We start from the raw sequence: 538,694 nt of genomic DNA, 5'->3' as shown, positions 1-538,694 counted from the left end.
ATTTTGATTTACTGCTTTATACTCATGAATGAAAGAATTTTAGAATAAACCTTCAGTCAGTTCAGTCGCTCAGTCATGTCCGACTCTTTGTGACCCCATGAACTGCAGCACGCCAGGCCTCCCTGTCCATCACCAACTCCTGGAGTTTACCCAAACCCATGTCCATCGAGTTGGTGATGCCATCCAACCATCTCATCCTCTGTCATCCCCTTTTCCTCCTGCCCTCAATCTTTCCCAGCATCAGGGTCTTTTCAGATGAGTCAGCTCTTTGCATCAGGTGGCCAAAGTATTGGAGTTTCAGCTTCAGCATTAGTCCTTCCAATGAATACCTAGGACTTATCTCCTTTACGATGGACTGGTTGGATCTCCTTGCAGTCCAAGGGACTCTCAAGAGTCTTCTCCAACACCACAGTTCAAAAGCATTAATTCTTCAGCACTCAGCTTTTTTTATAGTCCAACTCTCACATCCATACATGACTACTGGAAAAACCATAGCCTTGACTAGATAGACATTTGTTGGCTAAATAATGTCTCTGCTTTTTAGTATGCTGTCTAGGTTGGTCATAACTTTCCTTCCAAGGAGCAAGCGTCTTTTAATTTCATGGCTGCAATCACCATCTGCAGTGATTTTGGAGCCCAGAAAAATAAAGTCAGCCACTGTTTCCACTGTTTCCCCATCTATTTGCCATGAAGTGATGGGACCGGATGCCATGATCTTAGTTTTCTGAATGCTGAGTTTAAGCCAACTTTTTCACTCTCCTCTTTCACTTTCGTCAAGAGGCTCTTTAGTTCTTCTTCACTTTCTGCCATAAGTGTTAGCAATGATAAAAATCCAACTTCTTCATCAAAGCAAATCCCACACTTTAAAATGATTGTGTTTTTTTATTTATTTTTTAATTGAAGGAAAATTGCTTTAAAATATTGAGTTGGTTTCTCCTGGATAACATCCTTCGAGAACCAGTCATAATTATACATATATCCTCTCCCTGTTGAGCCTCACTCCCCTCCCCCTCATCCCACCAGTTAGGCCATTATTGAGTGCCAGGCTGAGCTCCCTGTGTTACACTGCAGCTTCCCACGAGCTCTCTGTTTTACACGTGATAATGTATATATGTCAATGCTACTCTCTCAATTCGTCCCACCCTCTCCTTCCTCCACTGTGTCCACAAGACTGTTCTCCTCATCCGCGTCTCCAATAGTTCCCTGCAAATAGGTTCATCAGTACCATTTTTCTAGATTCCAAATATATGCATTAATATACAGCATTTGTTTATCTCTTTCTGACTTACTTCACTTTGTATAACAGGTTCTAGGTTTATCTACCTCAGTACAATTGAGTCAAATTCATTCCTTTTTATAGCTGAGTAATATTTTGTTGAATATTGAATATCTGCTTCATCCATTCATCTGTCAATGGACATCGAGGCTGCTTCCATGTCCTGGCTATTCTAAATAGCACTGCAATGAACACCAGAGTACATGGGTTCTTTTTGAATTGCAGTTTTCTCAGAATATATGCCCAGCTGTGGGATCCCTTAGTCAGAGGATAGAGTTATTCATAGTTTTTTAAGGAATCTCCTTACTGTTCTCCATAATGGTTATATCAGTAGGAGGGTTCCCTTTTCTTCACATCCTCTCCAGCACTTTTAAGTGATTGTGCCTTATATCACTGCTCTATGCAAAAGCCAACAATCAGTCCCCTATTGCTTTTAGTATGAAATTTCTTTCATATAACCTACCACATCCTTTAAAATATGGCCCTTGCTTAATTTCCTAGCCTCATGTCTCACTACATCTTCCCTCAGACACTACAAACCAACCCATTTGGGATCCATCAGGTCATCCCCTTCTTGCTTGTGGATCTTCACATACAGTCTTTGCTCCCACTTGGGTCTGTGGTTTCTTTGCTAAGCTCTAACCCCTACTTATCTTTTCAAATACTTGCTGAGATGTCATTTCCTCCAAACCTAACCACTCTCCACCCCATCTGAGTTGTGTGCCCACCTCTGTGCTCCATGAGTTCTCTGAACCCACCGTGACCTGATATTACTCCACACCCAGAACCTGGCGCAGTGCTCAATTAGGAGAACATGATCAATGAGGTCAAGTGATTTTTTTTTTTAATTTTTATTATTATTATTTTTTTTTTCCAGTGGGTTTTGTCATACATTGATATGAATCAGCCATGGATTTACATGTATTCCCAATCCCGATCCCCCCTCCCACCTCCCTCTCCACCCGATTCCTCTGGGTCTTCCCAGTGCACCAGGCCGGAGCACTTGTCTCGTGCATCCCACCTGGGCTGGTGATCTGTTTCACCATAGATAGTATACATGCTGTTCTTTTGAAATATCCCACCCTCACATTCTCCCACAAAGTTCAAAAGTCTGTTCTGTATTTCTGTGTCTCTTTTTCTGTTCTGCATATAGGGTTATCGTTATCACCTTTCTAAATTCCATATACATGTGTCAGTATACTGTAATGTTCTTTATCTTTCTGGCTTACTTCACTCTGTATAAGGGGCTCCAGCTTCATCCATCTCATTAGGACTGGTTCAAATGAATTCTTTTTAATGGCTGAGTAATATTCCATGGTGTATATGTACCACAGCTTCCTTATCCATTCGTCTGCTGATGGGCATCTAGGTTGCTTCCATGTCCTGGCTATTATAAACAGTGCTGCGATGAACATTGGGGTGCACGTGTCTCTTTCAGATCTGGTTTCCTCAGTGTGTATGCCCAGAAGTGGGATTGCTGGGTCATATGGCAGTTCTATGTCCAGTTTTTTAAGAAATCTCCACACTGTTTTCCATAGCAGCTGTACTAGTTTGCATTCCCACCAACAGTGTAAGAGGGTTCCCTTTTCTCCACACCCTCTCCAGCATTTATTGCTTGTAGACTTTTGGATAGCAGCCATCCTGACTGGCGTGTAATGGTACCTCATTGTGGTTTTGATTTGCATTTCTCTAATAATGAGTGATGTTGAGCATCTTTTCATGTGTTTGTTAGCCATCTGTATGTCTTCTTTGGAGAAATGTCTGTTTAGTTCTTTGGCCCATTTTTTGATTGGGTCATTTATTTTTCTGGAATTGAGCTGCAGGAGTTGCTTGTATATTTTTGAGATTAATCCTTTGTCTGTTTCTTCATTTGCTATTATTTTCTCCCAATCTGAGGGCTGTCTTTTCACCTTACTTATAGTTTCCTTTGTAGTGCAAAAGCTTTTAAGTTTCATTAGGTCCCATTTGTTTAGTTTTGCTTTTATTTCCAATATTCTGGGAGGTGGGTCATAGAGGATCTTGCTTTGATTTATGTCGGAGAGTGTTTTGCCTATGTTCTCCTCTAGGAGTTTTATAGTTTCTGGTCTTACATTTAGATCTTTAATCCATTTTGAGTTTATTTTTGTGTATGGTGTTAGAAAGTGTTCTAGTTTCATTCTTTTACAAGTGGTTGACCAGTTTTCCCAGCACCTCTTGTTAAAGAGGTTGTCTTTTTTCCATTGTATATCCTTGCCTCCTTTGTCAAAGATAAGGTGTCCATAGGTTCGTGGATTTATCTCTGGGCTTTCTATTCTGTTCCATTGATCTATATTTCTGTCTTTGTGCCAGTACCATACTGTCTTGATGACTGTGGCTTTGTAGCAGAGTCTGAAGTCAGGCAGGTTGATTCCTCCAGTTCCATTCTTCTTTCTCAAGATTACTTTGGCTATTCGAGGTTTTTTGTATTTCCATACAAATTGTGAAATTCTTTGGTCTAGTTCTGTGAAAAATACCGTTGGTAGCTTGATAGGGATTGCATTGAATCTATAGACTGCTTTGGGTAGAATAGCCATTTTGACAATATTAATTCTTCCAATCCATGAACACGGTATGTTTCTCCATCTGTTTGTGTCCTCTTTGATTTCTTTCATCAGTGTTTTATAGTTTTCTATGTATAGGTCCTTTGTTTCTTTAGGTAGATATACTCCTAAGTATTTTATTCTTTTTGTTGCAATGGTGAATGGTATTGTTTCCTTAATTTCTCTGTCTGTTTTTTCATTGTTAGTATATAGGAATGCAAGGGATTTCTGTGTGTTAATTTTATATCCTGCAACTTTACTATATTCATTGATTAGCTCTAGTAATTTTCTGGTAGAATCTTTAGGGTTTTCTATGTAGAGGATCATGTCATCTGCAAACAGTGAGAGTTTTACTTCTTCTTTTCCTATCTGGATTCCTTTTACTTCTTTTTCTGCTCTGATTGCTGTGGCCAAAACTTCCAACACTATGTTGAATAGTAGTGGTGAGAGTGGGCACCCTTGTCTTGTTCCTGATTTCAGGGGAAATGCCTTCAATTTTTCACCATTGAGGGTGATGCTTGCTGTGGGTTTGTCATATATAGCTTTTATTATGTTGAGGTATGTTCCTTCTATTCCTGCTTTTTGGAGAGTTTTAATCATAAATGAGTGTTGAATTTTGTCAAAGGCTTTCTCTGCATCTATTGAGATAATCATATGGTTTTTATCTTTCAATTTGTTAATGTGGTGTATTACATTGATTGATTTGTGGATATTAAAGAATCCTTGCATTCCTGGGATAAAGCCCACTTGGTCATGGTGTATGATTTTTTTAATATGTTGTTGGATTCTGTTTGCTAGAATTTTGTTAAGGATTTTTGCATCTATGTTCATCAGTGATATTGGCCTGTAGTTTTCTTTTTTTGTGGCATCTTTGTCTGGTTTTGGAATTAGGGTGATGGTGGCCTCATAGAATGAGTTTGGAAGCTTACCTTCTTCTGCAATTTTCTGGAAGAGTTTGAGTAAGATAGGTGTTAGCTCTTCTCTAAATTTTTGGTAGAATTCAGCTGTGAAGCCATCTGGTCCTGGGATTTTGTTTGCTGGAAGATTTTTGATGACAGTTTCGATTTCCTTGCTTGTGATGGGTCTGTTAAGATCTTCTATTTCTTCCTGGTTCAGTTTTGGAAAGTTATACTTTTCTAAGAATTTGTCCATTTCATCCAAGTTGTCCATTTTATTGGCATAGAGCTGCTGGTAGTAGTCTCTTATGATCCTTTGTATTTCAGTGTTGTCTGTTGTGATCTCTCCATTTTCATTTCTAATTTTGTTAATTTGGTTTTTCTCTCTTTGTTTCTTAATGAGTCTTGCTAATGGTTTGTCAATTTTGTTTATTTTTTCAAAAAACCAGCTTTTAGCTTTGTTGATTTTTGCTATGGTCTCTTTAGTTTCTTTTGCATTTATTTCTGCCCTGATTTTTAAGATTTCTTTCCTTCTGCTAACCCTGGGGTTCTTCATTTCTTCCTTCTCTAATTGCTTTAGGTGTAGAGTTAGGTTATTTAATTGGTTTTTTTCCTGTTTCTTGATGTAAGCCTGTAATGCTATGAACCTTCCCCTTAGCACTGCTTTTACAGTGTCCCATAGGTTTTGGGTTGTTGTGTTTTCATTTTCATTCATTTCTATACATATTTTGATTTCTTTTTTGATTTCTTCTATGATTTGTTGGTTATTCAGAAGCGTGTTATTTAGCCTCCATATGTTTGAAGTTTTAACAATTTTTTCCCTGTAATTGAGATCTAATCTTACTGCACTGTGGTCAGAAAAGATGACTGGAATGATTTCAATTTTTTTGAATTTTCCAAGACCAGATTTATGGCCCAGGATGTGATCTATTCTGGAGAATGTTCCGTGTGCACTTGAGAAAAAGGTGAAGTTGATTGTTTTGGGGTGAAATGTCCTATAGATATCAATTAGGTCTAGCTGGTCCATTGTGTCATTTAAGGTTTGTGTTTCCTTGTTAATTTTCTGTTTAGTTGATCTATCCATAGTTGTGAGTAGGGTATTAAAGTCTCCCACTATTATTGTGTTACTATTAATTTCCTCTTTCATACTTGTTAGCGTTTGCCGTACATATTGTGGTGCTCCTATGTTGGGTGCATATATATTTATAATTGTTATATCTTCTTTTTTGATTGATCCTTTGATCATTATGTAGTGTCCTTCTTTGTCTCTTTTCACATCCTTTATTTGAAAGTCTATTTTATCTGATATGAGTATTGCGACTCCTGCTTTCTTTTGGTCTCCGTTTGCATGAAATATTTTTTTCCAGCCCTTCACTTTTAGTCTGTATGTGTCTCTTGTTTTGAGGTGGGTCTCTTGTAGACAGCATATATAGGGGTCTTGTTTTTGTATCCATTCAGCCAATCTTTGTCTTTTGGTTGGGGCATTCAACCCATTTACATTTAGGGTAATTATTGATAGGTGTGGTCCCGTTGCCATTTACTTTGTTGTTTTGGGTTCACATTTATAAAACCTTTCTGCATTTCCTGTCTAGAGAAGATCCTTTAGCATTTGTTGAAGAGCTGGTTTGGTGGTGCTGAATTCTCTCAGCTTTTGCTTATCTGTAAAGCTTTTGAATTCTCCTTCATATCTGAATGAGATCCTTGCTGGATACAGTAATCTAGGTTGTAGGTTATTCTCTTTCATTACTTTCAGTACGTCCTGCCATTCCCTTCTGGCCTGGAGGGTTTCTATTGATAGATCAGCTGTTATCCTTATGGGAATCCCTTTGTGTGTTATTTGTTGTTTTTCCCTTGCTGCTTTTAATATTTGTTCTTTGTGTTTGATCTTTGTTAATTTGATTAATATGTGTCTTGGGGTGTTTCGCCTTGGGTTTATCCTGTTTGGGACTCTCTGGGTTTCTTGAATTTGGGTGGCTATTTCCTTCCCCATTTTAGGGAAGTTTTCAGCTATTATCTCCTCGAGTATTTTCTCATGGCCCTTCTTTTTGTCTTCTTCTTCTGGAACTCCTATGATTCGAATGTTGGGGCGTTTCACAGTGTCCCAGAGGTCCCTGAGGTTGTCCTCATTTCTTTTGATCCTTTTTTCTTTTTTCCTCTCTGCTTCATTTATTTCCACCATTTTATCTTCTACCTCACTTATCCTATCTTCTGCCTCCGTTATTCTACTCTTGGTTCCCTCCAAAGTGTTTTTGATCTCATTCATTGCATTATTCATTTGTAATTGACTCTTTTTTATTTCTTCTAGGTCTTTATTAAACAGTTCTTGCATCTTTTCAATCTTTGTTTCCAGGCTATTTATCTGTAACTCCATTTTGTTTTCAAGATTTTGGATCATTTTTATTATCATTATTCTAAATTCTTTTTCAGGTAGATTCCCTATCTCCTCCTCTTTTGTTTGACTTGGTGGGCATTTTTCATGTTCCTTTACCTGTTGGGTATTTCTTTGCCTTTTCATCTTGTTTAGATTGCTGTATCTGGAGTGGGCTTTCTGTATTCTGGAGGTCTGTGGTTCCTTTTTGTTGTGGAGGATTAACCCAGTGGGTGGGGTTAGACGATTGGCTTGTCAAGGTTTCCTGGTTAGGGAAGCTTGCATCAGTGTTCTGGTGCGTGGAACTTGATTTCTACTCTTTGGAGAGCAATGGAGTGCCCAGTAATGAGTTTTGAGATGGGTCTATGTGTTAGGTGTGACCTTGGGCAGCCTGTATGTTGATGTTCAGGGCTATGTTCCTGCGTTGCTGGAGAATTTGCGTGGTATGTCTTGCTCTAAAACTTATTGGCTCTTGTGTGGTGGTTGGTTTCAGTGTAGGTATGGAGGCTTTTGGACAGTCACTTATTACTTAAAGTTCCTTGTAGTCAGGAGTTTTCTGGTGTTCTCAGGTTTTGGGCTTAAGTCTCCTGCCTCTGGATTTCAGTTTTATTCTTCCTGTAGTCTCAGGACTTCTCCAACTATGCAGCCCTGATAAGAAAACTTCTAGGTTAATGGCTAAAAGATTCTCCCCCGTTAGGGACACCCAGAGAGGTTCACAGAGTCACATGAAGAAGAGGAGAGGGAGGAGGGAGATAGAGATCAACAGGAGGAGAAAAGGGGGGACTCAAGAGGAGAGAGACAGATCTACGCAGCTGTCTGTTCCCAGAGTGTTCTCCGTAGCCCAGTCACCTACAAAGATTCACAGAATTGGATTGGGAAGAGAAGGGGAAAGGAGGAAATAGAGGTGTTCTGAGGTAGAAAACAGAGAGTCAAGATTGGGAGAGAATAATCTTCGGTTTAAAAATAGGGCTTCTCTTCTTTTTTTTTTTTTTGTAAGGTTATAGTGTATTGAAAATGAAAATTAAGGAGTAGTAGAGGAGTACTAGAGGACTTTAAAAGAAATAAGAGAAAAAGAAAAATAGAAAATAGAAGAGAAAAAGGAAAGAAAAAAAAGAACAAAAAAAGAAAGAAAAAGAAAAAAAAGAAAAAAAAAAAAAAAACGAAAAAAAAATTTTTTTTTTCCCCCTAATTAAAAAATCGTAAAAGTCTATGGAAATGAAAGTTAAGGAGTAATGGGGGAGTAATAGGGGATTTTAAAGGAAAATAAAAGAGAAAAAAGAAAAAAGAAAAAAAGAAAAAAAAATAAAAAAAATTAAAAAAAGAGAAAAAAGTAAAATTATATCTAGGAGTTTCTCTGGAGCTGTTGCGGTCAGTGTGGGTTCGGCTCAGTTTCAGATAGCTCCTCGTTCCAGCTTACGCTTCTCGATGTCTACAGGCTCCTCCGGTGTAGTCAATGTTTCCTAGAGGGATTTTAATCTGTTGCACCAGTCCCTTCTGAAGCGGTTCCCTTTGTTTATTTGGCTTCTGTTTGCCGGTCTCTTCAGAGCCTCATTTCCGCCCTGACACAGGCGGGCGGAGGTGGACTCTTATTCAGGCAGCTAGTTCCGTCGCTCCGCGGGGATGGGCTGGCGCCGCGGGGATGGGCTGGGGCTGCCAGGAGGGGCTGACGCTGCTCTCTCCTCTGCGCTGCTCAGGCTCCCGGCTGTTCTATATGGAGCGCACCCCGCGCTGCGCGAGGTTCCAGCCCTCGGGTGTTCCACAAAAGCGCGGAGGGAAAAGCTGAGCCTGCTCTCAGTGCCTTCCCCGTCAGAGCGGTCCAGGCAGCGAGGGGCTTGGTGGGCGCACTCTCCCCACGTGTGGCGCGCCCACTCCCTTCCACGGACCCAGTCTCAGTTTCCGCTGGCGCCAGTCGGGTGCGCGCGCCTTCTGCCCTCCGCGTCCCCAGCCCCAGTCCCCGCCTGCGCCGGTCGGGTGCCTGCGCCCTGTGTCTCGCCGCAACCTTCCCCTCCCCCCTGCCTCCTGCCTCCGGCGGGGCTGGGCCGGTCCGCAGCCTGCGAGCTCCTCTCTGGACCCTCTCGGTCTCTTTGTTCTGCGAACGGCCGGCAGTGTGTTCGGGCCGGTTAATTTACTCTCTCTCTTTTGGTCTCCCACAGTTCAAGTTGGCAACTCACAGAAGCTCCCTCCGATTGTCCTCAGGGCACTCAGGCCCGGACCCTACCCCAAGCAATGCCGCCTAAGAGCTCCCAGGACGGATCTCCGTCCTTAGCTCTTTTGTCTCACTTTTTATCTTTTATATTTTGTCCTACCTCCTTTCGAAGACAATGGGCTGCTTTTCTGGGCGCCTGATGACCTCAGCTAGCGATCAGAAGTTGTTTTGCGAAGTTTGCTCTGCGTTCAGTTATTCTTTTGATGAATTTGTAGGAGAGAAAGTGGTCTCCCCGTCCTACTCCTCCGCCATCTTGGCTCCTCCGTCAAGTGATTTTAAAAAAGATTTCACAGATAAGCTGAGATAAGATCTTCCAAGTAGTGCTACTAACCTTTCATGTTTTCCTTAAATTACATTCAGTCCTTTGTATAAATTTAAAGGGGAAAAAAAAAATGAGCAACCAGAAAGACCAACCAGAACACCTGTGGTGTCCTCTGAATTTGTTGGTTATCCGTGCAAAACCTCACTCTCTTCAATGTTATAAAGTTGACTGCAATTGTTCTTGGATGTGTATACATACACACAGAAAGAGGTCTATTAATGAATGTGTTCATATACTAATATCAGCCCATGAAACTCATTTGTCTAACTATAACTTTCAACCTCATCCAATCCACCAATCCATTGATTCTTCACTTTCTTTATTTCCATCAACTCTCTTTAGTCTTCACTTCCACTTCATTTTCTTCTTCCCCAGCATAAACTGGGCTTCCCTGGTGCCTCAATAAAGAATTCACCCGCAAGGCAGGAGACCTGGGTTCAAGCCCTGGGTTGGGAAGAGCCCATGGAGGACGGCATGGCAACCCACTCCAGTATTCTTGCCTGGAGAATCCCCGTGGACAGAGGAGGCAGTCCATGGGGTCACAGAGTTGGACACAACTATGCGACTAAGCACAGCACAGCACAACAGCATAAATTCTACAGCTTGAATTATTATAACTTCCTTGCAAATGCCCTAAACATTCTTGCTTCTCTCTTTCTTCACCACCAGTCCCCTGGGGTTAAAAAGCCAACCCTATTAAACCTTACATCTTCTTCACACCTGTGCCTGTAGCTGGAGAACACCACACAACCGGGCTGAACCATTTCACTTTAAATTCAGGATCAAAAACTTACAAGGTGACCCTCAACGATGTCCAGCAATCCTACTCCACCTCCCTGCTTTGTATATTCACTTCTCCCCGGTGCATGATCTCCGTCCTCAAATTTCTCTCTCCTCAGATCGTTGCCTCGTTGCTGTCCATCCTCTCCCACCAAGCTTCCCAGATAATGTCTTCATTTAATAATTAAGTGATAAAATGGAAGCAACAATAAACTCCTTAATCTTCCCATCTCAAAAACCACAAACCAATGTGCATCGAACAGGAGTTCATTCTATTTATCATCCATAACTGCTGTCTGGCCTCAGTCTTTTTTGTTTGTTCCATCTCATCAATCATATTTCAGCTCAAATATCACACTTTAAAAAAGATCTCCCCTGCATATTTTATTCCTTCATCAGAATGTACGTTACAGAGGTACAGACTTTGTTATTTTTACCTCTGTATCCACAGTTCCCAGAACAATATCTAACACATGGCAGATAACTAGTAAATGCAGGCTAAATGGGTAAATGTTTATTTGTTTATCTGTTAATTTGACAGCTGAAACCTTACCTCTCAGTTCACTTACAAATCTTATAATGCCTAACTCTGTGTCTGGCATATAGTAGATGTTAAATATGTAGCTGCTGAATGAGTGAATCAATATTCTCACAAAAAAAAAAAAAAAGAATGAGAGAAATAAGGATTAGAAGGAGCTAAAGATAATTTGAAAATCTAAACAGAATAATGATCATATTCATTATATTTAAGGGGACATCATTCAGTAAATGGCTATGAATGCCTGCTGAAAATTACATCACTACATAAAAAAACACTTAGAAATAGTTCTTAGAAAACTTAATCTTTATGAAATTTGTGCCTTTGATCCGAAATGCAAAAAAACAAGTAGGAGGTAATCAGTAATAATCATCCAATTCAGTGATTTCATAATCAGGGACAAGATAACTACTTTCTACAACTATCTACTTGAGTCTTGCAAATAAGCGTTTATGCCATCCATATAATGTAAATGTTAAACCAAAAAAAAAAAAATTAAATCTTATTAAATGCCTCAAATAGAAGTTTTCAACCAGGAAAAACATTCATTTTATGGAATAGTGCCTTTTCACTGGCAATGTTAGTGAACATAATTTTAATTTCTGCTGTTTTAAATATTAGGGATTTTTTGCTGTTGTTGTTCAGTCACTAACCCATGTCCTACTCTTTGCAACCCCATGAACTGCAGCATACCAGCCTCAATTAAGTCTCACTTAAAACAAACAAAACTCCCAACAAGTAGGCAAAAGAAGACTAAAATGACTTCCTCAAAATTAAACATTACAGAATTTCAACAATTAGAACAGAAACAAATCTTATGACTCCTAAACTATTCCTTTTCAAATACACAGTTATTTATTCTTTAAGAATAAAATAAAATGCCACAGTTAGTAAGCAACTTGTTTAATGATTAAATTGCACTGTACAAAGAAATATTTGTATTTTTATAGTCCTTTAGCACTCATAGAATAAAAAATAATTCCCCAGCTCACAAAATGAAAGCATATAGCTGCTCTTAATTATATGATCATGTAAGCTGAAGAATTACTTTTGACATATATATTTACTGTATGTTGATAATATGTATTTACCATAACTCTGAAAAGGTACTTGCAAAAGCTACATTTTAAAAATGAAGTAAAAAAGTCTTCTTAGTTGATTTTTTATATATTCAACTACTGAGATTTTTTTCATGATATACCATAATACAATAAAAAAAGTATCTCACTTCAGGCTCTTAACACTCAATGATTATTCTGACCACTTTTGTAAACCTGAACTTAATTTTTCTTTACTAAAATAACCAAACTGCCTGCAGGCTCATTTTAATACACAGCAGGGACGATCTCTCATTGGCTGTCTCTTCCCTCTGCCTGGAACGTTCATTCTCCAGATATACACACGGCTCACTCCTTTAATTATTACAACAGCCAGCACCTTTCAGTAAGTCCTAACCTGACGAACCTATTTAAAATCTCAACCTGCCCTTTTCCACTCCATTCTGCCTCCCAACTCTTGGTCCCCCTTGCCCTACTCTAACACTTATTACCTCTTTGCACATTACACTATTTCCTGTTTATATGTGTCTTTTTTCCCAAACTATTAGAATGCAAGCCTCGTGAGGGGTAACATTTTATCCAGGTTGTTCACTAATGTATCCCAAAGACTCCAAAACCATGACTGGCACACAGTACCCAGAACAGTCAAATTCAGGGACAGAAAGTATAATTGTGGTTGCTAGGAGCTTGGGGAAGGGAAATGGGAAAGATTATTTAACAGCTAGAGTTTCAGTTTGAGAAGGTTAAAAAAAAGTTGTGGCAATGGATGGGGGTGAGTGTATGTACACTGATGTGAATGTAGCCACTGAAGTGAACATAGTTTTTAAGTGATTAAAGGGTAAATTGTATGTAATATATATTTTACCACAGAAAAAAATGCTACTTTGGACACAGTATGGGGCAACAAAGTAATGAAAAACAGGAAACCCAAACTGAGAGGTACGGAAGGGAGACCATAATTGTCTGCTTGCTCTCAGATCCACACGTGATCTCCCGTGTCCTGAATCTCAGGGGTTGACATCTCAAAACTGTATTCCCCAAACTCCCTGTCCCACTGGTGTTCTCCGCTGTTGAATTCTGTCAGTGGGTGTGCCAGGCAGCAGACTGGATGGAGGAGGATCTTTCTCCTCTGCTTTCTCTAGTTTCGTGGTGTGTCCATGTGGCTCCATCTCCCTGAAGGGCCCTGTTTCTGCAGGGTAGACCTGCCATGGTTCTAGACGGCCTCAGCATTTGCATTTTGGTAAGACCATCTCCTTGATGTCACTGTACAGTACGAGGAGTAATGACAGTTTTTAAGATTATGATCCTAACTCTGAGATCACCTCATTACCTTCTGTTGGGCTTTCAGATATCCTAAAACATTTATAACAAATTCCCCCTATGCCTTAGCCTGTTCAGGCTGCTTGAACAAAAATAATATAAACTGGGTGGATTGGAAACAACAAGCATTTATTTCTCACAGTTCCAGGGGCTGGGAAGTCCAAGATCATGTTGCTGATAGACTTGGCATTAGATGTGGGTCCACTTCCTAGACGGAGTGGTGTTTCTGCTGTAACCCCATGTGGTGGAAGGGAGAAGCTACCTCCCTGGGGTCTCTTTTATAAGACGCTAATCCCCTTCATGAGGCTCTGTCCTCCTGACCTAATCACTGCCCCAAGGCCTCACCTCCCAACACCACTACCCTGGCGGTTAAGGGTTTCAACATATGAATTTGGGGAGAATATAAATATTCAGACCATGGCACCATATTAAATTCCCTCTGTTGAACTACTTGGTATTAATTCTATTTTCCTGACCAATTCAGTCCAGCACACATCTAATCAGTTTGTGGAGGAAAGAATGGAGAAAAGTCAACAGATAATGGCTGAAAGTTCTCCCAAACAGGCAAAAGGTATGAACACTCAAATTTAGGAAGCTCAATCCATTTCTTTAAAAAATTCACAGTTGGATACACGGCAATGAATCTAGAGAACACCAAAGGCAATGAGAGGCTCTTGACACCAACCAGATAGAAAAGAGATATCACATATAAAGGGAAACAATTAGAATGACTGCTGATATTTCAATAGAAAACAATAGTATAATATACTCAGAATGCTGAAATAACTGCTCATCTAAAACAAACAAAAGTATCCTTCAAGGTCAAAGGCAAATTAAAGATATTTTTCACCTCAAAAAGTTCAGTTTAACAACAATGGCCCCTGAAAAGAGAACTTCTAAAGGATGTCTTTGAAGAATGACAATGATAATGACAAGGAAGGTCTAAATTACCAAAAACAGTAAATAGTTACACATGTGTGTAAATCTAAACTAACACTGACTGTAAGACACAATAACAGACAAAAATGAACGACAATAATCAAAAGTAAAATGCTAGAATTTAAAATGTTCTTAAGTTCCTCATATAGCGGCAGTTAAAAATATTAATTATAAATTTAGGCTTTAAGATATCCATGTCAAACACTTAAACATTAGACCCTAAAAAATATACCATGCATAGCTTTCAAAATATTAAGAGAAAAACTGATGTTAACAAACTCAATCAAAAAACTCTGGAAAGGACAATAAAGGAAGCCTTTTAAAAAACAAGAAATAGAAAGCATAAAATACCCTGTGAAAAGAAATATGAATATGCCAATAATCACAATAATTGTAAATGGACCAAACTTACCGTGAAAAGACAGAAACTGGTAGCTCACAGTTATTAGCAAGAGATTCACATAAAGTATAGGGAGATAGACTGGAAATAAAATAACGGTACCACATACCATTCAACAAAAGAAAGCGATGTGACTAGATTAACATCAGGCACAAAGTATTTAAAGGAAAATTATTTACTAGAGTTAAACAGGGTTACTACATAATAATCAAAGACTTAATTCATCAAGAAAACATAAAAGCTCAGAATAGAAGCCTAGACTGAAAGAAATAACAAAGAAAAAGGGAAAAACTCACAATTTTAGTGGGAGCTTTTAACACAATTTGTCAGTGATTTTTTTTTTTTTTTTTTTTAGTTCAAGTAAAGAAAAAAGTTCTTAAGAACAAATAAGATTTAAACAACTCTAATCCGTTTTGAGCTTACTTTTGTGTATAGTGTCAGGGAGTGTTCTAATTTCATTCTTTTACATGTAGCTGTCCAGTTTTCCCAGCACCACTTACTGAAGAGACTATCTTTTCTCCATTGTATATTTTTGCCTCCTTTGTCATAGGTCAGGTGACCACAGGTGTGTGGGTTTATTTCTGGGCTTTTTTTATCCTGATTCCATTGTTCTATATTTTTAGTTGTGTGCAAGTAGCATACTATCTTGATTTCTATAGCTCAGTAATATAGTCTGAAGTCAAGTAGCCTGATTCCTCCAGCTCTGTTTTTCTTTCTCAAGATTGCTGTGGCCATTCGGGGTCTTTTGTGTTTCCATACAAATTATAAACTTCTTGTTTTAATTCTGTGAAAAATGCCATTGGTAACTTGATAAGAATTGCACTGAATCTATAGATTGCTTTGGGGAGTACAGTCATTTCACAGTATTGATTCTTTCAATTCAAAAACATCGTATTCTCTCCATCTGTGTCATCTGTTTGTACTGAATGGATATCCTGAAATACACATGAAATCCTGTATCTAACAACAAATAACCTTCCCGAGTACACATGAAAGTCAAAGTGTTAGTTGCTCAGTCACATCTGACTCTTTGCAACCCTATGGATTATAGCTCAGCAGGCTACTCTGTCCATGGAATTCTTCAGGTAAGAATACTACAGTGGGTAGCAATTCCCTTCTCCAGGGGATCTTCCCGACCCAGGGATCAAACCCAGGTCTCCTGAATCGCAGGCAGATTCTTTACTGTCCAAGCCACCAGGGAACCCTGAGCACACATGACTGCCGTGTAATTAAGTAAGAAGACAACTACTAGATAAGTTTTTTAAAACCTATAGTATCAGATACTTCAAAAGGAGCTACTAAACAGTTCAAGGGCCAAAGAAAAAATGCAATGACTTTTTAAAAATAGACTTAAAACTGAATAATAATGAAAATCCTACTCATGAAAATTTATGGGATACAGCTAAAGCAGTATACAGAGGAAAACATAGAGCCTAATATTTTATCTTAGAATGGAAGAAAGGCTAAAAATTATGTAATTACAAAATAAAAGCAAAGACTGTAGAAAAAAGGAAGAGTTGAAATTAAAGACATGACAGAAAAAGAATAAGACAGATTAAGAGAATGATAAATACAACAGTTCTTCAAAGAGAATTTTTTAATAGATAAGCCCCTATTAAGACTGATCAATAAAACAAACAGAACAGAAGGTACAGATGAGCAATACTAAGGTCAAAAAGACTAACAAATAACAGCAGAGACTAAAATACTAATAAGATGATAAATTTTTTATCAAGAAACTTAAAAATTAGACTAAGTGGACTAATTTAGACTAATTAGACTAATATTGGGGGGGGGGACAGAAAAATAAAAGTTAGTTTTTTGGAATGTTTGCATTAATGTGCTTTCATACTATAACTCCTAATACTCAGTTCTTTACTCATATAATCACTAAGGGGACTATGTTAAGTTCTTAAGCACCAGAAAATCACTCTAAGTATCTTTTAATACTTTAGAGGTAATGACCAAATTTATCAGCAGAAGAGGCTAGAAACTCAATTAAAGGATAAGTGCTTCATAAATGAACATGAGCACATTTCCTTTTCCCATATACCACAAAAAATAATCAACCTAATTGTTAACTTTTCCAAAAGATAGGCAGAGAACACCATTTCTCAATGCAATGAAAATGCCATTTGTCCATGATATAAAGCACACTAAGAAAGTAGCAGATGGTTTTACTCAAAGTTGAGCGATATTTTAATACTGTGATTCTCACTTTTCAAAACACACATCATGTATTTTCTGCAGAATGTTATGGAAAGATTCTTCCCTTTATACACTCCCTTCTGCCAAGCTGTTTAAACTCCACTGCATGCATATGGTTTACATTAGATTCAAAAAGTAGCTCCTGCCTGTGATGGGAGGGGAATCCTGGAATGCCAGCAGGGCAGAACATGTGTGTCTCCATGGACCATCCCAGAAAGACCTTAACAGATAAGCCAGACGACTTTATTTTCCCATTAAAAGTCCTTCAAAATCCACATTCTTACTGTGTCCTCCAGATCCTTTCTGACCCCTCTAAATTCAATCTACTTTCTTCACCTCTCACACCAACCACAGCCTCAGCTGCCTTCTCACAAGTCTTAGAACAACACTGTTCCTGATCTTAATCTGTTGTAGAGAATATTCTCCTGGAATGATTATCAAAGTCATAAAGCCTTGCTGGTTAAATGTAGCCTACAGAAAAGTGCGTCTTCCATATAAAACCACCTTTCAGAGACACCAGGCTGAAGCACTAAACAAGTTCTAACTTTCTCAAAGAAGTTTAAGACACAAACTAACAGAAATCTCTGGTCTCAGTTCACTACAGGCCAGATGAACTGGTCACACATCCCTCCAGCTTTTCACTAACACAGGCAATAAAGTTTGATTTAAAACAGACCTTGTCCAGTGATACGTATGGTCTGCTTTGAATAAACCATAATTAGTGTTTTGTTCCCTTCAATTTGCTTAAAAATGTTTTGCAGAGAAGGGGAAAAGGTCTACTTATGTACTTCTATCTATGTATTCTGCTTTCCACCACTCATTTTCTCATTCTGTAATTACTGAGATAAAAGCATGTGCTTACATGCTGGAACCAAAAGAAAGGTTATCATTTCCTAGAAACTTAAAACATTATTTTAAGTTTTAGTATAAACCTATAAACATCAGCATCCACAGCTGTAAAATGGAATAATCACACATGTCTGAACTAACTCTCAGAGTTGACTCAAGTATCAAATGAGTTGTAAGAGGAAATGATGTTTTGTAAACTGTGATACAGGACAACTCACCTCCTTCGTCAAGGATGCAAGATGAGTTATAGTTTTGGCCACACAACTGCCTATTCCAATTAGTAAGGGAGAGTTTCTGAGTCAGAAATCACAAACTGAGGTGTCTGCAGGGACAAAGGAGGTAAAACGTATGAGTGAAGAATATCTGGATGAAATAAATGCAAGGAGTTTAGAGGAACTGTGGCAAAGTTGAGGGCACTGTTTCCCACCCAAAATGCACAGCTACACCCCAGCTGCAGGGCTGGCAGACACAAGCTCTGCCTTGTACCTGGTACCCTTGTTTTTCAACAGAAGTGAAGACTCTGGGAATTTACTTAAATTTTACAAAATTTAAACTATTTGGCAATAGTTGTAAAGTATTCATCACTTTAAAATACAAAGCTGACCCAAATAAATACATCAAATTCAGCCTTTAGGCTGTCAGCCTATAACTTCTACATGAGGTTTCTTTTGTGTTCTTTGTTAAAAATAACCAACCAACAAGAACCTCTCCACCTGGTATAATCACCCTGAGACATCAGGAAAACAAGCTTGTAACAGTGGCAAGCATTTTTCTGACTGTTTATCAGTGCCAAGTACCTTCTGGGCTTCTAGTTTTACATGTATTATGTCCTTTAACTTTAATGCTTTAACACTTCAGAGAAGCCCTTCAGAAAGGCATTATTACTGTGTCCCCATTTTCAGAAAAGAAGACTGAGGATTAGACTTTTTAAGGTCATAATGCTGGTAAATGGTAGGGTCAAGAAACAAACCAGGATAAGTCCATGGTAGAAATTTGATGTTCAGTGGTAGATGATTTTGGTTCTAAAAAGTAATGCTTCCCAATTGGAGGTTCCTAAATCCCTGTGTGTCCTTAAAGTGGTATGGGGTCTTCAGTGAATTAAAGTCTAATAGAAATCTATTTACTTTCTAATGGATAACTTTTTTTAAAAAATTTATTTATTTATATTGCTGCACTAGTTCTTAGTGGCAGCACACGGGATCTTTACTTGAGGCTTAGAAATTCTTAGTTATGGCAGGTGGGATCTAGTTCCCTGACCAGGGATCAAACCCAGGAGGGCAGAGTCTTAGCCACTGGACCACCAGGGAAGTCCCTCTAATGAATAATTGAATTTGTTTGCTATTGCAAAGGAAAGGGAGTTTGTTAGATATAATCTTTCAAATTATCAATCCAGGGAAAAAACTAATGAAGAGACCCTCATTTGAAAAAAAACGGGGGGTGGGGGCAGGGAGTAAATAGTTTAGAGCACTGACACTGCTGAAATTATTAAAGTGATAAAACATTTTTACAGCAAAACTTTACATAATTTGCATCTATATAGTCTAAAGTATATTTGCACTTTCAAATATTTGTTTATCACCCTATTAGTAGTAACTAATGTACCTTTAAATAGTTTGGATTTGACAGGCAAAAGTTATTTTTCAAAGAATATTTGCACAAAAAATATTAGGCTGTAGAGAGAAAATTTATAAAAGGAAGTGCAGGACAGTGGTACTCCTTTATATGACTGACCAAAATATCTTCAAACAGATACAGACTGGTATTAAAGATCACCACATTGGATCTTTTAATGTGCACTTTTTTGTTCCCAACAATAAAAAAAGACTAAGACAAATGAGAGTAATTTTTCATGCTAGACATCACATGAATAGACACATAAAAAACAAGTTATCTTTGAAATCTCATACATCTCTAAATTTTCCCATTTGAAAACAATTATCTTTTACAGTGTAATAAAAATCAATATGGCATGAATAACAGGCACTGTCATTTAATCTGTCAAAACTTAGCACTTAGGCTCCTGCAAATCCAGAAAATTGGCCAACTTTAGCACCTACCTTTAGCAAAGCTTGAAAATAACTCTGTTCAGATATCATAACAAAGAGTAAATGTCCAGGCTGCAGCTGTGTTCCTGGGTCTGTAACACACAACAAACTCAGTGTTACAGGTTTAAGCATCGAGGATCTGGGAAAAGTGTTCAGAAGCTAATGTGGAAATATTGAGGTAGTATAACAGGACAACAATTTATTACTCAGGTTTAATATTTTTTAAGCGACTAACACAGAACACCACACATCCTGTGCAGGCATAAAATAACTCTAAAGTTACTGGATCAATGAGAAATCAAAAAAAACAAAAGTAAGAAGCTTTAAGAAAATCCATTCAATCACCAAGAAAACGCAAATCCGTGAGGATTCTTGGGGTTTTCCAATTTAAAACAAACAAAAAAATATTTTTAGTGCCATTACAACGTTTATTTCAAAGCTTACATCCAACTATCACCCCAATAATAGTAAAATATTATTCAATTTTTTTTAATTACTCACAGAAAAATTCTAGCAAGGTTCAAATAGAAACTATTACAGAACAGAGCTTCTGGTGAACAAGTCGAAACGACATGGTTGCTGGGAGGATTTCTCTATTTCTTAGTACTGACCGCAATGTTCTTTCTTGTCTGCCCTTTCTCCTTAAAAAGGAAACTTTACAGATGCGTCTGGCGGGGCATGGACCCCAGCTCCACCGACCTGCTCCAGATAAATCAATTCTGAGCAGGAGGTCCCTCGAGTGGACCAGGAGCGGCGCGGGCCACAGGTGTCCGGAGACCTCCGGGACTTGGCGCGCGGTCCCCGAGAGTCCCTCTCGCGTTCCCGGCCCGGTTTCCCGCGCGCACCCCACACCACCTGTAGCCAGGGAAGTGATGCCGCCTCACCCGGGGCTCCCCGCCGCTGAAGCCCAGACCCCTACCTGGGCCGGAAGCGAGCGTCTCCATCCTCCTCTCTAGGGCGCAGGTTGGGGGCGCGCCGGGGCGGGGCGAGGCCACGGGGCGGGCCACTCGAGGGGGCGGCCCCTCTCCAGGTTCTCAAGTGCAGTTCCTCCTCCCACCCCGGCGAGCCACCGCCCTCGGTGCCCGCCGGAAAAGAGGCCGCTCGGTCCGCCCCGCGCACCTCGCAGGGCCCAAGGCTGGCGGTCCAGCCTGGGACTTTGTCACGCCTCCCTGGTCTGCAGCCCGGGGGCAAGGGAGGGAACCCGCCAGATCCTTGAACAGCCCCCTCGGACAGGCCCACTCTGCTGAAGCAATTTCTCCTCGCAATGCGCGGTGTCTTCCCCCAAACTCCGTGGGGCTCATGCCACAGGATGTCATCTCTAGGCCAGCGGGCTCTGATCCCGAAAGGGAGAAGAAAAGTAGGTACTGAGATATCCCCGCAGATACCAGTTCACTTTAGCGGCCTGCCAAAGTGGGGCTCAGTCTGAAGTCGTTAATCACCAGTCCTCTAATTGGTCATCCCTGACACCTGGATGGCCAGGTTCCCTGAACAGCCTCAGGTGACATTTTGGGCGTGGTTATGCCTTCCTCCCCTTCAAAAAGTGAGACCCACAATCAAAATGTCATTTAATTGTGTTAATTATCTGAATTGGTCTATCATTTGTGATGTCTAAATAAGAAGAATTCTAGAAGAGGACCCCTAATCCTAAATCCGGAGAAGGCAATGGCACCCCACTCCAGTACTCTTGCCTGGAAAATCCCATGGACGGAGGAGCCTGGTAGGCTGCAGTCCATGGGGTCTCGAAGAGTCGGACACGACTGAGAGACTTCACTTTCACTTTTCACTTTCATGCATTGGAGAAGGAAATGGCAACCCACTCCAGTGTTCTTGCCTGGAGAATCCCAGGGACGGGGGAGCCTGGTGGGCTGACGTCTATGGGGTCTCACAGAGTCGGACACGACTGAAGTGACTTAGCAGCAGTCCTAAATCAATGCATTTGTCTTAAGAAAAAAATATGATCGTTTGAGTAGATGTCAAAAAAGCACTCAGCATTTTCAAGATCCTTCCTCATAAAATAGCTTTGAAATCCAAAACTTAAACAGTGGCTTTTTCTCAAAATATCATATATCTCATCTAATATGTAATATCTTGGAATATTGAGAATATCATATCAATACTAACATTATATAACAAGATTCAAGTTTTCAAGTTCTTTCCTTAAAAGAATATATTATACCAAATATATTATTTAACTTAAGAATTAATAAGGAGTAAGCAAATGGCCATATACAAAATTGTGAGGGCCCAACAATGACCAATTAAAATACAATGGAAAAATGAATCTTGATCACAATAGCAACAAATACCATAAAATAACTGGGAATGATAAAAAGTGAAAAATGGGGGAGATCTGAGAAAGGAAAATACAGGACTATCACCTTGGAGAAATCATGTATAAATTATTTTATTAATTGAAGAGACATAGGATATCCTTAAGTGAGAAGACAGAATTTTAAATACATTATTAATACCTCCCAAACTGAGACAAAATATTCTGAAATTCATCTGAGAAACTACAAGCTAGAATAGCTAAGACCAGTAGTCCTCAGACTATAGTCTGAGAGCATCTGGGATCTCAGAAACCCTTTCAAGGGGTCACAGAATTTAAGTCGTTTTCAAAACAATATTGAGAGTTGTTTTTAACTCTTTTTTACTCCCATTCTTAAACACATATACAAATAAGTTTTCCAGTGGTTGCATAATATGTGATATCACATATTGGTTCAATGTAGAAGTAGAAATGTCTTCTATCACACAAAACATTAAAGGAATTTACATGAATGTAAAACAGTGTTACTTCTCCTACTAAATTTCCTTTGTTTTGGAAAATATAATTATTTTTCATTAAAAAGAGGAATCGGGTGGAGAGGGAGGTGGGAGGGGGGATCGGGATGGGGAATACGTGTAAATCTATGGCTGATTCATATCAATGTATGACAAAACCCACTGAAATGTTGTGAAGTAATTAGCCTCCAACTAATAAAAAAAATAAATTAATTAAAAAAAATAAATTTATTATGTTAACATGTAATGAGTTTCCTAGTGTTTTAAAGTTAATTTAGAAACAAATATTTATTTTCTTAGTTTTAATTTCTGATATGGTATGTATCAGTGAATATTACAAAAATCTCTTTGGAATTCTCAGTGATTTTCAAGAGTGTAAAGGAGAGTTCAAAACCACAAAAAGTTTGAGAACTGTCTGATAACAATGAAAGAAACATATTATTGAACTACGATAATTAAGAACATAGCACTAACACAAGAATAGCACAGTGTGTCTAAGCCAATCAGCATGGACAGGCACACCACCACGCCTTCCCTCCCCCACACCATGAGTGTGTTTTTGTGATAAGAACTGGTTGCATAATTATTTTCTAGGAAAATTGAATTTGGCCAATTGAGGGTTTTGTTTGGGCAGAGTAGAATTGAAATGTTTGGGAAAAGACTCTAGGGAAAGAACTAAGAGATCCCGGAGCCTTTTGATTATGTTTTGCTAGAGGGTGAAAGAATAGAACCATTTCTGTCTCTGTTAGGAAGCCTTCAGTAAAACCACAGGAGGGATGGTGTGTGATGGAGATAAGACAATGTATTAAGTCTAGCCTCAAGGTGACTCACATATATTCATCTACTAGCTAGAGAACTGTGGTCCCAGAAACAGAACAGAAATACAAAAGGAGGTGTGGATTTGGGACGGAAACAATGAATTCTAAATTTCACATAGTGTGTCTAATGTGTAAGTAATTGTTAGGCATAAGTTACAGCTTTCTTAGAATGTTCAGAGCTCTCCCTTTAGAATAGGTTCACGTTCACTTTAGCTCCAGAAAGTGCAGGGTTTACTTGCCCTTTGTTTCCTGTGTTACTTTGTTCTGCTCAAAAGCTCTTTTTACTGCTTTCTGCCATCTCACAATATTTTGTCTACTGTTATTTTTTCCTGTATTTCCCCCAGTTTATCCAGGAGATGCTCATCCTCTCTGCCAGAGGTTTAGGGGAGTTTATTTCTAACCAGTTAGAAACAAGATACAAACAGCTGTGGCTCAGGGTACAATGTCGTCTTTATTACTCTCAAAAGGGAATTAAACACTATGCAGGCTAATAAACATGAACTAAAGAGGAAAAAGCAGGAGGTGGGGATTAAAGAATGAAACCCACCTCTTCTCTCTGATTCCACTTTTAACCCACCTGTCCGGTGCTGGGCAAAGAGGCTCAGAGAAAGCAGGAACTGAATGGACTTGCCAGAAGCTGACCCCACCTTGTAAGCCAACAGCAACCTGTAAGTGAACGCAGCGCAGCTGGTGCAGAGATTCAGGAGAGCAAACTAGAGAAAGAACAGGGTTCATCCCTGCTTTTGTTGCAGGAAGGGGGACCTCTTCCAGGCCTCAGAGTGGTCTCTTATCTAACACTTGGAAATGAATTGTCCGGGGAGACACATGTGTTGACAAACCAAGAGATTTTTATTGAGAAAGGGGGCCTGGGCGGAGAGCAGCAGGGTGAGAGAACCCAGGAGGACTCCTCTGCCCTGAGTCTCAGGTTTTACGGTGATGCGCTTAATTCCCAGGTTGTCCCTGGCCAGTCATTCTGACTCAGGGTCCTTGCTGGTGGTGCACACAGTACTCAGCCAAGATGGATGCCAGAGAGGATTCTAGGAGGTGGTAGGACACCTGGCATCTCCTTTTGACCTTCCCCAAATTCTTCCAGTTGCAACAGTTCTATGTTCCTTACCAGGACCTCCTGCAAACATGCAAACCTATGGTGCCCGGCCAGTGTTGGGGATTTTGGTCAATGTTACCTCTGACACTGTGAGTCTTAGAAACTCCTCCCTGAAATATTTGTGCAAGAACTGCAAACCAGGGACTTCCCTGGTGGTCCAGTGGTTGGAACTTTGCCTTCCAATCCAGGGGGTGCAGGTTCATTCCCTGAGGGGAGGGGGCCCACAAGCCTTCCAACTAAATAAAAAAGCCAAAGCATAAGGCAGAGGTAATGTTGTGGCACATTCAAAAAGACTTAAAAAAGAAATGATCCACATCAAATAAATAAATAAAAATAAAAAATGCAACCCCATGAAACTAGTTCTCAAATGAAGCCTTATCTCAATCACAATGGCGTTGCCTTCTTTTAGATTTTCACTCTCCTTGGTATTCCAACTTTTACCTGACTTTCACCTTGGCTTTGCCATCACAACTTTACAGAAAGTTAAATCATAGGCTGTATTCCTCCGTGCTTCCCTTGTGGCTCAGCTGATAAAAGAATCCGCCTGCAATGCAGGGAGACCTGGGTTCAATTCCTGGGTTGGGAAGATTCCCTGGAGAAGGGAACAGCTACCCACTCCAGTATTCTGGCCTGGAGAATTTCATGGACTATATAGTTCATGGGGTCACAAAGAGTCAGACACAACTGAGCAACTTTCACTTTCACTTTGGAGGAAGATGCCTAACATTGACAGCATACCTGTGTGGTGACCCTCTCAGGAGCATATAGTAAATGGTCCACAGGTTTCTCAAACAGCTCTCTTTTAAATAGCAAGGGCAGGGGTGGGGGGTGGTAACTAAGATTACTAAGTCTTTTAATGACGATGAAATAAGAGTTCATTTTCTACTATATCAGTAAACAAAGGATGTCACAGTCATCAGCAATTGTGGACACCATGGATAGTGAGCTGGTGAGCCCTGAGGGAAGTCAGAAAAGAAAGAATACCTGCCATCTAGCAGTCAGCAGACTGTAGCCACTCCCTACAGTGAGCTCTGAGGAAACCCTATATGTGAAAACACAAAAAACTGGCCCCAGATAAGTAAGGAGCATATCAAAAAGATGATTTCAGTGAATCCAGACTCCTGCATCTTCCCATACATAGAAAAGTTCTAAATTCCCTAATATCAGATATCTGGTTTTCTTTAATTAACAGTAATCTTTTGATGTTCAGACTACCTAGTCTCTTGCAAAACTGGCTCCATCCCTCCCCTCCTCAGAGAAGTTCTCTCAGGGTTCCTTGAGATGCTGTCTCTGAGGCCTGAAGTCCTAAAAATTCCCACTGAACAAAACGTAACTCTCTACTTTCAGATTGTGAATAGTTTTAAAGTCACAGAGTTTTTAGGCAAAGATGGCTCGGGGTAAACTTTTTCTGATTAGTGATCTAATCACACTTTCCCATAATGACAATAATTAATGAATGGGCCAAGAGTTCGGAACATGAACATCTATGGAAGAATTTTGTTCCCATCAATTTTAGCAACATTAATAAAAATCCCAATGTACTTTTTTTTTCCCCAAGAGCTCCTAAAGCTGAAACACAGACACAGACTTGTCTTCTGTTATAAACCAATTTCTGATTTCAGAACATGGGAAAATTCTTCATCATGTAATTAATTCAAGGCTGAGAAGCCTCAAATGGTGAGGTGAAGCAGGTTGTCTTGGTAGTGTTAAATTATACATTTGGCTAAAGCTGAGGTAAAATAACCCCACAGAGTTTGTTAAAATATTTACACTGCCAATTAGTGTAATGGGGGCAGTAGATTCTGTGCAAGATAGCTTTGGAAAGCAGGAAAACCAGCAAAGTAAATGTCAAATAAGAGAAATAACAATAAACAAAGAACAAAATCCACCTTTGGAAACACGTTTAAAAATGTTTTCAGATCCTCCAACGTATTTCGCTCTCTAAGTCCACCAACTGTGTGGGTTTTCACTCCCTTTTTTATACATCTGTTTTTCTGATCTTTTTAAATTGTGAACCTTAGGGCACAATTAATTCTCACTTCAATGAGTTTATCTACAAAAGGAAATGAACATTCTAAGCACTCCCTGTGCCATATGCCTACCAGGTCCTTTCCATTCACCATTTCACTGAATCCTCACAAGAATCCAACCATAAAGAAATCAGCATTTTCATTTTACAAAATAAGGAAACTAAGACCAAAAGAAGTTAAGTAACCCAAGGTTGCACTGTTTATAAGCGGCATACCCAGGTAATGAGAAGCAACTGTATATGTAGTTGAGCATGTATAGAGCGTGGGATGTGTAGCTAATGTGCCTTGTTAAAAGTTGCCTAAAATAATAAATTCTTATGGCATCTCCGTTTTTAGACACTTTGTTGATAAACAATTGTTCAGATAAGAAATGAGGGACTCTGACATATCAGATGGGTTGGTTGTCCTTTTTTTAAAGAAAAGAAAATGTAGTGAAATATATAACATGTTAAAAACTCCTGCCTTAACTAGTTTTAAGTGCATAGCTCAGTAGTTTAAAGTACATTCACATTGTTATGCTACCATCGCCACCATCCATCCACAGAACCCTTATCATCCTGTAACACTGAAACTGTGTCCACTGGACCACCATGCCCCTCCCCACCCCACCCATGGCAATCACCGTTGAACTTTCTGTCTCTATGAATTGGCTACTCCAGTTACTTCAGATAAGTAGAATCACATGGCATTTGTCCTTTTGTGACTGGCTTATTTTACTTAGCATCATGTCCTCAAGGTTCATCTATGTTGTAGCATAAGTCATAATTTCCTTTAAGACTGAATAATATTCTATTGTATGTGTATGCCACATTTTATTCATTCATCCATTGATAAATCTTGCTTCCACCTTTTGGCTGTTGTGAATAATGCTGCTATGAGCATGAATATATTTATACAAACACCTCAAGTCTCTCCTTTCATTTCTTTTGGGTATATATCCAAGAGAGGAATTGCTGGAACAAGTGGTAATTCCATTATTAATTTCTTAAGGAACAACCATACTGTTTTCCACAGAGGCTATACAATTTTACATTCCAATCAATAGCTCACAAGGGTTCCAGTTTCCTCATATCCTCTCCAGCATTTGTTAAATTCTGTTTTGTTTTGTTTTTGAGTAGCCATCCTCATGGATAGGAGATGACATGGTTTGCCTTTTAATGCATAGGCTTGCTTTTGCATAGAAAGGTTCAGTTCAGTTCAGTTCAATTCAATTCAGTCACTCAGTCATGTCCAACTCTTTGTGACCCCATGTACCGCAGTACACCAAGCCTCCCTGTCCATCACCAACTCCCGAAGCCCACCCAAACCCATGTCCATTGTGTCGGTGATGCCATCCAACCATCTCATCTTCTGTCATCCCCTTCTCCTGCCCTCAATCTTTCCCAGCATCAGGGTCTTTTCAAATGAGTCAGATCTCCGCATCAGATGGCCAAAGTATTGGAGTTTCAGCTTCAACATCAGTCCTTCAAATGAATACCTAGGACTTATCTCCTTTAGGATGAACTGGTTGGATCTCCTTGCAGTCCAAAGGACTCTCAAGAGTCTTCTACAACACCACAGTTCAAAAGCATCAATTCTTCGGTGCTCAGCTTTCTTTATAGTCCAACTCTCACATCATTACATGACTACTGGAAAAACCATAGCCTTGACTAGACGGACCTTTGCTGGCAAAGTAATATCTCTGATTTTTAATATGCTGTCTAAGTTGGTCATAACTTTCCTTCCAAGGAGTAAGCATCTCTTAATTTCATGTTTGCAATCACCATCTGCAGTGATTTTGGAGCCCAGAAAAATAATGTCAGCCACTGTTTCCACTGTTTCCCCATCTATTTGCCATGATGTGATGGGACCAGATTCATGAACAGTATGAAAAGGCATAGAAAGGTAAGAAACTTCCAAGATAGCCCCAGATAATCTTCCCACTGACTTATAAATGGATCGGGAATTCTTTGCAATGTGTGAGTCATTCAAAGCTCTCAATAAAATGCGTATCAGTTATTAACGGTAAACAGATGTTATGTAATTTATTTCAAATATTCTTCTAAGCTTTCCACAAGGTCAATATTATCCTCATGTGTAACATGAGGTCTGGGTTATCAAGAGCCAGGAGATTCCAGTTTAGATCCTCTGACTCCAAATCCTGAATAGTTCCCTGTTGCTGGAGCCTGGAGACAGTCAGGAAGGGTGTTAAAGAGAAAGATATTATCATTGATTAAAACTTATTGGATCAATTAGTAAAGAATGTGCCTGCAAAGCAGGAGACCCGGGTTCAATCCCTGGGTGGGAAAAATCCCCTGGAGAAGGAAATGGCAACCCACTCCAGTATTCTTGCCTGAAGAATCCCATGGACAGAGGAACTTGACAGGCTTTACAGTCCATGGGGTCGCAAGAGTCAGATATGACTTAGCAAACTAAACCAGCAGAGAGCAGGAACTGAGAGGCTGTAAGATAAGGCACTGCTAATATTTGATGGTGGGCCTGGGAGTAAAAAAGGGTAGAAAAATCTAGAACTTGTCGTGAGACTAAATTCAAGTGAAGGATCCCAGTGTAACTTAAAGTGGGATCTGGGTGCTTGCCACACAAAAGCCATTAAAGAGGCCAGGTTGGTGGAAAGGAAAGTCTGCTTTATTTTAGATGCCAGCAACTGGGGGTTGGAGGGGAAGGGAGCAGATTTCTATCCAAAGGACACTCCTCCCCACACACCCCACCCCACCTTCTACCCCCCACCCCCACCTTGCTCCCACCATTGACAGTCAGTAGGTGAGAGCTTTTATGTATTGAGGGAGGGGGGCTACATGCAGAAACAGCACAGTCACCTCTGATAGTCGTCTTGAAATTGGTCATTGGTGGTTTAATAGGTTATTTTAAGTACAATTAATCCTCAGTTCCAAGATCAATTTGTTCCTATTTTCTTGAGACCAGCTCTTGGAATTGTGGTAGCTTATGTCATGGCTGAAGTCTGGTCATCCTGTAATTAACTTCTTCCATTTGGTGAGGGTTTCAGTATCTATAAAGCAGCTTACAGGCTACGGCTCAGAATATTAACTATGACCCTTGAGAAGTAGCTAAAGGCCCTTGTCTTTGCCTAATAAGTAAACTATTATTTTTTGGTCTCCTTTGACTGGTTTCCTTTGTTTCTGCATTTTCTTACTTTTCTGATTAAACTTGTTCTTCGGCTAAAGCTTTTTTCCACAAACAAAAGGAAGGCTGAGGAGATGTTGGGGGCAAGGACCATAATGTTCTGCTCAGTTTCCCAGGATCTGGAAGTTAGGGAGCTTTCCAAAGAGAAGAACATTGAGGCAGAAACTGAGGAGAACTAAATATGGTCATAACTGGTCTCACTGTTTTGCAAAGAATGGGATTTATTGCTGACACACGCAGATTCACTGAGTAAGATGGTTTATCCATCTCAATTTTCCACTGGAAAAATGGAGATCACTATTCTTCTTACAGGATAAACTGAAGTATTTGACTCTGTAATGTTCTAAGCGTCTCAGAGAAAAATGTTTACTATGTTTTATTTACTTGATTTAACTCTGAAAAATGACAAAGATAAACATTCTTTCTCTGTTCAACATAGAACTTGAATTTTAATACGAAACACTGTATATGAGAGTGTTAAACTCTTTTTCAGAATTTGCTATATTACAGTTCTAGAATTACTATGGACCCCACTCACTTAAAAAATTAACCTGTAATAATGTTGGACATTTTAATAATGCTATCTGAAAAACTACTTCAAGACCAGTGTTTTGAGGTAAACAAGAAAGAAAGAAGTGAAAAGCTCACACATTACAACCCTATTCATTTGTTCACCATCTGATCAATTAACAATAAGAACTTTAAAATGTGGACAACCATTTAGTAATTCACCAACTTTATTCATTCAATAATTTGGGAGAATGAAACAGTAATACATTGAATTCATGAATGGGACAAAATTAGAAATATGAATAAACAGTAAAAATGTAGAAAAGATGCGGAAGTAAGCTTGAGACTAGTCTAATACTAACCAGGTTTCCCTAATAAAAATCATGTCCTAATAGTACTTTGCCCATTTCAAAATATTTCTCAGTTTACATCAAAGTAAACTGTGCCAGTGGGGACTGTAATTCACATGTTCAATATGACTGCTAAGTATAAGTTTAAAACTGCTTGTGTTGGGGCTTTCCAGGTGGCACTAGGGGTAAAGAATCCTCCAGCCAATGCAGGAGATGCAAGAGACTTGCGTTCAATCCCCTGGAGGAGGAAATTAGACCCCACTCCAGTATTCTTTCCTCATAGCTCAGTTGGTAAAGAAATCTACTTTCAATGCAGATTTTCAATGCAGGAGATCCCAGTTTGATTCCTGGGTGGGGAAGACCCCTTGGAGAAGGGATAGGCTACCCACTCCAGTATTCTTGGGCTTCCCTTGTGGCTCAGCTGGTAAAGAATCCACCTGCAATATGGGAGACCTGGGTTCGATCCCTGGATTGGGAAGATCCCCTGGAGAAGGGAAAGGCTATCCACTCCAGTATGCTGGCCTGGAGAATTCCATGGACTGTATAGTCTATAGGGTCACAAAGAGTTGGACTTGACTGAGAGACTTTCACTTTCACTATCCAGTATTCTTGCCTGGAAAATTCCGTGGGCAAAGGAACTGGCAGGCTGCAGTCCATGGGGCCACAAAGAATCAGACACAACTGAGTACACACAGAGCTACACCGTATCTTCAGGGATGGTATATCACCAATGAGATGATGCACGTTTGCTCCAGAAAAGATTGTGAAGGGGGTGATAAAGAATATCTAGAGTGGAGCCTAACTTTAAAGCCTTTCAATTTAGGTAAGTATGCTATGAAAGATGTTTTCCATGGCCCATTACACTCACCTGGACAAATGCCACCTCAAATGTTATTTGATTCGCTGGATCCCAGCGAGAGATCCAATTCTAGAACAGATCTGGAAATTAAGATAAAAACTTTGATCTCCAAGGGACTGACTGGCTAAAGGCAGCCCTGGGGAGTTTGACATCTTTAAAAGTATACTTGATAAAGAAGATCCTAAAATAATGTGATTTAGTTAAAGTTTTTCTGCAAAGCAGGTCAGAGAAGTCTTCGGGAATGTTTTGCCACTGTCCTCACCAAATATTTCTAAAATTGCTTACACACACACACACATACAAATATAGGTAATCCAAAAGGTTTTGTTTATAAAATGAAGTGCACAGTGTGTGTGTGTGGGTATGTGTGCACGTGCATGTAAGCATACACACATATGCTGGGATAATTCCTATCTCACTCTAGGTCACAAATATTTTTAGAATAAATGGTTAGTAAAGAAGCAAAATTAGCCAGTGGGGGCTCTTATAAGCAGTTAGATGCTAAAGGAAAAGAAAGAGGGACAGCAGTATAGGAAAGACTTTTTTTTTTTTTACACTAGTTGAAATTAGAGAAAGAAGCCAATAGAAGAGCAACTGAAGAGCACGTTCCATTCTTGGAAAAAAATATATAGCAGATGTTAAGCACATATGTCTTGCCCCGTGCAAATGGCTTTCCATAAGTTTCCTCCAAACAACCCTGAAGCATGAACCCTATTTTCTCCCATAGTACCTTTAAAACCACTCTGAGCACATTGCATTAGGATTTTTGTTTATATATCTCCTCGAAGGCAGAAATCATCTTTTATTCATTTCTTTGTCCTTGATGCCTTCTAACAGAGTGGGAGCTGTGTTTGGCAGTTGACTAAATGACTAGATGAAAACACAGGGAAAAGAGGTGGGAAGAAATGGAGTGAATCCAGGAGAAGACAAAGGAACACATTGGCACCCCTAACCCTAGAAAGGTGATGTTAATCTTTAGAAATGTAGGTGAAAGAAGACCTAGAGAGGAAATACATAGACAGCTTTTGTAATAGAGATATGAACATGCAGTGAAAGAGGGCTGCATTGCAGAGCTGGTCAGGACAGTAAATGAGAGTGTGTGTGTGCAGGTGTGTAGGTGGAGACAGGGTCTCCTAGAGAAGACAAGGATTTAATAATCAGAAACTATGAGGGAAGAGTGAAGACCTTGCTGAGTACCCATGAGGAAGTGTGATAGGAAGGAGCTGCGGTAACCTCAATCACTGGAGTTGAGATCTCTTTTTCTCTCACCATAGTTGGAAATTCAAGAACTGGAATTGGCAAGGCAAAAGCTGCAGATAGTCAAGGAAGGAAGCAATTGTTGGGTGGTAACAAACATACAGGGTGGACACCAGGCTGGAGAGTCTAGTCTTGGGAGACTGGAGGTAAGAAAATCTACCAGAGTGGCCCCAGATTTCCTTCTACTTTCCATACTCTCTGATTGGTTCATTTTTTTCTCCTGATAAGCCAAGGCTAGAAACACCAGGTGTGCCCATTTCTAGACATCTGAAGTGAAGTGAAGTGAAGTCGCTCAGTCGTGTCCGACTCTTTGCAACCCCGTGGACTGTAGCCCATCAGGTTCTTCCCGTCCGTCGGATTCTCCAGGCAAGAATACTGGAGTGGGTTGCCATTTCCTTCAGCCTCCTCAAATACTAGGCTGATTAATTTTCCAGGGGTGTTTCCTCCCAAGGAGTCAGTTCAAACCACAGACTTGAGGGAGGCAGACTCACGGAATGTGTGTGTCCAAGCTCTACCTCAGTCATCAAATCATCATTCCCTCCCTCCCACGACTGATCCGGGATCCCCAGGTTTCCTTTCCTGTAAATTACAAAAAGCCCACAAGGAGGACATTTCTGGCTTCTGCTTTGGGTGGATGATACAGAAGAACATAGCAAAGTTCACATAAGGCTGCTCAGCTAAATCTATTACTGTTCCCACTAGCTAATGTCAAGTGCCCGTTTATCTTGCTGACTCAATCAGAGAAGGTGCTGTAGGGCACGCTGGTCCAACATGGTGCCTCCCGTATGTGAACATTAACAGGTTATATGTGCTTATCCAAGGATATAGTGCTTCTTCCTCTGTGATGGTGAACCATCTTCCTGCCTCTGAAACACACTGAGCATTTAGCATCTGATCATCTGAGTATTTCTGAAAATAAATAAAAGAAACAACAATATTTGACACTTTGATCCAGGTTACCACAGCCCATTTTTTTCAAAATCATTTTTACTCCAGCTTCCTGAGGTCCAAGATGATTGATATCATTACTGGTAGCAAATGGACAACTGAGAAAGGCAAAGTGAAGGTCATTTTCTGTCAGCAATCCATCCTGCATAACCCCCAGTGTCCTGTTTGTTTTTTCCTCTCCTTTAATTTTTATCTGTTTTTAAGAGGTTTTGCCATTTTATTAATGCTGTGTTATCAATGAGGAGTTATTTATTCATCTCCTATCAATATTACCCATATGGGCTTAACACTGTGTTAGGGTCCCTGATGAACAGAAAAGTCAATGAAATGGCTTCTGTCTTCAAATGGTTAATATTTATCTGTCACATTGAACAGCAGGAGTGAAAAACTTAATTGCTGTCATTTATGGTGATTTATGGACTTCCCTCATAGCTCAGTTAAAGAATCTGCCTGCAATGCAGGGGACCCTGTTTCGATTCCTGGATCAGGAAGATCTGCTGGAGAAGGGATAGGCTACGCACTCCAGTATTTTTGGGCTTCCCTTGTGGCTCAGCTGGTAAAGAATCTGCCTGCAGTGTGGGAGACCTGGGTTTGATCTCTGGGTTGGGAAGATCCCTCGGAGAAGGAAAAGGCTACCCACTCCAGTATTCTGGCCTGGAGAATTCCATGGATAGAGTCCATGGGATCACAGAGAATCAGACACAACTGAGCTACTTTCACTTTCACTTTCATGGTGATTTACACTTAAATCCTTTCTCACACAGTCTCATTTCTTTCCTTCTAACAATTTTATGGGGAGCTATTGATGGAAGCATGATCCAGATGCAGTTGTTTAATCTTGTTAATGCATCGTTGGTCAGCCCGTCTGCTTGTATGAATGTGTGTATGTGTATATATAGATATGATTTTTATTTATAAGTATATTTTATTTACATAGTATATTAATATTGCATATAGACATATAGGTATGTATATACAGTACATTTATATATATATATGTATATGTACACATAATATAGCTATATATATTTTTTAAGTTGATTCAATTTCAAGACTCTGGTTCTACTCTTTATTATTTAAGGGCTGTTAAACATGGACACACAGACCCAGTTTCTTTATCTATAAAAGGAGAATGGTAAGACCAGTCATAATGGATTTTTGCAAGAGATTTGTGAAGACCCAATAAAACAGCATTTATGAAACCATTCTCAAAGTCACAATCAAAATGTGAAACATCATTATATGCCATAGTTTTCCTGAAGAGAAAACTTCAGAAGTAACTGAAGATTTCTTTAGAACCAAGAAATTAAATGGAAACTTGATAAACACTCTCCCCAGGAGACTTTTGAGCCATTTTCTTGGTCTTCGGTCCTGGAACAGAGTGGGACCAAGTTTTCTTCTCTGAGACTCATGCCAGAAACAGGAGGCTTGCTTGGCGCTAGGTGCAATTGCTTTCTGCTAAAATGGCATGGGCATAAAACACATTATATATAACATATACATCACTGTTTGTGTAATACATACACATCACACACACACACAATACAATACACAATACAAATGTTCAGAAAGAAAAGCATATTTAAGTTTTATATCCTAATTATTGAATTAAAATAGACTTTAACGCAATTCTAAATTTCCATAAGTGATAGATTTGTAAGTCACAAGGTTAACAAACTCAAAGAGAGAGAGAGAGATTTTAAAACTATAGCAAAAGGAGCTCTGGAGTGGCTGAAAGACTCTATAATCTTGCAAAATATTCCCTTTTATTAATTTATGTACCTATTTATTTATTTATACTGAGGTTATAGTTAATGTAGAATATTATATGTATTTCAGGTGTACAACATAGTGATTCACAATTTTAAAAGTTATACTCCATTTATAGCTATTATAAAACATTAGCAATATTCCCCAAGCTGTATAACATATCTTTGTAGCTTATGTCTTTTATACACAGTGATTTGTACCTCTTAATCCCCATCTCAATTTTGCCCCTGTTCTCCTCCCTCTCCCCACAAGTTTACCATTAGTTTGTTCTCTACATCTGTGAGTCCCTTTCTTTTTTTTCTATATTCACTAGTTTGTATCTTTTAGATTCCACATATAAGTGATGTTATACAGTTTTTATCTTTCTCTGTCTGACTTATTTCACTTAGCATACCTCCAAGTCTACCTATGTTTTCGCAAATGGCAAATTTCATTCTTTCTTATGGCTGAGTAGTATTCCATTGTATATATGTACCATATATTCCTTACCCATTCATCTATTGATGGACACTTGGGTTGCTTCTATATCCTGGCTATTGTAAATAATGCTTCTGTGAACATTGCAGGGGTGGGGAGTGCGTGTATCTTTTCTAATTAGTGTTTGGGTTTTTCTGAATATATACCCAGGAATGGAACTGTTGGGTCATGTATTTCTACTTTGTTTTTTTAGGAAACCTCCATACTGTTTTCCGCAGTGGTTGTACCAACTTACATTTCCACCAACAGTGTACAAAGTTTCCCTTTTCTCCCATCTGTCCCAACATTTGCTATTTTGGGGTTGTTTTGATGATGGCCATTCTGACAGATGTGAGGTGATATCTCATTATGGTTTTGATTTGCATTTTTCTGATGATTAACAAGGTTGAGCATCTTTTCATGTGTTTGATGGGCATTTGTATGTCTTCTTTGGAAAAATGTCTATTCAGGTCTTATGCCTGTTTTTTAAATCAGGTTATTCGGCTTTTTGCTGTTGAGATGTATGAGCAGTTTATGTGTTTGGATATTTACCACTGTTGCTTATATTCTTTGTAAATATCTCTCCCATTCAGTAGGTTCTCCTTTTGTGTTGTTGATGGTTTCCTTTGATGTGCAAAGGGTTTTAAGTTTAATTACTTCCCATTGGTTATTTTTGCTTTTGTTTGCTTTAGGAGCCAGATCCAAAAAAATATTGGGAGTGCTCCTGGGGTCAGCACCTGCAGAGAAGTAAAGGAGAATTAGGTGGATTACTCTGTCTCCAGGCCAAAATGTAATGCCATTTTATGTAACATATTTTGATTCAGTTGATTTCTATGTCAAATCAGACATGACGTTTTTAACTAAAACATTCTAGAGTGTTTAGTTTTTATCCAGACTGTAAGCAGAAGGAAACTATCATCACCAAAAAGCTCTCAAACTCCTTGCATGATCAAGGTGCATTGAGGGAACTCAGAAACCAACCAGAACAGAACAGTGCTGATTCTTCAAGTATAACTCAGCTGACAGGAAATGTAGAAACATGGGGCACTTAGGAGACAGAACTAGGCTGTGTCACAGCCAATCTCACAAGTAGAAGCAATAGAATCATCTGTGATGATAATAACCTAAAAGCTAGGCATCCTCTCTCAAACCAGACAACAGGGACAAAAGTAACAGAATATCCAAAGGAGGAAACAGCCAATGCTTCAACTCTCTCTACAGGAGCAACCATGTTTTCTTTATTTTTCATCTGTAGCTCTTTCTCTAGACATATGTGAAGGGGTTTATGGCGCAGGAGGGGAGTGCTGCCTTCTTTCTGGAGATAAGAAGTCCCTGGGATGTCCTAATGCTAGCCCTCAGGCATGCTGAGAGCCAGCAGGACAGCTTATCAGAAGTCTGCTTGTACAAGGGCTGGGGGAGTGAACTAGGAAAGCGCTTACCCTAAGGGAGAAAGGAGTCGTGACAAGCTTGACCCAGAAACACAGCGTTAGTCATCAGAGGGATGCATGGAGCAGAAGCTGTCACTCAGCCACGTCCGTGGACCTTGACTGAGGCCAAGGGCAAGGACGGAAGCTGTAAGTGAAGCAAGTTACACTGGAAGTTGAGAGTTCCCATGTGGGCAGCACAGATGTGGTGCTTCATAAGCATCATTTTTGTAAAGACACTGAGGTGCCCATTCTGCCATAGACCACAGAGTCCAGGCCCCTTGGGGATTCCTGGGCATGTGTGGTAGTTCAGGTGTGATGAGAGAAGCATGATAGTGCTGGGAGGGAGGCCATCATTTGAGATGATTTGATCATTGGATTGCCTGGAGGAGGCACTCAAGTGTCAGATATGGGACTCCTTGGGACAATGAGAATTGTCGCTTACAGTGATGTTCTCTTCTGGGATATACATTTGTTAATTGTTTTCTCCTCAGATGAAATATTTTAATACAGTGTAATCAAACACCTAATATTGGGCTTCCCTGGTGGCTCAGTGGTAAAGAATCTGCCTGCCAATTCAGGAGACACAGGTTCAATCCCTGGTCTGGGAAGATCCCACATGCCACAGAGTCCACAAACCCCTGTGTAAGGTAAGGGAGTTAGAGAAGGCTAGGTTTGGGAAAAACAAAACAAAACAAAAAAACCTGAGACCAGCACTTTACAGGAACAGATCACCTTTAATGAGGTGAGCAGGAGCAGCAGTCAGGCTAGTGGGCTGCTGAGCTAAGTCAAGAAGAGAGTAGGTATATATAGAAAACATACACATGGAGAGATGCATCCTGTCGAGGAGGTCTATTTTTCCTCATGATTGTTTTTGATTGGTTAGCTTTCAACAACTGAGGTAAGGAATCCCTGAGACTGGCCGGAGACTGGGATCAGCTGGGAGCTGAAGTAATCAATCTGAATGTCCATTCCCTTCTTGGGGGAGAGAGTTCTTTCTTCTGTGTAAAATGGTGGGGAGGGCCTGGAGGGGAGTTTTAACTCCAGGCTATTTTGAGCCGTAGAGCTTTCCTTTACTCTGCAGCGAAACGACTGAGCCTGGGCTCTAGAGCCCAAGAGCCGCAACTACTGAGCCACATGCTGCAGCTACTGAAGCCTGTGTGTCCTAAATCCTGTGCTCCACAACCAGAGAAGCCACTGCAATGAAGAGCAGCCCCCATTCACTGCAACTAGGGAAACCTGAGCAGCAACAAACACCCAGCAAAGCCAGAAACAAACAAATAAATAAAATTAAGAAAATAAAATACCTGATATCTAGGAAACACTAGGCTGTCCTTAAGATCTAATGCCTACATTTCTAGATGGGGACTCAGGGTGAAATCACTGTGAATAATCCCCAGTTAGTCACTCAGGATTTCTGAGTTCTGTGTAACTCTGGTCATATCCAACCCATTCTTCATTCCAGAAAGACTGGATTAGTGGAAATCTGGCCAGGATAGCTTCCTGGGAGCTCAGTTCAGGGTCCAGAATAAGGAATCAGCCAAACAGCAGCATCAGAACAAATAAACAAATAGCCTCAAAGCAAACAAAAACTCCTGCATATAGGAGTGAAAGTTTGGGGCTGGAGGAAATACTCTAAGGCCCCCTAGTTAATTTGAGGTGCCCATATCAAGTAGAAATAAAAAGACAGAAACAAAAATGGGACAGAGAAATCTGGGAGAGGGATGAAGAGTTCAGACAACTGGAGACATTCTGGAGCCTTCCTGCAGATACCCCTCGGAAGTACAGTTGATTTCTAATGTTGGGGAGAGGATATATGTATACTTGGGGAGCCAGTCCATGTTGTTGTACAGCACAAACTAACAACCTTGTAAAGCAATTATCTTTCAATTAATTTTTTTTAAATGAAAAAGACAGATACAACCCCATCCTTCAATTTATTTTCAGGCTTAGGAAGATACTGACAAAAAAATTTTTTTAAAACAACTAAATAAAATAATTACAAATTGTTTCACGTGCCATCAAGAAGACAGTATGCCAATCTAGAGAAGAACTGATGGAAAGAGGTTGGTTGCTTTAGTTGGAGTACCGGGAGGGCCCCTCTAAGGTGGTGACCTGGAAGCTCTGAGTTGAAAAGTGGGAAAGAATCAGATAATTGTGTAGAAGAGAAAGCGTCCCCACAGAGAGAAGAATATGCAAAGGCAGTGAGGTGGGGAAGGATGAAGTTTGGCGGGGGGGGGGGGGGGGGGGGGGGGGGGTTGGTTGGCTTATCAGGAGAGATAGGAACAGGAAGTAGTTGGGGGCACATTTTAGGATGCAGATCAGGCAGGACCTTGGAATTGTTTAGATTTTATTTGAAGTGCAATAGGAAAACACTAAAGGATTTCCAGTTGGGAAAAAAAGATATCTGATTTGTATTGTAGTAAGATGGTGCTGGTTTTTCATGGAGAGTGGGCCAGAGGGGGCTTCCAGAAAAAGCAGGAAGAAGAGTTAGGAAGCTTTTACCAAAAACTAGGGAGGGATGATGGTGGGATTAGAATAATTGGGATGGCATGGAGAGCGGGTGGGGCCAATCCATAAGGGAAAGGGACTCATCAAAGGAGACTGGGAAATACTTAGTTCAAGCAACTGGGTGGATGGTGATTCCATTTACTGAGATGGAGAGGACTAGGAACAGAATAAAGATCTAAATGTTAGGGGTCGAGGAATATATTTCTATTTATCTTCTGCTTCTTTCTCTTCATCCTTTCTCTCACCTTCTCCACCTGCATGCCTTCACATGCCTTTTCAGCACATAGGTATTAATTACTTGACTTACAACAGATGCATTAATAATATTAAAATAATAGTGATGACATTAACTGTTATTGTGCTTTCCATATAAAAGTGTTGTATAAATCCCATTATCTCATTAATCCTCACTGTGATCCCAGAAGACTATTCCGTTTATCCATTTATCACATGAGGAAACCAGTCTACAGAGTTTGTCACCTGCTCAAAGTCACCTGTCTGGTTATTATCAACCTATTGGGATTTGAACTCAGGAAGCCTGACTTCAAACCTGACACAGTTTTTTCTAGACAATCATCCTGAATTTAAACCCTTTGAGATGTTGATTTTTGGAGTTTATATGACGCTTTCCAAGACTTCTCTGCAGATAAACATTCCCTTCATATCATTGTGTGGTAGTTTCAGCTAATACTTCTTCACCATCTGTCATATGATCTGTTTAGCATCAGAAGATCCAAGTCTGCAAATATTTTGTATCAACAGAAGCCTCCTAGCTGATTTCAAATATGCTGAAAGCAAGCCTAGAATAAAGAGCATGACGAATTGTCAAATCCATGATGTCTGATGTTCCTCTAGAGGATTTCTGCAGGGTGTTTCTATTAATGTTAAAGGTAGTTAAACGCATTCATTTTCTCTGATAGCAGACAAGTCCTTTTGATTTGAGAACAAGAATGATTCTGTGCCTGCCAGGAGACTGAATATTTGGATTTGGGGATTACTGACAATCCCTATTGACCCTTCTTTATTGCAGGCTAAGCCCTGCTGTGCACCCCTGACCATCCGGGGTGGGTAGGAAAGGGGGTCTATTGTTTGCATGAACAGGGGTGGTTGGTGACAAGCTTCTTGTAGAAGATGCTCTGAGTATCTGGGGCTGCCCAGGTTTCCCTGCACCAACAGAGGAGTGACCCTGGCAGGAGCCCCTGAAACTGTGTGCCAGTCACTGTGCTGGGAGCTTCATACACACTGTCTCTGATTTCCATACCAAACAACAGAGAAACACACCCAGGCCAACAGCCAGCAACTGCCCAAACAGCCCTCATCTTTCTTCTGGCACTCACCTTTAGGGCACTCAAGAATTAAGGCTGTATTTTAGCAGAACAGCAGAAATAGGAACAGAATCACAACCAAGAATCTCCTCTTTGGGCAAAACACTTGGTCTCTGGTCTTACTTAATTCTTTCTTTACTACTATAGCTTCTACAACATATTTAACTGGGTTTCATGTCCTCAGCTATTTCCTCTTTTATCAGTCTACTTCTTGCTCCTTCATATCACTCTATATTCATTACTTTTATACTTCCAGTATTTACTATTAAAAATGAATGGCTATTGTAGGAAATTAAGACTCTATGCTAAAATAAAAATAAACACAAGTTACCCATATTTACTCTATACCAGATATTCAACATGGTTGAAATGTTATAATTCCTTCAAGTCATAAATGTATATACAGAATCAGATTAATTTTGTATGTAGTACTTTAACCTTACTTTAATACAACATAACACTCATGTATTTTGATTTATTTGTCAAAATAAAAACATTTAAAAATAATTATATTCTAGGATATAGTTGGGCTTCCCTGGTGGGTCAGTGGTAAAGAATCTGCCTACAGGACGGGAGATATGGGTTTGATCTCTGGGTTGGGAAGATCCCCTGGAGGAGGGCCTGGCACTCCACTACAGTATTCTTGCCTGGAGAATCCCATGGGCAGAGGAGCCAGGTGGGCTACAGTCCACAGGGTCACAGAGTCGAACATGACTGAAGCGACTTAGCACACACGCAAAGGATACAGTTATATCCTAATAATCCCCGTGATGTTTGACACTTAAAATTTGTATGAGAGGGACTTCCCTGGTGGTCCAGTGGTTAAGACTTCACCTTCCAATGCAGAGGGTGCAGGTTTGATCCCTGGTTGGGGAGCTAAAGTCCTATATACCTCTTGGCCAAAAAACCCAAGACATAAAACAGAAGTAATGCTGTAACACATTCAATAAAAACATTAAAAACAGTCCACAACAAAAAAGTCTTTTTAAAAAAATAAATAATAAATTTGTATAAGAGAAGATGCTGTGACTGATAGACCAAAAATATATCACACTAACACAATGTTTACATGTATCCAATTGTTTAAAGTCAAAGGAGAGTTTAAAAGAGGTACACTTGTTATTTTGGAACAATCTCAAACTTACAAAAAAAGTTGCAAGAATGTTTTTTATATTCATGAACCATGTGAGACTAAGTTTCTTACATGATAATTCATCATCTCTGAATGTTCTGGTGAATTTCCTACAAGCAAGGATATTTTGCTACTTAATTACCTACTACCATCAAATTCAGGAAACTTACCTTGATACATGACTACCACCTCATCTTCATATCCCATTCCAGTTTTCAACAATTGTCCCAATAATGTCTTTATATGAAAGGATCTAATCTAGAGTCATAATTCATTAGTTGCCAGGTCAACAGCAGTGTTGTTGTTGTTTAGTTGCTGACTCATGTCTGACTCTTTGCAACTTCATCGCCCATAACCTGCCAGGCTCTTCCATTCATGGGATTTTCCAGGCAAGAATACTGAAGCGGGTTGCCATTTCCTTCTCCAGGGAATCTTCCTGACCCAGAGGTTGAACCTGTGTCTCCTGCATTGGCAATGGATTCTTTATCATTGAGCCCAAATCACAGGTCAATTATTTTGTGGACTGTCCCTCGTGAGTTTGTTTTTAAATTTTTTTCTTTCCAGTTTTATTGAGATATAATTGACACATAGCACTGTATAAGTTTAAAATGTGCAGCATAATGACTGATTTATATACCTCATGAAATTATGACCACAGTTTAAGTTTACTGAACATCCCTCATCTCATATAGATAAAAAATTAAAGAAATAGGAAAAAACTTTTCCTTGTGATGAGAACTCTTAGAAATTACTCCTAATAACTTTCATATATAACCTACAGCAGTGTTAATCATATTTATCATGCTGTGCATCTTGTGGCGTTGCTGATGTTTCCTTATGGTTAGATTCCTGTTACACAGCTCTATCAGGAATATCACAGAAGAGATACTGTGTTCTTATTACATCCGATCAGATGGAGCGCTGTTTAGATCTATCCCAATATTGGTCATGTTCACCTTAAATATTTGATTAAGGTGGTATCAGTCAGGATTCTTCTCTGTAAAATTACTCCTTCTCCCTTTGTCAGTAATAAGTAATTTTGAGGGGAAGAATTTTTCAACTCAGGCTTCCAGTTGATTCAGTATTAATTTGAATCAATATAGACTCACGGATTCCTATTTTATATGTTGGGTTATAAGCTAAATATTGCTATCATGTATTCTAATGCTCAAACCACTGCAGATTTGGCTAGAAGGAGCGCCTATTTTTCTTTTTTAATTTTATCCCAATATTCTTTGAGTATTTTCTTAGTTTCTGGCACAATAAACTGATCTAGATCCATTTTGTACTTCCCCGCCCCAGCCCTTGAACCAGCCATTTCTCCAAAGAGTCCTGGTGGTTTCTTTTATCAAAGTTTGGAACTTGGAAACCAGGTCTGCTTACCAGATGTGCACATTGCATTTGTGGTATCACTGCTTCCAGGACCTCCTAGTAAACAAAACCAGAGGAAGGAAATTATATATACAAATATTGATACATTCACATCAATATTTACTTCTATACTTCTTAATATTGAAGAATCAGAGTTTTTATATATGTATGCAGTCTAATATCATCATTTTAAAATGTATACTGTCTTCTATTATTTTTATGTCATGAAGTCCTTGCCCATCAAACTATTATTCATTTGCATCTTCTTCTGGCTTTCTAATGGATTTCTTTGTTATGTTTAGCTCCTCAACTGGAATTTATTTGGAATATATGCTGAAGGTCTTGCCTGTTTATGGTTTGAAGTAATTAATCAATCTCCAGACTAATTCGTGAAATAATACAGTGGCTCAGCTGGTAAAAGAATCTTCCTGCAATGCAGGGGACCTGGGTTCAACCGCTGGGTTGGGAAGATACCCTGGAGAAGGGAAATGCTACCCACTTCAATATTCTGGCCTGGAGAATTCATAGACTGTATAGCCCATGGGGTCACAAACAGTCGGACATGCCTGAGCTAATTTCACTTTCATTTTCCTCATGTGTAATATTTTATTTTCAAATATAAATTTTCACACTTTATATATTAGGGCTTCAGGGATATCCATTCTGCTCTGCTGGTTCTTTTGTCCCAGTCATTCAATTTTCACTACTGTATAATTGTATTATATTTAAATGTCTGTTAAGGTAAATTTCTCTAGACCAGAAATCTTGCATGCAACACGGACTAATATTTTGTGGCTCCCAGGAAGTACTGTGAAATGACTGAAGGAACTATCTGGAGGTTGAAGACTCAGACATATTCCAGATTTTGTTAAACACGTGTGATTTCCTTTGCTTGCCCTAGATTCTTGAGAGGAGACCACAGGTGCCAACTGCAACACACTGGCAGAATTCAGGCATACTGGCAGCTCCTTCCTAACCAGACAATTCATCAGAGTGTCTACAGGAAAATGAAAATATAACAGGGAAGGTGGCTTTTGATCCTTCCACACAAAGACAAAGACTAAGCTCACTCAGTTATAGTAATATCCATCAATTGTCTACTTCCTTCTTTCACTTCCTATTTATGAAGTATTATTGGCACAAACCTAGACAGCATATTAAAAAGCAGAGACATTACTTTACTGACAAATGTCTGTCTAATCAAAGCTGTGGTTTTTCCAGGAGTCATGTATGGATGTGAGACTATAAAGAAAGCTGAGCACAGAAGAATTGATGCTTTTGAATTGTGGTGTTAAAGACTCTTGAGAGTCCTGAAGCTCCAATACTTTGGCCACCTGATGGGAAGAACTGACTCATTGGAAAAGACCCCGATGCTGGGAAAGACTGAAGGCAGGCCAAGAAGGGGACAACATAGGATGAGATGGTTGGATGGCATCACCGACTCTATGGACATGAGTTTGAGCAAGCTCTGGGAGTTGGTGATGGACAGGGAAGCCTGGCATACTACAGTCCATGGGGTCACAAAGAGTCGGACACAATTGAGCAACTAAACTGACTGATTGAAACAAAACCATTTGCACTTCCAAGCAAACCTAGGGAACAACCATGGACAGTGGAAGTTAAAATTTATGTTTGTGTAAGAATCAAAAAGATGAATGCAAAGCATTAAAATAAAGTCTTTGTTTTTAAGTTAATTTTTATTAGAATGTATTTGCTTTTATTGTTTTTGGCCATGCTGTGCAGTGTATGGAATTTTAGCTCCCCAATCAAGGGATCAAACCTGTGCCCCTTGCATTGGGAACTCAGTCTTAATCCGTGGACCACCAGGGAAGTCCCAGGTCTTCATTTTTATATTATAAAATCTGAGAAATTTATTTAATCATCTCCTAGTCTAATTATTGCTGTGTCTTATTTATTCCTGATGATTATGGTAATTGTGCTTTTTTTTTTTTTTTGAGAAGGCGTGTTTTGATCAGATGTATAGAAGGCAATAAGCTAAGACGTCCGGTACCTTTACTGATGTTGGTCTTCCACAGGCAGGTCTGCCAGCGTGTCTTTAATTTCTTGCTCCACTGATTTATAAATGGTAACTGTATAGCTGGGAATCAACACAGTGGTAGACTAAGAAGAAGAAGAGAAAAAAAGCCCTTAATCTCTTAAATGGCTATCAGGCAAGTGTCCAGAAAGCATTGTTATCTGAAACAGCAGAGTGACAATGGAAACATTGATGTTGGAAGATAACAAGTCACAAAGCTAGATGAGAACACCAGGTCATTGGGGCTTAAATGTTTCATATTGTTTTCAAAGGTGCAACTTTTATTATTCAGTTCTGAAAAGGGGCAACTCTTATTATTTGGTTGCTCAGAAAATACTTAGTGGCTTTTAGATAATGTTATGTTAAGCATAGCAAATAAGAAGATCCTTAAAGGGAAACAGTAATCAATGTTTCAGTTTGAAATGGATCTTCATAGGTGCCTATATCAAAAGGATTGATGATTTTGAACTGTGGTGTTGGAGAAGACTCTTGAGAGTCCCTTGGATTGCAAGGAGATCAAACCAGTCAATCCTAAAGGAAATCAATCCTGAATATTCATTGGAAGGACTGATGCTGAAGCTGAAGCTCCAATACTTTGGCCACTTGATGCAAAGAACTGAATCATTAGAAAAGACCCTGATGCTGGGAAAGGTTGAAGGCAGGAAGAGAAGGGGATGATAGAGGATGAGGTGGTTGGATGGCATCACCAACTTGATGGACATAAGTTTGAGCAAGCTCCAGGTGTTGGTGATGGACAGGGAAGCCTGGCGTGCTGCAGTTCATGAGGTAGCAAAGAGTTGGACACAACTTAGCAACTGAACTGAACTGAGGTGCCTATGTATTCACAATATACTACTGAGTCAATTTTCTCTTTTGCTGCATCTAAGAAATATCACAGTTATATAGTGCTTGAGCTTATAAAGTACTTTCATATATAGTATTTCATTTTTTTAAGGCAAACATTTATTGAGTTCTTGCTAAGCATCATACACTGTGCAGAGAGCATATAAGTGTTATCTCATTAAATCCTCACAAGGGTGACATAGGGTGACCTTCAAATTAGCTTTATTAAACAGATGAGGGAACAGAGGTTACAGAGGTCAAGAAATTTTCCCTTGGTTGCATTTCATTTTTAGCAAGTGCTAAGGAGAAAGAATTCTTCTTGCTGTATTTGGTTGTCCTGGCTCAACTTCCCATAGGCTTTAGAGGCTCTTTTGGAAGTTTCTTGATAAGACAATTTTTCCAGTATTAGATATCCTCTGATGCTTCCTTTGGCATCCTGACATCCTTCCTCCCCATCTTCAAAGCTGTTATGAGAGCGGTCACAAAGAGGAGGTTAGTATAACTCATGGATGGAGTATCTGTTATCTTGATCATGTGAAAACATCAGCTGTGACACAAGGAGAAAAAATTCAGAACCTGATGAAATAGATTTAAAACACTTAGGACTTAGAGATATAGGCTAGTATCAGTTCCCTGCTAATAGCATTGGGGTATAAAATTACATACATTTTGCTTTTGCAAGGGGAAATAAGGAACTTCATTCTCTCCTCTTTACACCAGGACTTGAAGGAAGCAAAAGTTCTTTTGCTCCTTGTCCACTGGGTCTGTTGTTGTGGTTAAAAGCCCAGCCTGAGTTTGAATCTAGGATAAAACCTTCAGAGTGGTGGAGCTCAGGAAGTTACTTACCCTCCCTGGGCTTCAATTTTCTCGGTGTTTACAGGGGTTTGATAATAATAGTGCTTTCTTCCTGGTGCTGTTAGCAAGACTAAATTAAGGGCCATCCAGGCGCAGAATGAGCAGGAAGAGCTGTTAGCTATTATTACTTAGAAGAGAGACTGTGGCTTTTAAAGAGATGCTTGCAAAGTTCAGAGTCCTGCAGCTACCAGCTTTGTTTACCCATCCTGCCTGATCCTCCCCTCCTCTGTCACAAGGGCAGGTCTAGACATGGATATGGAGTGGAGATCACACCCCAGAGATGCTTGAACCTCTTCCTTCGTAGTGTCCAGCTCGGTTATGTACAAAGTATTTCTCCTGGGCTCATGACAAGGTCTCTCGCCCTTGCTTCTGGCACAAACCTTATCTCCAGTTGTTTGGTGGACAATTCCTCGGTGTCTCAAGCTCACCCTACACTCATGACATTGTAAACCCATCTTGTCACTTCTTTCTAATTAAACCACTCTTCTTCCTGATTTTCCTGTGTCCATCCTCTTCAGAACCATTTTTCATTCCCTCTTTTTGCTTAAATTCTGGTCACCAAAACAGGAGTGTCCATTCTGTTGATGGCAGCCACCACCTGGTACTCTATTTTCAACTCTTTATGGAGTTGATACTTATTTACAGTTATTTATCACCATTGATTGAACACCTTTTCCCTGCTAGGCTATCAGCCCCATGAAGCCTGAGTCCTGTCTGGCTTCTCATGACAGTATTCCTGGTACCATCTCTGACAATGGTGGCATTCCCCAAACAGAGGCTAACTATTGATTTGTTCTCTCTGATGTTTATTTTTTGCCCCTGTAGGGGAGTAAAATTTGCCACCCTAAAATGTGTTTTATCCACAGGAGCATTAATTTAGGTTGATTATCTTTAAGAAACAGAAGATGCAGGAAGTCTTTCTTTTTACCTCCCCCTTAGCTGCCAAAAAAAATTTTAACAGAAAACCTATAGCAGGCAGGGAGCTATCACCATGGAACATTATAGTATGAACAAGGTGTGGGGACAGTGAAGAACCCAGCAAAGAATGTTTGTTAAAATTCCTCTCTGTGTCCCATTGTCTGTTTGGCCCAAGAAACATTTATTTACCAAACTTTTGCTTTTCCATCTCCATGTCAGTTGCTTTTCCTCCCTTTAGAAGAACCAAGTCACTACACTCAACATCCTCTTTTGTCTTAGCTGATGATGATAATAAAGGTGAGGGTTTTAGCCACTTTGGTGAGTTGCTCAGTTTTTCTGCATCTCTCTTGTGTATACATATTATTCAACTTTAGCTTAATTTTCTCCTGTTTATCTGTCTTATGTCCATTTAATTCTTAAACCAGCTAGAAGACCCTAACAGGTAGAGAAAATTTTCTTCCACTATGAAACCCAGTTCCTATCCCACATTTACAATGACACTTTTCCTGGTGAAACCATCAAAACCTCTCAACTGAACCTTTAAAAGACTCCCTTGTAAGACCTTTTGGGTCACCAGACATAGATGAGTGTGAATCCCCATCTTGAAATTTACTAGCTGTGTGATCGTGGGAAATGTTTTGAGCCTCAGTTTTTCTATTTCTAAAATGAAAATGATAAACATACCCATATGGTAGAAAATTAAATGAAATAATATACATAAAGGGATTTAGAAGCACAGGGCACATAGTGAATTCTCAGTGTGCATTGGTTAGAGGGCAAATCTGAAATGAGAGACATGGAGCACAGATTTCCCACTCATTAGCAATATGTGCCACATTACCTACTCTGGAACTCTATTTCCTTCAGATATCCTCTAAGTCTCTTGTCTGAATTTCATTCTCTCAGGACTTTACTCTCTGTTTGAAGCTAACAGTTAATCTAATAAATTAATACATGCTATGGACTAGTCTCCTAGGGATTTAAAGTGTTACATCTCTGGCAATATATTTTATTCTAAGAGATCCTCTAAAACAGAGGTCCCTGATGTCTGGAATCTAATGCCTGATGATCTGAGATGGAGCTGATGTAATAATAGTAGAAATAACGTGCACAATAAATGCAGTACACTTGAATAATCCTGAAATCATTCTCTCCACCCTCCGCCCCTCATTCATGGAAAAATTGTCTTCCATGAAACTGGTCCCTGGTGCCAAAAAGGTTGGGGATGGACCACTGCTCTCAAAACTGCCTTAAAAAAAAAAAAAAAATTTCTGAAGATGAGACATTTAAGCACACGGCAGGCAGGCTGTGGATTTCTGGCCCTGCCAGTGTCTGCGCCCCGTTCAGCTCCCACCCTGACAGCTCTGCCCCTTGACTCCCTCCTCTGGGCTCAGCTTCATAAAAAGCTGCAAAGATACCTACACATGAGACTGAATGGTCTGGAGAGCTCTTGCCTGGAACTCTGAGACTCCAAATGGTCCTTTTGTGGCCAGTCCAACTCACACCTTAGTGTTCCATCCCTCCCATCCTAATACCATTGTCCTTCCAGAAGTAAGGCTTGCATTTCTCTTTCTAATCTTGCTCCAAGAGACTGGCTTGCTGGGTTCCCGTGATGCTCTGAGAGATTTCCCTCAATGCTACCCCTCCCTGCTCACCTGATTCTCAGCGCCCTCTGCTTTGGGATTACCTGTGCTTCTTTTCTACTCACCTGTGTAGAATCACCCTCCTGGCCACCATGTCAGCTGCACAGAGTACCTGTTCCCTTAGGCTTTGGATGCCCAACTCTTTCTACCAGCTGGCCTCCCTTCTTCTTCTCAAGCCAGTTTTTATAGGGCTTGGCCAATGCAAGAAATTGTGTCTAGAAACAGCACCGCCCAGTATACCTTTACCCAATGGATTTTTCTGAGCTGTCATCCCGAGATAAGAGAAGTGGAGGAGAAACAAAAAGGCCAGCCTTTTTGCTACTTATCTAACCATTCTACACAGTTATTGCCTGTACATAAGAGCTAACATCTTCCATTCCTTGAGTTAGGCATAATCAGAGAGCTGTTTAAAAGCACTTTGAATAGTAAACAAAACAAAACACAAATAAAAACAAAACCCAACAAAAAGTCCATGTTGAATTCTAACATACCCTAAATTCCCATAATTAAATGTTATTATACTAATATATTATATCTTCAATATAATTGTAAAAGGTTCTGCAGTGTATCTGACATGAAATAGTTTTACTTAGCCCAGGATTTGTGGATCTAATTGGACAGCATCTATCTTAAGACCTATAGTAAAATTATCTCTAAAGTTCTTAAAAATGGACTAAACTTTCCTTAATGTTGAAAACAAATTTGCAAGAGTACATTTATCATGAACCATGACAGATTTATGTAATCATAACTTTAAAGTAGTAATTATCATTTCCAGAGGATTTGGAATGATTGGGCTCTGCTTTTAGTAGCAGGGCCTCTGTTATAGCAGAGGATTACTAGCATGTAGGTCATCTGTTATATTTGGAAGTTATTTGAAATTCTTCAGGCATTTTCCTACCAACTCACTATTATAATTTGTGATTACAATCCTATGCCCTGGAACACACATCTTTGTTAAATTTGAAAATACATAATGAGGTTTCTTTGAGAAAAGTATTTTATTTTCCCAGCAACTGATTAATAAAGGACGAGTTCTATATGACTCGGGCTTCCCTGGTGGCTCAGATGGTAAAGATTCCACCTGCAATGTGAAAGACCCAGGTTCAATCCCTGGGTCAGGAAGATAACCTCGAGAAGGGAATGGCTACCCACTCCAGCATTCTTGCCTGGAGAATTCCACGGACAGAGGAGCCTGGCAGGCTACAGGCCACGGGGTCGCAAAGAATCGGACAGGACTGAGTGACTAACACTTTCACTTTTTGCTTTCTATATGACTCACTGGAGGGAAATGGCTTAATTTCCCTTAATTTAATTTAGTGTCATATAGCATGACCTACACAACAGAAAGGACCATTAGAAAGGATAAAAAAACTCTGCTTTCTCCACAGTGAAATAACTGGTACTCAACCTGCCTTCCCACTGAAAACCACTGGGGTACTGGACAAAGTATTTTTAAGTATTGGTTTGTTACCCACCCAAACTTGGGTCTACTTGCCCTCAAGCAGTAAAGCCGATCTACTGACACCAATTGTGATGAAGGAGAGTGAAGCATTTATTGTAAAAGGGCCAATAAATGGAGAAGGGGTGGGTTGCACTCTAAAGCCCTAAACTCCCCCAGGTGTTTCAGCAAAGGATTTCTAAAGGCCAGGTGCAGGGCGGGGGTGGGGGGATGTTGCAGGATATGGGATGAGCCCTTGCACAGTTCTCTGGGTGATGATAACAGGGCTGTTAACATTATCAGTCCGCAGGTGTCTGTAGGTCTAGGGCCTCATGCTCATCAACCAGTTAATGTCGTCCATTTGGCAGTGGTTTCAGCATCTGTAAAGTAACTCAGGAAAGAGCATCAGATACTGTTATCCAGGTACTTCAGAGAGGAGCTACAACAGAGGACATGGGCATGGGGTCTGTCCCGGGAAGGCCCCCTAGGGTCCTACTCCATTGACAGACAGCCAGCACAGGGCTGTGATACTTGACACAGGGAAGAAGTTATATGAGCCCTCAACTGCCCCCAGACTTCCACCAGGAAGTCCTTCACAACTGTGTCATGAGAGAGGGGAGCCCAAACAGGATATGGGTATCCTCCTGACCTGAGCTGTCAGAGACTGGAGTTCATGGAGGCTGGAGCTGCTAAACTTTTCCAGAAAGAGCAGAGAGAAGAGGGAGCTACACAGAAAAATCTCTTTAGCGTGAGACTCCATGAAGCAGAGCAAAGATCTACCAGGGAGCTGTAAACAGAACCTTTCCAAAGAGTTGTGTCCCAACAGACAGAGTGAGAAAAGAAGCCATCACAATCAGAAGCCCAAGCGTCCCACCTAGAGAGGAGCCCCTCTCGCTGAGAGAGGCCCCCGTGATGAGAAGCCTGCACTCGGCAACTAGAGAGCGGCCTCTACTCACTGCAACTGGAGAAAAGCCTGTGCAGCAATGAAGACTCAGCACAGCCAATGAACAAATAAAATTATTTTTTTAAAAAACCCACTGTTTAGACTAGCTTTCTGGGTTTTTCAATACTTAAATATCAGATAAGTTGAAGAATTTTTAATAGCTATTTTAAGGTGCTTATTCCTTCAGATGAAGTATACTTTTTTTTTTTTTTTAAATTCTGGAGAAATGATCTTGTTTGGAATCTCCATAATTTAAAAGGTGGAGGCAGTCTGACTTAGGATGTGGAACCAGACTGCCTGACTTTGAATCCTGATTAAGCCACTTAGTAGCTGTATACCTTGAGCAAGTTATTTACTCTATCTGGGTATTAATTTCTCACTGGTAAAAAAGGGGAGAGTATAGCATCAACTTCTTACGGTTGCTCTGAGAATGAAATAGATTAATATATCTAAATCATTTAGATCAGAATCAGGCACGTAGAAAATGTTTAGCAAGTGTGAGCTATTATTATTTTAAATAGATACACTTGGAAAGTATTGATCCTGTGATATTGAGTCTTATTATCCAGAAAAAACCATGCACTTTATTATTTCCATCCTAAAATTCAATACTTTCTGTCTATGAAAGGTAACAATATGCTGACAACTTGAATAATTATCTCATTTCAGCAAAAATTCAAGATGTAATTATATTTTGAGAAAAAGAGAACATTACAAAATAATCAATAAGCATTTTTTCAGTTTTATTAGTTTGAGATTTTTTTTTTAGCAATCTCAGTGATTTGCATTTTACAATGATTTTCCTACAGAGCACTCCTTTAAAGCACAAAGTATTGTTTTCTGGAAAGAAATGTAATGAAGAAACAAAAATGAATCTCATTAAAATTGGTTACTTTGGCTGCTTTCATTTCCAGTAAGCAAATATAACTTCAAATTGAAACATATGTGTACACCAAGGGAAAACACTATTAATGAAGAGTGTATCCAAATGTCAAAACCATGCAGAATTTGTAGTTTTGGAAATACAGTCCAAAATCCAAATGTCATAAACACTCAAGTGACCTTTGTGTTCCAAACAGAGGCCAAATGGCCAAATCTGGCTTACGTTACCATGGAGACACACTTTGATGGAAGGATGTCTGATGAGGTTGAGCAGCATGAATGATTAAGGGGAGTGTTGTGATAAATGATCGTATGTAGCAGTATGGTTACCCTTTGCAAGAGATTAAGGGTGTATGTGCAGTGTAGATAGCATTGTTTAAGAAAATATTATATCAGCTAATGTCTATAAGTGCTGAGCAAACCAGAAATATTTGAATGTTCTCTTTGAGGTTCTTAATAGAAAAATGTAAGGTGTGAAAAAGACAGCAATTCAATTTTGAGGACAAAAGTTAATCACAAGCATAATTTATTTTATTGTGCTTCTCAACAAATACCATACTAAGAAACTTTATAAAATAAACTAGCTAAAAAACAACCTAGTTATTAAAACTGTCAGCCTAAACATAGCATAAAGATGAATTTTCTTTTACTGGTGGGAACTGGCTACAAATTCAAATTAATTTAATTGCAGTCACAGATGTGTGTCCCTACTATGTGGAAGGCACTGTAATGTGTAACTGTAATACAAAGATAAGAAAGACAGTGTGTGTGGTTGTGAAGGAATGATAAGTCCAAAGATAATATATTCTGCGTTAGGTTATAACACAGTCATAACAGTGATTCAAATTGAAGGCCGTAATGATTCACTGGAGGAGAATATTGAATTTGGACTTGAGGACCAGAGGAAGTGTTCAAAGAATAGAAAGTCCTCAAGGGGAGCAAAGAGATGTGTCGCAAAAGAAGCACTAAAATAGGAAAGACTTGAAGGAAGAAAAGCAAAAAATGTGTACCTACAGAGTTATTAGATGAGTAGGACTCTTCTGCAGAATATGAAGGGGGTTACAGAGAAATGAGAGTGTCTCAAAAAGGTAGACTGAGGACATATGCAGTCCCTCAGTCCCAACCATTCTCCTTATATTAAAAAGAAAAAAAAATCCACAGTAGCATGGGAAAACAAGAAGAGTCTGGTCAATGCAAGAGAAAATTTGAAGAATGATATTCAGCAGTCAGAATCTGGTCTACAGGAAAATGTAATGGGAGGCCATTTTAGCACATCAAACACATTGTCCAGGGAGGTTAGACCCAGAGGAACTCCAAGCCTAGAGGCAAACAGTCAAAGAACAGCGAAGCTATTTAGGGCAGTCTTCAGGGTTATTACTGGAGAGTTGAATCGTGAACTCTAAGACAAAGGAATCATCCTCCTTCTACAAAACCATAGACAGCAGAACCATTTGCCCACAGCCTAAAGCATCATGGTGAGTGATGCTAAAGGTGCAGACAGGACTTCAGAAAGATACTGATGTGTGGGAGTGATAGGAAGTTTTCACTCTCAGAGAACAAGCTCCACTTCTGGATGGAAATAAAAATGATCAAATGTTCTCACTTTGTGGAATATCCTAGACAAGAATATCCTACATTTAGATCTGAAACAATAGAATTGGAAAGACTAAAAAATCTCTTCAAGAAAATTAGAGATACCAAGGAAACATTTCATCTAAAGATGGGCATGATAAAGGATGGAAATGGTATGGACCTAACAGAAGCAGATGATATTAAGAGGAGGTGGCAAGAATACACAGAAAAACTATACAAAAAAGATCTTCATGACCCAGAAAACCACAATGGTGTGATCACTCACCTAGAGCCAGACATCCTGGAATGTGAAGTCAAGTGGGCCTTAGGAAGCATCACTACAAAGCTAGTGGAGGTGATGGAATTCCAGTTGAGCGATTTCAAATCCTAGAAGATGATGCTGTGAAAGTGCTGCACTCAATATGCCAGCAAATTTGGAAAACTCAACAGTGGCCACAGGACTGGAAAAGGTCAATTTTCATTCCAATTCCAAAGAAAGGCAAGGCCAAAGAATGTTCAAACTACTGCACAATTGCATTCATCTCACAAGCTAGCAAAGTAATGCTCAAAATTCTCCAAACCAGATTTCAACAGTACATGAACCGTGAACTTCCAGATGCTCAAGATGGATTTAGAAAAGGCAAAGGAACCAGAGACCAAATTACCAACATCCACTGGATCATCAAAAAAGCAAGAGAGTTCCAGAAAAACACTTGCTTCATTGATTACACCAAAGCCTTTGACTGTGTAGACCACAACAAACTGGAAAATTCTTCCAGAGATGGGAATACCAGACCACCTTACCTGCCTCCTGAGAAATCTGTATGCAGGTCAAGAAGTTAGAACTGGACATGGAACAATAGACTGGTTCCAAATTGGGAAAGGAGTACATCAAGGCTGTATATTGTCATCCTGCTTATTTAACTTATATGCAGAATACATCATGAGAAATGTTGGGCTGAATGAAGCAAAAGCTAGAATCAAGATTGCTGGGAGAAATATCAATAACCTCAGATACACAGATGAAACCACCCTTATGGCAGAAAGTGAAGAAGAACTAAAGAATCTCTTGATGAAAGTGAAAGAAGAGAGTGAAAAAGCTGGCTGAAAACTCAATATTCAAAAAATGAAGCCCATGGCATCCAGTCCCATCACTTCATGGCAAATAGATGGGGAAACAATGGAAACAGTGGGAGACTTAATTTTCTTGGGTTTCAAAATCACTGCAGATGCTGACTGAAGCCATGAAATTAAAAAATGCTTGCTCCTTGGAAGAAAAGTTATGACCAGCCTAGACAGCATATTAAAAAGCATAGATGTTACTTTGCTGACTAAGGTCCATCTAGTCAAAGCTACTGGTTTTTCCAGTAGTCATGTGTGGATATGAAAGTTGGAGTATAAAGAAAGCTGAGCACCAAAGAATTAATACTTTTGAACTGTGGTGTTGGAGAAGACTCTTGAGAGTCCCTTGAACTGGAAGGAGATCCAACCAGTCCATCCTAAAGGAAATCAGTCCTGAATATTCATTTGAAGGACTGATGCTGAAGCTGAAACTCCAATACTTTGGCCACCTGATGGGAAACTGACTCATTTGAAAAGACCCTGATGCTGGGAAAGATTGAAGGCAGGGGGAGAAGGAGACGACAGAGGATGAGATGGTTGGATAGCATCACCAACTCAATGGACATGAGTTTGAGCAAGCTCTGGGAGTTGGTGATGGACAGGGAAGCCTAGTTTGCTGCAGTCCATGGGGTCACAAAAAGTTGGACACGACTGAGCGACTGAACTAACTGAGATATGAAACTCAGTCCACTTCCTCCAGCAACAGTTTGGTCCTGGCCACTGTGAGCTGAAACATTCTGACGCAGATCCAGAGTGACCATGAGCTTTGTGTGGATTTTAAGGAGGTGCAGAATCAGAGCAAATTTGCACGTGGTTTAACCTAATCAAGAAGTTTAAACTAAAGAACTGGCTAAATCACAACAGAGGATGTTCTTATGGAGAAGTGAATTGAGATGACGAGGCATTTGGGGCTGGGCAACTGTGTGCGTGGTATCCTTACATGAACTGCTTTGATGTGAATTGTGAATTAATAAAAATAAAGTGATTCTCTTCCCCCCAAATTAAACAAACAAAATATATACTCTATGAAATAGAGAGTATTATCAAAATAAAAAGTCAAATAGCAAATATGCATTTTCTATAAGTATATATCATCTCAGTATCATGTTTCTTTTCTCTTTGGTCTGATTTTGGTAAATACTGATATTCTGTTTCACTTGGTTTACTATGAACTAGATTATATGACATAGATATATATTGTTATTTTTGCTTAGTTGCTAAGTCATGTCCAACTCTTGGTGACCCTGTGGACTGTAGCCTGCCAGGCTCCTCTGTTCATGGGGTTTCCCAGGCAAGAATACTGGGGCGGGTTGCCATTTCCTTCTCCAGGGGATCTTCCTGTCCTGGGGATTGAGCCTGAGTCTCCTGCATTGCCAGGTAGACTCTTTAAGGCTGAGCCAACAGGGAGGCCCCATAGATATGTATTGTGCAGAGTGAAATGATCAAAAAAAGGCAAACAAACAAAAAACTACAATCAATTCATTTGGTTGTAATTTTAACCCGATTTGTCTTTCAAGAAAATGTCAGTACTTTTATTTCTTCTTCTCTCTTCTTTGGGTTTTTTTTTTTTTTTTAGTAACTATTCATATATTTGTTTCATTTCCTTTAGCTAGTACAACTTAATTATTTAGGAGTGATTTTGGAAGATAGGGGAATTAAGCTCAATGTTAATACTTATGTAGGCTTGGAGATCTTCTTTTCTAAACCTACACTGTCATTACAGTTCCTGGAGTCTCTTAGTTCAATTCAGTTGGTCATTCATGTCCAATTCTTTGCAAACCCATGGACTGCAGCACGCCAGACCTCCCTGCCCATCACCAACTCCCGGAGTTTACTCAAACTCATGTCCGTTCAGTTGGTGATGCCATCCAACCATCTCATCCTCTGTCATCCCCTTCTCCTCCCTCCCTCAATCTTTCCCAGCATCAGGGTGTTTTCAAATGAGTCAGTTGTTTGCATCAGGTGGCCAAAGTATTGGAGTTTCAGCTTTAGCATCAGTACTTCCAATGAATATTCAGGACTGATTTCCTTCAGGATGGACTGGTTGGATCTCCTTCCAGTCCAAGGGACTCTCAGGAGTCTTTTCAGCCTGGTTAAATTGCTGGGTATAGAGAAAATGTTTTCTTTCTGTCTCAATTCTATTAATTCATGTGTGTTCGTGCTAAGTTGCTTCAATCATGTCCAACTCTTTGTGACCCTGTGGACCACAGGCCCCATGCTCCTCTGCCCATGGGATTTTCCGGGCAAGAACACTGGAGTGGGTTGACATGCCCTCCTCCAGGGGATCCTCCCAACCCAGGGATCGAACCCATACCTCTTATGTCTACTGGCATTAGCAGGAGGTTCTTTACCACTAGCACCACCTGTGAAGTCCCATAAATTCATAGGGCCAGTATAAATTAAAGGCTTGATATTTAATGATAATTTATAATTATTAATGTTGTCCATTAATTAAAATCTAATTTTAGATTTTAATTAATGGACAACATTAATAATTATAAATTATCATTAGTGGACTCAAGCCAACTCTTTCCTCTCCCCTTCTTCCCCTTTTTCTTATAGATGACCTTGCTTTTTGTTTTATGGGGAAAGCGAAACAGATACCTGCCATCAATGGGGATTTCTCCCTCCACTGACTTCTTGACAAGTTTCTCCTCTCTTTCACTTTAGTGCATTCACCTTTTTTTCTTTAATTGTTTTTTATTGTGGTAAAAGTCACATAACATAAAACATACTGTTTTCACCACATTTAGTTGTGCAGCTCAGTGGCATTAAGTACACTCATGTTGTCATGCCCCTCCCACCCTCGTCCATCTCCCAAATTTCTCACCTTCCTAAACGGAAACTCTGTCCCCATTAAACACTAACTCCCCATCCTCCTACACCTGACCCCTGGCGTCTACCAGTGTACTTCTGACTCTATGGACTTGCTCAGTGCTTTCACTTTCGTAGGTCAATATGCCCAGCATTCCAGCCAATCCTTGAGTCTCATCAATTAGCACCTGACACTCTCCATCCCCTCCTTCCTCTGATCTCTTGCTCAAAGGCAGAGTAGTAAATTCCCGGTTCAGAGAGCCCTGACTCCACCTACTAAAATATATCCAAGTGAACTTTGATATTGAGAAGACTAAATAAGGGGGAGGATATAAACCCTGCCATCCTGAGGGAGTCCAAGTATTTCACAATCAGTCCCATCAGCAGTAATGATCTTATTCTCATCTGTCAATGACAACAAAACCAACTGCTGTCCCAAGAATGTTGACCTGGGCAGCAGTAGCTTCTTCTGTTGGTTTACCCTCAGTCTCAACCACACTGTATCCTGTTCTTGGTCTGTGCCTGGTGACTGTCCTTTCAGTCATGAGTGAAGCTTGCTTTTCATCTTCTATTTCCCCAGGGTACTTATTTCTCCTTGGTTGCTGTCCTGGCCCTACTTCTGGTCTATACCGCTGTTCTGTCCTGTTTTCTCATCCTTAAAATCGCATCCTATTTCTCCAAAGTTCTCCCCCTTGTTCTTCATATGGTACAGCTTATCCATTTCCTATGCTCAAAATAACTAAGGTTCTCATGCAGTTTCTGCTAATCCTCCAGGGTTAAAAGGACAAGTTCAGTTCAGTTCAGTTCAGTCACTCAGTCGTGTCTGACTCTTTGTGATCCCATGGACTGCAGCACACCAGGCCTCCCTGTCCATCAGCAACCCCCGGTGTTTACTCAAACTCATGTCCATTGAGAAGGTGATGCCATCCAACTATCTCATCCTCTGTCATCCCCTTCTCCTCCTGCCTTCAACCTTACCCAGCATCAGGGTCTTGTCTAAAGATTCAGTTGTTTGCATCAGGTGTCCAAAGTATTGGAGTTTCAGCTTCAGCATCAGTCCTTCCAATGAATATTCAGGACTGATTTCCTTTAAGATTGATGTTAGGATCTCCTTGCTGTCCAAGGGACTCTCAAGAGTCTTCTCCAACACCACAGTTAAAAAGCATCAATTTTTCAGCTCAGGATGTGCAGGTGAGAGGAGATGGGGAAGGGAAGAGAAAGCAGTGACAACTCAGAACAAAGTCCAAGAAGTCTGTCCTTAGGGTAGAGGTGATTCATCAGTCTTCCGGTTCCTCAGTGAAATTGAGAAGAATGTCAGACTAGAAAAATAGAGTGGATTCCTGTCTGAAATAGCTTTCTTAAACTTTAATAATATATGCATGATTCAAAATGATACAAGTAACAAAAAAAAAGATCAGAAAATGTAGCTATAAAAACTTAACTAAATTTGAAGTGCACAAAATTATATTTTACAGTGAAACCCAAGAGAGTGCACATTAATTGTATTTTAATCAGTTTTGACCACTGTGCCTGGTTCAAACAAGATGTTGTAATAGAATGATCATGGAAATTAATTCTTTGACTGGAGTTACTTGTCCCTCTAAAGAAAGGGTGATGAAACTAAACTGATTCTTCTTCCCTCAGAATGATTTTGAGACACAGGACAGAAACTATGGTGAGACTGTCACCCAGTCCAGTCATTTCAGACTCCAGGAAATGAATGAAAACATGAAATGTCTGTAGCAAAGAATGTCAGAGAACAAGCTCTGACTCAACAGGAATTAGGCATAGATAATCAGGGATTTCATGGAATTTTACATTTCCCTTTGTATTCACTCTGCAGATAAGAGTGGTCTAGATCAGTATTAGAATTGCTGATGTTCAGTAATCACCTAGAAAAAAGAACTTTCTACAAGGCACATTTTATAACAGGCACTTACAGTAGAAATTTTTCTTCCTATGTATATTGCTTGTAATTGATTTTGGAAACATTCTAATCAATTAAAAAATAATGTGTTAAACAGTTATTTTGAAAATGACAGCTTGAAATATTTGAATGTCACCAGGTATATAAAATTATTTTGGCAGAAGCTAAAATAATATATGAGCTGAGAATTATCCTCAGAACTGAATATTTCTTTAGTTTGTTATTCTGTTGAAAAGACTAATTCAACAAATGAACCCTAAGGATTGAAAAGACTAATTCAACAAATGAACCCTAAGGACTTCCTTGGCAGTCCAGTGGTTAAGACTTCACCTTCCAATGAAGTGGGTGCAGGTTCCATCACTGGTTGGGGAGCTAGCATCCTACATGCCCCACAGCCAAAAAACCAAAACTGAAAGCAGAAGCAATATTGTAACAAATTCAGTTAAGACTTAGAAAGAAAAGAACCCTAGATCATGTCCAAGCAACACAAAGATCTTAACTATATTATCTATGCTAGTCTAGATTTTCATTTCCTTATTATCTAGAATCATGTGACTAAAAACAGAATAGTGATGGGGATGAAAGTTTGGGTGAGAGGCTGGAGACTGCCAACCAGAATGTCCCCACTGAGAACTAGAATGCTAGGAACTCACATGGTGGACTGATGAATGTCACAACATTGACTGCTCACTGGTTTGCTAAAACCAATCCCAAATCTGCTCTGCCACCCTTGGTCATCTCACCATTAGTACTCTCCATCAGCTGCTTGACTTTACAAGTATTAATAAGAAATGCCATTTCAATTCTACATATTAGAAATGCAATTTAAATAAATCAATTTTGTTCATAGATATATCTGACCAAAAAAATGATGAAAAAGATCAAGTTAGCATCATCTTAAGGTATTCCAGGTACTTTTCATATGACATAAAGCTTCCCCCAAATCCTTGAAATGTAGGTTAAATTTACATCCATTTAAATTTGCACTAAAATGGTAATTTACATTTTACAGTTGAGGAATTGAAAATTCAGGATAATGTGGTAGCCTGAGTCTAAATCTAGATTTACTTGACTCCAAAATCTGAGTTCTTTCATTTATCCTACACTTTTCATGAAAGGGAGAAGGTTGAGGTTGTTGACTGAGGAATGTTTGAAGGTTATCAAATGCATTTTAACCCTGTATCAATTCCCGGCACTATTTCCAAAATTTAAACAAGCACAAAAATAGCATGTAACATATCAAAACACCAGATGCTTTATTCTTACAACTAGGGATCTGAATAACAAAATTTTTCTATAAAATATTAATAGTATTCAACTTGCCGTAATGAGTCGTAATTCCACTGACATAACTACCATCTTGGGTGATGGATAAATTGCTGTGAATTTAGGCTCAAGAGTACACTCAGGAAGATAAAATGATACTCTAGCTTGGAAGGCCCTCTATGATGAAGTGACTTTCACACTTACTTCTGTAGTCCCCTTTAGATTAAACAAATAAATTTTTAGATAAAAACATAATTCTATCTGGACAGGTAGGTATGGTTGTGTATGTGCTAAGTCACTTCAGTAATGTCCGAGTGTCTGAGACCCCATGGACTGTAGCCCACCAGGATCCTCTGTCCATAGGATTTCCCAGACAAGAATACTGGAGTGGGTTGCCATGCCCTCTTCCAGGGGACATTCCTGACCCAGGGATTGAACCCGTGACTCTTAGTCTCCTGCACTGGCAGGGTTCTTTACCACCGGCACCACCTGGGAAGCCTGTAGGCATGGTTAGTAATAAGGTATTGTCATCCATCAACACTTTATCTCAAATTAAATTGTCAGAATAACAAAACTTCCACTTACCAGGCCTCACCCAGGAAGAGGGAGCCAGACTTGTTGGTTTTGAGGGAAGAAGTGAAAAAAACTGTAGAACACTGAACAAGTTTGGGTAGAATTCTGCATAAGAAGAAAATGCCTGTGAGAACAGAGACTCCAAAATATCCCAAGAATCATGCCCTTAAAGTCTGAATTTCATAGTAAAATAATATTATAGACAGGCAGGCTCCAATTCATTTCATCATTTTCCCTAGAAAGAAGGTCAATTAATATGGATTTCTGAAATTTAAAATATGGAAAACTACACAAACCAAAACTCTTACTTAAATCCTTGGGCAATAATATCTCTTCTTAGTGCACCTGTACTGGCCAATGGGGGTCATACTGTACTCTAACTCCACACGCCCTCTAGTGTTATCTCTCTGGAAATGCAGTTGCTAGTCCTATGCTTATATAAGTATTTTCTCTTAGAAGAAAATTTCCAAAGCAGCCTATGTTTAAAAATCTCAGTTTATCCTGTATAGGGTACTCATACTGATACTGATGTTCTTCTCATACCAATGCATTATTTTACCTTATTTATTCACCACCTGTTCTTAAAATGGCCTGCTGCTGCTGCTGCTAAGTCACTTCAGTCGTGTTCGACTTTTTGCAACCCTGTGAACCATAGCCCACCAGGCTGCTCTGTTCATGGGATTTCCTAGGCAAGAATACTGGAGTGGGTTGCCAGCCTCCTCCAAGGGATTTTCCCCACCCAGGGATCGAACCCAAGTCTCTTGCATCTCCTGCATTGGCAAGCGTGTTCTTTATCACTAGTGCCACCCGGGAAGCCCCCCAAAATGGCCTATAATTATTCAACACAGATTAATGTATCCAATCTTGTCATAGTTTATGCATCCTTTATGCATCCAAAATGGCATACAAGGATGCATAAGCTGTGACAAAATTGGACACATTCAACTATGTTGAATGATTTAAAAAAAAAAAAAAAAAAAAAACAAGTTTGAGGCAAAACAAAGAAATTAGACTAAAATGCATAAAACAACAACCGACCATCTGTCCATTAATAGACTATATAGATAGCTGGACATAGTTTTATTAGTCAGGATAGACTGTGTTCTACTATGGTAAAAACAATTTTGAAATTTCAGGGGCTTGAAACCATGAAGCTTTAGTTTCTCTTACCGGTTACAGGTTCACTACAGGTGACCTGGAGGCCTGCTCCCCACTCCCCTCTCTAATTTCTATGCAATTGAGGAGTCACTGTCTCTCATGTGGTCAGTCACTCTGCAGAGGAAATAAAGAGCTTTAAAGGATCTTGCACTAGCAATTAAATGCGTTGGTGGCGTTGCTTTGGCTCATTCTCACTGGCCAGAGCTAGTCTTGTGACTCCACCCTGGAGCGAAATGGAAAGTCCCGCCTTCCTGTGGAAGGAAATGAGCTGGATATCGGTGGGCAGCAGGAAGCAGTCAGGGTGAAAAAGAAAGCCGGGGCAGATCTGATTCATTGTGTCCTTGAGATAAAAACAAACACAACAGCTCAGGAAAGTTACAACTACTTTTGATTCTAGGATCAGAGAGGAATTCCTCCAGGACTCCGGACAAAAAGGACAATGGGGAACTTGTTACGTCAGCCTTGCAGTAGTTTTGAAGCCTTTTCTTATAAGGGCTTATGACATCACAACCATCCAGAGTTTGTTTAAAGAAACTCCAGAGAAGTCAAATTCTTATGGCTTAGGAATCTACCTCTCTGCCAAGCTCTTGATTCAGGGATGTATTTAAACATTCCACCTCAAAGACTGTGTTTAATCAATTGAGGAGCTGTAAGCACTGGAGAAGACTCTTGAGAGTCCCTTGAACTGCAAGGAGATCCAACCAGTCCATCCTAAAGGAGATCAGTTCTGGGTGTTCATTGGAAGGACTGATGGCTGAAGCTGAAACTCCAGTACTTTGGCCACCTCATGCGAAGAGTTGACTCATTGGAAAAGACCTTGATGCTGCGAGGGATTGGGGGCAGGAGGAGAAGGGGATGACAGAGGATGAGATTGCTGGATGGCATCACCGACTCGATGGGCATGAGTGTGAGTAAACTCAGGGAGTTGGTGATGGACAGGGAGGCCTGGCGTGCTGCATGCGATTCATGGGGTCGCGAAGAGTTGGACACCACTGAGCGACTGAACTGAACTGAAGCACTGGATAGGGGTCTCAAGGAAGCTTCTGGAAAAGAGCTATTCTTTACTGCCAGAAGAGAACCAGCCCACCCTTCTTACTAACTCTTAACCATGGGTTAGTTAATATCCGAACATGGATAGTATTTTGGTTGTCTTCCTGTTTACAAATTCTGTTTTCTACTATGTACAAGTTGCCGTGTTTTTCTGAACTGCGTTATTTGACATTTTTTTTTTAATGATTCAGATATTCTGGTATTCTGGTAAAATTCTTTCCTATAATTCTTTCCTATAAATCAACATACTTTCTTGAACTTATTAATGACAGGCTTTTAAAACTGAACTTTTAAATTTTAGAATAGTTTTATATTTTAAAAAATAGTTGAGAAGATAGTGTAGAGAGTTGACAAGTAAGCCAGAAACCTTGTTTCACCTATTGTTCACATCCTACATTATTGATATTTTGATACTTAGATTGCCAGATTCTACCTGGCACTTCACCTTTTCACTGCCCGATTATTATGAGTTCCATCCATATATGAAATTCCACTCTTACCAAGACAATGGGCCTTCATGGGTTCCTTGGAACCATGGAAGGATGTTATGATGCTTCTGCTGAATTTCTACCTTTTCTATATATTACACATGAAAATGGACAAAATTCAATAACCAATTATTACCAACCCAATACTCATTTTACTAAACAAAAAAATGAAGTTTCCAAGTTCAACTTAACCTGCTAAAACTAAAATTTAACTGGAAAGAACACAAAATTCCTACTTAATTCCACCCACAAATTCTCTTACCTGACACATCTATTATCATAATTATTACCACGGAAGTCAAAGATCCATCTAAGTTCTTAGTTTCTTAGATCCTGGAGGAGGGAGACTAGTTTCAAAACTTTCCATTAAAAATCTGCAAAAATTAACTGCTGTTGGGAAAATAGGAGAGCAAAGGTATAAATACATAGTGGAAAAAATATATGTATGTACACATATAATTTCAATCATGATTTTCAAATGCTGTTACCATGATCCTTACCACTTAGACTCCACTATTTTATATGATACATAACAAAGCAAAATGAGACAACACAAAACACTACATGTGATAAAAACTGTTACCACACCAATTCAGAGAATTACAAAAAAAAACTTGTTTAAAAATGAATATAGGGACCTCCCTGGTGGTCCAGGGTTAAAACTTCACCTTCCAGGGCAAGGGTTTGGTCCATGGTCAGAGAGCTAAGATCCCACATGCCTCACAGCCAAAACACCAAGACATGAAACAGAAGAAATATTGTGACAATTTCAGTAAAGACTTAAAAATAAATACAACTGAATGAATAAAAATTTGGATCTAGGAAAGGGTCAAGGAAAAAAAATGAAATCATTTTATTTGGAAAAGAAAAAAATGAAGTTAAAAATAAATGAATTTATATACCAGATTAATATATCAACAATAATCTCCTGTTCATTTTAGTGTAAACTGCCTCAAACCCTCTGTAGAATGAAGCAGGATTCAAAGCGTTCAATGAGTGCATCACATACTAAAGAAAAAAAAGAGGTAAAATTTCAACTGTGTCCTGTGTCATCTATACTACTACTTCTGAGATATACTTTTCCATATTTCTTCTCTTCTTGATAGTTGCAGTGTTACTAAATGCTTATTGAAGTTTTCTCCTTGGATTATCAAAGCTAAATTCACCATCAGCTTCCACCCACCAATCCACCCACTTGTTCATTTCCCACTCTCTGCCAGCGGCACCATCATCTCCTGCATTACTAAAGCTTAATTTTTTGAGTCATCAATGACTCATTCTTCTTATCTTCTGTTATTATTTAGTCCCCATGAAGTCCTATATAATGGTTTTGCAAAGTCTCTCTGGATTCTGTTCACCTTCTCCTGTTTGCATAACCTCATCACCTTGTCCTTGTATAACTCAGGTACTCCCTATGCACTTTGGTCTCTGTGCTACATCAATTTACAGGAACAGTGGTCTGACTGAAAACAAAACTGATGACAGTTCAAGTCTGTGTTTCTCAAGAAATGCACAGTAAAGCAGTTGACAGTGAGGTCTGAAGCCTTACTGCTTTGGTTAAAAACTGTCTCTGTCAATTCCTAGTACTTACTTCATCTGCCTCAGTTATTTCATCTGTAAAGTGGGAATGATAATGGTAAACATATAATAAGATTATTGTGAGAGTAAATAGACTTAACACATGAAGTCATGTACAGCATTTACAACAATATCTGAAATATGATGTTATTTATTATTGATTTTATTGTTACTGAAAATTATTACTAGTCTGTGTCACTATCAAAGAAGATAGAAGTTATTTTCCCTAAAGAATCCTTCATCTCCTCTCTCAACTTTTTACCCAAATCCTCTCTCAGAAGTCAGCCTACTCTGCTCTTAATATCTCTGGTCATTTTTGCTGGATACCTTTCTTGTCTTATTCCAAAGTAAAATCTTCTAGCTCATCTCTGATCCTTTCCAATTTTTCAAACTTTCTACCAGGGAAAAGATGGAAAAAGCAGTTTACTAGGTGCAGGTGATGAAGGTGGAGCCACTGAAGAGAACTTAAAATCAATAACCAAACAGATGAAAAATCAGCTTGAGTTATGTGCTGGCAATTCTTAAAATATCACTGATATATGACTTCTTCCTCCTCTCAATCTTTTGATCTAGTTGCTATAGTTACTGTTGAATTTTAGTAACATATATATATATAAATATGAATATACACACATAATGCATATTTGTATATATATGTACATATATTTGTGCTCAAGTGATTAGTATTATCTGAGACTTTACCAATAGGAAGGCAATAGACAGGGAGAGGAGGAGCCTGAGATTCTTTCTGTGCACATTTGATGTTAACTGGTTCCTCTTTTAGATGGAGACCTAGTGTAAAAATTTATGAGATTAACAGCTCAGTTCAGTTCAGTCGCTCATCGTGTCCAACTCTTTGAGACCCCATGGACTGCAGCATGCCAGACTTCCCTGTCCATTACCAGTTCCCAGGGTTTCCTCAAACTCATGCCCATTGAGTCAGTGATGCCATCCAACCAATCTCATCATCTATCATCCCCTTCTCCTCCCACCTTCAATCATTCCCAGCATCAGGGTCTTTTCAAATGAGTCAGTTCTTTGCATCAGGTGGCCAAAGTATTGGAGTTTCAGTTTCAGCATCAGTTCTTCCAGTGAACACCCAGGACTGATCTCCTTTAGGATGGACTGGTTGGATCTCCTTGCAGTTCAAGGGACTCTCAAGAGTTGTCTCCAACACCACAGTACAAAAGCATCAATTCTTTGGTGCTCAGCTTTCTTTATAGTCCAACTCTCACATCCATACATGACTATGGGAAAAATCATAGCCTTGACTAGACAGAACTTTGTTGACAAAGTAATGTCTCTGCTTTTCAATATGCTGTCTAGGTTGGTCATAATTTTTCTTCCAAGGAGTAAGTGTCTTTTTATTTCATGGCTGCAGTCACCATCTGCAGTGATTGGAGCCCCCCCAAAATAAAGTCAGCCACTGTTTCCACTGTTTCTCCATCTATTTGCCATGAAGTGATGGGACTGGATACCATGATCTTTGATTTCTGAATGTTGAGCTTTAAGCCAACTTTTTCACTCTCCTCTTTCACTTTCATCAAGAGGCTCTTTAGTTCCTCTTCACTTTCTGCCATAAGGGTGGTGTCATCTGCATATCTGAGGTTATTGATATTTCTCCTGGAAACCTTGATATCAGCTTGTGCTTCATCCAGCCCAGCATTTCTCATGATGTATTCTGCATATAAGTTAAATAAGCATAGTGACAATATATAGCCTTGATGTACTCCTTTTCCTATATGGAACCAGTCTGTTGTTCCCCGTCCAGTTCTAACTGTTGCTTCCTGACCTGCATACAGGTTTCTCAAGAGGCAGGCCAAGTGATCTGGTATTCCCATCTCTGGAAGAATTTTCCACAGTTTATTGTGATCCACACAGTCAAAGGGTTTGGCATAGTCAATAAAGCAGAAATAGAAGTTTTTCTGGAACTCTCTTGCTTTTTCAATGATCCAGCAGATGTTGGCAATTTGATCTCTGGTTCCTCTGTCTTTTCTAAAACCAGCTTGAACATCTGGAAGATCATGGTTCATGTATTGCTGAAGCCTGGCTTGGAGAATTTTGAGCATTACTTTACTAGCGTGTGAGATGAGTGCAATTGTGTGGTAGTTTGAGCATTCTTTGGGATTGCCTTTCTTAGGGATTGGAATGAAAACTGACCTTTTCCAGTCCTGTGGCCACTGCTGAGTTTTCCAAATTTGCTGGCATATTGAGTGCAGCACTTTCACAGCATCATCTTCTAGGATTTGAAGTAGCTCAACTGGAATTCCATCACCTCCTCTAGCTTTGTTCATAGTGATGCTTTCTAAGGCCCACTTGACTTCACATTCTAGGATGTCTGGCTCTAGGTAAGTAATCACACCATTGTGATTACCTGGGTCATGAAGATCTTTTTTGTACAGTTCTTCTGTGTATTCTTGCCACCTCTTCTTAATATCTTCTGCTTCTGTTAGGTCCATATCATTTCTATCCTTTATCGAGCCCATCTTTGCATGAAATGTTCCCTTGGTATCTCTCATTTTCTTGAAGAGATCTCTATTCTTTCCCATTCTGTTGTTTCCCTCTTATTTCTTTGCACTGATCACAGAGGAAGTCTTTCTTATCTCTCCTTGCTATTCTTTGGAACTCTGCAAATGGGTATACCTTTCCTTTTCTCCTTTGCCTTTCACTTCTCTTGTTTTCTCAGCTATTTGTAAGGCCTCCTCAGACAGCCATTTTGCCTTTTTGCATTTCTTTTTCTTGGAGATGGTCTTGGTCCCTGTCTCCTGTACAATGTCATGAACCTCTGTCCACAGCTCATCAGGCACTCTGTCTATCAGATCTAGTCCCTTAAATCTATAACTCACTTACACTGTATAATCATTAGGGATTTGATTTAGGTCATACCTGAATGGTCTAGTGGTTTTCCCTACTTTCTTCAATTTACATCTGAATTTTGCAATAAGGAGTTCACAGGAGACACAGTCAGCTCCCGGTCTTGTTTTTGCTGACTCTATAGAGTTTCTCCATCTTTGACTGCAAAGAATATAATCAATCTGATTTTGGTGTTGGCCATCCAGTGATGTTCATATGAGATTAATGAGCATTTCATTAACATTAGTGGCCCCACTGCTGGTGTTCTTCCTGTCGCTCAATTTGCCAGTGATTTTTTTTTTTTTTTTAATGGATGACTGTGCATTTCAGAGAGCATTGGGCTCTCCATGGAGAATTTACCAAAATGAATTAATGGCTTTACAATGAAGGTACAAAGTGAAGCTCAGAAGACACCTGATTAAAAAAAAAGAAGAAGAAGAAAAAGAACTGGTTGGAAACAACGTATTAAAAAGATTATAAATCATGACCAAGTGATCTTTATTCCAGGGATGCAAGGATTCTTCAATATTCACAAATCAATCAATGTGATACACCACTTTAACAAATGAAAGGATAAAAATCATATGATTATCTTGATAGATGCAGAGAAAACCTTTGACAAAATTCAACACCCATTTATGATAAACGCTCTTCAGAAAGTAGGCATAGAAGGAACATACCTCAACATTATAAAAGCTATATATGATAAACCCACAGCAAACATTATCCTCAATGGTGAAAAATTGAAAGCATTTCCCCTAAAGTCAGGAACAAGATGAGAGTGCCCACTCTCACCACTACTATTCAACATAATTTAGAAGTTTTAGTCACAGCAATCAGAGAAGAAAGAGAAATAAAAGAAATAAATGGAAGCCAGATTGGAAAAGAAGAAGTAAAACTCTCACTGCTTGTAGCTGCCATGATCCTATACATAGAAAACTCTAAAGACACCACCAGAAAATTACTAGAACTAATCAATGAATACAGTAAAGTTGCAGGATATAAAATTAATACACAGAAACCCCTTGCATTCCTATATGCTAACAATGAGAAAACAGAAAGAGAAATTAAGAAAATAATCCCATTCACCATTGTGACGAAAAGAATAAAATACTTAGGAATAAATCTACCTAAAGAAACAAAAGACTTATATATAGAAAACTATAAAACACTGATGAAAGAAATCAAAGAAGACACAAATAGATGGAGAAATATACCATGTTCATGGATCAGAAGAATCAATGTAGTGAAAATGAGTATACTACCCAAAGCAATCTATAGATTCAATGCAGTCCCTATCAAGCTACCAAGAGTATTTTTCAGAGAACTAGAACAAATAATTTCACAATTTGTGTAGAAATACAAAAAACCTCGAATAGACAAGCAATCTTGAGAAAGAAGAATGGAACTGGAGGAATCAACCTGCCTAACTTAGACTATACTACAAAGCACCTGTCATCAAGACAGTATGATAATGGCACAAAGACAGAAATGTAGATCAAAATAGAAAGGAACAAAATAGATAAATCCATGCACCTATGGACACCTTACCTTTGACAAAGGAGGCAAGAATATACAATGGAGAAAAGACAATCTCTTTAACAAGTGGTGCTGGGAAAACTGGTCAACCACTTGTAAAAGAATGAAACTAGAACACTTTCTAACACCATACACAAAAATAAACTCAAAATGGATTAAAGATCTAAATGTAAGACCAGAAACTATAAAACTCCTAGAGGAAAACATAGGCAAAACACTCTCTGACGTAAATCACAGCAGGATCCTCTATGACCCACCTCCCAGAGTAATGGAAATAAAAGCAAAAATAAACAAATGGGACCTAATTAAACTTTAAAACTTTTCCACAATGAAGGAAACTATAAGCAAGGTAAAAAGACAGCTTTCAGAGTGGGAGAAAATAATAGCAAATGAAGCAACAGACAAAGAGTTAATTTCAAAAATAAACAAATAGCTCATGCAGCTCAATACCAGAAAAATAAACGACCCAATCAAAAAATGGGCCAAAGAACTAAACAAACATTTCTCCAAAGAAGACATACAGATGACTAACAAACACATGAAAAGATGCTCAACATCACTCATTATCAGAAAAATGCAAATCAAAACCACAACGAGGTACCATCTCACGCCAGTCATAATGGCTGCTATCAAAAAGTCTACAAACAATAAATGCTGGAGAGGGTGTGGAGAAAAGGGGACCCTCTTACACTGTTGGTGGGAATGCAAACTAGTATAGCCACTATGGAGAACAATGTGGAGATTACTTTAAAAACTGGAAATAGAACTGCCATACAACCCAGCAATCCCACTGCTGGGCATACACACTGAGGAAACCAGAATTGAAAGATACTCCTGTACCCCAATGTTCCTCACAGCACTGTTTATGATAGCTAGGACATGGAAGCAACCAGATGTCCATTGGCAGATGAGTGGATAAGAAAGCTGTGGTACATATACACAATGGAATATTACTCAGCCATTAAAAAGAACACATTTGAATCAGTTCTAATGAGGTAGATGAAACTGGAGCCTATTATACAGAGTGAAGTAACTCAGAAAGAAAAACCAATACAGTATATTAATGCATATATATGGAATTTAGGAAGATGGTAATGACGACCCTTTATGTGAGACAGCAAAAGAGACACAGACATAAAGAACAGACTTTTGGACTCTGTGGGAGAAGGTGAGGGTGGGATGATTTGAGAGAATAGCATTGAAACATGTATATTACTATGTGAAGTAGACGAACAGTCCAAGTTTGATGCATGAAACATGGCATTTAAAGCTGGTGCACTTGGACAACCCAGAGGGATGGGGTGGGGAGGAAGGTGGGAGGGGGGTTCAGGATGGGGGGCATATGTATACCTGTGGCTGATTCATGTCAATGTATGACAAAAACTACCACAATATTGTAAAGTAATTAACCTCCAATTAAAATTAATTAATTAATTTTAAAAAAGGATTTGGTAATGCCAAATATTGTTTTTATATATATATATATATATATATATAACTGAATCACTTTGCTGTACAGCAAAAATTAAACACAGCATAGTAAATCAATTATACTCCAATAAAAATTTGATTAAAAAAAAGAAAAAAGAGCTGGTTGGAAAACCATACCTGTAACTGTCATCCTTATATCCATGCATCAGGGACTAGCAGGAAGTTAATTTTAGATTTCTTATCTTCTTTAATGATTTCTGTCTTATTACCCTGAATGTAGAGTGCATGACGTTGAAAAAGGAATTTATCTTTTATTCCCCCACAGTTGAATTTAGTGAGAATTTCTCCACATCTCTTCCTTTTATTTCAAAAAGTGTGATTGGGTTTTGTGGTTGTCTTTCTATATGACATTTCTGGGAAATTGGGAGAAACTGGTCCTAGTATTCTTCAGAGCTAACCTGGATTTCTGTATTTACGTATTTGTCTGTATTGCCTTCCTCAATGATTTTAAAGAACTTTGTATCATTTATGTAACATGTATTCTATCTCTTTGATATTGTTGGCTTAGTTTATTTCATAAAATTGATCTAGTCAGAGAAGAAAGAAAAATGTTTTCCTGATTTCCATTTCTGTTCTCTCTTAGAAGAGTTATCATTCAGAGAAATTGAATCAGCTACATTCTAAGAGAGTCATCTAATTGATTGAATAGCAGAATGATGAATAGATTGTATATCTTTTTTTTATGGAATTAGAGAATTAAATGTTTAAAACCTAAATTACTCACACTATTCAGTTCAATTCAGTTCAGTCACTCAGTGGTGTCTGACTCTTTGCGACCCCATGAATTGCAGCATGCCAGGCCTCCCTGTCCATCACTAACTCCCAGAGTTTACTCAAACTCATGCCCATCGAGTCGGTGAGGCCATCCAGCCATCTCATCCTCTGTCGTCCCCTTCTCCTCCTGCCCCCAATCCCTCCCAGCATCAGGGTCTTTTCCAACGAGTCAACTCTTCGCATGAGGTGGCCAAAGTATTGGAGTTTCAGACTATTACTTCCCCAGTCATCTCAGCCATTTTTCATCCAGATTTCTGACTTCATGTAAATTTCAAAACTGTGTGATTTCCCAAGTTTTTATTTTGAAAATTGAAAAACCTATAGGGAAGCTGAAAAAATATTACAATGAGACTCAAATATCCTTAACCTAGATTCACCAATTATTGGGTTGGCCCAAAAGTTCATTTAGTAATACACATTGACATGATAATATTATCTGATATAGAGTCCCTAGTCAAATTGATTCAGTTTTCCCATTGATATACTTTATTCTGTTTTCTTCAATCCAGGATTGAATCAAGGATCAGGCATTGCATTTAGTTGTCATTTTTCTTTAGTCTCTTTTAAATCTAGATACTAGCACAGCTATAGATAAGCTTATTTTTTAGGTTTATCTAAAACATAAATTTCTCTGATTTGTAAGAGTAATAAAATGATTTATGTTTGAATCTGTTATGTTCCAATAAAAAATAATTATCCTTTTGTAAATCTGCAAAGTGTCTCTTAATAACTAACACTATGTCTTATGTTATTCCATAACATAAGTTGAACAAATTACACTCATTATAAACATTTATAGCTTACAAATTGTTGCTCAAATTAGAAATACTGTAATGCATAAGCCTCATTTCACCCATTACTAAGATGTATAAATATAATGTCTTTCAATCACCAACCATTCCTTCCTTCTGTTTATATTTGACATTCATTTTATTACTTCATCTCATTTCCACTCTAATTATATCACCTCTCTCCTCATCATTTTCAGTATCTGTTGCTTTTCCCACTTTTTCCCTCTATTCTATCCCTCTATTCTGCTCCCCCCCGCCTTCCATTACTATTTTATTTAACAGTGATCCTTGTTAAGAGCATTTTTGTGGTATGGAATCAACATATGAATATCAAGTTAAAAGATCTGAGATTAATTGTTCTTGGTCAATATTGGGTGACTGTTTACAGGTAGGGGCTTTGCAGGCAACTCAGTAGTAAAGAATCCACCTGCCAATGTAGGAGACACAGGAGACACAGGTTCGATCCCTGGGTTAGGAAGATCCCCTGGAGAAGGAAATGGCAACCCACTCCAGTATTCTTGCCTGGGAAATCCTATGGACAGAGGAGCCTGGTGGGCTACAGTCCATGGGGTCCCTAAGAGTTGAACATGACAGAGTAACTGAGCACGCAAGCACGCACTTTAAGGTTAATCTTACTTAGCTTAAGTGTAAAAAGATATTACATAAGGAGACAAAAGCAACTGAAGAAAGTGGGTACTATTTGAGGCACAAAGAAGTTAGGCACAGGCTTGCCCAAGGTCACACAGTCAATAAGTGGTGAAGCTGGGGTGGGAACCCAAGTGGCTGAATCCAGAGCCCCTAATCCTGGGCGCTCTACCCTACTGCCTCTCCAAGGTCAGATACCAAAGGACATTTGAATTGGTGATCTCTATTTCAGCCATTTCTCTACTATTTGGTAGAGAGTTTTCCAATAGCTTTCCTTGCACCCTCTCTCTGATGCCATTTTGGTCCCTGTAGCTTCCCGCCTGTTTCCCAGGGCACACCCCTCACCCTCCGCAGCTAACTTGTGGCCATTTAGTTCCATTCAATCCCATTTTTACTTGGGGCCAGGGGAAGGGAAGCTTCTCTCTTCTCAGAATGAAAAGTGTGGAATAAAATTAGTCCTTCATGCAGAAATATCCTTCTGCCTCACCATGATGAACTTGTTTCCTTTAACAATTTATTTAGTATCATAAACTGTATTATATTCACACATACACTCATAATTCAGTTTAAATAGAGATGGCAAGACTTGAAGTACAAGTAAGCAATGGTTCCACCAATTTCTGCCATTGCCTAGCTGCCATCACGTAAACTTGCCAAGACCTTATCTTTAGTCCATGGTAAAGTCAATGTATACGAAATGGCGTGTCATTATTTTTTCCTTGCTGTTCACAAATTATAATACAAGGTGAATGGGTTGTGAAGATCAGTGCTTGTGCTAATAGACCTGAAACTTAAGCCAATTATGGCAATTTTTTGTATGGACATGACTAGGATGACAACCTCCTAGGTGGTGCAGTGATAAAGAATTCACCTGCCAGTGCAGCCAGTGCAGGAGAGGTAAGAGACCCAGGTTAAATCCCTGGGTCGAGAAGATCCCCTGGAGTAGGAAATGGCAACTCACTCCAGTATTCTTGCCTGGGAAATCCAATGAACAGAGGAGCCTGGTAGACGCAGTCCACAGGGTCACAAAAGAGTCAGTCACAACCAAGTACAGCACAAGACTACGATGACATTGGGGTTTCCTTTCTAGCTCAGTTGGTAAAGAATCTGCCTGCAATGCAGGAGACCCGGGTTCCATTCCTGGGTCAGGAAGATCTCCTGGAGAAAGAAATGGCAACCCACTCCTGTACTCTCGCCTGGAGAATCCCATGGGCAGAGAAGCCTGGCAAGCTACATACAGTCCATGGGGTTGCAAGAGTCAGACACAACTTAGCAAATAAACCACCACCCCTGGATGACATTGTCATATTGGTTTAGTTTTTCCTTTTTTCATATCAGTAGTGTTTTTTTTTAAATGAGGTATAGTTGACATATAACATTGTGTTAGTTTCACTTGTATAATGTAATGAAATGATCACCACAGTAAGTCTAGTTCACATTTGTCATCATACTTAGTTACAAATTATTTTCTTCCTGTAATGAGAACTTTTAACATCTATTCTTTTAGCAACTTTTAAATATATAATACAGTGTAACTATATAATATACAGCATAGAATACATATACTATACATGATATATAATTTATACTGATAATATATCAATATAAATATATAATACAGTTTAACTATAGTCTCTTTCTCTGTTTTGTATTCCATTTCCGAAAGACCTTCTCTGTTCTCTCTGACTTAGTACCTGTGAGCCCCCGAGAAAAGAATGAGGGTGGGAAAGAAAACAGATACACTGGAATTCACTATAAATGGGTGAGTTCTTTTATCACTCTAGGCCTGAGACAATGCATTTCTAAACAAAGTCTACTAACCCCTACCTTGCAGGACTTTTTGTGAATGTTAAAATAAATCATGTCAAACAGTGAGGAGAGAAACCAGTAAAAAAAATAAGCACTTGAAAAATATTAGTTATTCTTAGGGACATGTATAACTGAATCGCTTTCCTATACACCTGAAACTAACAAAACATTGTAAATCAACTATACTCGAATAGAAAATAAAAATTAAAAAATAAATGATGAAAATTGTTAAAAAAAAGAAAATAGTAGCTATCCTTATTTTTCCTGACAACGAATTTTATGTGAATTGAAGCAATTTTCTCTGAAACTTTGCTGAGCTTTGTGTTCCCTGGGTTGCAGAGTCTGTTTATTTTGCTGAGACCTGAGAAATGTCCAAGAATATAAAAAGTAATCCTGAATATATGCATATTATCCCTTTGATGTGTTTTGCTGTTTTGTTGTGCTGCCTTTCCAGAGGGAATGGTATCCAATTGTATGATATATTACCATGATTTTATTTCAGTATAATCACATCATTTCTTATATAATTAATTACATGAGGCCACTAACAGCAACAGTGTTGTGTTATTCCTGATTTAGGGGAATGCTTATACTTTTCTTAAGTTTGTGAGAAACAGGCATCACAGATCACGGGTATGGATTACCTACCTGCTGAGGCTTCTGATTTGGTTTCGGGAGTTATTATAAATACGACTAATTTGAACAGTTTGGGGGGAAAAATATTGACCGTAAATCAAGGTCAATTACATTTTGTCAATACTATGGTCATTTGGAGCCAGGTAATTCCTCGTTGGGAAGACAGTCCTGTGGTTTGTAGGATGTTGGGCAACATCATGACCTTTTACCCCAGACACCCAGACACAAGTATCAGCCTCATGTTTGTGACAACCAAACACGCCCCCAGACATTGCCAGATGTCCCCTGGGGGAGTGCTGGTGGTGGTATAAAATCCCCCTGGTTGGGACTCACAGTCTTAAACTCACACTGCATTTGACTTAACCTGATGCAGGTCATTAAAGAATTGAAAACACAGTTCCCCATAGGAATAAAGGTAAAAAGAAGAACGAGGCTTGGAATGATCCATTCTTATTGATTTTGCACTCAGGACATTCTTTTAGTCAAGATATTTTCCTAAAAGGGGGATGAATCCACCCACCTTTCCACAGAAGCACTTACAGAGCCTTTCTGCTTGACAGGTCAAACCAGGCTTCACAGAGAGCTCCTGACCACTGCTATTTATTTCAGAATCCAATACACCAATTTCCTCCTTGAATCTTGAGAGCTATTGCTCTCATCTTACTATCTCATAGCAGCATCCACCCTCCACCTCTTCACAGAGATGGTCTTCTTCTAGGCACTATAAAGTTAAGGACTCAAGATTAAACAATTAAATGATCCATTTTAAAGATTTTGCAAAGCTCTGCAGATTCATTTAAATAATGACTCATCACATTACCCTTTTCAGAAGCCAAACCCACTCTCCATTCCCCCATTTATTGCTTTCCTACATAATAGACTTGATGTTTCAAATCTTTGGAGCCTGGTTGAAAAACAAGAAATCAACATATTTTTCAAGTAGGTTAGCCTGAAGTTCAGGGGGTCATGAAGACACCAGGACTTATACCAGATCTTTAATCTTTGATTGTGAACATATTGACTTGGGTTTCCCTGGTGTCTCAGTCAGTAAAGAATCTGCCTGCAATGCAGGAGACCCAGGTTCAATCCCTGAGTTGGGAAGATCCCCTGGAGAAGGAAATGGCAACCCACTGCAGTATTCTTGCCTGGAGAATCCCATGGACAGAGGAGACTGGTGAACTGCAGCACATGGGGTCACAAGAGTCTGACATGATCGAGTAACTAAACCACCACATGTTGACTTACTTTGCTTTCCAAATAAAGTTTGCATTTCCTCTTTTTGTTATCCTCGTAACACTTTGGGTTCTTTACTACTAGCATGATGTGGGAAGCCTGATAACCCTTAGCACTATGCAACAAATTGCCACCTCTACTGGGAGAAAGTCCCTGTTAAAATAGTGAGTGACTAAACACAATTTTTCATATTATAAGGACACAGACTTGACCCCACAAGATGCTTGTTGGGATATTTGGATGAATTGGTCTGTTTTTCTGGTCTCTTCTCATCCCAGCCTTTGATGTCTGCTCTCAAGCTAAGACCAAAAGGACGGTGAGATTTGGGGTTTATTTGTTGTGAAGCGATAAGATGCTGACAACAGCTGTTTTCAAATTCAAGAGTTTGACGACTGTTTCTGACTCTGCTGGGGAACAGGGAAAACTCAGGCAAGCAGGAGTTTTGAGTTTCATTCTCCCTGCCTGTTCCACAGGAGAAAGATGAGGTCAGTCTCTCCAACAACCTGACTGGGTCTGAAAAGGCCACAATGCAGCATCTAAGCTACACAGTCCCACCTTTCTAGGTCTAGCTCAAACATCCCCTTTTCAGGCAACTTCCCATGTTCCACCACTTAAAGTAATCAAACACGGTCCTAGACCCCATCTATGAGTGTCTCTCTTAAGGTTCTTATCCTTTTACAACTGTTTTGTGGTTACTTAGGCCTCGTATTTGACTGAGATCCTTGAGAACAGGCTCTATGTGATTGACTTCAGGAACTCGTGCTCAGAACTTTAGTCTCTGTTCTCCCTGAACAATGAGTCGGGGAGACCTACATCTGACCATTCAGCACAGCTTTCACTTCAGGGCATCCATCAAGTCTAAGTCCTCCCAACCCCAGCCCTAAACAGACACACCATGGCCCAACACTGGCTTTCCTTTGTAAACAATACACCAGTAAACATTATTCAACCTATAGTCAAAATTATACTTACTAACCCAGAAAAATTAGATCTACCAATAGATTTCTCCCTCTTTACTTCCCTTCCACCTTCCCTCCCTTCTTCCCTTCTTTCTGCCCTTCCTTTCTTCTTTTCTTTTATCATTAAACATTTTAATGTCTACTCTGCACTAGGTACTTTTCCAGGCACTAGGATTCAGTGACGAAAGTTGTATTTCTCATTAATCTTACAGCTTAGCATAAATCTCAGAACTATCTTGAATCTCAAAAGTGACTTGACCACCTTCTTCCTGACAAGCGGGAGCAGAGCCAGTCATCATACTCCCTTGGCACGTCCAGTGAACCAGGGTGCCTTCAGTGCTGCCCTCAAACCTTCTACTGGGCCAGCATCCCTTGTTCCTCATGAGTCTGAGGCTAGGGATAATGGAACAGCATCTCACAGAAGGTTGGAGCCACCTGGGAGAGCTTGCTTTGTTTCACAAAGCAGTTTCTTGCATTTCTTTTCATCAGCCCAATAACCCCTAGCACTATATATCGAATGGCCACCCCTATTGGGATAAAGTCCCTATTGATCTGATGAGAGACTAAAAGAGAATTTTTCAGATCATAAGGAAACAACAGACTTGATCCCACAAGATACTGGCTGATTTGTCATCTGATACACCCCTTTACTGTTGTTATGAAAAACATTCCCTTTAAGAAAAGATGTCTAAGGATATTAGGTATATCCAGCATATGAATGAGGGCTCATGGATCCCTGCATGATGAGTGACATTGTTTTGAAAAAAAAAAAAAACTATTTCCCAATATAAATTTCTAGTCTATCAATAGAAATGTAAATTGTTGCATATGAAATGTCTCATATTGGGACTTTGCACCAGGAGTGAAATTATTTCTATTTTTGTGAGTTGCAGAAATAATAGACATTTAAACCCTGGCTTCTTGGAAACCTGTGGAAGAGAAACTTGGCAAAATACAGGCAGAATGATTATATGTCATTAGAAGGAATGAAAATGTGTTCTGTAAAGATAGATTTGATTTTGTTTCAGAAATAAATTCTCCTAAGTAAGAAGGTATTTTTTGAGATATTCGGAAGTGTGTTTCATTGGGACACATTTTTCCTTCCTAGTGATGGCGTGTTCTTTATAATGATGTTATATGATAAGGCTCTGGTGAAAGAATTGGTTTTCTGTGTCGCATTTGAACTTATTTGATCAGGCATTTGTAAGGAACCAGGATTATAAAGCGAGGCAATAAACATAATCATGTCACATCATATTTTCTTAATGTTTTTTCATTCCATTATCCCTACTTCCTTAATGGAGAAATTATTTACTCTCTGTTGGTGTATATTTCTTTTTGTTTTATGTTCCAGAAGAACATTTCTAAGGTCAACACACGGGGAGAAACTTACTCCCATAAACTAAATGAAGTTGCTTTTCAAATCTGCTGTTTTTGTTGTGCTATTAAACCAGAGCATTTAAACTTTCAGTTTCCATCAACTTTCTCTATTGAATGATGGAGGCAACCAGATTCCAGGCATCCTTTTCCTCAGCGTCAGTCTGATTCCAGACGAGAAGAGACATCAGGTCACATTTTAAAGGGGGAGACTACACTAAATCATTTACAAAATTGGAACCAACAAGACAAGAATTTATTCTTAATTTACCACACTGGGGCACTGCCTGTGGCCTTCAGTATTGTGCTTCTCAAACCACCTAAAGAATCATTAAAAGAACAAAATTCTAATCCATCAAAAGGTAATACTTTTATAGAATAGAGGTAATCATGAAGTATTAGAAAAAATAAATTTAAAAATAAGAAACATATACAACAACATCACAACTCAAAACAACTTTTTCTTATTAGATCCAATAGAGATAAAATTGCATTATAGCTTTTAAATGCTTACTTTCAGTTTCTGATCTTGTCTCATGGGGGTGCTGTACCCAAAATGACATTGTGTCAGCAAGCCCCCAACTATAGGTAAGGTTAGAGCAAGGTTAGACCAGCACAAATCAATGAAAAGAGATGTAGGGTACTTCCCTGGTGGTCCAGTGGTGAAGAATCTGCCTTCCAATGCAGGGGATGTGGGTTTGATCTCTGGTCAGGGAGCTAAGATCCCACATGCCCGTGGAGCAACTAAGCCTGATGGCCACAAATACTGAGCCCACCGCACTGCAACTAGATCGCCTGTGCCCCGAATCAAGAGATCCTGCATGATTCAGCAAAGACCCCACATGACACATCTAAGACCTGACACATCTAAGACCTGAAACAGCCAAATAAATAAATAAAGGAAATGTAGCAAGCCTTGAGTGCTCAGCCCTACTCAGCTGAAAGAAATACTATGAACAGAACAGTCTTTATGGGATCTGCCCTAGGTAGCTGATAAGGAAGAAAGTTGTGTATTGTGGGACAGTTCAAGAACCCATCATTTGATCATTTAGCTATTGATGTGTATATTTATATTCATATTTTAATTTATCTACTTATTTATACTTTCCTTTAGCACAGTGGGATGGATCTGAAATCAAACCATGAAGTTGGTCCATTGGAGAGATGCCCAGGTTTCTGGATAGGAGCCAGAAATGCTAAGTGACATCACTCTTGAAATATCACTCAAGTTCTCAGCCTATAAGAACCTCTGATAGAAAGTGTTCCAAAGGAAAAAATATATCCATGCAATATGCTTTAGTTGTATGCTACATATCACAGTGATTCTCTGACTGAAGAGAATCACATGTTATATCAGAGACTGACTACATTTGCAAGAAAGCTGAGATGAGTGCCAGTTGCTAAGCTGAGATTTGGCCAATAAAACCATAAGCCAGAATGGGGGTGAAATAGGGTGAAGAATATTTGTTAGAAAGAGAACAGAAAGTGCATTTAGGGATAAACAAAAATGCAACTGTGAAGATGAAGATTTACATACGGCCAGGAGATGAATGGCAAATAACTCTTCCTTGAATAAGCCAGTGTTACTCAAGATTTTGTGCATTATAGAATATGAGGAATGCACACATTATTTTCTTATAAGAAAATAAGAAAAGCCAAAGGCAAGCTCAGGTGAACCATTCATCACTGATAGAGAAAAAAGACAAGACTTGTTTGAAGGCTCCAAGTAATGAATCTTCTGGTTTTTATCACAAAAGCCTCAATAGATTGGAAATATGAGGCTGAATAAGAACTTGAGAGTCACTGGGGTCTGCTTGAGAAAATCTGAACACTGTACCCTCAGTGCTGCTTCTAGGGTACGTGGATTCAGGACTCAGGAAAAGAACATCAAGAGAAACAGTTTGTTCCTATGCCAAGTTCAGAATGACCTGAATTAATTCAGAAAATCAGAGTTCTGAGGTTTCAACAAATCATTAAGATGGATGCTTGGACTTTTCCAGTGACTTTTTCCTAGAGTGGAACTATAACCTTAAAAACCATATAACCTAAAGTAAAAAAAAAAAAAAATACTGAAGACAGTTTGATGTGGGGAAAGGGTACTGAATTGGTTCTAGGAGACCAGTTGTAGACTCAAGTCCTGACCTCAAGGAAGTCACCAAATCTCTTTTTACTCTCAATCTTGATATCTAAACTATGGGATAGGAACCCAAGTAATTCTGCAGGGTGACTCATCATGCCATTGTAAGGATGAAATCAGAACATATATGAGGGATGAGAAAGGACAAAATGACTGAGGCATGTAAAATCTGAGAAATGCCATGATATCTTTAACTATAGCTTAACTTGGCCTTGATTCATTAGAGATGAAGGAACAAGTAAATTTAAAGAATTTATTTATATCTTACTTGATTCCAGAGCATTTCTAAGGTAACTGTGAGGGATCTATTTATTCAGATCCTGTTAATTACTCAGGGGATAGAATTTTCCTTCTCATAGGGTAAGAAGAACTGAAGAACTGAAAATGAAAATATGGCAGATTTTCATTTTTATGGTTGTTTTTACTGTTGAGCTGCTTTTAGTACCCTTATCCTCTTCATCATCATCAAATATTTCTTAATGGAAGTGGATTCTAATCCCAATCTGGACTTGAATTCTTTTTCACATAATGTGTGTGTTGTTCTCAAATTGTTCCCTTGCAGTTCAGGCACTAAGCCTGTCCCAGACTCTCTCTACTGCTTTGTGTGTACCTAGAGCTTTTGATGGGGGCCAGAGAGGGTTGGCATCGGACCATGAGGTGTGGACCTCTAGTTATCCTTGCAGAACTCTTCCAACTCAGGGACACTCCAGGGAACTGTAAGTCCAGACACTTGGGGTCCTGCCTCTGGCTCCAGTCTGTTGGCTAGTAGCCAACCTCATTTCTCCAAGGCCTGACTTATATGTAAATATGCAGGAGCAGCTGCTAACCTCAAAGTGCCCTAATTATTGGAGCCCTATTTCCATTGATACACTTTCCTTTGTCCCTATTGCTTCCTTAATGGCATACAAATTAGCACCATTTATTACATGGCAAATCCTATTATGGTGTCCAGTGCATTTTAGCACTGAGGATCTCCCATGATACCATTGTCCACTTTCTAGAAAGAGGAAATATAGCCTCTAGGGAGAGTTTCTCATTTCCCTAAGAAACATTTGATCTGACTTAAAATGGATTGATAATGCTTTTCAATATTTAAAAGGAGGTGGAGGGGTACAATTTAAGTATCTGAATTCCAAGCAGTCTCTGGTAAAAAGGCTAAATTCTAAACTTTGATGTTAATCTCTACATTTTTATTATAGGTGATCAGATTCATTGCTGCTTAAAGGTATCAGTTGAGTTCAATCTCTGGACTCAGAAGACACGTTGCCAAGGAGGGCTGAACCCTGTTTACATTCCTTTCTTGAAGCCCCTCAGCTTGATGTGCTGGAGGAGAGGTGTGAGGGTCCTTAACATTGAAAGGAAACGGAAACTAAATACATTGCACACATAGGTTTTTTAATTCAAAGACCCTGATGTTGGGAAAGATTGAAGGCAGGAGAAGGGGACGACAGAGGACAGAGGATGAGATGGTTAGATGGCATCACCGACTCAATGGACATGAGTTGGATAAACTCTGGAAGCTGGTGATGGACAGGGAGGCCTGGCATGCTGCGCTTCTTGGGGTCACAAAGAGTCGGACACAACTGAGCGACTGAACTGAACTGAATGTTTCCTATGATCTTAAAAAACATGGACAGTTAGTCAACCACTTAAAATTTTGTAAAAACAGAGGTGAGACTTCTCCTGGTGCACAGTGATTAAGAATGTACCTTCCATTGCAGGGGACACAGGCTCAATCCCTGGTCAGGGAACTAAGATCCTATATGCCTCAGGGCAACTGAGCCCACGCATCACAACTAGAGCACCTGTGCTACAATTAGAGAAAAGCCCAAGAGCTACAATGATGAGCCTGTGCAGCGAAAATAAATAAATATTTTTTTTTTTTTTAAAGCAGAGGTAATACCTAGAGGAAAACAATAGAATGGGAAAGATTAGAGATCTCTTCAAGAAATTTAGAGATACCAAGGGAACACTTCTTGCAAAGATGGGCTCAATAAAGGACAGAAGTGGTATGGACCTGACAGAAGCAGAAGATATTAAGAAGAGGTGGCAAGAATACACAGGAGAACTATACAAAAAAGATCTTCACGACCCAGATAACCACGATGCTGTGATCACTCACCTAGAGCCAGACATCCTGGAACATGAAATCAAGTGGGCCTTAGGGAGCATCACTACAAACAAAGCTAGTGGAAGTGATAGAATTCCAGTTGAGCTATTTCAAATCCTAGAAGATGATGCTGTGAAAGTGCTGCACTCAATATGTCAGCAAATTTGAAAAACTCAGCAGTGGCCACAGGACTGGAAAAGGTCAGTTTTCATTCCAATCCCAAAGAAAGGAAATGCCAAAGAATGCTCAAACTACCACACAATTGTACTCATCTCACACACTAGTAAAGTAATGCTCAAAATTCTCCAAGCCACGCTTCAGCGATATGTAAACCATGAATTTCCAGATGTTCAAGCTGGATTTAGAAAAAGCAGAGGAACCAGAGATCAAATTGCCAACATCTGCTGGATCACTGAGACAGCAAGAAAGTTCCAGAAAAACCTCTATTTCTGCTTTATTGACTATGACTAAGCCTTTGACTATGTGGAGCACAATAAACTGTGGAAAATTCTGAAAGAGATGGGCATACCAGACCACCTGACCTGCCTCCTGAGAAATCTGTATGCAGGTCAGAAAGCAACAGTTAGAACTGGACATGGAACAACACATTGGTTCCAAATAGGAAAAGGAGTACATCAAGGCTGTATATTGTCAGCCTGCTTATTTAACTTATACGCAGAGCACATCATGAGAAACGCTGGGCTGGATGAAGCACAAGCTGGAATCAAGATTGCTGGGAGAAATATCAATAACCTCAGATACACAGATGACACCACCCTTACGGCAGAAAGTGAAGAGGAACTAAAGAGCCTCTTGATGAAAGTGAAAGAAGAGAGTGAAAAAGTTGGCTTAAAGCTCAACATTCAGAAAACTAAGATCATGACATCCGGTCCCATCACATCATGGCAAATAGATGAGGAAACTGTGGAAACAGTGGCTGACTTTATCTTTGGGGGGCTCCAAAATCACTGCGGATGGTGATTGCAGCCATGAAATTAAAAGATGTTTATTCCTTGGAAGGAAAGTTATGACCACCCTAGACAGCATATTAAAAAGCAGAGACATTACTTTGCCAACAAAAGTCCGTCTAGTCAAGGATATGGTTCTTTCAGTAGTCACGTATGGATGTGAGAGTTGGACTATAAAGAAAGCTGAGCACTGAAGAACTGATGCTTTTGAACTGTGGTGTTGGAGAAGACTCTTGAGAGTCCCTTGGACTGCAAGGAGATCCAACCAGACCATCCTAAAGGAGATCAGTCCTGAGTGTTCATTGGAAGGACTGATGCTGAAGCTGAAACTCCAATACTTAGGCCACCTGATGGAAGAGCTGACTCATTCGAAAAGACCCTCAGGTTGGGAAAGATTGAGGGCAGGAGGAGAAGAGGACGACAGAGGATGAGATGGTTGGATGGCATCACCAACCCAATGGACATGAGTTTGGGTAGGCTCTGGGAATTGGTGATGGACAGGGAAGCCTAGCGTGCTGCAGTCCTTGGGGTTGCAAAGAGTTGGACACGACTGAGCGACTGAACTGAACTGAACTGAATACCTAGAGACCATTGTTTTTGTTTTAACATCAGCATTTCCATCATTTCATTGCTTTCACTGTTAGGCATGAGACTCAATACAAGTAAATGCTTAGCTGGAAAGTATAAGTTAACTGAAATTTCAGAAATGCGACAATTGAAAGAGATTCACATATAGCACATGAACATTTAAGTATAGTAATTCAATGAAAAGTACCAAAGAGATGCAAGATATTATAATTAAAGATAAATTGGGTTGGATCACTAATAGGAAAGAGAATATAGAAAATAAACTTCAGAAAAAAATTCAGTATGATAGGTTGGTAATGTTGAGAGTCAGCATGCTACTCTGCTGCTTCCAAACTGTGGGACCCTGTGTCATAGACGGTACTTTAGCTCTTTGGGCCTCAGTAAAATGGTGGTAACAACAGTACACACTTTGCAGGGTTGCTAAGGATCCAGTGGGGTGATACATTAAGAGTTTTCAACAGTGTCTGCCCAGTGGAAGTTTAATATTACTATTGCTGCTACTATTACTACCTCTCTTACTACTGTTATTACAAAATTTGTATAATTGCAGGAGGAGAAGAGGACAACAGAGGATGAGATGGCTGGATGGCATCACCAACTTGATGGGCATGGGTTTGGGTAGACTCCGGGAGTTGGTGATTGACAGGGAGGCCTGGCGTGCTGTGATTCATGGGGTTGCAAAGAGTCAGATACAACTGAGCGACTGAACTAACTAACTAATAACTATACAAACTATAATTTGTATAATTTACCCTCCAAATTATACATATATTCCTAGGTCTTCACTCTGAGAATTGTTATTGCAAATCTCTAAAGATAAAATTTCTAGTTATAGGTACATGGATTTGATTGTGGACTGTTCACAAAAGTTGTGAAATTTGGAGAAAGTTGGTGGCACTTATGATATTCTTCATTCCTCCTGTGTAGTAGTTTTGAAGAGGGATTTAAAATTAAGGGGTAATGAGGGTTAACATTGATACAATGTATAGAATACATAACTAATGAGAACCTACTGTGTAGCCCATGGAACTCTATCTACTCAGTACTCTGTGGTGACTTAAATGGGAAGGAAATCCAAAAAAGAGGGGACCTATATATACCTATCACTGATTCATTTCATTCTGCAGTATTTATAAATTTATAACACAAAATTAGAAAACAACTATAGTCCAATAAAAATTAGTTAAAAATTTTAAAACTTTGAACAACAAAAAATTTTTTTAATAAAATTAAGGGGTAACAAAATTCAATCCCCAGTTGCAGTGAGAGTAGGGGAAATACACAATGAACATAAAATGGTGGGTAATACCCAAATGATTGTTCATGGACTGCAAAGTTTGCCCCAACCTATCCTAGAAGGAAGAAATTTTTTAACCAAATTTTTACCCAGTTATTTTTACTGTTGTTTGAAAGAACCAGTTTCTTCAATTTCCCCCATATTCTTCTTTCCTAATACACTGGATTTAAGAGACTTAACTAAAAATGTAGTTAGCTCAAAAGTTATTATCCACAGCCAACATCACAGCATCTTTTGTGAGCTAAGTCTACAAGTGGGGCTGATGGTTTTCATTTGGATCGCTTATCAGCTATACTTAGAATGAATGGAAAGTGACTATTGCCCAGTATTAAAACATTTCTTTCTTTGACTACTTTTATATTTTCTACTGAGAAGCAGGCCATGAGGAACATCCACAGACAATTTAAAGAATTCTAGTATACACTTCATGGACACAATTAATAAGATGAAAATGGCATAATCATAGATACACTTATAACTGAATAAATTGACTTCTAATTCCAGATCACAATTTGCACAGATTAAGCTCTTTGATTTCAGGCCAGGTATGTATATCTGTGTGAAATTTGCTCACTTTTGTCTGACTCTGTGACCCCACAGACTACACAGTGCATTGAATTCTCCAGACCAGAACACTGGAGTAGGTAGCCTTTCCTTCTGCAGGAGACCCTCCCAACCCAGAGACTGAACCCACATCTCCTGCACTGCAGGCAGATTCTTTACCAGCTGAGCCACAAGGGAAGCCCAAGAATCCTGGAGTGGGTAGCCTGTCCCTTCTCCAAGGGGTCTTCCTGACCCAGGAATCAAACCAGGGTCTCCTCCACCGCAGGTGGATTCTTTACCAGTGGAGCTATCAGTTCAAGTCGATTCAGTCACTCAGTCAGATTCAACTCTTTGCAACCCTATTGACTGCAGCATGCCAGGCCTCCCTGTCCATCAACAACTCCCAGAGCTTGCTCAAACTCATGTCGATAGAGTTGGTGATGCCATCCAACCATCTCATCCTCTGTCCTCCCCTTCTCTCTGCACCTTCAATCTTTCCCAGCATCAGGGTCTTTTCAAATGAGTCAGTTCTTCCCATCAGGATGCCAAAGTATTGGAGTTTCAGCTTCAGCATCAGTCCTTCCAATGAATATTCAGGACTGATTTCCTTTAGGATGTACTTGTTGGATCTCCTTGCAGTCCAAAGGATTCTCAAGAGTCTTCTTCAATGCCACAGTTCAAAAGCATCAGTTCTTCAGCCCTCAGCTTTCCTTATGGTCCAACTCTCACATTCATATATGACTACTGGAAAAACCATAGCTTTGACTAGATGGACCTTTGTTGGGCAAGTTATGTCTCTGCTTTTAATATGCTGTCTAGGGAGGTCATAACCTTCCTCCCAAGGAGAAAGCATCTTTTAATTTCATGGCTGCAGTCGCCATATGCAGTGATTTTGGAGCCCAAAAAAATAAAGTCTGCCACTGTTTCCACTGTTTCCCCTTCTATTTGCCATGAAGTGATGGGACCAGATGTCATGATCTTCGTTTTCTGAATGTTGAGTTTTAAGCCAACTTTTTCACTCTCTTCTTTCACTTTCATCAAGAGGCTCTTTAGTTCCTCTTTACTTTCTGCCATAAGGATGGTGTCATCTGCATATCTGAGGTTATTGATATTTCTCCCAGCAATCTTGATTCCAGCTTATGCTTCATCCAGCCTGGCATTTCAAATAATGTACACTGCATATAAGCGAATTAAGCAGGGTTAAAATATACAGCCTTGACGTACTCTTTTTCCAATTTGGAGCCAGTGTGTTGTTCCATGTCCAGTTCTAACTATTGCTTCTTGACCTGCATACAGATTTCTCAGGAGGCAGGTCAGGTGGTCTGGTATTCAAATCTCTTTTAGAATTTCCACAGTTTATTGTGACCCACACAGTTAAAGGCTTAGTCATAGTCAATAAAGCAGAAATAATTGTTTTTCTGAAACTCTCTTGCTGTTTCGATGATCCAGCGGATGTTGACAATTTGATCTCTGCCTTGTCTAAATCCAGTTCAAACATCTGGAAGTTCACAATTCACGTACTTTTGAAGCCTGGCTTGGAAAATTTTGAGCATTACTTTACTAGCGTGTGATATGAGTGCAATTGTACAGTAGTTTAAACATTTTTTGGCATTTCCTTTCTTTGAGATTGGAATGAAAACTGATCTTTTCCAGTCCTGTGGCCACTGCTGAGTTTTCCAAATTTGCTGACATATTGAGTGCAGCACTTTCACAGCATCATCTTCTAGGATTTGAAATAGCTTAACTGGAATTCCATCACCTCCACTAGCTTTGTTTGTAGTGATGCTCCCTAAGGCCCACTTGACTTCACATTCCAGGATGTCTGGCTCTAGGTGAGTGACCACAGCATCATGGTTATCTGGGTCGTGAAGATCTTTTTGTACAGTTCTCCTGTGTATTCTTGCCATGTCTTCTTAATATCTTCTGCTTCTGCCAGGTCCATACCATTTCTGTCCTTTATTGATCCCATCTTTGCATGAAATGTTCCCTTGGTATCTCTCATTTTCTTGAAGAGATCTCTAGTCTTTCCCATTCTAATGTTTTCCTCTCTTTCTTTGCACTGATCACTTAGGAAGGCTTTCTTATCTCTCCTTGCTATTCTTTGGAACTCTGCATTCAAATGGGTGTATTTTTGCTTTTCTCCTTTGCCTTTTGCTTCTCTTCTTTTCTCAGCTATTTGTAAGGCCTCCTCAGACAACCATTTTGCCTTTTTGCATTTCTTTTTCTTGGGGATGGTTTTGACCCTTGCCTCCTGTACAATGTCACGAACCTCCATCCATAGTTCTTCAGGCAATCTGAAGAACTAATCTAATCTCAGATCTAATCCTTTGAATCTATTTGTCATTCCCACCATATAATTGTAAGGTATTTGATTTAGATCATACCTGAATGGTCTAGTGGTTTTCCCTACTTTCTTCAGTTCAAGTCTGACTTTTGCAATAAGGAGTTCCTGATCTGAGCCACAGTCAGCTCCTGGTCTTGTTTTTGCTGATGGTATTGAGCTTATCCATCTTTGGATGTGAAGAATATTATCAATCTGATTTTGGTATTGACCATCTGGTGATATCCATGTGTAGAGTCTTTACTTGTGTTGAACCTTCTCTTTTTAGTTTCCAGAAAGAATGAAGAGATGGAGCCAAAGAAAAAACAACACCCACTTGTAGATGTGACTGGTGATGGAAGTAAAGTCCAATGCTGTAAAGAACAATATTGCATAGGAACTTGGAATGTTAGGTCCATGAATCAAGGTAAATTGAAAGTGGTCAGACTGGAGATGGCAAGAGTGAACATTGACATTATAGGAATCAGTGAACTAAAATGGATGGAATGGGTGAATTTAACTCAGATGACCATTATATCAACTACTGTGGGCAAGAATCGCTTAGAAGAAATGGAGTAGCCATCATAGTAACAAAAGATTCTGAAATGCAGTACTTGGACACAATCTCAAAAACGACAGAATGATCTCTGTTCGTTTCCAAGGCAAAGCATTCAATATCACAGTAATCCAAGTCTATGCCCCAACCAGTAATGCTGAAGAAGCTGAAGTTGAACAGTTCTATGAAGACCTACAAGAACTTCTAGAACAATACCCCAAAAAGATGTCTTTTTCTTAATAAAGGACTGGAATGCAAAAGTAGGAAGTGAAGAGATATGTGGAATAACATGCAAATTTGGCCTTGGAGTACAAAATGAAGCAGGGCAAAAGCTAACAGAGTTTTGCCAAGAGCTATCAGGGAAGCCCATGTATATACAAAAATATTCTCAAAATTAATTGCTAACTTAGCACTCTCAGTGATGGTAGAAACATACTAGACCACTTTAAAAATGTCTGTTACACCTCCCAGTGTGGAAGCACCTGATCAAACTCGCCCCTGTGCCTGTGGTAATGGTCAACAGAGCAACTTGGCTGTAGCCTCAAGCTTGAGTAGCTTCACACATTTTTCTGATGCCTAGTTGTGACAAGGGAGAAAAAGAAACCTCATCATTACTTTTCATTTATTTTTTTTTAAATACTTGTTTTTATTTATTTCATTTGACTGTGCCAGGTCTTAGTTGTGGTACACAGGATCTTCCATCTTTGTTGCAACATTCAGGGTTTTTAGGTGTGGCACGTGGGATCTAGTTCACTCACCAGGGTTCCCTGCATAAGGAATGTGGAATCTTAGTCACAGGACCACCAAGGAAGCCCCTTGACTCTTAACTGAAATTGAAATCTGTGGATCCCTGGTACTAGCTCAATCTAAGAATGAGAGGTGAACATGAGGTTTTGGACCACCTGCTCTCCCTCTGTGCTCTTCAAACTTCAGGACATTTATAAAAGGATGAAATATGTGAGTCTAGAAACAAAAATCATGAATGTGAATAGTGATTTAGGAGCCCAGACCTTTGCTCCCAATTCACACCATTATGTCTTATTTTATCAGTGATTGCATATAAGTGAACAGAAGTTCTGAATTAGAATAGCTAAATGGACACCTTGGCCCAATAGTTTACTGCATTTGCACAAATCTCAACTTGAAAGATTTGATATTGACATCAATTACAATGTCCTCATGTCCTTGATTCTAGACTGAACTCTGTGGAGATAGATAAATTGTCAGATATGATCCTTGGTCTTTAGTAACTAGTAGTTGGTAACTGACACAACCATCTATAACAAATCAAAATACAGTTTTTCATGCAAATACAACAGTCTGCCTTTATGATCATGTGATCCAGGCATTGTGTATAACAAATCAGTGAAGTGAAGTGAAGTGAAGTCACTCAGTCGTGTCCGACTCTTTGCGACCCCTTGGACTTGTAGCCCACCAGGCTCCTCCGTCCATGGGATTTTCCAGGCAAGAATACTGGAGCGGGTTGCTATTTCCTTCTCCAAACAAATCAGTAGGATGATCATTTGAACTGCTTCCTTCTTCGCTCATTTTAAATCTCACCTTCAACCATTCCCATTATTTGCTATCTATTCAGTTAAAATAACTGTTTTCCAAGACAAAGCTCAGAAAAAGATGAAGCTAAGTAGAAACTTTCAACCTCAAATTTGTTGGTCAAATACTTATTGTGATGTATACCCACATAATCAGAGGCTGTATAAATTAACGTTCAAAATTCAGTCCAAATGCCTGTCTTTTTGGAGCCATAATAACTAGTGCCTCCCCTACCCCAGCACTTTCTGCTCTGAGTGGAGAGGGCTGACATTCTGGGTGAAGCAGTTTCTTTCTTTTTTTCATCTGTTGTGTAATCAAATCATTAAACCATCACCTTTCTTCCAATCTTTGCTATAATCAGCCATTGTTTAGAAGTCCTCCTTTCAGATATTTTACTTGGGGAGGGAGGAATTAAACTATTTAAAGGTCAAAGCACAAACATCATACTTTCTGCCAAACTTGGTCCTGCTTGGTCCTTGTTTCACCGATGCTCCTGGTCACTCGTTACATCATCTGTTTTTCACACTTCCTTCTTCCACCCTCAGTGAGCTTCCAGATTCTCCAGACTCAGTCTGTGAGGTGTTTCTTGTCCATTATCATATTTCCATTCCTGTTGGTTTAACCAAACATTCTATGCATGGCAGTGGTGGTTTAGTTGCTAAGTCATGTCCTACTCTTGCAACCCCATGTACTGTAGCCTGCCAGGCTCCCCTGTCTGTGGGGTTCTCCAGGCAAGAATGCTGGAGTGGGTTGCCATTTCCTTCTCCATGCATAGATAATTGCATGAATATCTCTGCATAGATAATTTGTATCTATGCAACATTCATTGCATAGATAATTTCCTTTTCTGGATTGTGAAGTCTTTGGAAGCATGGAGTTTTCAAGGCAAGTATACTGAAGGGGTTTGCCATTCTCATCTCCAGCAAATCACATTTTGACAGAACTCTCCACCATGGACCACCTTACCTGTCTCCTGAGAAATCTGTATGCTGGTCAAGAAGCAACAGTTAGAACTGGACATGGAACAACAGATGGGTTCCAAATTGGGAAAGGAGTACCTCAAGGCTGTATATTGTTACCCTGCTTATTTAACCTATATGCAGAGTACATCATGCGAAATGCCAGACTGGAGGAAGCACAAGCTGGAATCAAGATTGCTGGGAGAAATACCAATAACCTCAGATACACAGATGACACCACCCTTATGGCAGAAAGCAAAGAGGAACTAAAGAGCCTCTTGATGAAAGTGAAAGAGGAGAGTGAAAAAGCTGGCTGAAAACTCAATATTCAAAAAACTAAGATCATGGCAATCTGGTCCCGTCATTTGATGGCAAATAGATGGGGAAACAATGGGAGACTTTATTTTCTTGGGCTCCAAAATCACTGCAGATGATGACTGCAGCCATGAAATTAAAAAATGTTCGCTCCTTGGAAGAAAAGTTATGACCAACCTAGACAGCATATTAAAAAGCAGAGGCATTACTTTGCCAACAAAGGTCTGTCTAGTCAAATCTATGGTTTTTCCAGTAGTCATGTATGGATGTGAGAGTTGGACTATAAAGAAAGCTGAACGCTGAAAAATGGATGCCTTTGAACTGGGGTGTTGGAGAAGACTCTTGCGAGTCCCTTGGACTGCAAGGAGATCCTAAAGGAAATCAGTCCTGAATATTCATTCAAAGGACTGATGCTGAAGCTGAAACTCCAGTACTTTGGCCAACTGATGTGAAGAACTAACTCATTGGAAAAGACCCTGATGCTAGGAAAAATTAAAGACGGGAGGAGAAGGGGACGACAGAGGATGAGATGGTTTGATGTCATCACCGACTCTATGGATGTGAGTTTGAGCAAGCTCCAGGAGTTGGTGATGGACAGGTGAGCCTAGTGTGCTGCAGTCCATGGGGTCACAAAGAGTCAGACGGGACTGAGTGACTGAACTGAACCGGAAGCACAGATAATGTTTTGTGTCTTTTGATATCTCCTAGTATGTAGAGTGGTGTCCACTCATAAAGGATCTGCAAAATGTTCGTTAGAGGGTTTTGATTTTGCATCCCTCTATCAAACAGCTGCACAAGAATGGCTTGACTCTCCCTGAAATGCAAATGCCCCTCTATGTCTTTTAAACTATCCGTTTACAAATTCCTGAATTTTGTTTTTCAATTTGCTAGAGGATAGATATGTACAGATTAAAAAAAAAAGTTTATGAATTCAGTTCAGTCCCTCAGTCATATCCAACTCTTGATTGGTAATTAATATTGTAATGTACATCCTCAAATACTAAGGCACATTTTAGAAAACCAGGAGCTGTCATTTTTAAGCCAGTGAAACCGAATGGCCCATTTTGGTCTTGGTTAATAATGTCCCCAAATTTATTCCTCAGCTGTTCATATGCCACAAGCTAGCACCAGTCAAGCATAACAGTGCCAGATGTATGTACTTTTCAATCCAAAACGAGGGCATAAATGACTCACATAAGCCCTTTGGCTGGCTGACGTGGCATATCTGTGGGGAAGCCAGCGTCCCAGATTCATGTGTGAGCAAGCTCCTTTTGTGCATTTCTGGGGAAGTCACGGCTGACCAGCTACCAGGAAGGACCACTCTTTCTTTCAGGGTATTCCTTTTATTTCATATCCTCTTCAAACCTGTCAAAAGCATCGGACTGAATGTTTTACACACTTACATTGCTCCCATAAATCAAATTGTAGTCTGCACTAGTATAGACATTTTGGATGGTTGTCAGCCAGAAATGCTTTGCTAGAAACAAGGAAACAGATTGCACACAATAGAAATCGCTAACATTAAAACTTCGGGAAATAAGAGAAAACAAATTGACTTTCAATCTCTCTTCTTCTATCTGTCTTGACATTAGTTTTCAGAGGCTAATGTGATTCTTTTTCATATATATGTAAAATTTTCATTTAAGATAGACATCATACACACACACACACACACACACACACACACACACACACACACAGATGTTCCACAAGCCTTCAGGCTTAGCTTTTAATGAGATAATCAGAATCTATTGAAAGATGTCCAAAGTTAAATAACCGTATAATGATTTCTGCTGCATGGTGAATGATATTCTACAGGGGACAGGAGAAGGAGTGTTGGACAATGCTCACAAACATGGTAACACCTAAATGTTTTCTAAGGCTTTGGCTGATTTTAAGTACTCAATGTGAAGTAATTTGGGAGAATAAAATCCCTCTCCTATTTCATCACATTTCTCTTCTAGAAAGACTTGTTAAGTTTAAAAACCTCTTAGGAAATACTTTTGAATAAAATTAAAATTGTTTTATTCGTATCATTCTTTTAGACATGTTTTCAGTTCATGTTTTACTTAAATCTTCTCTTGGACTTCTTTTTAAATCATCCCAGTACCTTTATACTATATATATATATATATATATATATATACATATATATATATATATATTTTTTTTTTTTTTTTTGGCTGTACCATGCAGTATGTGGGGTCCTAGTTCCCCAACCAGGGATCTAACCCACATCCCTTGCGTTGGAAGTGTGGAGTTTTAACCACTAACCAATGGGCCACCAGGAAGTCCCTCTAGTACCTTTATCTTTAAAGTTGGTGATTCTTGCTTTTGTGGGTGGGTGTGACTGTGAATCTGATAACCAGCAGTTCAGTAACCCCTTTTTGGAATGTTTATTCTTTATTCTTCTTACTTTGTACACTATCACTTCTCTTTTTTTAAAAAAAATTCTTTAAAAATATGGACCATTTTTTAAATCTTTGTTGAATTTGTTACAATATTGCTTCTGTTTATTTTTTGGTAATTTGGCTGCGAGGTATATGAAGTCTTAGCTCCCCAGTCAGGGATCAAACCCACACCCCTGGAGCTGGAAAGCAAAGTCTTAACCACTGGACCAACAGGGAAGTCACAATTGTAACTTTTCTTGAACTCACATGCACATAGAAATTCCTAGGACATCTGTGAAAGTTAAGTGCACTTGTTAGGAGAATTACATCCAACAAATGAGATTTAATACCATTAGGATCTACCACACTGTGTGAGATGGTCCTGATCAAAGTGAAGGTAACGGTTCTAAGAACACTGTTTAAGCAGTGAGATGTGATATTTATGGTTCTTCAAGGCTGCAGAATATCAGTCTGCTTATGAGACTGAGAATATCTGCTTAATGCCAGAAGGGTACAAAACAATCCAGCTAACTTGCTTGGTGTGATTTAATATTCTGTTGCTAAACCAATTACTTTTGTGATGAAAATTTGGTAAGCTATAGTGACATGGATCTTGCTGAATTTCTCAGAGTAGCCGTAATTGGCATAGTATCTGCTGAAGGACTTAAATCCATTGACATCATGGAATACATTTCCCTTAATTTAAAAATTGAAAATATTATATATTTCATAAACATAAAAGATACGTGGATATTTTAAGTCCAAAAGATTAAAAATAAATGAGCAACCATATGACCTCCACCTGGCTAAACAAATAGACCATAACAAGACCTTGGAAATCCTCCATCTCTTTTCCTCTCCCTCCTCCAGAATCTTTTGAATTTTGTCTTCATGACTTCCTTTCAATTCACTATATTTTTACCATATATGTATAAATCCTGAAGAATATTTTATTTGAATATTTTAAATTTAAAATACTGAATATATTCTTCTGCCACATTTTGGCTTAAAATATTTGTATTTCTGAGGTTCACACATGTTAATGTATATAACTTTACATCTTTTGTGTCCATGCTGTAGTTATTACTTCCATTTTCCTATCAATGGACATTTTGATTATTTCCACTTGTATGCTGGTTATTGCACACAATAATCTCATAGATTGCACACGTGTAAGAGTTTCTCTTTGGTATATACTAAATAATGCCAGGTTGCTTTGCAAAATACATTTACTGATTTACTCTTCCCCTAGGGGTATATTAACATTCTTTGTTCTACCTCCTCTCTGATATTTTTATTGTCTAATTTTTTTCCTATTAATGGATTTTTCATTGTTTTGAGTTGATAATTTGGGAATATTTTTAACATGTTGATTGGCACACCTTATTTTATATTTGAGAATTGTCTTTTATCAATTTTTTTCTATTTTTTCTATTCATCATGTTTTTATTGAGCCATAGGAGGGTTTTAAATATTCCAAATATGAATGAGTCCCTCATGTGATATACATATTTAAACTTCTCCCAGTCTGTGGTTTATCTTTTCACATTCTTGAAGTTTCATTTGATGAGCAGAAGTTTTAAATTTTAATATACTCTTATTTATCATTGTTTCTTTTATGGTATGTGATTTTCTGTTTCATTTGAGAACAGTCTATGGGATTGCAAAGAGTCAGACATGACTCAGTGACTAACACTAACTTACCTACGCTATCTCCCTATCCAAATTTTATACATGATCCCTCAGATTCCCATAGTGATTTCCACAAGGCTCTTCCTTATACAAAGCATCCTGTAAGAGGTCAACTTTCCATTGCTTTTCTGCCTAACCATATGGACAAACCACTATCCACTGCCTGCAAGTTGGTAAAACCCCAAACACAGGGGAAAACATCATGAATTCAGTCCTCTGAGCTGACTTATGTTTACCTCCATGGATCAGAGTGGCAGCCTTCCAAACAGGATGCTGTCGGATCACCTTGGAACAGCCATCCATAACCAAGCAGCTCTTTGTTTGGTCAGTCAAGGACCATTTATGGGTCACTGTCCAAGTGGTAATAAAAATCCAGCATCGTCAGTCCTAGGGTCCTAGGGGGAAAGATTCTACCTGCTTATAATGTCAAATAAGAATACAACTGTGTGCTTTTGCACAAATCATTTCTATTCTATTATAGCACTGTTCTTGGCACTGCCCTCACCCCTAGGGCATTGCCTGACATCACTCAAGACATGAGTATTTCATGTTTTAAGATTATTTTATGTCTTCCAGTCAGATGGTTAGTGCCAACTATTGTCTGATAGCAACCTAGTAATCACCAGTCTCCTTCACACACAAGCCTCCATCCCTTCTCTTTGATTTTTCACTTCCCACCTCGAATTACTGTCTGACATAATAAATCTTTCACTCACTCGTCCTGTATTTGTTAATCTCTTCCCAATCTGTGCCAAAATGTAAGCTCCACAGGGGAGGGATTTGTGTGTGTGTGTGTTATTACTGCTTTATTTCCGTTGCCTAAAACGGAATGTCTGGCACCTAGCAGACCCTCAGAAATATCTGTTAAATGAGTGAATTTACAAGGGGACAGATTAACATAATACTTAGCCCAGAAAGAAGTCTCAGAATATAAATAATAGTATGCGATTCAGGTATTTTCATAAATCAATGAAGAAAGAGTCAAAAATGCAGTTGAAACAATTAATAAGCCATTTAGTCAATAAATTAGATACTCTCTTTTCATCTTATAGTAAAAGAAGTCCAGATGCATTCAGGAAAACATAAAATGAAATAATAAGGCTCAAACTCCATTAAAAATTAATGTGTGAAAGTACTTTCTAAGCATATAAGTGATAAGAGGAGTCAGAAAGGGCAAATTTTTTAAGACCACTGATCTAAAATAGATGATCATTTGCATCAATATTCTTAAAAATTAAAAGGTTAATGTCAAATAAGAATAAAATGGTTGCAATAGTTATGACAAACTAAAGATTATCCTTATCAGTCATTCAGTCAATTCAGTCGCTCAGTCATGTCCGACTCTTTGCGACCCCATGGACTGCAGCATGCCAGGCCTCCCTGTTCATCACGAACTCCTGGAGTTTACCCAAATTCATGTCCACTGAGTCGGTGATGCCATCCAACCATCTCATCCTCTGTCGTCCCCTTCTTCTCGCGTGTTCAATCTTTCCCAGCATCAGGGTCTTTTCAAATGAGTCAGTTCTTCACATCAGGTGGCCAAAGTATTGGAGTTTCAGCTTCAGCATCAGTCCTTCCAATGAATATTCAGGACTATTTCCTTTAGGATCTCCTTGAAGTCCAAGGGACTCTCAAGAGTCTTCTCCAACACCACAGTTCAAAAGCATCAATTCTTTGGTGCTCAGTTTTCTTTATAGGCCAACTCTCACATCCATATATGACTACTGAAAAAAACAGTAGTCTAGCTTTGACTAGACGGAACTTTGTTAGCAAAGTAATGTCTCTATTTTTTAATATGCTGTCTAGGTTGGTCATAGCTTTTCTTCCAAGGAGCAAGTGTCTTTTAATTTCATGGCTGTAGTCACCATCTGCAGTGATTTTGGAGCCCAAGAAAATAAAATCTCCCACTGTTTCCATGTTTCTTCATCTATTTGCCATGGAGTGATGGGACTGGATGCCGTGATCTTAGTTTTTTGAATGTTGAGCTTTAAGCCAACTTTTTCACTCCCCTCTTTCACTTTCAACAAGAGGCTCTTTAGTTCCTCTTCACCTTCTACCATAAGGGTGGTGTCATCTCCGTATCTGAGGTTATTGATATTTCTCCCGGCAATCTTGATTCCAGCTTGTGCTTCATCCAGTCCAGCATTTCACATGACATACTCTGCATATGAGTTAAATAAGGAGGGTAACAATATACAGCCTTGGCATACTCCTTTCCCAATTTGGAACCAGTCTGTAGTTCTATGTCCAGTTCTAACTGTTGCTTCCTTACCTGCATACAGATTTCTCAAGAGGCAGGTTAGGTGATCTGGTATTATCATCTCTTTAAGAATTTTCCAGTTTGTTGTGATCCACACAATCAAAGGCTTTGGCATAGTCAATAAAGCAGAAGTAGATATTTTTCTGGAACTCTCTTGCTTTTTTGATGATCCAGCAGATTTTGGCAATTTGATCTCTGGTTCCTCTGCCTTTTCTAAACCCAGGCTGAACATCTGGAAGTTCACGGTTCACGTACTGTTGAAGCCTGGCTTGGAGAATTATCTTTATAGCTCATTGTATTAATATATACACAATCATATATATACTTCAATGTATTTTTGTATGTACTTGGCTATACACATGCATGTGAGTGCATAAAATTTTAAAACAATATACTGTATGTTAATGGTAGTGATTACTGAATAGCGGCTGTACGTAACTTTCAATGTTCATTTGAAATGTTTTCTGTATTTTCTAAGTATTCTGTAAAAACTAGGTATTCTTTTTATAAGCAGACAAACAAGTAAGTATCAATGAGAACTGCCTCACAGATGTTGCAAAAATATTCTGAGCAGAAGTGTGAACAACATTTGAGAAAAAGCTACTTGAGTGTGTTGCATTTTCGAGGGGTACGCATTGGGAGAGAATGTATGTCATCTGACTACTGTCACAGAAAGAACTCTTCAATTTAAAGCTCACAAGTGAACTTGAACTTATGGTGGTACGTGCTGTGTGTTCTCATCAAAAGTGCTAACAAGGGCGCAAACCACAACATGAGCAGACTGTATGTTCTACAAAAGACCTCTACACCTTCAGGGGAAATCTCAATGGGAAGAAGTGTGTGACTTTAGTGCTCAGAGGAAGCCAGCCACTGTGAATAGAAATTCAATTCTGCAAAACCTGATGGATTCTCAGCCTACCTGATGAGCCAAGAGGGGGACATCCCATTTTCCCATATAAATCAGGGATACACACCACCGTGCCAAACCCCAGAAAAGCAGTTGGCTTAGGGATGTGATGGTAACAACTAAAGCCAAGGGCAGCTTCTAATCTGAGCAGATGAACGTAATTCCCCAAGTAATAAAATTTTCCATTATCTGTATTTTGTTTTTATTTTCAAATAAAAGACTTTTAGGGAATTCATAATAAGACCACATTGTCTTTTGAAACTATTAAGTCCACTGTTTTTCTTGTATATCTGACAACACATGTTAAGGCTCCGAGTTTCTTTCCACATAGTCAAGGAACACAGTCACTTTGTAGAGAGCTGGATGTATCTGAAAATGGGCCTGTTTTCAAATATGAACTAATATCATATAGCTTGAATAAAATATACCCTTTCAAAGCAGAACAGTGGGGAGCGATAGGACTTGCTTACATGGGACCAAAGAACTCCGACTTTGACTGCTTGTTACAACCTTCAAACAGGAAATTGACTGAACTTTACATTTACAATGATAAAAATTTTCCATCTCACTCAAGAACACTTGTCTTCTACATGCAAAAGCAAAGTTCCTCAAAACAGGAGCCTTGCCTTCCTCTTTGTAAATCCCTCCACTCATCTTCTCTGCCGATGAAACCCAGAAGTCTCGAATTACTTCTGAGGAGGCCCCTGTCCCTGTGACTTTCATGTGCTGTTCCCACTGTCTGTATGAAGTTGACCAACCAGCAACTGAATGAGTGTGACATACTTAGCTTATACCCAATCAACTCTTGGGACTAGAATGGAAAGTGGGTGTCAATTCTTGAATATTTAGCATTCTGAATGATCTCTTGAGCTTGTTTAATGATTTTACTTGTGTTGGTTTTATTTCTCTGCCACTTTTCATAGGATTCTTTCCCACATTTTGTGTGTGTGCGTGTTGTCAACTATATGAAGTAGTGGTTTTTCTTTAAGTAATATCCAGTAAACAAACTGCAAAAAGTGGAGCAGTGATTAACTTTAGGGGGAGTAATAATAAGCCCAAACCATGACTTCTCGATGTCCAGACACCCTGTAGAGGTAGTAAGAAAAATCCCAAGATTCTTTGTGGGTGGGGGTAGTTTTTTCCCCACATCCTCCTGGATGAATATCCTAATTAAAAAAAAAAAAAATAAAGTTCTAAGAAGATCATTTGGGGAAATTGCTTTTCTGGTACTTCTTAAAAGACTAGCCTAAATTGGAAAATTATTTCAATTTTCTTCCAACTTTCCTTTTCTCCTTTTCATTTAGAATCAGAACATGTCTTTCTTTTATAGTCAAAGAAAATAGCTGTCAGCAGTGACATTGTACAAGAAATGCCAAGCTTTTTCTTCTTCCTTGTGATCTCTGAAGAGAAAATAATTACACTGTGGCTTGCCATTGATTAACGAAAATCATCCAACTATAGAGAATGTTGCACAAAAACCATAGCAACCTCTACGAAAATGATTCCCATAATGATACACTCTCAGAGTGTCCAGGCTCCCAGGTGGTAATTGCCCACCCTTTTTGTGTATGTTGCTGGGTCAACCACAGTGGAGTTAGTTGGGACTCACTTTCGAGGGCTGTTCTGATGATGAAGAGGGAACTTGTACTGGTTACTGAGATGTGGCAACAGAAAAACTAGCTTTTGATGTACTGAACTTGATGTATTGATCAAGATGCAAATATCTAGACTCCCATTACTGCATTAAGAAACTACATCCATCTTTGTCTTAGTCTTCTTAGGCTGCTGTAGCAAAATATCTTAGAATGGGTGATCTAAACAACAGACATTCGTTCCTCACAGTTCTGGAGGCTGGAAAGTCCAAGATCAAGGCACTGAAAGATTTGGTGTCTGGTGAGGACCTCCTTCTTGCTGTGTCCTTACATGGAAGAAGGAGCAAGGGAGCTCTTCAGGGTCTCTTTTATAAAAGCACTAATCCCATCCATGAGGGCTCCACCCTCATGACCTAGTCATCTCCAAAAGTCATCACCTCCAGATACCATCACGTTGGGGATTAGGTTCCAACAATTGAATTTGGGAGTAAACAAACTTTCAATGTACTGCATATCTGCAACCATTAATTGATTTTTAAAATAATTTTCATTTATTAATTTATGGCTATGCTGGGTCTTTGTTGCCATGCAGGCTTTCTATAGTTGCGGTGAGCAGGGCCACCCTCTAGCTGTGGTGCAGGGGCTTCTCGCTGTGGCCGCTTCTCTTGGTGCAGAGCACAGGCTCTAGAGCACACAGGCATCGCTGACTACTTGTGGCCTGCGGGCTCAGTAGTTGCAGCTCCCTGGGCTCTAGGGCACAGGCTCAATAATTGCGGCACACGGGGTTAGCTGCTCCACAGCATGTGAGATCTTCCCAGACCAGGGATCAAACCCATGTCTCCTGTATGGCAGGTGGATCCTTTACCGCTGAACCACCAGGGAAGCCTCATTCATTGATTTTTTAATTTCACTTATTCAACTAGAAGTTGCTCTCCTTTCTGAAGAGTTATTTCCATTTTGTGGCTCACAGATAGTGCACTCATCAGGGACTGCTCTTCAAGCACCGTTAAGAGTATTGAAATTTGCCAATGTTGTTTCAACCACTTATTTTATAAAGACATCTATTTCACTGCCAACCATAAACTCGAAAGATGAGAGACTGAAATTCTAGAAATAGTATCACCTGGAGACCAGGAGGAAAGACTAGAAATAATAACTCTTCTTTTCTTAAATCTGAGGAATTTTTCCCCACCATTTGGAATAATCTTTCTTACTAGATTTTCAAAAGAAATTAATCCCCATACTTATATATACAAAACCAAAAGAATACAGAGTCTTTCAACATCCTTGCTCTAATATATAAGAATTTGTTGATGTATGGTGCAGTCATTGAAAATAATAGATCATTTTAAATGCAAGCTCTTGTATTTAGAAGAATCAAAAGACATCTTATTCAAACTTTTATTATGCTACTTAATATTGCATTTTAAACATTGTTCTGAAGGAGACACTTATTTATTCACTCATTTTTTAAAATCAAGCAAGCAGATAATATTGTATGTCTGCTGCTGCTGCTGCTAAGTCGCTTCAGTCGTGTCCGACTCTGTGCGACCCAATAGACAGCAGCCCACCAGGCTCCCCCGTCCCTGGGATTCTCCAGCAAGAACACTGGAGTGGGTTGCCATTTCCTTCTCCAGTGCATGAAAGTGGAAAGTGAAAGTGAAGTCGCTCATGTGCTAAATACTTTGATGAGCAGGGGGACAGCCAAGGTAAAAATTAACTTTCTTAAAGAAGCCTATAGTCTACAAATCCTCAAATTCCTACTGATTAAGAAATCAATGGATGGGACTTCCTTGTGGTCCAGTGGTTAAGACTTTGCCTTCCAATGGAGAGGATGCAGGTTTGATCCCTAATTGGGGAGCTGAGATCCCACATGCCTCATAGCCAAAAAACCAAAACATAAAACAGAAGCATTATTGTAACAAATTCAACAAAGACTTTTTAAGAAAGAAATCAATGAATATCTAAAGAGTATAAGATATTGGCAGAGGGAAGTTGGCTACCAGTTGAAATGGTTCCAAACACATCATTTGTTTTCTCTGAAGCTCTTCTTTTCTATACGTTACTTAAGGCTTGTGTGCCAATGTTTTATTAAAACTACTCTCAAAACAAGGGATAATAATAATCTCCCATTTGATAAAGAAAAACATGCCTCTGTCTAAGGTTTTTGTAGGCTGTGATTAAATTGGAAAGAGCTAGCTTGGGCCACAATTAAATGAGAAGACAAAGGCAAGAAGTAACAGAGAGATGGTAGAAGCACATCATACCATTTAGAAGTCATGAATTTTGAGTCATTTCTATATAATTTTTATTCATCTGTAACTGTTTCCATGTCTAAGTCTTCTTCCTCAGTAAGACTTTACTTTCTGGGTAGACAAACTGTCTTATACTCCTATTCACAGTAGATAAGGAAGGTTAATAGATATTTATTGACTTCACTCCCATAATTTAAATTGTGATTTAAATGAATGGAACAATAAGAAATATAATGAGTGCAACCTATGAGTTCAGAAGTTCACAACACATTCTTTTGGGGTTTCATATCAGCTTCAAACTTGAAGCTGGGTTTTGGTTCAGTTAAATCCACTTTGGAGTTATGTAAGACTATTTCTTGAAGCTAAATATGATGAACACATAAGTTTGCTTTTCACATTTTCCTTTTAAAGAACTAATTTAGCTTATCTCTCAGAGACAGGTTTGATTAATTTAAAACATGCCCTTGGATATTGACTTTTCAGAATGAAAGTCTGCTGTAGCTCATAAGCTGTGTACTGATCAGGGGAAATCAGAAACAAACCATGGAGTCAGCAGAATTCCTGCCACTTTCCAAGGGCTTGACCTCCAGCATCCTATAGTTAATGTCCAATTCTTTATCATCATTTATTATTGTTTTTAAAATGATCAGTTAAATATGCAGGATGGTCAAATGGATATATAAATTGTTACATGAAAGATTTTTCTGCAAAACAAATATATTACGAGGCAAGAATTCATGTAGGGAGTCTCATAGCTAATCTTTTCTTTTGAGGTAAGCAGTGTTTGTGGGGGATGGAGGGATAAACTGTTTATTTAATACTCACTGGCTGGCAGATTATTACAGCTGAAGTCATCTTAGAGATGATTTTGCTTATATAAGTAAAAATTGTATTTATCTGTACTATTAGAGGCAAAGAGGCATGGAAAATGAAAAAATTACTGTCCACTTACATTGAAATGCAACTTGATAGATAGGATTCTGAAAGAGATGATGAGTTAGAAATTTTTTAAAAGGCCTTTTGCCTGCATCAACTTTCATGATGATGAAAATACATCTTTTTCTGGGGACTTCCCTGGTGGTCCAGTGGTTAGGATTTCACCTTCCAATGCAAGGGATTCAGGTTCAATCCCTGGTTGGGGAACTAGGATTTCACGTGCCTCATGGCCTAAAAATAAAATAAAAATAAAACAAGGCAGAAGCAATATGGTAACAAATTCAATAAAGAGTTTAAAAATGGTCCCTGTCATTAAAAAAAAAAATTTTTTTTCTGTATCTACTCTGTCTATAATGTGCAAAGAACAAATCTGTTAGTTGGTCTTTCTTGGACCTTGAGGGCATTACCGAGTCTAAATAGCAATTCCAAATTATTTGGTTCATGTACCTACCATTTATGTTCATTGGACTGGACATTTCATCAACTGGGAATTCGTTGCTCTCCAGGGAGCAAGCATGGGAGTCAGAACCTGGTTAAATGAGAGGCCACTCAATCTGGTTTTTAATTCTGGTTCTACCACCTACTTGCTTCATGTCATTGTACAAGTTATTTAATCTCTACAAAGTCAAGAATAAGCACTTAGAAAATGGTAGTCATTGCAAGATTTTATTAACATGACAGAATGTTGAAGTTTTAGTGTGGTCTGGAGTCACTGAGAGATGGAGTGGTGGTGAGGGGAAGAAGAGAGTGTTTGATCCCTGGTTTTGTTCTAGTTAAGAGGAATTGTGGTTTAGTATAATGGTCCTTCAATAGCAGTCCCTGTTTCCATTACATCAGAGACCCCTGGAGATTATTTTTTATGTAGGTTTCCTTTTCTCTGTCTGCAGAACTGCTTTCTCTACTTCCCAGCTTACAAATGAGCAAAACAGTAGTCTAGCTTCAACCCTATGTCAGTTTTTAGCAGTAGTTTTCATGACCATTTAATCACTTGGGATAAAACAAAACAAAATGCTTGCCCACATGACTCCAGGGTCAAAATAAATCTCAACATAATTGTGGGATAGCCGAGAGGAGCTACTCCACGTTCAAGGTCAGGAGGGGCGGCCGTGAGGAGATACCCCTCGTTCAAGGTAAGGAGCAGTGGCTGTGCTTTGCTGGAGCAGCTGTGAAGAGATACCCCACGTCCAAGCTAAGAGAAACCTAAGTAAGATGGTAGGTGTTAAGAAAGCGCATCAGAGGGCAGATACCCTGAAACCATAATCACAGAAAACTAGCCAATCTGATCACAGGACCACAGCCTTGTCTAACTCAATGAAACTAAGCCATGCCGTGTGGGGCCGCCCAAGATGGTTGGGTCATGGTGGAGAGGCCTGACAGAAAGTGGTCCACTGCAGAAAGGAATGGCAAACTACTTCAGTATTCTTGCCTTGAGAACCCCATGAATAGTATGAAAAGGCAAAATGACAGGATACTGAAAGAGGAACTCCCCAAGTCGGTAGGTGCCCAATATGCTACTGGAGATCAGTGGAGGAATAACTCCAGAAAGAATAAAGGGATAGAGCCAAAGCAAAAACAATACCCAGTTGTGGATGTGGCTGGTGATAGAAGTAAGGTCTGATGCTGTAAAGAGTAATATTGCATAGGAACCTGGAATGTTAGGTCCATGAATCAAGGCAAATTGGAAGTGGTCAAAAAGGAGATGGCAAGAATGAACATCGACATTCTAGGAATCAGTGAACTAAAATGGACTGGAATGGGTGAATTTAACTCAGATGACCATCATATCTATTAAGGGCAGGAATCCCTTAGAAGAAATGGGGTAGCCATCATGGTCAACAAAATAGTCCGAAATGCAGTACATGGATGCAATCTCAAAAACGACAGAATGATCTTTGTTCCAAGGCAAACCATTCAGTATCATGATAATCCAAGCCTATGCCCCAACCAATAATGCTGAAGAAGCTGAAGTTGAACGAAACCAAAGCCTTTGACTGTGTGGATCACAATAAGCTCTTGAAAATTCTTCAAGAGAAGGGAATACCAGACCACTTTACCTGCCTCCTGAGAAATCTGTATGCAGGTCAAGAAGCAACAGTCAGAACTGGACATCGAACAACAGACTGGTTCTAAATCGGGAAAGGAAGACATCAAGGGTGCGTATTGTCACTCTGCTTATTTATCTTATATGCAGAGTACATCATGCGAAGTGCCAATCTGGATGAAGAATAAGCTGGAATCAAGATTGCTGGGAGAAATATCAATAACCTCAGATATGCAGATGACACCACCCTTATGGCAGAAAGGGAAGAAGAACTAAAAAGCCTCTTGATGAAAGTGAAAGAGGAGAGTAAAAAAGTTGGCTTAAACCTCAACATTCAGAAAACTAAGATCATAGCTCTGGTCCCATTACTTCCTGGCAAATAGATGGGGAAACAATGAAAACAGTCACAGACTTTATTTTTTTGGGCTCCAAAATCACTGCAGATGGTGACTGCAGCCATGAAATTAAAAGACGCTTGCTCCTTCGAAGAAAAGTTATGACCAACCTAGACAGCATTTTAAAAAGCAGAGACATTACTTTGCCAACATATATCTGTCTCAAGGCTATGGCTTTTCCAGTAGTCATGTATGGATGGGAGAGTTGGACTATAAAGAAAGCTGAGAGCCAAAGAATTGATGCTTTTGAACTGTGGTGTTGGAGAAGACTCTTGAGAGTCCCTTGGACTGGAAGGAGATCCAACCCAATCCATCCTAAAGGAAATCAGTCTTGAATATTCATTGGAAGGACTGATGTTGAAGCTGAAGGACTGATGTTGAAACCAGTACTTTGGCCACCTGATGGCAAAGAACTGGTTCATTTGAAAAGACCCTGATGCTGGGAAAGATTGAAGGCAGAAGGAGAAGGGAACAACAGAGGATGAGATGGTTGGATGGCATCACCGACTCAATGGACATGAGTCTGAGTAAACTCCAAGAGTTGGTGATGGACAGGGAGGCCTGGCATGCTTCGATTCATGGGGTCACAAAGAGTTGGACATGACTGAGTGACTGAACTGAACTGAACTGAACTAAAGACAGTGACAGGCATATTACAAATCAAGCCCATACCATGAAGCTAAAGCTGTACTCAAAGACAGGCTTAATGCTAAGTCATTTACATTATCAAATAAGAAATAACTTTTTACATGAGGCTTTTAAATAAAAAAGCTAGAGATATTATACCAAAAAAAAAAAAACATAAGAAAACCTGGAAAAATGAGATAAAAGTGAGTTACTATACAGGAAAATAAGCAAAAAATAAATTAAAGAATTTTTTGTTTTAGTTGCGATGGAGGTGACAGACATGTATGTGCCATTAAGGAAAGGCAGGATACAAGTACAGTGAATGTGGAAACAAAGTAATGAAACATCAGATGGAATGGTAATTACAATTATAGCAAAATATTATATAGAAAGCCATTCTGTATAATAAATTGAAAATATCAGGATTGAAAATTTCCTTTAAAAGATATAAAATGCCAGCATTACTCAAGAAATAGTGAGCCTTGATAGACCAATGGTAAAGGAGGAAATTCAAAATACTGTCCAAAAAAAAATAATCTGCTGTACAGTAAAAACTAACACAACAGTCTAAAGCAACTATACTCCAACAAGGACTAATTTTTAAAAAAAAAACTTTGAAAGCTTTCCATCATTCCTAAAATGTTTTAGAGCATTTTACATGTCAGAAAAGCATCTTTTTGTTGAATAAACATAAGGTCTCCCAGAGTCACTCCTCAGGTTAATATCCATAGAGGTGTTTCCATGAACATGATTCATGTTTCGAAGGGGAAGAATGGGTGCACTGGTATGATTATGCATCACCCCCTTTCCGGGAACCATGCTGGTAGAAGGTGAAATTGAACAGACCACCTGACAGGAGGGCAGAGGACTCAGAATCAGAGCCGTGTGTTCACTGCACTGTCTCCTGACTCTGTGGGCAGCCTGTGATCAACTGCCCCACCCCCTGGTGCCCATTCCTGCTAAAGTCACTTCTCTGGAGATCGGGGGAGGGGTTCTGTCAGGGCGCAAGCATGATCAGACCCAATTTAGAAGAAGGTTGTGGCTGACTCAACCGCCGTTCGTGACTCCGGATGCTGCTGATCAGAGGCCTGTTGTGAGGTGCCATCTCTCTAGCAACTCTGGTTTACTTGCAAAACGATGTCCATTCCAGAAAGTTTCCTCCTGAGAAATGATCCACAGATGGTGCAGAAAAGGTTCTCCAAGGGGCCAAAGTGTTGCCCCCCAAATTGGTTGCTTGGACACAGTTCTCAGTGAATGATGGCAAGAGGCATAGAAGGGTACAACCAGTCATATCGTTTAAATCCCAGAAAACTTATTACTCATCTACTTTACAGATGAGGAAACTGAGGTCCAGAAAGTTGAAATCACTTTCTTAAGGTTTCTCAGTTATGAGTGACTCAATGAAGTTTCAAAACCAGGTTTTTTGGTTTTCACCCTTCCCTCTTCACAACTCTCTTGGTCCACCAGTAAGTAGAATTGAATGTTCTAGAGAAGGACCCTTGCATTTGGCTGTACAATTCCAGGGGATGGCCTTCATATAGACTAATATACCGAGAAAGGATAGTGCTGCTTCCTACCCATGGTCCTTGATTTGCATGATGCCAGGGACCCACTCCTTGAAGGTGGGCATATACCTCTTCCCTGATTTTTGCTCTGATGTGAGTTATTTTGCAAACACAGCTCCCTCTGTATAGTTACTCAAGAGGGACTGAGTTGAAAAATGTTCACGGACTGACAGAAAAATCACCCATTTTTTAAGAAAGGACTGATGCTGAAGCTGAAACTCCAATCCTTTGGCCACATGATGTGAAGAACTGACTCATTGGAAAAGACTCTGATGCTGGGAATGATTGAAGGCAGGAGGAGAAGGGGACAATAGAGGATGAGATGGTTAGATGGCATCACTTACGCTATGGACATGAGTTTGAGTAAGCTCTGAGAGTTGGTGATAGACAGGAAAGCCTGGTGTGGTGCAGTCCCTGGGGTTACAAAGAGTTGGACACAACTGAGTGACTGAACTGACTGACTGACGTTCTTTTTAAAATTATTATTAGAGTATATTTGATTTGCAATATTGTGTGAATTTCAGGTATATAGCATAGTCTTTCAGTCAGTTTTTTTCTGATTGTATTCCATTAGAGGTTATTACAAGATATTGAAGATCACTCCCTGTACTGTACAGTAAATAGAACAAAACATGTTCTTACTAGTCCTATTACAGGAACTAATTCACGCCTCCTTAGGGTGAGTTATTTTGCAAAATTTTTTGTTCTTTGTGCAAAGAAATCTTTGGCTGGTTCATGCTTTTAGCCCATCAGTCAGGTATGTCTGCAAGTCAGCAGTGAATATAACTCAGGCTCAAGCTGAGAGTAGCCTCAGCATGATAATAAAGTAGATTTTCTAAAAGAATAGAACCTGCCGGAAGAGACTTCTTATGAGTCAGTGGGGAAAAAAAATAGAACAAAGGGTTCAGGGACTCTGGGTTCTTATCTGACTCCAGCACGCACAACCTGGGAGGTTGGGAAAGTTATTTCACCTCTCCAGACCTCATTTTCCCAACTCTGGATCAATCAGTCAGGTTCATCATTCCTTTCCCACAGTAAATATGTGACTTCCATGTCATTTTTTTCTGTCGTGTCTCATTCTCCAGCAATAGTCCCATCAACCAGAGGTGAGATCCCCCGCCAGACACCTAACTTTCCTATCACTCTGAATCAACAACTTTTGCAGCGTGCATGTCAGCTGCTGGTCCTCAAGCTGTGGGCTGTCATTGACCAGGGTCAATGTGAGTGGATCGGATAGGTAACTGGTGCAGCTTAGAAAGATGGTGGGAACTCACCTGAAAGTCTGTTTATGGCTCCAGTTGTAGGACATGGGGCTGATAGGCCCCTGCAGTGACTGGAGAGGGACAATAAAACCTCTTCACCTGTGACTTCCCCTCCTCCATCCTGTCATGATCCAGGAGAGACTGGGCCTTGAAAAGGGATTCAGTCAGCAGGAATGCCCCGAGGAGGGGTGGGGTGAGGCCCCGTGTGACCCCTCTCATAGCGATAGTGTTAGTCGCTCAGTCATGTCTGACTCTTTGTGACCCCATGAGTTATAGCCTGCCAGGCTCCTCTGTCCATGGAATTCTCCAGACAAGAATACTGGAGTGGGCTGCCATTCCCTTCTCCAGCGGATCTTCCCAACCCAGGATCGAACCCAGGTCTCCCACATTGCAGGCAGCGTCTTTACCATCTGAGCCCCCAGGGAAGCCCGTGACACCTTTAAGACCTCTATTTAACATTGAGTCCAGTTCCAACGCCGTCAGGGCCCTACTTAGGCATAAGCTGAGCCGCCACTGAACGGACTGGGGCTCCTAAAATGAGAAAACTCCAAACCCCAGCCTCACCCACACTTTCCAATCCACCCCCTAGAACTGTAAAGTTTTTCAGATGTCACTGATGGAACAGGCAGTGAAGTAAAAGTGAAAACGTTACTGGCTCAGTTGTGCCTGACTCTTGGAGACCCTGTGGAATATAGCCCACCCGGCTCCTCTGTCCATGGGATTCTCCAGGCAAGAATACTGGAGTGGGTAGCCATTCCCTTCTCCAGGGGATCTTCCCCACTCAGGGATCTAATCTGGTAGATTCTTTACCATCTGAGCCAGCTCCAAACCCCAGCCTCACCCACACTTTTCAATCCCCCGAGAACTGGGAAGGCTTTCAAATGCCACTGACTGAACAGGCAGAGTTGGCCTCAATTACCTCCTCTCATAGAAAAAAGCTCCCCTACCATCTGCACATATTAATTACAAATTTCAGGTTCGCTTGGCAATCTGAATAGTCGGATCCCTCCTCCCGTCACACGCCAGGCGACAGCTGAAGGCACTTACTGCTCAATTCTATGCCAGAGTCTGAGCGATGCAGGCGGTGTGACTTCTGTTTCTATATGATTTCTGTCTGCTTGGCTGCCCTGAGCTCATCAGGAATCAGAACCTTCCAGAGGTTATTGTACAGATAATGCCAGCTCAGTCTCATTTTCAGTTTCAGTGTTCATTGCTATAATATCAAGAGTGTTTTCTTCCTTTTTCCTCTTCCCCATCATGCCTTAAGTGGCCACTTCCAACAAATTAGGTGAAGGATGAAAGATAAGATAGGTATGGGCAAATACATCTATGTGAAAGAAAGAAAAAAATCCATGGACTAAAAAGTCAGTGCTTTGTGACTACACATAATTTTCTTCTCTCACCATCCATCCACAAAGAAGTAAGAAAAGGCAACATGAAAGCTTTATAATTTCACTATAATGGGTCAAACCTGGAGAGCAAAAGGAATATGTGTACTTCAAAGTTATTTCCTCCTCTATTACTCATAATGCAAAGATGAGTTTATATGACAGCTTCTTCCTCCTAAAACCACACCCTGAAATTGGAAAAGCCCAGTAAGATCCAATTAGACTTTCTGACATCATTGTCTTCCCTGAAGATAAGCCCTCATGAGGATGATGGGAAAAGGATAAAATAAACACAACAAACTGTTCAGCTCAGAGTCTGCTTTTGTGTTCCCAAGGGGACAGACTGTGCTGCTTTGAGCCAGGGGTTTCTGTGGAGTAGATTCTTGAGAGGAATGTGAGTCAGAGGCAGGAGGTGAGACAAGAGCTATGAATTCAAAAGGATGGGAAATGAGGATTGGTGCTTACATTTAGCTGTCTCCACAACATTTTTCCCTAGTGTTAAAATCAGGCTCAGTAGTGAACCTTTTGATGGGAATTTTACCCATTGAATAATGTCAGATTAAGAGCTGTCAAGGATAAGCACAGGCATTCTACACACACTAGCTCTACTCTTCCTACTAAGACGTAAAAAATTTTTGTTTGAGAAAAGCTTCTTTGTCCTTCAAAGAGCTGAAAGTGAAAGTCGCTCAGTCATGTCTGACTCTTTGTGACCCCATGGACTGTAGCCCACCAGGTTCCTCTGTCCATGGAAATCTCTAGGCCAGGATACTGGAGTGGGTAGCCATTCCCTTCTCCTAGGGATCTTCACAACCCAGGGATCCAACCCAGCTCTGCTGCAGTGAAGGGGAATTCTTTACCATCTGAGTCACCAGGAAAGCTCAAAGAGCTAGATTGAGATGTTAAACAGACGTAATTGAGACACCAGGATATTATGGAATAGCTTCAAAAACGTGGAATGAATATTTTCCTTCTTCTGGGGTAGTTGGATTTAGTTTTATCTCCCCATTGACAATGGAATACCAGAAACAGGATTCGAGTGACTGTGGGCTTGGGTCTGTCCTCCATCCTCCCCTACGAGGCCTAGGTAGTAGAAGGTGCTCGACCAGAAGTCACGAGTCCAGAGCCCTGAAATTTTACAGGGTTGCCGATGGGTCCTATCTATGGAAACCAGCAGGCGTCTCATTCATTCATTTAAAACCGATATACTGGGACTTCTCTGGTGATCCAGTGGTTAAGACTCCGCACTCCCAATGCAGGGGACCCAGGTTCAACCCCTGGTTAGGGAACTAGATCCTGCATGTCACAACTAAGAGCATGCACGCTGAAACAAAGATCCCATGTGCTACAACTAAGACCCGGCATAGCCAAATAAAAACAAACGAGCAAACCTAGTGTTCTGAGTGGCTGCTCTGTACCAGGTAACTTTCCAGACAAGATGCATCAGTGGAATAATGACACTTCATGGAACATACATTGTAGTGGGCGGAGACAAGCAATATACAACAAACAGTAACTAGTGTGTGGGAAACTGAGAAATGCTTTGGGAAAATGAATGAGCAACGGGGGTCAGAAATGCATGGACACACGTGAGTGTGAGTTTCATGTTCTTAGTAGGGTAATTGGGGAGCTCTCATTAGAAAGGTATCAGTTAAATAAAAGACTGGACAGATGTGAGGACCTCAGCCACATGGATATCTAGGGCAGAGCCTTCCAGGAGGAGAGAATCACTGATGCAAGGCTATAACATAGAGAATAAGGAGGTAAGTCAACTGAAGCAGAGATGGCCAGGCAGACTAGGAGAGATGATATCAGACACAGACATAAAGCAAAGAGGGTGTAACTCTCCTAAGCCACTGTGGGAAGCTGGGCTTTTACTCTGAGTGAGTTGGAGCTACTGCGGGTTGTGGACCCCATTATATATTAGAGACTTTCATACATCAGTTGGGAGAGGAGCATTTTAGGTGATTACTGTGCAGGCCAACCGGAGATGGCAATGGCACCCCACTCCAGTACTCTTGCCTGGAGAATCCCTTGGACAGAGGAGCGTGGTGGGCTGCAGTCCATGGGGTCACTAGGAGTCTGGACACAACAGAGCAACTTCACTTTCACTTTTCACTTTCATGCATTAGAGAAGGAAATGGCAACCCACTCCAGTGTTCTTGCCTGGAGAATCCCAGAGACGGGGGAGCCTGGTGGGCTGCCGTCTATGGGGTCACACAGAGTCGGACACGACTGAAGCGACTTAGCAGCAGTAGCAGTGGAGGCCAACGCTTCGATTTCAGCAATGTTGCTATTTGTGCAGAATGCTGGTATGATTATGCGTTTATTTTATTACATTTTTATTTCAAAATTAAATTCTGGCCCTAAAACAATTGAGACAAAGCAGGAAATCGTTATCTGTTGTTTTCAACTCTTATAGTGAACTAAAATGCCCTGGAGGCTTTTTACAGCTAATAAAGCCAGCATCCACCCCCAAGAGATTCTGATTTAAGTGACCTGGGAAAGAGTCCAGGAATCAACACTTAATACACATGCACACAAACCAAAACAAAAAAACATTCTCCAGGTGATTCTAATGTGCTACCGGTATTGAACAATTTTACCTTATCTGTTTTGAAGGCAAAGATCTTTAGCTCACAGGCCCTAAACCAGCAGACTATGTATTTATTAGGATTTTTAAAAAACCAAGTCTCCAGAATATGTTTAAAATCCTCAAAAGGTATCATAAGATATTCTGTTAAAAGGAATGATGCAATTAGAATCTTTATAATACTTTCTTCCTATCTAAAGGAAAACTCTACTTATGACATGGAGGGCTGTGGGAATCCCCTGCATTTTATTCTACTTAATAGTTTCTCACTAGTTTTTAAGAGTGAGGATTTGGGATCTCTGAAAATGTGCTTCTCTTTGATGATGACTGCTAGGGACTAAATTGTGTCCCCCTCGTGAAATTTCTCTACAGAAGCCCTGACCCCTAGTGTGATGGTATACGGAGATATATGGAATCTTTTGGACGTAATTGAGACTGAAGGAGTTTGCAAGGATTGGCCCAAATCCAACAGTACTAATGGCCCCATGGAAAGAGGAACAGAGAGTGATGGTTCCGTATCGTATCTGTGTCCCAGGAAGAGCCATGTGAGGACCCAGTAAGAATGGGCATAGACTAGCCCCAAAGAGCTCTCAGCAGAAACCAAATTAGCTAGAACCTTGGGCTCCTAGTCTCTAAGAACTGTGAGAATGCAAGTTTCTGTTGTTTAACCCTCTCGCTCTATGGTATTTGCTACAGCATCCCTAGCACACTAAAGCAGCGACAGAGCCTGCAGGGGATGTGGACAGGCCAGGCCTAAATACACAGTGGACCCCTCGTTGGCCCCTCTCCTCAACAGCAGGCCCACTGCCCAGGCTTCAGCAGCAAGGCAGCCACTCTTCTTAGCAAGCATTTCAATTAATTAATTAGCATGTTAAAATAAAAACAAAACACCCATGTGCAAGGACAAAGCAAAGTAATTGATAAAGAGCATGAAGGCTAATTATTAGAATTTCCATGCAGCTCTTTGCCTCCCTGTATCTTAGGACAAGCAAGTAGGAGGAGCCTGCCTAGTATCCACAGACACTGCATCATAGTAAAAGCACCTTTGCTTATTTCGAGGTGGATATGGCATTTTAAAAATCATCATCAAGGCTTCCTGGGGGTCCAGTGGTCAGGACTTTGCCTTCCAACGCAGGAGACATTCAATCCCTGCTCGGGGAGCTAAATCCCACATGCCTTGGGACCAAAAACCCAAAACATAAAACAGAAGCAATATTGTAACAAATTCAATAAAGACTTTAAAAATGGTTCACATCAAAAAAAGAAAAAATCTTTTAAAAAACCATCATTATCATAGCTATATATTCATTACCTTATGTCATTCTCATAACAGTCCTAAAAACAAGTTATTTTCACCTCCTTCCTATATGTGAGGAAACCATATTTTAGAAAATTTTCCATTGGAGCAGCTAGTACAGAGAAGTAACTAACTCTGAACCCCATACTCAGCCTCTCTCTCCTGTCCTACATCACCCGAGTACAAATAAAAGCTGGGTTCCACACCCAATACAGTTCCTGTAAATTCCTAATAAATAGAAAATAGGCTGTGGTTGGTTTTGCTCAGTATTTTCTTCAGCTAAAATAGTCTCGGAATTCATATGTCAATTACTCACTATAAAAATGACAGAGTCCCTCCTGTTTTCCTCGTAGCATTAAATGACATGGGTGGCACCAGACACAGGCCTCTGACATCACAGATAAAATGAACTATTTTGTGACCAATACTAGATAAATTTCATCTTGTCCCTTCTGTCTACTCATTTTGCCTTGATATGATCACTGCCCTCAAAATGCAGCAGCCAAACTCCTATAGCATTCGGGTGGGGGAAAGTCTATTCTGGAGACAGGAGATCACCCAGATGGAACAGAGAAATCTGTTCCCGACCTCCAAATATCAACAACGCATAATTAGCAGCTGCTAAAATAATAGAAGTCAATTGAACAAAAATATGGTAGGCTTAGCATTGATTTATTCAATACCTTATGTTTCCAAACACTGCTTTCCACAGTGGCTGAAAAGCCTTTGCAGGGCATGACAGCACGTCAACCTGGGCACCAAACACAGAGAACAGACAGAGGTTTGGGGGGATTTTTGTTATTTTTTTTTTAAACAAATTTTTAAAATGAGCTATTACTACATCCCACAGACAAGCACAGACATGACTGTTTTACATCTGCCTGATGAAAAAATACATTTGTTAAAAGCAGCCTTTAAGAGGGCTGCCGTTCTCAAAGACATCAGCCGCCGGTCTCCCTGGGAGACAGCAAAACCCCGCATTTATCTAAATTATCTCAGTAATATGACAGAGTGATTGCTCACTAATGGTCAGTAACAGTTTTCTTTGTCATTTTCCTAGTCATTACCTCCTCAGAATGAACTCCAGAATAAACTGCTTGCCATCATGACTTGAATGCTAATTTCCCCTTGTATCCGTGGATGGTTTTCTAAAAACATCTGTACTTGGCTATGACATTTTGACATTCCCATTTTGGGAAAAAAAAAAAGAATACCTGCCTTAGAAAGCCTGATGAATGCACAGGTATTTTACATGCAACAAACAAAAAATACGTACACTGTTTTTGTGTTCCCGGGTTGTGAATTCTGTTTTTCATCTGCTAAAGCCTGTAGGGGCTGCCTATTCAGAGAGGGCTGCCGGAGGAATTTGCAGGAGTGGGCTTCACTCCTGTGGTTTTCTCAAGCTATGCCTCAGATTTCCTTATTTCAAGCCATCCTCTATTGAAGATATGGATGATACGGTAAAACCAAAGGCCCTTGAGAGCAAATTCCATGAATATTTTGCTGTAGCCACTTAAGTACACGAATCCCTGGTCCTTTTGAGGTGGGGGCAGGTAGGGCGGTGACCAACTCTTTGTCGTTATGCGTTTTTCTATCCAATAAAAGCTAGATCAGACTTCAGAAAATTCAAAGGTCAAGCCACAGGGAGAATGGTCAGAAAGCAGAACTTTTTTTCTTCCAAAAAATAGAATTGGGAATTTTTTGGACTTTTTATTTTGTATTAGGGTAATTAACAACGTTGTGATAGTTTAAGGTGAACAGTGAAGGGACTCAGCCACACGTGTACATGTATCCATGCCTATGTGCATGCTTAGTCACTTCAGTCATGTCCAACTCTTTGCGACCTTATGGGCTCTAGCCCTCCAGGTACCTCTGTCCATGGAATTTCCCAAGCAACAATACTGGAGTGGGTTGCCATGCCCTCCTCCAGAGGATCTTTCTGACCCAGAGATCGAATCTATGTCTCTCACATCTCCTGCATTGGCAAGCAGGTTCTTTACCACTAGCGCGACCTGAGAAGCCCCCATGCATGTGTCCATTCTCCCCCAAACTCCTCTCCCGTGCAGCTGCCACATAGCATTGAGCAGAGTTCCCTGTGCTATACAGGAATTCCTTGTTGCTTATTCACTCTAAATATAGCAGTGTGTACATGTTCATCCCAAACTCCCTAACTATTCCTCCCCATCCTCCTCCCCCGTCCCCTGCAACCCCCCAACTTCCCACTACTGGCGGCCATAACTTTGCTAAGACCATGAGTCTCTTTCAGTTTTGTAAATAAGTTACAAGTGACACATTTCTTTTTAGATTCCACATATAAAGGATGTCTTATGATATTTCTCCTTCTGTCTTACTTCACTCAGTGTGAGCATCTCTAGGTTCATCCATGTTGCTGCAAATGGCATCACTTCATTCTTTTTAAAGGCTGAGTAATATTCCATTGATATATATACCACATCTTCTGTATTCCTGAGGGCTTTTCTTAAGTACAGATTTTTAAATGTCAAAGAACTGGGGAAAGTAGGTCATTGTAGTTCCAGTGGCCCCTTCACTGGAAAATTTAGCAATAAGAGCCAAAACAATCAGCCAGGACTCAGAAAGGGAGCAGCCATAGCCTCTACAGGCAGGACAGGCTGTCTCTGCTGTGCCCCTTCCTGGGCAGAACTGCTAGCTCATGAAAGATAAAGTGAAGTGAAGTAAGACTTTGTAGAAATAAATATCTGGAAATATTACAAACGGTGCATTTATGTGCAAAGGATGTGGTGAGCAATTCAATAGACTGCTTGGCAACCCAGCTTCACTACTTCTTTTATTGTTTTGATGTGACCAGTATTTTCTGCGACAGTATTGACTTGAAAAAAATCCCTAATACTTGGATATACTTGGATGAATTGTTGTTGTTGTTTAGTCATTAAGTTGTGTCCGATTCTTTTGCAACCCCATGGACTATAGCTCACCAGGCTCCTCTGTCCATGGGATTCTCCAGGCAAGAATACTGAAGAGTTGCCATTTCCTCCTCTAAGGGATCTTCCCGACCCAGAGATTGAACCTGTGTCTCCTGCATTGGCAGGTGGATTCTCTACCACTAAGCCACCTGGGAAGCCCACGTGGACATACACTTGTCAGAAAAAGCATCCCACTTTGGGCTGGGGAAACTACGGTTACTAAACCTGCACTGTTTTCAAACCTGTGTTCAAGCTCAGACTCATGCCCTGTCACCTCGCTGTTACCTCTTTCTGTCCCATCTGGTCATGTGACCAGTCACTCAGCCTCACTCCCTAGAGCACACATGTTCCCAGCCACCAATTATAACTGGCAGTGCACACACCCTATGGGCGTCCCGAAGATAGTTTATCCAGAACAATAAACTCAGTGTGTGTTATAGTCTATTAAGTCTCACAAGTCAGCAAACCAGTAGTCATCCTAGAATCCATCTCCTCCTTCCCTTCCAATCAAAACCCAGGCAATTCTGCCTCACTCTCTGGAATACCTTCTCATCTCTCTGCATGGCTAATACCACTGTACATTAGTCCTCTCCAGCCCTTGTGTAAACTATTCCAGAAACTCTTAACTGGTCTCCCTATTACCTACTTATCAAATCCCTGACTGCTTTCAACTCTGCTTTCTCTCTCTTTCTCTCTTTTTTTTTTTTTTAGTTAAGAACCTAAAAATTACCTTTGCATTCTCCTAATTTAAAATACATAATAACCTCTCTTCAGTTTTCCAAATGACCTTTCATGGCATTTGGTTTGAGCCCAAGTCAGTCTCTGCCATTCAGTCGCTAAGTGTGTTAGTGGCTCAGTCGTGTCCCACTTTTTGTGACCCCATGGACTGTAGCCCGCCAGCCTCCTCTCTCCATGGGATTCTCCAGGCCAGAATACTGAAGTGGGTTGCCATTCCCTTCTCCAGAGGATCTTTCAATCTCTAAACCCCACTCTAAAAATCTCAGGCTCTCATCACACTTGTGAAGATTTCACTTTTCCTTCTGTTAATCACTTTTGTCAAAATTATCCTTCCCCATTCCCTCCATTTTGGTGCATCTTTTAAAAACAACTTTTGGGACTTCCCTGGCAGTCTAGTGGTTAGGACTTTACTTTTCCATGGAGGGGGTGTAGTCTTGATTACTGGTTGGGGAGTTAAGATGCCACAGGATTCATGGCCAAAAAACTAAAACATACAACAAATGCAAGATTTTAGCAAATTCAATAAAGACATTTTAAAAATGGTCCTTAAAAAATTAAAAACAACATTAAATCACACCTTTGTTTAAACTCCATTCCATCCCTTAAGTTAACCGTACTTAACACTTTCTCTATTTGATTTTTTTCTCTCCTCCCTGCTTTCCTAGCTCAATTTCCATGCCTGTTACAGCACTCAGCACACTAGATTGTAGCTGTTGGCTTATGTCTTTGCTTTCTTCTAGTCTGTCAGTCCCTCAAGGGCAGAAACTATTGTAACTCATCTGTGTATCTCAATACCTGGCATATCACAGAGCCACAATGCATGTTAAATTGAATGAATACAGATAGTTATATTTGATATTTTGACTTGAGCTTATATTTTTCTCTTAAAACAAGGCATTAATCCTTTTTTTTAAAAAAGATACTACTTTTCTCATATGTTAGTTTTTCAACTCCAATGGTATTTTCTAACTTAATGATAATAACCTATCTTTTGTTTAGTGGTCAGGTGTCAGCTCGTTCAGTCCCTCAGCAAGAATCCCGAGTAAGAGTGTCTCTGAAGAGCAGAATCATGAATAAGGAAATGGACTAGACCCAGGGTTTGTGGGGCTGTGCAGAAAACCAGTGGCCCCTGATCAGTGTGAGCTCAGAACTTACGCTGCCCTTTCAAAACTTTTTCCCCTAATCTGATATTTTCCCTTGAACCGGAAGTCCCTTGTTAGTTGAAAGAAATGTAAAATTGGGGTCGATTTGCTAAGGGCTCTTCATAGTATTCCTCTCCTGATTAGAAGGGCTCTTGGCCATGCCAATACCCATGAACTTTGCTCTGAGAAGAGGCACATGGTGACCTCATTTCAGAAGAAAGGGCTGAGAACATCATACATTAAATTGCGCTGAATCATACACTTGAGATCCCAATAGAAAGCCAACAAAAGCTGAACTCTTGAAGAGAATAAGCCCTGATTATAACAGAAACAGCCTTACCAACTCAGTGGGCCCAGAGAGCATGGCTGTATTATCACAGTACCAGGACTGATGTCTACAATGGTGACAGTGAGCCATCGATGAAAGGTTAAATTATGCTCTGTCCATCTATTAAAGAAACCAGATGAGTATGGAACAATTTTGGAGGAATTACTCTCAACATGGTATCATTCTGAGAATTTTATGGGTAAAAGAGGGAACTGCCATTGCTTAGTAATTTACTTTGGGTCTGTTAGCTCTTTCTCTATTCATTCAAAATCAACTGAGGTCTTTATCATATCAATACACTAGCTGCAAGCTGGAAAAAATCTTGAGATTCATTTTTAGGTGTAAATGGTTCTGAAGATTATTTATCCTTGTGAGAAATCCATCTATGGACCACCATCTAGGTGGAAAAATGAACTCTGAAAAAATGCAAAACATTTAAGCTAATTCCACAAGCTAGCTTTCAGTTTTGCCTTATTATAAATTATGGACTGTTTACATCTTTGCCTGCCTGTCAAACTAGAGGGAAAGCTATTTGAAGCTGGACTGTGTGTAACTCTTCGTGTCTTGGGCAGCACCTGAAGGACATGGCTGACACTATTAACATTCTCAACGTTCCTAGCAATAAGGGACCACTAACAGGGAACTCTACCCTGGTCATCACACCAGCTCCTAAATTTAAGAACAAGGTTTATCTCTTATCTGGAGCACCCTGTGCCATAAGATGCATCCTTAATGCTTCATGAAATAGAGGAGGAGGAAGTGAACTATGGTTAAAAACGTGGCCAAATACTTGCAGAGTCTAAGCTTATGTTAAAATAGAATGTAAGTGATAGCCACTTTTGGTACCACAATTAATTGTCATCTAAACCTCTGAATATCTTGAAATAACATCAACTAGAGAAGTTTTCCTTCTCTCACTAGCGTATATACAGAGAGAATTGACTGAGATGATGAGGGTTTGAAACCAAGCCTTAGAGGAAAGTTTATTTAGCAAAAAGAAAGTAAATCCAGATGCCACGACATTTGAAGAACCATCAAGCAAAAGAAAGAGAGAAAAATTGCTTCTCTTTTTTATTGAAGCTTGGAAAGTAGAATCAATAAGCGAGCTACATTACAGACTAGTAGAGAAATGGATGTGTAAGTGAGTGTGTGTGTGTCTGTGTGTGTGTGAGAGAGAGAAACAGAGATGGGAAAAAGAGAGACAAAAAAAGCAGCTGAGGAGACAGGAAGATAGAAAGAGATGAGAGAGAGAAAGATAGTCCTATTTTCAGGTTTTCTGTGGGGGAATTTATAAAAGCGATTCTTCCCATTAGTAACAGATCACACTAGTTGACATTTAATGTCCTTTCCAACTCCCAGTTCCACAATTCCTTGTCTGGATGCTAATTTGCCTCAGAAGGGAATGAATGATTGGCAGAAATAAAGACTCAGCTCCAAATGGAATCTTAACAGCTATTTTTTGTTGTCACAGCTATTCAACCCCCAACTTCTTTAAAAAAAAAATCCAGTGGCAGCACCCAGACAATAGGTCTCCTTGGATGTCCTTCCATCAAACGGTGGCAGGCTTCTGGGCTACAGCAAGGACACCAGTCTGCTGTTTGTTTTCAGCAGTCACTGCAGAGGATCCTAGCAGGCTGCTCTACACACTCACACAAACTCATTCAAACCCAGGGGACACGATCCAGTCCTGAAACCTACGGATTCACATCCCCCTCTGTGCCGCCCGCCTGTGCTTCCGGATTCCGCTGCACTGCTGTCTGCATCTGTTATGAGGCAAGCGGCTTGGTTTTTAAAAATCTCTTTACTGTGCAGAGAAACATTCTCAAGGAGTTGAACTCAAGAGTGATTTCACCAGCTTGGAGAATGAGAGTGCAGTACATGTGATGGATTGCTCCTGAGCATAAATCATGGCTTGGTGATTAGTAACACAATTAGTTTGGTATGGGCTAGAAGTCTCCCTTATGAGACAGTCCTGAAATTCCAGGGGCATCAAACCTCCAGAGAAAATGATGACACATTTCCATACAGAGGCACCGGGCCTATCGTGGGAATAGAGCCATATATCTTGTGATATAACCATAATCTGTCCCCAGACTGCTTGTTTCTAGCCCATAGGCTTCTATGAAACAAGGACATTCTTTTCCTGTTCGTTTAAAGATTCGGAGGTCAGAAGACATTAGCTGGTAAATAAACCTCAGGAATCTAGACTTTCAGAAATTATCTATCTACTTACTGCTCTTCAGAGCAGAAGAACAGGCAGTTTGTAGGAAGACTGCCACTTCATTATCATGAAATGGTCTATGTTGACATGGGATGTAGAAATCAACAACACATTAGCACCCCCAGATCTGTCAGAGCCAACAGGCCTGCCTGCCATTCTCCCATGAACCAAGTCTTTGTCTTCCTAGAACAGGCCTGAGTCACCACTTTAATCATCTGTCATCCACTGTGCCTGTCTCCTCAGGTTCATTTTTCTCTAGGGGTGTATGTTCTAATGGATAAGGCAAGACTCCCTAACCATAACCCTCTGAGAAGGGTGACAGAGCATGTTTACTTGCTCCAATGCCCTTGATACCGATTGTCAGCTCACAATGGCCCTGGAGGTCCTGGCACAAACTCCACATTAAAATAATCCCCCCAAAACAAAATTGATAAATATATTACTTTCCTTTTCACCTTTATTAAAAACCTTTACTTTCTGGCTTGGAAATATGATGTTCTAATGAAAGTTCTTTGCTTCCAAAAACAAACACAAAACAGAAAAGGATAGAATGAAATACAATAAGTATGTCTCAAGGAAATGAAGTTGGGCTTCATGGAAACAGTACTTAAAATCTGGGAAGTTAGGAACCAAGTTCTGTCTGTCTGTTTGTCTCTCCCTTCCCCGCTCCCTCCCTCTTCTGTGTGTGTGGGTCTCTGGCCACATGAGCTCTCCCCTCCCTACAATTTCATCTCTGCATGTTAACTTGCCCTGTTTCCTCTTAAATGACTCCCTTTTCCTGGGGTAGGTTGTAGCTTGTTACGGTGACCTTTCGTTTCTAAAGACCGCTTCTGGCCTCTGAGTTCAAATAGTTAGGGACAGTAAGACAGTCACTGGCTATTCAAATGACTTGGCGTTTTTTGAGCTCAGTCACCCATCCCTGACTTAACTAGTTAAAACATAAGATAAACTATGGGCCCTTTTGCCTGGGCTGGGGCTGGAGTGTGGGGGCAAAGAAGGTGGCATGCCTGGTCCCTTCCAGCTCTGCTGACCACATACAACAGTGACCACAACTCCATTGCAATGTTGTGAAGTAATTAGCCTCCAACTAATAAAAATAAATGAAAAAAAAAAAACAATGACCACAACTCTTAGAAGTCATGTGCCTCAGAAAAGAAAACTGTGTATTGAGTTCAGCCTTCCTCCTAACTTTTTTCCTGTCATATTTATTGATTTTCATTAATATTAATATTTACAGATCTGCTGTGAGGTGGACACTGTACTGTGGGGGTAAGATTTTTATCTTCCTCATCCCTCAATCAGAGATAGTATTTTGATTCTGACATATGAAGTCATCTTTTAATGCCAAATGAAAGAAACCAAAGAAAATAACTACATTTTTTAAATGAATTTTTTCAAACTAAGTATGCTTCTTTGTCATTAGGCATGATCTAAACTGTATTAGAAGACACTTGGAATTTAAGGAAATCAGACCTTGACACCAGGTAAACCCTTCATGAATTAAACATGTAGATGCAGGCAAGTCAATTAAATACACTTCTGTTTTCTCATCTCAAATGGGGACAAACAATACCTATTGTGCCCACCTCACAGAGGGTCCATGTAAGAGGGTAAAAATGTAGATATTCCATATATGCAATGGTATGAGACTTTATTATTGCCCACAAAGTTTCTGAGTGAAGCAGTTTTGGATTTGAGGGAAATTCCAACTGTGCCCCACCTCATTCCACTCCCATCACAGTGCTGTTAAAACAGTTGGAGATTATTGTCTGTTTCTTTTTTTTTCAGTCACCTCATTTTAAAGCTCCTAATGTCCAATATAGTGAAATCATAAATATACACACTAGTTGATTCTTTTAATCCCTGAAGAAGAAAAAAGTTCAAGGATTACTTCAACATAAAATTAGCCCAATTTTCCAGTTATTCCCCAAAGCATGTAGATTAATATAAACTTCCAGTAATCTCAAGTGTCTGTCCGGCACTTCTGCATGGCTACACTGAGCCCTTCTGCAAATCACAGAAGCACACAGCTCATTCTCAGAGAAAACTCCATTATTTTCAAGGCCAGACCAAAGGAAATAAATTTCAATTGAGGCCAAGACATTTTAAGTGAGACCTCAGAGAGACTCTCTAGCGGTGCTTGTATCTGTCTAATGCTCAAGGTTCTTAGAAACCTCTTGCTGAGGTCAATGGATTAGCCTAACTCTAACTTAGCAAGACGTATCAGGATGTTCTATCTCCCTGCTCCCATTCTGTCTGTCTGGAATGTTCTCTGCTCAGCCTCTCTACCCCTCTGCCTCTCAGACTTCTGATGCCCCATCTTTCAGCATCAGCCCCCACCTTTTAAAGCAGCCCAGATATAATTTCCTTCAGCAACCCAGTTAGACCTTTAGTTTAGAGTCTCGGGCAGACCTGGGGAATTTGTCTTTTCTAAAAGCCTGTCAGGTGCTTTTAGAGAATGTTGCCAGGGTTACGGGAGAGGCGTTCTCAGAACTCAGGCACTGTTTAGTACAAGCTCAGACTCCCCTCTAGTAGACAGGTCAGGGTAGTATTTGCTTTGCTGGGTTGTTTGGGTCAACTTTGCAAGTAGCCACTTCTTGGCCAGAGTGAGAGAACTGGTTGATGTCAGAGGAGGGGTGAGAAGGCCAGCCAAGTCCATGATCTCCAATCTCCCAGCTATAATGTGCTTAGTCATTCAGTCGTGTCCGACTCTTTGCGACCCTGTGGACTGTAGCCTGCCAGGCTCCTCTGTCCATGGGGATTCTCCAGGCAAGAAAACTGGAGTGGTTTGCCATGCCCTCCTCCAGGGGATCTTCCTAACCCAGGGATGGAACCCAGGTCTCCCATGTTGCAGGTGGATTCTTCACTGTCTGAGCCACCAGGGAAGCCCTAGAATATTGGAGTGGGTATAAGGTGGTCATTAATTAGGAGGAAAGATGTAGGCCGGATAAATGGTTTTGTGAAGCAATGGAAGTGAAGCAAGTAAATCTATTTCTCCCTTATTTCTGTTGTCTTAAGTCTATGAGGCCTGTTGTTGTTTAGTTGCTCAGTCATGTTCAACTCTTTGTGACCCCGTGGATGGTAGCCTACCAGGCTCCTCTGTCCACGGGATTTCCTAGGTGAGGAGCATATTACTATTTCCTTCTCCAGGAGATCTCCTTGATCTAGTGATGGAACCTGAGTCTCCTGCATTGGCAGGCAGATTCTTTACCAACGAGCCATCAGGGAAGGCCCAGTGAAGCCTCTGCCTTAGTATAATTGAATTATACCAAGGAGGAATTTTTCTTTTCTTAAAATGTAGGCTATAGGACTTCCCCGGTGGTCCAGTGATTAAGAACCTGCCAGCCAATGCAGAAGACATGGATTTGATCCCTGGTCAGGGAAGATTCCATGTGCCTCGGGGCAACTACTTCCATGTGCCGTAGTGCGTGCGCCATACCCAAGTCTGCGCACCCCAGAGCCTGTGCTCCGCAACAAGAGAAGACACCACAATGAGAAGCCTGCTCACTCCAACCAAAAAGTAGCCCCCACTTGCTGCAACTAGAGAAAGCCCTCATGCAGCAATGAAGACCCAGCACAGCCAAAAATAAATAAGTTAGTGAAAGAAATGCAAAAAAATGTTATGTAAAGTATGTTTCTAGGATCCCACACAGAAGTTTCGGCTTTACTGGTGTTTCTCAGAGGAGGTGTGGGGGTTGCCCGCATCCTTGCCACCAGGTACTGCATGAAATGCAGCTGCCAGAGCTCCGGCCCAGGTCAATGAACTAGAATCACCGGGATGGTGTTGCAGAATCTGCATTTTCATTAGATTTTACTTATTCATGTGTTCTCAGTGTGTTTTTCAAAGACATCTCCCCTCTCAATAAATTGCATTTGCTTTTTTTTTTTTAAATAAGCAATACAGGAGGAATGAGAAGATAGTTTTTATTTTTTATTTTTTAGGCCACACCTTATGGCATGTGGGATCTTAGCTCATGGACCAGGGAAGGATCCTGAACTTCCTGCACTGGGAGCATGGACCATCAGGGAAGTCCCAGTCTGTCTTCTTTAAAGAAGAATGCATGTAAATGACATAGCTCCTGGCTCCTTGAGGACTGTGGTGGTCCAGATAGCTGACTCATGGCAACAGATACCAAAAGAGAGGCTCCTCCTGTTCCCATCATTTGCCATTTTAATAGCCAACAATCTCCTGTTGCAGAAAGTGCCACTGTTTCACAGAGGAGTGAGAATCTGCTTTTCATGACTTAGTATCATCTTGGACCAAAGGATTTTGTTTGATTGAGGGTGCTTTGAGGGTGTTCTCCAAGAAGGCTTCAGAAATTAGTTCAATCAAAAGGCGGGTCTAGGTAATGTTACTTTAAGAAGGCCAACTTGGGACTTCCATGGTGGTCCTTGGCTAGGACTCTGAGCTCCACATTGCAGGGTAGCCTGGGTTCAATCCCTGGTGGGAGAACTAGATCCCACATGCTGCAACTGTGAACCAGTGCAGCCAATTAAATACATAAACACTAAAAGAAAAAAAAAAATAAAAGGGGAAGGCCAACTTAATGGAGAAGCAGTAGATCATGGCCCAGGGAAGTAATCCAAGGCCACAAATTTAGTCCCCTTAGTCAGGCAGAAAGGCTTCCCAGGTGGTAAAGAATCTGCCTGTCACTACAGGAGACATTAAGAGTTGCAGATTTGATTTTCTGGGTTGGGAAGATCCCCTGGAGGAGGGCATGGCAACCCACTCCAATATTTTTGCCTGGAGAATCCCATGGACAGAAGAGCCTGGTGGACCACAGTCCACGGGGGTCACAAAGAATTGGAAACAATTGAAGTGACTTCGCACACACAGCCAGGCAGAGATCACACTCTGAACTGCAGACTCCCCCTCTCAGTAAGGAAAACCCCCAATGTATCAGGAGCTGGCCCTGAGCTTGAGAAACACCTAGAAGAAGCAAAAGAGAAGGGTCAGAATCCACTGCCACTCCCTAGTAGAGCTCCAAGGAGGAAAGGAACCATGCTTGTCTTTCTTTAAAAAAAAAAAAAAATGCAAAGAGGTATTTCTTATCCTACAAACCACACATGAATTCACATGGTTCAGGTTTATAGGATTTTAGAGTTTAATCCACAGATTGGGAAATAAAGCTCATTCACAGAGCTCCTTGACAGGGAGCAAAAGGACTGGGAACAAGAATATTTCATGTTCGGCCACTGGTTACCAGAGAACACCTCCCAAGGCTGGAATGACTGGCAACTTGGCAACCCCACTGGCCATGAAAATGGCACAGAATCCTAGGCCAGTTTATTTTTTTAATTTATTTTTTATTAGAGTATAATTGCTTTACAATGTTGTGTTTTTTCTGCTCTACAACAATGTGAATCAGCTATATAAATACAGATGTCCCCTCCCTCTTAAGCCTCCCTCCCACACCACCGGCCCACCACTCTAGGTAAGGATCACATTTTAAATGCCCCAATTTCAAGCTGTCAGTAGACACTTAGTGAATACTTGTGGATGTGATGTGTATAGCAATTGGCGGTGAGACAGAGCTCCTTTCCCAGCCAAGGCAGCTGCTGTCTATTTTTCATGGACTGTTTGTCTGGATTTGCTCCGTAATAGACACAGCCTCACAATATCTGGCACCAAGACTTGATCTGAAACCAAATGGAAAAGAACTGAACAGGCGGGAAATATCCAGGTGTTTCTGGAGTTACACTGATATCGCCCTTGTCATCATCAGAGAGAAGGAGACTTGAGATTAAACAGTAAGTAGCTCACAAAAAGTCAGAGGCTGAAACAGAAAGCAGGAGGAGCAGTTTTAAATTAAGCCAATCCGAGTAGCTTAAATAGACTTTAAAAACCATGCACAGGAGCTCTGCAGAGCTTATGGGGATATACTTGTGTAACTTTTATGGATAGTTTAAACTGTTTCATTAGTATAAATCTTCCTTTAAGATGAAATGCATCAAAGGATAAACAGATGGCTGTCAAGTAAGCACATTCTATAAACGGGCTTACTACTCTTTTAATGTGAGCCATGCAAGTAGAATGCCTGCTTGATTCATTAATCCAATTGTTTTTATCCATTGTATCATAAATGACAGTGGTTCTGAAAACATCCCATTCACACCCAGCTGCTGGCCTTTCATGGCATTGATGTTGATTGTTAATCCATATTCTCTCACAGGCAAATGTAATCATCCCTTATTATGCAGATATTAAGTGCACAGCCCCACAGAATCAGAAATGGTTTCCTTCAAACTACAAGACTAGGAATGCATACACATAACCATGAATAGAACATTACAAAACAACAAATCTGTCATGAGACAAAGTATTCTATACGAGCATTTGACTAAAATGAAACTGTGAAAACGGCATAAGCGCTGAGGTTTCCGGCTCCTCTTGCACCAGGCCAGTCACCCAATCTCCAGTTCACGCCTCCCTTTCTTGACTAAGATTTGTCAGTGAAAGCAGCAGGTTTTGGGAACATTAGAAGGAAGGAAGTACATTTAGGGAGTGAAGGGAGCAGGTGACTGAACAGAGATTAGGAATAACCAAAATAGGAAAGGAAGAGATGTCTAATCATAATAATAATCAAGATGGATCATGGAACTTGGAATGATGACATATAGTAGAGCAAAAATACACAGGCTACTGAGTAAGGGGAAATTTTCTTATGACACTGATCTTCCAGATATTCAGAATATGAATTACTCTTTAACCAAATGATTAACTCCAACAAGTACCGCTCCCAATTAGACCAACTGAAAGCAGCTCTTGACCAAAAGCGACCTGAATCATCGAACAGAAAACGCATAATCTTTCATCAAGATAATGCAAGATTGCATGTTTCTTAGATGACCAAGCAAAAACTGTCACAGCTTGACTGGGAAGTTCTGAGTCATCTATCATATTCACCAGACATTGCACATTTGGATGTCCATTTATTTGAGTCTGTACAAAATTCTCTTAACGGAAAAAAATTTCAACCCCCTGGAAGACTGTAAAAGGCACTCGGAAGAGTGTTTTGTTCAGAAAGATAAGAAGTTTGGGAAAGACAGAGTTATGAAGTTGCTTGAAAAATGGCAGAAGATAGTGGAACAAAATGGTGAATACGTTGTTCAGCAAAGTTCTTGGTGAAAACAAGAAAATAAAAAATAAAAGAGGAAAGACTACATGAAACTCAGACTCAAAGGGTATTTTCATCCTATAAAGAGGAGTGACTAGTGGATAATGATGTCTTCCTTGCTTTTGAGTATGAAAGGAAAGTGAAAGTTGCTCGGTCATGTCTGACTCTTTGTGACACCATGGACTAATTCTCCAGGCCAGAATGCTGGAGTGGGTAGCCTTTCCCTTCTCTAGGGGATCTTCCCAACCCAGGGATGAAACCCTGGTCTCCCACACTGCAGGTGGCATCTTTACCAGCTGAGTCACCAAGGAGGCTCTGTAGCTTAGTCTAAATAAATAACAATAAAATATGGCTTAAAAGTAGATGAAATAAAGTGTCTTGATAAGCATAGTAAATAACTACAAAGAAAAAAGTGGAAGATGATTCAGGAGAAATGGCAATACTAATTTCATATAAGTGGGTATTATGTTTAAGGACAACCCACTCCAGTATTCTTGCCTGGAAAATTCCATGCACAGAGGAGCTTGGTGAGCACTATAGTACATGGGGTCACATAGAGTCAGACACACTGTCTGGCAACACATTTAAGGGGATTAAAATAGTGTCTAGGACTGAAAGAGACACATGTACCCCAATGTTCATCGCAGCACTGTTTATAATAGCCAGGACATGGAAGCAACCTAGCAGACGAATGGATAAGCAAGCTGTGGTACATATACACAATGGGATATTGCTCAGCCATTAAAAAGAATATATTTGAATCAGTTCTAATGAGGTGGATGAAACTGGAGCCCATTATACAGAGTGAAGTAAGCCAGAAAGAAAAATACCAATATAGTATACTAATGCATATATATGGAATTTAGAAAGATGGTAATGATAACCCTATATGCAAGACAGAAAAAGAGACACAGATGTAAAGAACAGACTTTTGGACTCAGTGGGAGAAGGTGAGGGTGGGATGATCTGAGAGAATAGCATCGAAACATGTATATTATCAAGTGTGAAACAGATCGCCAGTCCAGGTTGGATGCATGAGACAAGTGCTCAGGGCTGGTGCACTGGGAAGACCCAGAGGGATCGGATGGGAAAGGAGGTGGGAGGGGGGATCGGGATGGGGAACACATGTAAATCCATGGCTGATTCATGTCAATGTATGGCAAAAACCACTACAATATTGTAAAGTAATTAGCCTCCAACTAATATAAAATAAAAAAAAAATGTCTAGGTAGAGGATCCTCTTCAGGGGCAGCAGAGAAATGTCCTAAGAGCTCCTCCCCATGGAGCTCACAGAAGGAAATTCTCTACATCAGACAGGGGCAGAGTGCAGGCAAGAACAGCCAATACTTTGGCAACTTGTGTGGAACTGGTTGGGAAGTTTGCTTCTTGGATCCTTGAAACTTTATCAAAAGTTGATGTCATTTAGTGATATAAATAAAGAAATAATGAATGAATGTTTATCACAGAATGATAATGCTTCATTACATCTGAAAAATTGAAATCTGTGGCACCAAAAACTAGAGTTCTCTCTTTTGTATGATCTACATGTTGCAAAACCAGGAGATGAACTTCAAAAAATCAATTTGAATTATGTGGAAAAAAAAATGTTCACTCGTCTTCAACTTGCTTATCCTAATTCATGAGGTCTTAATTTCATGAAGCTGTCCAAGAAGGTACCACAGAGTGTTTTTGCTTACACCAGGTAAGTCAACTAGAGAAAGAAAGAGATAGATGAAAATAAACCCCAAGTACATCATCAGATCATCAAAGATCAGGTTGTCCTCCCTTCCCGGTTTCATTAAATCTAGGTATCTCTAAAGCTGATGATGCTGAATAGGTATAAACTATAGACTCCAGGACTTCACAGACTGTCTTACCCAATCACCATCATTTCACAGATGAAGAAATAGGTCCCCAGAAAGGTGAAGAGATTCGTACAAGATCACACAACAATTTAACAGCAATCAACACAAGAACTCTGGTCTTCTGGCTCTAGGACACCCTCATTCCATTGCCACACACTGTTTTTCAGTGAGAAATGTCTCATTTCATTGGTTTCATTTATGTATCTACTCATGGAATGTCCCCACTGACCAGAGCAAATGAGATTGGGTGCCAATTGCAATAAATAACGTGTTCTCTAAACATGTCATCTTTATGTGCAAGGCATTTTTATCCACTCTGATAGGTCATTTTCACTTTATGCATTATAAAACATCTCTTAGAATTAATTCTAAAAAAAGAAAAAAAAATCTTTACAAGTTACCGTTTTCCAGCAAGACCTGTGTCTCCAAAATCCTGATCCATGTATTTAAAGTAATATCTTATAGAAGGGTAATGATTTTTCCAGGTGAAAGTCTTTTCACAGGTATGAAATCCCCAAAATGGGATTTTTACAGCCTGGCATGAGAGGTCAGACACATCTAGGTTTAAAAGCTAAGACATAGCCAGGTAGTAAATCAACTATATCTCAAAAAAAACTAGGAATATTTTTAAGGCAGATATAAGCATAAACTATATATAAGAATAGCTTATGAGCTATTATATATAAGAGTTCTTATATATAAGAATGTTTATTGAGCTTACACCCTAATGTTTATTGAGTTTATACCAAAATAGATCACAGACCTAAATGTAAAATTCAAAATCTACAATTCAAAAAAGATACTATAGGAGAAAATGTAGATGATCTTGGGTATGACAATGACCTTTTGGATACAATACCAAAGGTACAATCCAGGAAAGAAATAATTGATAAGCTAGATTTCATTAACATTCAAAACTTTTGCTCTTCTAAAGGTAATGTCAAGAGGATGAGAAGACAAGCCACACACTGACTTGCAAAAGATACATCTGATAAAGTATTGTTATCCAAAATATACAAAGAACTCTCAAGACAACAACAAGAAAACAACCTAATTAAAAAATGGACTAAAAGTCTTAACAGATGTCTCATGAAAGAAGATACACAGATGGCAAATGAACATATGAAAAGATGCCTCAAATCATATGTCATTGAGGAAATGCAAATTAAAACAATGAGATACCAAAACACACATTTAAAGTGGCCAAAATCCAAAATACTGACAATACCAAAAGCTGGTGAAGATGTAGAGCAACAGGAACTCTCATTCATTGATGCTGGGAATGCAAAATGCTGCAGTCACTTTGGAAGACAGTTTTGTGTTTTCTTGCAAAACTAAACATTCTCTTATAGGATCCAACCATCGTGGGTTTTAGTATTTCCCCACATGATTTGAAAACTTACACCCACACAAAATCCTGCAAACAAATGTTTATAGCAGTCTTATTCACAACTGCCAAAATTTGGAAGCAGTGAAGATGCTCTTCATTAGGTGAAAGGATAAGTAAACTGTAATACATCCAGACAACGGAATATTGCTGTTATTCAGTTGCCCAGTCACATCCGAATCTTTGTTATCCCAGGGACTGCAGCACACTAGGCTTCCCTGTCCCTCACCATCTCCCAGAGTTTGCCCAAGTTCCTCTCCATTGTATCAGTGATGCTGTTCAGCCATCTCATCCTCTGATACCCTCTTTTCCTTCTGCCCTCGATCTTTCCCAGCATCGGGGACTTTTTCAATGAGTTGTCGGTTTGCATCAGATGGCCAAAATCCTGGAGCTTCAGCTTCAGCATCAGTCCTTCCAGTGAATATTCAGGGTTGATCTCCCTTAAGATTGACTGGTTTGATCTCCTTTCTGTCCAAGAATGGAATATTATTCAGTGCTAAAAAGAAATAGCTATCAAGCCATGAAAAGACATGGAGGAAACTTCAGCTCATTTCACTAAGTGAAATAAGCCAATCTGAAAAGGTTACATACTGCATGATTCATACATACTGTATGACATCCTGGAAAAGGCAAAATTATGGAAACAATAAAAGATCAGCTCTTCTGGGGGTGACATGTGGGTCATGAATTATGAATGAACAGGCAGAGAACAGAGGATTTTTAGGGATGTAAAAATACTACATATGATACCATAATGATGAATTCATGTCATTATACATTTGTCCAAAGAAAAATACACCAAGAGTGAACCCAAGAGATTTCAAGAGCTGTCCAGGGGTTAAGGCTTCACCTTCCAATGTAGGGAGTGACGGTTCCATTCCTTGTCAGGGAACTAAAATCCCTCATGTCTTTGGGCCAGCAAAACCAAAACATAAAACAGAAGCAATATTGTAACAAAGTCAATAAAGGCTTTTTAAAAAAGAGTAAACCCTAACATAAACTGTTTTTTGGTTGGTAAAGAATCCACCTGCAATGCAGGAGACCCTGGTTCAATTCCTGGATCGGGAAGACCCCTTGGAGAAGGGATAGGCTACCCACTCCAGTATTCTTTGGCTTCCCTTGTGGCTCAGCTGGTAACGAACCCACCTGCAATGCGGGAGACCTGGGTTTGATCCCTGGGTTGGGAAGATCCCCTGGAGAAGGGAAAGGCTACCCACTCCAGTATTCTGGCCTGGAGAATTCCATGGACTATATAGTCCATAGGGTCACAAAGAGTTGGACATGACTGAGCAACTTGCACTTTCACTTTAACATAAACTGTAACCTTTGAGTTATTATGACATGTCAATGTAGGTTCCTCTACTGTAGCAAATGTACCACTCTGGAGGGGGAGGTTGATAATGGGGATTAAGCATGTGTGGGTGCAGGTGAAACATGGGAAATTTCTGTATCTTCTCTTAATTTTGCTGTGAACCTAAAACTGCTCTTAAAAATTGTCTTTTTAAAGAACAGGTTAAGCATGATACTTTGCAGTCTTTGATGTCTTGATGATTAGATATATGGGATGTAGGTCAAATGACAAGGCACATTCAATAAGTGCTCAATGAAGTGAAGTGATTGTCACTTAGTCTCATCCCATTGTTTTTGACCCCTTGGTCTGTAGCCCACCAGGTTTCTCTGTCCCTGGAATTCTCCAGGCAAGAATACTGAAGTAGGTTGCCATGTCCTTCTCCCAGGGATCTTCTGGACCCAGGGATTGAACTGGGGTATCCTGCGTTACAGGCAGATTCTTTACCATCTGAGCTGTCAGGGAAGCCTGAGAGCTCAATAAATGGTAGTAATTATTTTATCATTATTTTTATTTATGCAACTGTTTTTATTCCAGCTGCTAGATTTTAAGTTCCTTGAGGAAAGGCACTATATCTTATTTCCAACGTGTGCTGGAAGTTGACATGTGATAAATGGTAAAAGTTTGCTGCAATAATTCATTTTTTAAAAACATATTTATTTATTTATTTATTTGGCTATGTTGGGCCTTAGTTGTAGCCCAAGGGATTCTCTCTAGTTGTGGCCCATGGTTCCAGAGCATCCAGGCTCAGTAGTTGTCCCTAGGCATGGGATCTTAGTTCCCTGACCAGGGATCAAACTCAAGTCCCCTGCATTTCAGGGTGGACTCCTAACCACTGGACCACCAGGGACGTCCCAGAACAATTCATCCTTAGTCAGATTTGTTCTTATTGTTTAGTCCCTCAGTCAGGTGCGACTCTTCTGCGACCCCATGGACTGTAGCCTGCCAGGCTCCTCTGTCCATTGAGTTCTCCAGGCAAGAATGCAGAAACAGGCTGCCATTTCCTACTCCAGGGAATCTTCCCAACCCAGGATCAAACCCTTGTCTCCTGCATTGGCAGGCTGATTCTTTACTGCTGAGTCACCAGGGAAGCCCAAATTGCCCCTAAATGTCTATTTGCAGAAAATTATAGAAAAAAAACCCAAAACTGGTTGTTTCAATTCAGATACAGAATACACATACACTGCTTTGCTGTGCCAGAATCAAAGATAACTTTGTTTCAAAACTAAACTGAAGCATGACATTGACAAATAAGAACTGTGCTTAAATCTGCAATTAAGTAAAGGTAGCCCTCACTTCTACATCCTAATCACCAAAACTATTGATGCTTCCTCTGGACGACCCGGGTAATAATGATCTGTTCTTTCATTGGAGAAATTTTCAGAGAAGAGGCTGTGTTAGATAATGTGGCAAATAATTCTCTTAGGGATTCCTTTTCTCCCACGTCCCTTTATTTTCTTATTCCAGATATTTTGTCTAAAAGCCATTTCTAAATACTGCATGAAATTGACTTATCGAGTCGTATGATTTAATAGCTGCGTGGGATCTTAGCAATCATGCTTCATTTTGCAGGTCACTGAGATCAAAAAAGATGAAGGACTAAAGGTCACACAGTGACAGATGATTTTTGCAATGGAATCAAAACTAATTTTTCTCTTGTTAAGACAACAGGCACCAAATGAAGCCACTGGTGCTAAGCCCCAAGTCACCACACTGAGACTTACTACCTTAGTTTCAACCTCTCCCAGGAATGGAATCTCAAACCTGGAAGGACCCAGTAAGCACTAATGAGCTAATATGTGTGATGAACCCTTACTGTCCTAAAGGAAGTTGACCTTGACAGAAACTGGTCTTTGCTGGTATAACTTCCTGGCGCTCTTTGATCCTCCACTCCTGCTTATGGAAGTCTTCCATTTTGTACAGTACCTTAAATTGCCTTTTTAGCTGCTGGATTTGTGAATCAAATCTTTGAATAAAACCAATAAGATCTTTAAAATTTATTCAGTTGACTGTTTTTAACGTTATTTGAAAAAGAAAGAAAAACTATTTCGGGAAACAAGAAAACGTGCGTTGTAAAAATAGTCCCATGAAACCATTACAGAATACAAAACAAAGCCAGAAATGTCTCTGCTGATTTGGAAATCGTAGAAGCAGCAAAACGAGAAAAAAGAAAAACAAGGACAATGAATAAGTTTAAACGCATATTTCCATAGCAAAGCATAAACATACAAAAGGAAATTTTTTGTGTGGATTCCGCCCCACGCCCCCCTTTGGAACGCCTGTGAATGACCCAGTGTAAATCAATGGGCATTTTGCTCTAAGTCGCCTTCCCCTCCCTCCCTTCTCCCACCTTCGGTTCTAATCCTGCGTCTTTCTTGTATTTGAAAACCAAATCAGACGCTGAACAAATCACACACTCGGATCTGCTGACGTGGGTCAGGAGCCCCCGCAGAACACGGCTTCCTCTTTCCCTGGCTTAACCTCTTTCTTAATCCTTTCCGATGACCTGAGTCCACCGATTTTTATTTTTATTTTTTTAATTTCTAAGCAATTAATTTTTTGGCCGGGGCACGCGATCCACAGGTGTGGAGGCTGGCAGCGCTGATGGGTTCGTCTGTCAGCGCTGATAACGGCCTCCTGGGGGCTCCCGGGTGGGGTCTCCACCCAAGAGAAGCAGGCAGCTTCCCCATCTATCTGCAGGCAGGCGGCAAAAGCCTGGCAGCTCACGCAGTTACTCAACAGGAACAACTGGTTACAGACTGCACGTTTAGGGGGACAGTGGGGAGGCGCGCGGGTCAGGGAGGGGGCAATGGTCCCACACAGAGTGAGTGATGCGTCCTCCAAAGTGCACGATGTTTTTTTTCCGCTTTAGGGGGAAAAAAAAAAGTGGATGGAGAAACAGGAATTTTGTGACAGTTCTAGGAGGAGAAGTTGAATTCCTGGCTCTCCTTGGCTTCACACTTTAAAAGAGAAAGATGAGGGAAGTGGGTAATTATAATCATTACAACTTCGTTGTGATGGGCTTCCCAGGTGACACAGTGGTAAAGAATCTGCCTGCCAAGCAGGAGACCTGGATTTGATCCCTGGATCGGGAAGATCTCTTGGAGAAGAAAATGGCAACCAGTCCAGTATTCTTGCCTGGAGAATTCCATGGACAGAAGAGCCTGACAGGCTACAGTCCGTGGGTCTGGAAAGGGTTGGAGGACTTAGCAACTAAACAACAAAACAAACAAACACAGACTCGTAGGGCTGGCATCAGAGCCTCTGGAGAGATTTGCCTGAACTGGTGAGTTTTTCTTGCAACATAAATAGCCACATTAGATGTTCTTTGAGGGGCACCCAAATGCAGGTGACACCCCACTTCTGCAGGAAGGTGAGTTAGGCATGTGTTTAGGGTGGGCGGGCTGGAGGAAAAAATGAAAACCTTTAATTTACTTTAACTATGAAACAGATATTCCACAGGCTATGGAGGATTGGGAGCAAAGATTTTCAAATCAGAAAGATTTTAAACTTTTTTCTTAAATAATTTATAATTAGCAAATATTTCAGATTTAGGCAAACAGTTCACGTGTAATATTTCAGGGGAGTATTTGAAGACTTAAGAAGCAAAAGTTTTGTGCCTTTCTTGTCTTGGTTTGTTCCCTACGGTTTCCCTAGTAGCTCAGTTGGTAAAGAATCCGCCTGCGATGCAGGAGACCCTGGTTACATTCCTGGGACAGGAAGACCCGCTGGAGAAGGGACAGGCTACCCGCTCCAGTATCCTTGGGCTTCCCTTGTAGCTCAGCTGGTAAAGAGTGGACACAACTGAGCGACTTTCACTTTCACTTTTGTTTCCTGAACAATTTAGCCTCATCTGAATGTAAAGCTCATCTACTTTGATGCATGAAGTTGATGTTTTAAAGAGAAGCAGTATTCAATGTGTTAAGTAGGATTTTCCCCCTTTTCTTTATGTATTTTCTTCCTGCCCCACCTCCCTTCTAAAACACTCTTCTAACATTCAAGCACGTCTGCGACCTTTTTGAACCCAAGATTCTGAATAGCAGTCTGTCCTCATGGTCACACACCTCAGATCCTCTACTGGACCCACTGACATGCAACCTAATTCCTCCCTCGGTGCTCTGTCTACTTCAGAAGACAATCTATATGGAGATTTGAGAATCCCTAATGGGTACGGAATTTGAATTAGCATATTTGCTAATAATCATATAAAATGACTCCTTAACCCCTTTCGCAGCTGATGGTTAGAAGCTGAATATATTTCAATAAGCCTTTCTTTTCTATTTCTTGACTTAAAAAGGACTAACATCACCTCCTGGAAAGAATCTCAGGTGAAGCAAACGTAATGGACCATTTGTCTAAACAGTGCTACACTTATGGACTTTAAGTGTGAAAACAGATCCAAGACGCAATCATCCACCTCCAACAGATTCAAGACACAATCAGCTACCTCCATACTAGGGAACAGGATGATGGGGGGACAGGTATTTTGGGTGATATGACAACTAAGTAACTAATTTACATTTACAATGGATTATTTGCGGGGTAGGTATACATTTGCATGGTCCTGATAATTGACAAGACTCAGGTGTCTGTAAATACTGCTTATTAAAAAAATCTCGATGATTCACATTGATTTTTGCTTCTTGAGTCCAGTTCTGTTCTCGACAAAAAATATAATCTGGTCACTTCTTTCTGGGATGTTTTTCTATCGAGCTTCTCTGTCAACTCATCTCTACACCTTACTTTGTTTTCTATCCTACATTCCGGCCCCAGGTTTGACTTCCACAATTCTCAAACACAGTCCAGTGAAAGTTCTGCCCTTTCCCTACCGTTTCCGGGAAGGTAGAGCGAGGGAGACATCAGGGTTCAGGGGAAATGAATGTATCAGTGCATAGGGGTGGTCCATAGTCACAAGTCTTTCATGATAGATGGTTATTTCTCTGGCTGAGACTCTGCCCCAGCCTCAGATCTGAGCCCAGGAGAAACTCAGGGTTATCAAGGGGCACAGCACCATCCCCTAACTCCCTCATCACCCTCTCTGTGAGATGCCACCTAACAGAGAAGGAACTGAAGAGATGCCAGGGTTCTCACTGGCTTTCTCAATGGGTACAGCAAGTTTCCCTCCCATCTCTTGTCCCCATGAGAATTTGAAGAGGTTGAGTGGAAAAGAAATTTTCTTCTACCATAAAATCTCCCTCTCTTGTTTCAGGCTTTATTGTCTCATTTCCAAAGTGTCGCCTTATAAAGCTAAAGAGTATGGAACAACCTCTACAATATCATGGGTGTTCTTTGGTTTAGCTGCCAGTTGGGGTTGGGGTGGGCTGTCCACCTATTCCAGACAAGCAGGAAAAAGAACCCTTCCCCACGTTACATCAGAATACGAAGCTGTTCGTACGAAGCTGTTAGTATACGCTGTTAAGATGGTTGGATGGCATCACCGACTCGATGGACACGGGTTTGGGTGAACTCCGGGAGTTGGTGATGGACAGGGAGGCCTGGCGTGCTGCGGTTCATGGGGTCGCAAAGAGTCGGACACGACTGAGCGACTGAACTGAACTGAACTGAAGGATTAAAAGTCTGAGGTCTCACATGAGAATAAAATATTGCATTGGCCCAAAAGTTCGTTCAGGTTTTCCAAAAGAAGTGACGGGAAAACCCGAACAAACTTTTTGGCCAATCCAAAGTATTAGTATTTGAGACAGTTTGTGCAGTTTATAATCTAAATTCCAAAAAAATTGAATTAAAAATACAAGGACAGTAAAGAAACTGGGCTGATCTCGGATATATATAGTTTAAAGGTAGATTTTTATAAATGTCATGAAAAGTAAACATATGAGTCATTACATAGCTCTGAAGACAGTGCACTTATGATTTGCTCACGTTTGGGAGAGCGGCCTGTTTAGGATTACTACCATCCATGATACTGGGAACACACAAAAATCCCGTGAAGCAGGGAGTCGAACCTGGCACTCTGTGATGGCCTCGAAGGGTGGAATTCCGGGAGGGAGGGAGGCTCAAGAGGAAGGGGGTATATATACATGTGTGTGTGTGTGTGTGTGTGTGTATAGTTATGATTGATTTGCATTGATGTATGGCAGAGACCACCACAACACTGTAAAGCAATTATCCTCCAATTAAGGGGAAAAAAAAGCTGTGTTAAATAGGAAATTTACTGAAAGGTCAGGCCTGACACAGTCCCCAGGTAGATGACACTGTAACACTGTAAAAAGAAACTTTCCCCAACCAGAAACCTGGGAGGAGTCAGGAAAGGAAATAAATGAAGGTTTTTGTTTCTGTTTTCTGGTTTAGGAGAAGATGCTACTATATGTGCTGGAAACACATCAGCTGGGAGTGCACTGGCTCTTTCTGTGGCTTTGCAGTCACTGGCTGTGCCCTTGGTCATATCTTTTAACATCTCTGGGCTTCACTTTTCTCATCTGTTAAGTGAGATCCACGCTCTCTGAAGGGCTCCCCAGGTGGCTTGGTGGTAAAGAATCCACGTGTCAAGCAGGAGAGGCAAGAGATGCAAGTTTGATTCCTGGGTCAGGAAGATTTCCCTGGAGTAGGAAACGGCAACCCGCTCCAGTATTCTTGCCCGGAAAATCCCTTGAACAAAGGAGCCTGGTGGGCTGCTACAGTCCATGGGGTCACAGAGAATCGTACATGATTGAACATGCATGCATGCTCTCTGAGATTACACTCTGAAGAATAATTTCAAATCGCTACAAAAAGAATCACAGATTCCAAGCCTAAAAATACACAGAATGATTACAATTATTTACAGGTGTGTGTGTGTGTGTGTGTGTGTGTGTGTGTGTGTGTGTGTGTGTGTGTGTTGCACGTGCATGTGTATATGTTTATTTCTCCCCAAACTGTGAACTTTTTAAAAAATACAGATAATATGTCTTTCATCTATACAGTCCCCATTTAGTCCCAGTACTGAACATGTACTGGGTGTTCAGTGACTGTTAAATGAATAAATGAAGAAGAAATAAATACCTCTATGATAAGTCAGGGAACAGGTATAACATAAATGAGGCTGTGGATCTATGGAGAAACTGGACAGTCCTCTTGTACTTTTCCATTTAGTTTTCATGGAGACTTTACTGGTATAAAAAAATGTAAACTGTTTCCTCAGATTCTGGGGAAAGGTGCTGAGCAAAGATATTTTCCTAAGAGCTTTATTTATGCCTTTTGTCAAATCTTTAAAAACAGTTCTGAAGTGTCTGAGTTTACTTTTTTCCCCAAACAATTAGCATGTTGGTTTTGACTTTGCAATTCCCAGAGATGGACACTCTGAACATAAATAAGCAAAACCGTGACGTGGGAGAATTAGTTAGAATCTGCACTGGGTGTAGAGCATTTTAGGAAGTTCCTCGGCCAGTTAAACTATCGTTATTCCCTTTGTCACAAACCTTACCTTTCTTCTCTTTCATGTGGCAGGGCCAAGATCTGGCTAATGGAGCATTTTATTTCAGTGTTTCACTGAACGGATTTAATTGATTCCAATTACACAAGTCATATTTAACCCGAGCCATAGATGTGCCTTTTCACATCATCAACTCCTGCTGAATTTGTCTTCCTTTGTGATGAGGATCACACATTTGCTCCATTCTGCTGGGTGAGCAAACAGTTAAGCATCTTGCAGTTTGCTTTGCCACCCAGGGTTAGAAAGAAAACAAGTCATTTATCCTCAAAAGCCCCCATTAGGCCTGAAAGAGGGTGTGCTACTTTTAAATAGATTTCTGTAGCAAAGTGCGCAGTCATTTTTAAGCTCGTGATGTATTTTGAGAGTTATTCATTTCCTATCTGTCAGCCCCTACCTTTCAATTTAATCTTTCCTTCTGGTGCCCAACAGTTACGGCCAAGTTGACTCACTGCTGCCCCCAAGTGGCATTTCAGAACATGGGCCCAGAAAGGAAAAAGCGAACAAAGAAAGTAAAAATGAAACACGTTATCAGAATTCATGGTGTATCTTGAATTAGTTGTCCTGTTCCTGTTTAAAGAGAATATCTTATGCAGTGAAATAAACTGCAAACATCTTTGGAGAAGCTTCTCTCTGCAAAGCCCTGGGCCAGAGCCTAGTAGTGGATACAAAGGAATAGAAGACAATTCAAGCTTTTAAAAGCTTTTAAACAAATTAAAGAGACAAGAATGGATAAAAAGATTAAATGAAAATGGCTAATGGATGTCACCAGATCTATTACACAAGCTGTTAAGAATAATAAAGAACGATCTAACCAGTGTAGCTGATTTTTTTTAAAAATAATATACAATGCCATTTTCTTAGGCACTGTGCTAAATATTTTGCATCCATTATCTCGTTGAATCCACACAGTAACCCTGTGAAAATGGTAGTAGCGTACCCTTTAATTTTTTTTTTCCTGAATTAAACTGAGGCTTATAGCAAGGTCACCCAGCGATGACATGGCAGAGTTGAGACGATAATAGGTCTGGCCAGACCAAAAGCCTTTGCTCTTCCCTGAGATGCTGTGAGGGTCTCAGATGCTACGGTAGGGTGCCGTCACTCAAGCAGAGGTGGCCCCATGGGATTTCCCATGGGCATGGAATTTCCTCGGCTCTTTAAGCTCCCATAAAACTTGAAATGCTTTGAAAAAATGAAGTGAATCAGGGAGGAACCAGCTTTTAAAATGAAGCAGCAGCACTGTTCAGTTGTTCAAAGGAATGAGACGTTTTTAATCAAGCAGATCTATGAGCCTCAGTTTGAATCCCAGCTCAGCCACTTAATTTGTGACTTGGGCAAACTTCATAGGCCAGCTTCCTCTCCTGTCCCATGAGTATACAGTAATCCCTATCCCTAGGACTTCCAGGTTGTCCAGTGATTAAGACTCTGTGTTTCCAATGCAGGGGGCATGGGTTTGATCCCTAGTCAGGGATCTAAGTTGGTGAGGCCACGAAAATAAATTTTAGAAGAATAAAATAATCCTTATGTTTCAAACATGTGTGAAGTGTGTTTGATCCATTGGCAGGCAGCTCCTAATTTCAGCTCCCTTCTTCTTGTTCAGAGAAAACAAGTCTTGGAACCAATGGTTCAAGACCATGAGGGCCGAAGATGTGAGTTCAGAACATGTTCTCTTTCTAGGGAATTTTTTTTTTTTTTTTTTTTTTGTCTGAGCCTCACAGCGTGCAGGATACTAGTTCTCCACCCAGGGATTGAACCCATGCTTCCTACAGTGAAAGCACAGAGTCTTAACCACTGGATCACCAGGGAAGTCCCTCTAGGGGAATTTTTATAGTACATTCAGGCTACTGGAGATGTCACAATTTTATAGATTATGCTTTTACAAGTTTATACTTTCAAACCACAGCCTAGAATGCATTGATTTCTTTCCATAAATGTCTCGATCTAATCCTTACAAACTCCTGGGGATGTAGCTGAGAAAAACACACACAATAACTGTAAAAGATGGAAAGAAAAATCATGAAGGTCTTTCTAGATCATATTTACACCTTCTATTTATGAGTCTTTCTAAGGCATTCATTACCATATGTAAAATTAGATCATATCCAGGGAAATTCAGATTATTACATTGCTCTGCAGAGCTCAAATATTTTGCTAAGATGTTGTAGACATAACACAGTGTGGCGGGCCCCTGGGTGTTGTTCTGCAACGCGGTGAAGTCCTTCTCTTGGAAAGTATATTGTCAGTGCTCAATAACTTTAGCACTTTCAAAATTGCTTTTGCTAGCTGTGCGATCTCCCTGCTGACTTGAAATAGTTAATGTGCTTTTTTAAGTACCCAATTTGGGCATGAGCTCTGACTCAGGCTGTGCCTGCATGCGGAGCTGAAAATGATCTTAGCTGTTTGGTCATCTGCTCTTGACTTCACGGGGCTCTTTCTGCCCGAGTGAAACTTGCCTTTGCTGAAAACTGCAGTAAAGCAATAGGCCCCACATCATTCCAGTGAGATTTGCTTGAATTTAGAGTTCCTCTTTTAAAATAATTTTTTAATTTGAAAATAATCCAATCAGCAGTTTTACACAATCTAGCTGAGAGAGTCAGTGTTTATGTCTGTTTACCAGGGACGTTCCGGAGGAGCCTGGTGGGCTACAGTCCATGGGGTCGCAAAGAGTCGGACACGACTGAGCGACTTGGGGCTTCCCTGGTGGCTCAGAGGTTAAAGCGTCTGCTTGAAATGCGGAAGACCTGGGTTCCAGGGAAGATCCCCTGGAGAAGGAAATGGCAACCCACTCCAGTATTCTTCCCTGGAGAATCCCATGGACAGAGGAGCCTGTTGGGCTACAGTCCACGGGGTCGCAAAAAGTCGGACACGACTGAGCAACTTCACTCACTCACTCAGTTCATAGGATTCCTGCTTTTTCATTGGTGAATAATTTGTTTAGCTTATATGAACTTTCTAGATGAGAAGGAGGAGGCGGGGTGGAGGAATTCTCTGACATTGTACTTTGATTCCAAAGAAAGGTGGAATTTTGGTCCCTATTGCATTTGAATTCCTTGTGTAATCTGGGAAATTCCCATAGGAGATTCCTAATCCACTCACTTTATTCTTCCAGTTTTTGTCTCCCTTCAGGCCTCATTTCTCTTCTTCACCATGATTCCATGGCCCATTATTAGAACTCTCTTGCATGTGTTACCAGATCCTCCTGCTTCTTTTTCCCTTCAACCTATTCACCTGGCCAAACCACTAAATGGATTCAACCCACTTCTCTGCCTATTTCACTCTTGTATCCAAGGGGCTGAATACAAGTGGAAAAAAACACAACCAAGCTGGCTGTGTGGCTATGAATTTATGAACCGAGCTTTCAGGGGCTCTCAGCATTGTCCACTACCTCCTGGATTTCCTCAGCTTCTCTCCCAGAGGGCTAGTCACGCCTCTTATCTAGCAAATCTTTTCCTTCTCACTCTCAGCTGATTATTTCCTGATGACAGAAATGATCAGGAAAGAACTTTTGGACTTTGCTGGTGGTCCAGTGGTTAATAGTCCGCCTGCCAATGCAGGACACACTGATTTGACCCCTGGTTCAGGAAGATCCCATGCGCCACAACTATTGAGCCTGTGCTCGAGAGTCTGTGCTCTGCAACTAGAGAAAGCCCTCGTGCATCAACAAAGACCAAATGCAGCCAAAAATAAATGAGATGTTTTTTAAAAAAAAAGAAAAAAATCTTTCACTTCTTCCTGTCTTCAACTTTACTCTCTATCTACATCTCTGCCCATAATCCTCTCTTCCCTCTCATGAGATGGATAACTGCCCGTAGCTTTGTCTGAGGTCAGCCCCCACACTCTGCATTGACTCCCAGCTCCTTTCTTCTCCTCAAGGATGATGCCCTACAAAGAATTGAACGTTTCCTTTCTCCTCCTCTCCTTGACAAGCTACTGTTTCATTTCTTTGTTTCTTTTATAGTGAAATTACCTAGAAGGTTTGTCTCTGCTTGCTCTTGATATTTTTCTTCCCGTGTTCCCTTAAATACACTCTGACCACCTTCAACCCCATCTCCCCAAGAAACCATTCTCATCTGGGTCTCAAGGACTCCTGAGGTACAGAGCCAATACTGACTTCTTGGCCCCGACCTTCCTTGGCATCTCGGGCTCATTTGGCACAATGCATAAACATGGAGACTCCCCAGATCTCATGAATGAATGACTTGGCAAGCATTGGGAATGTATCCTTTCGCTCTATCAATACAAAGTACCTCTACTGAGGTACTGAGATGTTCTGTAACATTCAATCTATAGTCATTATTTTGGTCTATAGCCTCCTTCCATGGCTTTGAAGATGGTCTTTGTCTATCAACCCATATATCAAACTCTCATTTAGAGATTTTGAGCTTACCAGTTCAAGATTTGGGTTTAAGAGTATTCTAATGAGGGACTTCCCTGGTAGCCCAGTGGTTTAGACTCCACACTGCCATTGCAAGAGGCAGGTGTTTGATCCTTGGTAGGGCAACTAAGATCTCACATGCAGTGGAGTAGTACAAAAAAAAAAAAAAGAGTATTTTACTCACTGAGTATTACTTAATAACCTTATTAGTGTCAAAAGTTCAGAAATAGCAGAAGTAAAACCAGTGAATCAGGAAAGTAGTAGCTAGTTGGAAGGTTATTGTGCAGACACCAAAACCCAGTTTGCAAACCAGGAGCATTTAAACCCAAACACAGAATGTTATAAAGTAGCTTATATAGAGGAAAGGCAGTAACACAGTGATTGGTTATAATATTAGTTTCCTTTAAAGATAAGGAACTGATTAGTGCTTATCTCTTATGGATCTGAAGTGAAGTAAAGTCTCTCAGTAGTGTCTGACTCTTTGCAACCCCATGGACTGTAGCCTACCAGGCTCCTCCCATGGGACTTTCCAGGCAAGAATGAATACTGGAGTGGGTTGCCATTTCCTTCTCCACAGATTTGAGGATACAGTTTAAGCTTTGCTTATGATTTCCAGAGGCAGAAGCAAGAAGTAACCAGGTCAAATTAGTCTTGCAAAAGAAACAGCATCAAGATTGGCTTGTATAATGAAGCTGGGTTTGTCTGCTCAGGGAATTTTCAAGGCTAATCTCTTTTTTTTTTTAACATTGGTTATCAAATTTCAAGTAATTGCCCATTTTGTTGTAGGAAACACCTAAAGTTTTGCTCACTCTAGAGAACCTGACTATTCTGTTATACATATTTTTTCTCTCTCTCTTTTTTTTGAATTTTAAGAAATGTTAATTTTCTATCACAATATTGTTAATCAACTGTACCCCAATATAAAATTTTTAAAAAATTTAAAAGAAATGTTAATTTTAAGAAACTGTTTTGTGTATTGCTGTCTTCATTGCTATTAATTGTGATTTTCTTAATTAGTTGGAAATAATAATTTTAAAGAAGGAAACTGAAGTATCAAGATCCCTAGCATCTCTAGACTAATAGTCATCAGTAAAATGGATACTGAGTAAAATAAATCATTTGTGAACAACTCCCGAATAGAGAAACATCCAATTCAGGAGGCAAGAAGCGCCTTCCCCTTGGTTTGCCAGTATCTCCCTCAGCGTTTTCCTCAGAAACCTGAGAAGAGCATCTCACTGCTCAGGCCTCCTTTTTTTTTCCTTCTCCAGGTTCAGGTTCAGGAAAGAGATGGGTTCTCGTGATTTGAGTCACTCCATCATTTCTAATCACAGAATGCCAGCTCAGAACATGGCCAGAATGCAGAACAGCTGACCTGCTTTGACTCTGTGAGTCACTAAGAGAAAAGTCCAAGTAAAAACAGGGGCGACAATTATCTCTGAAGGAGTTCCCTGTGGAAAGCTATGTGTAGGTAACACAACCCTCACCTTACTCAAGAAATGTGTGCCTAGGGTCACATATAAATTGATTTCCTGGAATTCAAAGACTTTTCCCCCCAAATGTCCTGTTATTTATGGTCCTAGGTGAGGGAATGGCCGTTTATTTCACCCATAACAATATTGGTTGAGTTGATTGGTTGCACTGACCTCAGAGAGCAAAGGCTGAAGTTAAAAAAAGAAAGAGAGAGAAAGGAGGAGGAGGGAGTGGTGAGGAGGAGAAGGAATTTCATATTTTCTTGAGTCCAAGATCAGCCTAAATTAAAAAAAAAAAACAAAAAAAAAAAACCACACATGGCACTCGGGGGTGGTTTTCCCCACCTCCTTTTCTGAACCCTTCTCCGCTCTGTCCTGAGCACGTCATTGTTGCTCTTTCTCTTTCTTCCAAAGGGACTCTATTGCTGTTCAGTCACTCAGTCATGTCTGACTCTTTGCAATCCCATAGATTGTAGCCAGTCAGGCTCTTCTGTCCATGGGGTTTCCCATTCAAGAATATTGGAGTGGGTTGCCATTTCCTTCTCTAGGGGATCTTCCTAACCCAGGGATCAAATCCCTATCTCCTGAATTGTAGACAGGATTCTTTACCACTGAGCCACCAGGAGAGCCCCCCAAAAGGGACTCAGGCTCCAAAATTATTTCCTACACCCTCCCCTCCCATACTTATCCAAATGATCATTCCCTGGGCACATTTGGTCTCCATTAAGGCATCAGGAGCCTTGCAAATTGATTCAACTAATTAACTTTACAGTAATAGCTCTTTCAACATCCCAGAAATAGCCCCATTTTTTTCTAAATGCATTTCTAAATGTGTGGAACATCAGATTTTCTCCTAGCAAAATGAGAAAAGAAGTCTTGGAGGTCTATATTGCCTGTGCTATTTCTGTCTGTTTTAGTTCCATTCTCTCCTTTCCTTCTGAAATATGTAAACACTTGGTCATCATCACAACTCCGCAGCAGTACTAGGTGGCGAAGTGGGGATAAGGGGTGGGAGGGTGCCCATAGCAGCATCTTCTCTGAGGGAATGGGTTCGAAATTAGGTTGTGCTTTGATCAACCCCTCCAACTCTGAATGTCTCCCTGTATTGACATAACTTTCCAACCTAAGATGCTAAGTGTTTAGGTTTCCCATCAAATCCTTTCTACATCTTCATTAGATAACGACTGTCAGAGTGAGTGAAGGGAACACAGGGAAAAAGAGCTCCCTTAATGATTAATTGGAATGGCCCATATTTAATCGAAGCTCTCAACTCAGACTTTATAATTTAAGCTTCACTAATAGTCTCCTTGATTTGTCAGCCACTTTTCCAGGCTGTCTGTGAACTAAGAGCCTAGCTTATCTTTGGAATTAAGCAGGCAGCCTTAGCCTCCAGTCTTCAATTTGGTGTGAGTCACTCAGTGGCTAAATCAAACAATGTGTCAGGAAGCAAATTGGCTTCCCTGGACCTCAGTCACTGATAATAAACCAGACAATTCTTTAATGCCTTTGGGCTAATTCCCCAGTTCCTTGACATGCTGATTTCCATAAATACATTTGGGTCTCAAGTACACAAGTCACTTTTGGTATTACTATAGAAGAAGGTGCTTGACATCCAATACACTTTTTGGAAATAAATACGGAACCGAAAAGTAATAATTCAGATGACCTTCCTCACATTGGAGAAGGAAATGGCAACCCACTCCAGTACTCTTGCCTGGAAAATCTCATGGACCAAGGAGCCTAGTAGGCTACAGTCCATGGGGTGGCAAAGAGTCGGACACGACTGAGTGACTTCACTTCACTTCCTCACATTACATGTTTTTGGTTACTGTGCTACCACCTGTTTGCTAGGAGAACATATCTTCCTTATCCGTGATCTTCAACAGAGTGGGAATGTGAATTTTATGTTAAGAAAACAGTTTATCTTAAAGATCTGCCTTGAACTCTTTGTGAATAAGGTTACTAGCTTTAAGAAGTTGTATTTGCTTAAGTATTATGGAAAGGCAAGTCATCAAACTCTGATAGACTCCTTAGAGAAATGTAAATAGAATTTACTTATTGAGACAGTTCAAATCAAATTTAGATGGAAAGAATGTACTTGTAGTTCTGAAATAAGATTTTAGTACAGAATCCTAAAGCTCATAAAATATAAATCCTATATGATCTGAAGTAGCAGGAATGATTTGAAATTAAGTCACTTTTCATAATTCAATATCATGCTCATCCATATAAATACGGACGTTTGAATTTTCATGACTTCTTCATCAATATGACTTTAACATCATCATCTCAATTCTATGTGGGGACTAACTGAAAAACAGAAAAACTCTAGGCTGAATGTTATCCTATAAAATAACTAAAATGTCAATTTATGGTGCCTGAGGGGTGGGAAGGAAGAAAATTAAACATTTGTTTCTAATATGGTGGCTTGCATAATGGATACACTTTGAATAATTACTTACCTCGATGATAAAAATAATTAAATCAGCTATCACACCATTTTCAACTATGCAAAAGTTATTAAAATTTAAACAGAAGAATTTAAGTTGTTCCTAAAGAGAAATGTCAGGAAGAAAGTAGCACCTGGGATTTGGCTTGGAAATTAAACACTGGGAAGTAACTCGTGAAGTGAGTGGAGTTCACAGAACACACAAACTAAACAAACCAGTGGCTTCGTATAGATGTGTTTATTCAAAATGTCTCACCTTTGAAAACTTTTCTCTTGCCTCTGATGTTCTCCTGGCAGAACAATGAAAATCCTACTGTATGAACATACAAACTCACTAAATAGCAAAGTTTTCACTCTAGAAATGTGTGGAAATCACTGTGGGGGAGAGTTGAAGGAGCATTGCCTATGACCTCCTTTTTACAGATTTGTTCTTCCTGAAAACAAGGTTCATGATAAATCACCAGTTGCCCAAGAATTTTTCTAGAGTGAAATTTTGAGATGATTCTCTCTTATAATTCTCCAACCTGAAACTTCTATTAATTTTCACCTCACGATAACAACTGCGTCTCAATTGCTATGAAGAGTTAGCTCCATATTATAAATCTGCCTTTTACGAACTCCAAAAAGCCATGAAATCATCAGTTTCCCCACAATTTCACATTTCAATCAAATCAATTGTGTGGAAAATCAACCAGTCTGGCAACATTGCTAAAGGATATGGTCCAAGCTCCATGTGCTTTTTCTTTTTTAATAAACTTTCTATTTTAGAATAGTTTTAGATTTCTAGAAAAACTGTGAAGATGGTACAGAGTTCTCCTATATCTACCACACTCAGCTTTGCCTATTATTAACATCTTATATCACTACAGTATATTTACCAGAGTTAAGGAACCAATACTGATGCATTTGTGCTATATTGTTCAGTCACTAAGTCGTGTCTAACTCTTTGTGATCCCATGGACTGCAGCATGCCAGGCTGCCCAGTCCTTCACTCTCTCCCAGAGTTTGCTCAAACTCATGTCCGTTGAGTTGGTGGTGCTGTCTAACCATCTCATCCTCTGTCATCCCCTTCTCCTTCTGCCTTCAATCTCTCCCAGCATCAGGGTCTTTTCCAATGAGTCAGTTCTTCACATCAAGTGGCCAACATATTGGAGCTTCAGCTTCAGCATCAATTCTTTGAATGAATATTCAGAGTTGATTTCCTTTAGGGTTGACTAATTTGATCTCCTTGTGGTCCCAGGGACTCTCGAGAGTCTTCTCCAGCACCACAGTTCAAAAGGATTCTCTCACATCCACATATGACTACTGGAAAAACCATAGCTTTGACTATGTGGACTTTTGTTGGCAAAGTGATGTCTCTGTTCTTTAATAAGCTGTCTAGTTTGCCACAGGTTTCTTTCCAAGGGGCAAGTGTCTTTTAATTTCATCACTGTAGTCACCATCAGCAGTAATTGTGGAGCCCAAGGAAATAAAATCTGTCACTGTTTCCACTTTATCCTCTTCTATTTGCCCTGAAGTGATGTGACTGGATGCCATTAGTGTCTACCTAATGTCCTTCTCTGTTCTAGGATTCCATCCAGAACAAAACATTACATTTAGTTCTCTATTTCCTTAGACTCCTCTGGACTGTGACGGGTTTTTTAGACTTCCCTGGTAGCTCAGTTGGTAAAGAATTTGACTGCAATGTGGGAGACCCTGGTTCAATTCCTGGGTCAGGAAAATCTGCTAGAAAAGGGATAGGCTACCCACTCCAGGATTCTGGCCTGGAGAATTCCATGGACTGTATAGTCCATGGGGTCACAAAGAATCAGACACGACTGAGCAACTTTCGCTTTCTTTCACTTTAATTTTTATGACATTGGCAGTTTTGAGGAAATGTGTTATGGCTGGGTGTTTGTAGACTGTCCTTCAATCTGAGTTTGTCTGATGTTATTTTTGTGGTTAAATGAGTTATGGGTTTTCTGGAGGAAGATTTTGGAGATAAAGTGCCCTTCTGTCAACGTGACTTATGCTTGATGTTTACCTTGATCACGTGCCTGAATTTGTCAGGTTTCTCCACTATAAAGATGCCCTTTCCACCTCTTACCATTAGTAAGGAAGTCACTGTGTGCAGTTCACATATAAGGGATAGAGAGTCATCTTCCACTTCCTTCAGAATTAAACTTTCTCACATTAAAAATATTCTATTTAAGAGAGCATCCAAAAAAATAAAATGCATGAAATTATAAAACTCTTAGAATAAAGGTAAGAGAAAATCCTCATGACATTAAATATGGCAGTGATTCTTTAATGTAATAACATCAAAGTATAGGTAGCAACAGAAAAAATGATAAATTGGACATCATCAAAATTTAAAAAATTGTGAATCAAAGGATACTATTGAGAGAGTGAAAGACAACCAATAGAATGTGAGAAGATATTTGCAAATTATATATTTGATGACAGATTAGTATTCACTGTATATGAAGAAGTCCAACAACTCAACAACAACAAAAACCAAACAGCCCAATTCAAAGATGCACAAAGGACTTGAAAAGACATTCTTCCAAAAAAGATGTCCAGTACGTACATAAAAAGATGCTCAACACCACTCATCTCTAGGAAAATGCAAATGCAAATTAAAACCACAATGACATACCACTTCACTATTAGTGTGATATATATATAGATATAGAATACCAGGAGAAATTGGAACCCTTGTGTATTGCTGATGAAAGTGTAAAAATGGTGCAGCCACTATGGAAAATAATCCGACAGTTTGGCAAAAAGTCAAATGTAGGGACTTCCCTTGGTGGTCCAGTGATTAATCTGCCTTGCAATGCAGGGGATGCGGGTTCAATCCCTGGTGGGGGAACTGAGATTCCACATGCCCCCAAGTAGTTAATCCTGTGCGCCTCAACCACAGAAACCACCGTGCTCTGGAGCCCATGCAACACAGCCATGGAGTCTCTGAGCCACAGGAAAGATCCCACATGACACACCTAAGACCCAACGCAGCCAAATAAGTAAATGAAATATTTTTTTAAGTTTAAAACAAAAGTAAAATGTATAATTAACATATGATCCAACAATCTTACTCCTAGTTACATATACAACAGAATCGAAAGCAAGACTCAAATGGATATCATATACCAATATTCATAGCAGCATCCTTTATAACAGTCCAAAGGTAGAAATGCCTCAAATAACCATCAACTGATGAACAGATAAACAAAATGTGGTATATACACACAATGGAATATTATTTTAAGGGAATGAAATTCTGGTACATGCGACAACTGAGACGAACCTTGAAAATATTGTGCTAAGTGAAACACGCCAGACACAAAGGCCATGTATTGTATGAGTCTACTCACATGAGGTACCTAGAATCGACAAATTCATAGAGACAGAAAGCAGAATAGAGGTTACCAGGGGCTAGGAGAGAGGAATTATTGTTTAATGGGTATAGACTTTCTATCAGGATAATGAAAAAATTCTGGAAATGAATAGTGATGACGGTTGTAACAACATTGTGAATGTACTTAACATCACTGAACTGTACACTTCAGTTCAATTCAGTTGCTCAGTCGTGTCTGACTCTTGGCAGCCCCATGGACTGCAGCACACCAGGCTTCTCTGTCCATCTCTTTCCCATCAGGTGGCCAAAGTATCGGAGCTTCAGCTTCAGCATCAGTCCTTCCAATGAATATTCAGGCCTGATTTCCTTTAGGATTGACTTGTTTGATCTCCTTGCAGTCCAAGGGACTCTTAAGAGTCTTCTCCAACACCACACTTCAAAAGCATCAATTTTTCAATGCTCAGCTTTCTTTATGGCCCAATTCTCACATCCATACATGACCACTGGAAAAACCATAGATTCGACTAGGCAGACCTTTGTCAGCAAAGTAATGTCTCTGCTTTTTTAAATGTTGTCTAGGTTGGCCATAGCTTTTCTTCCGAAGAGCAATCTTCTTTTAATTTCATGGCTGCAGTCCCCATCTGCAGTGATTTTGGAGTCCAAGAAAATAAAGTCTGTCACTGTTTCCATTGTTTCCACATCTATTTGCCACAGAGTGATGGGACCAGATGCCATGATCTTAGTTTTTTGAATGTTGAGTTTTAAGCCAAATTTTTCACTCTCCTCTTTCACTTTCATCAAGAGGCTCTTCAGTTCCTGTTCACTTTCTGCCATAAGGGTGCTGTCATCTGTGTATCTGAGGTTATTGATATTTCTCTCAGCAATCTTGATTCCAGCTTGTGCTCATCCAGCTCAGCATTTTGCATGATGTACTCTGCATATAAGTTAAATAAGCAGGGTGACAATACACAGCCTTGATGTGCTCCTTTCCCAGTTTGGAACTGTACACTTAAACACAGTTAAAATGGTAAATTGGTCACTACATGTGTTTTGACACAATTAAAAAAAAATCCATTGACAGTATCTGTGTAGGCTTATTTTTGGAATCTCTTTTCTGTTCCACTGATCTATGTGCTTGTTTTTTCATAAATATCACACTGTCCTGGTGACTGTAGCTTTAAAGTATGTCTTGAAACCAGGAAGAATGAGTCCAGCCATTTTGTTCTTCTTCAATCTTGTACTCCAAGTTCTTCTCAGTCATTAATTTCCTTTTGCTTTGATAAGGTGATAGGAACGGAGCATTCTGCTACCTGCAGGCTACCCAACCACCCTGCAAAAGAAACATGCATACTTTATGATTCTGTTTGTATGAAGTTCAGCAATAGGCAAAACCAATCTATGAGAGAAAAAGATGAGGACAGTGGTTGCTTCCAATGGTATAAGGTGGGGCTTGACTGGAGGTTGAATGGTAGACGTGAAGTCTGTGACAGAATCTTTCCTTTCCCCAATTCTACATCCTAAACTGAGAGAGAGAAGGCATATATCAATGGAAAATGGAAGCAGTAACAGAAATGTGGCAAGAAACCTAAAGGAAATGTGGCTTCATAAAGTCAAGACAAGATATTGCTTTGAAAGTGGGTGGCCCTTGGACAATCCAGAGTGATGGGGTGGGCAGGGAGGTGTGAGGGGAGGTTCAGGATGGAGGGACGCATATGCACCCTGGCTGATTCATGTTGATGTATGGCAAAAAACCACCACAATACTGTAAAGTAATTATCCTCCAATTAAAATTAATTAATTAATTTTTAAAAAAGTGGGTCGTTCCCGGTGTCCAGATCTGTTTTGTGAGTTCAGAACTGAACAACTCTTCACTCTCCTCAAGTTTAACAATAAGGTCATTGTAAACCTTGTGTAAACAGTTTAAATGCCCTCAGGGTTCAGGAACAAAGCAGCATGTCTTATGCAAATGTAAACCTGTGATTTCTGAAAAATCTGACAAGAAAGCCTGAAGCAATGAAAGTAATTATCAGAAATAATACAGTGTGACTGCTGAGAATAGTAGTTTTGATTTCTGAACATGTTCCTTCTGTTGAAAACAACCCAATCCTGTTTCCTGTTCTATTCAGGTACTTCCACAACATACCAGAAATCTCTCGTAAGAATAGAGAATGTTTAAGAAGCCTTACGCACAATCACAGTTCATGACAAAATATGGTGTCACGTCCTTGAAACACATTAAGTTTACCTGTCTTCTTATTCTGGAAATGGAAACATAGGCCAGTTTCAGGAGGAGGCTAGGTTTCATTTTCTGTAACTCCCCCTGCAGGAAAGAACAGCCATTTCGCTCTATATGTGAAAGATGTTATTCCAGGACAAAAAAAAAAAAAAGAAACTCTTCAAATTTTAAGACAATTACATGCAATCTGGAAGCAGGGTGGTGGCTGTATTTCAGGCACTAAGTCTAAGTCACGTCTGACTCTTGGCGACCCCATGGACTATAGCATGTCAGGCTCCTCTGTCCTCCACTGTCTCCCGGTGTTTGCCTGTTTGACCAGGTCCCATTTACCTTGATTCATGAACCTAAGATTCCAGGTTCCTATGCAATATTGTTCTTTACAGCATCAGACTTTACGTTCACCACCAGACACAATCACAGCTGAGCACTGTCTCCGCTTTAGCCCAGCCCTTCCTGGATCACAGCCTTGTCATGGTAAAGGGGCTTGCACAACTCAGTGAGGCTATGAGCCATCCCGTGCAGGGCCACCCCAGGTGGACTGGTCATAGTGAAGAGTTCTGACAAAACGTGGTGCACTGGAGAGGACACAGTGACCCACTCCAATATTCTTGCCCGGAGAACCCCTAGAGTAATATGAAAAAGCCAAAAGATATGACACCAGAAAAGGAGCCCCTCAGGTTAGAGGATGTCCAGTATGCTACTGGGAAAGAGCAGAGGGCAATTACTGACAGCTCCAGGAGAAATGAAATAGCTGGAAGGAAGCAGGATAGCAGTGTCCTTACCATTGTCACTCTGTGCTTTGCCCTGGTGGATGGGCCTTTTTAACCTTGGGCCCTGGGGCCTTCCCTGGTGGCCCAATATAAGACTCCACCTTCCAATTCAGGGGGTGAGGATTGGATTCCTAGTCAGGGAGCTAAGATTCAGCGTGCCTCACGGTCAAAAAACCAAAACATAAAACAGAAGCAATATTGTATCTTCCCAACCCAGGGGTCAAACCCAGGTCTCCCTAATTACAGGTGGATTCATTATGGTCTGAGCCACCAGGAAAGCCCAATAAAGACTTTGAAAGTGAAAATGAGTTAGTCTTGTCTGACTCTTTGCAACCCCATGGACTGTATAGTCCATGGAATTCTCCAGGACAGAATACTGGAGTAGACAGCCTTTCCCTTCTCCAGGGGATTTTCCCTTGCTCCAGGGGATCTCCCTGGCCCAGGGATCGAACCCAGGTCTCCCGCATTGCAGGCAGATTCTTTACCAGCTGAGCCACAAGAGAAACCGAAGAATACTGGAGTGGGTAGCGTATCCCTTCTACAGCGGACCTTCCCAACCCAGGAATCTAACCAGGGCCGGAACTGAAGCTGCTCTCAGTAGAGTTTCCCCCCAGGGTGCAGGCCTCGAGTTTCTCTCACTTGCTACACTCTGGAGCCAGAATCCCACAGCACCAAGGAAACGAAGAAATAAAGTATGAAGTGCTGAGTAAAGGAGAGGATAAAAAGGAAGAAAGAGGGAGATGGAGAGGGAGAGGAGAGAGACAGAAAGGGAGAGAGACAGAGAGACAGGAAGGAAAGGAGCACCTCTCACTGAACTGACAGCTAGCAGTATCCTTTTCCTGTCCGACCCTGTAAGATATTTCTGCTGTAACAAATGTTCCCTTTGTTTAAAATAATAAATGTTTTGTCCAAGTATTTAGGCACTCAGGGTTACTAACTTTTGTTCTTCAGAAACCCAAAAAGAGGAAATCTCAACACACACAGGTTGGAAGGGAGAGAAGAGGTCAAACACTCATGTAATTACTTAGCATTGTGGAAGGAAAAAAAAAAAAAAAGCAAAGCCAGTGTTTTTCCATAGACAGCCACCTAGCGGCCAGGAATGAATGCGCTTGTATATTAAAATTAATCACCTTGGAATTAAGAGTAAAAACTGGCCAGACAAAAAGTACTGAACAGAGGCCTTGGCAGTTTCCATCTCAGTTCCCTCTTGATCCATTTTGAGGGACATCTACAACTATAGTTGTACAACTTATCATTCAAAATGAAAAGTATTTTTTTCCAAAGGGACAAATTTAGAAATTATTGTTGTTGTTGCTGAGTTACTAAGTCATCTCCAACTCTTTTCGACCCCATGGACTACAGCACACCAGGTTTCCCTGTCCTTCACTATCTCCTGGAGTTTGCTCAGATTCACGTCATTTGAGTCACCGATAGAGGTACATTTAATGACATTATCTGCTGTCTCAGATCACACATATAATGGTAAAGGCAGTAACAAATAATTTTTTAAAATGGATATAGTAGTAAAACCATCTGACCACACCCAACTTATACTTGCTTTATCTCAAATACAATTAGATTTAACTGTTAATAAAATCCTCTTTAATTCTAAAGAAGTAATCTAACAATTTTTCAGGAAAGCATGAAAATAGCAGCATGACTGAAGCTAAAAACCTTGCAAACAGACTAAATGTTCAAAGTGTCCAATAGATGACAATCGATTTTATAAATTATGATGCCATTATTGCATACAAAACTGAGCAACTCTTAAGAATAATGTGGTGCAACATTTATTCATGTGGAGAGTTTTTCACAATGTACTCAGTTCATTAAAGCTAAGTTTTAGAACTGTATCTCAATATATTTTATTATATATTTGTGTATATGTTAATTTGTGCATAGGCTAACATATTTGTGTATCTCTGCATTTATTTCACATTCTTTCCCATCACATTTGTTCTAAGACCAGTCCTGCTGACTGAACACTCTGTGGTAGTTTAACTGGGTCCAGGTACTCCAATCCCATGATTAGACCTCAGACTCTCTTCACGTCTTGCCTTGGTTTCCTCTGGGATCCTTCAGGCCCAGGTGTACCCGCCCCACGGCTGTCAGTTACCAGAAGCTCCAGGCTGACAAGCCACCAGCAGAAAGAACTGGCTCCTTCCCCTTGATCAAACAAAAGTGTAGAAGTGAACTCCCTGGATTTTTTACCTTGTTTGGATCCTGTGCTCCTAATAGAATATTTGGAATGGAGGGCCCTGGAGCCAGAGGGATTGACCAGCAGTCCTAGCCCAACACATGGACAGTGAGTGAGGGTCGGGTGATCCCAGATCAACACTGAGCTAAGAGACTGACAGATGCAGGATGAATGGAGGCCAGGCAAAAACCTCAAACATCTATTACAGTCATACTTACAATGTTTTTCAAGATGACCTGGATTTCTTGTATGTAAATAAGTAATATCAAAATCTTCAATCTCTTTCTATTCTGGTAGATTTTTCGAAACACAATTTATGTTTCATTCATCCTTTGACTCCCAGCATAGAGCACAATTGCTGACACTGTAACAGTTCACTGTATTAGAATCAAAGTATCTTATTAAAAATAAAACATCTCCTCTCAAAATAAAAAAAATAAAATAAAAATCCTTAATAAAATTGGCCACAAGATGTCCCTACTGCTCTAGAAGATCCGTTCCATGCGCCCCTAGGCAGGCTTTTTCATATCAGTTGATTTACCTGGAGAATGTTAGCCAGGTGCTGTTTAATGAGAGTTTTGTTCTAAATCTCATTTTAAAATGTATGCCCCTAAGAAGTCAGGCATTAAATGTTCAGAGTGGTAGACATCTTCAAACCAGGGTTAAAGGAATATTCCCAAATGGCAGTCGTACATTTATCTCTAAAAGGTCCATGTTAAACTGTAGTTTTTCTTAAATTGTGATAGCCCTTTGTGGCCATTTTGAATTCCTAAATTATCAGAAAATGTTATTACTGTAATATGGAATTTACAGCAATATCAGTTTCTGTAAAAGCTAATAAAAAGTGAAGAATTAAGATATGTCCTATTAATGTTTTCTTCTAAGATACAAAAGAAATAGAAATGTTGCATTTGTTTTATTTATAAATATGAGCTCTGAGGAATACTGAGCCTACCTATACAGGAAATAGGGAGACATGGCCTAGTTTTACCAACCAAGTCTAAATCGTGATTTTTCCAGGCTATAAGCAAGGATCTATTCTCTCCCTTATAGGCCGCTTACAAACACCTGGATCAAAACAGGTGGTCTAAAATAAATATTTTGTTGCTTCCAGAATTCCTGAAGTGGAGTGTTCTGAAAAATGGCTTCTAAACCTAATGCATACATGAATTGGAGGAGAAAAATAGATTTACTAAAAGGATTGGAAAATTCTAAAGGCAAGTAGACTTTATGCATCCTTGAAGTAGGATCCTTTTTATAATCAAGACTATCTTATTAGTCGACTTATGAGTTTTTTCTTAATTGCGTTTGAGTAGATTATTGATTAAAAGTATCATTACAGAAATCTAGGCACATGTTGATTAAGCCTGAGTTTCTCTTTTGAAATGGAAAAAGTGGAAGGTTTCAATACTTTTTAACCCACTAATGAGCAGGGTCATGGGTTAATAACATTTCCCCAAAAAGCATATGTTAAAGCCCTAACTCCCAGTATCCCAGAAGTTGACCTTATTTGGAAATAGGCTGGTGACAACTGTAATTAGTTAAGATGAAGTTATATTGGAGTTGCAGTTGTTCAGTCTCTAAGTTGTGTCTGACTCTTTATGATCACATGGACTGCAGCTTGCCAGGCTTCCCTGTACTTCAGTATCTCCCAGAGTCTCCTCAAACTCATGTCCATTCAGTTGGTGATGTTATATGTTGGAGTAAGGTGGGTTATAATGGAGTAGGGTGGGTTATATTGGAGTAGGGTGGGTCCCTACTCCAATATGACTGGTGTTCTTATAAAAGGGGGAAATTTGGACACAGACAGGCATGTAGGCAGAATGCCAGGTGAAAACTGGAGGGATGCTGCCACAAGTCAAGGAGCTATCAGAAACTGGAGACAGACCTGTAACAGAATCTGTCCTTGGAAAGAGTCAGTCCTGATGACACTCGATCTCAGACTTCCAGGCTCCAGAACGGTAAGACAATAAATTTCTCTTCTTTAAATGGCCCACTTGGTATCACTTTGTTATGGCCCACCTGGCAAGCTAATACAGGCAGTAATTGCCACAAGGAAGTGATCAGTGTTAATAAAAATATACACAAAATACCAACTAATTATTCTGCTAATTGTTTTTCTATTTATTGATATTAATCCTCATTCAATATTTAGCCATTATGTAGTCACGATTTGAATTTAATATTTCCTCAGGAAACATATATAATTTTCTCTAGAGTCATAAGTAGATTGGAGTCCAACACCACTAAATAATACAATTTTAGAATCATCATATCTTCCCTTATTACACATGAGGCAATTAAGGTAGAAAGGCTACTGACAAAGCTAAACTATGGCAGTACTTTCTGTCCCCAAAGAGGTAAATTGGGAGAACCTGCCGATTGCTTCCATTTTAGCTGACTGCCTTATAACATGAAGTTAAAGGTAGAATTCTCCAGTCATGAAGGCACACAGGTGTATTCTGGATACTTTTGAAATGTGGGTGTACTGTTAGTGCTGTGGCGAGCAGAACATGGATCAAAGAGGACCTGAAAACCTTGAAACTGAATTTTTATTAGTGAACCCTCCAGAGACATCTGGGAGCTCCTTACTACCTTGTCTCCCTATAGCTGGTGTCTTTCCCTCTAATTAAAGGCAAGTTAAACTCTCTTTCACCCAAGTTACACCTGATCTCTTGAGCCTTTCCCTCCACATACGTATGCGTTCTCTCCTCTACCTCCATTGCTTCATTCTCTTTGCTTGACTAAGCCCTACATTTCTCTTACGGGCTGAATTTGTCCCTCCAAAATTTTCACGTTGAAGTCTTAACCCCTAGGACCTCAGAATATGACCATCTGGAGACAGGGTATTTAAAGAAGTTACTGAAATGAAGTCATCAGGGTGGGCCCCAACCTGATACGGCTGTGTCCTTGTAACAGGAGCTGGTCAGGACACAGATATCACTCAGGAGAAGACCAGGTGTGGACACAGGTAGAGGGGGGTCTCCTACGAGCCAAGGAGGGTGGCTCAGAAAACATCTTGGTTTTAGACTTCCAGCCTCCCTTCTCAAACCATGAAGAAATACATTTACGCTTTTTAAAACCCCATCTGTGATCCTTTGTATGGCAGCCCCGGCAAACTAATACAACTTCCTTGACGACTCAGACAGCTTTTAACTACCACATCACTCCTACTCACTTAGGGCAGGGCCTCTATTAAACTGTTTTCCTCCTTAGCCTTATGAAGTTTCTCCCCAGTTCCAAACATAGAACCTACTAAATGCCATGTTGTCAAAAGAAGTAAATCATGAAAGAAATATTCAGTACAAGACTATGTACAAGTACACCTCTAAGGATTGCAGCATAGCTGAGTCTGTTATTGCACTCTTTCCATAACATATTTTAAGCAGAAGTAACTTTTTAAAAACTTTATTTATTTTTGGCTGCTCTGGGTACTCACCACTGTACCTGGGCCCTCCCTGGTTGCGGTAAGCAGGGTCACTACCTGCTGTGGTGCGCAGCTTCTCATTGTGGTGGCCTCTCCCAGGGCAGAGCATGGACCCCAGAGCCAGGGCTCAGTTGTTGTGGCCCACAAGTCCAGTTGTTGCCCTACGACATGTGGAATCTCCCCAGACCAGGGATTGAACCCATGTCTCCTGAATTAGCTGGCAGACTCCCAACTGCTGGGCCACCAGTGCATTCCTATGCAGAAGTAATTGATGTAAATTTAACTTTTTTTTTGTCTTTTCCAGAGTCTGGACCTGGGCTTAGAGTTCCAAGTTCTGAATATTATTAGCTGAGTTCCTTCCAATGTGTATTAATTATCTTTGTGTGTGTGTGTGTGTGTGTGTGTGTGTGTGCACAGTCATGTCCGACTCTTTGTGATCTCGTGGACTATAGACTCCCAGGCTCCTCTGTCCATGGGATTTTCCAGGCTAGAATACTGGAGGGAGTGGCCATTTCCTACTCCAGGGGATCTTCCTGACCCAGAGATAGAACTGCATTGGCAGGTACATTTTTTTATCACTGGGCCACCTAATTATAGCACCTCTTAATCATATGGAGTTTGATAAACCAACCCATCATCTTTGATGATAGGTGATGGATGTTATAGAAACATGCTATTCATCCTCCCACATTATATATTTCTAGGGAGTAGGAGTTTTATGGAAGCCAAGTTTTAATGCAGAAGAACTACTTTAATCTCAAGAACTTCGGTTGCTATGGCAGAATCAGGGGTGTATGGTTTTATCCCATAAGGCTCTTCAGTATCTCTAATCCTGGAGTTGTCTGTAAGGGACCAATGTGTCATCCTGACTTCCGAAAATCTGGCAGTAGCCTTAGTTGTTGTGAGAAGCATAGTAATTGACCACTCAAAGATCCTGGAACCTATGAAGTGGCAAAAGGGACATGGCAGAGAGGATTAAGTTAAGGATCTTGAGATGGAGAGGTTCTCCTGGATTATCTAGGTGCACCCAAAGTAGTCTCAAGGGTTCTTATATGTGAAAGAGAGAGGCAGGAGGGTTACGTGACCGATGACATCAGAATGACGAGGTCATGAGCCAAAGAGAGCAGGTGGTTCATGGGAGCTGGAAAAGGCGAGGATAGATTCTTCCTCCTTCTTTTAGAAAAAGCACCATCCTGCCGACTCTTTGATTTTTTTCCCCAAGAGACCCATTTCAGACTCTGACCTCCAGAATCGCAAGGTCATGAATTTGTGTTGTTTTAGGCTACTAAGGTTGTGGCCATTTGTTCCAGCAGCAACAGGAAGCTCGAAGCCATCTGGTAACCTGGTCACGCAGCCTGGTGTCTGAAATTGCAGCGCTCCTAAGAAAGCTGAGTTCAGACAGCCCTGGGGACCTCAGAAGTCCTTCGCACCAGCCCCAACCCCAGACACACTCTGCAGGCAGGGGCCCTGGGAAGACCTCTCATTTCCTGACTGTGACTGCTTCGAAATAGCAACTTGACTGATCTGATCTAATCAGATGACATTTCTAGTCACCTAATTTAATCAGGTCAGATCCAACTGGCTTGTTATCTGCTTGATCTGATTTTTCAGCTAAATTGATTGATTAATTTAGCAAATTAATTCATAAAGACACATTCATGTCTGTCAATGCCTAAATAAATTACTGCATTTAGATTTTGTTTCAGGTTTGTTTGTTTTTTTTTCCTAAAAAAAAAAAAACACTTTAAGATAAAGTGTCAGGCACCAGACTGGCAGAGGACTTTGTGGTTGTTTTTTCTGAGAGGATGAGGGTTGGGGGAGAGCCATACCTCACAGCAGCTTCTGCTGGAAACAGGCTCAATGTTGGGGAGGGGTGAAAGGAAGACCAGACCAGTCCATGGGGGAGGGACATTCTGAAATCCAGAGCGATGAACCTGAAGATCCTGGATTTCCTCTGTTGCCATAAAGTTTTAAAATCCCAGTCTGGAGATTTCCTTGGTGGTCCAGTGACCAAGACTCCTCACTCTCAATGCAGAGGACCTGGTTTCGATCCCTAAGCAGGGAACTAGATCCCACATGCTGCAAGTAAGACCCAGGGCAGCCAAAGAAATAAATAAATATTCAAAAAATAAAAGAGTGCTCGCTTCGGCAGCACATATACTAAAATTGGAATGATACAGAGAAGATTAGCATGGCCCCTGCGCAAGGATGACACGCAAATTCGTGAAGCGTTCCATATTTTTAAAGAAAAAGAGAAAAAAAAAAATAAATAAAAGAAAGCTCCACTCTGGGTAGAGATGCATTTGAGCTATGTGTGTATGATGGACATACTGCAGACATCAAGTGAGCCCTCTATTCGGCCTACCCCAATACAGGAGCAAAATGTGTGTGTGTGTGTGTGTGTGTGTGTGTGTGTGTGTGTGTAAGTGATGAAGAGCAGAGGAAGGCTAGCTTTAATACCAGTGGTACCTGACCACAGCAGAACAGATAGTGAGTGTCTTTCAATGCCTGTACATCCTGCCAGGTGCCCAAACCCTGAGCTAGGAGGGGAAGCCTCCTGGGGAAGGGTATCCAGCTCCTAGCCTCCAGTCTGTGATCTCTGAGCATGTGTTTAGAGATAACACGTGCAAGTCTCATAATGCAGTGCCAGTCACACAGAAGAGACAGTCAGTTAATGACTGTGATGCAGGTGATGGTGACAGTTGTTAACCGCATCAGTGCTGGCGAGGTAAAGTGCTTACCCTGCCATTATTTTTCCTTTCTTTCTCTCTTCTTTATCCATCTTTTCATAACTTTCTTATTTTCTTCAAGCAAACCAATGTCTTTCAAAGTATTTCAGGTTTGAAAATCTCCAGAGCACCCACAGACTTCTGGAGAAAAAAATCAAAACTGAAAAGTCTTTCAGCTCCTACTCCTTTTCACTTCTAATCCACCCAACATATTAATTAGCCTTGTTTCAAAAATTATGGACTATTCATGAAATCTCAACCTGATATTCACAGGTCCTCCTGGCCATCTAGCTCTTGCCCTTCTCTGGACAGAGGCAGTGACACTTAGATCTTCTAAACGAGGCTGTAGGACTGAATTCAGAGTTTCAGGGCTGCTGGTTCACAATGCCTTTGCAAGCCATGTATTGGGTTAGCCAAAAAGTTTGTTCTGGTTGTTCTGCACCAGAGTAAAGAAAAATCTGAAGGAACTTTTTGGCTAACCCAATAGTTACAGCTGCAGTTTCATAATAGACCCTCAATGCTCTAAAATTGCTAATTTTAAAAATTATATTTTGGAGGAAATCAGCACTGAAGACAAACTTGGGAAAAAATAGTTATATAGAAATGTCAGTAATGATAATAGTTTATTAAGCATTTCTGTGAGCTGGGTACAATCTACATCCTTTATAGATATTAAGCCATTTTACAGATAATAAAACTGAAGCCTAGCGAGGTCAAGGAAACTTCCCGAGATTATCCAGCTGTAAGTGGTGACACCTGGGATAAAACTCTAAAGGCATATACAGTTGACCCTCAAACAGCAAGGGTTTGAACCAAACAGGTCCACTTATTCGTGGATTTTCTTTGCTAAAGATAAACGACAGTATTACACGGTCCACAGTTGCCTGGGTTCAGGGATACAGAACTGTGGATTCAGAGGCTCGACTACAAAGGTATACACTGGTTTTTGACTGCTCAGAGGGTCAGCACCCCTCACCCCTGAGTTATTCAAGAGTCAACTGTATCATAATCACAGTTCCAACCACGGAAGCAAGAGAGCAAACGAATGGGTGTATTTGTTATCGATCGCTGTGTAACAAACACCCCCCCTCAACTTCACTGCTGGAAACAAGAGACATTCATTCTCTCACAGCTTCTGTGGGGCAGGGCTCTGGGCGGCTTATCTGGATCCTCTTCCCGATGCCTCGCATGAGGTCGCAGTGAAGCTAGGGCTGCTGGACCTCCAGCTCCACTGTGTCTAGCGTATTCACTGTCATGGCCGCCGGCAGACTGCAGGTCCTTGCCATGTGGCATCTCCATACCCATGTGTCCCGATGATGGGCAGTTAGTGACCCCAGCCACAGAGCGCCTAAACAGAACCCACAGCTTCTTATCCTTGTCTCAGAAGTGCGGACCATCATTTACCACATTACAGTCATGAGAAGCAAATCAATAAGGCTGGCCACACAGATGGGAAGGGGTGACCGGAGTACCAGAAGGCAAGGCTGACCAGGGACACCTGCCACAAAAGCCCCTGGAAACTGGGCAGATCAATATGAGCAGAGCAGGTAAACTTGAAGCTCAAAGGCCAGAGATGTTTTCCCCATATTTTTCATTGCAGTTTCCAATACAGGGGAATACAGTTTTGTTTTGTTTTCCTCTTTCAGGAAGGAAGATTTAGTTCTTATTTTTCTTAAAGGATGGAAAAGGAATTCTATACTTCTGCCTTTTCTGAAATGTCTCCACTCTTTGGGAGACTTGTGCCTTGAATGATGGAGTTCAGCACTGTCTCTTTGGAAGATGAGGCAATAAATAAAGCAGGAAGACATCTTTGCCTCCATGGCCTTATGCATCCCTCTGGTACCAACTATCTCTTCCTTTCAGTAACACCTCACGTCCCCGCCATTTCATTGTGAGGCATTAAAACTAGGTCAACCTGCTCTATCATTAAATTTTCCTCAAATATAGCACTGTCAATTTCAGAATGGTTTTTCCTGGCCTGGTCAGTCAATGAGAAAGCCTGAGGAGCCTTGGGGGTTGCCATGGCAACCGCCAGAGAAGAAGGGAGATGAGGACACACAGGTTAAATTAGCTGTCTCCTGTCACCCGGAGCTGCTTGGGGTTGGGGCGGGAAGGGGGAGGGCTGTTTCTGCAGCCGGGAGCCAGACTGAGATGCTGGATGCATACAGAGCAGCAGGGAAGGACCAGAAAGGCAGGCGGTAGATGCAGGTTGGCCAGAGGAGATACTCACCCGGCGGGGCCCAGCCCTTCCTGGGACTGAGAATCAGGGGCAATCTTCCCTACACTCCAACCTCCATCTCCCTTTCTCAGAACTCCCCAGTCTGCATGTGCTGTGAATTTAACATCTCTGGTAAACAACTTCTCCTGAACAATGAATAAGAGGCGTGGGCTACAAAGAGGGGCAGGAGCTCGGGAATCAAGGTGGGTGGGAAAGGAACCCTGCCCAGGTCCTGCAATGAGTGTGCTTCCATGTCCTACAAGATAGGCGCGACTTTGTAGCCGTCTGCTTCCACACATGTCCTGTTTTCTTTCTCTCCCTTCTCTTTATTTTTAACTCAACCTAAATAATTTCTTTTCCTCGCAAGATGTTCATTGCCATCTGCTGACCAGACTCAGTCACTGCAAATAAAACTGCAAACCTGATACCCAGGCCAAGAGGTGACTGCGGGTCCCTCCCTGTGTCCCAGTGCTTTGGAATTAATGAAATGAAGACTGATGTCCCTGTTTAGACAGGATCATGGTGGTTTGGGGACCAAGAAGCAATGGTATTCCAGGTTGGCTTGATAGGAGATTGAAGAAACAGGAAAGAAGAACATAGATGCCAAATCAGTGAGTTCATGACAAAATGACATCACCATTTAGCTCTTCAGATATGCAAACAAAGGGCAAGCGTCCTGATATTTCTTTATAAAAGTTAGTTGAGAATATCACCATGTAATACTTTCAGGGGGAAATGATAAATGCAGACATGATATAAAATAAAGAGGAAGTGAATACCATATGAGTTGTTCGGATTGATCCTCTCAGGGGCTAGGCTGGGGGGGTCAGTGACTAAGGACAGAGGCAGAGACGAGACCAGGCTGCCCCCACCTGTACAGACGCAGGTCCGCATGTGTCCAATATTTAAAATGATAAACCCAGCTATAATCTGTTATAGAAAATATATCCTATCCTCCTGCCTTGAGGAGGGCTTCCCTCATAGCTCAGTTGGTAAAGAATCTGCTTTCAATGCAGGAGATCCCGGTTCAATCCCTGGGTTGGGAAGATCCCCTGAAGAAGTGATGGGCTACCCACTCCAGTATTCCTGGGCTTCCCTTGTGGCTTAGCTGGTAAAGAATCTGCCTGCAATGTGGGAGACCTGGGTTCGATCCCTGGGTTGGAAAGATCCCCTGGAGAAGGGAAAGGCTACCCACTCCAGTATTCTGGCCTGGAGAATTCCATGGACTGAATAGGCCAAGGGGTCACAAAGAGTCAGACACAACTGAGCGATTTTCACTTTTCCCTTGAGGAATACGGCTTCATAATGACATGGAGTGTCGAATTAGAATTCAGCCCTCAGAATTCTTCAGTCCGAAGTGCTAGAATGACAACCTGAAAAGACACCCAGCCTCCATGTCCCTGAGTTTGGATTTAGTGGCCTTCTGGCCTCATCCCTGGGTCCCTCCTGTGGGATAAGGTGGCTGTGATGTGTGGTAATCCCATCACATCCAACAACTTGGCCTCAGGTACACATGCTGGAATCCCATTGGTCCTCAGGAGGACGTTGTGGGGGAAGAGAAAGATGGAGATGCTGACTTGATGTAGGGTAGATAATTCTAAGGTCCCAGGTCCCCATGTACGTGATCCAAAAGGGGAACATGGCCCCTCGGCCCCTTGGGCTCTTGCTGGGTGGTGAGGAGCCTGGCTGGGGAGAGGCAGAGCAGTCCTTCTAAAGTTTGGTGCTGGGGATGGGGGTCTTCTTGGCCCCATTTCCAGGCACTGCTGATGTGACAGAAAAGACGTAGGAAGGCCCGGCCAGGAGCAGAGACTGGGAAAGTCCACTGCCGCTCACTCCCCCCACATCACCTGCACAGATCCCCTTCCTGACTCTCCTCAAATTACACCCATTATTGAAAGTTTTTGTGTCCAAAACTCTTCGAAATCTCCTGGTATGATAGCATCAAACTTCTTTGCTGGTTGCACCCGTCTTTAAGGCACTCAATCTCCTGGGCCCCCATCCATCCTTTCTCTCCCTGCCTCGTGTACTTTTGGAGAAAGCCTGGAGACTTTCCCATCACCTGCCCCACAAACCCTTTGTCTGATCACCTCTAGCCCCTCCCCCTATTTTTTTTTACTGCATCCCAGCGGCATGTGGGATGTTAGTTCCCAGACCAGGGATCAAACCTGAACCCCCAGCACCGGAAGCACAGAGTCTTAACCACAGGACTGCCAGGGAAGCTCCCATCAACCCGGCTCCTGAGAACCACCATTCGGCTGTCTCTATGGAAGGCTGCTGACTTCCTGACTTCCCAAATCAGCTGATTTGGGTTGGGGAGGGTCTTGGGGTAAGGTGGGTGCCGTGACACAAATCTTCACAGCCACAGGACCGTGAGTGAGGGGCAGTTCCCCTAAGGGAGGAGTGAGTGTGTGAGCATTCCAAGCCTTGATCTGTGAATTACACGCCTGTTTTGCCCCACACACAGCTGAAGACTCTCTTCTTCCAGGAACCTCCCTGTCCGATTTAGATGACCTCCTTCCTTTTGTGACCCCAATACATTCTTCTATGATAACATTAATGACCTTGATCTATTGTTTCCTATAGATGTTTATTCACCTGGGTAGAGGAACCACATCCCATTTTGCTTTGTCCAATGCCTAGCATAGCACAAGTAGGTAATTCATAAATGCATGAAGTTGAGTGCATCAAAAATGCCCGAAGTTGAGTGCATCAAAAATGCCCCGGGAGACTGGGAAAGTCAGCGAATGCTTCATGCATGAATTACAGCTTGAGCTGGGCTCATGCATGAGTTACAGCTTGAGCTGGGCTTGCGTTTTCTCTAATTGCGTTGGACTTTTTCAAGATTAGAAGTGATTCTTCCCCATTAATTGTGGTCAAGTGGGTCCTGACCTCATGGCAAGGTGAACACACCCTTCCTGACCCTTTCTTGAAGCTCTTTGCTGCATCAGCTCCATCTCCAACCACCCCTCCCCCCAACCCCAACCCCAACCCTGCATTTACACTCCCAAACCTCCCCAGGGCTTGGGACCTATCCAAATTCTACCCAGCAGTCCAGGGCCCTTGAAGCCAAGGGCAAAATAAAATATCAAGACAGGATCAAAGAATTCTTGACGGCAGGATGGTAAACTGAGTCAGAATGGAGATGGAGGTGGTCAGAGCATTTGCCGTTGTGATGGTGGAGGGTGGTTCGGGGCAGGGTGTGATGAGAGGAGGTTTGCACAGTGTGACCCGGTTTTCCGGCCATGCAGAGAGCACCGGCCCTGCCTGCAGTTTGGGGGGCCGCTGGTGGGAGGGGCTGCTGGGGAGACCCGGGCCTTCTGGGCAGTACAGACAGGACTTGTTCTTCCTTGACCTCTTGTCATGTGTGTGACAGGCTGCTATTTCAAAAGATTCTTTTCGGCTTCCTCCATGCTCTCCTTGTTGGTCATCCTTGCTGCTCTGTGACAGAGGTGTTGGGGGAACTTTTTTTTTCAACTTTCCCTCTCTCTCTTTTGCACTTTTAAGCGTTGCTTGGATTCTTTAAAAGGAGCACGTCCATTTTTTTTTTTTTTTTCAAAACAATAAAGGAATTTATGAGAAGAAGAAAAAAGAAAAGTGAGGCCAAAAAAGAGGAAAAGCAAATAGAGATTCTGAGACCCATTTCTGTTCAGCTTTCATAGCCCATTGAGCACTGATCAGCCCAACCAAGCCAGCCTCCATTGGAAGAACCTACTGGAGGCAGTGTCTCTGTCTGCTCCTGGGCTTGTCTGTAGCTGCCACACCATCAGTCAGAGTCTGCCCCACCCAACGGAAGCCTGGGAACTCCCCTGGTGGTCCAGTGGGTAAGATTTCACTTTCCAATGCAGGGGATGCAGGTTTGGTACCTGGTCGGTTAGATAAGATCCCACATGCATTGTGATTAAAAAAAAAAACAACAACAACACACCACCAAACAGAAGCAATACTGTAACAAATTTAATAAAGACTTCCAAAAATGGCCCACATTAAAAAAAAAAAAAAGGAGGGGGAAGCCTGGCACAGAGTTGAAGGGATTTCAATGTTATTTTTTGGCTTGGAAAAAAAAATCCCCATGATCTTTATCCACCATGATCTTTTAAGTTGCTTTCGATGTTATGAATCCTCACTCAGTGACCTTTGCTGTGTGTTTTCCAGACTCTTGGTTCCCCTTATATTACATTTTCCTTCCCTGACTTATTTCTGAGAAGGAGACCAGAATGCTCTGTGGCTTTTCTGAGCAGCAGGAACTTGCCATCAGCTCCTTGGCGTGAATCCGCACTTTCCTCCCAGCAGGCTTAGTGATCCTTTTTAACAAACACGTCCGGCACATCACTCTTCTGCCCAAAGCTTCCCATGGCTCCCCAGCTTCCTCAGAAGAAACCTGAGGAAGTCCTCCCCGTTGTCTGTGAGGTCCATCGGGATCTGCCCCGGACTCCCCTCTGAGTCTGTGGGCGTTGCCTTCCTGTGTGTTTTATGCGGCTCCAGCCCATTAGCCCCGCCTTGAGGTCCATCATCCCCTGAAGGACACAACCACTTCTGGCCCCGATACTTGCTCTTACCACTGCCTGGGTTGCGCTCCCCTCATAAAGCTCCGGGGCTTTACACCCTTGTCTCTTCAGATCTCTGCTCAGATGCCCACTTCCCGAAAGATCTTCCAATTGCCCTACATAAACCAACTGTCATGCTCTGTCGCCTTTATTTTTCTTTGAAGAACTTACCTCCAGCTGTCATCATATCTTTTTCCATTTATCATCAGTTATTTATCCATCCATCCATCTTTCTGTTCTGTGTCTAGCCACTAGAATCTAAGCTTCAGCGGATGGGAGATTTTCTTTTTTTTTTTAACCACTGTATCTTTACAGTATGAGTCCATGGGGTCGCAAAGAGTGGGACACAACTGAGCGACTGAACTGAACTGAAGAAATGCTCAATAAATCTTTAGTGAATGAATTAATACATGGGTGACAGTAAGACTTAATGATATTCCAGTTATTAATAAAAGCACCCTCTCTATTCCTATGTGTCTATAGCGAATAGGGTTTCTAAACATGAGGACCAGAGGATGGCTGTTTTGGAGGGACTGTCCAAAACGCACATTTCTAGGCAGAGCCACTGAGTCTGAAAGCTTGGGTGGAGGGGTGAGCTCTAAAGTCTGTGTTCATAGCGAAGTCTGTTATGCCCGATGTCCGAATCCCCGAGCGGGAAGAGAGAAGGCCTCCAAGACAATGCAACTCGCAGGAAGGGAAGTTTATTACTGACTGGAGCCAGGACTCTCCGCCCGCAACCAATGCAGTGGTGCGAGTCAGAGAGCCCCGAGCCCAAGCTGTTACACAAATTTATAGGGTGAGAAGCGGATTGGTTACACGTTTGCAAAGCAATTTCATTGGTCAATACTTTCACGCGTGCGGGACTTTCCTGGGGGTTTCCGCCCCGTTCCTAATTTCCTAATTGGCAACCAGCGGTCAGTATTAAGTGAAAGCTAATTGGTCCTAATTGGCTAATTGGTTGTATGCAGGTGGCCTGATAATCTTACCAAGTAGGAAGGCCTACTCCTAATCTAAGCTGCATTACTTCTGCTCGCCTCACAAAGTCCTCAAGTGATTCTCTCACCAAAGCTTGAAATCCTTGGGTCTGTCCCATTGTATGAAAGAACAAACACGAGAGAGATTGGTGACAATGCAGACAACCGAGTTCCTTCTCAATGAAAGGCAGGCAATTGCCTTTTTTGGAAGGAGTTGTTCAGTCACTAAGTCGTGTCTGACTCTGCAACTGTCATAATATTTTTTCCGTCCATCTATCAATTATCTATCTATCTACCTATCCATCCTTTCTTTCTTGTGTCTATCCACTAGAGTCTAAGCTCCAGCAGATCAGAGACTTTCTTTTCTTTAACAACTGTACCTTTACCACACAGTATAAATGTGTAGACCCCATGGAGGCTTCCTTGTCCTTCACTATCTCCCTGAGTTTGCTCAAACTGCTGTCCGTTGAGTCTGTGAGGCCACCCAGCCATCTCATCCTCTGTCGTCCCCTTCTCCTCCTGCCCTCAGTCTTTCCCTATCCTCAATCAGCTCTTCGCATCAGGTGGCCAAAGTATTGGAGCTTCAACTTCAGCATCAGTCCTTCCAAAGAATATTGAAAGAATGATGTTAAAAAAAAAAAAAAGGTAGAAGCAAACAATATCATGCAAACTAAATGCATCAGTGGTGACTGGATACAATGATTACAGTCAGCTCTTATTTAAAAAGAATTTTAAGAGATTCTAATTCTCCTGGGTCTATACAGCCCATATTATAATTCAGTAATAAGGTTCCTTGTCATTTCCCAGATTCTCAAATTTAGATAATTTAAGGAATATCCATGACATCAGAGACCACCATAACTCTGAGCCACCAGTAGTAATATGACTAATGGCAACTTCTTTTCCTTCTGAAAAGAACATAATATCTTTAGGCCTCTCCTATTCAACTTTATCTATGGTTTTATCTAACAGCATGGGACACTTTGGAGGTCATTACACAGACCAAACAGGACACAATCCAGATTCTGCTGATGAGCCTGGTGATGGCAGAATAATTCTTAGAGGAGTCTGGGATGTAGGACTAACTGCATTTTCAAGTCACCCATGATTCTGGGTAATAATAATTATTTGTGCTACTTACTCATTCCAAAATATTTATGAGACTATATAAAGATATTAGAATAGCAATGAACATTATCATCATAATTGCTAACTCTGTGAACATTTAGTATGATCTGGTTCTAGGACCTCACATAGGTAAACTCATTTAATCATCATGGCGACCCATCAGCTAGATACTATCGATATGTTTTCCCCAGTAGATGAAGAAAATAAAGCACAGAATGGTAGGTGATGAGGTAATACATAAAATTATGTCAAGGCACTTACATAATAGAAAATAACAAATTCTACAGAAGATCATTTCAACCTATTACAGGTCTAAGGGATTTAAAAAAAAATGTCTGTGACAAAGGAATTAGGGAGGTATGAACATTTGCATTGGATAGTACATATCTTAAAGGAATTATAGACTCTGAGATGAGGTGTGGAGAAGAATGGGAAGAGGGGGAGGACGCGAAGTCATTCCAGGCAGAAAAATCCTCAACGTTTAAGTCATGCCTAGATTGGCATCTGGGCGCCTGTGTTGGAAGGGCCCATGCCCAGCCAGGTTGAGGATTTCTAGGGATGTCACATATTGCTGGACTTGAGGCCTCACCTTGAACTCTGACTCAGTCTCTTCAAGTCAGCTCACCTGGCTCACTGCAAATTGCCAGGGGGCAGACCACAAAGTATGGGAGTGAGATCTTTGTCAAAGAGTATTTGGTTTTTTCTTTTGGCATGCAACAAATTATGAAAATCAAGACCTAGAATGAACCTCACCATGACTTATAAATCTTGAATATGGAGCACTTTCACTGTCTGCGCCTGGACAGCACCAGGGGGCGCTCTCACACCTCAAGGATTTCCTTTGGCCCCAAGGCCATCGCAGTGAGGCAGGCGAGGAGGGAGACTCACCCTGCTTTTGTGGCAGCTTGCTCACAGGCCCCTGCCTTCCTTGTGCTGAACTTACCTGGCAGTGGGGTCTGTGTCTCAGCTCCTGGCTCCGGGCACAGAGCTTGGAGCTGCATATCGTGGGCCAGGCCTCCCGTCCTCTTCTCTGAAACCTCGCTGCTGCTCAGCAGGGCTGCACCCTGAGAGGCCGCCCTCTTCTGGCGTGATCTGCATCATCCATCCTCAAGCCTAAGAACTTCCTGTTGCTCAGAAGGCTGTTTCCTGTCTTCACTTTATCTTCCATCTGAAGCAAAACTTGGTAGGTTTTTGTTTTGTTTTTTTTAATGTGGACCATTTTTGAAGTCTGTATTGAATTTATTACAATACTGTTTCTATTTTAGTGTTTTTGTTGTTGTTGTTTGTTTGTTTGTTTGTTTTAAATCTGGGTCACAAGGGATGTGAGATCTTGGCTCCCTAACTAGCGATCGAACCCAGACCCCCTGCACTGGAAGGCGAAGTTTTAACCACTGGAACACCAGGTAAGGCCTGTGGTGGATCTTATGACAAGCAGCTCAAGTTGCTGCTCTGTCCTGTGTGTCCAGAAAGCTGGATACAAATTCACTGATGGCTGATTTCAATATCTTCCACATTAGGCCCGCTTGGAAGAGTATTAGAAATATCTGGGTTGAGAAAGATTTCTGTCCTTTCATCAGAAACATCAACTTGTTCACTTTAAACTTGTTAGGAAAAAAAAAAAAAATCTCCCTGCAACTAAAATAGTAATCGAAATCAACCTCAAATAAGGAGTTGAAGCAGAGATGGAATGGGGGTTGGTTTACCAGGTAGAAAAATCTGTGTATTAGGAAAGGGGGGGACGGGGGGCGTTGTCTCTAGTTGTGGTGCAATCTACTCTTCTATGATTACATATTTATTTGTACATACAAAGCTCTTTTCTAAAAAAGGAAGCTTGAATAATGAGTTTAAGATCTTTAGAGTGTTAACAGTAATGATGATTGTGTTTGTACCTTGAGTCACTAACATGAGCACGAAATAATCACATTAATATATTTTCCTAAATAGCCTTCACTTCGTAAGACTCTTATTTGAGTGGAGAGTAATACAATCCATTGACTTTATCTTTTCTGGACAGAAGTTCCAAATTCATATTTCATTCCCTCGGCTTCCTCCTGTGCCTCAGGTACAAACCTGAAGCCCGGGTGGGGCCATTCGCACTGGATTATAAACTGTAAACAGTGGATGGAGAGGGAAGCACAGAAGGAAGAAGCCACCCTGAGCTTCCCTAATGAGAGAAGACTTAACATTTTTTGCTGCGGGTTTGAAACGTGGCCTCAGGGACCGCTGTTTGCCCACTCATCATCTCAAGAATCATCAGCGGCAGGCAGCTCCCTTTCTCCTGCAGTTCTAAGCTTCACCGCTAAGAGGCGCTGCTGTCTCGAGTTCCACCGCAGAGATACCAAACTGAAAGTTGGGAGGGGTGGGGGAAATCAATGAGGGTGAGATCATTTCCTCCGCGCGTCTTTCCACTTCGGGGAATGTTTTTCAATTAAAACGCCAGACACAGATAATCATCATTCATGGCCTGCCTCTTTCAGAGCTCGATTGGAGGCAAGGGCCGGCAGGACCAAGGCTCTTTATTTTAAGGAGCTGCCTGCGCCATGGAAAGAGATGCCACAAATAGACCTGGGAAAAATAAGAGAATGGGGACTTAGCAGATGCTCAGAGCCATTTTTCTTTATAAATATCTCTGTCCACTTCCCACTCCCTTCCATGTCACTGCAGGCCATTAGCACTCTATTTTTGTTGCCAGCAAGGTCTGGGCTGGGGGCCTACCCTGCTTCTCCTCCCAGCAGATAATCTCATGGGGACAACATTCCTGGGCCCAGGGTTTGACATCTTGTTATTTTTATGCCAGTAGATTGCAGTATCATAACAGCATACACCTTGTGCCAAAGAATGGCTTCCAGGCTGACAAAGTTTAGGAGAGATTATCTTGAAGGTAAACTCCGGGATCTCAAAATGCTCTCTGGGTACTTTATTTAAACCCATTGCAAAACAGGTGACAAAAATATATACATCTAGAGGGTGACCTAGAAAATAGTACCGTATCTTCTCCAGTTGCATAATCACCCAAAGAAGGCCTGCCTGAGTCTAGAGAACATAGATGGCCTGCTGGTTGTGATTACAATCGGGGTCCAAGAAAGGGGACACATCACCCTTGTTGCTGTTGTTTAGTCGCTCAGTTGTGTCCAACTCTCTGTGACCCCATGGACTGCAGCACACCAGGCTTCCCTGTCCTTCACCATCTCCCAGAGTTTGTTCAAACTCATGTCCACTGAGTCGATGATGCCATCCAACCATCTCATCCTCTGTCGTCCCCTTCTCCTCCTGCCTTCAGTCTTTCCCAGCATCAGGGTCTTTTCCAGTGAGTCGACTCTTCACATCAGGTGGCCAAAGTCTTGGAACTTCAACACCAGTCCTTCCAGTGAAAATTCAGTGTTAATTTCCTTTAGGATGGACAGTATACAGATTATGAAGATTTAAGGTTTGGTCTCCTTGCTGTCCAAGAGACCCTCAAGAGTCTTCTCCAGCCCTGCAGTTCGAAAGCATCAATATTTCAGTGCTCAGCCTTCTTTATGGTTCACCTCTCACCCTAGATGTATCCAAAAGCATCCTCTGCTTTCCTACTCAAATTGCAATTCTACTGTGAACCTTTTGCCATAAATTGTGATCTGGGGGTAGAAGGTGGATACTGCCTGAAGCTGCAGCCAGACCAAAGTGTGATTTCTCCGTGGAGAACAATGGATTTGGATTCAGGGGAAGGAAACAGAGTCCAAGGGCAATGCTAAATAGAGGATACAGAAAGAGGTCCCCCAGCCACCAGGCACTTGGAAGCTGTGGGTACAAGATGGGGATGGCCGGGTCACCGAGGGGCGCTGAAAATAGGACCTGAGGCAGCAGGACTCAGCCTGATGTTGGACCATGTGAAGTGGCTCTTTTGTTTTGGCCAGAATCAGATGGCTCTGGAGCCAAGCAATCCTGAATACACACACGGTCTGCCAATGCTGGTGGACAGTCCTGCTCCAATCTAGGGCTGCTGGCTCCTGAACTCTTAGAATATGGAGCCTGAATTGATCACACCTCCCAGGTGCCCTTGCATCACTGCACCTTCCCTAAACTCTTTGGGTTTTGGTGTCAATTGTCCTGAACCTTTCTTTTCTAACATACCCAACAAATAGCATCTCCATGGAAGACGCTCCGTTAGTCAGCTTGGCCACAGTGCTGCTTGCTATACAATTAAACCAGAGGATGGTTTAGGCACATTTCATGTCCTACTAATTCTTATTCTGCCTTTCTTGTTTCCAATCATCAGATGACCCTGTGACCTGGAAGGAGGCATTTGAGGGCCTGCTGGTCTATAAGATGGGGAACAAAGGAGAATCTACAGGACAAGGTTTTCACAGGTACGTTTATTTATCAGCATCTCTACTGCAGATAAGTAAAAACTGCTGTAAAAAGTCTAATAGGCTTGGGCTTCATTTGGGGGTCTCTGGAAGATGGCATCATGATAAAAAAAAAAAAGAGGCAGCTCCTGTCCAGGACTCTGTACTCCCTGGACCAAACGCCGGCTTCATGGGAAGCATCTGGGTGCCATGACAACCAGAGCTGCAGTGGATGGGAGGCTGCTGGCTGAACTGGGTGCTGCAACTTCCAGAAAGGAAAGAAAAAAAGAAGGGTCCACCTTCTAGTTCTCAACTCTGTCTCTTCTTTGTCAGAAAGCTGGGTGGAGTATGCAGATACACTACTTGATAGCTCCTGAGGAGGGGTACCTCTGGGGGTAGGAAAAAATCCCAGAAACCCAAAAAGTTCCTGTAAGTGATCTGACAGATTCAAAGGCATTTTCATCCTTCCAGGTTCACATTTTAGAGAATTTCCCTATAGAGGAAATTTGAAGAATTTCTTAGAAAATAGTACAGAATAGACACCATATACCAAAATCCAATCACATTCATAATGAGTTTTTTCATGCTTATCTTCTTTCCATTCATGAGTGAATAACAGTCACAGTTGTCCTGCTCAACTCATCTGTACCCATTCCATGATCCAATCCTGAGTTGTTCAGCTCCAGAAAGGCTTCCTTGAAACTATGATAGGTGGTCATACCTCTCGGCGGATTCATCACTATTAAAATATTCTAAGCCTGTGCTGTCTGTTGTACTGGCCTCTCATTCAAGAGTCTCAAGGTAAACAGATTTATGAGACATGAATGTCAGATGAGGGGGAAGTTTTTTATAAACACTTTTTCAGGATAACACCAATAGTGGTGCCTACTATATTTTAAAGAATAACCTCATCTTGGGAATGAGTGTATAGGCTCCTACAAACACTATCTTGAAGGGAAAAAAAATGCATCGGTCAAACTGTGTGCTTTATGCATTCATATGTCAGTTTCATTTCTCAAAATTGACTCGCTTCTGGACCTTGATGGGCATAGATCACTTTTGGAAAGTGAATGTATTCCATTTGAAAGACTTCAGATAGTCAGCAGTCGACTTCTCTTTGCAGAGGTTTCCCAAGTAACTACATTCAGCCCAGCAGATTCCTAGCCCAGGGTTTTAGAGAGATGACATTGACAAGGGTGATAAATGCAGGTAAAACACTCAAGAGTTAAGAGGCTGACTCTGGGGCCAGGCAGCCCAGGGTGAGAGCCGAGCCACATACCAACGCTGGCGGGCCCCACCTGAATTCAGAATTCCTTGGCTCCAGTGCTGATTTTTTACCCTTTCTAGTTTCCAAAAATGGCCATTTCATTTGATTCCATTCAGTTGTAACCTCTGCTGCCTTAGGCTTGGGCCTGAAATCATAAACACAAACCACATTGAATTTCCACGGGTGGGTTACAGTAGTTATGGTAGTACTATAGGACAGAAGTTAGGTAACTGTTTATATGGAGAAGGAAATGGCAACCCATTCCAGTATCCTTGCCTGGAAAATCCCACGGACAGAGGAGTCTGGTGGGCTAGAGTTCACGGGGTCGCAAAGAGTCAGACATGACTGAGCCACTGCGCACAATCACTTCTGAGTGCAGGAGTATAGCCATGCTTTTGAGTTTTAAGTAAGTGTCATAAAATACAAACACCAACGTTTGGATCTAAAGTAGCCTACATGCTCCCACAGGGTCCAAGTATCTTGGGTACCTGATACTTTTTTGACCACAAAAGTTTAAAAAGAGTTATTCGCTCTGACTATTCTGCAACGCAGTTGTAGACTGAGAGCTGATGATGTGTTGACAGTGAGCTTCTGTTAGGTACAAAGCAGAAGGATGACTCTTTGATATAATTACAGAGAGTTACACACAGCATGGTAAATGCCTTTCAAAACCATTTGGTCTGCAAAAATTCAATTCAACCTGCACTGGGCCACCAGTCACACCAGTGTTTACCCATTGTTTATTTTACTCTTCTGTACTCCACACAATTTCTTTTGTCAGGTCATCTCCTAAGGCTAAACGGAAGCTAACTTCTACCCACACAAAATATTGCATTGCAGTTGACCAAAATATTTAGTTTGGGTTTTTCCATAAGATGTTATGGGAACACTTGAACGAACTTTTTTGTCCAACCCGATATATTCAGTCACTTGTTAAGCAGCTTTATTTATTTATTTATTTTATTAGTTGGAGGCTAATTACTTCACAACATTTCAGTGGGTTTTGTCATACATTGATATGAATCAGCCATAGAGTTACACGTATTTCCCATCCCAATCCCCCCCTCCCACCTCCCTCTCCACCCGATTCCTCTGGGTCTTCCCAGTGTACCAGGCCAGAGCACTTGTCTCATGCATCCCACCTGGGCTGGTGATCTGTTTCACCATAGATAATATACATGCTGTTCTTTCGAAACATCCCACCCTCACCTTCTCCCACAGAGTTCAAAAGTCTGTTCTGTATTTCTGTGTCTCTTTTTCTGTTTTGCATATAGGGTTATCATTACCATCTTTCTAGATTCCATATATATGTGTTAGTATGCTGTAATGTTTTTTATCTTTCTGGCTTACTTCACTCTGTATAATGAGCTCCAGTTTCATCCATCTCATTAGAACTGATTCAAATGAATTCATTTTAATGGCTGAGTAATATTCCATGGTGTATATGTACCACATCTTCCTTATCCATTCATCTGCTGATGGGCATCTAGGTTGCTTCCATGTCCTGGCTATTATAAACAGTGCTGTGATGAACATTGGGGTGCACGTGTCTCTTTCAGATCTGGTTTCCTCAGTGTGTATGCCCAGGAGTGGTATTGCTGGGTCATATGGCAGTTCTATTTCCAGTTTTTTAAGAAATCTCCACACTGTTCTCCATAGTGGCTATACTAGTTTGCATTCCCACCAACAGTGTAAGAGGGTTCCCTTTTCTCCACAACCTCTCCAGCACTTATTGCTTGTAGACTTTTGGATAGCAGCCATCCTGACTGGCGTGTAATGGTACCTCATTGTGGTTTTGATTTGCATTTCTCTAATAATGAGTGATGTTGAGCATCTTTTCATGTGTTTGTCAGCCATCTGTATGTCTTCTTTGGAGAAATGTCTGTTTAGTTCTTTGGCCCATTTTTTGATTGGGTCATTTATTTTTCTGGAATTGAGCTCAGGAGTTGCTTGTATATTTTTGAGATTAATCCTTTGTCTGTTTCTTCATTTGCTATTATTTTCTCCCAATCTGAGGGCTGTCTTTTCACCTTACTTATAGTTTCCTTTGTAGTGCAAAAGCTTTTAAGTTTCATTAGGTCCCATTTGTTTAGTTTTGCTTTTATTTCCAATATTCTGGGAGGTGGGTCATAGAGGATCCTGCTGTGATTTATGTCAGAGAGTGTTTTGCCTATGTTCTCCTCTAGGAGTTTTATAGTTTCTGGTCTTACGTTTAGATCTTTAATCCATTTTGAGTTTATTTTTGTGTATGGTGTTAGAAAGTGTTCTAGTGTCATTCTTTTACAAGTGGTTGACCAGTTTTCCCAGCACCACTTCTTAAAGAGGTTGTCTTTTTTCCATTGTATATTCTTGCCTCCTTTGTCAAAGATAAGGTGTCCATAGGTTCGTGGATTTATCTCTGGGCTTTCTATTCCATTCCATTGATCTATATTTCTGTCTTTGTGCCAATACCATACTGTCTTGATGACTGTGGCTTTGTAGTAGAGTCTGAAGTCAGGCAGGTTGATTCCTCCAGTTCCATTCTTCTTTCTCAAGATTACTTTGGCTATTTGAGGTTTTTTGTATTTCCATACAAATTGTGAAATTATTTGTTCTAGTTCTGTGAAAAATACCGTTGGTAGCTTGATAGGGATTGCATTGAATCTATAGATTGCTTTGGGTAGAATAGCCATTTTGACAATATTGATTCTTCCAATCCATGAACACAGTATATTTCTCCATCTGTTTGTGTCCTCTTTGATTTCTTTCATCAGTGTTTTATAGTTTTCTATGTATAGGTCTTTTGTTTCTTTAGGTAGATATACTCCTAAGTATTTTATTCTTTTTGTTGCAATAGTGAATGGTATTGTTTCCTTAATTTCTCTTTCTGTTTTTTCATTGTTAGTATATAGGAATGCAAGTGATTTCTGTGTGTTAATTTTATATCCCGCAACTTTACTATATTCATTGATTAGCTCTAGTAATTTTCTGGAAGAGTCTTTAGGGTTTTCTATGTAGAGGATCATGTAGCTTTATTTAAAAAGCTTTACAAGGACAAACCAGAGGGAGAAGCCAGTCGTCACTGGATTCAGACTGAGTAGTTGGATTTTTCATCTTATTTTATGCTCCAAGGAAACAACTGAATCTAAAAAACATAGACTCTTTTAGAATGCATGCTATACTTCTACTTGTCTTCTAGTGCAATGATCAGTTTTTCCACAACTTAAAAAGACAGCTTTGTACTTTTGTTGTTGAACTCCATACATGTGAAATTAACCACAGACAAAAAGACTCTTGAATCTTAAAATTTATTCTCATGATCTCCAAACTTTTAAAATGCAATGGTAACATTCTCTAATAAATTAAGGCCTACTATATGCTTGGGGTGAAATAATCAGTAATGAGAAGAGAAGTAATTTGTATTTCAGGTAGTCATTTTGATAAATGCACTTTGGGAGCTTCTTTTTTTGTGAAATGGGTGGTATGGAGATTGTCTTTATTGGAGATTTGGTTGGCAGAGGGATTTGGGTAAAAACTCAGATGAATAAAGACTCTGCCATTTTCTTGCTGTTCACCTTTGCTAAAATGGTTAGCATTATCATTGATGTATAACTTCTCAGCAAAATTCTTTTAAAGTCAGTTGTCCCTTTTATAAGGATACATCTATTTTATTTTACTTTTGTTATTACTTTTTTGGATGTGCTGCACGGCATGTGGGATCTTAGCCCCCCAACTAGGGATCAACCCAGCTCCCCCTACAGTGGAAGCTCGAGCCTTGACCACTGGACTTCCAGAGAAGTCCCAGGATATATTTATTTTAAAATTAAGAAACGTCATCTATGAAGTTACTTCATCCAATGTGAACCTAAATTGCAATGCATCACAAGATACTGAAATCACACTGTCACTGAGGACACACCATTCCTTATGATAAGAGACTCCTCCTGCCCACTATGTGGCATCTAAACCATATAAGACCAATGAGGGCCTTAGTCTTAACTGGTATTTTAAATAGTATTCAAAAGAATTTATTTTTAAAGAAGGCAAGTGGAAACAGAATACAAACATTTCCTCCTAAACCCCAATGAATCGCCTTATGTACTTGCTCACTCACCCATCTTAAGACCATTGGTTTAAGATTACTGTCTCTTTAACTGTGAGTCACTGGCACCAGAATTGTGAGAAATAATTATTTAAAATGTAGATTTCCAAAGTCTATTTTGGATGAACATTTCACGTTTTTGAAAGTGCAGTCTGGTAATCTTTATTTGAATAATAATAAATATTGAATATGTGTTGTTAGATAAGTCTCCAAAACTTTATATGTATATTAGACAACTTAATCCTTAGACTAGCACCATGGGGTATATATTCTTCTTATGCCCATTTTACAAGTGGAGAAGTTGAGGCACAGGGAGGTTAAATAACTTTCCCAAGGATCCATGCTAATAACTGGCAGAATCTGGATTCAAAACCAGAACTGGAATTAAAAATATTCTTAAGCACTGTGATGTTACTTCTCTAGATGATTCTAGTACACATGTGGTTTAGAATCTCTTATTTACATGATTTTCTGAACACTTGAAATTGGATGTATATGAAGATCATACTTAGCTGTTTCTGTGTCAAGTTACTTGTAAGATCAACAGGAGTTAATTTTTATTGATAAACATTAACCTCATTAGATTAGTAAATAATATGTCCCAGGAAAATAGAAAATTGAATATGCCAAAATGTACACAGTATTTGATAACTTCCTTAATTAATTTACAAATAATGACTAAAATTGCAAGTTTTTTTTTCTCTCACTTAGAGTCTTAACAAGACGAAAGAGGTCACGCTGCGGTCTGAACCCACGTGCCATTTCTTAACAAGAGTAACTGAGAACAGATGTTTCTAGAGCAGTGTCCCTGGCATCAGAATAAAAGAAGCAGCTCCATTTGGATGTTCTGTGCAGGTGGGGTCTATTTTTAGTCTCTCCAGCTATATCTGTGGAGTGGAGGATAGCAGATGATCTAGTCTCTTAACCAGTGCTCAAAGACAAATAACCCATTAAAACAGCATTAGCATCGAAGGCACAGAGGTGTTGCTCTTGGGGTCTGAACACAGCCAGGATCTCTGACTAGGTTTCACTTTAAGGTGTTGGGTGTACCAGTGATATGTAGTCACTCATGTAACTGCTAAGGTCAGTAGCCCAAGGGAGCGTGTTAAAAGTACAGACCCAGGACTTCTCTGGCAATTCAATGGTTAAGACTTCGCCTTCCAACGCAGCCAGTGTGGGTTAGATCCCTGGTCAGGAAGCTAAGTTCCCACATGACCTCTTGGCTATAAAACCAAAACATAAAATACAGAAACAATATCGTAACCTATTCAATAAAGACTTAAAAAATGGCCCACAGGGGGGAAAAAATTAATGCTTATAATATATCTTAAAAAAAAGACAAACCCTTGGGACTCACTTTCAGAGATTCTGTCCAATGAGGTTTCCAGGACTCACATTTTATGAGAGACCCCAGGTGAGTTCAGTGAAGGTGGTTTGATTACCACACTGAGAAAAAAATGATGAAGAAAAGAGTCACCACTAGAATGAATATAACTGAAACAGAAGATAACACTTTGAATAATGAAAACTATCAATCGCATAGAGCGGCACAGAGATGGACCTCAAAATTTTGGTTTTTCCTCTTTCCACCTCAAAAGATGGAAAGAGGAGAAAACAAAAGACCATGGAAAATGATGAATGCAGGAGGCAAGGAAAGGAATGAAGCTGATTCTCAAAGGTCCTTCCTCAGCTGCCTCTTTCTTTGGCTGAGAACAAGGACAAAAGAGCCATTGTATATCACCCCCGGTCTGCATGACATCTGATGACCAAAGAAGGTGGCCATTTGGGGGCCATCTTTTGATCGCCACGTAGGGCCACACAGAGGTCGCACTGGGAATCAACCGGATCAACCAGGAGCCAAGGGTGGTCTACTCTGGTTCCTGAAGGAGGACGTGATTGGATTGTTTGACTAATGGGCTGGCAGGAAACGAAAGCCTGATACTCATGGACTGCCCAGGTCCTCTGGATAAGCAGAACTGTTTGGCGAGTGGGTCTTATCCACTAGAGCAACGCAGGGAAAGAAACTGCTGCTAGGCCATTTGAGTCTCTGCCAGCTTCCGAGGTCAAGGTGGCACATAATATTTGTAATATTGTGATTATAATAAGAAATGTGGGCCTGGTCTTTATTCTGTTCCTGGCACAGAGCTTCTGAAATCCTTGGAACTTCCTAAGCACGGAGAACAATAAAGGTGTCTTTTGTTATGTTAATGAAGCGACTTTTGGAAAGCCTCTCCAGTGACTAAGAATGGAGCCTTAGGTTGCCAGGGGAACCAGCCAGGCGATTAGAGGTGGGAACTTCCAGCCCCAGCCCTAGACCTCCAGGGAGGAAAGAGCGGCTGGAGATTGAGTTCAGTCGATGGCCAATGATTTAATCAACCGTGCCTATGTGTGAAGCCTCTATAAAAACTCTGAAGGACTGGGTTTGGAGCACTTCCAGGTTGGTGAACACGTGGAGATTCAGAGAGACTGGTGAGCCCAGAGGGCATGGAAGCTTCACATCCCCCCCGCTCACCACCACACACATCACTTGCTCTTTGCATCCCTTCCATCTGGATGTCCCTGAGCCTTTTATGATATCCTTTTATGATAAATCAATAATCAAGTAAGCCAAATGTTTCTCTAAGTTTGTGAGCTGCTCTAGCAAATTAATCCAACCCAAACAAAGAGGTTTGTGGGAACCTCTAATCTATAGCCGAGTGGTCACCTGGGCTTCTGATTGATGTCTTCAGGGGAGGAGGGCAGCCTCGTGGGACAAGCCCTTATCACTGGACTTCGATGCTGTCTCCAGGTAGATAGTGTCAGAGCTGGGTGGATACTAGGACCCCTAGCTGTGTCGGAGTTGCTGGCTGGTGTGAAAAGAGAAACCACATGCACACATTGACACTGGCAACAGGTAGCTTTCTTTCTCTTATCCTTTGCTCCCTACCTGAAAACGTCAGGGTGTGAAGGAAAATCCAGGCTGTGCTAGTGTATTAAAGTTACCTGTAGTGCAATGCTGTTTATATTTGTCATGTTTCTCTACCTGTTGACTTCTTTCATTCACACACAGTTTTTACTGCTCACTGTTTAAATGGCTGCTCCATTATTTTAATCCTTGGCTCAGAGGTGACCGTGAGTAAGAGCCCCCATCCTTAGGTACCAGAAGTAAATATATTTCACAGACAAGAAGACACTATGCACATTTCTTCACCATGGAAATTTGCAGCATTATGGACAGAGGAGCCTGGTAGGCTACAGTCCATGGGGTTGCCAGGAGTCGGACATGACAGAGCGACTTCACTTTCACTTTTCAACAGAAGGGCTTGAAGAGCAGAGTTGTCCCCTTGCTGACGTGTGGTGTTCCACACCCACAGCATGCACCCTCCTGAGACTCAACTTTGAGTTGAAGGTTCCTGATCAGAAGGCTGTCCGAATGGGGGCTTACTGACTGCACACGGGGCAAGAGCACCCTTTCTACTTGGGGGGTTTATTTAGTGGTAACATCAAATACACACAGACACAGCTTGGGAGGTGTGAAGGGAGAGCCATGTGAATTTTGAGATGTTGAAGATCTTACACACTGATTCCTGCATGGTGGCTCTCAAATGGAACACATTCACTTGGGTGTTCATGCCAACACATGCTTATCCATCATCATGGCTCTGGGGCTGGATCAGAAATATTGAAATTAAGGGACTTCCCTGGTGGTCCCAGGAATTAAGAATGGTCTCCCAAAGCAGGAGACAGGTTCGATTCCTAATCAGGAAACTAAGATCCCAAATGCTGCAGGATAACCAAACCTTCGCGCCACAACTAGAGCAGCCTACACGACTCAACAAAAGACCCAGCCCAGCCCCTCTCCTTCCAAAAAAAGAAATATTGAACAATTAAGTAAATGAGTTACTTTAGAGCCAGAGCCCCATGTTAGCTCTGTCTTTATTTTAGCTTTGGATTCTGACTGAATGACAACTCTAGCTTGTTGCCTGTTTTCTCTTGTTTTCCTTAATGCTGCTGCTATGGGGTTTAAACCAATTTGGGTTTGCACCAGCTGGGTTTACAATAATCTAATAAATAAAATGTTTTGCAAGCTAAATGAAAACCAAAACCTTGTAGCTTAGAAATAAGTATTTAAAGATGGTAAGTAGATTCATAATGGAGACAAAGAAGGCAAACTCTTTCAAAGATCAGATAATTAGATAACATCTGATGAGGATGAGACAAAGGAATGAGGTAAAGCACATTCTGGTACATGGAAATACGGGAGTGAAATAAACGATAGCACAGCAGGCTGGCTCCGCCAAGCATGAACTGAGGTTCAGTTTGCTCTTTGTCAAACAAGTGGGCTTCCCTGATGGTTCAGATGGTAATCTGCCTGCAATGCAGGAGACTCAGGGTTGATCCCTGGGTTGGGAATATCCCCTGGAGAAGGAAATGGCTACCCACTCCAGTATTCTTGCCTGGGGAGTTCCATGGACTAAAGGAGCCTGGCAAGCTACAGCCCATGAGGTCGCAAAGAGTTGGACATGACTGAGCATCTAGGCACACACACAAAACAAGTGAATCTGGAACAGAGTTAGCACTGGCGAGGTCCTGCTGCAAGCTTCTATAGTGAAATATTTACTAAATTGCACCTTAAAATAAAGCCGAGGGCTATAACTCAGAAATGAGTGACAATGCCAAGAAAATCAGTGGACAGCAAGGATTTCCAAAGTGGACCACAACATCGGAAAATGCTTGAAAACACCAACTCACAGGGGGAAATAGCAGCCCTGGGCTTGGGGAAGATATTTTAAAACATGAGCCTTGGGATTTCCCTGGTGGTCCAGTGCTTAAGAATTTGGCTTGCAATGCAAGGGACTCGGGTTTGATTCCTGGTCAGGGAGCTAAGACAACACATGGCGTGGGGATACTAAGCCAGCGGACCACAACTACTCAGCCCACGTGCCAAAACTAGAGAGTCCGTGTGCCGGGACTAAGACCTGATGCAGTCATTAAAGAAATAAATAGATATTTTTTTTAATACAAAATAAATAAATCTTGGACCCTTCCCAGGGGAAAAGGAATCTAATAAAGGAGACAGATGATGGGCAAGTAAACAATGAGATGCAGTAAAGAATAGATGTAAGGGGTTCTACCCTAGGAGGCTGGAGAGATGCTTCGTGGATGCATTCTGTTAGGGGAAATTTCCCAATCGTGGACCTTCCATGGAAATTTTTCTTGCTTTCAAGTGTCCTGACTCATGAGTGTAAGAGAAATAGATCAGCTTTTTGAATATGTCATTTTAGACCTTGTATGTCTTCAAAAGTGCTAAAAGTCACAGTGGAGCTGCCAATGTATTGCCTTACTCAAAAAAGCACTTTCACTGTGGTGTTTTCTAGGCAACCATCTTCTGTTTTCATCTTTCTTTGACTCAAATTCATAAAGTCATTGAATTTTAGAGCTTTTTGTAACCTGAAAGAGAATCTTGTCTGATTTATACATTTGATGAAGAGTGAAAAATTTTTTTGAGTAAAGCAGATTTGGGTTAAAACCACTGCTCCATTGCTGAGGAACCTTAGACAATTTACTTAAGTTCTTTTAGCCTTGATGGCCTAACTGAAATGAATTTATATCAAAATGAATGTACAGTGCTTGGTACAGTAATCTCTCATAAGTAATTCATGATTATTATTTTTTTCAGTCCCAGGTAGACTAAGTGACTTGTTCAAGGCCATTCAGCAAGGTGAGGAAGAATTCAGATTAATAAGGAGTTTTCTAGGCAGGTGCTCTTACTACTATATGACATTAGTTTGCAGTTCCCTCCCAAACAATGTTTACTTTTCAAGTTTGATATTGAAACTCAAACTAAAAATCATAATTTATCTACTTAAAAAGTAATTGTAATATTTATTGGGACCATATGTAACCTTGTTCTGTTTTCCAAGTCTCCTGTAAATCTGTTATCATACTTTCATAATTTAAAAAATTTTCTTTTAATTTACTTCTCAAAAAAAAAAAAAAAAAGAAAGAAACTTAGCAAAAGTGCAATGTAGGGCTTCCCTGGTGGTCCAGTAGTTAAGAATTCTCCTTGCAATGCAAGGGACACCAGTTCAATCCCTTGCCCAGGGAAGATCCCACATGCAGGGGGAACTGAGCCGGTGAGCTGAAAGTCCTGAGCCCACTCACATGGAGCCTGTGCTGCTCAACAGAAGCAGCCCCCACAGTCAGAAGCCTGCGTACCACAGCTAGAGCGCAGTCTCTCCTCTCTGCAACTAAAGGGAGCCCATGTGCAGCAATGAAGACCCAACACAGCCAAAAAATAAATAAGGAAAGCAAGAAAGAAATATATGTATTTTTAAGTGTGATTAATTGCAGTCCAACTCTATGCTCAAGTACTCTGTTAGGTGTTTACAAATGACATCTCATTTCATTGTTACCTAATCTGAAACATAGTTATTGTTCTACTCTTAAAAAACTGAGGCTCAGAGAAATAACTCACCCAAAGTCAGGTCTGTCTGTCCCCCAAACCTATCTATGCATGAATAGCATTGCATGCCTGTATTGTCCAAATGGAAACTGGGCTGGAGGAAGTCTCCTTAGTAGACTAAGAACATGCAATTTCACGTAAAGGAGTGATGAAAACCACCAAGTAAGAGTCAGAATTACTAATCTTTATTTGACTAAAAACTTTGTTAAATGGACCCTCCTACTTTGAACATCTGCTCTGACTCATCTGATTCACAGTGATGCTGCTCTGCTAGGTCTGAAATGAAGAATGAAATGAGATGACTGTTAAATGTCTACCAAATGACACTCCCCCTTTCTTATATGTTAACATACTTTGGCCACAGCTCTCCAGCTAGACTGAGTGTTTTAACCTGTGATTACATGTGATTAGGTGTGGCCATAAGACTAAGTTCTCACCATTGATGTGTGAGTTTTGGCTGTAAGCCATATGGATGTGCTCTCTTCTACCATCTGCTCTCCCCTACAACTCGCTGTTCTGGGACAGAAAGTGGCAGAAATCCAGCTCTGACCATGGAGGGGAGGCCTCTATGTGGGTGACTGATAGCATCGTAACTGGAGAGGTACCCTGGAAGGATCTGCTTTGCTTACCTTGAAACTGGCAGCTGAGAGAGAAACCTCCATATCCTTCAAGGCACTGTGTCCCACAGTCTCTTTTCTGGCAGCTGTTCAGCTTTATCATAACTTAAATAGGGATGAAATAACTGGGGAAAGACTCCCTGGAGAAATGGACTTGAGTGTTACCTCAAAATATTTATTAAAGAGAAAAGGCAAAGACAGAGAAGAAAGACTATCATTTATCATTGTATGTTAGTGATCAGACACTCCTTTGTCCATTATGAAAGAAGGCAATCAAATCTATTCTTACAGTTTCACATTTTGACAGAATAGAATTGCTTCATAATGTAAAAAGCATACTCTAAATGCAAATTTCTAATAGATTAAATATCTTTAATTTTCATTAAAGTCTCTAGACCTAGCTTCTCTCTCCACAATTCAGGGAATTTTTAATGGAAAAAGAGGATTTATTGTGGTTCTATTTGTGGTTACAGAAAATTGTAGGATAAAACCAACTCTATGGCCCAACTGGAAAGGGCACAAGCAGTTACAATTGGACTATATCTGCTGTATCCTTAGTTAAGCAACCCTACAACTTATCTTTTTATTTTTAAAAAAATTTTGATTAGAGTATAGTTGCTTTTCAATGTTGTGTTAGCTTCTACTGTATAGCAAGGTGAGTCAGCTATACGTATACATATGTCTCCTCTCCTTTAGATTTCCTTCCCATTTCAGTCACCACCGAGCACTGTATCCTCTTAAAAGGGCCGTTTCACTCGAGACGTGATAGAAATAACCAGCACCAGGCTTGCTGACATAAACTAGAAAACCACTCTGAGACCTTGGATGAAAATCAATACAGGACTAATAAGCTAGTGAAAAGAAAAACAAAGCAGTAAGTCCTACAAGTCACTCTGGTTTTCTGCCTGGAGGCATTTTTGGGGGCAGCATTCAGGCAGGAGAAACTTGAGAAGATCATAGGCTCTCCTGAATTGAGGAAGCAGAGATCAGAGTCTGTCGGGATTGGGTTGAGTGGCATTTATAGCACAAAGTTCCAAAAGGCAGAAAGGTACGTACACAGAAAAAGAGTCCCAGAGACACGAGTGAGATTAACTTAGTATTGTGGAGCACTAAATGGGTCATGCAAGAGGGTAAAAGTCTCCGAGGCTGAGAAAAAGAAAGATTGAAGGCAGGAGGAGAAGGGGACAACAGAGGACGAGATGGTTGGATAGTATCACTGACTCAATGGACATGAGTTTGAGCAAGCTCTGGGAGATGATGAAGGACAGGGAAGCCTGGCATGCTGCAGTCCATGGGGTTGCAAAGAGTCAGACACAGCTGAGCAACTGAACGACAACAACAGTGGACTTAGTATGCTAACAGTGCCCACAGTTCAGCCAGGGCATACAGTGAACATAGAAGTGCACGTCTCTTTTCGAATTTTGAGTTTCTCCAGACACATGTCCAGGAGTGGGATATATGCCCCCACCTGGTCACCTCCTTTCCTTTCTTAGAACATTTTACTTCAGCAACAAGAGATGAGAGGCCAGCTCTCTCGCTCATCATAGCCCACCTTAAATACACAAAGAGACATTCGCCTGTGGAGTCTATGTTTTCTGATCAAGAGGAAATCCCATTCACGATAACTGTAAAAATGACAGAATTATCAATCCCAGTTTAAAAGGTTAATAACTACCCATTGTGTCACAATGGATGTGATGCTAAAAATGAAATTATTTGCTATAGAGTGGGAACAGACAGATAAAAAAACAAGGGTAATGAAAGATAGAGTATGAAAAAGATGAACAAAACTTTTAAGGGTGATAAAAAGGCTCATTAACTTGACTGTAGTGATGGTTTCCTGGGAGTTTATTATGTCAAAATTCATCAGATAATACCCTTTAATAGGGACAATTTATTTACATCAATTATACCTCAATGAAGTTGTAAAGCAAAACAACCCAACAGTTTTCTTTATATATATATATATATATGTCTTAGGAATAACCAGCCAGGCTATCCTTATACATAGACTACATGGAACATAGTTTACACATAGTTTACATGGAATTGTAGCCTTGTTATTAACCAGTTGCAATTTTATTACATTAAAATTTCATTATACCTCAAAAAACTAGGGTGTGAGTACATACCGAATGAACATCATATGGTTCTTGGATCAGCATAAAAGTTGTTTATATCTTTTGATCCTGCTCACTTCTGCAACTACGATTGTTTCAAGTCTACTGTTCCCAGTATTTTGAATGGCGCTGATATGCTATCCACCCCAAGCCCCAGAGACTTTATTTCTATTTCTACGTTATCACAGATCATCCACATTCTATATGCTAGACTCAATACTCTATTAATAGTCTGTGATCATGATTTGTGCTGATTATGGCACATTATGGATTTCTGTTCAGCAAACCTATTGTTTGATAATACTAGAAAATGGCTAAAGTGTGGATACATTTGTTTTTTTTAATACAGCCTTGTTGAGGTATAATCTGTAGACAAAGAACTGCTCACATTTAGTGTGTGCAGTTTGATGAGTTTGGACACAGGTAAGAACCTGTAATACCATCACCACAATCAAGATAATAGGCATATCTACACCTCTCACGGTTTCCTTATGTTCCTTTTTTTTGTTTGTTTGTTTGTTTGCTTCCTCATAGCTTTTTTTAGAACACTTAACATGAGATCTTAAAACATCTTCTGAGCAAATATTTAAAAAATAAACGTTAGTGATAATAGCCTCTTCTCCATGTTTGCCCTGAAAGCCAGGCAAGTGTGTGGGGGGTGACTGTGAGTCAAAGACACAGCTCAGTTTCTTGGGCTGTTAGAAATGCATTGTGGTTTCTATCCTTACCTTTCTCAGTAACTTACTTTCTTACTTTTTTTCCAACTTACTTTTTAAAATTCTGGTGCATTCGTTTCTTTCGTCCTTTACTCGGCTGTGTTATAACAAGCTTCCACCACTCCTTTTCCAACAAGTTTGGGTGTGAAAAAGGAATAACACACTCCCTTTAGATGTGAGAAATGTGAAACTTTTTAAGTGTTATTTTCAAGGGCCTTGAGGCAACTCCCAGATAACAAGATAGAGATATATTGTGAGTCTAGGTGAGCCCCATGGTGACTTTTACTTATAAATCATGCTTACTTCTCAGAAGGCTGGAGAGACACAAGCCCAGGAGTCAAAGAGGTTTAGGGCTAAATCTTCCCTCTCCAGACAATGGCGTATTTGCAGCAGAATATTCTATTTGCTTCCTAGGTGGTTCAGTGGTAAAGAATCTGCCTGCCTACACAACAGACACAAGTTAGATCTCTGGGTGGGGAAGATCCCCTGGAAGGAAATGGCAATCCGTTCCAGTATTCTTGCCTGGGAAACCCCATGGACAGAGGAGCCTGGCAAACTACAGTCCATGGGGTCACAAAAGAGCTGGACACAACTCAGTGACAGCACACACACACATCCTATTAAGAGTCTTGGGGGACATAGATACACTGGCGAGGTTAGTGGAAGGGGAGGAATTCCATTTTAGAGGGAAATTGTTACAAGATTATCTTCACTTTCTACATAGAGCAAAATGTCATTATTATTAACTGGTGAACTTGGCAGAGAAAAAAATTAGTCATATGGAATCGTGTATTAGCCCACAAAGGACTGCTTATTAGCGTTGTTCAAGTGGACATGGAGGCAGTATAGACACTTGATCTTGGTTCTTTTGGTTTCTATTTCTAGATATTTGCATACAGTTGTAAATTAGAGGCATGGGCACAGTAGTAGGTACCCCTTGATGGTCAACACTTAGCCTTGGCTGACTTCACAATGTGTCACCTCAGCTTTCTGAATATTACAAAACAGGAAATAGATACCCATATAGCCTCACTCCATAATTTAATCATTTCTCTATTGTTAGGTATATAGGTTTCTTCCCAGTTTTTACTATTATGAATGATCTGAAATACTTCTTTAAGCATGTGATTTCCCCCCAACATTTTGGAATATTTTATTAGGCTATAATTTCACTAGTTGAGGAGAAAAGTGTGTAAAAGGTCTACATTTTTTATTGCTTTTGATTCATATTGCTCAACTGCTTTCAAAAAGGACTAGAATAGTTTCTAATGCTGTCAGCAACTGATAATATTCTTACTAACAAAGTAATATTATTTAAAATAGTCTCTTTTTATTTAACAGAAAAAAATGTACCAGTGCAATTTCAAAGGGACTCCTCATGGCCCATTTATATTGGTATCTATTTCCTGTTTTGCAATATCTAGAAAGCAAATACTGATCTCAAGTGGATCGGAAATATTCTAGAGACACTTTCCCAGAAACACAGCTGTTGATTTCTGATTTCTGAGTTCAGCCTGCGCAAAATGTAAGGATCCAACCGTATACTTTCTCCTCAAACTGAGATTCTTGTTTGGATCACTTTGTGACTGGAGCAATTAAGAGACTCATCAGTGGAGACTGTGTGGAGGCAATGGAATCACGGTGCAATTAATGTTCTTATCTTTTTAATTTTAGGTAATAGCACTTCTCTTCTTCAGAAATAACATCTTCAGGGAAAGCATATTGAATTCAATCTGTTGTGTGAATATTTTCAGCTAGAGAAGGTACAGTATGTATGTATAAATGAACGTACAGACTGCTGCTGGTTTATTTTTGTTCTATAGCAGTATTGGAAATAGAACCGAGTTTTATATAGCATCTTCCAGAATCAGGGTAGCCCTAAGCTCTCTATGGAACAGTGATTTTAGTTATGTCCAAATAAAGCTCATCCTTAGAGTCAAAGGCAAAAAAATCCAGCTGATAAATCACTTCATCTTTCTATATAATATCATGTAGATGGTTTGATTTGGGGCTGCCATAATTGCCTGGTATTTTGGCTTTATGGATGCATCTTTTGCAACCACTCCCAGGGCCCTGCAGAAGGAAGAAGACTGTGAAGGATGCCCTAGATGACTCCCTCAGTAGGAATGGGAAAGTTCCTCTTGGAAACCAGTCATGGGAGCAGCGTGGCACTGGCAATTTTAAGATGTTCCCAAATCTACAAGGACAGATCTGTCTCAAAAGGAGCCATTCTGGCCTGTCCATGGGGGCAGGGTGGGGGGGGAGGGTTACAGTGGGTAGTAACTGAAACAGTAATTATTGTCCATGATATTCTGGCCTGTCTACTGAAGCGCCTGGTGGGTAAATGTATATGTGGGACTCTTTCCTCGTTATGTTCAGGAATAAATTTAGCAAACGTGTTTACCAAGAGTAGCATTTTATAGGCTGAACCACACATTTTGGTCTGTGATGTTGTAGGGATAGTCCTGCCTTGCATTTGTACACAAATATTCAGACTTTTTAAAAACCCACTTAGGCATCCTTGGGTTACCCATACAATAACACCTCAGCCATGTGCTGCAGGTCTTGTCAGTTCTACTCCTTAACTACATCTCAGTTTCTCTCTTTCCCCCTTCTGCCCTTCTAGCTGAAATTGTATCTTGCTCTCACAACTTGAGTTGCCACCAAGTTGGTCTTCCTACCCTCTTGAGGCTGTTGGCAACCTATGCTCCATAGAACAGCTTGAGGAAGCTTTAGACATCATAACTCATGTCTGTATGCCACTTAAACACCTTAATTGTTTTCAGAGTGCTGATAAAGATCTGAAGCATCTGACTACAGCACAGAGGCCCTGCATGATCCAGTTTCTTCCAGCCTCCACAGCTCACCTGCCCTCCATCTCTTCCAGCCCCTCCTGCTCCTCTAAGTTCCTCAAGCACAAGTCCAAACTGCCTTCCCCCCCTGAACACTGACACCAGCTGATACATCTGCCTGAAAACCTCTTCCTATGGCTGAATTCTTCTCATCTTTGGGGGTTTTAGTTCAAATATCAGATGAAGACCCAAGGTGATGGAAGAAGCATAAAAACTGGAAGGAATCTCATTCTCCTGGTTCCTCATATAGCACTCCTGCTGTAACTGATGCCAACCTGTGACTTAAGGGCATTTCTCTGCCACTCACTATGGAGACCCTAGATTATAGGGATGCTGTCTTCTAGCTTTGTTTTCTTAAATGAATTTTTACTGGAGGATAGTTGTTTTATGATATTGTAATCGTTTCTGCTGTACAGCGAAGTGAATCAGCCATATGATTACATATATCCCCTCCTTTTTGGATTTCGTTCCCACTTAAGTCACCACAGAGCATTGAGTAGAGTTCCCTCTGCTATATAGTACATGCTTGTTAGTTATCTACTTTATATATAGTATCAATATTTGTCTTTCTAGTTTTGTTTTGTTCTCATTCTTTTGACTACTGTGTTTAGGAAAATGGGGAAGATATTGCTGATGTAAAGCAATTCCCTAGCAGTTGAGACTGGTTCTGGCAGGAAGGACTTTGTTTAAGAACTAACAAAGATGCATGCTCATCAGCCCCTGTGGACCTAGGCACCCTTGGGTTCTCTTTAAAAAGGGAGAGAGTTCCCTCTTATAGGGAGAGAGCTCCTCTTGCTACATAGCTGTTTGAAAGCACCCTGATGACTTCCATTTGAAAAATGATCAGAAGACATCTCATTATGAGTTCTCTGATTTAAAATGGAACTGTATTTTAGGAACAGTTTCTACTCTGAAGTAATATTTCCTGTAAACTAGGGTGTCATAGAATGCAGCGATCTCTTCCTCTGGGATATTTTTCTCATCCAAATGTTGACTTGCAAATATAATTTTTTACATCCATTTGTGACTCACCCTCGCCTTTTTAACCTAGAGACTCCCTGGTGTTGGCTGGTCTCCTCTGAGTTATTCATCCAGGTCCGGAGCATATTGAATACATATGGCCTGTGTCACCTTGAACAGGCAAAACAAACAGAGGGTCATAAAAAAGAAACAAACATTACTTTCCTAACCAATCATAAGTGGAATGCATTTGCATCTCAGATAGTTTAATGTATCCTTAGTTTAGAATAATTCAATCACAAAATGGAAGTCTTAAAGGCTATTTGGCTTCATAACCTCACAGATGTATTGAATCTCCTAGGATGTGTCTCCACCAGCCTTCATCCAACGTCTATTCACCACCTTCAGCAGTGGCTATTGACTATCTCCTGGGGCTCACCATGTTTTCATGGATTTAATTGGTAGGAAGTTAAGTTGAGCCTAAATTTTTGGCTACTGATTTGGTCAACAAGGAATAAATGCTTTCATCCAGAACATCAGTTAAACAATACAGAGTCAAGAACAGAGCAGTGGTTAGCTTCTAGAGAACTCTAGAAGCATTCATCAACACAAACTCTGCCCTAAAATCTGGTTGCAATATTTAATGAGGAGACCATGGAAGTCTTGGGCAATCAAGGTACTCTATATATTCTACTAACATTTCTGGGTTATCCTAATCTAGAAAACTTTGGTGACCTCAGGTTTCCCTCTGACATCCCAGTGGTGGGCAATGTTATTAAGTAAGTTAAGTTCCAGGCAAAAATTTGACAAAGATTTATATAGATTAAAGCCCCTTCTCCCTTCACAAATTTTTCAAAATCCTCTCAAATTTCATCTATAGCTCATCTCCATATTAATACACACTATGATCATCCATGGGAAAGCCTGATTCTTTGATTTCATTACAAACTAAGAGATGTTCATCTCTCAGCATGTATCACTTGGTAATGATATCTTCCTTCCTTTCCTGGGGCTCTTGGCATTTAAGAATGCATGGTATTTACCCAATAGCACTAGGGAAATCGAGTGAATCCAAAATTCCCTACATCTTCCTCCACTCAGGATATGATATTTATGAGCCTTCTCCTCAATATTTAGTATTCACAAGCAAAACAAATTCTGCAAATATGTAAATCCTATATTTTTGATTTGGAGAAGGCTAAAGTATCCAAGCCACACAAAGTTGCTAAGAGGAAGAATATTTGGGGGAGAATGGATACATGTATATATATGACCCAGTCCCTTTTCTGTCCAACTGAAACTATCACAACACTGTTAATCAGCTATCCTCCAATATAAAATAAAAAGTTAAAAATTAAAGTAAAAAATTAAAAAGAAAAGAATATAGATTCTCACTGGTTCCAGTCTTAGGTGGGGAAATGGAGAATTATTGAGTTTTGAAAACAGCATGGGCCAGGGAAACAAGGAGGGGGGAAATATAGACTGACCATTTTTGTTGTGCAGTCGCTCAGTTGTGTCCAACTCTTTGCAACCCCATGGACTGCATAGCACATAGCACATCCGGCTTCCGTGTTCTTCACTATCTCCCAGAGTTTTCTCAAACTCATATCCATTGAGTCGATGAAGGCATCCAACCATCCCATTCTCTGTCACCTGCTTCTCCTCCTGCCCTCAGTATTTTCCAGCATCAGTGAAGAGTGAAAGTTGCTCAGTTGTGTCTGACTCTGTCACCCCATGGACTATACAGTCCATGGAATTCTCCAGGCCAGAATACTGGAGTGGGTAGCCTTTCCCTTCTACAGGGGATCTTCCCAACCCAGGGATCAAACCGAGGTCTCCCACATTGCAGGTGGATTCTTTACCAGTTGAGCCACAAGGGACGCCCAAGAATACTGGAGTGGACAGGGTCTCCTCAATTCTGTTAGAATATTTCCCCCCCAAACCACCCCCCACTGCGCCTCCCCCTCACCACCAGACACCCCCCCCCCCACCTTGTGCATCCTTTAAAAATGTGTACATTTGTATCAAAAAGGAAATGAGGTTAGCCTGGCATGACTGACTTGTTCAACTGAACTCATGCTGGCTGCTAATGATTGCTTTCTTTTTTAAATGCTCCCCAGCCATCTGTTTAATAATCTATTCTAGAATTTTGCCTGAGAAGAATCTCAATGCTAATGAAGTGGAAAGATCCCCAGGCAGAGATCAGAAGATGCAGGTTCTAGCCCAGGCTCTGTTGTCAGCTGGCCGAACGTTGCTGGGCCAGCTTCTTTACTGTGTAGTTCCGTTTCATCTCTAAAAATGACAGGGCCGGGATAGAAGATTTCAGTGACTGCTTCCAGCTATAAATCTAGGATTCTTCCATTATCTTCTTGGAACCTGTTCTTTCTCTTGTTGAAAATCAAGACTTTAACCATTATCGTCTTTGAGTATTTCTGCTCTGTTACTAACTTATTACTTGACTGGGGAAAGTTGTTGTAATTCCTTGGGTCTCAGTTACTGGGGGGGGTGGAGGGAGTCAGATGAATTGGGAGATAGGGATTGATGGATATGTCCTACCACGTGTAAAACAGATAGCTAGTGGGAAGATGCTGTGTAACACAGGGAGCCCAGCTTGGTGCTCCGTGCTGACCTAGAGGGGTGGGATGGGGGTGGGGTGGGGTGGGAGGGAGCTCTAGAGGGAGGGATATGTGCAGACATACAGCTGATTCACACTGTTTATTGTCCAGCAGAAACTAACATAACATTGTAAAGCAAGTACCCCCAATTTTAAAGAAGAAAATTGAAAAAAAAATGAAGGGCATTAAATCAGATGACATTTACATTGCTGAGTGCAAGTCATACCTAGATGATATTGAATATTGTTTTTGTGTTCACATTCTGTACATTCTCAGAGTAACCCTACCATGTGTTTGGCCCTGGGAAATGAAATGGATGAAATGAAAACAGACTCGTCCATTCAGGTTGAGCAGAAAACTTAGACATTATCGTTCAAACAACTGATTGAATAATATTTAGAGTGGCTGGTTCTTTATCCCTTGCTTTGGATTTAAATAATCTTTAGTTTCTAATTTGGCTGATTTTTTTAAAGCCCCCTTCCTCCTCTTTTGCCATTGGAAGTGCCAGCTCAGCTGCTGGGTTCATTGGCAATGAATGACTAAGGGAAAAACGCTTATTTTGGTAAATGCCCTCAAAGTCTAAGCTTAAGGAGAGTACAATCTCAAAAGCTACTTCTGTTTCTTGATTTCAGGTAATGAATGCTTTGGGTTATAGAGCTATTTTATTCCAGTCTCATGGTGTTGGCATGACTCAGTGTAGACGATTCCCACAGGAAGGTCTGGTTTTTTATTCTTTGACTAAAAACTAAAAATAGAGCCTTCAACTTGTCCTGGACTCTCAGCTGTCATCTGCCATTGAAACCCGGGCATTTGGCTTGTTCGCTTGCTTCTTTGAAAGTATTACTGCTTTCTTTGGGTTAAAATAAGAAACAAACAATATACTTACATGTATGAGCCTGGAATGTTGTTTTGCTTCCTATTGTCTTTATTCGGGGTGAATTATACAGCCGAAGGTGGTTTTTCTTTCCAATTTATTTAAGTGCAATTCTTTGCAAAGGTGACTATAGGAGGTATGGCCAAGAAAAGAAGTATTCTGACTCATCACGTCCTGTTAAGTATACCTTCTGAACAATAATAAATGCTGATAGAACTGACTGTTTAAAGTCTCCTTTTGGGCGGACAAAGCATGTTATCATGCTCACTTCGGGAATAGAACAGGTTGAGGTTTAGTGAGTCCTTTGCCTCATGTCACAGAACTAATGAGTCGAAGAAGTAGAATTGGACCCCAGGATTTAAATAATCAGCCACTTTAAGTCTTTCTTCTACTGGAACCCACTCCACCACCAAAGGAAATACATCAAAACATTAGGCAGGGACTTCCCTGGTGGTCCAGTGGTTAAGACTCCCAGTGCAGGGGGCCCGGGTTCAATCCCTGGTCTGGGAACTAGATTCCACATCACCACAACTAAAGATCCCACGTGCCACAACTAAGACCTGGCACAGCTGAAAAATCAGGCAGAGTCTATGCAGCTTCTTCATGAGTCCTGCCCACGGGCAGTCACACACATGGGTTGTCTTGTGTCTGAATATCTCTTGTCATTATTGCTGGTGACACAAAGTTGAGGCCCCTTCTTTAGTTCTTTGTGGCTTCCTCATAGTTCTAGATCCTGGCTGGATGATTTCTTCTATAAACACCCTTCTCAACTCTGGGCACAGAGCTGGGTTCACAGCAGGCTAATTAGTTTAGTTCAGGAAAAATAAGCTTAAAGGCCAGAAAAGAAGATTCTCCCAGACCTGGAGTTAACAGATGGCACGCCTCCAGGGTGTTAGCCCTCTGCAAGGTTTGTTCTGGTCCTACGGGTGGACTGCCGTGTGCATCTCCAATTATTCACAGACTCCATGTTTCAGCAGCAGAAAGAGAAAGAGGAATCATTATACCTAAATTAAGTCCTTTGAGATTGTGGTGGATAAAATTCCCTTAAACATTTCACTGAAAGATTTCCAGTGTCTCTCAACAAATCTGTTACATGGTTGTATGCTTAAGACGTCCAATCAAATGGCTGTAAGAACTGGTTTGACTCTGAGTTGGTGAATTCCATCATATAATTCATAGTAGTGGTTAATTAAATTTTAAAATATTCAAATTGAGTGTATTAAAATATGCTCCTGTAGCGAATGTCGACTCCAGAATCTCCCTTTGTTTCGTTCCAGCTTATGCTCCGGGAAGTTACTAGTTATGACAGAAAACCCTAACACAGAGTACGCTGTAGACATCTCATTAGGACTCAGGCCAGCCTGCCAAGAGGAATAGGGAGCTGGTGTATTTCATTTCTTTTCAACACTGACTGGGGGAGGAGAGCCTTAGACAATGTGCAGTTACATGTTTAGGAGCAGATCAATTCAAGAGCCATGATGTCCACAATCCGCTGCTAGTTAGTCTTCATACTGCCTCATCAGAGGTCATGAGTGTGACATCAAAAATGACCTTGATGCACTCAGGACATTTTTCCAAACCTGTGTCTTCATTTTACCTATGTTGCACGAGTGCCCGCATGCTAAGTTGTTTCAGGCACGTCTGACTCTTTGCACCCCTCTGGACTGTAGCCCACCAGGCTCCTCTGTTCATGGGGATTCTCCAGGCAAGAATACTGGAGTGGGTTGCCATGCCTTCCTCCAGGGGATCTTCCCAACTCAGGGATCAAACCCACAATCTCTTATGTCTTCTGTATCAGCAGCGAGGTTCTTTACCACTAGTGCCACCTGGGAAGTCTGTTTACCAGTGTCTCTACTGGAGAAGAGTGGAGAAATAGCTCCAGAAAGAATGAAGAATGGAGCCAAAGAGAAAACAATGTCCAGTTGTGGATGTGACTGATGATGGAAGTGACGTCTGATGCTATAAAGAGCAATATTACATAGGAACCTGGAATGTAAGGTCCATGAATCAAGGTAAATTAGGAGTGGTCAAACAGGAGATGGCAAGAGTGAACATCGACATTTTAGGAATCAGGGAATTAAAATGGATTGGAATGAGTGAATTTAATTCAGATAACCATTATATCTACTATTGTGGGCAAGAATCCCTTAGAAGAAATGGAGTAGCCCTCATAGTCAACAAAAGAGTCCCAAATGCAGTACTTGGATGCAATCTCAAAAACGACAGAATGATCTCTATTTGTTTTCAAGCTAAACCATTCAATCTCACAGTAATCCATGTCTATGCCCCAACCAGTAATGCAGAAGAAGCTGAAGTTGAATGGTTCTATGACCCAGATAACCACGATGGTGTGATCACTCACCTAGAGTCAGACATCCTGGAATGCAAAGTCAAGTGGGCCTTAGGAAGCATCACTACAAACAAAGCTAGTGGAGGTGATGGAATTCCAGTTGAACTCTTTCAAATCCTAAAAGATGATGCTGTGAAAGTTCTGCACTCAATATGCCAGCAAATTTGGAAAACTCAGCAGTGGCCACAGGACTGGAAATGGTCAGTTTTCATTCCAATCCCAAAGAAGGGCAAGGCTAAAGAATGTTCAAACTACCACACAATTGCACTCATCTCACATGCTAGCAAAATAATGCTCAAAATTCTCCAAGCCAGGCTTCAACAGTATGTGAACTGTGAACTTCCAGATGTTCAAGCTGGATTTAGAAAAGGCACAGGAACCAGAGATCAAATGGCCGAGATCCATTGGATCATCAAAAAAGCAAGAGAGTTCCAGAAAAACATGTACTTCTGCTTTATTGACTATGCCAAAGCCTTTGACTGTGTAGATCACAACAGACTGTGGAAAATTCTTCCAGTGATAGGAATACCAGACCACCGTACCTACCTCTTGAGAAATCTGTATGTAGGTCAAGAAGCAACAGTTAGAACCAGACATGGAACAACAAACTGGTTCCAAATTGGGAAAGGAATACATCAAGGCTATATATTGTCACCCTGCTTATTTAACTTACATGCAGAATACATCATGCAAAATGCTGGACTGGAGGAAACACAAGCTAGAATCAAGATTGCGGGAGAAATATCAATAAGCTCAGATATGCAGATGACACCACCCTTATGGCAGAAAGTGAAGAGGAATTAAAGAGCCTTTTCATGAAAGTGAAAGAGGAGAGTGAAATGTTGACTTAAATCTCAACATTCAAAAAACTAAGAACTAAAGTCATGGCACCTGGTTCCATCACTCCATGGCAAATAGATGGAGAAACAATGGAAACAGTGACAAACTTTATTTTCTTGGGCTCCAAAATCACTGCAGATGGTGACCATAGCCATGAAATTAGAAGAGGCTTGCTCCTTGGAAGGAAAGCTATGACCAACCCAGATAGCATATTAAAAAGCAGAGACATTACTTTGCCAAAAAAGGTCTGTCTAGTCAAAGCTATAGTTTTTCAAGTAGTCATGTATGGATGTGAGAGTTGGATTATAAAGAGAGTTGAGCATCAAAGCATTGATGCTTTTGAACTGTGGTGTTGAAGAAGACTCTTGAGAGTTCCTTGGACAGCAAGGAGATCCAACCAGTCCATCCTAAAGGAAATCAGTCCTGAACATTCATTGGTAGAATTGATGCTGAGGCTGAAACTCCAATAATTTGGCCACCTGATGTGAAGAACTGACTCATTTGAAAAGACCCTGATGCTGGGAAAGATTTAAGGCAGGAGGAGAAGAGGATGACAGAGGATGAGATGGTGAGATGGCATGACCGACTTGATGGACATGAGTTTGAACACACTCCAAGAGTTGGTGATGGACAGGGAAGCCTGGCATGCTGCAGTTCATGAGATCTCAAAGAGTCGGACATGACTGAGCGACTGAACTGAACAGTTGTCAGTTCCCCCTTCTTTGCCCTGCTTTGTTCTCCTGGAGATGGACCCTGGAATATGTCTCCTTTGTTAGCTGGTACAACGTTAATTTGATATTTGAGCATGCAGGGTAGACACGGCAGGAGGAAGAGGCTCCCCTTGTTCTTTCTGGCTCTGTATTTTTCTTGCTCTCATGGCGTGGCAGGTGGCTGTGCTGCAAGGTGGTACAGGAGAGCTGAAGGTGCACACTCTCCAGCGATTTCCATTGCTTCCCAGGGAGTTCCACCAGCAGATTCCCGGCAGCCAGCCTTGCCCTGTGGCATCTTGGGAAATTCTCCATCCAGCGGGCTACATATGCACAGGCACATCCTCTCTAAGGGGTGTGTCTCAGCCATGGCAGGGGGTCATTTCCACATTTGTTCCTTCTCTCAGGGACAAGAGAGCCTCAGGGACAAGTGGGCCCCTTCCTCTCTCAGCCCTAAAGGCGTGGGCTGCACTCTGGATTGGCTATGTTTGCATTATGAAGAATTCCCCTTCTCCCTCTTGGAAGTCAATTCCTTGTTACTGGTTAATAATTTTATGTTAAAATTTCCCAAATAACCAGTTTGGTTTCTGTTTTCTGACTGGGCCCTATGACCGAATAGACTCCTTCCAGAATAGATCATCCTAAAAAAAAAAAAAAAAGAACAGATCATCCTTTAGCTTCAAATCCATGTGGCTTCAATTGTGGCTCCCCTCCGTGGTCTCATCCCGTATAAGACCGGCTTTGAAACTTGCTTCTTGGTACTGACACCAAGACTTCACGTTACATTGTGCCTACAACTTCTGCCAGGTGCCGTGAACCAAGTTGAGTGATTCTCCTCCACCCTCCTCATCCCTCACCTCTACTTGTCCAGAAGAATGATGAATCATATTCCAAAAGCCCAAATAATGTGATCTGCCTGCAAGATGGTGTGACCTGCAGAAGCAGAAAGTATTAATTGATTCTTTACTGCTGTTTGAAGAGAAGAAATTGAAGTTGGAACCACCCTGTTGCTGCTTTGGCAAACACCAGCTAAATGAGCTGAAGAACTCCTAGAAGTGTGTATGAGGTAATATAACAGTAATCGCCACCACTGCTATCAACAATGATTGGCTGAAGGCTTACTGTGTGCCAGCAACATATTAAGTTACTAACACATATTAATTCTTTAAAAAAATTTTTTATATGTGGACCGTTTTTAAAGTCTTTATTGAATTTTTCACAATATTTCTTCTGTTTTATGGTTTAGTATTTTGGCCCTGAGATATGTGAGGTCTTATCTCCCTGACCCAGGATGGAACCTGCACCCCCCTGCATTGGAAGCAAGTCTTAATCATTGGATCACCAGGGAAGTCCCTATTTTATTCAATCATTATAGTAAGTCAATAATGTAAGAGCTATTAGTTCCTCATTTGTATGACTCAGGGCTCTCTAGAAAATCAGAACTCAATTTGTACATACACACACACACACACACAATGTATACATATATATACATAGAGAGAGAGATAAAGACAGAGAGAAAGAAGGAGAGAAGAGGCGGGGAAAGAGAATGACTTATTTTAAGGAATTGGCCCACATCATTGTGGAGGCTGGCAAGTCTGAAATGTAAGACAGGCCAGGACACTGGAAACTCAGGCAAGATCTATGCTACAGTCTTGAGAATGGAAACCTTAGTTTTTGCTCTAAAGTCCTTTAACTCACTAGATAAGTCCAAGCCATATTAATGAGAATAATGCTCTTTACTGAAAGTCAACTGACAAAGTTAACTAACTTTGCTGTTAACCAATCTAACAGCAAAACCTAGATTTGTGTTTAACCAAGCAATTGGTGACCAAGGCCAGTGTAACCAACCTGTCAACAGGTTGATGCCTCTGGGGAACAATGGAATATTGAGGACTTAGTGTTGGTCTCAAATAGGGCACGAAGCAGTGGCTTTAGCCACCTAGGCCTTGGTGGGTAGAAGTCTACATTGTTGGGCCCAGGCCTGACCTTTATACCTGGAACAACAGCCACTTGGTTCATAATCCCACTGGGCAATAACAGGGGTGCATGGAATACCAAGAGACTGACTGGTATCCAGAACAGATCATTTTACCTGCTTGATTATTAAAATCCTTCTCTGCTGAGGTTACCGTTTGGTAAGCACTGGGATCCAAACTCATTTTCCTTTGTTTATTCAGGGCATTCTCTCTATAGACCTCTTCCCCAGACCCTTTTGTCACCAATATTCCAATCATGTTACTTCCAAGCCCTTGTTGTTGTTTAGTCACTAAGTGTCCGACTCTTGGCAACCCGTTGGACTATAGCCCACCAGGCTCCTCTGTTAATGGAATTTTTACTGGAGTGGGTTGCCATTTCCTTCTCCAGGGCATCTTTTCAACCCAGGGATCAAACCCGGATCTCCTGCATTGTAGGCAGATTCTTTACCACTGAGTCCCTGAGGAAGCCCTCCAAGTCCTGACCATCCAGCTAAACAACACCCATTTCTTAATGGGTTGCTTAGGTCATCCCATAGCTTGGTGGACCTTGGTTGAGTGTTCAGTCTCTAGTAAGGCCCAGTAGCAAGTCAAAAGCTGTTTCTCAAAGGACAGTAGCTATCTGCAGAGGATGGTAGATTTTGCTCCAAAACCCCAAGAGTCTCAGCTGTGATTAACCAATCAGGCCTGTCTGCCCCAAACAGCATCTCTATCAGCCACTGACAACTGAAGCACCACTGGATCTGCTGGACCTATTGGTCCAAGGAGCAGAGCAGCTGGCAAGCAGTATGGACCTGCCAGAGAGCCTTCTCTTGTTCTGGGTTCCACTCAACATTAGCAGCTATCCTAGTCACTCAGTACACGGAACATAAGGGAGTAATACTGGGTGGGCCAAAAATTCATAAGCTCTTATGGGAAAACCCAAAGGAGCTTTTTGGCCAAACCAAATATCTTCCTTCCCAATTCCTGAAACCCACTAAATTGCTGTGCTTGTTTTTCGCTTACAGTTGGAGCCAGATGTAACAACTTGGCCTTTATCTTTTAGAAGGGATATCTCAACATGCCCCACATTACTGGACCCCCAGACATTTCATGAGGTGGAAGATCCCTGAATTATAGTTCAGATTTATTTCTCACCCTGTGACAAGTCATCACCTATTGCCAATGGTCTAGAGTAGTTGCTGCTTCTTGCTCAGATATTCCAATTAGCCTATCATCAAGGTGAAGGACCCGTGTGATGTCTTGTGGAAAAGAGGTCTCGTGCAATCAAGGTCCTTGCAGACTAAATTATGACACTGGGCTGGAGAATTGATGAATCCCTGAAGTAGGATGGTGACAGTGTATTTCTAATCTTGCCAGCTAAAAGCAAACTGCTTCCAGTGGTCTTTACAAACAGGTAGGGGTTTCCTAGGTGGCACTAGTGGTAAAGAAACCTTCTGCCAATGCAGGAGACACAAGGGCTGCAGGTTTGATCCTTGTGTCAGGAAGATCCTCTGGAGTAGGAAATGGCAACCCACTGCAGTATTCTTGCCTGGAAAATTCCATGGACAGAGGAACCTGACGGGCTACAGTCCAAGGGGTCGCAAAGAGCTGGACATGACTGAGTGATTGAGCACACACACACACACAAACACACAGAGCAAAAAGCTTTTTCTGGATCAATAGCTCAGCTACACAGCAGGTACCAGGGGATGTGCTGATTTACTCAAGCAAGAAAACACATTTGGAACAGCAGATGTGAATGGAGTCACCACCTGGTTACATTTATGATAATCCACTGTCCTTCTCTAAGCACTATCTGTTTTCTCTGCAAGTCAAACAAGTCAGTTGTATTGGGATGTGGTGGAAACCACCCCACCTTCCCCCGCATCCTTCAAGTCCTTCATGATGCCACTAATCTCTGCCATACTTCCAGGAATGCACACTGATTTTATTAATGGTTTATTTTAATCCTACTTAGGCAGCTCTAGTGGCTTCCACTTGGCCTTTTCTGCCATGCTCCACAGATCAGGGAAACCACATGGATATTCTGCTGGTTGCTGAGTATTTCTAATTATGAATTTGGAACTGAGGAGAAAACCACAGGATGGGTGTGAGATAAGCTTGAGCTAAGACTCCACTGATCACATGGCCTCCATGAGCCCCAACTGTGTTGACCTGCAATGTCAGGTCAAAACTAGAGTCCAGTCATCCCTGAAAAGTCTGATTTTTTCCTCTCCCTCAATGCAGAGTTACCCTTGTAAAAGACAGTAGGCATATCTGGAGAAGGCTGGGAGGAAGATTAATAGCATAAGTCTGGGGCAGTGTGATGAGGTCCTTCTCCAGGGGACTCAGTTTCCTTTTCATTCAAGGGGTTCTGGGTCTGTAAACTGGCTCTGGGGTGGGAACTGACTCAAGGGCCATGACTTTCAGTTTTGGTGCTTCAAGTCAGATTTCTGTCATTTGACCTAGAACTCTGCCACATATGCATATCAAGCCAGAAATTAGGAGACTGTCCAGCTATTAATATTTCTCTTTCAGGGAAACTGTTCAACTGACCAATGACATAGGTCTCTGTGAGTCAGACTATTCTGATAGCTGCCTTAAAGCTGCTGTTCATTACAGTAAGCATTCCTGCCTTGTTCTTGGTAATTAAGTACCACCAATGTCCTTTGCCACCTTGGGATCCAATTATCCCTGTGACACTGAAGGATCACAGTTCAGTGGCAGTTGTTCTCACTATGATTTCTGACCCACAGAGAAGAGTGATCACAGAGTTCTTCAAGGATACTGAGGCATTTCAACTTCATTTAGTGTAGGCCATCTTGATCTGTTTCAACTGACCAAAACCAAAACCAAACAAAAACATAAAAATAAAAAAAAAAATACCCAGAGCTTTTCTAACTCTTTAAGTTACAACATTGAAGCCAGAATCTTGGTTTGGTGGGCCCAATAAATACAGCCTGATCCAACTTTACATTCCTTCCATCATCATCATGCACTACTTAATTCCCATAAATATCACCCATATTTCTGTCTGGATATATGGAAAAATTATTTGGTCTTTAAGGGTGTGACACATCTCCTTGAATGTCACTCTTTGTACCTTATCTTCTGGGGCTCCCTGGAACTAGTTATGGGTCTAGTACCAAAGAGAAGTGATGGGGACATGTCTTGAGGAGAATCAGCCATGTTTTTCAAGGCAGTTTCTTCAGGGGAGGCCATTACAACTTTATCTGGCACAGCAGGTTAATCTCCCCAGGTGGAGCTGTAAGGGCTGGTTGTCCTGGTGAAGAAGACCAAATGTCCCCAGCTTCATCAGGACCCAGCCACACACTCTATTTGAATTTTCAGGACTCCATTCCTTCCCAATCAATGCCTTGACTTCAACACATTGTAAAGTTGGAAATTTAATTTGCATTGCAACTCAGCAGCTAACTGCAGAGATTGTGTGTCTGGTTTACTCAGTGTCTGCAGGAGATAAGATCTCTTTTAAGATAGACATAGAAACTTTTGGGTGATTTGTGTGGTGCTAGAGGTGGGAATTTGAATCCTTGAACTCATCCTTTTCTTTCCCCATATTGCCCAGAGCAGTTAGGAGCAAGAAGTCAACCTCTTTATACTCATTAGTTTGATAAAAAAAAAATGTTCTAAGGTAACAAATAAATGGTCACCCAGCACTCAGCTGTACTACAAAAAAAAAAAAAACCACACACACAAGATGATTAAACCAAAATGTCTGCCAGAGGAAGCTTAAAAGAAGAATTTAAAAAAATTTAAAAAAAAAGATTGTAGTTGCTAAATGGTAATAGATATGGAATAACTTCTATTGAATTTATGTTTGGGATACAAATGAAGCAACTTGATTACTAGGATTGTGTTATGTTAAGTATATCTGGAAATAAGCATATAAGTACTCTCATAATAAACTAAAAAAAAGGGCTGGGGGGGGGGGGGAATAAATAAGATTAGGTGTTAGAATGGGATGTGCCTTTAGGAATGAGTAAGATGCTACTGAGAATTCCCAGAACAATGAGCTCTTTGAGCTGCGGAGAGAGGTTCTGTAAATGTAAATGTCAGGTTATTTTTATATCATTGATACTTAAGATGCTCCAAAAAGGTCAAGCATTGGCCAAAGGGAACAGAATGTTTTCAGCTTTTCATGGACCAGACCCATTCATTTGGAGGAAGCTTACCAGGAGGTTTACAGGCAAGGTGGATAAACAAGGTCACAAATTTATACCAAAATATTAATACCTTAACCAGGTTTTTTAACACTTAAACATTCATCTCGAGAGGATCTGAATCAATTCACAATTTTTCTGTTTATATACAGAAACTTCAGAGTTCTACGCACGCAAATCATAACTACGTCTATGTAACATAAAACATATGGATAAGAAATTCTCAAGTCAGTAAAACATTGAGTTCGTTCAAACAATCTCATATCTTAGAAACATCTGAAAGCCTAGCAGCAGTATTTATTTTTATGTGACTATTTTATATAGACCTCACCAAGTTTTATTTTCCAGAAAGAGTTCAAATAACTAAAAGCAAGTCCTTATAGCCAAATTAAATATTTCTGACTTCTTATGCCATATGGAAGTGTTTTTATAGCTCTAACAAACAGGGCCATTTTCCCAAACCTTAGGTTTCTCCCTCCTTATGGTGACAAATCAATCCCAAGAGTCCCTTGGACTATAAGGTGCTCAAACTAGTCAATCCCAAAGGAAATCAACACTGAATATTCTATTGGAAGGACTGATGCTAAAGCCAAAGCTCCAATACTTTAGCCACCTGGTGCAAAGACCCTGATAAAGCTCCAATACTTTAGCCACCTGATGCAAAGACCTGATGGAAAAGACGGTGATACTGGGAAAGATTGAGGGCAAGAGGAGAAGGGGGTGACAGAGGATGAGATGGTTGGACGGCATCACCAACTCAATGGACATGAGTTTAAGCAAACTCCAGCAGATACTGAAGGACAGGGAAGCCTGGTGTGCTGCAGTTCCAGGGGGCACAAAGAGTCGGACATGACTTAGTGACTGAACAACAGTGCTAGAGAGTTAATGGGGTTCAGTCATAATGTGAACCTTCTAAACACTGCCAGGATGTGGAAAACTGGTTAGTATTCAACACTTCAGAAATTCTGCAGCAAGACTTCATTCAACTCCTGAGTTTCTGTTTCTCTACAAGTGTATTTTAGACAATGATTAGGAATCAAACATTTCAAGGAGGCCAATATTTATTGAACTCAGAGGAAAGCACACTGTTAGAAACTGGAGACAGAGAGGGAAACCAAAAAATTCCTTGCCCTCATGGGGCTCTTATTTTAGTAGATGATTCAGAGCAGTATGCAACTAAATAAACCATGAGTCAGTGCGGTCACAGACTTAAGCAAATTCCTAAGGCCAGAGTTAAGAGAAAGTCATTCTGATTCCTGGCATTAGGAAATGCTTTATGGAGCGAGCATGGAAGAGTACTGTTCCTCCCTAGTAGCTCAGATGGTAAAGAATCTGCCTGCAATGCAAGAGACCCAAGTTCAATTCCTGGGTCAGGAAGAACCTCTAGAGAAGGGAATGGCTACTCACTCCACTATTCTTGCCTGGAGAACCCCATAAACAGAGGAGCATGGTCCTTGGGGTGCCAAAGAGTCAGATGGGACCAACACTGTTTTGAACAGGCTAAACCAACCAACATCCTAGGTTGCTTGGGATAGTCCCAGTTTACAATGTTTTCCAAACATAATCATTATTTTTTTAATTAAACTTTTTATTTTATGTTGGAATACAGCTGAATGGCAATCCACTCCAGTATTCTTGCCTGGAGAATCCCATGGACAGAGGAACCTGGTAGGCTGCGGTCAACAAGAGTCGGACACAACTAAGTAACTAACACTACTACTACTGTAGCTGATTAACAATGTTATGTTAATAACAGTCCCAAGCGGGCAGCAGAGGGACTCAGCCGTACATACACATGTGTCCACTCTCCCCCAGACTCCCCTCCCATCCAGGCTGCCACGTAACATCGAGCAGAGTTCCCTGTGATATACGGTAGGGTTCCTGCTGGTTATCCATTTTAAATATAGCAGTGTGTCCATGTCCATCCCAAACTCCCTAACTATCCCTTCCCCTCATTCTTCCCCCCATGCAACCATAAGTTCGTTCTCTGTTTTGTAAATAAGTTCATTTGTATCATGTCATTTTAGATTCCACATATAAGGGATGTCATACAACAAGCATAATTATAATTAGTGCTGCATTTTCACTCTTAAAGGCTTTCTTTGAACAATAAATTCTATGATCACACTAGTACTGCAGCACATGTAAGATAGTGATGCAAAAAAGGAGGGTGAGAATTTCAGGTGGACTAAACAGCAAGAGTCTCCGGTGGAGGCTGGGGTCTGTGGTGGCCTGCTGCAGGGTAGGGCGCAATGAGTGCCACAGGGCCTGCACAGGATCTTTTGAAGAAGGTCGCCATTATCTACATAAACTCCACCAAAGTTTGGCCTCAGGTCAAACAATAAGAAGGGAACACAGCCCTGCCCATCAACAGAAAACTGGATTAAAGATTTACTGAGCATGGCCCCGCTCATCAGAATAAGACCCAGTTTCCCCCTCAGTCAGTCTCTCCCATCAGGAATCTTCTGTAAGCCTCTTATCCTTATCCATTAGAGGGAAGACAGAATGAAAACCACAATCACAGAAAACTAATCAACTAATCAAACTGATCATATGGACCACAGCCTTGTCTAACGCAATGAAACCATGAGCCATGCCATGTAGGGCAACCCAAGACAGACGGGTCACGGTAGAGTTCTGACAAAACGTGGTCCACTGGAGAAGGGAATGGCAAACCACTTCAGTATTCTTGCCTTAGAAACCCACGAACAGTATGAAAAGGCAAAAAGATAGAACACTGAAAGATGAACTCTCCAAGTATGGTAGGTGCCCAATATGCTACTGGAGAAGAGTGGAGAAATAACTCCAGAAAGAATGAAGAGACAGAACCAAAGCAAAACCAACACCCAGTTGTGGATGCGACTGGTGACTGAAGTAAACTCTGATGCTGTAAAGAACAATATTGCATAGGAACCTGGAATGTTAGGTCCATGGGTCAAGGTAAATTGAAAGTAGTTAAACAAGAGATGGCATGAGTGAAAATCAACATTTTAGGAATCAGGGAACTAAAATGGACTAGAATGGGAGAATTTAACTCAAATGACCATGACATCTACTACTGTGGACAAGAATTCCTTAGAAGAAATGGAGTAGCCCTCATAGTCAACAAAAGAGTCCAAAATGCAGTACTTGGATGCAATCTCAAAAATGACAGAATGATCTCTATTCATTTCCAAGCCAAACCATTCAATATCACAGTAACCCAAGTGTATATCCCAAACAGTACTGCAGAAGAAGTTGAAGTTGAATGGTTCTGTGAAGACCTACAAGACCTTCTAGAACTAACACCCAAAAAAGATGTCCTTTTCATTATAGGGGACTGGAATGCAAAAGTAGGATGATAAGAGATACCTGGAGTAACAGGCAAATTTGGCCTTGGTGTACGGAATGAAGCAGGGCAAAGGCTAACAGAGTTTGCCAAGAGAACACACTGGTCATAGCAAACTCCCTCTTCCAACAACACAAGAGAAGACTATACACATGGACATCACCAGATGGTCAATGCCAAAATCAGACTAATTATATTCTTTGCAGCCAAAGATGGAGAAGCTCTATACAATCAGCCAAAACAAGACTGGGAGCTGACTGTGACTCAGATCATGAAGTCCTTATTGCCAAATTCAGACTTAAATTGAAGAAAGTAGGGAAAACCACAAGACCATCCAGGTATGACCTAAATCAAATCCATAACAATTATACAGTGGAAGTGACAAATAGATTCAAGGGATTAGATCTGATAGACAGTGCCTGAAGAACTATGGATGGAGATTCATGACAGTGTACAGGAGGCAGGGATCAAGACCATCCCCAAGAAAAAGAAATTCAAAAAGGCAAAATGTTTGTCTGAGGAGGCCTTACAAATAGCTGAGAAAAGAAGAGAAGTGAAAGGCAAAGGAGAAAAGGAAAGATATACCAATTTGAATGCAGAGTTTCAAAGAATAGCAAGGAGAGCTAAGAAAGCCTTCCTCTGTGATCAGTGCAAAGAAATAGAGGAAAACAACAGAATGGGAAAGAGTAGAGATCTCTTCAAGAAAATTAGAGATACCAAGGGAACATTTCATGCAAAGATGGGCACAATAAAGGACAGAAATGGTATGGACCTAACAGAAACAGAAGATATAAGAAAAGGTGGCAAGAATACACAAAAGAACTGTACAAAAAAAGATCTTCATGACCCAGATAATCATGATGGTGTGATCACCAACCTAGAGCCAGACATCCTGGAATGTGAAGTCAAATGGGCTTTAGCAAGCATCACTACAAACAAAGCTAGTGGAAGTGATGGAATTCCAGTTGAGCTCTTTCAAATCCTAAAAGATGATGCTGTGAAAGTGCTGCACTCAATATGCCAGCAAATTTGGAAAACTCAGCAGTGGCCACAGGACTGGTAAAGGTTAGTTTTCATTCCAATTCCAAGGAAGGACAAGGCCAAAAATATTCAAACTACCACACAATTGCACTCATCTCACATGCTAGCAAAGTAATGCTCAAAATTCTCGAAGACAGGCTTCAACAGTACATCATCCAAGAACTTCCAGATATTCAAACTGGATTTAGAAAAGCAGAGGAATCAGAGATCAAATTGCCAACATCCACTGGATCATCGAAAAAGCAAGAGAGTTCCAGAAAAACGTCTACTTCTGCTTTATTGATTACTTTGACTGTGTGGATCATAACAAACCCTTGTCCAAAATTCTTAAAGAGATAAGAATACCAGACCACCTTACCTGCCTCCTGAGAAATCTTTATGCAGGTCAAGAAGCAACAGTTAGAACCAGACATGGAACAACAGACTGGTTCCAAACTGGGAAAGGAATACATCAAAGCTGTATATTGTCACCCTGCTTATTTAACTTATATGCAGAGTACATCATGCGAAATGCTGGACTGGATGAAGTACAAGCTGGAATCAAGATTGCCAGTAGAAATATCAATAAGCACAGATATGCAGATGACATCACCCTTATGGCAGAAAGTGCAGAAGAATTTAAGAACCTCTTAATGAAAGTGAATGAGGAGAGTGAAAAATTTAGCTTAAAACTAAATATTCAGAAAACTAAGATCATGGCATCTAGTCCCATCACTTCATGGCAAATAGATAGGGAAACAATGGAAACAGTGAGAGACTTTATTTTTGGGGTTTCCAAAAATCACTGCAGATGGTGACTGAAGCCATGAAATTAAAAGACTCTTGCTCCTTGGAAGAAAAGCTATGACCAACCTAGACAACATATTAAAAGTAGAGACATTACTTTGTCAACAAAGGTCCGTCTAGTCAAAGCTATGGTAATATATGGATGTGAGAGTTGGACCATAAAGAAAGCTGAGGGCTGAAGAATTGATGCTTTTGAACTGTGGTGTTGGAGAAGATTCTTGAGAGCCCCTTGGATTGCAAGGAGATCCAACCAGTCCATCCTAAAGGAAATCAGTCCTGAATATTCATTGGAAGGACTGATACTGAAGCTGAAGCTCCAATCCTTTGGTCACCTGATGCAAAGAACGGACTCATTTGAAAAGATCCTGATGCTGGGAAAGATTGAGGGAGGGAGAAGAAGAGGATGACAGAGGATAAGATGGTTGGATGGCATCACCGACTCAATGGACATGAGTTTGAGTAAGCTCCAGGAGTTGTTGATGGACAAGGAAGCCTGGCGTGCTGCAGTCCATGGGGTTACAAAGAGTCAGACACAATTGGGCAACTGAACTGAACTGAAACAGCAAGACTAAAAAGGAATGAAGGAATAAAATGCCATGGTATACTAGGGGGAAAACTGGGCTTACAATCCTGCTCTTAAAGAAGGTATTTTCCCCCTTTCCTATTGCTGTTTGAATGGAAACGGAAGTCTCTTCTATAAAATCTGTCATGAATGTGCTATTTTCATATTTAACTTATTTTTCTTTCTAGGAATATGGTGGTTGTGTAACACAGACTATTCCTATATTTATCCCTCCTTTTCCATTTTCATTCCATCACAGAGTTTTATTTCTGGCAAAGTATTATATTTGCATTGCAGAGAAAAAAGAGAAACTGAAAACAAATTCAGATTCTCCATTATCTGCCTTCTGACCAGTTAATACTGAATTAAAACATACAATGCATTCCAAGAGTTCCCTTGTACTTTCCAAGAAAACATGTTTAAAGAGAAAATAACCAAAATTAGAAAGACATTATTTCTGTCCTGATAACTATTCAAGGGGGAAAGGATGGTTTATGCTATAATAATAAAGAAAATCTTAACTAACTTGCATTGCTTTAGAACAAGAGTTTGACATGATTCCTCTTTGGTGACAAAGTTAGTCTGTGACAGGAATAGTCTGCTTGGATAAGTTTTTTAGACAAAAAGTTTCTAAATTTAGAACAACAAAAAAATCAAGACTATCATGGTGTATAAGAAAAATAATACAGCCATCAACTAAGCACTTCCAATAAACACTGCAAAGGCTCTTTCTTACTTATCACATAAATAGACTTGACATCCATGACTTGTTAATCCCCAATGGCTTTTGTCTTAAGCACTTTAGAATCATCCAAAGACCTGAAACCTGGACTTCCCTGGTGGCCCAGTGGTTAAGAACCCACCTACCAATGCAGAGGACATGGATTTGATCGCAGGTCTGGGAAGATTTCACTTGCTGTGGGGCAACTAAGCCCATGCACAACTACTGAGACTATGCTCTAGAGCCTGCGAGCCACAGCTATTGAAACCTGAGCACCCTAGAGCCTGTGTTCTGCAACAAGAGAAACCACCACAATGAGAAGCCCACCCACCACAACTAGAGAGTAGCCCCTGATTGCCACAACTAGAGAAAGCCCACACACAGCAACAAAAACCCATCACAGCCAATATACATACATAGTATATGATATATAGTATATACTGTATAATATATAACATATACCATATAACATATGAAGACCTGAAACCACTGATCTTACATGTAACTACCCAGAGTATACAGAATACACACAATTGTGTACAGAGATAGGAAAAGACCACACAGGAGTCATTTAAAGGAAAGGTGATACAGGCAGAGGGTGGATCCAGCTCCCTCCCCTGACTGCCAGACACACCTGCTTCTTCATGGAGCTGCTTCAGAGCCTGCAACGTCCAGGCAGGACTTTGTCTCCATCTAGGCAAGCCCTTTGCTCCTTTCCCAGCCCAGTTCAATATCAAGGTTTCCTGTAGCATGAACCTGGCATCCAGATTTTCTCATGAGCAGAGGATATTGAGGTTCACTGATCTTCAGAGAGGGCTTTGAAAACATTCGATATTATCCAAAATGTCAACAAACTTAGAAGGAACATTTATACTCGACATATCTAGTTACTCTAATTTTTTGAGCTTCCTGTGAGTATAAAATAACCGTAAACCCACTGGAATGGTGTCCCTGGTAGCTCAGTTGGTAAAGAATCCGCCTGCACTGCAGGAAATCCAGGCTTGGTCCCTGGGTGGGGAAAATCCCCTGGAGAAGGAAATGGCAACCCACTCCAGTATTCTTGCAGGGATAATACCATGGACAGAGAAGCCTGACAGACTACAGTCCATGGGGTTGCAAAGAGTCAGACACGACTTAACAACTACACCACCACCACCACCAAACCCACTGGAAGATGCTATTTTGATGAAATAACCAATATTTTTTCCTCTCCTCCTTAGGCCCTCAACTCTCATAACAGTCTAACTGATCCATCTGCCTCTAGCCTCGTCCCACTTCAGGACATTTCTGGGCTGCTCCCTATCAATGGGGGAGCAAATCATTTCTTTCTTTTAAATTTTTAGAAAACATTTTTTATTGGAATATAGCCAATTGACAATGTTGTGACAGTTTCGGGTGAACAGCAAAGGGACTCAAACATACATATACATGCATTCTCCCCTAAACTCCCCTCCCATCCAGGCTGCCACATAACATTGAGCAGAGTTCCCCGTGCTATACCGTAGGTCCTTGTCGATTATCCATTTTAAATATAGCAGTGTGTCCATGTCAATCCCAGACTCCCTAACTATCCCTTCTAATATGCCACTCGATTACACCCCATTTAAAGCTTTTTGAGAGTTTACAGAACTAAAGGACACAAAGGTAGTTAATCTGAAGCAAGGTGAGCATTGTGTACCACTACCTTCCTAGACAATTCTTTCCTTTTATACCTGATACTTTGCAGAATTTCAGCCTGGCGAATATTGCCTCCCTATTAAACCAGTCTTGGCTCCAAGACTTAGGCACACTCTCCTGTGTATTACCATAGCAGGGACTGGAATATTCTTATGGACCTGAGTGTTATTAGAGCTCTGGTTCATTTGAAGATCATCATCATTACTTAGCAGGTGGCCTGGTATGTTTGTTGAATAAATTTAAAAAGGTAGCTGAACAGGGAAATATATTCAGTATCCCGTAATAAACCATAGTGGAAAAGAATATGAAAAAGAATATTATAATATGTATATTATCATTCTATTTCTGTACCACACAACTATATCCATCTCACATGCTAGCAAAGTAATGCTCAAAATCTTCAGGCTTCAACAGTACATGAACCGTGAACTTCCAGATGTTCAAGCTGGATTTAGAAAAGGCACAGGAACCAGAGATCAAATTGCCAAAATCTGCTGGATCATTGAAAAAACGAGAGAGTTCCAGGAAAACATCTACTTTTGCTTTATTCACTATGCCAAAGCCTTTGACTGTGTGGATCACAACAAACTGGAAAATTCTTAAAGAGAGAGGAATAGCAGACCACCTAAACTGCCTCCTAAGAAATCTGTTTTCAGGTCAAGAAGCAACAGTTAGAATAGGACATGGAACAACAGACTGGTTCCAAATTGGGAAGGGAGTACGTCAAGGCTATATATTATCACCCTGATTATTTAACTAATACGCAGAGTACATCATGCAAAATGCCAGACTGGATGAAGCACAAGCTGGAATCAAGATTGCCGGGAGAAATATCAATAAGCTTAGATACGCAGATGACACCACCCTTACGGCAGAAAGCAAAGAACTAAAGAGCTTTGTGATGAAAGTGAAAGAGGAGAGTGAAAAAGCTGGCTTAAAACTAAATATTCAGAAAACTAAGATCATGGTATCTGGTCTCATCACTTTATGGCAAATAGATGGGGAAACAGAGGAAATAGTGACAGTACTTTGGGGGGCTCCAAAATCACTGCAGATGGTGGCTGAAGCCATGAAATTAAAAGATACTTGCTCCTTGGAAGAAAAGCTATGACCAACCAACACAGCATGTTAAAAAGTAGAGACATTACTTTGCCAACAAAGGTCCGTCTAGTCAAAGCTATGGTTTTTTTTCAGTAGTAATATATGGATGTGAGAGTTGGACCATAAAGAAAGCTGAGGGCTGAAGAATTGATGCTTTTGAACTGTGGTATTGGAGAAGACTCTTGAGAGCCCCTTGGACTGCAAGGAGATCCAACCAGTCCATCCTAAAGGAGATCAGTCCTGGGTGTTCATTGGAAGGACTGATGCTGAACCTGAAGCTCCAATCCTTCAGCCACCTGATGCGAAGAACTGACCCATTTGAAAAGACCCTGATGCTAGGAAAGACTGAAGGCGGGAGGAGAAGGGGATGACAGAAAATGAGATGGTTGGATGGCATCATTGATGTGATGGCCATGAGTTTGAGAAGTTTCTGGCAGTTGATGATGGAGAGGGAGGCCTGGCCTGCTGCAGTCCATGGGGCTGCAAAGAGTTGGACACGACTGAGCAACTGAACTGAACTGATCTATTTCTGGCTCTGTGTACATGCTCAGTCATGTCCGACTCTTGCGACCCCATGGACTGTAGCCTGCCAGGCTCCTCTATTCATGGGATTCTCCAGGCAAGAATACTGGAGTGGGTTACCATTCCCTTCTCCAGGGGATCTTCCTGACCCAGGGATCGAACCCAGGACTCCTGTGTCTCCTGCATTACAGGCAGATTCTTTATCACTGAGCCACCAGGGAAGCCCATATATATCTATATGTAGGTATACATATAGATATATCACTTTGCTGTACACCGGAAATGAACACATTATTAATCAACTATATTTCAGTTTTAAAAAAGTCTCAGCTGAGGGACTTTTGGTGGTCCCGTTGTTAAAACTCTGTACTTCCACTGCAGTGGGTGTGGGTTCAATCCCTGGCTGGGAGCCAAAATCCTACATGTGAGGAGTTAAGATCCTACCTGCCTTGTGGCCAAAAAAACAAAACATAAAAATGGAAGCAATATTAAATATAACAAATTCAATACAAACTTTAAAAATGGGCTATGTCAAAAAAATCTTTAAAAACATTTTAAAAAGTTATCTGAATTAGTTTCTATTTGGCAAGAGTGTTCTTAAATCAAAACCATTAATCCTAACAGGTATTACTGGCTCCAAATGATTACCCGCAGCTCTGAGGCCACATTTGGTTAATGATACATTCCTACAGGTAGGTAAGATGGGGATACATGTGCATAAGTGTATCAAAGCCCAAGACATACAAAATTCCTCCTAAAGTCAGTGAGGTGAAATACATTTGACTTTTGATAGATGAACACACAAATCATCCCAAATCACTTTCATATAAATGTTTTATTGCAGAGAAGTTATAAGTATTTACATGCTGTAACACATCACAACATAAATTTACCAAATATTTTATGATGAGATGCTGCGGGTTTCAGATAATAGTTTCAGAAGAACCACAGATTAAGTGAAGAGACTGACAGCTTTATTGACTCTACAACTCTGGGTTGCTAAATGCTACAAGTCAAAGGCAGTGTTTTTTCAGTCCTACCTGTCATCACTTGCATGCAGAAACCTAGGAAGCAAATACAAGAGAACTGTCAAGTGTCAAATCCATATGGCCACCAAAGTTTACAATGGGCTGGGTTATAATTCAAGTCGTAAAGCATTGAACTCTTGCATAAAATATACAGTTCTATTAAGATTGGTATAAATCTACTTATTTATAAACCCTGGCTTAAAAACAAGGACAGGATGCAGCCTGAACATGCACTGAGAAGGACAACCTAGCAAATGTTTGTGAACTTCATAGAGTTTCTTCACTCGCTTACTGTTATCAATCTGGGAAAATAACCCTAAGGGTTGCAGGTTTAAGCTTCTCTTGGTCATAAGTAATAGCAATGGAAGGCTAGGGGAATGCCCCAGGTGCTGTCGTTGATTGATGCTGGTGGAGGAGAATCTATGGGCTGTACTAAGGTAGAACCTGGCAAGTCTTCTTTAGGCCACATCTCTAGCAGGGTCATCCTGAAGTGCAATGAAAAGTCACTGATGCCTGACTGCTTATTTCTGAAAAAGTCAATAAAGTGCTAACAGATCTTGGACATAAATGAAAAAAGTAGGTGGGTCTGGATGCTCCAAACCAAATTCACAACTTGGTACCTTGAAGTCATCTTCAACTTTGATTGAAAAGGGAGGAGAGAAGGAAATGCATGAAGAAAGCACAAACAAATAGAATTTCTATATCTCTTCAAACCTACCCCACCATCCTGAGTAATGCACGAAGCAAGCAAATGGGTGAGGAAGATCTATGCACAGCTTTGCAAAATGGGGCAATGCCTGTTAACCCTGAAGACAAATCACTGAGAAAATTCTGATGATGAGTAAGAAGAATTTCTGGTTTTCTTCTTCTACTGAGTGTAGTAACCCTAAGAACAGCCCTGTATCCACTTTTGGACTCCCCTTTCTCATCTTCTATCCCCCTAGCATGTTTCTCCTTGCTGCTCAGAAAAATGAAAAAACAGTTCCCTAGGCTGTGAATGTCCTAGCCCAACAAGCCATGGTACTTTAGTGTTTAGTGTGAGAAAAAGGAAGTCAGGGTTCTATTTTCAAGTGATTCATCTTAAAAGAAAATGAGACTGAGCTTTGCGATGGGATCTCTTTGCATGATCACACCAGTAGGGCTAAATCAGCAGCTTCGGATTTCCATGCCAGGTGATCAGTGTGGAATGTAATGCGTTTTATGAAGTACGCTTTGGGGAGTGGGGGCTGTTTCGCCTTGCAAATAAACCTGACATATGAAATGTTGAGCCTGGTAGCTCACCTAGGCCATTTGCAGGACGTGGAAGTTTTCCAGAGTTTGGAAGAATGAAGAGCCCTCATAGGCTTTGAGTAGCTCTGGTTATAAACTTCTTTGGGATTCGAGCCAGCAAGTTCTACCCCTGCCTGAAGTAATGAATAAGAGTTTATGAGAATAAGTAGTTTAAGGTAATTTAAAATATTATATATTTAGTATGCATAATAAAAATATATCCATATTATGGTCTTGATGCTATAATAATTTTCTCTCTTTAAAAATATAATCCCTTGAAAGTGCTAACGGGAGCTCCCTTTCTGTCTTTGTTTTCAAGGCAAATTCCCTGGCTCTGCAGTCCAGGAATTCTCTTGTCATTCCTAGAGGCTTCGCTTTCCAATGGTAATAATAATGCACAGTATATTTTTCTCACTGTTAGCTTCTTCCTTCCTTACGAAATGCTGCTAAGTATGAAATACTGTTAAGAGTTAAAAGGGACAATTAATTGGAATGAAGGCATTATCTATCTCTGACTTTGAACAAACAATAGATAAGTTGTCCTTAACTTATTGAGACATGTGACTAAGAAGGACCACTTGATCTCCAATATTAATAAAGCTTCTGCGTCCTCACAGGAAAAGTGCAAAACTCACTCAACTTGTATTAAAAAAAAGACCCTGATGAAGACAGTATAACAAACCATGATGTGAAATCATAGAGTCAAATCCAAATTCACAATATATAAATCACAGCCTAAACTAAAAGGTTTTTTATCATAACAATTATGGCTTTCCAAGCCAAAGAAAGCTTATTGTACTTCAAGAATCAACTAAAGTTGATAGATAGCGGGTATTTCTGTAAGTTGCAGTAACAATTGAGTAGCGGCTGATTGCATAAATGTGTTGTGTCACATAATATCAAAGTTATTTGCAAAAATTATACAATCTGGAATGCTTGAATATGAGACACAACAAGGTGCTGAAACAGACATTGATAAGAAAATGAGAGCCATCATTAATATAAAAGGGATTTTTGGATGCATTAAGTTAGCAGTGCTATCAAGGTTAAATAGGTAAAGTAAGTTCATTTTAGTCAGCTACTTAGAATTTGGGGCATAGACACCGATACCTTCTTCTCCTTTGCAAAATCTTGTACCTCTTCTGTGTCTTCTGGTTTTCCTTGCTTGGGATCTTCCAAGTCCCAAGAATACGTATTGATCAGGGGCAGACATTGAGGTCTACTTCCCCCAAACACGCTGAAGTATAAGGATTTTCCCAGTGTGCCCTGGGGAAAGACCTTCCTGGCCAGTCTAACTTCTTCACTGAAGCCAGTCTCCCTACACCCTCTTCCATTCCTGTCTTTCCGATTTCCCCCCACTGACCAATACTTCATGGGTATTTCTGATCCTTGTATCTTCTATCTTATATCAAATTCAGCGTTTCTTCCTTCTCCTTTTTTTTCTGGGGATGCTACACTTTAAAAGTACCCCAGACCTCTTACTTTCGAGGCCCTGCTATCTTATTTGCATTTAAAGCAGAAGAGGCAGGGAAAGCTACACTTCTTTCAGCATTTGGTTTATCTGGGGTCTCAAACTCCCAGGGACACACCTCAGCTCGTGACATTAAAGGTGGCTGAAATTTATTACTTGAGTTCTGGGAGTCAGGCACGTTTCGCTCAGAGGAAGATGTCTTTTTCTCCTGCTCTCCTAGCTGGTTGAGGTTTTCATTCTCCACTTTTGATGCTACAGCTTTGGGAGGCAGTTCTTCACACTGCCCAGCACACACACTGGTTGCACAATGCTGGCCGCTGTTCTCACCTTGAGCTCTTCCCAGGGGAACCTGAGTCTTGGACATCAAATACTTCTCCTCTTCAAAGAGGGACTGACCTTGGCTCTCCCAAGGACACACCTCGGCCTTGTCTACGCTCTTCGGATTGGACTGCTGACACAGGTCAGCTGCCTTAGGCTTGGGATGAGATTTCTCCTTTAAGGAAAAAGTGGGGTTTTTCTCCATTTCAGAAGCTGCAATCGATACATGCTTTTGAACTTTCGATTCCAAAAGCCCGGGCCCAGGGGCCAGGTCATAGATCTCCCAGGGGCACACTTCCCCAATGTCAAAGTTGTCCTTCATCTGGGTGGTGCCTGGGCTCAGGTCTGAATTGGCAGTGGGGGGGTTGGCCCTTTGTTGCTTCATAATCCCCGATTTCTGGGGTTTTCTTGGCTCCTCAGACTGACTGGAGTTTTGGGGGGCAGAGTCTTGAGTCTCTGCATTATCTGAATTGGAGTATTTTCTATTTGTCTCTTTCTCTCTGGGCAGAGCCTTCTGGCCTTTGGCCCGCTCCTCCACGCAGGCTGCCTGGGTTTTGCCGGCCAATCCAAGCGTTTTCTCCTTGGCACTGGCAATGACGCTGAGGGATTTCTGTAATACTGAGGTGCGGGTGGGCCCGGGCTTCTTCTCCGAGCTGAGGTTGTGGGCGCTGGCAGACTTACACACCAGAGGCACAGACTCAGTGGACACGGCCTGGCTGTCCTCTTGCAGGGGTCGGGGTCGGTTCGCTCCCGCCGGAGACCCCAGCACAGAGTTGTCTGTAGCCTCCTCCTCCTCCCGGCTCTGGGCGGGCGGGCTGCCCGGGCCGCCTGGTTGCTCCCGCACATGCTCATAGGTGCTGTGCGATTTCTTGAGCGAGAAGACCCGGTTCCGCAGGGACTCTTCCTTGGGCTTCCCAGCGCCACCCGCAGCCTCCTGGGGGTTCTTCCTCCCTGCGCCAGCCCCCTTGGCCGAGCCATGCTCCCCAGCATCCTTGTCCTCCTTGGAGCACTGCCGGCTGACCGTCTCTGGGATCTCGGTGATCCGTCTCATGATGGAACGGCCTAAGCCCTTCTTGGAGCACCGCTTTTTCTGAAGGTGGGGATTATTCGTGATCATCTTCTTCCTCTTATAGATTTCCAACTGGGCGTAGAGTTTCTTCAGCTCATCCTGCCAGAATAAGAGCAGATTCAAAGTGATGGGAGATGTAGCATTTCAGCCAGCGAATAACCCCTACTGTAATGTGAAGTCCATACACGGAGCTCTTCCTAACATTTCTGCTCCTCAACTTTCTCCTGACTCCTCTGTATCTTGTTTCATAGAGTGTCTGAACTTTAGGACCCGAACCCCTGCATTCTGCACTTGCTTCATGGAATGGGCGCTTTGAACTTGTGAACTGCATGAACTTGTGAACAGCCTGGACCATGACAAAACACAGCCTGTTATCTACTGATAAAACCTTATTCCTGAATAATACTGGAAGCATCATGGAGCCATTGATAAAATTACACCTAATGTTAGATTAGGTTTTTACTGTACAACTGACCATCAAATACTAAAAGCATCTTCTTCCTCCAAATGCTGACATATTGTCACAGATTATTTTAAATAATCCACACTCTCTGCTCACAGGTCTATTTACCTTCCCATCAGCAAGATCTCATAAACCATTATCATGGGACATATAACCAGTTTATCATCATGGCAGCTTAAGTCAGTTAAGATGATCAACACTGGCCTGTGTGGTCTAACTTATACTGTGATTTTATGTTTCAGAACTGGATAAACTCTGCATGTGATGCCTTCAGTCCTTACATAATCACACAAGTTCTGTAACACAAAGAAGAGCATATGAACACCTGCCCACACATGTATGATGTGTGAATGGGCCTAATCTAAAACAGAAAAGTAGAAATGCTGGTGTTACCCGAATGTCTTCTGGATCCAAGCTGTGCTCACTCCAGGCTGAATTGATACTGCTGTTCAGGTAGGATCCAGATCGGCCCATGTCTAGCTCATCTTCGTATGCTTCTGTTGCAATGTCATCTCGTGGGTTATTGCTTGAATGTGAAAACTGCAACAGAGATTCAATACGAGCTGTAGACATTAATCCACTGGAGGACACGGCATAATAATTTTTCTAAAGGTTCTAATGTTACATCATTTCCTCAGTTAAGATGAATTCATTCACTGAACTCTTTACAAAAGACCTGCTGCCATATTTTGTTTTGTTATCCTTGTTACATGATAGAATCCTTAGAATGAGGTGTTAATAATACTTGGTTCCCTCTCTGACTTCTATTTACATTCTTGTATTTTTTCCAGGTTCCCAGGGTTAACTCACATTATTTCTCTTCAATGATATTTGCATTTTGAAAATGAAAATAAGTAGAAGAACCCAAAGAAAGGTTCTCTGAGGGTACTCTGAGTACACTGTACTCTCAAGGCAGCAATTTGGACCCACTGGCAACTGAACGGGAATATTTTTTCTCAGCAGTGGGGTCTCTCTGGTGTCATTTCACTTCACACAGAGTAGGCTATATTTCATCTATGGGCACAAATTGGAATGATCACAGGACTGTGACTTTCAGTCCATCACACAGAGTTTCAAACAAACTACTTTCAAAACTGAGGGGATAGGAGATCTGAATTCTAGCCTTGACTGCGTTGTCAGTGAGATCTTCACTGGGCCATCTTCACATGGGCCACCTCTGAGGAGCACGGTGATCCTTTTAGCTTACAGGGGTTGGGCTGGATGGTGTCTAAGTTTAAAAGTGCAGAGAATCACTGAAATAACAGATTTTTTTTTCCCTCTAGCTCATCAGTATTCTCAAGTGCCTCCTTCATCACCTTTTGGTATATTCTAATTATCTTCATGGAGTCTTTGGACATTTTTCAGTTTCATGTAGTCTTGCTGTCTCTACTCTTCTTCAAGTGCAGAAGTAAGAAAGAAGGAATTGGGTAAATGATGGCAACAGAGAGACTCTAAAGCATCCAGCCACACTTTACACAATGAATAAAACAAGTGACTGTCCTGTGAAAATTGGACATGGGTTCTCTTCTCTCAGCTGGCCATCAGGTGAAATATTCCTTTTAAAATGAATAGACTGCCCTTTGACACAGAAACACAGAGATGTTTTAATGTCAACTGTTGTTCAAATATTCAGCTAGGCAGGTGAACATAAATTGGAGATAATAGGTAAAATGGCAATTCTTTAAGTAATAATGAATATTTTGTATTTGGGACTGGCTGAGTAACCATAGAAACTGATGAACTTTCCCACTGACTCTTCTATGTATATTTGTGGGAACCACATGTGCCATAAACTTGAGGCCACAAAGATGAAGAAAATAGACCCCAGTCCTCCAAAATCTCACAGGCTACTAGTTAAACCAGCTGGAGATTACTTATAAGAATGGAATTATTTTTCTTGAGCAAAGTCTTAGAGATTATTGTGAGCTTGAAAAACAATAATTTGTCAGGTATTCTCCATTTCCTGCTTTCTGACTTTTCCTTAACATGTATCTCTATCTAAAATATTATGTTAAACATTTATTTTGTTTGTCTTTTCCATTTCCTTCTCTCCTTCTCCAGAATATAAGTACCATGAGAGCACAGACTTAGGTCTGTTCATTACTCTTATTCTAGGATATTGAAGAAAGCACCTCAAAACTGTTTTGAATTACTTATTTATTGAGATATAACTCACATATCATAACATTCTCAATTTTAAACTATACAAATCAGTATTTTTTAGTATATTCTTGAGGTTGTACAATCATCACCACCATCTAATTCCAGAATATTTTCATCACCCCCAAAAGAAACCTTTTTAAACAAATTAAGCAGTCACTCCAAGCCCCTCTTTTCCCCAGCCCATAGCACTACTCATCCACTTTCTGTCTCTTTAGAGCTGTCTATTACATTTCACATAAATGGAATCATATAGTATGTGGCCTGTTTTATCTGGCTTCCATCATTTGGAATGATGTTTTAAAGGTTTGTATCATGTATCGGTGCTTTATTTCTTTTAATTGATGAATAATATTTCATTGTGTGAGTATTTGACATTTTGTTGTCCAGTTGATGGACATTTGCGTTCTTTCTACTTTTGAGCTACTGTGGATAATACTGCTATGAACATTCATGTAAAAATTAAGGAAAAAAATTTAAACCAGCTTTATTGAGATATAATTCATATGCGGAGAACTGCACATATTAAATGTCTACAATTTGATGAGTCTGGACATATGCAAACACCCATGATGCCTCACTACAATCAAGGTAAGAGACATCAAAAACAAATTTCTATATGAACATATTCTTTCAATTCTTTCTGGAGCTCAACAACAATTTATTGAATCAATCAATCAATAGTCTGAGTATACAGTCATCTAATAAAAATATAATCATATTATACAAAGTATAAAAATGGTTAAGATAAACTGCAGTAACAGACATATCCACAAAAATTATGACTATTTGATATCATTCAAGTAAGGAAGAAATTAGGCATGCCTCTCTGTTTAAAATCGCTTGGCCTTTTCAATCAGGCCAAATTTCAGTGTTTCGGTTAATTGTGAGAGCTGAGGTAGAGAAAGAAATCACAATTCTGATTTTGGCTAATGTTATACTATAGGACACTGATAAAGCTATATAATATTCTAATATTTTTCTAAATGTAAAAAAGCAAAATGATGATAATATGTATGTTTTCCCCCAAGCTCTGACATAATTTTATTCCAAGCAGACTTATTGTTATCATGTCATAGATGAGGAAACTGAAACTCAGAGAGATGAAAAGTCTTGGCTGACGCTATATTACACAGTCAGCTCGGGGTGGGGCATGAGTTCCGAATCCCTGTATTCTGAGTCCTGGCCCACTTTCCTCCACTTCAGAATGCTGCCTAGATAAGTCTTTGTCAGAATCTCTCATTGTTAAGGAAGATCCTTTTTATACAACATTGTAATTATTTCTATTTACATAAAAATTCTCTGAATGATTAAAACACAACACTTTCTCGAATATGAATCCAAATAAGAGTATTCGTAGAAAAAGATAATTCTGTTTAAAAATGATCTTGAGGTTATAGCTACAATGAAAGGCCACCTTGAAGCCCTAATAATTAAAACATAAATAGATAGCAAAATGTTTGGAAAAGGACTGAACTGGATGATGACGGTTTTGTAGACACTAAGGTAGTTAAGTATTATATGAGATGTTTAATGAATCTCCAAAGAAAAGAGATGCCTATTAATAGTTTCCTGAGTTTTAAAAATACTGTAGCATGTTAAATCTTCACACCACCTTTTGCCTATATTGCCAGATATTTTTCAAAGAAGAACCAATTTCATTCTCATTTAAAATAACTGTCTTGCAAGAGAAAAGAATGTTGGAGAAATACCTTTGGAATCAAAAGCAACCCAATGGTGACTGTCACAGTCAAATGAGTATGTGCAAAATACAGCATCAACATCCAATCAGACTGAAGTCTTGAGGCAAGAACAAATCTGAAATGAGAATTCACCACATTAGCAACCCAACAAGATCTCTACTTGAAACACTATGATACTTGCTTTTCCTCAATGTATCAGTAAAAGCAAGGAAGTAAGAAGTCATACTGCTGTTTCTACAACATATATTGCACTGGCCAAAAAGTTCCTTCAGGTTTTTCTGTAAGATCTTATGGAAAAACTAAAATGCAAATGAACTTTTTGGCCAACCCACTATTTTCATCATGGAAGAATAAGGGTCTAAGGAACCCTAACTAGTGCATAAGACATAAACTCTTTATTTCCCTAAATTATCAATAGTAAGAAAGATAGCATATACTTATATAATGTGCTAAACATTTTCTTGATTATTATGTAGGTAAGTTGAATATGCAAAGCATAAGCAGTGAACACATGTGAATTCCTCAAAAGAAAAGTAGGGTACAAATTGATTATTTCAGGGAAATTTGGATTATAAGACACAGTCAAATAACTCTTGATCATAACAGTCTTCATTTAAAAACATTAATTAGAACTAAGGAAAAAAAATGGGTAAATATGTATCTTAGTAAATTATCCCAGAGACTGATATGGTAAGCAATGTAATGGGAAAAATGAATGTACTAATGGTTTATAAAGTACATCTTTTTTTTTTTAAAGTACATCTTTTTTAACTATTTTTAAACACTGAAATATAGTGGATGTATAGTATCTATTAAGATAAAAATTTTAGTTTTTATAGAGCATCAAACTATTTTAAAATAATTGAAAATGTTATATTTAAAATCTTACAGAGGAATTTATAATGCTCTGTTCCAGGATGGCCCTGCAAGTAACATGTGTAGGAAAAATTCATTATTGATATCTGTCCTCGCAATTTTGGAACATTTTGACAAATCAGTAGGTACATGAATATGTACTAAAACTCATGTTTTAAGGATTTATCTTTATGCAAAAACCAGGTATTGCTTTTATTAAGGTCATTTTGCACTCATATTCTTTTAACGTTTCCCATCTATTGTCTATCCATGAAAGCTAACTATGAGATTTTGGAATTAGAGAATTAGCATTTTGTTTCAATGATATACATTATCAAATTTGAAAAGCTAAACCCTAAGAGAATGCTTATGATATAATCATGAAATAAACATGTGTGCATGTGTGCTAAGTCACTTCAGTCATGTCTGACTCTTTGCAATGTTATGGACTGTAGCCTGCCAGGCTCCTCTGTCCATGAGATTCTCCAGGCAAGAATACAAGAGTGGGTTGCCACTTCCTATTCCAGGGGATCTTCCTGACCTGCGGACTGAACTCGGGTCTCCTGCATTGCAGGCAGGTTCTTTACCCTGGGGTAGGAAGACCCCCTGGAGAAGAATATGCCAACCCACTCCGTATTCTTGCCTGGGAAATCCTATGCACAAAGGAGCCTGGCAGGCTACAGTCCATACGGTCACAAAGAGTTGGACAGGACTGAAGGACTAACACACATACTTTCTTTACCACTAGCACAACCTGGGAAGCCCGAAATAAACATATATGAATATAAAAATAGAGGAGGCTAATTTTATTTCTGCATTATACCATAGTATTCAAGACTAATGTACTAAATACGTATTATTAATATTTAAGATAAAAGTTCCATCAAGGCTATTTCTTCCTCATTTTTACCCCCATCTCCCTATTCCTCCAAAATCAAGGTCAAATGGAAGCTCAGGGGTTATCAAAATGCAGAGAGACTTTTCCCTGTGTCTGTAGACATAAGCGACATAGACAGAAGTGCAGAATGACTATGGTCCTTCACAGACAACTAAAAGAGATTCTCTGGATTAACATCTTTCTGAATTCCTTTGTGAGATGGGTAGCTTCATACCTGCTTTGAACATGACAATATTCACTGTGTTCAGGGATGGGATACTTTGGAATCCCATCTGTGCTAGGTCAGGTAAGATTTCTTTTTAAGTGCTAAAATAGGATTATCTTACTCAATAAAAAGTTGCAGTCTTTGAGACAAGAGTATTGAAGCACTGAAGCAATATAAAATGTACCCCTGAAAAATAATACAGTGCCAATCTTCTGGGGCCACAGCCAGTCCTGGAGTAGACAGGTACATCAGAGGAGATGGATTTACAGTCTAAAAGCATCCTATGTACAAGGAATTCCTATCTCAAATGCCAACAGAAGTTGAAACTAGCCTGACAATATCTGGAAAAAAGAATGGGTACGTATGATTTGACTTAAACCAGTCACTCTTCCAAAAAATAATTTTGAAATATACTAACATCAGTTGTCCTTAATCAGCTTTTAATTACTGACAGATTTTTTTTAGGTTGTTCTTCTGATTAGAAATATCTTAAGAACAACTGAATTTTGCAGTAGTATTAAAGCTTCATTTAAAAAAATAGTATTTCAACTAAATAGGTCTAAAAGTCAGGTGCATACAAATATTTGAAAATTGAGGTTAAGAATAAAGGCAGACTTTTAAAAAGTTTTGCACTTTCCCAAAAGTTAGATTTCTGCTCAGTACTAAAAATAAGTAAAGAATTAGAACTAACTGAGCAAAATGCTTTCTCATTATTTATCCTTCTAGACTTAATCCTTTTAGGTTCTTTTTGTTCAGTCTGACAGTTTGGTAAGAAAGACAGCAAATCTGTACATAATCTGTAGTAATAGTTTTTAATTTATATATATGTATGTACAAATATGTATACATACATATATGTATACATAATTTTATATTTTAAGTAGATAAGAACAACATATATCCTATTGATATAAAATATCTTTGCTGATGTTGGATGCCTTATTTAATATTATTTCACTCCAGGAAAAATTTGCCAAGATAAATCCAGCTGATTTAAATTGTTATTGCTTCTTATCCTTGTATAGAGCTTGTATCTACATGAACACAGCTCATGGTTTATATGACTCTTCTGGTCGAGCTGGTGGGCTGTTTGGGACTCTGTAGGAAAGGTCTAAGCAAAATAAGAAAGTTAATTTTAACAAGTATTTAACATGTTTCCTATTAAAACTGTTTTCTGAAGTGTGGCTGTGCATTCAGATATCAACTGAATGCAAGAAATCATTTTACGATTCCTGACTACAGTGAGAGATGATAAACATCCTGTAAAACGTCCACAGATCATCACTTTTTCATCCTTTCATTAATCTCTATCTTTCTATTGAGGACCAGGACTAATACTCAATTTTTCTAATTACTTTAAGTGTGTCTTAACTTTTAATGTGTATCAAGTAATTGAATGGCATCTCTTTGTTATTTTTCAAACTATTGGATTCCTTTTATTTTCCTGCAGAGCCTTATTTTCAATTATGAACCAGGTGAAAATTCTCAAAAGATAAGTCATGCATATTTCATTTTCTTCATTTTTCATAAGCCACTTTCTTTCTTCTTTGTACTCTTTGGCTATAGAGACATATGGAATAACAAGAAACGGAGGGCCATGTATTCTTAGCATAGAAAAGTCATCCCTACAAGTGTGATGATGAAAAAAATCCAACGGCACACAAAAATCCAGCCATCAACTTGGAATGGATTTTGCTTTTGAATTCAACAGATTTCACATATATAAGTTATCTGACTGTTAGGATTTTGAAAGTATAAACTAACATAATAAACATGAGTAAAATCATAGATGATTTATCTGTATATATTTTATAATGTATGTATGTATTGCTTTATAGCTTCAGAACAAAAGTATGACATACTATAAACAATACCCAATGACAACCCCAGAAGTGGTTTAACGTAATACAATAACAGTGAGTTCCCTCTCAAATACATGAAGGTAATAAAAAGCTCATCAGAAGGAACTAAGAACAGCAGAGTTTTTTTAAAAAAAAAAACTGTACTCATTTGTCATTTCTGTGACAAAGAAATTAGTCAACGTACAAAACATTATTCCTAAATCTTTCTATTATGCATTTTATCCAGTTTTGCTGTTTAAATTAAACTGCAACACATCAGAAAAATAAAAGTTATTTTGTGACTCTACAGATCACTTGCCTAATTGTATGAAATATAGCGGAGATAATGAGCTCATTGTGAACTGCAACAGCCATATAGCGTGGCTCATGAAATGCTGAAGGGACTGTCCGCACTGCATAGCAGAGATAAACACCCCACAGGAGGAATAAAAATTCAGCTGTGAGAAGAAAAGAAAAACACACAATTTGATGTTAGCTTTATAGGTGAAGAAAGAAGTAAAATTTAAGCACTTTAGCAGGCATTTTGTGTCTATGATAGAAACACACAGAAATAGATGCACACAAAAATGTCATTCACATATGAATACATAGGCCGTGTTTATTTTTAATTTTTATTCAGTGTATAGAAGGTTTTTCATAGGTATATTTTATTTTTTTAATTAAAAGTTTTTTAAACAGTGTTTGGTATCTCAGATTTTTTTTTTTTTTTGAGAATCAATAGCTTTTTCCTAAAATGTGCAAAATAATTTTCCACATCCCGAACCTAAGCTTAAGCTATTCACAGAGCCTCTGAGTCACAATAAAGTCATCAAGGTAGCAAAAGGCTTATAATGTATTTACATGCAGTTTCGAGATATTTAAGTTCTTAATACACTGAGTCTGGCTCAAAGACCTCCATTGCCTGAACTGTGAGAAAATTGGTTGCTAAACATGCAGTGGCATATTTTATAAGTGAACAATCATGGTTTCCACACCTGACAGACATCTAATCTTTGGTGGCTATACGCCAAAGTTTTAGTGAAATTCACCATCACCTTGTTCTCTTGCTCAAGCCAGAAGAGACAAGATAGTGTGGTAATTAAGGATAGGGCCTCACAGTCACGCTAGACCTGATGGGGAATTCTGGCTGGACCCCTAATTAACTTCGCATTATCTGACATGAGTTAACCCACTGGTCACAGTTTCCTTCTCTGGAAAATGAGAATAATAAAAGTACATATTTCATGGGGTTATTTGCTAACGAAATCCAATAATGGATAGAAAGCACTTGACAGTTTCTGATAGGGATGACATCAGATAAAACAAATGTTAAATAATTAGTTCTTTTTGTTAAACATCTCCTTTGACTTTCTGAAATTTAAAAAAAATTTTTGGCCGTGCTGGGTCTTTGTTGCTACGCCCAGACTTTCTCTAGCTGTGGTGAGCAGGGGCTGCTTCTTCATTGTGATGCACGGACTTCTCATTCAGCAGCTTCTCTAGCTGTGGAGCGCGGGCTCCAGGGTGTGTGGGCTTCAGCAGCTGTGGCCCGTGGGCTCGAGAGCACAGGTTCAGCAGCTGAGGCACAGGAGCTTAGCTGCTCCACGGCATGTGGGACCTTCCCAGGCCAGGGATTGAACCCATGTCTCTAGCACTGCCAGGCAAGGGCAAGACTCTTCACCACTGACCCTTTAGGGAAGTCCCTCTTTTGATTATTTTTTTCAAACTGAACATTGTTACTTTAACCTATTCTGACCAAGTAACTGTTACCATGCATTTTCTCTGTCGTAGTAATGTGACTTCATGGGACAATAATGACCCAGTTAACAAAAAGAAAGCTCTAACTAGCAAAAAACATTTCACAAAATGCGTTACCTAGAGGTAATCTACTTGCATACTAAAATACTGATTTCTAGTTCCATATGCCCAGGTGTTTTACCTGCTAAAGTTTCTACCAGTATTTAAACAATAAGCCCTAAGTAAACACATTTTTACTCAAAAACCCTGATGTGGTCAAAAGCCAAAGAGAAAATGAACCTCACTCAAAGATTTCCATGAGATGAGAGTGGAGGTCTCGATTATTCTGTATGTTGGCCACTGGCCATGTCTGTGAATGTTCTTCCTAGCCAAGCTTATTGGATTGGGAAAAGGTCTTCATGGAAAGCTTCCTTTCCTGAGGCTTGTACTTCTGTCCATGGTATTACTATTGCCTCTTCACTCAGGTTTGAAATCTCAGAGCCACCTTTCACTGCTACATTTCTACCTAGACTTATTTTTCATATGTTTCACTTCTCTCAATGCCCACAATTACAATCTTTGCCTAAGTTCCTGTAAATTTACTCCTTACATATCAACTGCCCATCTAAACCTGGATTCACCCTATATTAATTCATTCTTTATAACAGAGACAAGTTCATTTTTCTAAAACTCCACTTTGATCATATCAGGATTTGTCCAGATATCCATTTGGGTTCACTGATCTGTATTAATATTTCCCTTAGAAGATTCATTCACACCTAGTTAGGACCCTGGAATTAATTTCTGTTCCCAAAGAAAGACTACAGGGGTTCCTGCCAGGGCAGACAGGTTTCAAGACTTTGATGACTTTCTTGTCAGAAAGTTTCAAGACTTTCTTACCCCCCAGGGCTTCCTGTTGGCTGCCCCATTGCTTGGCCTTATTCTTTTGTGCTCCTGTAGTTCTTAGACCCTGATTTCCTGTCTAGTCTCTGACCCTCAGGTGAGCTCTTGTGAGGAACTGCTTGTATCTTCATTTAGAAATCTTCAGTAGTTCACTATTATTTTATAACTGCTTGGCCTGGCACTTCTCGCCCTCCGTGACCTCATGTTATACAACCAACATGAACTCCCAGAGTTCCCCAACATGAACTCTGAGCTGACCCAGGAAGACTCGCTGTCCTCTGAACACTCCAAAGATTCTTGCTTCTGAGTCTTTGTTTATGCTATTACTCACACACAAAATCTCTTCTCATCCACACTTCCAAGTTTTAACCAATCTTTTGATGTTCAATTCAGGTCCCATCTCCATCCCTAGGTCCTCAGCCATGATTCTAACTTACACTGAAGTTTCCTTCCTCTAATCTCTTATGGTTTTCAACTATCTATACCACGCCATGCAGAGAATAATATGCCACACAATATGTAACTGGGAGAAAACTGTTCATGGAGTCTTGAGCCCTGACTGTGATGATATTTTTCAGGACAAGAATTGAGTCTTTCAATTATTTTTTCTACCTTTGCCCACAAAGATGATAGCAAGGATACTGATCACACATGGATAAGATTTAATAAATATTTGTTGACTTGAATGAATATAAATGATATCAGTTTCATGTATTTAAGAGATAGAGGCTTTCTATTACCTTGCCACTCCACTTAACACTGATGGATGTCTAGATCCATCTAACATCTATATACACAATTTAAAGATCATACTGGCATTATGATTAATAAAGGCAAATGATACTTACTGATGGGGCACTAAGTGTGTGGTACTTGACACTCAAGAATGATGAATACGAAATATTATTAAATAACACTAGCACAAAAATGTGCTGCAGTTGAAGGATCCACATAAAACTGAATTATGAAAACTTTATCTTCTGGCCACTTATAGCAGTGTTTTTATATAATGTCATACTAAACACCTTTTTTTAAAAAAAGGAAAGTAGTTATCAAGTTAATTAGTGTGCTACAATGAAAAATTACATTTAAAAATACAAGACAAAATAAGATTCCTCCAAACAGCTAAGCTGAACATTAAAATCATTTCATTAGCAATATCAAACAATATGCTCCAGCAGAAAAACAATTTATTACTCAAAGTACCAATTAAACTAAATGTAATTTATAAAAGTTGTGCTGAGGAAAAAAAGCCAGTTTCATATAATTAACTTTAGACTAACACTGCAATCAGTAAAGAAAATATGCAGATGTTACCAAATTTTGCAGTGCTATTTCATGGGAGTTGAAATATATGTTGTGCCTCTGCTTTAGAAAATAATTTCTGGTGGCAAACGACTGATGAGAGGCATGGGTATAGTTAAAAAGGGAATTGAGTTTATATTTAAAGATTCAAATAGGGCTTTTAGAAAACTGAGGTATTCCACTTTTAATCTACAAGGAATAACATTTTATTTAAAAGTTAACTACCATAACCTTTAAAAAATTAATACACCATAATGAAAGTAATTTCAAGTTATCTTTCCAAAGGTCTGGGTCAAGCAAAGGAGTGAGAAATGACATTAGTTTTTTGACACTGAAGATGTCCCAGGTTGGTGATCTTAGAACACCCACAAGGGCTGGAGAAAAGCAACCTCAAAGTACAAACGACTCTCAAGCTGTGATCCTCTGCTTTGCCATGCTGCAAAGGCGTTTTGTGTTAATAATATTTTATGCTTCTTCTGTGCTACTTCACTCAGTTGTGTCTGACTCTTTGCGACCCCAGGATTGTAGCCCACCAGGCTCCTCTGTCCATGGGGATTCTCCAGGCAAGAATATCGAAGTGGGTTGCCATGCCCTCCTCTAGCAGATATCCACAACCCAGGGATTGAACCCAGGTCTCCTACACTGCAGACAGATTCTTTACCCTCTGAGCCACCAGGGAAGCCCTTATGCTTCTTAGCACATTTAAAAATTATTGTTGTTTCTTTAGGTAGATGTACTCCTAAGTATTTTATTCTTTTTGTTGCAATGGTGAATGGTATTGTTTCCTTAATTTCTCTTTCTGCTTTTTCATTGTTAGTGTATAGGAATGCAAGGGATTTCTGTGTGTTAATTTTATATCCTGCAACTTTACTATATTCATTGATTAGCTCTAGTAATTTTCTGGTAGAGTCTTTAGGGTTTTCTATGTAGAGGATCATGTCATCTGCAAACAGCGAGAGTTTCACTTCTTCTTTTCCTATCTGGATTCCTTTTACTTCTTTTTCTGCTCTGATTGCTGTGCAGAAACTTCCAACACTATGTTGAATAGTAGTGGTGAGAGTGGGCACCCTTGTCTTGTTCCTGATTTCAGGGGAAATGCTTTCAATTTTTCACCATTGAGGGTAATGCTTGCTGTGGGTTTGTCATATATAGCTTTTATTATGTTGAAGTATGTTCCTTCTATTCCTGCTTTCTGGAGAGTTTTAATCATAAATGAGTGTTGAATTTTGTCAAAGGCTTTCTCTGCATCTATTGAGATAATCATATGGTTTTTATCTTTCAATTTGTTAATGTGGTGTATTACATTGATTGATTTGCAGATATTAAAGAATCCTTGCATTCCTGGGATAAAGCCCACTTGGTCATGGTGTATGATTTTTTAATATGTTGTTGGATTCTGTTTGCTAGAATGTTGTTAAGGATTTTTGCATCTATGTTCATCAGTGATACTGGCCTGTAGTTTTCCTTTTTTGTGGCATCTTTGTCTGGTTTTGGAATTAAGGTGATGGTGGCCTCATAGAATGAGTTTGGAAGTTTATCTTCTTCTGCAATTTTCTGGAAGAGTTTGAGTAAGATAGGTGTTAGCTCTTCTCTAAATTTTTGGTAGAATTCAGCTGTGAAGCCATCTGGTCCTGGGATTTTGTTTGCTGGAAGATTTCTGATTACAGTTTTGATTTCCTTGCTTGTGATGGCTCTGTTAAGATCTTCAATTTCTTCCTGGTCCAGTTTTGGAAAGTTATACTTTTCTAAGAATTTGTCATCCAAGTTGTCCATTTTATTGGCATAGAGCTGCTGGTAGTAGTCTCTTATGATCCTTTGTATTTCAGTGTTATCTGTTGTGATCTCTCCATTTTCATTTCTAATTTTGTTAATTTGGTTCTTCTCTCTTTGCTTCTTAATGAGTCTTGCTAATGGTTTGTCAATTTTGTTTATTTTTTCAAAAAACCAGCTTTTAGCTTTGTTGATTTTTGCTATGGTCTCTTTAGTTTCTTTTGCATTTATTTCTGCCCTAATTTTTAAGATTTCTTTCCTTCTGCTAACCCTGGGGTTCTTCATTTCTTCCTTCTCTAATTGCTTTAGGTGTAGAGTTAGGTTATTTATTTGGCTTTTTTCTTGTTTCTTGATGTAAGCCTGTAATGCTATGAACCTTCCCCTTAGCACTGCTTTTACAGTGTCCCATAGGTTTTGGGTAAAACTATAAAACACTGATGAAAGAAATCAAAGAGGACACAAACAGATGGAGAAATATACCGTGTTCATGGATTGGAAGAATCAATATTGTCAAAATGGCTATTCTACCCAAAGCAATCTATAGATTCAATGCAATCCCTATCAAGCTACCAATGGTATTTTTCACAGAACTAGAACAAATAATTTCACAATTTGTATGGAAATACAAAAAACCTCGAATAGCCAAAGTAATCTTGAGAAAGAAGAATGGAACTGGAGGAATCAACCTGCCTGACTTCAGACTCTACTACAAAGCCACAGTCATCAAGACAGTATGGTACTGGCACAAAGACAGAAATATAGATCAATGGAATGGAATAGAAAGCCCAGAGATAAATCCACGAACCTATGGACACCTTATTTTTGACAAAGGAGGCAAGGATATACAATGGAAAAAAGACAACCTCTTTAAGAAGTGGTGCTGGGAAAACTGGTCAACTACTTGTAAAAGAATGAAACTAGAACACTTTCTAACACCATACACAAAAATAAACTCAAAATGGATTAAAGATCTAAATGTAAGACCAGAAACTATAAAACTCCTAGAGGAGAACATAGGCAAAACACTCTCCGACATGAATCACAGCAGGATCCTCTATGACCCACCTCCCAGAATATTGGAAATAAAAGCAAAACTAAACAAATGGGACCTAATGAAACTTAAAAGCTTTTGCACAACAAAGGGAACTATAAGCAAGGTGAAAAGACAGCCCTCAGAATGGGAGAAAATAATAGCAAATGAAGAAACAGACAAAGGATTAATCTCAAAAATATACAAGCAACTCCTGAAGCTCAATTCCAGAAAAATAAATGACCCATTCAAAAAATGGTCCAAAGAAATAAACAGACATTTCTCCAAAGAAGACATACAGATGGCTAACAAACATATGAAAAGATGTTCAACATCACTCATTATCAGAGAAATGCAAATCAAAACTACAATGAGGTACCATTACACGCCAGTCAGGATGGCTGCTATCCAAAAGTCTATAAGCAATAAATGCTGGAGAGGGTGTGGAGAAAAGGGAACCCTCTTACACTGTTGGTGGGAATGCAAACTAGTACAGCCACTATGGAAAACAGTGTGGAGATTCCTTAAAAAACTGGAAATAGAACTGCCATATGACCCAGCAATACCACTCCTGGGCATACACACTGAGGAAACCAGATCTGAAAGAGACACGTGCACCCCAATGTTCATCACAGCATTGTTTATAATAGCCAGGACATGGAAGCAACCTAGATGCCCATCGGCAGATGAATGGATAAGGAAGCTGTGGTATATATACACCATGGAATATTACTCAGCTGTTAAAAAGAATTCATTTGAATCAGTTCTAATGAGATGGATGAAACTGGAGCCCATTATACAGAGTGAAGTAAGTCAGAAAGATAAAGTTCATTACAGCATACTAACACATATATATGGAATTTAGAAAGATGGTAATGATAACCCTATATGCAAAACAGAAAAAGAGACACAGATGTACAGACCAGACTTTGGGACTCTGTGGGAGAAGGCGAGGGTGGGATGTTTCGAGAGAATAGCATGTATATTATCTATAGTGAAACAGATCACCAGCCCAGGTGGGATGCATGAGACAAGTGCTCGGGCCTGGTGCACTGGGAAGACCCAGAGGAATTGGGTGGAGAGGGAGGTGGGAGGGGGGATCGGGATGGGGAATACATGTAACTCCATGGCTGATTCATGTCAATGTATGACAAAACCCACTGCAATGTTGTGAAGTAATTAGCCTCCAACTAATAAAAATAAAAATAAAATAAAAAATAAAATAAATTAAAAATTATTTTTACATGGCACAACTAAATATATAAATGAAACATTTAGCCTTCCTTTTCCAAGTGTTTCTTTTAATGTTGTCTTCTGCTTTTCTCTAAATCCCATCCACTTAGAAAATTTACAAGGTAAACTTACTCCATTTTATTCTAATAACATGGTGGACTGCACAGAAGTTATCATTAGGTCAAACAACTAAATAATGCTCGAAAACAGCTCAAATTCCAGCATTCCAGGGTTTGGCTGCAGACAGAAACCTTGATATTCTGAAGGCTTATTTGTTTTTTCTTTGATTTGAATAAAGATAGGTGTGAGATTTACAGTGGTGAAAACAATGAAAAGGATACTTCCGGTAGAATTTTAAAGGCAGGATTGACTTTGTGAGACCACGTGGTCTTAGGGATATATTTTTGAGTGTGTGGATGTGGCTGGGAAGGGGGTGGTTAGTGAGTTGCAGGCATTCTGTTTGTTGTAAAATCATTGTACTCATCTGAGAAGCATGGAGAAGATGGATGTTGCCGGGAGTTCACAACTGGGAGTTCACAACTAGGACTGTGCGGGCCGGGAATGCCTGCCCCCTTCTCAGCTCCCGGGAGCAGTAAGGAAGGGATGGGCAGAGCTGGGCCATAGGACATGCCATGGACAGGCCCACAGAGAAGCTGGCTCCACTCCTGCTGACTCACCATGAGCAGAATCTGGATCCCAGGTCTCCTGGTTCTCCTAACCAGTGTTCTCTAAATTACATGCTTCGTTGGAGACTTTCTTTTGCTTTATTACTTACTAGAGGCATAGACGTTGGCTTTGACTACTGTGGGGAATGGGTCTCAGTGAGCTGAAACAGGAAAACTCACAAACCTTCTTATTCCTCCATACTTAAACCTCAGGAGAAGGCTCTCTGCTCGCCACAGTTACTGCAGACATAGGAGTGGAATGGTGGTGTAACAGGCTGGAATTTGCAGTCCATATGGGTTAGCAGCTTGTTTTTAAACTATGATAGTCATTTTAGTACAAGTAAAAGAGCTGCCAAAATCTTTTGACAACAGAGTTAATCTATAGGCGATCTCTACTAAAGCAACAAAACCTTTTTTCACCCATCTTAATTTTTCACCCTTTAAAACCCAACAGTTCCACGGGGGAGCTGAAACTCCTTAGAAGCTATGACCACTATAGATATCTTAATTACTCCTGCTCCATGTCCTTTAGGCACTGCCCCAAGACCCCATCCCCAAATTTCTTCACTTCTAAAAAGAAAAATGGCACTGTAAGGATAAAATAAAGGAACAAAACTAATTTATCCTTTCTCTCAGCCCTTCAGCATCATAACTACTCCTCAAAGAAATAAAACATTGTTCAGAACAAGTAGTATGTAGATAAACAAGGAAAATAATCTCTACTTCACTCATTCAAGAAACTATCAAGAAGACCTTCAAAAAGTATGAGTGTATCATATATAGAATCTAAACACAACACAACAAAACAAAACCACATTGAACACATAGAAACAGTACAATGGTGACTGACATGGGCTGAAATTGTTAGGGATAACTTGGAGAGTTATCAAAGGACAGATTGGTCAAAGGCTACAGATGTTGTTAAAAGATGGATACATTCTGAGGATATAATGTACAGCACAGTAACTATACTTGAAATATGCTAAGAGAATGGATTTTAAGCATTCTTACACATACACACTCACCCCCCCAGGAAACTATGTGAGTTGGTGAATATGTTAATTAACTTGACTGGGGGAATCATTTCACAATGTATCATATGTCAAGTCATTATGTTTAAATATATTACAAGTTCACTGATTATGATTCAATAAAGTACAGTATAGAATTTAAAAACTAAAAAAATAAATAAATAAAGCAACATAAAAAACAAACAACTCTCCACCCCCCAAAAAACAGTATATGTGAGTTTCTCATGATATAGCTCAAGCCTGTCAATGCAGTCAAGCTTTCATTTCTTTGACTGAAAATTAAAAATACATTTTAAAAATGGTAACAAATGATGCAGCAGGATTAAGGCATATGGTACATTAGAATAAAAAAAGATGCATGTAAATGAACCTAAATCATGAACATTAATCTAAGTCAGATGGAAAGGAAGTCTAATCTATTTTCCCCAGTACTCATTAAAGGGTGCTCATACCACATTTCACCTGTCACAATATAGCCTAATCTTCTAGGAGAATTAAGTATTTAAATCCTGAGAAACAATTGCTATTCTAGAATTTCCCTATATAACTCAGTAGGTGTTACTGTATTCTCCTCAGTTCCTTCTAAACACTGGCGTACAACTAATTGAATTACTGAACACACTGTCTGCCTTTGTGTTTAAAATATACCAGGCAAGAGGAGAATTAGGTTTCTTCCCAGTAGTTTTCTATACCTGATTCCTCCTCTGAAACACTTGTGGTAGGAAAATCACCTACATGGCCAGTTCTGGAGTGAGCAAAAAGTAGGAAGGACCCATTCCTTAAATTTACGACTCATATTTCTAACTAGAGTTTTACCTCAGTGGAAAAACTAGTATCACACTCATATGATTCTTTAATTTGTATTTTTAAAAAAAAACAGTTTCAGACAGGTAAAACTGATCCAAGTTTATCAATATATTAACAGCACTTTTGGGATTTTTTTTTTTTTTTTTTGAAATTGACTCCTGACACTAATATAAGTATACACAACTTCTTGACACAGATTTCTCACAACAACTTCAAGGTAAAGCCTATCTCCATCCTTAGCCTGCACAGAATTATTTCTGTTTAGGAAATGGGGAATAATTTAGTTTTCAGTACATGCTTCTTTCTGGCAGACTGAAGATACATTAATTTATTCTTGAAGAACAGCTTGGATATAAAAAATCTAATGGTAAACATGCTACTTATAGAAATATATAAAGAGAACTGCAAAGAGGCACACATTAGCAAACATTAAGAGGGGTTAAATATGGACTATCTAATGATACATGCCAAAAGAGAAATAAATGCAACCACTGTAAGGCAGTGTGAAAAAATACAGCAATCACATGTCTCTTGAGTTTTCAAGATAGTCTTAATTTAAAATGTTTGTTCCTGTTGTTAAATCACATGTCTTGAGTTTTCTTCAGAGAATTGTGTCACTCCAAGAAAAGTGTAAGTTTGAAACTAAGGTGTTTCAGTAGTTCAGTAAATTACTCACTAGGACAAAAATAATCACTAAAAGATTAAAATATTATCACCAAACATTTAACTTCCTCTTACCTCTTGATCTCTATACCTTATCATTAGTCTTTTACTTTAAAGTATTTTGTACCCTAAAGAAGGTCACATTTGTGATCTCTATGTAGAAATAAATATGAATACAGAACTGACAGTAACCTGTAGTTCATTTTACATAAACTTTCTTTATATATAAGAATTTTCTATGATAAGCAAGATCCACTAAATACCTATAATGTCTCTAGTACTGAAGACCTTATGGTAGATATAAAATATATAAGAGACTTATTCCTCTCATCAGGTAGTTAACTATTGGGTTATAAAGATAAGTGAGAATCAAAAGCAAAATTAGGCAGTAAAGTCCCTTGGTACAGTGGTAGTTCAATGAAGGAAGACAATCAATTTGTACTAGAACCTAGGAATCTTTATAAAAGAGAAGTTCTTTGAGGCATGGGTAATATTTAGAATACTATAAAGAGGTATAAAGAACATTTCCTTTGATAGGAGAAGTGGTGGAGGTGTGTAGGAACTGTGTGAAACACGAAGGAAATGCCTAACTGGAAAAGAGGACAGTGTTAAAATACATTGTAAATAATGCTGGATTAACAATGCTGCTTAAGTTTACTATGAGTCTTGAAAACCTGTTAAAGGAATTTGGAGAATCAGAAAGTGATGTGATGAATCAGTAAGTTCAATCTAGGTTGCTTTTAGAAGACACACATACCCACACCCGCCCCACACACACACAAACCAAATTCAGGGATTTTGGAGTTGGCATCATTAGAATGGAGAAAGACATACAGCAGTACTTCTCAAAGTGTGGTCTCACACCCAAAAGCAGAAGCATCACCTGGGAACCTGTCACAGAGCAAATTCTTGGGCTTCATTCTGCTTCTTCATTGCCAACCTAATGATGCCTCATTTTGTATTTTGAATGTTGTATTCTTTGTAAAACATAAGAGAAATGTAATGTGCTTTTCTTCCTAGTAACATTGGGAAATGATTTTTCCTAGTTTGGTCAACCTGGATTGAAGAATGTAAACTAATGTTACAGGTTTCTATTAAGTAGAAATTTTATATCTACAAAATTTGTTTAATTTTCACATTCAGATGAAAGTCAGAATCAGAACTGCTTACTACCATGGTTCCACGCTTTATCTTCTAATACTGATATTGATATCTACTGATATGGAACTACAGATATTTTCATTGCTATTGATCAAAATAATGACGACAGACTTTATATATTATTATAGTGCTATAACCATTCCCTTTATGTACCCACATTGCTTTATTACTACAGATATCAGGCTTATATGAGTCCTAAAATACCCTCTCCAGAAAAATATTATTCCATTCAAATTGTAAACAATGTACACATTTTATGAGCTTCTAGCAAAATACTAAATGTGAACATTCCACAAACAACTGCCAATATGGGGGAGACAGATAATGGGAATTAAATTCATGTTTTTATTTTTGACATCTGCCAAAGAAAGTTAAGATTTGTCCCTGGTTGACTGAGGGGAATGACAACAAAATAATAAAATGTTTTTGTATCTTTGCAGGCTTAGTTTAAAAATAGCCCAATAGTAACAACAGAAAAATTCCTATGGAATGTTCTCTTTCTCATTTTTTAAAAAACTGAGGTACCAGAAAAATAATCTCATCATGGCCCAACTCATCATGGGCTTCTTCTAAGTTCTGCAGTTTCTCAGTCACATAACTTACTCCCCACAAGTAGCAAGGTTCTGTACAGCAAGTGTTTCTGTAATACCAGAACTCCAGAGGATTCCCAATAAATTATCTTTAGAGGAAAGATAAATTAGAAATTTTGCCCAGAGCACTCTATAGAGACCAAGTCTGATATATCATAGGACCCAAACTATATTAAAAATACCAGCACATTTCCTTTTTTCTCCCAAAATAAAGAAATAAGTCAAAAGATTCGATACTGTTAGCCCAATGGGGACACGTTGATAGGATGGAAAGCAGAAAGTCTCTGTATAAAGAAGCTGCCTTTACTTACTGTGTTTCTCCTTCTTGCACAAAGAAGGACATTTTCTGAACAAAGCTGCACACACACCTCTGAAAAATAATGGAAACTCCCAGCAAAAGTTTGCATTCCACATATCATTATTGTCCTTTTTATAATATTGTTTCACCAAAACCAAATACGTAAAATTCTTTTAGAGTCTGTGAAAGGATTTGGCAAGGCTTCTAAGGAAGTCCATTGTAATGCTAGTGGGCAAACGACAAGACAACTGCACAAAATGAGTGACCACATACCGACTGCTGTCATGTAATCCCAGCGCTCAATGAGGCACATGTTGAAGATGAGGTGATCTGATGTTTGCCCTTGGCCAATGAGTGAAATCTGCCTCTCCAAATTCTGGCAAACAGATGATGTCCAGCCAACAAGAAACCAGAACACTACCAGGAGTATTACTGCCAGCATCCTCATGACACGTCCACCAGTCATGTATGGAATCCGCTGGGCTGTTCGTGAAAGAAACACCTTCAAAACCCTGGGAGAGCAAGACATCAAAATGTGAAGGCAAACCTAACACCCAGGAAGTAAAATTCTAAAATACCTGATTTTTCTTGGTGAAATCTAAATCTACCCAAACTTACTTAGGCAGAATTTTAACACTAAAAAAAAAAAAAAAGAAGAAGAATTGTTGCTTATTATTTTTACTGAATTTCATTCTATTTTATCTTCCAATAGCAGAACAAATATCCTGTGTTAGAGGTCAGTGAGTCAATAGATCTGTGTAGGATGGAATTCTTTTGAGTATGTCTTAATATTTCAAGCAAAATTCTCAGGTCCTTAGAAAGATTCATTGGCAAACACTGCTCAAACCGGGTTTCTAAGGGCTCAAAAAATAATCCTGAAAGTTAGTAGTTGGGTTTTACATTATACTAAGTCAAAAACTTCCTTAAATGAGTTATTCTTTATAGTAGAATGTTATAAAAGGTATTTTTTGAAAATCATTTTATGTAGCCTCCCTTTGTCATCATTGTATCACATAATGAAAAATAATTATGAGTACAAAAAAAAAACAATAAGGAATATTTAAATACCCCTCAATAAGACTACTGCATTAAACAAGACTGGGATATGACCTACAAGAACTACATTTGTTTTTTTGGTGTATATATGACTCAAATGTATAGCCAGGGTTGAGAACTACTGGATTACATGGTATCTAAGAACTGTTTCATCTCTGAAAATGATGTGAAGACAAAATTCAACCTTACTACCGGGATCTTTCCAGCTATCCTTTCTTTAATATCATCTCCAGAATATTCTTAGCTGATTTTAACTCCCCACTCTCATTCTGATATTTTAGGTCACAAAGTTATGACTTACTACCATAATGGTTTATGGTACTATAAGGGTATCCATAATCAATTTCTAAATGAATTCATCTTTTCAACTTTTCTGTTTCCTCCTCCATCTCATTCTTTCAACTTATTAAATGAAATGTTCCTATGAATTATTCATAAAAATCATTATAAATCCAGAAATGAAACTTACCCACCTGAAATAATCTAGATTTTTTTTTTTACTATCTTTTCTCTCAATTCAGGGCTTTGATAGCTCTTCTGGAATTAATATCCAGTAAAGAAAGTTATTTTCTAGCAGGTTCATATTTATCCTCCCCCTGTCTATATTTCTGGGCTTCTCTGGTGGCTTAGACAGTAAAGAGTCTGTCTGCAATGCAGAAGACCTGGGTTTGATCCCTGGGTTGTTGGGAAGGTCCCCTGGTGAAGGAAATGGCAACCCACTCCAGTATTCTTGCCTGGGGAATCCATGGACAGAGGAGCCTGGTGGGCTATAGCACAGGGGATCACAAAGAGTCAGACACGACTGAGCGACTTTCACTTTAACCCATATCTTTAACCCCACTGTCCTGCAGCTAACACACAGTGTGAATTTATTTAATTCTGAATAAAATACTTATCCTCAATTTTAATGTAGAACAACATCAGAAAGGTTTTAGTATAAAATAAGAATGCAAAAGATCACTTTAATTACTCGTTTAACTACAGACAGTCCCCAATTTAAAACAGTTCAACTTCGTGATATTTTGATTTTACGATGGCACAAAGTGATAAGCATTCAGCAGAAACTGTACTTCGAATCTGAATTTCGATCTTTTACTGGGCTAATGGTATGTGGTACAATACTCTCTCCTGATGCCTCAGCTCCCAGGCAGCCACAGGATCACAAGGTTAAACAACTGATCCACTTACAACCATTCTGTACTCATTCAATCATTTTGTTTTTCACTTTCAGTACAGTATTCAAAAAATTATATGAGATATTCAACATTTTATTGTGAAATAGACCTTGTGTTAGATGATGTGGTCAAAGTGGAGGCTGCTATAAGTGCTCTGAGCACAGTTAAGGTAGTCTGGGCTAAACTATGATGTTAGGTATATTAGATGCATTCTTGACTTAATGATAGTCTCAATCTACAATGGATTTATCTGGATATAATTCTACTGAAAATCAAGGAAGATCTGTAGTTCACCAGATTAGCAGTTATTCTCCATTCCCTGGGTGAAACACACTAGCACTGGTAGCAAACGCATGCCTCCCTCTAGTAGGCCTCAAACACTTCTGCTCCAGGTAATTGAATTGCTGCCTGTTAAGAATCAGTTGTACTTGTTCCCAAATTATACCCACTGTTATCATCTTTTTTTCTTGAAGTATAGTTGATTTGTGATATTAGTCTCAGGTGTGAAACTAGCAGTTTCACAGTGATTCGGTATTTTATAGATTTTACTCCATTTAAAGTTAGATAAAGAGGAGAGGTGGTAGTTAGTCTTGTCTTTGATGGATATCAATTGACAGAAGTGGAGGAAAGTAGAAAAGATATAAGGGGATATTCTAACCGAAGGGAAAAACATAGCAAAGTCCAAACCAGAGAAATGTTGTCTTTGAGGGACAGTGGATGGAAATGTTTGGCAAGAGGGGAAGTTTTCTTTAACCCAGAGGAACTCCTAGGGATTTTTCAAGTTACTTCGAGGGGTTTTCACTGGGTTGAGAACCACTGCTTCAGAGAAAAATAGTTGATTTATATTTTCTTTCTATGGCCAAGATGTGGAAAGTCATTAACTTTTCTGTTACTTGAAGATTTTCACATAGAAACTCTAAACCTCAAAGAGAGCAAATAGTCAATTTTTTAAATAATTATCTTTAACAGATACTACTTTTTGACCAGATGAACTTGTTATTTGCAGGGGAAATCTATATGATCCCAGTAGAGTAATCTTTTAGTCAAGAAACCAGTTTCCAAATTATCAGACATTTTCATGTTTTCCATGGGTATTTATCATAGAGTCTGAGAATTCAAGATTGTCAGGTCCCCAAATCTCATTTCCAGAGAGGGAAAAACCAAAGCCAAGCCCTCGTGAGCCTCCTGTTATCGATTTTATTGACTTTCAAACACTAGAAAATACAGTAACACAACTCTGCACTGCAGTCTAAGCATTTCAGGATATTGGTTTTTGTAAAATGGAATAAGATGCATTTTTCTAGGCTTGCCTTAAAATGAGAAAATTCTGCTACATCTTTTAAAAAATGAGCTCATGTTAGTCTATATGGGATCACTGCCTAGAAACCAAGTTCTAAAAGTGAAATCCTTAGACATGCACTTATATGAAATATAGCTATAGAAAAAGTGCAACCATTAAACTTATACAGATTACTTTTCCTACTATTTTTTCATAGGTAAATCTTTAAGCTATCATCTGTTGAGAAGGCTTCACTATTCTCAATGAACATGATAATATATATGAGGACTACAAAAAAATCTCCAGAATTTAATACAAAAAGGCATATTTAAAGTATATATTCAGTTTTCATTAATAGGAGATAAATTCAAAGAAACCATGTTGAAATGATAAAAAAACAATGGCAATCCAGGAATTGGCTATCACTATGTCTAATTCTACTTTTTTACTTTCCACACACTTCATGTTTGAGCTCACAAAACTACTGTAAGGGCTTATACTTAGGTTATATGATTATCTTCTTCAAATATCTGATTGCTAGTTTGGTTTTTTTTTAGATTTTTTTTGATGTGGAAAATTTTTGAAGTCTTTATTGAATTTGTCACAATATTGCTTCTCTGGTTTTTTGGCAGCAAGGTACATGGGATCTTAGCTCCCCCACCAGGGATTGAACCCTTCACTCCCTGCATTGGAAGGTGGAATCTTATCCAATGGACCATGAGGGAAGTCCCTCTAGTTGATATGTTACTCCTTATTTAACTTGATCTCTCTTTAGCTTTTGCCTTGGCGGAAGCACTTAGCTTCCATTATGTCATAGTCTCTTAGTTTTCATCCAACTCCTCTGTCAGCAATTTTTTAGTTTCCAGCACAGAGTCCTCTGCCTCAGCCTTCCTTTTAAATAAGACTGCTCCTCAAGGATCTCCTCAATGTTGTCACCTTCTATTTTTGCTCTACATGTTATACCTGGGAAATTCCAACCATGACTCTGCTTCAGTTATGTACCTGTTGGGGAGTCCCAAATCTGTAACTTTGGTTTATTTAGATCACTCTCCTGAGCTTAAGATCTGTAGACTCAGTGATCCACTGGACATCAACAGGTCCCAAAATAAAATCATTACTCTCTCAATTCCTGTCTCCTCCAACCCACTGCTCATGTATTACCTCTCTGAATGACAAGTACCAGTTAATTATTCAAAGCAGAAACCTAGGAAGGAACTTTTACTTCTCCCTCTTCTATGTTCCAAAACACCAAATGCATAATTAAGAATTTCTGGGCACTTCCCTAGAGGTCCAGTGATTAAGGATCTGCCAGGCAACGCAGGAGACTTGGGTTCAATCTCTGGCCAGGCAACTAAACCCGCCTGCCTCAACTACGGAACCAGGGCGCCACAACTAGAGAGAAGCCTAGTTGTGCACAACTAGTATAGAGCAACGAAGAGGCCATGTGCCACAACTAAGACCCGCCACAGCCATAAAAAAATATTTTTAAAGGAATTTAATTGCTACCTCTTATATACTGAGAACATCTTTCAAATCTTTCTATTTTTCTCCATTTTCACTGCCACTGTACAGCTCGTGGTCATCAACCTATTTCCTACAGTAGCTTCCTAACCAGTATCCTTACTGTTCTCTCCCACCATCAGGCCACACTGTACGTTAAAGCCACCGCGACGTTCCTCACTGCACTTCTGATCCTGTTTCTCTCCTGTTTACAGTCCTGTGCTTCTCCACCCAAATTCAGCTACCTTAGGATGGTAAAAGGCCTTTAAAAATTGGTCCCTCCTTGCTTCAGCCGGCTCATCGCTCACCATTCTTGCCTTCCTACAATCCTGCAGGTCTCTCTGAACAACATGCGGTGTCCTCTATCTGAACCTTTGCCCTCTTTTTCCTGTACTGCCCCTCCCCCTCCCCTCATCAATACAAACACCTAATTTAGCCAATTCGTACATAGTCCTTCAAGGTTCAATTGAGATGCCACTTGCTCTAGACCAGTGGTTCCCAAACCAGTAGCATTAACACCATCCCCAAACTTGTTAAAAATGCAAATTTTGGGGTCCCCTCCAGATCTACTATGTCAGAAACACTGGGGATTATGGCCCAGAAACCTGTATTTTTAACAAACCCTTTCAACCCTTTCAATAAATTCTGATGAAGGCTATAGTTTGAGAGCTGCTGCTCTAAATAATTTTTTCCCCAAAGGCTTAAGACTGGTGCGCCTGTCTTTCCAGTGGGCTGACTGCTCTAATCTATCAGATACAATTTTGAGTTTTCGTTACACTGACAACAAAATTTAAAACCTCTAGCATCAGAAAGTTTTCTGTTTTCAGAATATTTGTGTTTGTGATTCAACCACATCTTTCTTGTTTACCACCAGGAAATGAATATGGACATAATCAAGCCATACAGGCTTCTACTAATTTAATTGGAATAATACTGAAGTCTTGAAGTTCTCCATTAGATTTGAATTTCTATTAAGTTTACTGCTTTCTTAGAAACTCCAGAAAATAAATGCTTCTGCTGAAAGACAGGAGGTGATTATTTTCTTTTATAAATATAAAGCCACTCAATTCTTGGCAGAAGAGCCTTGATAGTAAACAACACAGAAAAGGCTGAAGTCACTATGCAGTTTGCTTTAAGTGGTCCTAAGTCCTCATGTTTCTCAAGCTTTTCATCAACTTCTCAAAGCTTCATTTTCAGAAGTAACATAACACTACTTTTTAATCACTGGATATATTTAAAAGGATCAGTATCATGTAGGCAAAAATAGATTTTAACATTTATGAGACATGAAGTTAAGTAAGACTGTGGTGACTATTTTAAGTTATTGCTGTTATAAGAAGGAAACCCATAACTCAGCTTCCCCAACATAGGTAATTTTATCAATTCCTATTATCTGCCTTAGCTCTCGTATCTCATAGTAACCTCCCTTTCTTCTGACCTGATTGTAAGTAGACAGGATAAAGGAGAATAATGAAAAAATAAAGGGAGAAGAAAGAGTTATATGACTGTTGCAAGTCAAATATTTGATAGAGCTAGAAGGAATCTGAAGATTATTTCTTCTGCTCTTAGGAAAAAGGCAAGAATGTCTGTTTTTACCACTTCTATTCATCATTGTACCAGAAGTTCTAGTATGAGTAATTTGTCAAGAAAAAAAGAAATAAAATGAATCCATATCGGAATGGGAGAAGTAAAGCTGTATCTATTAGTAGATGACACAATCTTATATATAGAAAACTCTAAAGAACACACATACACACAATCTGAGCTAAACACCAAATTCAGCAAAGTTGTAAGATGTAAGTTCAACATTTAAAAATCAGTTTTATTCTTATGTATTAGCAATGAGCAACTTGAAAATGAAATTGACTGAAGAGTTTTCATTTACTATAGCATCAAAAAACACTTAGGAATAAATTTAACCAAGAAGGTAAAAGATGTAATCTATACAACATCACTGAAAGAAATTTTAAAAGATCTAAAGAAACAGAAAGTGTGTTCATGGACTGGAAGATCTAATACTGCTAAAATGGCAATATTCCCTAAACTGATCTACAAGTTCAAGTCAATTTAACAAAACAGTGTGATACAAGCATAATGATAGACATATAGAATAACAGAATAAAACTGATCATCCAGAAATAAATCTCTACATCTCCAGTCAATTGGTTTTTTGACAACAGTGCCAATATCATTCAATAAGGAAAAAAATAATCTTTAAAAACAAAAATATAAAAAAGGGAGCTCCCTGGCTGTCCAGAGGTTAGGACTTGGTGCTTTTACTGCCATGATCCTGGGTTCAATCCCTGGATTGAGCTAGATCCCACAAGCTGCTCAGTGCCACCAAAAAAAAAAAAGAAATCTTTTTAACAAATGATCCTAAGGACAAGTACATATCCAAGTGCAAAAGAATGAATTTAGACCTCTATCTCGCATAATATACAAAAATTAATTCCAAGTGACTCAAAGACTCAAATGTAAGAACTAAAACTATAAAATGCTTAGAAGGAACCAGAGGTATAGAGCTTTCTGATCTGAGATTAGGCAATGGTTTCCTAAAATCATACCACGGCATATGTACAAAAGAAAAAATAGATAAACTGAGCTTCATAGAAATTAAAAAAAAAAAAACCCATGCACCAAAGCACACTATCAAAGCAAAAAAAGAAAATCCACAGATTTGGAGAAAATATTATCAAATAACTTATCTGATAAGGGCCTCAGATCTAGAATTTATAAAAACTCATACAACACCAAAACGCAAAAAACCCAATTAAAAAATGGACATATTTCTAAAGAGATAAATAAATGGCCAATAAACACCTAAAAATAAACTCAACATCATCAGTCACTGGGGAAATGTATAAAAAGATTTTCTTCCTTTTGCGCTTTAAAAAATTTAAAGTATCTTTTTATATTTTATGTTTCCTTGTAAGAATACCTAAAATAAATAAATATAAATATCTTCCAGCCACCTTTCAAAATTGACTAGGGGAAGAGACGGAGTGGGAGGTTGGGGTTTGCAGATATAAGCTATATATACGGAATGGATAAAACAACAAGGTCCTACTGTATAGAACAGAGAACTATAGTCAACATCCTGTGATAAACCATAATGGAAAAGAATATAAAAAATGCATAGATGTATAACTGAATCACTTTCCTGTACAGCAGAAATGAAAACAACACTCTAAATCAACTACACTTCAGTAAAAATGTTTAATAGGAAACAAAAGTAGCTATCTATCTATCTATCTATCCTTTCCCACAAAGTGTAAATATTTGGTGCTAATGAGCACAGTAGAGAAAACTGCTATGAATTGCACTGATCCAGAATGGGTAGTCCTGAATAAGGCATGAAATGAAAATCTCCATGTCAGAGCCAGAAGAAGGTCTTCTTGCAGCTTGCTTAAATGTTCGTTTTAAATATACTGCAAACAAAAAAAGTTTTGTTTTTTCTTGATTAGCCTTAGAAAAGGAAAAGGCAATTTGTTTTCAGAAACCATACTGTAGGGAATAGGAAAATGTTCTTCTGGCATTAAGTTTCTTAATCTCTCTCCATTCCCTTTCATTTAAAATAGTTCCTCATTTTTCCTCTTAAAAATATACTTGGCTTTCCTGAGCCTAGAGATACTGCCTTTCTAGGTTTCCTAAAACCAACCAACCAGCAAACCTAGCTTAGCAAGTATTCTGTGAGAGGTTCTTTTAGATCTGTTTTACATCATTAATGTACTAAGTCAAACAAATCTACGGTTACTGAAGGAAACTCCTTTTCATAAATGAACCTTCTCATTTTTGTCTACTTCAGTTCTGTGTTTCCTTATGATCCCTACTGAACCAGATAAAATCTGTCCCTTTCTCCTTTCTTTTTCTGAAGAGAAACAGTTTCAGGTTCAAATAAAGTGCACTGCATGAACAGCCTGCCAGTGAGGTGGGGTGGTGGGACTGTCTGTCCTGGGCACAGGTAACAATTTCTGTATAGACTTTTAGGCAATAATAATAAGTCAAAGCTGTTCCGCTTTTTATCACCACCTTGTGATTCTAAACAACGTCAGTGATAAAACAACTCCTCCCTGAAGGAGTGGACCACTTTCACCTCCCTCCTCTAACTTGTTCCACTTCTATACTGCACTGTTAAGAGATAAAAGACTTGTGACTTTCCTTTGCATTGGCATGGTAGTCTTTGTCTGTATGACTCTCAAATGTGGGGAGAGACCCCTAAAGCAAAAGGTGGGAAATGTAATAAAAGTGATGAGACCCTTAAGTTCCAGGATAATGTATCATTTCTAGTGACAGATGAGATTCTATTCCTTTTTCATATTTTCTTCAAGTTTTCGGAGCTACTGGAATTCTGTAAACACTACAACTGATCAGTGAGAGATCAGGATACAGAAAAAGAAATGTTCAACAATTTTACTAAGCCCTGAGGGAAATGGCTGAAATAAAACAAGAACTCGGGTCTTTTCTGTTTATCCTATTCTCAAGGGACTAGAATAATCATTTTATTTATCAGTACTGATAATTGCCTTGGAATTTTCAGCCTTAGAGAGGTGAGATTTACTTTTCAAAAATTTGAAATAAAAAATGAAGTTCTTATGAAAATGAGAATATGGCGTTCAAGGGATGTTATCCCTTAGCTCAGGCTACCTTGATCCCTCAAGCCACCTTGGGTTGGGTCTGCCCAAACCTGGATCCTCAGCTTTCTCTTCAGTCTGTGGCCCTCCCCATATCATTCCAATGAATTCCCTTTTTGCTTAATTTAGCTATAGTCAGTGTCTGTAGTTTTTAACCCAAACACCCTACATGACATATTTACATATATCTATCATGTTTAAGATGTACAACAACTCTACAGGTGGGGTGAGAAGTGATTCTCAGATGTTAAAGTCATTTATTCTTGGCTGTATAAATAATTAATGGCAGAACTGAAATTCAAATTTGGATTTGTAAAGATTTATGTCTTTGCTCTCGATCATGTTACTATTAATTTAAAATCTTTGAAGCCCTTTCTTGAGGACCATGTGTTGCTTGCCTGTAAGAGACATCCCTGTAGCTCCATTCATTATAACCCATCCGCCCATTCATTCACTTAACAAGTGTGTGACTACACATAACATGGGCAAGATGCAGCACTAAGGATGGGGGACAGAAAGCTGGCTCAGTAGTCACTTCCCTCGGGTTGCTCTCATTCCTCTGGGATGCTGATTCTTCAGTTTACAGCCTTAAACAATATTGGAATCAGTTCCATTTAAACAATATGGAAAAAACAATATAATATAAACCCATATGGTTCAGACAGGATAAGACTAATTCAGCTCATTAAATTAGAAATAGTTTCCACTTGACTTAAGCCTTCAGTAGGTAATCCTTCACTGCAATGCCTTCTAGAGACACACAGATAGAAAACAGTTTGAATTATAGTCTTTAAAATAAACAAAAGAAGGATGAAGTGATCTAGTTTACCAAATACCAGTCATTTGCATACCACTCTCAAGATTCCTGCCTGTATCTGTGTACCAGCTAACATTTTCTTTAAATTTCTTCATTTAAAATATTTTAAAGAAAATTTTACATTGCCACTCTGAAGGAAGAACTGATAAATAATCCACACATAGAATGTAATGATGAAAATGAATACAGTGAAATAAAGGGAACAGATTTCATCTAGATCGTATTGCAATGGGAGGCTCCAAGCCTGAAGTTTGACCTGCTCTTTGTTGTAAAGGAAAATTAGCAACTGCGGGGCAGGTGTTAAAGACCTATTATTTCCAAACTAATTTTACTCCTGGAAATAATCAGAAGGATAGAAAGAGAACCTGAATGGAAGGAATTTTCTTGCTTTATGATTCCGTTATTTATTGGATTGGCAAAAAGTTTCGTAATATCTTATGGAAAAACTAGAATGAACTTTTTGGCCAACCCAATAATGCTGTGTTTTTGTCCCACAATCAGCCTTTTGCAGACCATGGTGTCACATGTTTCAGACACTTGAGGACATGGAACAAGTCAGGGGAATAGGAATGTGTTAGGTGTGGAGGGAACTGTGGGCAGCTGCTTCCAATTCTGCAGCTGACGTTTTCATTCATTCATTTATCAACTACTAAACAGTAAGCACCCGCCATGTGTCTGTCACTATGCTAAGAGCTGGGGATTCATGTAAGACCCTCACTTCAAGGAGAAGTTAGTTAGTTAAAAATCAAAAGAATAATTACATAAGCAACTGTGGCATATAACAGAGGACCCCTAAGACTCATAGGGAGAGAGGTCATTGTCAAGTCTCAAGAGGCCATCTATTCTGTGAATTCCAGAAGTCTTAATGTCCATGACAGGCTGTCAATGTCAACAGGCTGTCAATTTCCTTTAGTGAGCACCGGTTGAAAAACAGTTATCATATAAGGAACAGAGATTGAAACGGACATGAGAGCAAAGTGTGCTGTGATGTGGAAATAATAAAGTCAGCATCAGGAAGAACATTAGAGACTCATCTGGTGGTGGTTTAGATGCTAAGTCTTGTCCGACTCTTGCGCCCCTGGGGACTATAGCCTGCCAGGCTCCTCAGTCCATGGGATTCTCCAGGTGAGAATACTGGAGTGGGTTGCCATTTCCTCCTCCAAGAGACTCATCTAATCCTTTCTTTTTGTAGGAAATACAGGACTATAATTTCCTACATGCTAAACTGAGATTTAAACTGGACCTCCTGAAGTTACTATACGACATACATAAGAAAGGAATCTTGAGAGTTAAGGATATTTACATTTGTTCCAAAAAGATAATCTGGAGTATTCCTAGTTGTCAAAGTAAGTACAAAAAATAATAAGAGAAATGGAGTGGGATGAATCAGGAGAGTAGCACCGACATGAATCCACTACTAGTGAGAAGCTACAGGATAGCACCGGGAGCTCAGCTCGGGGCTCTGTGATGATCTTAGAGGGGAGGGGAGGTGGGAGCGGGGCTCAAGAGTGAGGGGAGGACACATGTATACCTACAGCTGATTCACGCTGATGTACAGTAGAAACTAACTCAACTTGTTAGCAATTATACTCCAATTTTAAGTGGGATTCTTGCATAATAGGGCTTCCTAGTGGCTCAGACGGTCAAGTGTCTGTCTGCAATGCTGAAGACCCAGGTTCGATCCCTGGGTCAGGAAGATTCCCTGGAGGAGGAAATGGCAACCCACTTCAGTACTCTTGCCTGGAAAATCCCATGGACAGAGGAGCCTGGTAGGCTACAGTCTATGGGTTCGCAACTTTACCTTACCTTGCATAATAGAGAGTATGCAATGACCACATTTTAATAAATGTTGAATGGGTGGCATTTGAAGACAAATATTTAAAGACATATTTATGTCATCTAAGATAAACTGTCACTAGGGCAATATCAATATACATTTGTTGAAAAATACTTATGATCAAACTAGCATGAACATATGAATGGCCTACTGTGATATTTAAAGCAACTTTAAACCTGATCAGCGTAAAGGGTTTCTTCTACTGAACTACAGTGTTATCCTGCAGCAGAAATTTCTATTTTACCTCCTATGTTCTTTGGCACCACTAACAATTGGAAAGTGGAGGCAAGGGAAAGCCCTGGAATCATTTCCAGCTATCCCTACTCTTTGTGGACTGGTAATTTATTTTATTGCTTCTTTCTTCCTAATATTTATCATATTCACTGAAAAGATTTTTTTAAAGATTTTTTTGATATGGACCATTCTTAACATCTTTATTGAATTTGTTACAATATTGCTTCTGTTTTATGTCTTGGTTTTTTGGCCATAAAGCACTTGGGATCTTAGCTCCTCAACCAGGGATCAAACCTGTATCCCCTCTGCATTGGAAGGCAAAGTCTGGACTGCCAGGGAAGTCCCTACATTTTTAAAAGTAGGTGATTTTGAAACTAAATTATAAGGGAATTCACTGCTGACAATCATTGGAGAATATTGGATAAGGAAGGAAACCAAGAACACTATTTTTTGGAAATTCACCCAAGGAATATCAGCAGGATTGCCCTGGGGCTTGGAACTTGGGAATGGAGGACAGCACCTTTTTGTCGGGTGAGCATATTGCTGAATTCTACCATATAGGATTCTTTGGCAGCTCTGGGCTTGATTATTTCAGCTGCATTGTCTTTCTTCTTGTTCTTAATTAGTAAATACTATTTCACATTCATTCTAAACTTATTTTTTATTCAGAATTAACCTTTCCATAACCAATGGCACGTTCTACTAAAGCATGTTGCTCAAATCCAATTGTATTAAAGGTTTTCCTAGAGAATCCTAAAGATATTGCCTTGAAAATGAAAAACATATATCATTTTACTACCTAAATTCCTGAAATTTAACCATTTAAGTGGCTGACTGAGCTTGCAATTATATGTTAAGCCAAACACTTTGATCCTCCCATGAGAATGAAAACTAATAAAATATACCTGTGAAGCTTGAGAGTGACAGTTCCATAAACAGTAGCAAAACCAAGAAGGCGGACCCATCTTAGAAGAATACAGCGAAATGTGCTTGGCTCAAAGTACAAAATAACAACCTGTGGGATAAGAAGAGAGAGAAAGAGACCTTCAGGATCAGCTGATGACCCACAGACTAAAATCAGTATTTCATAATCTGAAGTTTAATACATGTGTATTTTGACATGAGCACATATTCATGTGAGTAAAACACTAAAATATGATTTTGATCATTCATTGTCCAAATCAAAAAGTCTCCTTATGGCTTTCAAATCAGATTTAAAGTATTTAATTCTAACTTTGAGACGTTTCTAGCAATTGTCTCTGAATTTCTGTTATGTCCAAGCTTAACTGTCTTTAATTCCCCAGATGGGACAGCCAGTTGCGCTTTCACTGCCTGCCTTTCTCACCTGCAGCCTTGCCTTTTCCTGTATCCACACTTTTCGTAATATCTTCCTCCCCCATGTGAAATATCCCTGAGAAGATTATCTGTACTGCACCCCATCCCCCCATCAATCTACCAAAAATAGGAAACCCATAAAAAATCTCGCTCCTGGAAGAACTACCTAAGGCACATTTTCAAGAACTTTTCCCATTTTTCTTTCCAATACTAGCAGCTACCGCTAGATATAAAGATATTTCATTTGAAGTGTGTGAAGCAGGATAGAAGCGAGCCGCTTTTGTCTAAGGACCAAAGAACACATACAACTGTTGGGTGAATCAGCACAGGATATAAACTGTTGGCAGAGGTGGAGGAGGGCGGGGTGAGAGAAAAAGAGACACATTTAGGGCCAGCAAGAGAGAAAGTGTGTCACCCCCGAACCACCAATTACCTTTTACCTTTAATATTGCCTCTCGGGAACTCACGACGCTTTGCCTAGAGGTTTGTTTCCCCCAGTTCTGTTGAGAGGAGGCCTTCTGTGTTAAGGTCTAAGCGGGGTGTACCCCTATGGGCATTTTAAGGAACTGGTTCTTCAATACTGCAAGTTTCTTCCTTTTTAAAAAAAATCTATTTGTTTATTTGGCTGCACTGGGTCTTAGTTGTGGCATGTGGGATCTAGTTCCCTGGCCAAGGATCAAACGTGGACCCCCTGCACTGGGAGTGCGGACTGTAAGCCACCAGACCACCAGTGAAGCCCCCAAAGTTTCTTCAGAGGCTTACAGAAGTCAATCAGCTGATTCAAGTGGTGGGATGCGCTAGGCATTGTGATAAACTTCGGAGCAGTCCCCCCGCTTCAAACAAATCTGCACAGATTATCCACTCATTTGATCAAACATGATTTTTTTTTTTTTAGCTAGTTTTAAAGTCAACTTGATTGCTTATATTTTTTGGATACTGAACACAACAAATTTAGGAAGAAAAGAGAGGCACAGAGAAAAGAATATACATTTTAAAAATATGTACAAAATAGAAGAATCCTTTAAAATTATTTTCTTTTGCAAATATAGATACAACACCAGAGATAGAAAATTGATCTCTGCTGTGTTTGTTCAGTGGGTACAAGGCTGGGTGCTTCTCTGCAAGAGTAATGCTTAAAAGAGAGACCCACTCAGTGGCCAGTACAGTCCAGTGCTCTGTCCAAAGCTCTGACGCTGAAAGGTGTGCCGCTCCTGTTTCACACCTGATATTTTAAGGATCTGAGCAAGTTTCCTAGTAGTGTCAGACACAGCAATTCTACTTCCCAAATTGACTTGTCAAGTGTTACTTGCTCCAGGTCAGTGAAACTGGCTGTGAATTAAACCACTTTTATAGGTGAAGAAGGTGTTACATTGGGATTTCTGTTAGTAGATGTGTGTAAACAGTTTCATTTACTAAAAAAGAAAAAAGAATGACAGATGCTGGTGGTGAGACCTGTATTGATGAAGCTGCCATTTAATAAGGATTTGAAGGACTTCTGAGGCTTTAAGGACTTTCTCTAAACATCTATTGTGGTGTGCCTGTGTGCTCAGTCCTGTCCGACTCTTTGTGACCCCGTGGACTGTAGCCTGCCAGGCTCCGTCTCTGGGATTTCCCAGGCAAGAACATTGGAGTGAGTTGCCATTTTCTTCTCCAGAGAATATTCCCAACCCAGGGGCTGAACCCGAATCTCTTGTGTCTCCTGCACTGGCAGGCAGATTCTTCACCCCTGTGCCATCTGTTTAGCCAAAAAGTTCATTTGGGTTTTCCATAACATTTTAGGAAAAACCTGAAGAAACTTTTTGGCCAACTCCATACAATTTCCTTCAGCTTCATACAAGGGAAAGTCTTGCTAGTCAAATATTTTTCCAGGCCCACTCATCCCTCTCAAGTTTACTGTGCTCCCAACAATCATTATTGAACAAGCAAAAAATGACACCTATCTTATCCTGATGAAGACCAGTCCACAAAAGTCACACTTGGAAATATCTAGTGCTAAAACCTAGTACTTAATCTATCCAGGTTTGCTGTATCTTGAACTTGAAGGCTGGAAATGTATCATTTAAGCATGCCTGTATATATTAAAACCCTTTTATGCATGATTTGCTTTAAAAATAAGTAGATTCAAAGTCGTTGAATGTGTTGTAAATTATCTTTTCTATATTTGGCAAGACATATGGTTCCATACACAGGAAATATTTAGGGTGAAGATGCATGTTCTGTAAATATTTAATTATCTAAAGTTGGATTCAAACTACAAAAAATAAAAAATACTTAATATAATCACTACAAACATGAAAGGGATCTATGGTTGTGATTATGTCTTTATATAACCATGGTCTAAAACTTATCACTCTGCACTTGGCTCCTACTATTCCAAAACAACAAAAAAGGGATAACAGACTAAAAATATAAAATACATAACTTAAAAATTTTATAATATACACAAGTAACACTTGGGGGCTATTATAAGAGTAGATGAGATATGCCACAGCCCCTCTAAAATTTCCAATGTAATACTCCCAAAGAAGTAACAAGAAATGAAAGAGTGACAGCTCTAAAAACTAAAGACAAAGATGACAAGATTCCACAATCTGCTATGATTCTACTCACTAGAACTAACAAGCATCTTTTAAATAAAATACCACTTGCATCATTCTCTAAACCACAGTAAGATCTGAAGACCCAAAGATAACAGAGAAAGATTTTCATTCACACTCTTTGTCAAGGTCTAACACTGAGACCCATAGGCTTCTACTAAACAAAACAAACAAATTTTAAAAAATTTTGGTCATGCCCTAACTGTGCAGGAACTCTCTCTACATCAGTCAGTCCTGGAGCCTTCCAGTCCATCACCACCCCTCGACCATCAGCTCCTCTCATCTCCATCCATTCACAGGTTAGACCTCCCAGGATGCAACATTCAGAAAAGTGATGCTTAGCTCCCCAGGAAAAGCGTGGCAAGGTAGACAGAAGAGCACAGAGAGGATGTGCCTAGAAAGCACAACGGAGCCTCCCTACTGTGTCTTCCCAACATGCCACAAGAAAAGGCACTTTGCAGAAATATCCCATCTTAACAAATGTAATAAAAACAAATGACTATTTTTGTTTTAAACTTTTTACCCTCAGTTTAACAGAAACATCTACTTCAGCTTTATTGCCTACGCCAAAGCCTTTGACTGTGTGGATCACAACAAACCGGAAAATTCTTCAAGAGAAGGGAATACCAGACCACTTTACCTGCCTCCTGAGAAATCTGTATGCAGGTTAAGAAGCAACAGTCAGAACTGGACATCGAACAACAGACTGGTTCTAAATCGGGAAAGGAAGACATCAAGGGTGCGTATTGTCACTCTGCTTATTTATCTTATATGCAGAGTACATCATGTGAAGTGCCAGGCTGGATGAAGAATAAGCTGGAATCAAGATTGCTGGGAGAAGCATCAATAACCTCAGATATGCAGATGATACCACCCTTATGGCAGAAAGTGAAGAAGAACTAAAAAGCCTCTTGATGAAAGTTAGAGAGGAGAGTTAAAAAGTTGGCTTAAAGCTCAACATTCAGAAAACTAAGATCATGGCATCTGGTCCCATCACTTCATGGCAAATAGATGGGGAAACAGTGTCCAACTTTATTTTTTTGGGCTCCAAAATCACTGCAGATGGTGACTGCAGCCATGAAATTAAAAGACGCTTGCTCCTTGGAAGAAAGGTTATGACCAACCTAGACAACATATTAAAAAGCAGAGACATTACTTTGCCAACATACATCTGTCTAGTCAAGGCTATGGTTTTTCCAGTAATCATGGATGGATGGGAGAGTCGGACTATAAAGAAAGCTGGGTGCCAAAGAATTGATGCTTTTGAACTGTGGTGTGGGGAAGACTCTTGAGAGTCCCTTGGACTGGAAGGAGAACCAACCCAATCCATCCTAAAGGAAATCAGTCTTAAATATTCATTGGAAGGACTGATTTGAAGCTGAAGGACTGATGTTGAAGCCAGTACTTTGGCCACCTGATGCGAAGAACTGACTCATTTGAAAAGACCCTGATGCTGGGAAAGATTGAAGGCAGGAGGAGAAGGGGACGACAGAGGATGAGATGGTTGGATGGCATCACCAACTCAATGGACATGAGTTTGAGTAAACTCCAGGAGTTGGTGATGGACAGGGAGGCCTGGTGTGCTGCAGTCTGTGGGGTTGTAAAGAGTAGGGACTGAACTGAACTGAACCTCCCTAAGTGGCAGTCTGGGCTCAACCACTAATTGGACATTTGACTTGGGACATATGACACAGAACTTAAGGACACAAATTCCTTAAGTTCTGTCGACGTGTTTCCTCAGAAGCTTAATGAAAATAATGAAAGTTCCTATACTATTAATAGAAGCACTGAATAAACCACAGATAAATGAAGAATTATCAGTTTTATCATTATCCTTCTAGGGAGGGTGAGGAAAGTTTCTAAGACCTAATTAAAAAGAATTCTACTTTTAGAAAAATGTTCCACATATACATGCATACAAAATAAGCAAAGATGTATGTCCAGGAATATTCACTAAAGCATCCTGTGTGATAGAAAAACAATGAAAACACTCTCCCATCCAGAGGGGATGCCTTAAACCTATAATTCATGTTATAGCCATACAAAAGGCAAAACCATGAACTTCAGAATAATAAATGGATCTGACTCTGTTGCTGCAGAAACATCTTTAAGAGAAACTGTAAATGAAAAGAAAGTTGCATAAGAGTATCAAGATATGATTCTGTTTGTATATATGTAAAAAAGGAATGTCTGGCTGCTCACTCAATGGACGATTAAGACTATTTATCTCTGGGGTGGATGGCTTGGGGATTGAGGGGGTGGGGAAGAAGAGAAGGGTTTTTACTTTTTAACTTATATCTTTTGGTACTAGTTGGCTTTTTTATAATGAGAATGTATTACTTTGTAATAAACAAATAAAAAAATTTATATAATAGTTATAAATGCCTGACTCTTAATGCGGTCTGGAGGATTGTTTCTTTTTCTAACATTTTTTTGGGAAGTGGACCATTTTTAAAGTCTTTATTCTATTTTATTACAGAATTGCTTCTGTTGTTTATGTTCTGTTTTTGCCTGAGGGGCATGTGGGTTTTTAATTCCCTGACCAGGGACCAAACCCCCACTCCTTGCTTTGGAATGCAAAGTCTTAATCACTGGATCACCAGAGAAGTTCCTGGAGAGTTGTTTCTAAGTACTAGGGATCCAAGAGTGAAATGGAAAAGGTACCGCATGTGATATCTATGAACTGACATAATATGGAGGCAGCAAGATACAGAAAAATGACCTCAGAGAAATTGGAGGATTTTAAGAACCCCGGACCTCAGTAAAGAAACAAAAGGTGCAACAGAACTCACGGAGAGTAGAAGTATAGCATTTTGAGAAGAAAGGATAAAAAATGATTAAGATTCACAATATCTAATAAGATGATTAAAAGCAAAAGCATTTTTTTTTTTTACTGCCCAGAAGAGAATACACAAGATGCTTGTTCACCGAGCCATTTCCTGGTCTCAGGCGGCCCCTGGCCCTTGGCCATCTGTTTACCTGAGCTTTGTGGGTCATCCTTTCCCCCTGAGACTCTTGCATCCACCATTCACTCAGAAAAACCATCTCTCTATTCAGAGTCTGAAGACTCTTCCCAATTTGTTGAAGAAAGTGTGCAGAACACAGAAAACAACAGGCTCTATAAACCACGCTAAAAGTCTAGGAAAGTAATGATTCAAGCTACAGCCACAGTCATTCCTCCCTCCATGGGGAAGGAGGCAGGGCCAGGACCCACCCTCAACGCCCTGAGCAGAAAGAAGCCTGGATTTCTTGAGAAGCCGAGGAATACAGGGAAAGACTTCTGTATTTGGAGACATCAGGGACTTCTCTGCCACTTACTAACTGCATGACCTTGAGTAGCTCATTCTGACTATCTCCTCCCTCATCTGGGAAGCTGAGTTAATAACCTCTCCCCTCCCTGCCCCCCAGGATGGGGAAAAAAATGTATGTGAAAGCACTGATCAACTAGAGTGGTGTAATTATTTCTCCTACACTTATTCCTTCAGGACTGATGCAAAACCCTTTTTTCTCTTACTTAAAATAAGCATTAGGTGATTCTACCTGGTCTTTATAAATGCTCTCTTGATGGCAAATTAACATAAACATCAAATTGCCGTGATGAGGGAACTGTTCTGGCAGCCTGGTTCAGTCTGAGTCATTCACTGCTTCACTCCTTCGGGAGAGGACACATTCTTATTACTCAGTTCCAAATAAAGGGCTGAAAATAAAGATCTAAGTTTAACTGTGGGTTACCATAAAAGCGCTTCAAGAATGTGTCAGTAAGCATTAATAAGTGGATTTCTCAATATATTTTTCATCCTCCTCCTATTCACTTTCCTGTTCTGTAGTGCTCTGCTTAACATGTAATCACTGCTGATAATAAAAATCAATCTCTACACGGAACTGTTACTGTCTATTGCATACTCAATTATCTAGTTCCTTGAATGGAGATACTCAGAAGGTTCAGTGACTTGTCCAAGATGATGTAGTTGAAACACATTGAAGGTAGAATTATTCTAAATTGTCAACATTTTCATGTTTCTTTTTAATGAAAAGCTGTTTGGTATCCAAAGGTCGCATTTTCCTATTGGTAAAAATCAAGTTATTAATTGCTCTCCAACAGAAGTAGTTAGAAGTCAATGTTCAGATAATTATTTTTCCATATGTAGACAGGAGTCTTCTCCTTTTGAAATTCTTGCAATTTCCTGCTCCCCTCCACCCTCATCTCTACAAGAATTGAACTTGAAAATCTTTCCCATGCACAGAACCTTCTTTTGTCATGTCTTGCTATTCCATATAGTCTGCACATGCACACACTCTAACTTCACAATATCTTGGCCTCCTCTACTCCTCTGCCTTTCTCAGGTGAGGGGAAATCTACATGGCCCACGAGGAAGGTGGGTATCACCTGGAAAAGCTCTCTTGGACCATATACCACAGGCTCAAGGCCATGGGAATAAAGCCATTTTGAGGAATACTACTTGCTTGCTACCTTAAGGACATCTTTATCTTGGTGAACATAAGTTATATGGTGTATTTTGCCACAGGTTTTCCAGCCAAAATACAAATTTGATAAAATCTTACCCTTGCCTAGAAACCACTCTTGGCTTCCTGTTTTACATTTAAGTAAAGTTTACATTGCTCAAAATGGTTTACAAAGCCCCTTCTTCTGTGTTCCCATCATTCTTTATTGCTTCTCTCTTGCAATACCATCTCTGTGCTCAGAGTCTTTTTTCCTTTATTAAGGAACATATTACATGGCATTGCAATACCATTTGTACACTAGATCTCTGCTCCACTGGACAGTATGTTCAATTTATGCCAATGGAATGAATGAATGGAAGTGGTTTTCATCTAGAAATCATCAGCTCCAAGTTCAGAAGGTTTAACAAACTAAATGCACTAAGATAAATTGAGAAGCATGATAACATGTCCAAGTCACAGAGAAAGGAGGAGCTCTTGGAATAACCTTTGGTAAGAGTCAGGGAATAAGATTCCCTGCCACTATATTCTCATAAGGCAAGTACAACTAAGAAGTGTCATAAATAGTTCAATTTATTCTTTAAACGTCTGGCTGCACCAAGTGGCATGTGGGATCTTAGTTCCCTGACCAGGAATCAAACCTGTGCCCCCTGCAGTGGAAGTGTAGAGTCCTAACCACTGGACTGTCAGAAGTCACAATAGTTCAATTTTAAAGGCACTTAATAAAAAGGTAATTTTAAAATATTTTTCTTCCTGGTTGTCACAGTGCCTATTAGAATCATCCTTTAAAAATTCTTAATGAAATTCATCTGAAAGGATTACAGTGATGACAACTAACTGAAAGCACTTAGGACAGAATAAGTTCTAGAAAGCAGAGGTATAGGATAAGGAAGTTTTGATGGGCAGTAGACCCCAGTTCGATTCCTGGGTTGGGAAGATCCGCTGGAGAAGGGATAGGCTACCCACTCCAGTATTCTTGGGCTTCCCTTGTGGCTCAGCTGATAAAGAATCTGCCTGCAATGTGGGAGACCTGGGTTCGATTCCAGGGTTGGGAAGATCTTCTGGAGAAAGGAAGGGCTACCCACTCCAGTATTCTGGCCTGCAGAATCCCATGGACTATATAATCCATGAGGTCACAAAGAGTTGGACATGACTGAGCAACTTTCACTTTCAGAAGGAAAGAGGGCTTCCTTGGTGGCTCAGTGTTAGGGAATCCACCTGCCAATGCAGGAGACATGGGTTTTATCCCTGGGTTGGGAAGATTCCCTGGAGAAGGAAATGGCAACCCACTCTAGTATTCTTGCCCGGGGAAATACCATGAACAGAGGAAGCCTGGTGGGCTACAGTCCATAGAGTTGAAAAAGAGTTGGACATGACTAAGCGACTAAACAGCAACAAGAAGAAGGAAGAGAAGAGTTATATATATTTTGAATTGGAGTATAATTGCTTTACAGTGTTTTATTAGTTTCTGCTGTACAACAGTGTGAATCAGCTACAGGGATACATATATCCCCTCCCTCTTGAGCCTCTCCCCTCACCCCCATCCCATCCCTCTAGGTCATCACAGAGCAACAAGCTGAGGTCCCTGAGCTTTATACAGCAGCTTCCCTCTAGCTACTGACTTGATGCATGGTAGGGTATACATGTCAATGCTACTCTCTCAATTCATCCCACCCTCTCCTTCCCTCACTGTGTCCACAAGTCCACTCTACTCCTGCCCTGCAAATAGGTTCATCCATACCATTTTTCTGAAGAATGTTTTAACAGTGGCTCTTCATTGGTGCAGTCACCAGGCCAACTGATAAGATTCCTATATTCCCTTTAACCCCATCTCAACCTTCACAACACAGCTATTGAGGTGTTAATGTGTTTCATGACAATTTCTTGGCATCATCTTGTGTTAGTAAACTTTCTTTATACTTTTCCTTTATTCTTTTCCTTTCTACTACTGTGAGCTAGTATAATAACATATTATAAGTGAGGGCAATGCTTGAGTAGCCATGTCAACCTCCTCCAGTGCAGCCAGCCACGCTTCCCTCCCTGAAACCCAAGGCTTCTCAAAGATGCCCTTTGATGAGCAAAACTTTTTAGCTCTAATGAATTCCAAAGTATCCACTTTTTCTCTCATTATCAGTGATTTGTATGGCTTTTCCTGGTCCTTCTCCCCATTGTCCCTGACATATTTATCCAGTTGTTTTGGCACCATTTGTTGAAAAGATTTAACTTTCCATGTTGAATTACCTTGACGCCTTTGTAAAAAAAATCAATTGACCTTCTGTGAGTGGATCTATCTCTGGCTACTTCATTTTGTCTGACTGATCTATTTACCTGTCCTTAGTCCAATTACCACTGTATTGTGTCACTACAGAGCCTTACAGTAACTCTTGAAATCTGACAGTATAACCCCTCCAGCTTTGCTCTTCCTACATATTGGTTTGGTTAGTCTAGATCCTTTGCTTATCTATATAAAATTTAGAATCAACTTGCTAATTTCAACAAGAAAAGCCTGTTGGAGTTTTGTTTATAATTGCAATGTTTCTACAGACCACATAGAAGAAAGTCAACACTATTTAATTCCTGAACATTATATGTTCCTCCATTTATTAGGTTTTCTTTATTTTTACTAATATTATGTAGCTTTTCAGTGTAGATATCTTGCATCTTTCTAGATGGTTAGTGCTTTAAATGCTACAGTAACTATAATTAAAATTTTTTCATTTTTTAAGTTGTTTCCTACTATCTATAAGAAAATTGATTTTTGCATGTTGACTTTGTATCCTACAACTTTGTCAAATTCACTTATTCATTATAGTTTTGTACATTTCTTCAGATTGTCTATTGTAAATAAGTATGTTGTTGATGAATTAACACATATTGCTGCTTCTTTTTTCCTTTTCAGTTTGTACCCTTTTCTTTTCACTATCTTGCCTCACTACAACTAGCCAGGACTTGCAGTATGAGGTTGAATGGTATTAGCTTGAACAAATATCTATGTGCTGTTCCTGATCTTAAGAAAAAGCATGTATTTCACTATTAAGTATGGTTTTAGACAGATGCACTTTATCATACTGAGAAAGGGCTCTTCTATTTTTCTTCTGAGACTTTTTATTATTATACATAAGTATTGAATTTTGTCAGATTTTTTTCTACATAATTTGGGAAGATATATCAATTTTCTCCTTTATCCTATTAGTGTGGTGAATTATAGTATTTGATATTTTTAAAACATATTAACCCAACCTTGAATTTTTGAGATAAATATCAGTTGGCCACAAAGAATTATCACTTTTAGCTATCTGATTTGTTAATATTTTGTTAGGGAATTTTTGGATATACATTCATGAAAGTTGTTTTTATACATACTTATAATATCCTAGTCAGGTTTTGGTATCCAAGTATTCCCTCTTCTTTTATTATCTTGGGAAATGTTCCCTCTTCTTTTATTATCTGAAACAGTTTCTCCATGGGAGAAAATGCCACTGTGCGGAAGCCAGCATTTCCTCTGGGTTAGCCTCTTGCTAACACTACTGCAGTTAAGTGACTAAAGGCTTGATTGTTACTTTCATTTTTGGTTTCTTACCTTAATCAGTTATTCTGACACCTGGTAGCTCAGCTCTCTCCAGCTCAGCTCAGCTCTTGACAGCATTCTTTAATACAATTTTATCTTTTAATCTTGTGAATAGTTTTTAAAAATACAGAAATTGACAATAATAAAATACTTTGGCATTTGCACACCACACAAATTAGTAATAACCATGTATAGTTTTGCTACTAATTGCCTTGGGACTTTAAATAACTTGACTTTACCCATATCAAGTGGAAGCTTCTTAATTCCACTCCACAGTCCCACTGTCTCCTACCTTCTCCAGAGGCAAGCACTAAAGTGAATTTGATGTATATCCACCCAGGACATGTTTTTCTACTTTTGTTCCATTTATGTACATCCATCAATAATATATAACTTTATTTTGTGAGTTTTCAAATTTGTATATAAGTGGTAAATTGTGTATTAGCCTTTTGAAATTTATAGGTCTTTGTATGAATTAAACTGATTTGACTTCCATCAAGACAAAGCTAAAGCCAGATCTCTTTTCTAATCGCTCATTTCCCTCCAACTCCCACATCTCATTAATAAAGCCACGGAGAATTAGATGAGAGTTGGCCTTATCTTCATAGGGTTTCAGAAATAAGGAGGTTGTACCTCTGTTGGGACATCTCTCTTTATGAAAAAGTAAGCATATAACTTCCTTGAAAACAGAACCCTGCTAGGTTTTCAGAGCTTCTCTGGTAGCTCAGACAGTAAAGAATCTGCCTGCAGTGCAGGAGACATGGGTTTGAGCCCTGTGTCAGGAAGATCCTCTGGAGAAGGAAACGGCAACCACTCCAGTATTCTTTCCCCTGAAGAATCCCCATGGACGGAGAAGCCTGGTGGGCTACAGTCCATGGGGTCACAAAGAGTTGGACACGACTGAATGACTTTCACTTTCACTTAAAAGCAGGGTATCTGTTACATGTCAGAGCCATGCCAAGCTCTGGCCTCCCAGTTGGGGAGTAACAATATTAACAGAATCTAGTTGAAAATGCTCACTTGAGTGTTTTTCGGACATATCCCTAAAGCTGACGATGAATTACAGGAGTGAGAAGGGTTTCTGAGATCACTTGGCTGCCTTACCTTATGAAACTGTCTTAAAGTATGAAACTCTTAAGTATCTGAAATAAGGCTCTGATCAGAGCCCTATACACTCATAGTTTTGTACATTTTGTACATTGGCTGGGGCCTTACAGATATTGCTGAATTGCATTTTAGCTGTCATGCTCTTAGCCTTAATTGATGACTGTTTCAGAAATACCTCTAAGAAATTCATTATTGCCTTTGTCAGTGGAATATAAAAGAACAATAGAGATCTTCATGAGAATCTTTGGGACTCACTATATGATCTGTTTGCTTTCTTATCTCAGAGAAACTCCTAATTGTATAACTGTGTTTCCCACTTTGTGTTAGCTGTTAGCAAGTTCCAAGTCAAATTTTTGATCCATTTCTAGTCAATTCATGAAACTACAAAACCATATGGGATATATCTACAGAACTAATGAGTTACCCTTTTTTTTCAACCAAATTTTCTTTTCCTCTTGATTCCTATAATAAATTGCTATGTTTTAATTTCTGAACAATTTTCACTATTTTGTTATTCTGTAAATATCTCTATAAATCTTTTGTTATTTTAAAATTTTATTTATTAATTTTTGGCTGTGATGGGTCTTTGTTGCTGCGTGCAGGTTTTTCTCTGGTTGTGGCGAGCAGGGGTTTCTCTCTAGTTGTGGTGCACAGGCTTCTCGTTGCTGTGGCTTCTCTTGTTGCAGGGCACGTGCTCTAGGGCCTGCAGGCTTCAGTAGTTGCTCTGTGGCATGTGACATCTTCCCAGACCAGGGATTGAACCCATGTCCGCTGCACTGGCAGGTGAGTTCTTAACCCTGGACCATCAGGGAAGTCCTGCATGTTGTACTAAATTTTGCAGGTTAGTCTTCCAACACTGGAAGTCTGCCAACAGTAAGGGAAATCATTGCCTTCTGGGGGCAGGGAAACAAGCCAGCTTATGTTCAGTGTTTGGGGAACTACCAGGCTGCCAAGTGGTCCCACCCTAACCCTCAGTCACAAGACTCATACCAGGGCAACTCTATAAACGTGGTTCTAAATGTGAGCATCACTCAGAGCTTTGGCTGGATCCCACACTTAACCCTGGTTCAATGTATATGGGACAATCTATTAATACGTACAGTGTCTGACCCATGGTAGGTGCTTAATACATGGTAGCATTCTCCCCTGCCTAGGGTCCTGGGTAGGGCAGTTTATTGTGGAAACACATTGGCTATACCAACTTGAATCTGTTCTGAAGTTAGTTTTGAAAACCATGACTGTTCTGAGATTATATAAGCCTACTTCTCTGTCTTAGGGGAAGCTGAAAATACTCTTAGAATCAGGCATTCCCTCTCTGGGACTCTCCCTGGGTTTGACTGTCTCACTGCAAGAAGCAGTAATCAGAGCTGGAAACGTTCCAGGGCAAAGGGTGTGTGATACAGCAGCTCCTGGTGGCGGGCAGTGTCAGCAGATTAACTATGGAGACTGAAGCTTTCCAGAACTCAGGGACGGGTCCCGGGTACTTAGTGAAGGGAAGACAATAGCTTGCAGCTCTTGGGAGAACCCAGTACATGGAGGGCAGGGTCCGAAGATGAGATGGGAGGACACACAGCGCCTGGTCTTACCGTTCAGACCCTGGCTCTGCTCCGCGTGTGCCAGGCAGGTTGGACAGCTCCTTTCACAGTCGGGTCCTATTCTCTCAACACTAAAATGAAAACTAAGATTTCCTCAGTCTCAGCCACAGAATATTAGGACGATCGACAAGGTCGTGTCAGGCATCATCTCCAACCTGACCTCCCACAGGTTTAAGCCCGCTTGAGTGTGGAATGTTCATCTCTCTATAAGACAGGGGCTACACCTGAGTCCACAGCCATTTCTGGATGGTTTTCCTCCAGGCTCTATAGATTCATTCAACAAACGTTCCTTCCCCACCTACTGTCTGCCAGGCAGACTTAAGTGCTGAGTGCATTGCTGGGGATATACTGACAAAACAGGATTCGGCCCTCCTGCAAATTGTGGTTAATTTAGAGAGGGAGAGAGACCATACACACATAAGCACTGATAAATAGAGAAATGATTTTACATGATCGTGAAGGAAAACAAACTAGGGTCAGTGATAGAAAATAATGGAAGGAGAGGGTTTTGGTAAGACGGTCAGGAAAGGTAGCTGGAAGAGAGACATCTGAGCAGAGATTCAGAGGACGGGCAGGAATGATGCTGTGCACCCCCTTGTGGAATCGTGTGCCTGCGCAGGCTCACTGCTCGGAACCCCAGGACTGCCTGATTTTAACCTCTCCTCAAACCTGTCAATCCTACAGGAAACCAACCCTGAATATTCACTGGAAGGACTGATGCTGAAGCTCCAATACTCTGGTGACCTGATATGAAGAACTGACTCCTTAGAAAAGGCCCTGATGCTGGAAAAGATTGAGGGTGGGAGGGAAAGGGGGTGACAGAAGATGAGACAGTTGGATTGCATCACGGACTCAATGTATGTATCTGAGCAAACTCCGGGTGATAGTGGAGGACAGAGGAGCCTGGCATGCTGCAGTCCATGGCGTCGCTAAGAATCAGACATGACTTTGTGACAACAATAACCTTCTCTCTCCTCGGTTATCCCCTCCCCAAAGCAACCCGACTTTCTGTGTCCTGAGCTGTGACGAGGGGAATTTTTGCTGCCCAGTTTGCCTAGGGTAAGTCTGGGTTCCCGCTCTTCCCTCTGCCCCTTTCAGGCTTGCTGCCTGTTACCAGAAGTGATTTCCGTAAAGCATCCATCTATCTCTGTGCATGACAGACCGAAACCCCTGTGTGCTGGATAACGTCAAGTCTTAAAGCACGTTTTCCTTCCATGTGAATGTGAACTGATGCCAGACACAGCTGGAGATCTCCAAGCAAACTGTTTTCAGAGGAATAAAATGTCCAAATGATTCCAGAATTAATTTGATCTCACACAGCAACCTCGTTTTTTTCTTCCATTCTCCTACCTTGCAGCAGTTTAATTTATATGCCAATAAGCTGCCATGTGCAATAACTTTGCAGTTGTAAGATCTGTTCATTTATCAGTCACTTCACACAGTTTATACTGCTTCAAGATTTAAAGGCATGCATCTGTGAAACCAACCAGTTCTGTGTGTTGACAAAGGAAACATCCAGAAAAAAATCTACCAGCATTTATGCTTTAAAACCAAACAAGTATCTGATCATTTAGTTAAGACTGATCATCTCATATAAATAATTGTGTAAAGGTTATTCTGTATGCATTCTACAGTGACTTTATAACAGTCCTGTCTGATTTTTAGTAAAAGTGACAGGAATCCAATCTATGCTTTCCTTTTTTTTTTTTTTGGCCAAAAGGCATGGGGTGATCCCCAGGTGTTTTAAAAAAGTCAAAGCAGATCATCAAATTAAAAGCAAATAGCATCTAAAACCCAAAGAAGGTCCCACACCAGTATTTCCTTCCATATTTATTTGCAGTACACAGGGAACACAATTTTATCAAATACAAGTTTTCAAAGAAATATCCAGTTCTCAGTAAATCAGATGCAATTAAAGTAATGATTCCTGCAGACCACAAGTTCAATCATTCCCCCAGGTAAAGGGCAAGAATCCAGCCACATGTCTCTCACACATCTTCCTTTGAGAAAACAGTACTAATCCTCCTGAGATTAATATGGAGCTAAAAGACAATTCACAGATGTCTGATCTCAGAAAAATTGATTCATTCTGCTTTAAAAAAAATTTGGGGTAATTGGAGGCTCAAATCAAATCAACTGCAGGCAACCAGCCTACTGGATCTCAAGGCTTCCCACTGAACTAGGAATATAGCTCAGTCTCCTTCTGCCAGCAAGGCCCTGCATAACTCAGCCCCTGCTGTCTCCTGAGCTCATATCCTGAGCTCTGCCCCTACTTCCTGTGTTCAGGCCACTCTTGGCTTCTTTTTGATCCTCAAACATGTCAAACCCTGTTCCTGCCTCCAGGTCCTCTCATTCCCCGGGGTGCTGTGGCTGTTCACTAAAAGGATCCCTTCTCTTCATCTGAGTCTCACCTCACATGCCACCTCCCAGAGTGATCGTCTCATGTTCTCTCCTATTTCATACTCTCCACAGCATCCATCATTCCCCCAAATCCTCATTTATTTATTAGTCACTCTTATTTCCTGTCTCCTGGACTAGATAATAAGCTCCTTGAGAACAGGGTCCAGTCTCTTGTTAAGTGCCACATCCTCAAAAAGCAGAGAGAGAACTAATTCACACCAAAGGAAACACACAAGAGGAAGACACAAACAACATGTGATCTTCAGAGAACAGGTGGCAACATCCCAGGCTCTTGAATGGCTGAGGTTTGACATACAACCTTTTTTTTTTTTTTTTTAAGGTGGACGATTTTTAAAAAGTCTTTATTGAATTTGTTTCAGTATTGCTTCTATTTTATGTTTTGCTTTGGCCATAAGGCATGTGAGATCTTAGCTCCCTGACCAGGGATCAAACCCATATCCCCGTACAGGAAGGCGAAGTCTCAACCACTGGACCACCAGGGAAGTCCTAATAGCTCACCCTCTAAAGGGTGGGGTGAAGCATTCATTAAGGAGACTGTGCAAGATGGACTGGAGTTTCTGGGTGCAGAAGGGCAGATCCCACTGTATTTCAGGGCAGGTAAACAGTCCTTTTGAAGAAGGAATTCATAGGGCCAGGACTCCATCTCAGGCCTATCTGTGCTGATCATGCTCGGCTGCCTCTACAGTGGACTCTGAACTCTCTGCTTAGTGCCTGTGGGAACGACAATGGAAGGATTCCCCTCCGGACAGGGGAATCTTGAAGACCACATCCAGGTTACTCATTGCCTAAGAGGAAACATACCGTAATAACCCCTGTCTCCGGACAGGTCATAAATTTTTTTCCATATCTATCGGGATGTAATCACAGGCTTATCGATTATTAACTGGTTGGAACGTGACCACAAGCTTATTGATTATTGACTATTTGAACACATAACACGTGAATGATGGGGTTATTGTAGTTGTATTTACCCTACCTTTGTTTATGTAAATCTCAAGGGAATTGGGGTGGTGGGTTTGGACACGTACACATGGGGTATAAAAGATTTTCACAAATGCTGGTCGGGGTCCTTGGCTAAGAGGAGACTCTGCCTTGGGCCTGCCGGTATAATAAACTGCACTCCACTATCTGCATTGTCCTTCTGAGTGAGTTTGTTTTTCGGAAAGCATGGCTATAACACTTCCACTGAATCATAAATGAACCTCTTCCAGACTCTTGAATTGCAAGTTCTCATTTGTAAAATAAAAGTCTTCCACAATCTTACTAACATCAAAAAACTTTCAGGAAAAGATGAAGGAAAAGAAATGAAACCTAGTCAGTTTTATCAACTTGCTGCTGAGTCCATTTTCAGGCTACAACGAAAACAATTCCATAGAATTCAGATGCTTCTGCACTTTGCACTTATCCAAATTCCTGAGAGCTCAACTCTATGTTCCTCCAAATTTGAAATATCTCAGTCACTCCTGAGGGCTTCCTTAGGCCCCAAGAGGAAGGTCATCCCCAGACCCTGAAGGCTTCCGGGGTCCCTAAAGCTCTGGAGCAAATGTTTGGCTGCTCTCCAGTCTGCATGCCAGGAGGTAATGCCTTTTGACACAAATCTGACAGTTCTGCAATCCAGTGCCTGATGACATTCCAACATCTTATAAGTACTGACTGTACTAAAGCAAGGCGACCCTATTTACCTCCCACGCAATCCCAAATTCAAAAATGGTTCACTGCCCAGGTGACAGATCGTGGGAGGGTTATTAGTCACATGTAATAAAATACTTCTGCTAAATTGCGACCTAAAATCTCGACACAGAGAGCCCAGGTTTACAAATGTTAGTCAGATCGCTGGGCTACAAGCTGGTGCCGATATTGTGTAAACATCTGTAATTTTACTGTCAATGCATGACACGTAAATTCTCATGTCATAGATTCTCGACCTCTGGTGCACAGGAAAATCATCTGGAGAGTTTTTAAAATGCTGCTGCTCAGGCCCAACCTTATGCCACAACTAAGACCCAGGGCAGCCAAATAAATGTATTTTTTAAAATTACTCACATCTAGATCCCACCCAAAGAGATACTTAATGGAACTGGATATATTGGCGCTAGGTTGAATCCCAACAGTTTGACTAATATTTCTAATCTGTCTACACACTAATACTGAAATACTTCTCTGATAATATCATCTCGTGTTTCAGAAACATGGTTAGAACTTCCCTTTCATCAAATTACAAGTTCTCTCTAAGACGTCCTACTGACTGTTAATAGTTTTTGCTATGTTTATGTTAATAAAAACTTTGCTTTTATTCTTCTTATCTTACTTTGTGATCAAATGCATCTGTAAATGCTGACTTAAGCCTTTAAATACCAACGTGCATTTAAAGTCACTAGGAAGGCACAGACATTCAGCACACACCACTTTCCAACTTTATTTCACCATGCAACACTTATTCAAAGGGTATTCCCTTTGAATATACAATAAACAAGTAACTACAAAATCATTCCATATAATTTTTTGTAAATAAAGAAGAAAGCAGTCAAAAGTCATCTATATCATCAACTCTGACTAAACAATCTCGAGCTGCCCAAACTGTCACAAAAATATGTTTTCACAGCCTTGAGATTCAAATTATTGGTTAGATTACAGACGATTACTTCACTAGCCTAAATGGTTACCACTGCTTAAGTAATTTCCCAATTCAGATGCTGAAAAGTCCGTGACAGAAAGGTTTCTTAAAGCCAGGTGCCTGCAGTAGACAGTTCAGGAGCCTCTGTCAGTGGAGGAGCAGTTCTTCCGTTCCAGGTTTATCCGTCCAACAAGTCTAGTCAGTTTCCTGAGAACTGCTCTGTCTACAGATGGTCTCCTGAGAGGTTAAAAAACAATAGCCCCCTACCCAAACTACCCTTCAGAGTGCATTCGGCCAGTAAACTCTTTTAAAAGAACAAAAAGAACAATTCTTTCAGAAAACACCTTAAGATGATCTCCTAGTAGGAGTGACATTTACAAAGAGCAGCAAGGGTCTTATCTGAGCAGAGAGAAAAACTTGAATAGAATGGCACTGGGTTATAGAAAAGGAAGAGGGATTGAGTGAGTAAGCTGAAGTCAGACCCCAGGGGACAAAGGCAGAGAACTGCCATTGTATTTAAGTAGGCCCCACACTAGGGGACCTCTTAAGTCCAGTTCTTCAGTGAGGCTTCAACAAAGGCACCTCTGACTCAACAATGAACACACCCCAAACTTCTCTCTTTGTAAAAGGGTTGTAAATCAGTAAGTTTAAAAAAATATATACACTAGGAATACAGTTTTCTCTTCAGATGCAATTCTGTATGTGATGGTTTTGTAGTTACCGTAATTTCACTCTTGGTAAATGCTAATTTTTACTCAAATCTAATAAGTCACTTTCAAATATTTTTAAAAAAACAGAAAGAGAAATTAAGAAAAACAAATCTTCTAAACACAAATTTACTATATTGGGTAATGAATATTTAGCATCAAAACAGAAAAAGCTAATATTTTCATTGATTGGATAGGTTGAACCATTTATCATGTTATAACATCATTAAGAGAAGTACATTATGATGAATTTCATTTTCATCATTTCATGTGAAATGTCTCAGTCTGTTGCCTTTATCTCTTCTTTGCACTAAAAGTTCAAAGACCCTCGGCCATATGCAGATAGAGTGAAAATGAAAGTCGCTCAGTCATGTCTGACTCTTTGCAACCCCATGGACTATACATATACAGTCTATGAAATTCTCTAGATCAGAATATTGGAGTGAGTAGCCTTTCCCTTCTCCAGGGGATCTTCCCATCCCAGGGATCAAATCCAGGTCTCCTACACTGCAGGCAGCTTCTTTACCAGCTGAGCCACAAAGGAAGCCCAAGAACACTGGAGTGGGTAGCCTATCCCTACTCGAGTGGATCTTCCTGACCCAGAAATTGAACTGGGGTCTCCTGCACTGCAGGTAGATTCTTTACCAACTGAGCTATCAGATAAAGCCAGTCCAAAAGTCTAGTGTTCTGGGTTAGGGCAGCAGGCCCCAGCCTTTTGGGCACCAGGGACCAGTATGGCAGAAGACAATTTCTCCACAAACCAGGGGGTGGAGGATGGCTTTCCAGATGATTCAAGCACACTACACTTCCTGTGCACTTTATTTCTATTATTATTATCAGCTCCACTTCAGATCATCAGGCATTAATTAGATCCTGGAGATTCTGGGTCCCTGGATTTGAGCATTGAGAAAGAACTTAAAGAGTCCAAATATGAAACCATTTTTTCTTTTCAATGTAGTATTTAGTCTGAGACCAAAGGATGAAAAAGGAGTGGGACAGAAGGAGTAACTCTTTTGTTACTTATAACACACTCTTGGGAGACAATAGCAATTTGTTTCAATAATCATATGTCCAAAACCACTTGTGACAAAATAAACAGTGCCACTGAAGAAGCTAGAGGTGCTGGAGGAACATCTGTAAGCAAGGGACAGTATTTTTTGGAAGAAATTCACCACCCTGTCTTCTATTTGAAGTGTTTTGATTCAACGATGCTTTTCATAGCACTAATTATAATGATAAATATAGGAAACCACATACATGTCTAGGGATTTGTTAAATGCATTATGGTCCCTTCACATAATGGGAACCTAGTTATCAAATAGATTTTTTTGAGTCATAGAAAGAACAAAGATACATTAAGGAAGACATGATAATAATGAAACTATCAACATCCTATTCTTATTGTAGAATTATGGGTAACTTTTATTATCTTCCTAACTTTTTGAAAAATAAACACTTTTTATAATAAAAGCATTTGAATTACATTTAAACTTTAGAGAATAAACCTGAGCACTTTTAGGAATGTAGGGAGAATCTAGGTGGGTCATGTGTGCTGTCTGTTTAGTTGCTTCAGTTGTATCTAACTCTTTGCAACCCCACGGACTGCCAGGCTCCTCTGTCCATAGAGTTTCCCAGACAAGAACACTGGAGTGGGTTGCCATTTCCTCCTCCAGGGGATCTTTCCAATCCAGGGACCAAATCCAGGTCTCCCGCATTGCAGGCGTTTTCTTCACCATCTGAGTCACCAGGGAAGGTGGGTTTTAGTGAGTGATAAATGACAATTTATCTCAATTTTTTGAGCATTTTTTCCTTTTAAAAATTTTTTTATGATTATTATTTTTACTTGGAGGATAATTGCTTTAAAATGTTGTGTTGGTTTCCACCATACAACATCACACATCTGTCATCACTATATATATATATATGTGTATGTCCCCTCCTTCTTGTGCCTCCGTCCCATCCCACCACCCACCCTGCTCTTTCAGGTTATCACCAAGTGCCAGGCTGGGCTGTGAAATGTATATTTATTCAGAGAGAGATATTAGTCAATGTCCAACAAGGCTAAGCTGCAGAAAGAAATGAATTCAGAAACTCCAGTTACTTAAAAAAATCTATTCTCACTCTTACAAAGTCCAGTTTGTCTCAGGCAGTCCTCCTCTATCCTGCAGCCACCCCATGTAGAAAACATGTCCTCGAAGAGAAACAGCAGAGAAAGGGAAAGACAAAGGAGACACACTGGCTCAATCAATTTTACAAATCACTGTGAATTTTTACAATTTCATTGTCCAGTCTACTCATGTTGGCTCTCACACTTACTGCAAGGGAGAATGGGAAGTGTGAAGAAATACATGGATATTTGGTGAAAGATAAAGTCTCTGTTACAAGAGTATCTGAGGTCTTCCCTGTGGCTCAGTCAGTAAAGAGTCTGCCTGCAATGCAGCAATGCAGGGTTCAATCCCTGGGTCGGGAAGATTCCCTGGAGAAGGAAATGGCAACTCACTCCAGTATTCTTGCCATGGAGAATTCCATGGATAGAGGAGCCTGGTGGGCTAAAGTCCAGGGGTTCACAAAGAATCAGACACGACTGAGTGACTAAGGCACACACAAAGGTATATAGAGAAATAAAACACAACTGGTTGTCATGATCATTTTTCACACACACACACACACACACACACACACACATACAGCATATATCATACATCCATGTGTGAGTCCTAAGTCACTTCAGTTGTGCCAAACTCTTTGCAACCCCATGAACTGTAGCCCACCAGGCTTCTCTGTCCATGGGATGCTCCAGGCAAGAATACTGGAGTGGGTTGCCATGCCCTCCTCCAGGGGATCTTCCTGACCCAGGGATCAAACCTGCATCTCTTACGTCTCCCGAATTGGCAGACAGGCTGTTTACCACTAATGCCATTTGGGAAGCCCCAACATACACATCCACATTGAAAATACACCTTGAATCTCACAAAGCTCAATTCTCCTTGCCTTTCTTTGGTTTCCAAAGTTTCTAAAATGAACATGTATCTATTTTCTTTTCCAAATTGGTGAACATTATAGTGTACCCCCTGACAGATTTTTCACTAGGCACATCCTTAAGCAAGTCTACTTATAAGCAAGTGTCTTTCTCTAAAGTATATATTTAGAAAGAGTATTTGGGGCTTGTACATCATATATTGGGCTTCCCAGGTGGCCCTAGTGGTAAAGAACCTGCCAATACAGGAGACATAAGAGACTCAGATTTGATCCCTGATCGGGAAGATCCCCTGGTGCAGGGCACAGCAACCCACTCCAGTATTCTTGCCTGGAAAAGCCCATGGACAGACGAGCCTCGTGGGCTACAGTTCAGGGGGTCGCAAAGAGTTGGACACAACTGAAGCAACTTAGCACGCATGCATGCACATTATATATAATTTACATGTGCATATGCAAAAACGTGTATATTTTAAAAATTTGTACAAATGCTGACAATTTGCATTCTAAAGTGGCTGTGTATAGAAATACAGCAAGTGAGAAGTTTGATTTGGTTTCCACATATCCCCACAGCGGATGGATGTGACATGGTATCTCCACCTGCATTTGCATTTCCTGAATTGCCCTTGAGGTTAGACATCTCTTTACATGTATATTGCCCAACTGGGTTTCCTCATCTATAAATTTTCTTTTGATTTACTTTAGCTTGTCTCTATATATTTCTTCACACAGAAGTTCTGAATTTTGATGATAAAAAAAGTCTGCTTTAATGGTTTTTCCTTTTTGTGTATTAGTCAAGAAATCTTTTTAAGGTCACAAAGATAGTCTTCTATATTTTCTCCTACCAGACTAATTTTTAAATTTTTCATATTTTTATCTCTAATTTACTTGGATATTGTGTGTGTGTGTGTGTGTCTGTGTGTGTCTGTGGTGTGAGGTAAGGATCTGATCTCATTTTCTCCACATAGAAGTCCTTGTCTCAAGAGCATGCACTGAAAACTCCTCTCTCCACTATTTTTAAATGCTGCTTTGACTGCATACAGAATTCAGGTGGGGGGAGGTGAAGAAAGAGAAGGTGACTGAAGAAAGCAGTTCAAAGAAGTCTCCCCCTGGGAACTGAAGTCTAAGTTGAGGACAGGCGGAAGGATAATGAAAACTTAAACAGGTGAAGAGAATAGGGGGCAGGTAGAGGTGAGAAGTAGGGAGTTACCAGGGATGGATCATTATTCAAAGTAGCATTGCAGCCTGTAACTGTTAAATTCTTTAAAAATGCAGCACCTCATGAGCGTTCCATAGTATCTATGAATTGTCTGCAAACAGCTTCTCAAAATATGTCCTCTTAATATTTTTGAAATTCCTACCATCACCCTACATAGTATGGAACCTTATCACTGCCAACGACTTAGTGACTGAAGAAAAATTAGAAGTGTGGAATGTGAAGAGAAATACAGGCTAAGGCTCAATGTATACTATGATAACCACCAGTTGCTAAAAGTCAGTCCCAACCCTAATCGAGATAAAATTTCCAGTTTAAAATGAGAAGCTTCCTTAAACAAACTTCTTGAGCAACGCTCCCAGTTTGAGATAACTCTATTCCCAAAACAGGCATAAATTTCAGTAGGTATTTATCCCATTTTGAAAAAAATCACTTGGAAGAAAAATTTTTCTTTGTTTCATTATAGCTAGGATATCAGGCCAACAAAAGTTCCTGTCTTTTCTCCTCTGACTTCAAAGAAATTTTAAGCACTTTGTTATACATAGAAATTAGCGATTTGTGGTACCATTATTTTTCCTAAAAAAAAAAAAAAAATCACAGCAAAGGGAACAAAGCTTAGAGTAAAACTACAGTTTTTTCCCTCCCAGATTTAGCGCACTATACTTATTGTGCCTACACTATAGCTTAAAATAACTTCCAAAGGTTTCTGAGCCATTGAAATGAGTGCACCCTAAAAGGAACTGAGCTATCAACAGAAAAGTCTTCTTAGAAAATCCATCTTAGGCGAGTCCCTCTTTGTTGTTTAGTTCACTAAGTTGTATCCAACTCTTTTGTGATCCCACGGACAGTACAGCCAGGCTCCTCTGTCCATGGGACTTCCCAGGCAAGAACACTAGAGTGGGTTGCCATTTCCTTCTCCAGGGGATCTTCCCAACTTAGGGATTGAATCTCCTGCCTTGGCAGGTGGATTCTTTCCCACTGAGCCACCAGGGAAGCCCAAGTCTCTCTTTTAGTTATCTAATAGCCTCATGGATTAAATAAGGACTTTCTTTCCTGTCTGAATCACATCTCTTATATAATTACTTTCTTTCCAGGCAAGTGAAAGAAACAAGAAGGAAGAACTATATAAAGATTACAATTAATAGTGACAGGCAGTTTTCTCCCAGGTGAAGTCCGTATTGTGAGTTACATAATTGGTACCTCAGCAACCTTAGTTCTCTCTCCAAAAGTCATGGTTAGGCAGAGTCAGAGATAAAGTGCTTTCACTTAGTTTTATAAAGATAGTATATATATATGCATTAAAATGCAGAAAATATGAATCAGCAACTAAAAGAAGATAAAAAACACATGCATGGCAGAGATGAGATCTCACAATGGGCAGATTTCCTTCTCCCAGTTCTCCAGTTGAGCACACAACTACCTAGATGGAAGACTCTTGCCCAGACTTCTTTGAAGCTAAGGGTGACTGACCATTGTCAGCTACAAATTGGCACTTGCCATCTACCTCTACAAGGATTCAGTCATGTGCTACTGCACATGAGCAGAAACTAAAAGAAGTTCAGGGTGGAGAGCAGAAATGAGGCACTCCGTGCTCAGGGAAAAACTGGCAGAAGAGGTCTTTAGACAGTTAGACATTTTCAGGAGCCGATTTTATGAGCCCAATTCTTGTATCTCCTCATATCTAGAAAAGCACTAAAATCGTTCATAGTGACAACTGTTCCTTGTGACCAGCAGAAACCTTCTGCAAAAATATGTGCTTGATTGCATGTACTCCCTTTCACGAAAATCACACATATACTGACCTTCCCCCTCTATTCTTTGCAACAGTTTCTCAGAGTTATCTGAGGTGCTATCTCCTGGGCTATAGTCTTCATTTTGCCCCAAATAAAATTTGACCCACAACTCTCATGTGCATTTTTTTAAAGTCAACACCATGTCATTAAATTCTAATAAATTACATTAAATGGAAGAGAGGTATAGTATTCCCTTCTCTGTCCCCATTCTTCTTGCCTGCTTCCTTGGAAAAGATGTAATGGTTAGAAGGAATAGAGGGAATAAATCAACCAGGATCCCTGTAATTGTGAATGCAATTTAGCTTTGAATGAGACACTTCCATACTTCTCCTTATGGGAGAAAGAAATTAGAGCTTTCTAAACATTCTACTGTTACCTATGTTCCTTGGGTACTTGCAGCTAGACCTGACCCTGGCACCTGTCTAATCCTAACAGCACCATGTTTTTTCATACCTACATTTTGAGTTTTCACATATTCACAATTATGTGCTACCTCTTTAAGTTTTTATTTTTAGTTTAGTTTGTTTATTTTACATTGAGAACTCATGTGGCATATGGGAAGCTTCCTTATTTTAATTAATTTAAATACAGTTTTATTCTTTTGAATTGGAGTTTTAAGTAGGTGTCAGAAGAAGTCTGTTTTTCCTTTTTATTGTCAAAACTTTCAGCAAAATCAAACACTGTACTGAAAGCCAAGCAGTAACTTATTCTGTATGAGTAAAATGGATCAGGTGAGACTGCAAAATGAGAAAACAGGCACTTTCCTAGTTGGGATCCACTGTGCAAGTCCAACAGATGGTGGGTGTTGAGGGAGTAAGAGCCCAGTGTTTACAATCGAGGAGGTAAATGGTCTTTTAATAAGAACTTCGCTAATTTTCAAATGATGTTGAAAAGAAATTATGGAAAAATAAATTAATCCCTATGCAGAAAGCAAACATATGTGAAGGGCAAATTCATAGAAAAGGCACTATAAAACAGAAATTGTGTGTCTTGGAGGTTGCTTACAGTTAAAACCAGGCTTTGGAAAACTAGAAATTATAAAAAATAATCAGACTTTGGATATTAGTATCTCAAAGACCTGGGGAGGCTCTGGTTAGATCGGGTTGGAATTTGGAGTTTTGATGCTTGTTGTGGTATGCAGAATAAAAGCACTCAAAGATATCTATATCTTAATCCCAGGAATCTGTGAATACGTTATGTCTCAGTCTCCATTTGAAAGTGAAATAGTGTTAGTCACTCAGTCATGTCAGACTCTTTGTGACCCCATGGACTGTAGCCCTACAGGCTCCTCTCTCCATTGCATTTTCAAGGGAGGAATACTGGAATGGGTTGCCATTCCCTTCTCCAAGGGATCTTCCCGACCCAGGAATTGAACCTGGGTTTCCCGCATTGCAGGCGGATTCTTTACCATCTGAGCTACCAGGGAAGCCCCAGTCTCCATTTAAAATGGGTAAAAGAAAGGACTGCTAAAATACCAGAAGGCACTAGCCTAACATGAAACATTAACGTACACATATTCACTTCATTGACTATGAAATTTCCCCTTTTTGAAAGTAGGTATGAACAAAAAGCTCACATTTATCTGAAAACAAAATCAACTGGGAAACTGAAATATCTTTTTTTTTCATTTCGATTTCCTAGAAATTCATATTTATTGTATTTTACCAAAGAATTTGTTTATCGCAGAACAGAATAAACGAAAGGAACAAGTACAAATGAATCTATCCCTTCACCATATACAGTTTGAAAAACCCTCCTCTAGGCCAAAGGGTTTCAAAATGTGGCTCAAGGACCAGGAACCAGCAGCATCAGCTCCCTTCGTAACTCATCTGCAATGCAAATTCTCCGACCCAACCCCAGATTTAGGGAATCAGAAACTCAAAATGCGGGATTTAAGGCCTCTGAGGTGATTCTGATGCTTGTGAGGTTGAAGAACCACTGTTTTAGGATATGTTATGTTGTTAACTGGGGCTTACCAGATGGCTGAATAGTAAAGAATCCGCCTGCCAATGCAGGAGACATGGGTTCGATCCTTATGGTTGGGAAGATTCCCTGTCAGAGGAAAAGGCAACCCACTCCAGTATTCTTGCCTGGAAAAATCCCATGAACTTAGAAGCTTGGCAGGCTACAGTTCATACGGTCAGACAGGACTGAGCACACACGCGCTGTGTCAACTAACACATACCTCATAATATGTGTCAGGCACTATTCTAAGGATTCCGCATGGATAAAAGCACCCAAATATACTTTCATTACCCTCGTTTTACAGATGAGGCAACGGAGGTCCAGAGAGGTTACCTTGATCACCTAAGGTCACACAAGGAATAACAAGGAGAGATAAGAAAGCCTTCTTCAGTAATTAATGCAAAGAAACAGAGGCAAACAATAGAATGGGAAAGACTAGAGATCTCTTCAAGAAAATTAGACATACCAAGGGAACATTTCATGCAAAGATGGGCTCAATAAAGGACAGAAATGGTAGGAACCTAACAGAAGCAGAAGATATTAAGAGGAGGTGGCAAGAATACACAGAAGAACTATACAAAAAAGATCTTCATGACCCAGATAAACACGATGGTGTGATCACTCACCTAGAGCCAGACATCCTGGAATGCGAAGTCAAGTAGGCCTTAGGAAGCATCATTAGGAATAAAACTAACAGAGGGGATGGAATTCCAGTTGAACTATTTCAAATCCTGAAAGATGATGCTGTGAAAGTGCTGCACTCAATATGCCAGCAAATCTGGAAAACTCAGAAGTGGCCACAGGACTAGAAAAGGTCAGTTTTCGTTCCAATCCCAAAGAGGGGCAAGGCCAAAGAATGTTCAACTACCGCACAATTGCACTCATCTCACACACTAGCAAAATAATGCTCAAAATTCTCCAAGCAAGGCTTCAACAGTATATGAACCATGAACTTCCAGATGTTCAAGCTGGATTTAGAAAAGGCAGAGGAACCAGAGATCAAATTGCCAACATCTGTCGAGTCATCAAAAAAGTGAGAGAGTTCCAGGAAAACATCTACTTTTGCTTTATTGACTATGCCAAAGACTTTGACTGTGTAGATCACAACAAACTGTGGAAACTTCTTCAAGAAATTGGAATACCAGACCACCTGAACTGGTTCCAGAGAAATCTATATGTAGGTCAGAAGCAACAGTTAGAACTGGACATGGAACAACAGACTGGTTCCGAATTGGGAAAGGAGTACTCCAAGGCTGTATACTGTCACCTTGCTTATTTAACTTATATGCAGAGTACATCATGAGAAATGCTGGACTGGATGAAGTACAAGCTGGAATCAAGATTGCCAGGAGAAATATCAATAATCTCAGATACGCAGATGACACCACCCTTATAGCAGAAAGCAAAGAAAAACTAAAGAGCCTCTTGATGAAAGTGAAAGAGGAGAGTGAAAGAGTTGGCTTAAAGCTCAACAATCAGAAAACTAAGATCATGACATCTGTTCCCATCAGTTCAGTTTAGTTCAGTCGCTCAGTTGTGTCCAACTCTTTGCGAACCCATGAACTACAGCAGGCCAGGACTCCCTGTCCATCACCAACTCCCGAAGTCCACCCAAACCCATATCCATTGAGCTGGTGGTGTTGCCATCCAACCATCTTATCCTCTGTCATCTCCTTCTCCTCCTGCCCTCAATCTTTCCCAGCATCAGAGTCTTTTCAGATGAGTCAGCTCTTAGCATCAGGTGGCCAAGGTATTGGAGTTTCAGCTTCAACATCAGTCCTTACAATGAACACCCAGGACTGACCTCCTTTAGGATGCACTGGTTGGATCTCCTTGCAGTCCAAGGGACTCTCAAGAGTCTTCTCCAACACCACAGATCAAAAGCATCAATCCTTCATTGCTCAGCTTTCTTTATAGTTCAACTCTCACATCCAAACATGACCAAGGAAAAGGCACAGCCTTAACTAGATGGACCTTTGTTGACAAAGTAATGTCTCTGCTTTTCAATATGCTCTCTAGGTTGGTCATAACTTTCCTTCCAAGGAGTAAGTGTCTTTTAATTTCATGGCTGCAATCACCCTCTGCAGTGATTTTGGAGCCAGAAAACACTGTTTCCCCATCTATTTGCCATGAAGTGATGGGACTGGATGCCATGATCTTAGTTTTCTGAATGTTGAGCTTTAAGCCAATTCTTTCACTCTCCTCGTTCACTTTCATCAAGAGGTTCTTTAGTTCTTCTTCACCTTCTGCCATAAGGGTGGTGTCATCTGCATATCTGAGGTTATTGATTTTTCTCCCAGCAATCTTGATTCCAGTTTGTGCTTCCTCCAGCCCAGCATTTCTCATGATGTACTCTGCAAATAAGTTAAATAAGCTGGGTGACAATATACAGCCTTGACATACTCCTTTCCCTATTTGGAACCAGTCTGTTGTTCCATGTCTGGTTCTAACTGTTGCTTCCTGACCTGCATGCAGGTTTCTCAAGAGGCAGGTCAGGTGGTCTGGTATTCCCATCACTTTCAGAATTTTCCACAGGTTATTGTGATCCACACAGTCAAAGGCTTTGGCATAGTCAATAAAGCAGAAATAGATGTTTTTCTGGAACTCTCCTGCTTTTTCAATGATCCAGTGGATATTGGCAATTTGAGCTCTGGTTCCTTTGCCTTTTCTAAAACCAGCTTGAACATCTGGAAGTTCAGTTAGCATATTGCTGAAGCCTGGCTTGGAGAATTTTAAGCACCACTTTACTAGCGTGTGAGATGACTGCAACTGTGTGGTAGTTTGAGAATTCTTTGGGATTGCCTTTCTTTGGGATTGGAATGAAAACTGACCTTTTCCAGTCCTGTGGCCACTGCTGAGTTTTCCAAATTTGCTGGCATATTGAGTGCAGCACTTTCACTAGCTTTGTTCACAGTGATGCTTCTTAAGGCCCACTTGACTTCACATTCCCAGATGCCTGGCTCTAGGTGAGTGATCACACCATGGTGATTATCTGGGTTGTAAAGATCTTTTTTGTACAGTTCTTCTGTTTTATTCTTGCCACCTCTTCTTAATATCTTCTGCTTCTGTTAGGTTCCTACCATTTCTGTCCTTTATTGAGCCTATCTTTGCATGAAATTTTCCCTTGGTATCTCTAATTTTCTTGAAGAGATCTCTAGTCTTTCCCATTCTATTGTTTCCCTCTATTTCTTTGCATTGACCACTGAAGGCTTTCTTATCTCTCCTTGCTATTCTTTGGAACTCTGCATTCAAATGGATATATCTTTCCTTTTCTCCTTTGCTTTTCGCTTCCTTCTTTTCATAGCTATCCCATCACTTCATGGCAAACAGACGTGGGAACTATGACAGACTTTATTTTTTGGGGCTCAGGATCACTGAAGATAGTGACTGCAGCCATGAAATTACAAGATGATTGCTCCTTGGAACAAAAGCTATGACCAACCTAGACAGCATATTAAAAAGCAGAGACATTACTTTGCCAACAAAGGTCTATCTAGTTTTGGTTTTTCCAGTAGTCACGTATGGATGTGAGAATTGGACTATAAAGAAAGCTGAGTGCTGAAGAATTGATGCTTTTGAACTGTGGTGTTGGAGAAGACTCTTGAGAGTACCTTGGACAGCAAGGAGATCAAACCAGTCACTCCTAAAGGAAATCAGTCATGAATATTCATTGGAAGGACTGATGCTAAAGCTGAAACTCCAATACTTTGGCCACCTGATGCGAAGAGCTGACTCATTTGAAAAGACCCTGATGCTGGGAGGGATTGGGGGCAGGAGGAGAAGGGGACGACAGAGGATAAGATGGTTGGATGGCATCAACGACTCAATGGACATGAGTTTGAGTAAGCTCCAGGAGTTGGTGATGGACAGGGAAGCCTGGCGTGCTGCAGTCCATGGGGTCGCAAAGAGTCGGACATGACTGAGCGACTGAGCTGAACTGAACTGAACTGAAGGTCACACAGCCAATGTGTCAGTCCAGGGTCTTAACCATTTCACAATAAAGCCTAAAACTGATCACATAAGTAAATTCTATGAATTAAGATGTTCACTAGCTGGTGGATTAAATTTTGCAGGAAACAACTGCTGTAACACAATCCGATCATGTGTCTCCAGAAAGTTAAGGAACAATTCTAATTTTGTGAGCATGTCAACCACAGACACATATTTGGTAAGATGGTCTGTCAGAGCCTTTCATATCATATTATAGGGCAGGAATCTTTTTGTCATGCCAAATGTCTGCACTGTTGGCTCATTTAATTCCTTGTTTACAGGCAACTGGAAAAATACTTATTGGATTCTTATTATCTGCCAGGCACTATGTTACACTTTGGGGTGTGTGAAGACATACACACATGAAAAGATTTAGGATATATAATATGGGAGAGTAGATGGAAAATCACATAATAAATGTTAGCTCTCATTATTATTAAACTGATGCTTCCACTCTTGCTTATAATAGTGAAACACAGGAACACAGCTATAAACTCAAACAGAATACAGTAATACTTAAGGAGAAATGAGAGTCATAATACTTAGTTATTCTGTCATACTAATTGTTATCATTGTTAAGTTGCTCAGTTGTGTCTGACTCTTTAGTGACCCCCATGGACCATAGGCTGCCAGGCTCCTCTTTGTCCATGAGATTTCCCAGTCAAAAATACTGGAGTGGGTTGCCATTTTATTCTCCAGGAGATCTTCCCACCCCAGGTATTGAATCCATGTCTCCTGCATTGGCAGGGGGATTCTTTACTGCTGAGCCACCAGGAAAGTCCTGATACTAATACACTAATACTTTTATGCTAACAGTATTAAAGTATAAGAGAGATAAACTCCTTCCTCCCTCCTTTTTCCCTTTTCTCCTCCCTGACATTCAGTGCTCTGAATGCAGGGCTCCATTTCTTAACGTTTGTAGCATGTCATCATAACGAGGCTTTTTCTAGAACGGAATCATGAATTCATTTTTCTCAAATATGAAGGGACAGAAATAATTATATTTTGCTAAGGAAAACTGAGAAGATACCTAATGGTAAATAAATATGCCATTTCATACAAGCTAGGATTTCCAAGGTGAAAAATAATGCCATTTAAACATTACCTAAAACTTGCATAATTTGCCCATGTTCCACATTCAACTTTTATCTTCAACATTCTATTAGGGCAGGACAGAAAAAGGTGGAATAAAATGGCAAGAGGTTGACCATGTGAAGGGGAAAGAATTCCAGCACTACTCAACATTTTCAAGAGTTGGCAAAAATCCTGGGTTATTAAGTGTTTAATCCATTTTTGCAGCTTAAAATCTTTAATGAAAACTCTATCTGAGTTCATGTGACAGATAATTCAGTTTTAGTCCTGAAGATCTGTACTACCTGTCCACATAGATTAGAATAACTAGACAATGGTCAAATTCTCAATTTGCTTTATCATAGCAGAAATAGCCTAAGTAACTGAATAGCTGATATGACAACCCCAAAAAGTACATGGATCCAAACACAACTGAACTGAATAGGACTTGACAGGCAGTACCTCCATCTAGAGTCACTATTCTATCAAAGACAGTCATTTTGCTATGGTATCTAAAACTGGGGCTTCCCAGGTGGTCAGTGGTAAAGAACCCACCTGCCAATGTAGGCGATTATAAGAGATAGGGGTTCGATCCCTGGATTGGGAAGCTCCACACCAGTATTCTTCAGCTTCCCAGGTGGCTCAGATGGTAAAGAATCTGACTCGAGTCCATTATACAGAGTGAAGTAAGCCAGAAAGATAAAGACCAATACAGTATACTAACACATATATATGGAATTTAGAAAGATGGTAACGATAACCCTATATGCAAAACAGAAAAAGAGACACAGATATACAGAACAGAATTTTGGACTCTGTGGGAGAAGGCGAGGGTGGGATGTTTCGAGAGAACAGCATCGAAACATGTATATTATCAAGGGTGAAACAGATCACCAGCCCAGGCTGGATTCATGAGACACGTGCTCGGGCCTGGCGCACTGAGAAGACCCAGAGGAATCAGGTGGACAGGGAGGCGGGAGGGGGTATCGGGATGGGGAATACTTGTAAATCCATGGCTGATTCATGTCAATGTATGACAAGAACGACTATAATATTGTAATTAGCCTCCAACTAATAAAAATAAATGGAAAAAAAATAATAGAAAAGCTTTTTTAGGGGAGTGGTCTAGTGGTTAGGATTTCGAGCTTTCACTGCTGTGACTTGGGTTTGATCCCTCATCAAGGAACTGAGATCCTTCAAGCTGCATGGCCAAAATGAAGAAAAGAAATCTTTTTTTATTATTTTTAGAAAAAGTATCACTGATCTTATAATAAAAATAAATTCAATCACTAATTCATTTAAAAAAAAAAAAAGAATCTGCCTGCAATGCAGGAGACCCAGGTTTGATCCCTGTGTCAGGAAGAACCCTGGGAGGAGGGCACGGCTACCCACTCCAGTATTCTTGCCTGGAGAATCCTGTGGACAGAGGAGCCTGGCAGGCTGTAGTCCACAGGGTTGCAAAGAGTCAGACAAGAGTGACACGACAGAATGCATGCACGCACAACTGTCTGGAGGGCAGACATGATGCCAGACCATTGTAACCATGGAATAGTTATCACAAAGTCTTGGAAGTCACTACCAATTATTTAGAATGTTGTTGTTTAGGGACTTCTCTAGCAGTCCAGCAGTTAAGACTCCACACCGGCACTGCAGGGGACACGGGTTTGATCCCTGGTCAGGGAACTAAGATCCCACATGCCACTCGGCGAGGCTAAAAGGTAAAATAAATACATAGAATGTTGCACTTTACTTACCCGGGCTCCAGACTTGAAATGCTACCTGACTCTAGTGTGAAGTCCCGAACAACAGGAAAACAAGAGAAGTAGCTAAAAATTGCACATTATCAGAAATGTCCCAAGTTCTTATTTTTGCCCTGACCCCTGATTTCCATCTGATATTTATGGAAGAGAAAGCTTGGTACCTCCTTCCTTCCTATCACAATGAATGAAATGGATGTGTTTTGACCTAAGTTCAACCCCTCCACTTACTCACTGAAGCCCATATGCTTTTGTCTACTTAGGGCTTCCTTAATGACAATATTCACTTCACTTCTGCAACATCATCTTCCATCTCTATGGGACCATCCATAGCCATGAAAACATGTTGAACTATTTCTCATCCTGATATATACATATACACACACATATACATATAATTTCATATAGAAATACAATAAATACCCATACATCTACCCACTCAGTTTAAGAATAAGAAGACTACTATTACCTTAAAATTCCCTTTATTCCCCTCTTCCTCTGTGATCACGGCCTCTTTACTTTGCTATCCAAGGTCACCAGCATCCTTGTTTGTCATTCTCCTGCCTTCTTATAGTTTATCTCATACACTCAGGTCTCACAGACACACACACAAACACACGATTTCACTCCATATAAATGGAATAATACTTTTGCAATGTTATAGGATTTTTATTACATATGCCTTATGGCAAACATTATGGAACTTGCATTATTAATTTCAAATATTTTGATATGTGTTATACAGAAAAGAGTATAATAAAATCAAGCAAGTTGGGAAACGCTCAGTTTCAAATGCCTTCTTTTACTGTAGATCTCAAAGCCTTTAATAAGTAATCTTCACTGTGACTTCCCAGGTAGAAGTACTTGACCTCTTCTTTTAGAGAGTGTCTTTTATTTCAGAACATCTGATGAGATGCTATGCTTTACATCAGAAGGTGAAATGTGCAATTGTTTTGAGAAAATCTGTACCAGGAGCAAAGCCTCTTATCCCTCCTCACAGAGAACAAGAGCGCTTGTACGGGGGCTGTGGTAAAATCACATCCAGACCCCAACAGCACAACTGACTATGTGAGGTGGACAAGACCATGGATCAGAACAAGTATTTTTTTTCTCACATTTCTGTAAGCATGATGAAAAGTAGATGCTGGTTATAGAAATCAAAGTTGAAGAATGAAAAAAGTCCAAGTGGAATGGAAAGTAATGTTTGGATTAGGATGTCATCTGAACATGTCTGTATTTGAATTAATCATATTATCTCCAAAGCCTAGAGAAGACATTCAAAATAAATCTCAATGTGGAAAAGTTAAGGATAAACAAATCGTGGCGACCACAGACCTCTAATCAACAATGATATCTCCCGTAGATAATGTACATTCAGTATTTATGAAGATACACCTATAGTGATTAAATTCTCAGAACATATGGTCTATTTTCCTCATATTATAGAACTTATAACATGAAGAGATAGTCATATACCATAATCACAGCTTTTAGATAACATATAACTAAAATAATCATGCAAGTTGACATACTTCTCTGATATGTTCTAGAAAAGTAATTTTTCTCCTAAAAGTTCATATTGACCTCTCTAAACAACAGGTCCAAATTCTTCTTTCAATCATACTTATACTAGGATCTGGATATTTTGATATTGAGTTTTTATTACTATGATTCCATGGTAGCATTATTTCTTTATATTTTTCCTCTTTTGCGGGCTTGTTTAAGTAATGTATCTATTAACACTTCACTGAATTGTGACTCTTTAGTGACACTGTGTAGTCCCTGGCATTCAAGGTATGATTTGCTTTGTCAAAATGTCACCTTCTTGGAGGGCCGGCCGTGAGAAGATACCCCTTGCCCAAGGTAAGGAGCAGCGGCTGCGCTTTGCTGGAGCAGCCGTGAAGAGATACCCCACGTCCAAGGTAAAAGAAACCCAAATGGGACAGTAGGTGTTGCGAGAGGGCATCAGAGGGCAGACACACTAAAACCATAATCACAGAAAACTAGCCAATCTGATCACATGGACCACAGCCTTGTCTAACTCAATGAAACTAAGCCATGCCGTGTGGGGCCACCCAAGACGGTCGGGTCATGGTGGAGAGGTCTGATAGAATGTGGTCCCCTGGAGAAGGGAATGGCAAACCACTTCAGTATTCTTGCCTTGAGAACCCCATGAACAGTATGAAAAGGCAAAATGACTGGATACTGAAAGAAGAACTCCCCACGTCAGTAGGTGCCCAATATGCTACTGGAGATGAGTGGAGAAATAACTCCAGAAAGAATGAAGGGATGGAGCCAAAGCAATAACAATACCCAGTTGTGGATGTGACTGGTGATAGAAGCAAGGTCCGATGCTGTAAAGAGCAATATTGCATAGGAACCTGGAATGTTAGGTCCATGAATCAAGGCAAATTGGAAGTGGTCAAACAGGAGATGGTAAGAGTGAATGTCGACATTCTAGAACTGTGAAGAAAACTGAGCGCCGAAAAATTGATGCTTTTGAACTGTGGTGTTGGAGAAGATTCTTGAGAGTCCCTTGGACTGCAAGGAGATCCAACCAGTCCATCCTAAAGGAGATGAGTCCTGGGTGTTCATTGGAAGGACTGATGTTGAAGCTGAAACCCCAGTACTTTGGCCACCTCATGCGAAGAGTTGACTCACTGGAAAAGACCCTGATGCCGGGAGGGACTGGGGGCAGGAGGAGAAGGGGACGACAGAGGATGAGATGGGTGGATGCCATCATCAATTTGATGGACATGGGTTTGAGTAGACTCCGGGAGTTGGTGATGGACAGGGAGGCCTGGTGTGCTGCAATTCATGGGGTCACAAAGAGTTGGACACGACTGAGCGACTAAACTGAACTGTCATTTTTAAAAGAATACTTTGCTAGCATTTTATAGTGTTTTTAAGTCTTCTACACTTTTTTACCCAAGAACTAACTTTGAAGAGGAAACTATTTTTCACGACATGTTGCTAATTCTAACATTAACAACTTTTATTCTGTTTGTAGCTATTTTCTTAATTATCTCTCAAACCTGTCTAAGTATCTTCATTGTCTCTTATGTCAACTGCTCAAGAATAAGATCTCAGAGTAGTGGTAATCTGCTGATATATGTGTCGCACAAATCTGAGAATGTTTCCCACAGACTTAAATTCTCTAAAACCACATGTTCACATATATTACTTAAAACCTCAAGTGTAAATTTGTTAGCCTTTTTACTAACTGAAAATAACTTACCAAACTTCAGAAATAGCTCATTACTTATGTGTCTTGAGCCTGCATGGGAAAATTCAAGTGCATTTCTGTATGGAAAAACAGTAACAATTGAAAAAGAGAGGGACTATCCTTGGTGGTCCAGTGGTTAAAAGTCCGCCTTGCAATGCAGGGGATTAAGTTCGATCCCTAGCCGGGGAACAAAGATCCCACATGCCGGAGAGCAACTAATTCCATGTACAGTGTATTGCAACTCAAGATTCTGCATGATACAACAAAGATTCTGCGTGCCACAACTAAGATCCAGCACAGCCAAATAAATAAATATTTGAAGAAAAAAAAGAGTTTCTGCCATGTTTTTCCCATAGGGTGAAGACATTAATCCACAAACTCCGGCAAGGGAATTAGAAATGAACTGATATGTCATTCTTTCCATACTTTTTTTCACTAGAAAGCTAAAACATGTTTTAGTTATGATATTGCTGCTGAGGTACAATTTCTTCTCTTTTGACTCAAACCCCATCTGACTGACAAATTCTCTATCACTGCTGACCTCCTCATTTGTTCCTATGAAGGCATTCTCAGGATCATTCTTTATGTCCCTAGTCTATGACTAAATTGTGACATTTCAGCCTCCACATCATTGTTGAATCAGTCTTCATTTGGTCCCATTAGAAATTCTCTGCAACTGGGGTGGTTTATTCTCATTTTAATGTCACAATTTTTTATTTAATCTCTTCCTGTTTATTTCAAAATAATGAGTTAAGTCCCTTTCATGGAAGAATTGACATTTGAGCAAAGATTTAGAGATGATGAGGGAGTTCACCAGAGAGATAATGGGGGTCAAGAGTGCTCCAGGAAGAAGAAACAACCATTGCCACGGCTGTAGAGTGGGCGCATGACAGGCTCACTCAAGGAAGAGCAAGGAGGCCAGGATTGTTGTGGCGGGGAGAGAGGCAGAGAGGAGTGACACGTGAGGTCAAAGAAGACTTTGTGGGCATGAAGTGAAGATTCTTTGTTATTGGTCCACATTCTTTTCCACCTCCCCATAGTGAAATCATAGAGATAAAGACAGTGGTCTAGAAACAGAGAGACACAAAGATAAAGACAGAAGTATACAACTATACATTCACATATGTGTATATGCATATGTGTAACAGTTTTAGTTGGAATTATATTGAAATTCCATGAATTTTTCATGTGCTGTGTTGGAAATCAACAGACATGGTCCTGACCTTGAGATTTATAATTAAAAATATGATTATAAATAAAAATGCAAAACATAACTTTTAAAAGGTATGAAAATCCATCATTAATAATATAAGGAAAGAGTTATACTGCATATGCTAATCAATGAAAAATGTCTGAAAAATATTCATTCAAAATACATTTGTTGAGCCAGGCACTATTCCAGGTGCTGAAATACAGGAGTGGACTTATATTCCAGTGGAGGGAGACAGAAAATTTAAAAATATATATATGTATAAGAAATAATATTAATAAAATTCATATATAAAGTGATAAATTCCATGCAAAAGAAATTACCAGGATGAGAATGATCAAAAGTACTATGAAGAGTAGCATTGTCTGCAATTTAAAGTAGGGTCAACAGGGTGAACTTCACCTTAAAGATATTTCAGCAAAGTTGTGAAGGAAGTGAGGAAGCTGTCACAAATATAATAGGAAGAAGTGAGTTCCAGGCAAAAGGAGTTTCAGTTTTTTGGGTATAGGAGCACTTTTGATTATTTAATCACAAGACTAAAAAGAATGACTTATTGGCACTAAGGCAAAAATACCAAAGTCATCCATGGGAAAACTCAGGTTATCTTAAGATCCAGAAACAGAAAAAATCACAAATTCTGAGCAACAGAAAGTGGGTCTTGATTATTTTACACCCAGGGAAGTTATTCTTCATGTATAAGGACAATGGGCAGAGATTCTCAAACATGTAAGAACCCAAGAACTATAGAACTCACGACTTCTGCACGAAAAACTGTTAATGAAAACCAAGCAACAATAAAATTAAATGAGTACTGAAGAAGTCGGGCTACACAGATTAGTGGACGACATTAAATACAGACCTAAGGTTGAATGACTATGTGAATTGTAGCTTCAAAATTGCATATTATAAACATTAACAACCCAAAAATGATTAGCCAAGAAAACTCAGAGACTGGGAATAAGGGGCAAAAAAAAATTGTATTTGAGTTCAATTTTTTAGCTGTCAGCTGAATTCTAGTGATACTACCAAAAGTTGAAACATAGCTAAGAAAAAAATAACTGACCCAACTTTAAAACATTTTATAATATTTTTTAACTTTAGCTCTTTTAGAACTAATAATGCTTATTATGAAGATTCATTTATCTAAAAATTGGTAATAGTTTGTACCACCTCAGTGTTTTGATTAAAATAATAATGATTACAATTAACTTTTGTTAAAAAAGTTATCTGTATCTCAATTTCCACCATCCATCCATTTTCTATTTCAATTTATATATGTGCATATACAGATGTCTCAAATGATCAAATGTATACAATGATTATCTCTGGATAATAACAATTTTTGTTGATCTTTTCCTTGTATTTTCCATTTTATCCTAGTCTGTAAATAACAAATTATTATATTTCATAAAAGCAACAAAGTATTTTTGAGACATATAGTCTAATTGGTATTTATTTGCTTAAAGATGAAAACTGCTCCAAACTAGGGGTCCAGTTCTTAACTCTTTAAGGCTTGGTTTATTAGAACTCTTTCAGCTGAAGGAAAATTATTAATAAATTCTTGACACATTGCTGACCCAAGGCTCTTTACCAAATACCCTGGAATAGGCACAGTGGATAACCTCCATGCCTTTGCATAAACTACTGCTCCCCTACTCATCAGATCAGACTCTGTCTGAAGGCTGCTAGGGAAGAGGAGCTCAGGAAGGAGGGGGCAAATGGAACTGCACAGAACCCCAGGGTATTTATAAACATTCTTTCTAAATTTATTTGGCTGCACTGAGTTTTACTTGTGGCATGTGGGATCTAGTTCCCTGCCCAGGGACTGAATCTGGGCACCCTGCATTGGGAGCATGGAGTCTTAGCCACTGGACCTCCAGGGAAGTCCCCCAACCATTTCTTCGATTCCTCTAACCTACCCTAGAGAAGAGAACAAAGTGACCTGGCATCCCACAAGTCAAACTCCCTTGAAGAGGTGGTCTAGTTCTCTGATGTCTTTTGATTTCAATATTTAAGCCAATATGCCTGAAATCCTCTAGATGTTTGGGGATTGTTGTCACTGTGTGGTGTTTGGTCATTCAGTCGTGTCTGACTCTCTTGCGACCCTATGGACTGTAGCTCGCCAGACTCCTCTATCCATGGGATTCTCCAGGCAAAAATACTGGAGTGGACTGCTGCTGGGAGCCAACACACGAGACCCTACCCATGACAAGGTCATGAGGGAGAAAACCTGACAGGGAAGGCGGATCAGGTTTTCAGGGGTTTTGAAAAGGCCAGCTCACGAGATCCCACCCATGACAAGGTCACGAGGAGAAAGCCTGACAGGCAAGGCAGATCAGGTTTTCAGGGATTTCAAAAAGCTGCCCCCAGCACTCACCTTAAAGATGATATCTCTCTTTCTGATGCCTGCCTCAATAGACTACTCCCTAATTTCTGTGACACAGGCAGAAGGCCTTCCCCGATCTCTTCCCAAATAAGAATCAATTTAGAACTTTAATCAATAAGTTTCCCCGGTGGTGGTATTTTATGAGATTATCCAGGGTGAAAGGAGTGTTTTAATTCAAACTCCTTTGCTGGAATTTTAGTTTGTTTGGCAAATGCATTTATGCCCTTGGTACTAATATACATGATTGCTTATATACCCTAATCATAAAATAACATAAAGAACCTGATCATATAAAGGCCCTAACAGACATAGAGCTCTTCGGGGGGTGAGGAAGCCCTATTAGAAAACAAGGAAAATTATTCTAAAAGTAGCTATTGGGTTAACATTTGCTTGCTGTGTTTTGCTTGCTGTGTTTTTGCTTTTAATGTGCTAAGGTTGTGTTATAGAAACCATTGTTAATATAGTTAAAGATCTAGAGAAATAAGAGCTTAGCCCTAGTGTGGTAACAATGAGATGGTTGTTAATTGTCAGCCAGGAGTGGTAGGCAGAGGCTGCCTCACCCAAGTCACAGAGTCAGTCTGGGGTAAACTTCTTAGATAAACGCAACTGACAACTTCTGCAGAAGGATTAACTTTTGTGTTAACAAGGTTTATACTTCTACTCTGTACTGTTGCCCTATGAGACTGCTACCTTTCAGTTAAGGTCACCATAGAAACAGAAAACAGGTTTACATTCACCTGACTTGCATAAAATGTTAATAGGCCCCAAGGCTAGAAGATAATGTACAAGACCCTCATAAACAAAGAAATATGCAGAAAACACCCTGGTTTCGTGAAGAACAAGCTGATGTAATGTTAAACCATCTTCCCCTTAGAAATGTACTAATTTAGGGTATAAAAGCCACAGTAAAAAATAAAGCATTGCCAGACTCTGCACCCCCCGTCTGGTCACTCTCTCTCTCTCTCTTTCTCTCTCTCTCCCTCACAGACTTGGCCCTATCAAGGCTGGTCTCACGTGTCTTCTCTCTCTCGCCGACGCCGTTCATTCAGAGGATACCCCATGGATCCTGCCGAGGCTGGACCCCAGCAGGCTGCCATTTCCTTCTCCAGGGGATTGTCCTGACCCAGGAATCAAACCCCTGTCTCCTGCATTGGCAAGCAGATTCTTTACCACGGAGCCCCTGGGGAAGCTCTATAATTCCGGTACCCTCGGAGCAATGTCAGCATGAAACCACATCCCCACATTATTGTTTTCTCCACAGTACTGCTGTGCTCCTGGGTAGTAACTTTCCTTTCTATTTCCTTTCCCTCTTTTGCTTTGGTATCAAGCCAAATGGATCTAAATGAAACCAAGTAAGATGTAGTCTTAGATCAGTTTAAGAACTATCTTAAGGATAGACTCTTAGGGCTGAGGAGAAATCTCCTTACAAAATGTCCTAGATAACTGAGGTTTGAGAAACAGTGGCCGAGTTGTAAAACTGGGAACTTTCTGCTCTGCGTTTGTCACAATGGAAGTGACACTGTCCCAGAATCCAATTACTACCATTTCCCCCTAAAAAGCACCAGAGCTCCTTGGAGAAGAAAGAGGCTGAGTCCAGGGCTGGGGCATGGAAACAACTTTCTGTTGCACTAGCAAGTAGGGAGGTGTTCAAAGATTGGTGAAGTCACATATCAAAAGAAGGCAAGAGGGAGCTTGAAGGGTCTTCCACTGGCAATTCTGCATTAATTTGAGCATCAAAATAAGTAATAATAATAATAATAGAATAAAACCTTAGCTGTTTCAACAGTATTCTCATGATCTCATTCTTACCCTTTCTCTCCATTTTCACCTCTCTATCCTTTATTTCCTGCCCTTTGAACTCTATGCAGGGAAGTAACATGCTCCTGGTTTTTCTCTTCTTCTGGAGATACATGTACTTTAACAGGAGTAGAAGTCCAAGTTTTAGTTTTAGGCTTTGGGGTGGTCACAGAGAAAGCAGTCTGTTAACTGAGTTAGGTTCTCTGCCGCTGAAACCAACCTGGCATGGTCTAATAGGATGATTGATTAGGTTTGAAAGATCACATTTCCGCTTTTGTAGGTAAAACAGATGAATATCAGAAACTCCATGTGGTTCAATAACACAGTCCACCCAAGCTCATGGGAGTTTTACATCAAACTCCTTAGTGCTAAACCTCAAGCTATTTTAAATTGGTTCCCTGTTTTATTCTCTGAGCCTTTATTGCCTTGGAGGCCTGAAGAGGAAAGGTGAACTGATCCACGGGCAGAACATGGGCCTCCCTGATGACACTGTGTAACACCACCTGTATCTCACATCCATCCCCTCCATCAGAAGCAATGTCACAGACTGAAGACCACGCTGGGCCAGGGGACCAGAGACTAGTCTTTTCCTGGCTTTCCCATCACCTAATGGAGGAAAGCTGGAGGAGCTGCAACTTCTCTCAGCCTCTCTTCTTTTATTGCAAAACAGAGGCTGAATCAAGACTAAGTTGTGTCTGATATCCCTTCTAGTTCTAATATTTTACAGCTCTTTTCTTAATAGGACTTGGGGGTGTGAGTGTAGGGGGAACAACCTGAGAGTAAGTACCATATTTATACATGTATTGGTGTCCTTTATAGAAAGGCACATCCACCAATCAAACAGATCACCAAGGTTAGAGGGAAAAAATGCACTTTATTGGCTGAAACTGGAGGTTGAGCCAAGCCAAAAACAAACCTCTAGACTCCATGTTACTTAATATGCTTTACTAATCCATAATATGTCATTTTACGTGATTTAGTAAGAAAAACACACTTTAGCTGATTTTTAAAGTTTTTTTCTTTCTTTTATAAATTGTAAGTTTTATTTAGGTGATTATGAAGACTAATCATTTGTTCGCAAATCTGTGGGCTTCAAATTATGAGTCTCTTTAGAGAGTCTGTAAGAAAATGTTTTAAATGCTTCAGCTCTCTGCTACCCAATTATAACAATGCTAAATTTAGTCAGATTTTGGTTTGTCCTTATCTACAGAATGATGACAATCTCTAATTTGGACTTTCCAATATAAGCATTGTTATGAAATCGTCTGTAGTCTAAGATTGCTTAGAAAAGGCAAAAATAACCTTAATTCTTGCAAATCTGTACAACAATATGCAGCATAAAAAGAAGAAAAGGCTCATTGCATAACAACTCACTAGAACAGTGAATATCCTCAAAGCATCCTTTCAAGGAGTTACCTAGCTTGAAAAACAATTCTAATTTACTCAAGAACACTTTAAAAAAAAAAACAAAACTGTAACCCCCAGTAAAAATTTTATGAGCAATTCTGGTACAGGCCACACAAGGAACAGAGAAAGTAGTAAGATATTTAACAGATCCGTAGAGGTCACATTTACACCGTCAAATAATTAGATCCTTTGGCTATATTTACTCAATCACCTTTATCACTTATTACAGAGGTCCTCCTTTTAGGAAAACTCAAGCTCAAAGTCATAAACTTCATTTCTGTTAAACCTAAGAAAGCCAATGAGCTTTGGTCTAAAGACCAACTTTCTCTTGTCAAAAATTTCTATGCATGTACATCCACGTACATAAATATTCCCTAGGTAGCCAGAGGTTTGAGATGGGGATGAGACATCATCCCCATTCTCTCACGTAAAACAAAACTACTTTCTTTTCCATATTCAATCACTAGTATATTATGTCTTTTCTCCTTCTGTATTTTATGCTATATCCAAGTCTTCATTGAATAATTTGGCCCTTTCTGCCATCAGAGCATGAACACTATTTACTAACTTATTTAAAACCAAAGTACACAGCATGAACTGGAAAGCTACCCATTGATATTTCAAGAAGTTGAAGAAAGAATTTATGTTATGAAAGATGAAACCGACAGTTAAAGATGAAGTAACACAGTGAGGTATCCTAAGGTATCCTAAGGTTGGACAGGATTGATTTGGTAAGTCTTCTCTTCCCTTTTTCCTCCCAGGCATAACAGAAGTGTCAAGTAGAATTGGTGTTATCTTTTGTTCTCTTTAAGTTTCCATTTCTTTCTCCTCTTTTTCTCTGTAGTTGATGTCACAGGTATAGGTCCATTAGACAGTTTTCAAAACTGGATTCCAGTCAATGAAAGGGTCTCTAATGACTGCTTTGAATATTTAGCAGCCTAACATTTGCAATTATTTTTTCCAACATCCTTCTTTTCTAGAATACTTCTTCTGTTGAAAAGGCTTTAAAATTCTTCTATAGATTTTAGGCCCATATCCTTTATTACAGCCCCTGGATTTGAGTAAGTATGAATCTTATAAGTCAAAAATAAACCCAAATTTACTAACACCTAAAAATAATGTTAAGAAGTGTTTTAATGCCAGCTAAAAACTAGTAGGTACTAAATAAAGTAATATGAATAAGGACTATCATTCTTCGTCTTCTACAATCAAGCAGATTCTTTGGAGGCTATTTCAATAGGACAACAGTCACTACTTTAGGGTATAGTTCTTAAACGCATGCAAGTATAACCTCCTTCATTCACTCACTGCATATCTACTGTGCTTTCACTATGAAGACAGGCACTAGGTTCATGCTGCAATACATACAGTGTGAGATACCATAGTGAGCCACAAGCAAACAGACCATCACTCCCACAGGACTGAAGTTTGTGCAGGAGAAATGACATTGACCAAAGCACTGCTGAACAGAAGTTGGTTGAATTGAATCAGTAACATCAATACTATTTTCTGGTTACAGATAAATAACTAGTGTGATAGGAAGGTCTAGATTATGATTATCTACACCACTAGTACCCCCACACATTTATTCTGTTTATTTTTCTACATAACCACTTGGAAATTTTCAGCATTAACTACTTGGTGTGTCTCCTGGTTCTGATTCAAGTAGGAAGGAAGCAGAAGGAAACCAATATTTATATGAATATACCAAACATGCCTTTCATGTGAGTTCATTTATGCACTTAACTGCTTCTCACAAATTTGGGAAGAAAAGTATAATTAGCACCATTTTACAGGAGGAACCAAGGTTAGTTTAGAAATGCTAACCAACTTGTCTAAGGTCACCCAGATAAGAGCCAGGATTTGAATATCTGTAAAGCCATTTACATCTACATCTATATAGTAAGCAATATAAATACAGACATACAAATTTGTACACAGATATAAACATATAAACAATATAGTATATACAAGCAAATATACTTCTACAGCAAAATAAAATGGTTATTTTTGAAATGCAACTATAAAAATATGTTACTTACCGGAAAGTATAGAAGCAGAGACCCAAAAAGGATTGTTTCCAACAGGATAAGGCCCGATGCCCTGACGCTCTGAAAAAAATAACAAAAATAAAAATGTCAATATTAACTGACATTTCTAGGCATCGAACAATTTATGCTCTTGCGACAATGCCACAAGCAGAACAGCATTCTTTGGTGGGGCTGGAAAATTAGAAATTGGCTTATATTTCAGACAGGCAAACTTAACTGAAACATGCAATAAGACTGACTGTAAAGGTGGGGGTAGACTTAATGATATTGCCACTGGCTTCATGGAATGTTGTTCTCTAAAATTTGAATCACTATTTAGAAGATCCTGCCAATCTAAGAAATGCACAGACACAGAAAACCTTGCCTGTGTTTCTGACACATCGGCGACAAATGCATTTCTGAATGCTATTCCTAAACCATTTCACAAATCCTCAGCAATGGTTCCAGTGGATAAAGCAAACATAGGTACAACTTTTGGTGTCTCAATGGTACATCTCCCAACATGTCACAACATAGTCCCCAAAACTCAGTAACAACTTCACTATTTAAATAACATAAATCACATTTAAAACCAGAGGTATCTCACCTTGTGAAATAGTTAAATTATTCACCCAAAATTCAAAAGAATAAGTTGATTTTTCAAATATACTTCCTGATTATTTAAGCATGATGGTGGTGGTTTGGTGGTTTAGTCGCTAAGTCGTGTCTGACTCTTGTGACCCCATGTACTATAGCCCACCAGGCCCCTCTGTCCATGGGATTTTCCAGGCAAGAATACTGGAATGGGTGCCATTTCCTTCTCCATTGCGAAGCATAAATACACTCAATAATCTTCAGATATTTTGTTAGACTCAAAACAGCATTATCTTTGCCAAGCAAAATGCTTAGAATCGTGACAAGAAATACAAAACCAAAAAAAACCAAGCCCACTTAGAACAATAAATTTTGCTTTGATGAGTTCAAATACCAATGCAGAGTAAAGATATCAGTTAGGAATACAAAAACAGGTCATTCTAGAACACATGTGTTTTCACTCAGTGCAACGTTAAATATATAAACAAATTACACTAGGTGTACATATGATATTTTAATGGGGAAATACTTTTAAGTAGATAAATTAATTTTGCAACAAAAAGAAGGTGAAATGCTAAACTACAAGTCCATTACATTAAAAAAAAAAATGTGTCAGGAGAGAGCAGCATGGAAACATACACACTACCATAGGTAAAATGGACAGCCACTGGGAATCTGCTGCATGACTCAGGGGCTCTGTGACAGCCTCTAGGGGTGGGATCAGGTAGGAGAGAGGTTTGAGAGGGAGGAGACACGTATGTACCTGTGCCTGATTCATGCGGATGTATGGCAGAAGCCAGCACAATACTGCAGAGCAATTATTCTTTAATCAAAAATAAACAAGCTTTAAAAAAAGTGTCAGATAACTGGACAGGCAGAGAAATAAAATTCTAATTCCTCTTCAAAACTCTGGGAAGACATTACTAGGGCATAGACAAATTCCTTATGTAATCCCTCAAAACAACTCAGGGTCTTCATTAATCTAGAATTTGGGAACAGAGAAATGAGTTTAGTCAGTGAACAGACTTGATTGTTTGAGTGGATTCTCTCTCTTGGTCATTATTTTAGCTGGCAGATGCTCTTAGTGAAAAGAAAACTTCTATCAGCAAGACTTTAAATGGGTTTTGGCTGACAGAATTTCCAACATAACAAATTACATTCATACCTAATTATGAATACTCCATAGTTTAGTTTTTAAACTTGCTCCAAAATGACACTAATTTAGAGTGAGAGTCCAAAATATAATGCAAGACTGCTTGTAAAAAAAATCTACGCAATATTGTTTGAAAATGAAGGATATAAAAAGAAACTGTAAAGCTTAGTGGAAAAAACAGACATTGCAGTTAACATTATCTCAGTTTGAATTATGAAACAAGCACTTTAGTTAAGTGATCTTGAACTTCAATGGCCTCCCATGTAAAATGGGTATCCTAATCTTTGCCATATTAAATCTGACATCTTTAATAAATTATGAAAGACACAAAAATGGCTAGCATCATGGCTGACATATAATAAGTAGGTATGCATTCCTCAAGGTAGAAAACACCGGTAGGATTGTGAATTTGAAAACAACAGAGGTATATGTAAGTAGCTGTAAAAATTGTTTTAAAGCTTGAGATCCAAAATGACCCCAGAGGAGCCAAAAGCCTGACAGTAGAAAACATAAAAGTTCTTTTTTTTTTTTTTAGGGCCAGTGGGTTGTTAGCTATATTGCAACCATCACTATCTCATAACAGTTGTAGTGGTGCATGCTTTTACATATTCTCAGAGCAAATAATCTGTCTCCTTTACATCTGGATGTATTGAACAATCTTAATACTTCATAACCTTCCTTCTGGTTGGGTAGAGGAGCCCATGATTTCAAATTATAAACTGGAACTCAACAAATGATTCCATAATCAGATGTAAGGCCTGTACAAAATATGTGCTTTTGGTTTTTTTTCCCCAAACACTCAGGCTACGTTGGTTTTAAGGCCTCACCGAAAGAGTGGATACATAATAGGTGGAACTTCAGGGACAAAGAAGAAATCTCATGTGCCCTGAAATCTTTCCACATTGACTGACTGGTAACTGGAAGTTCTTTTAAATGGAACAAAGTACTTTATTTTGTATTTGGTGCTAACGATTAGTATACATGTTGTAAGTAATACAGTGACTTAAGTTCAAAGTCAAGGGCAGGAATCTCTTCCTTAGTGTCTAAGTGATAGGATAAGGAAGAAGAGAGGAGGGATTGTAAAACAAGAATGGATAAAAAAGATAATGAACAAAATAACAGAGGCCAAGAAAAAATTTTGTATCTTTCAAAGTTTTGCCTGAGATAGAAATGGTGGTATGGGGGACACCCCTGGTGACGCAGTGGTTAAGACTTCGCCTTCCAAAGCAGGGGGTGTGGGTTTAACCCCCAGTGGGGAACTTAGATCCCACATGCCTTACTGCCAAAAAATCAAAACGTGAAACAGAAGCAATATGGTAACAAATTCAATAAAGACTTCTTGAAAAAATGGTTCATGTTAAAAAATTTTAAAGAAAAAAGAAATGGTGGCATGGAACTCTTTTTAACCAGAGTTGCTAAGTGGAAAACTCTGAAAAACGTTCTTGAAAAATGATAAACAATATACAGTATGTTGAACAGTATAATACAGTACTGATTTATATAAATACTATTTATAAATATATGTATATTTATATAGTAGAATATTTATATAAAACATATACATACAAATGAAAACTTTATGTTTTCTATATGTATATACATATATATAAATATAAATATATCAAATTCAGGTCTGGAGGATACATGCCAAACTGACAAGAATGTACTTTCTTTCCCTAGAGAAGTATATCTGAGGATAGATCAATTTATCTGGAAATATTTTACTTTCTTTGGAGATATAGTCATGTACTGATACATGTATTTTAATAATTAGATAAATAAAGTGAAAACAATCATCTAAAATGTGTCAACTCAGCTAGTAGAAAATTCCACCACTGGGTATTACAATATGCAAAGAATTCTAAACAAAGCCCTTCCTAATAATATCTACTTAATAAATTTTATTCAGTACTGACAACACGCATCAAATGACCGAACAACATGATACTTATAGGTGAATATAAACCTGGGGGAGCTACTGAGCCTAACTCTGGCTTAGACTCCAGACAGCTTAATAAGTATCATTCCAGAGTTTACAACAGACGAGGGCAGATTCCACCTCATTCCACTCCATTCCAATTTCCCCATTTCTTAAACTTTCAGAACTGACCTACGAAGGTTTACAGCAGTCAGATATCAGATCTGTAGACAAAAGAGAAAGGCTAATCTTACCACACTAATTTTATAAAATTATGTCAAAGTCAATTTCTCAATTCTATAATCTCCAGATACAAAGTACACAGGCATAAGACGAAGCATAGCTTGTCACAGGATTCGCTGAGGATGTAAGCACAAAAAAGAAGCTGAGTTACTGGAAGTAATAAGATGGTAAGAATGCTCAAGTCAGAACTTTTAAAAATAACTAAAATAGCTTAAAATCATTTCCTTGATCCTACAGGGCTAACTCCTTCATTTATAATTGTTAAACATTTTTCAACCACCAGGGCAATTAATAAAACAGTGCAGTTATTTTTGATCATAGCTGATACCTTCAGCCTTGCAGCAATTAAAGTTTCTTTCCATTACAAAAGGAACGTCTGATCATGAAGACATTTTTTACACAACTGGGCTTCAGGATGTAGGATGAAAATATAAGAAATCAAGAGAATTCAATTCTGCAAAGAACAAACTAGCACAGGTCTGGATGATAAACCAAGACTCTATCATTGTATATCATTTACAGAAAGAATCAGCCATTCTGACAGGAGAATAGTCTCACATGCTGCACTTTTTCTTTTGATTCATCTATTTCTGTAGAGAAAACCACAGATTACAAAGGAAACCCAACAACCACCTGATGAAGTAAGTAGACCAGAATAAACTGGAGACAAGATGTGAAACGCAAACCTGAAAGAATCCTCACACTGAGAGGTATGCGAATGCTATTTTCAATAATTTTATTTACAATTATATCAATGGATGTGAACAGACACATCCAGTTTGACAGACTATGTGCAATTAGTTTGTCTTAAGAAGATCTGTGATGAAACACTGAAAAACCAATTAGATTTAGAAAAATGGGTCAAGGAACAACTGTTCAAAATGTGGTTAGTTAAAAATCAATAGTAGTTTTTCTGAAGAATTCACAACAGTTTAAAAAAAAAAAAAAAAAAGGTTCAGAAAAGCAGAAGAAAATGGTCAGGATAGTGATTTCCAAAACTGAAATATAAGTAACTCAGATGATTATAAATCTGTGGAATAAAACACATGGGCTTATATACAGATGGTTTGAAATCTCAGCATCTGCTGCTCACTAGCTTTGTGACCATGGGCAAGTTGCTTGAGCTTCACCTTCTTCATTTATAAATGGATATAGTGATGCCCACCTTGAAGGACTGCTGTAAAGATTTGCAATCATGCTGCCCAACAAAGAGCAGGTTCTCAGTCAATGGAAGTTCATCAGTCTGTCATGGACAGATATGAGGTGTGGTCAACACATCTAAGCCCACTCTAGCTGATGAGTGACAGCACATGGTCCCGTCACCCAGAGCTGCTGGTCCCACGTCAGGGCGATTCCTCTGTGTATCTAATCTGACCCTCTTACCCAAAGGAACAGGACTGAATGTTATAGTATACTAATAAAAATATGCAGCACTATTAGAATATTTAAACATGAGCTACAACTAAGGAATTTGGTTGATATTATTTTTAAAAGAGGCTAGTCAATATAAAATTTCTGGCAGTTTTATTAAAACATTAAAACAAACTATGACATGGTTTTAATTAAGAATTATTTTAATTTTTAAGATTCACAAGAAAGTCTATTTTTGTATGTTATGGTAATATGCAGTGGTGCTGTTTAAGACCTTCTAGAAAAATAAGTTTACTCAAAATAAAATTCAGAGTAATGAATATATAGTTTCATACTGTTTAAAATAGTATAGCACACTAAATAAAGAAAAAGTCAATGATATTTTATAAATGTGAAAAAAGGAATAACCAGTAGTTCATTATTAGTTATGGTTCACCATTTATTGAGGGGCACAAACATCTCTGGTTGCTTTTGCAGGATTTTGAGACATTTGCCCATTCTCTTTGCTTTGTTTCACATAATGCAGTTAGAAGTGTTCCTCCAGTGTCTCATCTTTCTGGAGTTCAGTGCCTGATTTTCACTTAAAGATGTTGACAATCAACTGCTATTGCAGAGATGTAGAATGAGTTAGACGCATAAGAAGGAAGATTCTGGAACACTTCTACTCAGTCAAGCTCGTCCTTCTGTGCTTATGTCCAAAGTACTTCCTTCCAGACTTCATCAACCCCTGAGTCAGCCCCTCACCCCACAAGAGGCCACTGGAATGCAGTCCCAAACTGTGGACCATCATCTCCTGGTTTGTCCTCATTTTTCCCATAGCTTCTTTGCAGAACTAGCAGCTACTTAACTCTGTAATCAATCTGCAACCTCCAATTTCTTTTCTTCAATACTAATAAATAGAATAACTCATATATCACAAAATGGAGATGAATTCTCTAAGTGTCAAAAAAGCACACAGAAGTGAATGGTGCAGACCGAAATATTACAAAGACTCTTGCCTTGAAAGGGACTGCTTAAGTGGCAATAAATTAATAAAGCAAAATATGTCATTTGCTCAGCTTTCCATTATTGATTAATAGCTATTGAGATTAATGGATATATTTTCAAATTAAAAAGTAGATCTTTGAAAGAAACTTCTCCTCATGAAATTGGAATGGCATGATAATTAAAACATAAAATAATAAGTGCTTTAAAATTTCACAGTAATGATACAAAACACTTTACTTTTTCAAATATCAATCTTTGTTACACTGAGGTTAACTCAAATATCATCTAATGTGACATAAGTCATTTTTTTTAAGAGTATTTTATACTTAGAGAAATTCAAGAGACTTGACAAATTATTGCTGTTTCACTTGATTGCTAAGTATCAACCCATCTAAGCAATCTTTCTTTATCATTTGAAACTTCTAATCTCAGATTTCTATTTTAATTTGGTATTTTGAACACTGTGATCTGTAAGATGACTACTTTAAAATACTACTGGTCACACATAGGCAATAGAGTCAATCAGATATTAGCTAGATAACATCAGCTCTTCCCAGGCTTCTTAAACAGGAAAAAAATTGTGAGAATGGGAACAGAATTGCTTAGAACTGTTAAGCTTGTCTTTAACACATTGTCTATCTTCCAAAGCATGTTTGGAAATGCACGGAATAACTAGACAGAGTGTAAAACAAAGAAATATTTCATACTGTGTCTAATATTTAGAAATAGTCTAAACATTCTAAAACTTGTTTATGTTCCTTATTTTATACTCCACACTGACCCGAAAAGTTTCCATCTGACAAGACATTTACAAATACACAAAGAAAAATGATGAACATTTCAGTGAATAAACCGATAGATGACTTAATACAGTTGCAAGAGATGCTTCCTATTTGTAAGAAGAGTAAGCAGTACAAAAGCTTAAAATGGCAGTATGAGGGACTTCCTGGCAGGCCAATGGTTAAGACTTCACCTTCCAATGCAGGGGGTATGGGTTCAATCCCTGGTCAGGGAGCTAAGAGCCTAGGTGCCTCTTGGCAAAAAACCAAAACATAAAACAGAAGCAATATTGTAGCAAATTTAATAAAAACCTTAAAAATGGTCCAAATTTTTAAAAAATCTAAAAAAAAAAATAGCAGCATTATATCTGACAGGCAAAAACAGAGTCAGATTATAAAAGTGTCATGGGAAAACAAGGGCTATTTAGATGCAAAGGTGATGTAGACAGGAATTCAAAACTCAATCGCTAAAATAGTATAACTATTTCTAGAGCAGATGAAGTAAATTGGATCTTATTTTCACCAAACTTGGGACCACTAAGAAGAACGATGAAATGGGTATTATGAACTTCAGCCCACATAGAGTATATCACTCAAACCTGTTTAGCAAAAGACAAACTGAAAGGAAATGGGAGTCATATATTAATTAACTAACATCCTGCTTACACTCTGATTGTCAATTCTAACCATTTGTTTCACTATAATCTGCTGTTTCAGTTAGTCTTAATGTTTATTAGCAAATCACATGTATAATAACTATCTCGATATTTTAGAGTTTTCTATTTTTGAATATGGTTCATGAAAGATTTCCAATAATAAGTTCATATGTTTTAATTAGAAATAAATGCTAACCCTTCAATACAGAATTCAAAAAGGTCACACTAACTGAGGTTTCCTGTCATTAGTCTTCTCTCTTCTCTCTGTTGGATCCCACTTAGTTATCCTTTGCTCTAAAATGTATTATACAAATGCATTAGCATTAGATTATCAGCTGAAAGAGATTCAAGAGAAATAATTAAGAACATGCAGAAATTTGACAGTGGATAATTACTGAAAAATTAAAACAATGTTATAAAACCAAAAATTAGAAAAAACTTTTACAACATAATAGATTTTTTAAAAAGCAATTGTGTTTAACCTCATTGAAGGTTAAACTATTACTAAAGCAGTTTTCTATAAGCAATTGATATTTGAAGCTTTTTAAAGTAATAACTGCAAATCTTCAGTCTAAACCTCTTTCTGGAGCTCCAGCCCCCTATTTTCAGTTGGCTGTAAAACAGTTCTACCGGAATGACTGATAGGCACCTCAAATTCAAGATTTCAAAAACTAAATTCTTCCATTCTCCAATCTGTTTTTCTCTTCATGTTTCCCATCCTGCTTAATGGTAACTGATTAACCTATTTTGTAGTCAAATCACATAAAATATACAAGGTAGAAATAGAAGTGGTTTTTATGAATTATTGGTTTTGTGAAGTCATTCAGTCATGTCCAACTCTTTGTGACCCCATGGACTGTAGCCTGCCAGGTTCCTCCATCCGTGGGATTTTCCAGGCAAGAATAATGGAGTGGGTTGCCATTTCCTTCTCCAGAGGATCTTCCTGACCCAGGGTTTGAACCTGGGTCTCCTGCCTTTCAGACTCTTTACCATTTGAGCTACCAGGCTTTTACATTTGGTATTTTCCAGAATCCCCTCCAAATTCTGTTGACCAACCATCTCACTAAGTAATGAGTGAGAAGTATGCTGTGTATGCTAATCACTCAGTCTGTTGAACTCTTTGCGACCCCATGGACTCCTCTTTGCCCACCAGGTTCCTCTGTCCATCAGGATTCTCCAGGGAAGGATACTAGAGTGAGTTTCCATGCCCTCCTCTAGGGGATCTTCCCCACTCAGGGATTGAATCCAGGTCTCCCACACTGCTACCAGATTCTTTACTGTCTTAGCCAACCAGGGAAGCCCAAGAATACTGGACTGGGTAGCCTATTCCTTCTCCAGGGGATCTTCCCGAGCCAGGAATGGAACCAAGGGCTCCCGCATTGCAGATGGATTCTTTACTTGTTGAGCTGCAGATAACCAAATAAATGGTTAATCTGAAAAGCAACATGCAGGTTGATCCACTTTCAAGTGAAGAGGAAATTTTTCACTTTTAATCCACAGTCTCCTCTATAACATACAGAAATTGTTAAACAGTCAAAATCTTAATAAGAGGAGGTAGGAGGAAGAAAAAGGAGAGAGGAGAGAAGCAGAAGAAACCATCTCTCTTTTTTTTTTTTTTGAAACCATCTCTATGTTTAGTTCAATGTACTACCAATTCTAGGTCCGGGGTAAAATGGCTGGGGCATTGGGATGGATGGAGATAGAACAGCACTCAGGAATAGGTGAGGTCACTATTCTCTGGGCTTTCTCAGAGCTGCCTCCCTCTGTATTCACTCTTGCCTTCATCTCATCACATCAGACAACAAATGCCTTCATGTCACCCTGTCTGTCATCTCTCCAGGCCTGCCCTCTTCAAGGCAGACATATATTTCAAAGGAATTCCCTTATTCCTCTTAATCTCCAACTGGTAATATCTTCCACGCCTTAAATCTTATCCATTCTTAGGGATATCATAAATGCCAATTAGAGTGCTAGTGATTAGTAATAATCTAATGGCTGCTCCTCCAAGTAGGACTTACAAGACCAAGTATATAGTCAAGGCTTAATGCCTAAAGGCAAAGACTTTGAACTCTGAAAGTTAAGAGTGAAGCTGTCAGCACATGGGCCTCACTGGTGGCTCCAAACCTCACTGGCAGTGACTGCTTCCTCTGAGACTGGTCTGATAAGCAAGCAGACCAAGCTACCTACATTCATTCAATCAGAAACTGGAATGCAGAGATTCCTTTCAGGAATAAAAGGGACCCATCACCTTTATCTTCTGTTGAAGAATTTTTAAAGAAGAAGTTCAGATTTCAAAAACGTCTTTTCTTCTCAGTTGTGAATATAAATTCCATCAGGAGTCAGTCTAAATAACCATAACTTCCACACATATGTGCCTCAGAAAATCCCCTAAGCCTTTGTGGAGGGCAGGCTAAATGAAGAGGTTTGCTTCACTTTCTTCTTTCCGTCTTTGAAGCAGAAGTTGGATAATAAGGCAGGTGCCTCTGAAATCCAGCTTTCATCATGTGACGGGATTCACGACACACCGTGTGGGTGCAACTTCAGCTCCCAAACAGCAGCTCCCTTCTGCCCCATAAACACGCCCCAATTACTATAGCTTTCTCTTTGTTTCTTTCTGGACCAGGCTTTAAAAATCATGAAAGAGATATAAATGCATAAGTTCTGGGAATGAAAATACCAACTGAAAGGGGACTAAATCAAGAACCACTGTACTGGGTAGAAGTGTGACCTGGAAATATATCCAGCAGGGCTAAGTTGCTCCTTCCGTGGCATTTTCCCCAAAGGCACATCTCACTATCACAAAATGTTGATAATAAAAGTGGTAGTAACAGTGACAACAATAACAATGATGTCAGTTGAATTTTTGTGCCAGCTGTTATTCTAGGCATTTTATATAATATTAATTAACCCTCACAAAAATATTGAACCCTCATGACAAATAGTAGGTACTATTTGTAGTAGGCACTATTGCTATCTCCACTTTATAAATGAGGCAGCTGAGGTTTAACAGGACTGAAAAACTTGTCCAAGGAAATTGATATTACATAATGCTATCACTCAACCTTGCCCCTATCACTTTCAAAATCCAACTTTTAAAGCTATCATTTAAAATAGCATTGGATAGCAGCTCCTGAAGCAACCTTTACTAACCTCCCACTGAAATGTAAAGACACATGTGAAATAGAAAGTCACAACCCTGCTGTGAATAGGAAATTCAAAGCAGAAATACAAACAGAAATAAAAATGAGAAAAAGCACTCACTCTCACAAGTAACTGGGAAATAGAAACTTTAAATATCTCATTTTTAATCTGCTAGACTGAAAAAGTTAAAAAGACTGATAATATCAGTTACTGGTTAGAATGCTAGGAGATGGGCACTTTCATGCTCATAGAAACAGAAATAGATGAAGCCCTTGATAAGTTTTGAAGTATCAACATTTTAAGTGTCTATACTTGATTATACCAGCCACTCCACACAAAGGGTTTGTCTTTAAGGATTACTTACATGTTTGCACAAAAATATATGCACAAACAAGTTTACCAAAGCACTCGTGGTATAGTATCTAGTAAATAAGTTGAAACAAATGGAATATCAATAACAGAGAATATACCAGTAGTTTTACTGGTTCAGCCATATGACATGATATAATGAAGCTCTTTAAAATATGAGAAAAATACATATACACAGGTAGAAAAAAAAAGCTTAAGAGATTTTTAGAAATAATTTTTAAATAAAAAATCTTTATTAGTGAAAGGCATGGTATGAGTGTGTGTGCATGGATCAAACCCTTGATGCTACAAATTTTCTGGGAAGAGAAGTAAAAGCCAGAGGAAATGGACGACCTTTTACTTACTGCTTTATATTTTTCTTTATGTGTCAATTTTGTACAACAATGCATTCACTTATTCAAGTAAAGATCATCAACTGAAAATCGTATATGCCATAATACGTGTAACTCTATGGCTGATTCATATCAATGTATGACAAAACCCACTGAAATGTTGTGAAGTAATTAGCCTCCAACTAATAAAAAAAATTAAAAAATGAATAAAAAAAAAAGAAAATCCTATATGCCAAAAGAGGAAGGAAAGAAGAAAGAAGAGAAAGAATGATAGGAGAGAAATGGGCAGATGCTCAGAGTAGGTCAAAAGTGATAAAATACAACCAAAATAGAGTCTACTTGCAAGACACTTAACCACAAGCTTCAAGAGGAGAAGTATTCAAAACTCATCTCAAGGGTCTGACCTTTAGTACACATTTGTATTTGTGGGGGAAGAAAGTGAAGATAGAAAGAAAAAAATGGAAACAGTAAAGCCCAGAGAAAAAGGCAATAAACAAAAATTTTTCATGTAAAAGGAAATTCACAATTCTAATATCTACCAGAGTGAAATTTAAGGCGAAAAAGCATGGAAAAAAAAAAAAAGGCAGGAAAAAGACATTTAATACCAGTCCCTGTTATCACATTCTAGCAAACTGCAACAGTCAAAGGCCTGAACCAAGTGAGGCGCCTGGACCTCACAGCCCTGCTTCCCCCCAGCCCTGTCCAGCATCCTGTCCCCTGAGATTCACTATGCTCCAGCCAACCTGGCCGCTCTTCATTCCACAGATGCAGCTGCTCCTGCCGAATGGCTGTCAGAGCACATCCTCTTCCCTCACCCTTGCTTGCTTCTACCAGCTCCCTAACCCTCACCTGGCTCACATCAACTCATTTCTCAGGTGTTAGTTTCACTGACTTTTCACACAATATAGGGCTTCCCTGGTGGCTCAGATGGTCAAGAATCTGCCTGTGATGCAGGAGACCCAGGTTCCATCCCTGGGTCAGGAAGATCCCCTGGAGAAAGGAATGGCAACCCACTCCAGCATTCCTGCCTGAAAAATTCCATGGACACAGCAGCCTGGCAGGCTACAGTCCACGGGGTCGCAAAGACTTAAACATGACTGAGCGACTAACACTGTCACTTTTCGGTCACTGTAACACACAAAGCAGTAGACACAGGGGTTTCAGAGAACTAATCGGACTGTGTAAGTTTCAACATTTTACGCTAACTGCACAGAGTACCTCCATGAATGAATGGAACACTCATCACAACTGAAATTAATGAGGAAAGCAACTGTCAGAAGCATTACTTTCTAAAAGAAAGAACATCCACCATAAATACACTGCCCAAGTCTTAGTGGTGAGGCAGGAATTCTTAAGCAGCCACATGATAAGGACATCTGATAGTAGCAGTGGGATTTTACTTCTGGGATTTCTATTAACGACAATGAGATATAAAGACTGGAAACAGGACAATGAGGCAACATTGTGGTCTGGTAAGAAGTTGTCTCAAAGAAGTAATCGGCATCATACATAAGATTTGGTTATAAGAATGTTGCACACACAGCATTATTCATGTCGGGACAAAATTAGGGGTAATCCAAATCCCAGAAAGTTGATAAATGGTAAAATAAATCATGATATACTCTATGATATACTGAATTTTATTATGTCATAAAATTCAAAGTTTGGGGGCACACTTGATGTAAGAGTTTAAGATTATAATTTATGTATATGAAATTAAATGTTTAAAAAACTAAATTGTGGACTTACAGGAAATTTTTACATTATTACTTAAAATTTTCAGTCTTTTCCAAACTCTATAAAATACACTGATTTTATAATACAGAACAGTTTAAAACTTTAGTCTTTGCCTTCCCAGGAATGCTTCTGATTTTTTTTTCAAAAAACTAAAAGAAATTAAACTCTAATCTTACAAAAAGATTGAAAAGATTAAAGCTATAAAAAGATACCTTCTAAAACTGCTAAAATTAAAGAGACTGACAACACCAAATGTGGAGTGCATTTGGAACAAGGGGAATTTCCATACATTGCTGATGGGAATATGAAATGAGAATTTAAAACCGTACAACCACTTTGGAAAACGGGTTGGCCACATCTTATAAAAGTTAAAAATACATCTGCTGTGTGACCAAGCAATTCTATTCACAGGTAAAAGAAAAACATTTGATTGCAAAAAAAAATATATATATATAAAAGAATATTCACAGCAACTTTATCATAATAATCAAAAAGCAGAACAACCCAAATATCCATCCAACAGGAAAATGAATATATAAATTATAGCAATATTCTTACAATGATATACCACTAAAATAGAAGGGGGAAAGTGTTGATTCACACAGACAAGATCAGCCTCAAAGACTATACAGTATTTATTAAAGACGTCTGATGCAAAAAAGAACACACAGCATGACTCCATTTATATGGAGTCCCGGAACAGGTAAAACTAAACTACAGTGATAGAAATCCGACAGGAAGGAGTGGGGACCGACTGGGAGAGGGCAGGAGAGAACTCTGTGGGGCAAATGGAAACTTCTACATCTTGATAAAGGTATAGATGACATGGGTGTATGCATTTGTCCAACTCACTGCCCTGTAGAATTAATGCATTTCACTCCATGTAAATTGTACCTGAATTTGAGCAAACTCCGGGAGATAGCAGAGGACACAGGAGCCTGGCATGCTACAGTCCATGGAGTCGCAAAGAATTGGACACAACTTAGAGACTGGAAAACAACAACAACAAAATTGTACCTTCCTAAAAATAAAAAAATAACAAAGGATTTGAAACCTGCACTAAGGTGTTAAAGATAAAAATCAACAGACCTTTTATTACACTTCAAATCTCATGAAATTGGTGCCACCAATTTGCAAGACCTATCACACAAGGGGTAAACCTGCAAAGAAAGCAAAAGTACATAACTTTCTGGTATTTCTACTATTTGTATCTCCAATTTGTATAGTGTATTAATTTACATTTAAGCCAAGGACATTTCCATACTTCCCATTCATTTATTTCTATCTGATTACTTTGCAAAGATGGAAGAGAGCCCTACAAGAAAGGGAGCAAGAAATTGACAGGAAGAAGCTCAGAGTTCTCTATTCACACTTCAAGAAAGAGGAACATCACACACAATGTGCTAATTAAATATGGAAGCTCTTAAAGAAGATGTGGTACATATATACAATAGAATATGACTCAGCCTTAAAGAATTGAATAATGCCATTTACAGCAACATGAATGGATCTAGAGATTATCATACTAAGTGAGGTTAGGTAGAGAAAGACAAAAACCATATGATATCATGTATATGTAGAATCTAAAAAATGATACAAATGAAGGTATTTACAAAACAGAAACAGACTTACAACATAGAAAACAGACATAGTTACACAGGGGAAAGATAGGGGAGGGATAAATTAGGTTGGGATTAACACAAACAGACTACTATATATAAACCAGATAATCAACAAGGACCTACTGTACAGCACAGGGAACTATACTCAATACTCTCTAATAACCTATATTGGAAAAGAAAATGAAAAAGAATAGATGTATGTATAACTAAATCACTTCGCTGTATACCTGAAATCAATACAACATTGTAAATCAACTATACTCCAATATAAAATAAAATTTTTTAAATATGTAAGCTCTGTAGTCTTTATGATCTGAGTTTTGCTTCCTGGCTCTGTGCCTTTGGGTAAACTTTACTAGTATTGTGCTGGGCTTAGTTGCTCAGTCATGTCTGACTCTTTGCAACCCCATGGACTGCACGTAGCCTGCCAGGCTCCTCTGTCCATGGGGATTCTCCAGGCAAGCATACCAACATGGGTTGCCATGCCCTCCTTCAGGGAATCTTCCTAACCCAGGGATCGAACCCAGGTCTCCTGCACTGCAGGTGGTTCTTTACTCTCTGAGCCAACAGGGAAGCCCATGAATACTGGAGGGGGTACTCTATCCCTTCTCCAGGGGAATTTACCGACCCAGGAATTGAACCAGGGTCTCCTGCATTGTAGGTGGATTCTTTAACAGCTGAGCTATTAGTTTATCCTAAAATCTATTAAAAATTCAAGTTAAATCCAATTCTTCAAGAACACGCTATTTATGGGAAAATGTATCATTACTGTATAAAACATATATGCCTGGCCATTTCTCAGAACACTCAAAAAATTATTTTGAAAATAGTGCCTAGAGATTTATTGATAAATTATGATTCTATTCTTAGGTATAAACAATTTTGTCACTCATTAAGCTTGTGAATTCAATTCTGATATGAGTGAGTTTTTGCTAATATATTTCAATTACATTTAAATTTGAAATAACATTTTGTATGGCCTTTCAATTGGTAAATCACTTTTTTTCTTGGCCTTGAAAAATGCCTTTTTCTAAAAGGGCATCTTGAAACAAATAGAGCAACAAAAAATCTCATTTGCTATTATTAAAACTGACAGAAGATTTTGTTGTATTATCATCCCTATTGTATCTACCAATTTAAAATATCCCTACAGATACAAAAAAGTTGCTTATTTGTCTTATAGGAAAAAAATGAATCTATTTGCTGATAAACATTCAGATCAATTCATATGAGAATCTGTTCACATTACCTAGTTGTTTACAACTGGTTTTGGCAGACACATTTTAATAGAAACCCAATATAAGAAAATAGGCTAGAACACAGATGACAACATTGTACTAAAACCATCAAATTTGCCAAGCAACTAGAACTTAATTATTCTAACCAGTTAAAAAAAGATAATTCATTAATGTGACAGAGGTGCTAATTATCACTACAATGGCAATCACTAAAATACACAAATGTATTAAATTAATATGCACACCTTAAATGTCTATGTTATATGTCAAACGTTATTCAATTAAAAAACAGACTAGAACTTAATTTGAGCTCATCAGTTATGAAATAACTACATGCAGTGCTATTGGGTTATGTCATTAAAATGACCATATTCATACCTCCCATGAGAAACGGAGTATTTCCTGCCGTATCAGTAAATAAGGATGTCACAGTCATCAGCGACTGCAGCCCTCCAGCGTGGGGCCAGTGAGTCCTAAGCAAACTCAGGATGAGAAAACACGTAATAGTGGCCCCAAACAGCTGAGGTACATATCAAAGATATGACTTCAGTGAGCCCAGACTCTTGCATCTTCCCAATGATAGAAAAGTGCTCAATCCCTTAACTTGGGATATCTGGCTTTCCTTAATTTACAATAATCTTTTGATATTCAAACTACCTGCCCTTTGCTGCAAAACTCCTATTTAACCTAGCTCCCTCCTCACCTCCGCCTCCTTGGAGCAGTTCTCTCAGGGCTACTTGAGATGCTGCCTCTTGGGCTTGAAGTCCTAAAAATTCTTGCTGAATAAAACATAACTCTCAACTTCTAGGTTGTGAATATTTTTTAACCTCACACTCATCATTAATATGAAAAGACCATATGCCAGATAAAATATTAAAAGCTCTAAAATAGATATACACGGAAATCCAAAGACAAACTATGCCATCAAGAAAATAAAATGTAGTCATTAAAACAGAATTGACCCATTACTGCCAAACCAGTTCAAAAACTATCTGAACTATAACCAAACCTTTCTATTTCTCAGTCTCCCTTTGGAAGGCAGGCACTCTCACCATATGCCTGTGGTCTGAAAGCATATCTCATGAAGGCTTTTCTCAAAGACTTGCAAAATTTACAAAGATTTTGTGACTTCCTGGCTCACAAACAGCTGTAAATAGATAGAAATTATTTTAAGGCATCTCAAACATTAGTTCTCTTGATACCAGCAGAATAAATAAATGAGCAAATGGACATGAAAATAATTTGATTACACTGCCTTCCTGAATCTTAAAATAGAAATCTTTCAGGTGATTCAAGTTTTGGATAAAGACTGAGAACCAGGGCTTTCTTACTGAAACTCTTCTTCAGTGATAGACAATAAGCCTGCCCCTGTTCTTCTCACCCTTTCTCTGGGATTCCTGTCCATTCTCACAGCGTCAGTGACGACCCCATCATGGCAACACAAATCTTTCTAGTTCTGACCTCTCTTCTGAGGACCAGACCTGGCTCCTCTATAACTAGAAATCATGAATGACTTAATCTCAGCGTGTCCAAAACCAAACTCATCTCTGTCCATTCAAACCTGTTCCTTCAAAGTCCCCTGTGTTAATGGCTTCATGATGCATGCAGGAAATCACACTGATATGTGAATCTTGAGGAACATTCTAGACTCTTCTTTTTCACCACTGTCAACATCATGTCATTTCCACTTCCTCACTGTCTTTGGAGGTCATTCCCTTTGTCCCACCTATCGTGTCACTGTCTTAGTCATCTTGGTCTTCATTACTCCTGGAAATTAGTATAACAGATCCCTAATTGATCTCCAGGAGGAGACAACAGCAACCCACTCCAGGATTCTTGCCTGGGAAATCCCATGGACAGAGGCGCCTGACGGGCTACAGTCCATGGGGTCAAAAAGAGTCAGACACGACTTAGCACAGGGTCACAAAGAGTCAGACATGACTTAGTAACTAAGCAACAAAAACAACTGGTCTCTAAACCTGCGCACTCATACATTCTAGGTTGTCTTCTACCTTCTGCCAAAGTGATTTCTATAAAATACAAATGCAACCGTATCATTTCCCTTTTTAAATCCTTGGGATAGTTTGCTATAAATTAATCCAAACTCCTTATCTTGGCATTTAAAGCTCCTCGTGTTCTAGCCTCTTCCAACCTTTGCAGCTTCATCTCAAACATTCTACAGACCACATGCTGTGTCCCACTGTGCTCTTTTTAATCCCAAGAACTTTGCAGGTTTTGTTCTTTTATTGAGAAAATGCCTACTCATCTTTCATAGCAGTTCAAATGTCACCTTTTCTGGAAAGACATATCTGATGTTTCTTTCCATTTAGAATCAAGTGTTACTCGCTCTGTATACCCACTCCTATCTACTTTTCTACTTATTACTAGCGTGTTTACATCTACTTTTTCCATCAGCTACTTGGATCTGCTAGAAAACCTCACAGGAGGCAGAGAGTACATTCCTCCATATACATTCCTCTAGAAAGAAAGACTTTGTATTCCATTTTGAACTTAAATTTTAGCTATGTTGTAGGTATAGTTTTCTCCCAAGTAGTTAATAATACCAAGTTGCCACACAGCTGCATGAAGAATGTGTACAACTTTTAGGATGCTTATTTAGATTTAGAGAAGTTGAGTCTCTTCCTTAAGAGCCTGATGATCTGGAGGTTTCCAACAATAAAGCAGAAGCATATACCCCATATATACTAGAGAACTAGTGTTCTCTAGTGATCTCTACCTCAAGACTACGCTGATCTGAAATTCAATAGTACTATGGATGGAGTTCTCAAGTTTCCTTCTGGACAAGAAACAAAGAATGAACTTTGGAGATTAGAATCAAATAGTGATATTAATCCCATATGGTGTTTTGGGCTTTTCCCCCCATTCTTTCATTCAATACACACACACACACACACAAACACACATGCATGCACACATAAACCACAGACTTCCTGCTCTCATGGAGTATTCAATTTTTTAGGAAAGACATACATCACAGACTGAAGTAGAAGTGATTGCTCTAAAGCTGTGGTTCTCAAAGGGAGTAACTTTTCCCCCCAGGAGGTATTGATTATGTCTGGAGACCTTTTTAATTGTTACAACTTACATCCAGTGGATAGAGGTCAGCAATGCTACTTATAAGGCACAGGACAGCTCCCCACAATACAGAGTTATCTAGACCAGAACATGAATAGTGCCAAGGTTGGGAAACACTGTGCTACAGAAAGACTACTCAGAACTGCAATAGGATACAGAAAAGAAATCTGACCAGGAATGAGAGCTTGGGAGAGGCTTTCTTGAGTGATAGATGCTTGTGATATGAGAAATTGGAAGGAGAAAAAGGAGCTGAATAGGTAGGTGGTGATGGAGAAGATGACGGTGCTCCAAGTAGTGCAGCCCAGATGCTAAGTTCCTGGGCTGTGTGTCTCATCAAGTGACGGAAGGGTATGGCTGAAGTGTCAAAAGAAGGGCAGAGAAGTTAAGTGTTGAAGTTGTAAAGACAGCCAACGTCAATCATGCTGGTACTTCTAAGTATGGTTTACAATTTTGTTCTCTATCTTATAGCTAAAAGGTCATCAGAGGGTTTCTAAGGAAAGAGACAGGTTATACAATGATTAAACTGAATTTAGAAAAGTTCTCTCTGGCTGCAGGGTAGAGAAGATAGTGGAAAAGTTGAATAAATGCAGGAGGACAGTGTAACAATCTGGGGAGGAGATGATGGTACCCTGGACCAAGATGGAGGCAGCAGAGATGGACACAAGTGAGTGCGCTGGAGACTCAACTTGACAAGGCTCTGTGATGGATGAAGGAGAGCGAGGTGTCAGGGATGATGCTGTGGTTCTAATACACCCTCTGTCTGTGATGGATGGTAGTGACAGGAAGAGTGGGAGAGGGTTAGCTTTGGCAGAGGAAGACGCAGAGTTGGTTTTAAACATACTGATGCATAGAGACACAGGCAGAACTATCAGGCAGTTGGGACTCTGGGTCCGGAGTGCAGAGGATATGTTTGAGCTTGTTTAGGAAGAGTTAATAGGAAAACCGTGGGTCGTGGGTTCAGCTGAACTCCAGCTGCCTGTATTATTTATATGTGATGCTCCTTGGCTGTCTGTTTCTGTTACATCTGCCTCACGCAGTCATGTCTTTCAGCTTATTTCCCATATTTATCTCACTGGTGAGCCACCAGTGTTTGCATTCTGCGTTGTTGCTTCATTTGCTGTTGTGCCTAACTGCTCATTTACTTTCAGGCGAGCATTTCTCTGTTTGCTTATTTGTGTCAAAGAAAAAAACCCCTGAACCTCCATTCTAGTTTGTATAGCTTTTATTGTCTCTCTTACTCCCTTCATGCTGCTAATACCCAGAGTAGATGAATCAAGGGCATTTCTCCACGTTTAATTTCTTTTAGAATCATGTTTCATAGACATTTTAAAATAAACTTTGTTTATAGCTATTTCATGATCTGGGGTAAACAGCTCAAGAATTTCCTCTCTCTGAGTGAATCTACAATAGTTACCAATGGCTCATTCACTCTCCACCAGGCTCCACTGTTTCTGAAAGTCACTGCCTCAAGGAATACATCTCCCTTTGGTTTTATTTCTCCCTGACCCATGAAAGCCAAAAAGATAGATTAGCTAAGGTTTCTAAAAGTTTTACTGACTTGTGATTGTGAAAAATACTAGATTAATAAGGAAAAGTCTCATTTCTGCTTCCCCAGATGAGAAAAATTATTTTTAGCTTTTACCTCCAGCCATAGAAGAAGATATGAAAGATAGTTTTCAAGGTTATGTCATGTTTCCCAACCCTAGAGGTGTATTAGAAACAACTATGACAATTTAAAAAATGATGTGTGTGGAGAAAAGGGAACCCTCTTACACTGTTGGTGGGAATGCAAACTAGTACAGCCGCTATGGAAAACAGTGTGGAGATTCCTTAAAAAACTGGAAATAGAACTGCCATATGACCTAGCAATCCCACTTCTGGGCATACACACTGAGGAAACCAGATCTGAAAGAGACACGTGCACCCCAATGTTCATTGCAGCACTGTTTATAATAGCCAGGACATGGAAGCAACCTAGATGCCCATCAGCAGATGAATGGATAAGGAAGCTGTGGTACATATACACCATGGAATATTACTCAGCCATTAAAAAGAATTCATTTGAACCAGTCTAATGAGATGGATGAAGCTGGAGCCCATTATACAGAGTGAAGTAAGCCAGAAAGATAAAGAACATTACAGCATACTGACACATGTATATGGAATTTAGAAAGGTGATAACGATAACCCTATATGCAGAACAGAAAAAGAGACACAGAAATACAGAACAGACTTTTGAACTTTGTGGGAGAATGTGAGGGTGGGATATTTCAAAAGAACAGCATGTATACTATCTATGGTGAAACAGATCACCAGCCCAGGTGGGATGCACGAGACAAGTGCTCGGGCCTGGTGCACTGGGAAGACCCAGAGGAATCGGGTGGAGAGGGAGGTGGGAGGGGGGATCGGGATTGGGAATACATGTAAATCCATGGCTGATTCATATCAATGTATGACAAAACCCACTGGAAAAAAAAAATAATAATAATTTTAAAAAAAGGAAAAAAAAAAAAAAATGATGTGTGTGGAGGCACCATTCCAAGAAATGTATTCCTAAGACTGGAGAAGGGGTATGCTCATCCAAAGTTTAAAAGACTGTACAGGGGATTTTGAAACTGATAGTCTAATAGATTGAAGGGACATCGACTCCTCCCCACCCATGCACACGAGACTTCATTAGAAATAGCAGTCACCCACCAGCAGTAAGCTGGTAGTAGTGTCTGAATAAACTAGCCAGGAGGTAGCAGTCAGGAAAAGGAGATTCGTGGAACAAATTCCACAGCAGAAAGTCAAAGTAAGTGTCAGCTGCTCAGTCATGTCTGCCTCTTTGCAATCCCGTGGACTGGGGCCCACCAGGCTCATCTGTCCACGGAATTCTCTAGGCAAGAATACTGGAGTGGGTTGCCATTTCCTTTTCCGGGGGATCTTCCTGACCCAGGGATCAAACCCAGGTCTCCCGCATTGCAGGAAGATTCTTTACTATTTGAACCACCAGGGAAGTCCACAGCAGAAAGGGCAAACTCCAAGTCATCAGAGCCTGGAGTAGGAAAACGGGTCATGATGGCATCGTCAGCACATGGTTTTCTAAGCACTGAATCAGGGCACAGACACATTTACACAGAATCGAGCTGACAGGGCCAAGCAGGAGCACCATGGCTTGAGTAAGGCATCTGTGTGTGCTGAGTGGAGCGGGTAGAGTTGAGTAAGAAGAAAAAATTCTAGAAACAAAGGCGTGCAGAAGCTCAAAGAAAGAAGCTAGGTAACTAGTAAATATACATGATAAGAGCTCCCATAGTAATTATGTATTAAATGTCTACTGCCAGAGGCCAATAAAAGTTATGGCCTTTTTATTTGTTCTAAGCTTCTCAGCTATTATTATTCACCTTGCATCCCTATCCTTCCTAGTTTTCATAAGGAAATGAGGCCAAATATTTTAGAAATGAGACTAGGAGTCCTATCTCTAATCTATTTTAAATTTGTATCCTAGAGCTAAAAATTGACTGCATTACTGAAATGTCAAAAATGATCCTATCTGAATATTATATTCTGAAACAGAAAATAACATATACCCTTAAGGGCCCTCGGCAGTGTTATAAAACATTATTTTACTTAAATTTAGTAATATTTTCTAGAGCAATAAGAAACTGGCAAGTCATTAGAATGGGTAAACGAGCTTCAGAGAACATTTCTCAAAAATCCTACACATTTCTAGGGTCCGTGATAAATAGGAAATTGTCACTTTGCTAATTAGCATTATAAAGACAATTTAAGTCTCACAGTTTGCAAACCAAGAGAAGAAAGGGAAAAATGGTCCATGAGAAGCCCACTTCTCCTCAACTTGAACTTTTTCTCATGTCAACTCGGCTTTCTTCCAAATAAAACAAATGTCTCCCATCAGATGTTATTTCCTAGGCATGGTTGGCAGGGTACTATTATGCATAATTAAATGGGAAAATGGAAACCCATGCTTCTCTTCTACAAACATCAACTACTGAAGTGAAAGTCACTTCAGTCATGTCCAACTCTTTGTGACCTCATGGACTGTAGTCCACCCAGGCTCCTCTGTCCATGGAATTCTCCAGGCAAGAATACTGGAGTGAATTGCTATTTCCTTCTCCAGGGGATCTTCCTGACCCAGGGATCAAACCCGAGTCTAACAAGTCATTAACGAAGGTGTTGCTTGAGAGGCCCTGCTTTCTCTCTTCCTGGCTGGCAAAGGAACTCTGCTCAAGGCACAGTCCAGAGCATCTTTTCTTTCTTTCTTTTTTTTTTTATTTTTTTAATTTTTATTTATTTATTTTATTTTTTTTATTAGTTGGAGGCTAATTACTTCACAACATTTCAGTGGGTTTTGTCATACATTGATATAGTCTTACCCTGCTTCTCAGGGTTATACAGAGATGGGCCCAGCCTGACGGTGGTGGCCAAGGCTCAGCTCAGCTAGCGTCCAGTTCATTTCTCATCTCTGATCTGTGCAGAGACAAGAGGGAAGTCTGGAGGAGGTGCTCAGATCCAATGCTGAAGGGAAGCTTCAAAGAAATTAATCAATATTGTAATATTGCAGACAGGAAACCCTACCAAGAACAGGTGCACCTTCTGCCCCCATGGAAGCCAGATTACATATTTACAGGTGTGTGAAGAGCATGATCCTTATGGATGTGGAAAGGGAAGACAGGTGGGAACCTTGGTCTCATGAGAGCTTGTCTCTAAAAATCTCTGATGAAAAGAAGAAATGCATCCATCCTGGTTGCCTGCCCTGCCCTGCCCTGCCCCGCCCCTGAGAGCCCTCTGATTCTATCTGGGTGAACAGAGAAAGTCAAATGACAGAAGGTTCTTGAGACAGAAATATGAGGAAGAGGGGCAAATGAGCTCTGAAGCCCCTCAAGGGATGGCTCAGGACCTCAAGCTTGAGGAACACAGACACAGGAGATAATATTGTTTCCAAATGTTCAGTAGACACACATGGAACTCCAGCTGAACAAGATCTGCCTCCAAATGCACTAACAAAGCTAAGCTGAATATGAATTAGCAGTGGCCCAAGAGCTCATCCTGGAGTAAGGCATGGTAACCTACTCCAGTATTCTTGCCTAAAGAATCCCACAGAGGAGCCTGGAGGGCTACAGTCCACAGGGTTATTACACAGAGTCAAATCGACTTGGCACACACGCACAAGAGCTCATGGCCCAAATGAAATTCTGTTTCGGTAAAATAAAAACACATAAAATTGAACATTATGATCCAAGGCAGCCAAGTTACGCTTCTCAGGCCCGCAGAACTTAGAATCAGGCAATGGACTTGAGCTCCTTGTAACTATGTGTGAAATACAGATTGAGGCCTAGCTGTTCTGCCTCCCTGCTCAACCATTCTGTTTCAAAATGGGAAGTTCAGGATCTAAAAGGCCCTGGTATATTACCAAGAGAACAATGGTCAAGAAACTAGCAAATGCTCCAAATTAGAGTCATGTCTGTAGCTGCCAGAAGTGATGGGATGGTGAAATTAAAGGATGCCAAGGGGACCTTTTAGCCAAAATGTACCCAGGCTCCTGACCTGTACCTGCAATTCCAGCTGTACATTCACTCATTTTTAGGTGGGGATGGAAACTGGACCAGACAGGTGCTGCATTTTAAGTGACAGCCAACTTCTTCAGTAAAGGGCCAGAGAGCAACTATTTTAGGCTTTCCAGCCTGAACCATGTCCATCACAGCTACTCAACTCTGCCACCACAGTGCAAAATCAGCCAGAGGCAACATGTAGATAAGCAAGTGTGGCCTATTGCAATAAAACTTAATTTAGGGACACTGAAATGTGAATTTCAAGTGATTTCCACATGTCAGGAAACATTCTTCTTCTGATTTGTTTTTCCCCAAACAGTCAGCAGGTCACACTTTGCTGATCTCTGTTGTATTAGGAAATAAAACTCACAAAATAAAATCCCCTGACTTCTAACTGGGATGTATCAATTACAACTTGATACTGTGCTCATGAGACAGAAATGGCTCAAGACACCATGTGACTACAATACTCCCACTAATGTCTTATAAAATGTGCTCTTTCATTGAATTTGGAAGACATTGCTCATTTAATTATGGGCAAATAGTGGTTTGCATTATGACCTTGGGAGTATCTTTGGCATTATTTTCTCCATTTGTGACTCAAGATGCTAATTACTGCTATTTCTCTCCCTCCTGGGGATTTCTCTAAAATTAATTAATGGTCACACATATTAATGCTGTAAATGTACCAAGAAATTTGGAGAGCGAACATGTTGTAAATTTGTTTGAAGAAAATCAAACGGACATAAAGCAAGATGCCACTTGCAAAGTATTTGTAGTTCCTTGAATGATAACCCTTCATGTAACATAACAACCTATGCTACTATTTCCCATCTTTTCAACCTTCTGTATTTTCCTCCTTCCAGGAGAACTTAAGGGAACCATCTGCGCTGTCCTCTTTGAGCTGGGCTCTCAGCAGTCTTTTCAAGTGTGCACTTGGATGTCCCCTGTCCTTCCCCTGCAGTGGCTATTGCCAAACTACCATAGTTTTCTCAGCTCTCTATCCCGCTCTATTTGAGAACACTCAGTAAACAACCTTACTCCAAACCTCAGACAGAAAGTTCAAGGTAGAATTTCTTCAACTTTCTTACCTCAACCCCAAATTATTGACGTCTGCTTCATCAACATCACTGCTCCTCTAGTCTGAGGTACAATGAAGATCTTTTGTCCAAAGTCAGCATCTCCACCTGTGCTCACGATGCTCCTCCCTTCCGTTCTCATGGGACCCTGTCCCAGGTTTCTCTGTTTTTTCAACCTGCACCTCTCTCCGTTCTCCAGCAGTTTATAAATACGTTGCTATCATCTGAGACAAAACTCCCTCAATCCTGAGTCTCCTCTTTGTCCATTTAGTCATAGCCTCTTTCTATTTACCTCACAGCTAAGCTTCTTGGAAGAAAGTGGTACATTTATATTCTCTACTTTGCTATGTCCAATCCGTCTCTGAGTCCACTGTAATCTGACTTCTCAAAAACTGCCTTGGGAAAAGTTTTCAGTAACTTCATAATAACCAAATCCATAGGGGTATATTCATCTGGGATTTATTGCAAATGCTCTTAGAACATGACCTAGTACTGTCTTTTTCTATATGACTAGACAATTATTCTTATACTATTAAATGCGAGCTCAAAATCCCAACAGGATTTTGCATTGAGTTTGACAAACTTTCTCTCAATGTTAAATATGGAAGAGTAGAGACTAAAAATATCCAAAAGATTGTAAAAATTAAGACTACCAGGGGACTTCCCTGGTGATCCAGTGGCCAAGACTCCATGTTACCAATGCAGGGGACCCAGGTTTGATCCCTGGTCAGGGAACAAGATCCCACATGCCATAATGAAGACTGAAGATTCCATGTGCTGTAATTAAGACCTGGTACCACCAAATTAATTAATTAATTGTTAAAAATAAAAGACCAGCAGCTACCACTTAAGTCCTGTAAAACTATAATAATTAAAACAGTATGACATGGGTATAGCAGTAAACGATTTTAGGCTTTAGGCTTCACTTTTCTTTATGGCTCTGTATTGTTTGCTGCTGTTAACAACTCACTCTCTTTCAGGCCCTCTCTCTTCGTTTCTCTACTGGCATTGGCTCACACCTCTTATTCCTCTGTTTCCTTTACCCCTTCCTTTTCTTCTATCTATCCCAAAGATGCTGGCTCTAATGTCTTCCTTACTTGCTGTAAACATTCTCCTGGAAAAGCTCAGAATTTGTCATGTTTTTTAACTATCACTATCTATCCAACATTACTTCTCTGCTCCCCTCCCAAAAAAGGTTGTTGGAAGTTTCAGACATACATGTTTTCTCTACTTCCTCAGTCATCACAGAAAAGTATACCACTAAGGTTGCCAATGACTTCTGTGTTGCCAAATTCACTGCATGCTTTTTCCACTCATATAATTCCATCGCACTGTAGTCTCCCCACAGCTGGTCACTCTCTCTTCCTTTTAACTACTGTCCTCTTTTGGATTCTATAATATGACTCTTACCTGGCATCCTCTACTCTCTTGGCCATTCCTTAATTTTTCAGAAAAGGTTCCTGAATTTTAATTTTCTTCAAAATGTGTAAGGGCTCAGGCATGAGCACTCTCTTCTTTTTCCTCTTTGTACATTTCCTAAGCAGGTAATCTCAGTGTCACAGCTTTAAACACCTATGTCTCATCGCTTGTAATTCCTGAACGCTAGCCCAAACTCCCGCACACAGCTTCCAACTCATATACCTAACTGCCTACCTGACATCTCCTCCACTTTGACTTCTCACAGGTGGCTTAACCAACAGGGCTGCCAGAAAAATAATGCATGGGAGCAAAACAGAATGTTTTAGTATTACTGTGCGGTATTTGTCACAGACATACTAAAACACTATTCATTGTTGATGAACCTATTTCCAGGGCAGGAATACAGATGCAGATGTAGAGAACTGACATGTGGACAAGGGTGAAAGAGAAGAGTGGGATGAACTGGGAGATTAAGACTGACATATATACACTACCATGGGTTAAACAGACAGCTCCTGGGGAGCTGCAGTAGTGCGCAGGGGGCTCAGCTCGGTGCTTTATGATGAGCTAGCGGGGTGGGATGGGGTTGAGGTGGGAGGGAGGGTCTAGAGGGAGGGAATATATGTATACTTAGAGCTGATTCACTTCATTGTAGAGCAGAAACTAACAGCATGGTAAAGCAATTACATCCCATTAAAATAATAATAAAACAAAACAACAAAGCTGTTATAAAACATTTGCAAAAAATAAATAAAATTCAAATTTAATTGGGCATCCTGTTCTTTACGTGCTAAATTGGCAACCATAGTTGAACTGTGATCTGAGGTGGAACTCTTGATTTTTCCTTTCTCCACCCTTCAAACCACCAGTGTTTCACATTTTCTTAATTTTAGTAGATAGCACCCCTCTTCACCCAGTTCCTCAAGATACAAACCTGAGGGGACTGAATTTGATTTGTCTTTTTTCTTCACCTCTCACATCAAATTCATCAGGAGGCCCCACGGATTCTATCTCCAAATGTATCTCAAATGCAACCACTAGTCTCCACCAAAAGCCACTGCTGTCTTTTACCTAGACTAACTCAACAGATCTCTTATCACTTCCTCCACTTTTATATTGTTCCTTACTGATCTACTCTGCAGAGCAGCTAGAGAAATTAGTTTCATATCTAAATGAGGTAATTTATCCCTCTGCTTCAAATCCTTCAGTGGCTTCTGATTGCATTTCAAAAAAAATAAACAAAACTCTTCACTTTAGTCTACAGAACTCTGAATGGCTGGCACCCGACTCTCCCTAAAGTCTCCCTGAGTTCACCTCTCTCCACTCTGCTACAACTTGCTCGCTATGCTGGCCTCAGCTCCTAGAACACTCCAAGCTTCTTCACACATTGCTACCTTAAAGATGTGATATTCTCTTCCTGCAATACCCTCCTGTTCTCCGCTTTCTGGTTATCCTTGAGACCTCAGATCAAATGACACTGCCTCAGGGAAGTCGTCTTAAACACAGTCTTCCCAACCCCATTATCTTTCCTCATTTTACTGTTACTTTCCTTCATAGCACTTACCAGCATTTAGTAACAAATTTACTCACTGATCTTTACCCCACAAGACTTTGAACTCCGATCATAGGATCACAGATCATCCTGCTTTGTTCACTATCCATAAACAATGCCTGGGAACTTAGTGCATCCTCGAAAATTCCTGAAGACACGAGTGAGTAACTTACAAGTTTGCTTCCACAGTGCCAGAACCATATGTCTAACATCCTTTCCCAGTTCAGCAATTTATCTCAAGTGCCTATAGGATAAAGTCCAAAATGCTCAGTCAGGCTTTTCAGGATTCATACTGAAACATTTCAATTTCCCCAAATGTGTCATGGGCTCTGTAATATCTTTGCACATATATCTGTCTCTCTGCCAGCTTGTCCCTCTCACTTTCTATGCCTCTGATCAGAGAAATTCATTTTTCAAGATTCTTCTCATGTATCACTTCTTCTTTGACATCTTCTCAGATCAGTCTTCCTAGACCACCCTTTGTGTGTGTGTATGTGTGTGTGAGTTGCTCAGTTGTGTCCAACTCTTTGTGACCCGATGGACTGTAGCCTGCCAGGCTCCTCTGTCCATGGAGTTCTCCAGGCAAGAATACTGGACTGGGCTGCCATTCCCTTCTCCAGTAGGGTCTTGCCCACCCAGGGATTGACCCTGGGTCTCCTGCACTGCAGGCAGATTCTTTACCATCTAAGCCACCAGGGAAGCCCCAGACCACCCTTAGCCACTCTTATTTTATAATGTCACTTTCTGTACATATCCATATTAATAGCTAACATTTATTGAGCATTTTCCATGGATCATTAATTGTAATAAGTTTATAAGCATTGCACACACTGTAATCTTTACCACAATCCTATAAGATTTATTACTATGCAACTCATTATTCTGAGATTTATTATTATTATCTCCATTTTACAGAAAAGAAACCTGAAACAAAGAGAGCTGGAATCTGAACCTAAGGTTTAGGAGCTCTTTAGTGTGAAGTCAGGAGACGCACCTACATAAATGGACTCTAGAGCCTGTGATTGTCATCACTATTCCCTGCCTTGCCAAGCACTCAACAAACTGCAGGACATGTTTTCATATACTTTGTATTTTCTTATATTCACTTCCTCATTAGATTGGGAGCCTCTCATGGGCAAGCCAGTATCAAAATCATCTTTTAAAATCTAGCTAAGTATTCATGAATAAATAGTTAATGAAGGATTAACTTATAATTGTGCGAAGCACTTTGCTTCCATGATACTGGAATGGGATTTAAAATGAAGACCCAGGGAATTTAGAAAAGATAGATTGATCTCTCAGAATATGTTTCAACTGGGAAGGAATTTAGTATATGAGTACACTAATTTTTTAAAGTTATTTTGAGCATACTTAATATGTAACTGGCTTTACCACTCAAATAAGCATAAATAAATATAAGTGCCTCAAAAGAGGAAAGGTGCTGTGGTATTCATTAAGCATTTTATGTCTCTTAAGGCATACACAAATATGTTATAATCTCTTTAGCTGTTCGTCATAACTCATAATTAGTTCTGCTGCCACCAGATGGAGTAGGAGGCTATTTAACTGATATTTCTTAAGAAGCACAGAATGGAAGACTTCTCTTCAGCTGAACTATTTTTCTTCCCATACGTACCCTGACCACCACTGTGACATTCATTTACATCTATACGTTTACATGCACACACATACCCCTAAACCATTACACACAAGTTGCTCCTTGAGTCAAGGCACTAAGGAATGCTGTTGAAACACAAAACCATGTAGTGATACAAATGAGCAGAGATGAAGAAGACATAAATCCATTTAAATGGTACCACATGAGGACTTTCCTGGTGGTCCAGTGGTTAAGACTCTGGTACTTCCATTGGAGTGGGCCAAGGTTTGATCCCTGGTTGGGAAACTAAGATCCCACATGCACACTGTGCAGCGTGGCCCAAAAGACAAAACCAAAATGGTCACCATGCAATAACTTAGTTTATTCAGTTAACTAGTAGGCACTAAGCAATAATGATGTATAGGACATGTAAAGTTTTGATGAGGCACAAAGGAATGAGGGAAAATGAAGAATGCATGCTGACCTAGAACTTGGATTACTACTCTTGGGACCAGAGTTGGTGACATCTACTTTTTAAAATTTAAGAAAAAAAAAGAACAAACTGCATTGTAACCATATGACAGATATGCTTAGTTGCTTAGTCGTGTCTGACTCTGTGACAGTACAGCACAATAGTTAAGAGTTAAAATGAGTTACAAAGTCAAACAGATCTCAATTGTTGATCCTAGATTCCCCAAATAACAGTGAATGGGTTTCTTAAATTCTCTATGCTTTTGTTTATTCAAATATAAAATGAGGATAATACCAATGTACATGTTGGCTGTAAGAATTCTAAAACTCTAAAGTCACAGCCTATCATGTCATATTACTTCATTTTGATCACAACACTTATTAGCCACATGATACAGTCTTCTTTTTCTTTTATTGTTTATCTCTACCAGCCCCACACTGGAATATATACTCCTTAAGGGCACAGGACTTATTTGTCATGTTCATCACTGCATTCTCAGTCTGGTTCAAGCACTCAACAGATGCTCAGCAGGTGGATGATGAATGGAAAGAAGGAATGGAGGGATGCAGGCAGAAAGGGAGGGAATGAGAAGAAAAGGTGAGAAGAAGAGGTGAAAAAATGGAGAAGGCTAAAATAAAACTTTAAAAATGGTGGAAATGTGCTATTGAAGGTTGATTAAATAATTAAAGTTTCTCCCATCATTTAGCATATTCTGCATGATCACTTTTATGGGCTCCATATTTAAATGCATGGATGACCTAACCCAATTTTGAACATTTAATTGTCCCCAGTTTGTCTGTACTATAAATAGTGCTATGATACATACACATAGACCCTGACTATATTTTTAAGTCCCTGTGCAGAGTTCTTGAATTGAAACTGTGCATTTTATGTTTATTACACAAACCCTAAATCTCATCCAAAAGTTTCTACCAATTTACACAACCATCAGCAATGTATTGGAACACCTAATTTCTAACATCTTTACCAACATAGGTAATTATTGTTATAAAAGTATATGTCACTGTTTGAATTTGCATTTCCTTATTACTCATGGTTACAGATAATATATTTTTATGTTCTTTTATAAATTGCTGATGGACATTCTTTGCCAATTTTTCTACTGGATATTTTTCTATTTCATATTGATTCTTAAGAGAGTTTTATCTGTTCTGACAGTGAGAACATTAATCCTTTACCATCATATCATACCAAAACACTTTTCTCTAATTTGTTTTTTAATTTTGTTTTAATTATTTAATGTTATACTTAGTCCTAAAGCTCACCCTTTACAATTCAAAATCCTAGTGACTAGAAAAAGTAGACATTCTTTACTGCTAATAAAAGTTGCTTTAAGGAAAGGTAATCTATAAGTGAGTTAAATAATTTCCATAGTAACAAGAAGAAGAAAAGATTTGAATCTCTAAACTCAAGCAGGGAGACTAAGCTCTACTCAGAGCTCATAAAACATTTTCTTGTTAACAAGGTACACTAGGGGATGCATGTTGTATGCTGAGATGAAGGCCATAATTTTTTAGGATCAAATTTCTTCTGGCACTTTTATTAATATACACCACACATACTTGTCAGAAGAAAAGTAAAAATGAATAAGAATTGAAAGCATTATATTTTATTTGAAATACACTTGCCTTTAAATATTTAGGGAAAAGAATCTGTCAAAATACATTTTAGACTGTGTCAAGTTCAAACTACTGGAGGACTGGCTAGTAAATTATGGAATGGGATAACTCCTAGTAAACTCATTATATCTTGGATAGATAGAACAGTTCATCATCTGTAGAAATCCAGAACTTTGATAGAATTCTTTAAGAAAGTGAGCCATCCTTAGAGAAACAGTTTTACAGCCATGCTTCCCACAAAGGCCCTCCAGCATCAGTAGGTTTTGTTCCTTTACTTGTTGTCCCCGGAGCCTGAAACTCCTAGTGAAGGAGAGAAGATATGTGCTACTTATGTCATTAGATTCCCTGATAGTGGCTGCTAAAGTTAGCCAATAAAGCAATCACTTTGCAGAATAAATCCATTTGCTGCCTCCAAACCCTTTTTAACAGTGATCCAATAAACTGATGGAAGGTGGCAATCGTGTTTTAGCTCAAGTCCCACTCATCATTAGAATGATGACTAATCCTACCTAAACAGTATCTGTATTTTAAATAGGAAGGCTTTGAAACTTCCTGGAAAGCTGGAAAATTTTCAAGGCTAAAACATGTGAAGCACTAACACTTTGGGCGCAGTGGCTCTGATGTTTGGAATAGGGAGGCTCAGGGCATGCTTCCTCCATCACACTCTGCCCTGCACCTAATTATAAGGCTGGGGCTGGGCCTTCAGGCTTCTTATGGCCTAAGGAAGATCATTTGAAAGTTAATTCAGAAAGCATGATTAGGGATTTCCTGGCATTCCAATAGTTAACACTTCACCTTCCAATGCAGGGGGTGTGGGTTTGACCCCTGGTTGGGGAGTTAAGGTCCCGAATACCTCAGTGGCCAAAAATCCAAAACATAAAACAGAAGCGATATTGTAACAAACTCAATAAAGGCTTTAAAAATGGTCCCCAGTCAAAAAAGAAAGAAAGCAAGCATGATTATACTTCTCTAATTTTCAAGCCTAGCGCTTCAAGTTTCTTCATATATATACTTAAACATACTCCATGGAAAGAAAAAAAATATGTAAATAATATCAGGCATCATATTACAAAATAAAACATTTCATTACAAATGATTACTTCTTGTCTTCTCACCCCCTATAAGAACAAAACTGTGAAATTAAACGTTGTGATACTTTTTCCTTTTGGTAACTCTTGGAATGGTTGAGAAATCCTTTCAATGAATGGGTCCTTATATACACGTAAGACATAAAAAAATTCATCTCACAGTAGCTAGTGTGATAAGGTTCCTATTTGTAGATTGAGTACCCGCCCCGAATGACTTACTACATGAATCAGGCTAGATTTTAGAGTATATACATTATTGCTATTGTTTTCCAAACTCTTGAGTGTCCCCATTTTACATGAGATAAAAGCCATTTAGAGAGAATGATTGCTGATTAAGTACATAACATGTAACCTTAGGGTCACACAACTAGAAAATGAAAGCACTAGGATTTTAACTCAAACTTTTTGACCCAAAACCTTTGCAATATAAAAAGGGAGATAAAACATAAGGAACAATTTTACAGAGATTAAAAACAGTTGCTGGATTTTAGAATATCATGAAGGTAAGGACAGCAGCTTTGATAGTGCTGAAATCTGAAAGCGTGAAGCAGAAGACAAACTTAGAAGCTTCTCAAAACACAAGGAAACACTTAAAAGATAATACAGTGAGAATATGAAAAAAAAAAAAAGAGAGAGAGAGAAAGCCTGGAGACCCAACCTATACTTAACAGGAAGTCCTAAAAGAGAAGCCTAGAAGAACTAGAGAAGCAGAGATAATATAAGAATTAACACAGAAGAGATTTCCCAATATCAGAAGAAAGCTCAGTATGAAATCTAAGAGTAAGGATCATATTTTTTGCAAACTCAATGAAGAAGAACCATATTATGATGGTAAAAGTAAAGAAAGAAGTCAATAAGCATTCAGATGGGAGATTTTGTTACATAAAAGACAAAAAGTGGGCAATCCTGGAAACTGTCAAAAATGTTCAGTTCTAAAAGATAAATGAAGCAGCAATAATGGAACTCTGAAAAATATATAATCCCCAAGTTCTTCCCCTAACCAAGGTGTTGTCATGTAAAAGCCACGGTTGGTGGGTGGGTCAGATATAACATAGGTACAAAGTTACCCTTTTCTGAATAAACTTGAAGATACAGATATTTAATAATGATAAAAGATGAGTCAAAGTTACAACTCAAAGGGGAAAAAATCACATTTTGAAAGGTCTTATGATGAGCTACTAAACCAAATAAACATTTGGAAGAAGTCTAAATCATAAATCTAAATGCAGTGAGAGCCAAACTATTTTAAAGAACTGCTTTCCCTTTGAAACTAATGATGGCTTTTATTGAAAATTGACTGAAATGAATTATAGATTAATGTAGTAAAATGGGATGGGGGAAATGAAGAAAAATAAAAGTGCCAAATTTCTCATTTACATTCAGAAAAGTGGAGTGAAAAATAAAAGAACCAAATTTCTCATTTATATTCAATAAAGGAGAGTAAAAATAAATATTGTGATATTGTGTGATATTTTAAGAGTTCAATAGAATTTAAATGTCTGGTAAGAGTCAAGCTCAACATTGTAGACCTCACGAAAACAGAAATGAAGGAAATATTATCTATCCTAAACCAATGAAAACACATATCATCGTCTTATGTTCAGTGTAACAGTTGGCCAGTATTAGAACAAAGTTTCAGAAGAAAATTTTGTAAATTTTTATAAATTTTTTTCTGAAAAATTTATATAAGTTTTCAGAAAACTATGGAACTTCTATAAAACCCCTATAGACAGAAAAATGCATCCTAAAATTCAGATGGAAGCTCATGGGACTCAAAAATGACCTTGAAAAGAACAAATTTGGAGGCTTTACACATCCTAATTTCAAAACTTACTACAAAGTTACAGTAATCAAAATAGTATAGTCCTTACATAAAGGCATAGATCAAATGGAACAGACTCGGGAGTCCAGAAATAAACTCAAATGTGTATGGTCAAGTGATCTTTCATAAAAGTGCCGGGACCACATAATGGGGAAAAGATAGTCTCTTCACAGTGCTGAGAAAACTAGGTATTCAAATGCAAAAGAAGGAAGTTGGGCCCTTAACTTACAACAAATACAAAAATTAACTAAATCTGGATTGAAATCTAAATGTAAGGCCTAAAATGATAAAATTCCTACAAGAAAACACAGCAGGAAAGCTTCATAACATTCACTTTGGGAATGATTTCTCAGATATTACACCAAAAGTACAGGCAATCAAAGAAAACATAGCTAATTGGAATCCATTAGAACTTAAAACTTTTAGGCCATCAAAGGAGAGTTAAAAGATAACCCATAGGGATGGGAGAAAATGTTTGCAAGGCATCTATGTGATAAGTGTAATACTCAGAATACATGAAGAACTCCTACAACTCAGCAATGAACAACCAACCAACTCAAAAGTGAACCGAAGACTTGAATAGACTTTTCCGCAAAGAAGATATACCAAAAAGCACATGAAAAAATGCTAGACTGCCACTAACCTGTAGGAAAAAGCAAATTGAAACTACAATGAGAATTCACTTCAGATTCCTTAGGATGGCTATTATAAAACAAACAAACAAACAAAAAACCCAGAAAATAGTAAGTGCTAGTGAGGATGCAAAGGAATTGGAACCCTCATGAATTGTTTGTGAAAATATCAAGTTGTCTGGCCTCTGTGGAAAACAGTTGCAACCCCATGGACTGTAACACACCAGGCTCCTCTGTCCTCCACTGGAGTTAGCTCAAATTCATGTCCACTGAGTCAATGATGCTATCTAACCATCTCATCATCTGCTGCCCCCTTCTCCTTTTGCCCTCAATCTTTCCCAGCATCAGGGTCTTTTCCAATATTACTCATTGATGAAAAGAAATGAGCACTAGGTGGCTCAGTCAGTAAAGAATCTGCCTGTAATGCAGGAGACATGGGTTCAATCCTTGAGTCAGGGAAGATCCCCTGAAGAAAGAAATGGCAACCCACTCCAGTATTCTTGACTGGAAAATTCCATGGACAGAGGAGCCTGGCGGGCTACAGTTCGTGGGGTCACAAGAGTTGGACATGACTTAGCAACTAAACCACCAAAAGAAATGAAGCTCTGATATACACTACAACATAGATAAATATGCTAGGTGAAATAAGCCAAACACAAAAAGACAAACAGTGTAAAAGTCCACTTATACAAGGTACTCTGAAAAGACAGATTTACAGACAGAAAGCAGAATAAAGGTTACCAGGGATTAGTAGAACAGGGAGTTGTTTAATGGTTAGAGTTTGGTTTGGGATGATGCAAAGGTTCTGGAAATGAATAGTGGTGATGACTGCACAGTGATGTGAATGTATTTAATGCCACTTAATTGTACAGTTAAAGATGGTAAATTTTATGTTATGTGTATTTTACAATTAAAAAAATAGTACATCTCTCCTTTTCTCACCAAAATAGGCATTAGAACATTATAATTAGCCTAGTAGAATTTCAGCCACATTCTACATTAAAACATCTAATTTTCCAAACCAAAAATGAGCACTTATAAAATCACTTGTCAATTAATTTCTAATTTAAAAAAAGAAATTATTACAGGACTGGAAGGGAAAATATAAACTGTAGTATGTTCCCTTTAAAAAATGACTATCACTATTTTTTCCAAACCACTGAGCTCAAACAAAACATGTTAAAATAGTACTAAGAATAATCAAGCAAAAGATTATTTTCAGAAGTGGAATAAGCTGTTGTACCTTCCAGTATACCTTCTTTCTTTGAAATTTTCACTCAAAAATAAATTGTACTACACTTCACATTATTAAGATGTAAGAAGCTATGCTCTCTCTTCAGAATACCTAATAGGAAAAGATGTGACCTGTCATAATATTTGGTTAAAAAAAAAAGATAATTTCTAAATATTTAATATTCAGGATATTTAAAATACTATTTTAAAAATTTCCACTGCTTTAGAAGAACTTGCTGAGTTCAAAATCACTCACAGTTTATTGACAGATTTATTCTTTAACCTAGGACAAATGCATATAATTATTTCCTTAAATGTTTGTCCACAGAAATTTAACTTACTCTGTGGTGTTGTATTATCAGCCTCGACCAAAAACATAGCAGAATCTAGTTTGTGTTTAAAATGATACAATGTATATAGGGTTATCGTTACCATCTTTTTAAATTCCATATATATGCGTTAGTATACTGTATTGGTCTTTATCTTTCTGGCTTACTTCACATGTAAATCCATGGCTGATTCATGTCAATGTATGGCAAAAACCACTATAATATTGTAAAGTAATTAGCCTCCAACTAATAAAAATAAATGGAAAAAAAATAATAAATTAAAAATTAATTAATTAATTAATTAAAATGATACAATGCTTAATAACCTTTGACCAATAATTGCTGGTACCTACCAACTACAGAGTTGATATGTTAGGCATGAACAAACCTCATTGAACTTAAGATACTCATAATGAGACTAAGTAATCTGGTTTTAGAGTCTGCACACTTATCCGTGAAAAGCAACAAATATCACAAAGTTTTCTACACACGGAAAAAATTAATGATATGTTGGGAACTGGCTAAAGAAATTCTTTGAGAAGCCAAAGAGATGATATAAAAGAGTCTCTTGAGGGCTTTGAGCTTCAGGCTAAACAGGGAGAAACATTCTGCAGAAGAAATTGTTATAATAAAGTTTCATATTTTCAATTCCTGTTTCTCCTGAGAAGCTAAGGAATATAACTTTCATGCTCTAGTCATATTACAGAAAGACTTCGGCTTAATAGAGAAGCAACTAGGATTTGGAACAATTCTATTTGCCTAAGAAGAGGTCAGTTCATAATAAAAAGGAAGATCATAACCAGGGTACCTGGGTTTACCTTGGCTTTGCGAAAACGGTAGACCACCAGCATGCTCACGAAGTCCAGCAGCATACACAGGGCTTGAAAGGAGATGATAGCCAGTCGCAAGTACTTATCTTCCTGGACAAAACAGGGGCTGTCATCAGCACAGTAGGGGCAGCCCTCGCTGCATGGCAGGCAGACATGGACTTCTTCTGACACATCCTTGGCACTTTCTACAAAATGGTGATCCGGACCCCTTCCTGAAAAATTCCAAATAAAACCAGGGTCACTGCACCTTGGAGGTAGGTGAGACAGAGTACAGAGTCAAAACACATCCTCACTTCTTCATTCCTTTTCCCTCTTACTAAAAACCTTTCTTCAACTTTCTTGCTCAGAGAGAGAGTTACATTGCCTTGAGACTCAAACAGAATTCTTTTCATCCTTTTGACTTAAAAAAAAAAAAAAATGTCATTCAGAACCATTGAGGAAAATGAGCAAAAATGAAACTAAAACTCCTCAGAGGCAGGGAACAGTTTTCTGTCTTTTATTTCACTATCTTCCACTCCCTAATGGAAACTCCCTATGGTCACAAATCATATTCTATAAATATTTGCTGAAGAATTAACCAGGAAAAAAAGGATGAGAAAGTTGTGTCATTCTGGTACCAAGTAAATACACACAACACTTTTGGAACTTCTTGACCTAGATGGCACAGAATCTGAAATGAGGCTTTGATTGCTCTTTAATCCAGCAGGGATTTCATCCACCAAGTTCATTAGGTCTAAATTGGATAAAATGGTACTTAATCAACAGTTGTAGTGTGCAAGCGCCTAATGATGGTTCATCCTCTGCCCAGAGGACAATCCATACTTACAGGCTATCATGTCATTTCCCACTCTGCACACCCATAGGACATTTCCACACTATTAACTAACTGCTGTTACTGATCTACCTTTAATTTTAGATTCTTGTGTCTTGGTTATCAAACTTAATTTAGCCCTGAAGCCCAAGAAGTAAGACTTCTCTTTAAATGTTGAGTTTGTACGCTCTGTCACTTCAGTCACAGCCAACTCTTTGTGACCCCATAGACTATAGTCCTCCAGGTTCCTCTGTCCATGGGATTCTCCAGGCAAGAATACTGAAGTGGATTGCCATGCCCTCCTCCAGGGGGTCTTCCCAACTCAGGGAATGAACCCATGTCTCTTGGGTCTCCTGTGCTGCAGGAGGATTCTTTACCCACTGAGCCACCATTTAGCACTGACAAATATGCAGTTAATAATATACACTTAAAAATCCTCAAACCTATTTCCAATCCTGACCTCAACATGAAAGACGTGAATATGTATGCAGTTTAGTATATAACACAACCACACAGCTCAGTATCTAACACAACTTTGACTGACTGAGGAATTTGCAAAATTTGTTCTGGTTAACAGTATTTTAAAAACACAGTTTAACAGAAAATCTTTATTACTTTCAACTCCTGTTCAGTTCAGTTCAGTCACTCAGTTGTGTCTCTTTGAGACCCCATGGACTTCAGCATACCGGGCTTCCCTGTCCATTACCAACTCCTGGAGCTTGCTCAAGCTCATGTCCATCGAGTCAGTGATGCCATCCAAACATCATATCCTCTGTTGTCCTCTTCTCCTCCTGCCTTCATCTTTCCCACAAACAGGGTCTTTTCAAATGAAACAGTTCTTCACATTGGGTGGCCATAGTATTAGAGCTTCAGCATCAGTCCTTCCAACGAATATTCAGGACTGATTTCCTTTAGGATGGACTGGTTTGATCTCCTTGTAGTCCAAGGGACTCTCAAGAGTCTTCTCCAACACTACAGTTCAAAAGGATCAATTGTGAATCGGTGCTTAGCTTTCTTATGGTCCAAGTCTCACATCCATACATGACCACTGGACTCCTGCTGAAGGTTCACAATCTTTATAAAATATATTTTTGTCTTCATTTCTTCCTTAATAAACACAATAGCAGACATAATTGAGTATCTTTTTGTTGGTGCAGGATATATTACTGCTTAAAACTCTTCACTCTGTTACACAGTGAAAAGTGTATGAATTTCAGTGTCCAGCAGATAAGGCTCCCATTCCTAGACAGCTCTGAGACATTAGGCAACTCACCTGACCACTTTGGGTCTTAGCTTATTTGTGTATGAAATATGAATTGCTGTGGGATTAAATGTAATAATGTATGTAAATCACAATGCCTGGCTTTCTCTTCTTCTCCAAATCTGGGAGATGCAAAGAGAAATTAGGGATCCATTCGTATTTTAAAGAAAGGCATTACTGCTCAAAAACAAGCAGGTTACAAGAAAGAACTGAGATATGGAGGGAGTCAGTGGGAATAAGCCCCATTGCAGACAAGTTAAATTTGATGTCCAACTCATTGTTCAGGAGAAATATACAAGAAGTGAGAAATAATGCAAGACTAGAGTCTGGGAGAAGAATCAATGTCAGTGAAAGAACCCACAGAGAGCTCTGGGAGTAGACAAATTACTTATTAAGGATTTCAAAGAGGAAGAATCTAAAGAGGTAGAAGTTTTCACAATGTCATAGAAGAAAATGGATTTACTGGAACATGCTGGAATGTGATCAGAGAGGATGCCTGAGGAAAGACTATGAAGTTTAATGATTACTGCAACCTTCATTGACCTTTAAGACAGTAGTTTCCAGACAGTGGCAGAGATTGAAATTAGGTTGTCAGAGCCAAAAGAATAAATATATGATAAAAAATATAGTTTCAATAAATGTTCCATTGAGTTAAAAAAAAAAAACAGCTCATGGTTAAAAGGAATAATAATGGGCTCAAAAAAGGGATTTTGGTCTTGCAGAGCAAACTAACACAAGCAATCAACAATAAGTAAGTAATTTTTTCTGTTAAAACTGAGCGGTGCCAATAGAGCCAATATTTTATAGTAACTATAACAGAACATAATCTTAAAAAATTGCAAATCACTATTTTATACACCTGTAATATGTAATATTGGACAGCAACTATACTTCCATTTAAATAAATAAATAAACTTTGAATAATATTAAAAGACACACACACACCAAGTGAGAAGTGCATAAAGGAAAAATGAGTGGAACAAGGTCAGGGCAATCAGACATGCCAGAGTGAGAATTACAATTTTAAATTCAGTGGTTAGGATAGACCTCATTCTATAGGTGATATCTGTGCAAATATTTGAAAGAGTAAGGGAGTTAGCTACTCTGACCTGTAGCCAGTACAAAGATCCTGAGGGGGGTGCATACCTGGCATATAGAAGGAAGAACAAAGAGTCTGCTGTCACTGGAGTGGATTGACTGTAGGGCAGTGTGGTGGAAGGCAAAGTCAGAGAAGTAACAGGTCCAGATCATACATGGCGCCCTGGGCCTCTGTAAAGGCCTGGATTCTTCCCTGAGTAAAAGAGAGAGCCATGGCAGGGTTCTGAGTGGTCAAGTGACATGATATGCCTTGTGTTGTTAAAGGATTACTTTAATTATGAAGAATATAAAGCAGTAGGCAAGTGTAGAAGTGGGGAGATTTGTCAGAAGCTGTTGAGAATAATCCAGGTGAAACTCGACAGCTGCTGGGGCCACAGTGCAACAGTAAAAGCTGGCTGGATTCAAATGCATTTTGAAGGTGGAATCAACAAAATTTTCTGATGAGTTGGCTAAGGAATGATGGAGAAAGAAAAGAATCTGGAGTGATTCCCAGGTGTCTGGTATGAATCAGGGGATGGAGGAAGTTGCTAACAACCAACATGGAGAAGAATGGTTGTGGGCAAGTCTTTGGAGAAGATTGCAAGTTCAAACTTGACATTTCAGTGTGAAAATATCTACTAGAGACCCAAGTGATAATGTTAAGTATGCATCTTGCTATATTGGGTTTGGAATTTGGAAGAAAGGTCTAGAAGGAAGATAAAAATACAAAGGTCATGGGAATTTAGACAGTGTTTAGAGCCAAGAGAAGGAATGCAGACAGGGAAGTCTCCCAGGACTTGCCAGTATTAATGCCACACAAAATCCTCAATCACAGAAAACTTTCCTTGGCTGTGACTCATATTTTTAAAGGGCACTGTATTATTTCTGTCTACAACTGCAAACATATAAAGCTTCAACAGAAAAGCAACCAACCAACCAATAAATAAATATTTTCTTTGGATTTAAATATGACCTCCCACTGTCAAAAGAGCTAAAGCTGCTGTCCTGGTTTGGGTCTTCCAAAAGCAGAGCCTGAGACAATGATCTGGATACTGATAACTTATCTGGGAGATGATTTAACATATGACCCTGCAATCCTATTCCTGGGCATACATCCTGAGGAAAACATGGTCCAAAAGGATACATGCACCCCGTGTGAGGCTGCCAGGGCTAACACCATGACAGGCGGCCCAGACCTAAGTTTAGATTTCCCCCGAAATGGTAAGATTCCCTACCCCCATCAGGCCACCTGGAGCCAGCCAATCAATATGCGCCCAGTAAGAAAAAGGGAACCTATCAGGGGAAAGCTGAAAAGCCCGCGAACGCCCAAGTTTGAAAAAAGCCCATGAAGGTTTGAGCCAATAAGATTACTTTGTAAACATGTAACCAATCCGCTTAAGCCAGCTACCAACTGCTTATGCTCACCCTATAAATTTGTGTAACAGCTTGAGCTCAGCGCTTTCTGACCCTGCACCACTGCGTTGGTTGCGGCAGTAAGCCCTGACTCGAGTCAGCAATAAACTTCCCTTTTTTTGCGAGTTGCATTGTCTTGGAAGCCTTCCCTCTTTCCGCTCGGGGATTCGGACATCGGGCATAACACCCGATGTTCATAGCAGCACAGTTTACAATAGCCAAGACATGGAAGCAACCTAAATGTCCATTAACAAAGAAAGATGTGGTACATATATACAAGAGAACATTACTCAACCATTAAAAATAATGAAATAATTCCACTTGCAGCAACACAGATGGACCCAGATATTGTCATACTGAGTGAAGTAAGTCAGAAAAAGAAATACAAATATCGTATGATATCACTCATAAGCAGAATCTAAACAAGGATACAAATGAACTTATTTACAAGCCAGGAAACAGACTCACAGACTTAGAGAACAAACTTATGGCTACTGGGAGGGAAGGGTGGAAGAAAGCATAGTTAGAGAATTTGGGACTGACATGTACTTACTGCCATATTTACAATGGATAACCAACAAGGACCAAGTGTAGAGCACAGGGAACTCTGCTCAGTATATTGTAATAACCTAAAAGGGAAAATAATTCAAAAGAGAATAGATACATGGATATGTATAACTGAATCAGTTTGCTGTATGCATGAAACTAAACACTGTTAATCACCTATACTCCAAAAAAAAAAATAAATAAAAAAGTTTTTTAAAATTAATTTTTTAAAAAGTCATTATTAAGTTGGATGTCACTGTAGGTAATGGGGGCTCCATCTTTCCAGGAGTGCTCTAAAAAGTGCATGTAATGCTCCTCAGATTTGTCTCTGCAAAGGACGGAGGCGGGAGCATTTAGGCAGCAACTACCAATCCCAGTCCCACTGGTTGACAGCTGTTCTCAGAGGACTTCAGTATGCACACCCTCTTAGACAAGTGCTGGGCAAGCTTAGAGGGCTTCAGCAGAAGCCCTGAGGCAGAAAGGAAATTCTGGACACACTTGCAGTGAGATCCTGGGAGCACGGCCCCTAACCATCATAGTAACTAACATCTGAGGAACATCAAGAGTATATGACGCAGGAGGAGGAGCCAAGATGGTGGAGGAATAGGACGGGGAGACCACTTTGTCCCCTACAAATTCATCGAAAGAACATTTGAACGCTGAGCAAACTTCACAAAACAACTTCTGACCGCTAGCAGAAGACATCAGGCGCCCAGAAAAGCAGACCATCGTCTTTGAAAGGAGGTAGGACAAAATATAAAAGATAAAAAGAGAGACAAAAGAGCTGGGACAGAGACCCATCCCGGGAAGGGAGTCATATTAGAGGAAGTTTCCAAACACCAGGAAACCCTCTCACGGGCGGGGCTGGGGGAAGTTTTCGAATCTCGAAGGGCAACCTAACTGGGAGGAAAAATAAATAAAACTCACAGATTACATGCCTAAAAGCAACTCCCAGCAGAAAAGTACCCCAGACATCCGCATCCGCCACCAGCAAGAGGGGGATGAACGGAGAGGAGCAGGCAGCATTGCTTAGGGTAAGGACCGGGCCCGAATGCCCTGAGGACAATCGGAGGGAACTAACGTGAGATAGCAACTTAAACTGTGGGATAGCAAGAGAGAGAGAGAGAAAATTAACCTGCCGGCCGTTTGCAGAACAAAGGGACTGAGCAATTCCAGAGAAGAGCTAGCCAGTGGTGGACAGGCCCATCCCCACCAGAGGCAGGAGGCAGGGGGGAGGGGAAAGGGGCAAACTCAGCCCCAGAGACGGCACCCCCTACCAAACTGCAAACAGGCCTCCAGTTTTTAACCAAAGACTTCCTGAGATTCTGGATGGTCGACATCCGCCGGAAGGGTCTCCGCTAGAGGCCAGCTCCCAAGAATAGACACAAGGCGCAGGCACCTCACTGGCGCCTGCAGAAACTGAGGCTGGGAACACGGAGGGGAGAAGGCGCACCACACCCGGGGAGAGTGCGTCCGTCAAGCTCCTGGCTGCCTGAGCTGCTCCGGCCGGGGAAGGCACAAAACGCAGGCGCAACCGAATCTGTGCTTTTGTGTAGTACCTGAAAACTGGAACCGCACGCAATGCAGGACCCACTCCATATGGAGCAGCCGGGAGCCTGAGCAGTGTAGACGGGGAGAGCATACACCCATGAGAGAGAGCAAACCCAGTGTGGCCGGATCACTGTGAGTGCTCCCCACACACAGCGATATCTGTCTGCAGCGCCCCTCCCTCCCCACAGCACGACTAAACCAGCGAACCTAAACAAGAGACCACCTCCACCAGCCTGTGTCAGGGCGGAAATTAGACACTGAAGAGATCGGCAAACGGAAGCCAAATAAACAAAGAGAACCGCTTCAGAAGGGACCGGTGCAACAGATTAAAATCCCTATAGATAACACCGACTACACCAGAAGGGGCCTATAGATACCGAGAAGTGAGAGCTGGAATGATGAGCTATCTGAAACTGAACCGAACCCACACTGACCACAACAGCTCCAGAGAAATTCCTAGATATATTTTTACTTTTTTTTTTTTTTTAATTAAAATTTTTTTCTTTTCTTTTTTTTTATTTTTTCTCTTTTATTTTCCTTTAAAATTCCCTATTACTCTCCCATTACTCCTTAACTTTCATTTTCATTTTCATATATTTTTACTATTTTTTTAATTAGAAAAAAAAATTTTTTTCCTGTTATATTTTTTTTCTCTTATTTTCTTTTAAAGTCCTCTATTACTCCTTAATTTTCATTTTCATTTCACTATAACCTTGCCAAAAAAAAAAGGAGAAGCCCTATTTTTAAACTGAAATTCATATATATATTTCTAAAATTTTTTGTTTTTGTTTTTAATATTGTATTCTTAAGAGTCTAACCTCTACTCTAGGTTTTTAATCTTTGTTTTTCAGTATTTGATATCAATTTTGGACATTTAAGAATCCAATATTCAGTACCTATTTTTACTCAGGAATGTGTTGATTACTCTCTCCCACGTTTGACTCTCTGTTTTCTACCTCAGAACACCTCTATTTCCTCCCTTCCCCTTCTGTTCCCAATCCAATTTTGTGAATCTCTGTGGGTATCTGGGCTACGGAGAACACTCTGGGAACAGACAACTATGTAGATCTGTCTCTCTCCTCTTGAGCCCCCCTTTTTCTCCTCCTGCTCATCTCTATCTCCCTCCTCCCTCTCCTCTTCTTCATGGAACTCTGTGAACCTCTCTGGGTGTCCCTCACCATGGAGAATCTTTTCACCATTAACCTAGAAGTTTTACTATCAGTGCTGTATAGTTGGAGAAGTCTTGAGACTACTGGAAGAATAAAACTGAAATCCAGAGGCAGGAGACTTAAGCCCAAAACCTGAGAATACCAGAAAACTCCTGACTACATGGAACTTTAAGTAATAAGAGACCATCCAAAAGCCTCCTTAAACATGCAAATCAATCAATGTAATACACCACATTAACAAATTGAAAGATAAAAACCATATGATTATCTCAATAAATGCAGAAAAAGCCTTTGACAAAATTCAACATCCATTTATGATTAAAACTCTCCAGAAAGTGGGAATAGAACATTTCTTGCATCTTCTCAATCTTTGTCTCCAGGCTATTTATCTGTAACTCCATTTTGTTTTCAAGATTTTGGATCATTTTTAATATCATTATTCTAACTTCTTTTTCAGGTAGATTCCCTATCTTCTCCTCTTTTGTTTGACTTGGTGGGCATTTTTCCTGTTCCTTTACCTGTTGGGTATTTCTCTGCCTTTTCATCTTGTTTAGATTGCTGTGTCTGGAGTGGGCTTTCTGTATTCTGGTGGTCTGTGGTTCCTTTTTAATGTGGAGGTTTCACCCAGTGGGTGGGGTTGGACGATTGCCTTGTCAAGTTTTCCTGGTTAGGGAAGCTTGCATTGGTGTTCTGGTGTGTGGAACTGGATTTCTTCTCTCTGGAGTGCAATGGAGTGTCCAGTAATGAGATTTGAGATGGGTCTATGTGTTAGGTGTGACTTTGGGCAGCCTGTATGTTGACTCCCAGGGCTATGTTCCTGCATTGCTGGGGAATTTGCATGGTACATCTTGCCCTGGAACTTATTGGCTCTTGGGTGGTGGTTGGGTTCAGTGTAGGTATGGAGGCTTTTGGATGGTCTCTTTTTACTTGGGATTAGAAGGAACATACCTCAACATAATAAAAGCTATACATCACAAACCCACAGCAAGCATTACCCTCAATGGTAAAAAATTGAAAGCATTTCCCCTGAAACCAGGAACAAGACAAGGGTGCCCACTCTCACCACTACTATTCAACATAGTGTTGGAAGTTTTGGCCACAGCAATCAGAGCAGAAAAACAAGTAAAAGGAATCCAGATAGGAAAAGAAGAAGTGCAACTCTCGCTGTTTGCAGATGACATGATCATCTACATAGAAAACCCTAAAGACTCTTCCAGAAAATTACTAGAGCTAATCTACGAATATAGTAAAGTTGCAGGATATAAAATTAACACACAGAAACCCCTTGCATTCCTATACACTAACAATGAAAAAACAGAAAGAGAAATTAAGGAAACAATACCATTCACCATTGCAACAAAAAGAATAAAATACTTAGGAGTATATCTACCTAAAGAAACAAAAGACCTATACATAGAAAACTATAAAACACTGATGAAAGAAATCAAAGAGGACACAAACAGATGGAGAAACATACCGTGTTCGTGGATTGGAAGAATCAATATTGTCAAAATGGCTATTCTACCCAAAGCAATCTATAGATTCAATGCAATCCCTATCAAGCTACCAACGGTATTTTTCACAGAACTAGAACAAACAATTTCACAATTTGTATGGAAATACAAAAAACCTCGAATAGCCAAAGTAATCTTGAGAAAGAAGAATGGAACTGGAGGAATCAACCTGCCTGACTTCAGACTCTACTACAAAGCCACAGTCATCAAGACAGTATGGTCCTGGCACAAAGACAGAAATATAGATCAATGGAACAGAATAGAAAGCCCAGAGATAAATCCACAAACCTATGGACACCTTATCTTTGACAAAGGAGGCAAGGATATACAATGGAAAAAAGACAACCTCTTTAAGAAGTGGTGCTGGGAAAACTGGTCAACCACTTGTAAAAGAATGACACTAGAACACTTTGTAACACCATACACAAAAATAAAGTCAAAATGGATTAAAGATCTAAATGTAAAACCAGAAACTATAAAACTCCTAGAGGAAAACATAGGCAAAACACTCTCTGACATAAATCACAGCAGGATCCTCTATGACCCAACTCCCAGAATATTGGAAATAAAAGCAAAAATAAACAACTGGGACCTAATGAAACTTAAAAGCTTTTGCACAACAAACGAAACTATAAGCAAGGTGAAAAGACAGCCCTCAGATTGGGAGAAAATAATAGCAAATGAAGAAACAGACAAAGGATTAATCTCAAAAATATACAAGCAACTCCTGAAGCTCAATTCCAGAAAAATAAATGACCAATCAAAAAATGGGCCAAAGAACTAAACAGACATTTCTCCAAAGAAGACATACAGATGGCTGACAAACACATGAAAAGATGCTCAACATCACTCATTATCAGAGAAATGCAAATCAAAACCACAATGAGGTACCATTACATGCCAGTCAGGATGGCTGCTATCCAAAAGTCTATAAGCAATAAATGCTGAAGAGGCTGTGGAGAAAAGGGAACCCTCTTACACTGTTGGTGGGACTGCAAACTAGTACAGCCATTATGGAAAACAGTGTGGAGATTTCTTAAAAAACTGGAAATAGAACTGCCATTTGACCCAGCAATCCCACTTCTGGGCATACACACTGAGGAAACCAGATCTGAAAGAGACACGTGCACCCCAATGTTCATCACAGCACTGTTTATAATAGCCAGGACATGGAAGCAACCTAGACGCCCGTCAGCAGACGAATGGATAAGGAAGCTGTCGTACATATACACCATGGAATATTACTCAGCCATTAAAAAGAATTCATTTGAATCAGTTCTAATGAGATGGATGAAACTGGAGCCCATTATACAGAGTAAAATAAGCCAGAAAGATAAAGAACATTACATACTAATACATATATATGGAATTTATAAAGATGGTAATGATAACCCTATATGCAAAACAGAAAAAGAGACACAGATGTACAGACCAGACTTTTGAACTCTGTGGGAGAAGGTGAGGGTGGGGTGTTTCGGAAAACAGCATGTATATTATCTATAGTGAAACAGATCACCAGCCCAGGTGGGATGCATGAGACAAGTGCTCGGGCCTGGTGCAATGGGAAGACCCAGAGGAATTGGGTGGAGAGGGCGGTGGCAGGGGGGATCGGGATGGGGAATACATGTAAATCCATGGCTGATTCATGTCAATGTATGACAAAACCCACTGAAATGTTGTGAAGTAATTAGCCTCCAACTAATAAAAGAAATAAATAAATAAATAATAAATAAATAAATGGAAAAAAATAAAATAAAATGTTAAGTTCCTAGAGAATAGGAACATGAATTATATACCTCTTTATATACTTAGCACCAAACACAGTAATTTACACATACTGGATAGTTAGGAAATAAATGGCAATGATCAAAGTGATCGCTCATAAGAATAAATTAACTGATCTGTAATACAAATGTATAGTTGAAAATAACATTCAACCCAATAAATCTTTATGGTCTCCATTTATGCATAAAAATTTATTCAAAATTATATTTTTCAAGATGCTAGATATAAACTAGTGGAGAAGGCAATGGCACCCCACTCCAGTACTCTTTCCTGGAAAATCCCATGGGTGGAGGAGCCTGGTGGGCTGCAGTCCATGGGGTCACAAAGAGTCAGACACGGCTGAGCTATGTCACTTTCACTTTTCACTTTCATGCATTGGAGAAGGAAATGGCAGCCCACTCCAGTATTCTTGCCTGGAGAATCCCAGGGACGGCGGAGCCTGGTGGGCTGCCGTCTATGGGGTCGCACAGAATTGGACACGACTCAAGCGACTTAGCAGCAGCAGCAGACATAAACTAGAAAGATATGTTAAGAATATAAGCTATTACTTATTGACTTTTAGAAATCTGCTTGGATGATAACTTGATTCTGAGCAACTTGAAATATTCTCCATGCATAGAATCTCAATGATGATGACGTCAGTCACTTAGTTCTGTCCGACATTTGTGACCCCATGGACTGCAGTACACCAGGCTGTCCATTACCAACTCCTGGAGTTTACTCAAACTCATGTTCACTGAGTCGGTGATGCCATCCAACCATCTCATCCTCTGTCGTCCCCTTCTCCTCCAGCCTTCAATCTTTCCCAGCATCAGGGTTTTTTCAAATGAGTCAGTTCTTCACATCAGGTGGCCAAAGGATTGGAGCTTCAGCTTCAACATCAGTCCTTTCAATGAATATTCAGGACTGAGTTCCTTTAGGATGGACTGGTTGGACCTCCTTGCTGTCCAAGGAACTCTCAAGAGTCTTCTCCAACACCACAGTTCAAAAGCATCAATTCTTTGGCACTCAGCTTTCTTTACAGTCCAATTCTCACATCCATACATGACTACTGGAAAAACCATTGCTTTGATTAGATGGACCTTTGGTGGCAAAGTAATGCCTCTGCTTTTAAATATGTTGTCTAGTTAGGTCATAACTTTTCTTCCAAGAAGCAAGCATTTTTTAATTTCATGGCTGCAGTCACCATCTGCAGTGATTTTGGAGCCCAAAAAAAAAAAATGTCTGTCACTATTTCCACTGTTTGCCCATCTATTTGCCATGAAGTGATGGGACTAGATGCCATGATCTTAGTTTTCTAAATGTTGAGTTTAAATTTAAGCCAACTTTTTCCACTCTCCTTTTTCACATTCATTAAGAGGCTCTTTAGTTCTTCTTCACTTTCTGCCATAAGGGTGGTGTCATCTGCATATCTAAGTTTACTGATATTTCTCCAAGCAATCTTGATTTCAGCTTGTGCTTCATCCAGCCCAGCACTTCTCATGATGTACTCTGCATATAAGTTAAATAAGCAGGGTGACAATATACAGCCTTGATGTATACCTTTCCTGATTTGGAACCAGTCTGTTGTTCCATGTCCAGTTCTAACTTTTGCTTCTTGACCTGCATACAGATTTCTCAGGAGGCAGGTCTGGTGATCTGGTATTCCTATCTCTTTAAGAATTCTCCACAGTTTGATGTGATCCACACACTCAAAGGCTTTGGCAGAGTCAATAAAGCAGAAGTAGATGTTTTTCTGGAACTCTCTTCCTTTTTCGATGATCCAGTGGATGTTGGCAATTTGATCTCTGGTTCCTCTGCCTTTTCTAAAACCAGCTTGAACGTCTGGAAGTTCATGGTTCACGTATTGCTGAAGCCTGGCTTGGAGAATTTTGAGCATTACTTTACTAGTGTGTGAGATGAGAGCAATTGTGCGGTAGCTTGAGCATTCTTTGGCATTTCCTTTCTTTGGGATTGGAATGAAAACTGACCTTTTCCAGTCCTGTGGCCACTGCTGAGTTTTCCAAATTTGCTGACATATTGAGAGAGGCACTTTCATGCATCATCTTTCAGGATTTGAAATAGCTCAACTGGAATTCTATCACCTCCACTAGCTTTGTTCGTAGTGATGCTTCCTAAGGCCCACTTGACTTCACATTCCAGGATGTCTGGCTCTAAGTGAGTGATCACACCACTGTGGTTATCTGGGTCATGAAGATCTTTTTTGTACAGTTCTTCTGTGTATTCTTGCCACCTCTTCTTAATATCTTCTGCTTCTGTTAGGTCCATACCATTTCTGTCCTTTATTGTGCCCATCTTTGCATGAAGTGTTCCCTCGGTATCTCTAATTTTCTTGAAGAGATCTCTAGTCTTTCCCATTCTATTGTCTTCCTCTGTTTCTTTGCACTGGTGACTGAGGAAGCCTTTCTTACCTCTCCCTGCTAAACTTTGGAACTCTTCATTCAAATGGGTATATCTTTCCTTTTCTCCTTTTGCCTTTTGCTTCTCTTCTTTTCACAGCTATTTGTAAGGCCTCTTCAGACAACCATTTTGCCTTTTTGCATTTCTTTTTCTTGCAGATGGTCTTTGGGAAAGCAGAATCCCAATCTGCTTTGCTAAAGCTTAAAAACAAAGATGATACTCAGAACTTTCAGATGAAATAAATACTAACTGAAGACAAACAACAGTTATGAAGAGCTATTAGCTTTGGCAATAGCAGCTTTTCAATTCATTAGATGGGTGATCAAATAAGCTGCCTTGAGCAAAAGTACAGAGGATACTAGGAGAATGTTACAGTAGCACCAAGGAACACTGGTGAGTCTAAAATATTCACCTGTAAACATGGGCCCATTGAGAGAAATTGTGACAATTGGTAAACACTGTGTTAACCTATCTGCTTACTTAATTCTTTTACACTGACATCAGAACAACACAAAACTGGGCATTTTTGTTTATATCAGTAAAATTTTATATTTACATAAACTAGTAAAAACATAAACTTCAGATGGGTAAGTAAACCATAGTACATTTACCCAATGGAATTCTATGTAACAAAACTGTTCAAGAAAACTGTTTATACTATTTCAAATGAATATAATATACCAAGTTTTTAAAAGATCATATATAGACATTTGTATAAAAACTATAAACTTAAAGAATTAAATTAACAACAGATTTTCAAACAACTTTTTAAATTCTACTTTTCTATGCATTGCAAAGTTTCTTTTTACTGTGTGTGCAATACTGATAATAAAACATAAATATTTAAAACGAGGACCCTCTGGATAGCAATCAGCAACAAAGAGGATTTTTGCTCCAAATCCCAAAGAACTAATTAACCCGCCAATGCTACAATTACTGAAAACTTTTAGACTTCTGAAATTCTGAAGATATTCTATTTTCGTAGCTTTAAATTTTGATATAGTTCAAAATATACCCCAGGGCTTCCCTTGTAGTTAAGACAGTAAAGCATCTGCCTGCAATACAGGAGATCCAAATTTGATCCCTGGGTTGGGAAGATCCCCTTGAGAAGGAACTGCTACCCACTCCAATATGTTTGCCTGGAGAATTCCATGGATAGAGGAGCCAGGCAGGCTACAGTCCATGGGGTCACAAAGAGTCAGACATGACTGAGTGACTAACACACACAAAAAAATGTACCCCAGAAAGTTGTCTTCCTACATTTTATGGAAGAAAAACACTTAGTTTCTGCCTGCTTTAGAAAAGAATAAGAAATGAGTTAAAGGGGGAAGGGTGGATTGAAGCAGCAGTTACAAATTTCAGGTCTTCACAGTATAAACACAAAATAGAAACGTCACTAAGGTTTTGCTGATTAGGATTCTTAAGTGCCAGTAGTATAAAACTGTGTTTTCTCAAGAGCAAAAACACAACTTTCAGACATTTGAATATCTGGATACAAATCATGCCTACCCATGAAGGCCTGTTATACCTTAAAGCTCTTACCTTTGACCTTAGTTTACCAATACTGGGGAGCTTCCCTGGGTTGGGAAGATCCCCTCAGGGAAGGGAATGGCTACCCAATCCAGTATTCTTGCCTGGAGAATTCCATGGATAGAGGAGCTTGGCGGGCTACAGTGGAGTCGCAAAGAGTTGGACACAACTGAGCAACTAACACTTTTAATTTTTTCTCTAATACTGGACAGTGAGCATATGCTATTCAAGATGGCCTTCATTTTTTGCTTGTGGGTACTGCAATATGTTCTGGGAAGATGTGGGTCTATCCTAAAAGCTTAGATACCTCACTTTTTTACTCATTTCTTCTTTTGTCCAGTTCTAAACAATATCTGGCACAGGGTCAGTGTCCAGTAATATTTTTTGACAGGTGGATTTTCAGACACTTAAACCAATCAACAAATGAGTTGATCAGAGGTCACTTCTTGGAGGTATTGTGGCCCTCAGTGCTAGGAACTGGTCATAGCAGATGATTATAGTTGGGACCTTTGCAAGAGCAGCTACACGTGCTGTATGTCACAGACCCCTTCTTCTTTCCATTCCACAGGCATGAGTTAAAAAGATGAGTCACAGACAATGAACAGAACCCAGCTGGTAGTAACAAAGAATCAAGCCAGACATTAAGGGTTCAGCATTAGCTCTCCTACAAATAATGCTCATCTGAAATCATTATTAGGGTAAACATCCTCCTTTCCATACACATATTTGATTTTTCATTAGAACTGGAGGGAACATGTTCATCAATCAATGTTTGGAGTTAACATGCTTCCATGAGCTCACGTGGAAAGATATATTTGTTGTTCATTATTTCACATGTTTAGGATGATAAAGTAATCTGCCTCTGGTCTCCAGCTTGATAAAATCACATCCAAAAATTAAGTGGAAATAGGTACAAGCACATGAGTAGCTCCAGCAAATTCAGGAGCTGTCTGTGTATATTTGGTTCAATATTTATAACATTCACAAGGAGGGAACAGTTACCCAACCGTGGTGATGCTTACACCGCTATCAATAAAGACTGCTACTGTTGGGACATGAATACATATTTGCATATCCTAAAATCAGGATTAGCTACTATATATTCACGTACTTATATCAAGAATGGCTAGCTGTAACAATAAGCTCAAAATGAAGCCCAGTGCAAAAATTTAATTTATATTTCCTATGAATACAGTCAATCTTTCCCTATAAGGTTACATATATATCTTCTATTCACTTTTCTATTGTCTTCTGGATTTTTATTTCTTGTAAGTGACTTTAGTGATCTTTTTCTTTGGATAAAAACACCACCTTAGATAGATCTTGGAATAATTCTGATCTGAATTATAAAATTATTAAACACTGGTGGATTATTTTGCCTCTAGACAATTTATTCATTCAATCCCCAGAACATCTAATACACAATAAAAAGATTAAATTCTCCATATTCATTTTAATATAATAATCACTATAATCAGAGGATATCATGTTATCTCAATTATTCCTCATAACTTCCAAGAACAGACTTCACTATTCCTGATGTATGTATGAATAAGAGGAGAATCTCAGAATATATGAAAAACTTCCCAAGTCTCCTGTGAGTAAGTGGAGATAAAAGTCAAATCCATCCGCCTGACTCAAAGGACATCCTCATACAAAGATCCCACTAGATTATGAATTGTCTAAATCAGCAATCATTTGGGATTGTGAACAGTTTCCTCTAGAAAAAACACCATGGGGTACTACGCATGCTGGAATGAATGCTAAGTGGGAAACACGCAAAGTGTGGATGCATGCTCAGTCACTCAGTTGTGTCTGACTTTTTGCAACCACGTGGACTGGAGTCCGTCAGGCTCCTCTGTCCATGGAATTTTCCAGGCGAGAATACTGGAGTGGGTTGCCACTTCCTACTCCAGGGAATCTTTCCAACCCAGGGATTGAACCTGTGTCTCCTGCATTGACAGGCGGATTCTTTACCACTGAGGCACTTGGGAAACCTGTTTACTAAGTGTACTAGCTTTCTATAACTGCTATAACAAATTACCAAAAACTTGGTATCTTAAAACAACAAATTTACATTCCCTCTCATATGAAATATACAGTTGACCCTTGAACAACACAGGTTTGAACTGTGCAGGTTCACTTACATGTGGATTTTTCCACATGGAAACTTTGGAAAATGTCCTATAGTACTGCATGATCGATAGTTGGCTAAATCCATGTGTGAGAAGGAGGGCTGACTGCAAAATTATACACGGATTTTTCAGCTTCACAGGGGCCAGTGCCTAACTCTTTGTGGTTAAAGAGTCACCTATAGTTATATTCATCCTTGTATTTCTGTAGCTTGGAAGTCTGACATGGATCTCACAGAGCTATATAATCGATGTGTGCACAGGGCTACATTTTCTTCTGGAGGGTCCAGAGACAGTCCATTTCCTTGCCTGCTCCAGCTTCCTGAAGCCACCTCCGTTCCTTGGCTTGTGGACCCCTTTCCTCCACCGTCAACGACGGTGATGTATCATTTCTCTGCCACTTCCTGTGTCCTCACATCTGTCTCTGACCACAGCTGGGAATGGTGCTCTGCTTTCCAGGACTCGTGTGATTAGACTGGTTCTACCTGGATAATCTCCCCATCTCAGTATCTGCAATTTAATCACATCTGAAAAGTCCCTTTTTTGCCATGTGAAGCAGCATTTTCACAGGTCGTGAAAACTTGAAACTGCACATGTTTGGAGGTCTGAGGGGTGCTGTTCTACTTACAACAATGAGCTAACGTGAATGACTGACAGTCAAATTTCCCTGCCAGAGGTTGTTTTTTTTTTTTTAATTTGAGGGTAGCTGATTGCTAACATAAGTGAATTTCCATCAGCAGTCTAAAAATATAAAATCATATAAACAAAAATAGTAAAATAAATTAAGAAATCTAATAAAATTTTAGCTAGTAGGAGAGAAAGAAGTTTTTGGGAGGACTGAGTATTTTATCTCTTAGCAGGGCCCATTTTAAGGATAAAAACTGAAAAAAATCTGGGACATGAAAATATGTTACTCTGCTGGGAAGTAAAGCAGATTCTAGTTGGAAGGGATGAAAATGGGCAAAATGTCTGAGGAGAGGGGTAAGCAGAATAAACCCAAGCTTTCAAATAATAATCATGAACAGAACAATATTTTGAGCATTTAATATGTGTCAACTGCTATCACCAGAATTTTACATTCATTACATCATTTAGTTCCTTATTTATTCTACAAAGCTGATAGCACTATCACAAGTTTATATATGGCATAAGTGAAGTTTAGGCTAGTTCAATAATTAAGCACAGTACAAATAAGTAATAGAGCCAGAATTCACATCTAAATTAGACTTATCCCAAAGACCATGCTCTTAATTACTGTATTAAACTATGGTAGAAATTCAGCTCTGAGATTAGCAATAAGGGAAATCCAATATGGTATGTTCCAATAATTGAATAGAATCAGTCAAAGACAAACAAGGTAAATATGATAGTTAATAGTCTAAGAAGGTTGGTGGCGCTGGGAACTCTCCCACTAACAAATAACCCTATCTGCAAGATGTTTAGTGACTAGATTTCAATCCCTGTAAAGAGGATTCATGAAAGAAGATATTAAAAACTGAAAATTCGGCAAATGACTGACAAAAGCATAAGCCAAGACAGTTAAACAGAATTTTGCTACTATGACTGGAGTAAAGTGATTAGAACCAGATCACAAGGCTTAAGTAAGACCAACAGCAAAAGTAACGATGCTGATTATGAGAATACAATGTTGAGGCTCTTTTCATCTATTCCAAGTCTGGGACTGGACTAGAGACTGCTGCTGGACTTAGTCTGCAAAAAGCCAAATATCTCTAGCTTCCCCAGTCATGAAACAGAGCACAGATAGGGAGTGTGAGACCCAAGTGCTGCAAAAAGATGCACACCCCACAGACAGCTTAGCCTTGCTTAGCAGTTTGCTGGGAGCTCAGCATTTCTATATTGTACCTGCTTTCAAAGAGTTTCCCTCTTTTTTTTCTTCCGAGACTACGTATTTTTAAAATCTCTGATTTGGGGGAGGCTTTGCTCCCCACCATCAACAGCCGCCAGCATCTACAAAGAAGGGGCTGTCACTTTCAGATGTGGGTCATTTTTAAGTTGGGTTTATCTGGAAATGTATGTCAGCTGAAGTCAATCCAAAAGGCAAGAGAGGTTAAAACTGAGAGGCTGGTAATGTGTCCACAAGAAAGAGAAATGAGATTGTACTGAAGACAGTTCATACTGTGACAGATGGATTTGAGGAAGATGAGCTTGTCATAAGCTTGTGTCTCATCAACCTGGAAGTGAACAGCCTGGATCTGAAGAGACAGTTACACATCAGTACTTGGCGATTCTGAAATCCTGCTACTATCCAGATGTCAGACCCTATTACCTCTCCTATGACCACCAATCTAAAGAGAGATGCTAGGAACACAGTCTCTGGGCTGTCAGCACAGTTTTAAATCAAGTCATCTGAACAAATCTTTGTTGGTCTTTACAAGCCCTTTGTTTACTGTGGTCCTACATCTAAATGAAGATTTTAAATCACTTCATATTTTAACAGGATTTTTAACAGGAGTTTTAGCACTGACATCTTCTCTAATAGATTAAAACCACATCTTAGTTACTCTCTCTAAATGAGGTATAAGACTACAGGTGGGAATTTCAGATATTTTCTCTAGATTCACAGCTATAAATTAAATAAATTTTCAGGGGCATCTCTATTTCCTACATCCCATTTGCCCTAACAAGCAACTGATTTCCTCCTGTTACCTTTAATTCCTAAATCTCCTTCCTACTGCCCTTCTCAATAGAGCACTAGTTGTTACAGATTTTTGCTGTGCCATCTTCCTTCTGATCCATGTAGAATTCATTTTCCAAGAATTCTAGATTAAAAAATTGGTTATCCAAATATAAAGAGACAAAGTACTAAATACCAAGGATACTTAAGGATTCTCTATTTACATGGATCACTGATGTGCGTTTATATATGTGTGTATATTTGTTTGTTTGCTTATTCACTTATTTAACTACATCTATGAACACCTAAAGGAGAAGGCAATGGCACCCCACTCCAGTACTCTTGCCTGGAAAATCCCATGGACGGAGGAGCCTGGTGGGCTGCAGTCCATGGGGTCGCACAGAGTCGGACACAACTGAAGCGACTTAGCAGCAGCAGCAGCAGCATGAACACCTAAAATTCCATGAGCAGAGGAGCCTGGTGGGCTACAGTCCATGGGGTTGCAAAGAGTTGGACAAGACTGAACAACTGAGCATGCACGCTTATTATATGCCAAGTACTTATTAAGAACACTTATTATATGGCATGTACTGTGCTAGCTGTTTTACATACATTATCTCATTTTGGGGGTCTTCAATATCTTCTTTACCTTTGGCCCAAGGGATTCATCTGGTCATTCCTTACTTCATCATAACCTCGTCAAGACTATATGAAAACTGACCATACGAAGTGCTTGGATATTACAATTAAAAACAACATATTAAAATGAAGAAATGTAGTAGAATTATAATCAAAAATATTTTTTAAAAGTTTGGATAGTCCTTGGTGGATACCGTAGTGAGTTATAACTTGTATTCCTTGGGCCAAGGAATGAATAATGTTAGATTTTCATGCAACTTGATGGCAAGGCCATCAGGAAAGATATTTTTGGTCAAACAGCATTTACTGACCTCAAATTATAACTTGTAGCCATCTTTCTGTTCTGTCATTGAGGCAGGCCAGTTCTAGTTAAATATGTGCTGAGGTCAAAGCTGAATCACAGCTACACCCAAATATAGCTCATCTTTCTGAAAACTGTGGCCTCTTTTCCTGGCTGTTGTGTGTACAACATGTAAGTTATTTAGGCTTATGAAGAGAAGCAGCCTCCTCTTAGAGTAGGTCAGTGAAAAACACTGGCTTTTAAAATAAGGAAGAAAGTAGGAGTGTGCAAATTAAATAAAGATAAGTTGTTAAAGGTTAACTAGTTTCTCCTGGTGGTGTTATAAGCAAATGGCACAGTCATTCTCTAGTTCTACAATATTTAGATGTTTTATTTCAGTCACATAGTGGGAGCTGAGAACAAATGTGGGTAAACCAGATACAAAATACCTTCACAGAACATAAGCTAAAACCTATTCCTTTAATCCTTCAGTGTTGAATCATATGTTCTGTCTGGACCATAAATGTGAAGAATGCCAAAGTATCTGGGCTATTGCCATGGTCTTGTACACACACACGCGCGTGCATGCACACACACAAGGAACAGCACATCCATGCTGAAAATATCATCACTGCTATTGTATTAGTTTTCTATTGTGGTGTAGTAACTTACTGGAAATCTACAGCTGAAAACACCTATTCAATCACTTCCCAGTTTCTGTTGATCAGAAGTCTGACACGGTGAAGCTGGGCTCTCTGCTCGGGGTCTCACTAGACTGAAATCAAGGTTTGTGCCAGGCTATAGGCTCATTTGGAGCTCCAGATTCTCTTTCCAAAAGTATCCAGGCTGTTGGAAGAATTTACAGATCCTTGCATTTATAGAACTGAGATCCTTGTATTCTTGTTGGCTGCCTGAGCTCTCAGTAGCCACACTGGGGTGCTAGCCACACGGTCCTCTCACAACAAGCCAGTTTACTTCTTCAAAGCTGGCACTAGAGTCTCTCTCCAGTCTGCTCCTATGGGAAGGAGTCTTATTGAATGCAATGTAAACACTTGAGCAACTGTACCATGACTTTTACTACATAACACTCCCTAGCAAGGGGGTGAGTTCATCTTATATTCACAGGTGCCACCCACACTTAAGGGGAGGGGATTGTACAACACATGTGGAAACAGAATTTGGGGGTCCATCTTAGAATCATGCCTACAACAACCATTACTCAGAACATGGGTTGAACCCTGTGAATCATATGACTTAGGAGAGAGCAAAATGTTACTCACTTCCAGAACCTAGAAGTTAAGTGGAAGCTGTCTCAAGATGAAGAACAGTACTTTCCAAGAGAAAAACCAAGAAAAAAAAATCTATAAATGTCTGCGAAGTTTCCCAGAGGAAAGACACTCAGGTTTGAATCTCATGTATCCTTTGAATTACACCCAGTAGAGATGCAAATTCCTATTCAGACCAATAATGAGGCTGACAAAGATTTATGGATGACTATCTAAACTAATCCTGTACCTTGGTTCTAGCAACTCCAAACCCTAACTTCCCATAAAACCACCTCATTTTTCCATACACTCTTTGTTAATTATTATACCCAATAGCTGGCTACATGCTGATGTGAAAAAAAAAATCAATATTCAAATAGCAACTTTGACAACTTCTAGAGTAAGATGAAAATGACCAGGTAAGCTTGATTCTAAAGTACCTGCATACCTCAAAGATATTATTAGTTTGTTTCTAGACCACTGCAACACAGTAAAATCACAACAAAGTGAGTCACATCAATTTTTTGGTTTCCCAGTACATATAAAATTCATGTTTAGACCACCTTGCAGTCTATTAAGTATACAACAGCATTATGTCTAAAACAATATATACACTTTAATAAAAAAAAAAAATGCTTTATTGCTTAAAAAGTTCTAACCATCATCTGACAACACAGAATTGCCACAATTCTTAATTGGTAAAAAAAAAAAAAAAAAGTACAGTATCTTTGATGTGTGATACAGCAAAGCACAATAAAATGAGGTCTGCCTGTATAAGCCCTGTATCATCACCTCCCCTTGAATGCGGGTAGACCTGTAAATATGATGGGATAGTCTTTCCTTTGATTAGGTTTACATTACACGGCAGAGAGACAGGATAACACTCCCAGGACTTAATAGAATGATTACACTGTATGAGACTCTATATGAACAGGATTAGGAACTGGGGAGGTTTTCTTGGTAGCTTTGAAAAGTAAGGGCCACATGACTTGACCTTAAGAGGCTTCTAGAAGCTGAGAGTAAGCCCAGACTGGCATCTACCAATAAAATAAGGACCTCACACACACAGGTGCAAGGAACCGAATTCTGCCAGTGAAGTGAATGAACTTGGAAGGAGTCTCTGAGCTTCAGATCAGATCACACTGCAGGCGACACCTTGATTCTGGTTCAGTGAGACCCTGGGCAGAGGAACCACTTAATGCTTGAATGAAAAGCTACCCAACTCAGGGCTGGTGCACTGGGAAGACCCAGAGGGATGGGATGGGGAGGGAGGTGGGAGGGGGGATCGGGATGGGGAACACATGTAAATCTATGGCTGATTCATGTCAATGTATGGCAAAAACCACTACAATATTGTAAAGTAATTAGCCTCCAACTAATAAAAATAAATGAAAAAAAAAAAACTGTGTGATAATAAGACTGTGTTGCCTTAAGTTAATAACTCTGCGGTAATTCTTCATGTAGCACAGAGACCTAACATAAAAACAAATTGATACATAAATAAATTAAGCAAACTAGCAAAATTAGTTTTAGGAACTCTCTGTAGCAACAGCTCGCAATAACTGAATTCTAACTGGTCTCACCAAGCAGCAATATTATTTTTAGGCATTTAAAATGTATTGAAAATGAAAACATACCTAAAACAAACACATTTTTGGTGATATGCCAGAGGATATCGATATGATATGATATCAAGATGACACACGAAAGCAAAAACTCCTTAAGTGATGAAAGAAGGCCAAACCAGTGGGGATTTAATCATCTAACTTCAACAAGGTTAAAAGAAAATCTGAATAATTAATTATGACAGATATTATGGGTATGTACATATATGAACAGGACCAAAGGGCACTTACTCTGAAAGTTGTTGAATGAGAAGTCTCGAGGATGATAGAATCCTGCTTTGCAAATACACTGATAAGCTCCAAGCACGAATCCTAGGCCTTTAATCGGCATACACTATGAAGAAGAAAAGACAGCAGTACCGTTGATCATAGGTTATTTCACTGTATAAAGACCCACAGATATCCATCATTGCAAATGGTAACAGAACGATCACATTTTCCTGAAATAAAATCTCACTTTTGAACTTTTATTTTAGGTTTGTTTGCCAACAGACATTTTTTTAGAAGTAGCAAACTGAGTTTTCTTTCTAAATATATGCCATTACAGCTGCAGTTGCCATATATCTTTAACTCATTCGGTTGCCAGAGGAAGCAATTAGACACAGTTTTTTTAATACCTCAAATATCATGTTATTGCTTTAAGACATATTTCCTAAGCCTGTAAGAATATTTTTAAGCGATTCCATGCTACATATTTCCACCAACGCAAAGATAGGTAGGTAGGTAGGTAGATGGACAGACAGATATATAGAATTTAAGATGTGGAAACTGCCCTTATGAATTAAGTAGTCATCAAACTTCTTCCTTGGGGAAAGAAATACAAATTGATGGACTAACAAAACAAGTAAACTTTAAAGTGCAAATTAGAAGAGGAAAAAAAGATAAATTAATGATCTGAAGCACTCTTTACCTAAAATCTGTTTCACAGACAAATGTTCAACATGTACCTAAACGTGACAAAAAACAATGACTGGCTTTCCAAATATGTCATACCAGGGGACATAATGGATATCTCCCAAAAGCTTAATATTGGCTTCTTTCAAAGATATCACTGAATTTTACCAAAATTCAGTTTAATATATTTCACTTATGCTACATTCAAGTACATAAGGAGGGAACAGCTTCTATTAAAATACAGCTTACCAGTAAAACAAGGTGTTTCTAGAATTTGATCAACATTGAAATTTCTTCTCTGGTATCTGTCTACCTATATCCCAACCCTTGGCCTTTTTGCCAATTATAATCTATTAGAGGAGCTCAGAATTTAGTAAATTTAAAAGTTATAAAGTGTCCCTTTAATACAGAGGCCCTTGAGAGAAAATTTCAAATTATCAGAATAATAATCCCTCAATCTAAGTTCTAATGATTAGTAACAAAATCAACATTGCATATCTTGAAAACTCTAACAAACAGTCAGTAAGGTAGCAGGAGCTAATATATGCTCTAAATTCACAGGTTATAGCAAGAAAAATCTTTGGGAAAAAAGCTTTCTAAAATAATTTGACTATTTTATTTCATTATTACCTTTCTTTTTTCACCCAACACATACTTTGATCCAATTATATCTTATAACTGAAAACACATTTGTTAACCCAGAGCTAAACACAAGTTGGCTTAAAGCTCAACATTCAGAAAACTAAGATCATGGCATCTGGTCCCGTCACTTCATGGCAAATAGATGGGGAAATAGTGGCTGACTATATTTTTGGGGGGCCCCAAAATCACTGCGGATGGTGACTGCAGCCATGAAATTAAAAGACACTTGCTCCTTGGAAGGAAAGTTATGACCAACTTAGATAGCATATTAAAAAGCAGAGACATTACTTTGCCAACAAAGGTCCGTCTAGTCAAGGCTATGGTTTTTCCAGTAGTCATGTATGGATGTGAGAGTTGGACTATAAAGAAAGCTGAGTGCTGAAGAATTGATGCTTTTGAACTGTGGTGTTGGAGAAGACTCTTGAGAGTCCCTTGGACTGCAAGGAGATCCAACCAGTCCATCCTAAAGGAGATCTGTCCTGGGTATTCATTGGAAGGACTGATGTTGAAGCTGAAACTCCAATACTTTGGCCACCTGATACGAAGAGCTGACTCATTTGAAAAGACCCTGATGATGGGAACGATTGAGGGCAGGAGGAGAAGAGGAGAACAGAGGATGAGATGGTTGGATGGCATCACCGACACTATGGACATGGGTTTGGGTGGACTCCGGGAGTTGGTGATGGACAGGAAGGCCTGGCATACTTCAGTTCATGGGGTCGCAAAGAGTCGGACACTATTGAGCGACTGAACTGAACTGAACTGAAATACAAGGACAGGTAAGCACCAGTCAAGTAAACTGAGTTGGCAAGTACTTATGAAAGAATTATCCTGTGTGTAGAGAATTTCTCCAGGACCTAAGTGCAATAACACATTTTACTTATAAAGATCCAGTGATAGAGCAGATCAGATCCTAGTTTTGAATTATACAAGTAAAAAGGCAATTATAACATTTACTTAGGAGAAGCACCAGTAGAAGAAGAGAATCTATTATTTGAGGTCAGCCAGAAAATATATATTTGAATTTTGACTTACTAGTTATGTGTATTTGGGGCTTTTCTTGTCATTTCTCTGAGCCTTATTTTTTTAACTGCAATCATTGTGTCAATCATTGAGTCAAATTCAGGTACAGTTTTAAGAAGGCAGAACTACCAAGATGTCTCAATAGCTGAAATAGGAAGAGAAGAATGAATGACTCCCAAGTTTTTGGCTTGAGCAACCTTAAGAATGGAGTTGTCATCAAGCAGCTAGGAAAGGCTACAGGTAGAATCAATATGGAGAAGAGAGCACAAAGCTCACTTTTTCAAATGTCAAATGTGAAATGTCTATTTGAAATTTAATCTCCATATCAAATAAGCAGTCTGATGACGTAGTATGGAGTTTAGGAGAGATGTCTGGGCTGTATAATTTGTGATCATTCACATAAAGATGATAGACAAAGCCATGAGGTCAGATAAAGCTAGATCAGTAAGGGAGTGCCTATAGGCAGTGAAGGAAATATATTCAAAGTGATGACTCATGACACTCCAAGGTTAAAATGTTAGGCAGAAAGGAAGAAGCAAATGACACCAAGAAGACCAATTCAGTGAGGTATCATTATTTAGCTAAGTAGATTGTGAAACTAAGTGCATAATTAACATGGAATTTGTGAGTTACATTTATTAAACATTCATCCAGCCAAGATATATCCAGGTAAACAAAGTCTTAGATACCAAGAATAGAGTAGTATATATATATTCTTTGCCAACAAAGGTCTGTATAGTCAAAGCTATGGTTTTTCCAGTATTCATGTATGGATGTGAGAGTTGGACCATAAAGAAGGCTGAGTGCTGAAAAATTGATGCTTTTGAACTGTGGTTTTGGAGAAGACTTTTGAGAGTCCCTTGAAATGCAAGGAGGTCAAACCCATCAATCTTAAAGGAAATCAACCTTGAATATTCATTGAAAGGACTGATGTTGAAGCTGAAACTTCAATACTTTGGCCACCTGATGCGAAGAGCCGACTCATTTTAAAAGACCCTGATGCTGGGAAACAGTGAGGGCAGGAGGAAAAGCAGGCAACAGAGGACAAGATGATTGGATGGCATCATCAACTCAGTGGACCTGAATTTGAGCAAACTCTGGAGCTGGTGAAAGACAGGGAAGCTTGGCATGCTATAGTCCATGGGGTCGCAAAGAGTAGGAAACAACGAGCAACTGAACAACAACAAAATAACCAAATGTATTTAGTGTACTTTAAATGCACTTTAAATAACCAAGGAGGTAAAAAATTTATAAACAGAAAAATACTGCTGAAAGAAATGGAGAAAGACAAAAAAAAAAAAAAAAAAAGGAAATGATATCCAAAGGAAAGGGGGTCTAAGATGGTGGTATAGACTGACTATCAGCAAGGACACTTAATCAGTAATCAAAAACCTCCCGACAAGCAAAAGTATAGGACAAGACAGCTTCGCTGGTGAATCCTACCAAAGTTTTAATGAAGATCTAATAATCTATGCAAAAAACTGGAGATAAAGGAACACTCCCAAACTCATTTTATGAGGCCAGAATTACACTAGTACCAAAACCAGACAAGGATAACACAACAAAAGAAAATATAGGCCAATATCTCTGATGAACACATAACCAAAAATTCTCAACAAAATATTAGCAAACCAAATTCAATAATACATTAAAAGGATCACACACCATGATCAGTGGAATTGATTTCACAAATGCAAGAGTGATTCAACATCTGCAAATCAATCAGCATGATTCACATTAACAACAACAAATCATAAGGTCATCTCGATAAATGCAGAAAATGCATTTGACAAAATTCAACATCTACTTATGATAGAAAAAAAAGACTCAACAAAATAGGTGTAGAAGGAATATATCTCAAAATAATAAAGGTCACATATGACAAACAACAAATACACAGCTAATATCACACTCAGTGGTGAACAGGAAAAACTTTTCCTTTCAGATCATGAACAAGGCAGGATACCCATTCTCCCCACTTTCATCAACATGGTACTGGAATTTACAGCCACAGCAATTAGCTGAGAAAAATAAATAAGATGCATCAAAATTGTAAGGGAAATTATACAACTATCACTATTTGCAGATAACATGATACTATACCACAAAACTATAGCAGTCAAAACAGTATGGTATTGACATAAAAACAGACACAAAAATCAATGAAACAGAATAGAAAGGACAGATATAAACACACACATATTTTGGTCAACTAATTTATGACAAAGAAATCAGAAGATACAATGAGTAAAGGATAGTCTTTTCAATAAATGGTGTCAGGAAGGCTAAACAACTACCACACAAAAGAATGAAACTAGACCACTACCCTACACCACTTACAAAACTTAATTCAAAATGGCTTAAAGAATTGAATGTAATATTTGAAATCAGAAGCTCCTAAAACAAAACATAGGTGGCAATCTCCTGGACATCTGTAATATTTTTGTAGATCTGACTCCAAAAACAAGGGAAACAAAAGTAAAAATAAACAAATGAATCTCCATCAAATTAAAAGGCTTCTGTTCAGAGAAGGAAGCTGTCATCAAAATTAAAAGGCAACCTACTAAATGGGAGATGATATCTATAAATCATATATCCAATGAGGGGTTGATATAGAGAACTCAATAACCAAAAAAAAAAAAAAAAAAAAAAACTGCCATATGATTCAATAATCACACTTCTGGGTATATACCTAACAGACTGAAGGCAGAGTCTTGAAAAGATATTCAAATACCCATGTTCACTGGAGCATTATTCACAGCTGTCAAGAGGTGGAAGCAACTCAAATGTTCATTAATGAATAAGTAAATAAAATGTGGATATACAGGCAATGGAATTATTATTTAGTCTTTAAAATAAAGAAAATCCTGTCATGTTATACAACATGAACGAACTTGAGTACTTCATTCTCACTGAAACAAGCCAGTCTCAGAAAACACAAATACTGTATGCTTCTATGTGGTATCTAAAGTGATTAAATTAACAGAAAAATAAAGTGGAATGGTGGTTTCCAGGGACTAAAGGAAGAGAAAAATGAGAAGCTGTTTAACGGGCATTGCAGGTGGATTCTTTAACATCTGAGCCTCCAGGGAAGCCCAGGAATACTGGAGTGGGTAGCTTATCCCGTCTCTAGGAGATCTTCCAGACCCAGGAATCGAACCAGGGTCTCCCGCACTGCAGGCAGATTCTTTACCAGCTGAGCTACCAGGGAAGCCCCTATGTATTTTTAACCACAATTTAAAAAAAGTTTTTAAGAGTTTAGAGCAAAATAGTCTTTCTCCCTCAACAACAATTATATAAAGTCCACAGGGCATACTACAACACATAATTGCCATGACATATAATCCACCTGTGGAGAAAGAAATGGCAACCCACTCCAATATTCTTGCCTGGAGAATCCCACGGACAGAGGAGCCTTGAAGGCTTCAGTCCACAGTGTTTCAAAAGAGTTGGACACGACTTAGCAACTAAACAATATAATTCACCTAAACACCTGGTTAAACATAATTGCAGAGCAAAACCTGGCCACCTTGACAGTCATGATGATTTTGTATGGAGGTACCAAAGAGCAGGGAAATGGCTAAAATGAAAGCTAAAATTAGATACGTACAGGGGAAGTATTGTTTGGCATTTAATGGAAACAATGCTTGTGCCTAAGGATCATATTTACATATCATTCTGAAGATTAATTTGGACTGAAAGAAGGAGGCAAAAATGCAAATGCAATAAAATTTATATAATTCAAAAATCCTCTAGAAATCTTTAAATACCTTTTAATTTGTTTTACTTTGTTTTAGAATCTTCCTAAAATGTGAAACACTTTCTGGCTTCTCTGAACTGAACATCATGAACAGAATTTAACATTTCCTTCATGAGTCAGAATCATTACTTTGAACAATAGGTACTGAATGAACTATGCTGAAATGCACTAATGCCCTCTGGAGCTATTAAAGGTTTATGGCTATTTTCTCATATACTAAATAGCCCAGACTGCTGTACTATTTGAGTTCTTTTGCTTAGTTTTTACATTTTCTTTTTCCTTCTTAATTTTGTTATCATATTTTAATTGTAAAATATAGACTTATTCTAGAAGTGTCTCTTCCCTCCTATATTATGTTTTAATTGCCTGTATACATGGAAACCAGACCATCAAACATAGAAAGCCAAGAATACACAAGATAACACATAACAAAGTGAGAGTAAATAATAGTAAGTACTTTATATTTACTCCAAGTCCTGTTCTAAGCAATGTATAAGTATTAACACATTTAACCCTACATCAATTTTATCATTATCTCCATTTTAACGATGAGAAAATTAAGGCAACAACTGCTAAGGTAATGCCCAAAGCTTTAACCTAAAAGCTTTAATTAAAGTTAAAGTTAAAATTAATTAAATTAATTAAAGTTAATTTAAAGTTAAACTTTAAAAATTAAAGTTTTAATCCTGGCACAGCCAGGATTCAACCCCAGGAGCCTGGCTCCAAAGAGAATAATAACTACTCTCCCATGAACAGGAACGGATGCTACTGTCCGGTCACTTTGGAATTTACTTCATTTCAAGAACTTTATTTTATTGCTTGGTTTCAAGCAATATTCAAAAATGGATTGGTTTGCTGAATCATTAAGTTTCAAGTCTGTGAAAATTATTAATTTTTAAATGCATATACAAAATGTATCTTAAGAAATGTGGTTAATTCCTACACCTGTTACAAACGAAAAAATAAGCCTTTCCCTTCCCAAAGCAGAGTCCTCAAAGCTCAGATCTCAGAAAACAAATCTTCATCTCAGGGCATATAAGTAAAGTAACTCTTCTCTACTTGAATTCCTGAAAATAGGTCTGGGTCTAAGGAGAGTCATCAGATCAGTTCACAGGTGCTTAGTCCCAAACTAAACCCAGCAAGCCAAGCAAAGGAAACCAGGGAGTTCATGGCAGTCCAGATTGTCACTTCTTTCTCTTTAGTGGCAAAAATATGGTTCTACTCTGCTTTGACAGAAGACATATCTAATTCCAAAAAGGGTTCCTGCTATAATGAATTTACTATACTCAGTCATGTCCAACTCTCTGCAACCCGATGGATTGTAGCCTTCCATGCTCTTCTGTCCATAGGATTTTCTAGGCAAGAATACTGGAGTGGGTTGCATTTCCTACTTCAGTGGCTCTTCCCAACCCAGGGATCAAACCTATGTCTCCTGGATTGGCAGGCAGATTCTTCACCACTAGACCCACCTGAGCGTTACTGAAAAAGTAGAAGGCAAGACCAGAGAAGCATAAAGAAAGATGAAAGGCTTGACCCTGGCAAGACAAAATAGTAACTGGGTTTTCTATGTATGTATGCTAAGTCGCTTCAGTCATGTCCAACTCTGTGCGACCCTATGGACGATAGACCCCCAGGCTCCTCTGTCCATGGTGATTCTCCAGGCAAGAATACCGGAGTGGGTTGCCATGCCCTCCTCCAGGGGATCTTCCCAACCCAGGGATCGAACCTGAATCTCTTATGTCTCCTTCATTAGCAGGTGGGTTCTTTACCACTAATGCCACCTGGGTTTTCTAGATTATTTTAAAAAGCCAGCAACATTTATTTGTATTTCATTCCTTCTATGAAACTTGTGAAGAAATACTGTAAAATGTTGAATCTGGTAATTTCCAAGTGGGATTGAGGGGACTTGGAATTAAAACACGCTAATTATCCTAACATCCAGTGATTCTTCTCTACAACTATCAGCAGTTTATTAAAACAAAAGGAAAACACTCAAACAGGGGAAATCTAAAAGGCCTCTAGGCAATGACAGAGTACATCACCCACCTATTTCATCAAACAATCTTCCAGGAAATCAAGAACTCATGAATAACAAATAATGCAGTATTCCACCAGGGAGGAAAAGAACTACATTTTGTCTCTATTATTCATTAGCTGCCAGAGAACCTGGTTTAAAAAGCTTGATGGACTGGAGGCGGGGGTTGGGGTGAGCGGTGGAGGGATGTTTTCTCTTACGATACAGTTAAAATTAAAAAAGAAACTATTTCCTATTGTTAATTTTTGAAACATTCTTGTTATATTCAGCGGAGCCCACTCTCACAACAAGGGGCTAAAGGCTGCCAATGCAGTGTCTGGAGCAGACACCTTAAAAGTCTACAGACTTCACACTGACACATGGCAAGATGCTTTGGTGGGGGTTGTGGGGGTTGAAACTGACTCAGAAAAATGTTAGGATTTTATCTGAGTAAGCAAGCCAATTTTTTTTTAGATCTTTTTACAGAAAAAAGGTCCGAAGGCTTGATAAATATAAGCTCCACTAAACCACAAACTCATTACTACTTTTGACACCCTGTGCTTCCTGTGGTCACAGATCATAAGCAGTGGCAACTTTCTTCTCATTGTTGACTTTATTTACCTGTTGCTTACTGAGCCCCATTGTATGCACTTTGCTACAACAACAAAGAGGGACAAAATCTTGGTCTAGTTCACAGAGAACCTACAATCCACAAGCAGAAAGGCAAACTTGAAGTTGCTCTATGGTGATATGGACAGAGGTTCGTAACACTGTACAGAAGGTGGTGATCAAAACCATCCCCAAGAAAAAGAAATGCAACAAGGCAAAATGGTTGTCCGAGGAGACTTTACAAATAGCTGAGGAAAGAAGAGAAGTAAAAGGCACATGATAAAATGAAAGATACACCCATCTAAATGCAGAATTCCAAAGAATAGGAAGGAGAGGTAAGAAAGCCTTCTTAAGTGAACAATGCAAAGAAACAGAGGAAAACAATAGAATGGGAAAGACTAGAGATCTCTTCAAGAAAATTAGAGATACCAAGGGAACATTTAATGCAAAGATGGGCACATTAAAGGACAGAAATGATATGGACCTAACAGAAGCAGAAGATATTAAGAAGAGGTGACAAGTATACACAGCAGAATTGTACAAAAAAGGTCTTAATGATCTGGATAACCATGATGGTGTGACCACTCACCTAGAGCTGGACATCCTACAGAGTGAAGTCAAGTGGGCCTTAGGAAGCATTACTACAAACAAAGCTAGTGGAGATGATGGAATTCCAGCTGAGCTATTTCAAATCTTAAAAGATGATGCTGTTAAAGTGCTGCCCTCAGTATGCCAGCAAATTTGGAAAACTCAGCAGTGGCCATAGGACTAGAAAAGGTCAGTTTTCATTCCAGTATGAAAGAAAGGCAATGCCAAAGAATGCTCAGACAATTATTAATAGAAATAATACAAGAGGTCAAATACCAAATATAAAAAAACTTTTATACCTCAATAAGAAAATGATAAACATTCCAATTTAAAACTGAGCAAAGGTATGAATAGAATGTCACAGTAGTTAATAAATATAAGAAAAGTTTCTAACTTTTATTAGTTATCAAAGAAAAGCAAATTTAAGATAACCAATACATACCTATCAAGATAGCTAAAATTTTAACAACTGACAATTTTAGTGTTAGTGAGGATATGGAATAAGTAGAATCCTCCTATAGTGCTGACAGACACACAAATTAATACAATCTTTTTGTAAATGAACTTGACACTACCTACTAAATTTGAACATAATATATCCTGTTAACTAGATATTTCAATCCTAGGTATATACTCAATTGAAAGATACGCAAACATGCTCTAATAGACAAGCAAAAACAGCTGGACTGTGTGCACTAATCCCAAACTGTTAAGAAGCCAAATGTTTATCTAAAGTAGAATGGAGAAATAAATTGTATCTATCTAATATTATTCTCCAGGCAATTCTACTGGCATGGGCAGCCATTCTGTTCTCCAGGGGATCTTCCCAAACCAGGGATCAAACCCAGATCCCCCACATTGCAGGTGAATTCTTTCCCATCTGAGCCACCAGGGAAGCTCATACAATAGAATACTGTACAACGAAGAAAATAAGCCAATGCTATATACAACAACTGGAGAAGGAAATGGCAACGCACTCCAGTATTCTTGCCTGCAGAATCCCAGGGACAGAGGAGCCTGGTGGGCTACAGTCTATGGGGTCACAAGAGTGGGACCCAACTTAGTGACTGAACCACCATATGTACAACAACATGGGTGACTGTCTCAATCTCTCAAACAATATTGAAAAAATAAGTCATGTGTGCTGCATTATTCTACTTATATAATGTTTACAATAAGAAAGTAAAATATGAAGTGTTAGAAATCAGGATATCTGTTAGTTTAGGAGAATAGCTGAGAGAAAGTGATGCATTGGGGCATGTGAAGACCTTCTGGAGTCTGGTGATTCTTGTCCTCTTGACCTGAGTGGTACTTATACAGGTGTGTTCCCTTTGTGATGATTTGTTGTGTTGTATACTTACGATTCTATACCTCTATGCAATGTTTTTCATTTCAATAAAAATTATACAATTTATATTATCCCATATTCCCCTCCATCTTTTATGTCCCCTTCTCTTTCACCTATCATATAAATTCTGTATTTCATTATTCTGATTTATTTGAAAGAATCATAATATTTTAACCATTCCATTTTTGCTGATAGAGAAGGGATCTATGTACTGATAACAAAGGAAGAAGTTTCTGGAAATTAAAAGTAATTATATAAAAAATTATGTAAAACTCAGAATGTGTTTGCATGCACTCAGTTCTTGGCTGCCTCTCAAGTATTTAGAATCTGAATGTACATCTGCATTTCCCCAGTGAAATTTTAGAGGGTTTTTCAATAGTAATTAGCAAATCAGCTAAAGAATAAAGGGCACAAGGCTAAACCAAAAGCCAGGAACTATACCGCCTATTAAACGCTAAATCAAAACTAAATGTTATATTCTCAAAGGGCACTGAGCTTTTCTTTTATTACGGAGAAAAATAAAATATTATTTATCATTCACAAAGAAAATCATTTTAATTGGCATAATTGCTATCATTTTCAGCTGAAAAACATGCAAAATATTTTAAACAATGTATCTAATTCTAGAAAAAAATTCAAGATGCATAAATGTCCTTAGTTCATCACTGAACCACAAAAAAGTTTTTCAAAAATTGGACAAATTTTAAGTAAATATTTAACATCAAAAATGTTTCCAAGTACTTTAGGAATATACATTTTTAAATAAACAGTAAAAATACTGGTTATAAACTTTCTTTATCATCAAAACAACCCCCTCTAAATAATCTCTATGGCATAACATTCAAAAATTTGCTCACACTCTTTCCAGTCATAGAACTTTAGTATGCTTTGCCTTACCTGAAACTCTAATCTGACCAACAAAAAACTGGGGTGAAAATATAAAGTAGCTATGTAATTTTAGCATTCCTGATACCTATGAGTAGGAATGTCATCTAAAACTGACATGCATCCTAGACTTTACGAAAACAGATTTTTTAAAACAGAAGAAAATTTTTTCCAATAAAACATACATAAAAGTTCAGAAAAGAAACATATTCAAGAACACTGGGGAATTTACAAGGAGTAATAAGCATTTGCACTAAGCTTAAAAAATTTTAAATACCCTCATTTCCTTTCTGAGGATGTCTGCAATCCCAATAAAATATATAAACATATAAGGCATATACACAGACTTCACCAAAGCATTTCTCACGACTTTTTCTTAAAGTTTCTTATACCCATGGAGAAATGGATAAAAGATTTGAAAACATTATTGAATAAATCATAAAAATGCTCTGATTAATAGAAGGAAATTTGTGGCAGTGAATTCCAAGGCGTCTGCTCTTGATGCTCCGTAATGTGTTTAATGATAGCTTCACTGAAGCATTGAGAGGATGATATTTAAGAGTAAGTGGTCAGGAACATGGACTTTGGAGTGTGACACACTCTAATTCAAGTTCCAGATTAACTGCTTAATAGCAGTAGAAACTTGCAAGGGAAGATGGCAAATTACTCAGTCTCATGAAGTCTTAGCTCCCTTACCTACGAGAGTAACAATACTTCTTATGTCACAGAGTTGATAATTTTATTTTACAAGTGCTTGGTTAGTGTTTACTATATGCTAGTCAATATTTTTAAAACACTTTAATACATTTAATCCTCATAGCAACTCAGTGAGCTAGATATGATTGATCATCATCATCCCAATTTTATAGATGAAGAGACTAAGCAACCTCTCTCAGGTCACACATCTACCAAGTGACAAGGGTGGAGTTTATATCAGGTAAAGAGGATGCCCAGACATACTCACTAAACTTTAGCACTTATCCCAATCATTGTCACTGGAATGACACTGAACATACAAGCTGATAAAAGCAGAAACTGAAAGGACAATAGGTTAACTGGAACAAAATAAAATTTAATAAAACATACAGGGTCCTGTGACCAAATTCACAAAAATCAGCCACATAAATTGCCAAATTATGACATGACTGCCCCCAAAACACTAAAACAGTCTTTCCATTAATGGCAATAAAGTAATCTAGAATAAACAACTATTCACAGATAGATTATTATTTTCAACATTTAGAACCTCAGTTTAAAAAGACTATAGCCAAGTTGAAGAGCTCTAAACAGGAATGGTCCTCTCCCTACAAAAAACCCATGGCTCACTATCTGTGGTATATCAGAGGCACACTTTATATTCAAACACAAATAGACTGAAAGCAAAAGGACAGAAAAAAATATATACCACGAAATCAGTAAGAAAAGAGAACTGGTTTGGCTGTCCTAATATCAGATACCATACCATTTAAAACAAAAGTTGATACTAGAGACAAAGAAGGACAATTTTTAAGGATAAAGAGGTCAATTCATCAAGAATACATAACAGTTGTCAATATGCATGTACCTAAAAGGGCTTCCCAGCTGACACTAGTGGTAAAACAAAAAAAAAAAACCTGCCTGCCAATGCAGGAGATGTAAGAGATGCAGGTTCGATCCTGACCAGAGGAGGGCACGGCAACCCACTCCAGTAATCCTGCCTGGAGAATCCCCATGGACAGAGGAGCCTGGCAGGCTACTGTCCATGCGGTCGCAAATAATTGGACACAACTGAGTGACTCAGAAGCAGCAGCAGCATGCATCTAAAAACAGATCCCTAAAACACATGAAACAAAAAACTGACAAAATTGAAGGAAGAGATAGAAATTTCAGCAAGAATAGGACACTTCAATACCCTACTTTCAGTAAAGAATAGAACAACTAGGTAGAAAATCAACAGGAAAGTAAAGGACTTGAACAACATTATAAATCAACCAGATTTAACAGACATCTACCAGGAAACATTCAACCCAACAATAGCAGAATATACACTCTTTTCAAGTACACACGGAACATTCTCCAGCATAACCAGATGTTAGACCAAAAAAAAGTCTCAATAAATTTAAGAGGACTTATATTATACAAAACATGTTCTTTGACCAAAATGGAATGATGGTGCTGGGAAAACTGGTCAACCACTTGTAAAAGAATGAAACTAGAACACTTTCTAACACCATACACAAAAATAAACTCAAAATGGATTAAAGATCTAAATGTAAGACCAGAAACTATAAAACTCCTAGAGGAGAACATAGGCAAAACACTCTCTGACATAAATCACAGCAGGATCCTCTATGACCCACCTCCCAGAATATTGAAAATAAAAGCAAAAATAAACAAATGGGACCTAATGAAACTTAAAAGCTTTTGCACAACAAACGAAACTATAAGCAAGGTGAAAAAACAGCCCTCAGAATGGCAGAAAATAATAGCAAACAAAGCAACAGACAGGATTAATCTCAAAAATATACAAGCAACTCCTGAAGCTCAATTCCAGAAAAATAAATGACCCATTCAAAAAACGGGCCAAAGAACTAAACAGACATTTCTCCAAAGAAGACATACAGATGGCTAACAAACACATGAAAAGATGCTCAACATCACTCATTATCAGAGAAATGCAAATCAAAACCACAATGAGGTACCATTACACCCTAGTCAGGATGGCTGCTATCCAAAAGTCTACAAGCAATAAATGCTGGAGAGGCTGTGGAGAAAAGGGAACCCTCTTACACTGTTGGTGGGAATGCAAACTAGTACAGCCGCTATGGAAAACAGTGTGGAGATTCCTTAAAAAAACTGGAAATAGAACTGCCATATGACCCAGCAATCCCACTTCTGGGCATACACACCGAGGAAACTAGATCTGAAAGAGACACATACACCCCAATGTTCATCGCAGCACTGTTTATAATAGCCAGGACATGGAAGCAACCTAGATGCCCACCAGCAGACGAATGGATAAGGAAGCTCTGGTACATATACACAATGTAATATTACTCAGCCATTAAAAAGAATTCATTTGAATCAGTTCTAATGAGATGGATGAAACTGGAGCCCATTATACAGAGTGAATTAAGCCAGAAAGATAAAGACCGATACAGTATACTAACGCATATATATGGAATTTAAAAAGATGGTAATGATAACCCTATGTGCAAAACAGAAAAAGAGACACAGATGTACAGACCAGACTTTGGGACTCTGTGGGAGAAGGGGAGGGTGGGATGTTCTGAGAGAATAGCACTGAAACAAGTATACTATCAAGGGTGAAACAGATCACCAGCCCAGGTTGGATGCATGAGACAAGTGCTCAGGGCTGGTGCACTGGGATGACCCAGAGGGATGGGATGGAGAGGGAGGTGGGAGGGGGGGATCGGGATGGGGAACACATGTAAATCCATGGCTGATTCATGTCAATGTATGGCAAAAATCACTACAATATTGTAAAGTAATTTACCTCCAACTAATAAAAATAAATGAAAAAACAAAAAAAATTTTTAAAATTAAAAATCAATAAAACAAGGTAATTTGGAAATTCACAAATATGTGGAAATAACAATGCAGTTCACTAATGAGTCAAATAAAGTATAACAAATAAATTATAAAGTATAACAGATAACTAGTGAGTCAAATAAAGTATAACAGTCAAATAAAGTATAACAGTATAACAAATATAGTATAACAGATAGACACTTTTTGATGAATAAAAGTGAAAACACAGCACACCAAAATAAATGGATATTATCTAGAGCAGTGTAATAAAGGAATATTTATAGTTGTAAATGCCCTTGTTATAAATGAAGATTTTAAGTTATCCTAGACTTCTAACTTAAGAAACTAGAAAAGAGGAAATCCTATGAAAAACAAACAAAAGGGATGAAATAAATATCAGACTGAAAAATACATCAAACAATTTTTTTTAATTTTTAAAAATTAAAATTAAAAAGTTGGTTCTTTGAGAAGATCAACAAAGTTGACAAACCATTAACTAGACAGACCAAGACAAAGAAAAGAGAAGAAACTAGATAAGCTAATCACCAAATTCACAGGGAAATGCAAGGGACTCAGAATAGCCAAAACAATTTTGAAAAAGAACAAAGCTGGAAGACTCACACTACCTGATTTCAAACTTACTACAAAGCTAAAGTAATCAAGATAGTGTGGTACTTTCTTGTGGTACAAGATGTAGACAGACAAATAGAACAATGGAATAGCACTGAAGAGTCAAAAAATAAAGCGTTACATTTATGGTCAACTGATTTTTTATTAGGCTGTCAATATAATTTAATGGTGGAAAAAATTAATGGCTCAGTGATAACTGGATGCTGACATGCAAAAGAATGAAGTTATATCTTACCTGGACACATAAGGCCTCTCTCCAATTCCCTGCTCTCCCAGGAGTTCTCTTGACTTCTTTCCCTTTTAAAAAGAGGACCCTGTTCACTGACTCTGAGATGTCTGCCACATGGAACTTCCCTTCTCAGGTAAATGTTCAAGATTCACCCTAAAAAGTCATTCTGTGTTCCTGCCACATCACATCATGTTTTCTTCTTTGATCTGTCCCCAAATCCTTCAACTCACCATAAAGGCGTTATTTCTCTTGATTAAAACCATATTTTGGTTCACTTTTTAAAAAGCTAATAGTAAAAGACAGTCAGATACAAATATGTGGTCAGTTCTCTGTTCCTTAGAAATACTCACACTTTGGAGGGTAAGCATTTGCCAAGTTCAGTTAAGTCGCTCAGTCGTGTCCGACTCTTTGCGACCCCATGAACACCAAGCCTCCTTGTCTATCACCAACTCCCAGAGTCCACCCAAACCCAAACCCATGTCCATTGAGTCGGTGATGCCATCCAACCATCTCATCCTCTGTTGTCCCCTTCTCCTCTGCCCTCAATCTTTCCCAGCATCAGGGTCTTTTCAAATGAGTCAGCTCTCATCAGGTGGCCAAAGTATTGGAGCTTCAGCTTCAACATCAGTCCTACCAATGAACACCCAAGACTGATCTCCTTTAGGATGGACTGGTTGGATCTCTTTGCAGTTCAAGGGACTCTCAAGTGAAGAGATACCCCACATCCAAGGTAAGAGAAACCCAAGTAAGACGGTAGGCACTGAGAGAGGGCATCAGAAGGCAGACAGACTGACACCACAATCACAGACAACTAGCCAATATGATCACACAGACCACAGCCTTGTCTAACTCAATGAAACTAAGCCATGCCGTGTGGGGCCACCCAAGACAGACGGGTCATGGTGGAGAGGTCTGACAAAATGTGGTCCACTGGAGAAGGGAATGGCAAACCACTTCAGTATTCTTGCCTTGAGAACCCCATGAACAGTATGAAAAGGCAAAAAGATAGGACACTGAAAGATGAACTCCCCAGGTAGGGAGGTGCCCAATATGCTACTGGAGATCAGTGGAGAAAGAATTCCAGAAAGAATGAAGAGATGCAGCCAAAGCAAAAACAACACTGAGTTGTAGATGGGACTGGTGATAGAAGCAAGGTCGATGCTGTAAAGAATAACACTGCATAGTAACCTGGAATGTTAGGTCCATGAATCAAAGCAAATTGGAAGTGATCAAACAGGAGATGGCAAGAGTGACCATCGACATTCTAGGAATCAGTGAACTAAGATGGACTAGAATGGGTGAATTTAACTCAGATGACCATTATATCTACTACTGTGGGCAGGAATCTCTGAGAAGAAATGGAGTGGCCATCACAGTCAACAAAAGAGTCTGAAATGCAGTACTTGGATGCAATCTCAAAAATGACAGAATGATCTCTGTTCATTTCCAAGGCAAACCATTCAATATCACGGTAATCCAAGTCTATGCCCCGACCAGTAACACTGAAGAAGCTGAAGTTGAACAGTTCTGTGAAGACCTACAAGACCTTTTAGGGCTAACACCAAAAAAAGATGTCTTTTTCACTATAGGGGACTGGAATGCAAAAGTAGGAAGTCAAGAAACACTTGGAGTAACAGGCAAATTTGGTCTTGGAGTACAGAATGAGGCAGGGCAAAGGCTAATAGAGTTTTGCCAAGAGAACACACTGGTCACAGCAAATACCGTCTTCCAACAACACAAGAGAAGACTCTATACATGAACATCACCAGATGGTCGACACCGAAATCAGACTGATTATATTCTCTGCAGCCAAAGATGGAGAAGCTCTATACAGTCAGCAAAAACAAGACCAGGAGCTGACTGTGGCTCAGATCATGAAATCCTTATTGCCAAATTCAGACTTAGACTGTAGAAAGTAGGGAAAACCACTAGACCATTCAGGTATGACCTAAATCAAACCCCTTATAACTATACAGTGGAAGTGAGAAATAGATTTAAGGGACTAGATCTGATAGACAGAGTGCCTGATGAACTACAGATGGAGGTTCATGACATTGTACAGGAGACAGGAATCAAGACCATCCTGAAGAAAAAGAAATGTAAAAAATCAAAATGGTTGTCTGAGGAAGCCTTACAGATAGCTGTGAAAAGAAGCATTTACCAAAGACTCTCTAAAAAAAAAAACAGAAACTAGATAAATGGTTTGGAACATTGGTATAGAATATTCCAAACATTGGAAATGTTCCAAACGTCCATAGAACATTTGTATAGCCTCAATCTGATTTGCAAATTGTAGAAAATAATTCATGACCAAAATATTTTATGAGTATGGATTGGTTATTTCCCTAATATATTCAAGTAATTCAATTTAACTGTATTCAACATTTTGTTTTCTTATTGGAAAATGAGGAAAATTTAATATCTGAAAAATAACAAGGATTTCCTGATTCTCATCCCAGAAGAAAAATGTATAGTTCATCATCTTTTATTATAAGTTGCTATAAATAATGCTAAATTTCAAGACGAAAATGTATTGGTGATTTCTAACAATATGTTAACACAAAACTGGTACTTGGGTTTCAGTGATAACAGGTAAGAATTACATTTGGTAAGAGTAAATAAGTTCTGTGAACCTATAAAATAAATGATCAGCCACAAATGCTAGTTAAATCATTTTTTTCATAGATAAGAACATTTCTGTTTAGGTTTAGGAACAGGAAACAAAGCTGATCATTATTTTCACTTTTTAATAAAATAATTAGGCATCCTCTATATATTTTAAGATGGGGATAGCAAGATGAGTAAAATAGCTATTTACATGAAAACATATACCACATTTCCTAGACAGAGCCTAAGTCACCACGGTAATTGAAGCAAGATATTCAAGGATTTCACAAATGAGACCACTTCATTACTGAATTAAAATCTATCTTGTAGACCTGAAAAGACTGACTCAACACTGGCACATCACCACTTTAATACTTTTGACCTTTCCTGCATAAGAAAAGTCTGTGATCTGGTAGTGAGAGGAAGACCCACTTCCAATCTCACAATAAGATACAGCAAGCATAAATGTGCCCAAGGAGGCAGGCATTCAAAGCTCTAAATTTTGCTTCATTTTTTAGGCTATGGGCCCAAATTTTATTATTAAAAAATCAGTAATGGAAATCTTCAATGATTTAAAGCATAAAACTTGGCTTCAGTTTCATGTTAGATTCAACAGCTCTAATTAGGCGGAATCTACCTTAGACAAGTGAGGAACAGGTAATAATTAATCATGGTAAAGCACTTTTTAAGCAGCAAGCGCTACAAAATTGTTAAATAATAAACTTAAGTACTACAAAAATTAACTGTTAAATTTAAAAAAAATAGATTTTCCTGAAGAATTATATAATCAACAGTAGAAATCTATTTCCCCTAAGTTGCAGATAGTTGTAGTCATTACTGCTCTTGCAGAACTTTAACAAGGCTGTTTAACTGAAGATGTATTAGATACTATCACAGCAATACTGTAATACTCAGGACAGGAAGAAATATGAGCAAAGCTGCAGAGTATCAGTTTAGAAACGACTAGCCCAGATTTCTTTCTAGCATGGTATATGTCATCTGGTTTATATTTTCATCTATTTCTTTGAGCATATATTGAACTCTCTTACATTCTTAACTGAGGCAGGAGGTAGATAGGCCCTTCCAGGGTGAAGTGATAGGAGATTCATTTCCTATGGACAGAACTCCAAAACAAGAATAGCAGGACAATTAACAGAGGAGGCTGGGCCTTGCCCAAACCATGTATTTCTCAACCTCGAAGTCTGGAGACCTCCCCTAAAACACATGTACAGAAAGGTTCCCTGGAAGTCAAATGAGAGTGACGCTAACTTAAAGCCAGACTACCCATGGGTCTTTGTGGTAGCATCTGCCTTGGCTGAGCGATGCATGTATGCACATGGGAGAATTCTGAAACAGTATACCAAATATGGACTTTGACCAGGCAAATCAAAATGACTGGCCTAAGGAAAACTGGAAGAATTGAGCCATAAAAGTAATTCAAATTGCCATGAGGGTGTGACTCAGTCTCTCTCTCTCTCTCTCTTTCTCTCAGAGCCTACTCGTGTGTCTATCCACTCGCACTATATTCCTTTTCCTCCTAATAAATACTTTACTTGTTTCACTACTTTTCATCTTCGTGGGAATTTTCTTCTACAGAGCCTCAGGGCCAGGGCCTTGTCACTGACCACTGGTTGAGCGGCTACGATTTGGTGCTCTCACCACCAGAACCCAACCTCATCTCTGGCTGCGGAACTGAAGCCCTGCCTCAAGTTGCACAGGACGAGGCCATCTGAGATCATTATAATGGTCATGTTCAAAACTAAGAAACTTCAGGAAAAATCAGGAAAGTAACATACAAAACATCCATTCAATGCATATTCTGTTTCCTTAGATATCTACAACATGTGTCAGATACATCAGATACCAATAAACAAAATTCAGTGGCTTGTAACACAGTGTGAAATCATCTCATTAGGCAGCTTTATCCTTTTAGAAATTAAAGCAGTCTCTAGAACTGGTGCCATTAACTTGGGACAAGCATCTCTAAAGGTAGGAAGGATGGAAAGACTGTAAGGATGTATCATCTGAGGTTTGGATATTCAGGTAGGCTCTGAAGGTTGGAAAGGCAGAAGCAACCAATCAGCAAAGCCACATTTGTCTTTTATTTCTTAATACCATATGCTTCTTAAAATTATATATAAATTACATATAAAATTATATTAGCTATCAGCTTCCCTGAGAGCTCAGTTAGTAAAGAATCTGCCTGCAATGCAGAAGACCCCGGTTCAATTTCTGGGTCAAGAAGATCTGCTGGAAAAGGGACAGGCTACCCACTCCAGTATTCATGGGCTTCCCTTGTGGCTCAGCTGGTAAAGAATCTGCCTGCAATGTGGGAGACCTGGGTTTGATCCCTGGGTTGGGAAGATTCCCTGGAGAAGGGAAAAGCTAACCACTCCAGTATTCTGGCCCGGAGAATTCCACGGACTATATAGTCCATGGGGTCACAAAGTGTCAGACACAACTGAGTGACTTTCACTTATTCGCTCAGTCGTCTCCAGCTCTTTGCGATCCCATGGACTACCACATTCCTCCGTCCGTGGGATTTTCTAGGCAAAAATACTGGAGTGAGTTGCCATTCCTGCTCCAAGAGATCTTCCCGACCCAGGGATTGAACGCAGGTCTCCTGCGTTGTAGGCAGACGCTTTACCGTCTGAGCCACCAGGGAAGTCATATATTAACATAAACAAGAAATTGAGATACAATTTTTAAAGCAAAAATGAATGCCAAGAAACATTCTAAAATTTTGCAGGAATTTCTGTTTAATTTTAATTGCTATCTCTAATATTCCCTTTTTTAAAAAAAGTCAGACTCAATTCAAGGACTGCCCCACACAGTTGTAGGACACTGGCTGAGCTCTCTGTGAAGTTGACAGTGTTCGTTTTCCATTTACTAAACTGACAGCCTTAACCTTATCACTGTGGGTTTCCCTATACAGATATGCAAAATATTTAATGACAGGATGGCAGGGATACCAAACAATCAGAACAATTGCTGGCCATGGGACTACAGCATGGCTCTGGAGGTCCCCGCAGATCCAGGGGGGCTCTTAGTTAGAGATGTCCAGAGGTTTCAGACCAGGGAGCTAGGACTTGGCATGGGGTAAAGTAGGTATCTGCATGGTTTGGAGAAGTGGCTATTTACCCACTATTTAAAAAGAACAACAACCAAAGCAAAGAAACAAAAAAACTACTGTTAGATCAGGTTTGCTCTCTCAGGCTAGGGTGTCAGCCTAAACTGAAGCAAGTCCCCATCTGATTCAAAAGAAAAATGGAAATTCAAATAAAAGGAGCAGTAGCTACCTTTACTTCTGTGTCCCATGTCCTTTTTATTATCTGACACCATTTAGTCCAATTCTAGAAGCCTGAACCCACCCCAACTCCTGCCCCTCCCAAGTCTTCATAATCCTGTATTGTCTGACATTGAGGTTTTACCATTTGTCCCAGGCCAGTCAGGATTTTCAGCCAGTGCTAGCAGTAAAGAGTCCACCTGCCAATGCAAGAGACTCAAGAGATGTGGGTTTGAACCCTGGGTTGGGAAGATGCCCTGGAGAAGGAAATGGCAACCCACTCCAGTATTCTTGCCTGGGATATCCCATGGACAGAAGAGCCTGGCAGACTACATTCCATGGGGGTCACAAAAAGTCAGACATGACTGAAGAACTGATCATCCTCCAGGACAGTTATTGATACCCTGGAGCCCTGAGACAGTTTAGCCTGAAAATAAAGTTGTCTACTTGCTAGCACTGCCACCCACTGCCTTCCGCTGAAGCTGCACACAGACGGGATTAACCCTCCTTCCCTCACTCAGTCTCAGGGGGAGACTTTTTAAAGGGGTCACATTTTAATTTCAAATGCTAGATACTGTACTTGCAAGAAAGAAAACAAGGCTTTAAGCAGAATGCCAAGAATACCTTCTCTTCACAGAAATATCGCTTGCCCAGGAGAGATTAAGAGTGAGCATACCGGCAGGATGCCCGCTTTTCTCTGTAAGCAAACCCCTGCTCAGGCTCCTAGACTCTTCTATGAAAGAGTGCCCATCTCATCAGGGGGTGACTATTTTCTCTTAGTATTTTGACTGCATTTCTATTACAGATCTTATAACATTGTTTAGTCACTAAATTGTGCCCAACTCTTTATGATCCCTTGGACTGTAGCCTGCCAGGCTCCTCTATCCATGGGATTTCCCAGGTAAGAATACTGGAGAATGGGTTGCCATTTCCTTCTCCAGGGAATCTTCCCAACCCAGGGCTCAAACCCACATTTCCTGCACTGGCAGGCGGATTCTTTACCACTGAGCCACCGGGGAAGCCCAGTCCGAATAAAACTGTTCTTTAAAGTTGACTGAAGATGACTTATGGCTTCCTAGTCAATTTTTGTAAATCTCATAATACTCATTTTTAAATCATTTGTCTCTAATCTTCTGGATGGGAGTACCTGGAAACCAAATATCTGTTGTGTGAATTGGTTAATGAATGAACAAATGAATAAATAAAAGAAACTGAAGTTCAGGAAACAAAAATACTATGATGAGCACATGTATATAAAAACATATATACTTATTTTGCATAGGAGGACAAGGAAAGAAAGGCAGATGAGTCCTAGAAAAGGTGAAGCAAAGGACACTTTCCTAGGAATCATATCACGTGCCTTCCCCCTACACAAATACCTCTATACTAAGATCTTGCTGCCAAATGCCTTAGCACTGCCAAAATGAATCTTAATACCCAATACCTCATCCAAGGGCTTTCTGGGATACAATGAGTTATTCAGGTTCTCTCTGCTTTGATTTCCCTATGCATAAAGTAAGAAAAGCTTCTCCTCGTAGCACTGACATATATATACTACCATGTGTAAAACAGCTAGCCAGAGGGAAGCTGCTGCGTAACACCAGGAACTTAGCTCAGGGCTCTGTGATGACCTAGAGGGGTGGGACTGGGGGGGCGCGGGGAGTGGGAGGGAAGCTCAAGAGGGAGGTATGGTATATGCATACTTAGAGCTGATTCACTTCATTGTGCAGCAGAATCTAACAGAACATTGTAAAGCAATTATACGCCAATTAAAACAATTAAAAATATATTTTTAAAGCCTCTCAAGACATTTTACGTAACTGAAATACAAACTATGGTGAAAAAACCAACATGAGCCAACCAATTTCAACTTTCACAAGAGGAATTTAGATAATGTGAATAACCTCAAAAAAGAAGAAAAAAAGCCGGCTTATATCATCATTGTATATCTGATTAATGGCCATAAATTATGAGGGTTGTGAAAATAGAGCTGATATCTCTCCAGGTTTAATAGACAAATCTTTTACTTCCTTTGTAATATTTAAATCTGGCTTATGTTTAAATGCTTTATTTATAAAAATACACATTGCTACACTGCAGGATTATTAGAAATAAGGAAGGATATTTTCCAGACAAATCACATGGGGTACTCCTGCTGCCTGATTTCAGAAGAGATCAAAGTACTACAAAGACGTCTTTAACTTTTGTTCTATGACAGAAGTCAGAAATCTTGTCAAGAGCCTTGCCACACAGTAAAATGGGCAAGAGAAAGACCTTCATCAGAAAGAAGCTTAGCAGAACTCCCACTGGTCAGCCAGCAGGAGGGTCCTTTTTATCTCTGTCTGCAAAATATTACCTGATGGGACCACTGAGAGACAGGTTAGATGTCACGCTCTGGCAACACAGGACAAATGGGTCTATCCTCAGTTACTTGTCACATGGGTACCAGCTTCTGTCTCTAGACAAGGTCAAGCATAGCAAATGGCATTCATTTCAGAGAAAGCAGCTACATTACTCAAGTATAATAACTATGCATAAAACCAGCATTCCTATGCTTAATCGTGGTATATATGCTTCACATTTAGACATTTAATTTTTTAATTTAAAGCATTTGGAATGCTTTATCCATGAATGAATCAAACCATAAAGCAGGGTGGAGTCTGAGATTCTACAACTCTTCTTTTAAAAAATCAAGGTAATCAATCTTAATTTGATCTCCAGCCCCAAACAAAGTAACACAAAAAATACCACCAAAAAATACCACATCTCTATATTTTGAGATCTATTTTGAATTTAATGCTGCACAATATAAAGAGTGTTTCTGGCTGGTTGAACCTTTAAAGCAGCGAATCTTGATGAATGTCTCTTCTGAGAAGAATCTCAGATACCAATGATAACAAAGGTGACCCAGTACCTTCAGATTAGTGTAGGAGGTCTGAGTTATACTCTAGCCTCTATGACTAATTATCTTTGATATGCATAATGATCTTAAGTAAATATCTAATTTAGTAGCTCCTCCCTCTTGTGAAATGATGGCACTGTTTTTGTTTCTTGGAAATGTATGACAGTTTTCAATAACCCTGGATCCTCAGTGTGTGTGTATCATCTATCAAGATAAATAACTACCTGCTAGGAGTCACGTAAGTTATACAAAAAATGGTCTATGGACCACCAGCCTCATAACTGTCAGGAGTGCTTGTCAAACTCTCTGAGAACCATTTAGATCTAGAAGGGTGGGATGGGGGAGGTGGTGGAAGGGAGGCCCAAGAGGGAGAGGGTACATGTACACATACAGCTGATTCATTCTTTGTACAGGAGAAACTAACACAACATTGTAAAGCAATTATACTCCAATAAAAGACAGATTTATTTGTTCAAAATATTTTGTGAACCAAATCCAGGAATCTGAACTATTCAAAAGCAACACAGATGATCTTAATGTATTCTAAAGTTTAGAAACTACAGAAAAAGATTTTGCTAAATCAAGGATGACTTGTAAACATTCCAACTCTAGGATTTTATGACCAAACTAGACATAGAGCCATACACTAAATGAGTCATGTCATATGAAATTAGTAATATTACCTCTGTAAGCAGAATAACTGACTTGTGCTAGTAGATTCAGGCAATTTAATATCTTCATAAGAACATATAGATAGTAACAGATAAATTTTAAAAAATGGGTCTCATATTCAATTTTAAGAGGGTTGAACAAAATTCAATGAATCAAGAACCTTATCAGGTTTTATTCATCTGCTTACTCTTTTCTCCTCCAATTAAGTCAAAATTTAGAAACAGGAGTCATGATTTCTTTTACCTCTTAAAATGCATGAACATCAAATTTCAGAAACTCTAGTTAATCAATGATTACTTAAGGAGGCAAGTAATGTTCATTTCTAATACCTGAGCAGATTAAAAGAGGCTACTAAGGCATCCTAAACTTACCTCCACAAGACCAATATCTAAATTTCATTTTCCTAGAAAATAGGAAGTTTGCTAGTTGTCTGAACAAATTCCATTTTGCTCAAACAGAGACTTTCATTGATGCTTTACTTGGCTTGATGAGTATTTTATCTATCTAGCAGCAGACCTGACAAGATGCAATTCCTTCCTTAGGTAAAGAAAGCTAGAGACTCTCCTATTCCATGAGGTTGAGACTGGCAATAGAAACTTAACTAGAGACATTGAGTTTCTGTGATCACATTAATACAAGTATGAAAAATCATGAGCCCTGTGGAAGATAACATGTTATATGGGAAAACTAAGAACTCAGACCTCATTTTTACACTACAATTTATACATAACAAATCTTGGCAGGGGGAAAGGGTATTAATCTCTCTCTTTCCTGGTGACTAGGATGATAAAGAATCTATCTGCAATGCAGGAGACTGAGGTTCAATCCCTGGGTCTGGAAGATTCCCCTGGAGAAGGGAATGGCTACCCACTCCAGTATTCTTGTCTAGAGAATTCATGGACAAAAGAGCAGGGTGGGCTACAGTCTATGGGGTTGCAAAGAGTTGGACACAAATGAGCGACTATCACAAACAACCATCAGAAAAAAAAAAAAAAAAGGACAGATTTCAGAGACAGAATAATTGTCTGAAACAACAGAGAGCATTACGTTCTTCCTTGAAGAATAGATATCCAGATTTTAATAGCGCTTCTCTTAGGATGGTAAGATTCAGATGCTTTTTATTTTCTTTGTTGCAATTTTCTAGGCCTTCCAAAATTTTACAACAAAGTTAAATTACTTACAAAAAAGAGTTGTAAAATGTAAAACTTGCAAAATAGTTATTTAGAAAATCACATCTACATCTCTGGGAGTGATTAGAGGAAAAGAATATCAGGTAAGTATTAGGATCCAGAGAAAGCAAGAGACTACACAGCTGAAGAAACAGCAATAAAAAACAGAAGTGATGAGGGACTTCCCTGGCAGTCCAGTGGTTAAGACACTGCCTTCCAAATGAAGGGGTGCAGGTTTGATCCCTGCAAGGGGAGCTAAGATCCCACACGCCTCACCAAAAAATCAAAACATAAAACTGAAGCAGTCTTGTAAGTAATTTAATAAGGACTTTAAAAATGGTCCACATTTTTTTTTTTAAAAAATCTTTTAAAAAAAGAAAAAGAAACAGGAAAGACTAATAACAAACACCGAGGGTCATTGCAGGCCTCTATATTTTTAAATGCTTCTTTCAGTACTTAAAGGAACAGAGATGGTACATACCTCAAGGCTTAACAAAGAAAATAAAGTGGAAGAAATACGAACTTCATAAGTAATTTAGCACACTATTTTAGAGGGCTATTATTACCAAAGAAAGAAAATAAATTATACTTGGACAGATAGGTATGCTATATTTTAGCAATTTTCAATAAGACATGAAGATATCGTATATTTTTATCATCAAAGATGTGAGGAGAGAAATAATTCAAAAATAATTAAGTATCAGGAACTTTGTTGATAAGATCACACCTGGGTATGGAGAGAAAAGTGGAGGCATCTAAGGGGAAGAGGGATCTGAAAGGGGGTCCTTCATATGTTTAGGTTTTAACTTGTTTGTGTGTGATTTTTTCTTTTTCTTTTTTTTTTTCAGAATATATATTTGGCTGAATATATATTGGTTGGAAAGTTTGTTCAGGTTTTCCAGCATATCATATGGAAAAACTCAAATGAACTTTTGGGCCAACCCAATATTAAGGCTGGATGGCATCACTGACTCGATGGACATGGGTTTGGGTAGACTCCGGGAGTTGGTGATGGACAGGGAGGCCTGGTGTGCTGCAATGCATAGGGTGGAAAAGAGTCGGACACGACTAAGAGACTTAACTTAACTGAACTGAATATTAAGGATGGACTGAACTTTAGATAAATGCTGCAAAAGACAGGCACAGAGCCTTTTAAAACATACTGTGGAAATCCTACTTCTAGCCATTTAATTGCAACTTGTTTCAAAAGAACCCTCTTGCTCAGGCCAACTCTAAGACCTGTATAAAAGAAAACAAACAAACAAAAATCCTGTCTTAAGGCTGTGGAGAGTAACCAAAGCAACCAGGACTTGAGGGGAAAAGAGTCTGCTTAAAGAAACTTCACTGAAGTGAATGCCCTAATCACATTTTTTTTTCCTTTCAAGACACTTGTAAATCTGTATAGAGTTTAAAAAAAAAAAAAAAGCACGTGACCCACAGACTATACTGGTCTTACTAAACCTAGGGTGACAAAAACTGGAGTTCCGAGTTCCATGCCACTAAGGCAGGCAGAACTTAAGGACCTAAGACACAAGAGTAGAAGAAATAAAATGAAGTAAGATGACACTTTTCCCAAAGGCACTTGTAATTTTTAAGCTGTACATGTGTGAAGCAAATAGAACAGTGAGTTTATTCTAGAGATACAAGATCAGTTAATATTAAGAGTCATTCAGGATAGTTCACCATGTTAACAGAAGATAGTATAAAACATATATGATAATTCCAGTAGCACACCAAATCCAGAAAAGTATTTGATAAAATTCAACTCCTTCCTGGAAAAAAGCTTAGCAAATGAGAAGGAAATTTCCTTAACATGATAAATTAATCTACACAAAACCTTGAGCAAATGTAATATTTAAAGATGAAATATTGAAGGCTTTTCCACTAAAATGAGAACAAGAATGTCTGCTACCTTTAAAGGACTTTTTTTTTTTTCCCCCATGGGATTTTCCAGGCAAGAATACTGGAGTGGGTTGCCATTTCCTTCTCCCAAAGGACTACTTTTATTCAATATTGTACTTGAGTTCCTAACCAGTGTAGTGAGGAACAAAAACAAATTAAAGGGGTGAGAATCAGAAAGGAAGAAATAAACATATTATTCAGAGATCATAAAACTGTGTACATAGGAACTCAAAAGAATCATAGGAACTCTAAAAGACTAAGACACTCAACCTCACTATTTATCAGGAAAATGGTAATTAAAATGAAAATTAAAACTATGAGACAGCATGATACAACACCAGGCAAGCTAAATTAAAATTTACAATATAATGTGTTGGCAAGCATGTGGAACAAATTTTACATTCATATAAAGCTGGAAGAAGTCCATGTTGATATAATACTTTAGAAAATACCTTTCACAATACCTACTAAAGAAGGACATTTGCCTACCATATGACTCAGCACACCCACCCCTAATTATACATGCAATAGAAATGTATGGATATACATACAAAGAAAAACATGTATTAGAGTATTCATTGCTTCATAATTTGTAGTAGCCAAAAAATCACCATATATCATAATACAAAATGGATAGACTATGGTATATTCATACAACAGGATACTAAGTAGAAACTAAAATAAACTGCTATTGTTGTGCATAAAGTAAATAAATCTCATTCCAAATTGTTAAGCAAAAAAAGTCAGGGTTCATATTATATGATAAATATAACACTCAAAACAGGCAAATTTTTTCTATGGTGTTAGAAAAGTGGTTACCCCTGGAATGAGGGGACAATGCTGACTTAGGAGAGCACAGGGAAGATTTCTGAGGAGCTAGTAATGGTCTGTATCTTGATCTGGGTGATGGTTTACAAGGGTATGTTCACTTGACAAAAACATTAATAAAACTTCATAAAAACTGAGTCAACTAAGATTTATGCAGTTTACTGTACATATAGAATATATATATAGTAAAAGAACTTTTAAAGTTAAAAAATAAATTTTGGGGTTTCCCCAGTGGCTCAGTGGAAAAGAATCTGCTTGCCAATGCAGGAGATAGGGGTTGGCTCCCTGGTCTGAGAGGATCCCAGGGATCCTCACAGAGCACCTGGACCCGTGTGCCGCAATTCCTGAGCCTGTGCTCTAGAGCCTGGGAGCTGCAATACTGAGCCCACAAGCCGCCGCTACTTAAGTCCGTGTATGCTAGAGCCCTTGCTCTGCAGCGAGAGAAGCCATCTCAATGAGGAGCCGACGCCTGGCAACTAGAGAAAGCCCATACTCAGCAATGAAAACCTAGAAGAGCCAAAAACGAATAAATAAAAATTTTTTTAAATAAGAAAAAAAATTTCAAAGTTAAAAAATTTAACATATGTTGTTAAGTTAAAAAATATTATCAAGCATTGTTACTGATAAGCACTATAGGAAGTGTTTCTACTTATATTTGAGAAAGATGTCATATGCTGCTATATTTTCAGAAAATATTCTGTATGAGAATTTTAGCATCCGCAGAATTCCACATAGTTATAAATTACTTATATTTTCCATTTACATAAGTTTTACACAGCATTACAAGAAAATAAAAATATACAATGACTAATATTATTTAGGAAGCTTTTAGCTAATGTTATTTAGGATGCTTTTAGCTTTTATCAGAAAACCCTGAGTCAACTAAATGACAACAAGAGGGAATTTATTACCTTACAAAAGAATTCAAGAGGTTGGCAATTCCAATGTTGGTTAATTCAATACTTTAACATCATCTTCAAGGACCCAAGTTTAGCTTCATCTTACTGCTTTACCATCTTCACGTATCAATTTTGTCTTGGAGCTTATGACCTCAAGATCACAGGATGCCTACGACAGTTCCAAGCATCACAGTGTCCAGAAACAGGAAAGGAGAGCTTACTCCTTTTAGAGGAAATAAAACATTTCTCAGAATCCCTCCAGCAGACTTTTTCTCCCTTTCATTAGTTACAGCTTTACAACACGCTGTTGCTTAAATCAATTACCAGCAAGGGGACTAGGAGGGTACACTAAATTGGATAAGTTCTATCAGTATCTAACTCTGAGTCACTGAGAGACAAGCAGATACCTGAACAGCATTGGAACTGTGTTAACAAGGAAGAGGAAGAGGGGAAGATGTATGGTTGTTGGGGTGGCAACCAAAATCATCTACTATAATAGCTGACTGAGTCACAGTTAAGGAAGAACAACATAAATAAATGGTTCTTTGACATCATTTGAAATGTTTGCAGTGCTACTAATTTTAAAATGTTCTCGCCAATTCTACTATCTATGCATTTTTTTGTGTTACAAAACAGAATTATAGAGTTCAAATATAAAAATTCAAGTAGAGATTGGCTTATCCACATTTTGTATCTTATTTTTATGAGATGGGTAAACAAGATAAACACAATGATTCACTTTTAAAAACATATGCCCATTCAATATCTGAGGAAATACAAATATAGCTCCAATATCCATATCTTTTATAATAACAGTACCATGATAATAACTGATCTTCACATATGATGATAGTAACAATGACTGCTAATTTTTATCAAGTGCTTAATGTGCACTGTGCTTAGCCCTTAAATGTAAGGAACTCATTAAATCCTCCCAACAAATCTTTTAGGTAGTACTGTTATCTCCTTTTTTCTTTTTTTTTTTTTTTACCAATAATGGAATAGAATCACAGAAAAGTTCTTTAAACTTCCCAAGGTCAATAACTAGTAAACGGTGGAGTCATTTAGCCTTATTTGTGACTGGAAATCTTAAAATATTAAAGGCACTCAATATAGTAAATTAATTCTTGATGCATATCAAGATTTTTTAAACACTACAATGACTTAGCATCAGAGAAGCAAACTTGATACAACCAAGGTACTGAGTTATCAGTAGACTATAACGAAAATGATAACATAGTTCTAGAAGCTTTAAAGAGAAGAGCTTAATAGAATAACCTTTCTTCAGACTCTGCAACTTCCCAGACAGGGAGGCAAAGAATTATCTAGAGAGAAGGTCTTAGATACTAGACAAAACACCATAACCAGGCTACACTCCTGTGTTTAGAAACACACTCCTGTCTTTAGAAAAATTCCACAGGACCATAAAGCAGTGTTAGTGGACCATTTTATGTAATATATAGGCTAGGAAATAGTCTAGTTACCATGTTGGGATGCTTCAGGTCAGATTCATGAATAAAATTTAGAAGTTAAGCTATTTATAAAAACAATATTCCATCATTTATAACATCAACAAAAGGAACTGTTATTATGTCATCTCGTAACACTAGAAACTGCTATTCCTATGCAAAAAACCTATTAGTGAGTAATGAAATATTAATCGTAAGAATGTAGTTGCTTCTTTGGCATCTAACCAAGTTTAAGCCATTAGTAAATCATGTATTTATGCCAAAAAAAAAGTCCAAGTATAGCACTAGTTTCTTTTCTTTGTTCAGTACTAACTCAAAAGTGTATGTTGGATTATTCTAGAAAGCAAACATTGCTAAAATCTGTAGACTGCACTTATATCCTGAGTAAGCAAATTGCTTGTACTACTTGAACAAATTTCCCAGTATTCCTAGATATTTGTCCAGAATTTCCTCTAAAAATAATATAAAGAAAGATTATTTTAAAAATAAAAGATTTGTCTTTTCTATCTAGCCAGCTGTTCACCATGGGACAGCTCCTCCGAGGCTGGCCTTTCCTCCACTTCACACCAATTCCTGCCCATTCCCTGACTTGCATATCTGGGAAGAAGATACATATGACAAGATTTTAACTTTTTAAAATTTTTGAAAAAAAAAAAAGATGCTGAGGATGGAAAAGTCAAATACATACAAGCAATGAGTCAAATATCTCATTTCATATTACTCTTGTACTTTCCATTTTGCATCCAGTATCACATTTTATCCTCACAAGAATTTTTTTTTCCTGCTTGAATTTATTTTTTTAATTTTAAATTAATGTTGCACTGGGGTTTTTTTTTGCTTCAGGTGGGCTTTCTCTAGTTGTGGCAAATGGGAGCCACTCTTCATTTCAATGCACGGGTTTCTCATTGCAGTGGATTCTCTTGATGCAGTCAGAGAATGGGATCTAGGTGTGCAGGCTCAACAGTTGTGATGCAGGGGCTTAGCTGCTCTGCAGCATGTGGGATCTTGCTGGGATCAATCCCGTATCCCCTGCAATGGCAGGTGGATTCTTATCCACTGGACCACCAGGGAAGTCCCCTTGAATTTACTTTTTAAATTTTTATTGGAGTATAGTTGCTTTACAATATTGTGTTTCTACTGTACAGCAAAGTGACTCAGCTGTGTGTGTGTCCCCTCTTTTTTGCATTTCTTTCCCACTGAGGTTGCCACAGTGCGCTGAGTAGAGTTCTACTTTATAGCACAAGGAACTCACAAGAGCTTTATGTGGTAGTAAAGGAGGTTATAGTCACATCACTTTGTAAGAAGAACTGGTCTCATAGAAGCCAAAGGCCTGAGGTGACCTGAGGTTCCAGCTCTACAGAACTGGAACCCAGGCCAGACTCAAGGCTCAAGTTCTCATGCAGATCTTGCTTCTTTCAGATACTGTACATTCTGGCTCTAGTTACCCAGTACAAAAGAAACTGGACTGTTTCTCTAAAACTGAAACTGATCTGTTATGGCAGTTTTTGCATATCCAGCTGCCAATTCTATTGTCAGATGCACTGAAGCTTCACCCTGATAGGAGACAGAACAAAGGAGAAGAGGCTGAGTTTCTAGGAGGTGAAAATTGATCATTACAGATTTGGGGTAAATGGTAATAACAGAACAAGTTGACAGTGAATTTAATTTTTGGTTCTTATTCTAATACTTCTTCCAAATTCTACCCATAATATACTCTGTTTAAATTCATAAAAACATTTAGCTAGCCACAAAGTGACTAAATACCTAAACTTCAGGGGTATTATTTTTATTTGCCAAAACTTGACATAAATCCACTATCACTTCTAGTTGTCATGTTATACAAGTTGCCTACTGTCCTATCAGTAATTTCCATTTTAGCTTTTTAGAGGCAAAATACTCCCTTGGATTTCTAAGTAGGAAATCACTCTCTTGAAATGTTTTTATAAGTGAAACTAACACATTTCCACCATAGGAATCATATTGTATTTGAACTGTAATGTACAGGTTTAAAAAGTAAAGCAACACCTGAGCAGCACTGTCAGGCATACAGGGAGGAGGCTGTGTATGGGCTGTCTACACTTGGATCAGGGTAACACTAAACCCAAATGATGTCAAGTAAGAAGCTCTGTCCAGTCATTTTCTTTCTGTAAAAGTTCCAGGAAATTGCCCTACAATTAGATGGTTAGCACTACCCTCTTAGCAAGAGAACCATCACCATGTCCTTTGAGAGCAAAATAGATAACTTCTGCTTCTATGCTTGGTTAATCTGTCTTTGGCTTCTTTTCATTTTGGAGGGAATTTAGAAACTCGGAAGTAATTATCCTTTTCTTCTTGAAGTTACTCTCCTTTCCCCACTGGATCATGCCCAATCACTTAATTACAGTGTTATTGTTAAATTGGTAAGCCATGTCCAACTCTTTTGGGACCCCATGGACTGCAGCCCACCAAGTTCCTTCTACCTGTAGGATCTCCCAGACAAGAATACTGGAGTGGGTTGCCATTTCCTTCTCCAGGTGAGCCTCCCAACCTAGGGATCGAGCCCACATCTCCTACATTGGCAGGTGGGTTCTTTAATACTGAGCCACCCAGGAAGCCCTAGTAATATTGAGACAGGTATTGTTCTATAGCACTCACATCTTACAGGGAGCTTGGGATGAGCTCTATAGTCACCTGTTGTCAAATGTTACATAATTAAAATTAAGGAAACTCTTTAAATCTGCCTTAAATACAGTATATAGGTATGTATAATACCTATATATCTTTGTGTAATAATTCTTTTACATATTAAACTTGAGAACCACTGATATACCTGAAAAAAACCAACCTAGAGAAAGACTATATGCACAAGTGTGAGCACTCAAACCATTCTGCATTAAGACAATGACTAAATCCCTAATAAGCAAACGGAAAAAGTGTTCCTGCTTGCCCACACTGTTTACTCATAAAAAAAATAAATTAAATGAACTGAATGACAATAATTTTGGTCTATAAAGTGAAGAGACTGGACAAGAGACATCTAAGTAAGATTTCAGCTCTAATGTTCTATGAATCCTCACTAGATCTCCTTCCAAAGAAACCAACACGAGAGGCTGTCAACTCTGGAAAAAGTGCTGTGTCAATTTCACCAATGTTACCATTTTCTATATTTTTAATATCTTCATCAAAATCTGGCTTTTCCAAATGAGTTTCATGGCATAATCTAGCCAGTTAACAATGGCAGTGGTTCCCAAACATGTGAACAGATCAGAATCCCCAGAAAGTTGTTTCCCTTTCCAGGTCTACTGAATCAGAATCTCTAGAGAGGAGCCCAGATGATCCTGATACAGGCATTCTATGAATCTCTTAAGTTTAAAACCACAGAACTGTATGTATTAATACATACTTCTTACCCTTGGACACCATATGCTAACAAAGGGTTTTTTCAGGGAGCTCCCTGGTGATCCAGTGGTGAGGACTTGGGACTTTTACCACCAAGTGCCTGGGTTTAATCCCTAGTCAGGGAACTAAGATCCCACAAGCCAAGTCACATGGCCACAAAAGACAAATAAACAAAAGGCTTTTTCCTGCTCTTATAATTTTTTAGATTCCATTTTTTTGTTTTTATATTATTTTAACATTTTAATAGAGTATTTCAAACATACACCTCTACATAACTTTCAAAATTCAATTTATTGCCAGTCATTTTTTCTATTTTGCCACTTCCACACATTATCTTGAACCAAATCCCAGTAACAGCAAAGGATCTTTTTTGAACCTTGATAAAAATGGGTTCTTCTCAAAATCATGTCACATTCTAAACTATGGAGAACATGCAGCCTGTATGACCCAAGTCTCTAACGTGGAATGCAGAGCCTGGAATGAAACAGGCCAGAAATACTAACAAAAGCCATAGACAGCGATGGCAACTTCTCTTCAGTCATTGCTTTGAGTCTTTCTTAAGGTTCATGTTGCTTCCCTGGTGGCTCAGTGGTAAAGAATCCACCTGCCAATGCAGGAGATGAAGGTTCATTTCCTGGGTCGGGAAGATTCCCTGGAGAAAGAAATGGAAACTCACTCCAGTAACTTTGCCTGGGAAATCCCCATAGACAGAGGAGCCTGCTAAGCTATAGTCCATGGGGTCTCAAAAGAGTGGGACACAACTGAGCAACTAATCAACAACAGGGTTCATGCTATTTCCTACATTTTTAATGTGCTATCACACCTCTTATAGCACTGTTTAAATCAGTCTGCTTTTCTGCAATGGGTTCATAAATGGAATTCTCTTGTTCATCTTCACCTGTAATTAAGATAGAGTTTAGATAGATCCAAGCCAGTAAATCACACTAAACAACACTAGTTGGTAGAAAAATGTGATATCTGTCTAATTAACTTGAATACAAGAAATAAGTCAGTAAAGAAAAAAAGTTACTGAAAATATAGCTAAATGTGTCATGTTAAACCCTAAGAAGAGAGGGTCTTCTTTTCTGTGGCAAATCTGAAAGCAGTCTTTACCCAGTAGAGAGAAGGTATTGTTGTAAAAATTTTAAAAGACATTATTATATTACTATTTATCATAATTTGGATATTCAATATAGGACCAAACATGGTATGTGATAGTCTGATGTTCTTACAATATGATGTAGACTGCTGGACACCATTCTACTCTGCTTGATTATCTTTGGTAATTAAAAGAATGATGTTTTCCCAAAAGCTAGGTTAAGGTCTTAACTATTCAGACATCAATTAGTCAAACTGAACTACTCAGCATTGAGTCAACCTGGCTTCATCTATGAAGGAAAGAAGGATATCAGAAAGTAAAACTCAACCCCAATAGCACAGGCCATTAACTGTTTCCTAAACATTCCCAGGATCTAATTTCTAAGCATCATCTTATCAGAGATACAGCAGGATCAATCTCACTAGACTAAAAATCCTGTATGGGATCCCTCAGGCAGGCTGGTGCTCTTTGATTTTGATCCGTCTCTTTTATATAGCTATCAGTACTGTCCAAGGAGCAGAAAGAAACATTGAGATGCCTCCCCAAACATGAGTTATTTTATGCTAAATTCCAGGATACATAGCTTTGCTTCGGTGCTTTTTCAGCAACCATAAAAATTCTAGTTTAATAAATGTGAGTCATTACTATAGGGGACAACTATAAAAAGAGGGGAAGTGTCTGGAATAGAAATGAGAAGTGAAAGAATAGCTCAGCGAGAAGAGAAAGGTTTTTAAAAGTTAAAGGGAATAAACACAGATGCTAAACCATTCTGTATCTGTGAGAAAAGAGCAGGCTGGATGATGCCCATCCTCTAGGGCTGTACTTTAGAAGAGACACACAGTGAGAGACACAGTGGGATCCAGGAGCTAGATTAACAAGTTCAAATCTTAAAGTTTGAAAACCACTGAATATCTGCACAGCAGGCTGAGTAAAGGAAACAGAATGCACCTTAGTAACCATATTATTACAACAAAGCAAACTAATTTATAAGCATTTCCACCCAAGTACAAGGTAGAATGATCCTAACATTTCCAATGAGCTAGGGAATGGCAAAGAGAAAGAAGTCATGCATGCAATTATTACTAAATAAAGATGATTGAAATATCATTGACATTTTCCTTTAGTATGCTATATTAATTGCTTCATTTCTGAAAAGAAAAAATATAATAGCTTTTATTGGTTTACTAAACATACTAGCTTATAAGTCATTAAAGATTATGTAATGCTGTCAATTTCATAAAGCTATTTCAAATCCTGAAAGATGATCCTGTGAAAGTGCTGCACTCAATATGCCAGCACATTTGGAAAACTCAGCAGTGGCCACAGGACTGGAAAAGGTCAGTTTTCATTTCAATCCCAATGAAACGTAATGCCAAAGAATGCTCAAACTACTGCACAATTTCACTCATCTCATACACTAGTAAAGTAATGTTTAAAATTCTCCAAGCCAGGCTTCAGCAATACGTGAACCGTGAACTTCCAGATGTTCAAGCTGGTTTTAGAAAACGCAGAGGAACCAGAGAACAAATTGCCAACATCGTTGGATCATTGAAAAAGCAAGAGAGTTCCAGAAAAACATCTGCTTCTGCTTTATTGACTATGCCAAAGCCTTTGACTGTGTGGATCACAATAAACTGTGGAAAATTCTGAAAGAGATGGCAATACCAGATCACCTGACCTGCATCTTGAGAAACCTGTATGCAGGTCAGGAAGCAACTGTTAGAACTGGACGTGGAACAACAGACTTGGTTCCAAATAGGAAAAGGAGTACGGTAAGTCTGTATATTGTCACCCTGCTTATTTAACTTATATGCAGAGTACATCATGAGAAACACTGGGCTGGAAGAAGCACAAGCTGGAAACAAAATTGCCAGGAGACAATGTTCTTCACAGCACTGTTTATAATAGCCAGGACATGGAAGCAACCTAGATGTCCATCAGCAGACGAATGGATAAGAAAGCTGTGGTACATATACACAATGGAATATTACTCAGTCATTAAAAAGAATACATTTGAATCAGTTCTAATGAGGTGGGTGAAACTGGAGCCTATTATACAGAGTGAAGTAAGCCAGAAAGAAAAACACCAATACAGTATACTAACACATATATATGGAATTTAGAAAGATGGTAATGATAACCCTATATGCAAGATAGCAAAAGAGACACAGATGTATAGAACAGTCTTTTGGACTCTGTGGGAGAGGGCGAGGGTGGGATTATATGGGAGAATGGCACTGAAACATGGAAATTATATGTGAAACAAATCACCAGTTCAGGTTTGATGCATAACACAGGGTGCTCGGGACTAGTGCACTAGGATGACACAGAGGGATGGGATGGGGAGGGAGGTGGGAGGGAGGTTCAGGATGGGGAACACTGTACACCCCTGGTGGGTTCATGTCAATGTATGGCAAAACCAATACAGTATTGTAAAGAAAAAAAAAAGATTGCCAGGAGAAATATCAATAACCTCAGATAGGCAGATGACACCACCCTTATGGCAGAAGATGAAGAAGAACTAAAAAGCCTCTTGATGAAAGTGAAGGAGGAGAGTGAAAAAGTTGGCTTTAAGCTCAACATTCAGAAAACTAAGATCATGGCATCTGGTCCCATCACTTCATGGCAAATAGATGGGGAAACAGTGGAAACAGTGTCGGACTTTTTTTTTTAGGCTCCAAAATCACTGCAGATGGTGACTGTAGCCATGAAATTAAAGAACACTTACTCCTTGGAAGGAAAGTTATGACCAACCTGGATAGCATATTTAAAAGCAGAGACATTACTTTGCCAATAAAGGTCCGTTTAGTCAAGGCTATGGTTTTTCCAGTGGTCATGTATGGATGTGAGAGTTGGACTATAAAGAAAGCTGAGCGCCGAAGAATTGATGCTTTTGAACTGTGGTGTTGGAGAAGACTCTTGAGAGTCCCTTGGACTGCAAGGAGATCCAACTAGTCCATCCTAAAGGAGATCAGTCCTGGGTGTTCATTGGAAGGACTGATGTTGAAGCTGAAACTCCAATACTTTGGCCAATTCATGCAAAGAGTTGACTCATTGGAAAAGACCCTAATGCTGGGAAGAAATGGGGGCAGGAGGAGAAGGAGATGACAGAGGATGAGATGGCTGGATGGCATCCCCAACTCGATGGACATGGGTTTGGGTAAACTCTGGGAGCTGGTGATAGACAGAGAGGCCTGGTGTGCTGCGATTCATGGGATCGCAAAGAGTCGGACACGACTGAGCGACTGTACTGAACTGTACTGAACTGAATGCTATCAATATATTTGTCAAGGTTTCAAGAGACTAAAGAAATATTCGAACAAACAAACATTAGGTAGCAAATATTTACAAAGTAAAACATATATTTAATAAGGTACTATTATTGATGTACCCCAACAATTTCCGACTAAAATAAATAAGGCTTATCAACAGGCCCTCGTCTCTCTAAGTCTGAGATTAGAACCATAGTTCCAAACATAGCCACAGGTGGGTTTTAGAATAAAAATTGTGAAGATTCCTTGGTATTCAACACCTGTCTGCATGTATTGCTCTTCCTTTATTATCAAGACAAGAACCAGTGCCTTCTCATTTAGGAACATTTCAAGTGAATTAACTCTCAGATCCAATACACTAACAAAATCATAAGGAAAAATTATATACACTTTAGCATTACCTATAGGATACACTATCAACACTGTCATTTTTAAAATCTTTGGTTCAAGAAATTCTGCAAATGAATTCTGAATTTCAATCTCTCTTCTTCACCCTTTTATTTTATTCTCTTCTAGCTTTGGTATAGTTTGTCCACTCTTCAGTTTCCAGTTAAGCCCAATAGTTAAAAATGAAGTACACAGGCAATTAACTCCCCAGTCAATAGTAACAGTTCTAAAAGTCAGTGTGGTAATTTACATTCGGTTAGTGCCTCACTGATCCTGTCTTCCACGTCTAAGAATCATAAATCCCCAAATCCCTTCAGAATGCAAGTCTAGCACAGATGGAAAGAGTTTTTTTTCTCGCTTGGGAATGAAGAAGGTGAAGTCATTCCAAAATGAGAGAGAACCAAGCCAGTCCAGTGTGCACCATTTAATTCAACAGTTCCCTCGTGAGGCACTTCATTTGCTGGTGCGCTACCGGCGGCAGAAATGCTGCTTAGCACAGCAATATATTAGCTATTTGTGCGGCATTTTGCTAGAAAATACTTAAGGCCATAGAAAAACTGAAGAAGCCAATAAAATCAGGTTATCTGGGTGACTCTGAATTAAGGCTTCAGGATACTGGTCTCTTTTTTTTGGCTCTTAAGATCTTTTTTTTTAAACTGGGATACAGTTGCATTCTTCTGAACAACAAGGTGAATCAGCTGTATGGATCCATATAGACCCTCTTTTTTGGATTTCCTTCACATTTAGGTCACCACAAAACATTAAGAGTTCCCTGTGCGATACAGCAGGTTCTCATTAGTTATCTCTTTATACATATTGTGTGTGTATATGGTGTGCACCCACGGACATAAAGTAGAAAGATTCTGCACGTACTTCAGTCAAGGTTTTCTTCTTTCCACATCTTTGAATGAATAATACATGCTGGATTCCAATCACAGGTTTTATTCCCTAATTCTTTCTCCTTTTCCCTATTCTCCTTTCTTCTTGCTTTTTTCCTCTATTGTATAGGCTTATCTATGGAAACGTCAGAGGAGAGTGGAAGAAAATACATAAAAAGTATATAGAACTTAGCCCTATCTTGGTGAAGGAAGAATGACTTTGAGGGCAGAGCCAAGGATGCAGAGGCCTGGAGCCAATGGTAGACCCAAGAGAATAAGACCACTACACTCATGGGTCCAGAGCAAGCCTACCATTCCAGCCATCCCAGAGGACAGGGAATCCAGTCACATGTAATTATTCTATGGCCCTGAAACTCAACTTGCCCTAATGAGTTATCATCTTGTTTGGAACCTGCTACTCTTGTATTCTTTCTAACTGCCCCCTTTTTGGAATAGAAATGTTTATCTTATGGATGCTCTACCACTGATTCTGGAAGCAGAAAATTCATTTTCCATAAAAAGGAATTCATACTCTGAGTCTCATCATAAGTGATTCAGATGATTTAGGTGATGATATTTGGGACTTTTTGCGTTGATGATACTTACGATGGCATTTTGGACTTCAGGTTAATGCTAGAATGAGCTATGACTTTGGGGACAGTGTAATTAGGTGAACATATTAGGCACATAGAAAGTATATGAGTTTAGGGTGGCCATAAGATAGACTGTTAGGGGCTGAACTGTGTCCCCAAGAAAGATATATGGAAATCCTCGTCAACAGTTCTCATGAATATATCCCTATTTGGAAAAGGGATCTTTGTGGTGTTATCAAGTTAAGATGATATCATACAGAGTCAAGGTAGAACTTATCCAATATGACTGGTATTCTTTAAGAGGAGGACAGGAAATAGAGACACAAGAAAGAAGAACAGTATGTGAAGACAGAGGCAGAGACTGAAGTGTGGTCACCACAAACCAAGAAACACCAAAGACAGCTATAAAACCATAAGAAACTAGGAAGAGGCAAGGAAGGATTCATCACTACAGACTTCAGAGGGAGCACTGCCTTTCCATCACCTTGATTATGAACTTTGAGCTTCCAGAACTGTGACAGAATAAATTTGTGTTGTTTTAAGCCATGCAGTTTACAATACTTTGTTACAACAGCACTAAGAAATAAACACAAATCCTTTATCTTAAGATTATGTGAAATAATCACAAGTTTACCATATATGAGTCATACTGAAAGCTTAAGTGTATTTCATAAAATAGAAGTATTAAAAACAAATGCTTTCATTTTCTGGGAAAAACACAGTAAAACTAGACATTAATAATAAAATATAAAAAGCCCTACCTTCTGAGTATTAAGGAGAAAAAAAAACCCTTTACTAAATAACTCTTGGATGGAAGAGGAAAAAAAATAGCAATTTGAGAATTTCTAAAGATAATGTTAATAAAAATACTATGCATTATCAAATATACTTAAAACAGTCAGTGGAAAACTTACAGTTTTAGCACTTTTGTTAATGAGAACAAAAGAATACAAATAAATATGCTAGAAAAGCCAGAAAACAAACAACTAAACCAGAAGAAACAAAGTGAGGGAAACAGTAAAGATAAGCACAAAAATCATGAGGTGGAAAAAAGAAAAACATTGATCTAAATAATAAATCTAAACACTGGTTCCTTGAACAAGTGAAAAAAAATACTTTAAAAACATGGGAGGAGAAGGCAAACATAAAACACAACAAAGAAGAAGAAAACATCATTCAAAATTGAAAAATAAAACATGTAGATGCAAATTTTTATTATGATAAATTTGAAAACTTATATGAAATGAATAATTTCCAAAGAAAACACAGTTCAAAAATTTTATCCAATTAGTACTACAATGTTTTAAAAGACAGTTATAACTCATAAAGAAAATTTTAAGAAAATTCCAAACTAAATAACTCCAGACCCTGAGGGTTTCATTGGAGAATTCTACCAAACTTTAAAAGACCAGATCATCCCTATGCCACATAAGTTATTCCAAAGCACAAAATATGAAATGAATCTTCAAAATTGTTTGTGTAAAGCAAGTATAACATTACAATCTATAAATCTATATGTTACAAGCTACAAAATTACATTACAGTCTACAAAATACAATCTACAAAATCTATAAATACAAGTACAAAAAATTACAGATCAATATCACACCAGTATCATTATAAAAATAAAATACTAACGAACTAAATCCAACAATCTAATGCTACATTAAGATATTACACATCATGACCAAGGGAGATTTATTCCAAGAAATATATTAATGAATTAAGGAGTCCATTAATATAATACTATATAATAAAGCATCTAAGAAGAAAATTACTGACTTACTGCTTTAGATTACAAAAGAAAAAACAAAATATTTTGGCAAAATTTAACATCTGGTTCCGGTTCAGGAAAACAGGAATTAATACATACTTTTCAACATAATAAAATATGTAAATCTTGATCTTAAAACCAGTATCTTAACAGAAAAACACAAAAGATATTTCTCTTAAGATTAGGAGCAAGATACAGACACTCACTTTCTCTACTACTACTTAATACTACACTGGAAGCAATAATAAAAGCAATTAGAAAAGGAAAATCTATTAGATCATTGGTTCTTACAGTGTGGTCTAAAAACCGCAGGTGATTCCCAGGACTCTTTCAAGGGGGTTAGCAATGTCAAAGCTTTTCCTCCAATACTACTAAGATGTCATTTGCTTTTTCTACTGTACTGATACTGGAACTGATGGCACAAAAGCACAGGTGTTAAAACTGCTGGCATCTTAGTATGAATCAAGGCAAAGGCACCAAACTTTACTACTAGTTACTGTTTTCCTTACTGTCAGGCACTAGAAGAAAAAAATTTTCAATTTCACTTAAGAATGCCCTTAATCAAGGGATAAGAAATATTAATATTATTAAGTCTCAATCCTTGAGTACACTTCTTAATATTCAGTGTGATGAGGAAAGTATGCATGAAGTATTATGCTGCACACCAAATTATAATGTTTGTCTCAAGTAAAATCACTTGTACAATTGTTCCAGTTGTGAGCTGAATTAGCACTTATTTCATGGAACACCATTTCCCTTGAAAGAAAAACTGACAGATAAATTATAGTTATTCAGATTGGATATCTGGCAGACATTTTTTAGAAAGTGCATAAAGTGAACTTCAAGGAAAACAACTGGCAAGATTTGCTGCCAATAACAAAATTCAAGTTTTAGAAATCTTATATTTACCACCGTGAGTTTGACAGCTTCCCAATAATTAAAGACTTTTCTGATGAGATCATTGGTAATTTTAACAAATGTGATACTTTAATATTTTCTAATGAAGAGCATTTACATTTAGAATACTTGCATAAATTAATGAAACAATATCTCTATTACATATGCAACAAAGTCATGCATGGCTATAAAAGTGAAAGTGAAGCTGCTCAGTCGTGCCCAACTCTTTGCAACCCCATGGACTGTAGCCTACCAGTCCATGGGATTTTCCAGGCAAGAGTACTGGAGTGGGCTGCCATTTCCTTCTCCAGGGGATCTTCCCAATCCAGGGATCAAACCCAGGTCTCCTGCATTCTAGGCAGACACTTTACCATCTGAGCCACCAGGGAAGTTTGCATGGCTCTAAGATTCATTCAAATTGCAAGACACAGTAATGGGTTTTTAATGTAATATATCCTAAAAGTACACTGAAATGGTTTTAGAGTCCATGTTAGAAATAGCAGTTACCACAATCATGTTTTGGAGTATAAAGGAGACTATCTACAATTCTCTGAAAATATTACTAAGATTTTCTTTGTTTTCCAACTATACGCCTGTATGAAATCAGATAATCTTCAATACAGCTCAACCAGAAAAAATAGTGCAACAGACTGAACACAGAAACAGATATAAATATTCACTCTAACTTCTTCAGTTCTCATATTATAGTCAAGTGTCCTTTTTGTGGCTTATGAAGTGCCATGTTTTTCACATTTTTGAGCTTTTTGTTGGTGATTTTGTGTCCCAAGCATAGTGCTGAATGGCCTTCTAGTGTTCCTAAGCTCAAGAAGGTTATGATGTAATGTGACTTATGGAGAAAATGTGTGCATCAGATAACCTTAGTTCAGGCATGAGGAATAGTGCTGTTGGCCATGAGTTCAATGTTAGTGAGTTACTACAAATATGCTAAATAAGGTATCTTTAAACAGAAACACACAAAAAACAAGATTAGGTATTGAATGGTTAATGAAATTTTGTGAAAAAGGTGTGGATTTAAGGAAATAAAGATAAAAAGGAGAGTTTTATGTTTGGTTGGGGCTGAAGGCTGAAGAAGAAAAAGTCGAGGATGGCTCAGTATTCAGGCCTGCATGACCCATGACCAGATGATAAAGGTAGTTCAGGAGAAGCTCCACTATTAACATGGGTATGGAAAATAAAGAGCTAAGTTTTAAACTTAGAGGGTATGAGATATTCAGCACCTCCTGTTAAAAGGAACAGGCTGACACAGAGAAAGAACCAGAAGTCTCTAAAGTTTCAAGGCAGAGCAACAATGCCAGATATCTTAACATAAGACCTGAACCACATCCACTGGAATTGGCAATGATTTTTCGATTTTAATCCTTATTGAGTAAATTAGAAAGGGTAACAGAGGAAGAGTGCAAACTACTCTTTTAAGTTGCCTGGATGGGGCTGGAGATCAGGGAGAAATAGGAAGACAGTTAGAAAAGAACTTGTAGGTAGGCAATGATGTTTGGTTGGTTTTAGGACTGGGCATATTTCTAGACTAAGTAGAAGTAGCAGTGGAGAAGCACAAGCTGAAGAGAGGTGATATTCAAAAGAGCAAGGGCTGGTCAGAGGCAGGCAGATTTATCCTTTCACTTCAGTTCAGTTCCTCAGTCCTGTCCAACTACTTGCGACCCCTTGGACTGCAGCACACCAGGCTTCCCTGTCCATCATCAACTCCCAGAGACTACTCAAATTCATGTCCATTACATAGGTGATGCCATCCAACCATCTCATCCTCTGTCATCCCCTTCTCCTCCCACCTTCAATCTTTCCCAGCATCAGGGTCTTTTCAGATGAGTCAGTTCTTCACATCAGGTGGCCAAAGTATTGGAGTTTCAGCTTCAGCATCAGTCCTTCCAATGAATATTCAGGACTGATTTCCTTTAGGATGGACTGGTTGGATCTCCTTGCTGTCCAAGGGACTCTCAAGAGTCTTCTCCAACATCACAGTTCAAAAGCATCAATTCTTTGGTGCTCAGCTTTCTCTTAGTTCAACTCTCACATCCATACGTGACCACAGGAAAAACCACGACTTTGACTAGACGGAACTTTGTTGGTAAAGTAATGTCTCTGTTTTTTAATATGCTGTCTAGGTTTGTCATAGCTTTACTTCCAAGGATCTTTTAATTTCATGGCTACAGTCACCATCTGCAGTGATTTTGGAGCCCAAAAAAAAAAAAGTCTCTCGCTGTTTCCATTGTTTCCCCATCTATTTGCCATGAAATGATGGAACCAGATGCCACGATCTTAGTTTTCTGAATGTTGAGCTTTAAGCCAACTTTTTCATGCTCCTCTTTCACTTTCATCAAGAGGCTCTTTAGTTCTTCTTCACTTTCTGCCATAAGGGTGGTGTTATCTGCATATCTGAGGTTATTGATATTTCTCCTGGCAATCTCAATTCTAGCTTGTGCTTCAACTAGCCTGGCATTTCACATGATGTACTCTGCATATAAGTTAAATAAGCAGGGTGACGATATACAGCCTTGACATACTCCTTTCCCTATTTGGAACCAGGCTGTTGTTCCATGTACAGTTCTAACTGTTGCTTCTTGACCTGCATACAGATTTCTCAGGACGGAGGTCAGGTGGTCTGGTATTCCCACCTCTTTAAGAATTTTCCACAGTTTATTGTGATCCACACACTCAAAGGCTTTGGTGTAGTCAATAAAGCAAAAGTAGATTTATCCTTTAGTAAGCAAAATATCTGATCCTGTACAATTTCCTGTGGAAAGATGACAAGCATGTATATCTATGTAAATGGCTTAAATTTGAGAATATGGATAGAAGATAAAATCACCCTCTGAGAGTGAGAAAAGTGGAGGCTGGGTTAATGGTTGGAGAAGAGAGGGAAAAGTCTGAAATGGATTTTGAGACTTCAGAGATATCATAAATGGACATTTCTATTATTAGATTAGTTGCTTTAGCAGCATGAAACTTCCAATGTGTGGAGACTGAAGTACTTCTGTGATTTGTGTAAGGAAGTTCTGTGGGTTCACTCAAAGGTCCATAGGGTAAGAAAAATGAGGGTACTCATGAAAATAAAGTTCGTATCACTTCTGTAGACTGATCCAACTGCGTAGGGGAGTAAGAGCATAGAAAAGTTAAATAGTACTAGGAGAAAACAAAAGTTTCCAGAAAATGGATCCAGAAACTAAAGCCAAGAGGAACCTAGACAGAAAGTGGTGAGTAGGACAACATAAGCCTGAGAGAGGGTGGTGGAGGGACTGAAAGAGGGAAGGAGGGAGGGAGAGAAGGAAGATTTTTACATATATTTCAGACATATACTGATTGCTCACTTCCACTGTAACACAAAAAATAGCTAACCACCATTTTAAATGCCATGGGTTTCATCCTAAATGCCACTTCAAGAAAAACAATGCTCCAACTTCCCATTGCTTCCTCTGACATCGGCCACCCTAGATTAGATATACATTCTTCACATTATTTTTTTTTCAAATATTGTCTTCTTCAAATGCCAAAATGCCTTCCTGTGGTTTCAAAGTGAAACTGTCAAAAAAATATAAATCCTTTTTGTTCAACTTCAACTGGTACCATTCCAAAATACATAATTGAAACCTTTCCCAAGTAGGCAGCCATAAAAATTTTATATAATGTGTCCACATGTTACTTTTATAAATAAAAGATGCTCTAGAGTACTTCTAACTTGTCCATCGTTATCAGAGTTGGTTGTGTTCATGGAGCACTGCTATTTGAGAGTCAATTTAAAGTCTTGAATTTCAGCTTTTGGGAAAGTATTGAAAAGTCTAAATCCCTACTGAACAGTTTTTCAAAATTGGATTTTGCAGACCAATGCAGTACCTTCAACTCAACATGAACTTAACTATGGATGCACAATTTAGTATAGTTCTATAAGACTTATAGCATATGTACAAATGCAGGAAAAGAAGAAAATAATTCTGGGTGTTAACAGATACAGCAAACAGCAAGGATAGGATATAAAAACAAAAGTGTGTGTGTGTATGTGTGTACATGTGCATGTGTGCATACTTACTGCAAAAAAGTAGGAAAAGACTAATTTATGTTCGTATTTTTTAATTTCTATCAATACTTGTCTTCTCCTCTGGACTCTCTGCATCATGACAACAGATACCACATCTCTTTTGCTTTCAGTTGTATCCACGTGGCCTCAACAAGCATTTAGGGAACAATGAATGATAATACAATAATAAAAATAATAGTAACAGCCAGTCTGACTACAGCTGAAACTTAATGAACAATATGTAGTACCAAGTGAAAAATAAGGTTGGACAAGTCCAGTAGAACCAAATTATGGAGGCTCTTAAAAGCCAACTAAGAAATTAAATTAAAGTAATATATGGAGTGGACAATAGGATTCATTGTACAACCTTGATCAGGAAAGTGACCTCCTGAAAATGGCATTTTAGGGAAATGGTAGGGATATTACAGACTAACAAGAAGAAAAACAGAGAATGAGAAAATCTGGAAGGCAAAACTGTAGCCCAAGTGTCAAGTGATCAGTCCAATTTCAAGTCCAATTTAGTGTTATAATAATAGGAACAGGGATCAAGTTCCAGTGGACAGGTTCTCCCTTCCAGCTTCCATAAAGGGGTTGAAACCTTGATTTTAGCCCAGTGAGACCCCTGTCATATTTTTAATCTACTAAAGTGTAAAATAATATATGTATGTTATTATTTTTAAGCCAATGAATGCGGGTACTCTATTACAGAAGTTTTCTATTGAAAACTGATACAAAATGTTTATAACATGTCATAATGTGAATTAAACTCTTCATTCAAAATTTGCACTGAAAACATGTTCAAACTATTCCCAAGTGAAGGATATAGCTCTTTTACAAAATAATTCTGAAAGAAACCATTTTAATTATGCTAACCATAATCTCAAATCATTCCTGACTGAACAGTTTAGAAAATAAACAAGTACTCTATATATATCAAGTTATTTAGCTCCAGCTAAAGAAACTAAGTTGAAAAATGAAACATAAAGTTAAAGTGAAAAGCTTCTTCTTCTTCTGATTTAAATAAATAAACAAATATGGAGATTTTATCTTCCTGGCAACCTTACCAAGCTCTCTAAAAGCAGAGAAATGGAAACAAACTAAAACATTTTTTTAAATTAGCTCAAAAGTCTAGGCAGGGAAAAATAGAAGACTTGTTACTAAGAAAGAAAAAATTTTCCTTCTTTTTTTTTCTTTTTATTTCTTTTATATTTTTTTTAAGAAGAAATAAAAAGAAGCAAAACTGCTGTGAAATACACAGGCCAGGATGTTTGAGATTATGATTCATTCAAAGATTTCAACAACCCACCTTTTAAGTTAAAGCCAAGATTCTGGCTAAGCTGATAAAGGAAAAGGTAAAAAATTAATGAGAAAGATAAAAATGTACCTTAAACTGCTTAAAATTGAGAACAAATTTGTATTGCACCCTTAAGAGAATTAGAAGGTCCATTGTTAAACTTAAGATACATATTGATATATTAATTTGCAATTATTCTCTTTTAATGAAACAGATTCAAAAACAGACATTTTATTAATTTAATGGCAAAATCCATTGTTTATAGAATAATGATACCAATTAAAAGATTTTTAACAAAGAATAACCTGTTTCAAAAACATGCTCTGAGAATTATTTATTTTGTTGGGTAACACTATATAAGGTCAAAAGTTTGCTAAGTTAAACAAATATTTATAATAAAAGAAGATAGGAAAATTAGAATTAAAGCAGCTAAACTCTATTATGTGGAACCTTGGAGTTAGCCTTACTATAGAGCATAGCCAAAGTGTAAGAACAGTGTACAAGAAGAAGGAACCTATTAATATTACAGAACATAATCTAAATAACATGCTGTAGTTCACGGGGTCGCAAAGAGTTGGACATGACTGAGTGATTGAACTGAACTGAATCTAAATAACAATTGTTGTCCAGTCGCTCAGTTGTGTCTTGACTCTTTGTGACCCATGCACTGCAGCATGCCAAGCCTCCCTGTCCTTCACGATCTTCTGGAGTTTGCTCAAACTCATGTCCATCGAGTCAGTAATGCTTTACAACCATCTCATCCTCTGCTGCCACTCTTTTCCTCTTGCCCTCAATCCTTCCCAGCATCAGCATATTTTCCAATGAGTCAGTTCTTCGCATCAGGTGGCCAAAGTATTGGAGTTTCAGCTTCAGCATCAGTCCTTCCAGTGAACAATTAATATTCAGGGCTGATTTCCTTTAGGAATAACTGGTTTGATCTCCTTGCTGTTCAAGGGACTCTCAAGAGTATTCTCCAGCAACACAGTTCGAAACCATCAATTCTTTGGCGCTCAACCTTTTTTATAATAATAATATAAATAAAGTTTTCATAACAATGATAATTAAAGCTTGAATTTATGGAGTATCCATGAATCTCAACAGGCAACTCTGCTAGGCATAATCCTTATCATACCCCCTCATTTACTCATTTTCTACAGATGGAACATGAGATTCAGGAATGGCCAAGACGCTTGGATATTAAGGAACAGACTTGGAATTATAACCTCACAAGACTGGTTCCCAAGTCTGTGCATGCTCTTCCCAATGCACAACACAGCAAATATTACATTAAACCTCAGAGTTCTTTGTTCTTACAGTTCAACAGGAAGGGTCACAAGTACACAGCTACTGACAGAAATAGAAATTTAAAGCTATGTCTCTTGTCCCTGAATCTAGTTTTCTTGCTAAGATTATGGTTGATATGCCACTGATACCTATGTTGTCTGGTCATTACACTGACAGACCCTCAGAATTTTGTACCTTCATCTGAGCTTTGGTAATATTACCAAAGGTGGGAGTTAAGAGGTAAAATGGAACATATTTCCTGTTTTATGAAATGATGACACCCAGGTGATAGGACTGAAATAGGTAGCATGTGTGAGGAGAATAGATGAGAAATGCATCTGCTTGTGGTGAAGTCCATATATGCCTATGCCTTCTGGCCTAATCAGTTAAAACAACACAAAACAATTCCCTGGGATCTCAAATGATGCCTGCATGTTCATTCAAACAATACCCACTGAAGACCAATATCAAGCTTTACTATGCCTCAGATAAACGGATTTACCTGGCAAAAACATATCACTTCAGTATATTACTGATCAAAGCATTGGATTTCTCTTTGCTCCCTGATGTTGTTAAAGTTGTGAAGTTAAGAGTCGAAGAGGACTCATTTTTCACAGTTTGTTGTATCTGAAATGCCAACACGGGCTCTAATAAAAATTTCAGAAATTTTAAAAAAAAGGCAAACTAGAAGTGGTCAAACAGGATATGGCAAGAGTGAATGTCAACATTCTAGGAATCAGCGAACTACGATGGACTAGAATGGGTGAATTTAACTCACATGACCATTATATCTACTACTGTGGGCAGGAATCTCTGAGAAGAAATGGAGTAGCCATCATGGCCAACAAAAGAGTTCAAAACGCAGTACTTGGATGCAATCTCAAAAATGACAGAATGATCTCTGTTTGTTTCCAAGGCAAACCATTCAATATTATGGTAATCTAAGTCTATGCCCCAACCAGTAATGCAGAAGAAGCTGAAGTTGAACAGTTCTATGAAGACCTACAAGACCTTCTAGAACTAACACCCAAAAAAGATGTCCTATTCATTATAGGGGACTGGAATGCAAAAGTAGGAAGTCAAGAAACACCTGGAGTAACCGGCAAATTTGGCCTTGGAGTACAGAATGAAGCAGGGTAAAGGCTAATAGAGTTCTGCCAAGAGAACGCACTGGTCATAGCAAACACCCTCTTCCAACAACACAAGAGAAGATTCTACACATGGACACCACCAGAAGGTCAACACCGAAATCAGATTCATTATATTCTTTGCAGCCAAAGATGGCGCTCCATACAGTCAGCAAAACCAAGACTGGGAGCTGACTGTGGCTCAGATCATGAACTCCTTATTTCCAAATTCAGACTGAAATTGAAGAAAGTGGAAAAAACCACTAGACCATTCAGGTATGACCTAAATCAAATCCCTTACAACTATATAGTGGAAGTGAGAAATAGATTTAAGGGACTAGATCTGACAGAGAGAGTGCCTGATGAACTATACACGGAGGTTCGTGACACTGTTCAGGAGACAGGAATCAGGACCATCCCCAAGAAAAAGAAATGCAAAAAAGCAAAATGGCTGTCTGAGGAGGTCTTACAAATAGCTGTGAAAAGAAGGGAAGCGAAAAACAAAGGAGAAAAGGAAAGATATACCCATTTGAATGCAGAGTTCCAAAGAACACAAGAAGAGATAAGAAAGCCTTCCTCAGTGATCAATGCAAAGAAATAGAGGAAAACAATAGAATGGGAAAGACTAGAGATCTCTTCAAGAAAATTAGAGATACCAAGGGAAAATTTCATGCAAAGATGGGCTCAATAAAGGACAAAAATGGTATGGACCTAACAGAAGCAGAGGATATTAAGAAGAGGTGGCAAGAATACACAGAAGAACTGTACAAAAAAGATCTTCATGATCCAGATAATCACGATGGTGTGATCACTCACCTAGTGCCAGACATCCTGGAATGTGAAGTCAAGTGGGCCTTAGGAAGCATCACTACAAACAAAGCTAGTAGAGGTGATGGAATTCCAGTTGAGCTATTTCAAATCCTGGAAGACGATGCTGTGAAAGCACTGCACCCAATATACCAGCAAATTTGTAAAACTCAGCAGTGGTCACAGGACTGGAAAAGGTCAGTTTTCATTCCAATCCCAAAGAAAGGAAATGCCAAAAAATGCTCAAACTATCGCACAATTGCACTCATCTCACACGCTAGTAAAGTGATGCTTAAAATTCTCCAAGCTAGGCTTCAGCAATGAACTTCCAGATGTTCAAGCTGGTTTTAGAAAACGCAGAGGAACCAGAGATCAAATTGCCAATATCCGCTGGATCATCAAAAAAGGAAGAGAGTTCCAGAAAAACATCTATTTCTGCTTTATTGACTATGCCAAAGCCTTTGAGTGTGTGGATCACAATAAACTGTGGAAAATTCTGAAAGAGATGGGAATACCAGACCACCTGACCTGCCTCTTGAGAAACCTGTATGCAGGTCAGGAAGCAACAGTTAGAACTGGATATGGAACAACAGACTGGTTCCAAATAGGAAAAGGAGTACGTCAAGGCTGTATATTGTCACCCTGCTTATTTAACTTATATGCAGAGTACATCATGAGAAATGCTTGACTGGATGAAGCACAAGCTGGAATCAAGATTGCTGGGAGAAATATCAATAACCTCAGATATGCAGATGAACCACCCTTATGGCAGAAAGTAAAGAGGAACTAAAGAGCTTCTTGAAAGTGAAAGAGGAAAGTGGAAAAAGTTGGCTTTAAGCTCAACATTCAGAAAACTAAGATCACGGCATTTGGTCCCATCACTTCATGGCAAATAGACAGGGAAACAGTGGAAACAGTGAGAGACTTTATTTTTCTGGGCTCCAAAATCACTGCAGATGGTGATTGCAGCCATGAAATTAAAGGACGCTTACTCCTTGGGAGGAAAGTTATGACCAACCTAGACAGCATATTGAAAAGCAGAGACATTACTTTGTCAACAAAGGTCCGTCTAGTCAAGGCTACGGTTTTTCCATTGGTCATGTATGGATGTGAGAGTTGGACTATAAAGAAATCTGAGAGCCAAAGAATTGATGCTTTTGAACTGTGGTATTGGAGAAGATTCTTGAGAGTCCCTTGGACAGCAAGGAGATCCAACCAGTCCATCCTAAAGGAAATCAGTCCTGAATATTCATTGGAAGGACTGATGCTGAAGCTGAAACTCCAATACTTTGGCCACCTGATGTGAAGAACTGACTCATCTGAAAAGACCCTGATGCTGGGAAAGATTGAAGGTGGGAGGAGAAGGGGATGACAGAGGATGAGATGGTTGGATGGCATCACCAACTCAATGGACATGGGTTTGGGTGGACTCCGGGAATTGGTGATGTACAGGGAGGCCTGGTGTGCTGTGGTTCATGGGGTCGCAAAGAGTCAGACAGGACTGAGCAACTGAACTGAACTGAACTGATCAGTTTTACAAATGAAGAAACAGGCCATAGAGACTGACAAAGCTGCCCTGGTTCACAAAGATAGCAATGTCAGATCTAGAAGTAGAATCCCATTCTTAAACTTCTGGCAAAGTTCTTATGCCCTGGAGTACAACATACAGCAAGCAAGTCAATTCACAAAAAGTTAACTAAAACACAGGCCACAAGCAATGAGTAGAGTGGGTCGTGCCAGCCTTTTGCTACCTGAGTCTGTGCTCAGGTAGAATGATAGAAACTACCTAGAAAATGCTTGATGACTTGAACTCAACTGTTTTAATATTCAACAAATATTTACAGAAAGTAGACAGCATGGAGCTGAATCCTAAACCCAGCACTTCCTAAATATGTAACTGTGAGCAAGTTATTCTGTCTGTGTCACCTTCCTCACCTGTAAAATGGAGAGAGTAATAGCAAACTTCTTACAAGATTGTTATGATAATTAAGTTAATTACTACCTAGCATGCTGTAAATACTCAATACATGTTCGTCATGATTATTTTATTTGATATTTCTAATGTACTGGGTGGGCTTCCCTGGTGGCTCAGTGGTAAAGAATCTGCCTGCCAAGCAGTAGACACGGGTTCAATCTCTGGGTTGGGAAGATCCTCTGGAGGAGGAAATAGCAACCCACTCCAGTATTCTTGACTGGGAAATCCCATGGACAGAGGAGCCTGGTGGGCTACAGTCCACAGGGTCCAAAAGAGTCAGACACAACTTAGCAACTAAAGAACAACAACAATGAATTGAGTACTTATTTGAGTGCTAGAAATACAGCAGTAAGACAAAATCCCTTTTGTCATGAACCTTTCATTTTAATTCTTAAAAAAAAAAAGGGGGGGGGGGGACTTCCCTGGTGGTTCAGTGGCTGGGACTCTCTGCTTCCAATGCAGGGGGCCCGGGTTCAAACCCTGGTCAGGGAACAAGATCCCATGTGCTGTAACTAAGACCTCATGGAGTCAAATAAATAAATAAATATATATTTAAAAAAAAAAAAAAAGGTTCATAGACAGCAGACACACACACACACACACACTTAGATAATATAAACATTAAGCACGGTACATAACTGGGGACGTTACCTGGAGGGCATGCTGTTGGTGACTCACTCATATCCCCTCTCAGCAGGAGATGTACCCATCCTCAGCTTCAGTCCATTCTGGCTGCTAAGGGTTCATGGCTTCCTCCTTCCCTGAAGAACTGCCCTCTAGTCAATGGGAGTTGCCTCATCCAGGCAACAGCATCCCATCACCATCATCCCAGGAGCAGCCAATGACTGACTGAAAAGTTCGACAACTGGCCAGCCTCTTTGCCTCCAGCTGGGACTGAGGCTTTGATAAGGTTTGTGTTCCAATACTCCCAATGCAACCAAACTAAAGCAAGTCCCCATCATGTTTGTTTAGCTTTTTCCCTGCCCTATAATATTCCTCTCATTCCCCCTCTCCTGAGGGCACTCTGTCAGCAAATGACTTTCTCAAGAATTCCTATTGCAGGCTCTGCTTCTAACATCACTGACCTTAAAGAATATGTTATTCTTTAAAACAGGGTCATGGAAGGCTCTTCTGATATTGGAGCAGAGACCAAAAGAGGAGAGCTTTGTAAAGAGTATATTACAAAGAAGATGAGTTTGTTTGGCAAAGCAAGCACCTCAGTCTGGAAAGAATTAAGCAGGTTCAGGCTCATGGTTCCAGTAAGACCATGAAAAGTGTTTCCAGGTTTTATTTGAAGGCTGAACGGTAAAGGGGAGGAAAGCAAAACCATTGGGAGATTTTAAGCTGAAAGACAAGACCTGGTTTCTTTTTTAAATTGATTATTGGCTGTTGGGTGAACAGACTTTAGAGAGGGCAAGAGTGTAAGTAGGTCTGTCAGTCAGGAAACCACTAGAGAAGACTATCACGAGGTTTGGACTACAAACTTAACAGTGAAAATAATGAAAAGTGCAAAGATTTAGGATGTTCTGAAGACAGAGAAGTCGATAAAAGAACTGATGAAGGTAATCAGAAACAAGAGTTGAGCATGATTCTTAGGATTTTGACTACAGGTGGGTGACTTGGGGAGGTACTGACATGGGGAAGGCGGGAAGGGAGTAGGTTGAGAAAGGGATAGTAGTAAAAAAAAAAAAAAATCTCCAAATGAAAACTGACAAAGCAGTCAATGCCTATACCCTCTTTTTAAAGTATTAAATCAACAGAGGTTAGAATTTTGTCAGAAGTTAACGTCTTCTAATTTTTACTTTCAACTTCTATGCATTTCATACATCTAGATGCTCACCTGACAAGCTAGATGTCCTATGACTCTCAGATAGGGCATCTTGCCCCAGTGCAAACTTACGTTTTACAAAGGCAGGGACTGCATCTTTTTCAGGTAATTACCTATTTCCTCTTCATTTATTTGGTTTTATGGAATTTTACTTTGTTCCTTCAGTGGCGTGAATGGGATGGAAGTCTAAAAAAGGAGGGGATATATGTATATGTACGACTGATTCATTTTGCTGTACAGTGGAAACTAACAACATCGTAAGTTCAACTCCACTCCAAGAAAAATTAATTTGAAAAAACAAATTAAAATCAAAAGATAGGGAGAATACCATTGCCTATGGAAAATTCTGCTTCCATGTTCCTAGTTAGGATGCAAAGAGGAAAATTCTTGGCCATATTAGATAACCTGCTGGGTTAGATTCTCTTTTAATACACAAATCACTGGTCCTTTAGCTGATAGATGAGATTCTACCCAAATCACAGGGGCTGGCTTTTCTTTCCATACTCCTCTTGTTATCTCTTCTGTCACCTGTGATGGGGCACCTTCTCAACTCATTGCAAACCAAAGATAAAGCAATGATAGTCAGGTAGCCTTTTTCCAGAAAATCTGAAATGACTCACCATCCTCAAAGCTAGCCCAGTGACTCACAAGCACAACTCAGAAAATTCAGCAAGAACATCAACTGAGATTATCTTGCTGAGCAAACTAAGTTGCATGAAAGAGGGATTTCCACTCCTGTTTTTAATTATGAGAGTATTAAGATTAAAACATGATTTTAATATTGATTAAAAATTTTGTTAAAGAATAACGACTCACAAAGTTTCTTGCACAGTCCTACCACTAAAGATGTTTTGTTTGCTTACTCATAGTCAGCTGTCCTTCCCTTGGTTCATATAACTAGAATTCCATTCATTTTTCATTAGCTGATTGATCACACAACAGCAATATAAATGTAGCTGATGCAAAGAAGACAGGATAAAAGATAATTAATTGATCTGTTAGTAAACCTACATATTTAAAATATGAGAAGTTATAAGTTTAAAGAAATTTTTTAATCCCCAAACCAGAACCAAAGAAACCAGATGATCCATAGAAGCAAGAAGAAATTATACTATGAAGAAATTATGTCTAATATTCTCCTCTAATCCTAAATACTTATCTACAGAAGCATGGTGCCTACAGGGATCTTGCAAGAAATTTGGTCACTATTCTTGCCAATTTGCACCAAAAAAATTACACCAGTGGCAATAAATAATATGGCTAGCAACTTTTTGAGAGACTAGTATTTACTAGTTACTGTGCTGGGTACACAGTGTCTTTTTTTTTTTTTTCCATTTATTTTTATTAGTTGGAGGCTAATTACTTTACAATATTGTAGTGGTTTTTGTCATACATTGACATGAATCAGCCATGGAATTACAGTGTCTTATTGTGTCTTCTAAACAAGCACTGAGACATTGTGAAGATTATCCCCCTTTATTTAAAGTTTACTCTCCAGTAAAACAGTAAAAATAAATTTACTCATCCTTGGAAGATTATAAATACTACTTAAAGTGGGAGGCTTAGTTTCATGGTCAGATATCTTCCCTGACTTCATACAGCAGCCCATGTTATAATATAGATTTTTCTTAATTAAAAAAAAAAAAAAGATAAAAGTAGAGAATGAAGAACTGAGCAAATCCCTTGGTTCTCTGTTAGAAAAAGAACACTCATGAAGCCATAGTGTATGAAGGATGTATCTTTCACAGTTGATCCACAAAGGAAAACTGCAAAATCTCAAAGGGTCATTTAGAAATCAGTGAGCTTATATCTTTGGTCAGAAATGGTAAAAGACATTATTTTTCACTAATAGAAAAAGATAACTTTTGCATACTGTCTTTGGAATTTATCATATCTCTCAAACATTTCCTAATGGGAAAATCATATACAACTCACTGTGACTGATTTCTCCTTAAAACTCTTTTGTTATTTTCCATCATTGTTTACTTTCTTAATGAACCACACAATTCTAGACAGAGAAGTGTCTTATATAGCAAAAGACACAGTAATTTTTGGAGAAAATAAACTGGTATAACCAGGAAAATACTGAATTTTGTACAGAAAATAAATTTCTTCTTTCCATACATATGTGTGTTTCTATGTGCATGCATGTATGTATAGGGAGAGGGAGAAAAACAACTCTGTAAAATTTGGTTCAAATTTGTATATAACATCTTTCAAATCCATTATTTCATTTACTGGCCTCAAATTTTGTCCTCATTTTTATAGGTCATTATATTGAACTTAGCTCTATTTCTCATTGTTGAATCTTTTACTCCCTCATTCAATGGTGCTGTTATATAGTGCTAATAAACTAGCCATGAAAAGGAAATGTAGGAAGGTTACACTGAAAAGCATAACTAGATCATAAGTCAAGGAAATGCTTTAAATTGTCTGCTTATCATGGGAGAGATTACCCGAAAGAAAAGAAAATGTCCATTCAAAGTAACCTTGAAAGATTTTTTTAAGACAAAAGCAACAACCAGGTTATTCCAAACAGACTTTCTAAATTCTTAAAGCAAACAGAATCATAAATTTAAATAGCTCCTTAAAACGCCTTATTGTATGTTAACTTTGGTTCTATAGTATTTACCAACTCTAAATATGTCAAAATGTATTATTATAAAAAGCCCTGTGCAACATATGAGTTGCATATTTGATGCCAGAGTGATACTGAAGTCACTGTATCATCTTTATGACAAACAAAAAAATTTCTAAATGGCTTCAGGATTAAGAATACTTCTTACTTCTCCTAAACAACCTGTCTTTTTAAATCTTCAGTTCACTATAAATCAGGAATTGACCCCACTTCCCTCTCTGTGTTAGAGAGGCTGCTCAAAGATAAATTCGTGACTTAAACCTAGAATCTAATGGCATATGTTTTGTACACTACTTCACACATTTCTTATTTCTCCCACACTTCTCTGTATTTCTCCTGAATTTTTCTTTGCCTACTGTTTTTTATTTAATGTTATCTTGTTCTGTTGTGCATACCTTCTTAAGCTAACTTGAACTTTTTTTTACACAAGGTGGAGAGAGTTGGCAATTCACAATACAAAAATTATAATATAATGATACATATTATGACTGCAATTATATTAAAGACATAGCCACATGGAAAAGACAATGCACGAATAGTGAGATAACTGTGTGATGGTGTTAGTATTGTATCATAAACATCTTTTTTCTAATGATGACATAGTCTGTTAAATGTTTACATGTTTTGGTAAAATTTGTATTACAGTAGAATTTTATCTTTAATATGTAGTACTTTGGTGCCCCTAAAGAACCAAAGAAATGTAGTATTTTGTTCAACTAAGATTGGGCTTTAGTTAAACATTTCAAAAGGAAATTTTATTTGTATAATAGTTATAAATAATGTATAATAAATAAATAATGTATAATAAATAAAAATTACCCTACTTAGGTTCAAAGTGAGAGACATATATAGTAAGACAAATAGAAGAAAATACTCCATGAATTGCCTTGCCTTATACAAATGAACACCTCTCTGCTACGAAGTCATTGCCAGTTGATTATCTAGCATATTTCTGTTGCTATAGACCAAAAAAAAAAATTATCATTTTATGTATTGATCTATTTCTCCCTTGATGCTTTCTACTGTCTTTCCCTTTTCTTTTGAAATCACATTTTCTTTTCCCCTGCACTGACAATTTAAGGTTTTATCATCATATGAATTATCCTCTTTTGCTTTTAAGCTTTACCAATGGATTTTGTAGACTGCTACTAAATCTTTAAAAACTGGACTACATACATTATTAACTATCTTGCCCTGTACTTTTCTTCTTAAATTCCAACCTCTGAAGACAAAATTTTCCCAGAGTATGACAAATTATATTATTCAAGAGGACAGTAGTAATAGGAATTCAGTCATGTTAGAAAATCTGAGAGGTAGTATATGGAATTATTCTCTAGAAGTCAATGTTATGAGATGTCTTTGATATATTGGATAAAAACAGCCATACTAAATCTGAGTCAGGTTTTCTATTTCTTGCTCTTTTCTGTGTTGTATGGGTTTTGACCTTAATGCCAGCCAATCTCAAAATTCAGTTACTTAACCTTGACATTCTAAGAATGTACCTTGTGTTTGCTGTGTTTTATGAGCTCACAGGGTCACTAGTTGTGTGATTATTTCATTGTCAGGGTAATTAATGAAATGTTAATTAACATGGCTTATGATAATGAAGACAAGAGGATCCAATTTTTTATAACTAATTACAGCTTGATTTGTCATTTCATCTCCATATCCTATTCATGAATTTAAAACTAGCATTTCTCTAAGCTTACTATCAACACCATAAAAGGATGGTTTTCAAAATTCAAATTACAATTTTCATAATCCTTTGATATATAGTTCTTTAAAATAATGACATTTGTGGGCCTGTACCTTTTCTTGATGCACACTTAGAAAACATTTAGAGCTTCCCTGGTGGCTTGGTGGCAAAGGATTCACCTGCCAAAGCAGGAGACACAGGTTTGACCCCTGGATGGGGAAGATCCCACACTGTGCAGAGCAACTAAGCCCATGTGCAACAACTACTGAGCCTGTGCTCTAGAGCCTGGGAGTAGCAACTACTGAGCCCACACACCACAATTACTGAAGGTTGCGCACCCTAGAACCTGTGCTCCACAACAAGTGAGAAACCCGCACACCGCAACTAGAGAATAGGCCCCACTTGATGCAACTGGAGAAAAAGCCCATGCAGCAACAGATCCAGTACAATCAAAAATAAATAAAAAATAAAGTTTTTTTTTTTAAAGAAACATTTAATTGTTATTCCCTTTGCCTGGAATGCTCTCTCCTTATTTTTTGACTCTCATACATGACTTTTCTATATTAAACTCATATATTTGGTTTTATGTCATAATTATTTACATGTCAATCCCCAGATTAGAACATAAACTCACTAGGAAGCAGCAACTATGTCCTATAAAAACTTTGTGTCCCCAGTGCCCATCACTGTGTCTTGCATATAACAAAAGTTCACTAAGTGTTTATGGGTGAATAAACACAGGTGTCTAATTTGATCCTCATGTACCATGAGGTGAAGGTGAGAAAACAGAAGCTCAAAAATACTAAGATTCATTCATTCAGAAGACTAATAAGAGTTAGTTATTATGAAAAAAGCCTGAGTGGAATAAGTGGCTTCTGTGCATCAAATATATCAGTTAACAAATATCGAGAGGGAAAGAACTTTTGACAGAAGACTCACATCTATGAATATTTACTTTTTCCTGTCTGAACAAGATGGCTATTTTAACTTTCTATGTGTTCTGTTCTTAGCACATATAAGTGGATGTGATATAATTATAAGGCAATCTGAAAATTACCTTCACCTCCATCTTTTGAGCTGAATCTATAAATAAATTTGAGTCTAAATGAAAAATAACTAAAAAAATCAATCTCTAAGTCTAGAAAATCTAGAAGGGTTAAGTTTCTATATTTGAATACATTTCCTCCCAGCAACATAAAAGAAAATCAAATGACTGCATTTCTTCCCAATAAAATAAATTGAAAGGAAATCAAATCGGTATATTTAAATAAGTTCCAGGAACACTGGAACTGTATTCCCATTTGTATTTAAATGTTATTAAATAAAAATAGGATGAGAAATGGAAGATCCTGACTCTATATTAAATCAGCCACAAACTGTGTCTAGCCCTTGATAAGTCCTTTAACTCATCTGCTTATGAAAGAGCAGGACTAAATGCTCTTCAAAATTCTAAATTACCCTGATTTGTCATCCATAATTTTATACTTTTTTCTTGAGAAGCAATAGAGCTTAATGATTGAAAACATGGGTACAAACCCCAAATTTACTACTAAGAAGGCATGCTATCTTAAGCAAGTAACTTACTTTCACTGTGCCTCAATTTATCAGCAAAATAAAACCTGTTGTGAAGATTAGGTAAATAAACATGTGGAACATGATTAAAATAGTGTTTGGCATATAGTATGCACTATGTATATTTTAGCTACTCTGATCTTATCATGCCAACTTTTATCAATGGTGAAAAGATAAATATAAGAATGCACAAAGTATGTTATAATGGGATTTATGCTTGATCTATCTAAACACAAGGACTTGGTAATTTGTGAATATATTCCATGAATATATATCAATAAACTCCATATTTTCATATTTTCTCATTAAAACATAATGGATGGGTATTGCCAGCTTTTGAGACATAAAAAGTTGGAAAGAACATTGTTCCCACCCTTAACACAATAAAAATAACCAAGAAAACTCTGGATAATTTGAAAACTCTCAACTTTTCATCAACTCATTAGAAAGCTGAAGTGATAGGGCAACAGACTCTAACCTAAAATCTAGAGAAAAACAGGTACCTGCAAGAAGAAACAGGAATGTGAGCACTTGCTTCTCTGGCACACACATTATCAGAGACAAGTAAGAATTCAGTCAAAATTTCTAATAAATCAGCAAATATTAAATGCGCATAGCACATAAGTAAAAATCTTGGGGAAAAATACACAGAAGAGGAAGCCAGAGCATTTCAGGCTCTTCTCCACTGCCCTGACCTACTGCTCAATCAATGTAATACACCACCACATCAACAAACTGAAAAATAAAAACCATATGATTATCTCAATAGATGCAGAGAAAGCCTTTGACAAAATTCAACATCCATTTATGATAAAAACTCTCCAGAAAGCAGGAATAGAAGGAACATATTTCAACATAATAAAAGCTATACATGACAAACCCACAGCAAACATTATCCTCAATGGTGAAAAATTGAAAGCATTTCCCCTAAAGTCAGGAACAAGACAAGGGTGCCCACTCTCACCACTACTATTCAATAGAGTTTTGGAAGTTTTGGCTACAGCAATCAGAGCAAAAAAAGAAATAAAAGGAATCCAGATTGGAAAAGAAGAAGAAAACTCTCACTGTTTGCAGATGACATTATCCTCTACATAGAAAACCCTAAAGACTCCACCAGAAAATTACTAGAGCTAATCAATGAATATAGTAAAGTTGCAGGATATAAAATCAACACAGAGAAATCTCTTGCATCCCTATACACTAACAATGAGACAAATTGGAAAAGACCCTGATGCTGGGAGGGATTGGGGCAGGAGGAGAAGGGGATGACAGAGGTTGAGATGGCTGGATGGCATCACCGACTCAATGGGCATGAGTTGAGTAAACTCCAGGAGTTGGTGATGGACAGGGAGGCCTGGCATGCTGCGATTCATGTGGTCGCAAAGAGTCGGACACGACTGAGTGACTGAACTGAACTGAACCGAACAATGAGAAAACAGAAAGAGAAATTAAGGAAACAATACCATTCACCATTGCAACAAAAAGAATAAAATACTTAGGAGTATATCTACCTAAAGAAAGAAAAGACCTATACATAGAAAACTATAAAACACTGATGAAAGAAATCAAAGAGGACACAAACAGATGGGGAAATATACTATGTTCATGGATTGGGAGAATCAATATAGTGAAAATGAGTATACCACCCAAAGTAATCTATAGATTCAGTGCAATCCCTATCAAGCTACTAATGGTATTTTTCACAGAACTAGAACAAATAATTTCACAATTTGTATGGAAATACAAAAAACCTTGAATAGTCAAAGCAATCTTGAGAAAGAAGAATGGAACTGGAGGAATCAACCTACCTGACTTCAGACTCTACTACAAAGCCACAGTCATCAAGACAGTATGGTCCTGGCACAAAGACAGACATATAGATCAATGGAATGGAATAGAAAGCCCAGAGATAAATCCATGCACCTATGGACACCTGATCTTTGACAAATGAGGCAAGAATATACAGTGGAGAAAAGACAATCTCTTTAACAAGGGGTGCTGGGAAAACTGGTCAACCACTTGTAAAAGGACGAAACTAAAACACTTTCTAACACCATACACAAAAATAAACTCAAAATGGATTAAAGATCTAAATGTAAGACCAGAAACTATAAAACTCCTAGAGGAGAACATAGGCAAAACACTCTCCAACATAAACCACAGGATCCTCTATGACCCACCTCCCAGAATATTGGAAATAAAAGCAAAAATAAACAAATGGGACCTAATGAAACTTAAAAGCTTCTGCACAACAAAAGAAACTATAAGCAAGGTGAAAAGACAGCCTTCAGAATGGGAGAAAATAATAGCAAATGAAGCAATGGACAAAGAATTAATCTCAAAAATATACAAGCAACTCCTGCAGCTCAATTCCAGAAAAATAAACGACCCAATCCAAAAGTGGGCCAAAGAACTAAACAGACATTTCTCCAAAGAAGACATACAGATGGCTAACAAGCACATGAAAAGATGCTCAACATCACTCATTATCAGAGAAATGCAAATCAAAACCACAATGAGATACCATTTCACACCAGTCACAATAGCTGCTATCCAAATGTCTACAAACAATAAATGCTGGAGAGGGTGTGGAGAAAAGGGAAACCTCTTACACTGTTGGTGGGAATGCAAACTAGTTCAGCCACTATGGAGAGCAGTGTGGAGATTCCTTAAAAAACTGGAAATAGAACCGCCATATGACCCAGCAACCCCACTCCTGGGCATACACACTGAGCAAACCAGAACTGAAAGAGACACGTGTACCCCAGTGTTCATTGAAGCACTGTTTATAATAGCCAGGACATGGAAGCAACCTAGATGTCCATCAGCAGACGAATGGATAAGAAAGCTATGGTACACAGATGGCTAACAAACACATGAAAAGATGCTCAACATCACTCATTATTAGAGAAATGCAAATCAAAACCACAATGAGGTACCATTACACGCCAGTCAGGATGGCTGCTATCCAAAAGTCTACAAGCAATAAATGCTGGAGAGGGTGTGGAGAAAAGGGAACCCTCTTACACTGTTGGTGGGAATGCAAACTAGTACAGCCGCTATGGAAAACAGTGTGGAGATTCCTTAAAAAACTGGACATAGAACTGCCATATGACCTAGCAATCCCACTTCTGGGCATACACACTGAGGAAACCAGATCTGAAAGAGACACGTGCACCCCAATGTTCATCGCAGCACTGTTTATAATAGCCAGGACATGGAAGCAACCTAGATGCCCATCAGCAGATGAATGGATAAGGAAGCTGTGGTACATATACACCATGGAATATTACTCAGCCATTAAAAAGAATTCATTTGAACCAGTCCTAATGAGATGGATGAAGCTGGAGCCCATTATACAGAGTGAAGTAAGCCAGAAAGCTAAAGAACATTACAGCATACTGACACATGTATATGGAATTTAGAAAGGTGATAACGATAACCCTATATGCAGAACAGAAAAAGAGACACAGAAATACAGAACAGACTTTTGAACTTTGTGGGAGAATGTGAGGGTGGGATATTTCAAAAGAACAGCATGTATACTATCTATGGTGAAACAGATCACCAGCCCAGGTGGGATGCACGAGACAAGTGCTCCGGCCTGGTGCACTGGGAAGACCCAGAGGAATCGGGTGGAGAGGGAGGTGGGAGGGGGGATCGGGATTGGGAATACATGTAAATCCATGGCTGATTCATATCAATGTATGACAAAACCCACTGGAAAAAAATAATAATAATAATAAAAATTAAAAAATGTTTAAAAAAATTAAAAAAAAAAAAGAAAGCTATGGTACATATACACAATGGAATATTACTCAGCCATTAAAAAGAATTCATTTGAATCAGTTCTAATAAGGTGGATGAAACTGGAGCCTATTATACAGAGTGAAGTAAGCCAGAAAGAAAAACATCCATACAGTATACTAACACATATATATGGAATTTAGAAAGATGGTAATGATAACCCTGTATGCGAGACAGCAAAAGAGACACAGGTGTATAGAACAGTCCTTTGGACTCTGTGGGAGAGGGCGAGGGTGGGATGATACGGGAGAATGGCATTGAAACATGTAAATTATCATATATGAAACGAATTGCCAGTCCAGGTTCGATGCATGATACAGGGTGCTTGGGGCTGGTACACTGGGATGACCCAGAGGGATGGGATGGGGAGGGAGGTGAGAGGGGGTTCAGGATGGGGAATACTTGTACACCCATGGTGGATTCATGTCAATGTATGGCAAAACTAATACAATATTGTAATGTAAATAAATAAATAAAACTGAAAAAAAAAAAATAAAAGCCTAAAAAATAAATAAATAAATAATGATTAGTTAGAGTCTTGAGAAAGCATTCTTCATGATGTAGGCATGGACGAAGGTAACAACAGTCACTTCAAAAAAAAAAAAAGAACACAAGAATGCCCACCCAGGTCTCTCTTTACTTTTCCCCCTATGGAACAAACGTCTTCCAATATGGGGAGAAGGCACTAATGAAAACCCACTAAAACTAGGGAGAAGCAAGAAGGGACAGCTAGATAAGGGACACAAACCATTCAAGAAGAAATAAATAACCTGAAGAATGCTCTATCTACTAAAGAAATTAAATTTTAGATAAATCTTCCAAAAGAAAACCACTCTTCAACAAATGGTGTTGGACAAGCTAGATAAGCACAGGCACAATAATGAAATGGGACCCCGATCTAACATGGCTCACAAAAATTAACTCAAAATAGATGAAGCCTTAAAACTAAGCCTCAATACCATAAAAGTCCCAGCAGACAGCTTAACGAAGAGCTCCTCAACACTGCTTTTAGCAATGATATTCTAGATATAACACCAAACACACAAACGAGAAAAGCCAAAACTCAACAAACAGAACCAAGCCAAACTTAAAAGCTTCCACAGAGCAAAAGAAACAATCATCAAAGTGAAAAGGAAACCTACAGAATGGGAAAAAAATTTTACAAACCATGTACTGGATAAGGGATTAACATCTAAAGTATATAAAACTAATACAACTCAATAACAAGAAAACAATCAGATTTTTAAATGGGCAGACAAACTGAATAGACATTTTTCCAAAGAAAACACCCAAAAGACCAGTAGATACATGAAAAGATACCCAATATCACTAATCATCAGAGAAATGCAAATCAAAACCACAATGAGATATCACCTCACGCTTGTTAGAACAGCTATCATCAATACAAGATATCAAAAACAAGTGTCAGTGAAAACGTGGAGAAAAGGGAACTCTTACATACTGTTGGTGAAATTTTAAATTGGCACAACCACTATGGAAAATAATATGGAGGTTCCTTCAGAAATTAAAGAATAAAAATATATAAATGTATCAAGGTAGCACACTGCACACTTTAAATATGCATGATGTCATACATTAAATATATATTAATTTTTTAACAAAAATCATTGCAAAGAAAGAGAGGAAGTTAGGGAGAGAGGTAGACTTTAAATACAGATGCCTTTACTGGTGAATTCTATGAAACATTTAAGGAAGAAAACAATATCAACTCTACAGTAACTTTCCCAGAAAACACAAGAGAATGAAATACTTCCCAAATCATATTAAAAAGCCAGTACTGCTCTGATGCTAAAACCAAACATAACAACAAAACTAGAGATGGATACCTCTTGTTATCATGGACAGAAAAATTCTCAACAGAATATTAGAAAATAAAATTTTTCAATATATTAGAAGGATGATACATCACAAACAAGGATATCCAGAATATATAATATTAAGAACTCTGAAAATTCAAATGAATAAGCCACCCAATTAGAAAATGAGCCAACAACAAAAAATAATCAGAAACTTCATGAAGAAGACTTCTGTTAATAGATGGTAAATAAGCACATGAAAGTATGTTCAACATCATTAGTCATTAGGGAAATGCAAATTAAAACCACAAGTATACACCAATATATACCTATTAGACTGCCTAATGTTTTTTAAAAAACTGAAAATTGCAAGTGCTGGTGAAAAAGCAAAACAAATGGAATCCTCAGATATTGCTGGTGTGAAAGCAAAATGATAGAGCTACTTCAGAAAACAGTATGTCTTTTTTTAAAAATAAGGCTTGAAATGCATTTACCATATGCCAATCTCACTCCTAGGACTTATCAAGAGAAGTAAAAACTTCTGTTCATAAAAAAAACCTGTACATGAATATTTATAGCAGCTTTATGCATAATTGTTAAAAACTGGAAACTTCTCAAATGTTTTTCAACTAGTGAATGGGTTGAAAACTAAAGCATTCAACTAAGAATGCACAAACTGTGGACAATCATACAAGGGAACACTCCTTAACAAAAAAAAGAAACTACTGACACATATGAACATTTATCAAATATATTATGTTAAATGAAAGAAACCAAACACAAAGGGTTAAATACTGCACAATTCCATTTACGTGACTTTCTGGCAGACAAAATTTTAGGGACAGGTATCAGAATCACCTAAAGGAAATCATTCCTAAAGGAAATCAACTCTGAATATTCATTGGAAGGACTGATGCTAAAGCTGGAGCTCCAATACTTTGGCCACCTGATGTAGACAGCCAACTCACTGGAAAAGACCCTGATGCTGGGAAAGAGTGAGGGCAGGAGGAGAAGGGGGCAACAGAGGATGAGATGGTTGGATGGCCTCACTGACTCAATGGACATGAGTTTGAGCAAACTCTGGGAGATACTGAAAGACAAGGAAGCCTGGCATTTTGCAGTCCGTAGGGCTGCAGAGTTGGACACGACTTAATAACTGAACAATAACAGAATCACCAATTGCCAGAAGTTTTGGGTGACTGAATGAGTAGTTGTCAAAAAAGAAACAACAGAAAGAAATTTGGATGATTGAATGAGTAGTTGTCAAAAAAGACACAACAGAAAGAAATTTGGGGATAGTGATCTGTTCTGTAAGTTGATTATGATAGTAGATACTCTATAAATTTATCAAAACTCATATATACTAAAAATAATTGTCATTTATGTAAATTTTAAAATAAAGTTTAAATTTGTAGAAAAAAAATTAAAGTTGTTCTTATCTGGACCATATTTCTATATCTACACTGGTATTCTTGTGATGGGTCTCTTCACATTCTATATTCAGTTGAGAAATGTCACCAGAAATTTGGCAATTTTATTCATTTAACTTTTGGGCTTTCCTGATAGCTCAATTGGTGAAGAATCCACCTACAATGCAGGAGACCCCGGTTCAATTCCTGGGTTGGAAAGATCCCCTGGAGAAGGGATAGACTACCCACTCCAGTATTTTTGGGCTTCCATTACGGCTCAGATTGTAAAAGAATCTGCCTGCAATCCAGGAGACCTGGGTTCAATCCCTAGGTTGGGAAGATCCCCTGGAGAAGGGAAAGTCTACCCACTGCAGTATTCTGACCTGGAGAATTCCATGGACTACAGTTCATGGGGTCCCAAAGAGTTGGACAGGGCTGAGTGACTTTCATGTCCATTCATTTAACTTTAGGTAGTACTGGTCCTCTATATTGCCTTCTATTTCATTAATTTCTGCTCTTTATTTTCTTCCTTCTACTTTCTTTATTATTCTTTTTGCTAACTTCTTGTGTTAGACACTTACCTCATTAATATTCAGTCTTTTTTTTCTTCTACAAGCACTTAAGACTATACAGTCATTTCCAAGAGCCACTTTTACTTAATCCCCAAATTTTGATATATATTATTTTCACTATTGTTTAAGTATTTTTTTTAATTTCCATTTTTATTTCTTCTTTTATCCATGAGTTATTTGAAACAATTTAAATAAAAAGACAGAGAGGGGATTGGCTTTATTTTTTTAACTGATGACTAGTTTTACCATATGGCAATGCATGTGATATGGCACTGCTCTTTAAAGTTGATGAAGGTGACTTATGGCTTCCTGGTCAACTTTTGTAAATGTTTTCTTTCTGTAAATGAGAAAAATAACATAGTCCTTAGTTTGGAAGTGAAAAGTCTGGTGTATGTGCATTAAATGAAAGTTCCTGACTGTGTGGTTAATCTTCTATTTCCTTACTAACTGCCTCACCCAGAAGTTTCTGATATCTCCTACCCTTACAGTAGCTTTGTCAATTTCTCCAAGCAGTTCTGTCGATTTTTAATACAATTTAAAACTATTTTATTATGGGCATATAATTTTAAAATGTTATTTATCTCTTTCTTGGTGTAGTGAATCTTTGCTAACTATATAGTGACTATCTTTATAACCAAGTGTTTTTTGCTTTCAGGTCTATTTTATCAGACATTAAGACAGCTATCTCAGATTTCTTTCAGTTAGTATTTGTCTGGCATATCTTTTTTCATCCTTATTCTGTCAAACTATCTGCATCCTTGTGTTCTGACTGTGTTTTGTCTAAACAGAATACAGCTGGATTTTCTATTTTTAATTCCATCTCAACCTCCTTTAATAAGAAACTTCTGTGTACATTTATGTATTACTGAAATCTTTTGATTTGATTATACCATCTTATTTTGTGCTTTTTATCTGGCCTGATTTTTCTAAGCTTATGTGGAATTGCTACCAATTTTCCCCACTTACTCCATTTTTGTTCTCTAATGCATAAGTGCTGTACACTATTTTTTCTTTTAACGGTTTAACTTTAAATTGTTACCATGCATAAAAGTTTCAAATTAATCAGTAGTAGGAAAATCTAGTGGTTAGGACCATGGACTCAAGTCAGATCATCTGGATTTCAAATCCTGTCTCACTTCTGTGGCTTCAGGTTGTCAATTTTATCATCCATAAAATGCAAATAATAATCACTAATCTCATAGGGTTATTGTGCACCCTAAGATGGGTAAATATACAAATAGCAATCAGAACATGACTGGCATATCACAAGCCCTAAATTTATCAAAGCTAGTAGGGGTATTACTATTATCAATCACCCTCTTCCAAAACACAATGAGCTTAGACATAACTCCCGCCTAGATTACATATTTGTGTTCAGCATTTTAATTATATAATACTTTCTAATATCATACATTATTATTTTCAACATAAAGTTTCTTTCCCACATATGTACTATTTTGTTTGCTTACCATTCTTTTTTTTTTTTTTTTTTTCCATCTTTCTGGGATTTTTTCCCCCTTAAGTCCATCCTTTAGATACTCCTTTGGCCTGCTAATGGTTAAGTGCTCTCAGCTTGTTATTCAGTTAATCCTCATTCTTGAAATATAGACTTGGTGGGCATTCAGTTCTAGATAGACTGTTTTTTCTTTAGCATTTTGAAGATATTAAGTTTCTATTATTCCTTTGTACTAGCTACTTTTCACTGATACTTTTAATATTTTCTTTTGAAATTATTTTACAGTTCTACGATGATATGTCTCAATATGGCTTTCCTTTTTATTTATTGTTGCTGAGAGATACTGGGCTTTTCCAAATCTAAGAATTTTTATCTTTCATCAGTTCTGGAAACTTCTAAGGAATTATTTCTTCCTTATTCTACTTTTCTAAATCTACTTATCTGGGTAGCCATATATTAGTACTCATTTAATTCTCCATTTGTCTTAAACTTTCATATTTTCCACCTATTTCTCTATGTTTTGCTTTCTGGCTAATTTTATATCAAACTTTCAGTTCACCAATTCTCTCTTCACCTGCGTCTAATACATTTAATTTATTAATTTCAAAGTTATTAATCATATTTTCATTTCTAGAAGGATGTCTTTAAATCTGTATGCCACATTTGATACTCTCTCGTTATTGCTCCTTTTTTGGTATCTTTCTATTTTATGTGTTAAATATATTATTTTGTTGATAATGCCAGTATCTCAAGTATTTAGAAATCTAAATCTGCGGTCTGTCATTTTCATTAAATTTTTCATGGTTTCCTAGTGTGGCTATCCCTTTTTAATCACATAAGATTTGGCTAAATGCCGTGTCTGGTAATTCTGAGTCTATGGTGGTAGGTGGATCTTCAGGGAAGCTTTGTATTTGCTCCTGCTGGGTAGCACTGGAAGGATTCCAAACAAGGATTACTTTAAAATAATGTCTTGGCTAGGATTTGTCCTACTATGCATATAACTTATATTCAAGATTCAGATCCAGATGCGGGTAGGCTTGAGATCTCTAGTTGCAAATTCTCAGGAAAGCACCTCCACATCTCCAAACCAGAGTCATCTAGGTATAAGATCACTTTGTTCAATGTGCCAGCCAAATAGGCTTCTTGTAGGCCCCTTTCTCTGAAGACTGCTATCCCTTTGAGGGCCCACGTTTAGCCACTTTTTGATGGCCTCAGGTCAGGTTTCCATACAAGTCTCCACCAGAAGCCATTAATGCCCAAGACAAGTTTCTTCATACCAGCACTTGTTTCCTCTGCAACCCAAGTTCCCAAACTTGCTTATCTGTCTGGTTTCAACTTCATAATTGCTTGAGGATTGAATTTTATTTTGATTTTGCTACTAAAATTTCATTTTTGGCATTTGGAGATCTCCCCTTACTTTTTTACTAAGTTAGATATTCAGTTAAAATTACATTTATTTTTATTTTATCCAGATTTTTAAAATATCGTATTTATCACTCTGTCAGAAGCAGGAAGTCTTTTATTGACTTCTCTCTCTGTCAGAGCTGACAGTACAATCCTACTTATTATAACTCTGCTCAAAAACCACTATTACTTTTTAGTTTTCTTTGAGAAGCTTCAATTAAAATCAAATTAATAGGTGGATGCTTTTAATACTCTAGGTATGGGGGTAAAATCTCTAGGATATATATTTTGATGCTTTTACTGCTTCTGTTCCCTAATCACTCAAATTGCCTTCACTTTTCTTGATTCAAAATCTGAAATTAATTCAGGTGAGTTTCTTGCTCAGGTTTGTAATAGAAAAAAACATTTTTCTTGACTCAAAATGGTCTCTGGGTTCAGCAGATTCTATTCTTCAGAACTACCATTTTTCGTGCAAAAAAATGCAACTCTTCTCTCACTCAAGTTAAAGTATTCCTCTTGCCTTATCTTTTACAGACAAGGTCCAATTACAAGAACTCCTACTGATAGGTTTGGACTGATGTTCTGTTTCTTAGCTCTTTGTCTAGATTTTTAGAGGAGAATAATTTTATCACTATAATAAGTTATCAAAATGCCCTATATCTAAATTTAAATAATTACCCAATTGAGTTGTCACATAATCAAAAAGGGCAAAAGACCTCGTTACTGTGTCCCTGCCAACTAGATACTTTGAATATATCCAACAACTATCACTTAAACAATGAAACAGAAGCTATTTTATTTTTTTATTTCTTGTGTGTTCAGGTTTTGTTTTGTTTTTTTCTAAATTAAAACAGAGCAAGAGAGAGGAGTCCAGTGAATATAACAGCATGTGGGTGGATTCTGCTCAAAGTACTGTAATACAACCATCCAGATTTTAATCAACAGAATTCACACTGATCAGTGTTATTACAGTGAATGCTAATTAAATATACCATGCCTTGACACCTAAAATAAAGTGTTACCAAATTCAACCTCAAGCAAAAGGGATCTAATTCCTTTGAAAGCCACAATTTGCACCAAAGCTCACTCAATAAGAAATGTTTTTTTAGCTGTTTTCCCACAACATGCAATAAATAGAAACAGACCTGGGGAAGCAGTGAGACTATTAAAAACAGTAAGTGAAAAAAAAAAAAAAAGTAAGTAATGATGTTCTTGCCACAAAACAAGCTCCTCTTCAAGTAAACAAGGGCAATATACAATATTTTTTCAAACTTAAAAAAAAAATACATTTATTTGGTTGCACTGGGTCTTGGTTGTGGCACATGGGATCTAGTTCTCTGACCAGGGATCAAACACAGGACCCCTGCATTAGCAGCAAGAAGTTTTAACCACCGGACCACCAGGGAAGGCCCTACAATATTTTCATAAAAACATGCCCTAAAAAAGAGCAATGGTCTGGGAGTCAGGATACCTGGATCTCTATGCTAGTTCTGCCAACAATTAGGAGTATGACCTTGAAAAAAATCACACAACCTCTCTAGATATCATTTTCTTCACCTGTAAAATGACAGAACTGAGCAAAATGATCTAAGTTTCCTTCTGGATGCAAGTCATATGAATTTTTTAATGTGTACCTTCTTTTTCACAAGAAGAGGGGCTATGTAAATGAAGGTCACTGTCATGACAGTTCTTTGGTAATAACTCTGAACTGGGGCAATAAAAGCTGGATAAAGAGGCCTGGAAGCATTTAAGTATCAAGCATCGACTTCTTAGTTTTCCCTTTGAAAACTGCCCTAGTTTCTCCCTTTCTGGAAACAGGTGAAAGAAGGGTGTTAAACAGTAGTATTGGAATGAAAGTCATTTATCTCTTCTAATATTGTTTTAGTTGTTACTGAGGGACTAAGGTAGAGGACCAGAGATGTTTCAAGAGTTCAGGGTGGTGACTTCCTAGTAGTCCAGTGGTTAAGACTCCACTTCCAATGCAGGGGATGCAGGTTTGATCCCTTGATGAGGACCTAAGAGATCCCACATGCAGAGTAGTATGGCCAAAAAGAAAAGAGAGAGAGAGATCAGGGTGAGGAGGTCTATAAAAGGGTTACTACTTAATAAAGTGATGGTTCTCAATGTTTAGTGTATAATAGAATCACCTGGGATTCTTAAGTCAGGAATGTGGCGAGCTTGAGAAGGGCCTCAAAAATCTGTGTTTCTGACAGGCAGCCCTGACAATTCCAAAGAAGACAGTCTTGGGCTATTTAAAAATACATCTCTCAACAAAGCTCAAATTGTAAAATTTGTTACAGAACTGTGAAACAGTGCCTACAGAGCTTAACTTTACAGAAACTTTTTAAGATGATTTAAACAAAATCCAAATACATAATCCTTTAATACCAAGAGGTTTATATAAGCAGGATTCTAGAACAACACTGTGATTAAATTAGCATAATCTAATATAATTTTTCCTAAATAAATGGTTCCCAACTACTTTTTCAAACAAGAATAAACTTCTATAATTCTAGCAATAGTGTTTTCCTGATAATATAATTCCTTTTTCTTTGTCAGTATAACTCTGTTTTTATAAAGTTTCACTTAGCATACACAAACATCAGAATTTAGGATACAGAAAATGAAGAATCTATATTTACAATGAGGAATTTACTTAATTGATTATACTACACTGAAAAACATAATAAAGGTAATTTATTTCATTTCTATAACACCTGGTAGAATTAAAAACACTTCATAATCTCTCCGCAGTGACTATCTAAATGGTTATATGGCTTTGATCTGCATTAATGGGCTTTTAGATATATCAGAAGAGTGGGTTACATTCTGACCAAAGAAATATATATTCATCTAGCTTGGAATTTGATAATTTGCTTTTCAGCTGTCACCAATTTCCTTATTCTGGTCTATATGCAGTGAACACTGAGGAGTAAGTTGTTTTACAAAGTCAGACACAGCCACTGGTGGTGTTAACTGGTGCATACCTATTGCGGGATGCATATATGTTAATCTTCACATAAAATTATCCCCTTGCTAAAGCTTTTTTATGCTCCCTTTATATCATTACTATTTGAAGACACAGTGAACAGCTTATTTTAGAAGCAAGTCTATTTCATCATACACAAACTATATAGGACGTGGTATGACCACAGGCTTCCCAGGTGCCTCAGTGGTAAAGAATCGACCTGTCAATGCAGCGGACGCAGGAGATGTGGGTTCAATCCCTGCATCAAGAAGATCCCCTGGAGGAGGAAATGGCAACAAGTATGCTGGGATAAACCCATGGAGAGAGGAGACTGGCAGGCTACAGTCCATGAGGTTGCAAAAGAGTCGGACACAACTGAGCACACACGCATGCACATACCACATGAAGTGTGTGCATGTACATATGTTTTTTTGAAGACAGGAGGGAAATGAGTATCTCCTAAAGAAAAAAGAGTCGGACATGACTGAGCGACTGAACTGAACTGAAAGAAAAAATGGTTTAGAAATAGTTCAATAATGAAATCGAAACAATCTTGAATGTTGTGTAAATAATTTTCATAAAAATGTTGACTTCAAAGGCAGAATAATAAATGGGCTAAGTGGAGAGAAAAATATGCCAACTATAAAAGGACACTCACAGAGGAAGTGGTGCACTACTAACTTGCATCTTTTTCTAAACCACGTAGACCAGAGAAGAATCACGTTGAGGAAAAAAATACTTTCTCCTATGCATAAAGAAGGTACAGAAGACAGAATGAATTTGGAAGCAAAGAAATGCTTTCCCTCTAATTAGCTAAAGCCCATGCTAGACTGCTTCCCTTGTGGCTCAGTGGTAAAGAATTTGCCTGCAATGTGGGAGACCTGGGTTCAATCCCTGAGTTGGGAAGATCCCCCGGAGAAGGGAAAGGCTACCCACTCCAGGATTCTGGCCTGGAGAGTTCCATGGACTATACAGTCCATGGGCCACAAAGAGTCAGACACAACTGAGTGACTTTCACTTTCATGCTACACTCGCCGAGCTAGATGTCTTCAAGTACTTTAGTCATAGTAGGAACAGATAATTCATCTTTTTATCTCCAAAGTATGTTTTTAAGCAAAGAGAGTGCTATTTTCTACACATAATGGAAATCTTTATGTTAGTACCAAAAAAGTTAAGATTCCCTTATCAAAGTCCTTGAATATGAAACTGGATCATTTGCAGAGATGTGGACAGACCCAGAGACTATCACACAAAGTGAAAGAGAAAAACAAATATCATATACTAACATATATGTAGAATCTAGAAAAACAGTATAGATGAATTTATTTGCAAAACAGAAACAGAGACACAGATGTAGAGAACAAATGTATGGACACCAAGGTGGGTGGGATGGACTTGGAGATTGGGATTGACACATATACAACACGATGCATAAAACAGATATCTAATAAGGACCTACTGTTAGTAAAAGGAACTCTACTTACTACTCTGTAATAGCCTATATGGGAAAACAATATAAACAAGAGTGGATATATGAATATGTGTAACAGATTCACTTTGCCATACACCTGAAACTAATACAACCTTATAAATCAACTAGACCCCAATAAAAAAAAATTTTTTTTAAATAGACCCTGAATATTCGTAGAACAGATTCTCAATGGTAGCCCATTTGCCAAACTACTTCTCTCTGCGTGAAAGGGAGGAGTCTCTAGCTGGACTGCATTATCTACTATGTCACTTCCCTTAAAGTTAAGAGATACTGCTATTGACAATATCCTGCCCGTGTTGGGAGTGTGTCTGAAATGGTGCCTGATGATCACATCACACAGAGCAAACCAGAGAGGATACAGAAGAAGCCAGGTGATGTAAGGAGTACATCTCCAGGAACCAAAAATCAGTAACAGTGCTTATAAGCAGTGACATTTTAAAATGACCTGGAAATCAGAATATGTGAATCTCAGTCCCAGTTATGACCTATTGTGTGACTTTGACTGAGACACACCTTTCTTAAGAGTCCTCCAGCTTTCCTGTCCTAGAATCCTATGAAATTATGATATTGACATATGCATTGATCTTACCCATAATTCTAGGAGCTCAGCCTTGGTTCAAAACAGTCCTGGATAAAATTTTTAGTCTAGTACATCCCTGGATAACCTTCCTCTCATGCTGCAATTCGAAGGAACATTTGCTGTTCTATTTCTTGGCCTCACAAGCAGCCAACATTTCTCCTCCAAATTAGGCTTCCCCTCCTCACCCTAGCTCTGATCGCTGTGTTTATCCTAGTATATTTTGACTGTTTCTATTTCCACTCATTTTGTACAGGAGGACCAACTTCGGTCTTGATGAATGAATCTCCTGAGGGAAGTAATCCATTTTTATAAACATTCTGGGAAGGTGATTTCCACTCAAGACAGAAAGCTGACATTTGTACATATTTCTGTCTGTATTTATGGGCTGACTTGAGCATGAAAACACGTAAATAAGAGATTGGGTCTTGAAACAGGATAAAGAAAAAAGGGTTAGAGAGAGGAGAGTGAAGGAGGAAAGGAAAGCAAAAGAAAGGAAGTAGAAAATAGGGGAAATAAATCACCTGCCACAGCAGTGACACATTAATGCCATCTGTATTACCTGAATAAGCACCAATTCAAAATTTTCTTGTTAAGAAAATGTGACAAGAGAATCAAAAAAGCAAATAATATTAATATATCAATAAAAAACACTACTTCAGAAGCTTAGCAAGAATTTAGAACACTCAAGCATATTTAACTAATTGTTTAGCAATATCACTAAGTTACATTAGTATCATTGAACTAAGTGGCTGTATTATTCTGTAGTTCAGAAATGCTTCTTTTGCCCTCTGAGTGTCATAAGCCCTCACTCATTACTGTTCATCTGAATTTCAGACAGCTACCCTCCAAGTTCTTTGATGACAAGAAGTATGTGTGAGCGGGGCTGATCACCTTCCACCAATTCCCGCTCCCCTTCCTACCTCCAGCCCCTGGTAACCACATTATGCTCTTTTTATCTGAGTTTGGAGTCTGTCCTCTTTTTCTTCTTAGATTACACATAGAAGTGAAATCATAAGGTATTTGTCTTTCTGTCTCACTTACTTCTTTTAGCAGTAAAGCACTCAAGGTCCATCCATGTTGCCTCCAATAGCAGGATATCCTCATTTTTAAGGCTGAATAATATTCCATTGTATATGCACACACACAAACTCATACACAGAAAGACACATACACACACCACATATTCTTGATCCATTCATCTGTTGATGGACACACAGGTCGTTTCCTTGTCTTGGCTATTGTAAATAATGCTGCTACGAATAAGAGGGGCACAGATCTCTCTTCAACACAGTGTTTTCATTTCCTTTGGATATATATCCAGGAGTGAAATCTGGATCATATGGTAGTTCTATTTTTAATTTTTTGAGGATTCTCCATACTGCTTTTCACAGTAGATGTATTAATTTACAATCCCACCAACAAATATGGTTCCCTTTCTTCCACATCTTCACCAATATTTGTTATCGCTTGTCTTTCTGATGATGGTCATTAAGACAGGTATGAGGTGATTTCTCAAGGGGATGTAATTTGCATTCCCTAATGATCAGTGATGTTGAACAACTTTTCATGTACCTGCTGGCTATTCATATTCTTCTTTGAAAAAGTGTCTGTTCAGGTCATTTGCCCATTTCTAATTCAGATTTTTTTTTTTTTTTTTTTTTTTGCTATTGCAGTTGCAAGCGATGATAGCTGGTCCTATAGTCATATGGATGCTGGTTTGGACACCTAAAATGCTTCTACATTCACATATCTGGCATTTCAAATAGGATGGATACAATAGTTGTAGAATGGCCAAATGTTCATATATATATAATATGTGAACAAGGACATACACACATGTATATATATATATATATTTCCAGGTGACCTTTTCAAATGCTTCACTTGAGTAACCTTGTAGCATGCAAATCTCAAAATTAATTGCAATTCTTCCATGGCAGCTGGCTTCCCCTACAGCATGCATTCCAGGAAATCCAGGTGGAAGCTACAGGGCTTTTTGTGACCTGTCTTTGGAATGCATGCAGCATCAGTTTGGTTACAAACAGCCAGCCGAGTTTCAGTGTGTGAACGATAGACAAAGACACAGACACAAGAGGTATTTACTGGGGATCAGGGATCTTTGGAAACTAGTCGCCACAATACTGGCTCAAAAAATAAGAGCCAGAGTCAAAAATACCTAACAGGTGACACTTAGGAATAACTTTCTTTTTTTTATATACTAACTTATCTATTTTAATTGGAAGCTAATCACATTACAATATTGTGGTGGTTTTTGCCATACATTGACATCAATCAGCCACCGGTGTACATGTGTCCCCCATCCTGAACCCCCCTCCCACCTCCCTCCCCATCCCATCCCTCTAGGTTGTCCCAGTGCACTGGCTCTGGGTGCCCTGTTTCATGCATCAAACTCAGACTGGTCATCTATTTCACGTATGGTAGTATACATGTTTCAATGCTATTCTCTCAAATCATCCCACCCTCACCTTCTTCCAGAGTCCAAAAGTCTGATCTTTATATCTATGTCTTTTACTGTCTTGTATATAGGGTCATCGTTTCCATCTTTCTAAATTCCATATACATGGGGGCTTCCCTGTTAACTCAGTTGATAAAGAATCTGCCTGCAATGCAGGAGACCCCAGTTCGATTCCTGGCTCAGGAAGACCCCCTGAAGAAGGAACAGGCTACCCACTCTAGTATTCCTGGGCTTCCCTTGTGGTTCAGCTGGTAAAGAATCCACCTGCAATGCGGGAGGCCTGGGTTCGATCCCTAGATTGGGACGATCCTCTGGAAAAGGGAATGGCTACCCACTCCAGTATTCTGACGCTCTATAGTCCATGGGGTCGCAAAGAGTCGGACACCACTGAGCAACTTTCACTTTCACTTCCACACTGTATTGGTATTTTTCTTTCTTATCTACTTCACTCCGTATAATAGGCTCCAGTTTCATCCACCTCATTAGAATTGATTCAAATGTGTTCTTTTTAATAGCTAATAGTCCATTTCTTGAAAACAAACCTGTGATATATCCAATAAGGTGAAAATTCAGGTCTCCATATACTAAAAGATGGCATTAACTAACAGAATACATTATATAAAATTTCTTGTGTATTGGACCTTGCAGCCACTTCTAGGCACATACGAACATCACACAGCACCAGAATCTTTAAAAACAGTAATTACTAAGTAGCATCTTTAAATATGAAATAAAGGCGTTCCCTGGTGGCCTAGCAATTAGGATTCCAGCTTTCAATGCCATGGCCCAGGTTCAATCCCTGGTGAGGAAACTGAGACCCCACAAGTTGCATGCCCCTCCCCACCCAAAAAAGCTGTAAACATGAAGCAAGATTATAACAGCATTTTTGAAAAGAAATTGAAACTATTAACATAGTAAAATGTCAGAAAAAGCATTTCACAATCTAGAAATAAAACCTTACTTCCAGGTTTTCTTTATTCATGCTCATTTTCTCCTGATACTAAAATGCAAAATACTTAAAAGTTACTCAGAATGTCTTCCAAAGTGCATTGCAATCATTAATTAGTTATTCCACACAATGTTCCCCCAAGGAAAATAATGATAATTATCCAGTATTATGGAAAGCAATAGCAGGCTTCTAAAGACCAACTTGCCCAAGTGCATACCCAAAGAATGCGATTTTTCTCTAAAGCTTTCCAGACCTCAGCTCTCACCATTAAATCATAAGAAGTCTGCCATTTCTGGTGAAGCCATCTGTTCACTTGGGAAGATATCTTTTATCTTGCAGATGCTAAAATTAATGTGCTAAACTAATCATTTGCTAATACTGTTGCTGAATCTCTATTTACTGTACTTGGTCCCAAGCCCTAACTCTAAAGATATGTAAATAAAGCTATATAAGAAAGCTCCAACTTGCTTGACTTGCAGGAAATGTCATTATTACTTCTCCAGAAGAAGTAATTATAAACTTATACCTGTATCACATTTTTACATGTCCTAGTATTATATATTAAGGAGAAGGAAATGGCAACCCACTCCAGTATACTTGCCTGGAAAATCCCAGGGACAGAGGAGCCTGGTGGGCTGCTGTCTATGGGGTTGCACAGAGTCGGACACAACTGAAGTGATTTAGCAGTAGCAGCAGCAGCAGTATTATATTAAAGACAGCCATAAAACACAGCATTTTAATAACAAGCTATGGTCAATTAACATACTTTGACCTAGAACAAAGTATGGTGACAACCCTACTTCTCTGTTTGGCTACATCTGGCCTTGCTATTCCTGTCATTTATCTTCCCCTTTTTTAAAATTATTAGCTCCAAAGGGAAAAGGGCTATGGCAGTCAAAATGGTTAAAAGCATGGATCATTTTACAAATAAAGCAGAGTGCTTTTCTGAACAAATCTGCATTATTAAAAAAGATAACTGAGTCTGTCTTGTTAATTGACTCTAATTTATTCCATTGAAATTACATCATTTTCCGTGCTAAGCTATTCATAATCCAAGCATATCACACACTGATTTGCTGAGGCTGTGAAACTAGTCTATCAGAATTAATTAGCAAATTAAGAGACTTTGCACTAAAAATTTCTCAGCAGAGGAAAACAAAATGGCATCAGCATCTTGTGAAAGACGTTAAAAAAAAAAAAATAGAATGTTGTAAAGAAAAATAAAACAAGATGAACATCTTCCTATTCAGTTGACCACAAGTAGAGTAGATTTAGTTACACCAAAAGCATATTGGTTTGAAGAAGATTAGGAGTGTTAGAAAGCTGACGTTTTACGTGAATGTGGTCACCTGGCCTTCTAAGTAAACTATTTGCCTGAGGAAAGGGAAAAGGCAGGTGAAGAGGAAGAGACAGGAATCAAAATGAGCAGCTAGATTTTCAAGAGCTGTTCTTAACCTTGACTCCACCATGGAACCCTATGGGAGATTTAAAAGTCACTAATGTCTCAGGTATTCTAATGTAATTTATCTGGAGTGTGGCCTGATCATCAGGATTTTTACAAGCTTCTCAACGTGCAGCATTGAGACTGGAGGACCACTGATTCAGATGTCAGTCATGGTCAGATGGGATACAGTTCAGGACAGGAGACTGCCATCATAGGTCAGAGCTAAGGGCAAATACTGGCTTTGGCAATATAGCAGAAGACATTTTCACAGAACCCTCTCATGGTATAGCACAATGCTACAAATGCTAAATATCTAAATCTAAAATGCTAGATAAAATGTTTTAAGACATTTTTTCTAATGTACTGTCCACCTGACAAGAAATTAAGAGAAATTCTCAAAGGCCAGAATGAAAAGAATGCATAAATCCTCACAAATCAGTAGGATAGGGACTGGCGCTGTTTTGGAGACTATGGCAATTCTTGTTAATTGAGATCCTGAGATTTAATAAGCTGTATGTGAATAACAGAAGACCAAGCCAAGGGCCCTTTTAGAGTGGTCCGATTACAGATGCTCCCTTAAACCTGATGCCTTCGAAGGGTGACATCCTCAGAACATGAAAGATGGGGGACAAAGCCAAAAACACCAATCCCACCAAAATAATAATACAAGTGATTCTTAGCCTTAACTCTAGATTCTTCAGAAGAAAAGGAAAAAGTCTGCCCTACATAGGAATTCATGTTAATTCTGTGGCCTAAAAAGTCACAGGCCAAAAATTTAGTTAAATAGGTCCACATAGTGGTGACCACACTAGCAGAAACAGACTTCATGTCTCTCTGGAAGAACACACTTCAATCCTGGCCTGAAAAATGTCTTCACATGATGTCCTAAGAAATAGGGCCTTGCAATATGTGAAATATAAGTCCCTCTGAGAGCCATAAGGAAGTTGGAAAAAAAGGTCAAGAATCAAATCCAAAACCATAATTATCAGGTATAATGGAGGAAATAAAGCAAATTCCTTGATCTAATAAAATATATCTTGCAAATAAACAAAAATTCTATCACAGGGGCTTCCCTGGTGGCTCAGTGGTAAAGAACCTGGTTGCCAAGCCAAGAGACATGGGTTCCAACCCTAGTCTCGGGAGATCCCACAGGCCTCAGGACCACTAAGCCCGTCTGCTACAACTACTGAGCCTGCACTGTAGAGTCTGGGAGCTGCAACTACTGGGCCCATGTGCTGCAGCTACAGAAGCCCCTGGGTCCTAGAGCCCACGCTCCACAACAAGAGAAGCCACTGCAATGAGAAGCCCATGCACCACAACTAGAGAAAAGCCCACATGGCAATGAAGACCTAGCACAGCCAAAAATTAGTTAAATTTTTAAAAATCAGTCAGAAGGTATCAATATGCAGTTAAATAATTCTTAAAAAGCAGGGAAAACACAAGGATTCCTACTCTCATTACTTCTATTCAACATTTTCCTGGAAGTTACAGTCAGTGGAATAAAACAAGATAAAAAATATGAGCAGTAGAAAAGAGGGAAAAAAAACCAGTATTGTATATAGACAATAAACCCCAAAGAAAACACTAAAATTATTAAGAAATTATTTAGCCAGGTAAATGTATGTAAGATCAGCATATAACTTTTTACTTAAATTCTACACATCAACAATAAGGAATTGGAAAATGCAATTTTTAGAGAGATGCCATTTACCACAGTAACACAAAAATAAGGAAGCTAGAAATAAATCTAAAAAGTCCTATGCAAGGAAGGCTTAGAGAATATTATAAAATTTACTTTAAGACATTAAAGGTGACTCAAATAAAAAGAGAGACATAATGTGCTCAAAAACAGGCATACAATATTCTAATCTCAGTTCTCCCCAAATGGATGTAATGTGATTCAATCAGATTCTAAATGGAGATTTTGTGGAACTTGACAAGTTGATTTTTAAGATTTACGGAGAAGGGGCAAAGCCAAGAAAGGCCAAAGCACATCTAGAAAAGAATCAGGAGAGATGTTTCCTACCAGATACCAAACCTTACAATAAAGCTGTAGTAGTTAGGAAGTGGGATATAAGCACAGAGATGGACTAGTAAAATGATTTTTTAAAGTAGTTTTTCTAGTTTTTAAAAATGGAAGCCCAGAAACAAGACTCACAAAGACAATGGACATCAGTGGAAAACGAAGACAAAAAATTTTCTGAGTTATCCATATCAGGGGTTGGCAACTACAGTTCACAGGCCAAATCCAACAAGCCTCCTGCTTTTCGTAAATAAAATTTTATGGGGACACAAGCATGCTCATCCATTTACAACTTGTCTTTGGCTGCTTCTGTGATACAATGACAAAGTTACGTATTACAATAGGGACCATACAGATGAAGAAGCCTAAAATATCTACTATTCTGACCTTTACAGGAAAGTGTGCTGATCAGTGATTGCTAGTAATAGAAAATTATAATGAATTCCTACCTTCTACCAAACAAAAATCAAGTCCAAATACAAAAAGAATGTAAATGGGAAAGGAAGAACTTTAAGACTCATACTAAAAATCATAGAAAAATATTTATATGATTAAGGGATAAGGGAAGATTTTAAAATATATGAAAAGCACAAATTTAAAAGGATATTTTTTAAAGTAATAAATTAAAATTAACTTTGGTTTCTCAAAGAGGCAACAAAAACCCACAACCAGAGATAAGATACTGAATCACATTAAGTCACAAAGGGATTAATATATACAATACATAATCAAATCCTACAATTCTGTAATATTAGCAATGTAAAAGTCAGATAGAAATATTAAGAAAACAAAAGAGTCATTTCACCAGGTATTTGAAATATGAAGGACTGATTAACATGATCTATTAATACAATTGGGCTTCCCTAATAGCTCAGATGGTAAAGAACCTGCCTGCAATGCAGAAGACCCAGGTTTGATCCCTGGGTCGGGAACATCCCCTGGAGAAGGAAATGGCAACCGACTTCATTATTCTTGCCTAGAGAATTCCATGGACAGAGGAGCCTGGCAGGCTACAGTCCACGGGGTCGCAAAGAGTTGGACACAACTGAGAGACTGACACATACACACACATTAATATAATTAACACAACAAAATAAAAAGTTTACTTCAACAGTAGGCAGAGAAATGAAAACTGAAACCACAATGAGATGTCATGTCACATCCTCCAGATAAACCAAAATTAAAGAATCAGACAATACCAAGGGCCAGGGATCTGGCAGAACAATGGAACTCTCCAGCAATACTGATGGAATACAAACCGGCAACAGCCACTTCAGAAAACAAATCAGCATTACAGATAAGGTGCAATTATATACATGTGTATAGTCTGTGACCCAACAATTCCATTCCTTAGAGGAATTCTTGCATGCATGCACCAGGAGATGTGGCTAAGAATGCTAACTTAAGCACTGTTCTATTAGAAAAAGAAACAAAACATAAATGTTCACTGAGCCACAGAATGGATAAATAAAAGTATGGTATATTCATACAGTAGCAATAGTACAAAATATTAAAACTGAATGAAGGAACAGAGCTACTAACATCTGTAAAGAATAATATCAAAAACTTTTTATTGGCACTTCCCTGGTGCTCCAGTGGTTAAGACTATGGTTCCAATGCAGGGAGTGTGGGTTCAATCCCTGGCTGGGGAAGTTAAGATTCCACATGCTGTGCAGTAGGGCAAAAAAAGACCATACAACGAGAAAAAACTTTATATGATGCAAACTAAGGATAAACTGCATTCATAAATTATTTCAAATATCAAAAATAAAAGTGTTACTGTGGAATATTCTCTAGGATAGACCACATCTTGGGTCACAAATCAAACCTCAGTAAATTTAAGAAAATTGAAACTGTATCAAGCATCATCTTTGACCACAATGCTATGAGACTAGATATCAATTACAAGGAAAAACTGAAATAAACACAAACACATGGAGATTAAACAGTATGTTTCTAAATTACCAACAGGTTACTGAAGAAATCAAAAAGGAAATCAAAAAATTTCTAGAAAAAAATGACAATGAACACAAAACTCAAAATCTATGGGATGTGGCAAAAGCAGTTCTAAGAGGGAAGTTTATAGCAATACAATCTTACCTCAAGAAAAAAGAAAAACATCGAATAGACAACCTAAGTTTATACCTACAACAACTGGAAAAAGAACAAACACAAACAAAAATTAGTAGAAGGAAAGAAATCATAAAGATCCAAGCAGAAATAAATGAAAAAGAAATGAAAGAAATAATAGTAAAGATCAATAAAACTAAAAGCTAGTTCTTTGAGAAGATAAACAAAAGTGACAAACCTTTAGCCAGATCCATCAAGAAAAAAAGAGAAGAATCAAATCAACAGAATTAGAAATGAAAAAGGACAGGTTACAACAGACAATGTAGAAATACAAAGCATTGTAAGAGACTATTATGAATAACTATAAGGCAATAAACTGGATAACCTAGAAGAAATAGACAGAGTCTTAGAAAAGTTCAATCTTCCAAGACTGAACCAGGAAGAAGTAGAAATTATGAACAACCCAATTACAAGCACTGAAATTGAAGCTGTGATCAAAAATCTCCCAAAAAACAAAAGCCCAGGACCAGATGGCTTCACAGGAGCATTCTAGCAAACATTTAGAGAAGAACTAATGACCATCTTTCTAAAACTCTTTCAAAAAAATTGCAGAGGAAGGAATACTTCCAAACTCATTCTATGAGGCCACCATCACCCTGATACCAAAAGCTGACAAAGGCAACACAAAAAAAACAAAACTACAGGCCAATCAGTATCACTGATAAACACAGATGGAAAAGTCCTCAACAAAATTTTAGCAAACGGAATTCAGCAACACATCAAAAAGCACATACACCATGATCAAGTTGGGTTTATTCCAGGGATGCAAGGATTCCTCGATATATGCAAATCAATGTCATACACCATATTAACAAATTGAAAGATAAAAACCATATGATGATCTCAATAGATGCAAAAAAAAGCCTTTGACAAAATTCAGCACCCATTTATGATTAAAACTTTTTTAAAAAATGGGCATAGAAGGAACCTACCTCAACATAGTAAAGGCCATATATGATAAGGCTACAGCAAACATTACTCTCAATGGTGAAAAATTGAAAGCATTCCCCCTAAGATCAGGAACAAGACAAGGGTGTCCACTTTCACCACTATTACTCAACATAGTTCTGGAAGTCCTAGCTACAGCAATCAGAGAAGAAAAAGAAACAAAAGGAAACCAGATCAGAAAAGAAGAAGTTAAGCTCTCACTGTTTGCAGATGACATGATACTGTACATAGAAAACCCTAAAGACAGTATCAGAAAATTACTAAAGCTAATCAGTGAATTTAGCAAAGTTTCAGGATACAAAATCAACACAAAGAAATCATTTGCATTTCTGTATATTAACAATGATAAATCGGAAAGAGAACTTAAGGAATCAATCCCATTCACCATTGCAACAAAAAGAATTAAATATCTAGGAATAAACCTACCTAAGAGGATGAAAGAACTGTACACAGAAAATTGTCAGACACTAATGAAAGAAATCAAAGGTAACATAAACAGATGGAAGAGATATTCCATGTTCCTGGATAGAAAGAATCAATATTGTGAAAATGACTATACTACCAAATGCAATCTACAGATTCAATGCGATCCCTATCAAATAACCAATGACATTTTTCACAGAACCAGAACAAAAAAGTTCACAGTTCATATGGAAACACAAAAGACCCCAAATTAGCCAAAGCAGTCTTGAGAAAGAAGAATGGAGCTGGAAGAATCAACCTTCCTGACTTCAGATTATACTACAAAGCTACAATCATCAAGACAGTATGGTACTGGCAAAAAAAAAAAAATATATATATATATATAGACCAATGAAACAAGATTGAAAGCCCAGAAGTAAACCCATGCACCTATGAGTACCTTATTTTTGACAAAAGAGGCAAGAATACACAGTGGGGCAAAGACAGCCTCTTCAATAAATGGTGCTGGGAAAACTGGACAGCTACATGGAAAAAAATGAAATTAGAACACTTCCTAACACCATACACAAAGATAAACTCAAAATGGATTAAAGACCTAAATGTAAGACCAGAAACTATAAAATTCTTGGAGGAAAACATAGGCAGAACACTCAATGACATTAATCAAAGCAAGATCCTCTATGACCCACCTCCTAGAGTAACAGAAATAAAAACAAAAGTAAACAAATGGGACCTGATTAAACTTAAAAAGCTTTTGCACAGCAAAGGAAACTATAAGCAAGGTGAAAAAACAACCCCTAGAATGGGAGAAAATAATAGCAAATGAAACAACTGACGAAGGATTAATTTCTAAAATATACAAGCAGCTCATACAACTCAATACCAGAAAAACAAACAAGCCAATCAAAAAGTGGGAAAAAGACCCAAGCAGATACTTCTCCAAATAAGACATACAGATGGCTAACAAACACATGAAAAGATGCTCAACATCACTCATTATTAGAGAAATGCAAATCAAAACTACAATGAGATATCACCTCAAACCAGTCAGAATGGCCCTCCATCAAGAGGTTTACAAACCATAAATGCTGGAAAGGGTGTAGAGAAAAAGGAACACTCTTGCACTGTTGGTGGGAATGTAAATTGATACAACCACTATGGAAGACAGTATGGAGATTCCTTTAAAAACTAGGAATAAAACCACCATATGACCCAGCAATCCCACTCCTAGGCATATACCCTGAGGAAACCAAAAGCGAAAGAAACACATGTATCCCATTGCTCATTGCAACACTATTTACAATAGCTAGCACATGGAAGCAACCTAGATATCCACTGACAGATGAATGGATAAAGAAGTTATGGTATATATACACAATGGAATATTACTCAGCCATAAAAAGGAACGCCTTTGAGTCAGTTCTGATGAGGTGGATGAACCTAGAACCTATTATACAGAGTGAAGTGAGTCAGAAAGAGGAAGATAAATATCATATTCCAACGTATATATACGGAATTTAGAAAAACGGTATTGAAGAATTTTACTTACAGGGCAGCAATGGAGAAATAGATATAGAGAACAGACTTACGGACATGGGGAGAGGGGAGGAGAGGGTAAGATACAAGAGTAACACGGAAACTCACATTACCATATGTAAAACAGACAGCCCACAGGAATTTGCTGTATGGCTCAGGAAACTCAAACAGGGGCTCTGTATCAACCTGGAGGGGTGGGGTGGGGAGGGAGATGGGAGGGAAGTTCAGAAGGGAGGGGATATATGTATACCTATGCCTGATTCATGTTGAGGTTTGACAGAAAACAACAGAATTCTATAAAGCAATTAGCCTTAAATAAAAAATAAATTTTTAAAAAAATAAAAATAAAAATGTTACTGTTTGGAGATACATATGTGTAAAGTAAAACTATGAAAAAAATAGCAAAGAATGGATATTTAAAAGATTTTTTAAATTCTCTAAAAAGAAAAGAGTTCTTTCATTGGTAGATAGCAACAGGAAGATGCATTTGAAGAGAAACTCCCAGGAGGCTTCCAACATTTATTTTAGAAACTGAATGGTATTTACATGAATCCTATTATAATTATTACTGTTATTAACAATCCTATTAATATGCATTATATACATTCTTTTGTATGCATGGTAATGTTGTTGTTTAGTCACGAAGTCATGTCCGACTCATGAGCGTCATCATCCAACTTTGAGACCCCATGGACTGTAGTCTGTCAGGCTCCTCTGTCCACAGGATTTTGCAGGCAAAAACACTGGAATTGGTTGCCATTTCTTTCTCCAAGGGATATCTTCCCACTGAGCCATCAGGGAAGCCTTATACACCTGGTATATTTCATAATAAAACAAGGAAGAAAGGCAGGGAGGGAGGCAGGGAAGAAGTCAGCCAATCTAGCAGCTATTTTTAAAGGCTAAAAGAAGCCTCTGGTTCAATGGACACTGACTCTACTAAAGCATTTTAAAGACAGAAAAATTAAGATACAGTAATTATTACAGTACCTATAATGCAATTAAGTATATTTGGAATGCATAAAGGAATAAAATGAATGAGCACACGTATGCATGTCTACTTTACGTGAAAGTGTGAGTCACTCAGTCATGTCTGACTCTTTGCGACCCCATGGACTATAGCCCACCAGGCTCCTCTGTCCATGGAATTCTCCAGGCAAGAATACTGGAGTGGGTTGCCATTTTCCTCTCCACGGGATCTTCCTGACCCAGGGATCTAACCCAGGTCTCCTGCATTGCAAGCAGACTCTTTACTGTCTGAGGCACCAGGGAAGCCCACTTTATGCATGGGTGATCTAGAACCCTGAATGAGCAGTTCCTTACACCTAGTTTAAAAATCTACTTGAAGTCTTTTATCTTAAATGCCTTTGAACATTTAAGTCAGGCATTTGGCTCTAGGCACCAGGTAAAATTCTCTAGTAGTTAAAAATATCTCACAGAAACACTTTCCAAGGGACTATTTTTATTTCTTAATAATACATAGCCTTGGAATCAGCTGGTAAAGCTACATTTCATTCTTATTTTGTAGAAGAAAGGCATTCACATACCAAAGAACAAGAAAGCATATAAGAAAGGAGATGATGCTTGATCCAAGGACAAGAAACTTGGGGAACAAGCTTAACTGTGTAAGAAGATATACTCTTGTGAAAATGGACCTAAATAACTTCCACATTTTGCCAAAAATTAAAGGTCATTCAAAAATAACCATTAATACAAATGATAAATATGAATACAAAGTAATTTATATTTAATAAGCAGAATAAACAAAATAAGAATATACAAATAGGTGTCAAAATGTTTCTAAACCTTGCAAAATTATTTTGGATAAATAAACAGGAAAAAAGAAGGCAGCAGACGTATTTACTTACTCTGTTGACTAGAAGCTAGAACATTATTACTACCTCCCTTATTTCTAAGTAGAATTATCAGCTTTCTCTGGGGGCCATATATTACTATTGGCTCACATGGAATGCCAATGTTAACCAAAATCCACAAGTCTTTTTCATACTTATTAAAAGGTAGGCTAAGCCATCTATTCACCACCATACCTGAGACAATGTTTTTTTATTTAGAGATAACAGCAATACAGGGCTTTACATTTATCTCTTTCAAAATTTATCTTGCTAGTTTCAGCCAATTGTTTTTATTCTGTTAGAATATTTTTGGATCTCAATTCTGTAACTATAATACATTTACTAATGCTATTAGCTTTGTTTCATCTGCAGATTTGCTGAGCATATCTCTCTGTTTAACTAGGGCATGAAATAGGACAACCAAGGATGACAATTAAAGCACACTACTTTTAAAGATCAGATTCTTCATGTGGAACGCATAAGGCACACTGAATTCCAACAGATTCTTGAATGTCATCTCTAAATAAAAACCCATCTTCTTCTTCTAAACAACTTTGTAATATTTTCAGGTTACAACAGTAATTTAAAAAGGTATTTAACATTTACTTAGCTGCTAAAAATAGGGTGTTAAAAAAAAAACCTAAGGTACTCATTGGGCTCCCGTGAAGGCTCAGCAGTAAAGAATCCGCCTGCAATACAGGAGACACAGATTCGATCCCTAGGTTAGGAAGATCCCCTGGAGGAGGGCATGCTAATCCACTCCAGTATTCTTGCCTGGAGAATTCCATGGACAAAGGAGCCAGGTGGTCTACAGTCTGCAGGGTTGAAAACAGTCGGAGATGAATGAAGTGACTGAGCACACACACAAGGTACTCACAGTAAGGGCTACTGGCAATGAGTGCAGATGGTAAACACAAGGCTATTGCAGCTGTGGACCCATAAGGCCTTTAGTCACAGCACTTACTGATATCCCAAGACCTCAGCACACTTTGATCCTCAACCAATGGCATATGCAGTAGTCATTGTACTAAGATGGTCCCCAAAACTCCCATTCCCTTTTGCACACATTCTTTGTAATCCACTGCCCTTGAGAATGGGTAAGTCTGTAAATATGTCAGATTTTATTTCTATGATTAAGTTACTTTACATGACATAAACAAAAGAATTTTGCTGACACAATTCTGAGAGAGTCAAAGGGAGACTATCCTGGATGGGCCTGACTTAATCAGGCAAGAGTTACCAAAAGGGGCTGAGATTTGAAGTAAAAGAGATTATCCTGCTGGGTTTGGAGAAGCAAGCCTGTGTGTTGTGAGAGAGCCACTCAGCTCCTCTAAGAGCTGAGAGTGACCTCTGGCTTACAGCCAGCAAGAAAAGAGGAATATCATTCCTACAACCACATGCAAGTAAATTTTGCTAACTTGAATGAGCTTAGAAGATCCCATGCTCCCAATAAGAACACAGTCCCAGATGACACCTAGAGACCTGGTGAAACCCTGAACAGAGGACCCAGTAAGACTGCACCTAGAGCTTAACCTATGAAATTTGTGAGAAAACAAATTTTTGTTGTTAACTTTGTAGTAATAATTAACTTTGTAGTAATCTGTTATACAGCAATACAAAATTAATACAGAATATAGGAAATAAGACAGTCATTCTAGTACTGCCATCAAACAAGGTACCTGGTGACTTGATGCATAAAGCTGAATTGAAATATATTGAAAGCTGTAATGAACTCTGAGACAAAAACAAAACTCAACTATCATTGCTAAAATTATCTACTGGGAGCAGTACTGACTTAGTTTTGCTCTCAATACAAGAGCTATTTGTAGAGAGAGATAAAAACAGAGAGAAAGACACTGAGAGAGGGACAGAGAGAGACTGGAGGGCAGGAGACAGAATGAATACAAATAATTTCTATAACCAGACAAGCTGACAAAAACAGTATCCAGGAAGAGCAGGGATTCCAGATCCATAGAACACTTGATGTCATTATAAAGCAAGAATTTCCAGGAAGTATCAGATGCAGCAGTCTTCCCAGGTGGCTCAGTGGTAAAAACCCCACTACAATGCAGGAGATGCAGGTTCAATCCCCAAGTCAGGAAGATCCCCTGGAGAAGGAAATGGCAACCCACTCCAGTATTCTAACCTGGGAAATCCCATGGACAGAGGAGCCTAGAAGGCTACAATCCACAGGGTCACAAAAGAGTTGGGCATGACTTAGCCACGAAACAACAACCACCACCCAGTCAAAACCCAGCCTTCTATCCCTGACCCCTCTCTCTCCTCCTCCCTCCTGTCAAAGTCCTATTGAGTCTACATTCCAGGTCCTGCTGCCACTCCCTGAGCTCAGGTCAGTGGCATCGCGGTGATGAATCACAGACCAGGCTTCCTAACTAGTGTCCCAGGTTCCCTGCCTGCCCGCTTCCAGCTCTGACCTGCCTCCATAGCAGAGGGATCCTACTGAAATAGAAAGCTAATCTCTGCATTCCCTGACCTAAAACAGCTTTCTGGTTTCCTACTGCCTTTGGAAGAAGCCTCAGACTCCTGAGAACAGTCTTACAGGACTTCTGGCCCGCCTTCTCCTGCTCATCTGTGACCACTCTGTGCTTCCTGTGCTGAATGATTTCCAATTCCGCCAACGCTGGTTGTTCAGTGGTAGAGAACCTGCCTGCCAATGCAGGAGATGTGGGTTTGATTCCTGGGTCAGGAAGATCCCCTAGAGAAGGGAATAGGAACTCACTCCAGTATTCTTGCCTGGAAAATCCCACAGACAGAGGAGCCTGGCGGGCTATAGTCCATAGGGTCACAAACGAGTCAGACACAGCTGAGCAACTAAACAATAATCAGACGCAACAGGACTAGACCTACGACTTTCTATGTTGATTTCAAGGCTAAGTATTCAAGTGGCTGAGTGTCCAGATTAGCCAGCTCTCTTGAAAAAGTTGTTTTCAATGTATCTAGTAGATGGATAGTCTTAAAAGAGGAGAAAGTTAATTTGCCAACAGCTTTAGAAACAACCAGTAAACGAACACATTATACCAATAACCTTTCAAATCCATTTTTAGTCCCCAAACAATCACATACTTAACTTTGCTCTAACAAGAATACCAAGGTATTCTGAAACAGAATCTTTAAAATCTGTTTCCCTTTCTACAACCCTTCTTTACATTCTTTGTTTTCTCGTATATAATTCAACATGATGATTTCAATGCAGTAAGAGTACTGGAAGCAGAATTTATTTTTTCACTTCTGAATTATTTATTATTTTATAATTTAGTGAACTCCTTCTTTTATGAGCTTTTCAGAACTTCCTGATTCAGTGACTTTGCTAAAAACTTCAAAGAAAATCTTAACAAGCCATTTTTTTAAACAGGCAAACCAAAATTCTTCAATAACAATACAATTTTAAACTAAAGCAGTTAAGAAGCTTATCTTCAGGATCTGCTACATCATACAGTGTTTTATTATAAACCCATTTTTAGAAGCCATATAGGCTCAGATGGTTTTGTAAATCAATTTGTCTTGTTTCAGCATGAAGGAAAACACATTTTTCAAGGCATCTCTGTGAATGGTTCTACGGAAAAAAGAAACAAAACAAAACATGGATAGGCAGCTTTGGTTTCATTAAATAATATTTTATAAATACTACAAACAAAAATCAAAAGACCAAAGGACAGTTGGTAATATAAACTTTTCAAAAAACCTTTGTTTCTTAGTTCTTAGCCACCAAAGTTCTTTATAATGATCTGTAAGTGAATGACACATGATAGCCAAAGCTCGTAAATTCAGGCATACATTATCCTTCCATTAGAAAAGCAAACTAAGTGCTAATTAAGTTAGCTTGAGACAACTATTTGGAAATATCAAGAATGGAATCTTTATGCTTTCTACAATCTTATCACTCAAATGTATGGTTTTATAATTACTAAACTCGACAGTTTTCTTGGGCTTCCCCGGTGGCTCAGACAGTAAAGAATCTGCCAGGAGGAGGAACTGACAACCCACTCCAGTATTCTTGCCTGGAAAAGCCGAGGGACAGAGGAGCCTGGCGGGCTGCAGTCCAAAGAGTAGCAAAGAGTTGGACACGACTGAGGATGCACCTAGAACTAAACTCCACTTTCCTCTCTTGCTGTTTTTCTTATAAACTGATGATTTTTTGTATTGATATGCTTTAATTCTTTTTTTTATTTATCATTTATGTTTTAGACCTTTACTTTGTGATTACCATGAGACTTTGTATTATCTTACAGAAGCTATAATAGTCTGTTTTAAGCTTATAACAAGATAAATTCAATTGCATAAAAAACATTGTAGTTACCTGATTCCACATTTTTGATTGTTGATGTTTCAATTTACATCATTTCATACTGTGTACTGGTTAACAAAATATTATAGCTATAGTTATTTTTAAAACTCTTATGTCTTCTAATTTATGCTAGAATTTAAAGTGATTTATACATCACCATTAGAGTATTTTGAATCTGACTATATATTTACCTTTACTAGTAACTTTTCTACTCTCATGTTTTCATGTTACTAATGAGTACCCTTTCATTTCAGCTTGAAAATTTCCTCTAGCATCTCTTGTAAGGCAAGTCTAGTGGTAATAAACTTCCTCAGCTTTTGTTTGTTTGGAAAAATCTTTCTCTCTCCTTAATTTCTGAGGGACAGCTTTTCTGGGTAAAGTATTCTTGCTTGGCAGGTTGGTTTTTTTGACCATTTTGAACATATCATCCTGCTCTCTCCTGGCCTACAAGGTTTCTGCTGAGAAATCTGCTGAGTTCCCCTTCATGTGATGGCTCCTTTTTCTCTTGCTGCTTTGAAAATTCTTTGAAGAGTTTGATTATCATGCATCTCAGTGAGGACACCCTTGGGTCGAAACTGTTTGGGCACATTTGAGCTTCATCTCCTTGGACAGCCATCCTCCCCAGATTTGGGATGTGTTCAGCCACTGTTTCTTTAAATAACTTTTCAATCCCTCTCTCTCTCTTCTCTTTCTGGGATATCAATAATGCGAACGTTGCTTTGTTTTATGGTATCCCACAATTCACATGGGTTTTCTTCATGCCTTTTCTTCCTTTTCCTTTTTCTCCTATGACTGGAGATTATCCAGAGATCTGTCTTCAAGTTCACAGCTTCTTTGTTCTGCGTGATTGAGCCTAATGTTGAAGCTCTCTATTGCATTTTTCTTTAATTTGTTGTATTTATCAGCTCCAGAACTTCTGTTTAGTTCTTTTATTATGATTTCTACCCCTCTGATGAACTTCTCATTTTGTTCACACATGGTTTTCCTGAGCTCATCAAATTATCTGTGTTCCCTTGAATCTCACTGAACTTCCTTAAAATAAATATTTTGAATTATTTTTCAAGTAACTTGTAGCTCTCCATTTTTTTGGAGTTTCTCACTGAAAATGACTGTGTTTCTTTAGTGTTACCATGTTTCTTTGTTTTTTGCGTTTCTGGCGACCTTGCATGGATATCTACACATTTGAGGGAGCAAGTCCCTCCAGCTGCCTGTAGTACCACCAAAATTCACAGGAGAACATGCATGTGACACTGGGTACCTTGCATTCCACTGCCTGCAGCTCACCATGAGAGCAGGGAAAAAGCATTTGGAACCAGAAAGATAAATCCCTTCTTCACGCAGTGTCTCTCCAATACCAACTACTGAAAAGCTTAATATTGTCCCAGATGGCAAAAGGGAAATGGTTAGAGGGCTCAGATTCAGTACCACAAAAGTGGAGCAAAAAAAAAGATGGATTTGGAGTGAGAAAATAAATTAATAACTGGTACAAAGAATATACAAAACATTTATCTCTTGACTTCCACCTCTGACAGAAAAGATTCAACTTGGGGGGTTTACCAATAAAAACCACAAGTCTCTCTTAGCTTCAGATAAAAGGACAATGAAAATATGACTAATGAACAGAAGCACAACTCAGTTCATATTTTACTAGTGAAACGTAACATTTTTAACTCTCTTTTTCCAGATTAATTTTTAGTCTGCTAGCATAATTGGGAAATATTCAGAAAATATTTATTACGACCCAAACTCCCCAGATATGATATAATATGATATACAATATATATGAAATATACATATTTTGTAATATTTTCATTATATTCACATAATTACTTCTTTACATGTATATACACACACATACATTTAACCTTATTAGTTATTAAGGAAATATAAATGAAGCAACAATAAGTACATACTTTTTACTTAATAAATTGACAAAAAACTACTGTCTAATAATGGAAAGGGTATGGAAAAGGGTGAAATCTGAAGCTGGTGAAAGGAGGAAATGTAGGAGGTAATTGTTTTCTTTTTTTTAGCCTTTGTATTATTTGCATGATTATAACAAATAGGTATTTTGTTTTATAATTTTGGAAGAATTTTATAAAAATAAAATGTTCAATTATGCAATCAAGTATGGCAATACTATTAATAGGCTGATTTTCAAATCAAAGTACTACAGAACCTGCAACTCACATACCTCTGTGGAGTCATAAAGTCACCTCAAGAGACTCAAAAACTCAGGAGACCATATCAAGTAGTCATTCTAATTTAAATTAAAAATATATTTTAACCATCTCTATCTTATTTTTCAAACGTATACAAGGCTATTTTAATAAGTGATTAGAATATCTTATTGTTTATGTTTATCTGAATTGTTTATGCTTTTCTCAATTAACAGACACTAAAAGTACGAGCATATTTTAAAAGATATGTGGCCACTGCTCTAGGAATGCTTCAGACAAAGTTGTGCTATTTCTTAGCCCAACGTTTATTGGAATTTAAAACTTCTAGTTTTCATTTCTCTTTCTAGGAATTAAGGGTTTTTTTTTTAAGAAAAAGAAAGACAAGATATAGGAAAGGGGGAAAGGAGGAGAGTATAGGACAGGAAAAAGGAAAGCACAGAAGAGATAAAATAAGGAAAGACAGGCAAATAAAAAACAGAAACAGGGTGGGAGAGATAAGAAAGAAGGCTAAAATTTGATGAAGTTCCACTTATACATTTACACAGACTGAAAAACTTACCAAGAAAACAATCTAACTTTCATTGTGAAGGAGGATTTACACGGATTTAGCTGAATAGTATTTGTAAAGCTCTCTATTTTTATGTCAAAAAGAAAGAGATGTAGTTTTTAAAGGCATCATGTATTCATTCATTCTGTAAAATCTGGATAAGTGACAAAAATACTTGACAATAGTGAATTGAGAATAATCACTAGCCAATTTGTTGAACCACCTACTCTGAATTCTTTATACCCTTTTTATAAAATGCATCTATCATAAATGAAAAACAATAGAAACTAAAGCACATAACTAAGTCATTGTGGCATGTACAGAGTCTTTGATTCTAAAAATAATAGTAGCTGATTATAGTATTTGTGAAAATAGAAGTTCTCTATTAAGAATTAAAACCATCCATTTTAATTGAACCCTTATTCATTTTTAATTAGAAGTGCTTGCAATGAGTAAATGAAATAAATGAAGTAAAATGTAAAACAAATTAAAGTTAGACCTACAAAACCCAAAAAGGTTTTCAGATACTAGAAAGAATATCTTGAGTAATCAGGCTGTACCTAGAATCTTCTGTTCCTAAAGAAGATGGACTACCTGCCAAGTCATGATAGAACTAATCTAAATCTTATGGGTGTAACACAGTGATGAAAAATTACCATAAGAGATACTCTAAAAAAATAAATATCCCTGGTGGCTCAGATGGTAAAGAATGATACTATACATGAACTTAAACTACAGGAGCAGACATACCAATAACATGTATGAGAAGGCCACAGCCGTCGTCTCAAAGGCTCATAAATTTCATCAGCAACTGATCAGTTCAAATTCTTAATTAAGATGTAATTTATTTTTTTTTAAGTAGCTGAGTCTCCATTTCCTCATCTGTAAAACTGGAATAATAACAGGTATTTTCTAAGACTGTTTTGAGGATTAAATTCACCTTTATATATACATATATATGTATACACACATATATATAGGACACAATAATAGGGCAGGCATTTGATAAAAGTAGCAATTATAATTCAGGAGTAATCAAGTCATTTTAACACAGAATTGTAGGTATTAAAACAAAAATATGTACAACGTACTATCAATGTTAGTTGCTCAATTGTGTCTGACTGCTTGTGACCCCATGGTGACCCCTCAGCCAGTAACCTGCCAGGCTTCTCAGTCCATGGAATCCTCCAGACAAAAATACGGGAGTGGACTGCCATTCCCTTCTCCAGGGAATCTTCCCAACTCAGGGATCAAACTAAGATCTCCCACGTTGCAGGCAGATTCTTTACTATCTGAGCCACCAGGGAAGCCTTATAGTGATATATAGAAGACAACTTGCTCTGCCTGAAGTGGGAACAAGTTGCCAAGGGGGTCACAAAGGAGCAAAACCTAGAACTCCAAGGATATGCAGAAACTGTCAGGTGGCCAAAGTGAGAAATAGTAGGTAGAATCATCAAACGTAGAAAGAGAAAGCATAGAAACCAGAAGTGGAGTCAAGGTCAGAATCATGCAGGAGCTGAAAAATGTGCTAAATTAGATCCCTCAAACTTTTTGATCTTGGGACCCGTTTCACTCCTGAAAATTGTTGAGAATATCAAAGAGCTTTTATTTATGCTGGTTATATCAGTTGATATTTACCATCTTAAATACTAAATGAAGAAAATTTTTAAATATTTGTAAATTCATTTAAAAATAATTTCATAACATGCTAACAAATGTGTTTATGAAAAATAACAATGTCTTCCAAAAATTAAAAAAAACTTGGCAAGAAGAGTATCATTGTTTTACATTTCTGCAAATCTCCTTAAAAGTCTGGCTTATTAGAAGACAACCAGATTGTCATATTTCTTTCTGCATTTAATCTGTCTCTACATCATATCTTATGAATCCTCAGTATACCCATAAGACAAATAAGAGTTCAAAAGGCAAATCATGTTATTATGAAAATTATTATGTAAAGATTTAACTTCACACTTCCTTAACAGGGTCTTGAGGATCCCAACGGCTCCCCACTTGAGGGGTTCCATTTCCACACTTTGAAAATGATGATATTACACAAACATATTTTAAAAGGTAGCAAATGAAGGTGATTTGCAGACGACCATAAAAACAAAGTTCATAAACCAAGTGGTTTAGCTTCTAAGTCTATGAAATCTGGGCTTCAATAGAATTAGAATTAGAATGGGCTTCCCTGGTGGTGCAGACAGTTAAAGAATCTGCCTGCAATGAAGGAGACCTGGGTTCTATCCCTGGGTGGGAAAAATCCCCTGGAGAAGGGAATGGCTACCCACTTCAGTATTCTTGCCTGGAAAATTCCATGGACAGAGGAGCCTGGTGGGCTACAATCAATGGGGTTGCAAAGAGTCAGACATGACTGAGCAACTAGCACTTTCACTTTCAAGACTATAGAGACAATAAACGAACACCCTATTATTGAATGTAAATACAGAATCAACTCTATAGACTTTCCTCCAGGTAATCATGGAACTGTAAGGATGAAAAAAACTGCCTCTGCAAGTATAAAACAGATTATACAGACAAGTCAATAGTAAAATCTACTGAATAGTTACATCATTAAGATTAGGACACAGCTCTACTTCATTACAATAATTATGGTAAGATGTTAGAAAGCATTGCTAAGGGTCAACGCTCTTTCCTGAAGAGCTATAAAAATAAAGTGGATATCTACATATTTAGAACAGTATAAAAAATATTCCTTTCTAGACTTAAGAGTCCTTGAGTATTTTTATCCCATTGAAATGGTCTCTGACACATCTGACATTTCCTCCTTTACACACTTTTCTACTTCTTCAACAAATAACTGACGCAAACCTCTCCATTGACAGTTCTTCTTTGTTTTTTCCTTAATCCTTCTGTTTTCACAGTGTTTTGGTTCCAACTCCAGCCCCCACACTTACTGCTTCATCAGTTTCATTCACTGCTGCCTGTATTTTTCCATACACCTGTAAGTCAGTTTACATTTTGAAATTCAAAAATATAATTAAATGTTATACATTCTTGTGCATTATAAAGATAACTGCAACTCAAACTATGAATAAACTGAAAGAGAAGGGAAAACACAATAGTTTCAAATGACCCCAAAAAAAAATTTCAATAGACACTTGCACATTACTTTGCCAGCAAAAGCATTTAAGCTATTTCAATACTTTATGTTCTGCTTGTATCAACCACCCACTTGTTCTCTTGCAATCTATAAACCCTGGGTTTGGGAAAACAATGCTAAATCAAAACTTGTCCTGGGTGAATAAACATAAGTGACTTGGTAAAGACACCCCAAAAGAAAAAGGTAACAAAGATTTTTTTCTTTTAGAAAAAAAAAAAAATCAAGAAAGAGAGTTTAACTCTTGTATAATAAGTCAGTTAAAGCTTTCTAAATCAACCAAAGACTGTAGCTAAGCAACATGATTCTTCACTGTGCTCAAAAAAGGGGGCTGCCAGGCATCAGTAGCCTCATTTCTCACTGAAAGCTTTGACAAGTTTCTACCATATTTTATATAATTGTAGCACAGGGAGTGCCAGATTAGATCTGATTTGCTGTCATGATGGGATTTTTTTCCTCATAAGCTAATGATGCAAAGCTATATTTAACCCCTAAAAAGTACCCCCCCCCCCCGGCACTCACTGTATATTCTGATTGCCTCTCATATCTAGAATTGGACAAGTAGCAATTTTTCTGCTACTGGAAATGACAAAAGCAAAGGTTTAATAGGTTGAGATATTTTTTCCTCTGATTGACTCATTATAAATTTAGCTACATACTCCAAATCTGTTCAGTAACTTCATATTTCATCAGATGTTCTCTCACTGCATTGAAAAGATCAAGAAATCTAGTCCTTTGAGCTTATATCTATTGCCGTATGTAAGACAATCTCCTTGCCCCAGCCTATTCTAGCCAAGCTGCATATGCTGCATACATATGTGCCTACCTTTAAGCTCAACCCCACTCTAACCTCTGATCATAGAGAACTCTGGGAGTATTTTAAGTGTTTATCTTCACCAGTAGAGTTTACTTATATATAATGATCTCCTTGGCATCCCAGTACCCAGTGAGTTGCAATCCTTCATATTCACATTTGTTTCATTTCTACATTCTGACTGGTATTCTGATTCCCTGCTAGGAAGAAGAAGGTCCCTTTCCTTCACATCTGCCCTCTTAATTGATGTCCAGACAATGTGTGCAGTCTTTGCCAACTTATATCACTCAGTCGTGTCCAACTCTTTGCGACCCCATGGACTGTAGCCTGGCAGGCTCCTCTGTCCATGGAATTTTCCAGGTTAGAATACTGGAGTGGGTTGCCATTTCCTTTTCCAGGGGATCTTTCCAACCCAGGGATCGAACCCAGGTCTCTCACATTGCAGGCAGACTCTTTACCGTCTGAGCCACCAGGGAAACCCTTTATATCTATATCTATGGAGATGGATTTATCCCGTGAGTTTAATTTCAAACTGGACATTCCTACCATCACAAGTCACTGCCATACATTGAAACAAGAATAGCACCACTGGAAAGAAACTTATGGTGCTGCCACTCACACACCTACAAGATGGAAGGCCTTGTGCATGGATCCTAATCCGAATTTCCATGTGAGCTTTCCATACCCTCTCAGAAATCAGTTTTGGCCACCTGAGAGCTAGATCACTTCTTCTTGATTGGTATACTTCTAATCAATGTTATGCAAATTCTACCATGTCTCTTGGCTGAACCCCCATGGGTACCACCACAAGACTAACAGTATCAGCCCATGGGCCATTACCACTCAGTGATTCTCTTTCCAAACCACCATATGTCACCCATAGTACCTTCCTAGAGTTTAACTTTCTACAATAACACTTACTAGTTTTATGATCCTAGTCAAGTTACTTAAACCACTCTAAGTCTTAATTTTCTCATCTAGAAAACAGGAATAACAGTAATAGGCAACTCACAGAATAAGTAAATATGAAATGGATGTCTTAATTTTTAAATAATTATCTTCTTACACAAAGATCGAAAAACAAACTTGTATCAAAGGGATGCTTCACTTCTGGTGTCAAAATAGACTCTTCAGACCTGGGCTGAAGAAAATTTAATTACTAGCAGATATTATGAAAAATGCCTTTACCTACACTATTCATAAGAGATCTTATAAGATCCTGTTAACAGGTTTTTTTTTTTTTAATTTTAGGTAGTCCATAAAGTTGATAAAGTAGAAAGCTATAAATCAGGATGTAATGGTTTTATAGATTAAGCAGACAGATAAAGAGATAGATCAAGAGAAAGAGTCTGTTCACCTTAAATAGACGGGATGTGCTCCCTCTTTGTAAATTCTAAAGCAGATACTTCAAAGGTCCCAACATTAGATCAACAAGTTCAAGAAGGCTGGTAATGCAATTGAGTGACATGGAATGTATACTAAGGAGGATTATTCAGAAGCAGATACTGAATATCATGACCTTATCACAGTGGAAAAATGGATTTATCTTCCACTCTATGGTACCTGGTATCTGATTCCTTCATAAGAAAAAGAAGCAACTTAGAGGAAAAAATAATTATACTCCTCTTATGCCTCGTTTCTGGCTCACATTATTCCAGATTCACAACCTAAAGTCAACTAAACAAGATTTGATTTTCCCTTCTCACTTCAATCGGAATGTATTAGTCCTGCATAACCATTACCAAAGTGCTTAATGAGTAAGTAGAAATCAAATCCCATAAGCTAGCTTGAATGAAGGTGACAATAATGAACAACCATTTGCTTTATTATTATGACAGAGAAAAATAAGAAAATCTGGAGTTTGGCAGGCACGATCACATGCAGTGTGAGAATTCCAGGTATTTCCAATGCAAGGGTAGGCAGGGCTTTGCTTTTGGATGGAAATACCTTTTAGTGGTTTCCTTTACAGTATACCAGACATATAAAATCTTAGGGCTGCAAAGATACTTAAGAGGCACCTACTTCAACTACATAGCTAATGGTGCATGAAATTTTTATGAGCCCTGCAAAATTCCTCCCTCCTTCCCTCTCTCTGCCCCCACTTTCCCCTAGCCACAAGATGGCAATAGCCACTGGTGAATCCTTGCTCTGTTGTTGGAAACATCTTTCTCTGAACAAGAGAGCCAACTCTGAACAAGAATTTGAAAAAAGATAGATACATGTATACGTATAACTGAATCACTTTGCTGTAGACCTGAAACTAACACAATATTGTTAATCAACTATACTCCAAGATAAAGTAAAAAGTTAAAAATAAGATAAAAAAGAGAGAGACCCAGTTTTCCTTTAACTGACTTGTTAAGCATCTCAGTACAGTTATTTTGAAATAATATTTCCTAGCCCTAGTTTTGGAACAATACAGAATATCTAGTCCAAATAACTCTCAGGAGTACAGGGAAAACTCTGAAAATATAAACAGTTTTCTATTAATTTTAGAAAGGACTATATAACAAAATCAAACAAGTTAGGTCTTCAAACAACTTCAAAAAGAAATGGGGACTTATACAGAAGTGGTATGGCCTCTTTTGATTAAGCCTAGTAAAACACCCATACTTGTCTGAATCAGAAGACATCTAGCCTAAAAGAAAGACTGAGAAGCATACTGACATCAGTCTTCAAATATCTGTGTGTTTGTTATGAAGAAAAAAAGTTTAACTTTATTTTGAGCAATTCCATGGGGAGAAATCAAAAGCAGTAACTCTATATTATAAGGAGGCCATCTACGCACAGAGTGGGCAGCCTCTATTAATTCAATAAATGTGCCAGGCACTGTGCTGGGCACCAGTGAACAGCTGATCACTACCCTACATACAAGAAGAGTGGGATTTCACATCATCACACTTTGTATTGGTAATCAGAGGAAACAGAATTGGTACTACAAACACAATGGAAATGTAAATATCTAGAAGATTATCAGCATTTACTTTTTTCCATTTACTGGAAGACTTTTTACAGTTTTCAGTGTAAAATAATGGCATTAAAAATAGTTGGTTGATTTCTCGTTATTAATTTTCAGTTCCATTAATACAGCAGATCATAAGGCTGATTACATTAGCCAAAATTCATTTCAAATTTGTCCTTAAATGTCCCTTAGTGAAGTTAAGGAAAATGATTCACCCATATAAGGAAATTCAGGGCTTTGAAAGGTTTCAATAATTTGTGTGGTTTGACTGCACTGTAAGTAGGCCATATTCAAAAGCCTGGCTTGTCCACTACACTGTCCAGTGTCCATTAGTTGCAGGTGGTTATTTTATTTTTCAAATCAGGATAATAAGGCCAAGGACATGAATTCTTAATTTTGTTTAGCTGATTTTCAATATAGGCATATGAAGCTTGTGGCTATCATATTGAACAGGACAGTTCTAGAGACAGGTAAATGATAATACTCATAATGCAGAACTTTTCTAAAGAAAGTATTACCTTTTGTATTTGACCATCCAAGGGGATTTACAGAGTATATTATTTTAAATTGCAAAATATTTACAATTCTTCATAATATCAATAAGATGGTATGTGACCTGGAAACACTTTTCCCACACAAAGATTTTCTGATTATCTCAAAGTGAACTACTTATTTCTGAACTCGAAGATTAGTTATTCATCGCTCTTTACAAAAAAAAGGCAAGTGTTCTAAATTTGCTGTCCTGCTCAATGATGACAAGTGGATGTCAGCAGGGTGTATGCAGCAGGTATTTTTTTTTTTTAATATATAAGCTCTTCCTTCAAAGTAAATGTGACATTTTAATAATCCGTGAGAAAGCCTTTTGAAGTGAGCATTTTGAAAATGGATTTGGAAATGTTTTCAGTGTTATGTGGTTTTTGTTGTCAAAAACTATAAATACTCATATAGCCATACAGTTTAAACTTGGAAATAAAATTTCCTAATCTATTTGAAAATATTCCCCATGAAAGTCTGAGTGGATTTTTAACCTATTCTTTTAAAATATTAAAATGCCAAGCTTTCCAATTAGTTTTCAGGGACCAATTGACATCAGGTAAAATGAAAAACTGCTAGCTGTATTTCTGAAAAAAACCTTTGCAAAATTGGAAACTGAAAAATGAACACTGTTATTTAGCAAATACAGTCAACAATTTATTTCTTCAGTGTGGACTGACATATCCTTCTGAGGCATATTTTCAACTATGACAGACATTAAAACTAAGTATAAAAATAAACTGAACTTAGAGACCTCTGAATCATTGCACTGCTAAGTATTAAGCTAAGACTTTTAAAATTTTAAATGGTGAAGCATAATAAATCACAACACTATCACTGAAAATTTTTCAAAACTTGTAACCAGATATATTTGGAGAAGGAAATGGCAACCCACTCCAGTCTTCTTGCCCAGAGAATCCCCGTGGACAGAGGAGCCTGGTGGGCTACAGTCCATGGGGTCACAAAGAGTCAGACACAACTGAATGACTAATAACAATATTTATTATTATAAAATATAATCTACATTAAAACAATGTTTCTTCAACCCAATTAAGTTTTCTTATAACATACAAAATATATTACAAAAGATGCATATACTCTACAGATTAAAAAACATACAAATACTATTTGTGAATGCTTAAAGCATTTTTACTAATAGAATATAATAAAAAAGTTTCAAGGTCACAGTTCTGTACTTCAAATAGTGATTTTAAAAAATCTTCTAAAGGAAACAAGCAAAAGAAAACCTTTAAAACAAAAATAGCAATTTAGGTGAATGTTTTTAATAAACTATTCTGTAGGAGAGGACTCTGTGTACCCAAATGAAACAATGATATGAAATAGGTCAAGAATTATTTAAATGGCCACAGGAAACTTGATCGAGTCCAGGTAGCAGTGATATGGATCAGTTATAAAAATGGCCAAAATAATCCTGGAATCTGGTTCAACTCACAGTGTCAACTGAGATCTCATTTTACTATGCCCTTCAAAAAGCACTTATTGGCCCCCTAAACTTGGTAACAACCCAAACTTGTTGAGAAATCATTTTCCTCACAAACCATCCCATGCCTTTCTAAAATGCTCTTGAAGCTTCTTTCACTGGTTACATACTACTTATTTGTTCCCAATATCAGACTCTGTATCTAGTTTAAGATACCTCAGAGGCTGAAAAGTCAACACGCTGGAAAAAAAAAATTTTTAAGTGAAAAGCTTGCCTCAATTACAACTTAGAAATTTGTTACTCCCTGTCATATTTACAAGAGAAGAATGTTAAACATTGGTAAAAATAAAATCCCCAGAAAACATGATTTAAGTCTCTGTTTCTAATGATGTGGATTTTCATAGACAGGCCCCTGTTTTATGTTTAGTCATTAAAGTCATGTCCAACTCTTTGTGACCCCATGGACTGTAGCCCACCAGGATCCTCTGTCCATGGGATTTCCCAGACAAAAATACTGGAGTGGGTTACCATTTCCTTCTGCAGGGGATCCTCCTGACCCAGGAATCAAACCCACATCTCATGTCTCCTGCATTGGCAGGCAAGTTCTTTACCATTGAGTCACCTGGGCAGCCCAGACGGACCCATACCTCTTACAAATACCAATCATGTTAAGAATGTCCCAAAACAAGTCAGTTTACGCAATGATCCTTGGGGGTCTGTAACAGATTTGTGGCAAGGAACGGAAGGCAGCCAGAGGAGATGAAAAACACCCTGAACAAGAGCTTTGTTTCGATTTTACCACGCAGTAAAAAGATCAGTAGAAGCCAGTTCCTAGTCTCCAATTCACATCACTACACAGAAGGAATTGAAAGACTATCGTTACTCCTGAGTCTGAGAATGTGGTATAGACCAGCAGTAGTGCCGAGAGTGACCAGCACCAACTCCAGAACCTGACAGAAGCTCCACAAAAAGATGTGAAGAGTTCCAGTCCAGCCCTGTGTCCATCAGACTATGCACCAGGGACTGCCAACCTAGGACACCAAGATCTCCTACTCCCAACACTAGGACCTCGACAAGTGAGGGGGTCAAGGGATCCAGAGTTTAAGTCAAACAGGCACTTTGTAGATTCAATGTTTGTTGATGTTATTTTTTTGATCACTGAACCTTTGTACAACATTGTCAAATGAGATTCACTGAACTGTTGGTTGTCTTACAGGGTGAGCTTTTCATTTTTTCCTATAGGAACTGAATAAATTCAAAGCTCCCATATATAAAGCCAAAAGTTACATATTTCACCCTAATCTCTGTTTACCAGAACAGAGGATTATATTTTATCTTGAAATAATTTAGTTTATTTGACAGCTTTAAAAAGACACAACCCACAGAAAATTGATAAGCCTGATGTAATGAAAATAAATCAATCTTCTAAAAAGCCATCCAATAAGACCACCCAGTCAAATAAACAGATGTGCTATAAGGAAAAAGAAAACTACACCAAGATTATTAGAGGCAAGCAACAACTGTAACAGACTGATAAGCAAATATCTCCTTGTTTCTGGACAGACTGTTTATTGAACCACCCAGGAACACCACTGAAACAAGGCTATACAGAAATGAGCACATACAGATCAATATTCACAATCTGACACTCATGTAGAAAAAAATTCCACCCTTGCTAAAAGACAAAGTTATGAAGCTCTATGCCACTGGCATGGAGACAATAATCAGGCTAAAGATATTTACCAAATCACTGACTGAAATTCATATGTTTAGAAATGCCAGAACCATCTAAAGGGAAGTGGGAACTCAGAAAAGTTTAAATCCATACGAAAAATAGTGAGCAGAGGTGAAAAGAGGATCTTGACCTCTGTGACTTGACAAGACAGAAATACTTCATTTACATAATAGGGTACCAACTGGGAAGAAGGGGACAAAGGCAATAAGGGTGGGGTGGAGGGTGGGCTATGTGGAAGTATATCAAGATGTGGGAGTCGGGGTGTGTGGGTTACTGAGGAAGTGGGGGTCACAGGAACATAGTGGGAATATGTGATGGGCTTAGAGAGACATAGGGGACTATGCGGGTTCCTAGGGAGATTAGGATTGGAGAAGGAAATGGCAACCCACTCCAGTGTTCTTGCCTGGAGAATCCCAGGGACGGGGGAGCCTGGTGGGCTGCCGTCTATAGGGTCGCACAGAGTCGGACACGACTAAAGTGACTTATCAGGGAGATTAGGGGGTGAGAGGGTTGAGGGATATTGCGGTGGGCAGGTGAAGGTGTGTGTGGAATGTAGGGGGGATGTGCGGAACTGTGGAAGATTATTTGGGTCATGGTGGGCTACAGGGAAATGTGGCAAAAATTCAAACTGAAGATGTAGATTACTACATTTATAGGAATATCCCCTGTTTTAAGTAAATCATGCTGACTTTCCTCATAAATTCAGGGACTCAAAGTAGAGACAACTGAAGTACTTAAGGTCAGGAATCTTAGTGTACATTTGTTTTAGAGCAGTTGGGGACTTGAGAAATAAGATTACTAAAAATGAAATGAGGATGTCATCACATGTCACCTCTGGAATTACAGAACATCAGTTGATACTAACTCAAAAGGACACAAGCACCCAAATACTCATAGCAGCATTATTTACAATCACCAAGATAAAGAAACAACCTGAGTGTCCATCCACAAATGAATGGACAAAGATGATGTGGCATACATTATATATGTATATAGAGGCTTCCTCAATGGCTCAAGCAGTAAAGAATCCCCTGGAGGAGGGCATGGCAACCCACTGCAGTATTCTTGCCTGGAGAATCCCATGGACAGAGGAGCCTGGGGGGCTACAGTCCACGGGGTTGCAATGAGTAGGATACGACTGAAGTGACTGAGTGCACCCAAACACACAATGGAATACTACTCAGCCATAAAAAGAATGAAACGTTGCCATCCGCAGCAACGTGGATGGACTTGGAGGGCATTATGCTAAGTGTAGTAAGTCAGACAGAAAGACAAATACTCTACATTACTTAAATGTAGAATCTAAAAAATACAACAAACTAGTGATTATAGTAAAAAAAAAAAAAAAAAAGAAGAAGACGAAGAAGAAGCAGCAGCAGCAAACTCACAGATTCAGAGAACAAACTAGTGATTACCAGTGAGGAGAGGGAATGAGGGGAGTGGCAATATGGGGGTAGAGGGAAAAAGGGTTATTATGGGATTATATGAAATCAACTGTGTTAAACTTGACAATTGTAAAGCACCACAGAATTTAAAGACTCTTTCATTCAATTAAAAAAAATTTTTTTAAAGAAGACAAGTGGCAGTCTTATTTCCAGACGTATGATTTCTCTGCCTGTTCCTTGCCAACTGGAGTTCCATGAAATTAAGTAGGGACAGGAATTGAACATTGCAAAAAACACACCAAATACACACATCTCCTTTCCAGTTTCCTGCGAACAGTTTTCTCCTTCTTCTCAATATCTCCTAGCTGTACTTTCTCTATTTGCTTTTCTGACAGATGGCAGGGTGTCTGAACAAATAGCATCAATGTTTCAAAAAGCATCACATTCCATAAAATGTGCATAATTTGGTTGACCCCTATTGGGATGGTTTCTCACTTCATGGCTATTTTAATTTCCAGCTCATTTTGAACAATAGGGTCAGACTTTGACTAAAGCCAAACTTCAGACATAATTTTAGTTTCAGCCTTCTCTTAGTCCCCAAATGAATAGTTATTCTGCACAAATTTCATTTGCTACTCCTCTTTCAGTTCATTTGGCAACAGTCAGGCCTGCATAACATATCTTTTTCCCCAGTAAGATACGTCTTGTTCACTTACACACACAAATACAATCTACTCAGAAGTAATATATTTCTGAGATTTCAGAGAACTTAATCTCCATTTTCTTACCTCTGAATTATTAAGGTGACATTTGTGAGTTCCTGAAAACCAGCCATCACTTGAACATTGGTCAATGTCCACCTTCTGAAGATTTATGTCTACTTTCATGACACCCCTTAAAATAGAGAAAGACAAAAAGAACAAATTAATCTGAGCTTTTACAATTTCTAATTCTGTGTTCTAACCTAAAAATCAGACAAATCGGCACAAGAATGCACTAAAATTCTCCAAATTGCCTACTCATACTCATCTAAAGTGTGCCAGTGTAGGTAGGGACAAAAGAACAGAAACAGCAAGTTATTCGTTTTGTGTAAGCACCGAAGGCGGGCTCTGTACTGTTCTCTGTTTCAGCTCCCTGTATAATGCCTGGCACACAGTAACTGTTCAATAGTATTTGTTGATTGGCTGAACTCCAGACAGAATTACTGTGGACATGGAAGCAAAGCTGACTCTGAAATAATACTTGCTCCCAAAACCTCTTTTGTCAAAGCACATTTTTTCAAAAGCCCTTCTGTCATTTCTTTCTACTCCTACTTCCCAATGCAGGGCCAGGGATGGGAAGTTTGGGGCAAGGGAGGAAGAGGGAATGAGTTAAGAGGGGAAGATAGGATCAGAAAGAAAGCATCTCTTTCCTCAAATTCCTTGTATTATAGTTCTTCTAGCTACAAAACACACACATAAAATAACAAAACAAATGTAAAAGATATACAGCCAACAATTTTTAAATCTAAAATATTAATTTAAAAACATTAATGATTACATTGTGCCAAACTAAAGCACCTCTCAGAAAAGGAATATGGTACAACAGCTAATTCAGGAAGCCTAATACAACATGTCATGACTCATTTTTCTCATCTCTTTTCTCCTTTTAAACTACTGTGAAATTTTCTGACAGAGTGGGTTAATGTCTTTTGGGCTTCATCTAGAGTGAATAAATCATTTACTTTTTAAGGCTGTTTCCATTCTTTTCATATTAACCTGTGAAAAAGTATGTACTACACTACCTAGTGCTACCATGCTTAAAAACAAAGAGGCACACCAAAACCTGATATCGGCATTTAGTTATCCAGACAACCCAGAATATATGTAAGTTCATTTTTCAGAGGATCACTCAAAGGAAGATGCAAACGTTTATCATAAAAAACTTCAGAGAAATAGCCCTAGTTTGCAAAATACTACCGCTGTGGACTATAATCCCATAAAACAAATACTATTTATGCAATAAAGAGCTAAATTTCCAAGCCATGAAAGTGAGTCGCTCAGTCGAGTCTGACTCTTTGCAACCCCATGAACTACACAGTTCATGGAATTCTCCAGGCCAGAATACTGCAGTGGGTAGCCTTTCTCTTCTCCTAATGCCTTAAAACCATTTGCTCTTTCAATACATATTTATTGTCTGGTATATATACATATCAAGATAAGAGATGCCACGGTCTCTCCCAAGAAACCCCAAAGGTTTAAAATGTCTTTAAAAGTATCGGAATAAAAAAAAAAAGTATTGGAATATTTCATAGAGAATGGATGCTAAATTCTGGGGAATGTGGAAAGTTAACACTTGGGGGTACAACAGGCATTCTATAAACACTGGTTGACTTGCTGTCTTCACCAATCAGGACTTCACATAAAACTGTGCTCCACATATTCATGCCAATCAGGCAAGCCCACTCCAGGCTCTACTTAGGTCTTTTGAAAATAACATATTCAGCTTTTCATTCATTTAATAAATTACTTATCAAGCATCTACTATGGGCCAAAATTATTCTTGGCCTCTGACATTAGTAAGCTGAAAAAAAAAAAAAAAGTTCCTGCCTTCATGGAGTTTAACTCTAGCCAGACAAATAAACCACGGTTATAATAAATAAGTATTCTTCCTTGGAAAATTTCATGAGTAGAGGAGCCAGATGGGCTACAGTACATGGGGTCGCAAAGAGTCGGACATAACTGAGTAGACACATAATAAGTAAGTAAATTAAACTTAGTAATACAAACTATAAAGTGAGATGGAGGGGAAAAACTACCTTCAAGTAGGTAAGAGGGATGGATGGGAGTACAGAGTAGGTCAAGATTTTTTCAAAGGGTGGTCAGGATAGGCCTCACTGAAGTTAAGATTTCTAACTCGCTGGTTCAAGGTATAATTACGGGTAGTTTTGTATTCACACACTAAGTTACCAGTCATCTTCTTCTACGACATAAAATTTCCCACTGAACTATGTCCGCTATGATATTCTTGAACAGCTGAGGAATGTAAGTAGCAAACCAATATAAATATACATTTCTATTGCACAAGCTTTCCTCCAGTAACCGCTACACTTTAGTCGCAAGATAGTGAAGATCTCAAAACCCTCCAGAGCTGGCTTAAGAACAAGGGCTAATTAGGGATTCCAGAAGGATGCAATTACCTCTGGTCCCTTCCCTGGGAAATTTGGTTTAAGAAACTGGTATCTTAAGGGCTAGAGTTTTCCGCCATTTTTTTTTTTTTTAATTCCACATTCCTACAGAAACAAAAAGTCACCGTAGACTTGAAACCCAGTTCAGAATGCTCCCAGGGCTCAGTGCAAAGCCACCAAAGGTAATGAGCCATGCGCTTACCAGCTGGGAAATCAATGCTGACTCATCTTCATTAGTACCTGGGCCTTGGCGCCTAGGGAGCGACAAAGCCCTCGGGAAGGCACCGACACTTCCTGCAGGGTAAGTGGAAGTCTGCGAGGCTAAATTGGAAAAGAAAGCTCTCCGAGTGGCGAAAATCATGCAGCCAAGTACAAGGCAGACGCTCAAAAAGCTAACAGCCCCACGCATGCGCGCTGGCAGGGCTTGGGCCTGGGAAGATCCACGCCAAGCCTGCAAGCTGCTCCCCTGAGCACTCTCTTCTGAGGCGGAAGTGCTGCTACCACATCCGGTGAGCCGGCACCGCTGGGAAGCGCTGAGGGCCCGGAAGGGGCTGGTGTTTGGTGGGCTGCAGACTGGAAGACAAGGGCCAAAAAGAGCCTGGTAAGTGGGCTCCAGAGAATGGAAAATATAGCAGGTAACGTTCCCCAAATCTTTGGGTGCTTAACTGACCCGCAGACTAGCATTTTTCTCCCCTTGTTCCTTTGACTTCCAAAAGGCCTCAAGGCCAAAACAAGGTTCATCCGCCAACCAGGTTTGGAATTTACCTAAAGTTCTCTGTCCGTGGATGGGCTTACGTCCTTAAAGTTACCTGGTAGGTAACTTGTTTGTTGTGAAACTCACCCCCCAAATCAAAACAATTTGTCAAGTTCCTTAAATTCTACTCCCTTCGGGTACCTTGACCCTTTCCCTCCATTTCTGCTACTCCTGCCTCATTCAGGCCTTCTTCATCTCTCATGGAGCTAAAAAATTTGTGTAATAGTCTACTTATTTGGTCCTGTCTGGCATTGCACCAGTGAAGGTCTCGATTTATAGGCCCTTCTTTAAGAAAGGTTTAGCGTCCTTCTTTAAGAAACAAGTACAAAATCATGAATACTTATTTTTATCACAATATGACCCTTTGGCCTTACGTATTTGTGTTACTACTGCTGAATGGGTAGTAATTTCATTACTAGAAGGCTTTTCTATACCAGGATGGCTAGCGATAAGTTAGATGTGACTACAAACTAACTTAGTATGTATTGTTAAATAATTCAGAACTTCTGCTTAACCAATTTCCAAAAATGCCCACAGCCCAGGGAAAATGTAATGGAGGGCAAAATTATAATAGAAAGAGACCATTCAGTTATAACTTCCTGTTGCAAATTTTACACAAAAACAGTTAACCACAAAACTCATTGTTAGTGCTTGACCCAGGACATTAGAAAGTTCCCCATGCAAGCAGGGGGCCCTAAAGCTTAACCATCAAACGCTGCTGTCTATTTAATCTTTGGAATATGTGAATATGATCCTCACAGTTACCTGCTTAAAATCAGTATTTCCCACTCTCCTGAAGAATGAAATCCAAATTCCTTGGTATAACATTATATCCAGGCCCCTCTTGTTTCTGATTTCTCCATTCAGTCACTCACATACATTCTTTCTTCTAGACAATTCAGAATTAGTCTGAAAGGTCCTAAATAATTCATGCTATCTCAGAAAATCATTCTTTTATATATGCCTTTATACCTGAAGTCCTTTTGCCTAAGCTGTGCTCTCCCTATCGTAGCTTCTATCTGGCTCTTTTCTAAAACCTTTCATAAACTACAAGTCTCATTTAGAAACTAGTTCTCTATTCTCCACATGATATACTATGCTTACCTTCTTTATACCATTAGTACTCTTTATTATAATATTTGGTTTTTAATTGATTTTCCCATGGGCAAAATTTCCATTGTCTGTGTCTTTTTAATATTTTCCCTCAGCCCCTAAATGTTCAGTTCAGTTCAGTTCAGTCGCTCAGTCGTATCCGACTCTTTGCAACCCCATGAATCTCAGCACGCCAGGCCTCCCTGTCCATCACCAACTCCCAGAGTTTACTCAAACCCTAAATGAGCCCACCCCAAAAGTTAACCATGGAAAATGGCAGATGCTAGAGAGATGCAAATAGTAGCTAAAAAAAAACCATGACCAAAAAGGGAGAGAGAGAATGAAAACCCAAGCAAACAGAAAACTATCATGGACTGCTATGGGCTAATGAGTAGAAAGAAAAACTGGATAGGTTGACAGAAAGTTTTGAAATTCTGCTTTTGTTTCTTCACCATGTCACCTTGGGCAATATTTTTCTTTTTCCATCACTACAAAAATTGACAGTAACAGCCCATTAGTCAACATTGAAGGGGAATCAGGGCAGAAGTTCAGTCAAAATTAAAGAGTTGATAAAAACCAGATGCTGGTAGACCAGCTGCCCTTAGTGGTTTACTCCAAACAATAGATGATCAGAACAAGGTCTGGTGCCTAACAGGGGTTGCTTACATAACAAAAGCGTGAAACCTCTGGCACTGGCTTTGGGTTCAGGCAGAGGCAGAACTGGAAAGGCCTTAAAAGAAATGGTTAATAAAAACCAGAACATGGTGAGTCTTAAAGGACAATGTAGAAATGATACTGGAGACGGAAAAAAAAGCAACCTTTGTTGTATAATAGTTGGAAGTTTGGCAAAGCTGTTACCTGTGAGCAAATGAACTTGTGGATATGGCTAAGGAATATTATAAGTAAAATGCAGAGAGTACTATCTGGCTTTTCCCAGCTGACTGTGATGGAATTCAAGGAGAAAAGGATGAACTAAAGAAGGGCTGCTTGTTCTTTGTTTTTGGTGTTTTGGGTTGTTTTTTTTTTTTCTTGGTTTTTTTTTGTTTTTTTTTTTTTTTGCTTTTTAATTTTCTTTAATTGTGGTAAAATAAATAGAATAAAACATACCATCTTAACCATGTTTAAATGTAGTTTAGTAGTGAAACTGTTAGTCGCTCAGTCATATCCGACTCTTTGTGACCCCCATGGACTGCAGCCTACCAGGCTCCTCTGTTCATGGAATTCTCTAGGCAAGAATACTGGACTAGGTAACTATTCCCTCCTCCAGAGAATCTTCCCAAACCAGGAATCTAACCCAGGCCTCCCATGTTGTAGACAGATTCTTTACCAGTAAAGATTCATTTGCCACAGATTCTGAGCCACCAGGGAAGCCCACAGTTTAGTAGTATTAAGTATGTCATATTGTTCTGCAAACAATCTCCAGAACTCTTTTCATCTTGCAGAACTGCAATTCTGAATCCATTAAACAAAGGAATTCACTTCCCCTTGAGTGTGACCTTAACTTAGTGATTCATTTAGAATGAAGTATTGAAAAGGAAAAATAGTAACTTTAGAATGGACAAAGCTGAGAAACACCACACTAAGTGACCAAGGTTAACATCAGCAGTAAAAAGACATTGATACTGTGTACTCTGTGGTATAATACAGTGAGAAGGGCATTTCCCCTCTATTGTTTCCTTCCCAAATGCCCCTAACCTCAGTCTTAAGAGAAACCATTAGACAAGTTCAAATTGAGGGATATTCAACAAAATACTTTACCAGCACACTTCAGAAGTGTCAGTTGGTAGTTGATAACATAAGAGAATATGATTTAAAGGCAAGAAATGACTGAGAAATTCACAGATTGGAGAAGACTAAGAAAATATGAAAAGCAAGTGATACATTAGTTTGCAAGGACTGCCATAACAAAGTACCCAGACTGGATGGCTTAAACAACAGAAATTTATTTTCTTATAATTCTGGAATCTAAAAGTCCAGGAGCAAGGTGTAAGTTGGTTTCTTTTGAGGCCTCTCTCCTTGACTTGTAGGTGACTGTCATCTGTCTGTGTCTTCATATGATCTTTGTGTGTTCTTGTGTCCTAATTTCTTCTTATGAAGACACAAACATCTTGGATTAGGGCCCATCCTAACAAGCTCATTTTAACCTAATTATCTCTTTTAAGATCCTGTCTCAAAATACAGTCACATTCTGAGGTGCTGAGGGTTAGGATTTCCATGTGTGAATTTTGGGGAAACATAATTCAGTCTATAAGATATGATAACCTATTTGGATCCTGGAAGAGAAATAGAACATTGGTGGAAAAACTGAGGAAATCAGAATAAAATCTGTAACTTAGGTAATAGTGTTGTACCAATATGAGTTTCTTAATTTTGATCTTTTCATGGAAGATGTTAATGTTATAGGAAGTTCGGTGAAGCGTATTCACCTAGGTAAGGTAAAGGAAACTTTATCATCTTTGCTAATCTTCTGAAAGTCTAAAAATATTTCAAAATAGTAAAAATTTTTAGTTATAAAAAAACTAAATTTCTTTGAGAAAATAAATGGAGACTCAAGAATTAAAGAGAAAATATGCAAACAAGAAATATGCAAATAAATGCAGAATGAATAGATACAAAGGAATTAAAAAAAAAAAACTACATTAAAGACTTCGTGTGGATCACAACAAACTGAGGAAAATTCTTTAAGAGATGGAAATACCAGACCACCTTACTTGTCTCCTGAGAAACCTGTATGCAGGTCAAGAAGCAACAGTTAGAACTGGACATCAAACAATGGACTGGTTCAAAATTGGGAAAGGAATACATCAAAGCTGTACATTGTCACCCTGCTTATTTAACTTATATGCAGAGAATATCATGCAAAATGCCAGCCTGGATGAAATACACGCTGGAATCAAGATTGCAGGGAGAAATATCAATAATGTCAGATATGCAGATGAAACCACCCTTATGGCCGAAAGCAAAGAGGAACTAATGAGCCTCTTGATGAAGGTGAAAGAGGAGAGTAGAAATGCTGGCTTAAAACTCAGCATTCAAAAAACAAAGATCATGGCATCTGGTCCCATCACTGCATGGCAAATAGATGGGAAAACAATGGAAACACTGACAGACTTTTGGGGGGGGGGGGGCTCCAAAATCACTGCTGATGGTGACTGCAGCCATGAAATTAAGACACTTGTTCCTTGGAACAAAAGCTATGACAAACGTAGCCATCGTATTAAAAAGCAGAGACATTACTTTGCCAACAAAGGTCCATCTAGTCAAAACTATGGTTTTTCCAGTAGTCACATATGATGTGAGAGTTGGATCATAAAGAAGTGCTGAAGAATTGATGCTTTCAAACTGTGGTGTTGGAGAAGACTCTTGCATCCTTTGGATTGCAAGGAGATCAAACCAGTCAATCCTAAAGAAAATCAACCTAGAATATTCATTGGAAGGACTGATGCTGAAGCTGAAGTTCCAATACTTTGGCCATCTGATGCGAAAAGCTGACTCATTGGAAAAGAACCTGGTGCTGGGAAAGAACGAAGGCAGGAGAGGGGGACGACAGAGAATGAGATAGTTGGATGGCATCACCCACTCAATGGACATAAGTTTGAGCAAACTCCAGGAGATGGTGAAGGACAGGGAAGCCCGGTGTGCTGCAGTCCATGGAGTCGCAAAGAGTCGGACACAACTGAGTGACTAAACAACAGCAACACTAATTATTTTCTAAAAGTTACCTGAAAGATGACAGTTAAAAGTTCCAGCAGCTGTTATTTTTTTAGTGGTATACTAGAAATTGAAGGAAATGCTTAACTTAGTAAAATTTGCCTCTATCAACTCTATACTTTGAAGGAAAAACATTTTCTTTTAAGATGTTCTCTTGAAATCAAAAATGTTTGTTATCACTGATGCTGTTTAACATAGTTACTGAAACTCACAACTAATTCAAGATTTCTAGGGAAAAAAATGAGATGTAAAGATCTGAAGAGAAAAGAGTAAACTGTCATTATTTGTAGATGATATGATCCTTTATTTAGCAGTAAAATCAACAGACAAATATGAGAGCAAGAAGAAAGTTCAGCAAAGTTGGTAGATACCAGATCAGTGTTCAAAAATCTATATATACACCAACAATTTCCAGCAAAAAGTTATAACTGAAAATATTCCATTTAAAATAGGACAGAACCCATTATGTTAGTAGTTAACTTAATGAAGAATACACAAAACTTCTATGGAGAAATTTTGAAACTCTAATGAAGGCCAAAATAGATTATCTGAATAATGGAAAGACATCACAAGCTCTCAGGGAATAATTTACTGTATTAAAAATGTCAATTCTCATCAAATGGAGCTATACATTTTATGCAGAACCAATCAGAATTCTATATAGATTTTTTTTTTTTAGAAACTTGACAGCTTTCTTTAAGTAGAAAAATAGAAGCTGTGAAAAGGGGAAAGAGGGAGGCTTTAGGCTTTGCCAAAGCAAATATTGAGATGTATTACCCAACCATGGAAATAAAATATAATAATACTGACTAGGGACGGAAAACACACAGGGGAAGCAGTGAAACAGAGAACTCAGAGACATACATATGCACATAAGACACTTGTATGTATTATAAAGGCTGATGGGGTGGAAACTCGGCTCACTAAATAAAAATAACTGTATCCCTACCAAATACCATGTGCAAAGGTGAACTCCCAGTGTTAAAGATCCAACTGTAAAAGGTAAAACTTTAAAGTATTAGTTAATTATAAGAGAATAATTTTGAGGCAAGGCATTGAAAGACCTCGTAAATAAAACCCAGAAGCATGAACTGTAAGGTAAAATTTTGAGTAAGTAAATAACATCAAAAATGTTAAAATAACTCAAGGGGAAATATTATGGTCAAAGTTACCTGAAAGATAACAGATTGGGCAATATTGCACTGTCTAAAGTTGACAAGGAAATAATATCTAGAATCTCTTGAAATATAACAAAAATATAGAAATCACAATAGAAAATGGGCAAAGGCTATAAACAAGCAGTTCAATAAAGAGCAAGCCCAACAGGTTTACAAGCACATGAAATGATGCTTAAGCTAATCAGTAATCAGAGAAATGCAAACTAAAACAATAGTGAGATGTCACTTTATATTCATTAAACTAACAAAAATTTAGAAAGCTGTATAATGCCAAATACTGGCAGGAATATGAGGCCATAGGAGCCCTTTTGCCTTGCTAGTGGGCGTGTAGACTGATGCAGCTTGTCTATTGAGAAATCTTGCAATATTTTGTAAAATTACATTTACCCTTCCTTGTGTCCCAGAAATCCTGCACTTCAGTTTATCTCTCAAGGAAATTCTCACACAGGTCCCTAATGGGGCATATAAGCTTACCACAATGTCATTGTAATGGCAAGGAACCAAAGAACAATCTGTCCATCCCTGGAACTGGACAGTTTCTACATACTATGCAGCAATAGAGTACAAGGCAGCAGTAGGGAAATAGACTGTTGTATACATAGCAGCAGGAAGAGATTTTTAAAACAGAATTGTATAAATAAAAAGTAAGCAAAATAATGAGAAATACAGCAATCATCTACCTAAAATGACTTGTGCATAAATAGTACATGAACAGAAGAGCACATGTCACAGGTTCATTGCTAATGGGGTAGGGTCAAGGAAAAGAGACTTTTAAAGGGGACAAAGAGCAATTTCCTTTCTGTTTCCATATAACTGTAGAAGAATTTAGATTAATCTTTCAGTCATCTTTGGGTAACTTCCTCATTTGGGGCTTCTCGTCCTCAGAAATGCCCACACAAACATCTCTAATCATTTAACTCAGACCCATCACTACAAGAAGTACAGGAGAATCAAGAACACAGTCTGATCACCTCTAGAGTATCTTGAAGAACTTGACGACAGTCTGTCTCAAAGCAAGAAAATGTTCTCCTCCCCCACACTACTTTGCAGCTGACATGTCCAGAGAAGCTTGCCAAAACTTTACATAGTGACAAATGTCTTCCATCTGTCTGGCTTCTTGTTCTTGGAAGGCTTTTTGGTAATCAGGTCACACCTTCCTTGGGAAGATCCATATATTTTTTGTGGAGAAAATAAGTTTGGTTTTAAAAAAAGAGAACCAATAAATATAAAATGAAGTAAGGTCAATCAGAATGTCAGTTCTTCACCCACAAGTATTCAGTCTTTGTATTTTGGGGCTCTTGAAGATGATCCTTTTTCAAAGTTAAGTTCAGCACACATCTTAAAAGTGCTAGGGTTTAAGAGTTTGATAATAGATAATTGTCCTCCTGAAAAATATATTTTGAGTTTGCTGCTTTCCCAAAAGTAGCTGACTAATGTCTTATTTTATAGTTTTCCTTTACTGGAATAATTTTGAGATACATTCTGTTTCAATTTAAAATGACAAGAGGACAGTTTATTTTTCAAACACATCCAGTCTTCCTTATATGACCTCTTTGAATATGGGAAACTCCCTTGTCAAGAAAACCAGTACAAAGAGATCACCTGTATTGACCCATTTTATTCAAATAACAATTCTATAAAAGAGAGAATATTTTTATTAATTTATAGATGAGGAAAATAGAGTTCAGAAAAGTTATATAATATCTCCAAAGACACTTTTTTTAATTGCTAGGGAAGGAAAATTAAGAACAAAGTATATTCTGTCAGAGAAAATACAGATGTAATATGAACACTAATCTATCTTAAAATATATAATAACAATGTTATACCTTGAGTTTCTTGGTGACCTCATTAAACAAGTCATTTATGTTAGTGCTTGGCTACACTACCTAAGTGAAAATATTCTTTTTTGTTAGTAATTTTTTAAGTCATTAAATTACTTTTTTCTGTTGGTTCTTACTCATATAGCTCTTCAAGTCAAATTGTCCATCTGATAATGTGTAGTTTTTTATTCTAAATTACTTTTTTCAAGATCCTACTATTTTATAAAAATATTTTATAATTTTGTACAGAAGGTACAAGCCAGCCATTCATAGTACTTTTCAGAGAAAGATAGCATGTGCCAATTCTTTTGATTTAGAAATAATAACTAAGTAAGCCTACAAAGTACATTTAAAATATTCCCATTTGAATTTAAATAAAGTACTTTGGTGGTTAGATACCCAACTATGAACTAAATATAGGGCTTACTTGTATGCTTTGAATCATGTGTTTTTAGTTATTATTTATTGGGTGCTTATAGTGTATCAGATATTACCTATACACACTTAAAACATCCTCATTGAACTTGTTATATGACTGATACTATTCTCCCTAATTTATATTACAACTATATATGGTCATTATCATTCTCCCTAAATAATGGTTGAGAAATTTGGGACACAAAGAGGTGAAATAGTATACCTAAGATACAAACCAAATAAGCAAAAGAACTGAATATGATGTCCATATCTTTAGGTATAAAAGTAATAGAAGCAATCGGAAGACCTAAGTTTGAGTTCTTATTCATGTTGGTGAATTGAGCATGCTTCTCTACCTCATCCCTCCACATACAACTGTAATGGCAGTAAATAAATACAAGATGGAATGAGAAGAAGTAGTTGACCAAAGATTTGACATAATTCTCTGGGATCCTACTGATGATCAGCTGGAGTGGTGGCAGCCAAGCCCAGGACATGCTCAGGAGAAGGCTGGAACAGAGGTGGAAACTGCTCTTTAAGCAGAATTTCCATAAAGGTTTTAATAACCAAAATCAATAGGTTTCAAGAGTGAAAGTAGACAATGAAGCAAATATCAAGGTGATGAAGGATTTCAAGTTGGCACATCCTCTCCTTGTGTGCAGTGATGGCACTTATTCTCAAGCTGAAAACAAAGGTCTGTTCTACAAAGAGCTTGAAAGAAATGCCTAGAAAGAACTAAAACTTCTAAATGGTTATTAATTCTCCCAGAGTAAAGATCTGCAGTGACCCAGAGACTGTGTGCTTCCTTCTCAGGCATCTAAAGGTAAATGTTGAAAGACTGCCAGTCAAGGGGAGGTATGCTGAGGAACTCGGCCTATACACCTGCCACAGGAATGCATGCCATCTACCTGTGTATGTTAACCTAGTCCCTTGGTCATAAAACTATGACTGACAGGATCATATTTGAGATGAATTGGTAGTATAAAGGAGAAGAACTGGTATGAACAAGCAAAATAACTGAACCTGTAACAAATAGCAATAGTTCACAGAACAGAATATAATCAATAGATATTTTCATTAATATTCTCAAAGAGAGTTAAGAAAATGAACATACAGTTATGATAAAAGAAACAATCAGAACAAGAAGGAGTTCATGGAAAGTAAGAGACTGCCAAAGGAAAACTATTTTTTCCAAAAGGTTAAAAAAAAAAAATCTTCTAGAATGTAAAGTTAAAAAGAGATGAAAGATGAGAGAAAAGTAATGAAATATAGGGATCAATCCAGAAAGGTGAATGAAAGTGAAAGTAAAAAAAAGATGAATACCTAACTATAGAAGTTCCAGAAAGAGAAAATGGATAGCAGAAAGTAGTTTTAAGCCATTATAAAAGAAAATTAGTGAGTGAAAAAGTCTAGTAGGGCCAACTAAGTGGTGAGGTTGGTGTAAAAAGAATCACATCTAAACACATCATCATGAATATTCAGAACCCCGAGGAAAAAGAGAAGATATTAAAAGTTTCCATGAGGAGAAAAAAAGATTACTTACAAAGATACAATAAATCAGGTTAACATCAAGTTTTTCACCAGCAACAATGAATGCTAAAAACAATATAACCATATCTTTAAAATTCTGAGAGCAAAATGACTTTGAACATATAATTCTGTATTCAGATTATCAATCATGCATGAAGACAAATACAAAGACATGGGAAGACTTAGAAATTTTATCTTACACTGATTCTTTCTGAAGAAGTATTTGAAATTGGACGTTAAGGGGTGGGAAGAAAAGAATTCTTGAAATAAGAGGACTAGCATCCAACACATAATTGAATCCAAAATTTCAATAATTTGAAAATATTTCCATGATAGTTATTCTGTAGAAGGCCTAAAGCAATCGGTACAAATTATGGGACTCCAAGAAGAATGTCTTCAACATTGTAACAAAAGCAATGTAAATTTTCTTTAACAATGATTGATTAAGTTGGATGATCTTAGAAGTAAGAAAGCATAGGACTTCTTTTTGTTTCTTTAACATGAAAAGGAGAGCACTGGCAACTACATGGAAAGAAAATAGGTGAAAAGTTTCCATGCATATGTGCCCAAACTAAAGATAACATGATTTTTCACAACTGATCTAAAAAAGGGAGAGAGAATCCATTGGTCCTTGAAATTGGAACATCCTAAAAATGGCATAGATTTGTATTTCACATTTCAACTCTTAGAAGAAATTGATGGACAAAGCATGTTTTGTTTTTTTGTTTGTTTTTACTGCTGTGACAGACTGAAAATGTAATCATCTTGAATTATCTAAAAATGTTGCATTAGGATCAAGAGGGTAAAAAAAACAATAGAAAATACTTTTTAAACTTTATGGATAGAAAAATCAAAATAATCAAGGAAAAATTTTAAATATAATTAATAAAACAATTGAGTACAGTAAGAAGAAAAAGCAATACAAAGAAGCTGAATCCCACATTTGTCATATCAGAAAAGTTAATGATGATTTTATTTCCCAAAATTCATAATCCCAGTTTTCCACTGATAGTGCTCTTCATTAGAGATGCACTTCTACCTGTACGTCCTTTCCTATGATGCAGAGTCTTCCTCCCTCAAATTTGTGTCCAAATGTTTATGCTGTCTCCTCTGGCTTTTCCAATCCTACTTCTCTATATTGTGCCTCTCACTGGCAGTTTCTGAGGCAGCCCCTGACCTGACATCTTAACCCTCACCATAAAAGACAATACTGACATATAAGACAATATTGTCACCCTGCTTTTTTAACTAATATGCAGAGTACATCAAGTGAAATGCCAGGCTTGATGAATCACAAGCTGGAATCAAGATTGTCAGGAGAAGTATCAACAACCTCAGATATACAGATGATACCACTCAAATGGCAGAAAGTGCAGAGGAACTAAAGAGCCTCTTGATGATGGTGAAAGAAGAGAGTGAAAAAACTGGCTTAAAAACTCAGCCTTCAAAAAATGAAGGTCATGGCATCTGGTCCCATCACTTCATGGCAAATAGAAGGGGAAAAGTGGAAGAAGTAACAAACTTTATTTTCTTGGGCTCCAAAATCATTGTGGATGGTTACTGCAGCCATGAAATTAAAAGTCACATGCTCCTTGGAAGGAAAACTATGACAAACCTAGACAGCGTATTAAAAAGCAGAGACATCACTTTGCTGACAAAGGTCCATAAAGTCAAAGCTACGGTTTTTCCATTAGTCATGTATGAATGTGAGAGTTGGGCCATAAAGAAGGCTAAGCACAGAAGAACTGATGCTTTCAAGTTGTGGTTCTGGAGAAGACTCTTGAGCACCCCTTGGACTGCAAGGAGATAAACCCAGTCAATCCTAAAGGAAATCAACCCTGAATATTCATTGGAAGGACTGATGGAGAAGCTCCATTACTTTGGCCACCTGATGCAAAGAGCCAGCTCATTGGAAAAGACCCTGATGCTGGATAAGATTGAAGGCCAAAGGAGAAGGTGGCAGCAGAGGATGAAATGGTTAGATAGCAACACCGACTCAACGGACATGAAACCCAGTAAACTCCAGGAGATAATGAAGGACAGAAGAGCCTGACATGCTGCAGTCCGTGGGGTCACAAGGAGTTGGACACAACGTAGGGACCAAACAACAACAACAAAAATAAAAGATAACGAAGTAAGTCAGGAAACACCAAATAACAAGACCTGCCAGCCACCAGCTCGAGAGCGGGGGGGGGGGGGGACCCACAGGATGTCTTTCGAGGCATGCTGGTGAAGGAAAAAAAAAAAAGCTTTGCCCCTGAGTTCTCCTTTTAGAGAGGGTCTCACTGTATAATTTTAAGCCAGGGAGCAGGAAAAGCAGCCAGCTGGTTTTTACAAGAAGTTCTGGATTTTCATTCTTCAGCCTGTGTTGCTGGTCAGTTATTTCCATTTATTCATTAACAGTCAAGAATGGAACAACTATAGATAGCTTATTCTTTGGTTGAAATCCTATCAGAGAAGTTGGAAAGCCCAAGCTCCCAGAGCTAAGGGAGGCACTGGACAGGAAGTCCAATACTGAAAAAAGGAGGAAAGAAAAATGGAAAGTGAAGCAAATGACAATACATTGACAATCTACATATTACTGCAGGGCTAGAAGTTTTTAAAGCCCTTAACATGTTTCTCTATTTTAACCATTTATTGAGCACCTTCTATATCCCTCGCTCTCATTTTCTATGTCAGACTCCCTCTCACTGCATTTCAGCAGCACTGACTCTTTCTGCTCTTAGAACTTCTGAAACTCATTCCAGTCTCAAGGCCTTTGTTCTTGCTGTTCCCTATCTCAAGCATGATTACCTAAGCTTGTTTCATGAGTGTCTCCTACTCATCCATCATTTCTTAACTCAGAGTCTTCACAGAGATCCTCCCTGACAATCCTATTTACTGTAACCCACCTTATCTCTCAGCCATTCTTTACCACATTATCTTATTTATTTTCTTACAGCATTTGTTTCTATCAAGACTTACATTTATCTTGCTTGTCATCTATGTCCGCCCACCCTGAGCAAAAAAATTCCCAGGTACATGGATTTTTATCTGTCTGTTCCACTATTACATCCTCAATACCTATACTCTTAGCCAGGTGCATGTTATATACTTTATTTTTAATAACACATTCTACACATTATGCTAAGCTCTTTACATTCACTAGATTGTTTACTCTTTTTTTTTGTTTGTTTTTGATTGTTTACATTGTAAATGTACTCTGTACTCTTTGCAGATAAAGATACTGAGTCAGAGGAGTTAAATAACTTGGCCAAAAAGTAGGTGAAAGTAGAAGCTTATAGATTCAAATCTAGGCTTATAATCCTAAAACTGTTTTTCTTAGAGACTGTTCCATACTTCCTGAAATATGCAAGGCACTTTCAAATGGTAGTGAATATGGGAAGTTATGAATTATGGTCCTTACATTTGAAAGACCAGTAGAACTGTTTGGGGAAATAGAAAGTTTACATAAAGAGACAAATTACAACAAGAGGCAGCTGCTGCTCTCATGATAGTCCCTGTTTTAAAGGTGAGAAAAGAAAGAATAACTCACAATAAAGTGATGGAGAACCAGGATACAGCCTCGTGCTCAGTACCTGTGATCTCCCTGCCTTCATGACCTGCTAGTCATCCTACTCCTGCCAGGACTGTCATTCACAATATTGGAAAGTTTCAGGTACCACCAGCATAGTCAGCAGCCAGGTTTTGTGAACCACTAAAACTAAAGTTGCTAAGCACTTACAACTTTCAGTTCTTATTCTTAAAATCATATAAAAGGAATTATATGCTTCAATGTTATCAAATTCTGTTTACATTTTCCCAAGTTTGTGTTTAAGTACCATCTGATTCTGAATTATGAGGATTTTGTTTTTGAAATAGATTTATCTCCTGCACAGGGTTTGGGAAGGGCCTGGGAAGGTATTATCAGGCTTTTCAAGTGATCATGATACCCAGCCACATTTGGAATCAGTGAATAATGGATGGAAGTTAGCATTTACTTGAGGACTCAGAGTCGTATTGTCTGTGCCTGTTAAGTAAACTACAAGTTCCCTGCAGCCACAGCTAACGCAAGTGATTGTCGCCACTTTCTTGGGCTTCAATATCCTCATGTGTAAAAGTAAAAATAAGTCAGATTACGTGATCTCTAAAATCCTTTTTGGGACTTTTCAGATGGCTCAGTGGTAAAGAATTCGCCTGCAATGCAGGAGACACAGATTCGATCCCTGGGTCAGGAAGATCCCTTGGAGAAAGGAATGGCAACCCACTCCAGTATTCTTGCCTGGGAAATCCCATAGACAGAGGAGCCTGGTGGGCTCCAGTCCATAGGGTCACAAAAGAGTTAGACACGACTTAGCAACTAAACAACAAAATCCTTTTTACTTCTATAAGTCTAATTATTCAAAAAGGAGCTTTCCCAAGATGTTTACTAAAACATTGTTCCCTTAAAGAATGCTCCAGTTGTTATTTGCCTCTTTCTCAAAAAAGTGAAAAGACAGATTTCTAAATAACTTTCAGAGGGCTGTATTATGAGAGCCTTCCCACAAAACTAATTTTTAGGTCAGTACCTGAAACAACTTTCTCAAAATTTTGCCTTATCCAGAAAAATAATAATGTTCATCTTTCTTTTCATGAGCCTTGGACTCATCTCTTAACATTCACATCATTCATTGTCATTCCTTTGTAATCAGCCCAATATACAGCTGCCATCTGCTCATTCCTTGCCCCTGCCGCTCACATGTATTACACATTTATTGATACCACAGGAGGAAGTAGCCATGCATCAGTTTGTGCTACATACAGTACCTTGCACGGTGAAGCCTAAACATTCTTTTCTATCATGTGGTCATTGTTATTTTTTAAGGTCTCTTTTGATAAGATTCTAGGTGGTGGTGGTGTTCAGTCACTAAGTTGTGTCCAATTCTTTGCAACAGGTCTGACTTCCCTGTCCTTCGCTATCTCTCGGAGTTTGCTCAAACACATGTCCTTTGAATCATGGATGTGATGTCATCCACACTTCATCCTCTGTCACCCCCTTCTCCTGCCCTCAGTGTTTCCCAGCATCAGGTCTAGACATTAATAATGTTAAAAACTGCATCTTTAAACATGTTACCATCTTATATAATGTCTATATGTCACTTATTATTCTAGGAAATTTCATTTATAATAATTTCAAATTCAACTCTAGTTGAATCAGTAAAGTTAAAGCAGAAAAGAGCATTTTAGGGAATTCCTTGGTGGTCCAGTTTTAGGGCTCCAAGCTTCCACTGCAGAGTGCCTGGATTCACTCCCTGATTGGAGCACTAAGATTCGGCAAACCATGCAATGCAGCCAGAAACCAAACAAAAAAATCATTTAAAAAAAAAGAGCATTTAAAATATATATATTGTAAGCTATTAATATTCTTTTAATGGGTTAAGCTCTACATCAGCCCGATTATAGCTTTGACTTCTTGAGATAAAGCTCTGAAACGCAAGCACAATCAACCTTTCTTTATAATGATTAAATCTTCTGGAATTTGATTTCTCACTACTTGCTAGAAAAGAATAATTCAATTTTATCAGAACTGTGAAAGTGCTCTGTTATAAACAGAGCTTCATGATAAAGTAAAACACTGTTCCACAGCATCATAGATTGTTAATTGTTTTTCATCATTTCCTTCATCTCCATTTGTTCCATGTCCCCACTCCTCTCCATCCCCTACTTTTTTTCTCTCTCTCGGTCCCCCCAGATTCATACACATACACACACACACATATTTTCTTTTCAAAATGCATCCTTTAATGAGAAATCTCAAACATAAGACATTTAACTATATAAGTAGCAAAACCATGCTTAGCAACAAAATCTGCAGATAATTTGGCCAGATGTTCTTTTTGAGCCTTAATGATATTTAAATATAAATTAATACTCCATTGATTCATCAAAATTTTCCATTTCTTAGTCATACCATTTTCTATATATGCAATGATGTTATGTTCCAAACAAACAGAAATGTGATCTGACAAACTCATACTTGCACAGACACACACAAATACATATAGAACTCCTGAAATAAGGATAGCCATAAAATAGCATTTTTATATGTGTTGTCTCTACACCAGCAACTTTCAGCCAGAGGCATTTTTACCTCTTAGCATAAGACTTGGCAATGTTTGTAGACATTTTTGACTGTCACACTGGGCAGGGAGGTTGCTACTGGCATCTTGTGGGTAGAGTCGGGATACAGCTGAACAAGACAACCCCCACAATGAAGGATTATCTGGCCCCAGGTGTCAATAGTTCTGAGGCTGAGAAACCGTGCTCTACATAGTAGTCTAATGCTTCAAAGAGGGGGAAAGCCAAATTCTACATTCCATTCTATGCAACTGATTAGAACAGGAAGAGAAAAAACACACACCTCCATAATTCCATTTAAATCTCTTTAACCAAGCCGGTTATATGGCTACACCACAAAGTTTTTCTTTCCACCCTGAAACCTCTAAGCACTTAAGAGTGAAAAGACAGATCTATTCTCAGTTTACAAGTGGCTTTTTATTCTCGCTGTCCTAGGCATTTCCCCACAGTATGAGTGAAATACTTGCCAGATGGTGTAGGAAAGATTTTGATAATCCTTACCACACCTATTCTGCAGCTTCTGGCCCCTTGTTTTGTATATTTCACATATATTACATGTTTTAGTATAGCTTGTCTTGTTTAACAAAATTATGAAGACAAATAGCAATCTAATTGATATGCAGAAGTAAGGTCTAGGTTTTTTTTGTTTCTTCATAGGCATATTTTGCTGCATCTTAATAACTTATAGATAATAAGAGAACTTTGTAGTTGGAGAGACCATGGAGTTTAATTTCCCATTTTCTAATATCCAAGTTCATCAAATATAAGATGCCATTAATTGTAAGATGCATTATTACATTCTGTACCACTAAAAGAAAGTTTCTGTCAATGGAAAATGACATGCCCATGCCCTCAATCATAAGACACATCTCAATTTGAGTGACATCAGAATGTGGAAAAGGTACATCTTAGACTTGACGAAAATACATTATGCTACAGTTCCTTTTCCTCTTTCTGAGAGAAAAGCCATGTGTTGTGTTAGCTTAAGAAATCTTTCCACAATAATGCAATAAGGCATATACACAATAGATAAAACACATAAATGGTGAGAAAACTAGGGTAAGAAAGTAAACTAAAATCTTACAGAATTCTAAGTTCCCTTTTAGGTTTTAAGCAAACTGGGAACTTTGCTAATTGAACAAGACTTCTAGATATAAATGGGTTAAAGTTATGACAGATATTATAATAAAAATTAACTGGATATTGATTAATTATAAGTATCAATTAACTGTAATAGAGACTGCCTTCTTTAATTAAAAGGAAATAGGAATTTGGGGGAAAAATGATCTTGGGGTCAAATCACATTTAAGCTAATCTCTGTTCTCTCTAAATTCTACCTATAATGAAGGTAATAAAACTAAACGAACCCTGTGATTGCTTTGAGGCAGTGTAACATCCTTTGGTCAGTCATGGTTCCTATATTAAGTTTAGTATTGTAGAAAATGGGGTGGGCTGGGCAAGGGGGTACCTGAGAAAGACTTTTGGTCAAGAACATTAATTTTTCCTAAACTAAGGAGGTATTTTATAGAACAGCCTATCCACCTAAATCTTTTCATTGGTCAAGTGTTAGGAAGAAAGACTGCCCAGATGAGTAACTGCCCAGTCAAAGTAGAAATTACACCTAGAAAAGGATTCTTTCTAAAAGCTGAAAAATAAGATTGAAGGCTAAAAGACCAGCAAAACAAGCCAATGTATATGCCATAGCTGTGCTGGGCAAGGGTCTAATGATGCTATTAGCTGCACAGTCTCCCAAGCATAGCCCCAAGATCAGTGAACTGCCTGTTTGCACGTAGTGGCCATCAGGCTGCCAAAGCTATCAAAATTCCAATGTATTATTTTAGTAATTGTGATTACTTAAGATGGCAGAGGAATAGGACCACAGCCTTGTCCAGCTCAGTGAAACTATGAGCCATGCCATGTAGGGCTGCCCAAGATGGATGGGTCATGGTGGAGAGTTCTGACAAAATGTGGTCCACTGGAGAAGGGAATGGCAAACCACTTCAGTATTCTTGCCTTGAGAACCCCATGAACAGTATGAAAGGCAAAAAGGTATGACACTGAAAGATGAACTCCCCAGCTCAGTAGGTGCCCAATATGCCACTGGAGATCAGTGGAGAAATAACGCCAGAAAGAATAAAGAGACAGAGCCAAAGCAAAACGAGCACCCAGTTGTGGATGTGACTGGTGATGGAAGTAAAGTCCGATGCTGTAAAGAGCAATATTGCATAGGAACCTGGAATGTTAGGTCCATGAATCAAGGCAAATTGGAAGTGGTCAAACAGGAGATAGCAAGAGTGAACATTGACATTTTAGGAATCAGTGAACTAAAATGGACTGCAATAGGTGAATTTAACTCAGATGACCATTATTTCTACTACTGTGGGCAAGAATCCCTTAGAAGAAATGGAGTAGCTATCATAATCTACAAAAGAGTCTGAAATGCAGGACTTGGATGCAGTCTCAAAAATGACAGAATGATCTCTGTTCCTTTCCAAGGAAAACCATTCAATAGCACAATAATCCAAGTCTATGCCCTGACCAGTAATGCTGAAGAAGCTGAAGTTGAATAGTTCTGTGAAGACCTACAAGACCTTCTAGAACTAACACCCAAAAAAGATGCCCTCTTCATTATAGGGCACTGGAATGCAAAAGTAGGAAGGAAGACAAGACATACCTGGAGTAACAGGCAAACTTGGCCTTAGAGTACAAAACGAAGCCAGTCAAAAGCTAACAGAGTTTTGACAAGAGATTGCACTGGTCATAGCAAACACCCTCTTCCAAAAACACAAGAGAAGACTCTACACATGGACATCACCAGATGGTCAATACTGAAATCAGACTAATTATATTCTTTGCAGCCAAAGATGGAGAAGCTCTATACAGTCAGCAAAAACAAAACCAAGGGCTAACTGTGGCTCAGATCATGAACTCCTTATTGCCAAATTCAGACTTAAAATGAAGAAAGTAGGGAAAACCAATAGACCATTCAGGTATGACCTAAATAAAATCCCTTATGACTATACAGTGGAAGTGACAAATAGATTCAAGGGATTAGATCTGATAGAGTGCCTGAAGAACTATGGATAGAGGTTCATGACAGGTGGCAGGGATCAAGACCATCCCCAAGAAAAAGAAATGCAAAAAGGCAAAATGGTTGTTTGAGGAGGCCTTACAAATAGCTGAGAAAAGAAGAGAAGTGAAAGGCAAAGGAGAAAAGAAAAGATATACCCCTTTGAATGCAGAGTTCCAGAGAACACAAGGAGAGAATAAGAAAACCTTTATCAGTGATCAATGCAAAGAAATAGAGGAAAACAATAGAATGGGAAAGACTAGAGATCACTTCAAGAAAATTAGAGATACCAAGGGAACACTTCATGCAAAGATGAGCACAACAAAGGACAGAAATGGTATGGACCTAACAGAAGCAGAAGATATTAAGAAGAGGTGGCAAGAATACACAGAAGAACTATACAAAAAGATCTCCATGACTAAGATAACCACAATTGTGTGATCACTCACCTAGAGCCAGACATCCTGGAATGCAAAGTCAAGTGGGCCTTAGGAAGCATCACTATGAACAAAGCTAGTGGAGGTGACGGAATTCCAGTTGAGCTCTTTCAAATCCTAAAAGATGATGCTGTGAAAGTGCTGCACTCAATATGCCAACAAACCTGGAAATCTTAGCAGTGGCCACAGGACTGGAAAAGGTCAGTTTTCATGTCAATCCCAAAGAAAGGCAATGCCAAAGAATGTTCAAACTACCACACAATTGCACTCATCTCACACACTAGCAAAGTAATGCTCAAAATTCTCCAAGCCAGGCTTCATCACTACGTGAACCATGAACTTCCAGATGTTCAAGCTGGATTTAGAAAAGGCAGAGGAGCCAGAGATCAAATTGCCAACATCTGCTGGATCATTGAAAAAGCAAGAGAGTTCCAGAAAAACATCTACTTCTGCTTTATGGACTATACCAAAACCTTTGACTGTGTGGATCACAACAAACTGTGGAAAATTCTTCAAAAGAAGGGAATACCAGACTACTTGACCTGCCTCTTGAGAAATTTGTATGCCAGTCAAGAAGCAACAGTTAGAACTAGACATGGAACAACAGACTGGTTCCAAATCAGGAAAGGAGTACATCAAGGTTGTATATTGTCACCTTGCTTATTTAACTTCTATGCAGAGTACATCATGAGAAATGCTGGGCTGGATGAAGCACAAGCTGGAATTAAGATTGCCAGGAGAAATATCAATAAGCTCAGATATGCAGATGACACCACCCTTATGGCAGAAAGTAAAGAAGAACTGAAGAGCCTCTTGATGAAAGTGAAAGAGGAGAGTGAAAAAGTTGGCTTAAACCTCAGCATTCAGAAAACTAAGATCATGGCATCTGGTCCCATCACTTCATGGCAGATAAATGGGGAAACAATGGAAACAGTGACAGACTTTATTTTTGGGGACTCCAAAATCACTGCAGATGGTGACTGCAGCCATGAAACTAAAAGACGCTTGCTCCTTGGAAGAAAAGCCATGATCAACCTAGACAGCATATTAAAAAGCAGAGACATCACTGCCAACAAAGGTCCATCTAGTCAAAGCTATGGTTTTTCTAGTAGTCATGTATGGATGTGAGAGTTGGACTATAAGGAAAGCTGAGCACAGAAGAATTGATGCTTTTGAACTGTGGTGTTGAAGAAGACTCTTGAGAGTCCCTTGGTCTGCAAGGAGATCCAACCAGTCCATCCTAAAGGAAATTAGTCCTGAATATTCATTGGAAGAACTAATGCTGAAGCAGAAACTCCAATACTTTGGAGTTTCTCCAATACTAACTGATGCGAAGAACTGACTCATTTGAAAAGACCCTGGTGCTGGGAAAGATTGAAGGCGAGAGGAGAAGGGGACAACAGAGGATGAGGTTGGATGGCATCACCGACACAAGGGACGTGAGTTTGAGCAAGCTTTGGGAGTTGGTGATGGACAGGGAACCCTGGAGTGCTGCAGTGCATGGGGTTGCAAAGAGTCGGACACGACTGAGCGACTGTACTGAACTGAACTGATTTTAGTAATTGTGTTTAAATAACTCTGTGAACATCAATCCAGAACTGAAGAGAGAAAACAAACAAGGCCCTAATTCTTCTGTACCAACCAAGTACAAAATAACACCAACAATATACTTCTTGACATCCCAGTGCATTACAGTATAATCATAAAACAGTGCATGTTAGAAAAGGGTAGGCTTAAAACCCTGAGTGGTGATCAACAAACTGATGCTTTCATGAACTTGAAAGTAAAATTTGACCTATCTAGCATTTGAGACTGTAAAATCAGTCTTGTGAGGGCATTAGTTCTCTTCCCAGAGGGTAGGCCTAAACTCTTGTCATTTATTTAAGTCTTGGAAATCCCATTTCTCCTTCCACATGCGTGTGCTAAAACGTGGCACGATAATGCTATAGGACACTAAATAGCCTCCTTTGAAGTTTTAACACCAACTACAAAGGGAAAATCAAACACAGGTTGTTTTTAAAAGTAAGTAAGGAGCTTCAGGATGCCTCAACATTGATTATTTGGAGAGAAATTACCCCCATATACTGAGGCCCTTGGTTTAGAAATCTGTGCAACAGCTTCTTACTGACTTTAAGTAAATTTCAGGGGCTCTTTCAACATCTAGAAACTCAGATCATATTTATTCTTATTTTGAATGGAATTCTCATTTCCCTTAACATATATATATTTAATGCAGTGTACAATGAGAGGGCTTTCTTTAAATATCCTATTAGCAAATCACCATGATAAAGTCAAACACTGAACATATGTGAACATGATCTGCATTTAAATATGCATACAATGACTGGCTTCAGTATTACAATCAAAACTTCAAGAGTTAAAGTGACATATTTAATTTATATACATAATTGTAGATCTCTAGATTATAAGGAACCCGACGAGTCACTAAGTACAGCCCCTTTTAATTTACAGAAGAAGAATAAAGTAGAAAGGCAACTGCTGATAACTAATAAGGACCTACAGTATAGCACAGGGAGCTCACTCAGTACTCAGTAATGGTATATATGGGAAAAGAATCGAAGAGAGACTGGATGTATGTATGTGTATAACTGGTTCACTTTGCTGTATACTAACACAACATTGTAAATCAACTACAATAAAAATTAAAAAAAGAAAAGACAGCTGCTGCCCTTGGTAATACAATAGTCAAGGATGTGGTCCTTTCCTGGGGCCAACATCTCCTGTCTCCAAGGTCAGTATTTCCACCATGATCCACTGTAAATACAAGCCTTCACAATAATTAGGAATTTAACTAAACCATTATATAATTATAAATTACTATAAATCATGTGAGTTTAATACACCTAAAATAAGAAAGTGTTCAGCTGAGGACAGTATTTAGGAAGACAGAAGCTTTGATACAAAATGTTTACTGAACTTCCTGTGGGATGACAGTTCTTCATTTAGTCTTCACAGAATCCCAAAGGAGATACACTTCACTATTCACAGTTTAAAGACTGAAACTCAAAAACCTTAATAACAGAAGTTCATCTAAAAACTCTTTGATCTACTACTCAGGTAGACATCTCTGTGCTGTTCTGTAGATAACCCTCTTCACCACCACCAGAACCCACAAGAGAGACAGGATATGTGTGGCCTAGAGCAAGATGGTGTTTTCTCTTGCCCTCTTTTGTTCCAAGCAGAGATCTGTACCAGAATCTCTGATGAAGCTGTGTGAGCATACATTTGTGAAGGAGAAAAAGTAAAGTAACCCCTCAGGAGTCAGGGACTCAGTGACAACAATGTTCAAATAGCATTTCCACACTATTGTGGAAAACTTCATATCTAACATTCACTTGGTGTCCTCTTCTTCTGCATGCTACTCCCCCATCAATCATCATTTCCACAGGGTACTGCATTTATGTGTATGAACCCTTTTATCAAAGCCTCCTTGTTACCCATTGGATAGGAAGTTTCAAAATTCACAGGATAAGGAGTTACACAGGATAAGGAGTTACAAAGGTATACGGATGTCATCAAGTCTGTTTCCACACTTAGTTGTGCAGAAACTGATTTCCAGACAGGTAATTCAGCCAGTCTGAGACAAAGCTGGGACTTGAGGCAAAGTTCTTACTCAAGTCTAATACTCTTCTCTCTATGCAACATACTTGATTATACAATTGGCCAAAAAGAACAAGTGTCTCTCATGTCTTTGGCCAAATACATTAATTACTTCAAGTCAATATCATGTGTTTAACAGCAAGTTGAAAGCTTGAAAATCAGTGATCAGGAGCCTAGAGTAGTAGAAAGACAATACAAGCCTCATAGCTAGATAGATCCAAGTTTGATTTAACCTCTTTAATTTACTAACTGGCTGACTTGGGCAAGTTGGTCAGCTTTTCTGGAGTTGTAACTACAAGAATATTGTTGTTTAGTCACTAAGTTATGTCCGACTCTTTGTAACTCCATGGACTGTAGCCCAACAGGGTGGCTCTCTCCATGGAATTTCCCAGGCAGAAATAACATTCCTTGTCCAGGGGATCTTCCTGAGCCACAGACTGAACCTGCATCTCCTGCATTGGTAGGCAGACTCTTTACCTCTGAGCCATCAGGGAAGCCTACCTGAGAATATTAAGAATTAAATGCAGTAGGACATTTATAAAGCATCTGATCCATAGTAGATGCTTGGTATATTGGTTCCCACTCATTCTAACTCACCCTTAAAGAGCTGTACCACTCTTAACAAATTCCTTTAGCCCTTTGGGTCTTTTTTCTCCATTGTACCATGAGAAGAGGGGAAAAAAAAAAAATGAATTCCAAAATCCCTTACAACTCATCAAGTATGAATTAATTCCCAAAGCTTCCTTTACCTTAATTTAAATTCAGCCAACACTAGGTACCTTATATTCATCCTTGGCAATGTTTCTGTGATCTCAAAGATTTGGGATCCAACTCCATAGTACCTTAAGTTCCACACGGAAAAATTACTACACAAAACCAAAGGACTTAACTTTAAAGAAAACTCTACAAGGACATCACAAACCTATGTGATAAATAAATGCAATTTAGGGTATATCTTAAGTTGTTACTCTGTTTTTTTTTTTTTTTCTTTTTTTTTGCTGGGATAGAAGATGAGAACTTAAGTGTTGATACTGTAAGCCTATAACGATAGACTCAAGAGCCATTTAGGTAAAGCAACTAATGTCATTTTGTGGGGAAGAGAAAAGGAAGAGCAATAAACTTCTCTTCCCATGTGAGTCTCATGCTAGACCTTACAATTTAAGAAATTTGTGTCATTCTGAAGCAGAGGGGAATAAAATTTATTCTGAGAGGTGTTTTTCAGTGATAGGCATTAATATAAGAAGGTAGTTGACCATGTTCTCCACAGTGCTTTTGAATTTCATGTTTCAGATTTACATTCTGTATAAATAATGTATAATTTAAATGCTTGAGTCTTAAAAGCAAGAACTGGGGAAATATTAACTGAAATTAAATGAAAATCTTAACTGCAAAGTTTCTCCTCCTCTTTTCTTCCTTGAGGAAAGCATTATCAGTCTTTTTTGTTGTTGTTACTATAGAGAAGGCATTTTACACATATTGGGTTGGCCAAAAAGTTCGTTAACATTGTATGGAAAACCCCGAATGAACAGTTTGGCCAACCCAATAACACTCTATAGGTTCAAAATATATTTAAAATAATGATTAGAGCTCCCAGTCATGGTCTCCCAAAAATTCATTTGGTGTCTATCCTATTACTATACCTGTACAGTATTATTCATGTATAAAATTTTAGAATACACATCTTAGATGATAAAACATCAATAGCATCAAAAACTTGTGCCTTTTATTAGTATTAAGAGACAGAAAAGGCCCATTGAAATTTTCTCAAATGTGTGAAATACTGTAACTTTTTTAAATCGAGAGCTGTGTTATATGGGCTAAATTTTTGGTTCTAAAAGTGACAGAGAGTAAACTATGTTCCTCAATATAAGTTGTGTGCAGAAGTCCAGAGAGGTCCCTCTGGTTCATACTATGCTTGCTATATATGTATATGTATGCCTAAAGTATATGGACCTCTCTGGCATACATACTTTAGGCATACATATACATATATAACTAGCATAGTGTGAACCAGAGGCAAGAAGGCCTAGATCCTGTTTCTGCTGTTGTTAAAAACTTGATGTGTGATTTTTGGACAAGTTCCTTCACCTTTCTTATCTGTTTCTTTATGAAACAGGAGGGACCATCTGATCTCCAAGATTTCTTCCAGTTTCTATAGGCTGTACCTGAGTGGCACAGGACATGTGGCAAAAGTACTCACAGGAGAGCACTTACTCTGCTCTTCATGCATGCTGCTAAGAGGAGCCAGATTCTGTAGAGAGCCAGACACTAAATGGCCTGGCTTTGTGCCTTGGCTGAAGAACACCATCAGTGACTCTGAAGGCACTTAAAGAGGAAAGAAACTATTTTCTGAACATAGTCCAAAAACTCGGTAGGGTCATGTGAACCCTCACGACCTCAGACCCCTTGTGTCCTCAGCCTTTTATCTTGACTGGCAGAAAGGCCTGAGTTCATTTAGACAACGTATGCTTTCTGAGCCTTATGAGAAACAGTTCTGAGAATAAATGGACTCATCCCCAGTCCCACATCTGATCCTTGAAAATACATATATTTTTATGCATCAGCTACAATATACGTAGCACTCCTAGGACACCTTCATGAAACAGAGTTTAACATAGTGATTAAAAGTATGAAATGAGCTCAAATCCTGCCTCTGCTACTATTTAACTGCTGCATGATCTTAGGAAAGAAGTTTCAGGTTCTGTTTTTGTAAAATTGGGAAACTAATAAAACCTAACTCATAGGGTTGTTGTGAGGATTAATCAAGATAATACATGCAAAACAGAGCACAGAGCCTAGTATAAAGTATATATTAGTAAGATGGGTGGATGGATGGATAATATAGATAGATACATGGACACATAGATGGATCTTTAAATCCTGGGAGCTGGGACTCCCTGAAAAGGCTTATGTGAAGGCTGAAAGCAGTTTTTTGGCAGTGAATGGCATCTGCTGATCTTTCCTCTTCTGAGCAAGCAATATGTCAAATACTCAAACCTGGGATCAGCTCTGACTAATAGGATCCTGCAGAAATTAGGAGGAAATAAGATTATCCTTAAAGTAAGAAAGAGTTATGCTGGTTTAAGACAAGATCGTTGAAAGAGAGAAACAAACAAAAAAAAAACATTTAATATGATCATACAATATCAGAGAAAAGGGGTTATTTTTCATTCATGTAATCTCGAGTGTTGCCAGCATTAACAGCTACAGAATTTTATAACTGGGTGTCTCCCTAGAGACTATCTCTAGTTTACCTTCCTTACTTGATAAATAAGTAGCTGAGGGCAGAGAGATTAAGCAGATTTCTTGAGGCCATTCAGCAGTAAATGACAGTGCCAAGACAAATAAGTGTTCTGACTTCTCCCATTCACCCACCCAGTACTTCCCCTGGTATCTTTCACCAGGTTATCATTCTTTTATGTGCCGGCAGGGCATTAAAACTCATACAGATGCCTCACTTTTGCCCAGTTTCCCAAAAAGTACAGAAGCAGCCTTTACCCCCAAAACCTTCTTCCCATTGGGAATGGGGAAGGGTCCCAGTTAATCTATGGCCCTCTCCCAGGCCCTCTTTGGAGTTTCTGTTCTTTCCTTTCTGTTCCTCATGTCCTCTCTTAAGGGCTACTTCTAAAAGTTCTTCACCCCAAAGATCAGGCACATTCCAGGGCACAAATTACCCCCTGCTAATTTGCACATTCTCCTTTTCCCACAAATGCAGGAACTACAGAACTATTAAGTCTCTGAGCTCCCTGACTGAATTCAATGAGAACTGATCCCTACCTTCCTAGGCTAATTCAATCAGGTTCATTTATAAAGGATGTGCACCTGAAGAGCCAGAGAACCCTTAGGTGTGCCTAAACACAGAAAACAAGAGGAAGAGCGGACCAGGGAATGCGAGATGGACTGGGGGACGGAGGGAGATGAGTGGAAGGAGTACACAGAGCAAATTGCAAAGTCTGGATCTGGGAGACAGCTATGCTGCTGAAACTGACTCACTGCTGAGGGTACAGCACTGCCGGCGGGATTGACTGTTTTCATCATGCGCTCTGGTAACTGACTAACAGCAGACTGACGCCCCAAACTGCACACGTAGGAGGAGGCTATCCCGAAGTTGCAGGAAAAAAGGAACTCTCTTCCTGCTCCCTTCTCTACTCTCATTAGATGTTCACCAGTCTGTGCCTGGCTAGCATGCCCTGAGCCCTCCAGGTTTCTGTGCATCATCCCTGACGGGGAACTCCCCTCCCTGCTCTCCCGAGGGTTAGAGAGAAACAGGGCATCTCTCCTTGCAGGGAAACTGATTTGAGAGAAAAGCTTTCGCTGAGCATCTGAAGCTGACAAACGCGGGGCGCTTCTTATCCCTAAGCATTTGCGGCTGCGTGGGGTGTCCCTCAGCCCGGGTCTGGGCTTTGACGGTGGGAGGCGTAAGGGTCACAGCCAAGTGTTCTTTCTCCACACTCACAGTCACCCGCAAAACCGGAAGGAAGGTTTTGTCTTTTTTCCCCTCCCTACCTGAATTCCGGGACCAGGTTAGGCTGCAGCCCGTAGAAAGCAGCGGAGAGAGTGACCAACCACCCAGGCTTGTAACTGCCATTCTCGCACTCCAGATACGGCGGAGACCACTTGACGTGGCTCTTGTCCCCGCTCAGCCCGTCCCTGCGCCGCCAGCTGTGGCCCAGGCCCCGGGGCCCCTGGTTGGAGCCACGACGGTGTAAGTGAGTCCTCCACTTGCGCCGGAGGCCGTGGAACCACTCGGTCTCCAGCGTGGCGTTGGCCAGGTGGTGTGCTGAGGAGGACAGGTCCTGGAGCAGGATGCGACTCTCCTCGCGCGTGGCCTGGAGGAAGACCTGCGGGGCCGGGGCGGACAGCGACTCGGTGCTGAAGGTGATGGCCGCCCGGGAGATGCTGGGCTCACCCTCTAGGAGGCTCCGCACCAGCGCTTGGTACCACTCCAGGTCGTCCTGCAAGTTCTGCTCCCGCGACTTATTGCTCTGCAGCATCATGTTGAGGAAGTTGGTGGCGTGTGTCAGCGTGTCCAGCGCCCCGTGCAATGAGGGATGGGAACTGGCTAGGGCCGGCGACTTCCCCGGCAGGCCCGCCAACTCGTAGCGGCTGGAGCAGTTGGCTCGCTTCAGCTTGTGGGAGTCCCCGGTGTAGAGGTAAGAGGCCACGTCCATGGGCACCTCCTCGGCGAGTTTCTGCGCCAAGATGGTGCCGTCGGTGGAGCGGCTCCAGGGAGCAGAGGAGTCTGAGGCAGAGGCTCGAGCAGACTGCTGGGCGTGCTGCTTCGCCCTCAGGGTCCTCTCTCGAGGTGAATCCGGCCGACTTGGAGGTTCGCGGCTGGCGCCAATAGCTCCCAATCCGAAATGAATGAGCAGAACGCAGAAGAGGAAGGGGTAAGCCATGGCTCCCATCTGCCTCGCAGAGCGGAGAGGAGGTAACGGGAGGAGTCACTTTTTAAATTATAGTCGTCAGTCTGTCAGCAGTAAGACTTTTACTAGGGGTCTTCCCCCTTCTCCAGCAGGCAACCAGTCCAAAAGGACTTTAAAATAGGGATGTTCCGAAATATGCCCGGCTGACTAAGCTACCGTCACAGGAAATCAAATCACCTGTGGCAACGCCGGCTGCTCCCGCTCCACAATGGGTCGGCTCAGGATTACGCACCTCGCAGCCTTGAACCGAACAGGTTACATCCCCTTTCGCAGTCGGCAGCTATAGTTAGCCTGCTTACGTCTTTCCTTCCACCGCCGCTCTCATTGAGGTGTGTTCAAGAGCTGCTGCTGCTGCCGCCGCGGCCGCCGAAGACGCTGCTCCATCATCTCACCCGTGGCAGGTCGTTCCCGCCTCCTGGCTCTGGCTCCTCCTCGTTCGCTTCGCCCGGAGACGCGGCGCTCGCGCGCGCAGAGCGGCGCCGCGAGCGCAGGGGCGAGTCTCAGAGAGCGAGGGTTTCTTTTAAGACGTTTGTCTCTCCGGAGCCAAGAGGGCTAGGCAGCTGGTTAATTGGAGTCTTTAGGTTTGGCCACAAACCACACTCCTGCCTCTCCCTACTCTCGGGAGGAAAGCCGGTTTAAAGAGGCAGCTTGGCCGCAACCAAACCCTTGAAGGGCGGCTTCAATTCGTCTTGTTCTCTGTTTGGTCGGCTCCTCTGTCAATCAGCTGAGTACCATTTGTTGGTCTGGGGCGGGAGCTGTCCAGTGCTGAACCCGAGGCGGCACGGAGGAGGCAGCGGCGCGGGCTGCAGCAGTCCTTTCACCCACTCGCGTTCCCTGATGACTCGAGAGCGTGAAGGGTTGGGGGTGGGTGGCCGGGAGTAATGGGAGAAGCAAAGCTCGGGTGGCTCAGAGAGAAGGAAACTTGGACGTACTGAGGAGGAGGGTGTTGGCGTCTTGCATGCTTCGTTAAATCAGTCTTTTCTTTTGCCTGGAAAAGAGGGAGAAAGTAGTTTTCATTTGTGACATATATCGGAGGGGAGGGATGTAGGATGAAGACGTGTCCTCCCGAGCATCTGCTCATTTTAGGCAAATGATCAAATCCTCCTCCTTGTTGTCGGTTAAAGAAATTGTTAAACCCTACTTGCCAAGGTCTTGGCTGTACGGGAGTAACGGAGACATCTACTGGCTGAACTTTAAGGAAAAAAAAAAAAAAAATGCCGTATCTAAGGAAGGTTTGCTTGAAAGGGATGAAGGGGAACCTGTGGAAATGTAAACAGAGAATGTGCCAAAGGGCGAGGATAGGGGCAGGACGCAGACTGTGAGAGAATGAGGATGAGTCAGTCTGTGGTGAGTGGGAAGGAGAGCCATTCTGACTGGGAGTTCCTGAAATTAATGAAGGCAAGAACTAAGACATCTGATTCTCCATAGATTGGGATGTCCCGATTGAAGAAAGAAGAGCAGAATAACTATGCTAGAACCCCAAAAAAATGATTTGAAAATCCCTTAACACAGTCGAATTGTTTTATTTGAAGCTTTAACCGGGTCTTCTGACATTTTCATTCAAAAATACTATTTAATACTGGATATGTAGTGTCTTATGCACTTCCATCTTCCATATACACCTCCATTTTAAAATTTCCCAAGAAAGACACAAGGCAGAAAGTCTCAAAAACCTTTCAATTCCCAACTTTAAAAAAGCTACCTATGACATTCTAAGATAACATGGCTTAGACTTGCTTTATCATTTCATTCACCTTATTGAGAAAATATCGAAGGATGAAATTTTAAACTCCAAAGAGCAAAAGTTTGCCTGCATTGGTCACTGTAGTATCTTGACCACCTAGAATACACAGATGCCTGGTGCTAATTGCTAAACTAATGAATGAACCAGAAGATCATGATGAGGAAGCTAATTATTTTTAAATCTGTCTCCTTCTCTAAGAAGACATCTGTGCCTGATGTGTCAGTGGTGATGGCTTTTGGAATAGGACATAGCAACCAGTTTTTTAAACTGCAATGTTGGGTCCCCAAGAGAGTTTTTATAGCTTTGCAAAGAATGGTTATTAGATTTGTGTTTATTCACAAGTAGAGTTCATGTTCATATCTGACTTGTTTTGATTTTGCTTTGCAAAGTATATTCCTTTGCTAAATAAACATCATCCAGCTTAATCCTCTGATATAGGGCTTATGGCAATAATAATGTGATTTTCTGTTTAATTTATTAGAATATACAATATGATTTTCTATTTGTTTGAAGACTGAAGTGTCATTTCCTCATTAATTGATTTTTTATAAAACCTATATAATTTATTAACAATTCTTTAAAATTTGCTAGTATTACATTTGAAAAAGAAGGTATAACTTTATTAATAGGTTCCTTTATAAGTAATTCAGTGACTCTGTGTAATTGAAAGACCTGGGTTCTGGTCCCAGTATTATTTTAAGCAATATATACGGCAACTAACAAGATATTTAAAGTTTCTGTGTCTTGGAACATAAGTTGTATGTGAGCCTCATGCTTGGACATTGAGAGAGTACCAAAACTGCACCCGAGCCCCTTTCCAGGAGTGCTAGTCCTTCTCTTAGTGCATGTCTAACAAGATTGGAGCAAGCTATGAGAGGCACCTGCAATTTTGTCATAACCTTTAGGGGATCACTTTCCATCTACATTGCCAAACAACAGAGGTGAACTAGTTAGGTTTAGAATAGCACCATCCAGTAGAAATATAATGCATGTCACAGATCAACATATATTATCTTATATGTTCCAGTAGCACATTTTAAAAGAAAAAGGAGAAATAAAATGTAATAATATATTTTGCTTAGTCCAGTATATCCAAATTTCACTTCAATAAGTAAACAATATAGCAGTTATTAATGAGGTAGTCTACAGTTTTGTACTAAATCCTCAGAATACAATGTGTATTTTACACTCTCAGCATATGGCACTTCATACTAGCTACATTTCAAGTGCTCAATAAGCACGTGTGGCCAGAGGCTACCATACAATACAGGCTCTGGAAGATAGCATGTTATGGTCTAGAATGATCTAGAAAACCTAGGTTCACTCACAGTAAGGTGCTATGGTCCAAATGGTCTAGGAGGTCTGCTCCATTTACAAGTCTAGAGTGAAAGTGACTAACTGACTAGGTAGACAACCCTATGTCTGTGTTATCCATCACTGAAGCAGATCATCCAAAAGAGGTCTTTTATAAGGACCAAGACACAACACAAACTCATAGCCCTCTAAGCAGACTATGGAATGCCACACCAACTCACAGACATACTCGTTCAACAAATGTTGACTGAGTCTCTACTGTGTATCAGGCATTGTGCTTAGTACTGGGGCAAACATCTGCATGATAGACACATGGACCTCACAGTCAGGTGTATTTAGAGAGAGATAATAAGCAAAATTTTAAATTACATATTGTGGTAAGTGCCATGAAGAAATAAATGCTGTAAATTTATAAAGAGTGAAGGATATGGGGCCAAGGATATTCTTATATAAAGAGATAAAGGGAAAAAAAGACTTCTATGAGGAGGTAACAATTGAGCTGAGATATAACAAATGAGGAGTAATTAACTAGGTAGTAGGTAGTAGTGAACCAGCTGAGGGTATGATGAAAAGAAGCTTATCAGGAAAGAGAAATGGGAAAAGATGACTGCATTAAGATGAAGTTCATATATAATATAAAAAGTACAAACAATGGAGACAAAAAGAAAATTGTTTTGTAAGTTAATCAAGTGATCCTGACATGAATACCACCTCCGTCCTACCACCAATTACATGAACATGATTTGTAAGGGAGATTAATAATGATTAATAATGATTAAAATGATTAATAACCATTTGTGGCCTCAAATTAAGAGCTAAGTTATCTAAATGCATATTAACACTGTGTGGGAACTTGACTGTAAACAGAGAATGTATGCATGACCTGTATGCCCAGTGTGAAAAAGCCTAAACCATTTCATCACAGTTTGAAAAGTCAATCTAATTGCTTTAGAACAGTCCATTCCGAACTGATGAAAAAGCAATATACAATGGAGCTTTGACTTATTAGTTGTCAGGATATTATCAATTTATCACTGTTATTAAAAGGAAGATGTGATATTAGCATATGTTTAAATGAAATAAAAGAAGTAAAAAAAAACCTGCTGAGACCATATTTTATGCGAGCAGTATAAAGTTGTCTTAAAATTTTAAGTGCTGCTTTAAATCATTTAAATCAGCAAGAACTAGGACAGTGTGATTTGGTGCGAGGACACTAGATTGGCAGTTGGCTCTACTTTCCACTTTGCTGATATCTGGTCATGTGATTTTAGACAATTTTTCTCAACCTCTTTGAGCCCTTTTGCTTCATCTGTAACACAAAAGTGATGTATTAGATACAGCCACAACTGAAGCAGTTTTAGCTGAGTCATGGATAATGGTCCAGGTATATTTTCCAGGAACTCATCATCCTTGATAGTTCTAGCTTTATAAGATAATGTTATTTTTAGGTTCAATAATGCTAGGTCTCAGTAAACAAAATGGAACAACCCAAATAAAATTCTTAATAAAGCAAATAAAGCCACAAAGAAGTAGCATAATCTGTCAATATAACATGAAATCAGAAATCCAGTTCTTATTCCCAGGCTTACTGAGATTCTGGATTTCCCTGAGCATATGCTGCCCCTGTGTCTCCTGTGCCCATTTGCAAAATGAAGAGCATAGTCTTTGTTATCCAAGAGCAGTGGTTTTGAAATTTCTTGATGCAAAATTGTCTCTAGAGAATTCTGATCATCACTCTAGGTTTGGGGAGAAGTTAAAAATCTGCATTTTAATAAGCACCACAGGTGATCTTGATGCAAATGGTCCATGGAGCACATGCTGAGAAATACTGCCTTGAGCCATGGATAATAACTCTAATATATTAGAAGAGAAGATCTCCTGGTAAACACAAAGCTGTGGTATAAATTGTGAAACATAGCCTGTGGGTGGAAAAAATGAAAATAACACCTATAAAGAGGATCATCATCATCGTCATGATCACCTAAATGTTTACACAGCACTTACAGTAGCCAAGCGTTATTCTAAGGTTTTAGCTCATGTAGTCTTTATTACCACACTTTGAGTTTGGTATAGCTACCATTTTACAGATGGGAAACAAGCAAATGAATTGCCGTAAGAAATACAGCCATCTGGCTCCAGATGTCGTACCCTTAATCACTACACCAGTGGTTCTCAAATGTTGATACCCACTAGGTTTACCTGGAGAGCTTTCATCACAGCACAGATTAGTGCCCTAAGCCCCCACACTGCTAACTCAGTAGGTCTAGAATAGGGCCTGAGAAAAAATTCCCAGGTGATGCTGATACTGCTGGTTCAAGTGATCCCGGGTGGCCTTGGCCTACAGTGGCTTGAAGCAGGACTTCAGCTCCCAGCCAGAGATTGAGGTTGGATCACGGCAGTGAGAGCACCAAATCCTAGCCACTTCACAAGTGGTCAGTGACAAGGCCCTGGCTCTTCAGTTTTGCAGAAAAAGAATTCCACAAAGATGGAAAGCAGTGAAACTAGTAAAGTATTAGGAGGAAAAAAGAGAACAGTACCTGGTGATAGACACAAGGGCAGACTCAGAGAGTCACACCCTTGTGGTAGTTTCAACTACCTTTATGAGATGTTTCTTCAGGTTTCCTTTGGCCAATCATTTTGATTTGCCTGGTTCAGAGTCTATATTTGGTATATTCCAAGATCCTTCCATGTATCTGCACACATCTCTTGACCAAGATGAATTCTACCGAAGAGACCTATGAGTATTTACCGTCACTCAGCATCACTCCCCTTTTGATCTCCGAGGAGCCTTTCTGCGCATGTGTAGTCAGCGAAGTCTGCTGACTTCGAGAGTGAGTAATATGTGGTCTCTTTTCATTTATCTGGGCAGGGCTCAGCCTCCTCTCTCAATTGTCCTGCTGTTTTCTTCTTGGAGTATTGGTCCACAGAGAACAAACTCTGACTGGTTGTGTGGGGGCTCATCTATCTCCCGCCTCACGAGGATCATACTTTGAGAACCACTGCTCTGAGCAGTGCTTTGCACCATTATAATCTGTTGCTTTTTGGTAACACTTTTGGTAACACTTCCCCATCCATTTTATATGGAAAAAGGAGAAAGTCAACATTAAGGGATGAAAAGATGCCTGAAATCTACTCAGGAAAAAAAAAAAAAAAAACTCAGCAGTTTTCTATTTCTAACTTAGAAAGCTTACTCAAGATGTTTATGTTTTTTACTTAGCAGTTTATTCTCATCTGCCTCCGGTTTACCCTTAAAACTCTTGCTGCCTGTCAGCATCACTTCTAACAACACTCCTTCCCTTTCCAGAGTCATCTCTGTTTTTCACTGAGAAGTCATGACTTGGACTGTTCTTGCATTCCCAGTGAAGTGCATGTTTAATACCACTGCGAAGAGTTGACTCATTGGAAAAGACCCTGATGCTGAGAGGGATTGGGGGCAGGAGGAGAAGGGGACGACAGAGGATGAGATGGCTGGATGGCATCACCGACTCGATGGACATGAGTTTGAGTAAACTCCGGGAGTTGGTGATGGACAGGGAGGCCTGGAGTGCTGCAATTCATGGGGTCTCAAAGAGTCAGACATGATTGAGCGACTGAACTGAACTGAAGCATAGTACCATCTACAGAGTCACTAGGACTTTGATCCACGTTGCTAATTTCCCTTAATTCTCCTACCCCTGTGCACACAAAATGATTCTGCAAACTAAACACACCTGATGAACTTCCTGACCACAAGGGAAGAGAACACCAGGAACTGGCATTTATGGAGGAAAATCCTAAGTGTGCTGAGGCCAAGTATTTCCCTCAAACAACTTCCCATGATGCTGACCCTATATGCAGCAGTGCAGGAAAGGATTAATATATTACCTCCACCCAAAAAAAAAAAAAAAAAAAAACAAATTATTCAAAGTCCAACTCCACTCAACACATGGATCAGCTCTCTTTCTTATTAAGGAATAAGAACAAAAACTTGAAGCCAAGTTTACTGATAAATTGACTTTGTGGATAGCAAAAGATGGGAAATGGATTATTTTGTCTTTGCTCAACTTTGTCTGCTTCCCGTGCTGGAGGGAAGCCCCTCACACCATATATACCCGTAGGTTGTTATAATGCATGATGTAGCCCTCATCAGCATATTACTTTGGGCATTATGGGGGTTTACTTCATGATCAGTTTAGGACTTGACTCTCAGTCTGAATGCAGGAGGTTTTAAAAGCTGGGATCTTCAAGTGCCCAGCATCACACGCAAATAGGAGCCACTAATTAATGACAATTTCTCATTGATAAAGAGCAGACGTTGTAAATCCAAAGAAACTACAAAGAACAAGTTTAGAGTAGTAAACTGCTAGTAAAATGTTGGCTGCAGCTTTTAAAAACTTGAGGGAAATCATTTCAATGGCATTGATATTGTTGAAATTTCAAACATCGTCTTAATGTCGGGATTGTATGGAAAGGAAAACAAAGAAACACAGCATGGAAATATATGCCAACAAAATGTAGGAAAAGAAGGCGGGCAGTCACTGCACATATTTCAGAAATACCTTCAGACTGAGAAAATGACAAATCTAAGTGTGAGTCCAGGTACAGAACAGTTTTACAAAGCTGTGGTTTTATTTTAACAGTAATTTATATATGCCTAGTTGAAAAAAAAGAAAAATGTTTTCTCCAGACCTCTGCTATCCTTAAAGGGGAAAAAAAAAAAAAAAAGTAAGGCAAAGAAATTTAAGAATTCCTATCTAATCTCTGGTCAGTTGGTCTCTCCTCCCCTTCCTCTTCTTTCTCCTCCCTTTATAGACATCAAGTGCTCGATGAAAAAGTAACTGAAAGTCTGGATTGTCCCAGGACAAGGGAAAAAAGAACATCCATACCTTACTGAGGTTTACTTAGAAGTGTCTTCTTTTGATTATGTTCTGTGCTAGCATTAAGCAGGTCTAAAGCAGAAGCCCGAGACCTGTGCCATATATAAATCATTCCAACTTGTCCATTGGAGGGACTCTTGGGAATCAATAGTTTCAGGAAATTTTTTGCCTAGTCTTTACCAACAGCTCCCTATTCAGACACAGAAAAATTCTAGAGAAGTTTTGGCACAAGAACCTTTCAGTTCCTTTCGTTCACTGTGTCAGTGAATGTTTTTGGGTGATGGGGCTGACTTCCAGTCTATATGGCCATTATTTATCATAGCATCCAGGGAGGAATGGGTTCTTCGTGAGTATAGAAAAAGTAGACTAGTGAACAGAGGCTAAAAAGAGAAACAGTTTTCAAGGCTCTGCAGTATCCTGAGTGATGAAAAGTAGCTGTCTCAACTGTTCGTTTTTATTTATCAAATCAGATATTTTAGAATCAAAACTTAAAATGTAATTAAAAGTCAAGAAAGAAATAAGAAAGCTTTTCTGAATGTCAAGGTTGTTTTTAATTGAAATGAATTAATCAAAAGCAGAAGCAAATATCTTTTCCTGAAGAATAATTAGTGATCTCCAGTAGAAATTGTATCCATGTGTTAGAAATGAGTTCTGTTTCATTCTGCCTAGGCAGACAAAGAGTACTCAGTCTCTTATTCGTGTCAGACTGTTTGCGACCCCATGGACTGTAGCCCTCCAGGCTCCTCTGTCCATGGGATTCTCCAGGCAAGAATACTGGAGTAGGTTGCCATTCACTTCTCCAGGGGATTTTCCCAACCCAGGGATCAAACCCAGGTCGTCTCCCGCATTGCAGGCAGATTCTTTACCATCTGAGCTACCAGGGAAGCCCACCCACTAGAAGGACTTTAATACATAAGACAGACAATAACATATGTTGGTGAGGATGTAGAAATCCAGGAGCCTTTGTATACTTCTGGTGAGAGTGTGAAGTGCACAGTCACTTTGGAAAACAGATTAGCAGTTTCTCAAATGAGTCCAGTATAAACTATCATGTGACCGAGCAATTCTACTCCTAGGCATTTGCCCAAGAAAAATGAATGCATTATGTTCATACAAAGACATGCACATTGTTCACAGCAGCATTACTCACAACAGCTAAAGTCCAGAAACCACTGAAAGATCCACCAACTGGAGAATGGATAGACACAGTGTGGTAAAGCCAGGTAGTAGAATCCTGTTCAGCCATAACAATAAACAAATTACCAACACTTGTGGATCTGTCACAGATGAAACATTATGCTAAGTAGAAGAAGCTGTACAGAGACCACATATTGTATTTAGATGAAACGTCCAGAGAAGGCAAATGTATGGAGTCAAAAGGGAGATTAGTGGTTGCCTGGGGCTGGAAACGGAAATAAGAATCAGCTTTAAAAAGGCTTGAGGGATCTCACTGAAAGAGGATGAGAAGGTTCTAAAGCAGATGATGGTAGCTGTACCACTCAGTAAATTATTTAAAATCATTGAATTTTGCACTAAAAATGGGTGCTATATAAAATGTACTTCAAATAAAGTTTGTTTAAATTAAAAAAAAAAGCTTCCAACTCTAGGCTTTCTCCACAATTGACTTAATTTTCTAAAATTAGCCTTTGACTCTATCTAGGGGCTTCTCTGATGGCTCAGACGGTGAAGAATCTGCCTGCGATGCAGGAGACCTGGGTTTGATCCCTGGGTCCAGAAGATCCCCTGGAGAAGGGAATGGGAGCCCATTCCAGTAATCCTGCCTGGAGAATCCCATGGACAGAGGAGCCTGGCAGGCTATAGTCCATGAGGTCGCAAAGAGTCAGACACAGCTGAGCAACTAATGCCTTCACTTTTTCACAACTTTCAGAACCATCCTAGGATCCATTCTGCCCGGTATGATTTACATGTGCTGATTTAATGCTATCTGTGAACTTCTAGGTAGACCATTGAAGAAGTTTTGGGTTGCATTCTCATATATATTGTTTATTACCTTATTTAACAAATAAATACCTAGGGGGGTCCACTATTTGCCAGACACTATTCTAGATGAAAGTGATACTGCAGTAAACAAGTCAAGTTTCTGCCATCATGGTGCTTACATTCAGTTGTAATAAGTACTGTGAGGAAAAATAAAGTGGGATATGAAGATATATAGAGGAACTTCCCTGGTGGTCCAGTGGCTAATATTCCATGCTCCCAAGGCACAGGCCTGAGTTCAACACCTAGTCAGGGAACTAGATCCCACATGTCACAACAAAAGTTCGAATGCTGCAACAAGGATGGAAGATTTCATGTGTCACAAATAAGACTTGGCACAGCCAAAGAAGTAAATAGTGAGGGAAAAAAAAGATATACAGAGATTTGAGGTCATGGAAAGCACCTCCAGTTAAGTGGCATTGAGTAGACAAGTCAGTGGTGTGAAAGAGGGATACATAGGAAGACAGGAGACAACTTTCCCCACAGAAAATAATGATCATAAAACCCCTGAAAGAGTATCAGACTTTGTCTATCCCAGAAATAGCAAACATTTCTGTGTGAACAGGGGTCAAGTAATGATAGAGGGAGAGAGAAGGTAACAATCAAATCACTTAGGGTTTTATGCTCTGCGGCAATGAGTTTTGGTTTAACTACAAGGGCAATTGAAAGTCATGGGAAGGTTTGGACAGGAGTAATAAAATCATGTCAGCTGCTATGTAGACTGATGGAGGAGAGTAGAGACTAGTTAGAAAACGGTTGCATTAGTCAAAGTGAGAGATGAGGGTGGTTTGGACTCCAAGTGGATGAGGAAACCAGGATGATGATGGTTGAGATGGTTGAAAATTGTTGAATTCAAGATTGTCATTTTCCAAAGATCAGGAATGTGGCTGCCCATACATACCCACTGAATTGTAGATGCAAATAAGATTTTCCTAGAGTAAGAATAATTTTAATATATAAAATAATGTATGCCAACTCCATTTGGGAGTAAAATCCTAAGTTTAGAATTAAATTATTTTTATTCTTTAGAAAAATCACTGTTCCTATGTGTTAGTTTAAAGTACTGATATCCCAACTTAAAAATGAGCAGAAGACATGAGCAGAAATTTCAAAACAGAAGAAATATAAATGGCCGGTAAATACATAAATGTTCAACCTCATTAGGAGTGCGGAAATGCAAATTAAAACACGAGACAAACAAACTAAATATATATGATTAGCAAAAATGAAAAAGTCTAATAATGCCAAGTTGTTGGCACTGGATGGGGAGAGGACAGAGGAGATGTGGATTTACAAAATCTCTTGTGCTGTTGGTAGAAATGTAAATTAGTATGATCATTTCAGAAAATAATTTTGGATAATGTAGTAATGTCCAACATTCACCTCCTCTCTGATCTAGCACTTTCACTCTTGATAGATGCACACACACAAAAAATCTCTGGCACATGTATACCCCATGATATGTGTAAGAATGTGAATAATATCAAACTGTTTAAAAAGCACAAACCTGGAAAAATCTGAATGCCGATCCACAGGAGAACAGATGAATGAACTGTGTTTATTCTCACACAGAAGAAAATGAAAGCAAGGAAATTTTGAACACAGGATTCAGGGAGGTGGCTGATCTTCATGGGTTGGGGGAGGTGTGAAAATGGGATAGGGTATCCCCCGCATTTTGCAATTTATTGGGCTGACAAATTTGGCAAAGAAAGGGTATAACTGTTCCAGTAGGTGTCAACATAATACTTCTCCTGGGTAACAGAGTCACCTTTTCTAACTGACTTAGCCCAATGGCCAGCAGTCTACCTGTGGAAAGTTCAGTGCTCAGACAACCCTCCTGGAGAGGTATTAGAGATCAGGAAGGGTGTTCAGTGCCTGTCTTCAACTAGATCTTTGTGGGAATAACACCGTGCTGAGCCTCCTTCTTTGACAAAATCCACTTGAGGAGAAATTTGATTTCACTTCCTGAGAGTCCAGCCCTTTCGTTTCTTCCCTATCAGTCTCTCTCCTCTTGGAGTCTGTATCCAGAGCACTATTTCAAGGCCTCCAATGAGTCTCCTCAAAGACTGGCTGACCCACTTTCCAGATGGAGCCAACATTATCCCCTATCTGATCCATAAATCATGAACAGAAGGCTGAGGAAATGAGAAGCTGCACTCCTACTGGGAGGGGAGCGAAGCTTCCAGCATGGGGCGCACAGCACGATCACACAGAGGCACAACATAATTCTCCAGAAGGCCAATTCTGATCAATGATAGAACAGCCTGGTTCCAGATGAAACTCTTGGGTTTTTAAATACAAGCAGTAACATCGAAGTAAGATTTACCACCAATTTAATCGGACATATTTGATGATACATATTATGATCATTATGGCACCTAAAACACCAGATATAAATAGTAAGCCGTTCACGTATTTTACCATCATAGCTGTATCTGAGATTCCCTCAGACAAAAGATGGGAAAGAGAAAAGATAAAGTATATGAGCTTCTCTCCTGCCAGCAGGGCACAGAGCATGGCTCCAGTCCTCCTCCCCTGAAAAGGCTTGAAGGTGTCCCACAGTACCTGAAAGGAGAAAACAGCAAGACACCCCAGAGAGGCCAACTTCAGTGTTCATTTCGAAGTCAAAGGTATCAGGTCAGATCTCCCTCTGATAACAGCAGAGAGAAGCCCTCCCTGGGAAGGCGGGTGGAGAGGGTGGGGCTTTTTTCAAACATCAAGAAGTTAGAAACAAGCTGCTATTCAGTGAAAGTTGCTGGAAAGGGCAGCTAGATATATAAGCAAGCTAGAAGAATAGTCGTATTTTTCAGTGCAACATAATAACCTTCACTCCAGGTATTTTCATAAAACTGAGCTTTTTACTATTTAACTCATTCCAAGCACATTAGGGATGGAGATGAGAAAAGTCAGGATACCTCTTAAATACAGGCAGAGGATTTTTAGACTTCATACTCAGTTCCTTGATCATCAATAAATTCGTCTCTAAAATTGACCTGGACATTATGGAAAGAGTACTCAAAAAAAAAAAAAAAAAACCCAGATATAGGTCTCTATGCTGCTAAAGGAGTTCAGAATTGGTGAATTCCTGAAAACCAGGTTAGAGCTTCCTGCAAATTATGATGAAGTGGTTTTTGCCTCTAGTTTACTGGCTTTGTGTTACAAAGTCTATCGAGGAAAGTGGGTTTGCCCCACCCTCGCACCACTCCTTCCTGAAATGGGGGCAGGTTTGGGACAAGGACCGGGAGAAAACTGAGCCAAAGTGCTAATGGGTAGATACATGAGGCATGAAGAGTGAATTGGATATTAAAAAAATCTCGTCTGCATAATGTACCACCCAGATTCCTCTTTTGGATTCTTTAGCTTTATTTAAACTTGTCATGTGAGCAGTTGAAGTGAAAATATGGGCCCAGAATCCCCTGAGTGAGAGCACCTCCTCTCCCCACACATTTTTGCCAGAAGAAATCAATGAAAATAACCTCCAGTCAAAGGTCAGGAGGAAATCAGAGGGGAGGTGGGGAAGTAGCAGTGAGCAGGCAGATGAGCGTGGCCACGCGAGAGCTTTCTCAGACCTCAACATTATTTCTCATAAGCTATCTTTTCCTAGTTAGGTTTGACTTCTATATTTTGTTTTCCTTTTGCTTTGTTTTTGTTCTTACCATGGAAGTGGCAAAGCATTAAAATTTAGGGAGTGAGCCAGGAGAAAAAGGGCCAAGAAAAACAGCCTGGCTGCCTTCAGACTGGGCTTCTAAGTCATGAGGACAAAAGGACTCTTCACAACAACTCAGGTTCAGCTGAACTCACCAGGATCAGAAGAGCCCCATGCAAGTTGGAGCCAAAGTTCTGTAGTAATAAACAATACATATTACCTGGGGGTAGTTCTCCCTCCAGACAGAGCTCCTTGAGGAATCTCATTCATTTGGGCTGAGTTTGCAGATCCTGGTCATGGTCACATTCTCCGTGACCAACACTGACTAATACCTCCCACCACCATCATGCAGCTCTGCAGTGATGAGTGGAAGCACTGCCTATGACTAAGGAGGGTGAGCCAGAAGCAGGCCCTGCAGCCTGAGCTGGATGGACCTCTGCCTCGTACCCTGTACTCTGCAATTCAGAGGCAGCTCAGGGAAAACAGATGCACGTTATGAGGATGTATTCAGATGCAGGAATAGGCAGCAGTCACGAGTCACCCAGAATCCTTTTCTCCACTCCTGACCTACTCAAAGCCTTTACTTATCTCTGACCATTGGGAAACAAGGGTCGAGATGTTAATCGCCCAGATTCTGAAACTCCAGACTTCTCTGTTCCTTGTTTTTGTATCATCCCAAAGAAAGATTCATGGTTTACAAACTCAGATGTGCATGGAACATGGCTTTTTTATATTCTGGGCAATAAATTAATTGTCACTTGAATATTTCATCTCAGTAAGCAAAATCAGAAAGAAATTCAGCATCAAAAACTCTGGAAAGATCTACCTCTCCCATACCAGACTGGACTCTGGGTCCCAAGATTTCATACAGTGACAGGGGGTGGGGGCCGGGCCCTCAGTCATCTGTTTAATCACTACTTACTACCAAGACGGCCTCTGTCCCTGGTTGTACAGACCCAGACTTGGCCACCCTCTCATGCATTCCAGACCACACATGGACCTCAGGAATCTCTGTGCCAAGCACAGCTGAGCTCTGACGTGCCTGTGATCTGGGGTTGCCAGATCCACAGGAAGAAACATATAAACAACAAAAAAGAGGACATCCAGTTAAATTTGAATTTCAGATAAACAGCAAATTAATCCTTACTGTAAGTGTGTTCCATGCAATATTTGGAACATATTTATCCAAAAAAAAGTTATTTGCTGTCTATGAATTTCAAGTTTAACTGGAGGTCCTGTATTTTATCTGAGAATTCTACTGTGATCCCCCGGCCAGTATTCCTCTCTGAGATCTTCGCACCTCCCTGAAGCATCTTCTATAAACAGGGCCCGAGTTGCTATGTCTCTGGAATTATGAACCTCTTCTAATACTAGACAAGGGGGGACTATTTCTCCGGGGAATTATTGTTCTCAATGGGATTAAACTTTTTGAAACAGAGCTGGGAACATCCTCCAGGTGGTTCTGCTTTCCACCTGCCACATACCTGCCCTGAGGCAGTGAATTAGTGTGCTACCTTGAAGCAGAAGGCTGGGGGCAAGGCAGGAATTAAGGTCTCACATTGTTTACCTCTTTTGTTCTTTCTCTCTTTCTCTTCCTCTTCTCTCTGCTTTCTTTTTGCAATATCAAAGGAACATGTTGGGAAAATGCATTTTTATTTAGGTCAAGGGATCAGGCAGTTCTTACAGTCTGAAAGAAATTTATGAAAATACAGTAAGACTATGAAGCCCAGGAAGTCAGAGGACCTTAGAACACAGATACAAAAGAGTAGGTATGCTCACATCTCACAAAAATCCGTATTCTAAATTTACATTTCAAGACCCTAGACTTTTTTCTGGAAAAGTGTGATCCCATTGTAACTCAAAACAGACATTACTAAGAAAATGCATGGTTGTCTGATAACCACATATACTTGTTTTCAAAGTATTTAAAATATATTTATATGTATTAGACTATTCCAAGAAATCCAGAATACATTCTAAGAAGTGAATGAAACAACTGACAAAAATGTGCGTAAAAAGATACTCATTACAGCATTATTTATGAGAAAGAGGACTGATTTAAATATCCTTCAATCAAATGTTGATTAAATAAGTTGCGCTATAATTATCTGCTATGACTATTAAACCTGATATTCTAATCCTCATTAAATCAGAGTTCCTAAAGTAAGGAAGAGAAGTTAAAAGTTATAAGTTGTGGAAAAGAAGATATAAAACTGTCATTTTCCAATGACAACATAGTTATGCATTATAAAATCCAAGATCATCTACAAATTATTTAAATTAGTAAATAAATTTAACAAAATTGCCAGATACAAGGGAATATAAAAGAGTCTGTTGTAATTTTTATACCAAAATGAATAGTTTTAAAATGAAAAGAATTTTTTAATTTATAGCAACATCAAAAAAAAAAGGAAGGGAAAATATTTTCAAGGACTCTAGGTGTTGGAAAAGACTCTTGAGAGTCCCTTGAACTGCAAGAAAATCAAACCAGTCAATCATAAAGGAAACCAGTAAGACTGATGCTAAAGACTGCTGCTGAAGCTCTAATACTTTGGCCACCCAATGTGAAGAACTGACTCATTTGAAAAGACCCTGATGCTGGGAAAGATTGAAGGCGGGAGGAGAAGGGGACGACAGAGGATGAGATGGTTGGATGGCATCACCGACTCAATGACATGAATTTGAGTAAGCTCTGGAAGTTGGTGATGGACAGGGAATCCTGGCGTACTGCAGTCCATGGGGTTGAAAACAGTAAGACATGACTGAGCGACTGAACTGAACTACACAGAAAATTATAAAATACTTAATGAAATTAAAGACCAAAATAAGGAAAGAGGTAGATCACATTAGTGAATTACAAGAATGAGTATTTTTAAAATGCCAATTCCTCTATTGAACCTAGTAGCTTCAGTGTAAACCCAATCAAAAACCCAGCAGACATTTTGAATGTGTGATAATTGAACTATTTTGAGGGCCTCAATATAAAAGCAAAGGACCAAGAATAGCCAAGACAACCTTGAGAAGCAAAATGTCCCAGGTATCAAACTTAAGATAAAGCTGCAGTAATTAAAAGTGTCATATTTATTGCCTCAAGGATTGGCAAAGAGATCAATAGAAAAGAATAGATTTCAAAACCAGACCCACACACTTGGTCACTTGATCTATGACAAAGGTGGCACTGCAGAACAGTGGGAATAGGAAAATCTTTTCAATAAATGGTCCTGAATCATCTGGCTTACTCAGATGCACCTTCAGGACAGAGGCACTCATTCTCCCAGTTGCTGGGAAAGTTAGGTGGCTACTCACTGTTCAGAGCTGCATCTCTCTGAAAAGTTCCCTTAGCCAGAGAAAGCTGCTTCACCCAGTATTTCTCTTTCCCTGAGGGTACACACACCCAATGACTGGTTGATATAAGGATGCAAAGTCCTGGTGCTTGCTTAGAGTGGTCTCTGAAGGACCACTGCAGTCTGAGAGCATCCCAGAGGTCCCCAATCTCTAGGTCATGGACCAGTGCCTCCTGTCAGATCAGCAGTAGCAGTAGATAAAAAGTACACAGTAAATGTAATGCACTTGAATCCCCAAACCACCACCCCCACCCCCGTCAAAGGAAAACTCATCTCCATGAAACCAATCCCTAGTGCCAAAAGTTAGGAACCACTGGCTTAGGTCACTAATGCAACTGTTCTCACAGCTTAAGTCTCCCTCCACCCAATCCTGCTGCTTCTGTTTCCCCTCAGGTTGTACTTAATAGGTCTACCCCAACAAAACTCCTGCACACAAATCTCAATGTCCCAGATTCTGTTTCCCAGGCAACTCAACTTGGAGCACATTGGAAAAAAATTATTCTTGACACATACCTTACATACAATTAATTCCAGTTGATAGTATATATCTTAACATGAAAAGTAAAGCATAAAGTTTTTTTGAGTTTCTAACATAACAGACCCTACACTACTTTGGAGTTAAGATTTCTTAAATAGGACACAAAAGCACTAATCATGAAGAAAAAGATTGATAAACTGGACCACATTAAGACCCTTCTGTTTATCAAAGGATACCACTTAGAGTAAAAAAGACAAGCCATAGCATAGGATAAGATATACACAATATCTATAAACTACAAAGGGCTTATACACAAAATATATGAATAAAGACCAAAAAATCAATAAGAAGTTGGACAACCCAATAGAAAATAGGCAAGAGATTTGAATAGGTACTTCCCCTCTCCCCCACAAAACATCAAAATGGTCAGCAAACATAGGAAAAGGAATTCAAACTTATTAGTACTCAGGAAAATGCAAAATAAAACCACTGTAAAATAGTCAGCTCAAACTTATCAGAGTGAGAATGATACTACCAAATGTTGATGAAAATGTAGAGCACCTGGAATTCTCAGAGATTAAGAAGACTTACATTACATAGTCTAATAAAATTGAGCATGTGCATGTATATCACTTGGGAATGTCCCCAACAGAAATGAGTGGAAATGCATATCAAAACATTTATACATAAATGTTTGTAGTAATATCATTCATAATAACAAAAAAATTAGAATAGTCCAAACACTTGTTGATTTTTATAGACAATAAAGAGATAAATAAGGGAAGGAAAATAGGGTCAAAACAGATGAAGAGTAATCAGGAAGTGCCTGAAAAGCAATCAAATTATGCTGAAGCAGAGATCTAGAAACTAGGACAGCCTTGAGTAAGAGAATGGTAAGGGAGATAAATTTAACATTTTAGATATGGTGTCTCAAACTGTTAAGGAATTATTTTTACTTGATTTATTTGTAGAAATTTATAAATTCACTCCTTTCCTCTATGTAGAATATTATACACACATAGCTGATAAATGGAAATTAGTTGAACACAAATAAAGTAGGGTAGACCTTTAGTGAGGAGCTCCCTGTCAGATCTCTGCTTTTCTGACTTATCAATGCACAGTAGCAGTATACCATACCATTGACACCCACCCCTACCACCATTTAGTCTTCTTTGTCAGCTTGGCGAGGCCATGGTGTCCAGATATTTGGTCAAATATTGTTCTGGAGATTCCTGTGAGGATGTTTTTTGAATAAGATTAGTATTTAATTGATGGGCCTTGAGCAAAGCAGATTGCTCTCCACAATGTGGGTGGGCCTCATATAATCAGTTGAAGGTCTCGGTAGAACCATGACAGACACCCCTACCACCACCCCATGTCTCCCTCAGCAAGAAGGAATTCTGCCAGGATACTGCTTTTAGACTAGAACTGCAACTCTTCCCTGAGTCTCCAGCCTGCCAACCTACTCCATCATATTTTGGCCTCATAAAGCCCCTTACAATCAAGTGAACCAGTTCCTTAAAATTTCATCCTTTGTCTCTCTCCTCCCCCCTGCACCTCCCCCAACCCCACCCCCAACACTCCTTTGTATTTTCTGAAATAGTCTGACTAATACAAGGTCTAATATCTGGGAGAAGTCCATTCCCCCACCTGGATGAGCCTGGCATGAATGTCGCTGGCTTCACTGAACTCCTGGTCCTAAGTGAAGCCTGCCATGTAAGTTTCTCTATTCTTTCTGAAACTCACAATCTTAAACATCTGGTTCTCTGAGCAGGCTTCTCTCATCTTGGGTGTCCCCTGATACTCCAGTCTCTTTGGGATCCTTTTCATTCTTCGAGTTTTTATTTAACAGACTGAAACTCTCTATAAACTCAACCCTTCTCTTTAATGTCAAAAGCATCACAGATTTCAATTTTTTTCTTTACTAGAACAGCATTTCCCAAGGTCAGGCTTACTCAGCTCTGCTACTGAACAAGACTGATATTCTACAGTTACAGTTTCTTCCCTCTGGGTAGCTCCAAGAAATCCTTTCCTGCCCTAACGTTGACTCACTACCTGATCATTCTGCAGCTTAGAATCACCCCAGGGCTTATAAAAAGCATAGCCCTCTAGGCCCCACTCCCAGAGTTTTTGACTCAGTAGGTCTGGAGTGGGACCTGGGAATGTGTGTTTCTAACAGGTTCTCAGATAAAGTTGTGGATCCAGGGACCACACTTTGAGAACCACTGCTCTGGCTCTGGTCCCTTGATGGCTACCTTCTCTTCCTATTTCTCCACTGACTCCCTTTAGTCCCTACATATCTTATAGATTTTATCTCTGCTGGTCCAGGATGAAACTCGGAGGGCACGTGGAGGGGTGGGGAATGGGAGTGCTCACTCAAGCTTCCACAGTGGGGACTGGCCAAAAATCGTGGGGATACAGTTCAACATCACAGCCATTTTTTTGGAATGGCTGGGGTGTTATAAAGCACTGGTGGGGAGGAGTTAGAGAGGGAAATAAGTTTCTGTTCTCAAGAAACTTAATAACTAATAAAGGGGAAATCCGACATAGTACTAACAATACTACAAGGGAAAATGTGTGTGTGTGTGCGCGCTTAGTCACTCAGTCATGTCCGACTCTTTGGTGACTCCATGGACTGTAGCCCACCAGGCTTCTCTGTCCACGGAATTTGCCAGGCAAGCGTATTGAAGTGGGTAGCCATTGTCTTCTCTAGGAGATCTTCCTGACCCAGGGATCAAACCCAGGTCTCCTGCATTGCAGGCAGATTCTTTACTGTCTGAGCCACCAGGAAGGCCCATATTATATAACAATAAATGTTCAACGGCTCTGGGACTGCCCGACACTGTGGTTGTCCTAAGCATGTTCACTTAGGCCAAGCCCAGAGGTCACAGCCAGTACTTGTTCTCAGGGTCATGAAAGTGCAGGGTCAGCAAGTCCACCATCCTTGCTAAGGAGTGAGCATGTCCTTAAATTTTACACCCTAGGGTTCTTCTGGGGTGTCCTCCTCCTAGCCTTGGCCCTGCCAGACATCACAAGTGTTCCAATGTTTTTGATGGACTCAGCCTTTCTCTCTATACAGGTATTCTCTAACCAGAAGAGTCAGCCAGGCAGGTCTGAACCACACACACAGCTGGAGATGGAGCCAAGGCTCATGAAATTACAATGCAAAGCGTTTAGAACAAGAAGAGCAGAGGGCTTCAGGCTGATACTTGAGGAATGCCAACATTCAGTGGATGAGATTCAGAAAGGTATGTAGAATGAAAATCAGTACAGTTTGAGATCTGCTTTGATGCCTAAATAGAGTGTGTTAGACATGGGTCTTGCCTTTGGAAAATCTCCAGACTAGGAGTGAAAACAAGATCCGTGCTTGAAGAGAGAAATATTCTGGCACCCAGCACCAAATCAGTGTTCAGGAAAGAGTGTGACTAAGAGGGATAAGCTAAGGTTTGCCTTAACCTGAGCAATATGACCCTCAGTTTTTCCACTTATAAATGGTGACAGTGATATTAGTTGCATAGTGTTTTATAAAAATTGTATAAAATAGTCTAAACTCCTAAGCACAGTTGCTGGCTCATGATAACCACTCAGTGAAGTGTTTTTATTATAATGTCTGTTGTGATTTTGTTGCTGATAATGAATGAAGTTTAGAAGAGAGAGAGAGAGTTGTGGGTTGAGTTGCAGATGATGGATGATAGACATTGAGCAGCTGGAAGTGTCAAAAAAGAGAGCAGGATTCACCTTCATCCTGGGGCGGGACACGGGTACAAGGAGCAAGGTCGGTGATTGTTAAAGTATGGAGGTGAATCAGAAGATCAGTTTGTTCAGAGTGTGTACAGCTTCAGGGGGAGGCATTAAGAGTGGACAGTAAAAAAAAAAAATTTTTTTTCATAACCAGATATGATGAAAGAAAAGATACTAACTAGACTTATTGTGACAATCATTTCATAATGTATACACATATTATATTAAGTCATTATGTTGTACGCTTGAAACCAATATAATGTTATATGTCAATTATATCTAAATTTTTTTTAATAAAAGAGTAAATAGTGGCCACACTGTGAATCTTGGGATAGAAAGTTTGGGTTTTGCTCAGTGTTATCCAGAATCTCTGAATATTTGTGACAAAAAAAAATAACATAAATGGAAATAATCTTTTAGTAAGATTAATTTACAAATTGAGAGCAGTAGGAAAAATGATGCTGGGTAGCCTAGTACCTTAGATATGAGATGATGCAAGGTTAGTAGTGGAAATTGAAAGGAAGGAGAACATTTAGGAAATATTCAAAAGAGAAGAATCAATTCAAAAAGGAGGAAAAGGGTGTTAGGTTAAGATATAAAGTCATGGATGGAAGTAGGCATCTCTTATCTTCACGTTTGGATCTCAAGGTCAAGTTTCTTAGAGAATGTCTCACTAGTCTGCTTGGGCTTCCATAACAGAAAACCAAATAATTCCATGGCAGACCAGTGGTCAAGACTCTCTGCTCCCACTGCAGGGGCCATGGGTTCAATCCCTGGTCAGGGAAGACAGATCCTGCAAGCCAAACTGCATGGACAAACGAACAGAAAGAAAACCAGACTGGTTGGCTTAAGCAACAGACACTTATTTTCTCACAGTTCTGAAATCCAAAAATTCATAATCAAGGTGGCAACCCAGGTGGTTTATGGTGAAGCCTTTGTCCCTGGTTGACGGGAGGCTGCCTTCTCACTGAGTCCTCACACGGTCCTTCAGTTGTGCATGTTCAAAGAGAGATCTTTTCCTCTTCTTACAAGGTCACCAGGCCTGTTGGATTAGGGTCACACACTATGATCTCATTTAACTGTAATTATCTCTCTACGGGCTCTGTCTTCAAATACAGTCCCATGGGGGCAGGGGGTTTAGAGCTTCGTCATGTGAACCTGGGGCATGGGGTTGGGAGGGGACCCGCTTCAGTCCAAAACAGTGGTGTTATGTGCTACTGTGAGATAAAGGAACTATGACGTTTGAGCTAATGGAGAGGAAAATAATTTTTGCTTTAGACATGATGGTTGGTAAATCTATAGTGCCATTCAGTAAAACAGTCTGCAGTGATAAAAATGTTCTCTATCAGCATTGTCCATTATGGTAGCCACTAGTCACATGTGACAACCGAGCATTTAAAGTGGCTAGTGAGATCAGGGAATTGGAATTTTATGTATATATTCTAAGTTTAACTATATTGGACAGTACAAGTTATAGGAATGCTATGCAGAAGCAGAATAAAGAGGTTTTATCAGTAATTAGATAGTTAAGGCTTCTCCTAGCCTTAAAGTCTTGTACTATAGCTGTTCACTTCAAACTGCCTCTTGTCAGCCATGGAAAATCTGAAGCTCTGAAAAGATATAAGACTGTTTCAGGTTAATGCAGCTAGTTAGTTACAGATCCTCAATCAGGGCTTAAATATTTATATGGCAACAGTTATGCAATTAGAAAGGTTAGCAGACGGCTGTAGATACACAACTGTTTGTCAAAGACTGAGATCAATGCTTTGGTGTCATCCCATGGATGTGACATGAAAGCAGATATAAGCTCGAAAGGAAAGAGTATGGGACTCCGTGCCAAGCCTTGATAATACTCATACCTAAATGGAAGGAAAAGAAAAATGACAAAAGGAAACAGATTTTTATCTGCCAAATTTATACCAACAATAGCCCCAGATCACCACCAGCTAACATACTCCAAGTTTATCTCATAGAGGTGATCACAGTTTTAGAGCGAGAGCTCTTGCACCCGCATCTCCACTACACATTAGCTGGCTGTCCACAGCAAGCCTCTCAACCTCTGGTGTGCCTTCTTTTCCTCCTTTGCATGGGATTAATGGGGGCTTCCCTGGTGGCTCAGCGGTAAAGAATCCATCTACAATACAGTAGCCACAGGAGATGCAGGTTTGATCCCTGGGTCTGAAAGATCCCCTGGAGGAGGGCATGGCAACCCACTCCAGTATTCTTTCCTGGAGAATCCCATGGACAGAGGAGCCTGGCAAGATACAGTCCACAGGATCACAAAGAGTCAGACATGACTGAAGCAACTTAGCACACACGCACATACGGGAATAATGCTAAGACTTCCTTCTGAAGGCTATTGAGAAGGTTAAGCAAGATGGCTTGTAACGTACCTGCAAAGCCTTGGCACATAGTACATATTCTTTTGCTGTTGATGGGGTGTTTTGTTTTGTTTTGTTTTGTCTGCTTTACCTATTTTTTAATTATCTTTTTTATACTAATTTGTTGGTTATATGTGTTACAAATACCTTTGCCCACTCCATCCATAGCTTGCTTTTTCACTCTTTTTTTTATTTTGGTCTTTGGGTATGTGGCACAGATGTGGGACCTTAGTTCCCTGACCAGGGATCAAACCCACACTAAAGGCAGTGAAAGCACAGAGTCCTACCCACTAGACCTCCAGGGAGTTCCCCATGTTCTTTATACATTAGATAAAAAAATGAAACTTGTTTTGTCCCCAACCTTGTTCCTCTTCCTGCATCCCTGATCTGGGCTAAAATAGCCTGGCTCTTTATCTAGTTTGTCTTTCAGGAAACCTGAGTCATCTTTGACTCCTTCTTCTTTGCCATTCCACACATTCAGTAACTCAGCAAGTGCTACTGATTCTTGCTTCATAGGCTCTCAAAGAAGCCTCCTCTGTGTGCCCACCTCTCCTGCTCTCACTCACACCTGCATGCCCTGTCAAAAGCATTTCTTCTCTGATGTGTTTACCGTACCCATCCGTTCTCTACACCAGGGTGGGATCTGTAAACCCTCCGTCATTTTGCTCCCTCCCCTAATAGTTCCTTTTTGCAGACAGGGTTGAGATTCCTCAGCTCAGCATTCAAGGCCCTTCACAGCTTGCCCCTAACCTACCTCTGTTTTCATATTTCACCTTTTACTTTGAACCGAGAATACATTAAATAAGAATCAGTGCATTTTAAAAATTCAAATGAATATTTGTCTTGTGACTCTGTGTGGCCCTGGGAGGAGAAAGCAGGTTTGGGTTTGTCGTGTTTTTTTTTTTTTTAATTTGACTTCTGGGAAAAATGCAAAAGTCCCTATTAAACCTTGCAAAGAGATTCCTTACCAGTACTTCCTATAATTAGAGGGATTGTGTGTCCTCATTTGCCCAGGATAATCTTGTTTATAACTGTTGATTCTGTATAGTCTTTAGGAGCAACCTCCTTCCATTACACCCACAAAAGCGTTCTTTGTTTAGTCCCTAAGTCATGTTTGACTCTTTGCAACCCCATGGACTGTAGCCTGTCAGGGTCCTCTGTCCACAGGATTTCCCTGGAAAGAATATTGGTGTGGGTTGCTGTTTCCTCCTCCAGGGAACTTCCTGACCCAGGGAGCAAACCCACATCTCTTGTGTCTCCTGAATTGGCAGGGGGATTCTTTACCACTGAGCCACCTGGGAAGTCCCCGGTGTGTCCTAGTTTGGACAATAGGTTATGTGGTCACCTAGAACCTACCTTGCCAGAAGAAGTCAGTCTGAAGAAATGAAGGACAACCATGAAATGATTGTCCCCACACACGCATCTTCTTTGGCCTTTGGCTTTGGAGTCTCTCTTCACTTTG

At 39.1% G+C, this 538,694-nt stretch overlaps 1 protein-coding gene, 2 long non-coding RNA genes and 1 other non-coding gene across 5 annotated transcripts; 2 read left to right on the top strand and 2 right to left on the bottom strand.

The window, feature by feature from the left end:
- Positions 1 to 36,365: 36,365 nt before the first annotated feature.
- Positions 36,366 to 45,601, bottom strand: LOC133044932 (uncharacterized). Its single transcript, XR_009690094.1, has 3 exons — positions 45,566 to 45,601; positions 43,567 to 43,611; positions 36,366 to 36,528 (listed from the first exon to the last, which is right to left on the bottom strand). It is a non-coding gene; the product is annotated as an uncharacterized LOC133044932 (long non-coding RNA).
- Positions 45,602 to 166,224: 120,623 nt separating this feature from the next.
- LOC133045394 (U6 spliceosomal RNA) lies at positions 166,225 to 166,331 on the top strand. Its single transcript, XR_009690255.1, has one exon. It is a non-coding gene; the product is annotated as a U6 spliceosomal RNA (small nuclear RNA).
- Positions 166,332 to 176,730: 10,399 nt separating this feature from the next.
- LOC133044670 (uncharacterized) lies at positions 176,731 to 200,925 on the top strand. Of its 2 annotated transcripts, XR_009690021.1 has the most exons (5): positions 176,731 to 176,864; positions 179,937 to 180,027; positions 186,066 to 186,209; positions 196,927 to 197,015; positions 198,039 to 200,925. It is a non-coding gene; the product is annotated as an uncharacterized LOC133044670 (long non-coding RNA). The 2 variants fall into 2 exon arrangements; XR_009690020.1 differs by lacking the exon at positions 186,066 to 186,209 and having other exon boundaries at positions 176,738 to 176,864.
- A 25,177-nt stretch (positions 200,926 to 226,102) lies between these two features.
- GPR158 (G protein-coupled receptor 158) lies at positions 226,103 to 513,712 on the bottom strand. The gene is made up of 11 exons (XM_061126225.1): positions 512,811 to 513,712; positions 482,198 to 482,303; positions 370,901 to 371,003; positions 347,025 to 347,248; positions 308,568 to 308,636; positions 262,232 to 262,341; positions 249,071 to 249,309; positions 235,927 to 236,065; positions 231,818 to 231,923; positions 228,339 to 228,485; positions 226,103 to 227,581 (listed from the first exon to the last, which is right to left on the bottom strand). Exons 1-11 carry the CDS (start codon positions 513,710 to 513,712, stop codon positions 226,103 to 226,105), a joined length of 3,624 nt encoding a protein of 1,207 aa, XP_060982208.1.
- Between the last annotated feature and the right edge of the window lie 24,982 nt (positions 513,713 to 538,694).

This window comes from Dama dama, chromosome 23 (assembly GCF_033118175.1).
Source record: "Dama dama isolate Ldn47 chromosome 23, ASM3311817v1, whole genome shotgun sequence".
Lineage (NCBI taxonomy): Eukaryota > Metazoa > Chordata > Mammalia > Artiodactyla > Cervidae > Dama > Dama dama.
The sequence above is the reverse complement of the archived record's forward strand: the minus strand, read 5'-3'. Positions and strand labels throughout refer to the sequence as shown.

What these genes read in the sequence shown, in the direction of transcription:
- GPR158 (XM_061126225.1), bottom strand. Translation starts at nt 513,712, where the DNA reads ATGGGAGCCATGGCTTACCCCTTCCTCTTCTGCGTTCTGCTCATTCAT. An exon ending in AACCTGGTCCCGGAATTCAG is followed by an intron (nt 482,304 to 512,810) that starts GTAGGGAGGGGA and finishes CTCTATTTTAAG; the next exon opens with GGGTGTCATGAAAGTAGACA. An exon ending in ACCGTTTTCGCAAAGCCAAG is followed by an intron (nt 308,637 to 347,024) that starts GTAAACCCAGGT and finishes TATTTTTTTCAG; the next exon opens with AGCGTCAGGGCATCGGGCCT.